Source organism: Scyliorhinus torazame, chromosome 4 (assembly GCF_047496885.1).
Source record: "Scyliorhinus torazame isolate Kashiwa2021f chromosome 4, sScyTor2.1, whole genome shotgun sequence".
Classification (NCBI taxonomy): Eukaryota; Metazoa; Chordata; class Chondrichthyes; order Carcharhiniformes; family Scyliorhinidae; genus Scyliorhinus; species Scyliorhinus torazame.
In genome coordinates, this window is record NC_092710.1 from 205,942,856 (window position 1) to 206,519,571 (window position 576,716).

The 576,716-nt window shown below is 48.9% G+C and overlaps 3 protein-coding genes and 1 long non-coding RNA gene across 9 annotated transcripts in view; 1 reads left to right on the forward strand and 3 right to left on the reverse strand.

The window, feature by feature from the left end:
- Nucleotides 1-53,154: 53,154 nt before the first annotated feature.
- LOC140410709 (CCN family member 2-like) lies at nt 53,155-55,818 on the forward strand. The gene is made up of 5 exons (XM_072499146.1): nt 53,155-53,355; nt 53,573-53,792; nt 54,217-54,468; nt 54,790-55,001; nt 55,116-55,818. The coding sequence occupies exons 1-5, from the start codon at nt 53,296-53,298 to the stop codon at nt 55,410-55,412; spliced, it is 1,041 nt and encodes a 346-aa protein (XP_072355247.1). The 5' UTR covers nt 53,155-53,295; the 3' UTR covers nt 55,413-55,818.
- A 17,824-nt stretch (nt 55,819-73,642) lies between these two features.
- Nucleotides 73,643-84,805, reverse strand: LOC140410711 (uncharacterized). 2 transcript variants are annotated; one of them, XR_011940713.1, is made up of 3 exons: nt 84,420-84,805; nt 76,839-77,507; nt 73,643-74,702 (listed from the first exon to the last, which is right to left on the reverse strand). It is a non-coding gene; the product is annotated as an uncharacterized lncRNA (long non-coding RNA). The 2 variants fall into 2 exon arrangements; XR_011940712.1 differs by having other exon boundaries at nt 84,358-84,805.
- Nucleotides 84,806-94,579: 9,774 nt separating this feature from the next.
- Nucleotides 94,580-375,176, reverse strand: LOC140410710 (ectonucleotide pyrophosphatase/phosphodiesterase family member 3-like). 5 transcript variants are annotated; one of them, XM_072499150.1, is made up of 26 exons: nt 374,646-374,780; nt 360,294-360,439; nt 344,262-344,340; nt 307,120-307,152; nt 302,948-303,073; nt 288,478-288,538; nt 278,343-278,440; nt 267,785-267,864; nt 247,745-247,864; nt 218,608-218,717; nt 216,329-216,394; nt 204,911-204,983; nt 197,832-197,940; nt 196,956-197,087; nt 189,471-189,502; nt 188,579-188,706; nt 180,773-180,839; nt 180,532-180,619; nt 167,846-168,024; nt 167,688-167,739; nt 160,852-161,006; nt 141,406-141,538; nt 135,186-135,260; nt 126,816-126,948; nt 99,793-99,949; nt 94,580-97,888 (listed from the first exon to the last, which is right to left on the reverse strand). In XM_072499150.1, exons 2-26 carry the CDS (start codon nt 360,324-360,326, stop codon nt 97,718-97,720), a joined length of 2,490 nt encoding a protein of 829 aa, XP_072355251.1. In that variant the 5' UTR covers nt 360,327-360,439; nt 374,646-374,780; the 3' UTR covers nt 94,580-97,717. The 5 variants fall into 5 exon arrangements, with proteins under 5 accessions (XP_072355251.1, XP_072355248.1, XP_072355252.1 ...); XM_072499147.1 differs by lacking the exon at nt 360,294-360,439 and having other exon boundaries at nt 374,646-374,909; XM_072499151.1 differs by lacking the exon at nt 307,120-307,152.
- Nucleotides 375,177-388,476: 13,300 nt separating this feature from the next.
- Nucleotides 388,477-576,716, reverse strand: part of LOC140410712 (ectonucleotide pyrophosphatase/phosphodiesterase family member 3-like) — a 249,137-nt gene continuing 60,897 nt past the window's right edge. The window contains exons 6-25 of the mRNA XM_072499153.1: nt 566,069-566,166; nt 547,541-547,620; nt 537,891-538,010; nt 526,502-526,611; nt 505,478-505,543; nt 503,663-503,735; nt 493,604-493,712; nt 492,301-492,432; nt 476,412-476,443; nt 473,324-473,454; nt 457,326-457,395; nt 456,362-456,449; nt 438,388-438,560; nt 438,234-438,285; nt 423,075-423,229; nt 415,067-415,202; nt 414,533-414,610; nt 411,702-411,834; nt 402,879-403,035; nt 388,477-390,837 (exon numbers count right to left, since the gene is read on the reverse strand). Of these exons, the coding sequence (XP_072355254.1) occupies nt 390,667-390,837; nt 402,879-403,035; nt 411,702-411,834; nt 414,533-414,610; nt 415,067-415,202; nt 423,075-423,229; nt 438,234-438,285; nt 438,388-438,560; nt 456,362-456,449; nt 457,326-457,395; nt 473,324-473,454; nt 476,412-476,443; nt 492,301-492,432; nt 493,604-493,712; nt 503,663-503,735; nt 505,478-505,543; nt 526,502-526,611; nt 537,891-538,010; nt 547,541-547,620; nt 566,069-566,166 (2,164 nt within the window). The 3' untranslated portion in view covers nt 388,477-390,666. The remainder of the gene's footprint in view (nt 390,838-402,878; nt 403,036-411,701; nt 411,835-414,532; nt 414,611-415,066; nt 415,203-423,074; nt 423,230-438,233; nt 438,286-438,387; nt 438,561-456,361; nt 456,450-457,325; nt 457,396-473,323; nt 473,455-476,411; nt 476,444-492,300; nt 492,433-493,603; nt 493,713-503,662; nt 503,736-505,477; nt 505,544-526,501; nt 526,612-537,890; nt 538,011-547,540; nt 547,621-566,068; nt 566,167-576,716) is intronic.

Sequence of the window (576,716 nt, forward strand, 5' to 3'; positions counted from 1 at the left end):
GATATGGGGGATATGGGGGAGGGGGGATATGGGGGAGGGGGGATATGGGGGAGGGGGGATACGGGGGAGGGGGGATATGGGGGAGGGGGGGATATGGGGAGGGGGGATATGGGGAGGGGGATATGGGGGAGGGGGGATATGGGGGAGGGGGATATGGGGGAGGGAGGTTTGGGGAAGGGGGGATATGGGGGAGGGGGAATGGGGAAGGGGGGGGATATGGGGGAGGGGGGATATGGGGGAGGGGGGATATGGGGGAGGGGGGATATGGGGGAGGGGGGATATGGGGGATATGGGGGAGGGGGGATATAGGGGAGGGGGATATGGGGGAGGGGGGATATGGGGAGGGGGGATATGGGGGAGGGGGATATGGGGAGGGGGGATATGGGGGAGGGGGATATGGGGAGGGGGGATATGGGGGAGGGGGGATATGGGGGATATGGGGGAGGGGGGATATGGGGGAGGGGGGATATGAGGGCTATGGGGGAGGGGGGATATGGGGGAGGGGGGGATATGGGGGAGGGGGGATATGGGGGAGGAGGGATATGGGGAGGGGGGATATGGGGGAGGCTCACCCTGCCTGCTCTGACGAGGTCGTTCACCTTCTTGTGGCACTGGGTGCCTGACCGTGGTGTCAGGGCCACAGCGGTGCCGGCCTCTGCCACTTCCCTCCACAGACGCCGGCTGTGGCGTGGGGCAACTCTGCGGCCGTGCCCGGGATACAGGGCGTCCCTCCTCTGCTCCACCGCGTCCAGGAGCGCCTCCACATCGCGTGACTCGAACCTCGGGGCTGAGCGACGGCCAGCCATCCAGTCGGGTGTTGCGGTCGGGTGTTCCGGTCGGGTGGGGGGGAGCAGCGCGGCCTTATGAGCCGTCACGCCGTGCAGCACGTATGACGCTGCACGGCGTGAACTACTGCGCAAGCGCGGATCCCATTACGTCGCTGCTAGCCCATTTCGGGCCGGAGACTATCGACCCATTTTTCCGACGTGACGCAAGTCGGATTTACGCCGTTTTTTGCGCCAATCGGCGGACTTTACGCCGATAACAGAGAATTTCGCCCAAAATATGAATTTTTCCAGCAAGACTCTTTTTGTTCTTTATTTGTCGAAGAGTCATAACAAAGTCATGGTTATTAATTATGCTGACTCATATTTATGAACTCAAATTACAATGTTTAACATTACTGCTCTGTTAATGATTTTCCTGATGTTCACAAAGTGGACATTTCATGGCAAGGAGTGGTTCTACTGTGAGCTCAGACGAAACTGGGGAATGTGGTGTTAGCCTGAGCCTAATTCCACGCATGCAATATAAATGTGGCATTGTGCCTGGCCAAAGTATTATCTTTCTTTAAGCAGCCTCAAAAAGTGCAAACTGGGAAACACTGTTCAGGTGTGGATTCTTCAGAATGTAAAAGGAATTCCTGCAATACTATAATTCATCTCAACTATCATTTTGTTTGATAAAAAAAATATCCACAAGCTAGGATTCAAATCCATCCCTCAGTTAATCATATTCCCACTGAAATTCAACGTTTGGTATACTTCACTAATTTTTTTAATAATCAAACATAAAGTAAAATATCCTTGCTTGTTAATGAGAGGCTGATTTAGCACAGTGGGCTAAACAGCTAGCTTGTAATGCAGAACAATGCCAGCAACGTGGGTTCAATTCCCTACCAGCCTCCCCGAACAGGTGTCGGAATGTGGCGACTAGGGGCTAATGTGTTGGGTGCTCCGGATCCGTGGAACACATACAGGTCACCAACAGTTAAAATAGTGCAACACTATTTTATTAAATCAGAAACAGTTGAACATACTTTCACTGTGGGTTAACACGATATTAGATTGAACTAAAGACCTATGCCTTGTCCTAACCAGTCTATGCACTCAGCACATGGTGAAGATCTGTGCTGCAGGCTGTGAGCTCTGTCCTACTAGGAGGCTGCAGCTAGAATGAGCGGGAACTCTAACGCCCCTGTCTTTATAGTGTGTGTGCTCTAACTGGTGATTGGCTGCGGTGTTGTGTGTGTTGATTGGTCCCGCTGTGTGTCCGTCAGTGTGTGTGTATCTGCACCATGATATACTGGTGTATATTATGACATCCCCCTTTTATAAAAGAATGTATGTGTGTGGCAATAAATAGTGTATGGTGAGAATGTTCCTAACCACGTGTGGGGTGCGAAGACATATTTACAGGACTACGTACATGAGAATTAAGCTATTTACGTGGGAAGGTGCCTGGTGCAGAGAAGCAGTATGCAACAAGAATAACGAGATGAACACTATATACAAACCAGGTAAACGATCAAACAAAGCAACGAAACAATTCAGAAAGTCTATAAGTCCGCAAAGTTCATAATTAAGCCTCTGAGGTGGGCGACAAATTCTGGTTGACTGCCTCAAGGGTGGGTCGAGAGCCGCCAGTTCAGGAGCGGGCTGGACTGCGTCAGAGTCAGGGGGATGCAGTGTGACAGGGACTTTGCATAGTCCGTGGGAGGGTCAGCAGGAGGGCGAGGCGACAGAGGAGGATCATACAGCGAGCGTGGAACGAGACGAAGGGCGCGTCGATTGCGGCGCCGAATGGAGCCATCCGGTAGACAAACCAGGCACGAGCGGGGGGCCACCTGCCGAAGGACAACAGCAGTCTCAGACCATCCACCATCCGCAAGATGGATGCGGATGTTGTCATCTGGAGCCAGAGCCGGGAGATCAGCTGCACGGGAGTCATGAGCCGCCTTGTGCTGTGCACGAGACAGCTGCATCCGGCGAAGGACCAGAACGGGGTCGAGGTCTGGGACATGAATGGACGGCACCGTCGTCCTCAGGGTGCGACTCATGAGCAACTGGGCTGGCGAAAGGCCAGTGGACAGTGGAGCGGAGCAATAGGCCAGCAAGGCGAGGTAGAAATCGGACCCAGCATCGGCAGCCTTGCAGGGGAGACGTTTGACTATATGTACTCCCTTCTCCACTTTGCCATTGGATTGGGGGTACAGGGGACTGGATGTCACATGGGCAAAATTGTACCGCCTGGCAAAGTTGGACCATTCCTGGCGGGCGAAGCAGGGGCCATTGTCCGACATAACCATGAGCCGAATGCCGTGTCGAGCAAAGGTTTCCTTCCAGGCCCGAATGACTGCAGACGAGGTGATGTCGTGCAACCATATCACCTCCGGGTAATTCGAAAAGTAGTCCATGATCAGGACATAGTCTCTACCCAGCGCGTGGAACAGGTTGATGCCCACCTTGGTCCATGGTGACGTGACCAATTCATAGGGCTGCAGGGTCTCACGTGGTTGGGCCGGCTGGAAGCGCTGACAAGTGGGGCAGTTGAGCACTGTGTTGGCTATGTCCTCATTGATGCCGGGCCAGTACACTGCCTCTCGGGCCCGTCGGCGGCACTTTTCCACGCCCAGGTTGCCATCTTGTAGTTGTTCCAGGACGAGCTGGCGCATGCTATGCGGGATGACAATGCGGTCCACATTTAGAAGAACCCCATCTATTACCGCCAGATCATCTCAGACATTATAGAACTGAGGGCATTGGCCCTTGAGCACCCGTCTGTTAGGTGGCGCATGACACGCTGTAGCAAAGGGTCAGCTGCCATCTCGTGGCGAATTTGGACGAGGCGTTCATCCGTAGCAGGTAGATTGGAGGCCACGAAGGCCACATGGGCGTCAACCTGGCAGACAAATCCCGCTGGGTCACACGGAGTATTGACTGCCCTGGACAGAGCGTCAGCAATGATGAGGTCTTTGCCCGGGGTGTATACCGGCTGGAAGTCGTATCTCCGGAGCTTGAGAAGAATACGCTGGAGGCGAGGCGTCATGTCGTTCAAGTCTTTCTATATTATATTGACCAGCGGGCGATGGTCGGTCTCGACGGTGAATTGAGGAAGTCCGTCGACATAATCGTGAAACTTAACCACACCGGTCAGAAGGCCCAAGCACTCTTCTTTTTTTTTTAAATATATTTTATTAAAGTTTTTCGATCAAACAAAAACAAAAATTTCCCATTTTACAACTTTGTAATAATATATACATTGATCGTTTTTGAAATAAATAATATGCTAACTAACGGCAACTGCCAACAACAAAATAAGAAACAACAGAAATAGTAACTAAAATAGTAACTTCGTAAAATCTAATATAAATAACTAATATATAAACACACACATAAAACCCCTGAGGACCCAAATGAGTCCTCCCCCCTGGGTTGCTGCTGCTACCTTTCCTATTTACCCTTATCGCTCTGCGAGATAGTCGAGGAACGGTTGCCACCGCCTGGTGAACCCTTGAGCCGAACCTCCTAGTGCATATTTTATCCGCTCCAATTTTATGAACCCTGCCATGTCGTTTATCCAGGCCTCCACGCCCGGGGGTTTAGCTTCTTTCCACATAAGTAGAATCCTTCGCCGGGCTACTAGGGACGCAAAGGCCAAAACATCGGCCTCTCTCGCCTCCTGCACTCCCGGCTCATCTGCAACCCCAAATATAGCCAACCCCCAGCCTGGTTCGACCCGGACCCCCACCACCTTTGAAATCACTTTTGCCACACCCACCCAGAACCCATGCAATACCGGACATGACCAGAACATGTGGGTGTGGTTCGCCGGGCTTCCCACGCATCTCCCGCACCTATCCTCCACTCCAAAAAATCTACTCAGCCTTGCTCCAGTCATATGTGCCCTGTGTAGAACCTTGAATTGTATCCGGCTGAGCCTGGCACACAAGGACGAAGAGTTTACCCTACTTAGGGCATCTGCCCACAGCCCCTCCTCAATCTCTTCCCCCAGCTCCTTCTCCCATTTTCCCTTCAGCTCCTTAGACACTCCTTTTCTATCTGCGCGTAGCGCTGCTCCGTGGGGGTCATGGCACGTGACGCATATGCAATGGGGGCCCATGATGAGGCCTCGTCACGTTGAAGGAGCACTGCCCCAATGCCGGATTGGTTGGCATCGGTCGAAATTTTGGTCTCTTTTGCTGGATCAAAGAAAGCTAAGACCGGGGCCACGGTGAGTTTGGTTTTGAGTTCTCTCCATTCGCGCTCGTGGGCAGAAAGCCATTAGAAGTCTGTCGTCTTCCGGACCAGGTTCCTGAGAGCTGTGGTATGAGAGGCGAAGTTAGGGATGAACTTCCCTAAAAAATTGACCATGCCCAGAAATCGGAGGGCCACCTTCTTGTCCTCTGGTGCTTTCATAGCTGTGATAGCAGCTACATTGTCCACATCCGGCCGCACACCCAACTGGGAGATATGGTCCCCGAGGAACTTGAGCTCCGTCTAACCAAAAGAGCATGTGGCGCTGTTGTGGCGGAGGCCATGCTCACGTATACGTTTGAATACGTGCTGGAGGTGACTGGCATGCTCCTGCGGGGTGGTGGACCAAATGATTATGTCGTCGACATAGACGCGAACACTTTCAATGCATTCCATCATTTGTTCCATAATCCTATGGAACACTTCTGACGCAGATATGGGGCGACATTCTCCGACCCCCCGCCGGGTCGGAGAATCACCAGGGGCTGGCGTGAATCCCGCCCCCGCCGGTTGCCGAAGTCTCCGGCACCGGATATTCGGCGGGGGCGGGAATCGGGCCGCGCCGGTTGGCGGGCCCCCCCCCGCTCGATTCTCCGGCCCGGATGGGCCGAAGTCCCGCCGATAAATTGCCTGTCCCGCCGGCGTAAATTAAATCACCTACCTTACCGGCGGGACAAGGCGGCGCGGGCTGGCTCCGGGGTCCTGGGGGGGGGGGCGCGGGCCGATCTAACCCCGGGGGGTGCCCCCACGGTGGCCTGGCCCGTGATCGGGGCCCACCGATCCGTGGGCGGGCCTGTGCCGTGGGGGCACTCTTTCCCTTCCGCCTCTGCCTCGGTCTCCACCATGGCGGAGGCGGAAGAGACTCCCTCCACTGCGCATGCGTGGGAAACTGTCAGCGGCCGCTGACGCTCCCGCGCATGCACCGCCTGGAGATATCATTTCCGCGCCAGCTGGCGGGGCAACAAACGCCATTTCCGCCAGCTGACGGGGCGGAAATTCCTCCGGCGCCGGCCTAGCCCCTCAATGTTGGGGCTCGGCCCCCAAAGATGCGGAGCATTCCGCACCTTTGGGGCGGCGCGATGCCCATCTGATTGGCGCCGTTTTGGGCGCCAGTCGGCGGACATCGCGCCGTTTCTGGAGAATTTTGCCCATGATCCCAAACGGCATCCTGTTGTAACAATATCTGCCAAAGTGGGTATTAAATGTGCAAAGTTTCCTGCTGGATTTGTTGAGCTGGATTTACCAGAATCCTTTTGAGGCGTCGAGTTTGGTGAAGAGCTTGGCGCGAGCCATCTCACATGTGAGCTCTTCACGCTTGGGAATTGGATAATGCTCCCTCATGATATTGTGATTTAGATTCTTGGGATCAATGCAAATTCTCAATTCGCCGGAAGACTTTTTTACACATACCATGGAACTGACCCAGTCGGTCGGTTCCGTGACTTTGGAAATCACTCCTTGGTTCTGGAGGTCCTGCAGCTGCTGCTTGAGGCGATCCTTAAGCGGTGCTGGGACCCTGCGAGGTGCGTGCACCACAGGCGTGGCATTCTGTTTTAATAAAATCTTGTAGGTGTATGGGAGTGTGCCCATGCCTTCGAAGACGTCGTGGTGCTGGTTGATAATGGCGAAGAGTTGCGCCCTGAAGTCGGTGTCCTGAAAGGCAGACGTGTCATCAGGAGAGAGAGAGTGAACTCTCTGAACTAGGTTCCACAGCTTGCATGCCTGCGCGCCAAGCAGGGAGGCTTTTGAGGAGCCCACAATTTCAAAGGGAGGGATGGCTTTGCGTGACCTGTGCGTCACTTCAAGTTGGCACGAGCCGCTGGCATCAATGGCATTGCCATTGTGATCTAATAGCTGGCAGGCTGATGGAAAGATGGCTGGTTTGGCACGAAGGCTTTGGAGGTCAGAGCGCACAATGAGATTGGCGGAGGCACCAGTGTCCAGGCGGAATCATATTTGGGACTGGTTGACCGTCAGGGTGGCACACCACTCATCTGGATCGATGCTGTATACCGATAGAGGCTGGATTCTTTGCTTCGGGGACACCCTGTTTTTTGTAACGATACCGACTCAAAAAGGCGCCTTCGGGTCCTCGGTGTCAATGTTGGGTGGTAGGTCCGCATCGGACTCGGTGACCGTGGGCTGAATGGCCCGGACATTCCTGCGAGGCTCGCTGAAGCGATGTGAGTTGACAGGCTGAGCTGCTCTGCATAAGGCAACATAGTGTCCAAGTTTGCCACTTCTCAGGCATTATCGGGATTTGGCAGGGCATTGCCGCTTTAAATGGGCGGAGCCACAGTTGCTGCATGTCGGAGCGTCAGTACGTTCGCAGCGCCACCGCGCAGGCGCGGTGTGGTCGTACGTGGTGCGCGCCTGCGCATTACGTTCGTCGACATCACCGTCCCCTCGTTTGGTGCGCACAAGCGCGGGAGTCCGCGAAAAGCGCACAAAATGGCCACCCTCATCCAGGCTGAGGCCCTGGAGTTGCTCGATTGCTTGGACCCGTTCCGCCTCGTGGGGACCTTGCCGCACCTTTTAAGCCGCTTGGATGTGGGAATACCGACTCATGCTGTTTTCGTGTAGCACGCAGGTCTCGATGGCGGTCGCTAGGGTGAGCTGCTTTACCTTGAGGAGCTTCTGGTGTAGGGGGTCCGACTCAACACCGAAAACGATCTGGTCACGTATTATGGAGTCGGAGGTGGGCCCGTAGCTGCAAGACTGCGCAAGGATGTGGAGGTGGGTGAGAAAGGACTGGAAAGGTTCATCCTTACCCTGCAAACGCTGTTGGAATACATAGCGCTCAAAACTTTCATTCACCTCTATGCTGCAGTGAGTGTCAAACTTGAGGAGGACCATCTTGAACTTTGTTTTATCTTCATCATCCGCAAAGGTGAGAGAATTGAAAATGTGGATGGCATGGTCCCTGGCCGTGGATAGGAAGAGAGCGATCTTCCTGGTGTCCGAGGCATGCTCCCGGTCTGTGGCTTCAAGGTAGAGTTGGAAGCATTGTTTGAATATCTTCCAGTTGGCCCCTAGGTTACCAGTGATGCGGAGCGTCGGGCAGACGCTGTCCATTTTACAGGATGACGGAATGCTGATGGAAGGCAGATCACTTGCAGGTAAGTCTAAGAAGTTCTAATATCCCTCAACTCCTGGTATCATGATGTGTTGGGTACTCTGGATCCGTGGAACACATACAGGTCACCAACAGTTAAAATAGTGCAACGCTATTTTATTAAATCAGAAACAGTTGAACATACTTTCACTGTGGGTTAACACGATGTTAGATTAAACTAAAGACCTATGCCTTGTCCTAACCAGTCTATGCACTCAGCACATGGTGAAGATCTGTGCTGCAGGCTGTGAGCTCTGTCCTACTAGGAGGCTGCAGCTAGAATGAGCGGGAACTCTGATGCCCCCTGTCTTTATAGTGCGTGTGCTCTAACTGGTGATTGGCTGCGGTGTTGTGTGTGTTGATTGGTCCCGCTGTGTGTCCATCAGTGTATCTTCACCATGAAATACTGTTGTATATGATGACAGGGGCTTTTCACAGTAACTTCATTGAAGCCTACTTGTGACAATAAGCGATTTTTATTTTGCACTTTGTCAGGTAATAACAATCTTCCACTTTTTATAAAGGTAGCTTAGAACTACAGAAGTCTGTAATGCTGTTGTTCTGCTCTCATTGAATACACATTCTACCAGTATTGTATCTCAATTGGTCAGAGTTATTATTATTGGGAACGGGTTAACACTCATCCTGTAATTACATCCTGCCCCTCTGGAACATTGACATCTAGAACATGTACTCCTTTTGGGAGACTGTGGGCTGGATTCTCCGATTTTCAGACTTATATCCGGAGGATCCGTGGAGTTTTATGTCAAAAAGAATCGGCAGAGCCCCAGCACCGATCCTTCGACCAGTGAGGGGCTAGCAGCCGCGCCACATAAAACACCTGGCCTCCATGAAAAATACAGCCGGAGAATTGCCGGGTCCGTGGCCGCGCATGTGCACAGCGACAACCTGCAGCGGTCGCGCCTTACAATATGGGAATAGGATTTTTTTTTTAAATTTAGAGTACCCAATTCATTTTTTTCCAATTAAGGGGCAATTTAACATGGCCAATCCACCTAGCCTGCACATCTTTGTGTTGTGGGGGCGAAACCCACGCAAACACGGGGAGAATGTGCAAACTCCACACGGACAGTGACCCAGAGCCGGGATCGAACCTGGGACCTCGGTGCCATTAGGCTGCAGGGCTAACCCACTTTGCCACCGTGCTGCCCAACATGGGAATAGGATTAACTGAGGGACGGATTTGAACCCTAACTTGTGGATAGTTTTTTATCAAATTAAATGATAGTAGAGGTGAATTATAGTATTGCAGGAATTCCTTTTACGTTCTGAAGAATCCACACCTGAACAGTATTTCCCAGCCTGCCAGACAGTACCCCACTGGACACCCCCTCGCCACCCCCAGCCACCCCCTACCAGTCCCTCCAGCCCTCGCTGAAGCCCCCTCGGCCAGCAACACGGCTCCCGCCTGACAATGGCGGCGCTGGACACAGCCCGCAGCTGCCACGCCGGGTTTCCGACCACTGAGACCATGAGTCAACCGCGCGATCGGGAACTCGGCCCATCGGGGGCGGAACATCGGGGCAGGGCATTCAGGTGATGTCCTGATGCCGTCCCAACGGCGTGCGACGCACTCCTCCATTTTGGGGCATACAAAAACAGGCACCGCCCCCGATTCCATCGTATGAAGGGATTCTCCGCCCGGTCGACGATTACGAAATCAGAGTCGGGGAACGAAGAATCCCGCCCTCTGTTCTCCCACCGGAGTTGACGCTAAATTGTGCGTGATTTACGCTCCTACCAGGAGTGCAAATCACGGAGCAATTCAATATCGTTTGCCTTGCAAATTTCTGCATTCCTGAAAGAATTCCGCTAGCGTGCCGCCAGTTTGAGCGGGCACCCAAATTGCAAAGTCCTGTGCCGGCTGAACCCTGCATCGCAAATCAGCACCCCCTCCCCCACACCGGACTTCGTAAAGCAGCACCCTCCCAGATTCTAAGCGTGCCCCCTCCCTACCGCCAAGTACAGGGGTGACCTACACCCACAGCACCCACACCACCCCCTCCCCCAGGACCTCCTAACTAGGGAGGCTCCCCCAGGGACCCCCACCAAAATAAAGAAACCCTGCCATAAAGACCCCCTAACTAGAGGGACCCTCCATAGGGACCCCCTATCAGATCTGAGGGGTTTAAACATAGGACAGCACAGTGGTTAGCTCAGTTGCTTCACAGCTCCAGGGTCCCAGATTCGATTCCGGCTTGGGTCACTGTCTGTGTGGAGTCTGCACGTTCTTCCTGTGTCTGCGTGAATTTCCTCCGAGTGGTACGGTTCCCTCCCACATCCAAAGATGTGCAGGTTATGTGGATTGGCCATGCTAAATTGCCCTTGGGTTAGCTGGGGTTACTGGTTTACAGGGCTAGGGTGGGGGTGTGGGCTTAAGTGGGGTGCTCTTTCCAAGAGCCGGTGCAGACTTGATGGGCTGAATGGCCTCCTTCTGTACTGTAAATTCTATGATCTATGACACAGCTATTCTCTTTCCAGGAATGGACAGTGGTGCTTCCGGGTGAGTGTTACAACTGTACTTTTTTTCACTGTCCCTCTCTGGACCGCTCTCTAGCTTCCAGACAGGAGTCGCTAGTTTGGTGCGGTCTTGGGGTCCTGGAGGGGGTGGGGGGGGCCCTCTAGCTAGGGTGGCCCGGGGGGAGTACCCAAGTTGGGGGGGTCCCTTGGGAGGTGGGTCAAGAGGGCAGGGGTGGGCAGGCCCTGCATTGTCGGGGTGGGAGGTTGGAAAGAGGGTGGTTCTCGGATGGACTTTGGGGGCAACTCCCTTAAGGAGTGACTCCCTTCGCGCACAGGGAGGACCACCATGCCAGGTTCATGTCTGATGAGACCTCTTGTCATCTCCACCCATGTGATTCACAGCCTAGAGGACCGGAAAATCACGTGGGCCAGAGTCTCTGGCGCCGGGCCCATTAAGTGGGTGCAAATGGGTCATTAGAACCCATGAGCATCCTACCTCTGACACGTGGGCACGAACCCCGATCCTGCCACCAGCGCCGATCCCGATTTTTCCCAGATGCCCAATCTCCGTTGCATCGGGGTCCCCGCTACCAACAGCGGGCAGCAGTGAATCCAGCCCAATATGTGTGCAAGCTTTCACGACAAGGATAGCATTTATGTTTGTATATCATCTGTACTTTTCGCATGGCGACCAGTTTGTTTTTAATCTTTTGCATATTCACTGACTCAGCAATATCCGGCTCACCGATGTTCAGTTTGGGTTTCGCCAGGACAACTCAATCTCAGACCTCATTCCAGTCTTAGTCCATGGGCAATGAGCTAAACTCCAGAGGGGAGGTGAAAGTGACTGCCCTTATCATCAAGAAGCTATTTTGAGCAAAATGTCTGGACACCGGGACATTGATTAAAAAAAACAGGACAGCTGGTCACCATATTTCCGAACAGGAATGCTTTGCAACAATGAATGGTTCAGGCAGAGACCAGTGCATCTTTTACGGTAAAATTGGACAAATATTTAGCACAGAGAGACACACAGGCTGGGGAAAGGTGGGTAGTGGTATTAATCATGTATTACTCCTAATAAAGAATTGGCATAGGGATGATTGTGGGACAATATGGTTTAAAAAGGCACAATGTCAGAGACATTAACTGCAATAAGTAATTGAGAAAACCAACTGAAGAGATAAATAAATGTTTTAAAAATATACTTCCATTTGATTCAACTTTGACCTAAAATGGATACATCATCGGGCAGCACGGTAGCATAGTGGTTATCACAGTTGTTTCACAGCTCCAGGGTCCCAGGTTCGCTTCCCAGCTTGGGTCACTGTGCGGAATCTTCACGTTCTCCCTGTGTCTGCGTGGGTTTCCTCCGGTTTCCTCCCACAGTCCAAAGATGTGCAGGTTAGGTGGATTGGCCATGCTAAATTGCCCTTAGTGTTCAAAAAATGTTGGGTGGGGTTACTGGGTTGCAGGGAGTGTGGGGGTGTGTGCTTGGGTAGGGTGCTCTTTCCAAGGGCTGGTGCAGACTCGATGGGCTGAATGGCCTCCTTCTGCACTGTAAATTCTATGAAATTATCCATGACACTGACAAACGTCTTGTCACTAAATTTTAGATTACTTTATTTTTTTAAAGTTCAATCCAGGGATAGTTTGTATGAGAGATGCAGTACTTTAATCTGATTGCTGAAACGTTTCATTTTGTATGTGTTAAGGAATGGCAACCGCCTTGCCTCCGCAGCACAGTAATGCCACTGTTAGCAGGACAATAAGGTCTGAAGCACATTTATTTCTACAAAGACTTGGCAGTGGAAATAATGTGCTGACAAGGTTAGTAAGTATTTCAATCGAGAAACTTTTAGTCACAAGGCATTTTATTTTGAATGCAACAAAGGGTAATTCACACCGTCAGATTACTTCAACGCCCTTGAAGAAAAATCACCAATTAAAATTTTGTAGCTGTAAAAGCGTATCTAGTTCATATGCAACAATTGTGGATTTAATCCTGTAATAGCAGACGTGCTCTGCCATTTGATTTGCTTTCTGTGCACATGAAGCGAGCCAATTAGAGACAGTAGCTTAGTGGCTAAATGCTACTGAACTCATCAACCAGAGGCGTGGACTAAGGTCCATGGCTGGAATTCAATTCACACCGTAGAAACTGGCAATATAAATTCCATTAAACTGGGATATTATCACAAAAAACCATCTGGTTTAATAATATCCTTCTGCTGTCCATCACTCCAGACAGACAACAATACTCTTATTTCTTAACTGAAATGGGCTGGCAAGCCATTCAGTTGTACAAAAAACGCTATAAGAATAAAACTGGCTAGACCATGACAAAGCATTGGGCATGACAAAGGCAAGCCAGGTCTTCTTCTCAAGCATCTGGGGCCTTGGGACAAAATTGGGAGAGCTGTACCATAGCAGGCAAACTCATGGAATCAGGGGTGAAATTCTCCGTAATCGGCGCGATGTCCGCCGACCGGCGCCAAAAATGGCGCAAATCAGTCCGGCATCGCGCCGCCCCAAAGGTGCGGAATCTTCCGCATCTTGAGCGGCCGAGCCCTAACCCCTTGAGGGGCTAGGCCCGCGCCGGACTGATTTCCGCCCCGCCAGCTGGCGGGAAAGGCCTTTGGTGCCCTGCCAGCTGGCGGGAAATGACATTGCCGGGCGGCGCATGCGCGGGAGCGTTAGCGGCCGCTCACGGCATCGCCGCGCATGCGCAGTGGAGGGGGTCTCTTCCGCCTCCGCCATGGTGGAGACCATGGCGAAGGCGGAAGCAAAAGAGTGCCCCCACGGCACAGGCCCGCCCGCGGATCGGTGGGCTCCGATCGTGGGACAGGCCACCGTGGGGGCACCCCCCGGGACCAGATCGCCCCAGGACCCCGGAGCCCGCCCGCGCCGCCTTGTCCCGCCGGTAAGAGAGGTGGTTTAATCCACGCCGGCGGGACAGGCATTCTAGCAGCGGGACTTCGGCCCTTACGGGCCGGAGAATCGCCGGGGGGGGGGGGGGCGCCAACCGGCGCGATTCCCGCCCCCGCCGAATCTCCGGTGCCGGAGAATTCGGCAGCCAGCGGAGGCGGGATTCACGCCAGCCCCCGGCGATTCTCCGACCCGGCGGGGGGTCGGAGAATCCCGCCCCAGATCTATCACCCAAAGTCCAAGAGAACTTCCAACACTATCCCTAGATATATCCTACTGCAGCAGCAAGACTAACCCAGAAGCAGCAGTGGCACAGGAGGGGAACACAATCAACAGGAAGTGATCCTGAGAGTCCACAACACTGACTCTGGACCCCATTAAGTCTCATGGCATCAGGTCAAACATGGAAGGAAACCTTCCGCTAACTACCACTACCGCCCTCCCTGCTGATGAATCAGTCCGCCTCCCATGTTGAATACCACTTGGAAGAAGCACTAAGGATAAAGCAGAAGTACAAAATGTACTCTGGGTGGGGGACATCAATCATCAAGAGTGGCGCGTTATCATCACTACTGATTAAGCTGGCTGAATCCTGAAGGACATTGTGAATATCACAATGTACAGTTTATATATTATATATAGGAAGTAAACCCACTAGAAATATAGTTATACGGTTGTTGTATTTAAATGAAAATTTGTTTGGCGTAAAATATTTGTTTAATATTAATATCTTCCTTGAAATAAATGTGATAATGGATATGCAAGGTTTTATTAAAAGCACGTCTCGCCACTCTGTAACCTTGGGCGTCATTCTCCGCCGGCGGGAGTCTCCGTTTTGCCGGCGCCCGGGGGTTTCCCGACGGCGTGGGGCTGCCCCACAATGGGAAACCCCATTGACCGGCCGGTGTTACGGAGACTCCCGCCGGCCGGTCGGCGCAGAAATGTGGCGGGGTGGGTAGGAGAATTTCGCCCCTGATATCAGATTGATGTTTGTAGAAAATCCAAGTCATTAATGCTTAAGAATTTATTTTTATTACATGCTAGAAAATATTCAACAGGGAGCCAGCTACAAAGAATATCTTCCTGATTCAATCAGAGCTGCAGACTTGCTCGAACAGTCACCACCAAGCCCTCATTTAATATGCATTTGGCTTTTGATAAAATGAATTTTATTGTGCAGTTATTGTTCAAGCATGTTCAGCCTATAACTTCATGGCAAATGGAATTCAACACTGAGAAGTGTGAGATAATAATCTCTATTGCCACAAGCAGGCTTACATTAACACTGCAATGAAGTTACTGTGAAAAGCCCCTAGTCGCCTGTTCGGGTACACTGAGGGAGAATTCAGAATGTCCAATTCACCTAACCTGGGGCGGGATTCTCTGCAATCGGCGTGATGTCCGCCGACCGGCGCCAAAAGCGGCGCGAATCAGTCCAGCATTGCGCCGCCCCAAAGGTGCGGAATTCTCTGCATCATGGGGGGCCGAGCCCTTACCTTGAGGGGCTAGGCCCGTGCCGGACTGATTTCCGCCCCGCCAACTGGCGGGAAAGGCCTTTGGTGCCCCGCCAGCTGGCGCGGAAATGACTTTGCCGTGCGGCGCCTGCGCGGGACCGTCAGCGGCCGCTCACGGCATCCCCGCGCATGCGCAGTGGAGGGGGTCTCTTCCGCCTCCGCCATAGTGGAGACCATGGCGAAGGCGGAAGGAAAAGAGTGCCCCCTCGGCACAGGCCCGCCTGCAGTTCGGTGGGCCCCTATCGCGGGCCAGGCCACCGTGGGGGCATCCCCCAAGGCCAGATCGCCCCTCGCCCCACTCAGGACCCCGGAGCCCGCCCACACCGCCTTATCCCGCCATTCGAAAGGTGGTTCAATCCACTCCGGCTGGCATGGGTTGACAGCGGCGGGACTTCGGCCCATCGCGGACCGGAGAATCGCCGGGGGATTTCTGCTGACCAGCGCAGCGCGATTCCCGTCCCTGCCGAAAATCCGGTGGCGAAGAATTCGGGACACGGCGGGGGGCGGGATTCACGTCGGCCCCCGGCGATTCTCCGACCCAGTGGGGGGTCGGAGAATCGCGCCCAAGCACTCTTTCGGGACTTTTGGGAGGAAACTGGAGCACTCTGAAGAAACCCACGCAGACACAGGGGGAACGTCCAGATCCCCCACAGACAATGGAACCTGGGACCCTGGCACTGTGAAGCAACAGTATTAACCATTGATGCATTTGGGGGTCAAACGAGGCAAAGGAATACACAATAAATGGGATGATTCTGAGAGATGTATAGTGAGGGGCCTGGCAGTGCATTTCTGGAGATGTCTGGGGCGAAATTCTCCGTTATCGGCGCAAAGTCCGCCGATCGGCGCAAACAAACGGCGCAAATCCGACTTGCGTCACGTCGGAAAATGGGTCGAAGGTCTCCGGCCCGGAATGGGCTAGCAGCGACGTGACGGGATCCGCGCTTGCGCACGTGGTTCACGCCGTGCAGCGTCATACACGCCGCACGGCGTGACGGCTCATAAGGCTGCGCTGCTCCCCCCCACCCGACCGGAACACCCGACCGGAACACCCGACTGGATGGCTGGCCGTCGCTCAGCCCCGAGGTTCCAGTCACGGGATGTGGAGGCGCTCCTGGACGCAGTGGAGCAGAGGAGGGAGGCCCTGTATCCCGGACACGGCCGCAGAGTTGCCACAGGCCACAGCTGGCGACTGTGGAGGGAAGTGGCTGAGGCCGTCACCGCTGTGGCCCTGACACCACGGACAGGCACCCAGTGCCACAAGAAGGTGAACGACCACGTCAGAGCAGCCAGGGTGAGCCTCCCCCCCTGCCCGATATCCATATCCCCGATATCCCCCCTCCCCATATCCCCCCTCCCCCATATCCCCCCTCCCCCATATCCCCCCTCCCCCATATCCCCCCTCCCCCATATCCCCCCTCCCCCATATCCCCCTCCCCCATATCCCCCCTCCCCATATCCCCCATCCCCCATATCCCCAAGTGAATCCAGCCCTAACTTTAACCTCTGCAATGCACGCGCAACCGATGGCGTGCATTCATATACCTGCCTAACACTGTTGCCTTTTACCCTTGCCACCACCCCCACCCACGCCCCCGCCACAGGAGAAGCGCGCAGACAATAGGGAGCATGTGAGGACTGGAGGAGACCCCGCTGATGAGAGGCCACTGACCGAACACGAGGAAGGGGCCCTGGAACTGGCTGGCGGACCTGAGGACCGGGAGGTTGCTGATGCAGAGGTCGGGGGCGTACTAGCAAGTGAGCCACCGACAGCCCGTCCCCATATCCCCCCTCCCCCATATCCCCCCTCCCCCATATCACCTGATCACTGCCTGCGTGTCTAACCATGCATGCTTCATTGTGTATCGCAGGACCAAACGTCCAGGCACCCATGCTCGCAGATGCAGACCGCCCGCAGGATGCCCCTCGGAGGCCTGGGAGACGGAGAGACCCGGACCCTCCGTCATGCGACGCCCGCAGGATGCCCCTCGCACACCACGGGCCACAGAGACACACGGACCCTCCGGCATGCGACGCCCGCAGGATGCCCCTCGCACACCACGGGAGACGGAGAGACCCGGACCCTCCGGCATGCGACGCCCGCAGGATGCCCCTCGCACACCACGGGAGACGGAGAGACCTGGAGCAACAGGGAGACGACACCCCCGTCACGTGCAGGAGCGACGAGGCAGGCGTGTGCCACCCAGCGACGAGGGGGGCTGCCACAGGCCCCCGTCACATCCGAGCCAGGACACCACTACCCAGGACACCACTACCCAGGACACCCCTACCCGGGACAGCACTACCCAGGACACCACTACCCGGGACAGCACTACCCAGGAAGACGAAATTCCGGACAGTGACTCAGAGTGGATGGGTGGAGACGAACCCCCACCCCAAAGTGCCATGGACTCAGAGTGGGACGAAGAGCACGACACAACGCCACTGCTGTCACCAACACCCTCCACCATCGCAGAAACACTCACCTCGGTTGGGCACTTTAGTGATGAGGCGTCTGGTACACTCACTGGTGCGCACAACACAGCCGTCCCGGTACAGCAGGTGGAGGTAGGAGCAGCAGAGGGGCCGGGCGGTCGGAGGGCAGCCCAGCCCAAGCGAACATCTGCCGCCCAGATGGATCCCGGGTTCCTGCAGTTTCCACACCCACACATAGATCCGATGCAACCACCGACCCGGAGACGAGCGAAGAGGGTGACGGCCGGCTTGCGGCGGCTGCAGTCCACCCGCTTCCAGGAGCTGGAAGTGGTGCCGGTCATGCGTGCCACCCAGGCCAACACCGCACCGGTGGCGTCCGCGGTGGAGGCAATGGGTGCGACGGTGTCAGACATGGGGAACGGTTTGCGAGGCCTGGGGCTTTCCGTGCAGGCGGCGTCTGTGGCCCAGGACATGGCTGCCCTCTCACAGGAGGCCATGAGCCAGTGCCAGCGCCAGATGGCAGAGGCGCTCAACGCCATAGCCCAGTCTCAGCAGGCCATGGCCCAGTCTCAGCAGGCCATGGCCCAGTCTCAGCAGGCCATAGCCCAGTCTCTGCAGGCCATGGCCCAGTCTCTGCAGGCCATCGCTGAGGGCATCGGCGCCAGTGGCCATGTGCGAGCCGGCGTCGCACTGTCACAGACAGAGTTTGCCAACCCCCTGGGCTCCATGTCTGCAAACCTGCAGACCCCTGTCGATACCAGCACGGGCCTCCAGGACTGGCAGCGCCAGATGTCGGGGGGGCGTCGGATGGCCAGTCCGTTCACATCCCCCACCCATGTAGAGGCCTGGGGGCCATCGGGCACCCCGAGGGAGGAGGAGGTGGTGTGGTCCGTCCCGGCTCCCCCTGTAGGGGAGGTCCCGGAACACCGCGACACCTCGGTCTCCCCCCCCCCTTCCGTCCCAGGTGCATCGGGTGGGCAACGGGCAGGACAGGCTGGCAGCTCGCCATCCCAGTCGCCCGGGCCGCAGCCTGGCCCATCTAGGCCAGGACGCCCCAGGAAACGGCCGCCAAAGGGATCCAGTGTCAGAGGGCAGGAATCACAGGAGTCCACCTCCAGTTCTGCTGTACCGTCTGGGGAACCACGTAGACGTAGTCAACGGGCCCGTAAGGCCAAACAATTAGACACTGAGTAGGTTGGCACGGGTGCAGGGCTCAGATGAGTTTTAGGGGCTAGGGCACGTGCATGAACTCGTTTGGTTATTAAAGTCAATGTTACACCTACAGAAGCTGCCTTTGTGCTCTGTCCAAAGCGTGCGGGGGTGCCATGTACGTTGAGCGCAAGTGTGTGTGTGAGGGGTGGTCTTACCTCAGCCCCAGGTGAGTCTGCCCCCTTCCCCCTGGGCCGCCATCAACATCCCCGGGCAGAGGACGGGACCGTGCGCTGCAGTGTCACAGCCGCATGCAGGGATGGTCCGGGTGGATGGTGGTACTGTGGCCATGGGTCAGACATAGTCCAACGATGTGGAGCCAGGAGCTCACCGCAGGGCGGGTTGTCATCAGCCTCCATGGCCTGCAATAGACACGCGTCCACCCGCAACTGTGTGAGCCCGGCCGTTGTGCCGAAGGTGGATCGGCAATGGGGGGGGTGGTGTGCATGTGGGTGGGGTGGGTGGGGTTGGGGAGGGGGGTGAGGGTGCTGGGTGGGTGGATGGGTGGGGGGTGTGGGTGGTCGGCTGTTGCCATGGTGTGCGGTCTGTGGCCATACTACCCGATTCCCACGCCCATCTAGTCAGTGAAGCGGGCGGTTATCAGTCTGTCCCGTGCCCGCTGGGCCAGCCGGTAACAGTGGACAGCCACTCGCCTGTGTCTAGCCCGTCTGCCCTGACCATTGCCCCCATCCCCCTCATCTGGGGAGGACTGCGCCTCTTCCTGCTGCGCCTCCACTCCGCCCTCCTCTGCCTGCGGCACATCACCCCTCTGTTGGGCTATGTTGTGCAGGACGCAGCACACCACAATGATGTGGCCGACCCTATCTGACCGATACTGGAGTGCGCCCCCAGAGAGGTCCAGGCACCTGAAACGCATCTTCAGCACGCCAAAGCACCTCTCGATCACTCCCCTTGTCGCTACATGGGCATCATTGTAGCGGTTCTGCGCCTCATTGCGTGGCCTCCGTACAGGCGTCATCAGCCACGATCGCAATGGGTAGCCCCTGTCGCCTAGCAACCAGCCACTCAGCCGGGGATGGCGTCCCTCGTACATGCCGGGGATGGATGACCGCGACAACACGTATGAGTCGTGTACACTGCCTGGGTAACGGGCGCAGACTTGCAGGATCATCATGCGGTGGTCGCAGACCACCTGTATGTTCATCGACTAGGTCCCCTTCCTATTGGTGAACACGGCCCTGTTAGCTGCAGGTGGCCGCACGGCGACGTGCATCCCATCGATCGCGCCCTGGACCATGGGGGGAACCCGGCCACGGCAGAGAAGCCCACAGCCCGGACATCTTGGCTGGCCCGGTCCACAGGGAAGCGGATGTAGCGGTGCGCCATGGCATATAGGGCATCTGTCACTGCCCGGATGCACCGATGTCTGCGATATGCCGGACAGGTCCCCACTCGGTGCCTGGAATGACCCCGTTGCATAAAAGTTCAGGGCAACCGTAACCTTGACGGACACGGGGAGAGGGTGTCCCCCGCCATGGCGACGCGGTGACAGGTGTGCCAGCAGGTGGCAGATGTGTGCCACGGTTTCCCGCCTCCTGCATTCCCGGTCCGTGAGGCCCTGGTATGACTGCCGGGGCCGGTACACACGGGGCGCCCTCGGGTGCCTCCGTTGCCGTGGGGCCGCGACGTCCTCCTCCCCCTCCTCGTCCTGTCGGTCAGGTGTCCCTCCAGCCTGGGCGGCTGCCGCCTGCCCCTCTGCGGCAGCCTGCGCCGCCTCTCTGGCACGCTCCTCCTCCTCCTCATCCAGGGCAACATGGACATTAGCGGCTGCCGCCACGGCGACCAACATCGCTGGATGATCGGAAAACATGACGGCCTGGTGGGGGGGAGGGGAACGACGACATGTCATCATTGCCCATATCCCCTCCTTCCCCCCAGCCAGGTGGCATGGACCTCATGGGTCCAACTGTTGGAGGCTGGCACCTGGCCAGGTGGACCAACTCACTTGCCCCCCCATCCCCGGCACGGCCCCCCCCCCCCCCAACCCCCTCCCCGGCACGGACCCCCCCCCCATCCCCCTTCCCGGCACGCCCCCCCCCCATCCCCCTCCTCGGCACGGACCACTTACCCCCATCCGCCTCCCCGGCACGGACCCCCCATCCCCCTCCCCGGCACGGACCCCCCATCCCCCTCCCCGGCACGGACCCACCCCCCATCCCCCTCCCCGGCACGGAACACCCCCCCCCATCCCCCTCCCCGGCACGGACCCCCCACCCCCCTCCCTGGCACGGACCCCCCATCCCCCTCCCCGGCACGGACCCCCTTCCTCATCCCCCTCCCCGGCACGGACCCCCTCCCTCATCCCCCTCCCCGGCACGGACCCCCCCATCCTCCTCCCCGGCATGGACCCCAACCTTCTCCCTGGCACAGACCCCAACCTCCTCCCCGGCACGGACCCCCCATCCCCCTCCCCCTCCCCGGCACGGACCACCCCCCTCATCCCCCTCCCCGGCACGGACCCCACCCCCATCCCCCTCCCCGGCATGGACACCCCATCCCCCTCCCCGGCACAGGCCCCCCCCCCAACCCCCTCCCCGGCACGGACCCCCCCCCTCATCCCTCTCCCCGGCATGGACCCCCCCATCCTCCTCCCCGGCACGGACCCCAACCTCCTCCCCGGCACGGTCCCCCCATCCCCCTCCCCGGCACGGCCCCCCCCCATCCCCCTCCCCGGCACGGACCCCCCATCCCCCTCCCCGGCACGGACCCCCCCCCCCATCCTCCTCCCCGACACGGACCCCAACCTCCCCCCCGGCACGGACCCCCCATCCGCCTCCCCGGCACGGACCCCCCCCTCATCCCCCTCCCCGGCACGGACCCCCCATCCCCCTCCCCGGCACGGACCCCAACCTCCTCCCCGGCACGACCCCCCATCCCCCTCCCCGGCACGGACCCCCCCCCCATCCTCCTCCCCGGCACGGACCCCCCTCCCGGCACTCCCCCGGAACCCAGCCCACTCTAACCACCCCCCCCCCCCGCCACGCACACACACACACACATCCCGAGACACACCTCTCCCCACACATTCAGACTGCGGCCACGCCATCGCCTGCCCAGCGGCCAACCCCCCAGGCCGTCACTCACCTCCACGCTGGTCGGCGTGAACCTGGAGCACAGGTTCACGCCGATGAAAAGGAGGTTTGATTTACGTCGACGTGAACGGTCATCACGTCGATGGGACTTCGGCCCATCCGGAAGGGAGAATATCGGCAGGCCCAAAATCGGCTGCCTTGCGCACACCCGTGCCATTCTCCGACGTCAGCGGCGCCATTAACGCCCCGCCGACTTTTCTCCCTTCGGAGACTTCGGCAACCGGCGGGGGCGGGATTCACGGCGGCCAACGGCCATTCTCCGACCCGCTGGGGGGTCGGAGAATGACGCCCCAGAAGTGAGCAGGTCAGGTCAATAAGGTGGTTAAGGAGCCAAGTCGAAAACTTTCCTTTATTAACCGAGGCATAGAATATAAGAGCAGGGAGGTTTATGTTGGAGCTATGTAGAACAATAAGTTAGGTCCCATTTGAATACTGTATGCACTGCAGGTCACCTCATTACAGAAAGGATGCAATTGCATTAGAGAGGGTACAGAGGAGATTTGCAAGGACGTTGCAGGAACTGGAAAATTGCAGCTATTAGGAAAGCTTGGGTAAGGCTGAGGTTGTTTTGCTCGCAACAGAGGAGGCTGAGGAGAGATTTGTTTGAGGTGTACAAATTTGTGAGAGGACTGGATAGAGTGCATGGGAAGAACTATTTGCCTCAGCAGAGAGGTCTAGTGGGCATGGAGTTAAAGTGATTGGTAGGAGGATTCAAGGGGAGATGAGAAAAACATTTTTATTCAGAGGATGGTGGGAGAACTGGAACTCCTACCTGAAAGGACATTAGAGGCAGAGCCCTCATCTCATTCAAAGACATCTGTGAAGTGTTGGATACTCTGACACACAGACGAACCAACACGGTTGTGAATGGTACAACGCAGTTTTATTTCATTGAACTATAAACATAGTAAACTATGGTATTCAGCACATGGTGAAGCTCTGAGTGGCTGGCAATGAGGTCTGTGCCCTGAGTCCTCTCCTGCTCGAGTGCCCAGGAAGTGTCGTGTTCCCTGCTTTGTACTGTGTATGCTCTTGCCCGTGATTGGCTGTCGTGTTGTGTGTGTTGATTGGTCCGTTGATCTGTCCATCATTATGTGTGTATGTATGTGCTGTGATGTTCACCTGAATATCATGACAATCTGGATATGCATCTGAAGTCCCATAACCTTCAGGGCGACAGACAAAGTGCTGGAAAATGTTATTAGGTTGGGTGGCTGATTTTTTAGCTGGTGCAGACACCATGGGCAGTGCCCTCCCTCTGTGCAGCAAATAAATGTTTCTATATTTTCTCACTATCTGAAAAGGAGCAATGTCCAGGGATAGGATGAGAGGACAGAGGGACTGGCAATCCATAAAATGTCCCTGTGGAGTGCCACCCTGGACTGGGTGGACCGAATGGCCTTCTGCGCTGTAACTATTCTATGCTTCTGTCCCCTTTTGTGCTGATCAGCAACATTACATGGCAGGAATGTCCAATTTCACTACACTGCTGGTTTTCCAAAAGTAATTTGTGGGAATTTTGGCATCATCCACACCAAATGTACCATCAGGAGCACCGGAGGCTGATGGGGTACACCATGTGTTGGGGGGAGGAACACCAGAGGTGCTAGAAGTTGAGCAGAGGACAGGGGCAGCGGAAGTGTAGCCAGGGACAGGCAGGAGTGGAATGTGATGGTTCACGTTGACACATTCTTTAAATGTGGGGTGGATTTCACCCAGGTAAGAAAATGTCAAACTGCCAGGTGCCTTGGGGCGATCCAATTTTGAATTTCCTGCTGTACCAATACTGTATGTGAGGGGTGGGGGTTTGCAAATCTAGTTGGACATATGCTTACACTTCCTGCCCTCCATATTTTGGGCTTTGCTGAACAGCTGAGTAAATTGGGCACAATTTCTCTGGAGTTTAGCAAAATGAAAAGCGATGGGGGCGGCATGGTGGCACAGTGCTTACCACGGCTGCTTCACAGTTCCAGGGGCCTGGGTTCGATTCTGGCTTTGGGTGGAGTTTTCACGTTCTCCACATGTCTGCGTGGGTTTCCTCCGGGTGCTCCCGTTTCTTCCCACAGTCCGAAGATGGGCAGGTTAGGTGGATTGGCCAAGCTAAATTGCCCTTAATGTCCAAAGCTTAGGTGGGGTTAGGGTGGAGGTGTGGGCCTAGGTGGGGTGCTCTATCGGAGGATGCAGACTAGTTGAGCCCAGTGGCCTTCTGCACGGTAGGATTCTATGATCTCATTGAAACATACAAGATTCTGAAGGGTGGATGCTGGGAGATTGTTTCCACTGGTCGGGGGAACTAAAACATGGGACAGTTTCCGGTTAAGGGGCTGATCATTTAGGATTCAAATGAGGAGAAATTATTTCACTCAAAAGATTGTGAATCTTTGGGATCCTCCATCCCAGAGGGTTGTGGACGCTACATCGTTGAAAACATTCAGGGTTGAGGTAGACAGATTTTTGATCTCTGAGGGCATCAAGTTGCATGAGAGTGAGTGGGCAAGTGGGGTTGAATCCTGAGGTCAGCCATGATCATACTGAAAGGTAAAGCAGGTTTGACAGGCTGTATGGCCTACTCCTCCTATTTCTTGTGTTCTGGTGAGTTGGGTGTTGAAAATCTTGCACTGCATAGTCAAATTGATAGGCCAAAGGGTTTTCAAAGGAAACTTGATACTATACAATTTCAGCTTGTCCTTAGTTCGACTATGGGTGGAAATTTCCGTCCCGCTGCAGTGAATGGGCGATTTAACTGGGCGACAAATTCTCTGTCCTCACTAGCAGCAGTAGGGAGGAGGACTCGCAACACAGAATCCCAGCCGATATTGGAACTCAATGGGTGGCCATTCGCTAACTCTCTGATGCTCAATTTTCAGGAAGGTCTGTAAATGATTGAAAAGCAGACCTACTGCTTTCCAGCAAAAGACTGCCTAAAAATGCACATATGCTTCTAACATTGGTTAGAGGTCCTAATTGCAATTTTTCAACAATGAATGGGAAGATCATACTACTCCCTTATAGTGAGCACTGAGTTTCATTCAGAGATCCTTAAAAGGAGACCGTTGATGAAAAGGACATTTTTTTTTATTGTGGGTGGGGCCATGAGGAGGAGGCATCTGCCTCCTGGCTCAGAAAAAACTCCAGCCCACTGATCGACTTTCACAAACTCTTCCTCCACCTCCATCAATCACCTCCCCCATCCACGTCCAAGCCTCGCTACCTTAAGTCTGGAACCCAGTGGTTTTCCCAGTCCATGAGTGGCAAACTGAAGTGGGATGATTGTTTGATGTCTTCAGTTCATCAGAGATATTTAAGGCCTAACCCTTTGAGGTAATGGAAACGTTGTTCCCTTGACTGGGCAGAAGGCCAAAGATCATCCCTATGCAGCTGTGTTTACACTGATACTGAAAAACTTTCTCAAACTCAAAATGAGACAGACTTGGTGAACATGTAATAGAACAGGAATACTGTCACTGCCATGGTGTAAAGAGGTTTTAGATGCATATCAATGTATAAGTAGCATTAAAATTGCATTATAGTGCAATGAAGCCTTGAGGCATGAAACCCATCCAAGAAACTGCCTCCCATCAGCACAAAGTATACACTCTAATCCAGATTTCATTTTCAGTTTTCATTCTCAAAGACAATGCCCCCCACCCCACATTGAGTGTAAACCAAATGTATTGATAACACAACAACAATCTATATTTATCTAACATCTGTCATGATATTCAGATAAACATATCATGGTGCAAACACACATACACACTGATGGACAGATCAACGAACCAATCAACACACACGCAACATCACAGCCAATCACCAGTGAGAGCACACGCACTATAAAACGGGGAACACCACAGTTCCCGCTCATTCCAGCAGGAGACAGCTCAGGGCACAGAGCTCACAGCGTGCCACTCAGACACCCACCATGTGCTGAGTGCCTCTCTAAGATAGTGTAAGGGCTGGGTCCACAGGTTAACGGGTAAATTACGAACCACAGTCATAGGTTTACAGATGTTGTTATCAAGAGTAATAAAACAGAGTTGTACCAGCTGTACCAGAGTTGGTTCATCTGTATAGCGGAGCACCCAACACGACATAGTACCAGGATTGGAACCCAGCAACTGTGAGACCTACCTACACATCTTCAGGGATCCGCCATCCTGCGCCATGGACACCATCAGCCCGCCGCAGCCGCTCCAAATAGCTGGAAACCTCGGCGTCAACTGGAAGCTGTTTAAACAGCGCTTCCAGTTCTTCCTAGAAGTCACAGAAAGGGAGAATGCATCGGACACCAGGAAAATCGCCCTCCTCCTCTCCACAGCAGGGCAACACGCCATTCACATCTACAACTCCCTGGTATTCGCGGAAGGCGAGGACAAGACGAAGTACAAGACGGTCCTTCTAAAACTTGAGCAACACTTCAGCGTCGAGGTGAACAAGAGCTTCGAGAGGTACCTCTTCCAGCAGCCCCTGCAGGGTAAGGATGAGCCTTTTCAATCTTTCCTGACACACCTCCGTATCCTCGCGCAGTCCTGTGGCTATGAGGCCACATCCGATTCCATGATTCGGGACCAGATAGTTTTTGGGGTCACCTCGGGCACCCTATGCCAGCAGCTCCACAAAATTAAGAGCCTCACCCTAGCCACCGCCATCGAAGCCTGCGTCCTCCATGAAAACGCGACCAGCCGGTACTCCCAATTCCAGGCGGCCGAATCGTGCTTGTACGCGCCAAAAGAGGCGTCGACGCAGAGGGACGTGACGCGCAGGCGCGCTCGACGCAGGACCGAACTGCGCATGCACGGTGGCGAAACGAACGCCATGACGTCACGACGTGCGGCAACTGTGGATCCGCACATTTAAAGCGGCAATGTCCAGCAAAGAATCGACAATGCCTCCGCTGTGGCAAGATGGGATACTACGCTGCCTGCTGTCGAGCAGCTCAACCTGCCAACGCTCCCCAATTCCGCCAGCCTCGCAGGGACATGCGGGCCATTCAGCCTCCATACACCAAGTCATACCCTGACGACGTACAGACCGGTGATACCGACGACTGGGAAGCCTTCTGCGTTGCGGTAATTGACAGGAATCGGATGTCCCCAAGGAGGACCCACCAGCCGATGCCAGTGAACAGCGTTAATCCGGGTGATGAATGGTGTGCCACCCTAATGGTCAACCGATCACCAATCACATTCCGTTTAGACACTGGTGCCTCCGCCAGTCTCATTGCATGGTCAGCCTTCTACGCCTTGAAGGCCAGACCACCGATTCGGCCATCCCGCTGTCAGATGGTCGATTACAACGGGAATGTTATCCCGGCCATGGGATCCTGCCAGCTCGAGGTTACACACAATGCATACACAGCCACACTGTCCTTTGAGATAGTTGGATCCTCGAAGGACACCCTGCAAGGCGCACAGGCGTGGAAGGTTCTCCACCTCGTTCAGCGGGTACACACTCTGTCTCCAGAAGGCACGTCCGACTTCCCTGATGCAGACTTTAGGGCACAGCTTCACTCGCTCCTCGCCCACAACCAGGAGGGTTTCGAGGGCATGGGCACACTGCCCTACACTTACAGATTACGGCTCAAACCGGAAGCCACTCCGGTCATTCACGCACCTCGTAGAGTCCCAGCACTACTCAAAGACCGCCTCAAGCAGCAGCTGCAGGATCCCCAGGACCAAGGAGTGCTTTCCCGGGTCACGGAGCCCACGCCATGGGTCAGCTCCATGGTGTGCGTAAAAAAGTCCTCTGGCGAACTCCGGATCTGCATCGACCCGAAAGACCTGAACAACAACATCATGAGGGAACACTAACCCATACCCAAATGGGAAGAGATCACGAGCAAAATGGCCCGGGCTCAAATTTTTACAAAGCTTGATGCCTCAAAGGGTTTTTGGCAGATTCAACTGGATCAGTCCAGCAGGAAGCTGTGCACCTTCAACACTCCCTTTGGCAGGTTCTGCTACAATAGGATGCCGTTTGACATCATCTCGGCATCCGAGGTGTTTCACAGAATCGTGGAATAGATTATGGAGGGCATCGAAGGGGTGCACGTCTATGTTGACGACGTCATCATCTGGTCCACCACACCACAGGAGCACATCAGTCGTCTCCAGCATGTCTTTGCTCGGATACGAGAACACGGCCTGCGCCTCAACCGAGCCAAGTGTTCTTTCGCCAAACTGAGCTAAAGTTTCTGGGGGACCACATATCCCGGTCAGGGGTGCGTCCGGATGCAGACAAAGTGACAGCTATTACAGCCATGCCGCAGCCGGCAGACAAGAAGGCAGTGCTACGCTTTCTCGGGATGGTCAACTTCCTGGGGAAGTTCATTCCCAACCTTGCCTCCCACACAACGGCTCTTCGCCACCTAGTGAAGAAGGCTACGGAGTTCCAGTGGCTGCCCACACACCAGAAGGAATGTGAGGAGCTCAAGATTAAGGTCACCACAGCGCCGGTCTTGGCGTTCTTCGACACTTTTCGAGATACGAAGATCTCGACTGATGCCAGCCAGTCCGGCATTGGGGCGGTACTCCTGCAACGGGACGACACTGCATCATGGGCCCCGGTCGCCTATGCCTTGCGGGCCATGACCCCCACAGAACAGCGCTGTGCGCAGATTGAGAAGGAGTGCCTGGGTTTGTTAACCGGCATAGATAAGTTCCACGACTACGTGTATGGTCTCCCTCAGTTCACCGTGGAAACCGACCATCGCCCCCTGGTCAGCATCATACAAAAGGACCTGAATGAGATGACCCCTCGCCTCCAGCGCATTCTGCTCAAGCTCCGGAGGTACGACTTCCAACTGGTCTACACCCCGGGTAAGGACCTCATCATCGCGGATGCCCTATCCAGAGCAGTGAGCACACCACCCGAATCGGGGGGGTTCGTATGTCAGGTGGCCTTCACATCGGCCAATCTGCCAGCTAATGATGCAAGTCTGGCCCGTATTCGCCGGGAGACTGCGGCTGACCCCCTTCTACAACGTGTGATGCGCCACATGACGGAAGGGTGGCTCAAAGGACAGTGCCCACAATTCTACAATGTCCGGGACGACTTGGCCGTCATTGACGTTGTCCTCATAAAGCTGGACCGGATTGTGATTCCACACAGCATGCACAGGTTGGTCCTCGAACAATTACACAAAGGTCATCTCGGGGTTGAAAAGTGCAGGCGGAGGGCCCGAGAGGCTGTGTACTGGCCGGGCATCAGCGATGACAACGCCAACATGGTGCTCAACTGCCCCACCTGCCAAAGGTTTCAGCTGGCGCAACCCCCTGAGACACTTCAGCCCCATGAGTTGGTGACGTCCCCCTGGGCGAAGGTACAAAGAACAAAGAACAAAGAAATGTACAGCACAGGAACAGGCCCTTCGGCCCTCCAAGCCCGTGCCGACCATACTGCCCGACTAAACTACAATCTTCTACACTTCCTGGGTCCGTATCCTTCTATTCCCATCCTATTCATATATTTGTCAAGATGCCTCTTAAATGTCCCTATCGTCCCTGCTTCCACTACCTCCTCCGGTAGTGAGTTCCAGGCACCCACTACCCTCTGCGTAAAAAACTTGCCTCGTACATCTACTCTAAACTTTGCCCCTCTCACCTTAAACCTATGCCCCCTAGTAATTGACCCCTCTACCCTGGGGAAAAGCCTCTGACTATCCACTCTGTCTATGCCCCTCATAATTTTGTATACCTCTATCAGGTCGCCCCTCAACCTCCTTCGTTCCAGTGAGAACAAACCGAGTTTATTCAATCGCTCCTCATAGCTTATGCCCTCCATACCAGGCAACATTCTGGTAAATCTCTTCTGCACCCTCTCTAAAGCCTCCACATCCTTCTGGTAGTGTGGCGACCAGAATTGAACACTATACTCCAAGTGTGGCCTAACTAAGGTTCTATACAGCTGCAACATGACTTGCCAATTCTTATACTCAATGCCCCGGCCAATGAAGGCAAGCATGCCGTATGCCTTCTTGACTACCTTCTCCACCTGTGTAGCCCCTTTCAGTGATCTGTGGACCTGTACTCCTAGATCTCTTTGACTTTCAATACTCTTGAGGGTTCTACCATTCACTGTATATTCCCTACCTGCATTAGCCCTTCCAAAATGCATTACCTCACATTTGTCCGGGTTAAACTCCATCTGCCATCTCTCCGCCCAAGTCTCCAGACAATCTAAATCCTGCTGTATCCTCAGACAGTCCTCATCGCTATCCGCAATTCCACCAACCTTTGTGTCGTCTGCAAACTTACTAATCAGACCAGTTACATTTTCCTCCAAATCATTTATATATACTACAAAGAGCAAAGGTCCCAGCACTGATCCCTGTGGAACACCACTGGTCACAGCCCTCCAATTAGAAAAGCATCCCTCCATTGCTACCCTCTGCCTTCTATGGCCTAGCCAGTTCTGTATCCACCTTGCCAGTTCACCCCTGATCCCGTGTGACTTCACCTTTTGTACTAGTCTACCATGAGGGACCTTGTCAAAGGCCTTACTGAAGTCCATATAGACAACATCTACTGCCCTACCTGCATCAATCATCTTAGTGACCTCCTCGAAAAACTCTATCAAGTTAGTGAGACACGACCTCCCCTTCACAAAACCGTGCTGCCTCTCACTAATACGTCCATTTGCTTCCAAATGGGAGTAGATCCTGTCTCGAAGAATTCTCTCCAGTAATTTCCCTACCACTGAAGTAAGGCTCACCGGCCTGTAGTTCCCAGGATTATCCCTGCCACCCTTCTTAAACAGAGGAACAACATTGGCTATTCTCCAGTCCTCCGGGACATCCCCTGAAGACAGCGAGGATCCAAAGATTTCTGTCAAGGCCTCAGCAATTTCCTCTCCAGCCTCCTTCAGTATTCTGGGGTAGATCCCATCCGGCCCTGGGGACTTATCTACCTTAATATTTTTTAAGACACCCAACACCTCGTCTTTTTGGATCACAATGTGACCCAGGCTATCTACACCCCCTTCTCCAGACTCAACATCTACCAATTCCTTCTCTTTGGTGAATACTGATGCAAAGTATTCATTTAGTACATCGCCCATTTCCTCTGGCTCCACACATAGATTCCCTTGCCTATCCTTCAGTGGGCCAACCCTTTCCCTGGCTACCCTCTTGCTTTTTATGTACGTGTAAAAAGCCTTGGGATTTTCCTTAACCCTATTTGCCAATGACTTTTCATGACCCCTTCTAGCCCTCCTGACTCCTTGCTTAAGTTCCTTCCTACTTTCCTTATATGCCACACAGGCTTCATCTGTTCCCAGCCTTTTAGCCCTGACAAATGCCTCCTTTTTCTTTTTGACGAGGCCTACAATATCACTCGTCATCCAAGGTTCCCGAAAGTTGCCGTATTTATCTTTCTTCCTCACAGGAACATGCCTGTCCTGTATTCCTTTCAACTGACACTTGAAAGCCTCCCACATGTCAGATGTTGATTTGCCCTCAAACATCCGCCCCCAATCTATGTTCTTCAGTTCCCGCCTAATATTGTTATAATTAGCCTTCCCCCAATTTAGCACATTCATCCTCGGACCACTCTTATCCTTGTCCACCAGTACTTTAAAACTTACTGAATTGTGGTCACTGTTACCGAAATGCTCCCCTACTGAAACATCTACCACCTGGCCGGGCTCATTCCCCAATACCAGGTCCAGTACCGCCCCTTCCCTAGTTGGACTGTTTACATATTGTTTTAAGAAGCCCTCCTGGATGCTCCTTACAAACTCTGCCCCATCTAAGCCCCTGGCACTAAGTGAGTCCCAGTCAATATTGGGGAAGTTGAAGTCTCCCATCACCACAACCCTGTTGTTTTTACTCTTTTCCAAAATCTGTCTACCTATCTGCTCCTCTATCTCCCGCTGGCTGTTGGGAGGCCTGTAGTATACCCCCAACATTGTGACTGCACCCTTCTTATTCCTGATCTCTACCCATATAGCCTCACTGCCCTCTGAGGTGTCCTCTCGCCGTATAGCTGTGATACTCTCCCGAACAAGTAGCGCAACTCCGCCTCCCCTTTTACATCCCCCTCTATCCCGTCTGAAACATCTAAATCCTGGAACGTTTAGCTGCCAATCCTGCCCTTCCCTCAACCAGGTCTCTGTAATGGCAACAACATCATAGTTCCAAGTAGTAATCCAAGCTCTAAGTTCATCTGCCTTACCCGTAATGCTCCTTGCATTAAAACATATGCACTTCAGGCCACCAGACCCGCTGTGTTTAGCAACTTCTCCCCGTCTGCTCTGCCTCAGAGCCACACTGTCCCTATTCCCTAGTTCTCCCTCAATGCTCTCACCTTCTGACCTATTCCTCTCGTGCCCACCCCCCTGCCATACTAGTTTAAACCCTCCCGTGTGACACTAGCAAACCTCGCGGCCAGGATATTTATGCCTCTCCGGTTTAGATGCAACCCGTCCATCTTATACAGGTCACACCTGCCCCGGAAGAGCTCCCAGTGGTCCAGATAACAGAAACCCTCCCTCCTACACCAGCTGTTTAGCCACGTGTTTGTCTGCTCTATCTTCCTGGTAGGTGTGGACCTTTTTCATGCGCTCGGCAGGGACTACGTCATCATAATTGATTATTTTTCAAATTATCCAGAGGTCGTACGCCTGCACGATTTGACGTCGTCAGCTGTCATCAGGGCATGCAAAGAGACCTTCGCTCGCCATGGAATTCCGCTTACCGTCATGTCGGACAATGGGCCCTGTTTTGCGAGCCAAGAATGGTCTTCTTTTGCTGCTTCGTAGGGCTTCACACACGTGACGTCCAGCCCTCTGCATCCCCAGTCAAATGGCAAGGCGGAAAAGGGCGTCCATCTCGTCAAGCGGCTCCTCTGCAAGGCCGCCGATGCCGGATCTGACTTCTGTTTAGCCCTGCTGGCCTATCGCTCGGCCCCACTGTCCACGGGCCTCTCACCAGCCCAGCTGTTGATGGGTCGCACCCTCAGGACCACTGTACCGTCCATTCAAGTTCCTTAACCCGGTCATGCTCCTGTACTGCAGAGGATGCGACAACAGCGTGCTCAGTAGAAGGTGGCACATGACACTCGGGCATCTGATCTTCCTGCCTTGGCGCCTGGAGACAACGTCCGCATCCACCTACCAGAGGGTGGCTGGTCGGCAACTGCCGAAGTTCTCCGCCGCGTGGCTCCCCGCTCGTTCCTGGTTCGCATGCCTGATGGCTCCATTCGCCGGCGTAATCGCCGGGCTCTTCGGCTGCTTCCGCACTCGCTACGTGATCATGCACCGGTGCCATGCCCTCCTGTTGTCCCTGATGTCGACTTTGTGGAGCTTCCTGCCACCATGCCTATTCCTCTATCGCCTGTGGCCAGGCCCATTCGTCAGCCGGTGGATCCTAACCCACCCTTGAGGCGGTCAACCCAAATTCGTCGCCCACCTACTAGGCTGGACTTATGAGCCTGTTTGCACATTGGACTCACTAAAGTGTTATGCAACAATGTTAATGTGTTTCTCTTTTTGTCGTTACAGGAGTTCATTTTCGATGTTTGATGATTGAACTTGTTTTGTTTATGGTACAACCTTGTTGCTATGTTGCACCTGACACCTTTCTATGTATATAGTTTATCCTCATGTACAGGTTGTAGATATTGCACACACATATTCAGCTGCACTCAGTACACACCAATATTTATTACCACATAGGCACATATTCTTGTAAAAAGGGGGATGTCATGATATTCAGATAAACATATCATGGTGCAAACACACATACACAGTGATGGACAGATCAACGGACCAATCAACACACACGCAACATCACAGCCAATCACCAGTGAGAGCACACGCACTATAAAACGGGGAACACCACAGTTCCCGCTCATTCCAGCAGGAGACAGCTCAGGGCACAGAGCTCACAGCGTGCCACTCAGACATACACCATATGCTGAGTGCCTCTCTAAGATAGTGTTAGGGCTGTGTCCACAGGTTAACGGGTAAATTACGAACCACAGTCATAAGTTTACAGATGTTGTTATCAAGAGTAATAAAACAGAGTTGTACCATCTACAACCGTGTTGGTTTGTCTGTATAGCGGAACACCCAACACGACAACATCCTTAATATAATTAAACCATCCTTTGCAGGAACATTTTATAACAAAGCCACATAAAGAGATAAATGGTCATATGACCAAAGCCTTCGTCAAGATTTTAAGGAATGTCTTAAATGTGGAAAGTGAGGTTGAGAGACAGAGGGTTTTAGGGAGTGAAAGGCAGAGCTTAGAGCCAAGGCAGCTGAAGGCATGGTCACCAATGGGGGAACAATTAAAGTGCGCCAAATATGGAGTGCAGTTTTGTTGGAGGGTTGTGGGGTTGGAGAAGATTAATGCGATAGCGGGGGGTGAGGCCAGGGTGAGAATTTTAAAATCAGGCTGTTGCTTGACTGTGAATCAATATTGATCAGTAAGCACGGGGTGATAGGGGAACCGACTTGCTCCAAGTTAAGGACTTGCTCCAAGTTAAGGACTTGCTCCAAGTTAAGGACTTGCTCCAAGGGCGGCATGGCTGCCTCACAGCTTCAGGGACACGGGTTCAATTCCGGCCTCGGGTGACTGTGTGGAGTTTGCACTTTCTCCCCGTGTCTGCGTGGGTTTCCTCCGGGTGCTCCGGTTTCCTCCCACAGTCCAAAGATGTGCAGGTAGGTGGATTGGACGTGATAAATTACCCCTTTGAGTCCAAAAGGTTAGGTGGGGTTATTGGGTTATGGGGATAGGGTGGGTGTGGGATTAAGTAGGATTCTCTTTCCAAGAGCTGGTGCAGACTTGATGGACCGAGTGGCCTCCTTCTGCACAGTGAATCTATGAATAAGACATGTGTAGTTGAGTTTTGGACTGAGCGTGTAATGTGGGAGGCCAGCCAGGAGTGCGTGAAATATAAAAGCTGAAACCATTGTCAAATGTGCTCGTTACGGGGAATGGTTCGTTTAGTGCAGATTTAGAGCAATGACTTTTTCTACCAATTCTCCCTCCCCATCACACTCTTCCTTGAGGTATAGCAACACTCAGTTCTGCTGAACTGATGCACTCCAATGTCATGAGTGAGAATCGTAACTCTAAAAGCTAGCAATCACTTGTCGACACAAGCAGTGTAAAGTGATCATGAATAACACTTTAACCTACTCTGAAGAAGTGAACCTGAATTGCCCAAGCATGTTCTGATTTTAAACAGATTGCCCTCTGCTGGCAGTACCCAAAATGAATTGCAGTACGAACTAATAAATGCTTCATATATTTGCAGGTAAATATCAAATTGCCTGATGCAGCCTCAGAATTGGTCTGTGGACAAAGCCCGGGACTTCATTTTATGTTAGTTAAAGACGCACGCTTCTGTGACCGAGGGGTGTCAATTACATATACTTGAATAAGTCTGAGAAAATATGAAATACAAGAAGGTCATTTCACCCAGCTAACGCATTCCATTATAAGGCTGAGTTATGGGTCAATGATGTGCTCGTGGACAAACATTCCTTTTATATTCAATCCAAATGTTTTTTCACTTGTGCCACTTGAGATGTGAGCAATGCTTTTACTGTTGCAATGATAACGCAATAATGGGCTTCTCTTTGAATACCTTATTTTCCTATTGCTCCCATTATATTTTTGGCAAAGGAATTCCAGAAGTTTGACTTGTTAACAATAGAGAAAGAAATACCCAACACAGGATGGTGCAAATGGCGTAGTGGTAGGTCATGTTGTTTCCCTGCTGTTGCTGAACATGCCTTTCTAGATGGTAAGAGGTCATGACCTACCATGACCTCTTGATGAAATGCTGCAGTAATTTCTGCAGATAATCCTACATGCTGCAGTCACAGTGCAATGGTTTATGGAGTGGATGCATACTGAGTTCTAGTGTCTAGAGTCACAGGTAGACTGTTCTGTCCTGGTTGGCGATGAACTTTGTGTGGTGGTATGTATTAGGGGTAGTACGGAACCTGTGATGCCGAGAGGCTATTGGTAGACAGACACTGGGTCCTGATTGGATCTGCCGCCTGCTGGCTCCACCCAGTAAGGCGGAGTATAGGAGCCCGGGTTCTCCCAGCAGCCGCATTCTGTAACTGAGCTGCTGGGGAACAAGTCTTGCTTAATAAAGCCTCGATTGACTTCATCACTTCTCGGCTCGAGTAATTGGTTGTGCCACAATTTGTTAAGCAGACTTAAAAAGACTATGGAGCTCCGGATCGCCCCGGAGTGTCTGCGAATCAGCCCCCATGCAGCAAACTCAGCGGCCGCATTTAAACACTGGCTAGCATGCTTCGAAGGATACCTCTGAACGGCCCCCTGCCGGATCACAAAAGACCAGAAAATGCAGGTCCTGCATTCCAGGGTGAGCCCGGAGATCTACACGCTCATCGAAGACGGGGAGGATTTCCCGACGGCGCTCACCATGCTGAAAGGGGTCTACATTCGGCCCGTAAACCAAGTCTACGCATGCCGCCAACTCGCGATGAGACGGCAAATCCCCAGAGAATCGCTGGACGAGTTCTACAGCGCGCTGCTGATATTGGGAAGGAACTGCAACTGCCCATCAGTGAGCGCAGACGAATATACGGAGCTCCTAATCAGGGATGCTTTTGTGGCAGGTATGACTTCTTCTCAAATTCGCCAGCGGCTGCTCGAGAGAGACTCATTAGGACTCACAGAGGCACGGGCCCTTGCAGCCTCCCTCGACGTGGCCTCACAAAATGCCCGCGCCTACGGCCCCGACCGCGCGGCAGCCCCTTGGGCTCCGTGGATCCCCGTTGCGACCGACTCCCCGGCACCCCCCACCCCTCCGCAAGTCTGTGCGGCCAGAGCACCAGACCACCCAGGTGGGCCCCGCTGCTATTTTTGCGGGCAGTTGAAACGCCCCTGGCAGCGCTGCCCGGCCCGCTTGGCCATCTGTAAAAGCTGCGGCAAAAAGGGGCACTACTCAGCAGTGTGTCAGTCCCGGGGGATCGCCGCAATCTCCGGGGGAGAACAGGGACAGCAGACTCAACCCCACCAACGATCCATGTGCGGCCAACGGGCGCCGCCATTTTGGGTCCCGGACGCCACGCGGGGTGGATGGGCGCCGCCATCTTGTGACCCCCCGGCCACGTGCGATCCATGGGCGCGGCCATTTTGTCCGCCCCCGACCGCGTGCGATCCATGGACGCCGCCATCTTGGCTGATAGCCAAGGACCCCAGCACAGACAGCTCCACGGGGTCTGAAGAAAACGCCCCGATGCAACAACCACGACTGGCTTCGGTGACCCTCCCCTGAACGCATGCGCCCCCTTATGGAATTTCCCCTCCCCCACTGCTCCAAAACCCTGAAACGCTGCCTGGGCTTCTTCTCGTATTACGCCCAGTGGGTTTCCCAATACACAGACAAGGCCCGCCCATTAATTCAGTCCACTACCTTCCCCCTGTCGACAGAGGCCCGCCAGGCCTTCAGCCGCATCAAAGCGGATTTCGCAAAGGCCACGATGCACGCAATCGACGAGTCCCTCCCCTTCCAAGTCGAGAGCGACGCATCCGATGTAGCTCTGGCGGCCACTCTCAACCAAGCGGGCAGACCCGTGGCCTTTTTCTCCTGTACCCTCCACGCCTCAGAAATCCGCCACTCCTCAGTGGAAAAGGAAGCCCAAGTCATAGTGGAAGCTGTGCGACATTGGAGGCATTACCTGGCCGGCAGGAGATTCACTCTCCTCACTGACCAACGGCCGGTAGCCTTTATGTTCGATAATGCACAGCGGGGCAAAATCAAGGACGACAAGATCTTGAGGTGGAGGATCGAGCTCTCCACCTATAACTATGAGATCTTGTATCGTCCCGGAAAGCTGAACGAGACGTCCGATGCCCTATCCTGCGGCACATGTGCCAACGCACAAGTAGACTGCCTCCAAGCCCTCCACGAGGACCTCTGCCACCCGGGGGTCACTCGATTCTACCACTTTGTGAAGACCCACAACCTCCCCTACTCTGTTGAGGAGGTCCGAACAGCCACCAGGAACTGCCAAATCTGCGCAGAGTGCAAGCCACACTTTTTCAGGCCAGATAGAGCGCACCTGATAAAGGCTTCCCGTCCCTTTGAACGCCTCAGTCTGGATTTCAAAGGCCCCCTCCCCTCCACCGACCGCAACGCGTACTTCCTAAACGTGGTGGACGAATACTCCCGTTTCCCCTTCGCCATCCCCTGCCCCGACATGACCGCGGCCACAGTCATTAAAGCCCTCGGCACCATCTTTACACTGCTTGGTTTCCCCACGTACATCCATAGCGACAGGGGGTCCTCCTTCATGAGCGACGAACTGCGTCAGTTCCTGCTCAGCAAGGGCATTGCCTCGAGCAGAACGACCAGTTACAACCCCCGGGGGAACGGTCAGGTAGAGAGGGAGAACGGTACGGTCTGGAAGACCGTCCTACTGGCCCTATGGTCCAGAGGTCTCCCAGTTTCCCGTTGGCAGGAAGTCCTCCCGGATGCCCTCCACTCCATCCGGTCGCTGCTGTGTACCACCACTAACCAAACGCCTCACGAGCGCCTCCTTGTCTTCCCTAGGAGGTCCTCCTCCGGAACGTCGCTACCGACCTGGCTGGCAGCCCCAGGACAAATCTTGCTCCAAAAGCATGTGCGGGCGCACAAATCGGACCCGTTGGTCGAGAGGGTTCACCTTCTCCACGCGAACCCGCAGTACGCCTACGTGGCGTACCCCGACGGCCGACAGGACACGGTCTCCCTGCAGGACCTGGTGCCCGCCGGAACTACACACCCCCCCCCAACACCAATCACCCCCTCCCTCCCGCCAGCGCACCCCACGGCCACTCCCTTCCCAGGTGGATCGGACCTCCTCCCGTGCCCGCCCAGGAGTAAGGAAACAGGAACAAACAGCGCAACACTCCCAGAGATGACAGTGCCCGAGCCAGCACCTGCACCACCACCGGGGCTGAGACGATCGACGAGGACGACCAGGGCACCCACTCGACTTGTGGAATCCGTGTGACAACACAAAAATCTGTAAATAATTCAGCCAAAATCTGTAAATAGTTAACTGTTGCGATCAATGCATAGCCACTGTATGAAGATAATTCCAGGACCAGCTTTGTAAACGCCTACCACCATGCGACCCACCACCCTGCCGGGTTCCTTTTTAACAAGGGGTGAATGTAGTGGTATGTATTAGGGGTAGTATGGTACCTGTGATGCCGAGAGGCTATTGGTAGACAGACTCTGGGTCCTGATTGGATCTGCCGCCTGCTGGCTCCACCCAGTAAGGCAGAGTATAAGAGCTCGGGTTCTCCCAGCAGCCGCATTCTGTAACTGAGCTGCTGGGGAACAAGTCTTGCTTAATAAAGCCTCGATTGACTTCATCACTTCTGGTCTCATGAGTAATTGGTTGTGCCACACTTTGTAAGTGTTGTTGCAGCTGCACTGATCCAGGCGCATGATGAGTATTTCATTACACTCCTAACCCAAGCCTTTTAGAAGATGGACAGATTTTGAAGGATAGGATTTAAGCAAATTTAACAGAGTACCGACACTCTGCCCTGCTCTAGATTGCGACAGGTATGTACATGACAAGCCCAATTAGGTGTCTGTCAATCAGAACCCCCTGTATAGAAATGGTTGGTTGGGGGGGGGGGGGGGGGCTTGTTGCTGTTTAAGGTTAGGATTGGTTGTTCCTTTTTGTGGTGCAGATGGTCATTACCCATCATGTGGTACAAATATTACCTGTTACTTTTCACCAAAAAGGTTGTTCAGAAACCTTTAATCTTTCCAATATTTGAAATACTGCCCCCATATCCTTAACTATAGAGCTATTGCAAATAATTTAATATCCTCACTTGACCAATAATGATGCCCATTTTGCATTGCTGTAAAGTAATTTTGACTTCTCGTCAATGTAAAATATGTATTATAACTGAAGCCAAACTGGATTAGCTGGGGCATACTGCTTGAAATTTGCACAGCCTAGAGTATAATTAAGTTTATAATCTAAATATATAAAAGATCAATATGGCAGTCAGCTTTTCAATAACATTTTGATGCTATTTTCACATCAGCTGCAAAACTGCACATCTGGAGTAGCTCTCTGCTTTCAATTTGGAAAGTACACCTCCTACTTTACCAGGTCGATAACAAACTTCTTGATGTCAAGGACAAGTCCATACGGGCTAGTGATGCACATAATGCATTTCTGGCTGTCATTTCTGCCTTCCAGTAGACAGACACCAAAACAGTAGTACATTTATTTTTAAGATTTGCAAGGGTGCATTCTTAATCCAAGGCAGGAAATTAAAACCTTACTTCAGGAGATTGGCACTGCCTCTGACAACAAGCACATCTGTACTCAAAAAGGGCATCAAATGGTGCCAATGTCAAACCAAGACTTGCAGCTTAAACCAGTTTTATCTTAGGTTCTATCCTACACTTTACAATGAGTGTGCACGAGATCAATTATTGTATTGGACCAGAAATTACAATCAATCCATCTGGAAATAAGTTACTATCTTTTCATTATTTCCAAATCGTGCCTCCTACAAATTAAGCAGATTTTGTTCAAGGGGCCATTATTGTAGTAACCCTAAAAGGGAAGAGATCCATAGTTTGTAACAAATTAATTATTATTTTTAAAAATATACTTACAATCCCTTTTATCTAAATATTTGAGCTTGAATTTTATTGGGCCTTTCATATCCACAGAATGTCCCAAATTGCTTCACAGCCAACTAAGTACTTTAGAAGTGTAGTCACAGGAGGCAAACAAGGCAGCCACTTTAAACTCAGCAAGGTCCTGCAAACAGGAAATTAGATAATTGGCCAGATAATTTGTTTTTCATGGCATTGGTTAAGTGCCCCATTACTGAGAGAACTCCTTTCCTTTTTTGAGTAATGCCGTGGGGCAATTTAGGGTATAAATTCATCTTGTGTTGAAATATTAATTGGTCAATAATGAATCGGCAGCTCATTCTGCACTTACACATGTTAAATTGGGTGGATTGCAAAAAAGATTGCCGATTCGCCATCGCCCATTTATGATACTACCCGGGATTAAGTTAGATCCCTTTACATCTATCTGAGCAGGCAGATGGGGACTCACAGAATATCACAGCACAAAGGGAGCAGGAGCAGACTTGAAGGGTCTAATGGCCGACTCTTGCTCCTATTTTCTATGTTCCCATAATACCAGGGCAAGCTTACATTCCCCAGCCCTGTCCCGTAACCCTTTTAATTTTTTTAAAATTGTTCAATGATGTAACTTGTGAACGCTCTCATTTTCTCAGTACAGGGCATTAACCTGCACGATGTGCGTAACTACTGGAAAGGGCCAAAAGACCTTGGGCTGGTTTCTCCAAAAATGGGGCTATGTCCCCACGTCAGCGTCAAAAAATTGGTGTTTCACTCTGGTCTTTCCTATAAAAGCCCAGAGTGACTCTCCTACGTGCAGGGGGCTGGCAGGGCCCCGGAGTGCTTCCCGCAGCTCTGGCTGCGGATGCGGGCCCTGCACTTCCGGTCGGGAGCCTGCGCATGCGCATGGCGGCGGCCTGTGGCGGCCGCACCTCGCGACATGGCGGACTCGCACCGCGGAACGGCACCAGAAATGTAGGCCCCGCCGCGATCGCGCATGCCCGCGGATCGGTGCCACCCAATCGCTTGCCTGGCCGTCCGTGAGGCCCCCCCCCGGTGAATGATCCCCCAGCCCCCACCAGGGTGGCCGTGGACTGAATCTGCAGCCGCCAGCCAAGGTTCCCGACGGCCGATACGTGGTTAGAACCACGCCATCGGGAACTCGGCCAGTTATCCTCGGTGAATCGCGACGCGGGCTTCTGTCAATGGCCCCCTACCCGCGCCGAGTAGACCGCGGGCACGCGATTCACAAGCAATTCTCGGAGAATCGCTTCAGCGGCGCTGGTCACGATTGCCGCGCGAACACACATTCTCCGCCAACGCGATTTCGGAGCCTTCTGTCTACCTCAGCAATCATCCAATTTGGTTTCTTACCAAAGCTCAATTCAGAAATTGCGGCCTTGGATTGGATTTGTTTATTGTCACGTGTACCGAGGTACAGTGAGATGTTTTGTTTTTAAAATATTTTTTTATTCTACATTTTCACATTTTCCTTCAAACATTTACACCCCACCCACAAACAGTAAACGGTAACAAATACAAAATCAATCCCCTTAACAATACCAACGATCCCATCCTCCCACCACCCCAAACAACGGCCCACCTGTCAATATATGCATCCAATAAACCAAACCCTCCCACGGTGGAAACAAAAAACAAAAGAGAAAAAGAAAAAGGAGTCCGGGACCGCCCATGGTCACCATTGACCTATATAGTCCACTCCCCCTCCCCCCTACACTCAACGGCATCCAGCCTCTGAAAGAGTACCGTACATGATACCCAAGAGTTGTACCCCTCCCCCCCAAGTCTCCAGCTCCTCCCGTCCACTGCCTCTTGTAAAACTCCTCCCAACCTCGGGTCCTTCCCCCCAACTTTCTACCCCGGCTAGACCACTCGGATCCTGTTCTACCAGGCTCCGATGGCTGCAGCCCCTCCCCCCACCTTACTCCCGTTCACTAGCCGGCTTAAACCGGCCAGCATGGAGGCCCCCGCCCAGGTCCCATTCCCCCTTGCCTGGCCCTAGGAAAGCCCAGACATCCCCTTTTAGCACACAAACCCTGCATATCCACCTACACCCCAAAGAGCCCCAAACAGGGGCTGTTTAGCACAGGGCTAAATCGCTGGCTTTGAAAGCAGACCAAGGCAGGCCAGCAGCACGGTTCATAGAACATAGAAAATACAGCACAGAACAGGCCCTTCGGCCCACGATGTTGTGCTGAACCTTTGTCCTAGATTAATCATAGATTATCATTGAATTTACATTGCAGAAGGAGGCCATTCGGCCCTTTGAGTCTGCACCGGCTCTTGGAAAGAGCACCCTACCCAAACTCAACACCTCCACCCAACACCAAGGGCAATTTTGGACATTAAGGGCAATTTATCATGGCCAATTCACCTAACCTGCACATCTTTGGACTGTGGAAGGAAACCGGAGCACCCGGAGGAAACCCACGCAGACACGGGGAAGACGTGCAGACTCCGCACAGACAGTGGCCCAAGCCGGAATCGAACCTGGGACCCTGGAGCTGTGAAGCAATTGTGCTATCCACAATGCTACCGTGCTGCCCTTAAGAACAAATAAACCTACACTATATCATTTTACCGTAATCCATGTACCTATCCAATAGCTGCTTGAAGGTCCCTAATGTTTCCGACTCAACTACTTCCACAGGCAGTGCATTCCATGCCCCCACTACTCTCTGGGTAAAGAACCTACCTCTGATATCCCTCCTATATCTTCCACCTTTCACCTTAAATTTATGTCCCCTTGTAATGGTTTGTTCCACCCGGGGAAAAAGTCTCTGACTGTCTACTCTATCTATTCCCCTGATCATCTTATAAACCTCTATCAAGTCGCCCCTCACTCTTCTCCGTTCTCATGAGAAAAGGCCTAGCACCCTCAACTTTTCCTCGTAAGACCTACTCTCCATTCCAGGCAACATCCTGGTAAATCTCCTTTGCACCTTTTCCAAAGCTTCCACATCCTTCCTAAAATGAGGCGACCAGAACTGTACACAGTACTCCAAATGTGGCCTTACCAAAGTTTTGTACAGCTGCATCATCACCTCATGGCTCTTAAATTCAATCCCTCTGTTAATGAACGCGAGCACACCACAGGCCTTCTTCACAGCTCTATCCACTTGAGTGGCAACTTTCAAAGATGTATGAACATAGACCCCAAGATCTCTCTGCTCCTCCACATTGCCAAGAACTCTACCGTTAACCCTGTATTCCGCATTCATATTTGTCCTTCCAAAATGGACAACCTCACACTTTTCAGGGTTAAACTCCATCTGCCACCTCTCAGCCCAGCTCTGCATCCTATCTATGTTTCTTTGCAGCCGACAACAGCCCTCCTTACTATCCACAACTCCACCAATCTTCGTATCGTCTGCAAATTTACTGACCCACCCTTCAACTCCCTCATCCAAGTCATTAATGAAAATCACAAACAGCAGAGGACCCAGAACTGATTCCTGCGGTACGCCACTGGTAACTGGGATCCAGGCTGAATATTTGCCATCCACCACCACTCTCTGACTTCTATCGGTTAGCCAGTTTGTTATCCAACTCGCCAAATTTCCCACTATCCCTTGCCTCCTTACTTTCTGCTTAAGCCTACCATGGGGAACCTTATCAAATGCCTTACTAAAATCCATGTACACTACATCCATTGCTTTACCTTCATCCACATGCTTGGTCACCTCCTCAAAGAATTCAATAAGACTTGTAAGGCAAGACCTACCCCTCACAAATCCGTGCTGACTATCCCTAATCAAGCAGTGTCTTTCCAGATGCTCAGAAATCCTATTCTTCAGTACCCTTTCCATTACTTTGCCTACCACCGAAGTAAGACTAACTGGCCTGTAATTCCCAGGGTTATACTTGTCCCTTTTCTGAACAGGGGAAACGACATTCGCCACTCTCCAATCCCCTGGTACCACCCATGTTGACAGTGAGGACGAAAAGATCATTGTCAACGACTCTGCAATTTCATCTCTTGCTTCCCATAGAATCCTTGGATATATCCCGTCAGGCCCGGGGGACTTGTCTATCCTCAAGTTTGTCAAAATGCCCAACACATCTTCCTTCCTAACAAGTATTTCCTCGAGCTTACCAATCTGTTTCACACTGTCCTCTCCAACAATATCGCCCCTCTCATTTGTAAATACAGAAGAAAAGTACTTGTTCAATACCTCTCCTATCTCTTCAGACTCAATACACAATCTCCCGCTACTGTCCTTGATCGGACCTACCCTCGCTCTAGTCATTCTCATATTTCTCACATATGTGTAAAAGGCCTTGGGGTTTTCCTTGATCCTACCCGCCAAAGATTGTTCATGCCCTCTCTTTGCTCTCCTAATCCCTTTCTTCAGTTCCCTCCTGGCTATCTTGTATCCCTCCAATGCCCTGTCTGAACCTTGTTTCCTCAGCCTTACATAAGTCTCCTTTTTCCTCTTAACAAGACATTCAACCTCTCTTGTCAACCATGGTTCCCTCACTCGACCATCTCTTCCCTGCCTGACAGGGACATACATATCAAGGACACGTAGTACCTGTTCCTTGAACAAGTTCCACATTTCACTTGTGTCCTTCCCTGACAGCCTATGTTCCCAACTTATGCACTTCAATTCTTGTCTGACATCGTATTTACCCTTCCCTCAATTGTAAACCTTGCCCTGTTGCACGCACCTATCCCTCTCCATTACTAAAGTGAAAGTCACAGAATTGTGGTCACTATCTCCAAAATGCTCCCCCACTAACAAATCTATCACTTGCCCTGGTTCATTACCAAGTACTAAATCCAATATTGCCCCTCCTCTGGTCGGACAATCTACATACTGTGTTAGAAAAGCTTCCTGGACACACTGCACAAACACCACCCCATCCAAACTATTTGATCTAAAGAGTTTCCACTCAATATTTGGGAAGTTAAAGTCGCCCATGACTACTACCCTGTGACTTCTGCACCTTTCCAAAATCTGTTTCCCAATCTGTTCCTCCACATCTCTGCTACTATTGGGGGGCCTATAGAAAACTCCTAACAAGGTGACTGCTCCTTTCCTATTTCTGACTTCAACCCATACTACCTCAGTAGGGTGATACTCCTCGAACTGCCTTTCTGCAGCTGCTATACTATCTCTAATTAATAATGCCACCCCCCCCACCTCTTTTACCACCCTCCCTAATCTTATTGAAACATCTATAACCAGGGACCTCCAACAACCATTTCTGCCCCTCTTCTATCCAAGTTTCCGTGATGGCCACCATATCGTAGTCCCAAGTACCGATCCATGCCTTCAGTTCACCCACCTTATTCCTGATGCTTCTTGCGTTGAAGTATACACACTTCAACCCATCTCTGTGCCTGCAAGTACTCCCCTTTGTCAGTGTTCCCTTCCCCACTGCCTCATTACACGCTTTGGCGTCCTGAATATCGGCTACCTTAGTTGCTGGACTACAAATCCGGTTCCCATTCCCCTGCCAAATTAGTTTAAACCCTCCCGAAGAGTACTAGAAAACCTCCCTCCCAGGATATTGGTGCCCCTCTGGTTCAGATGCAACCCGTCCTGCTTGTACAGGTCCCACCTTCCCCAGAATATGCTCCAATTATCCAAATACCTGAAGCCCTCCCTCCTACACCATTCCTGCAGCCACGTGTTCAACTGCACTCTCTCCCTATTCCTAGCCTCGCTATCACGTGGCACCGGCAACAAACCAGAGATGACAACTCTGTCTGTCCTGGCTTTTAACTTCCAGCCTAACTCCCTAAACTTGTTTATTACCTCCACACCCCTTTTCCTACCTATGTCGTTGGTACCAATGTGCACCACGACTTCTGGCTGCTCCCCCTCCCCCTTAAGGATCCTGAAGACACGATCCGAGACATCCCTGGCCCTGGCACCCGGGAGGCAACATACCTTCCGGGAGTCTCGCTCGCGACCACAGGATCTCCTATCTATTCCCCTAACCATTGAATCTCCTACAACTATTGCTTTTCTATTCTCCCCCCTTCCCTTCTGAGCCCCAGAGCCAGACTCAGTGCCAGAGACCTGGCCGCTAGGGCCTTCCCCCGGTAGGTCATCCCCCCCCAACAGCATCCAAAACGGTATACTTGTTTTGAAGGGGAACGGCCACGAGGGCCGTTCATTTTTTCATTTCATTTCGAGTGAAAGTCCCATCACTTCCCTTGTCCAAATACATACAACATTGGCTCCTTTAGCCCCTACATCCGCACGCAGTGAAACAAAAAAGAAGAAAATACAGTCATGCGGTTACATCGGCACATGGCCATTTCTCAATTTGTCAGTTCTGCCACAGTCCTTCTGCCTTTGCAAACTCCTCCGCTGCTTCCGCCGTTCCAAAATAAAAGTCCCTGAGCTTATAAGTCGCCCTCAGCTTCGCTGGATATACAATGCCGCACTGCACCTTGCTAATGTACAGTGCCCTCTTCACCCGGTTGAAGGCAGCCCGCCTCCTCCCCAGCTCCACCGTAAAGTCCTGGTATACACGTATACCAGCTCCAGCCCACTGCACCACCCGCTTCTGTTTGGCCCAGCTCAGGACCTTCTCCTTCACACTGTACCTACGGAAGCACAGAGTCAGTGCCCTTGGCGGCTCACTCGCCTTTGGTACAGGGCTCCACGACCGATGAGCCTGATCCAGTTCATATCGGGAGGGCACCTCCCCCTCCCCAAATATTTTTGCCAGCATCGCGGCAAAATACTCAGTCGGCTTCGGTCCTTCAACTCCTTCGGGCAGCCCCACAATCCTCAAATTCTGTCGCCTGGATCTGTTTTCCAGGACTTCCATTTTTCCTCGCAGATCCTTGTTAATGTCCATCACCTTCCGCATCTCCTTCACCATCGAGGCAAATTGATCCCCGTGCTACAATAACGTCTCCTCCACTTCCTTCAGCGTCTCCCCTTGCTCTCGCACCTCAGCCACTGCGCTCGCCACCGCCGTCATCACCGGGGAAATCGCCTCCTCCGCCAACGCTCTCAAAACCTCCGTCATCTCCTTCCCCACCGACTCCATGCATTTCGCAAACTGCTTTTCGAATTCCGCAGCCATCACCTTAGTTATTCCTTCAGCCGTAAGCACTGCGGCCTCCCCTGATGCTGCAGCCTCCATTTTCTTTACTGACCCCATGGTGACCTTTCCACTCCCCAAGGGACTTTCAGTCGCTTTTTTCACGGCCATTGTTTTGCTGGTCTTCGAGATTCTTCTCCTCTGTGCTGTCTTCCGACTTTTCCTGCCTTCGTTGGCCCTAGGACCGGGCGTTAACCCCCGACAATGCCGTTCCCGAACGGGAGCCCTCCAACGCGCGGCTGCCTCCCGCCGGCCGTCACCGGAAGTCTCACAGTGAAATGTATTGCTCTGCGTAAGATCATTTCATACATAAAAAGAAAATACCTATGGCAAACATAAAGTACACAATGTAAATACATAGACACAGGCATCGGGTGAAGCATACAGGAGTGTAGTACTACTCAGTAAAGATTTGTGAAGAGATCAAATCAGTCCATAAGAGGGTCGTTTAGGTGTCTTGTAACAGTGGGGAAGAAGCTGTTTTTGAATCTGTTAGTGCGTGTTCTCAGACTTTTGTATCTCCTGCCCGATGGAAGAAGTTGGAAGAGTGAATAAGCCGGTGAGAGGGGTCTTTGATTATGCTGCCTGCTTTCCCAAGGCAGCAGGAGGTGTAGATCAAGCCAATGGATGGGAGGCGGGTTCATGTGATGGACCAGGCGGTGTTCACGACTCTCTGTAGTTTCTTACTGTCCTGGGCCGAGCAGTTGCCATACCAGGCTGTGATGCAGCCTGTTAGGATGCTTTCTATGGTGCATCTGTAAAAGTTGGTAAGAGTTGATGTGGACATGCTGAATTTCCTGTGAAAGTATAGGTGCTGTTGTACTTTCTTGGTTGCAGTGCGACATGGTGGATCAGGTCTGATTAATGATCTGGAAGAAGGAACTGAAGGTACTGTAACTAAGTTTGCCGATGATACAATGTACGGGGGGGCTTTTGGGAGGGGGGGGAAGGGGTTTGATGTTAATAATGGATAGAGGCGAGTCAGGCTCATGGGACAGGGCCCGGTGGTATGATGATGGTGGATAAGAAGGGGGGGGGAGGGTGAGAGACCCCCAGTTAGGATAGTCACGTGGAACGTGAGGGGGTTAGGAGGTCCGGCCAAGAGGTCAAGGGTGCTTGCGCATCTTAAAAGTTTGAAAGCCGATGTGGCAATGCTGCAGGAGACTCACTTGAGGGTGAAGGACCGGGTGAGACTTAAAAAGGGCTGGGTTAGTCAGGTGTTTCACTCTGGATTTGACGGAAGGGCTCAAGGGGTAGTGGTAATGGTCAGCAAAAGAGTACGCTTCCAGATAGAGAAGGTGGTGGCAGATCAGGGGGGTAGATATGTGATTGTGACAGGGGCGCTGGAGGGGAGATTAGTGGCGCTGTTAAGTGTATACTGTCCCAATTGGGACGATGTGCAGATTCGCAAAGAAGGGCCATCCCCGACTTGGACACACACGAACTGATAGAACTTGGTGCAGGAGCCAAGGTTGGACAGGTCAGGCCGCGCTCGCTGGTCCCATCAGGGGGGACGAAGGCGTTGGCTGGGCTAATGGTGGAAATGGGAGGGGGGGGACCCTTGGAGGTTTCTGCACCCAAGGGAACGGGAGTACTCGTTTATCTCAGAACTCCATAAGTAATACTCGCGAATCGACTTTTTCGTGGATCTGATTAACAAGGTCTTAGAGGAATTTTATGAGAGGTTGTACAGGTCAGAACCACCTGGGGGAGACCGTGAGATGCAGGAATTTCTAGATGGGTTGGAGTACCCGAGGTTAGGGGAGGGGGACAGGGCTACATTAGAAGGAGCGATAGTGGAGCAGGAGATAAAGGATCGATTGTGAGGATGCAGTCGGGGAAGATGGCAGGGCCGAATGGGTTTCCGGTGGAATATTATAAAAAATTCAAGGATAAGCTGGCACCCCTGATGGTGGGGATGTTTGAAGAGGCGATAGGGAAGGGGCTATCAACTGCCACAAACTGGAAGGAGGTTTTTAGGGTAATTTCTAAAGTGGTGCACGTGAAACTGGACCCGGGCCCCCGGGAGGCCATATTTGGGGTGTCGGACCAGCCAGGGTTGGAAACGGGTGTGGAGGCAGATGTTGTAGCCTTCGCCTCGTTGATCGCCCGAAGGCGGATCCTGATAGGTTGGAGAGCAACCTCTCCACCCTGTGCCCTGGCGTGGCGGGGGGACCTGTTGGAATTCTTGACTCTTGAGAAGGTTAAGTTTGAACTGAGGGGAATGATGGAGGGGTTCTACAATTCATGGTCATTATTCATTATGCACTTTCAAGAACTGGATAACATCGAACATTAGTTGGGGCGGGTGGGTGGGAGGGTAGGGGGGAGGGGGGCTGTGTGTGTTAATGGTGACTACGGGTGATCGCTAATTCCTTTTTGTCATTTGTTTGTGTAAACATGCGGGCTAATGTTTTGGGTTTGGTGGGAGGATGGGATCGTTCTTATTGATACGGGGATTGACATATTTGTTATTGTTTATTGTTGGTGGGTGTAAATTTGGGAGAAAATGTGAAAAAGGAGAATAATTTTTTTTTAAAAAGTTTGCAGATAATACAAAGATCTGTAGAGGGACAGGTAGTATTGAGGAAGCAAGAGGGCTGTAGAAGGATTTGGACAAGTGGGAGAATGGGCAATGAAGTGGCAAATGAAATAGAATGTGGAAAAGTGTGAGGTTATGCACTTTGGATAGAGGAATTTAGGCATAGACTATTTCTAAATGGGGAAATGTTTAGGAAATCAGAAACACAAAGGGACTTGGGTGTCCATGTTCACGATTTTCTTAAGGTTAATGTGCAGGTTCAGTCGGCAGTTAAGAAGGCAAATGCAATGTTAGCATTCATGTCAAGAGGGCTAGAATACAAGACCAAGGATGTACTTCTGAGGTTGTATAAGGCTCTGGTCAGACCCCATTTAGACTATTGTGAGCAGTTTTGGGCCCTGTATCTAAGGAAGGATGTGCTGGCCTTAGAAAGGGTCCAGAGCAGGTTCACAAGAATGTTCCTTGGAATGAAGAGATTGTCATATGAGGTTTGAGGACCCTGGGTCTGTATTCGTTCGAGTTTAGAACAATGAGGGGGGATCTTATTGAAACTTGCAGGATACTGCAAGGCCTGGATAGAGTGGACGTGGAGAGGATGTTTCTACTTGTAGAAAAAACTAGAACCAGGGGACACCATCTCAGACTAAAGGGACGATTTTGAAAACAGAGATGAGGAGGAATTTCTTCAGCCAGAGGGTGGTGAATCTGTGGCACTCTTTGCCGCAGGAGGCTTTGGAGGCTAAATCACTGAGTGTCTTTAAAACAGAGATAGATAGGTCCTTGATTAATAAAGGGATCAGGGGTTATGGGGAGAAGGCAGGAGAATGGGGATGAGAAAATATCAGCCATGATTGAATGGCGGAGAGACTCGATGGGCTGAGTGGTCTAATTCTGCTCCTATGTCTTATGGTCTTATGGTTGGTGATGTGCACACCTAGGAATTTGAAGCTGTCAACTTCAACTGTCAACTTGTGGCTACATTGTATTAGCTTCTTGGGCTCAATGGGACAGTTTTGTTCATCCCTAGGATTATATCTGTCCTAATAACTTATTGAGTTCTGGGATCTCCAAGTATATAACTACAAAAGCTTCTCTTCCTTATGTACATGGCGCCATTGGTGCCATCATCTGGAGACATGAGGCCACGTTCCCCCTGTACATTGACAATAGATACACTACATCTTCACCACCTCTCTTATGCCCTCACTACATCTCACCACCTCTTGTCCCATCACTACCTCTTCACCACCTCTCTTACCCCTTCAATATCTATGTATTGTCACGCTACTTGCCCAACACTTGTTCTTGGATCTGTCTCAATTTGATTCCTTCTCTACCCTTGGCACTTGATTCAGGTCAAACCAATTGTAACATCCTATTTGATATGAGCTGTACTTCCAATCCAAATCTTCTCCATTGAAAAAAATGCCGACTTCCACCTTTGTAACATCATTAAGCCCTGATCGTGCCTCAGCCCATCACCAGCTGACACCTTCATCCAAGCCTTTGTCATTGGTAGGTTGGACATTTCCAATGCTCTCTTGGCATGTTTCCATGGACTTCAGTTCATCCATAATTCTGCTGCTTAGCCCATCTCTGGTCAAGTCTTGCTCTTTCCTTTGCATTGGAACATTGTCTACATTGATTCCTGATTCACAAATGCCTCACACGTAAAACTCTCATTTGGTTTAAATCCCTTCCAAGCTTCACCCATTCCTAACTCTGTAACCTCCTGCAAACCAATGAGCCTGCTTTTATTGGGCTGTGGTCTCTTGTTCAACCCCCATCCCTTCAGCCCACAACCATACCACCCCCCCCCCCCCCTCCCCCTCATTGGCACTATGGTTTCAGCAGTCTAAGCCCTGAGCTCTGAAACTTATTTCCTAAACCTTTCTGTCCGTCTTTCCTCTTTGGGACACCCCTTTAAACCCATACCTTTTTTTTCTGGTTGTGCCCACTCATTCAGATGATGCCTCTGTGAAGCGCCTTGGAGTGTTTTCCTAGTCATGAATCCAAGTTATTAGTCCACTGTATGTCTTACCTGAGGGCTTGAAGAGGCAAACGGGAACAGTGGTATCGAATAAAAGGGATGTACAGAAGCTAAATTCTGGAACAGGGTCTGCCTCTTGTGCTTGCCGAAATTATTATTTGAATGTGTTATATTTCAGGCTTTGCAGGTTCGCCCTGAAACTATTGCTATTAAGCTATTTGTTCCTACAGCACAGAGCTCGACCTGAAGATTGACATAGATGCGGGCGCTCCTTCCTCCTCCCAGACTGGCTGCTTGTCACATTCCCTCGCCGCGTTTTTGTGGTTGCAAGCCGCCACTGTTTTTCCTATTTCCGAATGCAGCTGCCAGAACTCAACTGCATCTCACAAGTCATGTCTAGGATCACGACCTATAGGGGGAAAGGTGCGCTTCCTGTGCACACATATATCGTCTAGCCATTTTCCTGCAATCCTGGCCGTCTGAAACTTGTCTAATATCTGATCGGGCAGTGGGAAATAAAAATAATCAGAAAGTACAACATTCCAACACGTCCGCCTGAACTCAATTGAGATCTTGGAAACTGAGTAGACATAACAACTTTCCTGGCACTCTTGTGCCAGTCCTGCCAATTCGAACATATTGTACTTATCTAACGTTGTATATATAATATATATATCTATGTGCGTGTAAAAGAAGTAATTTATCAATTCCATGTCCTAAAATAAAAACACTATTAAGTAATTTGAATTCAGGGCACCTACTCATATCGGCCTCTATATTTCTGTCTTACAAACAACACAGGAATATTTTCACGTTTCAACAGCGAGTGCTCCTGAGCATGGTTCAAAGCTCGCCTCACTCCACTCCCCCCCCCCCCCCCCCCCCAAGTGTTTGCACAGTCTCTTATTTTAAAATGTGCCTGTTTGCTGGGACGGTGGTATGTGCCGTGTCAAGAGGTCACATCCAATCCGGTGTGAGACAGGAACTGGCCGGCTTCCCAGGAATGCAGAGGCGAGGTTGCTGGCTAGAGGGCGGGCCGCCTCTGTGCGTCAGCCGCCTGGGCAGAGAATAAAAAGCCCAATGCTTCAGGCATTCAGCACACAATTACAGCTCCAGAGAGAGAGAGAGAGAACAGGAGCAACCCTCAACAAGTCGCCTCGATCCTACACAACTTGCAAGTGGATAAATAGCACTTGAGAAAGTCGAACTGAAAGGTTGAGGTAAAATGTTTGTCGCAGTGAAGAGGATGAAGTTTGCACCACTGCTGCTGGGTCTGGCTTATTTGGTAAGTCAGTGACTGGGTTTTGCAATAATGTTATGAGAAGTTATTGTGAACATGTTAAAACGTGCTTTATGATGGGGACCATCGACTTTAATTATAGAGCAGTCCACGGTGTTGAGACGTTTAAGATTCATTTCGTGTTTTTATTTGATTGGACCTGCCGAAGATGTGCTGCACCTTCCTCTGGGACTGGTGATGATGGCTGTGTTATGTTTTGCAGGTATGCGCTGCCGATGATTGCCGGGCTCCCTGTCACTGCCCTGAGCAGCCGCCCCTCTGCCCTCCTGGAGTGTCTCTGGTCACTGACGGCTGCGGCTGTTGCAGTGTCTGCGCCAAGCAGGCGGGAGAGGTGTGCACCCGCCGCCAGCCCTGCGACCCCCACAAAGGCCTGTTCTGTGACTTCGGATCGGCCGCATACAGCACCGTCGGAATCTGTGCAGGTGAGGACCGTCAGCCAGCTTCCTACACACAGCAGTCTGCAGACAGCCCCACACAAACTGTCACATCCGTTGTGGAGGTTTAGACAAGAGCAGAATACCCTGGATGCTGGGTACCTGAAATGAAAGGGGAAAATGCTGAAAACACTCAGCAAGTCAGGCAACCTCCTATTTGATACGCTGAGTGTTTATACACCATTTTCTGATTTTATTATAGATTAATACCATTTTATAGTGCAGAAATATAATTACCAAATTAATTTTATATATTGCCCCTTAAATTGGTGAATAGTTTAGCCTCTGCTATTAAAATTGTTTAGGATCACAGGTGTAGTGATATTGCTATTCTTATCACAGGTATTTACTGTCATTTGACATTAATCAGTTGAACCGGTTGGCTTACAGCAATTATGTTTGTCTCTTGCAGCTAAAGAAGGGGCTCCTTGCTTGTTTGATGGTGTTGTGTACAGGAATGGTGAGACCTTTCAAAGTGGATGCAAGTATAGGTGCACCTGTCTGGATGGCTCCATCGGCTGTGTCCCTGTCTGCAGCGTGTCGATCCGCTTGGCTAGCCCAGACTGTCCCATGCCCAAGAAGGTTAAAGTGCCTGGCAAGTGTTGTGAAGAATGGGCCTGTGAGCAACCCAGGCACCAGACCATGGTTGGGCCTGCACTTGCAGGTAAGTTGCTCATTCGGCATCTCACCATTCAACTTAAAAGAGACAACTTAAGGCAGCATGCTTTGCAACCACCAGATCAAAGAAAACTGATGATAGAAGAAAAAGTGAAATTGCTCATTAAAATTGAGCATAGTAATGTATTATGACTCTAGTCATTGTTAATTTCTTTTATTTTGCCAATCTTTAAAATGACATTTAACTTTAACTAGCTAGTAACAGGTTGAAAACAGAAGTTAAATATGTTTATTCTGTATTTAATGGAACACTGGTTCATGGCGGTCATGTTACCAAGCAGTTGATGTATTTATTTTCTTCATACAGCTTACAGAGAAGAAGCCACCTATGGTCCTGACCCCTCCATGTTCCGTGCCAACTGCCTTGTACAGACCACTGAATGGAGTGCCTGCTCCAAGACCTGTGGAATGGGCATCTCCAGCAGGGTGACTAATGACAACAGAGAGTGCAGACTGGAGAAACAGACCAGACTCTGCATGGTCAGGCCTTGTGAAATGGATATGACCGATACCATTAAGGTAAAAGAAAATGCCCTTCCCAGGCCAATTGATTTTTTAAAAATGCCATCAAGATTTATATTGAATTGAATTTTTTTTTAATGGAATTTTTGTCTCTTGTAATTCACCCAACAGAAAGGCAAAAGGTGCATCCGCACGCCAAAGGTTTACAGACCGACCAAGTTTGAATTCTCTGGCTGTACCAGTGTGAAGTCATACAGAGCCAAATTCTGTGGTGTGTGTACTGATGGCCGATGCTGCACCCCCCACAGAACCGCTACTCTCTCTGTCGAGTTCAAATGTCCCGATGGCCAACTTATGAAGAAGAAGATGATGTTCATCAAGACCTGTGCCTGCCATTATAACTGCCCCATGGACAATGATGTCTTTCAGTCCTTGTATTACAGGAAAATGATGGGTGACATGGCATAAACTATGTAATCGACTTGAGACTTCTTAACTGGAAAGATTTTCCATCTCTTATACAAAGGTCACTTCATAACTCAAAGGAAAATATTGGCATGTTGAGACATGATCAGTTATCAAATGGAAACATGTCAGAGCACTCAGCCTAGATTTTGAAACTGCATTGCTTGTACACTGTTAGCTGTAATATCATTGTAAATAATGTACATATGTGTACAGTTGTCTAAGTTAATTTTAATGTATGTGCCTTATGTTGTTTATTGCTTGAGTACTATAGTTATAGACTTGACAAAATGACTGTTCTTTAATTTTTTTTTTTGAACAGTTGTTATAACATTTGAGAAGTGTGACCAAAAGTTAAATGTTTGCACTTTCCCAGTTCAAAATAAAATATATTTTTGATACAAAATAATGCTTTTGTAATTAATGCATCTTATACAAATAAAACAACATTATTATAGAGACACTAGAGTTGGCAAAATACATAATTGTAAATTAAATAAAATGTTATATATAGATATATATATAAAGTGATGAATAATGCATTCCATATATAGTTTAATAACCAATGTGCCTTGAAATGTAATGATTATATATGTTCATCATTGAAAACTGATGACAACAGCAAGAATCAGTAGGATATTGAGCTAAGCATGAATGGCTCGGAGGGATATAAGTGAATAACCTGGGATTTGGAAGAAGGAATAACCAGAGTTGGAGGGGTCATTGATTATGCTTCCAGCTTTCCCCGGGCAGCAGGAGGTGTAATTAGAGTCAATGGATGAGAGGTGGGTTTGTGTGATGGACTGGGTTGTGTTCACGACTCTAGTTTCTGTAAAAATTGGTAAATGTCAATGTGGAAATGGACTCTTTCCAATTTTTACAGATGTGCCATAGAAAGCATCCTATCTGGCTGCATCACAGCCTGGTATGGCAACTGCTCGGCCCAAGACCGAAAATCCACGATGGTAAAGGGAAAACACAGAAACGTTTCAGTGGCTTTTCTTCCATTTACCCAATGATTCGTCCTGTAAACACCTAGTCAAAATTGAGAATAATGAGAATCGTAGTTAGCCAGATGCAAACCTACATGGGGAGACTCCAGTGGATTTCTTACCCATCACCTTCTAACCATTCAGCCACAATTCCATGCCTCGCATGGGTATTATAGGTACACTAATTGTTGAAGGTGGAAGGAAAGTTGACAAATTGGGGAAAAAGATATAACCTTGGGAACATTCCAGGAATCCTCACCTTGCTATAGTAGAGAGGCTTGCATGTTCCAAAGAACCAGAGATAAATGTCGTTCGGTGTTTATGCTCCTAGTCGGGCCTCCTATGGTGATACGGTTGAGGAGGAGATTCCAGACAAAGAATGATCCAAGAAGCCCTCAACGGCAAAGCAGGCAGAGGAGGGTAGCAATGGTTGCGAAGGCGGAAGAAGGCTGCAATGGGGAAGTGGCCCCTGTTGTCTTGGTTCACTATGCCACTGAATCAGGCTAGCAGCTGCCAAGACCATGTGGAACCCAGATGCGCAGCGGAGTGCTCACATTAAACAATGTCAGTGCAGGCCTCCGTCATAGCTGCCCCATAGCAATGTAACGCAGGGAGCAGTATTAATTGCTTTCAGGCTTCTGTCCCATCTCAGGAGAAAGTTCCATCGTAGCTGCTGGCTAGAAGCTTTATAGTCCTGGCAGAGAGATGGGAGCAATGACCACTGCAGGGACCTCAGGAAGTCCCACCACGTCAAGAAGCCCAGCTAAGTCCAGAATCAAGGGTCTCAACAAGGGTTATGAGGGATTGAGGGCATCAGGTTCAAGAGGCTGGGGGAGGGGCTAAAGGGGGGATGACCTTGGGAAGGGGGGTTACCTCCAATGGCCCCAGGGGACATGCAAAGGAGGAACCTTCCCCACTTACCCAAAACCAGTCTGTGCAGCTGAAGCTGTAAGGCTTCCCACTTGGTGGGGGCCTTCCCCCCCCCACCATGGATAAAATACCAGCGGGGGCAGGGTGAGGCCCTTAAGTGGCAATAGACCCAAGAGCAGGAGGGCTGCCTGATGCTATCCCAACTCCTGTAGAATTTCAAACAGGTTTGGGATGGGTGGGTAGGTAGTGACTATGCCACACTCCGGATTTTATGTGCCACTTGGCAGGGGTGCTTAACATCCAGCTCATAAAGTGGAAAAGATTAACTTTTATAAAACATTGGCTTGGCCTTCACTGGAATATTGTGCCTAATACTGGTACATAAAATTCATTGCCCCACTGAGAAACACCCCACTATTCAACGGTACTTTGCCGTTTTCTTTGGCCTCAGGGAGATTCTCCACGCCGAGGCCAGTCTTCGAGGGATTTCCTGCTGGCAAGCTAAAACTCACCAGCAAGAAAGAATCCTCGCAAATCGGAGCGCCATTTTGTCCAGCAGCCGTGCTCGCCACCTCCCCTTCCAGACACCCCATGCTCTTTTGACCTTCCTCACCTCCCCCAACCTTGGGAACACCGCCTTAACCCCCATTACCGCTCTCTACCTCTGAAGGCCCTCCTCTCCCTGGCTAGACCCTTGGTAGTGCCAACCTGGAACCTGGGCACCCTGGCACTGGCATCCTGGCACTTTGGCAGTGCCACCCAAGTGCTTGGGTGGCATGGCCATGGTGCCAGGTTTGCAGTGCCAAGGTGCCCAGGTATTAGACGGAGTGCCAGAGTGACACTATGCCATATACCCCACCACCTGAGGGTCTCCAATGGCCTGGGAGACCTCCCCAGTGCAGTTTGTGTGGTCCAGTGCTAAACCGCGCCCTGGCAAGGTCTCCCGGCGTGGCTGGTGAGTCCCAGGTGCCAGGTGAGTCTCAGGTGCCAGGTGAGTCCCAGATACTGGGTGAGTCCAGCGAACATATATGTAAATGAGCAGATGGAGGGATGGCCTATTTGAATATGCATATTGGATCATGCCCAGTGAAGGCGGGATCCAGATTGCAACGTTTCGCGAGACTCCATTAAATCTGGCGAGGCATTTTGAGTGTCGTAAGTCTGGCGCAAGGCCACGCGTGAGATTTAACAGCATCGTCCTGACACCAAGCTGGGCATGACAAGGCTGTTAAATCGAGCCCTACATTTGGAAAATGTTTATTCCCTCCTTTAAACAGAATATATTTTTGCTGCACTCTGTTGCACACCTTTTTAATTGTTTCCCATTTAGAAGCGGACAGCATAGATAAACATATGAGGAGTTTCCAAAAGGTGGAAACCATATTAGAAATACCTCGAATGTCAAACAGTCATGCCAAACCTAAAGCAACAAATAAAATGCCATATCCTAGGTTACAAGTGGCCGAGACAGTACATTTTGCTGGTTTTCTATCAAGAGCAAAGGCACATTCCATTGCATCAGTGGTTGGTCTGTATATCAGCACAGTAAACTGGCTAAGCTACCTCATTAGAATTATGGTGCGAAGTTGTAACGATATAGAAAACCAAAGGTCGAAATGTGTGTAACCTTTAAAGTATTGGATTTAGCAGTTTATCACTGAAACTAACAGAAATCAAAGAAACAAGAGGTAAGGTTCCAGTAAAGTCAGTACACAAGCATCACTGTGGTTTAGCAGTTTCAAAGGTTGGTTAGATTGCATTTCTGGAGGGAGAAGGGTTCTTTCATTGGTGGAAATTCGGGATATATTTGAAAACATATTTCTAACGATTTTTAAAAACCCAAAACTTTGATGGCTAATATATTAAAACCCACAAAATACCTTCAAACATTAAGCATATTTTAAACAGCTGAGTAACCTTCGTTAAATATGCAACAAACCTCATCAAGTCTTGGAAGAAGGTGGAAACTTTCTTCTCGTTGTTTGTAGCAAAATCCGAATGAATACTGAATTAATACATTAAACATGAGTTCATGGTCTAACAACAAATAGGAAACACAGGGGGCTTGATTCTCCGTTTCAAACGGCCACAGATTCACAGCGCTGCAGGGGGCTAGCAGGGAGTAGTCGTGAAGCTCCAGCTGCAGATGTGGCCCCCTGCACGTCCGGGTCAGTGGCCGAGCATACGCGCCGCGGCGGCCTCCAGCGGCTGCGCTGTGCTCCATGGCGGACTCAGACCGCAGAAATAGTACCCCCGATCAGCCGCTTGCGCGACCCGGACCACCCGCTCAACAATACCCCAGTTCCATATGAGGACCCTTGTCCTCCGATCGGTCCGCCCCCGACCATAGCGGCCGCAGACTGAGTCCGCAGCTGCCACGCGAGTATCCCGAACGGCAGAACCAGATTAGATCCACACCATCGGGACTTTGGCCAGTCGGAGGCGGAGAATAGTGGGACGGGCCCCTGGCAATGGCCACGGGCGGGGGGGGGATACGCAGTGCAGACACTCCCCGAGTCTGCCGCTTTTCGGAGGCCGGAGAATCGAGGGACCGGTTCCGGTCCCGATTCCATGCATGGAACTGGATACTCTGCCCCGGCGCCGGACGCAATTTCAGCGACGGGGTCTGAAGAATCCAGCCCAGGAAGATTTAATTCTTCAGTGGACAAATAGACCAATAATTTTCCACAATATAAATTCTGTTCTCTGTTACTTTTTGACATAATTTGCTTAGATATTTTACTTTAGATAAATACTGAAAGAAAAACAGACGTAAGCTGTTAATTTGATATTTCTATCAAAACATCACAGATATTTTTGTTGATATGTTGCAATAAGTAACTTGTCGTTGTCACCTTACGAGTTACCAAATAGTTATTGTAGAATACATTCGGCTGGGTCTTAAATTTTTTTGTTTAAATTATTCAATGGTGGGGTGTCGGTGAAAACAGGTAAAGTGAGGACCACCAGTGGCAGGCTAAGCTGTCCAGGGTGATTGGGCGTGGGGTAGGGTGTGGTGGGCAGGAAAGCATTGGGCTCCCTTCCCGCCAATTTCCCTGCCATCATGCCAGCCCTCCCACCTCCCAGCACATTCCAAAAGGTCCAGAAGATTCAACCCTTAATCTCTCTTTCCTTTTATCCAATTGCAGACTTTGTCATTTGTTCTTTCTCCCCTGTGGTCAGCTCCACTTGCTTGAAACCTGTTACTTCTCTTACTTTTCCCAATTCCTGTGAATCCTTTCCCAGTTTTGGACATGGGTCGAGTGCTGGAAAGTAGGATTAGGATACTTAGGTGATTGTTTTTTGACCGGTGCAGATGCGATGGACCAAAGGGCCTTTTCTATACTGTGGATCTCAATGACTCTATGAAACATTAACTCCTCTCTCCTGAGATGCTGCCAGACCTGCTGAGTATTTCCAACATTTTCTGTTTTTACTACAAAACAATGACTCCACTATGTATACAAATCTTGCAGACCAACATTCAGCAGAGCGGAGCCCATTTTCGTGGGCCAGCAGTGCAACATCAAACATTGGCCTGACTTCTGGAAAAGAGTTGTTTTACTGGAAGGAATGTTTTATGAAAATAATACTGACAACCCACAAGCTGGCAAGGTTACATGTTATTCATAGGTTAGGTCAGATACTGGTCCCTCAGGGTGAAATCCCCAGAATAGCCCTGGAATACCCACAGAAAAACTTGCAAAGCTCTTCGGATACATTACAGGGGAGAAGGAGATCTGCACAAAACCTCTCCGCCAGAACACACCATTGTGCAAATGTGGCTGAAATACAGCACATCAAAACACAACCCACACCCTGGCTGTATTGGTTATGGGTTTACAAAATCTCACAATTTATAGTGGATTAAAATAAAGTGACCAGTCTCTACTGTGATTTATATTTTTAAAACATTTTTAATTTGAACTCTCGGAAATTACAATATTTTGTACCACATCAAGTGATATTTCTATTACTTGTTTCGAACAAGATTTGCATGTCTTAAATCTCATCTTAAATTTTTTACTAACCAACACTGTCACCAAGTGAAGAAACCTGGAATTGCGGGGAAAGAAGACATGTTGGGCTGGATTTTGTGTTCCTGAGTCTAAGTGCTGACGTCAATGGAGGATCCGTGGAGTTCCACGTCATAAAAATCGGTGCCACACCTGCACCGATTCCGCTACCGGTGAGAGGCTAATACCGGCGCCGCATGGAACACCAGCAGAACACACGAAAAACAGTGTGGGAATCGTCGGGTCCATGATGGACACTCGCAGGGCTGACAAGCTGCAGTCACGCTTAAACAAAACACACCCCACACGCACACTGATCGGGGCTGATGGGACAGCTTGTGCTGGAGCGCCCATACAGCTGATGGGTTGGCTAGGGCCTGACAGCACCCAGGGGGTGCTCCGGATAGGGGGTCACTAATACAACCCAGGCATCAGGTCTAAAGTGGGCTGTCAGAGGCATGCGCAGAAACATCGTTGCCCTGCCGGCTGCGGTAATGGTGTTGCATACCCGTCCACCCCTACCCCACAGCCCACCTCCTGGCCACCCCCACTACTCCCCCCGGCCCTGGCAGAAGCCTCCCCTGGCCAGTGGCATGACTGTCGGAAAAGTATGGCGGTGCTGGACGCTGTCCGTATGACCTCTTTCTCAGCAGCCAGGACGGCATGTTCACGATTTGTGAGAGCACAAGTGGACTGTGCCGTCGGGAACTCGGACCATCAGAGGCAGAGCATCGTGGGTGGGCCCACTAATGAGATGCGAACAGGATTCAACTACGCACAGCATGTGTCGCAATGATGCCATTTTTGAGGAGGCGGCATCAAATCAGCGCCTGCCGCGATTCAGGGGTCGGGAGCTATTCTCCGCCCAATCACACGCCCCGATTTCAGCGTCGGCCAATAGAGAATCCCGCCCATTTTGTCTTAAACTAAATGGTACTCAGAATTTAAATTATGTACGTGTGGTAAAGTGACATTACACACTTATGAAGAACTCAAAATCAAGGAAATATGAGTTCAACTGATTCAGGATGTTGCCAGGATGAAGATTTATTATAACAACGTCTTCTTCACGTTTCTGCACTTGATTTTCCGTTTTGCGATATCAGAAATGCAAAATGCGATCAGACGGAAAATCGTGCAAAATACAAAAATCGAGGGTGGCACCTGGCTCCGATTCCGATGCTACGCCCCAGCCTCTCCCTGACGGCGAAATTGAGTTTGTGCCGTGTACCGGTGCGTCCATGTAAAACCTTCATTTGCATGGATTTTAATATTATTAGCGTGTTGGGCACAATATGTTCCATCCTTCCACGATACTCCATCAGCCCCTCTTAGGCGGAAGTCATGTGGGTGTGAATTGGTGCAAGTTTTTACAAATAGGTTCTGGGTACCATAGTTGCTGAGGTGGAGTGAAAAAGTAAGGAGACTTTTAAAAACTCTCCAAAATGGTCCGCTTGCTGGGACTTGGCTGCCTGGGCCGGAAGGATGGGCAAGGAGCAAATTGGTGACAGGTCCGTGGATTCAGGGTTCCCCCCCCCCCCCCAGTATCGGGATGGCTTGGCTCAGACTGCCATTGCTGCAGTATGTGTTTTAAACGCGCCCATTTGGGACAAGTTACAGGCTCCTGGCTGCTCACACTGCTGACAGTTCGCTGTGTCCTATAAATGTTCACAGACCCTCTGGTAATGTGGCCCACCCAGGCCACCCCTCTGGAAACACTCAGACCCCAGCTGACCCATCAATGGGAGGACGTGGCCAAGATCATTCATTGGCACACCAGGTGCTGCCACTCCTCAGAAGTGCAGCCCCACTGCAGGGGAAGCAGGGGAATAGTAGAGCTCACCCCAAACCAAGGACACATACATTGTGACCTTTGGTGCCCTTCCTGGCACACTGCCCCACAGGGCAGAGACATCACAAATGACAGTATCAGCTAGCCCACCCCTCACAACCACCAGCTGACTTCAAGCCCTGCCTGTCCACCGTGCCCCTGCTCCCATCCATCCGGCCCCAGGACAGGTTGTCACAATCTGTGTATTACACCCAGGCCCTGCATTACCTGCAGCTAGGCTCCCAACAGTCCCATATTTCTGTCGCTCACCCCATCTGTAGGACCTGCCCACACACAAGGCTCGAAACATGGTGGTGATAGGTGGCACAAGGTCACCTTCTCAGTTGCACAACCAGGTGCCACCCTGCTGGCGGGATATCACACAGCCAACCCAGTGAGGACACCCACAGTGGACCCCACTGGGGAAATAGGACAGGGGCCGCAGAGCTTATTGCCTACTGAGCTCCCACTGGTACCCCTGTTGACAGGGACGGGTGCTGAGGATAGAGCCGCCCCACATTACAGGCCCGGTGTCACTTGCCGATGGGGACAAGGGTGCAGTGCGGACAGCAACATAATGGGGGTCGCGGTTGAGGGGTGGGTTTGAAGGGGACATGTTGAGGGTGGCGCTTAAGTACAAGTCAGGGTCACTATGTAATCTGTTGGCATTGAATGGCAAGGGAATACTCATCTTGCTAACATCTTTTTACCCCCCTGCAAAGAATGAGCTATGCTTGCAATCTACCTGGCCGCAGCTGCTGTTACAGACGCACAGAGGCTGGAGACACAGGGCCTGCTTGGGGAGGACCCTGCACAAAAGGAGCCTGACCCAGAAGGGCAGGGGCCAGCTGGTGAGCCCAACAGGCCGCAAAGGTGAGAAGGAGGCGACGTATCAGGGCATGTCTATACCATCAGAAGCTGTCCTTCAAGGAGCTGCCAGATCTCTTGCACCACCGAAGACTTCGACTAACCAATGAGACTGTGTGCCACCTGTGCCAGATGGTGGCGCACCTGGCACTGCAGGGGCTTGTAGGAGGACACCCTATTCTGGTAGCCGTCAAGGTGAAGGTTGTCCTGAACCTCTATGCCTCGAGTCTTTCCAGGGGCCTAGCGGGGACCTGTCTGGGACCTGTCACAGATGAAGGATGCCCCATGCATTTGGCATTGGATGATATAACCATCAGTCTGGACCAGGCCTGCCGGGATGACAGGGCAGCAGGATTTGCTACCATCACTGCCCCAGGTCCAGCGGGTGATCGATGGCACGCATGATCCCCGACGAGCTCTGTCTTATCTGGGGGTGCCCTTCATCAATAGGAAAGGGTTCCACTCCCGCAATGTGCAGTTGATGTGGGACCACCAGCTGCATATCATGCACGTCTGCGCCTGATACCCAGACAGCGTGCATGATGCATACATCCTGCCACATGCTAAGGTTCCCGACGCCTTCGAGGCGCTCCCTTGGGTGAGGGATTGGCTCTTGAGCAATAAGGGTTAACCATTGAGGTCAGAGCTAATGATACCTGTCCGGAGGCCCCAGACCGACGCAGAGACCCATCATAACATCGGCCATGCTTCAAACAGGAGCGTCATTGAGCAGAGCATCGACATCCTTAAAAATGTCCTTCTATTGCCTGGATGGCTCCGGTGGGGCTGTCCACCATAGCCAGGAGGGTCTCGAGCACTATGCTGGCCTGCTGCATCCTGCACAATATCAGGCAGCAGGAAGAACATAATTCCTCATCTGATGAGGGGGATGTCCAGGAAGAACTGGGTGTGGAGCCCGGGCTGGCCGACATGTACTCCAGGGACATCACACATGGGACATCCGACTCACTGTGAGATAAGGTCTGGTGCTCCTCATTGTTTGACAACGTCTGACTCTTGCCTTTAGGATCACCTTCCACTGTCCGCCCAGGTGATCCCTGCTCGTGAGCTGGCCCATCCATCTCACGGGCCCATATATCCTTTGTGAGGTGGAGAGGGGTTCAGGAGATGGTGAGCGGTGATGGGTCACTCCCTGGGTAAACTGTCACACATGGTGACCTCACACTTCTTGCCCCGTTGTCTGTCACGTCTCCCCAAGGGTGACATCAGGTGGGACGTTCAAGTGTCATGGCGGCGCTGTGCCGCGCCATCCTCCAGTCCCCACACCCCACCCTCAAAACAAACACACACACCCTCAAAATTCCCCCACCTTCCCACAACCCAGCCAGCACACATTTTACACCCAACCCATCCCATCCCTAACTCCCTTCAGATAGAGGATAGAGGCAGGTCGGGATGTTGGTGTTTACTGCAGACTTGTATACATTGTTGTGCCCTGACTCCTAACTATCACCTATGTGCTACACCCGTGCCAACGTTAGTGGTGTCTAACTTTCTAATTTTCCGTGCTCCATTGCTCCTTTTAGATGCCCCAGACAGTAAATCAAAAGTGGAGGCGGCCTTGACCTCTGACCTGTGTCTGCCCTCTGGAGGGCCTGGTCCTGGATGGGCCTGACCGACCTTTGGGAGTCACAGGTAACGGTGTGTCAACCTGTTCTGCTCGCTGCCCATCAGATGCGCTAGTGTCAGTTTGGTGGGATGGGGGGGGGTGGGGAGGTGTGTGAGCCTCATGTGCAGCAATCATTGACCCGACTAATCCGGCACCGTTTTTCCTGGAATTGATTGTGCTCCATGTGGCGCCGGTGCTAGCCCATTGAAATAGGTGCAGGTGTTGCGCCTATTACTTTGTCGTAAAACTCCACACATCCTCTGCTGCCTCAACACTTCGTTTCAAAAACAATGAATCCAGCCCTAAGTGTTGATACCGACACAGAATTCATGTACTTTCACGACAGCAAAACTGACGTTGAACCTGGATCGATTCAGCAACTGTGGAGGGGCAGCACCTGCGCCATGTGGAACACAATCCATTCCAATGAAAAATGGTGCTGGATTCGCAGGGTCTGTGATTGAGACTCGGGACGCTGACAAGCTGCAGCCGCATATACACATTACAATCCCCACACACACTCATCCCAGACAACAAGATGGCACTGGTTGCGCTGGAGCGCGCCCATACAGCTGATGGGTTGGCTGGGGCTAGAGGGCACCTAAGGGGGATGGCTTGGGGGGCACCCATATGACCAGTGGCCTTAAGTTCTCAGTGGGCTGTCAGTAGCGTGCGCAGCTGCATGGCTGCCTTGCCGGCTGCGGCAATGGTGTTCCTTGCCCGACCTCATAGCCCACCTCTTGGCCACCCCCACAACTCCCCCCCGGCCCTGGCAGAAGCTCCCCGGCCAGCGGCACGAAGATGTTGGACATTTTCCGTACCCCCTCTCTCTCCCTCATTAGCCATAAAGACGGTTTCACGATTTTTAAAAGCACAAGTGAACTGCGCAGCCGGGTGCCTGGCCCATCGGAGGTGGAGCATTGTGGGGGGCCCAGAGAATACAGGGTCGGGTCCGCTAATGACATGCAAATTGTATTTACTGTATGTGCGTTCCTGACCGCATTGACACCACTGTTGAGGTGATGGAGAATTGTGATTTGGTGACAAATCGGCACCCACCGCGATTGTAGCGTCGGAATGTATTCTCCGCCCTTTCGCGATATCGGCGTCAGCCAATGGAGAATCCTAGCCCATGGGCCTGATCCCCCGATTCTGAGGCTACGTGCGGAGGATCCAAGGCGTTTTATGTCAAAAAAATTGGCGCCGGCCCCTAATCTATGCTGCGACCCGTGAGGGGGTTGCAATGCACCACGTAAAACTCACAGCCTCCACGAAATAAATGGCCGGAGAATTACCGGGTCCGTGGTCGGGCATGCGCACACGATGGCCTGCAGCCATCGTGCCGTACAACATGGTACCAGCTGCGCACGGACCCGACCTGGCAGATAGTGATCCCTGGACACCCCTTCGCCACCCCCTGGCCACCCCGCACCAGTGCCCCCAACCCTCGCGGAAGCCCCCCCCCCCAACCAGCAGCATGGCTCCCGCCTGACTGTAGCGGCGCTGGACACAGTCCACGACCGCCACGCCGGGTTCCCGCACGGCTGGGACCAAATGTCCCGCACCATCGTGAACTTGGCCCATTGGGGGCGGAGCATTGGGGAGGGCCTTCAGGTGAGGTCCTGAGGCTGGGCCAACGGCGTGCGCCAAGTTGATGCTGTTTCAGAGGGAGTGGAGAATGCAAAACCTGCGCCAAACAGGCGTCACCCCTGATTTTGTCATAGAAAAGGATTTACGAAATCGGAGTCGGGAAATGGAGAATCACGCCCAAAGCTCTTTACAAACATGGTAGCACAGTAGTTAGCACTGTTGCTTCACAGCTCCAGGGTCCCAGGTTCGAATCCCGGCTTGGGTCACTGTCTGTGTGGAGTCTGCACGTTTTATCCATGTCTGCGTGGGTTTCCTCCGGTTGCTCCGGTTTCCTCCCACAAATCACGAAAGACATGCTGTTAGGTAATCGGACATTCTGAATTCTCCCTCCGTGTACCCGAACAGGCGCCAGAATGTGGCGACTAGGGGATTTTCACAGTAACTTCATTGCAGTGTTAATGTAAGCATACTTGTGACAATAAAAATTATTATTATTGTTGTTTAGGCTCATATTGCTGTTAAATATGGATGTGAAAGTGCTGGCTAAATTGGTTGCAGAAAGAATGGAAGGATGTGTCCCGGGGGTGGTTGCGGAGGACCAGGCAGGTTTTGTAAAGGGCAGGCAACTCTCCAGTAATATATGGAGGCTGTTAAATGTGGTCATGACCCTGTCCAGAGCTCAGTTTTCAAAGATAGTGGTGTCCATGGACACCATTTGACCGGGTGGAGTGGGGAGACCTGTTTGAAGTCCTGGGAAGGTTTGGGTTTGGGCCAAAGTTTGAGGCATGGCTGCGAGTGTTATACAGTGAATGAAGGACCCTCAAGAGTATTGACAGTCAGAGAGATCTAGGTGTACAGGTCCACAGGTCACTGAAAGGGGCAACATAGGTGGAGAAGGTAGTCAGGAAGGCATACCAATGCTTGCCTTCATTGGCCGGGGCATTGAGTATAAGAATTGGCAAATCATGTTGCAGTTGTATAGAATCTTAGTTAGGCCATACTTGGAGTATAGAACATAGAACATAGAACATTACAGCGTAGTACAGGCCCTTCGGCCCTCGATGTTGCGCCGACCAGTGAAGCCACTCAAAAGCCCACCTACACTATTCCCTTATTGTCCATATGTCTATCCAATGACCATTTGAATGCCCTTAGTGTTGGCGAGTCCACTACTGTTGCAGGTAGGGCATTCCACGCCCTTACTATCTCTGAGTAAAGAACCTACCTCTGACATCTGTCCTATATCTATCTCCCCTCAATTTAAAGATATGTCCCCTCGTGCTAGACATCACCATCTGAGGAAAAAGGCTCTCACTGTCCACCCTATCCAATCCTCTGATCAGCTTGGATGCCTCAATTAAGTCACCTCTTAACCTTCTTCTCTCTAACGAAAACAGCCTCAAGCCCCTCAGCCTTCCCTCATAAGATCTTCCCTCCATACCAGGCAACATTAGGGGCTGGTTTAGCATACTGGGCTAAATCGCTGGCTTTTAAAGCAGACCAAGGCAGACCAGCAGCACGGTTCAATTCCCGTACCAGCCTCCCCGAACAGGCACCGGAATGTGGCGACCAGGGGCTTTTCACAGTAACTTCATTTTTGAAGCCTACTTGTGACAATAAGCGATTTTCATTTTTTTCATTTCTTTTCATTCTGGTAAATCTCCTCTGCACCCTTTCCAATGCTTCCACATCATTCCTATAATGCGGCGACCAGAATTGCACGCAATACTCCAAATGCGGCCACACCAGAGTTTTGTACAGCTGCAAATTGACCTCATGGCTCCGAAACTCAATCTCTCTACCAATAAAAGCTAACACACAGTTCGCCTTCTTAACAACCCTCTCAATCTGGGTGGCAACTTTCAGGGATCTATGTACATGGCCACCGAGATCTCTCTGCTCATCCACACTTCCAAGAATCTTACCATTAGCCCAGTACTCTGTCTTCCTGTTATTCCTTCCAAAATGAATCACCTCACACTTTTCTGCATTAAACTCCATTTGCCACCTCTCAGCCCAGCACTGCAGCTTATCTATGTCCCTCTGTAACTTGTAACATCCTCCCGCACTGGCCACAACTCCACCAACTTCAGTGTCACCTGCAAATTTACTCACCCATCCTTCTACGCCCTCCTCCAGGTCATTTATAAAAATGACAAACAGCAGTGGCACCAAAACAGATCCTTGTGGTACACCACTAGTAACTGGACTCCAGTCTGAACACTTCCCATCAACCACCACCCTTTGTCTTCTTCCAGCTAACCAATTTCTGATCCAAACTGCTAAATCACTCTGAATCCCATGCCTCCGTATTTTCTGCAGTAGCCTACCGTGGGGAACCTTATCAAACGCTTTACTGAAATCCATATACACCACATCAACTGGTTTACCCTCATCCACCTGTTTGGTCACCTTCTCAAAGAACTCAATAAGGTTTGTGAGGCATGACCTACTCTTCACAAAACCTTGTTGACTATCTCTAATCAAATTATTCCTTTCCAGATGATTATACATCCTATCTCTTATAAACCTTTCCAAGATTTTGCCCACAACAGAAGTAAGGCTCACTGGTCTATAGTTACCAGGGTTGTCTCTACTCCCCTTCTTGAACAAGGGGACAACATTTGCTATCCTCCAATCTTCTGGCACTATTCCTATAGTGTTCACTTCTGGTCGCCACACTACCAGAAGGATATGGAGGCTTTAGAGAGGGTGCAGAAGAGATTTACCAGGATGTTGGCTGGTATGGAGGGCATTGGCTATGAGGAGAGGTTGAATAAACTCAGTTTGTTCTCACTGGAACAACGGTGGTTGAGGGGCGACTTAATAGAGGTCAACAAAATTATGAGGGGCATAGACAGAGTGGATAGTCAGAGGCTTTTCCCCAGGGTAGAGGGGTCAATTACTAGGGGGCATAGATTTAAGGTGCAAGAGGCAAGTTTAGAGGAGCGGTACGAGGCAAGTTTTTTACACAGCGAGTCGTGGGTGCCTGGAACTCGCTGCCGGAGGAGGTGGTGGAAGCAGGGACGATAGTGATGTTTTAGGGGCATCGTGACAAATACATGAATAGGATGGGAATAGAGGGATACGGACCCCGGAAGTGCAGAAGATTTTAGTTTAGAAGGGCAGCATGGTCGGCACAGGCTTGGAAGACTGAAGGGCCTGTTCCTGTGCTGTACCTTTCTTTGTTATTTGTTCTTTGTTGTCACCGATGGCGAGTGTGCGGACCAATGACATGGGCTCACAAAACTGTAAACTGCACAGTTGAACAAGGCAGGGGTGCTCGCTGTCACCGCTGTTGTTTGTGCTAGCGATAGAGCCTCTGGCAATGGCTCTTAGGAGGTCGGCAGAGTGGCAAGGGATTACGAGGGGGCAAGGGGAGCACCAGGTGTCGCTATTAGCGGATGACTTACTGATGTATGTTTCACGCCCGCTGAAGAGCATGGAGAGGATCATGGGCCTGTTGGGGAAGTTGGGGCGTACCGAGTGAATGAGTTGGGTCGGCGAGCCAACCTAGCGGGGGTGGCAATTCAAGGTGGCAAGAGACAGGTTTAGATACCTGGGGATTCAGGTGGCGAGGGAATGGGCGATGCTACATAAATGGAATCTAATAAAGCTGGTGGTAGAGGTTAGGGAGGATCTGAAGAGGTGGGATATGCTGCACCTGACTCTGGCTGGGAGGGTCCAAGTGGTGAAGTTGAACATTTTGCCGACATTTCTGTTCATATTCCAGACACATCCGATCTTTGTACCGAAGACCTTCTTTCGCAAACTGGATACGATTATCTCAGACTTTATGTGGGCAGGGAGGGTGTCAAGGGTCAAGAGGACCCTGTTACAGAGACAGAGGCAGAAGGGAGGGTTGGCATTGTCGAACCTTCTACATTGGGCAGCACGGCAGCATTGTGGATAGCACAATTGTTTCACAATTGTGAAGATGTGGCACTGGTTAAGGTGAGGGATCTGTACCTGGAAGAGGAGTTTACCAGGATAGAGGAACTGAAGAAGAGGGTAGATCTCCCGAGAGGAAGTGAGTTTAGGTACCTGCAGGTAAGGGACTTTGCATGAAAGGTTTGTAAAGAGTTCCCCAGGCTGCCCAGGTACACCTTCCTGGAGCGACTGCTGCTTCCGATGTGGAAGGGGAGGACAGGATTGGAGACATATACAGGTAGCTTGGAGAACAGGGAGGTGAGTGGGTTGTGAAGATTAAGGAGAAGTGGGAGGGGGAGCTGGAAGGGGAGATAAACTGGGGAGTGTGGAGTGAGATGTTACGAAGGGCAAATGCAACCTCCTCATTTCATGCACAAGGATGAGCCTGAAGCAGTTCAAGGTAGTACGGAGCGTACATATGACCCGGGCAAGAATGAGGGGTTCTTTCAGGGGGTGGCAGACGAGTGTGAGAAGTGTGAGTGGGGACCAGCGAATCAAGCGCAAATGTTCTGGGGATGAGAAAAGTTGGAGAGATTCTGGGCGGGAGTGTCTGCGGCGCCACCAAGGATAGTGGGGGAGGAGGTTGAGCCGGCGATATTTGGGATAGCGGAGAAGCCGGGGCTGATGGAGGGGAGGAAGGTCGACGTTGTGGACTTTGCCTCTCTGATTACCCAGTTAAGAATTCTGTCGGAGTGGCGGTCGGCAACACCACCAGGGGACTTGCATGACTTTCTTCAGTGAAAAGATCAAGTCGGAATTAAGGGATTCAGCAGAGGGCTACGAGGCAAGGTGGGGGATGTTTGTGGATGTGTTTGAAGAGCTTTTTGTCGCGGGGGTGGGGGTGTGTGGCGGTGGTGGGAGTAGGGGTTGAAAAGGGGGAATCTTTTGACAAACTGTATAGATGTGTGTTGGGGAGTTTGTTCCCCAAATTGCTTATGTTTTGTCACCTTTTATACAAGTTTGGAACAAAATATCTTAAAAAAAAGAGACAGAAGCGTGCCTGCCGAAAATTAAGCAGGCAATTTAACCCATTAAGGGGCCAATTGAAAGCTGTCTTTACATGGCCCGTCTGCTTTTACAGTTGGCGGGTTGATTGACCAGGCAGCCGTTACGTATTAGCCACAACCTCGATCCCGGACAGGATGAGATGCCAGGGCGGGAATACCTTTTAAAACGGTGTCTGGGGAATGAGGTTTGCATTTGAATATGCTGCTCAGACACTGCTTGTTGTGTTTTTTCCCTGGGATTTAATTTAGATCTGCAGCTCCCTGAGACAGCTCCACAGCTGCTGACCACCTGAGGGAGCGCATTAGAAGGGCTAGGCTGCACTCTCCCATTTCTCAGTGCCTGCCCTCTTCCCACCATCCCCGGCAGCACTCAGCATGAAATCACATTCTGGGGCCAATCGCGGTCAAAATCGCATTTTGCTCCCGCTTTCTAGCCCACCAAGTGCACGCGCCCAACGAGCACAAAGTTCACACCTGTGTTTTCCAACATTCACCACCTTCTCGCCCCTTCTATGTATTGGTTACACCTCAATAAACTGATATAGCGCTAACATGTTCCATGCTCTTCTATCTATGGCTTGGTTGCCTCCTTCTCTAATTACAGGGCCTTCAATCATTTCTGCCCCAGGCTGTGAAACACTCACACTAAATCTTCCATCTTGCTATCCCCCTCCTATTTTCTAATCTCTTTGACAACACATTCCAAACCCATGACAACTCGCATCCAGAAGGACAAGGGCAGAGGAGCATAGGAACATCATGTGCAAAATCCCCTCAAGGTCAAACACAACCCTGACTTGAAAATATTTATAACTCCTTCATTGTCACTGGATCAAAAACATGGAACTCCCCAATAGCATTGTGGGTGACTTGACATTAGATAGACTGCAGAGGTTCATGAAGGCCCCCCACCATCACTTTCTCAATGACAATTATAAATGGGCAATAAATGCTGGCCTAGTCAGTGATATGCACATCTCACAAACAAATAGAAAAAGATTGTCTGAAATCTACTTCTTAGTTTTCACTTACATAATCTAATTCTACCTCCTCACTTCCTTGATTCTGTTTTCTCTTGGCCAATTTGTAACATTTTGGGAATTATAGGATGCTGAAGGCATTATTGATGTTGTGTTTGCAATAATTACTATGATCAAAATGTTCCACAAATGATTAATTTGAGAAAGTTAGTTGATCCCAGTTGCAGTGGGGTTACTGAAGCTGACCACCATAACACTGGGCTAGAGAAAGAGCATTGGCTGCTGTGAAGTAAATCTGTGGATGTGGGTTAGGATGTGGGATAGTTGTATTATATTACAGCTCCTCGTAGCATGTTATATTGCTGGGTTGAAGTGATATATGTTGTTACTGGTTGCTGATGATCCTGAAGAACACACAAGTCTTCAATGTAAAGCAAACGCATTTATTAAGTAATGATAAAACTAATAAATGAGTTCGACACTTTACTGAACTATATCTAGAAATCAAGTAATGACATATAACTATATAAACTGTATCTGAACTACACGTGGTATCTAGGCTGTGATCTAACAATACCATGCTACTGCTATCTAGCTGCTCCTGTGTGGAAAGAGACCAAGAGCCTTTGGGAGCTCAGTTATATAGTGTGATCTGGTGGTGCCCTCTAGTGGTAGTGCCACAGCTAAGTGTTGTGATTAACCCTTTAGTTACATGTCTGTCTACATATCATTACAAGGATTGTGAAATCCCGCCCTTCGCAGCCCACCAAGGTCACTGAAGAATGGCTATTATGCCAAGGATTTTGGTGGCTCTGGAATTATAGCTCAGCAAGGAGTTAGTATCTTCATGGGATAAGGAGAGAAGAAAGTGATGTACCATCAATGACGACAGACGAGAGTCGGAAGAGTAAACTGTGGCTTTAATCAGCTAAAAGATGCCTGCTGGCAGCCGGTCCCAGAATGAGGGCAGGGCTGAAGGATAGCTACCTTTATACTTGAGCCCGAGGGGCAGAGCCAGCAGGGACAAACCCAGACATGTAACAAACAGTAAGAACAGTAAGTACCATAAGTAAGAACAGTAAGTACAATATAATACAGTGGTCTACCACATTCACCCCCTGTTAAAAAAGCGTCCGGCAGGGGTGAAGTGGACGGGTTGAATTAGAGATCAAGTCTGTCGGGGGCTTTGACCTTCTGCTGTGATCGCCTCAGTCCCGGCTGTGGTGAGGACACTGGTGTCAGGTGAAGTGTTGAGGCCTGCGTGTCCAGGAACGTGTCATCTTCAGGATAAGTAGCAATGGAGGGAGACGGTGTTGAGTCGTGAGTAACAACAGAGGGAGACAGTGTAGAGTCGGGGGTAGTGGTGATGATCGCTGGGGAACCTGCGGTTGCCAAGTCCCGAAGGCAGACTGTGTCCTCCCACCTGTCATGTTGTGCCACGTAGGCATATTGGGGGTAGCATGGAGGTGAAGGACCCGTTCGACCATGGGGTCCGACTTGTGACTCCTCGCATGCTTCCGGAGGAGGACGGGCCCTGGAACCATCAGCCAGGACGGGAGCGAGATCCTGAGGTGGACTTCCTGGGGAAGACAAACATTCTCTCGTGAGGTGTCGCATTGGTGGTGGTACACAGGAGCTACTAGATGGAGTGGAGCGCCTCGGGAAGGACCTCCTGCCAGCGGGAGACAGGGAGACTCCTAGACCGTAGGACAGCCTTCCAGTCCGTCGCGTTCTCCCTCTCCACCTGTCCATTTCCCCGGGGGTTGCAGCTCGTAGTCCTGCTTGAGGCAATGCCCTTGCTAAGCAGGAACTGACGCAGCTCATCACTCATGAAGGAGGAACCCCGATCACTATGGATGTAAGTGGGAAACCGAACAAGGTGAAGAGGCTGTGCAGGGCTTTGATGATTGCGGCAGAGGTCATGTCAGGGCATAGGTTGGCGAAAGGGAAACGTAAGTACTCATCAATGATGTTGAGAAAGTACACAATACGGTCAGTGGAGGGGAGGGGCCCTTTGAAATCGATGCTGAGGCGCTCAAAGGGGCGGGAGGCCTTTACCATGTGTGCTCTGACCGGCCAAAAGAAGTGCGGTTTGTACTCCGCGCAGACCTGGCAGTCCTTAGTCATGGTCCTGACCTCCTCGATGGAGTAAGGCAGGTTGCGGGCCTTGATAAAATGAAAAAAACGTGTGACCCCCGGATGACAGAGATCATTGTGGAGGGCCCAAAGTTGGTCTACTTGTGCGCTGGCACATGTACCGCGAGATAGGGCATCTGGGGGCTCATTGAGCTTCCCAGGTCGATACAAGATATCATAATTATATGTGGACAGTTCGATCCTCCACCTTAGGATCTTGTCATTCTTGATCGTGCCCCGCTGTGTATTATTGAACATGAAGGCAACCGACCGTTGGTCAGTGAGGAGAGTGAATCGCCTGCCGGCCAACTCTGGAGGGTACGGGAGAAGAAAGCCACGGGCCTGCCCGCCTGGTTGAGGGTAGCGGCCAGAGCAAAGTCAGACGCATCGCTCTCCACTTGGAACGGGATGGACTCGTCCACAGCGTGCATCGCGGCTTTGGCAATATCTGCCTTGATGCGGTTGAAGGCCAGGAGGGCCTCAGCTGTCAGGGGGAAAATGGTGGATTTAATGAGTGGGCGAGCCTTGTCCGCATAATTGGGGGCCCACTGGGCATAATAGGAAAATAACCCCAGGCATCTCTTCAGGGCCTTGGAGCAGTGGAAGTTCCAGGATGGGGCGCATGCGGTCGGGATCGGGCCCTAGGACTCCGTTTTCCACAACGTAGCCAAGGATGGCTAGGTGGGTTGTGCGAAGACGCATTTCTCCTTATTGTATGTGAGGTTAAGGAGCTTGGCGGTGTGGAAGAAATGTTGGAGGTTAGCGTCATTGTCCTGCTGGTCATGGCTGCAGGTAGTGACATTATCCAGATACGAGAATGTGGTCCGCAGAAGTATTGGTCAACTATTCGGTCCACCATCCCTTGAAAGACCGAGACCCCATTGGTGACGCCGAAGGGGACCCTGAGGAAGTGGTAGAGGCGGCCATCTGCCTCGAAGGCAGTGTATTGGCGGTCCTCTGGGCGGATAGGAAGCTGGTGGTACGCGGACTATAAGTCAATAGTTGAGAAGACTCGGTGCTGCGCAATCCGATTGACCATGTCAGATATGCGGGGAAGAGGGTACGCATCGAACTGCGTGTACCGGTTGATCGTCTGACTGTAGTCGATGACCATCCGGTGCTTATCCCCAGTTTTGACGACCACCACTTGGGCTCTCCAGGGAGCTAATACTGGCCTCTAGGATTCCTTCCCGCAGGAGTCGCTGGACCTCCGACCTGATAAAGGCCTTGTCCCGAGCAATGTATCATCTGCTCCTAGTGGCGACAGGCTTACAGTCCGGGGTGAGGTTAGCAAAGAGTGGGGGTGGGGCGATCTTAAGGGTCGAGAGGCTACAGACGGTGAGAGGGGGCAGGGGTCCATCGAACTCCAAGGTAAGGCTTTTGAGGTGGCATTGGAAATCTAGACTTAGTAGTAGGGCAGCACAGAGTTGGGGGAGGATGTAGAGCTTGACATTTTTCTACTCGACGCCCCGTAATGTAAGGGTTCCGACATAGTACCCATGGACTTCCACAGAATGTGATTCGGAAGCCAGGGAGATTTTCTGGGTCGCGGGTAAAATTGGGAGGGAGCAGCGCCTTACCGTATCTGGGTGAATGAAACTCTCTGTGCTCCCGGAGTCGAAGAGGCAGGTCGTCTCGTGGCCGTTGATCCGGACGGCCATCATGGATTTAGTGAAGTGATGAGGTCGAGATTGGTCGAGGGTGATGGAGGCGAGCTTCGGAAGGTGGGTGGGTTGATCGAGGATAGCGGAGGCGAGCGTACGATCTGGTGAGCAGGGGTTCCGGGAGGTGGCGGGGTGATTCCAAGATGGCGGCCCCCATGGGTCGCACGTGGCGGGTGGTGTCGAAGATGGCAGCCCCCACAGGTCGCAAGTGGCGGGTGGCGTCGAAGATGGCGGCCAAGATGGCAGCCCCCACGGGTCGCACGTGGCGGATGACGTGGAAGATGGGGGCGGTCCCCGCGGGCTGCACGCAGCACTGCTGGGTTTAGAAACAGGTCGGGCCTGGCAGACTTTAGAGAAGTGGCCCTTCTTTCCGTACCCGTTGCAGATCGCGTTCCTCGCTGGGCAGCGTTGTCTGGGGTGCTTACCCTGGCCACAGAAGTAACATTTCGGGCCTCCAGAGTTGGCAGGTCGCTGCGCGGCACAGGCTTGCGGCAGCCCTGGGTCGGGTGATGGCGGCGCCCACGAAGTCCACGAGGGTGCCGCGTGGTCGGAGGTGTAAGCATCCATGTTATGAAAGGCCACTTCCTTTTTTTAAAAAAAAAATATTTTATTGAAAATTTTTGGCCAACCATCACAGTACATTGTGTATCCTTTACACAGTAATATCACAATATAAATAACAATGGCCAGTTTTATAAACAAGAAATAAATAATATATAAACAAAAACAAAAACAAAACTAAATGGCAACTGCCTTGTCCCAGATAAATATTCTCCAAAAATATGTTTTAACAGTCCAATATACAATTATCTACAACAACAACCTATACATATTATACTTATATACTTATATATTAACATCCCTGAGAATCCCTCTGGTTCCTCCCCCCCCCCCCCCCCCCCCCCCGGGTTGCTGCTGCTGTCTTCTTCTTTTCCATTCCTTCTATCTTTCTGTGAGGTATTCGACGAACGGTTGCCACCGCCTGGTGAACCCTTGAGCCGATCCCCTTAGGACGAACTTAATCCGTTCCAGCTTTATAAACCGTGCCATGTCATTTATCCAGGTCTCCACACCCGGGGGCTTGGCTTCCTTCCACATCAACAGTATCCTGCGCCGGGCTACTAGGGACGCAAAGGCCAAAACATCAGCCTCTCTCGCCTCCTGCACTCCCGGCTCTTCTGCAACCCCGAATATAGGCAACCCCCAGCTTGGTTCGACCTGGACCCCCACCACCTTCGAAAGCACCTTTGTCACCCCCACCCAAAACCCCTGTAGTGCCGGACATGACCAGAACATGTGGGTGTGATTCGCTGGGCTTCTCAAGCATCTCGCACACCTATCCTCTACTCCAAAAAATTTACTGAGCCGTGCTCCAGTCATATGCGCCCTGTGTAACACCTTAAATTGTATCAGGCTTAGCCTGGCACACGAGGACGATGAGTTTACCCTACTTAGGGCATCAGCCCACAGCCCCTCCTCAATCTCCTCCCCCAGCTCTTCTTCCCATTTCCCTTTCAGCTCATCTACCATAATCTCCCCCTCTTCCCTCATTTCCCTATATATGTCTGATACCTTACCGTCCCCCACCCATGTCTTTGAGATCACTCTGTCCTGCACCTCCTGCGTCGGGAGCTGCGGGAATTCCCTCACCTGTTGCCTCGCAAAAGCCCTCAGTTGCATATACCGGAATGCATTCCCTTGGGGCAACCCATATTTTTCGGCCAGCGCTCCCAGACTTGCAAACGTCCCATCTACAAACAGATCTCTCAATTGTGTTACTCCTGCTCTTTGCCATGTTCCAAATCCCCCATCCATTCTCCCCGGAGCAAACCTATGATTATTTGTTATCGGGGACCACACCGAGGCTCCCGTCTTTCCCCTATGCCGTCTCCATTGCCCCCAAATTTTCAGAGTAGCCACCACCACCAGGCTTGTGGTGTATTTCTTCGGTGAGAACGGCAACGGCGCCGTCACCATGGCTTGTAGGCAAGTCCCCCTACAGGACGCCTTCTCCAATCTCTTCCACGCCGCTCCCTCCTCTTCTCCCATCCACCAACATACCATTGAGATGTTGGCGGCCCAGTAGTACTCGCTCAGGCTCGGTAGCGCCAGCCCCCCCCTATCCCTACTACGCTGCAAAAATCCCTTCCTCACTCTCGGGGTCTTCCCGGCCCACACAAAACTCATGATACTCTTCTCAATCCTTTTGAAAAAAGCCTTCGTGATCACCACCGGGAGGCACTGAAACACAAAGAGGAATCTCGGGAGGACCACCATTTTAACCACTTGTACCCTCCCTGCCAGTGACAGGGATACCATGTCCCATCTCTTGAAGTCCTCCTCCATCTGTTCCACCAACCGCGTTAAGTTTAACCTATGCAATGTACCCCAATTCTTGGCTATCTGGATCCCCAAGTAGCGAAAGTCCCTTGTTACCTTCCTCAGCGGTAAGTCCTCTATTTCTCTGCTCTGCTCCCCTGGATGCACCACAAACAGCTCACTTTTCCCCATGTTCAGCTTATATCCTGAAAATTCTCCAAACTCCCCAAGTATCCGCATTATCTCTGGCATCCCCTCCGCCGGGTCCGCCACATACACCAATAAATCGTCCGCGTAAAGAGATACCCGATGTTCCTCTCCTCCCCTGAGTACTCCTCTCCACTTCCTGGAACCCCTCAATGCTATTGCCAGGGACTCAATCGCCAGTGCAAACAATAATGGGGACAGAGGACATCCCTGCCTCGTCCCTCTATGGAGCCGAAAATACGCAGACCCCCGTCCATTCGTGACCACGCTCGCCATCAGGGCCCTATACAGCAGCTGTACCCATCTAATATACTCATCTCCAAAGCCAAATCTCCTCAACACCTCCCACAAATAATCCCACTCCACTCTATCAAATGCTTTCTCGGCATCCATCGCCACCACTATCTCCGCTTCCCCCTCTGGTGGGGGCATCATCATTACCCCTAGCAGCCTCCGTATATTCGTATTCAGCTGTCTCCCCTTCACAAACCCAGTTTGGTCCCCATGGACTACCCCCGGGACACAATCCTCTATCCTCATTGCCATTACCTTGGCCAGAATCTTAGCGTCTACATTTAGGAGGGAAATAGGTCTATAGGACCCGCATTGCAGCAGGTCTTTTCCTTCTTTAGGAGAAGCGATATCGTTGCCTCCGACATAGTCGGGGGCAGCTGTCCCCTTTCCTTCGCCTCATTAAAGGTTCTCATCAGTATCGGGGCAAGCAAGTCCACATATTTCCTATAAAATTCGACTGGAAATCCATCCGGTCCCGGAGCCTTCCCCGCCTGCATACTCCTAATTCCTTTCACTACTTCCTCTATCTCGATCTGTGCTCCCAGTCCCACCCTCTCCTGCTCCTCCACCTTAGGAAATTCCCGCCGGTCCAGGAAGCACATCATTCTCTCCTTCCCATCCGGGGGCCGAGCTTCGTATAATCTTTTATAGAATGCCTTGAACACTCCATTCACTCTCTCCGCTCCCCGCTCTATCTCTCCTTCCTTATCCCTCACTCCCCCTATTTCCCTTGCTGCTCCCCTTTTCCTCAATTGATGGGCCAGCAACCTGCTCGCCTTCTCCCCATACTCATACTGTACACCCTGTGCCTTCCTCCACTGTGCTTCTGCAGTACCCGTTGTCAGCAAGTCAAATTCTACGTGTAACCTTTGCCTTTCCCTGTACAGTCCCTCCTCCGGTGCCTCCGCATATTGCCTGTCCACCCTCAGAAGTTTTTGCAGTAACCGCTCCCGTTCCCTACTCTCCTGCTTTCCTTTATGTGCCCTTATTGATATCAGCTCCCCTCTAACCACTGCCTTCAGCGCCTCCCAGACCACTCCCACCTGGACCTCCCCGTTATCATTGAGTCCCAAGTATTTTTCAATGCACCCCCTCACCCTTAGGCACACCCCTTCATCTGCCATTAGTCCCATGTCCATTCTCCAGGGTGGACGCTCTTCTGTTTCCTCCCCTATCTCCAAGTCTACCCAATGTGGAGCGTGATCCGAAATGGCTATAGCCGTATACTCCGTCCCCCTCACCTTCGGGATCAACGCCCTTCCCAAAACAAAAAAGTCTATTCGCGAATAAACTTTGTGGACATAGGAGAAAAACAAAAACTCCTTACTCCTAGGTCTGCTAAATCTCCACGGGTCTACTCCTCCCATCTGCTCCATAAAATCTTTAAGCACCTTGGTTGCAGCCGGCCTCCTTCCAGTCCTGGATCTCGACCTGTCCAGCCCTGGCTCCAGCACCGTATTAAAATCTCCCCCCATTACCAACTTTCCCACCTCTAGGTCCGGTATGCGTCCTAGCATGCGCCTCATAAAATTGGCATCATCCCAGTTCGGGGCATATACGTTTACCAAGACCACCGCCTCCCCCTGTAATTTGCCACTCACCATCACGTATCTGCCCCCGCTATCCGCCACTATGGTCTTTGCCTCAAACATAACCCGCTTCCCCACTAGTATAGCCACCACCCTGTTTTTCGCATCTAGCCCCGAATGAAACACCTGCCCCACCCATCCTTTGCGTAGTCTAACCTGGTCTATAAGTTTCAAGTGCGTCTCTTGTAACATAACCACGTGTGCCTTAAGTTTCTTAAGGTGTGCGAGTACTCGTGCCCTCTTTATCGGCCCGTTCAGCCCTCTCACATTCCACGTGATCAACCGGGTTGGGGGGCTTTTTACCCCCCCCCCCCTTGTCGATTAGCCATCCCCTTTTTCCAGCTCCTCACCCGGTTCCCACGCAGCTGTGTCCCCCCCAGGCGGCGCCCCCCCGCCCACCCCACCCCATTCCGGCTCCCCCCTCTCCCCAGCAGCAGCAACCCAGTAACTCCCCCCTCCCACCCCCTCCGCTAGATCCCCCACTAGCGTAGTTACACCCCCCATGTTGCTCCCAGAAGTCAGCAAACTCTGGCCGACCTCGGCTTCCCCCCGTGACCTTGGCTCGCACCATGCGACGCCCCCTCCTTCCTGCTTCCCTATTCCCGCCATGATTATCATATCGCGGGAACAAAGCCCGCGCTTCCCTTTTGGCCCCGCCCCCCATGGCCAACGCCCCATCTCCTCCACCTCCCTTCCTCCCTCCACCACCACCTGTGGAAGAGAGAAAAGTTACCGCATCGCAGGATTAATAACATAAAACTCATCTTTCCCCCCCTTTTTCCCCCCTCTTCGCCCCCCATACTCGCCCCACCACTTTGTTTCAAACGTTCTTTTTTAGTAACCTGCTTATTCCAGTTTTTCTTCCACAATAAAAGTCCACGCCTCATCCGCCATCTCAAAGTAGTGGTGCCTCCCTTGATATGTGACCCACAGTCTTGCCGGTTGCAGCATTCCAAATTTTATCTTCTTTTTGTGAAGCACCGCCTTGGCCCGATTAAAGCTCGCCCTCCTTCTCGCCACCTCCGCACTCCAGTCTTGATATACGCGGATCACCGCGTTCTCCCACCTACTGCTCCGAGTTTTCTTTGCCCATCTAAGGACCATCTCTTTGTCCTTAAAACGGAGGAATCTCACCACTATGGCTCTGGGAATTTCTCCTGCTCTCGGCCCTCGCGCCATCACTCGGTATGCTCCCTCCACCTCCAGCGGACCCACCGGGGCCTCCGCTCCCATTAACGAGTGCAGCATCGTGCTCACATATGCCCCGACGTCTGCTCCTTCTACACCTTCAGGAAGACCAAGAATCCTTAAATTGTTCCTCCTCGCGTTATTCTCCAGCACCTCCAATCTTTCCACACATCGTTTATGGTGTGCCTCGTGCATCTCCGTCTTCACCACCAGGCCCTGTATATCGTCCTCGTTCTCGGCAGCCTTTGCCTTCACGACCCGAAGCTCCCGCTCCTGGGTCTTTTGCTCATCCTTTAGCCCTTCGATCGCCTGTAATATCGGGGCCAACAGCTCCTTCTTCATCTCCTTTTTAAGCTCTTCCACGCAGCGTTTCAAAAACTCATGTTGTTCAGGGCCCCATATTAAACTGCCACCTTCCGTCGCCATCTTGGTTTTTGCTTGCCTTCCTTGCCGCTGCTCTAAAGGATCCACCGCAATCCGGCCACTTTCCTCTCCTTTTTCCATCCGTATCCAGGGGGGATTCCCTTCTGGTTTACCGCACTGTGCTTTTAGCCGTTAAAATTGCCGTTGGGGCTCTTATTAAGAGCCCAAAAGTCCGTTCCACCGGGAGCTGCCGAAACGTGCGACTTAGCTGGTCATCGCCGCACCCGGAAGTCTGAAAGGCCACTTCCAACGAGTCTGAGAGCTGTACTGTGTCTTGGAAGTCGAGTGTACCCGCTTCTAGTAGGCGCTGGCGGATGTAATTAGATTTTATGCCTGCGACATAGGCGTCCCGGATCAGCAATTCGGTGTGCTTGACAGCCGATACCGCCTTACAGCTGCTGTTCCGGCCGAGTACCCGCAAGGCGTGCAGAAATTCAACTTGCGATTCTCCGGAGCACTGTCGCCTCATGGCAAGGAGATGCCTAGCATACACCTCGTTGACTTCTTTAACATACTGCCCCTTCAACAGCGTTATCGCATCCTCGTACGAGGTAGCGTCCCTGATAAGAAGGAAAACTTGCGGGCTCACCCGGGAGTTGAGGACTCGCAGCTTGTGGGTCTCAGCAACGGCAGTGGCGGAGGAATCAATGGAAGGTTCGAAGCAGCTTAGCCAGTGTTCAAACGTGGCAGTGGCGTCAGCTGCTTGGGGTCCAGCTCCAGGCGGTCAGGCTTGAGCGATGGATCCATCTTAAAATTTTAGCTGATACAAGCTGGGGGCTAGCAATATTTGGAGTAGTGGATGAACCGGGAGTGCAGGAGGCGAAAGAGGCCGGCATTCTGGCCTTTGCGTCCCTAGTAGCCCGGCGAAGGATCTTGCTAATGTGGAAGGAGGCGAAGCCCCCCCCAGCCTGGAGCCCTGGATAAATGATCTGGCTGGGTTCATAAAGTTGGAGAGGATTGAGTTTGCCTTGAGAGGGTCTGCGCAGGGGTTCTACAGGCGGTGGCAACCGTTCCTAGACTATCTCGCGGAGCGTTAGAGGAAGGTCGGTCAGCAGCAGCAGCAACCTTGGGGGGGGGGGGGGGGCGGGGGGGTGGAGGGGTCGTCCTGGGAGGGGGGGAGGGGGCGGGGAAAGGGGGGACTGCCTGGGAGGGTGGATGAGCAAGAGATAACATGAAGGGTTGGGGAAACTGGCACGTACTGGTGAGGGCCAGTGTACAAAGCTGTGTAAATATATCATTTTGCCATGTATATATCTTGCTCTGCGCGATTTCTCGTTTTTTTTTTGTTATGGGGGGGGGGGGGGGGGGGGGCAGGGGGGGTTATTGATTGTAAGGGAGAAAAATTGTGTTAAAAAACTTTCATAAACATATATATTTCTTTAAATAAATTTTTTTAGCTGATTAAATTGATGTACCAGCAATGACGACAGACGAGAGTCGGAAGAGTAAACGGTGGCTTTAATCAGCTAAAAGATACCTGCTGACAGCTGGTCCCAGAATGACGGCAGGGCTGGAGGTTAGCCACGTTTATACTTGAGCCCGAGGGGCGGAGCCACAGGCGGAGCCAGCAGGGACAAACTCAGACATGTAACAAACAGTAAGAACAGTCAGTACAATAAGTAAGAACAGTAAGTACAATATAATACAGTGGTTACCACAAAAAGAAGTTAGAAAAGAGAAGTACACCAATAATGGATTTTAGGTCCTAAAACAGATTTCTACAGTGGAAAATATCGCAGAGATTCAAATACTTAATTAATTTAATTACCACTAGATGGAGCTTTACACACATCTTTCACTTGGCACTGGCAATTTTGCTGGTGAACGGGCCTACAGTTCAGCGATGCTCTCGGCATCAAGATAATGGCTGCCTTTGCAAATTACTTTCCAGACGATATTATCGGCTCCCTGGTGCAGGTTTTTTGTGCTCATGTTGATGAATTGCGAAATAGCCTTGAGAGAATCATGGAAATGGAGGAGAATCCTATTGTTTGATAAAGCAATTTCCCTGGTGAGAGTTCGCCTTTGATTTTTGGAAATCCTGTTGCATGGTATGACGTTTATCCTGACCGACTCGGGATGTAGGGGCCGGACAAGGATTGTTTGTGAGCCCGGCCTCTTGCGAGGAGTGGGGGGGGGGGGGTGGTTTGAGGGTTTGTTGTCATGCTTACGTAATTGCAATTTGAATGTTGTGCATTTCAGGTTCGACGGAGCACATTGTACCTCGTCTTTGAGGCCTGGGGTTTGTCAGAGACCCTGACCACGGGTCTTACTGTTGCCCTGTCTTCGATGCTCATCATGAGTGGTTGGAGGCAGCTGGACGTGTCAAGTCATCCACCCTCCCCACACCCCTCAGCTTGGGCCTAAATTCCTTACTGACTGAGCTTCAGGGCGATGGTATGGCGGAGGTGAAGGTGCTTAATTTGATGGAATTTTGGAGGGATTCTGAGGGTTGCTCAACAATCCTGTCATGGCTTTGGCCTTTACAAGTGCAACAGATGCTGTTATTACCCGGCAGTTCATCAATAATCTTAAATTTTATTCCTTTGCGATTATGCTGCTGATTTCATGTTATTGTCTTTTTTCCTGACAAGGGTGTATGATATATGAGCACAAAGGTGAGGGTCGCATGTAATCCTGGTTTGCCAAAAAACATTCTGAGTCGGTAATGTGACACATGGTTTGTACCTAGTCTTGCCCTTCTTTTCTTTTATGCACTGTACCCCTTGCACTTATGAGGAGAGAGTGAATTTTAGACACCCCTTATCTCGATTATAGGAAAGATAAATGGAGCCATAGCAGCTTGAGAATTCATGTTTATCTCCCATGAAAGTACGGACAGATCATGTATCCCAGAGAGGAATGAGTTCCTTCTGATTCTTCTTTGTGGTTGGCATCTCTGAAGTTGTTAGGGTGGAGGGAAATAAGTGGTGGCACGTGTCTAAGTGTGGTCAAGTAATCCTTGCTTGATTTGCTGGAGTAACAGTCTGTGTGCCTTGGATCTGCGTTATTGGAGCCCTTATTCGGTTTGAGGATAGGCTTGATGGGGAACTTAGTCACCATCCTCCTATTGTATGAATATTTGTTGGTCCTCTCTGTATAAATATGTAGAATCATTCTGCACTGTGCCTGAGGTTAAAGTTTTGTTGCTTCATGTGTTATATTAAGTTCCTTTTGGAACTGGTGTTCTCACAAATTCTCTCTGTACGTTTTTATTTGTTACTGTGGGGTGAAAGAATCCATGATTAGCTCTTGTAAGGGTGCAGACAGGTCTGATATCTGAGAGGAAGCATGTTATTGGTGTCTCTAGTGTTGCTAGAGTTGAGGGAGATGTGTTCTTACACATGCCCAAACTTGGTGGAAGAACCTGTCCTGCATTTTCGTGGTTATTGCGAGTAATCACCGCATGGGAAGGACTGCACCGTTTTAACATGTTTTCATGGCCTTATCCTGTTCTCCCTTGATCTCTGGGAATGTGCGTAGAGACATCAAGTTGAATTTAGTGATTGTACTGGGCCAACTGTTCTCCTGCCCTCCTCTTTATCTATATGTAGGTTGAGACATTTTTGCTATGCTGAACCATTCCTGTGGTTTTGTTGCGTTATTTGTTAAAATGGAAAACGTTCAACAGAAATATTTTTTTTATAAAGAGGTCTTTGCAATTGTCAGAAAAAGTAACTACCTCAGAGCTGTGTTAGGATTTTCAGTTAACCGTACTAAATTGTAGGTCAGCACGGTGGTGCAGTGGTTAGCGCTGCTGCCTCATGGCGCTGATCCCGGCCCCGGGTCACTGTCCGTGTGGAGTTTGCACATTCTCCCCGTGTTTACGTGGGTCTCACCCCCACAACACAAAGATGTGCAGGCTAGGTGGATTGGCCACGCTAAATTGCCCCTTAATTGGAAAGATTTTTTAAAAAACTTAATTAAGAAGTTGCTGGAATGCAAATGTTAATTAATGTGTGGAAGCAAAATGGAATTTACTTTTGTGATTCATTCAATGGTTCAATTGTCTGATTCGGAGTTAGAACAGTTAGATTGGTTGGCATAATGAACAACCTATGAATAGACCATAAGAACCAATAATGGGCAAATATGAGCTTGAAAGTAGTTTGACAGCCAAGGGTGGGATTGAGGGAGTTATGGAATGTTTTAAAAATTAAATTACGGGATGTGGCCGTCGCTGGTTAGGTCAGCATTTTTTGCCCATCACTAGTTGCCCTTCAGAAGGTGGTAGTGGGTTGCCTTCTTGAAACTGCAGTCCTTGAGGTGTAGGTACACCCACTGTACTGTCAGTGAGGGGTTACAGGATGTTGCCCCAGCAACAGTGAAGGAGCGGCGATATATTTCCAAGTCAGGTTGGTGAGTGACTTGGATGGGAACCTCCAGCTGGTGGGGTTCCCAGGTATCTGCTGCTCTTGTCCTTCTAGATGGTAGTGGTCATGGGTTTGGAAGGTGCTGTTTAAGAAACCTTGATGAGTTACTGCGGTGTATCTTGTAGATGATACACATGACTGCCACAGTTTGTCGGTGGTGGAGGGTTTGAATGTTTGTGGAAGGGGGAGCAATCAAGCAGTTGCTTTGCCCTGGATGGAATTGAGCTTCTTGAGTGTTGTTGGAGCTGCACTCATCCAGGCAAGTGGAGAGTATTCCATTACATTCCTGACTTGTGCCTTTTAGATGGTGGACAGGCTTTGGGAGTCAGGTGAGTTACTCACGTAAGGATTCCTAGCCTTTGACCTGCCCTGGTAGCAACAGCATTAATGAGGCTAGTCCAGTTCAGTTTCTGATCAATGGGAACCCCCAGGATGTCGATTGTGGGGGATTCAGCAATGGTAATGCCGTTGCTGAATCCTCTCTTGTAGGAGATGGTCATTGCCTGGCATTTGTATGGCACAAATGTAACTAGTCCGAAGGATGAGTCCATGTTGACTCTGGTCTATCACCTTTCGGTAGTTTGAGCAGTTATGAAGACATGAGGCAATGAGGAGAGAAGAAAGAAGAAAACTCTGTGCATGCCAGCTGTCCTGCCCGAATAGGGCCAGTATTTGTTATTTCATAGAATTTCATAGAATTTACAGTGCCGAAGGAGGCCATTCAGCCTGCACCAGCCCTTGGAAAGAGCACCCTACTTAAGCCGCATGCCTCCACCCTATCCCCCTTTATCCCCACCTAACATTTTTTGGACACTAAGGGCTATTTAGAATGGTTAATCCACCTAACCTGCACATTTTAGGATTTTAGGAGAAAACCGGAGCACCCGGAGGAAACCCACGCACACACGGGGAGAACATGCAGACTCCGCACAGACAGTGATTCAAGCCGTGAATCAAACCTGGGACCCTGGAGCTGTGAAGCAACTGTGCAACTTTGTCGCGGTTGCTGTGTAACTAATGTGTTTTGGACATCTTAACTCTCATTAAACTGAATATACTCACAGACTTAGTTGCAGTTGACCCAAATTGACTGATTAAACACAACAATACTGTATAATTAAAAAACACACCAAATTGATGAGTTTTAATCTCAAAAGTGTTCTGTGCTCTCAGCACAGAAATCTGAGACATCTGCCCCTGGTAAATTTCATTTTGACTCCACGTCAGCATCACATCATGTGGAACAACAAAAATACTTCATTTTCACATCCGGAGTTGATTCTGTCCTTAACCAAATGCTCACACACCAAACTATCAGCACAGTTTTCTTTTGTTGCTGCCAGAAAATGATATGGCTTCAGGAGTGGGCAGGTGTAATGATGCACTTTCACAGACCTCATTTGTGAAAACCAGCAACGACGGCTGGTTTATTTATTCTTCACATCGGAGCCTGTTCTAAGCAGAATTGAAACATAGCTGGAACTTAACCAACTCCCACACAGCCAATCCCCTTGTCCAGCATGATTCCAACTATAGGTTTTACCCTTCCAGACACACTTAAAACTATACCTATGTTTATCAATACATTCCAGAACATAAACATTCAATGCATTAAAAAGGAGTTCCTCATGTCACCTCGGGTTCCTTTACCTCTCACCTTAAACTTGTAACCTTTGGCAATTGACCCTTCGGCCTTTGAAAACAATTTTCAATTATTGATTTCCAAGTGTCAGCAAAACTGAATGGTTTGGAACAATTAAAGGAGATATTCACCATGAGGAAAAAGGAATTCTTGACACTTAATAGAAAGTTACAAAAGGTATCCGATCACCTTAACGTATGGGGGCAATTTTGAAAGTTAGTCATGTAGACATGATTAGTGTTCAGAGTTTTTGGATAAAAGCTTTCCAGACCAGTTCAGGGGCCCCGCCGGGGGTGAAAGAACCCGCCATGGATAAGCTGGCTCAGGGAAAGCTACTTGAATTTAAGAAGGCTGAGATTAGGCCAGTGAAATGAAAAGGGGTCGGGAAAATGGATTTCACAACAGGTGATAGGAGTGAGCCAGAGACTGAATTGGTCAACACCTCCTGTGTTAACTTAAACAGGGAACAGGGCCGTCCACCGGCAGCAAACTGATAGTGATGGAGTTGCCTCACACAGTCAAAAGAGCCACATGGCAGAGCAGTAGAAGCTAGCTCACTCCATGTGAGCCAGGGTGTCGCAGAGGACATGGGACCGAATAGGAACTGGTCCATTCCTACAGTGGCTACATTGGGAAAGTCATTATCACCCATGCTCGCCCTGGCTCAAAAGACAGGGCAGGTGTTGCAGTTAACCCCCAGACATCCAAAATGAGTGGGCAGTACTCAGTTGAGCAGCGTCGGGGAAAAATAAAGGCTGAGATGGGAGTAGCAAAGGTTACAGGAGATGCCTCACCTGGTTGATGAGCTATCGGGCAGCGCAGCAGGAGCTAAATGGCCTCTGAGGGCAAAAGAGTCCTAAACAGAATGGGGCAGGTTGGCAACCAACCCATCCTCAAGGTAACAGGGAAACAGTCACCTTGAAATTCTACTGGCCTTGGAACTACCACAAGGGAAGTTCATGTGCAGTTAGAACCAAATTGAATCCAACCGGTGAGTATCTGCCAGAAGATGGACAAATCTGTGGGTAGACAGGTGGGATCAACTGAGAAGTAGGGACAGGAGGCCCCCCAGTGGCAAGGCTGGCAGACCCCGGAATCTCAAATGACCAGACAGGAACCTTGATGCAAGAGCGATAGGAAGATGTGGCCACTTTGCACAGAAAATTGAAAGAAACTCACAGGGATCCACTGGGAGGTTTCCCACTAGCAGTGCATGATAAAGGTGTGGTCAAACCCCACCAATAAATCAAAAGTCCTACCAGCTAAGCTCCAACCAGCTGGCCCGGTTCAGGTAGGAAACCTAACAGGCTTGGTGGGATTCTCCCCTCCTGAGAATAAATGTTGACGCCGGGGCAGGATTCATGGACTTCCATGACAACAAAACTATGCCGCACCTGGACTGAATCAGCAACTGTTAAGGGACGAGCACTGGCACCACATGGAACATAATCGATTCCAATGAGAAACGGTGCGGGATTCACCAGATTCGCATTTGACACTTGGGAGGCTGACAAGCTGCAGCTGCAAAGACACATTTCACTCCCCACACACACCATCTCAGCCAACAAGATGAGGAGAGCATCATGGACGGCAACCCTCAACAAGCGACCCAAGACACCACGGAGCTCGAGTCCGGGGATGACACTGATTTCCCTTCACAGCTGTCCATACACCGTCCACCATCCCAGACACTCACCGCGGTTAGACACTTTAGTGAAGAGGCTTTGGGACACTCACTGGTGTGCACCACACACATGCTCTGGTACAGCAGGTGGCGGTAGAAAGTCCCGAGGGCGCAGACGTTCAGAGGGCGGTCGACCCCAGGGACGAGCTGCCATCCAGACGGGTTTCAGACATCTGGAACGGACAGTCCCATCGATCGTGGAGATGCAGTTGCAGTCAGGGACTACATGATGGGTTGTTGGTGATCATCCAGCACCTACAGGTGCAGTTGAAGGAGTCCATCCCCGTGCAGGAGCAGGAGGTGGTGCCAATCTCCAGGCCAACACCACAGGGGTAGCGTCCGTGGTGGAGGCATTTGACGCAAGGGTTTCAGCTATGGATCAGCATGTCCAAGGCCTGGGGCATTCTGTGCAGGCGCTAGCCGAAGCCCGGGATTGTCACATCACAGGCAGCCATGTGCCAGAGCCACCTGTAAATTGCAGTGGCGCGTCTGAGCCTGGCCCAGTCACAGCAGGTCACGGCTGAAAACGTCGGCAGCATTACCCAGGCGCTGGCCGGCGTGGCGCAGACACAGAGGAAGGTAGCCCAGTCCCACAGCGAGGTGGCACAGTCACTGGCTGATGTAACACAGGACCAGAAGGCGGTAGCACAGTCAATGAGTGATGTGTCGCAGTCTCAGGTGGCGATGGTCCACTCCCTGTGCTCCAAGGCCACGATCATGCAGACCCTAGTTGAGATCAGAGCGGGCTTCCAGGACTGGCAGCATCAGGTGACTGGCAGCAGCAGGTGGAGCCTGAGGGGATCACTCCGCTCGGACCCCCATCCCATGGAGTAGCCCGGGGGGCTATTGGGCAACCCAAGGGAGGAGGAGGAGTTGGGGCCTTGTCGGTGACTCCCGCAGGGGAGGTGCTGGAACACTGCAGTGCCTCGGGCCCCCCCCCCTGTCCCTGACTCATCTGGCAGGCAGCGGGCAGAACAGGGTGGCACCACGTCACCTGGGACACCCGAGCAGGGCCCGGTTGCTCAGAAAACGCCCGCCAACGGGGACTCAGGATGCAGGGCGGGAATCACAGCAGGCCGCCTCCACTCCTGATATACCTTCTAGGGATCCACCGAGTCATAGTGACAGGGCCCGTAAGGCCAGAAATGTAGATACCAGTTAAGTTAGCACAGGTGCAGGGCACAGTTTAGTTATAAGGGCTAGGGCACGTATCTAGAAATATTTGTGCACCTGAAACACCTGTTAACACTGTTACAACCTGCCTTGGTGCTCTGTCAGATGGGTGCGAGGTGTGGAATCTTCATAACTGTTAAGAATTGTTTAGATTGCCACTTGAAATGTCATTACATACAAGGTTACGGACCATGTGCTGAAAAATGGGATTCAAATAGTTGGATGCTTTATGGTTGATGCAAGCACGATGAGCCGAAGGGCCTCATTCTGTGCTGTAAAACTCAATGACTCTAGTTCAGCTCAGGGTCACATTAAGAGTTATAACTCCACATCATGTGGTGGAATACCAAATCTCCCTCTGTAACAAACCTCCCATCCTTCTAACCAACCTGCACTCTGAAGGTTAGGTCAGTAAAAATTCTACCAAATGTAAAGGTATGAAATCTTGCATTTGTATAACACCCACTGCGTGGGTTTCTTCTGGGTGCTCTGCGTGGGTTTCCACGCGGGTGTTCCAGTTTCCTCCCACAGTCCAAAGGCATGCAGGTTAGGTGGATTGGCCATGATAAATTGCCCTTAGTGTCCAAAAAGGTTAGGAGGGGTTATTGGGTTAAGGGGATAGGGTATAAGTGAGGGACTAATTGGGTCGGTGCAGACTCGATGGGCCGAATGGCCTCCTTCTCCACTGTAAGTTCTATGACCACTTGAATGTCTCAATGCACTTTACAGCTAATAATGACACAGCAGTGTAATGTTTTCTCAGTGCTGCATTCGTGTCAGCCTGGATTTTCTGTCTCAAAGCACAGGCGTGGAATTTGAAGCCTGAACTTTGTACTTCATAGACAGTTGTGCGAGCAACAACAGCATAGCTGACACAGTAGATGAAGAGAAGCAGGAGGCCAAGATAAACTATTTGGTGAGTTTGGAGGCAACAGCATGCATACTGAAAGCAAAGTCATTGTTAGAGATGCCCTGGCTACAATTATATTGGTTAAGTGGGAGGGGTTGATGTAATGTTGACCTTGACAAAGTTTGCAGCAAAGCTGAAGAAGACATTGAGGGATAGTGCAACAGTCAGATGTCATCTTTTGGGAATTTAATTACAGCCTTTTTCAGGCTGGTGGTCGGACTAAAAATTAACTTGCCAGATTCAGACATGGATTTGTAGAAAATTTTAAAAGAGATTTGGGTTGCAAAAGTGCCCAATCACTTTAAAAGAAAAAGGTTGTTGGTAGTTTGCAAGGATAGAAGATTAAGGATAATTTAATTTGAGAGGGATAATGATGCTGATTTTAAAATGGAGATATCACACATTTAATCATCCCCAGTGAAATACAAACTTTCTAAATGGTACTAAGTCTACTGGTGGTCATGGAAATGATCCAATCCATTCCTGCAATATCCTTTGTGCCTAGTTTCATTGATACCTTTAATTTATTTCAGTCCCTGCCAGTGTTCCTTCAAGTCTCAAGTATTGCTGACCTATTCTATTCAATCCTGCTCCCAATCTCATTGAGATACAGAGAAATGTTTGGGTGGAAATGAGAACAATGGTGCTATCTGAGGATTTAGGGGGCTGTTTAGCACACAGGGCTAAATCGCTGGCTTTGAAAGCAGACCACAGCAGGCCAGCAGCACGGTTCAATTCCCGTACCAGCCTCCCCGAACAGGCGCTGGAATGTGGCAACTAGGGGCTTTTCACAGTAACTTCATTTGAAGCCTACTTGTGACAATAAGCGATTTTCATTTGTGGGCAGCACGGTAGCATTGTGGATAGCACAATTGCTTCACAGCTCCAGGGTCCGAGGTTCGATTCCGGCTTGGCTCACTGTCTGTGCGGAGTCTGCACATCCTCCCCGTGTGTGCGTGGGTTTCCTCCGGGTGCTCCGGTTTCCTCCCACAGTCCAAAGATGTGCAGGTTAGGTGGATTGGCCATGATAAATTGCCCTTAGTGTCCAAAATTGCCCTTAGTGTTGGGTAGGGTTACTGGGTTATGGGGATAGGGTGGAGGTGCAGGTTAGGTGGATTGGATGCTATCCCTCTCTCAATAATGCCATGCTTCTCCTCAACTAGCACCTCCACCTACCTCCACACAGTTAGAAATATAGTTTATTTTGTGTTGTATGTCCAGAAAAGGTTACCTGCTGGACTTTGTACTTCATAGACAGTTGTACGAGCAACAACAGCATAGCTGACACAGTAGATGAAGAGAAGCAGGAGGCCAAGATAAACTATTTGGTGAGTTTGGAGGCAACAGCATGCATACTGAAAGCAAAGTCATTGTTAGAGATGCCCTGGCTACAATTATATTGGTTAAGTGGGAGTAACTGCTGGAGTACCATCCAAACTGCAAATTTCAATCTTCCACCGATTCTGATCAACTATTGCCATGTGTGACTGGGTTCATAAAATCCAGACTCGGACATCCTGGGAGGTCATCATCAAGAGCCATAAAGTCTTTCATGTGTATTGTGTAAAGTGCCGACCTAATGTCCCAATGAATGGCATGGACGTAGCACTGGAAGACAGGCTGGCAGCCTGTCATTTAAGAAACAACTGGGACAGTATTTTAGTTTCACCATCCATTTTACTGAGGATTTGGCAGTATGTCGATATGCCTGAATGTAACAGACCCTGGGCCTATGGTTGAATTAGCTGTTGAAAGCCCCACAAGCACTGTAATAAGTCTCCTTAATATGGTATTGTGCATTTTTCTTCTATAATAGATCCGTTTAAAGAATTTCCCATAAATAATAATCTCCATGTTATGTGGAAATGAAAAATACATTTATTACAAGTCTCCATTAAACACACATGGAAAATCAAAAATACCGTCTAAAGTTTTACATTTTATTTGTCATTTCTAAAAACATACAAGTGTGTCATTGCTATGTTGATGCATTAACGAATTATGAGCTTTTAAGTTATCTTTGTATGTCCCTGAGTTAGAACATGGCCAAAATAAAGTTGCTCTACAATGTAGCCCTTTCATTATATGTCTTTGCTGACCTAAAACATAGCCTTTAGGGGAAAAAAGCCACATGAACATGATCACAGCTATGAAGGTGCCCTCTTCATACAGTAATATTTTCACAGCTAATGAAATGTAAATATGCCAATGTGCCAATCCAATGGCAAACTACTTGAAATTTGAAAACAATTCTCACCCAGGTATTCTGCTTAAATTGTGCATTCCATATATAACTGAAGAGGCACCAGTCACATATGTGGATGCATGAAAGGATAATTACAGAAAACTCTCTTGCAGAAGTTCTCAAACTGCTTTTGTAGTACATTAGACAGAATTGATTAAGGTGAGCACAAAGTAAATTTTAAGGTTAGTAACTTCCAATCCCTTCGCTCCACTCAATTTCTTACCTCTTACGGAATGAGAAATTATTAAATTAACAGGTTACTTACTCCATTCAAGTGCATTTTGATTTCAATCCTTTGAAAAAGAAGGAATGGTAAGGCCAGTTGGAGAGTGAACTAAAATACAATGGGGTTCAGTTTCCACCCGTTAGCACAGGCAATATTTGTGCAATTGGGTTGAACGGCTCAACTTGTGCAAAACTTTAGGGAATTTTAAAAGTAAGTGAGTTGCACCTGAAATGACTGTTGTTCACATTTACCATGATCGTCTGCATTGCTTTCGGATTCGCTTTACTGGGCCAGGCCTGTTAACAAAACCAGCCAACCTCACGGTCAAAGCTGTGAGATTCAGCTGATTAGAGGAGACTCTTCCAATTGCAATAGTGCTGTTACATGCCTCTGCACTAGTAGACACATTTTAAAGACTTTTCAACATCAAGAAATAATTCACTAAGACACTGACCAGTGTACATCAATGAAACTAATAATAAGGTCAGTGTTGTTTTTAATATATCACATATCATTTTCAATGTAAATGTTACATTTAGTTGAATACAGGTAGAGGATTGGACACTCACTGAAATGCCTATTTTTAGCTGATGAACCCATTCTCAGCTGTACTAATAAAACCAAAGCAGGTTACTACTCTTAAACACTAAAGAATACTTTATATGAAAAAATAAACATTATTTTCTGTTATGTCACTCGATTAGGCAGGTTCATGGAAAATTTTGTTTGTGGTCATGCAAATGATTCTGATCAGGCATGAACTGTAACCTAACCAGTGGAAACTCTGTCCCAGTATTTTCACACCAACGCATGAATTTGTCGGTCTAGCCTATAATTTGAGCATTCCATTCTAATAATTTAAAAGGGTAATTACATAGTCAGTTCTTATCAAAGAGTATAAATCAGGCTGATGTTCGAAGGTTAAACTGCACTCAAATATGTGTGCCATCAAATACAGGGCAGAAGACATGGGCAGTAGAACTACAGGTAGCAATGGCAGTGCAATGGGACCACCAAGAGCAGAATAAAAGACACAAAGCATATCAGTTCTATTGTTTGAATTGTACGTAATCTAAAATAAAATACCACCAATGTATAAAATTAGATACTCAAATTATAGGCCACACTGTAAGATTGATTTTGTTATATTAGTTGAAATAATAATATAGTGCAAACAATACTACCGGGAATGATAAGCAAACAAAATAGCTGCAAAATAAGTTTTCCATTTTTAAAATTTTGAAACTGGCGAATAAAGGAAACATGGTGTCAGATTTTTCTCAGGGATGTTCGAAGTTCAGCAGAAACCCTATTCAACATTTGCAAACTGAATCTAATCTGAGGGAATTCCTGACCACGCTAGCTGAGCCTTCTAACTGGCTGCAGAAAAGATCATGGGAATTTATCTCTGGGAATTATCTCCTTCAATCTTGGGGCCAGTGAGTTTATCGATATTATATTTATATTCAAAGCAGGTCATCCTCCCTGCTCTTATGATCAACAGCAATGCTGCAAAATCCTTGAAATGAAATAAAACAATCAAGTCAAGTTATGCAATTATACATTTCAGTTTGACATCCACAACTTTACTAGCTGAATCAGCTCTTTTCAAATAGCAAGATAATGCACTTTCCTAGGATTGTTCCAACTGTGTGAAGTGATATTCAATACTGGTAACTCATGTCAGTTATGCCTAATTTGGAACAGATTTGGAAGTGATGGTGTTAGGGAAACTTAATTGGAAAATTTTGGAAAGAACCTGTTTGGCAAACCTAACTCAAAAAAGAATATTAAGAAACTTGCTAAAGGCAGACAGTAAGAGACAAATTAACAAAATCTTAATAAGTACAACAACTGAACCATCGAACACTACTTAACTTGTTACATGGAACGGTATTTAAAAATCAAAGCTAGAGAGTTAAATGCTGTAACCTTGAAAATGGCACTTTGTTACTAGTATTGGGTTAGGTATGACTTGTATTCTGCCAATTACATCTCTATGGTGATTATTGATAGTGCAAATTACGAAGTTGATGATTATACTATTACAGATATAGTTAAGTAAAGAAGTACATTCAATTTTATGTCAGGCCTTTGATGTCTAACAAGCATGGCAAGAATTGCTGGTTTATGCAAGATAAATTAATTCTATGATTCAATGAATCCTCAAGCCAAATGGTAATGGATAACCTAGACATACATGGTAAATCCCAATCCAGTTCTCCCAAATCATTTTCCAAATCAATTTTTGGTACGAAACTGTTGTGCTTAAAAAAAGTTTTAAAATAATGAGTTTAAAACCTTTCAGGTGAATATTTCCAATTAAAATGATGACATTTCACTGTGTTACACTTTCATTGCTTTTGCATGTCCGGATTCTGTTGGTTATCAGAATCTCTTTTGAAGCATGTCCAAAGTGCATTGCACACCAAATTCCATAATTACATTTACACGTAAATATAAATGCATCATGTGGAAACGTCACTGCATACTTCACAACAAGCAATTTAATTAAATAAAAATCATTTTGGATCTTCAACTGTTGGTAGAAAGGTCTTTAGCTGTATAATCTCAGTAACTGGCTGTTTTCTGTCCTGATAAAAATCAAGTCCTGTGATCAGCTCCACATCCCTCACGCGTGCTCTGTGAGCCCAAATCCGCTCTTCAACCCACAGAGATTCTTCTCTGTCATCCTGCCAAGAGCACAGGACACAATAATTTAAACATCGTTAAACATATCTAAATTAAAGCCTGTTAAGATTGTGCTATTCATGCAGATCATGCCACAGAAAAAGAAGTAAACCCTTATACATAAAAGATAGCAGGAGGCCTTTTGGCTCTTCGAGCCTGCTCCGCCATTAATCATGATCATGGCTGATCATCCAACTCAATAGCCTAATCCTGCTTTCCCCCCATAGCCTTTGATCCCATTCTCCCCAAGTGCTATATCTAGCCACCTCTTGAATATGTTCAATGTTTTAGTATCAACTACTTCCTGTGGTAATGAATTCCACAGGCTCACCACTCTGTGGGTGAAGAAATGTCTACTCATCTCTGTCTGAAATGGTTTACCCTGAATCCTCAGACTGTGACCCCTGGTTCTGGACACACCCACCATTGGGAACATCTTCCCTGCATCTACCCTATCTAGCCCTGTTAGAATTTTATAAGTCTCTATGAGATCCCGCCTCATTCTTCTGAACTCCAGCGAGAACAATCCTAACCTAGCCAATCACTCCTCATATGAAAATGAAAACTGAAAATGAAAATCGCTTATTGTCACAAGTAGGCTTCAAATGAAATTACTGTGAAAAGCCCCTAGTCGCCACATTCCGGCGCCTGTTTGGGGAGGCTGGTATGGGAATTGAACCGTGCTGCTGGCCTGCCTTGGTCTGCTTTAAAAGCCAGCTATTTAGCCCAGTGTGCTAAACCAACCCCATATGACAGTATCCCTGGAATCAGTCTGGTAAACTTTTGCTACACTCCCTCGAGAGCAAAACATCCTTCCACAGAAAAGGAGACCAAAACTGCACACAATATTCTAGGTATGTTCTCACCAAGGCCCTGTATAATTGCAGCAACACATCCCTGCTTCTGTACTCGAAACCTCTCGCAATGAAGGCCAACATACCATTTGCCTTCTTTACCCCCTGCTGCACCTGCATGCTTACCTTCAGCGACTGCTGCATAAGGACACACAGGTCTCGCTGCACACTCCCCTCTCCCAATTTACAGCCATTCAGGTAGTAATCTGCCTTCCTGTTTTTGCTTCCAAAGTGAATCACCTCACACTTATCCAAATTATACTGCATCTGCCATTGATTTGCCCACTCGCCCAACTTATCCAGATCATGCTGTAGGATCCTTGCATTCTCGTCATAGTTCAAATCAAAATTTGAAAAGGACCCATTAATTCTTACCCTTTGTTTCCTCTCTGCCAACCAGTTTTCTATCCACTTCAAACACTTCCCCCAATCCCATGCGCTTTAATTTTGCACATTAATCTTTCACGTGGGACTTTGTCAAACGCATGAAATGTAAAACTGGCTCTAAAGACCCATGCTAGGATGATGCTTTGTGCCAGTTATTTTTGGGTAGCAATTTAGTTTTGTGTAGTTCTCTTGAGTATTTTTAACATATTTAAAATTGATGAAATTTGTATCATTTTATTAAAAATTTACAGTGCAGAAGGAGGCCATTCAGCCCATCGAGTCTGCACCAGCCTTTGGAAAGAGCACCCCACTTAAGCCCACATCTCCACCCTATCTTCGTAACCCCACCTAACCTTTTGGACATTGAGGCCAATTTAGTATGGCCAATCGACCTAACCTGCACATCTGTGGACAGTGGGAGGAAACCGGAGCACCCGGAGGAAACCCATGCAGACACGGGGAGAAGGTGCAGACTCCGCACAGACAGTGACCCAAGACAGGAATTGAACATGGGATCCTGGAGCTGTGAAGCAACAGTTCTAACTGTGCCGCCCCACATAAATACTATTTAAAAACCTGCATTTACATTCATCATGTTGCTGATACCAGTCACCTAAATTCTATTAGTGATTATGAACTATTATCCGCGCTTCAGGTGTACTTACTGCACAGCTCTCACTGTTGTCAGGTCTATGAGGCAGAATGAAAGCCAATACATCTAGCGAGGTGTCACATTGTAGAGGGCTTTTCATTGTGTCCTTGCAGTTGGTAAGGACAATGTAGTAATGAGTTGGGATAGGAATTTGTGTATTCTTAACATTCCTTCAAAAACAAAGTAAATAAGCAATTTTACAAAAAAAGGTTGTTTCATTAATACAGAACCCAACATTTGTCCGTATGCTCATTCTACTCCAATCCCTTAAGATTCAAAAAGTCCAAGCCAGAATATTATTCCTATAATGGATAAACAGAAATTGTAAATATTCGAGCCATGACCTTCAATAAATTTAATATAATTTTCTTGCTTTTATGTTTTGGGAGAAAGTTTCTGTTCGGTTGCATTGGCTTTATTGTTGCATTTTGCCTGAAATGGGTGGAACCAGTGAAATAAATTCCAGAATTTCAAATGCAAGTTACATGTAGCCCAATCTTTCTGCAATCCTTTGCATCAGTTGGTACCAACGACATAGGTAAGAGTAGGGACGGGATTTAAAACAGGAATTTAGGGAGCTAGGGTGGAAGCTGAGAGCCAGGACAAACCATGTTGTCATCTCTGGTTTGTTGCCGGTGCCACGTGCTAGTGAGGTGAGGAACAGGAAGAGAGTGCAGATAAACACGTGGCTGCGGGGATGGTGTAGGAAGGAGGGTTTCAGTTACCGTGGATAATTGGAGCACATTCTGAGGAAGGTGGGACCTGAACAAACAGGATGGTTTGCATCTAAACCAGAGGGTCACCAATATCCTGGGAGGGAAATTTGCTACGGCTCTTCGGGGGGGCTTAAACTAATTTGTCAGGGGGCTGGGAAAACGAGCTGTAGTCCAGAAGCCAGTGTTGAAAGTAGTGAGGTACTGAGAAGAGTATCAAGGTCGCAGGAGTGTACCGGCAGACAGAAAGGTGGGTTGAAGTGTGTCTACTTCAATGCAAGGAGCATCCGGAATAAGGTAGGTTAACTTGGAGCATGGATTAGTACTTGGGACTACGATGTTGTGGCCATTACGGAGACATGGTTAGAACAGGGACAGGAATGGTTGTTGGAAGTTCCGGGGTATAGATGTTTCAGTAAGAGTAGGGAAGGTATAAAAGAAGTGGAGGAGTAGCATTGTTAAACAAGGATAGTTTAACGGCTGCAAAAAGGCAGTTCGAGGGGCATATGCCTACTGAGGTAATATGGGCTGAAGTTAGAAATAGGAAAGGAGCGGTCACGTTGTTAGGAGTTTGCTATCGGCCCCCAAATAGTAATAGAGACGTGGAGGAAGAAATTGCAAATCAGATTATGGATAGGTGTGGAGGTCTCAGGGTAGTTGTCATGGGTGACTTTAACTTTCCAAATATTGATTGGAACCCCTATAGGTCGAACAGTTCGGATGGGGCAGTTTTTGTACAGTGTCTGCAGGAGGGTTTCCTGACACAATATGTGGATAGGCCGACAAGAGGTGGGGCCACATTGTATTTGGTACTGGGTAATGAACTGGGCCAAGTGTTAGATTTGTTTGTGGGAGAGCACTTTGGAGCTAGTGACCACAATTCGGTGTCTTTCACTATTGCAATGGAGAGGGATAGGGCCATACGGCAGGGCAAGGTTTATGATTGGGGAAGGCGTAATTATGATGCGACTAGGCAAGAATTAGGGAGCATAAGATGGGAACAGAAACTGTCAGGGAAAGGCACAAATGAAAAATGGAGCTTGTTCAAGGAACAAATACTGCGTGTCCTTGATAGGTATGTCCCTGTCAGGCAGTGAGGAAATGGCCGTGTGAGGGAGCCATGGTTCACAAAAGAGGTTGAATGTCTTGTCAAGAGGAAAAAGGAAGCGTATGTAAGGATGAGAAAACAAGGTTCAGTTGGGTCACTTGAGGGTCACATGGTAGCAAGGAATGAGCTAAAAAAAAAGGGCTTAGGAGAGCTAGGAGGGGGCATGAGAAGTCCTTGGCTGGTCGGATCAAGGAAAACCCCAAGGCTTTTTACTCTTATGTGAGAAATAAAAGAATGACCAGGGTGAAATTAGGGCCGGTCAAGGACAGTAGTGGAAACTTGTGCATGGAGTCAGAAGAGATAGGAGAGGCGTTGAATGAATACTTTTCTTCAGTGTTCACCGAGGACAGGGGCTATGTTTTTGAAGATGAGATTGTGATACAGGCGGGTATGCTGGAGGTAGATGGTCTGAGGGAAGATGTATTAGCAATTTTGAAAAACCTGAGGGCCGACAAGTCCCCTGGGCCAGATGGGCTATATCCTAGGATTCTTTGGGAGGCAAGGGATGAGATTGCAGAGCCTTTGGCTTTGATCTTTGGGTCCTCACTGTCCATAGGGATAGTGCCAGAGGACTGGAGAGTGGCAAATGTTGTTTCTCTGTTCAAGAAAGGGAATAGGAATGACCCTAGTAATTATAGGCCGGTTAGTCTTACTTCGATGGTCGGTAAGTTAAATGAAAGGGTTCTGAGGAATAGGATTAATGACCATTTGGGATAGTCAACGCTGATTCGTGAAGGGTCTTGCCTCACAAATTTGATTGAATTCTTTGAGGAGGTAACTAAGTGTGTAGATGAAGGTAGAGCAGTTGATGTCGCATACATGGATTTCAGTAAGGAGCTTGATAAGGTTCCCCATGGTCGGCTCATGAAGAAAGTAAACAGGTGTGAGATAGAGGGAAACTTGGCCAATTGGATAAGTAACTGGCTATCACATAGATAGAGGGTGGTGGTGGATGGAAAATTTTCAGACTGGAGACCAGTTACCAGAGGTGTACCACAGGGATCAGTGCTATTTGTGACTTATATAACTGACTTGGAGGAGGGGGCTGAAGGGTGGGTCAGTAAATTTGCTGATGACACCAAGTTGGTGGAGTAGTGGATGAGGTGGAAGGCTGTTGTCGGCTGCAAAGAGACATTGATAGGATGCAGAGCGGGGCTGAAAAATGGCAGAGTTTAACCCTAATAAGTGCGAGGTAATTCATTTTGGTAGGACAAATTTGAATGCGGATTATAGGGTCAACGGCAGGGTTCTGAGGAATGTGGAGGAACAGAGAGCTCTTGGGGTTCATGTCCACAGATCTCTGAAGGTTGCCACTCAAGTGGGTAGAGCCGTGAAGAAGGTCTATAGTGTGTTAGCATTTATTAACAGGGGGCTTGAGTTTAAGAACCGTGGGGTTATGTTGCAACTGTACAGGACCCTGGTGAGACCACATTTGGAGTAGTATTGTGTGCAGTTCTGGTCACCTCATTATAGGAAGGATGTGGAAGCATTGGAAAGGGTGCAAAGGAGATTTACCAGGATGCTGCCTGGATTGGAGGGTAGATCTTATGAGGAAAGGTTGAGGGAGCTGGGGCTTTTCTCATTGGAGCGAAGGAGGACGAGAGGTGACTTAATAGAGGTTTATAAGGTGATGAGGGGGATAGATAGAGTGGACGTTCAGAGACTATTTCCTCGGGTGGATGTAGCTGTTACAAGACGGCATAACTATAAGGTTCGGGGTGGGAGATATAGGAGGGATGTCAGAGGTAGGTTCTTTACTCAGAGAGTGGTTAGAGTGTGGAATGGACTGCCTGCTGTGATAGTGGAGTCGGACACTTTAGGAACTTTCAAGCGGTAACTGGATAGACACATGGAGCACACCAGAATGACAGGGAGTGGGATAGCTTGATCTTGGTTTTGGACAAAGCTCGGCACAACATCGAGGGCCGAAGGGCCTGTTCTGTGGGGTATTGTTCTATGATTTTATTTCTTTAAAAGTATTGTCAGTCATTTCAAATCAGATTACTCGTACATGGGATGGAGTGAAAAGGATTGCAAAGCTTTTTTATTAACTGTATTTTGATCTGTACTGATCAAACTTCAAGTTACCACTCTCAAATATATTGAAGTAATATTTTTTAAAGCTAAACCTTTAAATGAAAAACATACCTTTTAAAATGATTTCTGATTTACGCTGATTCGTGGCAGCCTGTTTCTTTGGTGAAGTGCAAATAGCTTTGAGCAGAAATGGGAAAGGGGGAAAACCGACTATTTTGTGTAATTTGCCAAAACAGGTCTAACCCCAAAACCATGAATCCAATCTGCTTTATTTTAATGGACATTTCTATAAGAACATAAGAAACAGGGGCTGTAGTATGCCATTCAGCCCATCAAGATCATAGTTGATCTTCTACTTTAGTGTCACTTTCCCACAATATTTCTATATCCCTCAATTTTCTCGGCGTTTAAAAATCTATTGATCTCATTCAAATATACTCAACGACTGAGTCTGTAGGATAGAGAATTCCAAAGATTCATAACCCTCTGGACGGATGTTTCCATTCTGGACAATGTGGTACTGTGTGGGAAAGTCGGCATGATTCCTGCTGGGTGATAAGTCGGGTTAGTCCACACGATCTCCTGCTTTTCAGTTCAATAATAATGCATCAGCGAGGGTCGTGAGGTGGCGTGGGCAGGGATTCAAATGACCCGTTGCTACCTCATGGAGTTGAAGGTTCTGGTGCCATATTTTAACAGCACCCAAACAGACATTCACTTATTGCAGGCCAGGTGTTCGGTTAATAAGGATCTCAATAGTGCCTATCAAAAACAAACCCTTCGCTCCATGGTTCAGTAAGGGCCCCCTGGGCATTCTCCACCAGGCCACACGGAAAGACAGGGGGTCCTGTTTCCGAGGGATGGGAGTAGGTGGTCCTACTTGACCATTTCTACCTGCGAGAAGGTCGCCATGGAGATCGATGTCTGTGACCAACAAAGAAAATAGAACATCTACTCACTCCAAACTAATACTTTCTTCAGGGCATTAGACAGTCTATGGGTTAGAATCCACAGGGATGTTACACACTACCAGCAAATGGGACATTAGCTCGGAATGTCTGTCAGCAACTTTAAGCTCAACTCACGTGAGATCCCGCACAAATGATGATTTAATCCCTTATTGAGTGTTCTGCACACACATCAGGCATGCATGCTGTTGAACTGCTCTTTCATCCATAGTGCTCACAGTCAATCCCTCTGTCTTTATGCTGGACAAGATCACCCTCAACAAAAGGGCGAGACTGAAGGCCAGATGGGGCAGGGGGGAACTCCAGAGTTGAGAACATTCCTCACCCATAGGGAACAAGGAGCAGAACTGGCTGGAAAGGATAGAGATTGTTGCTGCGCGGGATGCAAGGCCGGCCTCTGCCAACAAGCCAGTGAGGACAATTGGAGAACTGCTGGAGACCAGGCTCCTGCTGTGTCCGATGATGTGCCTTTGGAGCCTCGAGAAAAATGTTGAAGATGCAAAGGCAGCAGGGGAACATCAGGTAAAATTGTCAGGAGGCGTCAGCAGACTGGAACAAAGGATGGAAGAGTCTGTCCATGTCTGACTGATGGTTGTCGTGGCTTCGGCATGCGAGTGAATCAAAGTTTCCATGGGAAGGGTCGAGGCTGCTTAGAGACTCAGGCTCAGTTGCTGCTGGATTTGAGCTGGGACCGGCACACCATTGCATTAGCTACTGATATATGCCACAGTGACGAGGAGAGAGGGGGGGACGCGGCAATCTGACCTTCTTCCAGGTGCCTCTTCTCCTCAAAGAAGGATCATATGGGCACCCAAAGGGAAGAGGGGTGCCAGTCAGACACTCCAGGGTGTCATGATATTCAAACACACACATCATGATAGACACACCAACAGACAAATCAGAACACACAACACCACAACCAATGACAGAAAGATATAAAAGCACAGACACGACCCCCGGTGGTCAGTATTAGCTGCAGAGGAGAACCAGGACACATCTATTGCCAAACACACTCAGGGAGACAGCACGTGCAGAGTATCCAGAACGAACTGTATTATAAGAGTTATAATAAAATAGAGTTGTACCACATACAACTGTGTTGGCTCATCTGTGCACCAGAGCACCCAACACCACATGGTACAGGAGTGGATCGATACCTGCCGGCATACCTCAGTGTACACAGACAACCAGCAGTGCCCAGGCATGATGTACGAGCTCCCGGTTCCGCAGGCGCTCCAGTGCCACGGCGACCTCCGCGAAAACTGGCGGCGATTCCGGCAAATGTTCGAATTGTTCCTGGTGGCAGCTGAACTCAAAGACCTGGATGATAAAAAAAAATTGAATTTCTCCTCACCATCGCCGGTGCAAGGGCAAGAGAAATATTCAGAAGGTTCAGGTTCTTCAGGAGGCAGCAAAGGTACGATTACCAGGCAGTCCTGGGCAAATTCTCCAAGTACTGTGAAGAAAACGCAATCCAATCGGCACATAAAGGTAAGAAAAGCTGCAGTACTCACCTCGTGGCTGGGATCCCGGAGCCCGAATTCCCAGAGGCCGAAATCCCGGGCCTGAGAGAAGGCTGGGTCGAGGTCGGCGGCCATCTTGCTAAAGGTATAACGCTAGCACAGTTGCGCGAGAAGTGCGCAGAACCGGAAGTTTCGTTTGCGCATGCGCGAGATGCTGCGCATGCGCAGTCAAGAAAACGGCCATCGGTAAAGGAACAGCGATCTGAGCATGCGCAGTCGCTTCCTACGTGCTACATACCGAGCGTCAGGATGTCAGAGGCCCCAGACTGCACCAATTTAAAAGGGAAATGTCCCAAATCCAATTTAAAAGGGAAACGTCCCAAATCAAAAAAACAAAAATCTGTTAAAGCTGTAAAACAACCTTCCCTCACCTGGAATGACAGCACAGTGCCGCAAATTGACCCAGGAGATGAATTTGACCTCCGAAGAACCCTCCGACAAGCAGTTACCTACGCACAAGCCGATGATTCCGACCTTGAATACTTCGATGACGATCTTTACAGTGTTTCCGGACCTCGCGAGCCCAATGATAGCTCCGTGGTCCTATATGACTATGACTCGGACGAACCTTTCGTGTTGCACATTGGCGGCCCCCACATTGAATCCGACGCAGATGCGGATTCATTTTTCGGATTTGAGGATCTTCAATCCAGCAGATATGACGTTCCAACTTATCAGTACCGGATGATGCTGCAGCCTGACATTAACAGACAGGGAGCGGTGCAAGCACACGGAGAGTGCCCTGCTGCCACACAGAGCGTGGTCCACGTCCCGCTCAACGTTCCCGACTCTATGAAAGAAGACATGCAAGACTCCAGAGTGCAGTCCTCGCATGAACCAGAAGTGACTCCAGTGTCACAAGCTTCCACAGCAAGCTCGTGGACAGACTCCACAATTGCAGAAATGCAAGACTCCAGAGCGCAGTCCTTGCACGAACAAGAAGTGACTCCAGTGTCACAAGCCTCCACAGAGAGCTCGTGGACAGCCTCCACGATAGAAGCAACGCAAGACTCCAGAGCGCAGTCCTTGCACGAACAAGAAGTGACTCCAGTGTCACAAGCCTCCACAGAGAGCTCGTGGACGGACTCCACGATGGAAGGAACGCAAGACTCCAGAGCGCAGTCCTTGCAGGAACAAGACCATGAGGGTCTAGCAACCTCTCCTGACCAACCAGCGGCAGACGATGCAAGTCTGCCATGCTCACGTGAACAGCAAGAAGGCTATAACAGCCTACCATGCTCCACTACACAGCAGCATGAACATGACGGTCTCTCATGCTACAATGAAGGGCACAGCGCTGAAGACTGTTCAAGCCCAACTGAAGACAAGCCAAAGGAATCGCCTCGTCCAAGCCCGAAGAAAAAAGGTTTATGCGCTGACCTTCAGGATCATTATAGCCGAACAGAGATTAATAATGCTGCACGGCCACAGAAGGATGCTGAGGATTTGCTAACGAAATTAATTGAATGTTTAACTTGCAAGGAGCAGACTGAGAATTGCCAGTGTTTTAGTACGGATCGAAAAAATGGACAAGACATTGATCCTCAGGTAATGGAAATAACACAACCTGAATCATATCTACAGCAGGGACAAATGTCTCCCTTCAACACAACACCGCAAAATCCCAACTTCGGAGACCAGCAGTTAGTCAGTAATGACTCTTCAAACCTTGAGGGGAACATTAATTGCATTGAACCTATACACGCTCCACTGATTATTGAGCAGAACATTGGAGCAAGAATCCTGAGGACACCGACATCGAGTAGCCAGATAACGAATTTAAAACCCACAGCAGTGTCAAGTGAACCAAGTGTGCTTTCCACTAATGGTGAAGATGCAGATAAGGTCGACCCGATTATCCATTGTACCACACTAACCCCAGTGATTAAGCAGTTATGTATGGGGAGTATAAGGTGGGCAATTGAGAACAGTAAAAGAGAGACTGTGACCATGCCAGTCCCAGCAAAATCAGACCCAGAGACCATGAAGGCATGTACATTAGACAAAGATACACATGAGGCACCTGAGAAGAAAAGTGAAACGGAATGTTCTTTGGAAAATAGTACAATGTCGATAGAAACATTGGATCCTATATTCGAGACCATACCTATGGGAGAATTTGGGGGTAATAAACAAGGTTCTGCAATGTCTGGGGGAAGATTTAAAATTCCAAAGAAGAAAAGCCCAAATGAAGGACAACGGCAAGACAATGACAGTCCACCGACATGGTGTGCACCACCAGATGAAAACTCTGACAATTTACCCAACCCTAGTGAACAGCAAGCTGCTAATGAGGATCTATCCACGGGATGTGAGACGAGTGACGACAGCATCCCACTTCCCATGCAAAAGGTGCAAGGTGACAGACCTCGCCTAGTGCGTACCGAGGCACTCGACGATCACGGTGGGACCACTGACGACTGCGGTGGCAGCGCACCGCTTCCACCCTCGATGGCTCGACCCTCTCCACTGGTTGGTGCATTCCTGCATGTTCCGACTCCAGAAGTGCAGCTTCAGGGAATCTCGGCTGCCTCCAGTGAACCTGTTGGGACTCCGGACGGGGGGCATCGACGGAAGGCAGACCGGACTCCAGATGGGGAGCAGCCAAGCGCCGACTCTGATTCGCGCACGCCAGACCTTGCTCCGGACGGGCGGTGTCGCGGCCTCGGTGATGGCACGCTCAGGGTGACGGCGGATGCCACGGCGACAGGGAATGGATCGCGTGGCAGTCCCACTGGGTCGGCAGTGGCAACCAGCACCGGCGGTCCAAGATGGACACACCAATTCGCGCCATCGCCAGACGTTGATGCGAGCAACAATTCTCTCTCCAAGGCGACATGCTTCGACGTTTCTCTGCGGAGTCGCCCTTCCGGCACAGCAGGTGGCCAGAACCAGCGTACACGGTCTCGGCCAACTTCCACATCTGGCACAGTCATCGCCTTGCATGATATTAGTGATGGTGCTACTTCGATGGCAACGACCCATCGGCTACAAGATGCCGTCCACCACAAACATAAAAAGAAAAAGACTCCACCTTGTTCCTGGCATGCAGGGCGGATGGATTGGTGTGTAGGCGCAATCAGCGAGCTTTGCGCCGCCTTCCACGCTCGCAACTGAACCGTACGCACACGCCGGATCCTCCACTGGTTCCCAAGGATGACTTCGTGGAGATGCCACGGATCATGCCCCTTCCATCGCCACCAGAACCAAATCTCCACAGCTGAACCGGCTTGAGGACCAGCCCATTCTTGAGGCGGTCACCCATTAGACTGGACTTATAACGCTGTTCATACGTTCAAAAAGTCAAACACTTCTGTATTATAATCTGTTGTTGTTTATTGTTCCAGATATCGTCTGACCAGACCAATGTTCAAGTTTTTTTTTCTCTCTCGCATCCAAGTTTTGTTATGGTACAACCTTGTTAGTGTGACGCACCCGACATCGCCCCATGTAAATAGTTACGTCATATACACACGCTGTACATAACACACACACACACTCTTCGATGCACTCACGACACAATTATATTTATAACCACGTAGGCACATATCTTTGTAAAAAGGGGGGATGTCATGATATTCAAACACACACATCATGATAGACACACCAACAGACAAATCAGAACACACAACACCACAACCAATGACAGAAAGATATAAAAGCACAGACACGACCCCCGGTGGTCAGTATTAGCTGCAGAGGAGAACCAGGACACATCTATTGCCAAACACACTCAGGGAGACAGCACGTGCAGAGTATCCAGAACGAACTGTATTATAAGAGTTATAATAAAATAGAGTTGTACCACATACAACTGTGTTGGCTCATCTGTGCACCAGAGCACCCAACACCACACAGGGGAATCCACCCAGGACACACCAAGGGTGGCCTGCTCTCCCAAATCCCCTCTGCCAATGACCCCATCAACTCCAGTTGGTCAGGTCGAGGAGGGTGCACCAGCCTCAGAGCATGAGGCACATAGCAGGTTGGGGCACTCCAGACCTTGGGCCACCAGAATATGTCCACCAAGGGCATCTCAGACAACAGGGCATAGTAGTCAACTCTGGCGGCAGAGGTCAGGGCTGCACCTGTCAGGCTTGCACCAAGACGTAATGGTAAAGTTACAAAGATTTATATATTTTGAATGCATAACCGTAGCATGGGTTCATTAGTTGTACATACTCTGCACTGTTTCAAATATATTTCACATTTATCCCTCTCCACCTCCCAGTAATTCAATGGCTAATTGATGTGATGCATGGTCCGACATTCATTCAACCCCTCCCACCCCTACCTCATGAACTCCCATCTAGATCCTCAGTTCCTTTAACTCACTCAGTGATTAGCCTTTATTTCTACATCTGCAACATGAGCAAAGACACTTCATATGTGACAACGATGGATGGATAATACCATTGACCCTTGGATCTCAGGCAGACATTATATGGCCTCAGAACAATTACCCCTCACAGTTAGTGATTACCTTAAAAACATAGAAAATCGACTTTTGGTGGCGGCCAACACACAGGGCAGCTCCTGCTTGAAGGCATAGAAAAGAGCTCTTTTTACCCAAAAACAGGTGTAACTTCAACAGAAAAGTGTAGCTAAAGGTCAGAGGAGATGATCCACCCCAGGTGTGGCATGTACGCTGGTTACCAAACCCGGCAGAAGTGAAAGACCTGGCCAAGGAGTTGGAAGAGACCTGTGGTACAGAAGTTATTGGAAAGGTGGTGGAGGGGGAAGGGTCAGTGGAAGTTGGAAGGCCCCAGATGGAACAGTTGATGGCCTTATCGGGGAACAGTTCCGTCAGCAAGGAAAGGAGATGCGGGAGGATGGATCGAACGCCATCGAAGGGGTTGTGACACACCTGAAGGGCTCGCTTCAAAGTGTTGAAAAATGTCTGGAGGCACAGGGGTCGCAGATCCGAGAGATGGAGAGGGTGATGTCAGAACACAGTGATAGAGTGGTGACACTGGAGTGGAGGTGAGGCTCTTAGGAGACCGTTGCAAGACGCTGAGAGCAAAGGTGGTGGAGCAAGAAAACAGGTCGTGAAGGCAGAATTTGCGAATAGTCAGCCTGCCTGAAGGGGTGGTGGCAGGGTTAGAGAAGAAGCGTGATCAGGGGCGAAGATGGAGGCCATCTTGGACGGGCCGGGGAAAGGGTGAAATCAATGGGCGTGAAGCTGAAAGGAGAGGATGGCGGATGGTAGAGGGGAATGGAGGCACAAGCCCCTGGTAAGGCTGATAACATGGAACGTGCGAGGGCTCAATGGACCGATGAAAAGATCTTGGGTCTTTACGCACCTCAAGAGTTTAGAGGCGGAGGTGGTCTTTCTGTAGGGGACGCACTTCCGCGTGAAGGACCATGTTAGTCTGAGAAAGAGATGGGTAGGTTAGGTATTCCATTCGGGGTTCGACTCAAAGTCGCGGGGGGTGGTCATCCTGATGAGCAAGAGGATGGAAGTGAGGGATCCGGGTATGATATGGTGAGCGGGGTATTGGAGAGGACACCAGTGATATTGGTGAATGTATATGCACTGAATTGGGATGACGTAGATTTTATGAGGGGATTGCTGGCAGCGATCTAGTACTCAGCCACACACCAGTTGATCATGGGAGGAGATTTTAATTGCGTCCTAGAGTCGAGGGTAGATAAATCGAGCCCCCAGGTCATTGGGTAAGATACCAATGACAAAGGAGCTGGCCGGGTTTATGGAAAAGATGGGTATGATGGACCCGTGGAACTTTAAGAACCCAATGGGGAGGGAGTATTCCTTTTTCGCACAGTTTTATAGGGTGTATTCAAGAATCAACTTTTTTGTGGTGAGGTGGAGGCGACAGAATACACGGGGATAGCAATTTCGGATCATGCGCCCCACTGGCTGGAGATTCAGCTTAGATTGGGATGGGAGCAGAGGCTGGGATTGAGGACTGATTTGGGATTGTTGGCAGATAGAATGTTTTGTGATAGAAGTGCGGGCTGTCATTAAGCATTATGTAGAGTTGAACCAGAAAGGGGAGCGGTGGTCCGAGGGGAGATTATCCCGTTCAAGGCACATGCAGTTAGGGAAAGGAGGGAGGAATATGAGCGGTTAATGACCGATAAAGTTGAGGTAGATAGGGAGAATTCAAGGGCGCCCACCACGGAGGGCTTGGCGAGGAGGAAAACGTTGCAGTGGCAATTTGATAGGTTGACGACGGGTAGGGCGGTGGCGCAGTTGCGTCGGGCAAGGGTGGTGCAGTACGAGTACAGGGAGAAGGCAAGTCGAATGTTGACGCACCAGCTATGGAGGCAGGCCGCATCCAGGGAAATTTAAAAAAATAAAAATTTAGAGTACCCGATTCAATTTTTTCCAATTAAGGGACAATTTAGCGTGGCCAATCCAATACCCTACACATCTTTCGGTTGTGGGGGCGAAACCCACGCAAACACGGTGAGAATGTGCAAACTCCACACGGACAGTGACCCAGAGCTGGGATCGAACCTGGGACCTCGGTACCGTGAGGCAGCAATGCTGACCACTGTGCTGCCCGTCCGGGGAAATATTGAGGATACGGATAGGTACGGGGGAGGTGGTGACAGATCTGGGGAGAATAAATGAGACATTTAGGGAAAACCATAAGGAACTTTACAGGCAACACCCGGGGAGTGGGGGGGGGGGGGGGAGCGGTGGGTAAATAGGGGGACATGGGGTGGTTTTTAGATGGACTGGAGTTTCCACAGTTGGAGGAAAAGAGGCAAGCACTAGAGGAGCCTTTGGGACTGAGGGAAGTATTGGACAGTATAAGGGATATGAAGTCGGGGAAGACCCCGGGCCCAAGGCTACCCAGTGGAAATTTGTCAGGGGTTTGCGACGGACTGGGGCACTGAATCTCTTGGGGGGCGTTTCATGAGGCATTGGAGAAGGGGGAGCTGACGGAGACAATGATGTAGGCAACGATCACACTGATACCAAAAAAGGGGAAAGACCCGTTCGAATGTGAAGCATCTCGGCCCAAATCGCTGTTAAAAACAGACGTGAAAGTACTGGCTAAGTTGATGGTGGGAAGGATGGAAGGTTGTGTCCAGACAGGTTTCGTAAAGGGCAGGCAGCTCTCTAGTAACCTAAGGAGAATGTTAAATGTGGTCATGACTCCATCGAGAGGTCGGATACCGGAGGTAATGATGTCCATGGATGCGGAGAAGGCGTTTGACCGGATGGAGTGATGGTATTTGCTTGCAGTCCTGGGAAGTTTCTGGTTTGGGCCGAAGTTTGTGAAATAAATGTGAGTGTTGTATGTGGCACCCGTGGCTAGCGTCTCGGCCAACGATATAGGTTCATGAAACTTTGAACTGCACAGGGGAACAAGGCAGTCGCCGTTATTGTTTGCGCTAGTGAAAGAGCCTCTGGCAATGGCTCTTAGGAAGTTGAAAGAGTGGCAAGGGATCACAAGGGGAAGTAGGGAACATCAGGTGTTGTTGTATGTGGATAACCTGCTATTGTATGTATCGGATCTCTGGAGAGCATGGGGAGGAACATGGGCCTGTTGGGAAGATCCAGGGTGTTCTCGGGATATAAATTAAACATAGGGAAAAGTAAAGTGTTCCCGGTGAACGAGCAACCTAGGGGGGGTTTGCCATTTGAGGTGGCAAGAGACAGATATAAATATTTGGGGATTCAGGTTGCGAGAGAGTGGGCGATGCTGCATAAGAGAAATTTAACAAAGCTGGTGGAGGAGGTTAGGGGGGATCTGAAGAGGTGGGACACCTTACATCTGACTTTGGTGGGGAGGGTCCAAGTGGTGAAGATGAACATTCAGCCGAGGTTCTTGTTCATATTCCAGCATCTTCCGATCTTTGTACCGAAGGCTTCTTTCTAAAGCTGGATAGGATTATCTTGGACTTTGTATGGGCAGGGAAGGTGACAAGGGTTAAGAGGACCCTGTAGCAGAGGGTTGGCGTTGCCGAACCTGCTGCATTATTACCGGGTGGCGAACATGGTGAAGGTGAGGCGGTGGTTGGAAGGAGAGGGAGCAGAATGGGTGAGGATGGAGGAAGAATCCTGTAGGGAGTCCTACCTTAGGGCAATAGTGACGGCAGCGTTGCCACTGGCACCAAGGAAATTCGCGGAGAACCCGGTGGTGCACTCCATAGTAAATATCTGGAACCAGCTGAGGAGGCATTTCAGTATAGAGGGGACGTCAGTGCTGACGCCACTGTGCGCAAACCACATTCGAGCTGGCGGGGACAGACAGCATGTATAAGAAGTGGAGAGAAGTGGGGCTGGTTAAGGTACGGGATCTATATTTAAGAGATTTGCCAGTATAGAGGAACTGATGGAGAGGGTAGGGCTCCTGAGAGGAAGTGAGTTTAGGTACTTGCAGATAAGGGACTTTGCGCAGAAGGTTTGGAAAGAGTTCCCCAGGTTATCGAGGTACACCCTGTTGGAGCGGCTGCTGCTTCCGGATGTGGAAGGGGAGGGCAGGATCGGGGACATGTACAGGTGGCTGGGGGAACAGGGAGGTGAGCGGGTGGCGAAGATTAAGGAGAAGTGGGAGGGGGAGCTGGGAGGGGAGGTAAACTGAGGAGTGTGGAGAGAGGCGCAAGGATGAGCCTGATACAGTTCAAGGTGGTACACAGGGTACATATGACCGGGCAAGAATGAGTAGGTTCTTCCAAGAGTGTGAGAAGTGGGAGCGGGGAACAGCGAATCAGGCACATATGTGCTAGGGCTGCGAGAAATTGGAGAGATTCTGGATGGCGTGTCCGTGGCGGTAACAAGGACAGTGGGGGAGGAGGTTGGGCCGGGCTCTTTGGTGACGATATTTGGCAAATCGGAGAAGCCAGAGCTGATGGAGGGGAGAAAGGTCGATGCTGTGGCCTTTGCCTCTCTGATTGCCCAGCGAAGAATTTTATTGGAGGAGGAGGGGTGTAATAACCTAATATCAGAGTCCCCCTCGCCTCACCTGAATATGATCTCCCCAGACGAGGGGCTGGAGCTACACTCTTAAGCAAGGGATCACTGGGACATAAATACCCAGGTCCAAGTGTGGGCTGGTGCAGGAGATCCTCCGGGAGAAGGAGTTATATTCTAGTGGGTAAAATAAATATCGCGTTTTCTAACAGTCAACGTTTCCATGTGGTCGCTTGCCTGGACCTTTGAAATTATACAGAAATTTACAATAACACAGCATACATAGAACATAGAAAATACAGCACAGAACAGGCCCTTCGGCCCACGATGTTGTGCCGAACCTTTGTCCTAGATTAATCATAGATTATCATTGAATTTACAGTGCAGAAGGAGGCCATTCGGCCCTTTGAGTCTGCACCGGCTCTTGGAAAGAGCACCCTACCCAAACTCAACACCTCCACCCAACACCAAGGACGATTTTGGACACTAAGGGCAATTTATCATGGCCAATCCACCTAACCTGCACATCTTTGGACTGTGGGAGGAAACCGGAGCTCCCGGAGGAAACCCACGCACACACGGGGAGGATGTGCAGACTCCGCACAGACAGTGACCCAAGCCGGAATCGAACCTGGGACCCTGGAGCTGTGAAGCAATTGTGCTATCCGCAATGCTACCGTGCTGCCCTTAAGAACAAATAAATCTACATTATATCATTTTACCGTAATCCATGTACCTATCCAATAGCTGCTTGAAGGTCCCTAATGTTTCTGACTCAACTACTTCCACAGGCAGTGCATTCCATGCCCCCACTACTCTCTGGGTAAAGAACCTACCTCTGATATCCCTCCTATATCTTCCACCTTTCACCTTAAATTTATGTCCCCTTGTAATGGTTTGTTCCACCCGGGGAAAAAGTCTCTGACTGTCTACTCTATCTATTCCCCTGATCATCTTATAAACCTCTATCAAGTCGCCCCTCATCCTTATCCGTTCTAATGAGAAAAGACCTAGCACCCTCAACCTTTCCTCGTAAGACCTACTCTCCATTCCAGGCAACATCCTGGTAAATCTCCTTTGCACCTTTTCCAAAGATTCCACATCCTTCCTAAAATGAGGCGACCAGAACTGTACACAGTACTCCAAATGTGGCCTTACCAAAGTTTTGTACAGCTGCATCATCACCTCACGGCTCTTAAATTCAATCCCTCTGTTAATGAACGCGAGCACACCATAGGCCTTCTTCACAGCTCTATCCACTTGAGTGGCAACTTTCAAAGATGTATGAACATAGACCCCAAGATCTCTCTGCTCCTCCACATTGCCAAGAACTCTACCGTTAACCCTGTATTCCGCATTCATATTTGTCCTTACAAAATGGACAACCTCACACTTTTCAGGGTTAAACTCCATCTGCCACTTCTCAGCCCAGCTCTGCATCCTATCTATGTCTCTTTGCAGCCGACAACAGCCCTCCTTACTATCCACAACTCCACCAATCTTTGTATCGTCTGCAAATTTACTGACCCACCCTTCAACTCCCTCATCCAAGTCATTAATGAAAATCACAAACAGCAGAGGACCCAGAACTGATCCCTGTGGTACGCCACTGGTAACTGGGATCCAGGCTGAATATTTGCCATCCACCACCACTCTCTGACTTCTATCGGTTAGCCAGTTCGTTATCCAACTGGCCAAATTTCCCACTATCCCATGCCTCCTTACTTTCTGCAGAAGCCTACCATGGGGAACCTTATCAAATGCCTTACTAAAATCCATGTACACTACATCCACTGCTTTACCTTCATCCACATGCTTGGTCACCTCCTCAAAGAATTCAATAAGACTTGTAAGGCAAGACCTACCCCTCACAAATCCGTGCTGACTATCCCTAATCAAGCAGTGTCTTTCCAGGTGCTCAGAAATCCTATCCTTCAGTACCCTTTCCATTACTTTGCCTACCACCGAAGTAAGACTAACTGGCCTGCAATTCCCAGGGTTATCCCTAGTCCCTTTTTGAACAGGGGCACGACATTCGCCACTCTCCAATCCCCGTTTACCACCCCTGTTGACAGTGAGGTCGAAAAGATCATTGCCAACGGCTCTGCATTTTCATCTCTTGCTTCCCATAGAATCCTTGGATATATCCCGTCAGGCCCGGGGGACTTGTCTATCCTCAAGTTAGTCAAAATGCCCAACACATCTTCCTTCCTAACAAGTATTTCCTCGAGCTTACCAATCTGTTTCACACTGTCCTCTCCAACAATATCACCCCTCTCATTTGTAAATACAGAAGAAAAGTACTCATTCAAGACCTCTCCTATCTCTTCAGACTCAATACACAATCTCCCGCTTGATCGGACCTACCCTCGCTCTAGTCATTCTCATATTTCTCACATATGTGTAAAAGGCCTTGGGGTTTTCCTTGATCCTACCCGCCAAAGATTGTTCATGCCCTCTCTTAGCTCTCCTAATCCCTTTCTTCAGTTCCCTCCTGGCTATCCTGTATCCCTCCAATGCCCTGTCTGAACCTTGTTTCCTCCGCCTTACATAAGTTCCTTTTTCCTCTTAACAAGACATTCAACCTCTCTTGTCAACCATGGTTCCGTCACTCGACCATCTCTTCCCTGACTGACAGGGACATACATATCAAGGACACGTAGTACCTGTTCCTTGAACAAGTTCCACATTTCACTTGTGTCCTTCCCTGACAGCCTATGTTCCCAACTTATGCACTTCAATTCTTGTCTGACAAATCGTATTTACCCTTCCCCCAATTGTAAACCTTGCCCTGTTGCACGCACCTATCCCTCTCCATTACTAAAGTGAAAGTCACAGAATTGTGGTCACTATCTCCAAAATGCTCCCCCACTAACAAATCTATCACTTGCCCTGGTTCATTACCAAGTACTAAATCCAATATTGCCCCTCCTCTGGTCGGACAATCTACATACTGTGTTAGAAAAGCTTCCTGGACACACTGCACAAACACCACCCCATCCAAACTATTTGACCTAAAGAGTTTCCACTCAATATTTGGGAAGTTAAAGTCACCCATGACTACTACCCTGTGACTTCTGCACCTTTCCAAAATCTGTTTCCCAATCTGTTCCTCCATATCTCTGCTACTATTGGGGGGCCTATAGGAAACTCCTACCAAGGTGACTGCTCCTTTCCTATTGCTGACTTCAACCCATACTACCTCATTAGGGTGATACTCCTCGAACTGCCTTTCTGCAGCTGTTATACTATCTCTAATTAACAATGCCACCCCCCCCTCTTTTACCACCCTCCCTAACCTTATTGAAACATCTATAACCAGGGAGACCTCCAACAACCATTTCTGCCCCTCTTCTATTCAAGTTTCCGTGATTGCCACCACATCGTAGTCCCAAGTACCGATCCATGCCTTAAGTTCACCCACCTTATTCCTGATGCTTCTTGCGTTGAAGTATACACACTTCAACCCATCTCCGTGCCTGCAGGTACTCTCCTTTGTCAGTGTTCCCTTCCCCACTGCCTCATTACACGCTTTGGCATCCTGAATATCGGCTACCTTAGTTGCTGGACTACAAATCCGGTTCCCATTCCCCTGCCAAATTAGTTTAAACCCTCCCGAAGAGTACTAGAAAACCTCCCTCCCAGGGTATTGGTGCCCCTCTGGTTCAGATGCAACCCGTCCTGCTTGTACAGGTCCCACCTTCCCCAGAATGCGCTCCAATTATCCAAATACCTGAAGCCCTCCCTCCTGCACCATTCCTGCAGCCACGTGTTCAGCTGCACTCTCTCCCTATTCCTAGCCTCGCTATCACGTGGCACCGGCAACAAACCAGAGATGACAACTCTGTCTGTCCTGGCTTTTAACTTCCAGCCTAACTCCCTAAACTTGTTTATTACCTCCACACCCCTTTTCCTACCTATGTCGTTGGTACCAATGTGCACCACTACTTCTGGCTGCTCCCCCTCCCCCTTAAGGATCCTGAAGACACGATCCGGGACATCCCTGGCCCTGGCACCCAGGAGGCAACATACCTTCCGGGAGTCTCGCTCGCGACCACAGAATCTCCTATCTATTCCCCTAACCATTGAATCTCCTACAACTATTGCTTTTCTATTCTCCCCCCTTCTCTTCTGAGCCCCAGAGCCAGACTCAGTGCCAGAGACCTGGCCGCTAGGGCCTTCCCCCGGTAGGTCATCCCCCCCAACAGCATCCAAAACGGTATACTTGTTTTGAAGGGGAACGGCCACGAGGGATCCCTGCACTGTCTGCCTGTTTGTTTTTTTCCCCCTGACTGTAACCCAGCTATTCTTGTCCTGTACCTTGGGTGTGGTTACCGCCCTGTAACTCTTCTTAATCACCCCCTCTGCCTCCCGGATGATCCGAAGTTCATCCAGCTTCAGCTCCAGTTCCCTAACACGGTCTTTGAGGAGCTGAAGTTGGGTGCACTTCCCGCAGGTATAGTCAGCGGGGACACCGGTGGTATCCCTCACCACCCACATCCTACAGGAGGAGCATGCAACTGGCCTAGCCTCCATCCCCTCTTACCTGACAGAATATAGCTGCCCTGTGGACTAACTAGATCTCCGCCCTCCGACTCTGCTCCCAGTCAGCTACACTTTCTGTAAACTCCTGGCTCTCTTCTCACTCTTTGCGGAAATGTCGGAAACAAAATGAAAGGAGCACCTTACTCCCTCCTCACCTAACTCCCTCAGTCACCAAACTCTTACTATAGCACTCAAATGCACCAAATTCAGCACTCAGTGCATCTATTTTCCTAATTGTTTGTTGTACCTTCATGTTTACCATCAGGGATTTATGTACAAGGACATTCTGGTCCTTCTGATTCCTGGCATTTCTCAGTCTTTCAATGCAAAAAATACTCTATTTTTCTAATCAAAGTTAATAACTTCACATTTCTCACATTTTACTCCTCCTGCCATATTCTTGTCAAATTGTTTAATTTGATTATATCTTTTTGCAAACTCTTTGCATTCTCCTTAATATTTACTTTCCCACTTAATTTTGTGCCATCATCGCTTCTCGGCCTTTTGGCTAAGATGAGCATGAGATCAGGTGTAATGCCTGGATCTGGTATGTCTCTCTTGTGGGGACCATGAATTGGATTCAATTTGAATTAGTTTTTGGAGCAGGCAAGGAGATCCAGGTTCGAATCCCACCACGGCAGATTGTGGAATTTAAACTGAATAAAATACCTGGAATTAAAAATCTAATGGTGACCATGAAACCATTGTCGATTGCCGTAAATACCCATCTGGTTCACGAATGTCCTTTAAGGAAGGAAATCTGCCATCCTTACCTGGTCTGGCAATGTGGTTGACTCTTAAATGCTGTCTGAAATGGCCGAGCAAGCCACTCAGTTGTATTCAACCGCTACGAAAACACAAAAAAGGAATGAAACCTGATGGACCAACCAACCCGCATCGAACCAGGCCCAGTCGACCCTGCAAAATTCTCCTTACTAACATCTGGGGGCTTTGCCAAAGTTGGGATAGTTTTCTCACAGGCTAGTTAAGCAAAAGCCTGACATAGTCATACTCACAGTATCATACCTTACAGAGAATGTCCCAGACAGCACTATCACCATTCCTGTCTCACCGGCAGGACAGACCCAGCAGAGGTGGCTGCACTGTGGTATACAGTCAGGAGGGAGTTGCCCTGGGAGACTTCAACATCGACTCTGGACTCCATGAAGTCTCATGGCTTCAGGTTAAACACAGCAATTTACAATAACTTATTATCTATTTTCCTAATTGAACTTCTGAAGATCTGCCTGCCCGATCCCGGGCCACCTGCACCCCCAGATACCTAAAGTGGATCGCTGCCTCATGGAATAGCAACCTCCTCCTACCCCAGCCGCCACCCCTGGAGAGGAAACCACAAAATACTCACTTTTCCCCAAATACGTCCCAAATCTTTGAAGCAAACTCAGTATGTCCCCCACCAAGGAGCCCCGCATATCATTTGTGCGCATGCTTGCCATTGGCTCTTTATAAGCAACTTCAGCCATTCCGCAAACTTAGGCGCAACCCCAAACTTCTGCAACACTGTAATCAAATAGCTCCACTCCAAAAGATCAAACACCTTCTCCGCATCTAATGCTACCACCATCCCCAACACACTTCCCTCTGCCGGAGAAAGCACCACATTCAGCAACCGCCTCACATTCGATGACAAGTCTCTGCCCTTAACAAACCCGTCTGATCTTCCCCAATCACCATTGGAAGGCACCCCTCTAACCTTAATGCCAGCACCTTTGCCAAGATCATGGGTCCACATTCAGCAGATATATGGGCCTGTATGATCCACATTCCTTATCCTTCTTGAGCAGCAACGAGATGGAGCTTGTCCCATCGTTTTAACAAAATCCCCTCAACCACTGCGTCCTCGAATATTTCCACCAGCTTATCCTTAAATTTCCTGTAAAATTCCACCAGGAACCCATCCGGTCACACCGTTTTCCCCGCCGGCAACTTCCCGATTTCCACTTTCATCTCCTCTACTCTCAATGGCTCCTTCAGTCCCGCCTTCTCCATTTCACCCAACCACAGGCACTCTAACCCCCCAAAAAACTCCCTCATCTCCCGCTCATCCTCTGCTGGCTCCGACTTATACAAGTCCCTATAAAACTCCTCAAACACCTTGTTGATCTGCTCCGTTGTTACCACCAACTCCCCCAACCTATCCCGAACCCAAACTATCTCCCTCGCCGCAGCTTGCCTATGAACCTGATCTGCCAACATACAACCTGCCTTCTCCCCATATTCTTTGACAGCTCCTCTCATCCTTCTCAGCTGACTCACCGCTTTCCCTGTGGACAGCAGGTCGAACCTCGAATGCAACTCCTTCCCCTTGACCAGGAGCTCCCGATCCGAGTCCCCTGCGTAACTCCCATTCACCTCCAAAATCTCTTCTATCGACGTTTGTTATTTCTCCCTCTCCTCCCTATCCACCTTAGCAGGTCACCTCCCTCCTCAGCACTGCCTTCAGAGCCTCCCAAACCACCAATGGCGAGACCTCCTCTGCATAGTTGAACCCCACATACTCCTCAATTACCTTCCCCATCGTATCACAGGAATTCCAGTCCGACAACACATCCATCCTCCACCCCGGCCTCTGGGCCAATACTTCTCCAGTACCATGTCCATTCAATGTGGACCGTGATCTGAAATTACAATTGCCAAATACTCTGCCCTCTTAACTCCAGCCAACCCACAACGCCTTCCTCACCACAAAAATGGTCACTCCTTGAAAACTTCTTGAGCACCGGGAAAACGGATACAACCGATACCTCGGATGTACAAATCTCCATGGGTCCATCCCCCAACTCCCTGATAAGCCCAGCCAATGCCTTCGCCACCTATCCCGACGGGGTCAGCGGGCGCGGCTGGGACCTGTCCACCCTCGGCTCCAGCACTGATTTCCAATCCCCCCCCCCAAAGTCAACTGATGGGTATCCAAATCCGGGATTGCAGCCAGAGTTTTTTCCATGAACCCCGCATCATCCCAATTGGAGGCATATACACTAACCAAAGCTACCAAACTCATGTCCAACGCAGCAATTACGATCATGTACTTGCCACCCGAACCGCCACCACCTTCTCCATCTGGAACCTCACCCACTTGCCCACCAAAACTGCCATCCGCCAGGCCCTACTACCAAACCCTAAATCAAACACCTGGCTCATGCAGCCCTTCCTAAGCCTCATCTGGTCCTTCACCCTCAGATGGGTCTCTTGAAGCATCACCACATCAGCTTTCAAACTCTTCAAGTGCGCACAAACTCTTGCTTTCTTCACCGGTCTCTCCTTCCTTCCCTATGTATGGTATGCGTTATCTGTATAGCATGCGAGAAACAATACTTTTCACTGTATACTAACAGTAAATCAAATCAAATCAAGCCGGTCCCCCTAACCCCCTCATGTTCCACATCACCATTCGGACCGGGAATCTCTCACCGCCCCTGCCCCTCTTCCGTCATCACCATTACTCCAGGCACCGCCCATCTGGTTGGATCCGCCTCATCCTTTTGTTACTGTCAACTCCCACCCCCCCTTCCAGAATCCCTCCATCCACTTCCTCTTGCAAACAACTCACCCAGTATCGATCCCCTCCCCCCACTATCCACACCTCCGAGGTCCATCGAAACCTGCCTGACCAGGCTCCAACAACCGCAGCCCCTCCCCCACCACACTCCCGTTCACTGGCCAATCTTCGTTTTCTAGCACGGTGTCCCCTGCCAGGGCCCCCTCCTCCTCCACACCCTCAGCCACCCATACCCAGAAACCCTTCAACACCCCCCTCCCCCCCACACTCCCACCAAAAGCTGAATCCAACCCCCCAGCCATACTGTCAGAATGGGGAGACCACATCCACTAAACAGAAAAATAAAAACACATCCATTAAAAGAAACAAAAACACATAAAACCCTCCCCCAATGAAAAAAATCAAAGCCAAAAGCTCAAAGAACAAAGTTCCCAGTCCACACTGTCCAAGTCCAGATCCCAACTCTCATCTCAGTCCCAGTCCTTCAGCTTTCATCAGCCGCCATCTCAGAATAAAAGTCCTTTGAGTTGAGAGTCACTCTCAGCTTCGCTGAGTAGACCACTCTGAATCTCACGCCTCTGCTGTACAATACCGCCTTCGCCCGTCCAAAGGCCGCCTGCCTTCTTGTCAGCTCCGCCGTCAGATCTTGGTATATACGTACACCAATGCCTTCCTACTTTACATCCCGCTTCTGCTTCGCCCATCTCAAAACCTTCTCCTTCACATGGTGTCTGTGGAAGCAGACTTTGACTGCCCTTGGTGGCTCATTTGTTCTGGGCTTTGGCCGGAGCGACCAATGTCCCCTGTCCAGCGCATAGCAGGACGGCTCTTCCCTGCCCCTGTTTGCAAAGTGCTCGGTTGGCTTCGAGCCCTCCATCCTCTTGGGCAAACCCACTACAAAATTTGTCTCCTTGACCTGTTCTCCACCTTGGCTCTCAGCCCTGCCACCCATCGAGGTGAAATGGTCGGTGTGTTGCGACAATGCCTCCTCCAACCCCTTCATCGTCTCCCATTGCTTCCGCACCTCGACTGACGTATTCTTTAATGCCATGTTTATCGGGGCAAGTGCCTCCTCCAGCCACTCTTTGAGCGAAGCCGTCATCTCCCTCCGATGCACCTCTAAATGCTTGCCGAACAGCCTTTCAAACTCCCCCGATACCATCTTGGTCAGAGTTTGAACTGTAATGGGAGCAGCCCCACGCAACGAACAAGCACCCGCCATCTTTCCTCCTGTTGCACTGTCAGCAGCACTCGCCGGCGGAATTTCGCTCATTCCCTTCCTCCCCTGAATCTTCTGAAACCGACATTCCACTGACTTCTTATGACTTCCCACAGCAGCCCATCCAAGTACCCCTGAGACCGGGCATAAAGACCCAAAAAACAAAGACTCTAGCAGGAGCCACCCAATGTGCAATCTCCACATACATGTCCCTCAGCTGTGATATTGACGTTAAATAGCAGTGCTCCAAGAACTCTGTGCATACTCCCATTCTTGAAAGTTTATAATGTGCACTCCTACATCTCTCCACTCCTACTCGTCTTACCACTTTGCATGTATATTTTTCCCCCAAACTTTATTACTTCATATGTCTTTGCAAAGGAATGCACTGGCCACAAACATACTCATTCCACTAACTTCTGTCTTCCTGTAAGTGGTTGCATTTTTCCTGACAGCTTGCTATTCCCCATAATCTTGTGTCATCGGCAAATTGTATCGCCATTACTCTTGTGGTAGGGAATATACAGTGAATGGTAGAACCCTCAAGAGTATTGAAAGTCAAAGAGATCTAGGAGTAGAGGTCCACAGGTCACTGAAAGGGGCAACACAGGTGGAGAAGCTAGTCAAGAAGGCATACGGCATGCTTGCCTTCATTGGCCGGGGCATTGAGTATAAGAATTGGCAAGTCATGTTGCAGCTGTATAGAACCTTAGTTAGGCCACACTTGGAGTATCGTGTTCAATTCTGGTCGCCACACTACCAGAAGGATGTGGAGGCTTTAGAGAGGGTGCAGAAGAGATTTACCAGAATGTTGCCTGGTATGGAGGGCATTAGCTATGAGGAGCGGTTGAATAAACTCGGTTTGTTCTCACTGGAACAAAGGAGGTTGAGGGTCGACCTGATAGAGGTCTACAAAATTATGAGGGGCATAGACAGAGTGGATAGTCAGAGGCTTTTCCCCGGGGTAGAGGGGTCAATTACTAGGGGGCATAGGTTTAAGGTGAGAGGGGCAAGGTTTAGAGTAGATGTACGAGGCAAGTTTTTTACGCAGAGGGTAGTGGGTGCCTGGAACTCGCTACCGGAGGAGGTGGTGGAAGCAGGGACAATAGTGACATTTAAGGGGCATCTTGACAAATACATGAATAGGATGGGAATAGAGGGATACGGACCCAGGAAGTGTAGAAGATTGTAGTTTAGTCGGGCAGCATGGTCGGCACGGGCTTGGAGGGCCAAAGGGCCTGTTCCTGTGCTGTACATTTCTTTGTTCTTTGTTCCTATGTCAAAATATTTATGTAAACACAAATGAATGGAGTCCCATCGTACATCCCTAGGAGTCACAGTACCCCAATCCTGCCATTTGCTTTTTGTGATCACTTTACATTCCACTTTCTATGTGACTATTCAGGAAGATTGAGAAAGCGGCAGAGGTTACATTGACTACATTCTGAGTATGGCATGTAGTTCTGAATGAAACAAGAATGATCTCAAATGGAAAAGAGTTAAGTTCTGAGAAAAACAATAAAGAAAATCAAACATTGAAACTTAAGATGAAGATTAAAGAGAATCTCATCAAAGCATACACAATAATACATGTTCTAGGGAAGACAAAGTAAAATTCTGGAATACAATACAACCATAAATTTAAATTGCTGAAAGGTAAATTTTAAAACATAAGAAGAATGTCTTTACTTAAACACTGATGAATATTTGAGATAATCTATAGAGTAGGTGTCAACATCTTAAGGGTTTTTTAAAAAACAGTTGGATGCCAGTTTGGATGATTAAAACACATTTCGCCAGTGCGCTAATGAGCCGAAAAGTTTCCATTTCTCACTTTTGATTTTTTTCCGCTCCTATTAATGGAATTAAGGAGATAGTGGCAGAATGGGTACTGAATTGGTTCAGTAACAGGAGGTGGTGGTTGATGGATTTTTTCAGACTGAGAATGACTTGCAGTGGTGCTCCTGAAGGATCAGTTTTGGGTTCATTACTCTTCAAGTTTTATAAATGGGTGATGATACAAAAACTTGCTAACATAGTAGACAGTGTTGAGGATAGTTGTAGATGTCAGGATAACACAGAGCGAGTGGTGAAATGGGAAGACTCATGGAAAATTGGAGAAGAATGTAGTGATGTACTATGGGATGTTTAATGTGGAAAGACAGTCTACTATAAATGACATGATTTTGAAAAGTGCAAATGAGCAGACAAACCTTAGTATCCATATACACAAGTGGCGTCATTAAAGGTTTGATAGGCCAAATGGCCTCCTTCTGTGCTGTCAGATCCTATGATTCATTAAACACTAAATCACTTGGATATTTAAAAAATATTCATGTTTCCATGTTTCAATAATTCATGTTTCAAGGGAAATAAAAACTTTGGAGGTTAGCAAAGACATCAAATTTATTAGTGTCTATTATGGATTAAATGATACATTTCAGCACTTATATAAGGTGCCGGAAATAAATTAATCATAGTACCACTGAAAAGTGATAGAAGTTACTTACTCTTGGATTATGTCAGAAGTATCAAACCATCCATCAAAATCAAAATCAAACACTGGTCCACTAATCACATTGATGCCATTTCTCTGTATAGCATACTTCACCAGCAAAACATTGTGAAAGTAATTCCATATGTCTGTCAAGTCACAAACAAATAAATTCATTATAATTCTGCAGTTTTGCTGTGCGACATGACAAATATCAAAGTACACAAAATAGCTGGAAACGTTTCTCACTTTTCTAGGAGCCAAAAAACCTTCTGTAATGTATTTACTCCCACTGTAACGATCAGGAGCAGCAACTTGCAGTTTGTACAATAACCAAGTTTCTACCTGTCACAAATGCTCAGGAATAAAAAGAATAGACAAAAAATGTGCAGATGCCTAATCCATTCATTACAGATGCACATTTCCTGCACAGAAAGTGAAATATCTAGAAATCACAGGTAGCAGAGATCCCAGGATTCAGCCTTGGTCAAGGCACAATCCCGATCCGATGCTCTGGTCCCAGCTGTGGCATCGAGGTTCCTGCTCCACTCCAGCGGGAAGATGCAAATGGGTCAAATTGCACCATTAACATACTATTAATGGGCTGGGTACCGGATTCACCAAGCCCGTGAGAATCTTCGGTTCTCTGAACATGCGGGAGAGAATTTGTGCGGATATGACCCAGCGTGGCCCTGGCACAATGGACCACGCGGTGGGCCAAGGGGGTAACTCTTTTAGGGAGTTGCCGCTCCCAAAGACTATCGGGGGAACACTCTCCCGCCTCCCCATAAAACCCCCTCACTGCCCACCACAACAGAGACCCCCACCTAAAACTCCCACATGAGACCCCCACCAGAAACCTCATTAGAGACCCCAACCAGAAAGCTGCATTACAGAGCTACCCCACCAGAAGCCCCTCCTAATAAGAGAGATCCCCACCAGAAAACCCCCCAGTAAGGCGCAACAGGAAACCCCCCACTAGAAAGCCCTCCCATAATGAGAGACACCCACCAGAAACCCCCCGTTACAGAGATCCCTGACTGGAGGCCACCCCCATTACAGAGACCCCTGCCTGGAAGCCCCCCCATTTGAGACCCCGTGCCTGGAGGTCCCCCATTAGAGACCCATGCCTGGAAGCTCCGCCCCCCCCCCCCCCCCCCCGCACCTTCCCATGACAGCGACCCCTGCCTGGAAGCCTCCCATTACTGAGACCCCTGCCTGGAAGCCACGCGAATTACAGAGAATCCTGTCTGAAACACTCCCTGCCCACATTACAGAGACTCCTGCCTAGGAGCCCCCAGCCCCCCCCCCGCCCCCATTACAGAGACAGTTCTTGGACCACATCAAAGGCAGTTAAGTGCTTTCTGCAAAGAAAAAGCTGAAGTGAGAGCACTTATCTGGCTTTTATATGGTCCAAGAGCAGTCAATCGTAGCTAGATGTTTATTAACAGTGCAGTAAGTTTCACAGCTGGCCACCGTGAAATCCAAGCAAGAATGAAGGAAAATGAGATTAAACTGGCTGGATGAGCAAGGTGTCAATCAGAGCCTTTCAATTTAATTTCACATTGATATGAATGAAAGCATTGCAAATCAAAGATCTGAGGGGGTTTAAACCCAGCGATTCCGGTCCAGGGATTCTCTGATTTTGAGACTAAGTGCTGACGCTGGCGTGGGAACAGTAGTGTTTTATGACAACAAAAACAGCTGCAGGTGCACCGACTCTAAATGGGCTAGCGCCATCGCCACATGGAACGCAACCGGTTCCAAGCGAAACGGCACCGGATTCATCGGGTCCATGATTGGTGCACATGAGGCTCACACGCCGCAGCTGCATTGAAACGGTCCTTCCCCCCACACATACCGTCCCAGTCAACAAGATGGCTGGAAGGCGAGCAGCCACGGTTCAAGGACACTGAGCTGGACACCCTCCTGGACGCCGTGGAGGAGAGAAGGATGACCCATTAACCCGGCCTGGGAGGAAGGCCACCAGGCGCCGCCATTCACCATGTCTGGGCACAGATGGCAGACGCGGTCAGCGCCGTGGACAACGTCGTCAGGACTGGCATCCAGTGCAGGGAGAAACTGCACAACCTCCTCAGGGCGGCCAAGGTGAGTAGGCTGCGCTGTGCCCCTGGCACCAACCACCCTCCCCCCATACATGTAACCCATACCCTCTCCCCCCCAACCCAGGGGGCAGCAGAACCCCCATTCTGCCCCATATGCCAGCACCCAGGCCAACATCTACCCAACCCCAGGGCTGCATACGTCGGAATGTCTAACAGTGTCGGTGTTTGTGTTTGCTCCCCACCCCCAGTAGAAAACCACCAGACCTGCAGCCCCTCCCCATGCCTGAGCAAAGGGCACTAGACGTGGTCGGCGGCCCAGAGGAAAGGGGTCGCCAATGTGGAGGATGGTGGCAGGCGAGCAAGTGAGACCCTGCTTAGTTGCGGATCCCCATGACACATGTGTGGACCCCCCCCCCCCACCCAACCCCCTCACCTCACACCCCTCTCAACCTCCGCAACCCACACATCCTTCACCCCCCCCAGTCCCGCTCTCTAACCATATATGTCATCTTATGTCTTACAGGACCTGCCCGAGATGGGACTGGTTCATCCGGAGACCCCCCTCCAGCCAGTGCCAGAGCCGGTGCCCCCAGAATAGCAGAGCACTGACGGGGAGAGCAGCCTGAACACCAGCCCTCTGCCCGAGACTGAGGAGGCCCCAGAGCTCGGGTCGGAGGAGGACATGGACTTTCCGTCACAGCTTCTCCAACACCCTCCACCATCCCAGAAACTATTACCTTGGTTGGGCACATAAGTGAAGAGACTCCTGGGACACTATCTGGTGCGAACCACACATCACATCCGATACAGCAGGTGGAGGTAGGAGCAGCCGAGGGGCCGGACGGTCGGAGGGCAGGCCAGCCCAGGAACCAGCTGCTGCCCAGATGGGTCCTGGGCTCCTGGAAAATTCAGTCCCAACCACAGTGCAGGTGCAGTCAGAGACCCAGGGACTACAGGAGGGGATGAGGGCCAGCTTCCAGCACCTGCAGGAGTAGATGGAGGAGTCCACCCGCGTGCAGGAGCAGGGGGTGGTTCCGGTCATGCATGCCACCCAGGCCGACACCGCACGTGTGCGTCCGCAGTGGAGGCATTGGGGGCGGCGGTGTCGGATATGGGTCAGTGTGTGCAAGGCCTGGGGCAGGGCATTCCGTGCAGCCGGGGGCCGAGGCTCAGGACTGAGCCGCCCTCTCACAGACAGCCATGTGCCAAATCCACCTGGATATCGCAGCGGCACTCCTCAGCATGGCCCAGTCACAGCAAGCCATGGCTGAGAGCACTGGCAGAAACACTGGGCGGGGTGGCTGAGTCCCAGAGGGACGTGGCCCAGTCACTCGCTGATGTGGCACAGACCCTCAGGGTGCTGGCACAATCCAAGACGGAGATGGTCCACTCCCTGTGCTCCATGGCCGCAAACGTGCAGACATTGGTCAATACCAGAGAGGGCCTTCAGGACTGGCAGTGCCAGGTGGTGGGGGTGCCTCAGGGAGTGGCTGCGCTCGCACCCCCGTCCCACGGAGTAGCCCGGGGGCCAATGGGCACCCTGAGTGAGGAGGAGGTGCTGGGGCCCATGCTGGTGACCCCCACAGGGGGGTACCGGAACAGCGCAGCATCGCGGACTCCCTCCTCCTGTCCCTGATGCATCTGGTGGGCAGCGGGAAGAACAGGGTGGCACCATGCCACCCGGGACCCCTGAGCACCAGGAGACTGGCGCCACGGGGGCTCTTGTCGCGGGGCAGGAGTCAGCAGGCCGCCCCCACTCCTGCTGTGCCATTTGGGGAACCACCTAGGCGTAGTGTGAAGGCCCGTAAAGCCAGAAAGTTAGACACCAGTTAAGTTGGCACGGGTGCAGGGCACAGTTTAGTTATAGGGGCTAGGGCACATTGTGTACATTTCTTCACAATAAACACCTGTTAACACCGTTGAAACCTGCCTCGGTGCTCTGTCTGATGGGTGTGGGGTGGGCCGGTCAGGGGGAGTGGGGTGTGGGGTACCAGTGCAGGCCCCGTGGATGGACCGTGCTCCCTGCACTCCCCCTCCCCCCGCCCCCCCCCCCCCCACCCCGACCGCCCCAGCACCCCACCCCAAGAACTCGGCAGGCCCATGTGATGGACCGGTCAGCTCGCATGCAGGGATCACCCAGGTGGAAGGTGCTACTATGGACATAGGTCAGGCATTGTCTAACAATGTGGAGCTCGGAGCTCATCGCAGAGCGAGTTGTCATCATCCTCTATCCCATGGATCAGACCCGCTGTCACTGCCAATCCAGTGACCCCAGCTCATCGCGCCACATGTATGTGTCGTGGACAGGGTGTGCATGCAGGTGGTTTGGTGGTGTGGGAGGTGAGATAGTGTCCGTGCCCCTGGCCAGCAACCCCCCTCTCCCCTAGTCGGTGTAACGTGAGGCGACGAGGGCGTCCCTTGCGCGTTGGTTCTGGCGATGGTGTTGTGCTCATCATCCTCCAGCTCTTTGCCCCTCTGCTGGGCCACCGAGATGCGGGCGACCCTCCTTGCCTCATAGTGGAGAACCCCTCCAGAGCGGTCTAGGCACCTGAACTGCATCTTCAGGACTCCGAAGCACCGCTCGACCACACCCCTGGACGCTGTATGGGTGTCGTTGTAGCGGGTATCCGCGTCAGTATGTGGCCTCCAGATAGGCGTCATCAGCCACAACCGCAACAGGTAACCCGTCGCCCAGCAGCCAGCCCCGCAGCCGGGGAGATGCCCCTCGAACATGTCGGGGATTACCAAGTGTGCCAGTATGAAGGAGTCGTGTTCGCTGCCCGGATATCGGGCGCAGACGTGTATGATGCGCATCTGTTGGTCGCACGCCAGCTGTATGTTCATGGAGTGGTAGTCCTTCCTATTTGTGTACAGTGGCCTGTTACCCGCAGGTAGCCTTTGGGTGACGTGCATCCCGTCGATCATTCCCTGGACACAGGGCATCCCGGCGACTGCAGCAAACACTGCTGCCCGGGCATCCTGGTGGATTCGAACCACATGGTACTGGATGTACTGGTCCGAATGGGCATATAGGGACTCCGTGACGGCATGGATGCACCTGTGCGCCGATGCCTGCGAAATCTCAGACAGATCCCCACTTGGCGACTGGAACAACCCCGTGGCCTAGAAGTTGAGCACGATCGTCACCTTGACAGTCACCGGGAGTGGGTGTCCTCCCCTATACCCCCGAGGTGCCAGGTGTGCCATCATCTGGCATAGGTGTCGCACTGTCCCTCTGCTCACCCGCAGTCTCCGTCTGCATGGCTGGTCCGGAAGGCCCTCAAATGACATGCAGTTGCGGTACACACGGGGCCACATGCGGTGCCCCCTTGGCATTTCCTCCTCCTCCTGGGCCTATTGGGTGGCTGGCCCTCCAGCCTGTGCGGCTCCCACCTGTCCCTCCGCAGCCCGCTCGTCTGCTGCAGCCTCCGCCTCCTCTCTGAGCAGCCTCCGCTCATGCTGCCACAGGGCATCTTGCAAAGCTGTGGCCATCGCCACGACAGCCAGCATCGGAGGTTGATGTCCAAAAGCCAATCTTTGCAGGGGTGAATGGCGCATTCTCCCATGCCCAATCAGGTTCCATGGACTACATAGTGGCCCGGTTGGCACTGCGGGCCCTACCAACGCATGTTCCCACTCCCTTACCCCTGCCCCGTCGGTGCCACCCATCCCTGCTCCCAGGGGCACCATTGGCTGGCACTGCCGTCACAAGGGGTTCTCGTGGGTGTGGCCCTGGGTGGTCCCCCGGTGGGTAGCTGCTGGTCGGGTGGGGTGTTCAGGTGTGGTGGTTGGGGGGGGGGGGGGGGGGGGGCAGTGGCAGGAGGGGGGTGCGGGGTGGGCGCACCCATTAGGCTGGTGTCACTGTGCAGAACCAGGGACCGAAGTGGTGGTCAGCAAGATGGCCATCATAATGGCGGTCGGTGCCCAGCCCTGTGGGAGGGGGGGGGGGCACCCCGGCTGCTTGGCCTGTCCCTTCCCCTCGCTCGACCCTGGCAAGGCCCCCCCCCCCCCCCACCCTCCCGCTGCAGTCAGCACGGCCGGTTTCCGGACCAGCAGCCCGCAGACACTCCACACCATTTCCTACCTCCTCTGTCTCGCTCAGCAGCCAGGACATCACGGGCGGAATTCTCCCCCCACCCCCACGCCGGGTGGGAGAATCTCCCGGGCGCCGCTCGAGGCCCGCCACGCCGTCCCGACGCCCGCATGCGATTCTCCCCCCCCCCCCACAAACCGGCCTGGATGGGCCGAGCGGCCTGCCCAACACGACAGGCCTATCAGAGACGGTGAATCATGGAGGCCCCGGAGCATCGGGCGTCAGGCCCGCTAATGATATGCCCCCTGCACTTTCAGCGCACGCAGCGAGCGCCACATTTACATAATTTCCGGGATGCCTGAGCCTCCCGATTTGACGTCAAACCGGTGTCTACCACAATTTTGGTGTCGGAGCTATTCTCCGCCCAATCACGTTTCACGATTTTGGCATCGGCAAACAGAGAATCCAGCCCCAGATGTCTAGCTTCAACATAACACACAATTCGTTATACAATTCCAGTCAGCTAGCAGGAGATCATTCTTCAGATACCGAGACAAATAGCTGCCGCATAAGTGGTCTTGAGTTTAATATGCAGTTCATTTGTGGTAGTTGATATGCTTCCAGACCATAAATTAAACTCCTCACTAAAAAAAACTGTAACCCACATTTGTATCTAACCACACTTCTCGGCTTGTGTGTAACTCATTTCTCTAAAGGCACAGTGAGTATGCCGCTTTGGTAGGATGTGTTAATAGCTTACATGTAGCTCCCAGGTAACCAGGAAGGTGAAAAATCTAAGAGGATAGATATGAACCGTCTTGAATGGAAACTATTACTACACACATGGGGCGGGATTCTCCACTCCCGCGCCGAAGTGGCCACGCCGTTGTGAACGCCGTCGAGGTTCACGATGGCGCAAAACGGCCCCTATCCCGACCGATTCATGGCCCGATAATGAGCTAGGTGCGGGGCCGCGTCATTTACACGCGCCAGGCCTTGTCGCCACGTAAAGGCGGCACCACATACATGACACAACCGGTGGCGCATAACTGGCGTCACCCGCGCATGCGTGGTTGCCGTCCTCTCCGAGTCCGCCCTGCATGAAGATGGCAGATGGATCTTGCGGGCAGCGGAAGAAAGGAGGTCCTCCTTCAGAGAGGACGGCCCGACGATCGGTGGGCACCGATCGCGGGCCACCCCACATTTGAGGTACCCCCTAGTGCAGGATCCCCCCCCGCGCAGGTCGCCCCCCAGCGTTCCCGCGCTGTTCCCGACGGCAGCGACCAGGTGTGGACGGCGCCGGGGGGAACCCGTCGTTTTGGGCTGGCCGCTCGGCCCATCCGGGCCTGAGAATAGCAGGGGTGCCGGAGAATCGCCATTTTGGGTGTCTCAGGCGATTCTCCGGCCTGCGGAACCCGACAGGGCCGTTCCCGCTGCTTGGGAGAATCGCGGGAGGGCGTCGGACCGGCGTCGCGGGAAATTTTGGCGGCCCAGGCGATTCTCCCAACCGGCGCGGGAGTGGAGAATCGCACCCATGATAATGGATGACTTCATTAAACTACAAATTCAATTGGAGTTACATAATGTAACAAATGGTAACCGCAAATCATTTATAGAACATTTCAAACAATGAGTTTTAAATATTAAATAGAATCCCAGATAAAGTTACACCAGCTGTTCGCTTTCTTATGGTTGTGCATTGTCACTTGATCTGGTCTTTCAAAGAGTTTGACATTTCAGAAAATGCAGCACTTAAGTATGTTTATTTAATACATCAAGCAAGGACATTTAATAATTTGTGATGAATTATTAAGGTTCAAGTGGCTTTGAATTGCTTTTAATCAAGTCTATGAATGAGTCATAATGAAAGCAAGGGAGTCAGTGCTGTATAAATGATCAGAATTGGACTGATCATCTCCTTGCTCCAATCTATGAACTCATAATTACCTCCTTTAATTGGAATTAAAGTTACTCCTGAGCGCAACCAGTGAGAATATTAAGTGACCATTCAGTAATTAGCACATTCAACTTAAAGTTAAATTGGGGCACAATGAAATAATCAAATGGTCACAAAATCCTAATTGCTATAGAAACATAAATTCCCTCGGTGGTAAGAATCATCGTGGGTGGGACAGGAAATTTGACGGACCTCTGAAAGGTCTGTTGACCTCGGGCTGGAATTTCCGGCCTCAGGACGAGTGGTACCGGAAAATCCCGCCGTGTGTGTAAATAAATATGCCATTGTGATGGTGTTTGCAGCAAGCAATAGGCAGTATTCTGTACTTACTTTGAAATGCTTTATACATAGGTACAAGGTTGCTGGTAAATACACCTTCGAATTGATATGGTCTTGACTGCAAGTCTGGATAAAAAGTGCGCAGAGTTAAAAAAATATATATATAGCATGCAACTTGTTGCAATTAGAAGCATACTTCCTGATTGCGTTTGCTTTATTCAGTGTCAAAATTGAATGCTGATACAGATTACATAATACAGACTAAGACTGATACAAAGGCAAAAACACTGGGTGCGATCTACCGACTGTTCACGCCAGCGGGGTATTCCAGTCCCACTCGCCGCACAGGTTTCCCGGCGGTGAGAGGTGCAGTCACCAGGAGATCCCATTGAAAATGGCGGGTCGAGAAATCCCTCTGGCGGGCTACCTGCACAACCGAGAAATACGTGGCGGGTTGGTCGGTAAATCCCGCCAAGATATTGCACACTACAATTTTATTGAAGTTACCCTCATTTCTGAAAACAGACAATTACAAAGAATTGCAATCTTCTTGTTGAATGTACAGTTCTGGTACAATTTGGCCACTAAACCATACGGACCAATTTAACTAGCAGGCGGGAAAATAGGCTTGCAGGACGCTGGCATTGGTACTGGGAAAATGGAAGCTGTACCATTGGGATGTTCTGCACCTGAACCGTGCTGGACCGGCATGCTTTCATAGAATTTACAGTGCAGAAGGAGGCCATTCGGCCCATCGAGTCTGCACTGGCTCTTGATAAGAGCACCCTACCCAAGATCCACACCTCCACCCTATCCCTATAACCCAGTAACCCCACCCAACACTAAGGGCAATTTTGGACACTAAGGGCAATTTATCATGGCCAATCCACCTAACCTGCACATCTTTGGACTTTGGAAGGAAACGGGAGCACCCGGAGGAAACCCACGCACACACGGGGAGGACGTGAAGACTCTGCACAGACAGTAACCCAAGCCGAAATCGAACCTGGGACCCTGGAGCTGTGAAGCAATTGTGCTATCCACCATGCTACCGTGCTGCCCATGCAACTGTACAACTAGGGAAATGGAGAGGGCTTCCAGACTCGAAACGTGAGCTCCCTTTTCACGCCACAGATGCTGTCAGACCTGCGGAGATTGTCTGGTATTTTCTGTTCTTGTGTGAGAGAAAAATAGTAACATGGGAAATTAAGATCACGAAAAAAAAATCTAAGAATACACCAACTGTTAAGACTGGGTGTTACAAAGATAACCAAAATGCAAAACTAAAGGCTCTGTATCAGAATGTGTGTGCGATTCAGCCACCAGGTTATGCCCGAGAGCCCCAAATCGGGCTCTGTGCCGGGCCGATCGCGAGTCATCCAACTCGCTCCAGCTGGCGTATTCTGGATCTCGCCCTACTTGCGTGATCCAGCTCAGCATATTTAAAGGAGCCATTAGCCATTAGACTCATTTAAATTCCCGGACGCTGCATGCACACAGCACCCAAGAGGCAATAGACATGCCTGTGACACCTCTACCAGACACTGTTTAGCACTGGTTTCCACAAACATGGATCAGGCATGCCAGCACCTCGGGGGTCTCGTAGGCCATTAGAGACCTCCAGGTGGTTGGGGGCAGAGACCCTGGCACTCCCTCTAGCACCAGGGCACCATGGCACTGCCAGCCTGGCAGTGCCACCCATGCACCCTGGCCGAGCCACCCTGGTGCTGCCAGGGTGCCACTGCCAGGGATTGGGCCCGCATGGGGAGGGGGGGTGTTGTCCATTAGGGGGGGGGCTAGCAGGGGTTCCAAAGGCCACCAGAAGGTCGGAGGAGGTGAACTGGGGAGCTGAACTCCGAGATCGGGCCGCAATTTTGAAAGGTGCCCCAATCACTAAGTGAGCTTGTGGGTCCCCCACACCACCCACTCATTGAGAAATGTCACCCCCCCAGCACATGGGCACTACTCCACCCCCCCCCCCCAAGTCTGGACATCCTGCTATGGGGTCCCTGGGGGCCCCCTCTTCAGGCCCCCCAATCCCCCTTACAGCACCCCTCCCTTCCAGGATGCCCAACCATCACCGTCCCAACCTCCCAGAGACCCCTACTTACCTGCCCTGCCCTTCAAAATCCATCTCCACCCTCCTTTCCTGGGTATGGCCCCCCTCGGGCCTGGACTCTTGGCAGTGCCACCCTGGCACCTGGGCAGCATTGTACTCCCACCCGGACACCTTGGCAGTGCCAGGGTGGTAGTGACAAGGTGGCCAAGTTCCAGGGGAAGGGCCAGGAAGCCACCCTGCAATGACCCTGGTCACCCAGGGGTCTCTGATGTCCCGGGAGACCCTCCGGGAGCCATTGTGCCTGGTCTACCTACTTGTGGAACAGCACTGATTGGTGCCTGGCTGCAGACTCCCTGGGGAGGCCAGGTAATCGAGGGAGTCCAGTAGATCCCGGGTATGTAGGCCTTAAGTAGGTTTAAGACCTACTTCAGCGAGCACTTTTGGCCCCACCACTTTTGGGCAGAGTTCTGATTCTGATGCCTCGCGAGACTTGGTTGTATCCCGCAAGACGCGGAGGCTGCCGGGATGCCCAGAGGAGGCTTCGGTGAATAATTGGGCGAATCTCAGCACTGTAGCCACCAAGAAACATCCCGCTAAACGCAACTGAAACCGGACTTAGTTTTAAGTCTGCTGGATTCCGCTCAAAAGTAAATGAACTGAAGTAACTAAATATGATCTGTTAACCATTACGGCGACGTTGCTGCAGGATGACAAGGATTGAGTCCTGAATATTGAGGGTTATATGATATTCAAGAAGAATAGGAATCTTGGTAAAGGTTAGGACTGTTAATCAAGGATGACATTGGTGCAATAGTTGGAGATGATCTTGGTTCAGACGATCAGGATGTAGAATCAGTTTGAGTGGAGGTGAGGAATAATTGGGAAATTAAGTTACTAGTGGGAAGTCACAGCAGTGGTTCGCAGCCAGTGTGCCGCCATGAAGATCCCCCCAGATGTGCTGCAAAAGAAGTTTCAAAATTCATGTATATAAACTAAAACTAACCTTTGTCTTCAGCTCTGTGGTTGACATTTCCCAGGCCTGATGAATGCTGGGCCTTCTCCGCATGTACCGGCTGGGAAAGAGCCGCACATACGTGGTTTTGATTTTATGTTGGTCAGGCCCATGACCAACGGGGCTTGTAGCTAAAGGCAAAGGTCTCATGCACCTGCACAAAAAGTGAAAACTCAAAAAGGGTGCAAAAGCCCGGAGGGAAGCGAGAGAGACAGGAAGAGATAAAAAGACAGGAGAGAGGACAGGGAGAAATTAAAAACAAAGTTCTCAGTAAAGGAAGAATGCAGAGAAAATAGAAGACGTACCTCAACATTTTTTTAATAGTATCGGAGGTGTGCCATGACATATAAAAGGGATCTACAGGCCCCCTATTAGTAACCATAATGTAGGACAAAGTATACAAGAAGAAACACTGGGCACTTGTGATAAAGGGATGGCATTAATCACAGCACTTTGAATCTACATGTAAACTGGAAAATTCAGATTTGCAATAGCAGCCTGGATGAGGAGTTTATAGAATTCATTCAAGATAGTTTCTCAGAGCAGCACTTTGTGGAACCAACCAGAGAGCAGGTTATATTAGACTTGGTGTTGTGTAGTACGACAGGATTAATCAATGACCTCAGAGTAAAGGCATCCCCTCAGAGCTGCAACCACAAACGAATTTTACTTCCAGTTTGAAAGGGAGAAGAGTGGGTCTAAGACGAGTATGTCAAGTATGTGGGATAAAAGCTGAGCTAGCTCAAGTGAACTGGAATACTAAGCTAAGGGGTAGATCAATAGAGAAGCAGTGACATGCATTTAAGGGGATATTTCAGAATACTCAGACTAAGTACATCCACACTATAAAGAAAGATTCTAAGGGGAGGACCCTATGTCTGTGGTTAACTAAAGAAGTTAAGGAAAGTATTAATCAGGAGAAAGAAATTGTAACGTTAAAAACAGATAGCAAGAGTTTCTACAGGTATTCTACAGGTAAAAAGGAAGAGAGTTGATAAAGTGAGTGTTGGTTCTCCAAAAAGTGAGCATGGGGAATTAATAGTAGATAATAAGGAAAGGGGAATGTAATGAACAAATATTTTGCTCTGCCTTTGCTATGGAAGATGCAAAAATCATTCCAGTAATAGCTGCAATTCAGGAGGTGGGTGAGAAAGAGGAACTTGATGAAATTCCAATCACTTGGGAAGCGGTATTGAGGAAACAGATAGAGCTGTGGGCTGACCAGTCTCCAGGTCCAGATAGACTTCATCGTAGGGTCTTAAAAGAGATAGGTGATGAGGTAGTAAATGCATTGGTGTTAACTTTCCAAAATTCACTAGATTCTAGAAAGGTTCCAATAGCCTGGAAAATGGCATATGTGACCTTTCTATTGAAGGTTATAGCTGGGCACTTAGAAACGGGGAAGAGTTAACATGGTTTACTCAATTAATTGGAGTTCTTTGAAGGAGTATAATGTGCTGTGGATAAGGGGGAGCCTGTCGGCATTTGAAAAGGTGCCACATCAAAGATTATTGCTCAAAGTAGGAACTCATTGCATAGCAAGTAACATACTTTCATGGATAGAAGATCGGGTGTCTGAGAGAAAACTGAGTGTGCGTAAATGAGTCTTTGGAAGGTTGTGACGAGTGGAGTGCAGCAGGGGTGTGTTCTGGGGGCTCAACCTTTTACAATTTATATCAATGACTTACGATGAGGAGTGAAGGCATGGTAACTCAACCTGCAGAAGATACAAAAATAGGCAGGCAAGTATGTTGTGAAGAGGACATAATAATAACATGAGAAGGTTGCAGACGAATAATGATAGGTTGTGTGAGTGGGCAAATAAATAGGCAGATGGGACTATAATGTGAGAAAATGTGAAGCTGTTCATTTTGGTAGGAAGAAATAAGCAGAATATTACTCAAATGGAGAACGACTGCAGAATTCTGAGGTGCAGAGGGATGTAGGTGTTCTAGCCCATGAGTCACACAAAGTTAGAATGCAAGTACAGCGAGTAATTAAGAAGACTAATGGAATGTTATCCTTTATTACAGTAGGAATTTAACATCAAAGTACGGATGTTATGCTTCAATTATACAGGGCATTGTTGAGACCACATTCTGAATACAATGTGCAGTTTGGTCTCGTTATTGAAGGAAGGGTGTAAATGCATTGGAGACAGTTCAAAGGAGGTTTACTAGATTGATACCTGGAGTGAACAGCTTGTCTTATGAGAAAAGGGTGGACAGACCGGACTTGTTTTCACTGGAGTTTCGAGGGGGTGAGGAGTAACTTGATTGAAGTTTATAAGATCCTAAAGGGTCTTGATCAGGTGAATGTTTCCCTCCATGGCTGAGTCCAGAACTGTGGGCACCTTTTTACATTTGGAGTCACCCTTTTAGGACGAAGATGGGAGAATTTATTTCTCTTCGAGGGTTGTGTGACTTTGGAACACTGTGCCTCAGAAAGCAGTGGAGGTGGGGTTATTGAATATTTTTAAGGCAGAGGTAGGTGGACTCTTATTAGGCAAGGAAATCAAAGATTATCAGAGTAGATGGGAATTCAGAATTCAAAACACAAATAGATCAGCCATGATCTTATTAAACGGCGGGGCAGGCTCGAGGGGTCGAATAGCCTACTTCTGCTCTTAATTCATATGTATGTAGGGCCAGTAAGTTTCTTTTTACAGGAAGCACAGAGGCAGCAACCAAAAGTCACGGCCATTCAGCCCATGCACATTAAATGGTGCAAATTTAGGGGATGTTTTGATGCAGATTTTTGAATACCTCCCTCACTTCAATTTCTGTTGCTTGCCACTGTCAGATTTCTTGAAACTGGGCACTTTTACCAAGGAAAATCCAGGCTGACATCACGGCGTTGCAGAACTGTCATTTGAAACCGCAATAAAATATTGTATTTCTGTTACAGTGCAGCAAAACCTTTTCAGGAACAGCTGCATTACAGCTGTTGAAGAGGGAAACCAATGGTGTCAAGTGTTAAATTCAGACAGTCAAAATTAGAACAGTAAATGTAAATAGCAGTAATCATCCACAAACTTCAGCTCGGAAATGGCAATGGTAGTTCTTCTTAATACCCACAGCCCATCTCGTTACAGAAGTGAAGGGTCATAGTTGCAATGACTCTCGAGGTAGATATTACTGAAAATCTGCGGTACTTAAAGTGTTACGTATAGATTGGACACAGGCCTGTGCAATACTTACTGGGTGGATAAAGGAATCCGTACGTTAAGTCCTGATCTTCTTTATTGTATGAACTTTGGTTTATGTTAAAAGGAATTCGAACATCAACAAGCACACAGTTTAAAATGTTTGGCAGAGGAGGAACTAGATTTTCCTGTCAGCAAAACAAAAGAAAAAAAATGTTATTCAATTAAATTTCTGCAATCAGGCTCTCCATCAGTCATAAGCTGGGTAGTATTCAATAGTTTGACATAACAATCACATCCCGGAGGGACAAACTAGTTTTGCCCTTGCTCTATGTTTTGCTGTAAGTGACAAAGTGCAAACCCATTTAATAAAAGTTACCACAAAACAATGCATTTAACATTTGATTTTAAAAATAAGCAGAAACACCCCATTTGGTGATGTGTACAAGGCTCACCCAGCAGCTTTATAATTTATAATTCTGGCTAAAGTCTGCTATGACCATGGGCGAGATTCTCTGATCCTGAGGCTAAGTGTTGATGCCGTCGTAAACACCATTGCGTTTCTTGACGGCGTCAAATATGGCCTCAGGAGCAGCAATTCTGACCCCTACAGGGGGCCAGCACAGCACTGGAGTGACCTACGCTGCTCCAGCTGCCGATCCCCGGCGTCAGATGGGTGCCGCAGGTCTGCGCATGCGCAGTGGGGCCGACACCAATGCGCGCTTGCGCAGTAGCTTCCTTCTCCGCGCCAGCCCCAGCGCAACATGGCTTAGGGCTACAGGGGCCAGCGCGGAACAAAAGGGGCCCCAGCTCGAGAGGCCGGCCTGCCGATCGGTAGGCCCCGATCGTGGGCCAGACCACAGCGGAGAGCCCCCCCCGGGGTCAGACCCCCCTCGCCCCTGTTGCTAACTTTTGCCTCAGTTTAATTGCTCTGTTTTATCACCTTTGCTCTTGAGTCGCCAGGTATCTTTCTGATACCGCCACGTGGTTCAAGTCCGAGTAATGATCAATAATCCAATACATCGATTAGTAAGATTTAAATCAAAGCACATTTATTATACACAGTAATCGCTACTCATGTACAAATTCTACGTCTAAGCTACTTCTACGACTAACAGGCAAATACTTAACTTGGAACTGGCCCACCAGGTCAGGGAAACAAATGGCCTTTCGTTCGGGTTCTGAGCCTGCGGGATTCGAAGTTGGTACGGATTGGTAGCTCGGAGCGCCTATCTCGTAGCGAGCATTGAAGTAAGACTTACTGGATATCAGCGGCGGCTGGACCGGTCACTGTCAAGGGTTGGTTCGCGTTGCTGAGTGACCCGGTCAAGAAGAACAATTTGAACTTGGGCTTGATTCTTATAGTCCCCAGGGGCTTCCCGCCTTTCGGGGCGGACCCTGTACTTGGTTCCAAGTGATTGGACTTTGTCCCAATCACTTGGTTCGATTTTCTCCAATGCTGGAGCGGTTCCCTGATCGATGGGCGGCCCTGAGGTGGTCGTTCACCTCCCTTTGTGTAGGCTTCTGCTGGCGCCAAAGAGTCTGGTTTGACTTCATAGGCGAAATTCTCCCCCAACGGCGGGATGCCCGCCGACTGGCGCCAAAGCCGGCGCAAATCAGACGGGCATCGCGCCGGCAAAAAGGTGCGGAAGTCTCCGCATCTTTGGCGGCCTAGCCCCTCAATGTTGGGGCTAGGCCGACGCCGGAGGGATTTCCGCCCCGCCAGCTGGCGGAAATGGCGTTTGTTGCCCCGCCAGCTGGCGCGGAAATGCGGCGCATGCGCGGGAGCGTCAGCGGCCGCTGTCAGTTTCCCCGCGCATGCGCGGGAGCGTCAGCGGCCGCCGAAAGTTTCCCGCGCATGCGCAGTGGGGAGAGTCTCTTCCGCCTCCGCCATGGTGGAGGCCGTAGCGGAGGCGGAAGGGAAAGAGTGCCCCCACGGCACAGGCCCGCCCGCGGATCGGTGGGCCCCGATCGCGGGCCAGGCCACCGTGGGGGCACCTCCCGGGGTCAGATCGCCCCGCCCCCCCCCCAGGACCCCAGAGCCCGCCCACGCCGCCTGGTCCCGCCGGTAAATACCAGGTTTGATTTACGTCGGCGGGACAGGCAATTCCTGGGCGGGACTTCGGCCCATCCGGGCCGGAGAATCCAGCGGGGGGTCCCGCCAACCGGTGCGGCTGGATTCCCGCCCCCGCCCAATCTCCGGGAGCGGAGACTTCGGCGGGGGCGGGGGCGGGATTCACGGCGGCCAACGGCCATTCTCCGACCCGGCGGGGGGTCGGAGAATGACGCCCCATGTGTCTAAATATTGCTCATTGTTCCCGGGGATTGCTCATTAATATGCAGGTGGCTGGTGTTTTGTTATGCTGATGGTTGCCGGTATCGATCTTGTCTGGCCTTTCCAGAAGTAAATACACACTCAACCTGCAGCTGCTCGTTTGTGTCCTGTTGGCTGACCTTCCCATCAGCCTTTGCCGTTCGCCTTTCTAAATCGGGAGTTAGCCATTTTAACTGGCTACATACCCTCCTTGTGATTCTAACGCGAAGCGTGAAGGATCACATAACTATGTTGCTTTCCATTCCCTGACCTGGGGGGGGACACTTCCTTCATGGCCACTGCACTGATCATAGCTATGCAAAAAAATTTTAATAACAATTCTAAGGGCGCTATGTCAAACAGGGACATGCATTACAAAACAATAAACTGGGAACCTCTAACTATTCTTAATACACTACACTCTCTTAAACATTTAATTATCCTAACTTCCTCACCCATACAAACAAAATCATAGTATTTTATATATCCGTCTTCCTGGTTTGGCAGTCAAGCTCAGGATCGTACAATTTACTCATGAACAGTTCTTTACACTTCTTTATTTACAATAAACGCAGGTGAATGCTCTTTATTATAGATTGCGGGGGTCGGGGGTCTGGTCGTATCCGAAAATAGGGGATCTGATCCTATATACCGGGGTTCAAGCGCGGTAGGCTCTCCTTTTCCATTTCCTTAGACGCATAGTCTGCACTAAGCAGCAGAGTATCGCTAATACCAGTAATGTTTCCATTACATAGGACAGAGAGTACCAGGTTATAAACCTGGCACACCAAGATGATGTGGTGTCGCTGGTGACTGGGCTCTGGGTACTGCGGGGAAGTGAAACATTAACGGCTGGGGGGCTTGAAGTCATGGGGTTCGCGTTCACGCGCAACCAAAAGTCCATAAATATGATGCTGATCCATATGAAGGAAGTCCTCATGGCTCTTCTCTTTCCTTGTCTTTCTTCTCTTCTCCGGTCGTGGAGCTTCTGGAGTTCTGTGGAAACAAGCATAGTGTCTGTAACTATCTTTGTTTAATATCTCGTACAATAGTGTGTCTGTCCTGTAGTGCCAATTATTCCCTTTATAATTGGTCACTATGTGTGACTCCCTCATTTTTTTTTCTCCAAAAATCAAATTTTAGGACAAGACACACTTCCCAATAATGAACCAGTGCGATCCGTCTCGCAGATTGTGCAATTTACCATCCAAATGTTTCAGGATGTAAATAGCATGGGGTTGGCAACCTAAAGGTTACCTAAACAAAACAAAACATTTTGAACTGAAAGTGCCAAAATGAGGTGCGTATGGGCCGCGACGGGTACAATTTAGATGGAGGACGGCTACCAATGCCGTGTCACTCCTACCCGAGTGTAGTTGACCAGAGGGGGATTCCCAGGCAGGGCGGGTCCCAAGCCGTTTCTCCACTGCCTGAGCAACCGACAAGAACAGGCAAAAAATGTAGTCATCGTGGTGGGGCTGCCGTAGTGGTTCTACCTTCGAACCAGAAGGGCAGTTACGAATGGGCGTCTGGTTCCTTAACCAGTCTCTGCAGACAAGTCCTCAGAGGTTTCTGCTGAACTAGTGTCTGGCAACGGTGAGTCTCTGTAAGCAAGTCCTCAGAGGTTTCAGCCGAATAGGCGTGGGGCAGTGAGAAAAAATTCTCCTGTCGGACACACAACATTTAACAAACTTACAAACAACATAAAACATTCTGCAGGTTCCATCAGAAAGGACAACACTTCTCCCAAGCGGTTCCGTTTAAAACATCATCTGGACACCTCAGTTCTCGGTTGCGAACAGGGTAGCAAAGGGGTTCTTTGGTTTGGGAGTCAGACCCAAGGTCGTCCTCTTCTCCCGAGTGCCACACTCTTGAGTGTATCAGGGCTGAAAGGGCTGCGTGGTGTGAGGTGGGGTCGCTCTCGTTGTTGCGGACGAGTCTGAACGAGTTATCTCGGTGCCAGTAATTGGTGTCTAGCTGTGTGGGGACAAAATCGGGGTCGTCAGTGTGGTTCGGTGGTCGGTGGAGGGGTTTGTTCAGGAAAGTGATCATGAAGGGATCACTTGGATCGTAGTTGGAATCGCTGGGTGTGGGTCCGGTTGCATAGGGATAGTAGGGAGGCGTGCTGTGGCTATCGTCCGAGTCACAGTCGCTGTCTCTGCTGCTGCAGTCTGTGGGCGTTCGGGGCGGAGTGTATATTTTGGTAGTGGAGTCGAGGTCGAGTCCGTGGCTGGGCTGGATGTGGTGGGGGTTGGTAGGGTTACGTTGGCTGTGGGCGGGGTGTGGTGTGCTGCGTCGAGCTTGACGTGGTGTGCGTGGTTCGATTGTGTTCCATATGCCTTCAGCTGGTTAATATGAAACCACGCAGTCTTACCGTTGGGGTACTTTATTTTATAAACGGAAGTGCTCACTTTCTCCGCAATGGAAGATGGACCCGAGTATTTTGGTGACAGGCATGTGCTGGGGTTATATACAGACAGCATAACTTGCTGTCCTATACTGTACTCAGTCGCATGCACTGTCTTGGCGAAACAAGCCTTGCTCTGTTTCTTTCTGGTGTCCAATTTTACTGCGGCTGCTAGCTGAGCCGTTTTAACATTTTCAACTAATTGCTCCACTGCTTTCTCGTGTGTGAGGGCCGTCACCTCGGGGCTGGTCAAGTCCAAACCTAACAAATATTCTGTGCCTTTCATGGGGCGTCCGGTAATGAGGGTGTGTGGGGTGTAACCTGTGGAAGTAGAAATTGTGTTACGCAAAAACATCAGCGCAAAGGGGAGGACTGAGTCCCAAGTGGTGTTGTTCTGCTGGACCATTTTTCTGAGGGTGGACTTTAGGGTCCGATTCATGCGCTCCACAATACCACTCGACTGTGGGTGGTATGCTATGTGGAATCTTTGGGTGATGCCAAATATCGTGAGGACGTTCTGCATGACATGTCCCGTAAAATGGGAGCCTTGGTCGGATTCAATGCTGCGGGGGAGTCCCCATCTTGTAAAGATGTGGTGGGTCAAAATCTTCGCTGTGGATTTTTCGTGTTTGTGCGGGCTGGGAATGCTTCCACCCATTTTGTAAATGTGTCAATTACCACAAGTACATATTTATAGCCATTCCTGCAAGGGGGCAATGGTCCTATAAAATCGATCTGGAGGTTAGTCCAGGGGCCATTAACGGGTCGGGTGTGGCTGAGTTGAGCCTTTTTGGCATATCTGTCCGGATTATTCTGGGCACAGATAAGACAATTTTCGATATAATGGTTTACATCATCCTTTAAATTTGGCCACCAACAAAGCTGCTTGAGATGGGCTGTGGGCTGTAGTGGGATCGATTCCCTGATGTCCATGACCGTCATGGAACAAGCAAATCAATTGATTCCTGTCCTGTTCAGGAACCACATAAAGGGTGTCTTTTAACACCACGCCGTCATGTGTGGTCAGTGCATTTCTAAATCTCTCATAGGGTGCTGGATAGATTCCTTTTACAATCTCCCTGAGATTGCTATCCTGCCTCTACTAGATCCTCGATCTTTGTCTGTGAGACCTGAACTGCAGTCACTGGTGCACTTTCGGGGGTGTCCAAAAGTATCCATGCCTGGAACCTGCTTTAGCCAGTGCGTCAGCTTTCACATTTCCAGGGGGGGAGGAACGATGGTGACTGCGGACTTTGATTATCCCATAAGTCCTGTTCTGGGCTCTCTGTAAAATATGACGGAGCAATGGGGCTGAGGGGAGGGGTTTTCCGTCCGCGGAAACAAATCCTCTTGCTTTCCACAGGGGCAGAAATTCCGTAAGGCTGTTGCAGACATAGAGGCTGTCCGAGTATATGTCTGCTGGGCTGGGGAAGGAATCTGGGTGCTCAACTATATATATGATGGCCGCAAGTTCTGCTGCCTGCGCGCCTAAGTGTCCGAGTAATTTTAATGATATTTCCTCAAGGGCGCGTCCCTGCGCATCCTCGACATAGATACCTCAACCTGTTATGCGCTTCCCATCCAAGACTGTGGAAGATCCATCCACATAGATCTTTGTGGGCTCACACGTGTCCGTGTGCTGAGGGCTCTGGGTTGAACTACCTATCTTTCTGGGGGGTGTTTTAGCGATAAAGGGGCCTGTGTTGTGGTGTGGAGTGATAATTTCGCATTCATGGGGGGGTTCCGGGGTACTGTAAGTTGTCGGATAAATAGGTGTGCGTCTTTGTTCGCTTAACGATGGTGTCCCGTCCCTGCAAGAGAAGGGTCCATCTCGCTGCTCTAATCTGGCTTACTGTACCGTCCTTGAGTCGTCCGTCCAGTAAAAGTTGGGTGGGGGTGTGTTCAGTGAGAATTGTAATGGGGTTCAGTCCGGTAATATACGAAAAATACTGGACTGCCCAAAATACACGTGGCAGGCATGTCCACGTGTACTGTGCTTTAAAGGTGAAGGCAAATTTGTACTGGCACGCCTTTGCCAATGGAATGGACCAGAATCCATTACTGACATCCAAAACCGTAAAGAATCGGGAATTGAGTCCCTGCTTGAGCATGGTCTTGGGACTTGTTGCTACTGTGGGGGCTGCTGCGGGGGCGACTTTGTTGAGTTACCGGTAATCGATAGTCAGTCGCCATGATCCATCGGGCTTTCTCACTGACCAAATCGGGGCATTATTAGTGGAGGCTACTGATCTAAGTACGCCCTGCTCTAATAAGCTTTCTATTACCTTGGAGATTTCTCCCTCTGCCTCTTGGGGAAATCCATACTGTTTTGGGGGTCTAGGGTCAGGTCCTGTTATTTGTACGGAGCCAGTCATCTGTCCACAGTCGTGCTTGTAGGTCGCGAATGCTGCCCTGTTCTTTTGCAGAACTGCCCTAACCTGCTTGTCCGTACTAAGCGTGGTCGGGTTGAACCAAAATTCGCCTACTGCGCTAATTTTGTTCATGTACTCTCCTATGTTGAGCGTTGCGGGGGCTCTTGCAGATTTTGCCATCTTCCAGACACACTGGTTGACTGGATCGAATGAAAGGTGGTGGGAATTCATGAAATCGATTCCCAGAATGTGTTCTGATGTGTGGGGCACGTCAGCTAAGACTATGGGGTGCTTGGTGGTGATGGTACCGATTTGAATGGGTACAGGGGCTGTGATGTGTCCCTGCTGTGAGTGGCCTGTAAAGCCGCTGAGGGTGATAGTGGCTGTAGTGGGCCACGTGTCTTTTTGAAACAGGGTGGAGGAATTTATCGTGGTGCGGGACCCTCCTGTGTCCCAGAGAAATTCGACGGGCTGTCCCCGAATTTTCACTGCAACTACTGGTCGTCCGGATCTATCCCAAAGGGTGTCGCAGTACCAACTGGGGGAGCCTGAACACCGTCAGTCCGTTCCAGTCAGGTCCGTCTGATCTGAACGGGCGCTAACGCTATGAATGGGCTCTGTCTTTTTCTTACTCAGAGTGCCCGTCTGCTGGGCTCTCTGTGGCTTTTTAGGGGCATTGCACTCCCTTGTGAAGTGTCCCAACTGTCTGCAGTTGTAACACTCCTGTGACTTGGGTGGGGGGCTGTTCTTTCCCTCATTTACCCCTGCGGGGTTCTGGTGTGTTTTTACTGCCTGTATATCTGCGCTGGCCTGCTTTTCCTCAATATTCTTAACTGTGGGTTTACTTTGAACAGATTGCTCCCAAGCGCGGGAAAATCTTTTCACTACCCACTTCTCGATATGGGCCTCCTCTGAGGGATCATAACTCGCGCAGGCTTTCTGTCCTGTTTCTGTGGCATGGGAGATAAGGGTGCGGGTCCATTTGGCCATGTTGTCTGGGGACAAATGGGCACGGTCAAAGTCTCCAAAGACTGCTGCAAAGTGGATCCACAGGCGTCCAGCAAACGCTGTGGGGTGCTCGGATTTCTTTTGCCTACATTTGTTGAGGCCATCTACGGGGTCACCCCGGTTATACCCGATCGCATCCAGGATCACGGTATGCATTTCTGCAAGGGTGCCTCCTCTTACATTCTGTGGGTCGGGAAGGGCTGCTGCTACTGAAGGGTCTAAACTTAAAACTGTGAGCTTTACATGCTCTCGCTCATCCAGGCCGTACATGGTCGCCTGATGCTTAACTGTGGCAAAGAAATGGTAGGGGTCTGAGGTGGGGAGGAACGGTGTGATCTTATCGCACGCGTCCCGTAATTGCGTTACTGTTAAGGGGGTGGAATATAGAAATTCCGCATCGTCCGATGTGGCTGTGGGGTGGGTGGTTACTGGGTTCATTGGAGCTTGAACTATCTGCTGTGTGGGTGGTTGGGGCGCTTTTCACTTTTGTGGCTTTCCCTGCGCACATGTTCCCTGAACATATCTCTGCGCTGTTTCGTTCAATTCTTCCCAATCAGGGCCGTCTTCCTGATCTAATCTTTCTCCAAATGTTTCCTGAAAACCTTTTTGAACAGAAAGCAGTGATTTCAGCTCTGCAATCTTCTTCCGGCACTTTGCGTGGTCTAGTGAGCTTTGTCTTTGTTCTGTGGTGGCAGCATGGAGTGCTCTTAATGCTGCCTTTAGATCGCGACACTGTATCTGTAACGCTTCTACGTGCTTTTCTGTTTCTTCTCGTACCAGGACTGCACGTTGCGTGTCCTGATAGGCCTTTTCGTATTGAGACTGGAAGCTGCTTAAGTGCGCCAGACAAGACTGGTGAGCCCTTTTGGCGTCATCCACCTCTCCCTCTTTTGCTGCCAACTTCCTTCTTAATTCCAAATTCTCCTTTTCTACCTCGCTTACATCGACCTTACTCATCCGATGTATGCCTTCAACTTCTTTCCGGAGCGTCCTAACGACCTCCTCTGTGCCTCGCAGTTGTGCCAAGCAGGACACGATTGCCATCGACTTGCGAGCTTTCCCTAAGCTCTTTTTGTGGATCTCGCTCAGGTTCTCCCACCAAGTATGTCCTATACACCCGGGACCTGGGGCGAAATTCTCCAGTATCGGCGCGATGTCCACCGACCGGCGCCAAAAACGACACAAATCAATCCGGCATCGCGCCGCCCCAAAGGTGCGGAATACTCCGCCCCTTGACCGGCCGAGTCCTAACCTTGAGGGGCTAGCCCTGCGCCGGACTGATATCCGCCCCGCCAGCTAGCAGAAGTGCCCCGCCAGCTGGCGCGGAAATTACATTGCCGGGCAGCGCATGCACGGGAGCGTTAGCGGCCGCTCACGGAATCCCCGCGCATGCGCAGTGGAGGGAGTCTCTTCTGCCTCCGCCATGGTGGAGACCGTGGCGAAGGCGGAAGGAAAAAAGTGCCCCCACGGCACAGGCCCGCCCGCGGATCGGTGGGCCCCGATTGCGGGCCAGGCCACCGTGGGGGCACCCCTCGGGGCCAGATCGCCCCACGCCCCCCCCAGGACCCTGGAGCCCGCCCGCGCTGCCTTGTCCCGCCGGTAAGAGAGGTGGTTTAATCCACGCCGGCGGGACAGGCATTCTAGCAGCAGGACTTCGCAGGGGGGGGGGGGCCAACCGGCGCGGCGCGATTTCCGCCCCCACCGAATCTCCGGTGCCGGAGAATGCGGCAACTGGCGGGGGCAGGATTCACGCCAGCACCGGCGATTCTCCCACCCGGCGGGGGTCGCAGAATCTCGCCCATTCCAAAGGGGCCATCCTTTCCCTTTGAGATATTTCCTGATCTCTTCCTCCCAAATGGGACATTGTCCCACTCTGCTGCTGGTCGCTGCGACCGCAAATTCCTCTGGGTTCATTAGGCGCTGCATTGCCTGCATTGCCATCTTTCCTATCCGAATGCTTCTTTTAAATTTGGAACAGGGGAGCTAAGGCGGTGCTGTAAATACGGGTACGGCTTTCGCTACTTTCCGATATACAAACTTCCGACAGTTTTGACGCAACAAAATTCTATCAGTTTTACCTTATCGCCCTGTTAGTTGCGCATGCTTTCACACACTTCCGAATTATGACTATTGATCAGAACTACTTGAACACTTGTGGTTTTCTGTTTCCCAATTGGATTCTAATTCAAATTCTGGGTTCTCCCGGAGTGGTTTTCCACTTCTAGATCGGGTCCCATCAGGATGTCGCCAAATAATGTTGCTAACTTTTGCCTCAGTTTAATTGCTCTGTTTTATCACCTTTGCTCTTGAGTCGCCAGGTATCTTTCTGATACCGCCACGTGGTTCAAGTCCGAGTAATGATCAATAATCCAATACACCGCTTAGTAAGATTTAAATCAAAGCACATTTATTATACACAGTAATCACTACTCATGTGCAAATTCTACGTCTAAGCTACTTCTACGACTAACAGGCAAATACTTAACTTGGAACTGGCCCACCAGGTCAGGGAAACGAATGGCCTTTCGTTCGGGTTCTGAGCCTGCGGGATTCGAAGTTGGTACAGATTGGTAGCTCGGAGCGCCTATCTCGTAGCGAGCGTTGAAGTAAGACTTACTGGATATCAGCGGTGGCTGGATCAGTCACTGTCAAGGGTTGGTTCGCGTTGCTGAGTGACCCGGTCAAGAAGAACGATTTGAACTTGGGCTTGATTCTTATAGTCCCCAGGGGCTTCCCGCCTTTCGGGGCGGACCCTGTACCTGATTCCAAGTGATTGGACTTTGTCCCAATCACTTGGTTCGATTTTCTCCAATGCTGGAGCGGTTCCCTGATCGATGGGCGGTCCTGTGGTGGTCGTTCACCTCCCTTTTTGTAGGTTTCTGCTGGCGCCAAAGAGTCTGGTTTGACTTTATCTGTCTAAATGTTGCTCATTGTTCCCGGGGATTGCTCATTAATATGCAGATGGCTGGTGTTTTGTTATGCTGATGGTTGCCGGTATCGATCTTGTCTGGCCTTTCCAGAGGTAAATACACACTCAACCTGCAGCTGCTCGTTTGTGTCCTGTTGGCTGACTTTCCCATCAGCCTTTGCCATTCGCCATTTTAAATTGGGAGTTAGCCTTTCTAAGTTGGGAGTTAGCCATTTTAACTGGCTACACCCCGCCCCCCCCCCCCCCCCCCCCCACGCCACGCCGCCCCCAGGTGCATCCACGCCGAGGTCCAGCCCGGTAAGAGCAGGTGTGGACAGCGCCGGCGGGACTCTGTTTTTTTAACGTGGCTGCTCTGCCCATCCCGGGCCGAGAATCGCCGGAGGGGGAGGGGCCCCATAGAGCAGTCCCCGGCCGGCGCCGCGCCGGCGCCAATTCTCCGCTCTCTGGAGAATCGACGGATCGGCGTTGGGGCAGCGTGGCGCGCTTCTCCGGCCCGGCCCCGGGGTGAGAGAATACCGCCCCATGTTTTTCATTTCTCAGCCACATTGGAGAATTGGGAAATATAGTTGACTGTTGGGTGATCTAAAAGGTGTGAGGCAGCCCTGCAGCTGTCCAAGGAGCACATTTCACTATTGTCCCATTCCAACACTTGCAAAAGTCTTAAAATACATTTTCCAACCCAAACCTGCCTCCATTTGTGGCTTTGACTGAGGCCCCATGGTCACCCATCTTGTTGATTCCCAAATTTCTTTCTCCGTCAGTCTGGCCTCAATAAAAGTCGAGATGGATTCGCACGTAAAAATAAGTTATTTTATTCAGATTGCAAGCTTGATTCATTTCATAGAAACATAAGAGACATCCAGTCTCCTACATCCCAGAAAGCAAATGAACAAAGAGACAAAGGGATCTCTGCAAATCAATTCAAATGGTATCAAGTTTCACATACTCGACGCCCATAGGTCAGCCTATATCCCTCCTGACCTGTTTGATCTATTCTGATTGGCTCACTTCCAATCCCTTTCTCTGGCCCCTATCAATGCAGCATCACTCTCATAGACACACCTCTTCCTGCTTTTTCCATGCGGTCTTAAATCCCTTTGTCTCTATCTGCCAGAATCAAAGTGGCTTATTTCTACATTACATTAACTAATATCTCTAAAGTAACTATTTTATATCACATTCGTCAATCTAGGACGAGTTGGAACTTAGCACACAATGATGAGGCTGCCGGATTTCTTGTCACTATTTTTAACTTTAACTGTAGTCAACTGGATTTCCCCGAGCATTGGGAGCTTCACCGAAGCGATGACTTCGCGGATTCAGGAGGTGACCTCTACCATCCACCTGCCATCTGACCGGGAGGCTGCTTGTGAAGCTTTCATGATTAGACTCTACCCTCAATAGCCTTCAGTACTTCTGAAACATTAATTCTGCTCTCTCTCCACAGACCTGCTGAGTGTTCCTGCATTTAGTGTTTTTATTAGCAACATTCTTGCAAGTCTGTTGCCCAGCATAACAGGAAGCAACCTGATTAAGTTTGTTATTTTCACTTTCCTGTGATGGTGTCATGGAACCATAAAACAGCACAGCACAAGAGGCCATTCAGTCCATCTGGTGCGTGCTGGTTCCTTGTAGAGCTGTGCAATTAGTTCCACTCCCCTGCTCTTTCCCTACCTTGTAAATTAAATTCTTTCAAGTATTTATCCAATTTGCTACTGAAAGTTCCTATTATACTTGCTTCCCTCACCATTTCAAGCTGTGCTTTCTGGATATTTTTTATTCATTTATAGGATGTGGGCGTCACTGGCTAGGCCAGCATTTTATTGCCCATCTGTAATTATCAACAACTCGCTGTGTAGAGAAATGTTTTTTCATGTTGCCTCTGGTTCTTTTTCCGATCACCCTAAATCGGCATCCGCTAGTTCTCAAACCATTGGCGACTAGAAACAGTTTATTCTTATTTCTGAATTTGATCTAGTGTGCAAGTGAAACTTAACTTGGCTCCAGCCCCTTAAAGCAGAATTTTTCACAATGAGGAAAAAACACTTTTGTATTATTTGTTGAGCTGTCAGCATTTTTTGGGACCAGGTCGATTAATTTAAAGTGGTTTGTCAACTGATCCAAGTTTCACAGGTTAGTATCCCTTTAGTGATTTTCACTGTTACCGTACCTTTAGGGTAAAAAGTGTTACATTACCGATGGTCTCCAGAGGGAGATACATAGCCATCAATAAAGCCGGGATTTTATGGCTCCACCGTGGTAGATGCGGACAAGGTTTATTGACTTCGGTGGAATCGGGATGACTCCCTTAGTTCCTGTTTATATGCATATTTTTGATGTCAGTATAAAACAGGTGTAAGCAACTGAGACTTCAGGGGCGGGATTCTTCGTCCTGCGACGCCGGAATTGGGAAACATGACTGGGTAGAGAATCGCACATAAGCCGCAAATCGAGGTTGGCGACGGAATGCCATGCTCCAGTGCCTCGAAAGCGGCTTCAATGTATTCTACTCCGCACGTACAGTAAACGCAGTTGAAGTATCATCACGGACATGACCCGGTATTCTCCAGGGCTTCCGCGATGCTTCGCCTCTTTCAGAAGGAATTACTGATTGCGAGGATCGCTTGTGGTTTTAAAAATCGGGAAACAGGCACCGTGGCTGCTGAGGGAAAGAGTGGTGATGTTCCCAGAGGCACGACCGTGGGCTGCCGGTACAACGCCTGGCCAGGCTGGCTGGGGGAGGGGGGGTCGCTTGCCAGTGCCGTGTGCAGGGAGAAGCGGGGGGGGGCGATCAACGGATGGGCCATAGGGTAGTGGTGACCCCCCTGGGACTGGGGTGTCCAGGCACAGACCACCCATTGCCATGGCCTGCAAGGCAGCCACCTTGCTGCGCACCCCACTGACCGGCCACCATGGCCCGTGGTTGTGCAGTGACACATGGGTGCCGCCACCCAACTACACCCGCACTCCACCCACCCGAACCCCCACCACTCCACCCTCTTCCACACCCGCACTCCAACTCCCTCCATCCCACCACCCCCGCACTCCACACCCCTCCATTCCATCAGCCCCGCACACCACCCACCATCCACCCCACCACCCCTGCACTCTACCCCCCATCCACCCGACCACCCTCTTACTCCACTCTCATCCAACCCATCACCCCTGCACTCCAACACCCCTCCATCCCATCAAATCTGCCACCCCCAACTGGGCGGCGCCTGCCAGGGGAGATCACGCGGCCCATCCAAGGGCAACGCCCACAGCAGCCCCGACAGGAGGGCGCCAGACGAGGGTCGCAGATTGTACGTCTGGCATGGGTATGGCCAGCCACTGGTACCCCTGCCTGTGGGGACAGGTGCTGGAGCCAGGGGCAACCACGATGCTGGGCACAGACGGGGCCAGGGGTGTGGTGCAGAGGGCAAAGTGCCAGGGGGTAGGGAGGGAGACGGAGGGGTGGAGGACCGGGCGATGTGCAGTGTTCAACCCCATGCCCTGGCCCGTGCCCACCTCCAAAGTCACCCATCTCCCTCCCCCTCAGTGCCCCCTCTGCAGCTAGCCCAGCCCAGTCCATCACTCACACCCTTTTGATCAGAACTCAGACTATATGGCACCCGAGATTTGGAGGAATTTGCTTTGATTAGTTGGCTGATGGCCGATGGATTGGTCAAGGGTAATGTCGGATATGACTGTCTCACTGGCTGATTTGCCTGGACTGCGCCTGGCAGCTCCCCGCTAACAAACAGGAGAAGCACTTAAACTGGCGGAGCAAACCCCAGGCGGCACCCAGCCATGCCACCGCCCAGACCAGCTCCACGATTCAGAGATGCCTGACTGACCAGACTGTTGGACGCAGTAGAGTCCGGATGAGATACCCTGGGAGGAGGTTCCACTCCAGGGCAGCCAGTACCACCTGGGAGGCAGTGGCAGCGGCCATCAGTACAGGGAGTGTCACAGGAAGCCTCGAGACCCTGATGAATCTCCAGCGAAAACCCGTACAGACTGAAAGCAAAGACATCCAGCTAGTGGGGCATCATTACCGGCCCTAATTGGCGTTAGATACCGGAAGCGGTCTCACGGGGTTTGCTGCCAGGAAGCACCCGGCAATTCCTGCTTACCACCACACTTAGAAACTTTTTCATTAGATCGCACCCACCACCTTCAAAGATGAGCAATATTAAGAATTCGCTCCAGAGTATAACATAAAGTTTTTTTGTTTTAAAAAAATAAATATAGAGTACCCAATTCATTTTTTCCAATTAAGGAGCAATTTAGTGAGGTCAATCTACCTACCCTGCGCATCTTTGGGTTGTGGGGGCAAAACCCACGCAAACACGAGGAGAATGTGCAAACCCCACACAGACAGTGACCCAGAGCCGGGATCGAACCTGGGACCTCGGCGCCATGAGGCAGCAGGGCTAACCCACTGTATCACCGTACTGCACTTGTATAACATAAACTTGAGACTTATTTGTAGGAATACGTCAACAATTCAAATACGCTAAATGTAATTCCAAAGGTAATAAACTTCTAGGTTTACTATAAATAGATTGCATCTACAGCAGCTGCTATCAGCATACTTCACTTGAATAAACATCTGACAAAGTGCCATTGGCCTGATGTCAACCAAAACATCAGACCAACATTTCATCATAGACAGTACAGTGAGGGATTCCGAGTTTCCTGCAGATTTAAGGATAAACATTGTAATGTTCTACCGCAGTCAGGAGCCCCACTCACTATGAGTGCATGTTATAGAGAATTAGATACAGAGCACATTTCAAACAATGGGGCTAGTTTAGCACAGTGGGCTAAATAGCTGGCTTGCAATGCAGAACAATGCCAGCAGTGCGGGTTCAATTCCCGTACCAGCCTCCCCGAACAGGCGCCGGAATGTGGTGACTAGGGGCTTTTCACAGTAACTTCATTGAAGCCTACTTGTGACAATAAGCGATTATTGTTATTATTAAACAATGACGAGAGACAGAGTATAGGAATGAGATAGAGAATCTGGTGAACTGTTGCGACGACAATAATCTCCCCCTCAATGTCAATAAAACGAAGGAGATTGTCATCGACTTCAGGAAGCATAGTGGAGAACATGCCCCTGTCTACATCAACGGGAACGAAGTAGAAAGGGTCGAGAGCTTCATGTTTTTAGGTGTCCAGATCAGCAACAACCTGCCCTGGTCCCCCCATGCTGACACTATAGTTAAGAAAGCCCACCAACGACTCTACTTCCTCAGGAGACTAAGGGAATTTGGCATGTCACCTACGACTCTCACCAACTTCTACAGATGCACCCTGGAAAGCATTCTTTCTGGTTGTATCACAGCCTGGTATGGATCCTGCTTTGCCCAATACCACAGGAAATTACAAAAGGTTGTGAATGTAGCCCAATCCATCACGCAAACCAGCCTCCCATCCATCGACTCTGTCTACAATTCCTGCTGCCTCGGAAAGGCAGCCAGCATAATTAAGGACCCCACGCACACTGGACATACTCTCTTCCACCTTCTTCCGTCAGGAAAAAGATACCAAAGTTTGAGGTCATGTACCAACCGACTCAAGAACAGCTTCTTCCCTACTGCCATCAGACTTTTGAATGGACCTACCTCGTATTAAGTTGATCGTTTCTCCACACCTTGCTATAACTGTAACATTATATTCTGCAGTCTCTCATTCCTTCCCTTAAGAATGCTTAATTCAAGGCACTCCTGATTTTACAGACAATTCATTTATGGGATGTGGACATGGCTGGCTAGGCTAGCATTGTATTGTCCATCTTTAATTGTCCTCGTGAAGGTGGCGGTGAGCTGCCTTCTTGAATCGCTGCTGTCCCTGTGGTGTAGGTACACATGCTGTGCTGTTAGGGATGGAGTTCCAGGCTTGTGGCCTAGTGTCAGCGAAAGAACAGTGATATATTTCCAAGTGAGGAAGGTGTGTGACTTGGAAGGGAACTTCCAGGTGGTGGTATTCCCGTGAGTCTGCTGCCCTTGTCCTTCTAGATGGCAGTGGTTGCAGATTTGGAAAGTGCTGCCTCAAGGGCCTTAGTGAATTCCTGCAGTGCATCTTGCAGATGGTACACATGGCTGCCACTGTGTGTCAGTGATGGAGAGAGTAAATATCTGTGGAATGCATGCCAATCAAGTGGGCTGTTTTGTCCTGGATGGTGTCGAGCTTCTTGAATGTTGTTGGAGCTGTACTCATCAAGGATTCTATCGCACTCCTGACGTGTGCCTTGTAGATGGTGGACAAGCTTTGGGGAGTCAGGAGGTGAGATACTCACCATTGGATTCCTAACCTTTGACCTGCTCTTGTAGCCAATATTTATATGGCTAGTCCAGTTCAGTTTCTGGTCAATGTTAATCCTCCAGGGTATTGATAGTGGGGGATTAAGCGATGGTAATTCCAATGCATGTCAAAGGAAATGTTAGTGGCCCAGATCTTCCGGTTTGCGGATCATCGAATATATGACCCAAAGTATGCGTTTGGACCCCACGGAAATCCTGTCCCGCTGACCTCCATGGGAATTCCCCCCAAAATTTAAACTTCCAATGTACAATTCCCCTGCTTCCCAGGACCCTCCAAAAATGTCTCCAACTCTGAGTTAGAATCAAAGTCTTTGATCAGTTCCGATTTACTTACCTAAACGGTGACCTATGACATTTTGAACCAAAAAGTTCTGGTCAAACTACTAGTTAACTACAGAAACAAAAACAGAAAATACTGGACAATCTCAGCAGGTCTGACAGCATCTGTGGAGAGCTTTGTCAGACATGCTGAGATTGTCCATTATTTTCTGATTTTGTTTCAGATTCCAGCATCCGCAGTAATTTGCTTTTATCTTTGTAGTTAACTACAGAACTGTTTCTCCATTCAATCACACTTACCCCCGAACCTCCAACCCAATCACTCCCCCCCCGACCCCCCTTAATTTCCCCCTGACCAGACCCGACTAACCCTCTGACCCAACTACCCACTTTCCTCGCTTACCCACCCTACCCATTCACTCTTTCATCCACTTATCCATTAACCAACATTCACACGGGACATTTAAAGTTACTTTACAGCAGCTGGTGGCATAAAATCTTGTCTTCCAGGACTGCAATGAAGCTCCTCATGGGACTGCAAGCTCCGCATTTCTGAAGAGGTTCGGCTCCAAAGATCGGCCAAGAATGTGGAGCAGATTCTTGCCACAGAAAGGTACAAGTGGAGCAGCAATCATGATAATTACCGCATTGTGGAAGATCCGGGCCATTATTTACACACAAGTGAATTGTGTATGAATTCATGGAAACTTGACTTTTGGAAAGATGGAAAAATGAAAATACCTGCAATTATAAAGCACCTTTTATAACCTGGATATCCTTAACACTTAACAATTCACCATGGCTTCTTTGACAGCACCTTCCAAACCCTTGACCATTGGCACCTAGAAAGACAAGGGCAGCAGACACATGGGAACACCACCTGCAATTCCCTTTCAAGCCACCCACCATCCTAACTTGGAACTATATTGCCATCCTTCACTATTGCAGGGATCAAAATCCTAGAACTCCCTCCCTAACAGCACTGTGGGTGTACCTACACTGCATGGATTGCAGCGGTTCAAGAAGGCAACTCACCACCACCTGCTTAAGGCCAATTAGCGGTGAGCAATGAAAATGCTGGCCTAGCCACTGATGCCCATGCCTTGTGGAAGAATAAAATAAACACTTTACAACTAACAGAGAAAATGGAACCACAAATTAACATTTAATCTGAAAGACTCTGACAGTGTAGCGCTTCCTCACTCTCGTGGCTAGAGAATGTTTCTAATCATGACCTTCTGTCTTAGAGGTGAGGTGTTACCACTAAGTCAAGGCCTTAATTTAAAATCATACACATTTTCTGCGATTGAGTCCCCATGCGAGAAGTAGAGCGTCACAAAATCTGCTGTCAAATCCACATCTTGATGAATCACAGTGCTAAAAATAAGCCTTTTAGGAGGGTTTGACTGAATTATTAAGGTAGGAACTTCTTTGGGTGGGTTTACCCAATTTCTTGCTGCAACTTCAGTGGAACATCAGTTGAATCCCTGAAGAAATTCATTACATATTTTTCTGAGGTGTTCAAGCAGATCTAAAGAATCACTGTGGGTACTTCATTCCTAACTGTCTATTATAGTACTGGAGGATAAGTCTTATAAAATAATAGAATTTAGTGGGAAAATGTCCAGATGGAGTGCATAATTCTTAAAAGAAGAAATGCAATTGCTGTCGAACAACAGCTATGACACTTAAAGATGACTGAATTGTTTCAATGTGAGGCAATGATATTTTGTGTTTATTTTCATAAAATATCACATGCAAATAAAAAAAATAGACAAGTGGTTTAATTGGAGAATGGTCAAAGACAAAGAGATAGTTAATCTCAAACAATTCTGATATATTTAAATAACGTAATAGTGATATGAATTGGAAACTTACAGTTTTGTTGACAGTATATGCACTCCACAATGGCATCAGAATGTCATGGCTGTAGCCACTAACATACCAATGTTGATGCAGGAGACACCACTTACTGTTCTCCTGCACAACTCTCGGTCGTCCATATGGCAAGTTAAGAGCATCGGCACTCTTGACTACAAAATATAACATACAAGGTCAGTAACATTTTAGTAAACTTTCTACCAGTTGCAATGCAGTCATAAATCCAGATATCACTGACCTATACAATAGTCATTTTTCAACAGCAGTCTTCCAAGACATGAAATGCCATCTGGGCAAATACAAATGTATCGATCTGGGCATAAAATGTTGGCAAATGGACTGTATACACTAGCTTATAATTGATATTCAAATTGTATACAATATGAAAGAACTACTTCCTTAAAGAATATCCTTGGGGGCTGAGGTGTTGGGTGCTCTGAGGTACAGACGAACCAACACGGTTGCGATTGGTACAATGCAGTTTTATTCCAACCAACTATTTATACATCTGACTTGGTACTCAGCACGTTGTGACTGTGTGAGTGTCTTGCGAATGAGGTCCTGGCCCTGTGCTGTCTCCAGATGGACTGCCCAGGAAGTGTTGTGTTTCTTGTCTTATACTGTGTCTGCTCTTGTCTGTGATTGGCTGTCATGTTATGTGTGCTAATTGGTCCGTTGGTCTGTCTATCATTATGTATGTGTTATGATGTATGTTTGAATATCATGACATCCCCCTTTTTTACAAGATTATGTGCCTACGTGGTTGTAAATATAAATGTGTCCTGAGTGCAGCTAAAGGTGTGTGTGCGTAATATTTACATCATGTACATGGGGCTTAACTATATACAAGGGGCGATGTCAGGTGTGACATGCTAACGAGGTTGGACCATAACAAAAGAAGAACAACGTTGAAGTTTGGAACGATCAAACGAGGCCTGGAACTATAAAACAGTGACATGTTACAAAATAGTAGTTGCTAAAGTTTGACGTGTGAACAGTCTCATAAGTCCGGTCTAGTAGGTGGGCGACGAATTCGGGTTGACCGTTAGGGTGGCACTCCATTCATCGCCCGGATTGATGGTGTTGACCCGGTTTGCATCAATGACCGCAACCCGGAAGGCGTCTTGGTCATCTGTGTCGTCGGTTTGGATGTCGTGATGTGGAGGCTGAATGGTCCGCACGTTCCTGCGAGGTTGTCGGAGATGTGGAAGATCAACAGGTTGAGCCGCTCGACAGTAGGCAGCGTAGTGGCCCATCTTGCCACAGCGTAGGCATTGTCGGGTTTTTGCAGGACATTGCCCTTTTAAATGTGCAGCTCCACAGTTGCCGCATGTCATGACATCATGGCGTTCGTTATGCCACTGCGCATGCGTAGTTCGGTCTTGCGTCGGGCGCTCCTGCGCAGCACGTCCCTCAGTGTTGCCGTAGGTTTTGGCGCGCACAAACGCGGGAGGCCTTAAAAAGCGCGCGAAACGGCCGCCCTCGTCCGGGCCGCGGGCCGGGAGAAACTCGATTGCCTGGATGCGTTCGGCCTCGTGGGCGGCCTGGCTTGCCGATTCGATCGCGTGGGACCCCCTCCGTGCCGATTCGGTCGCCTGAAATTGGGCATAGCGGCTGGTCGCATTCTCATGCAGGACACAGGCTTCAACTGCAGATGCTAAGGTCAGGCCTTTTATTTTTAGAAGCTGCTGGCGTAGGCCACTGGAGGCAACGCCAAAAACGATCTGGTCCCAGATCATGGACTCTGAGGTGGTGTCGTAACCGCAGGACTGCGCGAGTATGCGAAGGTGCGTCAGGAAGGACTGAAAGAGCTCATCCTTACCTTGCAGGCGCTGCTGAAAGACATACCTCTCAAAGCTTTCGTTGACCTCAACATTGAAGTGCTTGCCGAGCTTGAGGAGGACCGTGTCATACTTAGCTTTGTTCTCGCCTTCCGCGGACACCATGGTGTTGTATACATCGATGGCGTGCTGACCTGCGGTAGTGAGGAGCATGGCAATCTTTGTTTCGTCCGAGGCGCCCTGTTTTTCATGGGCTTGCATGAAGAGTTCGAATCGCTGCTTGAAGAGCTTCCAATTTGTGCCCAGGTTCCCAGCAACTTGCAACGGCTGCGGTTTGTTGCGGGTGTCCATGGCTCAGGATGGCAGATTTGCCGGTAGGTATCGATTCACTCCTGGTATCATGAGGTGTTGGGTGCTCTGAGGTACAGACGAACCAACACGGTTGTGATTGGTACAACGCAGTTTTATTCCAACCAACTATTTATACATCTGACTTGGTACTCAGCACGTTGTGACTGTGTGAGTGTCTTGCTATGAGGTCCTGGCCCTGTGCTGTCTCCAGATGGACTGCCCAGGAAGTGTCGTGTTTCTTGTCTGATACTGTGTCTGCTCTTGTCTGTGATTGGCTGACGTGTTATGTGTGCTAATTGGTCCGTTGGTCTGTCTATCATTATGTATGTGTTATGATGTATGTTTGAATATCATGACAGGGGCATTGAAAGAACTTTATCGAAAAACAGAACATGTTGTAAACTGCAACAGTCATTATTACTATTCACACTTAAGTCTCAAATTGCAGAACTGTCTCTCATATTGATATTCTAAACCTATCAAAATGTTCAAGTGAGACAATTTATCTTTAGGTGTAGTGATTTTCATTTTGTAAAAATAAAGATAAAGGAGGAGGTTTTCATGAAGTTGGGAGATGGGATATGGGGAGGGGGGGGGGGGGGGTTGGAATGTGACCTGACTGGCTCCATTGTGAGACCTCACTGTCACCCACCCGCATTTGTGTGGAATCGGGCCAGCTTTTTGAATGCTCATGGTTTGCGGCCCCTCTGGAGTGCTGTGAACCATACTCTGGATGAGGGAACCTTTTGAAAGGTAAGTTCATTCGGTTTTACCCATGCGCCCCTTTCCCACCCCCATGTCAACCTGTGTCCCTCTATCTACCCCCAATGATGCTTCATACCCTCCATGCCACCTATGACACTCCCATGGTCATACATTCAGTATACACTGTAACTATAATGTTATGTAAGCAAACTACAGCAGATGTTCGAGATCTGAAATGAAAACTAAAGATGCTGGAAAGACTCTGCAGATCTGGCAGCAAATGTGGAGGGAGAGTTAATGGGGCGATTTTCTGGCCCTGCTACCACAGGTTCAAATCACATTATGGCTGGAGACTCTTCCGAGAGAGCCATAACGCAACTTTCACCTGGGAATATTGAAGGGTGGCACGGTGGTTAGCTCTGCTGCCTCACGGCGTCAGGGACCTGGGTTCAATTCCGGCCTCGGTGACTGTGTGGAGTTTGCACTTTCTCCCGGTATCTGCATGGGTTTCCTCCGGGTGCTCCGGTTTCCTCCCACAGGCCAAAGATGTGCGGGTTAGGTGGATTGGCCATGATAAATTGCCCCTTAGTGTCCAAAAGATTAAATTAATTAAATAATAATAATTATTATTTCTCATTGGTGTTTGGGGATAAATAATTGTCTCGAATGTAAGACAGGCAAAAGGATCACATATCTATATTTGGCTCACTCAACTTCACACTATTAATTAATTATGCCCAAATGCAAATGAGGAAGAAATAGACTGCATAACATGAGTAATATTAATATTAATCAAAATCAATATTACACAGGTTCTCTTAAAAGATTTCAAACCATCTCATCTAACTAGGATTTTCAATTCCTTTTGGAAGCATTAAGGATGAAGCAGTCGGAACGTATCTGCTTTTTAATAAATGATCCAGGCAAATTACTTAGCCAAGAACTGATTTAAAGAAACAATGAAGCCCAGTGCACTCACTCTTGTAATTCCCCTTATTGCTTGTACAAACTTCCTCAAGTGGGACCAGAAACAGCAATAATTTCTCAACTCCTGTTATTGTATTCAGTCAAATTAAATTACATGAGCTCATGAAATACTGATGAGGGGCCTTGCTGTTGTAAGAGGTTTGATCTGGTGCTTGGTTTCTGCAACTCTCTTCATGAAACCACAAATTAGAAAGTGCATTTCTAATGATTTCCCCAATCATCAGGACATACGAGGTAGGTAACACTTTTATAAAGCTATAGGGCGGGATTCTCCGAGCCTCCGTGCCGAAATCACGCTCGGCGATCGGGTCCGACGCCGCTCCCACGATTCTCCCAGTGCAGCTAACCGAGTTCCCGCTAGCATGGTTCTCTCATGGTTCCACCCAGCGGGCACTCAGCATGGCGGCTGCGGACTCAGTTCGCGGCCGCCCTGGTGGGGGGATCGTTCACCTGGGGGTGCCTCCAGGACGGCCAGGCTATCGATCGGGGCCACCGATCCACGGGCGCGGGCGATCTGGGGGGGGGGGGGGGGGCGGCCTATCTTCTTGGTGCCGATCCGCGGTGTGGGTCGACCGTGTCGCACAGTGCGGCCGACGCAGTCCACCACCGTGCACATGCGCGGGCGCCGACCGGACATGCAGAGTCCCATATCGACAGGACTACTCCGGGGCCCTGATCGCCTCCTCCAGGTAGGAGAATCACTCTGGACTTTCTCCAGGCAAGTCCAGACTGATTCAAGCGGGTTTTTTCGCTGGCGTGGGGACATAGCCCCATTATTGGAGAATCCCGCCCATACTTTCCCACATTTAACAGCTGAATTTTCGGGAACTTCGGATTGGAATTTTTATTTATTCATGCAAGTCATGTGGGCATCCTTGGCTGGGCGAGCATTCATTGCCCATCCCTAATTGTCCTTGAATAGGTGGTGGTGCTGCTGCTTTTCGAATTACTGAAGTCAGTGTGGTGTAAATATACCCACTGTGCTATTTGGGGGGGGGGGGGGGGGGGGAAGTTCCAGGATTTTGTCCCAGCGACAGTGAAGGAACAGCGATATATTTCCAAGTCAGGGTGGTATATACTCACTTGAATGCTCACTTCAGTGAACCTGAGCAGTGTGAGGCATAGAGTCATCAAACACTCCCCCTCTTTGATTTACAATTGAGCTTTCCATGATATCTTAGCACCAGTTCCAGTGCTGGACTCTATCCTAGCCTTGTATCATGTAAACGCTGCCATCTCTCTCGGGAGATCATGGCTGTTGCCGGCCTTTGCCACTGACACCAGGCAGGCAGCTCCCATCTCCTAGAAGCGCTTGGCACCTCTAATTGGGTATTGGTCTTGCCTGCTGGCTAATTCATCTCTTTGCATTTGAAAAGCATGTCATGAGAGAGCGATAGAGCTCAGATGTGGGGTTGGGGTCCAGTTTCCTTCTGAATCTTCCTACATCAAAAATCCAGCCCATCACCATCAACATCCACCAACAGGGGCAATCTGAAATCTACCACACAACAACCACCACCACCACCACCACAACAGTATTTATTGATGGGTCAACTGGGGTCTGGAACACAGTTGCAATGCCTTCTGCTTTTAAAGGCGCTGTTCAATTATTCCCTCTAGAAAACAACGTAGTGACAGGCTTGTAAATTCCTCAAACTATTTGGAGGTCAATACTTCACTTGAAAATTTAAGGCTCTGGGATGAAAAATTTAGCTTTGTTTCTAGTTTTGAATATTCCAGTTGACTTCATGTGGGAATCAAGACCAACTGGTGTCCTCAGACAAAGTAGGGTGAAAGGATAGATAACATTTAAACCTTAGTGTGCAGAAGTCCCCATTTTAAAGTTATACATTCTGTCTTTACTGTTATATTTCATAATGAATTCTCTGCTCACATTTATAATGGAATCTGTCTATGTAAATCTAACATGCAGTTGTTGCACCCTCCTGCCAGTGGTAGCCCTGCAGTGCCTCCTCTAAGATATATTACAGCACACTACATATACAAAGGAAGTTTCTATTAAATAGGGGATATTATGGGCACCACGGTGGTGCAGTGAGTAGCACTGCTGCCTCATGGCGCCGAGGTCCCAGGTTCGATCCCGGCTCTGGGTCACTGACCGTGTGGAGTTTGCACATTCTCCCAGTGTTTGCGTGGGTTTCGCCCCCACAACCCAAAGATGTGCAGGCTAGGTGGATTGGCCATGCTAAAATTGCCACTTAATTGGAAAAATGAATTGGGTACTCTAAAAAAAATTTTAAATAGGGGATATTGATGCAAAATAATGCGAAAGCAAAATAAAAGTCCGCCTCACATTTCCAGCAACTTCAGGGAGCTAGTGTATCATCTCATTGGGTGACATCTTACTCCTGAACATCATAATGGTGGAAAAACAGGACTGTCACCCCCATGTTAGAAAAGGAGTAACTGAGGGTGGCTCTTGGGTTTGGGGATGAGTGGAGGAAGAGCACCTTAAGTAGCACAGGAAGATAATCTGTAGCTTGAGCTTGAAATCACTGAAAATAAATTATTGTTGTGGTTATTTTCTGGGTGGAAACATAACAGGTGGACAAGGCAGAGAAAATTTCATATTACAACTAAAACTGAAAAACCTGGGGCGAAATTCTCCTACCTGCCCCGCCACATTTCTGCCCCGACTGGCCGGCGGGAGTCTCCGTAACACCGGCCAGTCAATGGGGTTTCCCATTGTGGGGCAGCCCCACGCCGTCGGGAAACCCCCGGCGCCGGCAAAACGGAGACTCCCGCCAGCGGAGAATGACGCCCCTGTTTGCCCATAGAAGGCAGGCATTTACCTTGACTGGTGGGCAGTAACTTGACAGGCTGAATCACACATACCTTACGGCTGATTATTGAATGAAAATGATCTGGCCTTTACAAAGGACAAATAAGCTGATCTGGCCAATGCCACCCAGGCAGTGAAGATGAAAATCTATCCCAGCAACATTTGTTAACTATTATACAGTTAGATTTTGTGCGATAGTTTCTTACCTTCACTTAAGGAGAGATTTAATTCTTTGCATGCATCTGCTGGCAATGATTCCTGAAATGTCAAAATATTTTTGTTACAAACCAGCATAAGAAACTCTGAAACTAGTTAGACAACTGTAAAATAATTGCTATTGAATATTGAATATTGTCTTAATTACCAGAGAACTGCATAAACATTCCGTTTGAAGAACAATAGTTGGTCTAAATTTTGTTGAAGAGCAAGATGACGTTGCAGACACTTCCTTCAAATGGGTAGGAATATAGACAGATTTCTTTAAAAGGTGATTTAGACTTCCGTGAGTTCCATTGTTGGGTGTAGGGGTGATCTGCAACAAATCTAAAGCAAGAAATAATTAAAACTCAGATTTTTTAAAAGACCAAGGGCGCGATCTATTGGCCACATTGCACCTGAAATGTAGCGTGGCGTGGCTGCTAGATGCCGGGAGATCCCTCTTCCAGGATTACCTGGCTCGCTATGCCTCACGTGATCTAAAGAGACCTTGCGAGCCGTCGTGATGTGCATCCCGCCCATTGTGGGTGGGATCACTTTTTAGAAAATCTTCTTATTAGAGTGAGACAGCTAGTCTCACTCTAATATATATTCCCAGGATCTCCCAAACAGTGGGATCTAACTCCCCCTTGCCTTGGAGATCATAGAATCATGGAATTTACAGTGCAGAAGGAGGCTATTCGGCCCTTCGAGTCTGCACCAGACCTTGGAACGAGCACCCCACTTAAGCCCACAGCTCCACCCTATCCCTGTAACCCAGTAACCCCACCTAACGTTTTTGGACACTAAGGGCAATTTATCATGGCCAATCCACCTAACCTGCACATCTTTGAACTGTGGGAGGAAACTGGAGCACCCGGAGGAAACCCATGCAGACACGGGGAGAACGGGCAGACTCCGCACAGACAGTGACCCAAGCCGGGAATCGAAGCTGGGACCCTGGAGCTGTGAAGCAACTTTGTTAACCACTGTGCTACCGTGCTGCCCACATCTTGGGTGAGCGCCGTTCAGTGCTGGCTCCACAAATGGGGACCAGATGGAACGGCACTCATGGGGATTGGAAGCTCCCAGGTGCTTGCCCTCTGGGCAGGGTGCCTCCTGGGCATCTTGACACTGCCAGCCTGGCACCTTGACACTGCCACCTGGATGCTAGCCTGGCACCATGGAAGTGCCCCTGCCAGTGTCTCCTCGGCACCTTGGCAGTTCCAGGTTGACATCCAGGTGGCAGTGCCAGCAGTCGGGCTGGTCATGCCAGGGTGCCCAGATTGGAAAAATGCCAGCCTTGCACCCTGAAGGTGCCCTGCATTAAGGAGTTCCAGCGATCAGAACTCCTCAGTGCAGAAAACTGGACTAATTATGGCCTTGACGGGGCATTCCTCACTGAGATCCTGTATCTGCCCGAATGGGTGTTCACTAGCATGGTGTTTCTCAGCACTGTGAGAGCCTGGAATGTGGGACTCTGTTCCCATTCGGGTAGATCGTGCCCAAAGGGTGGAATTTTATGACCCTCTCCTGCTGGCAGGCTCTTCCAGCTCACCTCATTCTCTTGCCCTGTCTTGGCAACATTTCACCCAAAGAAACGAATTCTAATGGAGGATATATTACCAACATATTAATCTGTCATAATTCTCTTTCAGAATACCATGGCACCTGCTGTGCACTTCCAGCACTTGCCACTATTTCGGCTTTGCAGTTTAAGAAAAGCATCCCTTCCTGCAATTGTCTTGATTTTTCAATACTCCATAAAATACACAAATGGCTTCCAAATGCACATCAGTACATCAGAGAGACTTTAATAGCTGAATTTATTTGTGTATTACAAGATTGCATCAAATAAGGATAATAGAATAGGTAATAATGTCAGTTAAAGCAGGACATTTAAGAGCAGGGCTCATTGATTTGAAAAGTGATGCTCAAGAATACAAATTAGCAAACAGACAAACAGATAATATTTATGCAGAACTGAAGAGAAAATCAACAGTCTGATGGAAGACGACTTTAACCAGGTGTGGGTTTCTCAAACAGTTAAATTCCCAGCAGCTTCTTAATTTCACAATATTCTACACTGGAGAATGCTAATAGAAATGGCAATTTTTAATATTGATGGGAATATAGTGGTAGATGGAATTCCCTTTTTTTTGTGAAGCACACTCATCCCCTGGCCTTTCTCTTACTCAATGTTAGGATCCTGGACGAGACCAACAATTTGCAATTTATAAAAGTATGAGGAAAGGATGCTTCACCCCACAGGAGTGATACCACCGACCGATTGGTATTTTATCTGTTAAAACAAACTTTAATTTAAACACAAAATCAATCACATTAACAACAAAGTAACAGTTAACAGTTCAAACAGATCTATACAAAACAGGAAAAACGTTAACTTATTACCTATACTTGCCGCTATATATTCCAATTAAGCAAACCAAAATAGTTTCAAAGATCACCTATAAATAAAGTTAGCAATTGGGAGTTAGACTCCTGAGAGAGAACCTTCCAGAGCCAGCTGAAGAGCTGTCTTGTCAGGCGCTGCTGTTCAACTTAAAATTTGATAGCAGACTGAAATGTTACAACCAGACCTGGCTCTACCCCTTACATCATAAGGCATTCTTTGGTCTCCTCCCACTAAGAAGTCCCACGACGGTCCCAGGACCATCCCTCATAAATTAGCTACACCCCAGGGATCCTCCAACATCAAATGAATGTTCCATTAGCCATCTATCTGTAAACCAGTAAATGGCAAAAATCAATGATTATCTCACCTTTGCGAACTCTTAATCACAGCTTTAGCAGACATACTGCTTGTATGTATCTGAAATATAAAAATAACAATTCCCTACATCCGTCACACTTAAGATGGTCTTTACCTGGACCTTGTCAGCCCAAGCCTGGATTTAATCAAGCTTCTGTTGTTGGCTGGCTTAGGCTGATCATTACCATAGTTTAGCAGCATCCAGACCTCACTACCACAAAATCCTATTCATGACTGTCAACCACAGCAGCAGATGAGCCAAAACCACTCAGCTAGCTGTTCCTAATTATGCATTTCCCATATTGCATAGTTACATAATTATGGGTGGTGATGGTAGAGATAGATATTAAATCCATTGGAACTGGGCCAATCAACCAAACTGATCACCCCTTGAGGATGCTAAAGCTTGAGTGTAGTTACCACTGAATAAATCTTAAATGGTGATTATGCCACATCACTCCGAGCTTGAATACTGTATGTGGCTTGGAAGGGTTAGGAGGTTAGCCAATTGGCACAGAGCATCCATCCTCTTTCCTGCTCTTGTAGTCATATCTGGTAAAAGGTGACCCACAAGATCTTGATGATTGGGGACTTGGCAGAAGGCTACAGAAGATGGCTTGGTCAATTAACTCAGTTGGATGGACGGCTGGTTTGTGATGTGATGCGATGCCAACAACCTGGGATCAATTCCTGTATTGGCTGAGTTATCCATGAATCCCCCACCTTCTCAACCTTGTCCTTCATATGAAATGTGGTGATCCTCAGATGAAATCACCACCAGTCAGCTCTCGCAAAAAAGGGGAGAGTAGCCTATGGTCGTTGTGGACTATGGCAGCTTTCATATGTTTCTATATCACAGGAGATGCCTGACCGTTTCCATGATCAAGATGCTCATTATCTGACATTGCCAGGCCAATCCTGGATATTATCATGCTTTTAGACTAGGAATAATAGTTTTTAATTGGGGGAAGACCAATTTTGTGAAGTAGAGATGTGATTTGGAAACAATATTTGAAGGCAAAGCAAAGTGAGAGGCATTCAATGGGAGACAAAGAGGATTCAGAAAAATATGCTCCCATAAATAAAAAGGGTGGGATTCTCAAATCTATATCTGTCTGGATGTCAAAGAGCATGCAGATTAACCAAATGCTTAGATACTGAGAGCTCAATACTGCAGAAAGTCTATAGGAACATAGAAAGTGTAGGGGGTGACAGTAAAAAGGGAATCAGGAAAGCAAGGCAAGGACATGATAAAATTTCGGTAGGTACAATTAAATAAAACGAAAAGCTATCTTATAAACACATAAAGAGCATGAGGATAACTTGCCAAGAAGGTGTTTGATCGTGTGGAGTGGAGCTATTTGTTTGCTGTGTTGGAGAGGTTTGGGATTGGACCTAAATTTGTATCTTGGGGTAGCACAGTGGCTAGCACTACTGCCTCACCCGGGTTCAATCGCAGCCCCGGATCACTATGCGTGTGGAGCTTACACATTCTACCCGTCTGTGTGGGTCTTACCCCACAATCCAAAAATGTGCAGAATAGGTGGATTGGCCACGCTAAATTGCCCCTTAATTGGAAAACAAAATGAATTGGATACTTAAAATTAAAACAAGATGCTTGTGGCTTGGGTGAGACTGTTGTATAAGGACCCGATGGCGAGTGTGCACACAAACAAGATAAATTCCTTTGCACAGGGGAGCTAGGCAGGGATGCTGGGGTTGATACAACTAAAGATAGTGCTCGAGGATGAGCCGGTTATTTGAGGGGGGTGGACCTGGAGTTTAGTTTTAGTTTTGGGTTGGTTTTATTTTGTAAATGTTATGCCTTTTATATATTTAATTGTTAAAATGTTAAAATTTGAAAAAAAATATTTTTCAAATAAAAAGTATGACAGCCAAAGAGAGACCAAAAAGGTAACTTGGAGGGAGAAAACTTGGGAGTAGTTCTTAATCAATTCTTTTTCTCTGACTGCACAAAAGAGATGAACAATTCAGGCATTGAAGTTAAGAAGGGATTGGCACTACCTGGTTGGCATTGCCAGGGCACCAGGGGGCAGTGACATGTCCCTGACAACCTAGAGGCCACAATGGCATCCGAGCCACCCGCCGCCTCTGCCACTTCCTGTGCGGTCATCACGTCTGGTCTCTATTTATGGAGACCAACGTGATTCCCACCAGCTTCACGTTTCACCTGCGGGATGTGGTGAGGGGGGTGAATTCCAGGAGCTGGGTGAATCTGGCGTAAAACAAAAAATGCATATTTGAATTAAGATTTAGATATCAGGGGCGAAATTCTCCCGAAACGACGCGATGTCCGCCGACTGGTGCCCAAAATGGCGCCAATCAGACGGGCATCACGCCGCCCCAAAGGTGCGGAATGCTCCGCATCTTTGGGGGCCGAGCCCCAACATTGAGGGGCTAGGCCAGCGCCGGAGGGATTTCCGCCCCGCCAGCTGGCAGAAACGGCCTTTGTTGCCCCGCCAGCTGGTGCGGAAATGACATCTCCGGGCGGCGCATGCGCGGGAGCGTCAGCGGCCGCTGACAGTTTCCCACGCATGCGCAGTGGAGGGAGTCTCTTCCGCCTCCGCCATGGTGGAGACCGTGGCGGAGGCGGAAGGGAAAGAGTGCCCCCACGGCACAGGCCCGCCCGCGGATCGGTGGGCCCCGATCGCGGGCCAGGCCACCGTGGGGGCACCCCCCCGGGGCCAGATCGACCCGCGCCCCCCCCAGGACCCCGGAGCCCGCCCACTCCGCCTTGTCCCCCCGTTCAAAAGGTGGTTTAATCCATGCCGGCGGGACAGGCAATTTATCGGCGGGACTTCGGCCCATCCGGGCCGGAGAATCCAGCGGGAGGGGCCCGCCAACCGGCGTGGCCCGATTCCCGCCCCCGCCGAATATCCGGTGCCGGAGACTTCGGCAACCGGCGGGGGCGGGATTCACGCCAGCCCCCGGCGATTCTCCGACCCGGCAGGGGGTCGGAGAATGACGCCCCAGATTACATCACCGGCCCGGTAGGGGAGAATTTCAAAATGAATTCTCCCTGATGCAAGTCCCGTTATGGCTCTCTCATGTGGGTCTCCAGCCATGAAACAATTTATGCTGCGCAAGCGGGGCCAGAGAATCGCCCCCAATATTTTCACTGCAATTAGATATAAAATTATGAGCAGGGGGCAAGAATGACAACTTTCTTTCTTAATTTTCATCTTTAATCCATGGGGTATTTTTGTAGCAGGATAGACGAACGAGTATGCAACACTCGTACGAAATGGTATTTTAAAAAAAAAACGTTATTTGGTGTAAAGTTGTCACACCATTGATTGCAACTGTATAAATGATTAATCTGGAATATTTTCTCTCTACTATTGTAATGGAGAAATTAACCCTTATTTTAAGCATTAACGCATCTGTAAAAATAGTATAAAATGGAATCTTAAATACTTAAAAGCTCGTATCTCACACTAGGGGCGAAATTCTCCCCAAACGGCGCGATGTCCGCCGACTGGCGCCCAAAACGGCACCAATCAGATGGGCATCGCGCCACCCCAAAGGTGCGGAATGCTCCGCATCTTTGGGGGCCGAGCCCCAACATTGAGGGGCTAGGCCGACGCCGAAGGGATTTCCGCCCCGCCAGCTGGCGGAAACAGCCTTTGTTGCCCCGCCAGCTGGCGAGAGAATTACATATCGGGGCGGCGCATGCGCGGGAGCGCCAGCGGCCGCTGACAGTTTCCCGCGCATGCGCAGTGGAGGGAGTCTCTTCCGCCTCCGCCATGGTGGAGGGGTCGGAGAATGACGCCCCAGATTTCTGCTTCTCCATTAGCATTAAATTGGTGCTAACATTTAAAGCAAGCGCTATCAATGTAAGGTTTTACAAGTACCTAAGAATTAAAGGACTCTAAGAATTGCATCTTAGGGCACAGGAGAAGGGCATTACATTGGAATGAATCCTCTCTTGACTTCAGGCATAGGTTGTCGTGAAATGTGTGCATGCATCCATTCTGAGTTTAAGATAGGCATAGCCATCGCACATCAATTAACATTCAACATACTGATCAGGAACTATATTCGCCGATCCTTCTCTGTCGCTGGAGCAAAATTCTGGATCACCCTTCTGAACAGTACTGTGGGTGTACCTACACCACAAGGGACTGAATTTAATGGTCACATCAATGAGTCCACCCTGTGGATCGAGAGCCGGTGGCAACCGCCGTGGCAATTCCTGGGTGCCCCCATGTGATCAAAAGCCATTTTGGTACCTATCAGGTCAGTGTAAGGGTTCCTGGGTCCTGAATGATGGATGTCCTTCCTCTGTCAGCTAGGAATAAAAGGCTGGCAACATCACAAGAGCTGGGACTAGAGTCAGTATTAAGCTCTGATTGTATCTCTGCAATAAAAAACTGTAATGCAAGTCTAGACTTCTTCAGTCAGTACTGCAGCAGGCCAAATAGTCATGGAGCCCCAGAATTCAGGTTAGTGGGGCAGGCACATTGGGGCCAGTCAAGCAGGGGAGTTGGTCTGAAGGGCATGGAGGCTGTTTTCCTGCAGTATGGTCCTTGCTAGTAACATTAGGTCCCTGCATTGTGCACAGGAGCAAGAGGGACAAACACCCAGCTACCAGGTCACAGGAATGCTGGTCAGATTGCACCTGCCAGCTTTCACCATGGCAAGCCCCACCCAAAGCTGCTCCAATACCAGCGGCAGCAGGCTTTTCCTTTCACGCAAAGGTGGTTAGGGATAGGCAGCAACTTCTTATCAAACTCACAAGAACAAAGAAAAAAGTCCTTACTTTTAATAATCTTGTACAACAATACAATTAGACAATAATATGTTTGAATACGTTATCAGTCAGCATAATCTGCACAATTAAATGTCATTCTGTGGTGAAATGTCTTTTACTGCATCAGATAAGTGTATTCATTTTAGATCTGGCCAATAAAATACCAATTATTTGGACTCGATTGAATGGAATATCAATTATAGGTTCCTTTTAGACTCTGCTTTCCATGACCTTTTTACTGAAGTACAAAAATGTTGCCTCATTTCATGAAATTACCATCAATGTTTTCTCCTGAACATTTATTCTGTGTGCTGCAATAACGCCCATTTCAATGATCTGGTAATCATTGCTGTAATCATTGGCTGTAAAGCATCTGGTGATTCAAAAAATAGCTCAAAATCCCTTCATAACTGAGCAAATTATAGAATCGTAGAATCCCTACAGTGCTGAAGGAGGCCATTTGGCCAGTCTAGTCTGCACCGACCCTCTGAAAAAGCTCCTGACCCAAGCCCACTTCCCCGCCCTATCTCAATAACCCCTCAACCTAACCTACAAATCCCTTGTCGCTAAGGGGCAATTTACATGGCCAAAGAACAAAGAAAAATTACAGCACAGGAACAGGCCCTCCAAGCCTGCACCGATCCAGATCCACCATCTAAAGCTGTCGCCAATTTTCGAAGGATCTGTATCCCTCTGCTCCCTCCCCATTCATGTATCTGTCAAGATACATCTTAAATGACGTTATCGTGCCCACCTCTACCATCTTCACCGGCAATGCGTTCTAGGTACCCACCACCCTCTGCGTAAAGAACTTTCCATGTATAGCTCCCTGAAACTTTTCCCCTCTCACCTTGAACTCGTGACCCTTAGTAATTGAGTCCCCCACTCTGGGAAAAAGCTTCTTGCTGTCCACCCTGTCTATACCTCTCATGATTTTGTAGACCTCAATGAGGTCCCCCCTCAACCTCCAGCTTTCTAATGAAAATAATCCTAATCTACTCAGCCTCTCTTCATAGCTAGCGCCCTCCATACCAGGCAACATCCTGGTGAACCTCCTCTGCACCCTCTCCAAAGCATCCACATGCTTTTGGTAATGTGGCCACCAGAACTGTACGCAGTATTCCAAATGTGGCTGAACCAAAGTCCTATGCAACTGTAAAATGACCTGCCAACTCTTGTACTCAATACCCCTTCCGATGAAGGAAAGCATGCCGTATGCCTTCTTGACCACTCTATCGACCTGCGCAGCCACCTTCAGGATACAATGGACCCGAACACCCAGATCTCTCTGTACATCAATTTTCCCCAGGGCTTTTTCATTTACCGTATAGTTCGCTCTTGTATTGGATCTTCCAAAATGCATCACCTCACATTTGCCCAGATTGAACTCCATCTGCCATTTCTCCACCCAACTCTCCAGTCTATCTATATTCTGCTGTATTCTCCGACAGTCCCCTTCACGATCGGCTACTCCACCAATCTTAGTGTCATCTGCAAACTTGCTAATCAGACCACCTATACCTTCCTCCAGATCATTTATGTATATCACAAACAACAGTGGTGCCAGCATGGATCCCTGTGGAACACCACTGGTCACAGTTTTCCATTACTACTCTCTGTCTCCTGGTGCTCAGCCAGTTCTTTATCCATCTAGCTAGTACACCCTGGACCCCATGAGACTTCACTTTCTCCATCAGCCTACCATGGGGAACCTTATCAAACGTCTTACTGAAGTCCATGTATATGACATCTACAGCCCTTCCCTCATCAATCAACTTTGTCACTTTCTCAAATAATTCTATTCAGTTGGTAAGACATGACCTTCCCTGCACAAAACCATGTTGCCTATCACTGATAAGCCCATTTTCTTCCAAATGGGAATAGATCCTATCCTTCAGTATCTTTTCCAGCAGCTTCCCTACCACTGACGTCAGGCTCACCGGTCTATAATTACCTGGATTATCCCTGCTACCTTTCTTAAATAAGGGGACAACATTAGAAATTCTCCAGTCCTCCGGTACCTCACCCGTGTTCAAGGATGCTGCAAAGATATCTGTTATGGCCCCAGCCATTTCCTCTCTCACTTCTCTCAGTAACCTGGGATAGATCCCATCCGGACCTGGGAACTTGTCCACCTTAATGCCTTTTACAATACCCAACACATCCTCTCTCCTCATGCCGACTTGACCTAGAGTAATCAAACATCTATCCCGAACGTCAACATCCGTCATGTCCCTCTCCTCGGTGAATACCGATGCAAAGTAATCGTTAAGAATCTCACCCATTTTCTCTGACTCCACGTATTACTTTCCTCCTTTGTCCTTGAGTGGGCCAACCCTCTTGCTCCTTATACATGAATTAAAGGCTTTGGGATTTTCCTTAACCCGGTTTGCTAAAGATATTTCATGACCCCTTTTAGCCCTTTTGATTCCTCGTTTCAAATTTGTCCTACATTCCCGATATTCTTCCAAAGCTTTGTCTGTCTTCAGTCACCTAGACCTTATGTATGCTTCCTTTTTCCTCTTAGCCAGTCTCACAATTTCACCTGTCATCCATGGTTCCCTAATCTTGCCATTTCTATCCCTCATTTTCACAGGGACATGTCTGTCCTGCACTCTAAACAACCTCTGTTTAAAAGCCTCCCACATATCAAATGTGGATTTACCTTCAAACAGCTGCTCCCAATCCACATTCCCCAGCTCCTGCCGAATTTTGATATAGTTGGCCTTCCCCCAATCTTCCTTTAGGACCACTCTCGTCTTTGTCCATGAGTATTCTAAAACTTACGGAATTGTGATCACTATTCCCAAAGTAATCCCCTACTGAAACTTCAACCACCTGGCCGGATTAATTCCCCAACACCAGGTCCAGTATGGCCCCTTCCCGAGTTGGACTATTTACATACTGCTCTAGAAAACCCTCCTGGATGCTCCTTACAGACCTCTGACACAAAGTGTATCCCAGTCAATGTTGGGAAAATTAAAATCTCCTATCACCACCACCCTGTTGCTCCTACATCTTTCCATAATCTGTTTACATATTTGTACCTCTATCTCACGCTCGCAGGTCTGCAGTACAGCCCCAACATTGTTACCACACTCTTCCTATTTCTGAGCTCTGCCCATATCGCCTCACTGCTCGAGTCCTCCATAGTGCCCTCCTTCAGCACAGCTTTGATATCCTTCCTGACTAGTAATGCAACTCCTCCACCCCTTTTATCTCCCTCTCTATCCCGCCTGAAGCATCGATATCCTGGGATATTTAGTTGCCAATCATGCCCTTCCCTCAACCGAGTCTCAGTAATAGCAATAACATCATACTCCCAGGTACTAATCCAAACCCGAAGTTCATCTGCCTTACCAATCGGCGCAGGCTGGGAGGGCCGAAGGGCCTGTTCCTGTGCTGTAATTTTCTTTCTTCTTCTTTGTTCTTCCCTACTACACTTCTTGCATTAAAACAAATGCACCTCAGACCACCAGTCCCTTTGCGTTCATCATCTGCTCCCTGCCTACTCTTCCCCTTAGTCACACTGACTTCATTATCTAGTTCCTTACAGGCTTTAGTTACTACCTCCTTACTGTCCACTAGCCTCCTCATTTGGTTCCCATCCCCCTGCCACATTAGTTTAAACCCTCCCCAACAGCGCTAGCAAAAGCACCCCCAAGGACATTGGTTCCAGTCCGGCCCAGGTGTAGACCGTCCAATTTGTAGTAGTCCCACCTCCCCCAGAACAGGTCCCAATATACCAAAAATCTGAACCCCTCCCTCCTGCACCATTTCTCAAGCCACGCTTTCATCCTGCCTATTCTTTCATTTCTACTCTGACTACCACGTGGCACTGGTAGCAATCCTGAGATTACTACCTCTGAGGTCCGACTTTTTAACTTGGCTCCGAACTCCCTAAATTCTGCTTGTAGGACCTCATCCCGTTTTTTACCTACATCATTGGTGCCTGTATGCACCACGACAACTGGCTGTTCACCCTCTCCCTTCAGAATGTTCTGCAGCCGATCTGAGACATCCCTGACCCGTGCACCTGGGAGGCAACATACCATTCGGGAGTCTCGTTTTCGACCACAGAACCACCTATCTACTCCCCTCACAATTGAATCCCCTATGACTATAGCCCTTCCATTCTTTTTCCCGCCCTTCTGTACAGCAGAGCCAGCCACGGTGCCATGAACCTGGCTACTGCTGCCTTCCCCTGGTGAGCCATCTCCCCCAACAGTATCCAAAATGGTATACCTGTTTTGGAGGGAGATGACCGCAGGGGACACCTGCACTGCCTTCCTGCTTTGCCTCTGCCTTTTGGTCACCAATTCCCTTTCTCCCTCAGCAATCCTAATCTGCGGTGTGACCAATTCGCTAGACGTGCTATCCACGACCTCCTCAGCAGCGCGGATGCTCCAAAGTGAGTCCATCCGCAGCTACAGAGCCGTCATGCGGTCTAACAAGAGCTGCAGCTGGACGCACTTCCCGCACGTGAAGGAGTCAGGGACATCAGCCACGTTCGTGAGCTCCCACATTGAGCAAGAGGAACATAACACGGGTCTGAGATTCTTAAGTTTAACTTAGTCCAACTATAATATCAAATAACAGATAAATGAAAAAGGAAACAAAAAAAAAGAAATTGTTACCAATCACACGATAAAAAGAAATAGATTTAGAAAAACCTTACCTTATCAACACACCAGAGTCTTTTTTTTGGTTAGAGGAGGAGGGCAGGTGGGAGACACTACACGTGTAATGTCTCGGGTTCAGAAGCTGCCCAGTTCACTCACCTTCCCAGAGCGCAATTCGACTGCCCCCACTCTGCTCCTCCCTCTCACCGCTCCTGTAAGGTAAGTTTTAAAAAGGGAGACTTACCTTCCCGACAGCCCCCTGGTTACTGCTCTCGCTGCTACCTCTGAAAAATTGGCCAATCCACATAACCTACAGCACTGGGCTAAATCGCTGGCTTTGAAAGCAGACCAAGGTAGGCCAGCAGCACGGTTCAATTCCTCTACCAGCCTCCCCGAACAGGCGCCGGAATGTGGCGACTTGGGGCTTTTCACAGTAACTTCATTTGAAGCCTACTTGTGACAATAAGCGATTTTCATTTCATTTTCATTTTTTCATTTCATATTTGGACTGTGGGAGGAAAACGGAGCACCCGGAGAAAACCCACGGAGACACGGGGTGAATGTCCACACAGTCACCCAAGGTTGTAATTGAACCCAGGCCGATGGCACTGTGAGGCAACAGTGCTAACCACTGTGCCACCGTGCCGCCGCGTAAAATGCAATCATAAAAATCCTAATGTTCTTACCGCAGATTAGATTGTAGACTTCAATATTTGAAAAGGGTTGAACCTCAGTCTTGGTTTTAAATCCAGGTCCATGGCCGAGAAAGATAGTCTACCATTGAAAGAAAATGGAAATGCAATTACTTCTCATAGTAAAAAGCTATATTCCAAAAAAATACATCAATATTTAAATAGTTTTATCGGTTAGTGAGCATAATACAAGACACAGTCAGATTCAGATCCTCAGTTGGCACCTGCACCTCACCTGCATGTTCTTGTACTGATTGTCAGAACCATGAAATCCACCCTTGCAATTTTTCATTGTTGGTTTCCTGAGACAGGTGCACAAATGATTGACATGTTAGCTCTCAAAATGCCACCTGTGTCAAATCCTACATTCATTTTGTACAACAGTTAATAAAGCCAAAATGCTGAAAGCGATCAAAACAAATCCTGTGAAAGATATCGACATGGAGTAACCGTGCAGTGAATCGGGTAGTGTGCGAACGAAGTGAAACACTGCGCACCTTCATCACTTTTCCCATTGAAAGAAGAAATCAACTGTACGGGACAGACCGCTGTCACCAAATAGCAAGGGTCTGTAAACTGCAAAGATGCAAGGAGCTAATGGAGAATGGCTGACCAGATTGGGCCTGTGCGCATTGGACTTTCGAAGAATGACTGGAGATCTTATTGAAACATATAAGAATCAGAGGAAGCCTGACAATGTAGATGTTGAGAGGATGGTTCTCCTCATGGGGAATCTCAAACTAAAGGGAAAGTATGAAAATAGAGGTCTTAAATTTAAGATGGAAATAAGGATAAATTTCTTCTCTCAGGGGGTCATTAGTCTTTGGAATTTGCTTCCTCATTGAAAAGTGGCAACCGGGTCATTGAATATATTCAAGGCTGAGTAAGAGAAAGTTTTGTGATCTACAAGAGAGTCAAGGGTTATCAGGTAAGGGCACGAAAGTGGAGTTAAGGCCACAATCAAATTTGCCATCTTATCAAATGGCGGAGCAGAATTAATGTGCTGAATCATTTACTTCCCTATTTCTTCTTATCTTAATATGTTTTGATGCTTTTATATGCAGGATTCCACAGAGTCTGCATTATTGAAGAAGAAGCACTGGGTGGAGTAGAAAGCTATTGAATTCATGACATGCATGATTTTCTGACAATATTGGGATTAAGTTCATTTCATGTATTAGAACATAGAACATAGCACACAGTACAGCACACGATGTTGTGCCGGCCATTTATCCTAATCTAAGATCAACCTCACCTACACCCCTTCAATTTACTGCTATCCATGTGCCTGTCCAAGAGTCGCTTAAAAGTCCCAAATGTCTCTGACTCCACCACCTCCGCTGGCAGTGCATTCCACGCACCCACCACTCTCTGTGACCCTAGTGGTGCTGCTCACACATTCCCACCTTCAGCGTATGTTTCTTCACCTCCCAAAATCCAATTTGTGGTAATTTGACCATAAAAAGATAGTCAAATACATTGTGAAAGTTCAATCTTCTTTACATATAAAAATATTTAAATAACAGTACAGTATGGATACAGTACAGTACAGTAAACTAGCAGCAGTTATACACAACTATACACAAGCTCCTCGTGGAGATTACTGAATCATCACTGGCACATGTCACACTTGCTGATGGCGTATCCATTCATATAATCAAATAAGATGTTTACTATAACACTCTATGACACCTCGCCCCCTTAAATTTCAATCCCTCTTAAGGAAAGAAACATAATGACACTCATGTCTCAACTACATGTCAGTTTTTGCAGCTCCACTGTGATCTCAACAAAACATTAGTGACTCAGTAGATCCTGGTGAATTTTGGCTCAGTTGTGCTGGACTTGAGGATGCAGGAGTAGATTGGATGTTTGTGAATGAATGTCCTGCATCCTCTCCAGGGGTAGAATCCACTGGATGCGCCTGAACAACAGGAACCACTTGTGTTGAATTTCTGCAGCAGCATTTCTTTTTGTCATGTCATCCAGAAAACTAGCTGTCTGAGAAGCATGGTGCAGACAAATGTGATCTTTGTGTCTATGGATGACTCTGCTATTAGTTTGTTTCACAACTACTGATACTGGACCATTTTGGTTCAGAATAACTCCAGGCAACCATCGTTGCTACTGCCAAAAGCCCTTACATAGACACAATCACCTGGATTGAAATGCTCTCTTTAGCATGGTAGTCATATCTCTCTTTCTTTTCCTGTCTCCTTCCCACTCTTGTTTTGGCATCTGCATGTAGCAGATTCAGGTGAGACTTTGATTTCCTATCCATCAGCCAGTGATGGTCTTGTCGTTTGTGGTGTGGTACGATACTGGAACAAGAACCGTGAGCGCTTAGTGCCAAAGTTCCCAGTCATTCTCTTCAGTCCTTCATTCAGTTCTGTACAGCTTGCTCTGCTAAATCATTTGACGTTGGGTGAAAAGGAGCAGTACGCACATGGCGGATTCATAAACTGTTGGAACAATTCACTTGTAAACATTATCCCGTTATCAGAAATAAGAGAATCCGGTATGTCATGAGTTGCAAAAACTTGGCAGAGCTTTTCTATCGCAACGAGAGCTGTAATGTTGCTCAGGATGTGTACTTCTATTCACTTAGATGCAGGTCCATGATGACTAAAAACAAATGACCCATAAAAGTCCCTGCAAAGTTCACATGAAGTCTAGATCAGGGACAGTCAGGCCACTCCCAAGGACGTAATGGTGCTGGTGGTGCCCTCTGTTGGTTTATCCGACACGCAGAACAGGATTTTACCTTGTTCTCCAATTCCTGATCCATATTAGGCCACCAAGCAAACAAATTTGCTGAACATTTGATTTGTGAGTTACCCGATGAACCTCATGAGCTTCATTCACAACTTGTGAATGACTAGGGGCTGGAACGAGCATTCTAGAACCCCCAAAAAATTCAACTATCCTGCACACTCAGCTCACCTTTGTGTTTTATGAATGGTCATAGTTCATCATCCTCAAATCGGAAAACCATCCTTGCATAAGGAATCTTCTCACCTGGGACAGGACAGGATCCATGTCTGTCCACTGTTTAATCTGTTGGGCATTTACAGGAGACTTTGAAAGTCTCAAGCTAAAAAATTGTCTCTGGAGGAAATGCTGTCTTGGTTAGCATATGTGGTAAAGGAAGACAACGCAATGTGTTTGTGTTTGCGTTGTCCTTCCCTGCCCTGTACACTATGTTTTACTGGTAGGCCAACAATGTGAGAGCCCAGTGCTGTAATCTCGTCGAGGGCATGGGAGCAATACATCTGGACTCACTAAAAAGACTCATCAATGGCTTGTGAGCTGTACAGATGGTGAACGAATGCCCATAAAGGTACAGATGAAACCATTTCACTGTGAAAATGATGACTAGACCCTCCTTGTCTAGTTGCGAATGTCCCTTCTCCGCTGAGGTCAGTGGGCGTGATGCAAATACAATGCTTTTTGCTGACCCATCCTCTGTCAAATGAGAGAGTACTGCCCCGACTCCGTAAAGTGAGGCATGACATGACAGAATGAGCTCTCTGTCCTGATCAAAGTGAATCAGCAGATTAGCTGATTGTAGCAATGTCTTCATGTCCGTCGAAGCTTTCCCTTCGGTAGGCACCCACTTCCATTTGGTCTCTGTAAAGCAGCAGATACAGTGTTGAAATTTCCCATAGCAGTTCACTCAACTGAGAAAATGTATGAACTCGGACAAATTCTTGGGATTTGGAGCTTCCTTTATAGCTCAAACCTTTTCCTCCATGGGGACAAACGCTGCACAGTGATTCTATATCCCAAATATTCCATACTTTGTGCCTGGAAAATGCACTAATTATGCTTCAGACTCAGATCTGCCTCTGAAAATCTCGTCAACATTGATCCAGGTTTTTGATGTGCTTCTCCTCAGTTTTCCCTGTGGTCAGGATATCGTCCACATAAACTGTCACAGGCAATTCCCTGCAACAGATTGTCCATTGTCCTTTGAGAAACTGCCAGACTGGAAGACACCCCAAAAACTAGATGGTTGTCTTTGAACAAGCCCTTGTGGGTGTTGATTGTGACATACTGTTTTGAGTCCTCCTTGAAAAGATGTGCTGGTAGGTTTGACTCATGTCAAGTTTCAAAATGTCTTGCTTCCTGCACGGTTGATAACAGATCTTGTGCAATGGGTGAGCATCCAGCTTGGGAGCCTAATTAATGGTTTTTAATCCCCACATATGCACGCAGTTCCATCACTTTTAAGATCAGCACAATTGGAGCTGCCAATGTGGAAACTGAATGGGTTCAATGGTTCCAAATATTTGCAGCCACTCCCCCAACTGCTCCTCCACTTTCTGTCTCAGGGTGTAGGGTACTGTTCTGGGCTTGAAAGAGTGAGGAGTAGCCTGTGGATCTACGAATAACTTAACAGTAGAGCCTGCAATGTACCCGGTTCATCTCTGAAAACCTCACGATATTTCTGACTGGTGTCCTCGTGTCACTTTTGTATGTTTTAGATCATCCCTAGTTCAACTGAATTTTCCTGAGCTAGTCACGCCAGAGTAGACTAGACCCATGACCTTTTACTACTAGGAGCCATATTCTTGCTTCTTGGCCGTGATATGCAATGTTCATCTCTGCGCTCCAGGTAATGGTATAGTCTCGCCAGCGTACATCCAAAGGTCGATTCCTGCCTGAGTAAGGGCTGGCACCTACTTAGAGCCCCAAATCTTCTTGTAGGTCTGCTCACTGATGACAGATTCTGAGGCCCCTGTGTCTACATCCATCTTAATTTTCTGTCCATTGACCTCCACTATAATAGCGATAGGCTCTACATGTGCCTCACATGCATTAAACATGTTGTAGGAGGGCCCCTCTTCCTGTTCTATACTTTCCAGGTGATGCGTAGCAGACTGCAGCTACTTTGAATTTGAATAACCCTGCCCAGGCTTTGACTTGGTCAAAGTGCACTCCTGCGTTTTTTAGGCCCTTTTTATTGCAATTATGACGGCAGCGACCCTGAACTTGCAATGATTTGCTGTTTTCATTAATGCCACAGACAAATCTGTGCCGGAGCAGGTCCTCTAAATTTACAATGCTCAAAGAGTTGACGCAGTTCAGCCACTTAGGTCGCTACCGACTGTCCTGCCTTATGAAAATGACTATGAGACAAACAGTTGGTCAATCACTGAGGGCTCAGAATGGTGGTGATTCTGAACGAGTGCAACCAACTCTGCAAATTAAGAATTGACAAAGAGTCATCCAGACTCAAAATGTTAGCTCCCTTTTCTCTCCATAGAGACTGCTGAGATTGTCCAGTGTTTTCTGTTTTTGCTTCTGCAAATGAAATGCCCCCAGTTTCTGTGATGTTGCTAAATTCTTCATTAGCTTGAAGTCTTTGCCCCACACAACACATTCAGGAGAATTGAGTACTGTTTAGCCTCATCTGGAATTCCAGTTGCCAGGAAAAAGTGTGCTAACATTTCCACGTATTCAGTCCAGTCCTAGTGCCCCTGCACAAACTCACCGATAGTCCATAACATAGCTATGGCCGTCAACTCATTTTTTGTCGGTAAACTCACGAAACCCTGCTGGTTAGAACTTTCAACCGCCATTCATGTTGCAAACTAGCTACTCACTGTACAAGACTTCAAGTTGCCATGCTGCACCTCAAAGTTTTCTGGTCCTGTTTGATCCTTGTACCCAAAAAGGTGTGGCAACTTGACCACAAAAAGGTAGTCAAACACATTGTGAAAGTTCAATCGTCATTATTTATCAAACTATCAAAACAACAGTACAGCAACGATCCAGAAACTAGCAGCAGTTATGCACAACTGTACACAAGCTCCTCATGGCGAATACTGAAGCCGGCGCAAGCCCGCGCTACCAATCACATCACTCGCGCATGCTCATACTTGCTAAAGACATCCATGCATATAATCAGAAAGGAAGATGCTTACTATACACTCCCCAACACAACGAACATAGAACATACAGTGCAGAAAGAGGCCATTCATCCCATCGAATCTGCACCAACCCACTTAAGCCCTCACTTCCACCCTATCCCCGTAACCCAATAACCTATCCTAACCTTTTTGGTCACTAAGGGCAATTTATCATGGCCAATCCACCTAACCTGCACGTCTGTGGACTGTGGGAGGAAACCGGAGCACCCGGAGGAAACCCACGCAGACACAGGGAGAACATGCAGACGCCGCACAGACAGGGATCCAACGGGGAATTAAACCTGGGACCCTGGCGCTGTGAAGCCACAGTGCTATCCACTTGTGCTACCGTGCTGCCCCATGGTTCTATATTTTTCGGACACTGTCCTTGATAGGTTTATTTGGGCACTGAAAATAACTGGCATGTTTGTTTTTATTGATATCACATCACAGACTATATCATCGACAAGGTGGGATTGAACATTCACCACTGGCTTCAATTTTGTGACACCCACCATATAAGATAGAACCACTGTGAACCCCATAGTCTTGTGGCCAGCTGTCTTTACAAGGACATTTCTTTCACCAGTCTTGGTAATGTTCTAGTTCACTGACATGTCAAAGTTCATCAGTGTTTCATCCGTATTTTAAAGGCAGGCCAATCAATCCGCATTCATCTCTCTATGTTGGATGACAAAGCGGTGGAATTTAATAATTTTATTGTCCTATTCAGGTGGAAGACACTGTAAATCTTTTGTTTTCTAAGGGAATATTATGTTGTACCTTTTTCATGAATCTTGTGCACCATGAGGCACTGGAATTGAATTCTGAAATAGCATCTTTCTTTGCTTCTCTGAGAGCGTAGAGACATGTGGTTCTGCGGGTGATAATATGATGATTTTGCAGATGCCTGGTGGCACATTCTGCCACATTTCCTCCAATTTAAACTGAGATGCGCACTTGTTGTGCTTTTGTGAAGGCATCGTGATAGCTCACATGGCACACATTACTCTTGTTAATCGGCTGCGACATTGCTGCTAGAATTGGCAGAGGGAAAATTTAAAGGTTCCCATACATGCCTTTACTTAAATGAGCCAGTAAGTACCAGTAACTCATTAAAAATAAATCACAATGCTATCTGATCCCCGAAAAACCAAGGCCGTCTTTTACACAACATAATTGAAAAAGTACATTTATTTTAGGCGAAAGTCACGGAGTCGACTTTGACATGATATTGACTTTGGCACCAGTATTTATTGCCTCAAATTTACTGAAAATAGGAAGGAAAGCAGGAGATCTCTCCATTACAAGTTCTCTAAGAGATATTAGATTAACTGAGACTTGTTGGGAAATGTACCAAAACAATTAGTGATTGCAAAATGTAACCTCATCCAATGATTCCTATAAAAGTGAACCTGATGATCATGCAGAAGAAACCTCACCAAAGGGTTAGCAGCAGCCATCCTTGAAGCTTAAACCATTATGTTGTAATTGCTTTTGTGCCTATGAGAATTTTCCATCTGTAAAAAATTACAGTTGCCCATCTGTAAATAATTCAATGTTAACAGCTAAAACAAGCTCACAGATTAAAAGGAGAAAATGTTGGACACAGGCTGCTACTTAGGCAAGATTATGCCTCACAGCCCCAGGGACCCAGGGTTCAATTCCGGCATTGGGTGACTCTGTGTGGAGTTTGCGCTTTCTCCCCGTGTCTGATTGGGTTTCATCTGGCTGCCTTCCACAGTCCAAAAACTTGCAGCTCAGGCGGACTGGCCATGCTAATTGGCCTCTTAGTGTCCAAAGATGTGTAGGCTAGGTTAAAGGGTTATCGGCTAGTGCAAGCAGGGAAGTGGTCTTGGGTGGAGTGCTCTTTCAGAGGGTCGGTGCAGGCTTGATGGGCCAAATGGCCTCCGACTGTGTTGTAGTAGTTTTTTGATTCTATGATTTGTGGAGATGAAACAAATTGAAACTGTATGTAGAACCCTTTCTTCAATTCTCTGGAAGAGTCTACCATGTCCGCTTGCGGTCTCGCGATAGATACTCCCTGGTCTGCTGAGTATTTCCAGTATTTTCTATTTCTTTTCTTATTTCCAGCATCTGGAACATTTGTCTTTTGTTCAACTTACAGGTTAGCCTGCCATTGTGGGTCCATATACAAATGAACATCTTCAATTCTTCTACTGCTGGCATAGTGGAAACGTTTTGGCAAGAAATGTTTCAGATAGGGCTTGAAGTGTTGATCTGGTGATCTGCACTAATGTGGCAAAAAATGTACATATTAACTGGTTGCATTATATTTCAAAATTACTGCATTAGAACTGAACTTAGACTGAGAAGGCTTCACACAGCTAGAGATGCACAAGGCAAACAAAGTACATACTTATGCCTGTGATCCGTAGCTAGGTTTTACTGGAATAGGTTGTTAGCCTGAGGCCAGAGACTAAGGGCAGCTCAGTGGTTAGCACTGTTGCTTCACAGCTCCAGGGTCTCAGTTTCGATTCCCGGCTTGGGTCACTGTCTGTGTGGAATATGCACGTTCTCCCCGTGTCTGTGTGGGTTTCCTCCAACAAGTCCTGAAAGACGTGCTGTTAGGTAATTTGGATATTCTGAATTCTGCCTCCGTGTCCCCAAACAGGTGCCAGAATGTGGCGACAAGGGGCTTTTCACAGTAACTTCATTGCAGTGTTAATGTGTGCCTACTTGTGACAATAAATATTATTATTAAAGCTGAAGTGCACCACTCCACATTAAGCATGGCTGACCAGGGGATCTCTTATTTATGTATTGGAAGGATTTGCAGGTTGATAATGTGGCCATGGAAGTTAATTATGAATGCATCTTCCGTCGTCATCAAGTCCTGGAGTGGGACCCAAATCCAGAGATTCGTGCTTAGAAGCTGAGCCACAAGACCTTCTTTAGAACTTAATTAACACTTTTATTATATTGCAATTATAGCAGTGATCATTCAAGGCAAATATGAAATTCATCAAGCTTGAGAAATTTGTGAAAAGTACTTACAGTGAGATTTTTCACAAGACCTTCTGAATCAACTGTAAACAAAAAACAATAGAATCAGTCAGATAGGTATGGCTGGTTAAAAGAATACATTTCCCTCTAGTACCTCGCACCTACCCATTCAAAAGGACAAACTCAAGTCTGACTCCAGCCAAAATGTTACTGTCCATGAAGCCCTAGAAAAAACTAGGAGGCAACAAGGACCAATTTCTTCATTTTTCTTTCCCTGCACCATGACTCAGCTTCTATCATAATTTAAATATCCCGTATGAAGAGGCAGCACGGTGGCACAGTGGTTAGCACTACTGCCTCACGGCGCCGCGGTCCTGGGTTCGATCCCAGCCCCGATCACTGTCCGTGTGGAGTTTGCACATTGTCTGTGTGTCACACCCCAATAACCCAAAAAGTGCGCAGACTAGGGGGACTGACCACGCTGAATTGCCCCTTAATTGGAAAAAAAAGAATTGGGCACAATAAATTTTTAAAAAAGAAAACAAACTCTTATGATAATGCAGCTGAGTGGAAATTCACATTTTTATTATTCCCACATTTATTGCTGATAGATACCAGAATGAAATTTAATGTTCCCTCTGCCTCCGTCTGGAGTAGGTTGAGAGGTAGGGATGCTGTGTAATTGGGCAGGCAGACACGTCAGGAGAGCGGCAATAAAGTCCTGGAAAGCGAAGGCCAAGATCATCCTTGGGCAATCAAAGTCCTTAAGCAGTCAATTAATGGCTTCTTAAAGGCCTCACCCTGTCGCAGCAGGGGTGCAAGGATTGCCAGGCCAGACCACCGGTTATTTTCTGACAATCAAGTGTGAAACTGGTGAGGATGGAATAGCCTTCTGATTGGACACTGTCCCCAACAGAGGGACCTGCCAGAGGAAAGGCTTCCCAATGCAGGAAAAGCCTTCCATGTCTTTCAAACTGACTGACACTCCCCACCCCTCCATTCCCTGTCTGACTGGCCCTATCAGGCCGCCCCTCCAGTCTCCACTCCTTAATTACTTATGTTCCAGGGCCTCCAGCACTATTATACCTCCTGAGCCTTGTGCAGTCCCAGCAGTGGCCACTACTCCTAGTGCCACTGCTAGTACAGAAGAGTTGCCAGCCCGTTGATTGGTCAGCAGCTGTTGGAGGAAGGACTTCCTTCCTGGAGGCCCCAGGAACTCCAGCGGCAGGTAGGTAAGTGCCTGAATGGATTTAAATCCCTCTGAGGCTCCCAGCAGTGACCTCAGTGGGTTACCCCTTTGTTCTCCAGCCAGTAGATGGGCTCACCACCCTGACCATTTAATCCAGCCTCAGGAATGCACCAGTGTGCCAAACTCTGCATTCCACTCCTGCATCCACCCCTGCAATCCACCCGTCGCCTTTCTCAATTCTATAAAACCTCAGACTCCCCTCCATAATAATTGTAGATTAAAGGATGCCCATCTCATGCTTACAACTGCAGATAATCTACTTCAACTCTGTTGAATTACCTTGAATGTAGCCAAATGCAATCCTCCTAACCAGGTATCTACCTTTAACTCATATTTCATTTGGATGTGTATTCTCAGCTTTAAGGGATGAACATAAGGAGTGTGGGCATTGCTGGCTAAACCAGCATTTATTGCCCATCCCTAATTGCCCTTGAGAAGTTGGTGGAGAGCCACCTTCTTAAACCGCTGCAGTCCATGTGGGATAGGTACCTCCACCATACTGATAGGAAGGGAGTTCCTGAATTTTGGCCCAGTTGCAGTCAAAAATAGACGACGGAAATGAAGAACTACAGCTGCTGTCTTCACAGAACATTGGACAGGATTTTGGAATTTAATCCTCAAAGCACCAGGACAACTTGCAGAATATGTTTAATAAAGGTTTGGGGGGGGCTGTCACTTTTCTCTGATCTCTGAGGAACCCAGCCTGCTGGCGTGTTTAGACCCCGCACCTCTCCAAGCCAGGGCAAAACTTGTCCCCCTCCAAAAAATGGCCAAGTGGATGGATTGCGATCTGGATTACACCCACCGACCCAGTGGGAATCACACCATGCTCCCATTGGAGATGACACTTAGTCATTTTTTGGGATAATTCTGTCCAACAAGTATATTTCTCAGAATCCCTGTCCAGCCTGACTGACAGTCTTAGCCGCAATTGGGTGATCAGCACTACAATGCAGGCTGCAGGAGCAATTGGGAGCCTGCAGCAGCTAGTCAGAGAAATTGGGAATACTGTGGCTCCCCAAACTCTAGTCACTACCTGCAAGGATCAAGTCAGGAGTGCGATGGAATACTCTCCACTACCTGGGTGAGTGCAGCTGCAACAACATTCAAGAAGCTCAAGACAATCCAGAACAAAGCAGTCCACTTGACTGGCACCCCATCCATTACCTTAAACGTTCATTCCCTCCACCATCGACGCACAGTGGCAGCGGTGTGCACCACCAACAAGGTACGCTGCAGCAACTCACCATGGCTCCTTCAACAGCACTTTCCAAAACAACAACCTCCACCCGCAAGAAGGACAAAAGCAGCAGACATGGGAGAAACACCACCACCTGCACCTTCCCTCCAAATGACACGCCATACCAACTTGGATCCGTATTGCTGTTCCTTCATTGTTGCTGGGACAAAAACCTGGAACTTCTTTTCAAAAACACTTCAGGGCAGGATTCTCTAATAATGGGGCTCTGTCCCCACGCCGGCATCAACGGCCCCCGAAAGTGAGGAATTCTCACCTTGCTAGGGGGCTAGGTTGCTGCAGGAGTCGTCCCCACAGCTCCAGCCGGCGCGGAACAGCCCGCGCGAGTTCACGCATGCGTGGAACGACCGGCGCATTTCTGCGCAGGGGTTCCCTTCTCCGCGCCGGCCCCTGGGCAATGCGGCGGAGCCATACAGGGGCCCGGCGCAGAGGAAAGTAGGCCCCCACAGAACCAGCCTGCCCGACGATCGGTAGGCCCCGATCAAGGGCCTGGCCACCGTGGGGACCCCCCCCAGGCGGCGGATCCCTCCACCCCCCCCCCCCCCCTCCAGGACGGACCCCGCACACTCACCTTCCAGGTCCCGCCATGTGGGAGGTGAGTAATCCACGCCGGCGGAACTCAGCCAAACTCGTCGGCCACTCAGCCCATCGGGGCCCGGAGAATCTCCTGGGGGTGCCGCTGTCAACGGCCCCCGACCAGCGTGGCGGCGATCCCGCTGGCGCCTGAAAAACGCCGGCAGAGAACGAGGAAGCCGGCGTCGGGGCACGATTCTCACGCCCCCCCCCCCCCCCCCGGGAATTCTCTGACCCGGCGCCGGGTCGCAGCATCCCGGCCCGTGAGTATACCTGCACCAGATGGACTGCAACGGTTTAAGAATGCAGCTCAATATCTTGTTCTCAAAGGCAATTAGGGAAGGATAATAAATGCTGGCCTTACCAGTGATGCTCACACCCCACAAGAAGTTATTTTTAAAATCCTGCAGTTAAATTAAAAAATGCTGTTTTCATTTCAAAATGCGACCACCTTATCTCTGCCGTTATCTCATCCGTCTCATCATCTGGTACGTGCAGCGTGTGAATATTCCCATTCCACACAAAAGACCTTATTGCATGAACAATATCCACCAGCTTTGTCACCACTGATCTATTAGAATTTGAAACAAAAAAGGAATGCAAAATGGACGGACCCTGGGGCAGAGCACTGTGGGATGGTGGTGTTATGGTTACTGGTCACCTGGCAGGGGATAATTAGATTTATTTTTATTTGTTCATGGGACGTGGGCATCGCTGGCTGGGCCAGCATTTATTGTCTATCCCTAATCGCCCTTGAGTGGGCAGTTAAGAGTCAACCACATTGCTGTGGGTCTGGAGTCACGTGTAGGCCAGACCAGGTAAAGACAGCAGATTTCCTTCCCTAAAGGACATTAGTGTACCAGATGGGTTTTTAATAATAATAATCTTTATTATTGTCACAACTAGGCTTACATTAACACTGCAATGAAGTTACTGTGAAAAGCAATCAACAATGGTTTCATGGTCATCATTAGACTTCACGATTTTTATTGAATTCAAATTGCACCATCTGCAATGGAGGGATTTGAACCGGGTTCCACGAGCATTACTCTGGGTCTCTGGTTTACTAGTCCAGTGACAATACCATTATGCCACAGCCTCACCTATATAAGAACTGGAGTAGGCCATTCAGTCCCTCTAGTATGTTCTACCATACAATCAGATTATGGCTGATCTCTAGCTGAACTGCATATCTCCACTTTGGCTCCATATTCCTTGATACCCTAACTAATAACATTAAACTCAATCTTGGTAGGTTACCACTGTTGCTTCACAGTGCCAGGGTTCCCGGTTCAATCCCCAGCTTGGGACATCGTCTGTGCAAAGTTGCACGCTCTCCCTGTGTCTGCGTGAGTTTCCTCCGGGTGCTCTGGTTTCCTCCCACAAGTCCCAAAAGATGTGCTTGTTAGGTGAATTGGACATTCTGAATTCTCCTTCTGTGTACCTGAACAGGCGCCGGGGTGCGGTGACTGAGGGATTTTCACACTAACTTCATTGCAGTGTTAATGTAAGCCTACTTGTGACACAAATAAAGATTTTTTTAAAGTCTTGAAAGTCCCATCTGCTGACGCAGGCATCCACATCCTCCTGGGGAGAGATTTCATATTTCTGTTAACCAGTTTTCACGCAAATGGTTTCCGATTTTACTCCTAAATTGCTGAGCTCTAATTTTAAAAGATAAACCCTTGTTGTTGATTCCCCCACCAAAGGAAATGGTTTCTTTGGATGGGATTTTCCACACCCCCTGCAGCATGTTTTACGGTGGTGGAGGTGGCCTGCGATTGGAGGGTGGTGGGTGGCGGGATATTCTGATTCCGTCGCTGTCAATGGGGTGCCTGTTTTTCGCACCCTCTGCTGCCGCAAAGCCCTCCACACGGAGTTGCCAAATGATCCCAATGGCAGGACCGACTGTAAAATCCTGCCCGACGTATCTAACTTATCACATTATGACATTTCAAGCAGCTCATTCGGATCTCCACGCAATATTCTATACTTAAGTGAGCACAAGCCAAATTTATGCAACCTGTCCTCATTGAATATACAAGGTGTGACCTTGTGAATCTTAAAAATCTCCACACACTGACATAGGTAATAGTCTTTAACATCACCAGTGCCTCAGGATCATTCCAATCATGATGGTGATACCACATCAGTGGTAGTGTGGCCAGCCCGCAAAGGATAATGGAAATTGTGGTCAAGTTGGGACACAGTCAGTACACAGCCCCTGTGTACTGGGCAAAGGAAAACCATACCAAACTGAAACTCGCACCTGTTAAAGGTCAATCACCGATTTCCCCAGGGCAATAGACTCAAATTAAGGAATAGCAACAGTAGCAGACTCACCGGCGCCGTCTCCCCTTATTTGGAAAGACATCTGTACTTGGAACAATGGTAATTAGGACCCGCCCAGCCATCGAGGTACCCGCCCCTAATTGGCCAGGATCGATTAGGGTGATCGAGACCCCTATCGATCCATTGGACCCTGAGTTAGCACCGCCCAAAAGGGCGCGAAAGAGGAGAAGGATAAGAGGCCCTGCACACTAGGGATCGATCTCTTCTGGAACCGGCCTGTGCCCACACCAACTGCAGCATAACGACCAGCCAAGTTCTAGACCCGCGATCACTACCTGAGAGAGACGAGCCGCAGTCGAGACGAACCTGACGACTTCCAGCCGACACACGTGGGGATTCAGATAAAGGCCTTATCTACCTGCACAGAGCCGGTCATCCAGAAGCTAAGTAAAGGTCATCTTAGTTGGTCGATGAAGTTTAATGCGTAGCCGCGTGTATAATTGCACATGGAGATAAGTCTTGTGTTTAATAATAAACTGTGTTTTGAACTAACACACCGGCTGTGCGGTCATTTGGTCAATACAAGAAACATACTCGCAGCTTGTGGTTTGTTAATAGAAGTAGCAACAGTAGGGAAAGTATAAAGGTTTTCCAATTAAGGGGCAATCTAGCGTGGCCAATCCACATACTTGGCACATCTTTGGGTTGTGGGGGTGAGACCAACGCAGACAGGGAGAGAACGTGCAAACTCCGCACAGACAGAGGGCCGGGGCCGGGATCGAACCCGGGTCCTCGGCACCGTGAGATAGCAGTGCTAACCACTGTGTCACTGTACCACTTAGTGGTAGGGAACGTATTGGAGAAAGTTCTGAAGGAGAGAATTAATCTCTATTTGGAAAGACATGGATTGATTAACGATAGTCAGCATGGCTTTGTCAGAGGGTGGTCATGCCTAAACAAATTTGACAGAATTTATTGATAAAGTGACTGAGTGTGTAGATGAGGGTAGTGAAGTTGATATAGTTTATATGGATTTTAGCAAAGCCTTTGACAAGGTCCCACATGGGAGACTGATTGAGAAGGTCGAAGCACATGGAATTCAAGGAAACTTGTTGAGATGGATCCAAAACTTGTTTAGTAACCTGCTCCACCTAACCTGCCCATCTTTGGGTTATGGGCGTGAAACCCATGTAGACTCGGGGAGAATATGCAACCGCCACATGGACAGTGACCCAGGGCCGGGATTAGAACCCGGGTCCTCAGCGCCGCAGTCCCAGAGCTAACCACTGTGCTACATGCCGCCCTACTTTAACTATTCTCAGCATCTTCTTTATGTTCCAATTTTGCAGAGCCGGGCCGGAGAATCGGAGCAACTGCGCCACGACACCCCAATGCCGGAGCACGATTCTCCGAGGTGCGGAGAATCGGAGCCATTTGCGCCGGCGCGTTTGAAGCAGCACCGGCCACTGTAATCGGCGGGGCCGACGATTCTGCAGCCCGGATGAGCCGAGCAGCCGCGCGGATACGACAGAGTCCCGCCGGCGCCGTTCACCCCTGGTCTCTGCCGGCGGGAACTCTGCGCGATGGGTCGGGGGCGGCCTGTGGGGCGGGGAAAAGCGCTCCTTCACCGGGGGGTGCCTCCGATGGGGTCTGGCCCGTGATCGGGGCTCACCGATCGGCGAGCCGGCCTCTCCCCCCCCCCGGGCATACTTTGTTGCATGGCTGGCCCCTGAATCCCCACGCCATGTTGCGTCGGGGCCAGCGCACTGAAGAAGTCCCCCGCGCATGCGCGGGTTGGCGCGGCACCCATTTGGCGCCGGGAAGGGTGGCTGGAGCAGCGTAAACCGCTCCAGTGCCGTGCTGGACCCCTGTAAGGGACAGAATCGGTCGTCCCAGTGCCCGTTTCGCGCCGTTGTGAAACGCAACGGCGTTCACGACGCGCGAACACTTCGTCTCCATTTTGGAGAATCGCCCCCAATGCTGCTGCAATAGTTAATTTTTTTTGAAGAGATTGTGGGAAGGAAACAGCACCAAGTTCACACTTGCATTTTGCTTCCTCGCAAACCGTTAAACAGCCTACGTAGTTTCAGAATAGAAAAATGTAAACTTTCATTACTAACTGCTCTGTCAATAGCCAAAATACTTAAACATCTTGATTACCTACATGTGAAATAGTCCTCAGGGACATCTTTAGCTCTTATCCGACCGGCTGGTCCATAATGCATGTAGATGTCCTTGGCATTGTCTATATATTCGTTCAGATATGCAAACTTTTTACAGTCACTTTCTTCCATTCCTGCAAGATATAAAAAATTAAGATTCAGCAGATTTTCAGTGAATATAACAATTCCACTATAAATTGGCTAGCATTCTCTTTCTGGAAGCAGCTAAAATAGGATAAGAAAAGTTTTGAATTTTTCACTACCAGCTTCTCTATTTTCCTCCTATTGTTCCCCAGAGCTCTTTAGATCAGACCATATTACAAAGTAGTTACAACAGATATTAATGCTTTAGAAAGAGTACAGAGGCGATCAGTAAAACATGCCATGGGAAACTGCCAGTAATGCATTGCAGACGTTTCAGCAGGGAAAGACAGCAGACTTTGAGAACATGAAATATTGGACGGCTTTTGATCAAATAGGTAAACCATAATTATTTAATGTTTCTGTTTGTTCATAGGATGTGACTATTGTTGGCAAGGCCGGAATTTGTTGCCCGTCCCTAATTGCCTTTGTAAAGGTAGTGGTGAGCAGCGGCAGCTTATCTGGTGTAGGTACACCCACAGCGCTGCGAGGAAGATCTGGTTGGCAAGAAGAAAGAAAAAAAGTGAAAAGTGTAAAGGATAATAGCCAACCAGAGAGCTGCAGTAAAAAAAGCTTTGCTAACAAGTCTTCATTTAGACTGCTCATCTTTATCATAAATAAATATTCTTCACCTGGGATTCGAGGGAAACTATTAACATTTTCTGATGAAAATGCAGTCATTGTGAGAAGCAATGGGAAAGTCTGGAGGAATTGTGTGTGCAAGTCTGGTATCTTACCATGGTCAGATATCAGAATCAAGTTGACACATCGCTGCAGGTTTCTTTGCTTCAGTCCATCCATCAGCATTCCCACTATCTTGTCCACTCTCTCTAGTGCTTTTCCAATCTATATATTAAGAGAGAAAACAGTTGGAAATGAATGACACAGAGCAAGGCCAAAACAATTTTCATCATCTCATTCTACTAAAATCTTATTCATGTCATTGCTGCTGCAGTTCTAGGATGATCTTTATTTTAGTTCGGCAAACAGCAGTCAATTGCACCACAATAAGAAGGAATCATGAATGATTTAATGTTTCAAAGGTGCTTGCGTATGTTAAATATTTTATTGAAATTTGTAGCCATGCCTGGTATTGCAGAACTTAGACATGGCTCCTGATAGATATCTTAGGGCTCGGTTTTGCAGGGGGAGGTGGAATGGAAGGTAGGTTCATTTCCAGATCACAAAATCACCCCCAACGGGAACCTAGAAATGTTCCAAATTTTGGCCGTGACATGAGTTCTATTGGTGAAGGAACTATGATGTGGGAACAGAGGTGGGTTGCCTGTAGAACTGATGAATTGGCAGCTACTGCTATAGCTGCCACTTGAAAGTGAGCAAACAGTTGGTAAGTGGTGGAAAGGTTTAAAATAGTGAGAGAGACCTCCTAAGCTTTGAATTGTGTAATAACATGTAAGGAGGGGCAGTAATGTGAAATAATATGGAAGGGGGTTTAGCTCACTTGGCTAGACAGTTGAATTGTGATGCAGAACAAGGCCAGCAGCGTGGATTCAATTCCTGTGCTGGCTGAGATTATTCATGAAGCCCGCCTTCTCAACCTGGCCCCTTGCCTGAGGTGTGGTGATCCTCAGGTTAAATCACCACCAGTCAGCTCTCCCCTCGAAGGGGAAAGCAATGATCATTGGGGACTATGGTGACTTTACCTTTACTTATCAACTGCTTGCAACTATATACATAGATACAGTAAAGGTACATGCATGAGGCTCTCTTCATCTTTAGGTCTTAACACGTCTCTGATCAACACCATACTGACCCCAAGTCTACGTTGTGTGCCTTCTTACATCACCGTCTGGGGACTACTATATTCAGTCCCACATTAACTCTCTATACACTATGTGTAAGTGCATCTTAAAATAATTTGGATTAGTGTTGCAATGTTGACCTTATCTTTTGTTCTTGGTTTTGGATTTGTCTGAAGAATGTAATGGGCAAAGATTACCAGTGATTAAAAAGTAACGAGATGTTTTGAAGGGCCCCTCAAGGCGCGGCACAGTAATTAGCACTGCTGCCTCATCGCGCCAGGTATCGGGTTCATTTCCGGCCTTGGGTGACTGTATTTTCTCCCTTGTCTACATGGAAACAGGATGGCTATTTCCTCCCACAGTCCAATGATGTGCAGGTTAGGTGGATTGACCATGCTAAATTGCCCCTTAGTGTCCAAAGATATACAAGTTAGGTGGGGTTACGGAGATAGGGAATGCGAGTGGGCCTAGGTAAGTTTTGCTTTTGGAGGGTTGGTGCAGACTCGATGGGCCAGATGGCCTCCTTCTGCACTGTAGGAATTCTATAATTCTAATACATGGAACCGGAGTAAATGGCTTTTCCCAAGAAATCCAAATGAAGAATTCATACCTGAATATCTTCCTAATACATAATCATTTGGGTACGCTTAACTTACACTATCCAATGGGAAACATTAGCTGACTTAGGGAACCTACATACTAACCACCTGACACAACAGGAAGTCATCCCATGATGACCTATGCACATTTAAAGCAACCAAACCTACATGCGCAGGCAGGCATTGGTTAATGTCCTTGACCAACATCACACTGGCCCGAGGTCTAGGTCATGTGCCTTCTTGCATCTTTTGTGGGCAATATTGTCAGGATGTGTCAGTGGAGTGAATGAATCCAGCCTGAGTGGCCCCAGATTTTCAGATACTGGCCAGGAAACTTTGGTTCAGGCCATGAGGGATATCATCTTCCCAGAGGCAAGGAAGATGTTACCTGCCCTTAGCAAAAAGACAGGACTTTGAAATGCTAAGGTGCCAAGTTCAGGAAATATTTCAATGACTCATTACGATTTAGATACAAGAGTGCAACTTCCAGCAGTGGGCCAGGCCCTTGAGTATAGATGTGACTATACTCACAGCAGCTGGGGAGATACAAAACACATGCTGCTCCTCGCCTTTGGAGGGGTGTGCACCCAGGACACTCACTCATTCACCTTTTCGAGAAGCTCTGAACCATACTATTTCTGAGGACATGCCACAAATATGTTGCTTCTAAAGCTGTGGCTGAAGCTGACCTGGCGGTGGAAAGGGGAAATGTGTGCCACACCTCACCTAGGAGCATGCTGAGCTCTGCTTAGAAGCCCTCAACACTGCACAGCCTTCAGCTCTCCAAGCTCTCCGATAGGATTGTGATGTTGTTTCCCACAGGGAGCAGGTGTAACCCAAGTCTCCCTTCGCCAGAAGTATCCCTCAGACAGAGCAGGAGGAAGAGATATTCGAGGAAGCAGCATCATATCTGACTAACTCGCCATCCATCAGCGTTTATTTACACCTCAGTAGGTCTTTCCGCATGATGGCTACGAGTGAGGACCAGAGCACAAGAAAAAGTGACAGAGGTATTTGTGGACAGGCCTCTTCAGAGCAGAGAGAACAGTCACATTGATGCACTGCTGGGCATTAATGTGGGGTCTCATCAGCCACAATAAGAAGGCTTTAATTGGAACAGCAACAGTGAATGTGTTCCCACCTGTCAGCGTTCCCGGAGGTTGTGTGGGCCAATGGTATGTGAGTGGAATAATCAATGCAGCCACTGAGCTCCACCATATCTCAGGGCTTCAAGTTCATGACCCCCTCCAATGAGAGCGCAGCCAACCTCACTGAGAGCCATATGCAGCACCACCTGGAGTACATGTAGAAGCAGACCATTCACTTGCACAGAATTCATGGTGCTTTCAGAACTTGAGCAATGATGTCCATGAAGTGCCATGCAGTGTCATGCCCAGTACAGGAATGAAGATATTCCAAACATAAAAGATATTTTTTTCAAAATGTGGACAACCAAAAATTGTTTAAAATGGCAGTATGCAGCTCCAGACAGTCCTAAAACTCAATAAATAACTGATTACATTTGGGTAATCTCAGCCACTTGTGAAATTCACACATCATTTTATTAATGATGGACCATCAATAGAAAGACCATGGACAATAAAGCATCAAAACTCACTAGAGGTTAGATGAATATGAAATGGATCTCATTGACCTTTCATTATATTGTGATGTTTCCCAAACACAACGACCTTGGTTATCTGAAAATTTCAGGGTGTGAATGTTTACCAATCTAACATACGACCTAATTTGGAAAATAACTTTGGACTTGTCACGGGTCACATGGATAAGGGGCTGGTTTAGCACAGTGGCAGCAGCTCTGGTTCAATTCCCGTACCGGTCTCCCCGAACAGGTGCCGGAATGTGGCGACTAGGGGCTTTTCACAGTAACTTCATTGAAGCCTACTTGTGACAATGAGTGATTATTATTATTATTATATGGCAGCTTTCTACCTGCTTTTTAAAATGTAGCAGCAGGAGCTCTTCTGGGACAGATACCCTCAGAAACACCAACTAAACCTTGGAAACAGGAGCAAGAAAATTATGCAGGCAAGATAATCTACAACTGTACCCTGAAAGTGCGATTCAGATTCTCCCCTCCAACGTGTTCTAAATTCACGTTCACCTTGGAGCCGATAAGCAAGCAGTTCGACCTTGTAGCTTGCTGTAAATCCTATGTTTTTACAAGACCTCCACTCCCGTTAAAGTATCAAGTCATCTAAGAAACTACTGGCCTGCTATGAAAGAGACTGAAATAAATCCAGAGTGTAATCATATTTTCCATCAATCTGTATGAAATTTCTTTGTGTGCGATAGTGTCTGTGAGAAATTATGTGTAAACCTTCGGAGCAAGTGTGTGCTTGAATAAATAAACTGTTTTTCAATTCACAAAATTTTGCTGCTAGAATCATTTAAATGTAGACAACTCTAAATTTTGAACACTCTAAGCTCACACATTAAAACACTTTGGACACGATTTGATGGAAATATTTCTATGTGCCATTTTGGGCATGATTGGCGGGGTGATTCTCGACGGCTGCATTGGCAAGAACGTGGCCCATATTTCACGGCACCTAGTGCCGGAAATGAGCCCTCAGGAGCTTCTCACCATTACTGCTATCTCACTGTCCGATTCGCCAGACTTGCGCCTCAGTGTCTCGCTACTATTAAGGGGGTGCTCCTTTTAAACAGCAACAGCACTCACAACAGTCAACAGACAAGCATGGCAGCGAGGAGACCTGCTGCTCGATTTGGTGATGCCAACTAGGCCAGGCTTCTCGACGCCGTCAATGTAAAACAGGAAATCCCATTCCCCTAAGGGGATCGGAAGACCAGCAGCAGGGTCACCAATGCAGCCTGGAAGGCAGTGGCAGTGGCTGTCAGTGTAAGCAGAATGACAAGGAGGACAGCTGTACAATGTCAGAAGAAGATAAACGACCTCCATCAAGCTGTAAGGATACATTACTACCTCTCTCTCTCCTGGCATCAGTTCTGCTTGCCACCCCTCACATTTCCAACCATGCCCCCTCACTGGCTGATACATCACACTCCCCCACATTCGATCTTCGTGAGAAAAGGGCCCGGGAAATCACAGGGTTGTCCGAGGAGAGAGCAGTCACCCACAGTGAGGGTGAGGGTCCACTGCCCTTTCACCCAGATGACCTGTCTCAACAGAGTTGTTCATGTCAGGTAAAATGATTGTTCCCTCTCACGGACCACATGTCCATTGCGGCAGCTGCACGTTTTTAAAGTGGAGTACTAAACATCACCCATGTGATTTCTCGCTGGGGAGCCGGTTAATTCCTGGGAGGCCCTTGCATTCAACTTCAATCTCGCTAATGAGATGGAAATGAATGCAAATGAGCGTTAATGATATGCTCGTCATATTTGGGAGAGATCCGGAACTCACAATCCGGAGCAGGCCGGTTAGACTGCAAACCGGCGCCCAGCACGAATCTCGATTTTAAATGGCACCGCAATCTCGTCCTGTACTGACGAGCAAATGAAGGTGAGTGCGGCATTCCTCATCGGGGCCAGAAAAAGAGGCCCGTTTGATAGCGGGGTAGTTCTCAGCACCGTAAGCGCCGGAAACACCCCGCTAAACCCGCCCAAGGCGTGACTGTTTTTTTCCGTTAAATATATTTTATTTACTTCATAAGCCATGCTGGATGCACTTGTCTCATTGAGTCTTTCTTTCAGGACACTCAGCAAAGATATATTCCATCAATAAATATCTCCTTAAATGTCTGTGACTGCATCTCTACTATCTTACCCTTCAACCTAATTTCCCAGTTCACTTTAGCTAGCGCTGTCATCATACCCCTGTAATTGCCAGTATTTAAGTATAAAACCCTAGTCTTAGACTCCCTCTGCTCGCCCTCAAAGTAAATGCAAAATTCAATTGGGCCGAATGGTAGCACAGTGGTTAGCACAGTTGCTTCACAGCTCCAGGGTCCAGGTTCGATTCCCGGCTTGGGTCACTGTCTGTGCGGAGTCTGCACGTTCTCCCCGTGTCTGCGTGGGTTTCCTCCACAGTCCAAAGATGTGCAGGTTAGCTGGATAGGCCATGCTAAATTGCCCTTGGGTTAGGTGGGGTTATTGGGTTGCGGAGATAGAGTGGAGGTGTGGGCTTAGATGGCCTTTCCAAAATCCGGTGCAGACTCGATGGGCTGAATAGCCTCCTTCTGCGCTGTAAATTCTATGATTCTATGATTATGATCATGCTACTTTGAGGCACCTTAAATATGAGGTCATTAATTAATTCTGCCTTATTGCACATTACCAGGTCTACATTCTAGAACATGCTGCTCTAAATAATTGTCCTGAAAACACTCTAATAACTTATATCCCATGCTACCTTTGCCAATCTGTTCCATCCAATCCATGTATAGATTAAAATCACCCATGATTATTGAAGTACCTTTCTTACAAGCCCCCATTATTTCTTCCGCCATACTGTTCAGGGACCTATAAACTTCTTGCCTTCTGCGTGCATATATTTTTAGTATGCATTTTTTTATCTGTGTGTACAGTTGTGCGTGTATGCGAGCACATGTATATATGTGTGTGCATGGCATTTATACCTGTGTGTGTGCATGACTGTGTGTACATGTATGTGTTTTGAGCTGCAGATTAGCCAAGTACAATCCTGCCATTACCGCACATTTACACAAATGCACTTTCGATAGGCATCAATGGATAGCAATAATTGTCAAACTTGACTAGTTTTAAAATCCTTTTCCCTAGCCGAGGGACATTGTAGCACAGTGTTTTTCAAACTTTTTTTCCGGGGACCCATTTTTACCAACAGGCCAACCTTCGGGACCCAACCCAGCCGACCTTTGCGACCCACACCGGCCGACCTTCGCGACCCACGCCGGCTGACCTTAGCGACCCACGCCGGCCAACCTTTGCGGCCCACGTCGGCCGACCTGCGCGACCCACCATTTTCTCTTACCTTGTTTGTTACTGACAAAAATGGAGGAAATGGTTTTGGGTCCCTTTGGCCCCAATGGTCCCTTTGTCCCCCCCGAACTTGAAATAAAAAAACTGCGACCATATAAAAAGAAATGCAGCCGCACTGCGCAAGCGTGCCCGATCATCCGTGATCGGCTTATAAAAAAACGGCTGCTGTGGCTGTTGCACGCGGATTTGATTAATAGGGAGCGCCGCGACGGACGGCTCCGCGACCCACCCGACACCTGCCCGCGACCCACCCGCAGGTCGCGCCCCCAAGTTTGACAATGCCTGCTGTAGCATTCACTGCCAAAGTCAGGTCACTCAGCTTACATGATGGAATTGTGCATAATATTCCCATAGCTCATACATTAACTACTGTTAATATCCACGCTCTCATTTTGATGCACTAGAATTATCTGGATACAATATCATATTTTATGACATTATTAAATTAACCTAGAATCTCTTCAAAGGAAAGTACCAAAATGAACTTACTTCATTGCTATAAGGCCCGTGGCGATGCCCTGAATGATCTGGTTCGTCCAAGTACAAGGTGTAGAAATCAGGCCTAAAACAGCAATAAATCCATTTTGAAATAATATATAAGCACTAATTCTTTACACGTGAACAATACTGTAAAATGTTGGCGGCACAGTGGTTAGCACTACTGCCTCACAGTACTAGGGTTCAATTCCGGCCTTAGGTGGCTGTCTGTGTGGAGCTGACACATTTCCCCGTGTCTGCGTGGGCTTCCTCCGGGTGCTCCGGTTTCCTCCCACAGTCCAAAGGTATGCAGGTTTTGTGGATCGGCATGCTAAATTGCCCCTTAGTGTCCAAAACGTTAGTTGGGGCTACTGGGTTACAGGGATAGGGTGGGAATGTGGGCCAAGGTGGAGGGTGCTCTTTCGCAGGGTTGGTGCAGACTGAATGGACCGGATGGCCCCCTTCTGCACTGTAGGGATTCTATGGACACTGAAAAACATGTACGGTCTTCCGGTGGCGGCCATGGAGGAGTAGGTCGCACATTCAATAGCTCCTGCCTGTAATGGACTTTCGGACCTTTTGCCCCTGATTTTTCTTGGATTTTTGGGGATAAATCGGTGAACTGTGTTACAGTAAGGAGGATTCCCTCTCTGGTGTATGGAGAATTGGATCAGAAGTGGGCGTGTGAACCGACTCAGTCCCGGTAGCGAGAAGCACGCGGAGCTGGTACCGCGGGACAGCATGGCAAAGGGCAAGGGCCGAGGAGAGGCGGCTCAGTGGTCGATGGAGCAGCTGGTGACGTTTTTTGAGGATTGCTTCGCCAAGCTTAAAAAGGATATGCTGGACCTGATCAGGACTTCGATCGATCAAGTAGTCTTGAATCAGGAGACCCAGGGGAAAGCGATACGGGAGATCAAACAAAAGCTATCCGACCAGGAGGACAAGGTTGAGGTGCTGGACGACTGCCAGAAGAGGATTCAGGAAAAGCTGGAGGACCTGGAGAATAGGTCCAGGAGTCAGAACCTTAGAATCGTTGGCCTCGCTGAAGGCTGTGATGTTTCAGATGCGAGGGAATATGTGGCGGACATGCTGGAGAGGTTGATGGGGCTGAGGTGTTCCCTCGGCCCCTGGAGGTGGATAGAGCACATAGAGCCCTCGCGAGGAAGCCCAGGGTGAACAACCCGCCGAGGGGCATGGTGGTACGTTTTCACCGGTTTACAGACAAGGAACTTGTCCTGCGGTGGGCCAAGAAAGAACGGAGCAGCAAATGGGAGAACTGTGAGTTGCGTATTTATCAGGATCTGGGAGCGGAGCTGGCCAAGAGATGGGCTGAGTTCAACTGGGCAAAGGCGACCCTCTTTAAGAAGGGGATGAAGTTCGGGATGTTGTACCCAGCGCGGCTGTGGGTAACGCACGAGGAACGAGACTTTTATTTTGAGACGCCAGACGATGTTTGGGCATTCATTAAAGAAAAGAAGCTCGAGACGATTTAGAGGACATTTAAGTTGCGGATAGGTTTTGTAGCGGTGGCTCGTAACACTGTCTTGGGGTTTTTTTTCTAAAAAGAGATTTCATGTTGCTCTGGGGGCAACTGTGGGCGGCGGTGATGGTTGTAGGGTGCTTTGCCTTGCAGAGACTTGATGTGGGGGGGGAGGGGGTCTTCAAATTAGAGCTTTTCTTTGGGAGACTGGATCTTGCCTTAAGGGACTGTTTCTTCACTGGTGCCTGTTAATTGCATCTTTTTGTTTGTTTGTTGCCGCTGCTTTTTACTCACTGGGAAATGTGATGCTGTTATCAGATTTATTCATGTGGGGGAAGAGGTTCGAACAATAGGGAGACAGGGGTGGGTGTTATCGGGATTAGCATGGTACAGCTGACTCTCAGAAGCGCAGTGGGGGGTGAACAGGTGTTAAACTGGTGCTTGGCCTGGGGGGATGAGGTTTCTGGTGTTGTGGAGGGGGGGAAAGTGGGGGGTGGGGGAGACTGCTTTGCTGACAGGGGAGGAACTATTGTCGGGGAATAAAGGTGAGATCGGGAGCGGCTGCTGCTCATAGGGGTGCTCGGGGAAGCGGGGGGCGTGGGCCCGGGGTTGGCCTAAAAAGGGGGATGGCTAGTCGGCGGGGGGGGGGGGGGGCCCGTCTAGGCTGATTACGTGGAACATGAGAGGACTGAATGGGCTGGTCAAGAGGGCTTGCGTATTCGCGCATCTGAGGGAACTGAATGGGGCAGCACGGTAGCATGGTGGTTAGCACAATTGCTTCACAGCTCCAGGGTCCCAGGTTCGATTCCGGCTTGGGTCACTGTCTGTGCGGAGTTTGCACGTTCTCCCCGTGTGTGCGTGGGTTTCCTCCGGGTTCTTCGGTTTCCTCCCACAGTCCAAAGATGTGCGGGTTAGGTGGATTGGCCATGCTAAATTGCCCATAGTGTCCAAAATTGCCCGTAGGGTGGGGTTACTGGGTTATGGGGATTAGGTGGGGTTACTGGGTTATGGGGATAGGGTGGAGGTTTGGACCTTCGGTAGGGTGCTCTTTCCAAGAGCCGGTGCAGACTCGATGGGCCGAATGGCCTCCTTCTGCACTGTAAATTCTATGTCTATGTCTATGTCTATGAAGGCATCGTGGCTATGCTACAGGAGACACATCTTAAGGTCATAGATCAGACGAGATTGAGGGAGGGTTGAGTTAGCTAGGTGTTCCACTCAGGGCTGGACTCAAAGACCAGGGGTGTAGCAATTTTGATTAGTAAGCGAGTGGCATTCGAAGCGGGGAGAATCGTGTCAGATAAGGGGGTAGGTACATAATGGTGATTGGAAGGTTGGAGGGTGTACGAGTGGTGCTCATGAACATCCGAATTGGGACGACATGGCTGTTTAGCACAGGACTAAATCGCTGGCTTTGAAAGCAGACCAAGGCAGGCCAGCAGCACGGATCGATTCCCGTACCAGCCTCCCCGAACAGGCGCCGGAATGTGGCGACTAGGGGCTTTTCACAGTAACTTCATTTGAAGCCTACTTGTGACAATAAGCGATTTTCATTTCAATTTTTCATTTCCCATGGAGTTTATGAGTCGGGTGTTAGGTAAGATCCCGGACTTAGAGTCGCATTACTTGATCATGGGGGGAGGGGACTTTAACACGGTCACTGATCCGGAATTGGATCGGTCATTATTGAGGTCAGGGAGGAGGCCGGCTGTGGCAAAGGAATTGAAGGGCTTTATGGCACAAATGGGGGGGGTATAGACCCATGGAGGTTTACACAGCCGAGGGCGAAGGAGTTTTCTTTTTTTTTCTCACGTCCATAAGGTTGACTCTCGTATTGACTTTTTTGTTCTGAGCAGGGCGCTAATACCGAGGGTGGTGGGGACGGAATACTCGGCAATTGTAGTGTCCGATTATGCCCCACCTTGGGTGGACTTGCGGGTTGACGAGGAGCAAGGGCAACGTCCGTTATGGAGACTGGATGTGGGTTGTTAGCGGATGAAGCGGTCGACGGGCGGGTGAATAAGTCCATTCAGAACGATCTGGAAACTAATGACACGGAGAGGTATCTGCAGCGACGGTTTGGGAAGCTCTGAAGGCGCTTGTTAGAGGGGAGTTAATTTCGATCCGGTCCCATAGGGAAAAGGGGGAAAGGGCGGAGAGGGAGAGATTAGTGGAGGAGATACTCCGGGTGGACAGGAGATACGCGGAGGCCCTGGACACGGGGCTCCTGAGGGAGGGGCAGAAGTTACATGCGGAGTTTGAGTTGTTGACCACATGGAAAGCAGTGGAACAGTTGAGGAAGGTAAAAGGGGCGGTGTATGAGTACGGGGAAAAGGCGAGTAGGCTGTTGGCGCAGCAGTTTAGGAAGAGAGAGGCAGCCAGGGAGATTGGTAGAGTGAAGAATAGGGACGGGAACATGGTCTTGGACCCAGGGGGGGGGGGGGGGTGAACAAAGTTTTAAAAGAATTATACATGTAGACTATATGAGTCGGGACCCCCGGCTGGTGTGGAGGGGATGAGGCAATTTTTGGATCGGTTGGAGTTCCCGAGGGTGGAGGAGGACCTGGTGGAGGGGCTGGGGGCCCCAACTGAGATGGAGGAAGTTATTAAGGGGCTGGAGGTATGCAGTCGGGCAAAGCTCCGGGGCTGGATGGTTACCCGGTGGAATTTTATAAGAAGTTCTCAGAGATATTGAGCCCACTGCTGGTGAGGACATTTAACGAGGCTAGAGAGAAGGGAATCCTCCCCCCGACAATGTTGCAGGCCTCAATTTCACTTATTCTTAAACAGGAGAAGGACCCTGAGCAGTGTGGCTCATATAGGCCGATTTTGCTTTTTTAACAAAAATTATTTTTATTCAGATTTTTATCGAAACAAAATTTTTACGTAACCATTAACAACAGTTAACAAAACAAGGTGAACGTTAACATTATATAAAGATGGGAAAAAAAAGAATATGCAGTACATGAACATCCCCCCCCCCCCCCCCCCCCACAGATTGCTGCTGCTGACATTTTAATGCTCTCCTAGAAAGTCGGGAAAAGGCTGCCACCTCCGATAGAACCCAGTCATGGACCCTCTCAAGGCAAATTTTATTTTCTCCACACTCAGGGGTTTTGAGTCTCTCCACATTAAAAGGATCCGTCTCCGGGCTACCAGGGAGGCAAAGGCCAAAACCTCGGCCTCTTTCGCTTCTCCCGGATCATCTGACACACCAAAGATCGCTATCTCTGGACTCGGCACCACCCGCATGTTTAGGATCTTGGACATTGCCTTAGCGAATCCCTGCCATTATCCTTTGAGAGCCGGACATGCCCACAACATATGGATATGGTTCACTGAGCTTCCCGCACATCTATCCTCAACCCCAAAGAACTTGCCCATTCTCGCTGCCGTCATGTGTGCCCGGTGGACCACTTTAAACTGAATTAAGTTAAGCCTGGCACAAGATGAGGAGGACTTAACCCTACTTAGAGCATCTGTCCACAGGCCCGGATCCAGCTCCCCGCCTAGCTCCTCCTCCCACTTGCCCTTAAGTTTCACCACTGGGGCTTCCTCCGCCTCCTGTAGTTCTTGGTCAATGTCCGACATCTTCCCGTTCCCAACCCAGGTGCCAGAGACCACCCTATCCTGTATCCTACGCGGGGGTAGCATCGGAAATGTCACCACCTGTTTTTTTTAGGACGGCGCGTATCTGAAGGCATTTCCAGGTGGCAGATTAAATTTCTCCTCCAGCGTCTTCAAGCTGGGAAAAGTCACGTCTATGAACAGGTCCCCCATCCTTTTAATACCTGCCCTATGCCAGCTTTGAAACTCTCCGTCTATCTTGCCCGGGACAAATCTGTGATTGTTGCGTATCGGGGTCCAAACTGAGGCTTCTTCCACCCGCCCTGTGCCTTCTCCACTGACCCCAGATCTTTAATGCCGCCGCCACCATCGGACTAGAGGAGTAGCGCGCTGGCGAGAACGGCAGAGGTGTGGTTACGAGTGCCCCTAAGCTGGTGCCTTTGCGCCTTTGCGCCTCTAACCGCTCCCACGTCAACTCCTCCCCCAATACCCATTTCCTAATCATGGCTATATTAGCCGCCCAGTAGTAGCTGCAAAAATTCGGCAGCGCCAGCCACCGCCCCCCCCCCCCACTCCTCGACTGTGCTCGAGATACAGTGTCTTTATTCACGGGGTCTTATTGCCCATACAAATCCCGAAATTATCTTGTTCACCCCGCTTAAAGAAGGACTTAGGGATGAAGATGGGAAGACACTGGAAGACAAACAAAAATCTGGGTAGGACCGCCATCTTAACGGACTGCACCCTCGGCCGATTTCGCTTTTGAATGTGGATGCCAAGTTGTTGGCGAAGATATTGGCCACTAGGATAGAAGACTGTGTTCCGGGGGTGATAGGGGAAGGCCAGACGGGATTCGTTAAGGGCAGGCAGCTCAAGGCTAACGTGCGGAGGCTTCTAAATGTTATTATGATGCCCTCAGAGAGAGGAGAGGCGGAGGTGGTGGTAGCGATGGACGCGGAGAAGGCCTTTGATCGGGTGGAGTGGGAGTACCTGTGGGAGGCGCTGGGTTGATTTGGGTTTGGTGAGGGCTTTATTGGCTGGGTGCGGTTGCTCTACCAGGCGCCTGTAGCCAGCGTGTGTACGAACCGGCTGAGGTCGGGGCATTTCAAATTACATCGAGGGAGGAGGCAAGGGTGCCCCCTCTCCCCGTTATTGTTTGCACTAGCTATAGAGCCACTGGCCATAGCGCTAAGAGCTTCGAGGAACTGGCAGGGGCTGGTTCGGGGTGGGGGGGGGGGAGGGGGTGGGGGGGGGGTGGAGCATCGGGTCTCGCTCTATGCGGCCGATTTGCTCTTGTTCATTTCGAACCCGCTGGAGGGGATGGGAGAGGTCATGCGGATCTTGGGGGAATTTGGCAGTTTTTCGGGGTATAAATTGAACATGGGGAAGCGCAAAATGTTCGTGATCCAGGCTGGAGGGCAGGAGGAGAGACTGGGGGAGCTGCCGCTTAGGGTGGTAGGGAAGTGCTTTCGCTATCTGGGAATCCAGGTGGCTCGGAAATGGGAGGCACTGCATAAGCTTAATCTATCCCGGTTGGTGGAACAAATGGAAGGGGACTTCAAGAGATGGGACATGCTCCCGTTGTCATTGGCGGGGAGGGTACAGACCGTGAAAATGATGGTCCTCCCCAGATTTCGGTTTGTTTTTCTGTGCCTCCCCATCTTCATCCCTAAGGTCTTTTTCAAGTGGGTGAATAAGATCATCTCGGGCTTTGTATGGGCGAATAAAACCCCGCGGGTGAAGAGATTGTGGTTGGAGCGCAGTCGGGGGAGGGTGGGTTGGCGCTGCCGAACTTCTGCAACTACTACTGGGCGGCTAACATCGCCATGATTCGGAAGTAGGTAATGGGGGACGGGTCGGCATGGGAGCAGCACGAGGCGGCGTCTTGTAAAGGCACCAGTCTGGAAGCATTGGTAACGGCACCTCTGCCGTTCTCACCGGCCCGGTACTCCACGTGTCCGGTGGTAGTAGTGGCTCTGAGGATCTGGGGGCAATGGAGGAGGCATAAGAAGGTTGAGGGTGCGTCAGTCAGGACCCCGATTTGCAACAACCACAGTTTTATTCCGGGCAAGCTGGATGGCGGTTTCCAGAGCTGGCAGAGGGCAGGAATTAGAAGGATGGGGTATCTGTTTATAGACAGGAGCTTTCCCAGCTTGAAGGCGCTGGAGGGTAAATTTAAGCTGCCGCCAGGGAATGGGTTCAGATATTTCCAAGTGCGGGACTTCCTGAGAAAGCAGCTGCCGGCCTTTCCGCTGCCGCCGCCGCGGGGGATACAGGATAGGGTAGTGTCCGGTACCTGGGTGGGGAGGGAAAAGTATCGGATATCTACCAGGAGCTGTTAGAGGTGGAGGAAACCCCTGTGGAGATAGAGGCAGGTCTATGGGCGGATGCCTTAAGCAGGGTCAATTCCTCCTCTTCATGTGCCGGGCTGAGCTTAATACAATTCAAGGTGGTCCACCGGGCACATATGACGGCGGCGAAGATGAGCAAGTTTTTCTGGTAGAAGATAGATGTGTGAGGTGCGCGGGAAGCCCAGCAAACCATGTCCACATGTTCTGGGCATGCCCGAAGCTTTGTGGGTTTTGGCAGGGGTTTGCGAGGGCAATGTCCACGGTGCTAGGAACTCGGGTGGTGCCGAGTCCAGAGGTAGCGATCTTTGGAGTGTTGGAAGATCCAGGAGTTCAGGGAGTGCAAGAGGCCGATGTCCTGGCCTTTGCCTCCCCAGTAGCCGGAAGATGATCCTTTTAATGTGGAGGGACTCGAAGCCCCCGAGTGTCGAGACTTGGGTTAGTGACATGGCTGGGTTTCTCAGTCTCGAGAAGATAAAGTTTGCCTTAAGAGGGTCTATATTGGGGTTCTCCCGGAGGTGGCAGCCGTTCGTCGACTTTCTCGGGGAAAATCGAAATGTCAGCAGCAGAAGCAGTATTCCGGGGGGGGGGGGGGGGGGGGGGGGGGGGGTGGATAGGTGTCAGATGGTTGTGGTGTGTGAAGATTGGGTCGGGTGGGGAATTGTTTATTTTACCATATTAATGTTTTTGTAATTGTTATAAAAATTTGCAAATACTTTAATTTAAAAAAATGTTTAAATAAAAAGAAAAACATGTACAATTGCAATAATGGTCAATGAAGTGTGATGGTAGTTGTTTCCAGATCTCTGCATTGCTGACTTTGCAAAATTAAAAATCAACATAGTATGAATATTAACATACAATTAGGGCATCAGTTGTCCTTTTAACAATAAAAAGGTTGTATACAGCTAATCATTCTAATGTACAAGCCTTCAGAACTTGCATGCAATAATTTTATATATTTGTCTTTGATCTAGAGGTGTGGACAATAAATATCTTTAAAGGCAGTGTAGAGTGTAAATTGCAAAAGCAATAAAAAGGACAAATCATTGAAACATAGAATTTACAGTGCAGAAGGAGGCCATTCAGCCCATTGAGTCCTTGGAAATCCTAATCAGGTTCTGATCTTCATATATATTGGGGCAACAGTTAATTTACAATGCCCTGAAGAGCACAAGTGTATAAAGAGCCTCAACATGATTTCAGTATGCTGACGGCTGAGTAACCCAGTCAGCCACTTTGTATTTTAATGTGCACTCTGGAAATCTGCTGGTGGCAAGGTGTCATCTCAGAGCTGATGTGGTCACATGTGACATATTTAGCAGATTCCTCTCTGGGAAGTTGCCATTCAAGGTGTATGGGACTTACCTCCAGGAATGAGAGGAATGTAGATCAGAAATGTCACTGCATACACTTTGCAGTATGTTTCTTACTGCTAGGGTGCTCACACAGTCAGCTCCATGCTCTATTCTCTGCCCTTTAGTTTTGCAAATGTCTATGCTCAGCAAAGATGTATTTAGCAATGCTTGTCCAAAATTCTCCGTTTGGGAGACTAAGGGTGCGATCCACCCGAATTAAGACAGAGTCCCATGGCGCACAAAATGGGTGCCGGGAAACACCTGTCACAGTAACTTCATTACACTGTTAATGTAAGCCTACTTGAGACAATAATAAAGATTATTGTTATCTAACGTCCATCTGGGTAGATCGGAGACTGCACTTAGCCCCATTTTCTGCACTGAGGAGCTCTGCTTGTCTATCGAGCTCCCGATGCAACCCCCCCCCCCGAACCCTCCCCAATTCCCAACTCACTATAAGGGGGTCCATGGGCTTCCCCACACCCCCAACACCCACGCAAGGCACCCCCAGCCCGATAACTGGCGGTCAAAATTGCCAGCTTGGCAGTACCAGCCTGGCACCCTGGCAGTACCAGCCTGGCACCCTGGCAGTGCCACCTGGGCACCTTGGCAGTACCACCTGGGCACCTTGGCAGTGCCAGGCTGGCATCCAGGTGGCATTGCCAGGTGAGGCTTGATCACGCCCACCCAGATCTCACGAGGCGCACTGACTGTCAGGAAGCATGGGAGAGACCTTTCAGGGCATCTACCGGCCAGTAGATCACGCCCAATATTTTCTCTCCCTCTTCAGCAGCAAACTACGCATATAAACAAAAATATTATTTTCACTGCTACATTTTATTTAGCGAGTGAGCCATTTCCAACTGAATCCCCAAATCTCATTTTAAATATAAAACTGTAAACTGGTAAATGGTACTCTAGAGGCAAGAATGGGGAAGTTTATTTCTGTTCAAACATGTGTTAAGAGGAATGAGGGTAAATTTATAGATTAAAGCATAGAGCTAGGAACAGTCATTTAACCCGCCTTCACTCATCAATAAGATCAGATCATCTGCTTGAAATATTTTCCGTGCAGAATTTTAAAAGGAGAAGGGTTTAATTATAATTTGAGGCCATCTTTACGCTCAACACGCAAATACTTTTACCTGAATTTTACAGTCTCCCCTTCCCCCGACCATCATGTCCCACCTCAAAACCCGCCTGGTAGGGGGTATGAAGTGTAAAATTGCATGGATGGGATTCCCTCCTGGATCCCGCCTGCCCTAACCCAGAGGCAATTTTTCGGTGGAGCGGACAGCACCTCAGCAGGGAAGTCTGCCCTTGCACCGAAGACCGGTAATTGGCCACTTAAGGGCCTTTCCCGCCAGCCTCAATATTTAAGCTGGAGAGTGCCAGATGTCTCAATGTGCAAAACAAAAAAATGTGCCTGGATCGGTTGGAGAGCTGCCCGCAGATCTGATTGGCCAGCACGTCTCCAGGGCAGGGCTTCCTTCCAAGTGGGACAGAAGTCCCTCCTGCTGCCAATTAATACTCTTTGGATGCACTCCCCACTGACTCTCCCCTGCCATCTGAAAAATTCACGCCCTTGTCTTATGTGAAAGATAGGAAACTAGGAAGGTTCCATTTTTGCATGCCTGATCTGTGCTGAGTTAACTCATGTCAGCTTTCGATAGAGGTGCTTTCCCCATCAGTGTCCATGGGTCCCTGCATGTAAGCATGATCCAGGAGTGAGAACGATCCAGGAGTGAGAACAAGACCGGTTACAGCTGTGCCTTGATCCAGAAAATCTGCTATTACTCTCTGCAAACTCATAGATGGATGATGATTCTGGGGCGAGATTCTCCGACCCCCCGCCGGGTCGGAGAATCACCGGGGGCTGGCGTGAATCCCGCCCCCGCCGGTTGCCGAATTCTCCACCACCGGTTGGCGGGCCACCCCCCGCGATTCTCCGGCCCGGATGGGCCGAAGTCCCGCCGCTAAAATGCCTGTCCCGCCAGCGTAGATTAAACCACCTACCTTACCGGCGGGACAAGGCGGCGCGGGCGGGCTCCGGGGTTCTGGGGGGGCGATCTGGCCCCGGGGGGTGCACCCACGGTGGCCTGGCCCGCGATCGGGGCCCACCGATCCACGGGCGGGCGTGTGCCGTGGGGGCACTCTTTCCCTTCCGCCTTCGCCACGGTCTCCACCATGGCGGAGGCGGAAGAGACTCTCTCCACTGCGCATGCGTGGGAATGCCGTCAGCGGCTGCTGACGCTCCCGCGCATGCGCCGCCCGGAGATGTCATTTCCGCGCCAGCTGGCGGGGCACCAAAGGCCTTTTCCGCCAGCTGGCGGGGCGGAAATTCGTCCGGCGTCGGCCTAGCCCCTCAAGGTTGGGGCTCGGCCACCAAAGATGCGGAGCATTCCGCACCTTTGGGGCGGCGCAATGATTTGCGCCGTTTTGGGCGCCAGTCGGCTGACATCGCGCTGTTTCCGGAGCATTTCGCCCCAGATGTTTTCACTGAGATTTTTGAGGATCTTTTCCCAAAGTTACTGCAGATAATCCAGTAAGGCCTGGAGAAATCTATCCTCATAAATCTTTAGTGGGTTTTATTGGACTAAACAGCAATAACAATGGTGTAGTTAGTACATTCTGCTTAATCATTCTGTTCATGTAACTTATAAATATAAATGATTACCTGTCTTTCTTTGGCAAATCAAGCCACTTGAGAATAGTGAAAACTCTTTCTTCATAAAAAATGGAGCTTAAGGGAAAAAATACATGGATTTCAAAATTGCAATCATTCACAAGTTTTGATTTTAGTACTATATCAAAGACGACAATGTTCAGTTTTACAGTACTGCCACATAACTATGACCCACTCTGAAGGCCTGCTTTCTCACCTGAGGTCTGGTGATCCTCAGGTTAAACTACCTCAAAGGGGAAAGCAGCCTATGGTCATTTGGGACTATGGCGACATTACCTTACCTTAATTCATAAGATTCCCAAATAGACAAGAGGTCATTTTCATCTTCATCACCTGTGCGATAAATTAATTGAATTCAAAAAAACACCCAATTTTTCATTTCCATTGTGAGCTACCTTTCATTGATAATCACAAACCTACTGAGTCACAGAGCAGACAGAAACGTCTTTTAAAGACTCCATGCTCTGCTCTCTTGTTTCTCCAGTGGTCTTATGCTCTACTGCAAGAAAAAGCCATGTAGCTTGAGGGCAATTTTGTCCTAGTTACACTGCAATGTTTTGGGCATGAAAATTGATTTCATACCTTGAAACCTTAGCTATTACTTTAATTTCCAAACCTATTCTTTGTTTCATACTAAATCAGAGTGTTCCCCTATTTCTTGGATTTCCCCTGGCCTCCCAAATTCTTAACTGTTTACAGATAAATTAAAGATAATTCATGATTGACAATGTTTCTGCAATTCATTGGATATTAGCTGTAGAAATAGTGTAGTATAGATGTAGATGTAGTGTATGTAGTCTTTCTTAAGTCATCTGAAGTGTTTCACAGGAGACTTGTTACAAAATTAACTATAGTTCTGGAATAAAAAAAGTTGCACACAAATAAAAAGTTGGTAGATGTTGTTTGTTCAGTATGCCTCATGAAGAGATCCTGAATTTGTATGGTTAAATATTAACTATTTATTGATAACTCTAACTATGCACATAAATACAGGGAATAGTCCAAATTATGAGCTAACTTCATGCTTGCTTCTGCACAGATCTCTGTCCAGTCCACAACTGACCTTAGTCTCAAGTCATGTGTCTCTTTCCATCACACTGTAAACAACACTGTTTCCTAGTCCAACATTAATCTTTGCCTTGCCAAATACTCTTATATTACAGTGAGGCACGCAAGAAACAAAGGGCTAGAGTTATTGGGTGCTACTCAAATTGGATGAAGGACAGAAGTAATGTAACCCAAAGATCAATACAGGATATAAACACATGGAATTGACAGTGGAAAAAAAAAGATGTTCAGGTCAAACCAGCCCCAAACAGTAATTTTGCAATTGAGCATCATTTTCTCATTCATCCCATCTACTGGCAACTATGTAATCTCTTGAGCAAAACAAAAAAGCAGAGGTTTAGAGAAAATGGGACACAATGGGAATTTCCTTTCTGATCCCAAAGGTGATCAAAACAAAGTCCAGGAGGACACAGTATGAATGAGGGATATCTACTAAGTACTCATCTACCAGAGGACTATGAAGTCCCCAATGCATCCTACCTTTCGAGAACCTCATAGTCCACATTATCTCTCACTCTCCCAAGTTTCAGTTCAGAAATACCAACCAAGAAATTAGTGCAAGGAATTGGGTGAAACACCAGGCATTAGTAATTCAGAACAGCTAGTGTGCAAAATGAGAAGGAAAGCATTACTGATCAAATATTGAGGAGATATCAGGCTGAACAGCCAAGAGATCCTATATCCTAAGTTTCTTTTCAAAAATATTTTCAGGGCTTCAGAAATATGTGTAGACACTGTGGACAGAGTGGGCTGCAGATAACAGGTCAAATGGAGGATTCTACTATCACATGTTCTCTGATGGCTTTGCAGCATGTGGTAACTCCATAGACATCTGCAGCGGAAACACTGACAATAGATGACCCAAGAATGATCTGTGATTCTTCCAGAAGCTTGGGGCATCTGACTCGACACGGCATTTATTCTGATCTCCAAACATTTGTGGGCTGGGTTGCCATCAAGCATCTCCTGTGGTTAAAGTGTTCGCCATTGAGGCCAGTAGACGATTTGTAGATATTGTCCAGTACTAGTCACACAACAGGAATAGATACACAAGGCTGCTCTTTCTGGATGTTCTCCCACCAGTACCTTGCCATGTTTGAAATACTTCCCGGAGGTAATACGAATGATTCCCCAAACTTACCACAATAATATTCAAATTATTTTCAAAAATAAGAAAGTATGGCAGACATTGTTCTACGCACCCGTTATATGTTTTATAAAAGTTTGGGTATGTTCCATTTATCTTGACTTCAGATCCAGGCCAGAAAAAGGAACCTGTCTTCAGACCCTGATACATTGCTGTCAGCCACAACTATAGGAAGAACAAATAAAGTTATTAAATAATCAAACCTCTGACACTCTTCGATAGAATTCACTAAACATTTCCTGCATACTCTGGAATTAAAAAAACATTTATTTGTCATAGCTTGTGGAATACTATAACCAAATGTCGATTGCACTACAGTAGCAGGACACACAGTGGTGTGTCAGATCACAGCTGTTAACAGGAGGGATTACAAAACATAAAAGTGGCTAGGGAGAAAAACTCAACCTCAGCCCATGCCATCGGGACAAAATACATAACATCAAAAGCCAGTGTTTAATGGTTCCCATAGTAGTTCAGTCAACTTATACAGCAGGTACTTAGACAATGTACCCCAGGCAATAGAATGTATTTCACTTATTCTCAGCATCACTGGTTGTGAATGTAGTATATTATATCTGCCTCTCTGCTGCCTCCTCTGTTGGGGAAGGTTAAATATAAATAGTCGAAGAGCAACTGCTTACACGGAGTCCACATTGTGAGTCTTTTCACAGTGCAGTACCCAACAGAAAGATGGCGATAAGGATGGGATGGAATTCTTACTTAGATATCACCTGAGAAATTAAGAATGGAAGAACATTGTGACACACTTGTTCAAACTCATAAAGTTGACTTTGAAGAAATTTGAGCAGTTTGAATGGTTGTGCTGTGTGCACATTGTGTTCAAGTACAGCTCAGTAAATCAGCAAGGTATATCATTGAAGAAACAGTCATATCCTGGGAAAGCAAACAAACAGAAATTATCCAAGCTCACTCATGAATAATAGTCACAGGAAAAACACAGCACCATAGAACCGTATTCTTAATGCATATTTAAGCACTTAATGCATTAAGAAGTGAAATAACAAGGAGCAACATATTATAAGAACTATAGTCTTGAATTTCTCACCACACAGGAGCCGTCCACTCAGATCTGCTCTTGCTTCATTGAGAATTAAATGTCCTACAAGGAGCATGTGGTGGATAGTGGTTCCTCAAAGTGGAAGGAAGTATAAAGTGGTGCTCCCAATTAGTGCGAGGACCACTACTCTTAATGATATTCATTTTTTGATATATATTAATGACTGGGACTTGGATAAACAGAACATGATTTCAAAAGTTTGCAGATGATACAAACCGAAATGTAGCCAGCAAAGAGGAGGAGAATAACAGAGTTCAGGAGGAAAGACATTGATTGTTAACATGGGCAGGCATATGACAAATGGAATTGAAAATGTGAGTTGATAGATTTTCGCAGTAAGATTGAGGAGAGACAGTGGGCAGGAATCACCCTCCTGGAGACTAAGTGCTGCCGCTGGAATAAAATGGCCTTACAAATCGGAGTAGTTTTTAAAGCGCTCCACTCACCACAGACTCTCATTCCAGCCAATAAGATGGCTGCTAAAAGACTTGCTCCAAGGTTCCGAGAGTTGGAGATCGACCGAATGCTGGATGCCATTGAGGAGAGGATGGACACCCTCTCCCACAGGGTGGGGTGGAGACCCGTGCCCATCATTGTCAACAACGCCTGGGATGAGATGGCAGAGACTGACAGAAAATGAATGACCTCCTTAGAGCAGCTCGGGGGAGTAACCATCTCTGTACTCCGGCATCATTCCAGTCCCACACTCCTCACATCAGTCCCTAATCTCCTGAAGGCCAACAACACCCCATCTGTCTGCATCTCATTTACAACCCAACTTCCACAAAACCCCAACACATGTATTGTCCTCTTTGACCAGGAGCCTTGCACACACATGCTACCAGCTAATGATCCCCCAAAATACGCCTCTCAGCTTCTCACTGTCTCCTTTTTATGTCCCAAGGATAAAGCGGCCCATAATCGCCAGGAGCGCCAGAAGACAGGAGGGGGCATCACTGATGTTTTCATTCATTTACAGGACGTGGGCACCGCTGGTTAGGCCAGCATTTATTGCCCAAACCTAGTTGCTCTTCAGAAGGTGGTGATGAGCTGCCTTCTTTTTTAATTAAAAAAACAATTTTATTGAGGTATTTTTGGCATATAAAACAGCAACATTATAACGTAGTGTACAAAAAGCAAATAAGACATAATGCAAGCATCGGCTCCCCTCTCGCAAGAACCTGCCTAAGCAATCCCCTACTCTACGCTACCCTAACCACCCCCCTCCCCCGCTGACGATTAATTATCCGCGAAGAAGTCAACAAATGGCTGCCACCTCCGGGCGAACGCTGACAGCGATCCTCTCAAGGCGAACTTAATTTTCTCCAGCCCGAGAAAGCTCGCCATGTCCGAAAGCCATACTTCAGGGGCTTTGAGTCCCTCCATGCCAACAGTATTTGTCGCCGGGCTACCAGGGAAGCAAAGGCCAAGACGTCGGCCTCTTTCTCCTCCTAGACTCCCGGGTCCTCCGAAACCCCAAATATTGCGACCTCAGGACTCATTGCTACCCTAGTTTTCAATACCCGGGATATGATGTCCGCGAATCCCTGCCAGTACCTCCTTAGTTTAGGACACTCCCAGAACATGTGTACACGGTTCGCTGGTCCTCCGGCACATCACATATGTCCTCCAGCCCAAAGAACTTGCTCATCCGGGCCACCATCATGTGGGCCTGATGTACGACCTTGAACTGGATCAGACTGAGCCTGGCGCATGTTGCGGTCATGTTTACTCTACTCAAAGCGTCTGCCCATATGCCGTCCTCTATTTCCCCCCCCCCCCCCCCGAGCTCCTCTCACTTAAGCTTCAGTTCTTCGGTCTGTGCCTCCTCTGCTCCCGTTAGTTCTTCATAAATGTCGGAGACTCTCCCCTCTCCCACCTCTCCTCTGGAAACTACCCTGTCCTGGATCTCCCTTGGTGGGAAGCGTGGGAAGGATGGCACCAATCTGCGTACGAAGTCCCGCACCTGCAAGTACCTGAAATCATTCCGTCTCGCCAGCTCAAACTTCTCCTCCACCACCCTCATGCATGGGAAGCTCCCTTCCAGGAACAGATCGCCCATCCTCACAATCCCCGCCCTCCGCCATAATTGGAACCCACCGTCCATATTCCCCGGGGCAAATCGGTGGTTAGCGTAGATTGGGGACCAAACCGATGCTCTCACTTCCCCTATATTGCTCCTCCACTGGCCCCAGATCCGTGGAGCCGCCACCACTATAGGGCTGGTGGAGTATCGTGCCGGCGGGAGCGGCAGAGGCGCCGTAACCAAGGCTGCCAAACCGGTGCCCCTGCATGAAGCAGCCTCCATCCGCTCCCAGACTGACCCCGTGCCCACCATCCATTTCCTTACCATGGCTATGTTAGCTGCCCAGTAGTAGTTGCTTAAGTTCGGCAACGCCAGCCCCCCATCCCCTCGGTTCCTCTCGAGCATTGCCTTCCTCACCCATGGGGGCTTTCCCGCCCAAATAAATCCCAGGATAATTTTATCTAGCCTCTTAAAGAAGGACCGCGGAATGAAAGTGGGGAGACACTGAAATATGAACAAGAATCTCGGGAGAATCGACATCTTAACCGTCTGCACTCTCCCCACCAATGACAGCAGGAGCGCATCCCATTTCCGGAACTCGTCCCTCACTTGCTCCACCAACCGGGACAAGTTTAGCTTATGCAACTTACCCCAGTCTCGCGCTACTTTTATCCCTAAATATCTGAAGCTTTCCCCTACCAGCCTGAATGGCAGCCCCTCAGCCTACTCTCCTGACCTCTCGCCTGCACTACCCACATCTCGCTCTTTGCCATGTTCAATTTATATCCTGAGAACCAACCAAATTCCCTCAGGGCAATTGTCAACGGCTCTATAGCCAGCGCAGTGGGGAGAGGGGGCTATAACCAGTGGGGAGAGGGGGCATCCCTGTCTAGTCCCGCGGTGCAGTCTGAAGTAGTCAGATGTCATCCTGTTTGTCCTCACACTAGCCTCTGGAGCCTGATATAACAGCCTCACCCAGTCAATGAATCCCACCCCGAACACAAAACGTCCCAGCACCTCCCATAAATAGTCCCACTCAACCCGGTTAAAAGCCTTTTTGGCATCTATTGCTACCACTACCTCTGCCTCCCTGCTCTCCGGGGGCATCATAATCACACTGAGCAGATTGGCCACCAGTTGACTGCGCTTTACGAACCCGATTTGGTCCTCCGCAATCACGTCCGGTACACAGTCCTCAATTCTAGATGCCAAGATCTTGGCCAATAACATAGCGTCTGCGTTAATCAAAGTTAATCAGTATAAGCGAGATAGTGGCCTGTGACATCGTCAGGGGTAAGACCCCTCTGTCTCTTGTCTCATTGAACACCCTGACCAGCACCGGCCCCACTATCTCGGAGAACGTTTCATAAAACTCCACCGGGTATGCGTCTGGCCCTGGGGCTTTACCTGACTGCATGACCTTCAGGCCCCCCAGTACTTCTTCGGTACTGATCGGGGCCCTCAGCCCGTCCACCAACCCCCTACCTACTCTTGGGAAGGTCAGTCTGTCCAAAAAGCGCCTCACCCCCTCCGGTCCCATGGGGGGTTCCGAGGTGTACAGCTTGCTATAGAAGTCCCTAAATACCTTGTTCAGTCCTACTGGGTCCCCCACCAGGTTTCCCTCCCCGTCGACTACCTTTCCTATTTCCCTATTTCTCTCTTTCTTAGTTGTTGTGCAAGCATTCTGCTGGCCTTCGCCCCATGCTCGTATAATACGCCCATTGCCCTTCTAAGCTGCTCTACGGCCTTCCCTGTAGACAACACCCCAAACTCGGTCTGCAGCCTCTGTCGTTTCCTAAGTAACTCTGCCCTCGGAGACTCCGCATAGCTCCTGTCCGTCCGTAAAATTTCCTTAACCAGTCAGTCTGTTTCTGCCCTGTCTGTCCTGTCCCTATGGGCTCGGATTGAAATCAGCTCCCCTCTCACCACTGCCTTCAGAGCCTCCCAGAGCACCGCTGCTGAGACTTCTCCAGTATCATTTACCTGCAGGTAATTATGCATGCATTTCCTCAGCCTCTCACGCACCGTCTCATCCGCCAGCAGCCCAACTTCCAGCCTCCATTGTGGGCGCTGAAAGCTATCTTAGTGAATCTGCAGATCAAACCAGTGCGGAGCATGGTCCGAGATGGTAATTGCCGAATATTCTGCACCCGTCAACCCTGTCAGCAAGTCCCTGCTCATGATAAAGAAATCGATTTGGGAATACACCTTGTGGACGTGAGAATAGAACGAAAACTCCTTTGCCGACGGCCGACTAACTCTCTATGGGTCAGCTCCCCCCATTTGCTTCATGAACCCTCTCAGTTCCTTTGCCATCGCTGGCACCCTACCTGTTTTTGAACACGACCGATCCAGGCCAGGATCAAGAACTGTGTTAAAGTCCCCACCCATGCTCAGTTTAGGTGAGTCCAAGTCAGGGATTTTCCCCAGCAATCTCATAACAAAATCTACGTCATCCCAATTAGGGGCATATACGTTGACCAGGACTACTTTCACCCCCTCGAGCTTCCCCCTAACCATAACAAATCTGCCACCCCCGTCCGCAACTGTGCCCTCCACCTCAAATTGAACCCGCTTGTTGATCAAGATCGCAACCACCCTGGTCTTAATGTTGAGCCCCAAATGGAAGACCTGACTAATCCAGCCCTTCCTTAATCAGACCTGGTCAGCCACTTTCAGATGAGTCTCCTGTAACATGACTTTGTCCGCCTTCAAAACCCGTAAATTTGCGAACACACGCGCCCTCTTGACTGGCCCGTTTAGCCCTCTAACATTCCAGGTGATCAGCCTGGTCGGGGGGCACCTCACCCCCCCCCCCTTTGCCGATCAGCCATCTCCTTTCTTTGGCCAGCCCCCAGCCATGTGTCGCGCTTCCTCTGGCCCACTCCTGGCCGCCTCCACCCCTGACCTCCTCACTGTTACCATGCCCAATTTCCAACATCGTCAGCAGACCTACTCCCCCTCCCCCTCCAGCAACACCACCCTAAAACCTAACACCTGACATAAACTAGCTAAATGAACACCCCCCACCAGGCTTCCATTGACTAGCCCACCCAACTAGCCTGGTGGCTCCCAACTCTGGCGCCAGCGAGTCTCTCACCTATTGTTCCCTGGCTCCCCTCCCCCCGGCCCATCCACACCACTTCCCCAAATCAGCCCTGCTTGAACAAATACTCTAAAAAAAAGGACAGAGACAGCCCCAACAATAGTACAATTTAAGTCATATAAAACAAAACAGCAGGCACTGTCAATCATTCCTATCTGAACGCAGAAAGAGATCGCACAAATTCCCCGAAAAAACACTCCCTATATCCGGCCCATTCTAACTATTCTCTTTTTCAAACAAAACTCAAACAGAAAAGCAAAAAAGAGACATGAAGAGAAAAAAGACAAAAAACACATAAAAACCAAGATACAAAAGCATGAAAAAACATGCAGGCATCTCTCAGAAACAAGAGAGAAAGAAATAAAAGTTCCAACACGAGTCCAAGAGTCCTCAGCTCGGGACCAGCCCCTGCCTCTTTGCAAAGTCCATCGCCTCCTCGGGTTCCTCAAAATAATGGTGCTCGCCCTCGTGCATAACCCACAGTCGCGCCGGATAGAGCAGCCCAAATTTCACCTGCTTCTTCTATAAAATCTCTGTACCTTGCCTGTAGCCTGCCCTCCTTCTGGTCACCTCTGCTCAGGTCTTGGTAAATGCGCAGGGTGCTATTGTCCCAGTTGCAGCTCCGCGTGCTCTTGGCCCATTGAAGAACCCGCTCCTTATCTAGGAACCTGTGGAACCGGACCACCATCACTCGTGAGGGACCCCCTCGCCGCGGCTGCCTCACCTGCGCTCTATGTGCCCTGTCCACCTCCGGCAGGTGAGGGAACACCTCGTTCCCCAACAGCTTCTGGAACATTTCTGCCACATACGTGGCAGCATCCAGCCCCTCGGCCCCCTCTGGGAGGCCAATGATTCTTAAATTCTGCCGGTGAGACCTGTTCTCCAAGTCCTCCAGCTTTTCCAGGAGCATTTTTTGTTGGTCTCTCACCCTTCGAATCTCCATGTCCGCCACCGTTTGAAAGTCCACCTGCTCCTCCACTGTCTTCTCCAGCTCCTGGATCTTCTCCGCCTGGTCATCCAGCCTTTTCTCCATTCGGTCAAACGGTTTCTGGAGCTGTTCCAAATGATCACTTTTCAGTGCTAGGTAGTTGCATCACCTGCAACAGGTGCTCCATTGTCGGCTGAGCTGGCGGTGCCCGGGTCTGGACATCGGCCATATTGGTTTCACTCACAGCCTCCCCATTGCCCTTGCTTGTCCACTTCGTCAGCTGTTTGCGATCCTTCCTACTTCTTAGTTCCATACATCTCTGTATGGATTCAATGCCTGAGTGCTATTACTTTCTAATCCAGCGTTTAAAAGTGCAAAAACGTCAGGGGGAAAGGTCCAAAAGTCCGACCGGAGCTGGAGCCACCAAGTGTGTGACTTACTCCCTCATAGCAGCCACCGGAAGTTGATGAGCTGCCTTCTTGAACACTTTGTAGACTCTGAGGTACACCCACTGTGCTGTTAGGGAGGGAGGTCCAGGATTTTGACCCAGCGATATATTTCCAAGTCAGGATGGTGAGTGACTTGGGAGGAGAACCCCCAGGTGGTGGGGTTCCCTGGTATCTGCTGCTCTTGTCCTTCTAGATGGTAGTGAGTTTGGAAGATGCTGCCTGAGAAACCGTGGCGAGTTACTGCAGCCATGGTACACCCGGCTGCCACTGTTCGTCGGTGGTAGAGGAATTGAATGTTTGTGGAAGGGGTAGCAATCAAGCGGACTCCTCTGTCCTGGATGGTGTCGAGCCTCTTGACCTGCACTCATCCAGGCAAGTGGAGAGTATTCTATTACACTCCTGACTTCTGCTTTGTAGATGGTGGACAGGCTTTTTTTGGGGGGGGGTCAGTAGGTGAGTTACTCGCTGTAGGATTCCTAGCCTTTTACCTGCCCTGGTAGCTACAGCATTAATATGGCTAGTTCTGTTCAGTCTCTGATCAATGGTAACCTCCAGGATGTTGATTTTGGGGAATTCAGCTACGGTAATGCCACTGAATGTCAAGGAGCGATGGTTAGATCCTCTCTTGTAGGAGATGGTCATTGTCTGATACTTGAGTGGGAAAATGTTACTTGCCACTTGTTGGCCCAAGTCTGGATATTTTAAGGACTTGCTGCATTTGGACATGTACTGCTTCATTATCTGAGGAGTCTCGATTGGTGCTGAACATTGTGCAGTCATCAGCAAACATCCCCACTTCTGACCTTATGATGGAAGGGAGGTCATTGATGAAGCAGCTGAAGATGGTTGGGCCTAGGACGTTACCCTGAGGAACTTTTGCAGTGATATCCTGGCGATGAGATGATTGACCTAGGGGGTGGCACAGGGGTTAGCACTGCAGCCTTGCAGTGCCAGGGACCCCGGTTCGATTCCGACCTCAGGTGATTGTCTGTGCTCCCCCTCAATGGCAATGGCATCTGGGGCATACTCCTCAATATTTGCATCAATTCCCAGCCGTGTAACTCCCAGCTGAGGAGGGGTGGAGCATCGGGCTTCCAGCCCGCTAATGACATTTAAATGCACGCAAATCGCAATTTTGCAAGGTGCCGCCGGCGTAGAGAATGTAGCTCACTGCCGCTGGGAAAGGGGACCATCGAGGCAGCGGAGAATCCACCCCAATATAACTAAAAGGTACAATTTTAAAGAGGATGCAGGAACAGAGACTCCAAGATGTATTTCATAGAATCATAAAAGAATGAACCATAGAATCCCTACAGTGAAGAACAAGGCCATTTGGCCCATCGGGTCTGCACTGACCCTTTGAAAGACCACCCTTCCTCGGCCAAATCCCTGCTCTATTCCTGCAACCCCACCCCAAGGGGAAATTTAGCATGGCCAATCCACTTAACCTGCACATCTTTGGACTGTGGGAGGAAACCAGAACATCCAGAGGAAACCCATGCAGACAAGAGGCGAATGTGCAAACTCCACACAGTAACCCAAGTTTGGAATCAAACCCGGATCCCTGGCGATATTAGGCAGCAGGGCTAACCACTGTGCCGCCATGCCACCCTTTGTACACAAATCCTTGAAAATGGCACACTGGTAGGGCAGCTTGGTGGCACAGTGGTTAGCACTGCTGCCTCATGGCACCGAGGTCTCAGGTTCAATCCCGGCTCTGGGTCACTGTCCTTGTGGAGTTTGCACATTCTCCCTGTGTTTGTGTGGGTTTCGCTGAATAGAAAATTAAACTTTTAAGTTCACACCTGAAATGAACAGTTTACAATTACCCCTTAACATAACGATACAATTTCCCATTAAACAACAAGAAAATCAATACACAGCTCTTAATCCAGTTTAAAAATCAGTTGGGTGTATAGTAATACTTGCAGCACAGAACAGATTCTGGCTCTTGTTAGAACCCTTTTGGATCTGGCTGAATATCTTCAAATGGTTGCTTTAGCTGTGTAGTTTAAGCCTCTTCTTTGTCTCAAACAAGACTGCTTTGCAGTCTTTTGCATCATTCTTTTTTACCAAAACTATCCTACTGGGAAATAACACTGCATTTACTTATAGTCGAACAAACAAGGGTTGCCAGATCAGACTTCACTTCCAAATGCCTGTCTCCAACACTCCATAGTTTTCTCCAAAATTGCCTCTCTCCACAGCTTCTCAAAATGTCTCTTTGCATTCCATGGCTCCATCCAGTAATGACCTCATCTCCTCAAGCAAACAAAACAAACAAATTCTATCTGCAGGCTGCAATTAATTCCCCAGGGACTTCCCCAGTCAAAACACAGTCCATTAGCCCAGACTGAAAAACATATTCCTTCAACAATTTCACCTGCTAGTCCGTAGAAGCAAAACACAATCCTTTTTAAAACCATGATCACTGCAGCCACACACTATATTCCTCCGAGGCGAAAGAGAAAATGCTGGAAAATCTCAGCAGGTCTGGCAGCATCTGTGGGGAGAGAAAAGAGCTAATGTTTCGAGTCCGATGACTCTTTGTCAAAGCTCCAGCATTCCAGCATTTTCTCTTTCATTTCAGATTTCAGCATCCACAGTAATTTGCTTATATTGTTACGGGCATAGGGCGGAGGCGTGGGCTTAAGTGGCGTGCTCTTTCCAAGGGCTCAATTGGCCACATTCTGCATTGTAAATTCTATTCACCCAGAGGAAATCCATGCAGACATGGGGAGAACGTGCAAACTCCACGCTGACAGTCAAGAATTTAACCTGGGTACCTGAAGCTGTGAGACAGCAGTGTTAACTACCGTGTGACCTTGTCTATATCTTTTAGGGGTTGGTTTAGCACAGGGCTAAATCGCTGGCTTTTAAAGCAGACCAAGGCAGGCCAGCAGCACGGTTCAATTCCCGTAACAGCCTCCCCGAATAGGCGCTGGAATGTGACGACTAGGGGCTTTTCACAGTAACTTCATTTGAAGCCTACTTGTGACAATAAGCGATTTTCATTTCATTTTTTCATTTCCTGTAATCCAAGACACTCAACCTCACTGTTAACCACCCAGCTCATCTTTGTGTCATCCACAATCTTACTGCCCCTACCCCCCACATAATCAACTATGTCATTTATATAAATAAGAAACAATAGGGGACCCAACACAGATCCTGGCGGCACGCCACTGAACTCTGGCTTCCAGTCACTAAAGCAGCCGTCTGTCATCACCCTCTGCCACCTACAGCTAAGCCGTGGCCAGAAAGGAATTAAAAATTTAACATGATGACTATCCCAATTAATGTTGGGAAAGTTGAAATCACCTAATATAACTACCTTTCTATTATTTTAAACCATCTCTGAAAATTGCGCACATATTTGCTCCTCAATTTCCCGCTGACTATCTGGGGGTCTATAATAAACACCTAGCAATGTGGCTGTCCCTTTTTTATTGCTAAGCTCTATCCACAAAGCTTCCTGTCCATAGTTACCTGGGAGCAGCTACTTGTTGGAACATCTACATCAGAGCAGTGGTATTCATTCAAAAAGGAAATAGAGAGTACAGGGACAATATGTTTCCGTGGATAGAGAAGGGTGGGAGCAATAAGGCCAGGGAACCCTGGACGTCAAGGGATAGCCAGGGTTGGGATAAGGAAAGAAAGCAAGGCTTATGGCAGATACTGAGGGCTCAAAACAGCGGAAGCCCTAGAAGAATATAGAAAGTACAGGGGGATTACTTAAGTAATAAATTAGGAGACCGAAGAGGGGATGAAAAGCACTGGTGGGTAAAATAAAGGAAAATCCAAAAGTGTTATATAAGTATATTGAGGACAGGAGGTTGACCAGGGTAAGAGTTGGGCCCATGAGGGACCAATGTGGCAATTTGTGTTTAGAACCGGAAGATGTAGGTGAGATTTTAAATGAGTACTTTGCATCTGTGTTCACTGCGGAGAAGGATGATGTGGGTATGGAAATCAGGGAGGTGCCCTGTGATGTACTTGATCAACTTATCATTGAGAGGGAGGAGGTATTAACAGTTTTAACGGGTCTAAAAGTGGATAAATTCCCAGGGTCAGATGAGATGTATCTCAGGTTGCTAGTGAGGCAGGAGAGGAGACTGCAGCAACTCTGACAAAAACTTTCAAACCTTCTCTGGCAACAGGAGAGGTGCCAGAGGACGGGAGGTAGGTAAATGTGGTGCTATTATTCAAGAAGGGAAGTAGCGACAAATCAGGAAATTACTGGCCAAAGATTCTAACTTCAGTGGTAGGGAAACTACTAGAAAATATTCTAAGGGACAGAATTAATCTCCACTTGGAGAGGCAAGGATTAATCAAGGATAGTCAGCATAGTTTTGTCAAAGGGAGATCATGTTTTGAGGAGGTGACTAGGTGTGTAGTCGAGGGTAGTATTATTGATGTAGTCTACATGGACTTTAGTAAGGCTTTTTACAACGTCCCACATGGGAGGCCGATGAAGAAGGTAAGAGCCCATGGGATCCAGGGAAATTTGGCAAACTGGATCTAAAACTGATTTAGTAGTGTGAAGTAGAGGGTGATGGTTGAAGGTTGTTTTAGTGACTGGAAGCCTGTGTTCAGTGGTCTTCCGCAGGGAACGGTGCTGGATCCCTTGTTGTTTGTGGTTTACATTCATGTGAATGTAGGAGGTGATAAGTAAGTTAGCAGATGCCACAAAAATTGGTGATGTGGTAAGTAGTGAGGTGCAAGGCCTTAGCTTACAGGATGATGTAACGGGCTGGTTAGATGGGCAGAATACAGCAAATGGAATTTAACCAAGAAAAGTGTGAGGTAATGCATTTTGGGAAGACTAACAAGGTAAGGAAATATACAATGAACAGTTGGATCCTTGGAAGTACAGAGGATCAAGGGACGTGGTGTGCATGTTCACAGATCTCTGAAAACAGCAGGGCAGGTAGATAAAAGTGGTTAAGAAGGCCTATGGGATTCTTGCCTTTACTAGGTAGGACCTAGGACTTACCTAGGACTTGGCTCCACATTCTGCAACTGGATCCTCGACTTTCTGACCCACAGACTACAATCAGTAAGAATAAACAACAACACCTCCTCCACAATAGTCCTCAATACCGGGGCCTGCAAGGCTGCGTATTTTGCCCCCTACAATACTCCCTTTACACACACAACTGCGTGGAAAAATTTGGTTCCAACACCATCTACAAGTTTGCTGACAATATGACAATAGTGGGCCGGATCTCGAATAACAATGAGTCAGAATACAGGAGGGAGGTACAGAACTGAGTGAAGTGGTGCAGCGACAACAATCTATCCCTCAATGCCCGCAAAACTAAAGAGCTGGTCAATGACTTCAGGAAGCAAAGTACTGTACACACCCCTATCAACATCAACGGGGCTGAGGAGGAGATGGTTAGCAACTTCAAATTCCTAGGTGTATACATCTCCAAAAATCTGTCCTAGTCCACCCACATCGACGCTATCACCAAGAAAGCACAACAGCACCTATACTTTGTCATGTGAGAGTACCTTTAAGAAATGGGTGTTTATAAATGGGTGTGTATATAAATATGTGTAGTTAGAGTACCTTTAAGAAGTGGGTGTTTATTACTGCAGTGATGTCAGAGAGTGGGTGGAGCTGGGCTGTCTGTCAGCTTTTTACTTTCATTTTAGCTGTTTGCTGCAGGGTGTGTTTTAGTTTCGCTTTCAGTTCTGGATAGCTGCAGTCACAGCCAGAAGGGGTATTAGTCTCTCTCTCTGTAATCTAAAAACTGTAAATCGATCCTTTGGTGATTTAAAACAAATAACTGCTCTCAGTAGTGACTTTAACCTGATGTGCTTCTGTTAAAGGTTTTGTTTTTAAGTCTTATGGATGTTAAAAGGAAAGCTGAAAGGATTACTTAGTGTTGTAGTCTTTGGGGTTTGTATTTGAATTAATGGTTGCTAAGATGTTCACTGTATGTTTTAAAAAGGTTAACTTGAGTTCATAGAATAAACATTGTTTTGCTTTAAAAAGTACTTTTCCATTTCTGCTGTACCACACCTGTAGAGTGGGCGTGTGCTCTCCATACCACAATCTATTAAAAATTGTGGGTCAGGTGAACTCCATGATACACTTTGGGGTTCTCTAAACCCTGGCACTCATCACAAATTGGGGGCTCGATGGGGATAAAATTCTATCTATTGGATTGGTTTAGTGAACTTAAAGACAGTGAGGGGTGAGCATATTGTGGTTGCTTTTCAGGTGTGGTATTCTAGTTTAAGTAGGGAGTGTGTTGTGGACAATGGCTCTCTCAGAGGCTCAGGAGTTTTTGGGGGTGGAGACGGTCACACGCAGTACCTTAAGGACAGAGACTAAAAGCAGATTGTTAGATTTGGCAAAAAACATTGCAGTTAACATTACCTGACAAAATGTGAAAAGAAGAGGTAATTATGTCGGTGGCTAAGCATTTAAAGTTGCCTGAGATACAGTTTGACTCATTGGAAATGGCAAAAATTCAGTTACAAATTAAACAAATGGAACATGAGAAAGAATTAAAGCAGCTTGAATATGAAAGAGATGGAGAGGTAAAAGAAAGAGAAAGGGAGATACAGACCAGGGAAAAAGATAAAGAGAGAGAGTTTAAACTTCGGAAAATGGCCATGAAACATGACAGTCAGTTAAAATTGGCAGGCATAAAGGAAAACGTACAGTTGGATGATAGTGATAAGGATAGTGAGAAAGAGCATCATAGTCGAACGCTTGGTGGGGATCTATTTAAATATGTCCAAGCATTGCCAAGGTTTGATGAGAAGGAGGTAGAAGCCTTTTTCATTTCATTTGAGAAGGTAGTTAAACAAATGAAATGGCCACAGGACATGTGGGTATTACTGATTCAAACAAAGCTGATAGGTAGGGCTAGTGAAGTGTTTGCATCACTACAGAGGAGGTATCTGAGTCGTATGAGGAGGTGAAAAAATCCATCTTAGGTGCATAAGAACTGAAGCCTACAGACAAAGGTTTAGAAATTTAAGGAAAGAACCTGGTCAAACATACATGGAGTTTGAAAGGATCAAACAGAGTAACATTCATAGGTGGATAAGGGCTTTGAAAATAGACCAAACATATGAAGCTCTCAGAGAAATTATACTTTGGGAGGAGTTTAAAAGTTCAATTCCTGATGTAGTGAGAACTCATATGGAAGAGCAGAGGGTTAAAACTGTGAGATTAGCAGCAGAAATGGCAGATGATTATGAATTAGTTCATAAATCAAAGTTTGGTTTCCGACATCAGTTTCAGCCTGTGAAGGGTAGAAACTGGGGACATGAGACATACTCAAGTGGTAAAGGTAAAGGTGATCTGATGGGAGATAATAAGGAGAGTGTACCTCAGACTAAAAAATAAATCCAGGATGGTGGAAAAGAAATGAAAAGTTTCAAATGTTTTCACTATAATAAACCAGGCCATGTAAAGTCACAGTGTTGGTGGTTGAAGAAAAGCATTGGGTAGGCTGATGTGGTAAAACAGGCTAAGACAGTGGGGTTTGTTAAAGTGGTAAAGGAAAGCCCAAGTGAAGCGAAGGAGGTGCAAAAGATTGTACAGCCAGATGTACAATCGATTTCAGCGGGAGCGGAGCAGGTTAGTCAATTTCAGCGGGAGCAGTGCGCAAGTGATTTCTGGGAGGTAAGTCTCTCCTTTAAAAACACTTGTCTTTGCAGGAGCAGGCCAGTCGATTTCAGCGGGAGCGGAGCAGGTTAGTCAATTTCAGCGGGAGCAGTGCGCAAGTGATTTCTGGGAGGTAAGTCTCTCCTTTAAAAGCACTTGTCTTTGCAGGAGCAGGCCAGTCGATTTCAGCGGGAGCGGAGCAGGTTAGTCAATTTCAGTGGGAGCAGTGCGCAAGTGATTTCTGGGAGGTAAGTCTCTCCTTTAAAAACACTTGTCTTTGCAGGAGCAGGCCAGTCGATTTCAGCGGGAGCGGAGCAGGTTAGTACCATATTTTATTATTTTTTAAAAAAATTTAATTTAGTTGTTAGCCAGATCTTGGTAGAAAGTTAGAGGGATGGCAGGGAAGGGAGTGCAATGTTCCTCCTGCAGGATGTTTGAGGTGAGGGATGCCGTTAATGTCCCTGCTGATTTTACCTGCAGGAAGTGCTGCCATCTCCAGCTCCTCCAAGACCGAGTTAGGGAACTGGAGCTGGAGTTGGAAGAACTTCGGATCATTCGGGAGGCAGAGGGGTTCATAGATAGCAGCTTCAGGGAATTAGTTACACCAAAGATTGGAGATAGATGGGTAACTGTAAGAGGGACTGGGAAAAAGCCGTCAGTGCAGGGATCCCCGGCGGTCGTTCCCCTGAGAAACAAGCATACCGCTTTGGATACTTGTGGGGGGGGGACTTACCAGGGGTAAGCCATGGGGTACGGGCCTCTGGCACGGAGTCTATCCCTGTTGCTCAGAAGGGAAGGGGGGAGAGGAGCAGAGCATTAGTAATTGGGGACTCGATAGTCAGGGGCACAGATAGGAGATTTTGTGGGAGCGTGAGAGACTCACGCTTGGTATGTTGCCTCCCAGGTGCAAGGGTACGTGATGTCTCGGATCGTGTTTTCCGGGTCCTTAGGGGGGAGGGGGAGCAGCCCCAAGTCATGGTCCACATTGGCACTAACGACATAGGTAGGAAAGGGGACAAGGATGTCAGGCAAGCTTTCAGGGAGCTAGGATGGAAGCTCAGAACTAGAACAAACAGAGTTGTTATCTCTGGGTTGTTGCCCGTGCCACGTGATAGTGAGATGAGGAATAGGGAGAGAGAGCAATTAAACACGTGGCTACAGGGATGGTGCAGGCGGGAGGGATTCAGATTTCTGGATAACTGGGGCTCTTTCTGGGGAAGGTGGGACCTCTACAGACAGGATGGTCTACATCTGAACCTGAGGGGCACAAATATCCTGGGGGGGAGATTTGTTAGTGCTCTTTGGGGGGGTTTAAACTAATGCAGCAGGGGCATGGGAACCTGGATTGTAGTTTTAGGGTAAGGGAGAATGAGAGTATAGAGGTCAGGAGCACAGATTTGACGTCGCAGGAGGGGGCCAGTGTTCAGGTAGGTGGTTTGAAGTGTGTCTACTTCAATGCCAGGAGTATACGAAATAAGGTAGGGGAACTGGCAGCATGGGTTGGTACCTGGGACTTCGATGTTGTGGCCATTTCGGAGACATGGATAGAGCAGGGACAGGAATGGATGTTGCAGGTTCCGGTGTTTAGGTGTTTTAGTAAGCTCAGAGAAGGAGGCAAAAGAGGGGGAGGTGTGGCGCTGCTAGTCAAGAGCAGTATTACGGTGGCGGAGAGGATGCTAGATGGGGACTCATCTTCCGAGGTAGTATGGGCTGAGGTTAGAAACATGAAAGGAGAGGTCACACTGTTGGGAGTCTTCTATAGGCCTCCAAATAGTTCTAGGGATGTAGAGGAAAGGATGGCGAGGATGATCCTGGATAAGAGCGAAAGTAACAGGGTAGTTATTATGGGAGACTTTAACTTTCCAAATATTGACTGGAAAAGATATAGTTCGAGTACATTAGATGGGTCGTTTTTTGTACAGTGTGTGCAGGAGGGTTTCCTGACACAATATGTTGACAGGCCAACAAGAGGCGAGGCCACGTTGGATTTGGTTTTGGGTAATGAACCAGGCCAGGTGTTGGATTTGGAGGTAGGAGAGCACTTTGGGGACAGTGACCACAATTCGGTGACGTTTACGTTAATGATGGAAAGGGATAAGTATACACCGCAGGGCAAGAGTTATAGCTGGGGGAAGGGCAATTATGATGCCATTAGACGTGACTTGGGGGGGATAAGGTGGAGAAGTAGGCTGCAAGTGTTGGGCACACTGGATAAGTGGAGCTTGTTCAAGGATCAGCTACTGCGTGTTCTTGATAAGTATGTACCGGTCTGGCAGGGAGGAAGGCGTCGAGCGAGGGAACCGTGGTTTACCAAAGAAGTGGAATCTCTTGTTACGAGGAAGAAGGAGGCCTATGTGAAGATGAGGTGTGAAGTTTCAGTTGGGGCGATGGATAGTTACAAGGTAGCGAGGAAGGATCTAAAGAGAGAGCTAAGACGAGCAAGGAGGGGACATGAAAAGTATTTGGCAGGTAGGATCAAGGAAAACCCAAAAGCTTTCTATAGGTATGTCAGGAATAAGCGAATGACTAGGGAAAGAGTAGGACCAGTCAAGGACAGAGATGGGAAGTTGTGTGTGGAGTCTGAAGAGATAGGCGAGATACTGAATGAATATTTTTCGTCAGTATTCACTCAGGAAAAAGATAATGTTGGAGAATGCTGAGACCCAGGCTAATAGAATAGATGGCATTGAGGTACGTAGGGAAGAGGTGTTGGCAATTCTGGACAGGCTGAAAATAGATAAGTCCCCGGGTCCAGATGGGATTTATCCTAGGATTCTCTGGGAGGCCAGGGAAGAGATTGCTGGACCTTTGGCTTTGATTTTTATGTCATCATTGGCTACAGGAATAGTGCCAGAGGACTGGAGGATAGCAAATGTGGTCTCTTTGTTCAAAAAGGGGAGCAGAGACAACCCCGGCAACTATAGACCGGTGAGCCTCACGTCTGTCGTGGGTAAAGTCTTGGAGGGGATTATAAGAGACAAGATTTATAATCATCTAGATAGGAATAATATGATTAGGGATAGTCAGCATGGCTTTGTGAAGGGTAGGTCATGCCTCACAAATCTTATCAAGTTCTTTGAGAAGGTGACTGAACAGGTAGACGAGGGTAGAGCAGTTGATGTGGTGTATATGGATTTCAGCAAAGCGTTTGATAAGGTTCCCCATGGTAGGCTATTGCAGAAAATACGGAGGCTGGGGATTGTGATTTAGAGATGTGGATCAGAAATTGGCTAGCTGAAAAAAGACAGAGGGTGGTGGTTGATGGGAAATGTTCAGAATGGAGTTCAGTTACAAGTGGAGTACCACAAGGATCTGTTCTGGGGCCGTTGCTGTTTGTCATTTTTATCAATGACCTAGAGGAAGGCACAGAAGGGTGGGTGAGTAAATTTGCAGACGATACTAAAGTCGGTGGTGTTGTCGATAGTGTGGAAGGATGTAGCAGGTTACAGAGGGATATAGATAAGCTGCAGAGCTGGGCTGAGAGGTGGCAAATGGAGTTTAATGTAGAGAAGTGTGAGGTGATTCACTTTGGAAGGAATAACAGGAATGCGGAATATTTGGCTAATGGTAAAGCTCTTGGAAGTGTGGATGAGCAGAGGGATCTAGGTGTCCATGTACATAGATCCCTGAAAGTTGCCACCCAGGTTGATAGGGTTGTGAAGAAGGCCTATGGAGTGTTGGCCTTTATTGGTAGAGGGATTGAGTTCCGGAGTCAGGAGGTCATGTTGCAGCTGTACAGAACTCTGGTACGGCCGCATTTGGAGTATTGCGTACAGTTCTGGTCACCGCATTATAGGAAGGACGTGGAGGCTTTGGAGCGGGTGCAGAGGAGATTTACCAGGATGTTGCCTGGTATGGAGGGAAAATCTTATGAGGAAAGGCTGATGGACTTGAGGTTGTTTTCGTTGGAGAGAAGAAGGTTAAGAGGAGACTTAATAGAGGCATACAAAATGATCAGGGGGTTGGATAGGGTGGACAGTGAGAACCTTCTCCCGCGGATGGAAATGGCTGGCACGAGGGGACATAACTTTAAACTGAGGGGTAATAGATATAGGACAGAGGTCAGAGGTAGGTTCTTTACACAAAGAGTAGTGAGGCCGTGGAATGCCCTACCTGCTACAGTAGTGAACTCGCCAACATTGAGGGCATTTAAAAGTTTATTGGATAAACATATGGATGATAATGGCATAGTGTAGGTTAGATGGCTTTTGTTTCGGTGCAACATCGTGGGCCGAAGAGCCTGTACTGCGCTGTATCGTTCTATGTTCTATCAAGAGGTGATTGATAAGAAGGTGCCAGATCTCTTTAAAGAATTTACTTGTGTGGGTAAAGTTTACTCATGTGTATCAGGGGAGCAGGTAAAGAAGTCACAATTTTAAGAGGTACGGGAGCTAGTCAATCTTTAATGGTAAGAGATGAGGAGTTATGTAGTTTGGGAAGAATGTTGCCAGAAAAGGTGGTAATATGTGGAATTCAGGGTGAGAGAAGTAGTGTTCCATTATATAAGGCAAGGTTGTAAAGTCCAGTGAAGAGTGGTGAAGTGGTAGTAGGAGTAATAGAGAAACTATCTTGTCCAGGAATACAATTTATTTTGGGTAATGATATAGCTGGATCGCAGGTGGGAGTGATGCCTACTGTGGTTGATACGCCAGTGGAAAATCAGACAACTGAAGTGTTGAAGGACAAATATTCAGGGATTTTTCCGCAAAGTCACAGGTTAAGACAAGAGGAGAAATCAAAGAGTGAAGATGACGTTGAAGTGCAATTATCAGAAACAATTTTTGATCAGATGTTTGAAAAAGAACAAGAACAGGTGGCGGATGAGGCAGATATTTTTAGTTCAGAAAAATTGGCGGAGTTACAACAGAAAGGTGTAGAAATAAAACGGATGTATCAGAAAGCATACACAGAAGGGGAATCTGTATACCAAAGTGTTATTACCGTAAAAGTAATGTCTTGATGAGAAAATGGAGACCTTTACATATGCAGGCGGATGAAAAGTGGGCAGAAGTTCATCAAGTAGTATTGCCGGTAGGGTATAGAAAGGAGGTGTTGCGAGTTGCACATGAGGTGCCAGTGGGAGGTCATTTGGGAATAAGGAAAACTCAAGCTAAAATACAAAGACATTTTTATTGGCCTGGACTACATAAAGATGTAGTTACATTTTGTCAATCATGTCACACATGTCCATAAGACCATAAGACATAGGAGCGGAGGTAAGGCCATTCGGCCAATCGAGTCCACTCCACCATTCAATCATGGCTGATTTCAACGCCATTTACCCGCTCTCTCTCCATAGCCCTTAATTCCTCGAGAAATCAAGAATTTATCAACTTCTGTCTTAAAGACACTCAACGTCCCGGCCTCCACCGCCCTCTGTGGCAATGAATTCCACAGACCCACCACTCTCTGGCTGAAGAAATTTCTCCTCATCTCTGTTCTAAAGTGATTCCCTTTTATTCTAAGGCTGTGCCCCCGGGTCCTAGTCTCCCCTGCTAATGGAAACAACTTCCCTACGTCCACCCTATCTAAGCCATTCATTATCTTGTAAGTTTCTATTAGATCTCCCCTCAACCTCCTAAACTCCAATGTCAAGCGATAGGGAAACCTCAAGCAGTGATAAAACCAGCTCCCTTAATACCCATTCCTGCATTTGAGGAACTTTTTACAAGGGTCCTAACTGATTGCGTAGGACCGCTTCCTAAAACCAAAAGTGGGAATCAATATCTTTTGACTATAATGGATGTGTCTACTAGGTTTCCAGAGGCCATTCCAGTATGTACAGCTAACAAGATTGTGGAGGAGTTACTTAAATTCTTTACTAGATATGGACTACCCACAGAAATACAATCGGATCAAGGATCAAATTTTACCTCAAGGTTATTCAAAGAAGTTATGCATAGCTTAGGAATAAAACAATTTAAATCAACCACGTACCATCCAAAATCGCAGGCAGCATTACAAAGGTGGCATCAGATATTAAATGTTGAGGGCTTATTGTCAAGATTATCCAGAGGATTGGGATAAAGGAATTCCATTCGTACTGTTTGCAATTAGGGATGCACCTAATGAGTCAACCAAATTCAGTTGTTTTGAACTAATTTTTGGTCATGATGTAAGAGGACCACTTAAATTGATTAAGGAAAAATTGGTGGGTGAGAAATCGGAAATTACATTATTGGATTAAGTGTCAAATTTTAGGGAATGATTAAATAGAGCAGGTGAATTGGCTAGACAACATTTGAAAGTTGCACCAACTGTGATGGAACGGGTCGCGGACAAGAAATCCAAAGTTTGTAGTTTTGCCATTGGAGATAAAGGTTTAGTGTTGTTACCAGTGGTAGGTGATCCTTAAAAGCAAGGTTTTGTGGACCTTATCAGATTGAAAGGAAAATAAGTGAGGTGAATTATGTGGTAAAAACACCAGATAGAAGGAAAACTCACCAAGTGTGTCATGTGAATATGCTTAATAGGTACTTTGAAAGGGAAGGAGAGAAAATGGAGGAGGTTTTAATGATTCTCACTCAAAGTGACAAACCAAATCCAGATGACTGTGACTTTGACATACCGCAAATTAAATTGGAAAACGAGGATGTTCTTAAAAATTGGGATAAATTGTTGAGTTACCTTGCAGAAGAAAAAGGGACTGACCTGAAAGAATTATTGATATCACATGGGCAAGTTTGTAGAGATAAATTGGGAAGTACTAAAATGGCTATACATGATGTAGATGTGGGAAATGCTGTTCCAATCAAACAACATCCATATAAACTTAACCCTTTAAAATTGGCACAGGTTAACAGAGATTGAGAGTATGCTTAAAAATGGCATAACTGAAGTGGGTTGCAGCCAATGGAGCTCACCCTTAGTGATGGTACCTAAACCAGACTGTACCCAACGGTTGTGCGTGGACTATAGAAAGGTTAATGCAGTTACAAGAACAGACTCTTATCCTATCGCACGTTTGGAGGATTGCATTGAGAAAGTGGGACAATCAAGGTTAATGCAGTTACAAGAACACTCTTATCCTATCCCACGTTTGGAGGATTGCATTGAGAAAGTGGGACAATCAGCTTTTATTCCAAACTGGATTTACTTAAAGGTTACTGGCAGGTACCTTTATCTGAAAGGGCAAAGGAGATTTCAGCTTTTGTGACTCCAGATGGTATATACCAATTCAAAGTTATGCCATTTGGCATGAAAAACACCCCAGCCACATTTCAATGGTTAACTAATACAGTCGTTTCAGGATTACCCAATTGTGCGGTATATATCAACGATCTGGTAGTTTTCAGCCAGACATGGAAAGAACATTTAAAACATCTGATGGAGTTATTCGATCGACTTCAGGAGGCGGGTTTGGTGATAAACCTAGCCAAAAGGGAATTTGGAAAAGCCCAAGTCACTTTCCTTGGCCATACAATTGGATGGGGTCGAATAGTCCTACGGGATGTGAAAACAAAAGTTATTGGGGAGTTTCCGATACCCTCGACACAAGGGTAATAATGCGATTTCTTGGTATGAGTGGATTTACAGGAAATTTGTACCAAATTTTAGCAGTGTGGTCGCTCCATTGACGGACTTGCTCAAGAAGCGTAACAAATTCCAGTGGACAGCGGAGTGTCAACAGGCATTTGACGGCCTGAAGGCTGTGTTAACCACTGCTCCTGTGTTAGCCATCCCAAATTATACAAAACCATTCCAAGTGGCGGTTGATGCAAGGGATGTGGGTGTAGGTGCGGTGCTTCTACAAGACGACGATGAAGGTCTAGAGCAGCCTACTTTTCAAAGAAATTGAATTCTCACCAGAAAAAGTATTCCACGATTGAGAAGGAGACGTTGAGTTTGGTGCTAGCTTTGCAACATTTTCACATTTATGTGACCAGCAATCCGTCTGACACCATTATATATACTGATCATAATCCGTTGATGCTTTTGGAGCGATTCCAGAATACCAATGCAAGGCTGTTTCACTGGAATTTATTGTTACAGCCATTTCATTTAAAAATAGTACATGTGGCAGGATGGGAAAACATGATAGCCGATGCTTTGTCACGAATGTGATGAACAGAAGCAATTTCAATTGGAGGAAGAAGAACAAACAAAAAAATGGATTATATTGTTGTACCTGTTTGTGTGTGTTATTTTTTTTTTAATGAAAAAGTATATTTAATGTGTGCATCTCTTAAAGGATAGTGAAAAGATGAAAAATGAAACCATCTTGAAGTTGATGGTTTATTTATTTTTCTTGGGAAGAGGTGTCATGTGAGAGTACCTTTAAGAAATGGGTGTTTATAAATGGGTGTGTATATAAATATCTGTAGTGAGAGTACCTTTAAGAAATGGGTGTTTATTACTGCAGTGATGTTAGAGAGTGGGTGGACCTGGGCTGTCTCTCAGCTTTTTACTTTTGTTTTAGGCAGTTTGCTGCAGGGTGTGTTTTAGTTTCGTATTCAGAGCTGGATAGCTGCAGTCACAGCCAGAAGGGGTATTAGTCTCTCCCTCTGTAATCTAAAAACTGTAAATCGATCCTTTGGTGATTTAAAACTAATAACTGCTCTCAGTAGTGACTTTAACCTGATGTGCTTCTGTTAAAGGTTTTGTTTGTAAGTCTTATGGATGTTGAAAGGAAAGCTTAAAGGATTGCTTAGTGTTGTAGTCTTTGGGGGTTGGATTTGAATTAATGGTTGCTAAGGTGTTCAATGTATGTTTTAAAAAGGTTAACTTGAGTTCATAGAATAAACATTGTTTTGCTTTAAAAAAATACTTTTCCATTTCTGCTGTACCACACCTGTAGATTGGGCCGTGTGCTCCCCATACCACAATCTATTAAAAGTTGTGGGTCAGGTGAACTCCATGATACACTTTGAGGTTCTCTAAACCCTGGCCCATAACAACTTCCTCAGGAAACTAAGGAAATTTGGCATGTCCACATTAACTCTTACCAACTTTTATAGATGCCCCATAGAAAACATTCTATCTGGCTGCATCACAGCCTGGTATGGCAATTGCTCAGCCCAAGACTGCAAGAAACTTCAGAGAGTCGTGAACGCAGCCCAATCCATCTCACAAACCTGCCTCCCATCCATTGACTCCATCTACACCTCACACAGCCTGGGGAAAGCGGGCAGCATAATCAAAGAGCCCTCCCACCCGGCTTACTCACTCTTCCAACTTCTTCCATCGGGCAGGAGATACAAAAGTCTGAGAACACGCATAAACAGACTCAAAAACAGCTTCTTCCCCGCTGTTACCAGACTCCTAAACGACCCTCTTATGGACTGACCTCATTAACACTACACCCTGTATGCTTCACCCGATGCCGGCGGTTATGTACTTACATTGTGTACCTTGTGTTGCCCTATTATGTATTTTCTTTTCTTTTCATGTACTTAATGAAAATACTTGAGCTGAGCAGCTCGCAGAAAAATACTTTTCACTGTAGCTCGGTCCACGTGTCAATAAACAAAATTGAATTAACTGAGACATTGAATATAAGAGCAGGAAGGTTATGATGGAGATGTATAAAATGCTGGTTAGGCCCCAGCTGCAGTATCGTGTACAGTTCTGGTCCCCACACTATAGGAAGGAATGAGTGCACTGGAGAGTGTGCAGAGGTGATTTACCAGGATGTTGCCTGGGCTGGGGTGTTTCAGTAGGGAGACGGGATAGGCTGAGATTGTTTTCCCTGGAGCAGAGAAGGCTGTGGGGGACATGATTGAGGTGTATAAAATTGTGAGGGTCATTGATAGGGTGGATAGGAAGGTACATTTTCCCTTAGTGGAGGGGTCACTAACCAGGGGCATAGAGTTACGGTAATGGGCAGGAGGTTTAGAGGAGATGTGAGGAAAAACATTTTCACCCCGAGGAGGGTGGGAATCTGGAACTCACTGCCTGAAAGGGTGGTGGAGGCAGGAACTGTCACAACTTTTAAGAAGTATTTAGGTGAGCACATGAAATGTCATAGAATCCAAGTGCTGGAAAATGGGATTAGAATAGTTAGGTGGTCAATGGTTGTCGCGGACACGAGGGGCCAAAATTCCTCTTTTCGTGCTGTAAAACTCTGCTGCTTTTTGAGGTGTTTTCTGGAGAATTTTGCAGGGTGGACAGGGCTGAGTTTGCCTTTGTCAGTGCCTAGCTCAATGCTGAGTTGTCCGTCCAGTTTCATTCCTTCTAGAGCTCATAGCAGTTTGATCCAACTGTGTGGCTTTCTGGGCCATTTCAGAGAGCAGTTAAGAATCAATTACATTGCTGTGCAGCTGGAGTCACGTGCAGGCCAGACCAGGGGAGGATAGCAGATTTCCCTTTTTTTCTGTTTTTTTCAAAGGAGCAATTTAGCGTGGCCAATTCACCTACCCTGTCCACCTTTTGAGTCGTGGGGGTGAGACCCACACAGACATGGGCAGAATGTGCAAACTGCACACAGACAGTGACCCGGGGCCAGGATCGAACCCGGGTATTTGGCGGCGTGAGACAGCAGTGGTGAGTACTGCGCCACCATGCCACCCCAGGATAGTAGATTTCCTATCCCTAAAGGGAATTAATGAACCCGATAGGTTTATACGCCACTTGACTATGACCAAGACTTTTTTCATTTTTTTATTAATTGAATTCAAGTTCCATGGTTGGATTTGAATCAGTGTTCCAATAATGCCAGCTGGCCTCTGGATTGCTAGATCAATTACATTACCACTACACTGCCTCCCCATCAATTGAAATGTTTGGCTACTTCTCAGTTTTGTCAACTGATGGAATTTCCTCTTGTTACAAAAGCAAATACTTTTCCCAGAAGATAATTTTTCAATCTAAGTGAAAATGCTTTAATTATGGCAACAATAGAACTATTATGATGGTTAACAAAGAACTGACTTTCTCATTGTGGGTGCAGCTTTATTGCTACGCAAGAGAACTGGAGTGAATCCATTATGTGTGTCCCCACCAGTTAACCAGGCCATTGCACTGTGAGCTAGTACAACACAACACTTCGCAAAGCATTTTCAATCAGGAACCACGAGACAGCTACCCTGAATTTGAATGAGAAACAGTGGCCGGGATTCTCTAAAATCGCGGCTAAGTGTTGACGCTGGTGTAAACACCGGAGTGTATCACTCCGGCGTCAATGTGCCTCCTGGCCCAGTGATTCCATGGCCCACAGGAGGCCAGCACAGCACCGGCGCCGATATGCGGCCGGGCCCGTGCATGCACGTGACGGCCACTTCCGCACCGGGCCCGCACAACATGGCGGAGCCACACAGCAGGCCAGCGCGGAAGAAGTAGGCCCCCCCCCACCCCCCCCAACCCCCGGATCGCACGCGCCCACTGATCGTTGGCACCCGATCACGGGCCTGGCCATCGTGGAGGCCAACCCCGGAGTCTAATCCCCCCGCACCCCCACTCCCCTCCCTCCCCATCAGGATGGCCTCCACGGCAGCGTGTCCGAGTTTTCAATGCCCCCCAACCGGCGCCACGTCGGTGGCAGAAACCTATGAATTATCCCTGGCATCGGACCGGCGTCGTGGGCCGTCTCAGCGTCAACTCCGATTCTCTGAGCCAGCACGGGCTTGGAGAATCCTGGCCAGTGTCTTGTCTACACTAGAAGACCACGCTTTTCGGTTGCTTCTGCTCAGAATTAAACACACATTAGCTGATGCGTAGAAACCTAGACTATGTTTACATTCCCATTCATCTGGAACAGACGTTATGGAGGTAGGAACTAAAAGAATGTGGTATTTTTGCGATGAATAAATGACAAAATGCAACTCTGAACCCACAATCAGAAACTTCTAGATTGAATTTAGCAATTGACTGGAAAAATAATGAAATATTTTGTTGTGAGGCAGAGTAAAATTTCCACCAGTTAGATAGAGACCTTCATAATATTTGAAGGATTTGGGTGGCACAGCGGGACATGTGGTTAGCACTGCTGCCTCACAGCACCAGGGACCTGGGTTCAATTACGGCCTTGGATGACTGTGGAGTTTGCACGGCACCTACTCCCCATGTCTTCGTGGGTTTCCTCCGGGTGCTCCAGTTTCCTCCTACAGTCCACAAATGTGCAGGTTATGTGCATTGTCCATGCCAAATTATCCCTTAGTAATAATAATAATAATCTTTACTGTCACAAGTAGGTTTACATTAACACTGCAATGAAGTTACTGTGAAAAGCCCCAAGTAGCCACATTCAGGTACACTGAGGGAGAATTTAGAATGTCCTATTCATGTAAAAGCACGTCTTTCAGGACTTGTGGGAGGAAACTGGAGCAACCGGAGGAAACCCACGCAGACACGGGGAGAATGTGCAGACTCCGCACAGTGACCCAAGCCGGGAATCGAACCTGGGACCCTGGCGCTAGGAAGCAGCAATGCTAACCACTGTGCTACCGTGCTGCTCTTAGTGTCCAAAAGGTTAGGTGGGGTTACTGGGTTTCCGGGATTAGGGAAGGGGTGTGGACTAGGTAGGATGCTCTTTCCGAGAGTCGATGCAGAATCAAGGGGCCAAATGGCCTCCTTCTGCTCTGCAGGAATTCCATGATTGGATGATTTGGATTAAATTCAGTAATTGCCTTCACCCTGCAGAAACCTATGAATTATCCCTGACATTAGAGTCAGAGCCTACCTCCCCCCCTCCCTCAGCGGGAAGTGATAGGGAGGGGGGGGACACCGAGGGAGGAGGGAACACTGAGGAAGGGGGGGCGTTTGGAAGGGTAGATGGTAGCCTGCTGATCCTGAGGCCAACTGAGGCCATTAGGTAGCCACTTAATTCTACAATGACCAGTAATCGGCATGAGAGACAACTGCACATCAAAACCTATGCTTGCCTGTGGCCTACTAATCTTTATTACATCCTTATTATAATCTTTATTATTGTCACAAGTAGGCTTACATTAACACTGCAATGAAGTTACTGTGAAAATCCCCTTGTCGGGTTCATAGAGGGAGAATTCAGAATGTCCAATTCACCTAACAGCACGTGTTTACGGACTTGTGGGAGGAAATCGGAGCATCCGGAAGCAACCCACACAGACATGGGGAGAACATGCAGTCTCCGCACAGATAGTGACCAAACCCGGAATCGAACCTGGCACCCTGGTGCTGTGAAGCAACAGTGCTAGCCACTGTGCTCCCATGCCACCTTCTAGGTGTGAGTCCCTCATATACAGGCACTCTGCCCAATTGAGGGACCTAGCATCAGGGATCCCTACGAGAAGGCATCCCCCTGCCCTTACTGTCAAAACACCCCCACCCCGCCAAAAAACTCTCCCTGGTACCCGCAGCCAGCCCCAATGAGCTCTCTCTCCCTCTCTCTCTCTCAAGGAATTCATCAGAGATTCTTGGTGAAGGCAAAGTGCTATACCAGCAATGGCCACCATTCCCAGTGGCACTGCCATAACCGGCGAGCTACTGGTCCCTGACTGTTGGGAGCTCTCTGGGAAGAATATCTGCTCTGCTATTGTTAATATTCAACAGGAGGCACAATCCGGCCCATCTAAGTGTCTAATTCTTACAAAATTCCATTGAGCATTCTGAAAATATTCAACGCTGGGATTTAGCCAGTGGACATAAGCCACGCCTCAAACATTCAATTCAACAATAGGTGTGAACTGAATGTTCAATTCTTCTTTAGATCAGATTATATAGAATATACAGTCCAAATAGAATATAGCAGCATTCATGCTTCATTCAACTCTTCTCCCATCATTCCTCATCTAAATCTATCATTGTAACCCGTCATTCCCAACTCCTGCATATGCTGGACTAGTTTCTGGGTAAATGCATCTATGCTTTTAGCTTTAACCATTCCCTGTGGTAGCAAGTTCCCCACTCCCACCGTACTTGGGGATTTCCACTCCCCCACTCTCCTACCTAATTAAATGCCCCCATACCACCAAACATACTGTGAGGGACGAAGATTCCACCAGGCTATTATAAATCAGTGATCTAACACTCAAATGTTATTAATTCCAATACTCACAGGCTGTCCTTTGTACCAGCGGGGATTGAACTTTTCCTTAGTTCCAAGGCTGAAACTGGCATTCATGTCCACATCATACATGCGATTATCTATCACACCATGAGATTCCGGATACAGACCCTGAAATTGAAATGAATGACACAGGACTATTCTGCATTTGTATTCTTTCAAATCAAATTTAGAGTAAATCAAGAGAAATTGTTTGCAGTGACTGATGCATTGATGACCAGAGGATATAAATTTGAAATGTCTGGCAAATGAATCATAGGCAATGAGAAAACCTTTCTATTTAAATTACCCAATTCATTTATTTTTCCAATTATGGGGCAATCCTCCTCCCCTGCACATCTTGGGGTTGTGGGGGTGAGAACCATGCACACACAGGGAGAACCCTGACAATTCTTATCAACCAGGGGCAGCACAGTGACACAGTGCTTAGCACTGCTACCTCACAGCACCAAGGACCTGGGTTCGCTCCTGGCCCTGGATCACTGTCCGTGTGGAGTTTGCACATTCTCCCCATGTCTGCGTGGGTATCGTACCCACAACCCAAAGATGTGCAGGCCAGGTGGATTGGCCATGCTAAATTGCCCCTTAATTAGAAAACAAATCATTTTTTTAAATACCCATATGTGGACAGAAATCCTGCCTCTCAGGGCAAAACACAGCAGTTACCTGGAAGAAACTTACTGATGGTCAGCCGGAGGGACCACAAAGCCTCCAACACTCTATCTCCCCTGCCCACACCAGAGTGGCAGGGATCAGCAGGCCGCAGACCCATCCTCTGCAGGAGTTTCACTTCCACCTGAGTGGTCTGGCAGCTGTTATCTTTTTTTAACTGAGACCTCTTCAGAGGGCACGTCAAGATGGAAGCTCTCTCCCAGTTTCCCTTCTGCAGTGACACTGTACACTTCATCGGTGTCAGTGACATCCTTCCAAAACACAAGACCCTCTGATTGGGCCGACGGTCTCAGCAAAACTATCCGCTGTCCTTAATTGGGCACCATTCCCAAAGACAGCTAAAAGGATCCGATAGACTGGGTAAGGACCTGGAAATAGTCCCACCCCCTCCATTATTTCTAAAGTTAGGACTTCATCCAGCAGGCGCACAAAACACATCCATAACAGTTGGAGTCCTGTCTAAAACCCGAACACTAAGTTGAGGTACAATATTGATTTTTCTCTTATTTTAGTATTTAAAAATATTTTCAATTTTCAAACTGAGAAAACTCATGAAATATTGTATTTGAAATGTTTTCTTAAATATAAGATTAAAAACAAGCTTGCAGCGACACCTATATTATATGCTGGCAGCTCTTTCCATATTAATCAATAGCTGCATGTTAACACACAGGATAGGCATTTATTCGTGTAGGCATCAACTTTCTTTATGCAGCAGTGGGTGAAAAGTGAAATTGCTACCAATCATTTGAATTATATTCTCTTTCTATCTACTTCCCGGTTTCCTTTTATGCACATCCTGTTCCTTGGAGTGTCTCTTTCATTTTGTCCTGTAAATGCCAGTTATGGTGACATTTTCTGTTCATGAAAAGGGTAGAAGCAGCACTACATAGTATTACATCTATTCCATGGGGCAAAAGGCACCACGGGCTACTACCTATGCAGCATTCATCATTGAGATCATTGAGGAATGCCATGCAAGTCCAGCGTCAAAGAGATGTAAGTGCATTCCAAGCACTAAGTGCATTCCAATCACTCAAGTGATTTCACTGCACTTACCTCTCTTTGATGTGCAGCACGGTAGCATTGTGGATAGCACACTTGCTTCACAACTCCAGGGTCCCAGGTTCGATTCCGGCTTGGGTCACTGTCTGTGCGGAGTCTGCACATCCTCCGTGTGTGTGCTTGGGTTTCCTCCGGGTGCTCCGGTTTCCTCCCACAGTCCAAAGATGTGCAGGTTAGGTGGATTGGCCATGATAGATTGCCCTTAGTGTCCAAAATTGCCCTTAGTGTTGGGTGGGGTTACTGGGTTATGGGGATAGAGTGGCGGTGTTGACCTTGGGTAGGGTGCTCTTTCCAAGAGCCGGTGCAGACTCGATGGGCCGAATGACCTCCTTCTGCACTGTAAATTCTATGATAATCTATGATGTGGTCAATGTTTGCAAACATTAGGGTTTCACAACTTGGACCACTGAACTGTGATATGAATGATCAAAGATGCAGATGGTTTGTAGAAGCTGTCAATCACAGACCACTACTCGAAAGCTATGAATGGCTTGCAGATAATTGATCTGTGGGAACCAGACACCAGACGCAGGCACAGCTCCTCTCCTTTGCGAATGGACACGTGGAGCTGCAAGGTACTTATTACAGCTATTTTTTTCTTGGAAAATGTTTTATTAAGATATATATAACTTTTAACAACAATTTACAAGAGGAAAAAAAATCACAGAACAGATAACGCCCACCGAACCAACAACAAAACCCAGCCAACTTGGCCTACACACACAGCTCTCCGTCCCCCCTTTCCCACCAACTATTTCCCACCTCAACCCTCTTTCCCTTAACCCCCCCTCCTCTTATATCTGCTGACAGCTTAATTTTCCCCAAAGGAGTCAATAAACGGCTGCCACCTCCGGGCGAACCCTACCATCAATCCACTCAGGGCGAACTTCGTCTTCTCAAGCCTGAGAAATCCAGCCATGTCACTGACCCATATCCCCGATTTTGGGGGTTCCGAGTCACTCCATGCCAGTAAGCTCCGTCTCCAAGTCACCAGGGAGACAAAGGCCAACACATCAACCTCTCTCACCCCCTGGACTCCCGGGTCTTCTGACACACCAAAACTGCCACCTCTGGACTTGGAACCACTCCTATCTTCGATACCGTGGACATGACATTGGCAAATCCTTGCCAGGATCCCATAAGCATCGGAAATGCTCAAAACATGTGGACATGATTTGCGGGCCCTCCCGCACACTGCCCACACCTATCCCCCACCCCTTCAAAGAACCTGTTCATGTGCACCCTGTGGACAAACCTTTAATCGTACCAGGCTAATCCTGCACACGACAAGGCGCGTTAACCCTACTCAGGGCATCCTCCCACAATTCCAGCTCTAATTCCTTGCCCAACCCTTCCTCCCATTTTCGCTTTACCTCTCCCATCGGGGTTCCCTCCCATTCCATGAGTTCTTAATACATTTCTGAGACCTTCCCCTCCCCCACTCCCATTTACGACACTACCTTGTCCTGTATCCCCTGGGCCGGTATAAGCGGAAAGATCGAAAGTGCAAAGTCCCTCACCTGCAAGTAGTGGAACCCATTCCCCCTGGGCAGCTCAAACTCCTCCTCCAAGTCCTCCAAGCACGGAAAGCTGCTGTCAATAAACAGGTCCCCAAACCACTCGATCCCAGCTCACTGCCACCTCCGAAATCCCCCATCCAGCCCCCCCCCCCACCCCCGGTGCAAACCGGTGGTTCCAACAAATAGGTGTCCATACCGACGCCCCCTCCACTCCCATGTGCTTCCTCCACTGTCCCCACACCCCCAAGGCCGCCATTACCTTCAGGCCTGTGGAGTACCGAGCCGGCGAGAGCGGCAGAGGTGCCGTTACCAGTGCCTCTAAACGCGTGCCCCTACATGAGGCCACCTCCACCCACTCCCATATCGACCACTCCCCCACTATCCACTTCCTAACCATTACTATGTTTGCCGCCCGGTTGTAGTTTCTGAAGTTCGGCAGAGTATATAGATGGGTCAATATGAGCCATTTGCCTTTTTTTTTTAACCCTCCACCCCCCCCACCAGCCGCATTATGGACCGCGTTCACTCCACCGCAGGGGGTCGGAGCATTGCGTTCGGGGATCCCAAATCCCAATTTTCCCCGATTCTCCGTTCCATTATGGAACACATTCCTGGGACGGAAAATCCTGCCCAATGAATGGCTAATGGACCTTTTGCCCAGAGTGCCAGAAATTAAATTTGGCTGCTTGTTTTTCACATGTACTGTCACCAAGTCTGCTTTTCTGACACACTAAAAGTAATCTTTTTTTATAAAATATATTTTATTAAAGTTTTTCGATCAAAAAGAATTTTCCATTTTTACAACTTTGTAACAAAATGTACACTGACCGTTATTTAAACAATATATTAACTAACAACAAGTGCAGAAAAAGAAATAGTAACATTGAAAAAATAAATATAAACAACTAGCATGGAAAAGAACAAAAAAAACCAAGAACCCACATGTACCCTCCCCTCCCCCCTGGGTTGCTGCTGCTGTCTTTCCTGTTTTCCCTTATCGCTCTGCGAGATAGTCGAGGAACGGCTGCCACCACCTGGTGAACCCCTGAGCCGAACCTCTTAGTGAGTACTTTATTCGCTCCAATTTTATAAACCCTGCCATGTCGTTTATCCAGGCCTCCACGCCAGGGGGTTTCGCTTCTTTCCACATAAGTGGAATTCTTCGCCGGGCTACTAGGGACGCAAAGGCCAAAACATCGGCCTCTCTCGCCTCCTGCACTCCCGGCTCTTCTGCAACCCCAAATATAGCCAACCCCCAGCTTGGTTTGACCCGGACCCCCACCACCTTCGAGATCACTCTTGCCACACCCACCCAGAACCCATGCAATACCGGACATGACCAAAACATGTGGGTGTGGTTCGCCGGGCTTCCCGCACCTATCCTCCACTCCAAAAAATCTACTCAGCCTTGCTCCCGTCATATGCGCCCTATGTAGAACCTTGAATTGGATCAGGCTGAGCCTAGCACACGAGGACGAGGAATTTACCCTAATTAGGGCATCTGCCCACAGCCCCTCCTCAATCTCTTCCCCCAGCTCCTCCTCCCATTTACCCTTCAGCTCCTCTACCATCGTCTCCCCCTCGTCTCTCATTTCCCTGTATATATGGGACACTTTACCATCACCGACCCATGCCCCCGAAATCACTCTGTCCTGGATCCCCTGGGCCGGGAGCTGCGGAAATTCCCTCACCTGTTGCCTCGCAAATGCCCTCACTTGCATATATCGGAAGGCATTCCCAGGTGGCAACTCGTATTTTTCTATCAGTGCTCCCAGACTCGTGAACGTCCCATCCAAGAACAAGTCCTTCAATTTCATAATTCCTGCTCGTTGCCAAGATTGGAATCCCCCATCTATCCTTCCCGGGATGAACCTGTGGTTGTTCCTTATCGGGGACCACACCGAGGCACCCGTCACTCCCCTATGTCATCTCCACTGCCCCCAAATCTTCAAAGTCGCCACCACCACTGGGTTTGTGGTGTATTTTTTCGGGGAAAACAGTAACGGCGCCGTCGCCAGTGCTTTTAAACTTGTTCCCCTACAGGACGCCATCTCCAGCCTTTTCCACGCCGCTCCTTCTTCTTCCCTCATCCACTTACATATCATAGACACGTTGGCGGCCCAATAGGAATCACTCAGACTCGGCAGTGCCAGTCCCCCTCTGTCCCTCCTACGCTGCAGGAACCCCCTCTTTACCCTTGGGGTCTTTCCAGCCCACACAAAGTTCATAATACTCCTATCCACTTTCTTGAAGAAGGCCTTTGTAATCAGTATGGGGAGGCACTGAAACACGAAAAGAAACCTCGGGAGGACCACCATTTTGACCGCCTGTACCCTACCCGCCAATGACAGGGGCACCATGTCCCACCTTTTAAAGTCCTCCTCCATCTGCTCTACCTGTCATGTCAAGTTACGTTTATGCAAGGTTCCCCAGTTCCTAGCCACCTGGATCCCTAGATATCGAAAGTCCCTTGCTACTCTCCTCAGCGGCAGATCGTCTATTCCCCTGCCCTGTTCCCCGGGGTGCATCACAAATAGTTCACTCTTTCCCATGTTCAATTTGTATCCCGAGAACTCTCCAAACTCCCTGAGTGTCTGAATTATCTTAGGCATCCCCTCCACTGGGTCCACCACATATAGCAGCAGATCATCCGCATATAATGACACCCGATGTTCCTCTCCTCCTCTAAGCACCCCTCTCCACTTCTTAGAGCCCCTCAGCGCTATGGCCAATGGCTCGATTGCCAACGCGAACAGTAACGGGGACAGGGGACATCCTTGTCTTGTGCCCCTATGTAATCGGAAATAGTCGGATCGTTGCCTGTTTGTAACCATGCTTGCCACCGGGGCCCCGTACAAGAGCTGAACCCACCTGATGAACCCCTCTCCAAATCTCTTCAGTACCTCCCACAGGTAGTCCCACTCCACTCTATCGAATGCCTTCTCTGCATCCATCGCCGCCACTATCTCCGCCTCCCCCTCCGGTGGGGGCATCATCATTACCCCCAGCAACCTTCGTATGTTGGCATTCAATTGCCTCCCTTTAACAAACCCTGTTTGGTCACCATGTACCACCCCTGGGACACAGTCCTCTATCCTAGTCGCCATCACCTTGGCCAGTAACTTGGCGTCTACATTTAGGAGGGAGATGGGCCTGTATGACCCGCACTGCAGCGGGTCTTTGTCTCGTTTCAGGATCAACGATATCGTCGCCTCCGACATCGTCGGGGGTCGTGTCCCCCTTTCCTTAGCCTCATTGAAGGTTCTCGCCAGGAGTGGGGCCAGTAGGTCCACATATTTCCTGTAAAATTCCACAGGGAACCCATCTGGTCCCGGGGCCTTTCCTGCCTGCATGTTCCCGATTCCTTTTACCACCTCCTCCACCTCAATCTGCGCTCCCAGACCTGTCACCTCCTGCTCCTCAACCCTCGGGAACGCCAACTGGTCCAAGAAGTGCATCATTCCCTCTTTCCCCTCCGGGGGTTGGGACTTATACAGCCTCTCATAGAATGACTTAAACACCCCGTTCACCCTCTCCGCCCTCTGTTCCATCCTTCCCTCCCCCTCCCTAATTCCTCCGATCTCTCTCGCCGCCCCCCTCTTCCTAAATTGTTGGGCCAGCAGTCGGCTCGCCTTTTCCCCATACTCGTATTGTATTCCCTGTGCCTTCCTCCACTGCGTCTCCGCCTTACCCGTGGTCAGCAGGTCAAACTCCGTCTGTAGTCTCCGTCTTTCCCTGTATAACCCTTCATCCGGGGCCTCCGCATATTGCCTATCCACCCTCAGAATCTCCTCGATCAGTCTCTCCCTTTCTTTACCCTCTTCTTTCCCCTTGTGGGCTCTTATGGAAATCAGCTCCCCCGTAACCACCACTTTCAGCGCCTCCCATACTACTCCCACCTGGACCTCTCCATCATCATTGACCTCTAGGTACCTTTCAATACATACCCTCACCCTTCCACATACCCCCTCATCTGCCAACAGTCCCATGTCTAATCTCCAAAGTGGGCGCTGCTCCTTCTCCTCTCCTAGATCCAGATCCACCCAGTGTGGGGCGTGATCTGAAACGGCTATAGCCGAATATTCCATTCCTGCCACTTTCGGGATCAGCGCCCTTCCCAGGACAAAAAAGTCTATCCGGGAGTATACTTTATGGACGTGGGAGAAGAAGGAAAACTCCTTACTCCTCGGTCTAGCAAATCTCCAGGGATCTACTCCTCCCATCTGCTCCATAAACCCCTTAAGCACCTTGGCCGCTGCCGGCCTCCTCCCGGTCCTAGATCTGGACCGGTCCAGCCCTGGGTCCAGCACGTGTTGAAGTCCCCCCCCCCCAATACCAAATTTCCCATCTCTAGGTCCGGGATGCGCCCCAACATACGCTTCATAAAACCCGCGTCATCCCAGTTCGGGGCATATACGTTCACCAGCACCACCGCCTCACCTTGCAATCTGCCACTCACCATCACGTACCTGCCCCCACTGTCCGCCACTATGGTCTTAGCCTCAAACGATACCCGTTTCCCCACCAGTATTGCCACCCCTCTATTTTTCGCATCTAATCCCGAGTGGAAAACCTGTCCCACCCATCCTTTCCTTAATCTGACCTGATCCGCCACTTTCAGGTGCGTCTCTTGAAGCATAACCACATCCGCCTTCAGCCTCTTTAGGTGCGCAAATACCCTTGCCCTCTTAATCGGCCCGTTCAACCCTCTCACGTTCCACGTGATCAACCGGGTTGGGGGGCCCTTTACCCCCCCCCCCCCCCCACCATTGTCGACTAGCCATCCCCTTTTTTAAACCAGCTCCTCACCCGGGTCCCACGCACCCATTTGTCCCCCAGGTGGCGCCCTCCCGTCCTGACCATCCCATCAAATATCTGCTCCCCATTACCCTCAGCAGCAGCAACCCAGTTAATCCCCCCCCCCCCCCCCCCGCGCTAGATTCCCTTCTAGCTTGATTGCTCCCCCCATATTGCTTCCGGGAGTCAGCAAACTCTAGCTGACCTCGGCTTCCCCCGTTTACCCTTGGCCTCCCTGCGTGTGGGGCCCCCTTCCTTCCTGCGCCCACTTTTCCCGCCACAATTTCCGTAGCGCGGGAGAAAAGCCCGCGCTTCCATCTCGGCCCCGCCCCTAATGGCGCAGTTCCCTCTCCCCTTCTCTGTCCCCTTCCCCACCGGCGCCCACATTTCTTCGTGTGTCCCCTCTCTGGTTGTGGGGGAGAAAAAATTCTCCCGTCCAACATTTTTACAGCTAAGCCCTCCCCCTCTCCCCCCTTTACAATTCCTTGCCATCACCTCGCTACTTCTTTCCAAACATCCATTCCTCAAATCTAGTCCAACTTCTCTTCTTGAATAAATGTCCACGCCTCCTCCGCCATCTCGAAGTAGTGGTGTTTGCCCTGGTGTGTAACCCACAGTCTTGCCGGCTGCAACATTCCAAATTTCACTTTTTTCCTGTGGAGCACCGCCTTGGCCCTCCTTCTCGCCCCCTCCGCACTCCAATCTTGATACACGCGGATCACCGTGTTCTCCCACCTGCTACTCCGTGTCTTCTTAGCCCATCTCTCTGTCTTTGTAGCGGTGGAACCTCACCACTATTGCTCGCGGTATTTCCCCTGCCTTCGGTCTTCTCACGAGGACCCGGTATGCTCCCTCCACTTCCAGGGGGCCCGTCGGGGCCTCAGCTACCATTAAAGTATGGAGCATCGTACTCACATACGCCCCAACATCCGCTCCCTCTGACCCTTCGGGAAGACCCAAAATCCTTAAATTCATCCTCCTCGAGCTATTTTCCAGGGCTTCCAGCCTTTCTATGCACCTCTTATGTAGTGCCTCGTGCGTCTCCATCTTCACCACCAAGCCCTGTATCTCGTCTTCATTCTCGGCTGCCTTTGCCTTCACTCCACGGAGCTCCATTGCCTGGGTCTTTTGCGTCTCCTTCAATCCCTCAATCGCCAGCAACATCGGCGCCAGCACCTCCTTCTTGAGCTCCTCCACACATCGCCGGAGGAACTCCTGCTGTTCCGGGCCCCATACCATCTGGGCTCCCTCAGCCGCCATCTTGCTTCTCCCTTCTCTTCTCTGCCGCTGCTCCAGAGGATCCTCCGCAATCTGGCCACTACTATCGCTTTTTTCCATCCACACCCGGGGGGACTCCTTCCTTTGTCGCCTCACATTGAGATTGGCCGTGAAAAATTTCCGTTGGGGCTCCCGATAAGAGCCCAAAAGTCCGTTAAAACGGGAGGTGCCGAAACGTGCGACTCAGCTGGTCATCGCTGCAACCGGAAGTCCTAAAAATAATCTTTATTGTTGTCATAAGTCCAATTTACCTGACAGCACGTCTTTTGGGACTTGTGGGAGGAAACCGGAGCACCCGGAGGAAACCCACGCAGACACAGGGGAACGTGCAGACTCCGCACAGACAGTGACCCAAGTCGGGAATCGAACCTGGGACCCTCGTACTGTTAAGCAACAGTGCTAACCAGTGTGCTACCATGCCGCCCCTATCTACACTCTGATGCAGAAACAATTACACATAATTGTTTGGCGCATGTTGGTGTAAAGCTGCATTTTATTTAGATAAATGAAACCGCTGAATTAGCAACTGAAAAAAAACGGATTTTAAGCAATTTGGCAGCTAAGATGTAAACGTGGCATTTGACGGAACAAAACATTCATTATCATGGTGGATAGCAGACAAGTTCATCATTGACTGGAACAAACCCACTCCATGTGAGGCAAAGGCAAGTCTCCCAGATTCATACTGTCCTGGACTTTCATATTATCACTGAGAAAGCCGATGCTCTCCTACACCAATACTGTAAACTGAACTAAACTTCACTGAAAGAATAAAAACTCCCAATGAAACAAATCTTGCCTTATATATTTGTGACTGGTATATGCTCATTTTTGGCAGTATTTTAAATTTTGTCCCATTAACCCTTGGAGTAAGCAGTACAAGCCTCAGCACACTCCACTATAAATAAGCAGAATATATTGGAGAATTAATGTAAATCACAAAAGTTCAATTAAATATTTTACTGAAACTTCTATTTTGCCCAAACTATTTGCTGTCTTTTGAAAAAAAAAATGGCTTTGCAGATCTGACATGATATTGTTCATCGACTAAGGAGGTGATAATGGTACGTGTTTGGTAGGACCAATTCTTTGGAACAGATAGAGTGGAAAGATGAATGAAAAGACTTAATGGGAGAATAGGTACTAGGATTATTGTGTGCAGGTAGCAGGGTTGTCCAATCACATGATGCTAGACTGGTTTGCTAAAGAAAGAAAAATGAAATAAAAATAAAATCAAGCCTGAAAGTGGAAAACAGATACCTCCAGAAGTTAAGTATTAAGTACAGGTGGATGTGGAATAGGAGAAAAGTCGGCTCCTTAAAACAAAGTCTGACATGTGTGGGCACTGGGCATCTATAAAGTTATGTCATATTAATAGAATAACAGCTAAGATCCTTTCCATCTCATTCCTGGGAACACATAAGCCATTCAACTCAAAAACTCACCACGTTCAAAGGAACACAATGATAAATCTTCATCGCCAAAGTGATAACCAGTGTAGAAGACTGCTGGACAGACCACCGGCTCATCAGCTGCTCCATGGCCATCAAACTCCACCAGAAGCAGCAGAATATGAAGTAACAGCTTAGAAAAAAGATCACCGTTGAGCGGCTTCAAGAGCCAAGCTTGCTAGTGAACTCACAACAATGTCTTCTCCGGAATCTCCAAAGTATCCAATGTAATAGGGTGGAGGAAAATGGGAAAGAGCTGAGGACAGCCATCATCTCAAGCTGTGAAGAAACTGTCAGCAACGAGACCAGGAAACAACAAGACTGGTTCGACAAGAACAACCGCACCATCCAAGACCTCATTGTCAAAAAGAGGAAAGCTCTCCGCACCTGGCAAAATGGTGCAACCAGCAAGCCAAAGAGGGCGTACCAGGACGTAGGCGCAGACCTGACGAAGAGGAGGGCCGGGTTCAATCGGGTGAAGGCTGCCCTTTTTAAAAAGGGGCAGAAGTTCAGGATGATGTACCCGGCCCGCCTCTGGGTGACTTTTCACAGCCAAGAACACTATTTCGGGACACCAGAGGAGATGATGGAATTTTTGAGGGACAATGGACTGGAAGGAGAAGTAGGACACTGAACTTGGGAGGAAGGAAGTGTGAGGAGCTGTTTGCTTTTTCTGTCTTTTTGTTTGTTGGTTGTTGGAGAACTTTTCTCCTTGGAGATGTTTTGTTGCGTTTGGTGGCGGATGCTTGGGGAGCGCCGAGGGTGAGTGCAACTTTTTTCCTTGTTTCATTGTTGTTTGTTTTATGGAGGTATGCGAGCAGGGGAGAGGGGAATCTGTGAGGGGTAGGAGACCTAGCAGCCTTGGGCTGCCAGGCTAGTTGGGCAGGCTAGTTAATGGCAGTGCTTTGGGGGATGGCCAGGTGGTTAGTGTAATGGGGGGATGGGTTTCTTTGTTCAGGACAGGGGATGCAAGAATCACATCTGAAGATCGGGACCAGACAAGGTTAAGGAAAAGGTGGATAGGGGTTGGACATGAAGATGAGGGGGGTAGCAGTGACGGTAAATAAATGCTTGGCACTGGAGGTGGGGAACTTTGTGGCAGATTTGGAAGGGGGGATCATGATGGTGAGTAGGAAGTTGGAGAGGAGGCCGGTGGTTTTGGTTAATGTTTATGGCCCAAACTGGAACGATATGGAGTTAATGAGGTGGGTGCTGGGGAAGATCCCGCACCTGGACTCGTACCGGTTGACTATGGGGAAGGTATTTTAACATGGTTGTTGAACTAGTTTTGGACTGATCGAGCCCGAGGTCGGGGTGGGTATCAGCGGTGTCGAAGGAGCTGAAGGGGTTCATGGAGCATGTGGGGGAGAGGGTACACCCATGGAGGTTTGGGAAGGTTCGATTCCCAGCTTAGGTCACTGTCGGTGCAAAGTCTGCATGTTCTCCTCATGTCTGCGTGAGTTTCCTCCGGGTGTTCCGGTTACCTCCCATAAGCCCCGAAAGACGTGCTGTTAGGTAATTTGGACATTCTGAATTCTCCCTCCGTGTACCCGAACAGGCACCAGAATGTGGCGACTAGCGGCTTTTCACAGTAACTTCATTGCAGTGTTAATGTAAGCCTAATGTAATAAAGATTATTATTATCATTAAGTGAGGTGTTCCCGATTGAGGCCAGGGGGCAGGTTAGGAGGTTGGGAGGTTGGGGCGAGCCCTTCATGGTGTGTGTGTGTGTGGGGGGGGGGGGGGGAGAGCTTCATGTATTTGGGCATCCAGATGGCACGGGATGGGCACAGTTGCATAAACTGAATCTGGCTCAGCTGGTGGATCAGATAAGGGGGGATTTTAAGAGATGGAATGTGTTGCCACTATCGCTGGCGGGATGGGTGCAGCCAGTAAAAATTACGGAACTGCCAAGGCTCTTATTTGTCTTTCAGATCCCGATCTATATCCCAAAATCATTTTTTAAGAAAGTCAACACTTTTATTTTGGGGTTGGTGGGGGCAGGGAAAGCCCGGCGAGTTAGGAAGGTATTGTTGGAGCAGTGACGATTACGACCCTTGGGATTACAGGATAAGGTGCTATCGAGGGAGGGAGAGGGTGAGGGTAAGATGTCCGAGATTTATAAGGAACTAATGGATTGGGAGGGAGCCCCGATAGGGAAAGTTAAACGGAAATGGGAGGAGGAACTGGGGGCGGAAATGGATGCTGGGATGTGGGAAGAGGCCCTGAGGAGGGTGAATGCATCCTCGTCGTGTGCGAGGCTCAGCCTTATCCAGCTAAGGTACAGTAAGAAGTCTTACAACACCAGGTTAAAGTCCAACAGGTTTGTTTCGAATCACTAGCTTTCGGAGCACTGCTCCTTCCTCGGGTGAATGAAGAGGTGGGTTCCAGAAACATTTAAATAGACAAAGTCAAAGATGCAATACGATACTTTGAATGCAAGTCTTTGCAGGTAATTAAGTCGACAGGTCCAGATGGAGCAACTGGAGAGAGGGATAATCATAGGTTAAAGACTTGTGAATTGTCTCAAGCCACGACAGTTGGTAGGATTTCGCAAGCCCAGGCCAGATGGTGGGGGATGAATGTAATGGGACATGAATCCAAGGTCCCGGTTGACACATGGACCAGTTGAACCAGGAACATTTCTCGTCACAATGGACGTCTTGGCACTCTACATCAGCATCCCCCATGACGACGACATTGCTGCAACTGCCTCAGTACTCAACACCGACAACTGCCAATCTCCAGACGCAATTCTGCAACTCATCCGCTTCATACTGGATCACAACGTCTTTACCTTTGACAACAAGTTCTTCACCCAGACACACGGAACAGCCATGAGGACCAAATTCGCACCTCAATATGCCAACATCTTCAGCACAAGTTTAAACAAGACCTCCTCACTGCACAGGACCTTCGACCGACAAAGAACAAAGAACAAAGAAATGTACAGCACAGGAACAGGCCCTTCGGCCCTCCAAGCCCGTGCCGACCATACTGCCCGACTAAACTACAATCTTCTACACTTCCTGGGTCCGTATCCTTCTATTCCCATCCTATTCATATATTTGTCAAGATGCCCCTTAAATGTCCCTATCATCCCTGCTTCCACTACCTCCTCCGGTAGTGAGTTCCAGGCACCCACTACCCTCTGCGTAAAAAACTTGCCTCGTACATCTACTCTAAACCTTGCCCCTCTCACCTTAAACCTATGCCCCCTAGTAATTGACCCCTCTACCCTGGGGAAAAGCCTGGACGTTATACACCAGATACATCGATGACATCTTTTTCCATTGGACCCACGGTGAAGAATCACTGAAATGACTACACGATGACATCAATAAGTTCCATCCCACCATCAGACTCACCGTGGACTACTCTCCAAAATCGGTTGCATTCTTGGACACACACATCTCCATCAAGGACGGTCACCTCAGCATTTCTCTTTACCGCAAGCCCACGGATAACCTCACGATACTCCACTTCTCCAGCTTCCACCCTAAACACATTAAAGAAGCCATCCCCTATGGACAAGCCCTCCGTATACACAGGATCTGCTCAGACAAGGAGGAGCGTAACAGACATCTACAGACGCTGAAAGTTGCCCTCGTACGAATGGGATATGGCGCTCGACTCATCGATCGACAGTTCCACAGCAAAAAGCCGCACCGACCTCCTCAGAAGACAAACACGGGACACAACCGACAGAGTACCCTTCGTCTTCCAGTACTTCCCCGGAGCGGATAAACTACGACATCTTCTTCACAGCCTTCAACACGTCATTGATGACGATGAACATCTTGCCAAGGTCATTCCCCACACCCCCACTACTTGCCTTCAACCAACCGTGCAACCTCAAACAAACCATTGTTTGCAGCAAATTACCCAGTCTTCAGAACAGCGACCATGACACCACACAACCCTGCCATGGCAATCTCTGCAAGATGTGCCAGATCATCGACATGGGTACCACCATTATACGTGAGAACACTACACACCTGTTCCGTGGTACTTACTCGTACTACTCGGCCAACGTTGTCTACCTCACACGCTGCAAGGAAGGATGTCCCGAAGCATGGTACATTGGCGAGACTATGCAGACGCTGCAACAAGGGATGAACGGACATTGCGCGACAATCACCAGGCAAGAATGTTCCCTTCCAGTCAGGGAACACTTCAGCAGTCAAGGGCATTCAGCCTCTGATCTTCAGGTAAGGGTTCTCCGAGGCGGCCTTCAGGACGCGCAACAACGCAGAATCGCCGAGCAGAAACTTATAGCCAAGTTCCGCTCACATGAGTACGTCCTCAACCTGGACCTTGGATTCGTGTCGCAATACATTCATCCCCCACCATCTGGCCTGGGCTTGTGAAGTCCTACCAACTGTCGTGACTTGAGACAATTCACACCTCTTTAACCTGTGATTATCCCTCTCTTCAGTTGCTTCGTCTGGACCTGTAGACTTAATTACCTGCAGAGATTTGCATTCAAAGTTGCATTCTGGAACCCACCTCTTCATTCACCTGAGGAAGGAGCAGTGCTCCGAAAGCTAGTGATTCAAAACAAACCTGTTGGACTTTAGCCTGGTGTTGTAAGACTTCTTACTGTGGTCACCCCAGTCCAACGCTGGCATCTCCACATCACAGTTTAAGGAAGTTCATAGGGTGCACATGAAGGTGGCCAGGATGAGGGTTTTTTTGAGGGGGTGGAGGATAGGTGTGGGTGGTGCGGGGGAGGCGTACTATAGTCACATGTTCTGGCACAGATTCGCGGATGTAATGTCCGAGGCGTCGATGGTGAAGGTGGTCCCGAGTCCAGAAGTAGCGATATTCGGAGTGTCGGAAGACCCGGGAGTCCAGGGGGCGAGAGGCGCCGATGTCCTGGCCCTTGCCTCCCTGATAACCCGGAGACGGATTTTTCTTGGGTGGAGGGACTTGGAGCCACCAAAACCAGGGGTGTGGGTGAGTTCCTACGGTGGACGAAAATTAAGTTTGTCTTAAGAGGGTCAGTCGACTTCTTCAAGGAGGACTGAGGTGTCAGCGGGGGTGATAAAGGGATTAAAACGGGGAAGGTAGGATGGAAGGAGGGGAATGGCAGTGGGTTGGGTATTGGTTAGCTAGTTATTTATTACAGTGATCCTGTTTATTATTGCTCTTGTTTTTGTTTGTATTTCCTGTTTATACAAATACCGTAATAATTTTTTTTAAAAACTTATAAAGGGTGGAAAAGCCGCAGGAGTGGATGGGATCCCAACACAGATTTTCAAACTTGGAGGAGAAGAGATCACCCATCATCTCCATCAGCTGTTCCTGAAAATCTGGGACAGAGAGGAAATTCCTGCCAATATGAGAGATGTTGTCATTGCCACCATCTTCAAGAATGGAGACAAAGCGTACTATGGGAACTACCAAGGAATCTCCCTACACTCCATCACTGGGAAGATCATTGCCCGAATCCTTGCTAACTGGCTTCTCCCAGTCTCTGAAGGCATCTTTCCTAAAAGGTAATACGACTTCTGACCAAACTGTGGAACTCCAGCGGAGTGAACTTCATCTTCAGGGTGGACGGAAAAGCTTTCAACCTCAACCGGTTGAAATCCAAGAAAAAACAACACTGACATCGCTCATGGAATTTCAGTATGCGGATGAGATCGCCATCTCCACTCCTCAGAAGAGAATTTCTAAGCCGTGCTTGTCACCTTCACGGAAGCATACTGAAGGAGCGGTCTCAGCCTTAACCTCATTTACCAACCCGCCCCCAGGGCAAAATTCGGTCTCTCCCTTCACCAAGATCAATGGAGAAACCTTACCAAATGTGGAATATGTCTAATACATGGGGAGCCACCTCTCATCTAAGACTGACATTGATGCGGAGATCCAACATCATATCCAATCCACGAGCGACTCCTCCGGACGCGGAAGAACGAGAGTCGTTGACGACCATGATATCTGTGCTGACACCAAAGTCCTCGAGTATAAGGCAGTCTTCCTCCCAACTCTTCTGTACGACTCAGAAACTTGGACTATGTATAGACGCCACCTCAAGTCCTGAAGAGGTACCATCAATGCTATCTGTGATAGTTTCTCCTCATCAGCTGGGAGCACAGGCGTACTAACATTAGCATCCGTGAAGGAACCAAGAGTACCAGCATGGAAGCCCATGATCACCTGAACCCAACTAGGCTGGGCCGGACCTGTGTTTAGGATGTCAGAGTCCGGATTGCCAAAGCAACTCTTCTTTGTCCAGCTGAAGGAAGTTCCCAAACAAGAGTAGGACAAATGAAGTACATCAAAGACACTCTGAAGACTTACCTCAAGACCAAATGCAATGTGTCCAAGTTTGCTGACGACACTAAGATGAGTGGTAAAGCAAAAAATGCAGAGGATACTGGAAGTCTGCAGAGGGATTTGGATAGGTTAAGTGAATGGGCTAGAGTCTGGCAGATGGAATACAATGTTAACAAATGTGAGGTTATCCATTTTGGTAGGAATAATAGCAAAAGGGATTATTATTTAAATGATAAAATATTAAAACATGCCACTGTGCAGAGAGATCTGGGTGTGCTAGTGCATGAGTCGCAAAAAGTTGGTTTACAGGTGCAACAGGTGATTCAGAAGGCAAATGGAGTTTTGTCCTTCATTGCTAGAGGGATGGAGTTTAAGACTAGGGAGGTTATGCTGCAATTGTATAACGTGTTAGTGAGGCCACACCTGGAGTATTGTGTTCAGTTTTGGCCTCCTTACCGGAGAAAGGACGTACTGGCGCTGGAGGGTATGCAGAGGAGATTCGCTAGGTTAATCCCAGAGTTGAAGGGGTTGGATTATGAAGAGAGGTTGAGTAGACTGGGACTGTACCCGTTGGAATTTAGAAGGATGCGGCAAGATCTTACAGAAACATATAAAATTATGAAGGGAATAGATAGGATAGATGCGGGCACATTGTTTCCACTGGCGGGTGAAAGCAGAACGAGGGGGCATAGCCTCAAAATAAGGGGAAGTAGATTTAGGACTGAGTTTAGGAGGAACTTCTTCACCCAAAGGGTTGTGAATCTATGGAATTCCTTGCCAAGTGAAGCAGTTGAGGCTCCTTCATTAAATGTTTTTAAGATAAAGATAGATAGTTTTTTGAAGAATAAAGGGATTAAGGGTTATGGTGTTTGGGCCGGAAAGTGGAGCTGAGTCCACAAAAGATCAGCCATGATCTCATTGAATGGCGGAGCAGGCTCAAGGGGCCAGGTGGCCTACTCCTGCTCCTAGTTCTTATGTTCTTACTAAATGCAGCACAGACGTCAACACCGTGGAATCCCTTTCTCGCGAGACTTACTTAGAGAAACCTAATGATTGAAGAGTCACGATTCTTCAAGGACACCCAATGGCAAAAGGAGGCCGGAAAAGGAGACTGAGAAAGGAATACCAGTGATCTAGGGTACAAGGACGAATCCTACCTCTCGGAAACACCTGCCAAGTGTGCGGTTGAAGATGCAGCTCTAGGATCGGGCTCATCAGCCATGCAAGAATCCACAGAGTCCATGACCAGTAAGGCGGTGTTTCTTAACTGGGCAATCATAGCGAGTTCTTGCCAAAGAAGAAGATGGTGACTGTTTATTTTTTGGTTTGAAACTGCACATTAATATTTGTGGTACAGAGTAATCACCCAAGGGATCGAGGTGGCATTTTTCACCAACCTTCTCCCCAAACTACCAAATGGTCTGCCCCTCCTAAATCTCATCTGATTCTAAATCTATTCAGTGGACCTCAAGAAGATCGACAGAAAAAGGATGTTCTGTGCCAAAATAGATGTTTTCACATATTTCACCCATTGCGACAACGCAGGGAGTTTGTTTTAGACATGATGGAGTAGGCTAATTGAAACAGTGGCACAAGCAGCATTTACAGCAACTAAACTTTGGACAGAGAAATTAGACTAAACTCACACAGCACAATGGGATAAATATAAGTATGATAGGAGAGCTGTCAGTATGAATTTGTCTTGAATTTTAAAATACTAATTTTCGTGTATATATGTCCCTGAAACACGATAAATGTAATCACATTTTTGTTATAACCTGCACAGGCCTTATGCGGTAGGGATGATTCACTACCACGTGAATTTTGCAGAAAATTAGCTCCCTGACAAGGGGTGGGGGGCCCTAAACTATGTTCGTTTTGTATAAATAGCTATCCAGTAAGACACCCACTAGAGACCCAGTAGGGAACTACTGGAGCTGTCCATAAAAGTACGCTTTGTTTTCTCTACAACCTTGTTACGGCCTCTTTGTTGCCCTTTACAAAAATTTAAACTTCTATTAATTAGAAAGATGATGCCAATGATAACTGTTTAAATTAAGTGAAAAGTCATGGGCGCGATTCTCCGCTCCCGCACCGGTTGGGAGAATCGCCTGGCGCGGGGGTGACGCCGTGCCAACGCCCTCCTGCGATGCACCCAAGCGGCGAGAACGGCCCCGTCGAGTTCTGCGCGGCGCAGGCCGGAGAATCGCCCGGGACACCCAAAATGGCGATTCCCCACTACACCCGCTATTTTCCGGCCCGGATGGGCCGAGCAACCTACCCAAAACAACGGCTTCCCGCCAGCGCCATCCACACCTGGTCTCTGCCGGCAGGAACAGCGCGTGAATGCTGGGGGGGGGGGCGGCCTGTGGGGGGGGGGGGGGGGGGCGTTCTTTCACCGGGGTTGCACTCAAAAGGGGTCTGGCCCCCGATCGGTGCCCACCGATCGGCGGGCCGGCCTCTCTGAAGGAGGACCTCCTTTCCTCCGCGCCCCGCAAGATCCATCCGACATCTTCTTGCAGGGCGGCCTCGGGGAGGACGGGAACCACGCATGCGCGGGTTGGCGCCGGCTGGCACCGGCCAACCTGCGCATGCGCGGGTGACGGCAGTTAGGCGGCGGATGACGTGGCGGCGCTTTTATGCGGCGCCAATGCCCGGTGCGCGCTGACGATGCTGCTTTAGCGACATGCCCCCCCCCCCGAGTTTCTCGCGGCCCCGATCCTAGCCCATGAATCGGTCGAAATCGGGGCCGTTTCGCGCTGTCGTGAACCTCAACAGCGTTGACGACGGCGTGGGCACTTAGTCGCGGGAGCAGAGAATCTCGTCCCATGTGCTTGAGAAATTATAATGTATCAAAATATGTCAACTTCAAAATGAGCTTCATTAGCAAACATCTAACATCATGAAGCAATACATGTAACAGATCATACATCCAACTCCCGAAACGTCACAATCTTACTTACTGTGATAATTGTGTAGTGGTTAGGGAAGGTTTTGGTTGGATACACTGGTATCATGTATGGAGCATGCACACCACAGGTTCCTGCCAAGAATCATAATAAATACAATAAACATTTTTTATTTGGTCATTCATATTTCACTGCAGGTAAGTTTATTGGCCAACATAAAGATGCAGTTCGGAAAGACATTTTAAACTCCCATGCAAGATTTGGGCCCATGGAATAGATACTGATGTATATACAAACATATAAAACAGGAGCAGAAGCAGGCCATTCGGCCCCTCGGATCTGCTCTGCCATTCAACAACGATTCCCTTGAATCTATCTTTGATTCCCTTGAATCTATCTACCTCTACCTTAAAAATATCCACTTCCACCTCCTTCTGAGGAAGAGAGTTCCAAAGTCGCACAACCTTGTAAGGGTAATAATTTCTCCTCATCTCTGTCCTAAAAGGCCGACTCCTAATTTTAAAACCGTTCCCCATAAGAGGAAACATCCTTTCAACAGTCACCTTGTCAAGACCATTCAGGATCTTATATGCTTCATTCAAGTCACCCCTCACTCTTCTAAACTCCAGTGGGAACAAGCCTAACCTGGCAACATTTCCTCATAAGACAACCTGCTCATTCCAGGTATTAATCTAGTAAACCTCCTTTAACCCTCCTCTAACACAATGACATCCTCCCTTAAATAAAGAGACCACAACTGCGCACAGTATTCGACAGTGGTCTCACCAATACCTTGTATAACTGAAGCATAACATCCTTACTTTTATGTGCAATTCCTCTCGGAATAAAGGCTAGCATTCCATTAGCCTTCTTGATTACATTCTGTACCAGCCCACTGACGTTTTGTGACTCATACCTGCGAATACATAGATCCCTCTGTACCTCGGAATTCTGCAGTCATTCTCCATGAAGTACTAGTCTGCTTTTTTATTCTTCCTGTCAAAGTGAACAACTTCACATTTTCCCACATCATACTCAATGGACTGAATTCTCCGAGCCTCTGAGCCAAAATCGTGTTTGGCACGGGGGCAGAGAATGGCCGTTTACCCAGAAATCAGGACCGGCGCCGCGGAAACGCTCAGGAGTCACTCGCACGCGATCTATGCGAGGCCTGCCCCCCCCATGATTCTCTGCGCAAAACTGGCCGAGTTCTTGACGACGGGGTTCTAACCATATATCAGCCGTTGGGAACCTCGGGTGGCGACTGCCGCGATGCTGGTGGGGAGCCGGGGGAATTGATCACCAGGGGGGGGGGGGGGGCGGGCCTCATGGATGGCCAGGGCAGCGATCGGGCGACACAGATCCGCGGGCTCGGGCGATCTCGGGGGGGGGGCCTACATTTCTGCTGTCGCTCCGCGGTCCCAGTCCGTCGCAGGCCGCCGCCGTGTGCATGTGCGGACTCCCGACCAGAAGTGAGGGGCCCCGTATCCAGAGCCAGAGCTGCGAGAAGCACTCCGGGGCCCTGCTAGCCCCCTGCAGGTAGGGGAATCGCTCAGGACTTTCTCAGGGGACATAGCCTCATTTTTGGAGAATCCAGCCCCTTCTGTCAGATTTTATCCCACTCGCTCAATCTATCTATATCCATCTGCAACCTCCCTATGTCCTTTTCACAACATACTCTCCTATCTATCTTTGTGTCATTGGCAAATATAGCTACCATGCCTTCACGCCCCTCATCTAAGTCACTGGTGTAAATTGTAAAATGTTGAGGCCCCAGCACAGACCCCATGCAGGATTCCACATGTCATGTCCTGTCAATCAAATGAAGAACTATTTGTGCATACTCTCTGTTCTCTGCCAGCCAGCCAATCTTCTATCCAAGCTAATATGTTACCCCCGTACAGCATAAGCTTTATTTTCCACAATAACCATTGATGTGGCACCTTATCAAATATGAAAGTGGATCAGCAATTAGCCCCTTGCTGGATAGCACTGCGTTAGAATGTTCACAGGGATATCCTTCTGTCAGTGATGTAACACAAAGCTCGCATTGGGAGTGCTATCTGAATATTTTTTTGCAAACTGATGTGGAAGATGAAGGGCTGGATTCTTCTGCTCCACCTGCCGCAAGAACGTCACCGACAAGCTGCGTACAATGGAGAACTCCATCGAACTCGGGCGGGGTTCTCCAGTCGCCCGACGGAAGGGGCCGGAGAATCCTGCCCAAAATTACATTTAAGGGGCGAGATTCTCCGACCCCCCGCCGGGTCGGAGAATCGCCGGGGACTGGCGTGAATCCCGCCCCCGCCGGTTGCCGAATTCTCCGGCACCGGATATTCGGCGGGGGCGGGAATCGCGCCGTGCCGGTTGGCGGGCCCACCCCCACGATTCTCCGGCCCCGATGGGCCGAAGTCCCGCCGCTAAAATGGCTGTCCCGCCGGCGTAGATTAAACCACCTACCTTACCGGCGGGACAAGGCAGCGCAGGCGGGCTCCGGGGTCCTGGGGGGGGCGCGGGGCGATCTGGCCCCGGGGGGGGGGCCACCGATCCATGAGCGGGCCTGTGCCGTGGGGGCACTCTTTCCCTTCCGCCTTCGCCAGGTCTCCACCATGGCGGAGGCGGAAGAGACTCCCTCCACTGCGCATGCGCGGGAATGCCGTCAGCGGCCGCTAACGCTCCCGCGCTTGCGCCGCCCGGAGATGTAATTTCCGCGCCAGCTGGCGGGGCACCAAAGGCCTTTTCCGCCAGCTGGCGGGGCGGAAATTCTTCCGGCGCGGGCCTAGCCCCTTAAGGTTGGGGCTCAGCCCCCCAAGATGCGGAGCATTCCGCATCTTTGGGGCGGCGTGATGCCCGACTGATTTGCGTCATTTTGGGCGCCAGTCGGCGGACACCGCGCCGATATCGGAGAATTTTGCCCCAGATGTCCAAATGGATAATAATAATTAATAATCTTTATTATTGTCACATGTAGGTTTACATTAACACTGCAATGGAGTTACTGCGAAAATGCCTTCGTCGCCACACTCTGGTGCCTGTTCGGGTAAACTGAGGGAGAATTCAGAATGTCCAATTCACCTAACTGTACGTCTTTCAGGTCAATAAATTGAGAGCAGTAACAAAAATAATGATCAATGTGAACAAGTTCAAACTTATCCAGAGGGTGAAGCCATGTAGGGCATGAAGTAGATGTCATTCAATAAGCAGATGTAAAATTATGAGATTCTGCAGAGGACAGTGTAGATTATGCACTAACAACTCATTGTTACAGCAGCAATATCATCTTGGGTGTGTGTGGGTGGATAGAATACAAACCTTTGGAAGTGTTTAAAGTTAGGAAAGTAATTTGCAAGGTACGGCAATTTAGATTATTTACTTCTAATAAAAGGTAACTTATCTTAGTAATTTCTTTATTTGGTTTTAGTAACATAGTAGCAATACTTAAGCAGAGATCAACTATTGCTCCATCTAACCTGCCCATCCAATGTCTCACAAAATATTTCATGCTGAGCAGCAACTCTCTGGTTCAAAACGATGACTTGATGATGGTGGAATAGTTGAATGATGCAGGATGAAAGTAGAGTGACTACTTCCAGGAGAAGGGGCATTCATCAACATGATGATTTGAGAAAAGTCACACAAAAACTGCAGGTTCAGGCACTGGAATTCTTTGCCATTCCGGTAATCTTCCCATTGGGATTTGCAACTGCCGAGACACATGTAATGGATACCTACACCATTGGAGAGCCACCTTGTCCAACCACGTGCCCACTCCTCCTGCTTCACTTTGGGTAGACAGAAGACTTAGGAATTAGGAGTAGAAGTAGGCAGTTTAGCCCTTCGAGCCTACTCCGCCATTCAATCAGATCATGGCTGATCTCTTCCTGGTCTCAAAGACACCTCCCTACCTGTTTCCCATAGACCTTTAACCTGTTTTGTTAATTAAAAATATATCTATCTCCCTCTTGAAACCTTTTAATGATTTAGACTCCACTGCACTATGGGGCAGCGAGTTCCACAAATTCACCACCCTCTGCGAGAAGTAGTGCCTCCTTATCTCAGTTTTAAATCTACCGCCTCTCAACCTACATCTGTGACCTCTCGTTCTAGATTGCTCCACAAGGGGGAACATTTGGTCCACATTTACTTTATCAATCCCTTTTTGTATTTTATATAGCTCGATCAGATCCCCTCTCGTCCTTCTAAACTTCAGTGAGTATAAGGCCAAACTGTTTAATCTCTCCTCATATGTCAATCCCTTCATCCCCGGAATCAATCTGGTGAACGTCCTCTGAACTTCCTCCAATGCTATCACACCCTTCCTCAAATAAAGAGACCAAAACTGGACACAATTGCAAAAATACTTCTCTACTTTTATACTCCAGTCCTTTTGCAATAGACGCTAACATCCATTTGCCTTTCTTATTACATTTTGTTCCTACATAAGGACTTTCTGCAATTCATGAACAAAGACACCTAGATCCCTCTGCCCAAACCTTGTACCTATCCACATTAAACTCCATCTGCCAAATTTTGCCCCAATCTCCTAGCCTAGCTATAGCCATCTGTAAAATCTGTACCTCTTCTTCACTGCCTGCCTATTTTAGTATCATCTGCAAATTTTGCTGTTACACTCTGTCCCTGCTTGCAGATCATTTTTACAGATTGTAAACAGTTGAGGTCTGAGGACTGAACCCTGTGGCACCCCACTAGTTACAGTTTGCCAGCCAGAGAAGGATTCATTTAGCCCAACCCTCTGCTTTCTGTCAGTCAGCCAATCCTCAATCCAATCTAGTATTCTACCCGCAACACCTTGCACTCTCACCTTCTGAATCAATCTTTTATGCGTCACCTTGTCAAACATCTTCTGGAAATGTAGATATACCAAATCCACAGGTTGCGCATTATCCACCTTGCTGGTTGTGTCCTCAAAGAACTCAAGCAAGTTTGTCAAGCATGACTTACCCTCATAAAGCCATGCTGACAATGGTGGATTGAGCTTTGTCTTTCCAAATGTTCAATCATCACCTCCAGCAACTTCCCACCACAGAGGTCAAGCTAGCCGGTCTATCGTTTCCTACATTTTGCTTATCTTCCTTTTTGAAGACGGGAGCTACATTAGTGTGCTTCCAATCCACTGGGACCTTTCCAGAATCTAGGGAATTTTGAAATATCATAACCAATACATCCACTATCTCTGCTGACATCTCCTTTAATTATTTCACCAGTATCGTCCTCTAAAGGGCCAACATTTACTTTCGCTATTCTAAGACGATAAAGACTCCTTCCCTCGAAAAACAGGACTTTGGTGATCTCCACGAGGTAGCAATGAATTGTAAACTGAGAATGTCAACAATGTTGCCATTGCAAACTGGAAGGATTTGTCTAGTGACTACCTCCTTTCTGAAGTGTAGCCATCATAGACACTGTGATTCAGTTGCATGGAAATTTAAAAAATTAAAGTGTAAGCAGAAGGTTAATGATGAGGCTAATTGTTACCAGATAATGAAAGAAAGGGACAGAGTATGTGAATGTCATATTACACCAGGGAATCCCATACCATTCAGAATAAAATTAATGAGTCAACAGCGTATAATGAGATAACGGGGTATGATTTGCCGATGATTACTGAGACCAGGGGCGAAATTCTCCGGTATCGGCGCGATGTCCGCCCAAAACGGTACAAATCAGTCGGGCATCGCGCCGCCCCAAAGGTGCGGAATGCTCCGCATCTTGGGGGGCCAAGCCCCAACTTTAAGGGGATAGGCCCGCGCCGGACTAATTTCCGCCCCGCCAGCTGGCGGAAAAGGCCTTTGGTGCCCAACCAGCTGGTGCGGAAATGACATCTCCGGGCAGCGCATGTGCGGGAGCGTTAGCGGGCGCTCACGGCATCCCCGCACATGCGCTGTGGAGGGAGTCTCTTCCGCCTCCGCCATGGTGGAGACCGTGGCGAAGGCAGAAGGAAAAGATGCCCCCACGGCACAGGCCCGCCCACGGATCGGTGGGCCCCGATCGCGGGCCAGGCCACCGTGGGGGCACCCCCCGGGGCCAGATCGCCCCGCGCCCCCCCCCCCCCCCCCAGGACCCCGGAGCCCGCCCGCGCCGCCTTGTCCCACCGGTAAGGTAGGTGGTTTAATCTACACCGGCGAGACAGGCATTTTAGCAGCGGGACTTCGGCCCATCCGGGCCGGAGAATCGCGGGGGGGGCCCCCCAACCGGCGCGGCGCGATTCCCGCCCCCGCTGAATATCCGGTGCCGGAGAATTCGGCAACCGGCGGGGGCGGGATTCACGCCAGCCCCCGGCGATTCTCCGACCCGGCGGGGGGTCGGAGAATCTCGCCCCAGGTCTGGGAGTTGAATATCCAAGGGTACTCAGTATTTCGGAAGGATTATCAAAAAGGAAAAGGAGGTGGTGTAACTTTGTTAGTAAAAGAATGGATCAATGCTGTAGTAAGAAATTATGTTGGCACTGGAGATTAAGACGTAGAATCAGTCTGGGCAGAAATAAGAAATAGCAAATGAAAGAAGTCCCGAGTGAGAGTAGTCTGTAGGTCTCCTAATATTAGTTCCACAATAGGACACAGTATAATCAGGAAACATTGGGAGCTGTAAGAAAGGCATGACAATAATCATGGGTGATTTTAATATGTATATAGATTTGATTAATCAAATTGGCAAGGGTAGTCTTGAGGGAGAGCTCATTGTGTGGATTAGAGATTGTTTCTTGGAACAATATGTCATCTAACCAACCAGGGAGCAGACTGTTTTGGATTTAGTATTGTGTAATGAGATGGGATTAATTAATATCTGGTAGTAAAGGATCTTCTAGGGAAGAGTGATCATTGCACGTTTGAATTTCAAATTCAGTTTGAGGGCAATAAACCTGAATCTCACACTAACGAAGGAAGTTACATAGTCTGAGGATAGATTTGGCCCGAGTGGACTGGGCAGAAATATTAAAAGGTAGGACAGTTGATGATGAACAGTGTCAGATATTTAAGGAGATATTCAATTCCTCCCCAAAAAATATATTCCAGAGAGAAGAAATGATTGTAAGGAGGAGGGGGGAAATGCATTCATGGCTAAGCAAGGTGTTTAAAGATACAAAAGAAAAGACAAAAACCATTTCGCAACAGCTAGTGGCAGGCTGGAGGATTGGGAATATTTTAAAGACAAATAGAGGGTAACTAAAAAAATAATAAAAAAGAGCAAAGGTAAATTATGAAAGAAATCTAGGGAAAAATGTAAAAAACAGATAGCCAAAGATTCTAAAAGTATATACAAAGAAAGAGAGTAGCCAAAGTTAATGTGGGTCCCTTAGATGTCAAAATTGGGAAGTTGTTAATGGAGAACACAGAAATGGCAGAGATACTAAACCAATATTTTGCCTCAGTTTTTACAGTGGAAGACACGAGAACCATCCCAATAATAACAAGTAATGCAGAGGTTGTGGAAAAGGAGGAACTTAAAACAATGGCCATCACTAGGGCAAAAGTATTGAGCAATCTATTGGGATTAAAGGCAGACAAATCCCCAGGGCCTGATGGCCTACATCCTAAGGTCTTAAAGGAAGTGGTAGCAGAGATAGTGGAGGCATTGATTATAATATTCCAAAATTTCCTGGATTCTGGAAAAGTTCCAGTGGATTGGAAAAATGCTAATGTAATACCCCAGTTCAAAAAGGGAGGAAGGCAGAAATGAGCAAACTATAGATCAGTTAGTTTAATGTCTGTTATTGGGAAACTGTTGGGAGTCCATTATTAAGGAAGTAGTAATGGAATATTTGGAAAGTCAAAACGCAATCCATTAGAGTCAGCATGGTTTCATGAGGGGTAAATCGTATTTGACTAATTTGCTGGAGTTCTCCGAAGAGGTAACATGCAAAGTGGATAAAGGGGTTCCTGTAGTTGGATTGTATCTGGACTTCCAGAAGGCATTTGATTATATGCCGCACAAAAGGTTAATACACAAGGTAAGATCACACCAGGTTGGGATAATATATTAGCGTGGATAGAGGATTGGCTAACCAACAGAAAGCAGTGAGTGGAAATAAATGGTTCTTTTACTGGTTGGCAAGCTGTGACTCGTGGTGTGTCACAGGTTTCCGTCCTACGGTCCCAACTATTTACAATATATATTAATGACATGGATGCAGGGATTGAATGTGGGAATGGGTGAGACCACATCTAGATTAATGCGTACAGTTTTGGTCCCCTTACTTGAGGAAGGATATAAATGCATTAGAGACAGTTCAGAGAAGATTCACGAGATTGATTCCAGAGATGAAGGACTTGTCTTCTGAAGAAAGATTGAGCAGTTTAGGCCTATACTCGCTGAAATTTCAAAGAATGAGAGGAGATCTAATTGAGCTATATAAGATGCTACGGATTGAAAGGATAGATGCTGAGCAGATGTTTCACCTTGTTGAACATTCTAGAATGAGAGGGCATAGGTTTAGGCTAAAGGGCAGATTTAAAACAGAAATGAGGAGGGATTATTTCACTCAAGGGGATTATTTCACTCAAAAGGTTGTGAATCTGTGGCATTCTCTACCCCAGAGTGCAGTGGACACTGGAATACTAAACAAATTTAAGGAGGAGGTAGATAGGTTTTTAAATAGTATACACGATTCGATTCCAGTCTTGAGTCATTGTCTGTATGGAGCTAGTACGATCTTTCCGTGTCTGTGTGGGTTTCATCCTGGTGGTCTAGTTTCCTCCCACAGTCCAAAGAAGTGCAGGTTAGGTGGACTGACCATGCAAAATTGCCCCTTAGTGTCCATAGATGTGTAGATTACATGGGGTTGTGGTGATGGGGCAGGGAAGTGGGCTTGGGGAGACTGCTTTCGGAGAATCGGTGCAGACACAATGGGCCAAATGGCCTCCTGCACGGTAGGGATTCTATGAATCTATGAAGGGTTATGGGGAGTGGGCAGGAAGGTGGAGATGAGATCAGCCAAGATCGTATTGAGTGGCGGAGAGGCTTGAGGGCTTTCATTACCTACTCCTGCTCCTAGTTCTTATGTTCTATGTTCCAGGCTGACGTGGAGGAGGGAGAAATGCTCCACGAATGCCTAGGCCCATCGTGGTTTTGAACATCTTAATAAAATCACCGCTTAACCTCCTTCTCTGAGGAGAACAACACCAGCTTTGCCAATCTATCACCATAACGGAAATTTCTCATAACGGAAATTTCTCATCCCTAGAACCACACTCCTACATCTTTCCTATATCCTCCTAAATGCCTTTACATCCTCCTGCCCAGAGTTGAACACAAAATTCCAGTTAAGGCCAAACTATTACTCCATTGCTTTTATATTTTTTGCCTCTATTTATAAATTTGTTCTTGTGATATTCAATAAACATTGCAAGTTAAGAGGGGTGGCACGGAGGCACAGTGGTTATCTATAAAGCCTTACAGCTCCAGGGACCTGGCTTCAATTCCAAGCCTTGGGTGATTGCCTGTGTGGAGTTTGAAAATGAAAATCGCTTATTGTCACAAGTAGGCTTCAAATGAAGTTACTGTGAAAAGCCCCTAGTCGCCACATTCCGGTGCCTGTTCGGGGAGGCTGGTACGGGAATTGAACCGTGCTGCTGGCCTGCCTTGGTCTGCTTTCAAAGCCAGCGATTTAGCCCTGTGCTAAACCAGCCCCTGGGGGAGTTTGCATCTTCCCCCCCGTGTCTGCATGGTTTTCCTCCCACAGTCCAAAGATGTGAAAGTTAGGTGGATTGACCATGATAAAATATTGCCCCTTAGTGTCCAAAGATGTGCAAATAAGATGGGGTAATGGGGATGAGGCAGGGGAATGGGCCTAGGAAGGTGCGCTTCCAGAAGGTCAGTGCGGACCCGATGAACCAAATAGCCTCCTTCTACACTGTAGTAATTCTATGGTTCTATGGAAGTGCTGATGTTTATAAGCACTAAGGTGGGATTTTCTGCACAACCCTTGTTTCGCGAAGGTGGCCCTCCATTGGTTGGTGGCGGGATCTTTTGGTCTTGACGTTGTTAACCCTGCGGTGGGGGTGCGCCATCAGTGGGGCGTGAAGATCCCACTGACATGAACAGCCGATAATTAAAGGTATATGATTCCTAAGATACTATCTTCCAGTCTGATAGATTTAAAATATATATATATATATATACTTGGTGCAGTCACGATAATTCATTCCATTTGTTGCCCATTTTCTTGACCATTATTTGGCTTCAGTGCAAGCACTGATGGCCAAGTTGAGAGTTTGAGCCATGGGAACCTTTGGAACATTTTGTCAAGACATTGTTTTAAAGAAATCATATTTGTCCCTCTTCCAGTTGGCGCTGATACACAATAAACATCAGCTTAAAGATTAAAATTAAAATCATCACCATTGTAATTAATTTTTGAGACGTAACTTGTTGTTGGCTGCCAGAAAGGTCTATGGATTAATGCATGACCAATAGAAGAACAGTTACATGGAATGGCTACTGAGCGTTTGCACAATGCAGAGACTTGCAGCAAGAGTACAAATTGAAGCTAATTTGTGGGAAGCAAGGAGCAAGGTTAAGCAATAACTATCAGAATACATTTGCATAAACAAAAGAGAATATATTTGTTCTTCTCCATTTTGATCCTACTTACTCAGTTTGTCTATAACAGGCACAGAACTCTTCCACTTCTTCAAATAATCAAATCTGAATCCATCTAATGAAAACAAGATGACAGGAGGCCGAGAATACCTGGAAAAATCAGAATGTTGGAAAGAAATTTAGGTTTCAATTGTTACAACTTTCTCAGAGAAACAAGTACGAAACGAACACTGAAAATTTTCTCTGGTGTTTTTATTTATGTATATCTCATGCATGAATTTATCGCTCAATGCCATCACGCACATTGTCAGTTCATGTTAATATCGCTCTCCAATACCCAGCATTCGCGTTGCTGCTGTTTCATGTTAATGTCCCTGTAGTCCTGAGTGTTTCAGCAGAGCTCTCATATTGCACCTGCAAGAGTCTGGAAAGCAGGCAACCTTGCGAGAATATTATGAGCCTCAGACAGATAGAAGCAGCCCAGATTTGTATTTATGCTAGGTTCAGGTGCATTGCTCTGTAAGTGGTCTCTAGTAGTCCTTTTAAACACCGTGGGTTAATCACTCACCACCTTGTACAGTATAGACAAAGTGCACCGTGCCAATTTGTAAACTGTGCAAAAAGCAGCTATCTCCTGAGCCAACTTGGTTGTCTGAATTGTTGTGGAATATAGATCATAGAATCCCTACAGTGCAGAAGGAGATCATTCGACTGATTAAGTCTACATTGACCCTCTGAAAGAGCACCCTACCCAGGCCTATTCCCCCGCCCTGTCCCAGTAACCCCATAACCCTACCTAATCTCTTAGGCACTAATGGGCAATTTAGCATGGCCAGTCTACCTAACCTGCACATCTCTGGACTGTGGGAGGAAACCAGAGTGCCCAGAGGAAACCCACGCATACATGGGGAGAAAGTGCAAACTCCACACAAAACAATCACCAAGGCCGGAATTAAACCCGGGTCCCTGGCGCTGTGAGGCAGCAGTGCTAACCACTTTGCCACCGTGCCGCCCATGGGTGAACTTGTTTCACGGGAAAATTTGTTAATTTTACCCATGAACGTCACTCGTAAAAAGCCAAAAATGAGGCAGTGATTATGAAGTGCTTTATGTTAAGAAAAGAAAGCAAAAATAAATTACACTGTGAATTACAGTGAGGTTAGATATTATAAAGCACCCTGAAGCAGTTGAACATACAGTGGATATCACTACAGTTCACGACTTGCCAGAATCAACAGTGAGAACAGTTAAAAAAACAATGATAAAAATAGAGTAAGCTGAAAACCTCCTTGGCTCAGAGTAGATTAAGTAGGAATAATCAGAGTGGAATCGTGATGGACATGGAAGAACCATACGGACTGAACTTCAAACTCAGCAATGCATGCCTCTTAGTTTAATGCTTAATTCAAGAAAAGGGGAGGAGTTTGTACAATAATCTTACAAATGACTGTGGTGAAAGTTCAAACATAGAACCATTTAGTGCTAGTCATGGGTGGTTTGTAAGGTGGTTTATAAGGTTTGTAAGGACGGCATGATAGCACAGTGGTTTGCACTGTTACCTCACAACGCCAGGGTCCCAGGTGCGATTCCCGGCTTGGGTCACTCCCGGTGCGGAGTTTGCACGTTCTCCATGTGTCTGCAGGGTTTTCTCCGGATGCTCCAGTTCCCTCCCACAAGTTTCCTCCTGAAAGACGTGCTGTTAAGTAACCTGGACATTCTGAATTGTCCCTCTGTGTACTCGAACAGGAGCCGGAATGTGGTGACCAGGGGATTTTCACAGTAACTTCATTGCAGTGTTAATGTAAGCTACTTGTGACAATAAAGATTATTATATATTATTTAAAAAAGCATGCTCACGTGCATAACATTGTTGTAAGTGGGGACGTTGCCAGTGCCGATGATAATGTTTTAATAGAGGACTTAACTGCTTTAAGTGAAATCATTGAAGTGGGTGGATGGACTTCTCAGCAAGTGTTTATTGTGAATAAGACTGGTTTATTCTGGAAAGGGATGGCTCCAGGACATACATTTCAAGAGGGGAACAAAAAGAGTGTATGCCAGCAAAGTATCTTCTGACATTGCTGCTTGGTGAAAATGCAGCACGTGATTGTAAAGTGAAGCCAACACTTGTGCACCCTTACAAACAGCCACGGCAATGAAGGGCTATTCAAAGAATAGGCCACCAGTTGTGTGGAGGGCAAACAAGAAAGTACAGGCAAACTCGAGCAATTTTTGAGCATTGGGTTACATCATATTTTTGTCTAGACGTTAAGGATTATTATTCAGTAAATTCAGGCAGCACGGTGGCGCAGTGGGTAGCACGCTGCCTCACGCAGCTGAGGTCCCAGGTTCGATTCTGGGTCACTCTCCGTGTGGAGTTTGCATATTCTCCCCGTGTTTGCGTGGGTTTCGCCCCCACAACCCAAAGATGTGCAGGGTAGGTGGATTGGCCACGCTAAATTGCCCCTTAATTGGAAAATTAATTGGGTACTCTAAATTTTTTTTTTTAAATTATTCAGCAAATTATCCTGCCAAAGAAAAAAAATTGCTCCTCCTCAACAATGCTCCTGGCCATCCTACGGCTCTTGATGATCTCAGTGCCAACCTCCAAGTGATCTTCCTACCACTTAACATCTCTCCATTTTGCAGCCTGTGGATCAAGGGGCAAGCATCAAGCATATTGCCACAGAAGAACCTTTGGGCAAGCCACAAGGCAACAGGAGGTGATGATGCTCCTGTGCTAAGGCGTTCTTGGAAGAACTGTAACAGTGAAAACATCTGTGCGGCATGGAATGAGGTAACCTCATCTAAACGAATGATGCATGGACAAAGTTATGGCGAGAATGTGTTCGAATCAAAGGCAATGTGCAGCCTATCGAGAAAATGCAAGACAATAGTAGAAATGGTCAAGAAAATTGGATTGGATGAGTTAAACTTGTCTCGGATGCAGAGGTGTACCCACCGAGAACCTGAAAGAAACGGAATAACAGAGGGCTAGAGAGGAAGGCTGGTGAGCAAGAAGCAGAGCCAACCAAAACATTTAGCTCAAAATCACTTAGTGATGCCTTGAAAAGCCTTGAAGATGCAATGGCCTGATAGAGGGCATATTTGGGGAGGTGGTGGCCCTGTGGTATTGTCGCTGGACTAGTAATCCAGAGCCCCAGTGTAATGATCTGGGGACCCGGGTTCGAATCCCACCATGGCAGATGGTGAAATTTAAATTCAATAAATTAACCGGACTTAAAAGTCTAAGGATGACCATTGTCGTAAAGGCCCATCTGGTTCACTATGGCCTTTAGGGGAGGAAATCTGCCATACTTACCTGGTCTGGCCTATATGTGACTCCAAACTCACAGTAATGTATTTGACCGCTACAAAGCACATAAAAAGGAATGAAACCGGAAAGACCACCCAGCATCGAACCAGAAAGGAAAAAGGCAAAGCCCTCCTTACGAACATCTGGGGGTTTGTACCAAAGTTGGGAGAGCTGTCTCACAGACTAGTTTAGCAACAGCCTGACATAGGCATACTCACAGAATCATATCTTGTGGAGACAAAGTCCCGTCTTCACATTGAGGATATCCTCCATCGTGTTATGTGGCACTACTTCGGTGCTAAATGGGATAGACTTTGGTCAGATCTAGTAAGTCAAGACTGGGCATCCATGAGGCGCTGTGGGCAATCAGCAGACTTGTACCCAACCACAATCTGCCACCTCATGGCCTGGCATATCCCCCACTCTACCATTGCCACCAAGCCAGGGGATCAACCCTGGTTCAATGAAGAATGCAGGAGTGCATGCCAGGAGCAACACCAGGCATACCTCAAAATGAGGTGTCAACCTGGTGAAGCTACTACATAGAGATACTTGTTTGCCAAACAGCTCTTTTGTCACTGTCCGTGTGGAGTTTGCACATTGTTCGTGTGGAGTTTGCACATTCTCCCCGTGTTTGCGTAGGTTTCGCCCCCCACAACCCAAAGATGTAGTAAGTAATAGACAGAGCTAAGCAATTCCACAACAAACACATCAGATTTAAGCTCTGTAGTCCTGCCACATCCAGCCGTGAATGGTGGTGGACAATTGAACAACTCGCTGGAAAAGGAGGCTCCACAAATATCCCCATCCTCAATGATGGAGGAGCCAGCATGTTTCTGCAAAAGACAAGACTGAGGCATTCGTAACAATCTTCAGCCAGAAGTGCCGAGTGGATGATCCATCTCTGTCTCCTCCAGAGGTCCCCAGCATCACAGATGTCAGTCTTCAGCCAATACGATTCACTCCACGTGATGTCAAGAAATGACTGAAGTCTTTGGATATTGCAAAGACTATGGGCCCTGACAATATTCTGGCAATAGAAGACTTGTGCTCCAGAACTTTGCACCCCTAGCCAAGCTGTTCCAGTACAGCTATAATACTGGCATCTACCCAGCAATGTGGAAAATTGCCCAGGTGTGTCATATACACAAGAAACAGGACAAATCCAACCCAGCCAATTACCGTCCTATCAGTCTACTTTCCATCATCTGCAAACTGATGGAAGAAGTCATCAACAGTGCCATCAAGCAGCACTTACTCAGCAATAACCTGCTCACGGACGCTCAGTTTGGTTTCCGCCAGGGTCGCTTAGCACCTGACCACATTACAGCCTTGGTTCAAACTTGGGCAAAAGAGCTGAATGCCAGAGGCGAGGTGAGAGTGACTACCCTTGACATCAAAGCAACATTTGGCCGAGTATGGCATCAAGGAGCCCTAGCTAAACTGTAGTCAATGAGAATCAGGGGGGCAACTCTCTGCTGGTTGGAGTCTACCATCTAAAGGACAAGAGCAGCAAAGATTTGGGAACCCCACCACCTGGATGTTCCCCTCCACAAACATTCAATCCCTTCACTACCGACAAATTGTGGCAGCTGTATGTACCATCTACAAGATGGACTGCAGATTCCTAAGGCAGCACCTTCCAAACCCACGGCCACTACCATCTGGAAGGACAAGATCAGCAGATATCTCGGAGCCCCACTACCTGGAGGTTCCCCTCCAAGTTACTCACCACGCTGACTTCAAAATATATTGCTGTTCCTTCACTGTCCCTGGGTCTAAATCCAGAACTACCTCCCCCTAACAGCACTGTTGGTGTACCTACTCCGCAAGGACTGCAGCGGTTCAAGAAGGCAACTCACCACCATAGGGGTTGGTTTAGCACAGGGCTAAATTGTTGGCTTTTAAAGCAGACCCAGACAGGCCAGCAGCGCGGGTTCAATTCCCGTACCAGCCTCCCTGAACAGGCGTCGGAATGTGACGACTGGGGGCTTTTCACAGTAACTTCATTTGAAGCCTACTTGTGACAATAAGCGATTTTCATTTCATTTCATTTTCATTTCTGAAGGGCAACGAGGGATGGGCAATAAATGCTGGTCAACCAGCGATGCCCACATCCCGTGAATGAATTTTTTTTTAATTTCAAGAATGAACAGAAGCAGCAACAATGCAGTTAGCTAATGCAGAGAGCTCTATAGAGAAAAGAAAAAGTGAAGCTGTCACTCAGAATATTCTTTAAACGCCCTTCAAATGATGCTGCGAAGATTCCTACTAATACTCCTCAAAAAACTCTTCTAATAGCCCTCCCAAACAATCCTCCCAACATCCATTAGTGACGGGAGTCCTGGCTGATGCTTACTCTCATAACTGAGCAACATTGAGGTAAAATGAATCACTTCTCCCCGAAGTGAATGACTAGGGAAAGAGTAGGACCAGTCAAGGACAGGGATGGGAAGTTGTGTGTGGAGTCTGAAGAGATAGGCGAGATACTAAATGAATATTTTTTGTCAGTATTCACTCAGGAAAAAGATAATGTTGTGGAGGAGAATGCTGAGCTCCAGGTAAATAGATTAGATGGCATTGAGGTACGTAGGGAAGAGGTGTTGGCAATTCTGGACAGGCTGAAAATAGATAAGTCCCCGGGACCTGATGGGATTTATCCTAGGATTCTCTGGGAGGCCAGGGAAGAGATTGCTGGACCATTGGCTTTGATTTTTATGTCATCATTGGCTACAGGAATAGTGCCAGAGGACTGGAGGATAGCAAATGTGGTCCCTTTGTTCAAAAAGGGGAGCAGAGACAACCCCGGCAACTATAGACCGGTGAGCCTCACGTCTGTAGTGGGTAAAGTCTTGGAGGGGATTATAAGAGACAAGATTTATAATCATCTAGATAGGAATAACATGATCAGGGATAGTCAGCATGGCTTTGTGAAGGGTAGGTCATGCCTCACAAACCTTATCGAGTTGTTTGAGAAGGTGACTGAACAGGTAGACGAGGGTAGAGCAGTTGACGTGGTGTATATGGATTTCAGCAAAGCGTTTGATAAGGTTCCCCACGGTAGGCTATTGCAGAAAATACGGAGGCTGGGGATTGAGGGTGATTTAGAGATGTGGATCAGAAATTGGCTAGCTGAAAGAAGACAGAGGGTGGTGGTTGATGGGAAATGTTCAGAATGGAGTTCAGTCACAAGTGGAGTACCACAAGGATCTGTTCTGGGGCCGTTGCTGTTTGTCATTTTTATCAATGACCTAGAGGAAGGCGCAGTAAATTTGCAGACGATACTAAAGTCGGTGGTGTTGTCGATAGTGTGGAAGGAAGTAGCAGGTTACAGAGGGATATAGATAAGCTGCAGAGCTGGGCTGAGAGGTGGCAAATGGAGTTTAATGTAGAGGAGTGTGAGGTGATTCACTTTGGAAGGAATAACAGGAATGCGGAATATTTGGCTCATGGTAAAGTTCTTGGAAGTGTGGATGAGCAGAGGGATCTAGGTGTCCATGTACATAGATCCCTGAAAGTTGCCACCCAGGTTGATAGGGTGGTGAAGAAGGCCTATGGAGTGTTGGCCTTTATTGGTAGAGGGATTGAGTTCCGGAGTCAGGAGGTCATGTTGCAGCTGTACAGAACTCTGGTACGGCCACATTTGGAGTATTGCGTACAGTTCTGGTCACCGCATTATAGGAAGGACGTGGAGGCTTTGGAGCGGGTGTAGAGGAGATTTACCAGGATGTTGCCTGGTATGGAGGGAAAATCTTATGAGGAAAGGCTGATGGACTTGAGGTTGTTTTCGTTGGAGAGAAGAAGGTTAAGAGGAGACTTAATAGAGGCATACAAAATGATCAGGGGGTTGGATAGGGTGGACAGTGAGAGCCTTCTCCCGCGGATGGAAATGGCTGGCACGAGGGGACATAACTTTAAACTGAGGGGTAATAGATATAGGACAGAGGTCAGAGGTAGGTTCTTTACGCAAAGAGTAGTGAGGCCGTGGAATGCCCTACCTGCTACAGTAGTGAACTCGCCAACATTGAGGGCATTTAAAAGTTTATTGGATAAACATATGGATGATAATGGTATAGTGTAGGTTAGATGGCTTTTTGTTTCGGTGCAACATCGTGGGCCGAAGGGCCTGTACTGCGCTGTATTGTTCTATGTTCTATGTTCTAACTGTGATCTGATAGGTATGACCAGGGATCGAGCTATTTCATTTTCCCTTTTTTTTAAATTTGGAGTACCCAATTAATTTTTCCAATTAAGGGACAATTTAACATGGCCAATCCACCTACCCTGCACATCTTTGGGTTGTGGGGGCGAAACCCACGCAAACACGGGGAGAATGTGCAAAGTCCACACGAACAGTGACCCAGAGCTGGGATCGAACCTGGGACCTCAGCGCTTGAGGCTGCAGTGCTACCACTGCGCCACCGTGCTGCCCTTTCATTTTCCCTTTTAATTCTTTCTGGGTGATCCTCAGGCCGGATTCTCTGGGTGGTGGAGCCTCCCGTTCCACAAGAAAAGTCACCTTAAAACACATGTCTACTCCGGGAGGCTGCCCTCCAGCTATTAAATGCACTGGGAAGCAATATTTGACTCGAGGTAGGCTTTCTGCCCCCACCTGAGGAGAAAGTCCTACCTCTGAGTGCTGCCAGTCAATATCTTTGGCCATAAGACCAGAAGACTGAGGAGCAGAATTAGGCCACTCAGTCCATCGAGTCTGCTCCGCCATTCAATCATGGCTGATATTTTCTCATCCCCATTCTCCTGGCTTCTACCCATAACCCCTGATCCCTTTATTAATCAAGAACCTATCTAACTCTGTCTTAACGACACTCAATGAATTAGCCTCCACGGTCTTCTGAGGTACAGATTCACCACCCTCTCTGTCCTCCACATCTCTGTCTGAAATGGAATTGTACAGGCCCCTTTGCGGCTGCAAAGCTGCTTTAGTCTGAAATTGTGTCCTCTGGTTCTAGTTTTTCCTACAAGTGGAAACATCCTCTCCACGTCTACTCTGTCCAGGCCTCGCAGTATCCTGTAAGTTTCAATAAGATCCCCCCTCATCTTTCTAAACTCCAACAAGTACAGACCCAGCGTCCTCAATCGTTCCTCATACGACAAGCTTTTCATTCCATGGATCATTCTTGTGAACCTCCTCTGGACCCTTTCCAAGGCCAGCACATCCTTCCTTAGATGCGGGGCCTAATACGGCTCACAATACTGCTAACGGGGTCTGACCAAAGCCTTATCAGCCTCAGAAGTATATCTCTGGTCTTGTATTCTAGTCCTCTCGACAGGAATGCATTGCATTTCCCTTCGTAACTGCCGACTGAACCTGCACCTAAGCTCTCTAGTCGCAGCAGTGCCAGCAAGAACTGTGGCCACAACAGGAACTGCAACAGTCCCTAAAGAAGAACCAGGAGCCAGAGGACTAAAGTTGGGGGTGTCTCAACATGGCCAGGATCAGAGACAAAGGGGCGTGTGTGACATGAGGCAAGGGGTGTACAGGCCGGTAGGATATCTGGGTTGTGGGTCGGGGCAGTCCTTGTGGGAGGAACTTCCTTTCATAAAAGGGAGCCCATGAAGGAAACACTCTCCCTTTCCTTTCCTGCCCAAGGAACTTGCAGGATTACCTTTTTTGCCCATCGCTGACCTCATCCTGCCAGTGTAAATTTGCAGCCGGGCAGGAAATGATCCTTAAGTGTACATTAATTGGCTTCTTGAGAGCTTCAATTGGCACAAGGGCAAACATAATACCTGAGGTTTGTGCACTGCCCATTAAATTGCAGACTGGTAGGTGGCAGGAAAGGAACCCATGGAATTTTAAAGGCCCCTTCACGCCTGCAACCTTAAAATTCCGCCTACAATTCAACAGCCATAGGTCAAGATAAGAGAAGTGTCAGAATCATTCATCCTCCTCTCCCTCTGCATCGGGCAGTAATTAATCTCTCCACAGCATCTTCCTTAATGGCCCAGCCAAGATATTGTGCAAGATTCTCCATAGCCCCGTGCCGTATTCCCGTTTGACGTGGGGGCGGAGAATCGACTTTTACGCCCACATCGGGCCCGGCGCCGCTCCTGTGATTCTCGGAGAATCGCTCGCCCGCGAATCACGACACGCGGCTGATGGGCCATTGCCAGAGGCTCTCCCAGCGATACTCTGGTCCCGACCTGCCGAGTTCCTGCTGCCGTGGGCAGGTCGGGACTCATGCGCGGTGGCTGCGGACTCAGTCCACAGCCACCCTGGTGGGTGGGGGGGCGGGGATATCAAGCACCGGAGGGGGGGGCCTTATGGGCGGCTGGGGCAGCAATCAGGTGGGTCAGATGAAGCGACGCGGGGCTGATCGGTGGACCTTGTTTCTTGGTCCTGGTCCGTAGTCCGAGTCCACCATTGTGCTCGGTGAGGCCACCGGAGGCCGCCGCTGTGCGCATGTGCAGACTCGAAACCGGAGGTACGGGGGCCCACATCCGCAGCTAAAGCTGCAGGAATCACACCAGGTCCCTGCCAGCCCCCTGATGGTAAACAACCACCACAAGTGAGAGAAGACGGACGGTGGGATGTCTGAGCTGAGATTCCGAACTCCTGCCGCTTGCAGGGGAGGAGCGGGAGCAGGCTCTATATGTTTTTCAGGAAAGTCTGGAGTGAAACGCCAGCGTTTTTACGCCAGCGTGGGGACACAGCCCATTTTTGGAGAATCCAGTCCATTGAGTTCAGCACCTAAGCCTTGAGGCAGGCCATCAAAATATGCACGTACTGCAAGATAGAGATAGCCAAACTTATAAAATGTTGTTCATTAGATTGCTCCGAATCAGGCTTCATGAGCTCCCTATAAATTGACCTCCAATATTTAATCTGTCAGAAATGTACGAGTCCTACCCTTCTGGACACTGGGGTATGTCATCATCTTCACAGTCATCCTGCAGCCAGCTTTTTTCACCTATGAAAAAATATATAAAAGTAAACAATTTAGGAGATTCCATAAATGTATTTCTGAAAATAAGATCTTTCTCAGACAAACATATCTCTGCACTATTAAGCTCAACAATGATTTGCACCAAACAATTCCTGTTCATTATTGAAATAGAATCACTTAAGTTTAACCATTATGGTAAAAATTAAATTATATGTAATCACCGATACATGACAGGATGTTTCAGATAGCGATTAGAAAGAATACTTTAATTTAGAAAATATTTCAATCTTGCCATCAAATATCACAGTGTATCCATTGTCCTTTCACAGAACGGTTTTATCTGACTTGTCTCCTTCTCATCTAATCTACTGCCGTTTAACTTTCCACCTACTGCTGAAGCAGGAAGAAGATCGCAACACTGTTTTAAAACAAGGTAATAGCATCAGCATATTTACAACACACAATCATTTCTGTGCAGATATACAGAAATAATTATTCCATGGAATTACTTAAGATGGAATTCTGAAAACACTTTGGGGGCGATTCTCCGATATTGAGGCCAAGTGCTCGCGCCGTCGTGAACGCCGTTTCACGACGGCGCAAACAGGGCCCGGACACAACCTATTCTGGCCTCCACAGGGGGCCAGCACGGCGCTGGAGTGGTTCACTCCGCTCCAGCGTCCTTACGCAGCGCCAAATGGGCGCCGCGCCAACCCGCGCATGCACGGGGAACGCCTTATGCACACCGGCCCCTCACCAACATGGAGCCGGTGTTTTGGAGCCGCATATGGAAGGAGGTAGGCCCGGTGGGGGAGGCCGGCCCACCGATCGGTGGGCCCCGATCGCGGGCCAGACCCCATCGGAGGCCACCCCGGTGAAGGAGCCCCCCCCCCCCCCACACTGCTATGAAGTTACTGTGAAAAGCCCTTCGTCGCCATACTCCGGCGTCTGTTCAGGTACACAGAGGGAGAATTCAGAAAGTCCAATTCACTTCACAGCACGTCTTTTGGGACTTGTGGGAGGAAACCAGAGCACCCGAAGGAAACCCACACAGACACGGGGAGAACGTGCAGACTCCGCACAGACAGTGACCCAAGCTGGGAATCGAACATGGGACCCTGGAGCAGTGAAGCAACAGTGCTACCCACTGTGCTACCGTGCCGCCCGTGGCTTCAGTGATGTCATTGTGTGGGTGGAGCTGGGCTGTTGCTCGGTGAGTGGATCTGTGAGTTTTTACTTTCGCTTTGAGTTTGAACTGGTTGAAAGAGGTGTCTCTCTATCTACATTTTAAAAGCTGTTTCCAGACTGCTTGAAAACTTAAAAGAGATAATTGCTTTCTGGAAGGAATTGAAACCTGCTGTTTGAAAATAGGAACAGAGTATCAATAGCAAGTCTTATACCAGTGAGAATGCCGTGTGCTGGGCCACACCTTTGAAAAGGGGTTCCTGGTTTCACTTGGATTTTGTTATTGAATTGGCACTGAAAAATAAACAAAAACCACACCATCACAATCATCTTGATTGCCTGATTCGCCAACGACAATGGAAGACCCTCCCATCTTGTCAAGTCCGCTTTCACCCTCCCCACCAAACTAGTAAAATTATAGTTACGGAGCCCCCTCCCCCCCCAATCCCGTGCCATCTGCACCCCCAAGTATCTAAAGTGGGTCACTGCCCTACGGAACGGCAGCCCCCTCCCCATCCCCACCTTCACCCCCGGTCGGGACACCACAAAATATTTGTTTTTGTCCAAATTTAGCTGATACCCCGAAAAAGACCCAAACACTCGGAGCAGCTTCGTTATACCTCCCATCGACGCACTTGGTTCCGACATGTACAACAACAAATTGTCTGCGCACAAAGATACGCTAAGTTCTAACCCCCCCCCCCCAACCCCCTGCACTATCCCCAGTCACATCCCCAAACTCCTCAACGCGATGGCCAAACGCTCAATCGGAAGCGCAAACAACAAGGGGGGGCAGTCCCTCGGTGTAGAGCAAAATACCCTGAACCCGTACTATTCATGCGGGCACTTGTCCTCGGCTCCCTGTATTGTAATCGTACTGTTATGGGCCAGGGTTTAGAAAACTCCAAAGTATATTATGGAGTTCACCTGACCTACAACCGTTTATTGAATGTGGCTAGGATGGGCACAAGAGCCTGCCTTTCAGCTGTTATTCAACAGAGTTCTTAGTCGCTTTTAATCAAAAAACAAGCTTTATTCTATGAATTTAGTTAACATTTGTATAAACACACACAGTAAGAATTTTTATCAACTACAAACATAAGGACCCCACACAGCTATAGTAATCTCTGTATAACCCTTAATGAATTCCCCCTTAACTGTTCCAAACAAAGAACAAACAAAGAACAAAGAAATGTACAGCACAGGAACAGGCCCTTCGGCCCTCCAAGCCCGTGCCGACCATGCTGCCCGACTAAACTACAATCTTCTACACTTCCTGGGTCCGTACCCTTCTATTCCCATCCTATTCATATATTTGTCAAGATGCCCCTTAAATGTCCCTATCGTCCCTGCTTCCACTATCTCCTCCGGTAGCGAGTTCCAGGCATCCACTACCCTCTGCGTAAAAAACTTGCCTCGTACATCTACTCTAAACCTTGCCCCTCTCACCTTAAACCTATGCCCCCTAGTAATTGACCCCTCTACCCTGGGGAAAAGCCTCTGACTATCCACTCTGTCTATGCCCCTCATAATTTTGTATACCTCCATCAGGTCTCCCCTCAACCTCCTTCGTTCCAGTGAGAACAAACCGAGTTTATTCAATCGCTCCTCATAGCTAATGCCCTCCATACCAGGCAACATTCTGGTAAATCTCTTCTGCACCCTCTCTAAAGCCTCCACATCCTTCTGGTAGTGTGGCGACCAGAATTGAACACTATACTCCAAGTGTGGCCTAACTAAGGTTCTATACAGCTGCAACATGACTTGCCAATTCTTATACTCAATGCCCCGGCCAATGAAGGCAAGCATGCCGTATGCCTTCTTGACTACCTTCTCCACCTGTGTTGCCCCTTTCAATGACCTGTGGACCTGTACTCCTAGATCTCTCTGACTTTCAATACTCTTGAGGGTTCTACCATTCACTGTATATTCCCTACCTGCATTAGACCTTCCAAAATGCATTACCTCACATTTGTCTGGATTAAACTCCATCTGCCATCTCTCCGCCCAAGTCTCCAAACAATCTAAATCCTGCTGTATCCTCTGACAGTCCTCATCGCTATCTGCAATTCCACTAACCTTTGTGTCGTCTGCAAACTTACTAATCAGACCAGTTACATTTTCCTCCAAAGGCGTTTTTTAAGGAGGTGGAGGGGATAATTACCTTGTTTATTGGCCGGGGGGGGGGGGGGTAGCTAAGATTAGGAAGGTGCTGTTACGGAACTTCCGGGTGCGGCGATGACCAGCTGAGTCGCACGTTTCGGCAGCTCCCGGTGAAACGGACTTTTGGGCTCTTGATAGGAGCCCCAACGGCAATTTTGACGGCTAAAAACACTGTGCGGTAAACCAGAAGGGAATCCCCCCTGGATACGGATGGAAAAAGGAGGAGAAAGTGGCCGGATTGCAGTGGATCCTTTAGAACAGCGGCAAGGAAGGCAAGCAAAAACCAAGATGGCGTCGGAAGGTGGCAGTTTAACATGGGGCCCTGAACAACAAGAGTTCTTGAAATGCTGTGTGGAAGAGCTCAAAAAGGAAATGAAGAAAGAGCTGTTGGCCCCGATACTACAGGCGATCGAAGGGCTAAAGGAGGAACAAAAGACCCAGGAGAGGGAGCTTCGGGTCGTGAAGGCAAAGGCAGCCGAGAATGAGGACGACATACAGGGCCTGGTGGTGAAGACGGAGACGCATGAGGCACATCAGAAACAATGTGTGGAAAGGTTGGAGGCACTGGAGAACAACGCAAGGAGGAACAACCTGAGGATTCTTGGTCTTCCTGAAGGTGTGGAGGGAGCGGACGTCGGGGCATATGTGAGCACGATGCTGCACTCGTTAATGGGAGCGGAGGCCCCGGCGGGTCCGTTGGAGGTGGAGGGAGCATACCGAGTGATGGCGCGAGGGCCGAAAGCAGGAGAAATTCCCAGAGCCATAGTGGTGAGATTCCTCCGTTTTAAGGATAGAGAAATGGTCCTTAGATGGGCAAAGAAAACTCGGAGCAGTAAATGGGAGAACGCGGTGATCCGCGTTTATCAAGACTGGAGTGCGGAGGTGGCGAGAAGGAGGGCGAGCTTTAATCGGGCCAAGGCGGTGCTTCATAAAAAGATAAAATTTGGAATGCTGCAACCGGCAAGACTGTGGGTCACATATCGAGGGAGGCACCACTACTTTGAGACGGCGGATGAAGCGTGGACTTTTATTGTGGAAGAAAAACTGGAATGAGCGGGTTATTAAAAAGAACGTTTGAACAGAGTGGTGGGGCAAATGTGGGGGGCAAAGAGGGGGGTTAAAAAGGGGGGAAAGAGGAGTTTTATGTACTAATCCTGCGATGTGGTAACTTTTCTCTCTCCCACAGGTGGCGATGGGGGGAGGAGGGGAGGTGGAGGAGATGGGGCGTTGGCCATTGGGGGCGGGGCCAAGGGAGAAGCGCGGGCTTGGTTCCCGCGCTATGATAATCATGGCGGGAATAGAGAAGCAGGAAGGAGGGGGCGTCGCACGGTGCGAGCCGAGGTCGGCCAGAGTTTGCTGACTTCTGGGAGCAACATGGGGGGAGTAATTACGCTAGCGGGGGATCTAGCGGGGGGGGGGGGGGGTGGGAGGGGGGAATTACTGGGTTGCTGCTGCTGGGGAGAGGGGGAGCTGGTATGGGAGGGGATGGGCGGGGGGGCACCGCCTGGGGGAGATACAGCTGCGTGGGAACCGGGTGAGGAGCTGGAAAAAGGTGATGGCTAATCGACGGGGGGGGGGGGTAGGAAGCCCCCCAACCCGGCTGATCACGTGGAACGTGAGAGGGCTGAACGGGCCGATAAAGAAGGCACGGGTACTCGCACACCTTAAGAAACTTAAGGCAGATGTGGTTATGTTACAGGAAACGCACCTGAAACTGATAGACCAGGTTAGGCTACGCAAAGGATGGGTGGGGCAGGTGTTCCATTCGGGGCTAGATGCGAAAAACAGGGGGGTGGCTATATTAGTGGGGAAGCGGGTAATGTTCGAGGCAAAGACTATAGTGGCGGATAAGGGGGGCAGATACGTGATGGTGAGTGGCAAACTACAGAGGGGACGGTGGTTTTGGTAAACGTATATGCCCCGAACTGGGATGATGCCAATTTTATGAGGCAGATGCTAGGATGCATTCCGGACCTAGAGATGGGAAAGCTGATAATGGGGGGAGATTTTAATACGGTGTTGGAACCAGGGCTGGATAGGTCGAAGTCCAGGACTGGAAGGAGGCCGGCAGCAGCCAAGGTACTTAAAGATTTTATGGAGCAGATGGGAGGTGTAGACCCGTGGAGATTTAGCAGACCTAGGAGTAAGGAGTTCTCGTTTTTCTCCTATGTCCATAAAGTCTACTCGCGAATAGACTTTTTTGTGCTGGGAAGGGCGTTGATCCCGAAGGTGAGGGGAACGGAGTATACGGCTATAGCCATTTCGGATCACGCTCCACACTGGGTAGACTTGGAGATAGGGGAGGAAACAGGAGGGCGCCCACCCTGGAGAATGGACATGGGACTAATGGCAGATGAGGGGGTGTGTCTAAGGGTGAGGGGGTGCATTGAAAAGTACTTGGAACTCAATGATAATGGGGAGGTCCAGGTGGGAGTGGTCTGGGAGGCGTTGAAGGCGGTGGTTAGAGGGGAGCTGATATCAATAAGGGCACATAAAGGGAAGCAGGAGAGTAAGGAACGGGAGCGGTTGCTGCAAGAACTTTTGAGGGTGGACAGACAATATGCGGAAGCACCGGAGGAGGGACTGTACAGGGAAAGGCAAAGGCTACATGTAGAATTTGACTTGCTGACTACGGGCACTGCAGAGGCACAATGGAGGAAGGCACAGGGTGTACAGTACGAATATGGGGAGAAGGCGAGCAGGTTGTTGGCACACCAATTGAGGAAAAGGGGAGCAGCGAGGGAAATAGGGGGAGTGAGGGATGAGGAAGGAGAGATGGAGCGGGGAGCGGAGAGAGTGAATGGAGTGTTCAAGACATTTTATAAAAAATTATATGAAGCTCAACCCCCGGATGGGAGGGAGAGAATGATGGGCTTCTTGGATCGGCTGGAATTTCCCAAGGTGGAAGAGCAGGAAAGGGTGGGACTGGAAGCACAGATCGAGGTAGAAGAAGTGGTGAAAGGAATTAGGAGCATGCAGGCGGGAAAGGCCCCGGGACCGGATGGATTCCCAGTCGAATTCTATAGAAAATATGTGGACTTGCTCGCCCCGGTATTGACGAGGACCTTTAATGAGGCAAAGGAAAGGGGACAACTGCCCCCGACTATGTCTGAAGCAACGATATCGCTTCTCTTAAATAAGGAAAAGGACCCGCTACAATGCGGGTCCTATAGACCTATTTCCCTCCTAAATGTAGATGCCAAGATCCTGGCCAAGGTAATGGCAATGAGAATAGAGGAATGTGTCCCGGGGGTGGTCCACGAGGACCAAACTGGGTTTGTGAAGGGGAGACAGCTGAACACGAATATACGGAGGCTGTTAGGGGTAATGATGATGGCCCCACCAGAGGGGGAAACGGAGATAGTAGTGGCGATGGATGCCGAGAAAGCATTTGATAGAGTGGAGTGGGATTATTTGTGGCAGGTGTTGAGGAGATTTGGTTTTGGAGAGGGGTATGTTAGATGGGTGCAGCTGTTATATAGGGCCCCAATGGCGAGCGTGGTCACGAATGGACGGGGATCTGCATATTTTCGGCTCCATAGAGGGACAAGGCAGGGATGCCCTCTGTCCCCATTATTGTTTGCACTGGCGATTGAGCCCCTGGCGATAGCGTTGAGGGGTTCCAAGAAGTGGAGGGGAGTACTTAGAGGAGGAGAAGAACACCGGGTATCTTTGTATGCGGACGATTTGCTACTATACGTGGCAGACCCGGCGGAGGGGATGCCAGAAATAATGCGGATACTTGGGGTGTTTGGGGATTTTTCAGGGTATAAATTGAACATGGGGAAAAGTGAGTTGTTTGTGGTGCATCCAGGGGAGCAGAGTAGAGAAATAGTGGACCTACCGTTGAGGAAGGTAACAAGGGACTTTCGTTACCTGGGGATCCAGATAGCCAAGAATTGGGGCACATTGCATAGATTAAATTTAACGCGGTTGGTGGAACAAATGGAGGAGGATTTCAAGAGATGGGATATGGTATCCCTGTCACTGGCAGGGAGGGTGCAGGCGGTTAAGATGGTGGTCCTCCCAAGATTCCTCTTTGTGTTTCAGTGCCTCCCGGTGGTGATCACGAAGGCTTTTTTTAAAAGGATTGAAAAGAGCATCATGGGTTTTGTGTGGGCCGGGAAGACCCCGAGAGTGAGGAAGGGATTCTTACAGCGTAGCAGGGATGGGGGGGGCTGGCACTACCGAGCCTAAGTGAGTACTATTGGGCCGCTAATATTTCAATGGTGAGTAAGTGGATGGGAGAGGAGGAGGGTGCGGCGTGGAAGAGATTAGAGAGGGCGTCCTGTAGGGGGACTAGCCTACAGGCTATGGTGACAGCCCCATTGCCATTCTCACCGAGGAACTACACCACAAGCCCGGTGGTGGTGGCTACACTGAAGATTTGGGGACAGTGGAGACGGCATAGGGGAAAGACTGGAGCCTTGGGGGGGTCCCCGATAAGAAACAACCATAGGTTTGCCCCGGGGGGAATGGATGGGGGATATGGAATGTGGCAAAGAGCAGGAATAACGCAACTGAAAGATCTGTTTGTGGATGGGAAGTTCGCGAGTCTGGGAGCGCTGACCGAGAAATATGGGTTGCCCCAAGGGAATGCATTCAGGTATATGCAACTGAGGGCTTTTGCGAGGCAACAGGTGAGGGAATTCCCGCAGCTCCCGACACAAGAGGTGCAGGACAGAGTGATCTCAAAGACATGGGTGGGGGATGGTAAGGTGTCAGATATATATAGGGAAATGAGGGACGAAGGGGAGACTATGGTAGATGAACTAAAAGGGAAATGGGAAGAAGAGCTGGGGGAGGAGATCGAGGAGGGGCTGTGGGCAGATGCCCTGAGCAGGGTAAACTCGTCGTCCTCATGTGCCAGGCTAAGCCTGATTCAGTTTAAGGTATTACACAGGGCGCATATGACTGGAGCACGGCTCAGTAAATTTTTTCAGGTGGAGGCTAGGTGTGCGAGGTGCTCGAGAAGCCCAGCGAATCATACCCATATGTTTTGGTCATGCCCGACACTACAGGGGTTTTGGATGGGGGTGACAAAGGTGCTTTCAAAAGTAGTAGGGGTCCGGGTCGAACCACGCTGGGGGTTGGCTATATTTGGGGTTGCACAAGAGCCGGGAGTGCAGGAGGCGAGAGAGGCCGATGTTTTGGCCTTTGCGTCCCTAGTAGCCCGGCGCAGGATATTGCTAATGTGGAAAGAAGCCAAGCCCCCGGGGGTGGAGACCTGGATAAATGACATGGCGGGGTTTATAAAGCTAGAGCGGATTAGGTTCGTCCTAAGGGGGTCGGCTCAAGGGTTCACCAGGCGGTGGCAACCGTTCGTCGAATACCTCGCAGAAAGATAGATGGAATGGAAAATAGAAGGCAGCAGCAGCAGCCCAGGATCGGGGGGGGGGGGGGGGGGGGGGGGGTGGAGGAGGATCCAGAAGGACTCTCAGGGTTGTTAATATATACTGTATAATATGTATAGGTCGTTGCGACAGATAATTATATATTGGACTGTTAAATTATATTTTTGGAGAGTGTTACTTGTGATAAGGCAGTTGCCAATTAGGGTTAGTTTTCATTTTTGTTATTTATTATTGATTCATTCATTTTCTGTTTATAAAATAGGTCATTGTTATTTGTGTTGTTATAATATTGTGTAAAGGATGCACAATGTACTGTGTTGGTTGACCAAAAATTTTCAATAAAATATTTACTAAAAAAAAGGAAGGTGCTGTTACAGAGAGGACGGCAGTCGGGGGGGGGGGGGGGGGGGGGGGGGGGGGGGTTGGGTCTCCCCAACTTACTGCATTATTACTGGGAGGGGAATGCTGAAATGGTGAGGAGCTGGGTCAGAGGGGGGTACTCCCAGTGGGTTAGAATGGAGTCTGTGTAGGGATTGGGTTTGAGGGCATTGGCAACAGTGCTGCTCCCGATGGCCTCAGGAAAATATTCGGGGAGTCCAATGGTCGTGGCAACGTTGAAGATCTGGAGGCAGTTGTGACAGTACTTTAAGTTGTGGGCGGGGTCAAGGGAAATTCCGATTCGGGGGAACCATGGGTTTGAGCCAAGGAAGTGAGATGGGAGATTTCGGAGGTTAGAGGAGAGGGGAGTTAGGGTATCTGTTTCTGGGGGGCTGGTTTGTGAGGCTGGAGTAGCTGGGGGAGAAATATGGGTTGGGGCAGGGGTAGATGTTTAGATATATGCAGGTCCGAGACTTCGCCAGGAAGGAGGTACAGAGCTTTCCAGTGGCATCGGTCCCCACATTGTTGGAAGAGGTACCGACGACAGGGGGAATGGAGAAGGGTGAGGTGTTGGAGATTTATGGGGTGATTCTGGGGGAGGACAAGGTATTGTTGGAGAGCATTAAGGCGAAGTAGGAGGAAGAGTTTGGGGAGGGCATGGACGAGGAGTTGTGATGTGAGGTGCTCCGGAGAGTGAATGCCTCAACTTTATAGAGTGCACCTCATGAGAATGAGGATGAGTAGACACTTTGGATTGGAGGGGGGGTTGGAGGATGTTTGTGAACGGTGCGTAGTGGCCCTGCAAATCACGTTCATATGTTTTGGTCCTGTCCAAAACTGGAGGTGTTTTGGCAGGAAGTCTTCAGGGTCATCTAGAAGGTGATGCACCTGAGGCTCGAACCAGGTCCCTTAGAAACCATATTCGGGGTGTCGGACCAGCCGGGTTGAAGGCGGGTGCGGAGACAAATGACTTTGCATTCACCTCGCTGATTGCCCAAAGGCAAGTCTGATGGGGTGGAAGTCAGCTTCTCCACCCTGTGCCTCGGCGTGGCGGGGGACCTACTCGAGTTCTTAACGCTCGAGAAAGTGAAGTTTGCGTTGAGGGGAAGGATGGAAGGGTTCTACAACTCATAGGCTTTGTTTATCATGCTTTTTCAAGAATTGGTTGACATCGATCATCAGGCAGAGAGGGGAGTTGGGAAAGTAGTTTTTTGGTGATTATGTACGGTATGATGGTGGATTTCTGATTCTTTTTCTTTCGGGTTCTGTATTTAAAATTTTGGGTGCTGTTTGGGAGTGGGTGGGATAAAGGGAATGTTGGTCAGGGGATTGCCATTGTATTTGTTATTGTTGATTATTTGTTGGTGGGTGTATATTTGATAAACATGTGATAAAGGAGGGAAATAAAAATATATATATTTTAAAAAGTATGGTGCCCAAAACTGGGCACATCTGGAAATAGAACATAGAACATAGAACAATACAGCGCAGTACAGGCCCTTCGGCCCACGATGTTGCACCGAAACAAAAGCCATCTAACCTACACTATGCCATTATCATCCATATGTTTATCCAATAAACTTTTAAATGCCCTCAATGTTGGCGAGTTCACTACTGTAGCAGGTAGGGCATTCCACGGCCTCACTACTCTTTGCGTAAAGAACCTACCTCTGACCTCTGTCCTATATCTATTACCCCTCAGTTTAAAGTTATGTCCCCTCGTGCCAGCCATATCCATCCGCGGGAGAAGGCTCTCACTGTCCACCCTATCCAACCCCCTGATCATTTTGTATGCCTCTATTAAGTCTCCTCTTAACCTTCTCCTCTCCAACGAAAACAACCTCAAGTCCGTCAGCCTTTCCTCATAAGATTTTCCCTCCATACCAGGCAACATCCTGGTAAATCTCCTCTGCACCCGCTCCAAAGCCTCCACGTCCTTCCTATAATGCGGTGACCAGAACTGTACGCAATACTCCAAATGCGGCCGGACCAGAGTTCTGTACAGCTGCAACATGACCTCCCGACTCCGGAACTCAATCCCTCTACCAATAAAGGCCAACACTCCATAGGCCTTCTTCACAACCCTATCAACCTGGGTGGCAACTTTCAGGGATCTATGTACATGGACACCTAGATCCCTCTGCTCATCCACACTTCCAAGAACTTTACCATTAGCCAAATATTCCGCATTCCTGTTATTCCTTCCAAAGTGAATCACCTCACACTTCTCTACATTAAACTCCATTTGCCACCTCTCAGCCCAGCTCTGCAGCTTATCTATATCCCTCTGTAACCTGCTACATCCTTCCACACTATCGACAACACCACCGACTTTAGTATCGTCTGCAAATTTACTCACCCACCCTTCTGCGCCTTCCTCTAGGTCATTGATAAAAATGACAAACAGCAACGGCCCCAGAACAGATCCTTGTGGTACTCCACTTGTGACTGTACTCCATTCTGAACATTTCCCATCAACCACCACCCTCTGTCTTCTTTCAGCTAGCCAATTTCTGATCCACATCTCTAAATCACCCTCAATCCCAAGCCTCCGTATTTTTTGCAATAGCCTACCGTGGGGAACCTTATCAAACGCTTTGCTGAAATCCATATACACCACATCAACTGCTCTACCCTCGTCTACCTGTTCAGTCACCTTCTCAAAGAACTCAATAAGGTTTGTGAGGCATGACCTACCCTTCACAAAGCCATGCTGACTATCCCTGATCATATTATTCCTATCTAGATGATTATAAATCTTGTCCCTTATAATCCCCTCCAAGACTTTACCCACTACAGACGTGAGGCTCACCGGTCTATAGTTGCCGGGGTTGTCTCTGCTCCCCTTTTTGAACAAAGGGACCACATTTGCTGTCCTCCAGTCCTCTGGCACTATTCCTGTAGCCAATGATGACATAAAAATCAAAGCCAAAGGTCCAGCAATCTCTTCCCTGGCCTCCCATAGAATCCTAGGATAAATCCCATCAGGTCCCGGGGACTTATCTATTTTCAGCCTGTCCAGAATTGCCAACACCTCTTCCCTACGTACCTCAATGCCATCTATTCTATTAGCCTGGGGCTCAGCATTCTCCTCCACAACATTATGTTTTTCCTGAGTGAATACTGACGAAAAATATTCATTTAGTATCTCGCCTATCTCTTCAGACTCCACACACAATTTCCCATCCCTGTCCTTGACTGGTCCTACTCTTTCCCTAGTCATTCGCTTATTCCTGACATACCTATAGAAAGCTTTTGGGTTTTCCTTGATCCTTCCTGCCAAATACTTCTCATGTCCCCTCCTTGCTCGTCTTAGCTCTCTCTTTAGATCCTTCCTCGCTACCTTGTAACTATCCATCGCCCCAACCGAAACTTCACACCATCTTCACATAGGCCTTCTTCTTCCTCTTAACAAGAGATTCCACTTCCTTGGTAAACCACGGTTCCCTCGCTCGACGCCTTCCTCCCTGTCTGACCGGTACACACTTATCAAGAACACGCAGTAGCTGATCCTTGAACAAGCCCCACTTATCCAGTGTGCCCAACACTTGCAGCCTACTTCTCCACCTTATCCCCCCCAAGTCACGTCTAATGGCATCATAATTGCCCTTCCCCCAGCTATAACTCTTGCCCTGCGGTGTATACTTATCCCTTTCCATCATTAACGTAAACGTCACCGAATTGTGGTCACTGTCCCCAAAGTGCTCTCCTACCTCCAAATCCAACACCTGGCCTGGTTCATTACCCAAAACCAAATCCAACGTGGCCTCGCCTCTTGTTGGCCTGTCAACATATTGTTTCAGGAAACCCTCCTGCACACACTGTACAAAAAATGACCCATCTATTGTACTCGAACTATATCTTTTCCAGTCAATATTTGGAAAGTTAAAGTCTCCCATAATAACTACCCTGTTACTTTCGCTCATATCCAGAATCATCTTCGCCATCCTTTCCTCTACATCCCTAGAACTATTAGGAGGCCTATAACAAACTCCCAACAGGGTGACCTCTCCTTTCCTGTTTCTAACTTCAGCCAATACTACCTCGGAAGAAGAGTCCCCATCTAGCATCCTCTCCGCCACCGTAATACTGCTCTTGACTAGCAGCGCCACACCTCCCCCTCTTTTGCCTCCTTCTCTGAGCTTACTAAAACACCTAAACCCCGGAACCTGCAACATCCATTCCTGTCCCTGCTCTATCCATGTCTCCGAAATGGCCACAACATCGAAGTCCCAGGTACCAACCCACGCTGCCAGTTCCCCTACCTTGTTTCGTATACTCCTGGCATTGAAGTAGACACACTTCAAACCACCTACCTGAACGCTGGCCCCCTCCTGCGACGTCAAATCTGTGCTCCTGACCTCTATACTCTCATTCTCCCTTACCCTAAAACTACAATCCAGGTTCCCATGCCCCTGCTGCATTAGTTTAAACCCCCCCAAAGAGCACTAACAAATCTCCCCCCCAGGATATTTGTGCCCCTCAGGTTCAGATGTAGACCATCCTGTCTGTAGAGGTCCCACCTTCCCCAGAAAGAGCCCCAGTTATCCAAAAATCTGAAACCCTCCCGCCTGCACCATCCCTGTAGCCACGTGTTTAAATGCTCTCTCTCCCTATTCCTCATCTCACTATCACGTGGCACGGGCAACAACCCAGAGATAACAACTCTGTTTGTTCTAGTTCTGAGCTTCCATCCTAGCTCCCTGAAAGCCCGCCTGACATCCTTGTCCCCTTTCCTACCTATGTCGTTGGTGCCAATGTGGACCACGACTTGGGGCTGCTCCCCCTCCCCCCTAAGGACCCGGAAAATACGATCCGAGACATCACGTACCCTTGCACCTGGGAGGCAACATACCAAACGTGAGTCTCTCACGCTCCCACAAAATCTCCTATCTGTGCCCCTGACTATAGAGTCCCCAATTACTAATGCTCTGCTCCTCTCCCCCCTTCCCTTCTGAGCAACAGGGACAGACTCCGTGCCAGAGGCCCGTACCCCATGGCTTACCCCTGGTAAGTCGTCCCCCCCACAAGTATCCAAAGCGGTATACTTGTTTCTCAGGGGAACGACCGCAGGGGATCCCTGCACTGACTGTTTTTTCCCAGTCCCTCTTACAGTTACAACTTACAGTTATCAATTCAGGAGTGAGATATATTGGAACAAGGACTGATAGATAACTAGTAATTTCTTGAGGAAGGTACAGATCAAACAATTGGTTTAATATTTGAGAAGCTTGAACACAGAATATATGCATTTAACATTAACACGAGTTGAAATTGCAAGGGTGCGTTTAGTTCATTTCCTTTAATTTAGTTTACTTTCTTTCTAAAGTCATGATATATGCAAGGACATTACCTTTGCAGATACTGTTGTAATTAGTGCAGCAATCTTCATTCTGACTGCAATCATCAGAGCATGAGCAGCCATTTTCTGTCAAGCGCCTCTCACCACAACGCAATGTAGTACATGTCCAGGGATTATCTAAAACAAATCATAAATAAATTTAGAACATACAAACCTATTCCACAACTGAATCCAATTTTGCTCACCACAATTCATAGTAGAGCGTTCTCGTGATGCTGCAAGTTGTGACATAACGACAGCCTATATTTATACGGCACCTTTAACGTAATGAAACATCCCAAGATGCTTCACAGGAACATTATCGAACACAGGATGACACTGAGCCACATAAGGAGATATTAGGTCGGAGGACTAAAAGCTTGGTCAAAGAAGTATGTTTTAAGACATGACTTAAATGGGGAAAGTGAGACAGAAAGGCAGAGAGATATAGGGTGAGAATTCCTGAATTTGGGGTTGAGACAACTGAAGCACGGCCACCAACAGTGGAGCAATCCCAATTGGGAATGCACAAAAGGCTAGAATTAGAGAAACACAGTTATCAAAAAGGTTTGTGCAGTTTGAAGAGATTACAGGGAGTGGTGAAGCCTTTGAGGGATTTGAAAACAATGATGACATTTTATACCAGGTAAATGCATTTGAATCCAGTCAGGTTGATGAAGAAATTCTCCCTTAATGGCACAATGAATATTTGCTGAGCTACTCAAGGCCAGGCAGCATCATGGTCAGACAGGGAAGGGGATAGTAGATGCCACTGTAATTTCGCTCTCTCTCTCCAATTTAGGAGGAAATAAAATTTCACCCACTACATCCGGTGGATTTTTGTGCAAATTGAAGTGAGCAGTTTAACCAGTCAATAATTGCTGCCAAAATACAGTAAATATGTGTAGGCTTTGGCAGAGGAGATGAGGTCAACAAAAAGGGGGGAAAATAAGTTGGGAGTAGGTGGATAAACATTGCTCTGAACAGTAAGGCAACCACATCTGAAACACAACCCAAGTTCCATTGGATCCAAAATTCTTTATTATTAATAATAATAATAATAATCTTTATTGTCACACGCAGGCGTACATTAACACTGCAATGAAGCTACTGTGAAAAGCCCCTAGTTGCCACATTCCGGCGCCTGTTCGGGTACACAGAGGGAGAATTCAGAATGTCTAAATTACCTTACAGCATGCCTCTTTGGACTTGTGGGAGGAACCGGAGCACCCGGAGGAAACCCACGCAGACACAAGGAGAACGTGCAAACTCCGCAAGCCTGGGACCCAGGGGCTCTGAAGCAACAGTGCTAACCACTGTGCTATTGTGTCACTTTTCGGTGCTTTTACAGAGGCCACAGGGTGATGACTATGGGAAATCAAATCATTTGGATTGGTCGAGTTTGTTTTTCATTTACGGGATGTGGGTGTCGCTGGTTAGGCCAGTATTTATTGCCCATTCCTAGTTGCCCTTCAGAAGGGCGGCACAGTAGCACAGTGGTTAGCACTGTTGCTTCACAGTACAAGGGTCCCGGATTCAATTCCCACTTGGGTCACTGTCTGTGTGGAGTCTGCACGTTCTCCCCGTGTCTGCGTGGGTTTCCTCCGGGTGCTCTGGTTTCCTCCCACAAGTCCTGAAAGATGTGCTTGTTAGGTGAATTGGGCATTCTGAATTCTTCCTCTGTGTACCCAAACATGCGCCGGACTGTGGTGACTAGATTTTCACAGTAACTTCATTGGTGTTAGTGTAAGCCTACTTGTGACAATAATTTAAAAAATTAAAAGATTAAAAGGTGGTGGTGAGTTGCCTTCTAGAACCACTGCAGTCCTTGAGGTGTAGGTGCACCCACTATGCTGTCAAGGAGGGGTTACAGGATATTGCCCATCGATAATGAAGGAGCGACAATATATTTCCAACTCAGGCTGGTGAGTGGCTTGGAGGGGAATCTCCAGGTGGAGGGGGTCCCAGGTATCTGCTACTCTTGTCTTTCTAGGTGGTAGTGATCATTGGTTTGGAAGGTGCGGTCGAAGGAACCCTGGTGAGTTACTGCAGTGCATCTTGTAGATGGTACACAATGATACCACTGTTTGTCAGTGGTGGAGATTTGAATGTTTGTGGAAGGAGGAGCAGGCTGCTTTGTCCTGGATGGTGTTGAGCTTCTTGAGTGATATTGAACCTGCACTCATCCAAGTGGAGAGTGTTACATTACACTCCTGACTTGTGCCTTGTAAATGGTGGACAGGCTTTGGGTGATCAGGAGGTGAGTTACTCACCATAAGATTTCTAGCCTTTGACTTGCCCATAGTATTATTATGGATAGTCCCATTCACTTTCTGATCAATGGTAACCCGCAGGATGTTGATTGTGGGGGATTCAGCGATGCTAATGCCATTGAATATCAAGGTGCTGTGGTTGGATCCTCTCTTGTAGGAGATGGGCATTTCCTGGCACTTGTGTGGTGCGAATATATTTGCCGCTCGTCAGCCCGAGCCTAGATATTCTGCAGGTCTTGTTGCGTTTGAACGTGGACTGCTTCATTATCTGAGGAGTACTGAACATTATGCCGTCATCCACAAACATCCCCACTTCTGATCTTATACTGGAAGGGAGGTCATTGATGAAGTATCTAAATATGGTTGGGCCTAGTGGGGATTGTTGTCTTCTAATGTGGCAGCAGAGAGGTTTCATCTACATCTTTCAATCCCCATAACTGTCTTGGCCATCCCTCATAGACTTTGGATGAGGAAATGTCATCCACACGCAAAAACAAGCATGCAAAGAGTAACCTCCACGCCTGACTAAGACAGAAATACTGGGTGAATTCTCAGCCTCCCCAGCCGCGTGTTTCTCAGCGGCAGGCTGTCACTGTAATGACAGAATGGCTCAGAAACCCATTCACTAATGAAGTAAAAGATGCCAAGGACTGTTCCATACTAGTTGATTTAACACCAGATGTGACTCATGTGGACCAATTAACATTAATTTCAAGGTATGTGACCAGTGCTGGTGAAGCTCTAGGGTGATTTCTTTGTTTTGTCAACCTGCAACCTCACACTTTTGAGTGTCTGGAAACAACGGTTTTGGATATCATTGCAAATGTAGGCTTGGACCTCAAACATTGTCGTAGCCAGGGCTTCGGTAATGCCAAGTATATGCCAGGAAAATATTCTGGTCTACAAGCAAGACTGAACAGTGCTAGCCCCTGTGTATTATTCATTCCATGTTCCGCTCACTCCCGCAATTTAATCTGTAATGCAGCTGCTGAATCCTGTGAGGAACCTGTACATTTTTTTGACTTTTGTTCAAACGTGTATTCCTTTTTTTCAATTCCCACACATCGGGGTGGAATATGTTAAAATCACACTTGGAGCAGTCAAACGGTAAACATTTGACGGTCAAAACAATTTCTGACAGTCGGTGGTCAGCTCGTGCAGGTGCTGTTTTGGCTTTGAAAATCACCTTTGTTGATATAAACAAAACCTTATCAGACATAGCCACATCAAATTCAGAAAAAAACACGTGAAAGCTGAAGCAAAATCCTTAGCTGAGAAGTTTCAAAAGTATAATATTTGCTGTTTTTACTGTTTTGTGGAACTGTTTACTTCAAGGAACAAATGCCGCCAACAAATCGCTGCAAAATGTTAATCCAGCTTTACTGAATGCTGCACAGTTATTAGTCAGTTAAAAAGTTCTGTCATGGAAGTTCGAAATGTCCATAGCTCAGTGGAGATCAGAGGAATTAACATTAGCAAATAATATAAGTCCCTCTGATGATAAGTGTACAATACGCAAGAAGTTATTTTTTCGATTAAATTAGACAATGAAATCACTAAAACGGAAATAGAAGATCAATGTTGAGACTGTGAATGTTGTTTGGGACACGGTAATGGTGCAATTGCAGAGCAGAAGTCAATCTCTGTACAAAGCTGTTGATCTATATGTTGAATTTCAACAGTAGGTTTGGATGAGATGCTAAAGCCACTGCAGTAAGAAATTAAGTGAATTCTGTCAGGAGGACATAGACACAAATCTTTTTAATGAAGTGAAACAATTCATTCAGTTCATTTATAATGATGAGCTCTGTGCTTCGAGATCACCCACTAATTAGCACAGACTTGTACGTGATGGTTTGCAGACAACCTTAGCAAATGTAGAAAGCATTATGAAAATATTTTTAACAATACCTGTCACAAATGCTTCCAGTGAATATTCTTCTTCTGTATCAAAAGAAGATCAAAATTATTTGAGAAGTATGATGAGTCAGGAACATTTGACAAGTTCAGCAATACTGACGAGCAAAAGTGCATCTTTACATGATTTTACCTACAATTATGCAATTGATGATTTTGTATATAATAAGTATGGCAAAATGGACCATTGCGAGTCTGATATTGTGGCTGCAGCTGGTCACATGCTGATAGTTGTAACCACCATCGCTGTCAAGACTGGCCAACAGAAATTATCTTCAGGACAAAGAATGGAACCCTGCAGACAGAGCCACTGATATTGCACTTGGACTGGACATCCCACCCACATGAATTTACAGCCATAACGGCCGGGATTCTCCAATCCAGCGGCCATGTTCTGACGCCGGCGTGAAAGGTGGCGCGAGCCACTCCGGCGTCAACAGGCCTCACCTGGCAGCTATCCACCCCTTACCAGGGGCTAGTACGGCGCCGGAGTGGTCTCCGCAGTTCCGGTACCCGAAAGCCGGCGTGCCACGGCCGGCGCGAGTTCGCGCATACGTTCCATGGCCAGCGCGAGTTTGCACATGCGCGTGGTTCCCGTTTCTGCGCCGGTCCCCGGGCAATATGGCAGAGCCCTACAGGGGCCTGGCATGGAGGAACATAGGCCCCCACGGAACTAGCCCGCCCGCTGATCGTTAGGCACCGATCGTGGACCAGGCCACCGTGGAGGGCCCCCAGGGTCGGACCCCCCCCCCCCCCCCCTCACCCTCACCCCCAACTAGGACACCCCCCACAGACAGAACTCCGAGGTCCGGCCGGGTGGACCATACGTAACCCAGCGCGGGGTCGGAGAATCCCGGCCAACCTCTTTGATTTTGTGAGAGGAAGTAAGGAAGTTAATTTTTGACGCTGATGAGACTGTGAAATATACTGAATGGCCTGTGCTGCAGTGATGCAATCGGCTGATTTTTCCATCTCGTTGCTCATTAGCAAGCGCCATGTTTGCTCGCCTCAAGATACACACAGCAACATTGGCTGTCTATCCTGTCATTCTGACAATAGGTAGTCTTGGATTTCAATGCATCAATTATTCATATAGGCATGTTTTTACAAGTTGAAAAGAACTAAAACAATGATAAATTTGTGTATTGTTGTGGCTTGTGCCTCTGCATTCTGCGGGGCGAGGGAGGGCAGAGTCGGAAGGAGCGTAACATCATGAGGGGAAGAGTGTGACATCATTGTAGGGGAGGAGCATGATATTATTGGGGGGCCCCAGAAATGAAAGTCAGCGTGGGATGCCACAAAGTGTAAATCCACCACTGAGTCAGGTTCCACTGCCTCACTGTGGTGAGATTTGAACCCATGTCCCCGGAGCAAAGTGCAGACCTCTGGCTTACTAGTTGAATGACATTGCCACTATGCCACCATCTCCTCCTGTTTCAGTTGCTTGTTTTGCCTGAAACAAAGAGCAGAATTCTCCCAGCTGGGACTAAGTTTCGCAGAGGGGCAGGAACCAGGATTGTTTTCCACTGTGGAGGCTGGCAGAAACCATTCCATATCATCTAGTCCCAACCTCATTTTGCACTGAGTGCTGAATTTGGTGTTTTTTGAGTGCGATAGTGAGAGTTTGGTGACCGAGGGAGTGCTGAATTTGGTGCTTTTTGAGTGCGATAGTGAGAGTTTGGTGACCGAGGGAGTTAGGTGAGGAGGGAGTAAGGTGCTCCTTTCATTTTGTTTCCGACATTTCCGCAAAGAGTGCGAAGAGAGCCAGGAGTTTACAGGAAGTGTAGCTGACTGGGAGCAGAGTCGGAGGGCGGAGGTCTAGTTAGTCCACACAGCAGCTATATTCTGTAAGGTAAGAGGGGATGGAGGCTAGGCCAGTTACATGCTCCTCCTGTAGGATGTGGGTGGCGAGGGATACCACCGGTGTCCCCACTGACTATACCTGCGGGAAGTGCACCCAACTTCAGCTCCTCAAAGACCGTGTTAGGGAACTGGAGCTGAAGCTGGATGAACTTCGGATCATCCGGGAGGCAGAGGGGGTGATTGAGAAGAGTTACAGGGAGGTAACCACACCCAAGGTACAGGACAAGAATAGCTGGGTTAGTGTCAGGGGGAAAAAAACAAACAGGCAGAAAGTGCAGGGATCCCTCGTGGCCGTTCCCCTTCAAAACAAGTATACCGTTTTGGATGCTGTTGGGGGGGATGACCTACCGGGGGAAGGCCCTAGCAGTCAGGTCTCTGGCACGGAGTCTGGCTCTGGGGCTCAGAAGGGAAGGGGGGAGAATAGAAAAGCAATAGTTGTAGGAGATTCAATGGTTAGGGGAATAGATAGGAGATTATGTGGTCGCGAGCGAGACTCCCGGAAGGTATGTTGCCTCCCAGGTGCCAGGGCCAGGGATGTCTCGGATCGTGTCTTCAGGATCCTTAAGGGGGAGGGTGAGCAGCCAGAAGTCGTGGTGCACATTGGTACCAACGACATAGGTAGGAAAAGGGGTGTGGAGGTAATAAACAAGTTTAGGGAGTTAGGCTGGAAGTTAAAAGCCAGGACAGACAGAGTTGTCATCTCTGGTTTGTTGCCGGTGCCACGTGATAGCGAGGCTAGGAATAGGGAGAGAGTGCAGTTGAACACGTGGCTGCAGGAATGGTGTAGGAGGGAGGGCTTCAGGTATTTGGATAATTGGAGCGCATTCTGGGGAAGGTGGGACCTGTACAAGCAGGACGGGTTGCATCTGAACCAGAGGGGCACCAATATCCTGGGAGGGAGGTTTGCTAGTACTCTTCGGGAGGGTTTAAACTAATTTGGCAGGGGAATGGGAACCGGATTTGTAGTCCAGCAACTAAGGTAGCCGATATTCAGGACGCCAAAGGATGTAATGAGGCAGTGGGGAACGGAACACTGACAAAGGAGAGTATTTGCAGGCACGGAGATGGGTTGAAGTGTGTATACTTCAACGCAAGAAGCATCAGGAATAAGGTGGGTGAACTTAAGGCATGGATCGGTACTTGGGACTACGACGTGGTGGCCATCACGGAAACTTGGATAGAAGAGGGGCAGAAATGGTTGTTGGAGGTCCCTGGTTATAGATGTTTCAATAAGATTAGGGAGGGTGGTAAAAGAGGTGGGGGGTGGCATTATTAATTAGAGATAGTATAACAGCTGCAGAAAGGCAGTTCGAGGAGTATCACCCTATTGAGGTAGTATGGGTTGAAGTCAGAAATAGGAAAGGAGCAGTCACCTTGTTAGGAGTTTTCTATAGGCCCCCCAATAGTAACAGAGATGTGGAGGAACAGATTGGGAAACAGATTTTGGAAAGGTGCAGAAGTCATAGGGTAGTAGTCATGGGCGACTTTAACTTCCCAAATATTGAGTGGAAACTCTTTAGATCAAATAGTTTGGATGGGGTGGTGTTTGTGCAGTGTGTCCAAGAAGGTTTTCTAACACCGTATGTAGATTGTCCGACCAGAGGAGGGGCAATATTGGATTTAGTACTGGGTAATGAACCAGGGCAAGTGATAGATTTGTTAGTGGGGGAGCATTTTGGAGATAGTGACCACAATTCTGTGACTTTCACTTTAGTAATGGAGAGGGATAGGTACGTGCAACAGGGCAAGGTTTACAATTGGGGGAAGGGTAAATACGATGTTGTCAGACAAGAATTGAAGTGCATAAGTTGGGAACATAGGCTGTCGGGAAGGACACAAGTGAAATGTGGAACTTGTTCAAGGAACAGGTGCTACGTGTCCTTGATATGTATGTCCCTGTCAGGCAGGGAAGAGATGGTCGAGTGAGGGAACCATGGTTGACAAGAGAGGTTGAATGTCTTGTTAAGAGGAAAAAGGTGACTTATGTAAGGCTGAGGAAACAAGGTTCAGACAGGGCATTGGAGGGATACAAGATAGCCAGGAGGGAACTGAAGAAAGGGATTAGGAGAGCTAAGAGAGGGCATGAACAATCTTTGGCGGGTAGGATCAAGGAAAATCCCAAGGCCTTTTACACATATGTGAGAAATATGAGAATGACTAGAGCGAGGGTAGGTCCGATCAAGGACAGTAGCGGGAGATTGTGTATTGAGTCTGAAGAGATAGGAGAGGTCTTGAATGAGTACTTTTCTTCTGTATTTACAAATGAGAGGGGCGATATTGTTGGAGAGGACAGTGTGAAACAGATTGGTAAGCTCGAGGAAATACTTGTTAGGAAGGAAGATGTGTTGGGCATTTTGAAAAACTTGAGAATAGACAAGTCCCCCGGGCCTGACGGGATATATCCAAGGATTCTATGGGAAGAGATGAAATTGCAGAGCCGTTGGCAATGATCTTTTCGTCCTCACTGTCAACAGGGGTGGTACCAGGGGATTGGAGAGTGGCGAATGTCGTGCCCCTGTTCAAAAAAGGAACTCGGGATAACCCTGGGAATTACAGGCCAGTTAGTCTTACTTCGGTGGTAGGCAAAGTAATGGAAAGGGTACGGAAGGATAGGATTTCTGAGCATCTGGAAAGACACTGCTTGATTAGGGATAGTCAGCACGGATTTGTGAGGGGTAGGTCTTGCCTTACAAATCTTATTGAATTCTTTGAGGAGGTGACCAAGCATGTGGATGAAGGTAAAGCAGTGGATGTAGTGTACATGGATTTTAGTAAGGCATTTGATAATGTTCCCCATGGTAGGCTTATGCAGAAAGTAAGGAGGCATGGGATAGTGGGAAATTTGGCCAGTTGGATAACGAACTGGCTAACTGATAGAAGTCAGAGAGTGGTGGTGGATGGCAAATATTCAGCCTGGATCCCAGTTACCAGTGGCGTACCGCAGGGATCAGTTCTGGGTCCTCTGCTGTTTGTGATTTTCATTAATGACTTGGATGAGGGAGTTGAAGGGTGGGTCAGTAGATTTGCAGACGATAAGAAGATTGGTGGAGTTGTGGATAGTAAGGAGGGCTGTTGTCGGCTGCAAAGAGACATAGATAGGATGCAGAGCTGGGCTGAGAAGTGGCAGATGGAGTTTATCCCTGAAAAGTGTGAGGTTGTCCATTTTGAAAGGACAAATATGAATGCGGAATATAGGGTTAACGGTAGAGTTCTTGGCAATGTGGAGGAGCAGAGAGATCTTGGGGTCTATGTTCATACATCTTTGAAAGTTGCCACTCAAGTGGATAGAGCTGTGAAGAAGGCCTATGGTGTGCTCGCGTTCATTAACAGAGGGATTGAATTTAAGAGCCGTGAGGTGATGATGCAGCTGTACAAAACTTTGGTCAGGCCACATTTGGAGTACTGTGTACAGTTCTGGTCGCCTCATTTTAGGAAGGATGTGGAAGCTCTGGAAAAGGTGCAAAGAAGATTTACCAGGATGTTGCCTGGAATGGAGAGTAGGTCTTACGAGGAAAGGTTGAGGGTGCTAGGCCTTTTCTCATTAGAGCGGAGAAGGATGAGGGGCGACTTGATAGAGGTTTATAAGATGATCAGGGGAATAGATAGAGTAGACAGTCAGAGACTTTTTCCCCGGGTGGAACACACCATTACAAGGGGACATAAATTTAAGGTGAAAGGTGGAAGATATAGGAGGGATATCAGAGGTAGGTTCTTTACCCAGAGAGTAGTGGGGGCATGGAATGCACTGCCTGTGGAAGTAGTTGATTCGGAAACATTAGGGACCTTCAAGCAGCTATTGGATAGGTACATGGATTACGGTAAAATGATATAGTGTTGATTTATTTGTTCTTAAGGGCAGCACGGTTGCATTGTGGATAGCACAATTGCTTCACAGCTCCATGGCCCCAGGTTCGATTCCGGCTTGGGTCATTGTCTGTGCGGAGTCTGCACGTCCTCCCCGTGTCTGCGTGGGTTTCCTCCGGGTGCTCCGGTTTCCTCCCACAGTCCAAAGATGTGCGGGTTAGGTGAATTGGCCAATGATAAATTGCCCTTAATGTCCAAATTGCCCTTGGTGTTGGGTGAAGTTGTTGAGTTTGGATGTGGTGTTCTTTCCAAGAGCCAGTGCAGGCTCGGGGGGCCGAATGGCCTCCTCCTGCACTGTGAATTCAATGATAATCTATGATTAATCTAGGACAAAGGTTCGGCACAACATCGTGGGCCGAAGGGCCTGTTCTGTGCTGTATTTTCTATGTTCTATGTTCTCATTAATTATGCACCCTCTGGTTTTGCACCGTATTCCGTGGTGGGGCGGGCATGATGGCAGGAGTCTCACAATCATATCTGTGTGCCATATTTAAATGGTGCCCCAGCCACATGTTTCTCAGCAGCACGCTGTTTATTGGAGGTGGGATTCTCTCTTCTCGCCATTTGTCAATGGGATTGTCCATTGAAGCCATCCCACGTCATTGGGAAACCTGCTCACAATACTCCAAATGGGGTCTGACCAGAGCCTTATACAGCCTCAGAAGTACATCCCTGCTCTTGTATTCTAGCCCTCTCGAAATGAATGCTAACATTGCATTTGCCTTCCTAACTGCCGACTGAACCTGCACATTAACCTTAAGAGAATCTTGAACTAGGACTCCTCAGTCCCTTTGTGCTTCTGATTTCCTAAAACTTATCCCATTTAGAAAATAGTCTCTGCCTCTATTCTTCCTTCCAATGTGCATAACCTCACACCTTTCCACATTGTATTCCATCTGCCACTTCTTTGCCCCCTCTCCTAGCCTGTCCAAATCCTTCTGCAGGCCCCTTGCTTCCTCAATACATCCTGTCCCTCTGCATATATTTGTATCATCTGCAAACTTAGCAACAGTGCCTCAGTTCCTTCTTCCAGATCATTAATGTATATTGTGAAAAGTTGTGGTCCCAGCACAGACCCTGAGGCACACCACTAGTCACCGGCTGCTATCCTGAAAAAGACCCCATTTATCCCCATTCTTTGCCTTCTGCCAGTCAGCCAATCCTCTATCCATGCCAGGATCTTACCCTTAATGGGCTCTTAACTTATTTAGCAGCCTCCTATATGGCACCTTGTCAAAGGCCTTCTGGAAATCTAAATTAGATCACGTCCACAGGTTCTCCTGTGTCTAACTTCCTTGCTACCTCCTCAAAAAATTCTAACAGATTTGTCAGACCCTCCATGCCTCCAGTGAGTCCTGAAATATCATCACCAATGCCTCCACAATTTCCGCAGCTATCTCTTTTAGGGCCCTGGGGTGTAGTCCATCCGGTCCAGGTGATTTATGCACCTTCAGATCTTTCAGTTTCCCCAGAACCTTCTCCTTAGTGATGGTCAGACTGCATACAACGATGTGGAGCACCAAAGCTCATCGTGCAGCAGGTCGTCATCATCCTCCATCCCATTGACCAGACCGGTGATACTGCGAACGCAGTGCCCCCACCCGGTAGTGCAGCAGGTAGGAAGCACGGAGGAGGTGCAAGTGCCAGGAGGAGGAGGAGGAGGAGGGGGGGGGGTGCGCTGGGAGGGGGGGGTGCATAGTAGGGGGGTGACTGAATGGGTGAATGTGTGGGGGTGGTCGGGACGGGACGGTCGAGCCTCCGGTGGCCGGCTCCTCTAATCGGTGGCTGCCAGGCCCCATGCCCTATCCATTCTGGCCCTCCTCCGTATCCTCCTCGTTGGCCAAGACCTGCCGGTGCTTCCTCCTCTTCCACCACGCCGCCCCTCTGCTGCATATTGGCGGCACTGTGACACAATGGTTAGCACTGTTGCTTCACAGCATCCCAAGTTCGATTCCCGGCTTGGGTCACTGTCAGTGTGGAGTCTGCACATTCTCCCTGTGTCTGCGTTGTTTTCCTCCGGGTGCTCCAATTTCCTCCCACAAGTCCCGAAAGATGCGCTGTTAGGTAATTTGGACATTCTGAATTCTCCCTCTGTGTACCCAAACAGGCGCCAGAGTGTGGCGACTAGGGGCTTTCCACAGTAACTTCATTGCAGTGTTAATGTAAGCCTACTTGTGACAATAAAGATTATCATTATAATGTTGTGGAGGAAGCAGCAGGCTAACACAATGTTGGAGACCCTTCTAGCGCTACACTGGATGAGCAGTCCAGGCACCTGAACCACATCTTCAGGCTGCCAATTCACCGCTCCTTCACACCCCTGGTTGCTGTATGGGCGTCATTGTAGCGGTTCTCCACGTTAGCCTTTGGCCTCTAGATGGGCGTCATCATCCATGACCGCAGCAGATAACCCGTCGCCCAGGAGTCAATCCTTCACCCAGGGGAGCGTCTCGAATGTGTCGGTAACCGTCGCACATTCCAGGATAAAGGTGTCATGCACAACGTCTGGGTATCAGGCACAGACGTGCACGATGAGCAGCTGGTGGTCACACTCCAGCTGCACGTATGTCGAGTGGAACCCCATTCGGTTAGTGAAGGATACCCCCTCGTGCAGAGATACTCGTAGGCGGATATGCATCCCCTTGATCACCCACTGGACCTGGGGCATCCCAGTGATGGTGGCAAATCCTGCTGCCCAGGCAACGTGGTGGGCTCAGTCCATATTCAGGCTAATGTATTGTGCCAAGCGGGCATACAGGGTCTCTATCGTGACGCAGATGCACCTGTGCACCAAAGTCTGCGAGATTCCAGACAGGTCCCCACTTGGCGCCTGGATGGACCCCGTCGCGAAGAGGCTCATGGCAACCGTCACCATGACAGCCAGCGATAGCTGGTGTCATCCTCCAAACCTCATTGGTTCCAGGTATCCCATGATACGGCAGAGATGTCACACAGGTCCCTCTGCTCAGCCTGTCTCTTCAGCAACACTCTTGTCTGACAGGTTCTCAAATGACAGGCGGTGCTAGTACACACGAGGCTTGATAAAGTGCCGTCTTCCCACCTTCTCCTCGGCCTGTTGGATGATCGGCTCTCTGTCCTCATGGGCTGGCCCCTGCTCCTCTGGGGCAGGCTCCTGTTCTGCACGATCCTCCCCGAGCACCTCCAGCTCATACAGCCTCAGTGCATCCGCCAGGGCTGCGGCAGCTAGGCAGATGCCAACCATTCCTGATTGGATACCAAAACCCATTCTCTGCAGGGGGTAACAGGCAGACACATTAGCATGATGAGTACTCCTGTGCCCAAACAGGTCCAACGGGCTACAGGGTGGCATTGTCCTGCACTGCAACCCCTGCCCCCATATATCGCCCTCCCCCACCCCTCCCATCCCCACCCTGGTCAGTCCCCCAGACATGTCCCCCTTCCCGCCCTATCCCTGGCCCTGCCAGTCCTGCACCAGGGAGGAGGGCTTCTGACCCCCCCACCCATTCCTGCCAGCAGGGATACCAGCCGCTGGTGCTACCCATGCCAGCAGTATTCTCTGCGGTCCCTGTCCCGTGCCCTTCTGTGGGATCTACTGTGGGCGTCCCCCTTCGATGGGCCGCGTGGTTCCCTGCCAGCAGGGTGGCACCTGTTTGTGGGGGGTGGGGCAGGGTCTGTGGGCTCTTCGGGGAGAAGCCTGTGGTGTTCTGCGACTAGGGGCCACAGTGGGCAGTCAGTGGAGCGTGCTGCACGAGGGTTGCCTTGCAGGCCGTGGAAATGGCGGTCTGTGCCTGGACACCCTGGTCCGGGTGGGGCACCCTGTCCCGACGGCCCATCCCCTGGCCGTCCCCTGCTACTTTCTCCGACCCTGGTGGACAAACCCCCCCCCCACCCGACCAGCAGCAGGACTGGCAACCCATGGGTACACCTTTCGGAACATGTCTTACCTCCTCTCGTTCCCTCAGCAGCCATGCTGCCTGTTTCCAGATTTTCAATATCACAAGTATCATGGCAGTGCGTCGCCAGGCACCAGCCTCTATTTTCGGCTGGAGCCCAATCGCATTTCCCGATTCCGGGGTGACTGGACGGAGAATCCAGCCCTTAGACTCCAGAATGGAGGATCCAGCCCAATAAAACAGGAAAGTAAGTGGCTGGATTCTCCGCTCCCTGACGGCGAAATCGCGTTCGGCGACGGGGCAGAGAATCCCCGATGACGCTGAAATCGGGGGTGGCGCTGCTTTTGCGATGCTCCGCCCCTGAAAAGCAGCATACTCGCAGAGGACACCGCACGCCGTATCCACGGCCTCTGTACGTCAGCTGAGGCCCGGCCCCTGATGATCCGCCCTCAATCGGCAGAGTTTCCGATGCCATGGGTCGCGGGTGGTCTCACCCGTCAGGAACTCAGCGTGGTGGCTGCGGACTCAGTCCAGCACCGCCACAGTCGGGGGAGGGACGATCGCGGGCAGGGGTGAACATATTAGTGATCTGTAGTGATCAGCATATCTGTATGTACATAAGGGGTTAATGTATAGTCATAACAGCTAAGTGATCACTAGATGGCAGCACTAACAAGCGGTACAAAGACAGACTCAATCTGCGTTCCTGGCTCTTTGTGTGTATTGTGACTAGTGATCAGAGGTGTAGAGAGTTAGCTCAGAGTGCAGGTGTAGTTAATCCTAGTTTATTCTTATTCAATCTTGTTTATTTAATAGCTAGTAAAAGTATTGGAGAAAACAAACTCACAAGTTGATTGTTTAGTTACTCAATCAATTATTTGATTTCATTGGACGACTATGAGCGTTAATCAACATTGAGTTTAAGAGCATCTTGTTACGAAGCAAATGAGTGACATATATTACAGTCAGTAATATAACAGGGGGCACTGTTGTGGGGCGGTCCAGGTACGCGGGCCGACCAAAGGGGGGGGGGACTATTTTGTGGGCGGCTTCCACCATGAAGCACGCTGCGGCCACTACAGGCCGCCGCTGTGCACATGCACAGCCACGGTCCCGGCAATTCTCCAGGCCGTATCGGCAGCTAGTGTGGGGTGCTCTACGCTTCCTCCCCGTTAGCCCCCAGCAATACGGGGAAATCGGTGGTCGTTTTACGCCAGGTTTCCTTCCGTCGGCGTGGGGGCATAGTCTCCAAATCGGAGAATCCAGCCCAAGGATACTGGTCCAAAATGTCGTATCCGTATTATAGCCTCCGTGAAATGTATTCTCACTTACTTTCCCTTTGTTTGATCAAATAGCAACAGGATGAGAAACAGTTGTGGGCTAAACATATTTTTTATTTGCGGTAACACTCAAGTAAACATTTGTATCATCAACATTATGGGTTTTAACTTATTGCAAATCCACTGTAAAATGAACAGCTACCACAAGGCAAAAAAAACATTTCAAGCCAGATTGTTTTCGAAAAGTCAATTAAATCCTTAAAACAGGATATTTTTTTTCCACAGAATTTGCTTTCCAAAATTGGACGTGTGCTTATGTAAGAGTCCCATTTCTTATTTATCTTGAAACCACAAGACTTATTTTTATATAGAGCTGAAAGACTGCATTTTACTGAAGACTTTCTGTGGTATTCAAACGAGGATGTGGCTGAAGGTTTCAGAATATTTGCCGTTTTACCCAATTCAAGGTTTTCTATTATCATGGGACTAATTTTAGTTTTGTGTTTCAGCCCATGGTTTTCCTTGTGGTGTTCACTCGTGAAAGGACTGAGCACCAATAACAACTTGCATTTATATCACACCTTTATATCACCCAAGGTGCTTCAAAGGAACATAATAAGAAAACAAATTCACACTGGGCCAAAGGTCAGGGGTCAAAGAAAAACTAAAAAGAGGTGTGCTTTCAGGGGTATCTTTGAAGAAGAAAAGTGAGGCAGAGACGTTATGGGAGGGAATTGCTATTTCTGCTCCTAATTCATATTTTTGTATTCATGTTCATATAATTCCAGAGCTTAGTGTGTAGGGAATGGCTAATTCAACCAGCTTGACTTCCGGTGGGGGCTGTACGTTGTACAACAGGTGGCTCCCATCTGGAAACTCTTTCTTGGACCTTTTTGGTTCGATGAACGGGCACCAAACCCGGAAAACAACACACAAATCTGACCTCCATCAATAACACAACTGATCCACCAGGCAGGACGCAAAGGGATCAAAAATAGTCAGAACAAAACCACAGCATCGGAGCCGGTGGAACTGCAGGCAACACAAATCCAAAAATGGAGGACCCTGCAGAGCCGCCATCACAGTCATCGACGGAGAGTCCGATGGGATTCATCTCGACTGAACATCAAAACACAGGGAGGCAGTAAAGGAGGACTGAATGTCAGCAATGGAGACGGAAATCGAGACTGGCCTGTCCTCCATACATGGGTCAATGGACAGGGTGGAGTGACGGCTGGAGGCCCAAGGAGCAACGATCCAGGATGTGCAAAAGGCAGTCACCATACAGGACAATCAGATCGCCTCGGAGGCCGAAATAACGTTTCTGCCGGCGAGCCAAAAGTCTCTGAAGGCCAGAATAGATAACCAAGAAAACCGGTCTCTGCGCCAAATCTTTGGATCATTGGGCGACCAGAGGGCACAGAAGGCATCAAAGAATCACAGAATAGTACAATGCAGAAGAGCCCCTTTGGCCCATCAAATCTGCACCGACGCATCAAAGGCCCAGACCTGCCCACCTAATCCCACTTGCGAGCACTTGGCCCACAGCCTTGAATGTTATGGCGTGCCAAGTACTCATCCAGGTACTTTTTAAAGGATGTGAAGCAACCCGCCCCTAGCACCCTCCCAGATGGTGCATTCCAGACCACCATCACGCTCTAGGTAAAAATGCTTTTCCTCAAATTCACACCAAACCTCCCAGCCCTCACTTTGAACTTGTGTCCCCTCGTAACTGACCCTTCAACTAAGGGGAATAGCTGCTCCCTATCCACCCTGTCCATGGCCCTCATAAACTTGCACACCTCGATCAGTCGACCCTCAGTCTTCTCTACTCCAGCGAAAACAACCCAAGCCTACCCAACCTCTCTTCATAACTTAAATGTCCCATCCCAGGCAACATCCTGGTGAATTTTCTCTGCACCCCCTCCAGTGCAATCACATCCTTTCTATAATGTGGTGACCAGAAATGCGCACAGTACTCCAGCTGTGGCCTCATCAAAGTTCCATACAACTCCACCATGACCTCCCTGCTTTTGTAATCTATGACCCGATCGATTAAAAGCAAGTGTTCCATATGCCTTTATCACCACCCTATTAACCTGCTCTTCTGACTTCAGAGATCTATGGACAAACACGCTACGGTCCCTTTGTTCTTCAGAACTTTCTAGTGTCAGACCTTTCGGAATATACTTCCTTGACAAATTACTCCTTCCATAGTGTATCACCTCACACTTTTAAGGGTTGAATTCCATCTGCCATGGAAATGGAATTTTCTTCCCATGTGACCATCTCATCTATATCTTGCAGTAACCCAAAACATTCAACCTCGCTGTTAACCACCCGGCCAATCTTTGTGTCATCCGCAAACTTACTGATCCTACCACCCACTAGTCATCTTTGTCATTTATTTAAATGACAAATCGGGAGCCCAGCATAAATCCCTGTGGTACCCCACTGGTCACTGGCGTCTAGACACTAAATCAGCCGTCTATCATACCGCTAAGCCAATTATGAATCCATCTTATCAAATCGTCCTGTATCCCATGAGCATTTGCCTTCTTAACAAGTCTCCCATGTGGGACCTTGTCAAAAGCTTTGCTGAAATCCAATTAAACATCAACTGCACTACCCTCATCTACGCACTTGTTTACATGCCTAAAAAATTCAATCAAATTTGTTCGACAAAGTCATGCTGACTATTCCTGATCAAACCTTGCATGTTCAAGTGGAGATCGATTATCTCCTTCAGAATCTTCTACAGTAGTTTCCCAACCACTGACGTGAGACTCACTGGTCTATCGTTCCCTGGCTTGTCTCTAGAACCTTTCTTAAATAGTGGGAACACATTAGCTGTTCTCCAGTCCTCTGGCACCTCCTCCATGGCCAGAAAGGAATGGAAAATTTGGGTCAGAGCCCCAGCAATCTCCTTCCTCACTTCCCACTGCATCCTGGGACACAATTCATCCAGATTTGGAAATTTGTCCGTTTTTAAGCCCGCCAATACCTCCAATACCTTGTCACTCCCTATGACAATTTGCTCAAGAACCTCACAGTCTCCCGCCCCCGAGTTCCATAACTAGCTCCTCATTCTCTTGAGTGAAGACAGATGTGAAGTATTCTTTCGACTCCCTACCAATGTCTTCTGGCTCTACCCACAGATAGAAGAAGCTTTGTGTGTAGGGACGTCCTTGTGGGAACTGGTCACTGGCCTACTCCCATCCCACCCAGCCAAACACTCGACAAGCCCCGTCCGTGGTGGTCGCTTCACTGAAAGTCTGGAACCAGCTAAGGCACCATTTCAACCTGAGAGACATGTCCGTCTCACCTCCCATTTTTAATAATCACAGATTCATCCCAGCCAGAATGGACGCCCCATTCAAGATTTGGAGGAGGGAAGGTGGGGTGCTGAGGTTCAGGGTAATTTACGCAGTCGACAAATTGGCAAGTTTGGCGGAACTAACAGAGAAGCTCCATGTTCCAAAAGGGAGCAAGCTCCGATACCTCCAGATACAGAACTTCCTCTTCAAGGAGGCCCCATCATTCCCCCAGTTATAAACAGGCAAACTCTGCAAGACAGACTAATATCACAGGACAAGTTAGGGGAGGGAAAGTGTGCACATACACAGACTGCCAGATGAAGTAAGGGCCCCACTGGATAGAACAAGAGAGAGGTGGGGAAGAGGAACTAGGCATCGAGATAGGGGGAGGAAAGATCATATAAAGAGTAAACTCCACCACCTCATGTGCGAGACTGGGCCTGATGCAACTGAAGGTAGTGGGCTGAGCACGCCTGACCAGGGCACGCAGAAGCAGGTTCTTCCCGGGGCAGAAGGCAGATGTGAGCGATGTCAGAGGGGTCCAGCTAACCATGCCGACATGGTCTGGTCCTGCCCAAAACTGGTCGGATTGTGGACCACGTTCTTTGAAGCCATGTCGAGGTGGAACCATGCCACTGGTAGCGATATTCGGGTTATCGGAACGGCCCGAGCTTTTTAAGGGGAATGGGCTGACATCATGGCCTTCGCCTGCTTAATATCCCAGCGACGACTCCTACTTGGGTGGAGATCAGCAGTGCCCTAGGGCCTCGGACTGGTTGGCAAGCCTGGCTGAATTCCCGAGGCTCAAATAAATCAAATTCACCATTAGGGAGATGAGGAAATGGCTGGGGAACTGAACAGGGTTTTTTGGTTCGGTCTTCACAGTGGAAGACACAAATACATGCCAGTGACTGATGGATATTGCAAATGCACTAGTGATAATTTACCAAATTTCACTAGACTCTGGGGTGGTTCCGGCGGATTGGAAATTAGCAAAGGTAACACCACTGTTTAAAAAAGGAGGTAGGCAGAAAGCGGGTAATTATAGGCCAGTTAGCTTGACTTCGGTAGTAGGGAAGGTGCTGGAATCTATCATCAAGGAAGAAATAGCGAGCCATCTGGATGGAAATTGTCCCATTGGGCAGACGCAGCACGGGTTCATAAAGGGCAGGTCATGCCTAACTAATTTAGTGGAATTTTTTGAGGACATTACCAGTGCGGTAGATAACGGGGAGCCAATGGGTGTGGTATATCTGGATTTCCAGAAAGCTTTTGACAAGGTGCCACACAAAAGGTTGCTGCATAAGATAAAGATACGTGGAAATAAGGGTAAAGTAGTTGCATGGATAGAGGATTGGTTAATGAATAGAAAGCAAAGAGTGGAGATTAATGGGTGTTTCTCTGGTTGGCAATCAGTAGCTAGTGGTGTCCCTCAGGGATCAGTGTTGTGCCCACAATTGTTCAAAATTTAGAGATGATTTGGAGTTGGGGACCAAGTGCAATGGGTCCAAGTTTGCAGACGACACTAAGATGAGTGGTAAAGAAAAAAGTGCAGAGGATACTGGAAGTCTGCAGAGGGATTTGGATAGGTTAAATGAATGGGCTAGAGTCGAGCAGATGGAATACAATGTTAACAAATGTGAGGTTATCCATTTTGGTAGGAATAACAGCAAAAGGGATTATTATTTAAATGATAAAATATTAAAACATGCCGCTGTGCAGAGAGACCGGAGTGTGCTCGTGCATGAGTTGCAAAAAGTTGGTTTACAGGTGCAACAGGTGATTAAGAAGGCAAATGGAGTTTTGTCCTTCATTGCTAGAAGGATGGAGTTTAAGACTAGGGAGGTTATGCTGCAATTGTATAAGGTGTTAGTGAGGCCACACCTGGAGTATTATTTTCAGTTTTGGTCTCCTTACCTGAGAAAGGACGTACTGGCACTGGAGGGTGTGCAGGGGAGATTCACTAGGTTCATCGCAGAGTTGAGGGGGTTGGATTACGAGGAGAGGTTGAGTAGACTGGGACTGTACTCGTTGGAATTTAGAAGGATGCGGGGGGGACCTTATAGAAACATATAAAATTATGAAGGGAATAGATAGGAGAGATGCAGGCAGGTTGTTCCACTGGCGGGTGAAAGCAGAACTAGGGGGCATAGCCTCAAAATAAGGGGAAGTAGATTTAGGACTGAGCTTAGGAGGAACTTCTTCACTCAAAGGGTTGTGAACCTATGGAATTCCTTGCCCAGTGAAGCAGTTGAGGCTCCTTCATTCAATGTTTTTAAGATAAAGATAGATAGTATTTTGAAGAATAAAGGGATTAAGGGTTATGGTGTTCGGGCCTGAAAGTGGAGCTGAGTCCATAAAAGATCAGCCATGATCTCATTGAATGGCGGAGCAGGCTCGAGGGGCCAGATGGCCTACTCTTGCTCCTCGTTCTTATGTTCCTATGTAGGGGGCCAGATGAAGGGTTCCACTCCAGGTGGAAGCAGTTCACCGCCATCTTTAAGGACCTGTTCGTGACCAGCAACTAGGGAGGGGGGAAAGCTAGGAGAGGGGGGAGAAAGACCAAAGGGAGAAGGAGAAGCGCCGTTAACACTACTAAAACCTAAAAACAACAAATTGTTTGCACTACATCCGTTGTACTGACACCTACGGGCCATATGGTGATTATGTTGGTCTGCTGCTTTTTGAATTAAAAAAAATTCAACCAAGTCAAAAACTCCAACCAATAAGTTAATTTGTGGTAGGACAGTAAATAATTTCATGAGAGGCTATAAAAACACACACATAGACAAACACGCACAGCTTTAGCAGTGCTAGATTATAACATGGTCAGGATCCCCCAAAAAAAGACAACGAAAACCTAGTCCAAGTTCAAATTAACTTATTCTAAAGTAATACTCAACTGTTGCTTCCATAGGATGCACATTGTGAATGTTATGGTAGTACTTGGCACTGTGCCAACATGGTCCTCTCAGCAGATAAGTCATTCCGAATAGCAGGTGAAAGGCTTCAGTATTTTACTGCAACACCACAATGGAGTCTATTCAATCACAACTGCTGTGACATAACGTACCGAGTTTAGGACTATAGACTTCGAGTACAACAACCCTGTTTTAATGGCTAGAGACAATTTAAAGTGTCACAGCCGAAAGTATTTTTAAAAAACCACTCTTATCTTTTCTCTCCATTCCTTTTCCTTCCCCAGACAGAGGCAGGCAGTTGGGCTGTTGCCAGATTTCTCTCTTGGCTCCCCATTACCACAAACAAGGATGTGGCCTGTATGGAGGACCAACCCAAAGTAAATCTTCTTCCAGCTTCCCTTCCAGCATTCCAGAGAAGCTTGTGGTCGCTGTTCTGAACCAGCAACTCTAATCACAAGCCCACATTTTAGCATTTCAGCACAAATTCATCCAGTATTGTACAAGAAAAATATGGGTTGTAAAGAAATAGAAAATCATATTGTTTGTTCAACATGCAAATCCCAATGAAAGGTACTTATTCTTTGCAAAAAGGTTGCATTCGCTTTATTAGTGGATTCTGAATGAGCTATTAGTAATTTAAACATCCCTTAAAGAGGTTGCTGCATGCACAGACATGCAAGATCTGGCTATAAAAAATCTATCAAATTCAAACAATAATTACCACAAACATCGGGTGCGATCTACTAGCCACGCTGCACCTGAAATGCAGCGTGGCCCGGCGCAATGGGGATGGTAAATGGCAGGAGACCCCCCTCCCGTGATCTATCCAGCTCACTATTCCACGTGAAATCTAACGCGATCTAGTGAGACGTCACGATCTGAAGCCCATCTGTTATGGGCAGGGTCATTTTTTGGAAAATCTGCACATTAGAGCAAGACAGCTAGTCCCACTTGAATATGCAGTTGCCTGGGGTAACCAAGGCTTTGGTATTCATCCCTTTCACCATGGAGACCTCGGGCACGCGCTGTTCAGTACTAGTCCCCAACTCGGTGAAAGACGCTCTTTGGTCTGCCCGAAACTTGCTGATCTTCCAGTGCAAAGAGCTGTCCTCGACCGAGTGTTGCAGACTGGCACATTCCAAGGTCCAGGACTACGTGCTAAGGGACGCACTCAAACTTGGGGTAGCTGCCGCCAAGGCACAATGGGGAAAGACCACTGTCTAAGGTCTTACTCGGTCTGGGTCATTAACACTCCAATGTATAAAAGAAACATGACAATGTAAATGTTTAAGAAGGAATTGTAACGTAAAGAGCGATATGTGTGTAAGGTTATCAAAATTGAATGGAAAAAAGTTAATTAATCAAGTCTATTAATTAACCAAGGGAATGTGTAACTCTGATGGAAATGTACAGTCAAGACAATTCAAAATGTTCTGCAATGTTTATGATAGATTCTATGAATAAAGTATATTTTTTGGGAAAAAAAGTCCCCCAAAACGGGACCAGATGGAACAGCACTCTTGGGGTCTCCCAAGGGATCAGAGGTCCCCAGGTCTTTCCCTCTGAGCACGGTGGCACCCAGAAACTGTTAGTGCCACCCAGACACCCTGGCACTGCCACCTGGGTGCCAATCTGGCACTGTTCGGACGGGGGCCCAGGGGCCGCGTCGAGAGCTCGGGACACCATTTAAACATGATGTCCCGATCTCACTACACTGAGACGTTCCATCGAGCGGCGCTCCTCAGTGCAGAAAACAGGGGCTGAGTCTACCCTGGGTACGCGTTTCCTGCTGAGGCCCCTTATCTAACCAGGTGGGTGTTAAATAGCAGGGTGTTTTTCAGTTTCATGGAAAACACGCAGCTAAACATACGCACTATAAAACATAGTTCCCATTTGGTTAGATCGGGTCCATTTTCACAGTGACAAGCAGCATGGTTTAATTTCACAAAATATATTTGTACAAATACTCCCTTAATTTAATCAAGTAAAAGTTAAAATGTACAGTAGTGCAGTGGTTAGCACTGCTGCCTCATAGCACTGAGGGCCTGGGTTCAATCCCAACCCCTAGTCCCTGTCGAGTTTGCACATTTTCCCTGTGTTTGCGTGGGTCTCACCCCCACACCACAAAAGATGTGCAGGCTAGGTGGATTGGCCACGCAATTTAGCCCCTTGGAAAACAATTTAATGGCTACTCTAAATTTATTTTGATAAAGGTACCAACTCAAACCTTTGGGATGATTAGAAGGTCTGGAGAAATGAGCAACTCCCTGTGGTCACCACTTTTAATCTTCAGCTCAACTAATATGAAGTAGTGAAGATTTTACCTAGCTAATAATGCAGAGATGCAAGCTCAAAGTTTGTGAATTTGAATTCAATTTTTAAAAAGTTAAGTAAATCTGGAATTGAAAAGGTATCCCTTTTTACAAAGGAGGCCATGAAGCTATCATCTTATCGTAAAAATCAAATTTGTTCACTGATGCACACTGGGAAAGGAAACTTGCTATACCCACCCGGTCTGGGCTATATGGAGCACCCAGGCCAACAGCAAAGTAGTTGATTCTTAGTTGACTTCTGAAATGCCGCCGCAAGTCCCTTAGTCATAACCAACGACCATGAAAAATAATAATAAAAAAATAAACAGATCCCTTGGCTTCAAACTAGGCACTGGATTCTGATAATGACAAAGTTGGTCCCAAGCATGTCGACGTTGCAATGGATCGCTAATATCTGGAGACTGAAGACTTGTGCTGAAATTGCTGGAGGGGGGGGGATTTTTTGCTGGCAGGAACCTCACTTATCATAGATTATCATAGAATTTACAGTGCAGAAGGAGGCCATTCGGCCCATCGAGTCTGCACCGGCTCTTGGAAAGAGCACCCTACCCAAGGTCAACACCTCCACCCTATCCCCAGAACCCAGTAACCCCACCCAACACTAAGGGCAATTTTGGACACTAAGGGTAATTTACCATGGCCAATCCACCTAACCTGCACATCTTTGGACTGTGGGAGGAAACCGGAGCACCCGGAGGAAACCCACGCACACACGGGGAGGATGTGCAGACTCCGCACAGACAGTGGCCCAAGCTGGAATCGAACCTGGGACCCTGGAGCTGTGAAGCAATTGTGCTATCCACAATGCTACCATGCTGCCCTGGAAAATAAAATCATGGACACTTAAATCCACTTTAATAAATTTAAGTACACATAAAGGGTTCCCCCACCATATATTCCTCCTAAATAAAGAATTCTACCCTTGCTGACACGACGTGACATGAACGACATTTAGTACCGGTATTTTAAGATGTGAAACAATTCCGGGGAACCTGTCAGAGCTGCAAAGGTAAGTGTAGCCCCCAAGGGGAAGGACATGCCTGGGCAGTGCCAACCTGGCAGTGCCAGGGGCATGCCCTCTGGCAAGCTCCATTGGAAGGATGGGGTTCCCTTTGCCTGTGTGTGTGTGTGTGTGTGTGTGTGTGTGTGGGGGGGGGGGGGGGGGGGGGCGATGGCTGACCAGGTGCTTTTAAGGTTTTTGGGGACCTGCTTATCCATGGGGGCAAGAGACGGGGAAGTATAGTTTTCAGCACTGATTGGGGAACCCTTCAAAAAGGGCATCTTGATCTCTGTGGAACCACATTCTCCCAGTAACCCTGCCCTCCTTCAGCCAATGAATCAATGGTCTTTGGGTTGAACACCATTTGGGCGGAGCAAGTGGGCTGCTAAGTCCTTGATGGTGTCGAGCTTCGAGAAGTATTGGAGCTACAAACTTCAAGCAAGTGGAAAGCATTCCGTAACACTACTGACTTGTGCCTTGTAGATGGTGAACAGGTTTCACGGAGTTATTCTCTGCAGAACTCCCAGGGTCTGACTTGCTCTCGTAGCCACAGTATTTCAATGACTGGAAGTTCAGTTTCTGGCCAATGTTTATGGTTGGGGATTTAGCAATGGTAATATCTGGTACGTGTGTGCCATGATTGTTGCATTGCCTCTTTTCAGTTAAAAGCTTGGATATTGTGCAGATCCTGCTGCATTTCAAGATAGACTGCTTCAGTATCTGAGGAGTTGTGAATGGTGCTGAACATTGTGCAATTATCAGCAAACACCCCCCCCTTCTGATATTATGGTGGAAGGAAGGTCTTTGATGAAGCAGCTGAAGACTTTTGGGCCGAGGATTACCTTATGTATTGGAAATGAGATGATTGGCCTCCAACAATCAGAACCATCCTCCCTTGTGCTACGCGTGACTTCAACCAGTGGAAAGTATCCCCGAGCTCAATCCCATTGACGTTGCTGGGGCTCCTCGGCCCACACTCATTCAAATGCTGCCTTAATGTCAAGGGCAGTCACTCTCACCTCAATTCTGGAATTCAGATCTGTTATCCATATTTGGACTAAGGCTGTAATAAGATTAGATTCTTTCTGGAACCCAAGTTGAGCATCAGTGAGCAGATTATTGCTCTGCAACTGCCGCTTAAAACACTTTTCGTAACAACTTCCATCGCTTTGCTAATGATCGCGAGCTGACTGATGGGGTAGTAATTGGTCAGATTGGATTTGTCCTGCTTTTTGTAGATGGGACATACCTGAGCAACTGTCAGTTTTTGCAGCTGTGCTGGAACAGCCTGGCGAGGGATGGGGCTAATTCTGGAGCACATGTCGTCAGAGGTTTTGGTTGTGGGCTCAACTGTCTATTGTACACAGTTTCCACTGTTCGGCATGCAAATAGCCCTGTTTTATAAATTCACCAGGTTGTCACCTCACTTTTAGGTATGCCTAGTGCTGTACATGACATGCTCCTCTGCACTCATCATTAAACCGGAGTTGATCCCATGGCTTGATGGTAATCATAGAGTGAAGGAAAATGCTGAGCCAAGAAGTTACAGACGGTGGTTGAATACATTCTGCTGCTGCTGATGGCCCACTGTGCCTCATGCATGCCCAATTTTGTGTTGGTTGATTGGTTCGAAGTCAATCCCATTTAGCATAGTGAAAGTGTCATACAACATGATGAACTGTGTCCTCAGTGTGAAGGTGAGACCACTCTTTCCAACACTGTCATGTGACAGATAAATTGGTGGAGGCAAATTTCCCTCTTGTTGGTTCCTTCACCACCTGCTGCAGGCCCAGCCTGGCAATTATGGTATTCAGGAATCGCCAGCTTGGTCAGTCATGGTGCTACCCAACCAGCCTTGGCGATGGGCATTAAAGTCCTTCGCCGAGAATACTTTGTGTACCCTAGTGGGACAATTCAATGTGGGCAAAACCCAAAAGATATTCTGCAAGCTGTTAGGATCCTGTGCTGTGAAATGCAGGTCCATTGTCTGACCAACATCTCTAGAATTACTTTTGCAGCACTGGCTGTCAATTTGATTACTTCAGTGCTGGTATTTGGGAGATGTGATTCAATACATCTCCAGGTACAGGTACACTGGTCATTTCTTCAGGAACTCCCTGCTTCAAAGGAAGATCAGTGGGAATCCTGGAAATGTCAAAATTAAAGAGAAAACTGGGGCGCCTCAATTTAAATTTTACGTCATAGAGCCCTCCCCAGAACCAGATAAATTTGATATAGAATCATAGAATCCCTACAGTGCAGAAGGAGACCATTCGGCCCATCGAATCTGCACCCTACCTAGGCCCACACCCCCACCCTATCCCCGTAACCCAGTGACCCAACCTAACATTTTTGGACACTTGGGGCAATTTATCATGGCCAATCCACCTAACCTGCTCATCTTTGGATTGTGGGAGGAAACCGGAGCACCCGGAGGAAACTGCCGCAGACACGGGGAGAATGTGTAAACTCCTCATATACAGTTGCCAAGGCTGGAATTGAACCAGGATCCCTGGGCTATGAGGCAGCAGTGCTAACTCACCGTGCTGAGTGATGCTGCCTTAATTGTCAAGCACTTTTTAAACTGTTTCGCCCAACTTGCTCTATATGCCTGGAAATCACATTTTGGTTCTTTTGATTCTGTCAAAGTTGTTGACTGGTCACGCTTGATCCTGCTACTCTGCTGGTATATCTGTGCACTTGTCTAATCGAATGATACCATCCTTAACAATTTATAGCTTCTGGAAAACTGGAGATATTTGGCAGTAATCAGCTTGCAATATTGAGGTCTGTGTAAAGATGGCGGGCTTGATTCTCCATCCTGGGACCAGAAGTGCTTTTCCCGATGGCACAGAGAATTGGGCATTGGGGGAAAAATCGGGATAGGGGCAATGCTCCAATGCCCCCGTTGGCGGCAGGATTGAGATTCATGACCGTGCACCAGCGGGAGGATGTAACTGAATGCAAATGATGTTAATGTCCCTTCTGCATCCATTTAGCAGGCCTGGCACCCTATTCTCTGGCCCTCAGTGATTGGCGGTCCCCTGGGCAGTGAACCATGTGGGCGCTGATCACCTCTGATACTTACCAGCATGGTGGGCCAAGAGGGTAACCCCTTAGGGGAGTTGCCCCCAAAATCCATCCGAATGCCACCCTTCCACCCAGCCCAACAATGCACTACCCGCCCGCTCCTCCTTTATCAGACCCACCCCCTCCTGGGACCCCTTTAATAAGGAGACCCCCCTTTGCCCTAGGGACTCCCTTAATAGGGAGAACCCCCCCCCCCCCAGGTACCCCATGAATAAGGAGCCCCCCCCCACCCCGGGACCTCATGATTAGGGAGACCCCGCCTGGGACCCCATGTATAGGAAGATCCATTCCCCCAGGGACCTCTTAACTAAAGGAAACCCCCACAGAGACACTCTGACTAAAGGGACCCCCCACAGGGACTGTCTAATGGAATTAACCCCCCCACAGGGACCCTCTAACTAAAGGGACCCCCACAGAGATCCCCTAATTAAAGGGACATCCCGAGGGGCCCCCTGACAATAGGGACCCCACACAAGGGCCCCCTGACTAAAGGAACCCCCACAGGGACATCCTGACCAGAAGTGACTACTAGAGAGACCCACCCCTGCACAGACCCCCTCCCCAGAAAAGAGACCCTTCTCTGGAAGCTAGACGTCAGTGAAACAAATCACAGCTGTAACAATTACCTGGAGGCTCCTCGAGTCCATTTTTCAAAGGAGAACAGCTGTGACCTGTATTTCAACCTCTCAGATCCAATAGTTGCAAGCCATTAATTCTAGTAGTGGACTGTGATTGACAGCTTCCACAAACCAGCTGCAGCTTTGTTTCATTCATCCCTTCATGGATGAGTGACTCTAAGTAGTGAAAGCCCAATGTTCACAAACATGAACTACATCAAAGCGAGGTAAATGTACTCCAATCAGACTAGCGCATAATTGCAATACACTTACCGCTCTTTGATGTGGTTGATGTTTGTAAACATTGGGGTCCCCTATTATGGAGGTCCCAGGACCTAGTTAGGGGGGTCCTGGGAGCGGTGGATCGGGTCACCCCCGTACTTCGGAGAAGAGGGTGGTCACCGAAGCAAAGCAGTGCGGGAGGGGGTCGGTTTTCCTGTGGGGGTTGAGGGATGGCCAGCTGCGGAACTTCATTATCAGCCTGTCCATTCAAAAAGGCGGCCCTTGAACTGGATTCTAACTGGAATCCCTCGCATTCCTTGCCAGGCATAAATCTTCATGGCAAGGGATACGGAATTGCTTTCCGATTTGCACTCCCAGGGGCAAAGTAAACCAGTTGCAATTCTCCTCCGGCGGGAGAACTGCTGCCCAACACCGAAATTGTGTTCGGCGAACAGGTGGAGAATGGGCTCCGACGTCAAAATCAGCACCGGTGCTGGTTTGATGCCGGTCAGAAATGCTCCACTCCCTCCAAACTGGCATCATCGTGACACGCGTCGTGCCGTTGCAACGCCGTTGGTGCGTCATCGGCCGGCCCACCCGTGATGCTCTGCCCCCGATAGGCCGAGTTCCCGACGGCGCGGGACACGTGTGGTCTCAGCCGTGCGGGAACCCGGTGTGGCGGCTGCGGACTGTGTCCAGCACCGCAACACCCGGCCGGGATCCATGCTGCTGGCCGGGGGGGGGGGGCTTCTTTGAGGGCTGGGGGGATTGGTGGGGGTGGCCAAGGGGTGGGCTGTCGGTTCGGGATGGCAGGTTCGGTCCGCGCAGGGCCGGCGCCATGTTGTACGGCAGGATCGCTGCAGGTCGCCAGCCGTGTGCATGTGCGGCCAGGGACCCGGCCATTCTCCAGTCGTTTTAAGCACAGGCAGCGGGGGTTTCACTCGGCGCCGATGCTAGCCCCTCACCGGTCTCAGAATCGGTGAGGGTTTCACTCCAATTTTTTGGGCGTAAAAAACCACACATGCACCGCTGATGCCAGCACTTAGCCACTGAAACAGAGAATCCAGCCCACAGTCTGCCAAACGGAGAATTTCGCCCAGCATCTTCATATTAGCTTAAATGTTTTTTAAATAATTTTCCTTGGGTGTCAGAATGTTGACCGAGAATGTAATTAATTCTACAGCTCTTGCAGCAGCATTCAAAACTGAGCAGTGAGCATAATTACAAGATGCAAAATGATGTCAACAATCACGAGTAGATCTGTTACAACTGGACTCGAGAAAAGCTCAATTCTGTTGCTTAAAGAATATGAGAAAAGAATTTAAACCAAATTCACAGAACTGTTCAGGCTAAAGATCCTTAGAAAGAAAGCTTAAAATGCAAAAGAAAGATTGCTTTAAACCATTAATTTCTTTGCAGGTATGACACATGATCGCACAACTGATCTTAATATTTCTCCAAGGTGAGACTACAGTACCCTGATAAGGATCCACTGCTGCTGCGGATATACATACACATTATCTGGCATCTTATTTGGCTTAACCCTCCAAAAGAATTATAACACAGATTGACAAGCTCCTAACCTTTTTGTTCATTTAAAATGTCACACTAGTTGCTGTAAGGCAGGCCTGGCATTTGTGAGCAACTATTGTAGCCTTGAGAAAGTACCTGAAATCTATCTGAATTAGTTAGCTTTCACCAAATATACACTGAGAGCTTCAAGCCCATTTCGAGGTTGAGTACATCAACAGGGTGGCATTTGACCGTGACTCGAACGTCCTACCCTTTGCATTAATTCTTAAAATGGACCCTTGTTCCGCACTGTAACCAATCACTGTTTGTCGATGTACCATTTGTCAATATACTCTGTTGGTTATTCTTTTTGGTTACTATGTACGTACTGTGTACATTCCCTCGGCCATTAAAAATATTTTTCACTGTACTTCGGTACATGTGACATTAAATCAAATTAAATTAAAAACCAAAATCAAATTAAAATAAAGTCCACTTTTGTAAGGGCCACAGAGAATCCAGCACGAGTTTAAGGATACAAAGTAATAACATTTATTTACAATAACATATATATATATATATATATAACAGCAGCAGCAACTTCCCTTGCTGCACACTCCTTCCTGCTGGTTCCTAAACTGGCCAGCTTTATTTATACTTGGGGTTTACTAATGGTTTCTCCGCCCCCCCTCATTGGGGAAACTCATACTCTCACAGGATTGTGGGATTGTCATTAGTCCCCAGCCAATGGTAAGCAGGCAGGTTATAACATCCCTCCCCCCAAAGTCCAAGGAATCCACCGAAGACCCTGGCGAAGGAGGGGGTCGGACTCATTTTGCCGCAGGCCGGACACCATTTGCACGCGGCGCTGAATCAGGCTGCGTGTAACGAGACGGAGACGGGCGTTTCCGTGACGAACGGCTGAGGATGCCCCCTCTGAAGCGTCCTGTGTCTCCATCTCGGAGTCAGAGTCTGCTGCCTCCGCCATGTCAGCGTCTCTATCTCCATTCGGTTCTGTAACGACCTGCGCAGGCTTTGAGTGAGGCACCAGTGGAAGATTGTGAGGACTACCTTCCCTTGTCTCTGGTCTCTGCGGCTGTAGAAATGAGCTCCGGGGGCAGAGAATCTTTTGAGGGGATAGTCTTCTGGACCGAACGTGGTCTACATGTTTGCGCTGGAGACGACCCTGGGCTTGCACCTGGTATGATATAGGGCCCGTTTGGCAAAAGTTTACGCCAGGAACCCACTGGGCACCACCAGCAAAACGTGGATGACATCAGCATATGGTCCACGACCCCTGAAGAACATGTGTCCCGTCTCCAGAAGGTATTCCACCGTGTACATGCCAACGGCCAAAGTTAAACAGGTCCAAATGTTGTTTTGGCACATCTACGCTCAAGTTCCTAGGCGACCAGGTCTCACAGCATGGTGTGCGCCCAGACACAGACAAAATCAAGGCGATCGAGGCGATGAAGGTCCCCGAGGACAAAAGGGCGGTGCTGCGCTTTTTGGATATGGTCAATTTTCTGGGTAAACATGGCCACACACACCACGGCCCTACGCAACTGGTGAAAAAGTCAACTGCCTTTGAGTGGAAGGCAGCACACCAGACAGAATGGCTGGAGCTGAAAGCCAAGCTCACCACTGTACCAGTCCTGGCATTCTTCGACCCGGACCAGGAGACAAAGATAGCCACAGATGCGAGTCATGATGGCATCAGCAATTGCTTTAACAAGATGACACATCATCCTGGGCACCAGTAGCCTACGCATCAAAGGCGATGACGCCCACTGAAACCAGATATGCACAGATTGAGAAGGAGTGCTTGGGTCGTCTCACCGGCATCCTCAAATTTCATGATGATGTCCAAGGCCTGCCGACATTCACTGTCAAGACGGATAATAGGCCTCTGGTCCACATCATCCACAAGGACCTGAATGACATGACACCTCAATTGCAGAGAATCCTGCTTAAACTTAGGAGGCATGACTTCAACTTGGTGTACACACCTGGCAAGGAGCTCATCATCGCTGATATATTGTCCCCGCTCCATCACCTCGCCCAGTGAGCTGCTGGAGATCATCCAGCACATCGAATTGCAGGTGCAGCTGTGTGCTAGCACTCTCCCGGCGACAGATGAGAAGGTAGTTCTCATCCGTGATGAGACAGCCAAAGACCCCCCTCCTGCAGCGCGTCATCCACAACCTCACCAATGGCTGGCAGAAAGTGCAGTGCCCACAATTTAACAATGTGAAGGACGACCTGACGGTGATTGATGTTATCCTCCTCAAGCTGGACAGGATTGTCATTCCGCTCAGTCTCCAGAGCTTGGTGCTGCGCCAGATTCATGAGGGACATCTGGGCGTCAAGAAGTGCAGACGCAGAGCCCGGCAAGCTGTCCACTGGCCCTGAACTGTGCTACCTGTCAGCGGTTCCAGCCAGCGCGAAGCAAGGAGATGCTCCAACAGCATGACATAGTGACCTTTCCGTGGTCCAAGGTTGGCATCGACCTCTTTCATGCGAATGGTCGCGATTACGTATTGATCATCGACTATTTCTCGAATTACCCTGGAGGTGCTGAAGCTCCCGGACTTCACCTCTCGGACCGTCATCAAAGCCTGTAAGGAGACGTTCTCAAGGCATGGCATCCCAATCACCGTCATGAGCGACAATGGCCCGTGCTTCAGCAGTCGAGAATGGTCCACGTTTGCCAGGTCATACAATTTCCAGCATGTCATCTCCAGTCCGCACTATCCGCAGTCCAATGGAAAAGTCGAGAAAGGGGTGCACATTGTGAAACAGCTCATCTGCAAGGCTCTGCTTCCGACATACACCTTGCACTGCTCGCGTACAGGGCGACTCCATTGTCCACTGGCATGTCGCCGGCTCAACTCCTGATGAACAGAGACCTGTGGACGACGCTTCCAGCTATACACCTGCCCAACCTGGATCACCTCCCGGTGCTGCAGAAGATTCAGCAGCTCAGAGACCATCAAAAGCAGGGCAATGATGCCCATGCCACCGATCTGGCCGTTCTATCCCCGGCAGACACGGTCAGGATCATGATACCGGATGATGGATGGTCTGCCCCGGCTGTTGTTCGACAGGCCGCACCCCGCTCTTCTGTTGTACGTATGGCTGATGGCTCCATTGTGCAAAGGAATTGACAGGCACTGCGCAAAGTTGCCTGCCCGCAACCACTTTCTCCTCCATTTCCATATGTTGAATTGCCACCTCCTGATACCTCGCACCACGAGGCCACCAGTCAGGCTTCCATCCCGCCTATCAAGGTTCCGTCGTCCCCTCCGCCACCTCTCCGGCGGTCGACCAGGATCAGACGCAAGCCTCAGAGACTTAACTTGTGAACATTTGTTTTGTTTGCTCTGTTCTGTTGTCCTCTGTCAGTCACGTTAGACAGACTCATTCTCATGTAAATACATTCATATACACCAACAAAACATTAAAAAAAGGGGGAGATGTTATGATATGCAAACATGCAGCTAATGAACACATAGAATGACACGACCAATGACAGTCAGGACACTCAGGAGTGGTATCTCACTATAAAAGGGATGAGGCACTCACACCCCGCCTCTTTCCACAGACCAACATCTACAGAGTGAGACAGGTTGTTTCCTCAGCATCGCACCCCAGCACGTGGCTTAGAGCATGGCTGGTTCAGTCAGACTGAGTTACTACATTTAGATTAGCAGAGTTGAACTCATTGAGAACTGTGCTAACAGTTTAATAAAACACATTGAACTCACTTCAAAGTCTGGAGCATCTATTACTCAAAACTGCATCAAGTGGCAGCTTGTGTTATTCCAAATTACATAACACAACAACACTTTGTAGACTGCTGGCAAAACGTCAGAGCTTGCTGGGTGACCTCCTGTTTGCCATTGGTTGAATACTAGCAGCAATGAAAATACATAAGGGTCTCAATGACCTTCAGGCAGGAAGGGGCCCCCTGCAGGCTTTCCTGCCCCAGGCTTAATAGGAGGGAGACAGGAGGAGGGTGGGATGGCAGCAGGGTCTGCACCACATACCATCCTGCACAACCAAATAACCCCTCCCCACTTTGTGCTTGGCGGGATGGATGGCAGTGGAATTGGATTATGCCCAATGCTTTTGGTCTTTCCAATATTTAGATGAATGACATTTCTGATCATCTAGTACTGATGTCAGGCAAATTGTCTGGTGATTTTGAGACAATGTTGGGATTTCGAGGAGCTGGACGTTATCAGCATAGGTGTGGAAATTGACATGTTTTTGTATGGTGTCAAAGGGCAACTTATCAATGCAAATACTTACTGGGCACAATCCTTGCACTTATCAAATTTCTTTCCTGAGCATCAATATCCCAAACGTCATTCAACATGATACAAAATTTCCCATCAATGGCCAAATAACCTGTGTATTCATGGTGTTGTAGAGGGATACACATTTTCTAGGAAACAGAGGTCTCTCCTGCTCTTCCTTCAATAGTGCCGGGGGATGTTTAACACCACATAAGACCATAAGGCCATAAGACATAGGAGTGGAAGTAAGGCCATTCGGCCCATCGAGTCCACTCCACCATTCAATCATGGCTGATTTCCACTCCATTTACCCGCTCTCTCTCCATAGCCCTTAATTCCTTGAGAAATCAAGAATTTATCAACTTCTGTCTTAAAGACACTAAACGTCCCGGCCTCCACCGCCCTCTGTGGCAATGAATTCCACAGACCCACCACTCTCTGGCTGAAGACATTTCTCCTCATCTCTGTTCTAAAGTGACTCCCTTTTATTCTAAGGCTGTGCCCCCGGGTCCTAGTCTCCCCTGCTAATGGAAACAACTTCCCTACATCCACCCTATCTAAGCCATTCATTATCTTGTAAGTTTCTATTAGATCTCCCCTCAACCTCCTAAACTCCAATGAATATAATCCCAGGATCCTCAGACGTTCATCGTATGTTAGGCCTACCATTCCTGGGATCATCCGTGTGAATCTCCGCTGGACCCGCTCCAGTGCCAGTATGTCCTTCTTGAGGTGTGGGGCCCAAAATTGCTCACAGTATTCTAAATGGGGCCTAACTAATGCTTTATAAAGCTTCAGAAGTACATCCCTGCTTTTATATCCAAGCCTCTTGAGATGAATGACAACATTGCATTTGCTTTCTTAATTACGGACTCAACCTGCAAGTTTACCTTTAAGAATCCTGGACTAGGACTCCCAAGTCCCTTTGCACTTCAGCATTATGAATTTTGTCACCGTTTAGAAAATAGTCCACGCCTCTATTCTTTTTTCCAAAGTGCAAGACCTCGCACTTGCCCACGTTGAATTTCATCAGCCATTTCTTGGACCACTCTCCTAAACTGTCTAAATCTTTCTGCAGCCTCCCCACCTCCTCCATACTACCTGCCCCTCCACCTATCTTTGTATCATCGGCAAAATTAGCCAGAATGCCCCCAATCCCGTCATCTAGATCGTTAATATATAAAGAGAACAGCTGTGGCCCCAACACTGAACCCTGCGGGACACCACTCGTCACCGGTTGCCATTCCGAAAAAGAACCTTTTATCCCAACTCTCTGCCTTCTGCCTGACAGCCAATCGTCAATCCATGTTTATACCTTGCCTCGAATACCATGGGCCCTTATTTTACTCAGCAGTCTCCCGTGAGGCACCTTATCAAAGGCCTTCTGGAAGTCAAGATAGATAACATCCATTGGCTCTCCTTGGTCTAACCTATTTGTTATCTCTTCAAAGAACTCTAACAGGTTTGTCAGGCACCCTTACTAAATCCATGCTGACTTGTCCTAATCCGACCCTGCACTTCCAAGAATTTAGAAATCTCATCCTTAACAATGGATTCTAGAATCTTGCCAACAACCGAGGTTAGGCTAATTGGCCTATAATTTTCCATCTTTTTCCTTGTTCCCTTCTTGAACAGGGGGGTTACAACAGCGATTTTCCAATCCTCTGGGACTTTCCCTGACTCCAGTGACTTTTGAAAGATCATAACTAACGCCTCCACTATTTCTTCAGCTATCTCCTTTAGAACTCTAGGATGTAGCCCATCTGGGCCAGGGGATTTATCAATTTCTAGACCTCTTGTTTCTCTAGCACTTTCTCCTTTGTGATGGCTACCATATTCAACTCTGCCCCCTGACTCTCCGGAATTGTTGGGATATTACTCATGTCTTCTACTGTGAAGACTGACGCAAAGTACTTATTCAGTTCCTCAGCTATTTCCATGTCTCCCATCACAAAATTACCAGCGTCATTTTGGAGCAGCCCAATGTCAACTTTTGCCTCCCGTTTGTTTTTAATGTATTTAAAGAAACTTTTACTATCATTCCTAATGTTACTGGCTAGCCTACCTTCAAATTTGATCCTCTCTTTCCTTATTTCTCTCTTTGTTATCCTCTGTTTGTTTTTGTAGTCTTCCCAATCTTCTGACTTCCCACTATTCTTTGCCACATTATAGGCTTTCTCTTTTGCTATGATGCATTCCCTAACTTCCTTTGTCAGCCATGGCTGCCTAATCCCCCCTCTGATAACCTTTCTTTTCTTTGGGATGAACCTCTGTACTGTGTCCTCAATTACTCCCAGAAACTCCTGCCATTGCTGTTCTACTGTCTTTCCCACTAGGCTCTGCTCCCAGTTGATTTTCGTCAGTTCTTCCCTCATGCCCCTGTAGTTACCTTTATTTAACTATAACACCTTTACATCTGATTCTACCTTCTTTCTTTCAAATTGGAGATTGAATTCGACCATATTATGATCACTGCCTCCTAAGTGCTCCCTTACTTTAAGGTCTTTAATCAAGTCTGGCTCATTACATAACACAAAGTCCAGAATGGCCTGCTCCCTTGTGGGCTCCATCACAAGCTGTTCCAAAAAGCCCTCCTGTAAACATTCAATGAATTCCCTTTCCTTGGGTCCACTGGCAGCATTATTTACCCAGTCCACCTGCATATTGAAGTCCCCCATGATCACTGTGACCTTGCCTTTCTGACATGCACTTTCTATTTCGTGGTGCATTTTGTGCACCCGGTCCTGACCACTGTTAGGAGGTCTGTACATAACTCCCATTATGTTTTTTTTGCCTTTGTGGTTCCTCAACTCTACCCACACAGACTCCACATCATCTGACCCTATGTCGTTTAGTGCTATTGATTTAATTTCATTCCTAATTAACAAGGCAACCCCGCCCCCTCTGCCCACCTCTCTGTCTTTTCGATAGGTTGTGAATCCCTGGATGTTTAAATGCCAGTCCTGAACCCCCTGCAACCATGTCTCTGTGATGCCTACCACATCATACCTGCCAGTCACAATCTGGGCCACAAGCTCATCTACCTTGTTCCGTACACTGCGCGCATTTAAATATAGCACCTTTAATTCTCTATTGACCGTCCCTTTTTGTTTTCTTAGTGTGGTGGACCTTGGTTTACTGAGCCTTTCCATACACTGTGTCATATTTTGTGGGATGGGGACAATCGTAACCACTCTTGAGTTTTGTCTGTTCGGTTTTTTTTGTGTTCCTAAGCAGCTACGCTCCCCGCTGATTACTTCACCTCTTGGTTCCCTGACCTTCCCTTCCCCCCCAATCTTTAGTTTAAAGTCCTATTGACCACCCTATTTACTCTTTTCGCCAGAACACTGGTCCCAGCTCGGTTCAGGTGGAGACCATCCCAACGGCATAGGTCCCCCCTGTCCCAAAACTGATGCCAGTGTCCCATGAAAAGGAACCCCTCTTTCCCACACCACTCTTTCAGCCACGTGTTAACCTCCCTTATTCTTGCCTCCCTATGCCAATTTGCACGTGGCTCGGGCAATAATCCGGAGATTATGACCCTTGAGGACTTGTTTGTTCTCTCATCTAAAATATACCGCAGCACTCCGACTGAAATGTCAGTCTGGATTATACGTTCCAGTCTATGGAGGATGGCCTCAAGTCTACAATCCTGTGATTCTAAGGCAGGAACACAACCACTGACAAAGGCTAACTCAACTAGGATAAATGTTTGAATAATATTTGCTTTGTATTATTTACAAAACTGTCTGTAATTGTGCTTCTGCTTTCCTCTGTGTTTCATGCAGTAACCCAGGTGGCGCTAGAATCTCTCCTATTAATGAACTATAATGATAATTGGACCATTCTGATCTTCTCTGGTCCCTTGTACAATGCCATTAAATCACACATTATAATGAGGCTGTCGAATGTGCAGCCTAGAGGAGACATTGCAGAGAGGTGCTCGAGGCAGGCCTAACTTGCCTAACTGAGGCCCTGAAAGAAGGCCCAAATAAATGTAACTGCACCATGGAAGCCTTGTTCAGCTCTCAAACAACATGCATCAACAGAAATAAAAACAAAATGCTGGAAATACTGAGCAGGTCTGTGGAAAGAGAAACAGACTTAACATTTTGAGTCAAATATGACTCTCCTTCAAACGCCTTCTCTCAACTAAACATTAACTCTGCTTCTCTCACCACAGATGCTGCCAGGCCTGAGTACTTCCAGCACTTTGTTTCTATTTGAGATTACCAACATTTGCAGTATTTTGCTTTTATTTTACATACATAATGGGTTTGATTTCCTCAAGCAGAATCAGAATCCCTTTAACTGTCCGTCCTTAAAACAAAATTCAAGGACATATGGCCAGTACAACATTAAAGAATCAAAATTATGAAATAGTTTCAAAGTCTACATTGAAGCAGTTCACAAGCTTATATAAACCTTCCATTCACTTTGGACATCTTCTGATTAAGCAATCAAACTTTGAATTTGACTATTAGAGGTTTGAAAAGCTGCATTTCCAGCCAGTGATCTGACTTCTCAGTATCAAGTAACAACAGCAGTTCATCAGCCAAATTAAAATTGTATGTACCCAGACTTCAAAATTCTCTCTGCTGAATCATCAATCTGCCCTGACATAATGAAAAAGTGGGACATGGGCCTGGGTGGGGTGTAGACCCGATGGGCCAAATGTCCTCCTTCTGCACTACAGGAATGCCATGATTCTATGAACAGCAACTTTTTTTTTAATGGCAGTCAAAAATATTCTACGACTTGCATAAACAATTCACAAGAGCAATACAAAAGCTGAGAAGATACACCCAGCAGGGAGTGCTGAACAGCTAGACCTTTTTTTCTGGAAAAGAGAAGGCTGATGGGTAACATGATAGAGGTTTTATAATGAAAGGGTAAAGAATGTAAAGAAAAGTTTTACTTGTACAGGAATCCAAAACCAGACGTCATAAATATAAGAAAGGCATTAATAAATTTAAGAAACTTGTTTACCCAGAGAGTGCTTAGAGTAGCTCAATTTCACAAGTAGTCGTTGAGGTAAATAGCATAGATGCATTTAAAAGAAAGCAAAATAAGTAAATGACAAAGAAAGGAACAGAAGGGTATGGCAGTAGGGTTAGATAAAGTACATCAGGAAGAGGCTCATGTGGAGTATGAACACCAGTGTCGACCAGTTGGGCCACATGGGCCTGTTCCTGCTGAACACTCAGTGCAGCAGGGTAGCATAGTGGTTACACTGCTACCTCACAGCTCCAGGACACGAGTTCGCTACCCACCTTGGATGATAGTCTGTGTGGAGTATGCACTTTCCCCCTGTGTCTGCATGGGTTTCCTCCGGGTGCTCCGGTTTCCTCCCACTGTCCAAAGATGTGCAGTTTAGGTGGATTGGCCATGATAAATTGCCCCTTAGAGTGGGGTTCCAGGAATAGGGCAGGGTGATTTGGGCCTAGGTAGAGTGATCTTTCAAAGGGTCAGTGCAGACTCAATGGGCCAAATGGCCTCCTTCTGCAATGTGGCAATTCTATTCTATGTAATATTATAAATGACAGCTGACTGCAAATAATTTGCAGAGCTCTTTTAAGTCTTCCATCTTCTGATTTCCTGAAAGTAAAGAGTAGCTAAGTCCCACACTTCCAGGCTTCCGCCAATGCTGCTTTGTAATTTATCACCAGTTGGTGCACACAAGGAGCTGAGGCAACTTTCCTATTGATTTTCCTGCCCTTTCATTGCTGACCTGCTCCCATTTTGTCCCCACATCTACAATCAGAGGGAGTTGAGAAATTACAGAAAATGTAAACCACACTCCGTGGCTACTGCCCACGAAAACTGCCCACATCCCCAGACTTAATAATCGCAATTGTGAGTTTTTTGTTTGCAGGAGGCTCTTAAAGTGAAACTGTTCATGTGATTTAAGCACAAAGATACGCATGTTTTACAATCTTTTAAATGTGTATCTTTTCATTTTCCAAGAAACTGGCTACGGTACAGTAAGGTAACTGGTAAATGCTTACACGTTTCCACACGCTACCTAACTGGTTCAAAGAAGATTTTAGTTTGTGATTGCAAATGAATTTGAGCAGAACATAAAATACTTATTAAACAAAGTGGAATTTGCAGCTGGATCGCCAATTGTGCTCAAAGCAAAAACTATTGGACCCAGGAGTTTTACTGAATTACTTTTGGAGTGAGAAAAGCTCACATTAATTGGACAATGATCATGGGCGGGATTTTACACGCAACCGGCCCCTTAACACGAGTCGGAGGCAGCCCGCTGCCATTGGCTGGCAGCAGGATCTTCTGGTCCCACTGTTGTCAACGAGGTTTTCCGTTGAATGCTCCCCTCGCAGCCGGGATACTCGCGGAATGGGTGCGCCATCGGCAGGACCGGTAGAAATGAAATGAAAATGAAAATCGCTTATTGGCACAGGTAGGCTTCAATGAAGTTACTGTGAAAAGCCCCTAGTCGCCACATTCCGGCGCCTGTTCGGGGAGGCTGGCCTGGGTCCAAGATCCTGTCGGTATGAACGGGCAGAAACTTCCAGCCCACATTAAAGAGTGCACTTCCATACATGAAATGAACACCTTAATATTTAAGTCTATAAGGAAAATAAAAATTAATTTATTGAGGTAATTAAGTTACAAATACAGCGCAAATCACTGGCTGGAATTTTCCGGTTCCTCACACCTGTGGGATCCTCTGGTCCCGCCGATGGGGACCACCCCATGGCGGGTTCCCCAGCTGCGGAGGTTTGGGCCGGAAGATCCTGCCCCAGGCCAATGGCAGGCCGGCTCCAACGCCAGAAAGCAGGTTGTGGGGAGGCCAGGAAATCCCACCTTTCCATTCCAAAGGAAATCACAACTTTAAAAAATGAAATCAAAAATGATCAATAATGGAAAAATAAAATGTTTGCAACTTTTAAAGTTGAAAACATTGTAACACATACCTGCTACACGTTTACATGATCTTAGGCCAAGGCCAAGTCCAAGTCCAAGAAGTAAAATTAACAGTGATATAAGCAGCACCTATGCAGAAAGAATTAGAAGTCATAAGCTTGCACATTTCCATATGTAGTCATTAAACTTTTACAATACTTCAGTATAGAACCTTTTGTTCACTGTAAGGATCATGATTCAACTACAGGGATAAGCTTCACCATCTGAACTGCAATAGGATGCAAATGTGTCACTTTGTATAATGTGCGGGAAAATCCTGCCCAGCTAGTTTACTGCCAAATAATTGACGATGAATATTTACTTAACTTGGGTGTTTTGGAGGTAAGAGACCAGCAGAATTACGCATATATTTTTATACTTCAAGGAGGATACACAGATTTCACTACTTGAAATGGCTGCGAGATCAATTATCTACCTGGGCAGTGAAATCGGAATGAGCAGAGACAGTAAGGAGTCAAGAGCACCTTAAATACATTCCGGGGATCAGAGTGCAGCCTTACCTACCTGGGAGTGGATGTGAAGTGGTGCAGAGACAGTCTGGAGTCAGGAGCACCTTAAATACATTCTGAGGATCAGAGTGCAGCCTTACCTACCTACGAGTGGATGTGGAGCGGTGCAGAGACAGTCTGGAGTCAGGAATGTACTATTTCAGCTGCTGAAGAAACTGAGTGAAAAAACAACTGTGACAAGACAGGAAACTGGTAGGTTGATTGGCCAGTAGATGTAGAGACGATGGGTGGAATTCTCCATCCCGCCACACCCGCATTCACAGCTCCAGGGTCCCAGGTTCAATTCCCGGTTTGGGTCACTATCTGTGCAGAGTCTGCACATTCTCCCCGTGTCTGCATGGGTTTCCTCCGGGTTCTCCGGTTTCCTCCCACAGTCCAAAGATGTGCGGATTAGGTGCATTGGCCATGATAAATTGCCCTTAGTATCCAAAAAGGTTAAGTGAGATTACTGGGTTACGGGGAAAGGTTGGGGGCGTGGGGCTTAAGTAGGGTTCTCTTTCCCAGTGCAGATTCGATGGGCCGAGTGTCTTCCTTCTGCACTGTCAATTCTATGATTCCATACCCCCATGCCATCGGGAATTCCGTGGGCGTGAGTGCATTGCTGGCGAACCAGATGATCCCGCTGATGGAGAATCTAACCCGATGTGTTAATAGCTAGCTGAGGGCACAGGGTTAAGGTAGATCTTCTGAAACTTTAAAATACAATCAATAAAAAATAAAATAAATATATAACACAAAGGGGAGAAGGTGACACAGTGTGAGTGTCACTCAGCTTGTAATCCAGAAGACCAGGCAAATGTCCTGGGTTCAAATCCCACCGCAGCAGGCGGAATCTGAAAACTCATCTCAGTAATGATGACCATGAAACTATTGTCAATTGTTGTAAAAAAAGCTGGTTAGAGTCAGAGTCATAGAGGTTTACAGCATGAAAACAGACCCTTCGGCCCAACTTGTCCATGCTGCCCAGTTTTTGCCACTAAGCTAGACCCAATTGCCCGCATTTGGCCCATAACCCTCCAAATGTATCTTTCCCATATAACTGTCTATAGAGTTCAGTATAGGTTCACTAATATTCTTTAGGGAAGGAAATCTGCCATCCTTATCTGCTCTGGTCAACATGTGACTCCAGACCCACAGCAATGTGGATGACTCTGAATTAGCCGAGCAAGACACTCAGTTCGCCAGTAGTCAGGGATGGATAACAAATGCTGACCTTGCCAGAGACACCCACATCCCATAAATGTATAAAACATACCTGTGCAATCAAGAAACATACAACTTTTAGCTGTAAGTGATACAAGCATAGAATAAGCATAGAGATTTGTAGTAGGAGCTATTCTAAGTTAAATAAGAAAATAAATAAAGTAACATTGCAGTACACGTGTTATTTGTGGAGTGTTTGAGCTTTTGGACACCAACGTGGTCGAGGACAAACAAATCTGCAGCTAGAGTAATTCCGGATCAGGATTATTGATCTGGAAGAGGAATTGCAAACACTGCGCAACATACAGGAGGGAGAGAAATGCTTGAACGCTTTGTTCCAGAAGGCTGTCACAGAATAGGGTCATCTGTTTAGTAAGCTGTTCCAGCAGGGGGAGCAAAAAAGAATGTAGTGGTAGTAGGGGATAATAGAGTGAGGGGATTGACACTGTTCTCAACAGCAAAGAGCAAGAGTCCAGACAGTTGTGCATACTGCACGTGCCAGGGTTCAGGACATCTGCTCAGGACTGGCGAGGAACGTACAGTGGAAGGGGGAGGATCCAGCAGTACTGGTCCATTAAAGAACCAATGACATAGGCAGGACAGGGAAAGAGATTCTGCATAGTCAATGTAAGGAGCTAGGCAACAAATTAAGAAGCAAAACTTCAAAGGTAATAATCTCCGCATTATTACCGTTGCCACATAGAACATACAGTGCAGAAGGAGGCTATTCGGCCCATCGAGTATGCACCGACCCACTTAAGCCCTCACTTCCACCCTATCCCCGTAACCCAATAACCCCTCCTAACCTTTTTTTTTGGTCACTAAGGGCAATTTAGCATGGCCAATCCACCTAACCTGCACGTGTTTGGACTGTGGGAGGAAACCGGAGCACCCAGAGGAAACCCACGCAGACACGGGGAGAACATGCAGATTCCTCACAGACAGTGACCCAGCGGAGAATCGAACCTGGGAACCTGGTGCTGTGAAGCCACAGTACTATCCACTTGTGTTACCGTGCTGCCCTTACACATGACAAATAGGATTAGAGAAATGAATGCAGGCTCAAGGACTGGTGTGGTGTGGGAGAAGTGGGCTCTGGTGCGTGGGGCACAGGGACAAATACTAGCTTGGACACACTATTCTCTCTCTCAAACTGAATGTAAAATTCAATCATATTATGATCACTGCTTCCTAGCGGGTACCTTCACTATCAGGTCATTAATTAATCCTATCTGGTTGCTCAACACCAGGTCAAAGTGGTTGCTGAACCATTAGGGCTGTCTATTACTGAACCATGCTGGGACCGGTATTCTTGTGAGTTGCATAACTGGGGAAGTAGAAAGGGTTTTAAATTAAATAGTGCAGGCACGGGATGAAATGTGGGAAGATGTGATGATAATAATCTTTATTGTTACAAGTAGGCTTACACTGCAATGAAGTTACTGTGAAAAGCCCATCGTCGCCACATTCCAGCGCCTGTTTGGGTACTCAGAGGGAGAATTCAGAATGTCCAAATTACCTAACAGCATGTCTTTCAGGACTTGTGGGAGGAAACCGGAGCACCCGGAGGAAACCTATGCAGACACGGGGAGAACGTGCAGACTCCACACAGACAATGACCCAAACCGGGAATCGAACCTGAGATCCTGGTGCTGTGAAACAACAGTGCTACCCATTGTGCTACCATGCCTGGCATGATATATAAAACCACAGACAAGGTAAGAGAGGAAGGTATTAATATGGGAAATGATAAACAAATCGTGAAAGGAATGGACAGAGAACAAAAAATATAAATCTATGAGTAAATGAGTAGAATCATAGAATCACAGAATCCCTACAGTGCAGAAGCAGGCCATTCAGACCATCGAGTCCGCACTGTAGATAGGGCTGGAGGTGACAAAAATAATCAAAGGGCAAAACTTAGGGCTTTGTATCTGAATGCATGAAACATTTGAAACAAAACCGTTGCATTAATAATGCAAATAGGGTTAAATAAATCCAATTGAATAGCCATTAGAGAGATGGCTGCAGAATGATATAGGTAGGAAATGAATATTGAAGGTTATGTGACATTTAGAAAGGATAGGAAGAAATAGTGGAAGCTTGTGAGAAAGGTACAATGATTATCATGGGGGACTTAAATCTACATATAGACTGAGATAACAAGATGGGCAAAGGCAGCCTAGATGAGGAATTCATACAAAGTTTTCATAGATCAGACATTGTAGAGCCAAATGGGAACCAGCCTGTACTTGACCTGGTGTTGAGCAAACAGATAGGATTAGTTAATGACCTTATAGTGAAGGTACCCGCTAAGAAGCAGTGATCATAATATGATTGAATTTTACATTCAGTTTGAGAGAGAGAATAGTGCGTCCAAGCTAATATTTTTAACTTAAGTACGAGCAATTACGAGGGCATGAAAGCAGAACTAGCGGAGGCAAACTGACAATATAGGTTCAGGGATATGTAAATAGAGTTGCAGTGGCAGATATTTAACGGAATATTTCAGAAAACACGGAATAGATAGATACATTCCAACATAAAATAAAAAATACAGTGGGTAGACCCACCAACTGTGGTTAACCAAAAATGTTAATTGTTGTATCAAACTTAAAGAAAAGGCACATAGGTGGATGGCAGGTCAAAAGATTGGACAGAATATTTTTTTAAAGCACTAAAAGATTAATCAAAATTGAGAATGAGAGATAGCTAGCTAGAAATATGAAGGCAAATAGGAATGGTCTGTATAGATATATTTTTTCAAGTTAACAGAGTGAATGTTGCTCACTTAATTAATAATGGAATGGAAAATAGAGATGGAAGATTACTTGAACAGGTATTTTGCATCAGTCTTCACCAAGGAGGATACATACCAGAATTAGCTGTAATCAAGAATTGGAATGTATTGTATTATGTGCCTGCATTTCATTGTAATTAAAAAGGTGCTCAGCGGAGCAAGGGTTAACTTGGGACTAAAGAACAAAGAACAATACAGCACAGGAACAGGCCCTTTGGCCCTCCAAGCCTGTACCGGTAATGATACCACCCTTGGGCAAAACCCTCAGCACTTCCTTGTGCCATATCCCTTTATACCCATCCTATACATATATTTGTCGAGATGCCTTTTGAACACCGTTAATGTATCTGCTTCCACAACCTCCTCTGACAACATGTTCCAGGCACTCACCATCCTCTGTGTAAAAAAAACCTGCCTCGCACGCCTCCTCTAAACTTTGCCCCACAGATCTTAAACCTATGCCCCCTGGTGACTGACCCCTCCACCACGGGAAAGAGTGCCTGCCCCTCCACTCTATCCATGCCCCTCATAATTTTGTAGACCTCTATCAGGTTGCCCCTCAACCTCCATCGTTGTAATGAAAACAGTCCGAGTCTCTTCAGCCTCTCCGCATAGCTAACACCCTCCAGGCCAGGCAACATCCTGGTAAACCTCCTCTGCACCCTCTCCAAAGCCTCCACATCCTTCTGGTAGTGTGGCGACCAGAATTGTGCGCAATATTCTAAGTGTAGCTTACCAAGGTTCAATACAACTACAGCATGACTTGCCAGTTTTTATATTCAATGCCCCGTCCAATGAAGGCAACCATTCTGTATGCTTTCTTGACTACCTTATCCACTTGTGTTGCCACTTTCAAAGATCTGTGGAACTGCACGCCCAGATCTCTCTGACAATAGAGAATAGAATTGCCCGCAGTATGATGCATACAGTCATGTGGTAATAGACTCAGATAACTCCGGGAAGCACCCAGCAAGGAGTACCAGCACTAGGCATGCCAAACCCGGGATCTGTAAATAGTTGAAGATTAACAATAATGTAACATGGTGCTCAGTGGTGACACAATGATACAACATAGTTGGTTGGAGTGGCGGTTGCTTCTAAAAGTATCACATCAGCATATGCATTATGGCACATCATGGTGATCAGCATGAATGGTCGCATTTTAAATGAAAAACCTAGAGCAGAATCCCAAGGTATGAAAGACTGAAATCAGTTGAAGTCTAACTAGAGAAACATGCCTCTAAGAAGAAAAATAAAAGAAAATTTTGAAGAAGCTTTGCTGCACACATGGAAGTTGAGGAATCCACCACAGTGAGTGGAATTCCATTGCAAGACCCCCTCAGTGATGTCGAGTAAAACAAAACTGGCCAGATAACAAAAACAGGTGAGAAAAACCACGCAGAGTGCAAAAACTTGGTTGGATCAGAAAGACGTGCGAGCACAACTACAAAAATAGGGCAAGACCTTGAGTGACGCAGAGTAGGAGAACCCCGTCAGCTCGCAAGAGAGTGGGCTCATGTGCAGAAACTCATGTGCATTTACATTACAAAATAGGTGGCAGCCCCATTGGCTCAGCAGATGGCAGAAGTAGTGGCAAAGCTGCACTGAAGTTGAAAAAAGTTAAATAACGAAAGGTGGGCAGAGCAGAGGACAAACTGCGGGGTGAGGAAAGAAATCCTGTGCACAGGACGAAAGAAAGGAAAAAGCCTGAGAGAGCGAACCCTTTTCAGTTGGGTCGGTTTTTTTTGAACAGTGGAGAAAATTGCTGCCGAGTTAACAGCTCGCATCATCTCTTTCAAAAAGTGTGTGACCGCCAAAATTCCCAAACAATGGGGGCCTTCAATAAAAGAGATCTGCAGAGTCTAAGGAAGATGAATCACCTGGAAATTGGTACTGAAGCTCAGAGGACTGAGCTGCTGATTAATGATTTTAACAAAAAAACGAACGATTGGACTGCTAATGCGCCAAGTCTCCCAGAGTGCAAGACATTCAGCAAAGACAGATAACCTGCAGAGCACAGCAGAAGAAATTGCTACAGTAATTGTTTCCAAGTTTTTTTTTTAAAAAGAGCTATGATTGTGGGGATCATGTAAAAAATACATGGGAAAATCAGAGAGCAAAAAACAAACTGACGAGTAAAAAAACGTTACTCACAGAAGAGCTTAAAAGGGCAATGAGATTTAAGGTAGCAACAAGAAAATAATACGGCCATGGGCAACAAATTAGATGAGCCAGACGCAGTTTGGCTAAGGAAAGAACGAACTAAACCAGACAATAGTTTACAGGAGACTTAAATTATTAAATAGGAAGTCAGAAGAAGTACAAGTTGATCAGTTTTTATTCCTGTTTGGTTCATTTGCTGATGAAGTACTCCACCGCCAACATATAAAGGTAAAGGTAAAGTCGCCATAGTTCCAGATGACCATAGGTTGCTTTCCCCTTTGAGGGGGAGAGCCGGCTGGTGGTGATTTAACCTGAGGATCACCAAACTTCAGGCGACGGACAAGGTTGAGAATGTGGGGCCATCATGAATCAACTCAGCTGGTACAGGAATTGAACCTGAGCTTTAGCCTCGCTCTGCATCACAAACCAGCAGTTTAGCCCACTGAGCTAAACCGGCCAACATATAGATCAATACTCCCCAACATTTGGTGAGATACCGAAAGGATTTGGCAGCTATTTTAAACTCCAAATTGCGGACAGAACAAATCAGAAAGCAAGTAGATGTAGTGCATTTTGATTTTGAAAAGGCACTTAATAAGGTGCACACAAGATAAGAGCTATGGTATTAGAGTGACATATTAACTGAGATAGAGGACAGAGAGTGGGGTTAACGGGGATATTTTCAGGCTGGTAAGCAGTAATTAGCGACGTACCACAGGGATCAGGGCTGGGACCTCAACTATTTACAATCGACATTAATTACTTGGATGAAGGGACCGATTATTGTAGCCATATTTGTTGACAATACAGAGAGAAGTAAGAAAGCAAGTTGTCAGGAGGACAGAAATAGATGGGTTAAGTGAATGGGCAAAGGTTTGGCAGATGGAGTCTAATGTGGGAAAATATGTGATTCTCAACTTTGGCAGGAATAGAAAAATCAAAATATTATTTAAAGAAAGAGAGACTGCAAAATGTGTTTCTGCAGAAGTACATGAGAGCCCTTGAACATTGATGCACGATCAATGACCACTAAAGCGAGGTTGCAGTCCAACTGAAGGCTTTAATAAGCTAGATGTTTCCCCCAGCAGCTCAGGTACAGAATGAAGGCTGCTGGGGCGGCACGGGCTCTTATACCCCGCCTAGCAGGGCGCAGCTACCATACATCCTAACCAATAGAAAGCATACAGTTTCCACCAATGGTGCTCCAGCCTATCAGGTACCGTAATACCTCTAATACCGCATTCACCCACTGTTAAAAAAAAAGTCCGGCGGGGTGGTGGCCTGATACTACAAACATGGCAACGTGGTAGAATTAGTTATGGAGGTACCGTAATATCTCCATACAGCATTTTGTAACTATTTACAAACCTGATAGCTATTTACAATTGATGATTTAAATTTACAGTTTACAGTTTAAAATGAAGCAGTCAGTCGATCGGGGGCCCTGGTCGTCCTCTGTGATCGTCGGAGCCTCAGTGGTGACTCCGGTGGAGGCTCGGGCGTTTGTGACTCCGGGAGCGTGGCTTCGATCTCCATGGCAGCTTCGGCACCCCTAGACGGCGCTGGTGGGGAAAACGGTTGACTTGGGGAGGGAGCGCCTGCGGGGTGCGTCGGTGGGTGGGGGGCCTAGATGGGGCCGGCGGGAGGACCGATCCTCCTGTAAGGTGCACTGATGGGAGGGAGGGTGGGACTGGTGGTTGGGTTGTGCGTGGGGCTCCGGCAGGCGGCAGGACTCATAGGGAGACCGTATCTTGTCGGCCGTCAGGGTACGCCACATAGGCGTACTGGGGGTTAGCATGGAGCAGATGGACCCTCTCGACCAACGGGTCTGACTTGTGCGCCCACACGTGGTTTCGGAGCAGGATGGGTCCGGGTCCTGCCAGCCAGGTCGGAGCGAGGTCCCAGAGGAGGACTTCCTGGGGAAGACAAGGAGAAGTTCGTGAGGTGTCTGGTTGGTGGTAGTACACAGCAGTGACCGGATGGAGTGGAGGGCATCCGGGAGGACTTCCTGCCAGCGGGAGACCGGGAGGTTCCTGGCCCGTAGGGCCAGTAGGACGGTCTTCCAGACCGTTCCGTTCTCCCTCTCTACCTGTCCGTTACCCCGGGGGTTGTAACTGGTCCTGCTCGAGACGATGCCCTTGCTGAGGAGGAATTGACGCAGTTCGTCGCTCATAAAGGAGGACCCCCTATCACTGTGTATGTAAGCGGGGAACCCGAACAGTGCAAAGATGCTATGGAGGGCCTTGATGACAGTGGTTGCGGTCATGTCAGGGCAGGGGATGGCGAATGGGCACCGGGAGTACTCATCAATCACGTTCAGGAAGTACGTGTTGCGGTCAGTGGAGGGGAGGGGGCCTTTGAAGTCCATGCTGAGGCGTTCAAAGGGACGGGAAGCCTTTATCAGGTGCGCTTTCTCTGGCCGGTAGAAGTGCGGTTTGCACTCCGCACAGATTTGGCAGTCCCTGGTGGCTGTCCTGACCTCCTCGATGGAGTAGGGCAGGTTGCGGGTCTTCACAAAATGGAAAAAGCGAGTGACCCCCAGGTGGCAGAGGTCCTCGTGGAGGGCTCGGAGGCGGTCCACTTGTGCGGTGGCACATGTGCCGCGGGACAGGGCGTCAGGAGGTTTGTTTAGCTTCCCGGGACGATACAAGATCTCGTAGTTGTAGGTGGAGAGTTCGATCCTCCACCGCAAGATCTTGTCGTTTTTTATCTTGCCCTGCTGCGCATTATCGGACATGAAAGCCACCGACCGTTGGTCAGTGAGGACAGTGAATCTCCTGCCGGCCAGATAATGCCTCCAATGTCGCACAGCTTCTACTATGGCCTGAGCCTCCTTTTCGACTGAGGAGTGGCGGATTTCGGAAGCATGGAGGGTACGTGAGAAGGCCACTGGTCTGCCCGCTTCGTTGAGGGTGGCCGCCAGAGTTACGTCAGATGCATCGCTCTCGACCTGGAAGGGGAGGGACTCGTCGATGGCGTGCATCGTGGCCTTTGCAATGTCTGCTTTGATGCGGCTGAAGGCCTGGCGGGCCTCTATCGACAGGGGAAAAGCTGTAGATTGGATCAGGGGACGTGCCGTGTCTGCATAGTTGGGGACCCACAGGGCGTAGTAACTGAAAAGCCCTAGGCAGCGCTTCAGGGCCTTAGAGCAGTGAGGGAGGGGGAACTCCATAAGGGGGTGCATGCATTCAGTGTCGGGGCCTATAACTCCATTTCGCACTACGTAGCCGAGGATGGCCAGGCGGTCGTTGCTAAACACACATTTATCCTGGTTGTATGTAAGGTTAAGGATTTTTGCGGTCTGGAGGAATTTTCGGAGGTTGGTGTCGTGGTCCTGCTGGTCGTTGCCACAAATGGTGACATTGTCAAGATACGGGAATGTTGCCCTTAAACTGTACCGGTCAACCATTCGGTCCATCTCGCGCTGGAAGACCAGTTGGTGACACCGAAGGGAACCCTTAAGAAGTGATAGAGCCGCCCACCTGCCTCGAAGGCAGTGTATTTGCGGTCACTAGTGCGGTTGGGGAGCTGGTGGTAGGCGGACTTGAGATCCACTGTGGAGAAGACCTTATAATGCGCAATCCTGTTTACCAGGTCGGATATGCGGGGGAGAGAGTACGCGTCCAGCCGTGTAAACCTGTTGATGGTCTGACTGTAGTCAATGACCATCCTATGCTTCTCCCCGGTCTTTACCACCACTACTTGAACTCTCCGGGGGCTGTTCCTGGCTTCAATGACCCCTTCCCTCAGTAACCGTTGGACCTCTGACTTAATGAAGATCCGGTCCTGGGCACTGTACCGTTTGCTCCTGGTGGCGACAGGTTTGCAATCCTGGGTGAGGTTCTCAAACAGGGAAGGCAGGTCGACCTTAAGGGCCGCGAGGCCGCAGACAGTAAGGGGGGGTTATAGGGCCGCCGAATTTGAAGGTTAGACTTTGGAGGTTACACTGGAAGTCTAAACCCAGGAGTGTAGCCGCGCAGAGGTGGGGAAGGGCGTAGAGGCGGTTTGTGAGGTTTTCTACACAAAACTCCTTTATCTCCACGGAGTGTGAACCGGAGGTCAGGGAGATTTTTTGGTTAACGAGGTGGATGAGGAGAGAACAGCGCCTTACCGTGTCGGGGTGTATGAAGCTCTCCATGCTCCCAGAGTCGATTAGGCAGGACGTCTCATGCCCGTTGATGAATACGGTCGTTGTAGCAGTTGAGAGTGTTCGAGGCCGGGACTGATCCAGAGTCACCGAGGCTAATCGCAGCAGTTGAGAGTTCTCTTCGGGCAGTGCGTGGTCAGCCGAGCTGGGGTCCTGGGGGTTCATCCAAGATGGCGGTTCGCATTAGTCGCACATGGCTGGGGGTTCACAAAATGGCAGCGCCCATCCCTCTAACGTGGCGTCCGCGGAACAAGATGGTGGCGCCCAGGGTCCGCACGTGGCCCTGGAATAGGAAAATGGCGGCGACCACTGGCCGCACGGAGACCGTGGAGAAGTTTGTGGTTGCGGTCCGCATTCGCCGGCGGGGACCGCGGCAACCGCACGGGCCTGACATACCCCACGAAGTGGCCCTTTTTGCCACATCCCTTGCAGGTGGATGCGCAGGCCGGGCACGCTGGCGGGGGTGCTTGGCCTGCCCGCAAAAGTAGCAGCAGGGCCCCCTGGGGCTGCCAGGCCGCCTTACAGCGCAGGCTTGTGGGGGGATGGGGGAAGTCTCGGGGTCGGCCGCAGAGGGGTTCCATGCTGCCCAGGGGGCTGCCGCGCAGTCGCGAACGTTCCTGGAGGCCACGTCCAGGGAGCCTGCAAGGGCCCGTGCCTCCTTGAGACCCAGAGTGTCTTTTTCTAACAGTCGCTGGCGGATTTGTGAGGATAGCATACCTGCCACAAAAGCGTCCCGGACTAAGAGTTCAGTGTATTCGCTCGCCGAAACTTGCGGGCAGCTGCAGTTTCTACCCAACCCCAGGAGTGCACGGTAGAATTCTTCTAGCAATTCCCCAGGGGTTTGTTGCCTTGTTGCAAACAGGTGCCCGGCGTAGACCTGGTTTACCGGGCGAATATAATGTCCTTTTAGCAGCTCTATTCCTGCATTGAAGTCTTCCGCTTCCTCGACGAGGGTGTAAATCTCCAGGCTCACCTTTGAGTGCAGGACTTGCAGTTTCTGCTCTCCCGTGGGTGTGTTTTCAGCCGTCCCGAGATATCCTTTAAAGCACGCCAGCTAGTGCCTGAAGATTGCCGCTGAGTTCGCCGCATGGGGGCTGAGTTGCAGACACTCCGGCTTGATTTGGAGCTCCATCCTTTCTTCTTAAAAAACTAGATTATTCAATTGATGCACGATCAATGACCACTAAAGCGAGGTTGTAGTCCAACTGAAGGCTTTAATAAGCTAGATGTTTCCCCCAGCAGCTCAGGTACAGAATGAAGGCTGCTGGGGTGGGACGAACTCTTATAACCCGCCTAACAGGGCGGAGCTACCATACATCCGAACCAATAAAAAGCATACAGTTTCCACCAATGGTGCTCCAGCCTATCAGGTACCGTAATACCTCTAATACCACAAACATAAATCACAAAAGTCCGCATGCAGGAACACAAAGCAACTTGGAAGGCAAATTAAAATTTGACCTTTGGTGTTTGGGGAATGGATAATCAAAATAAGGAGGTCTTGCATTTACCCATTTTATAAACCTGGTTTACTTCATATCATTTTGACTTCCCCTCCCTATACCTCTTGGCCTCTCTGTCTTTCTTTCCACCTTAAGATGTTCCTTAAAACTTACTATTTTTAATCAAGATCTTGGTCATCTGCCCCAATCTCTGCTTTTGGAGCTTGGCGTCAGATTTAGCTTCCTAATGCTGTGAAATACCTTGAGGCATTTGATTATATTATATTAAGCACTTATTACCTATTCCTAACTACTGTTGAGAAAGTGTAAGTGAGCTGCTTTCTTGAACCACTGCAGTCCATGTGATGTAGGTACACGCACAGAGCTGTTATAATAATATTTGTTATTATTGTCACAAGTAGACTGACATTAACACTGTGATTCAGTTACTGTGAAAATCCCCTAGTCACCACACTCCTTGCCTGTTCGGGTACACTTGAGGGAGAATTCAGAATGACCAATTCACCTAACAAGCATGTCTTACGGAACTTGTGGGAGGAAACCGGAGCACCCGGAGGAAACCCACAAAGACACGGGGAGAACGTGCAGACTCCGCACAGGACAGTGATCCAGGCTGGGAATCGAACCTGGGTCCCTGGCGCTGTGAGGCAGCAGTACTAACCACTGTGCTATTCCATTCCAACGGGTTTATTTGAAATCACAAGCTTTTGGAGCGCTGCTTCTTCATCAGGTGAAGTGGAGGCAGGTTCACAATCACAGCATATATATAGGAATTGCAAGATAATTACCGATTAGGATGTGAAGAATGGTTGGTCTTTACAGGACAAACAGTATGAGTGGAACATAGAACATTACAGCACAGTACAGGCCCTTCGGCCCTCAATGTTGCGCCGTCTTGTGAAACCACTCTAAAGCCCATCAACACTATTCCCTTTTCGTCCATATGTCTATCCAATGACCATTTGAATGCCCTTAGTGTTGGCGAGTCCACTACTGTTGCAGGCAGGGCATTCCACACCCTTACTACTCTCTGAGTAAAGAACCTACCTTTGACATCTGTCTTATATCTATCTCCCCTCAATTTAAAGCTATGTCCCCTCGTGCTAGACATCACCATCTGAGGAAGAAGGCTCTCACTGTCCACCCTATCCAATCCTCTGATCATCTTGTATGCCTCAATTAAGTCACCTCTTAACCTTCTTCTCTCTAACGAAAACAGCCTCAAGTCCCTCAGCCTTTCCTCATAAGATTTTCCCTCCATACCAGGCAACATTCTGGTAAATCTCCTCTGCACCCTTTCCAATGCTTCCATATCCTTCCTATAATGCGGCGACCAGAATTGCACACAATACTCCAAATGCGGCCGCACCAGAGTTTTGTACAGCTGCAACATGACCTCATGGCTCCGAAACTCAATCCCTCTCCCAATAAAAGCTAACACACCGTACGCCTTCTTAACAACCCTCTCAACCTGGGTGGCAACTTTCAAGGATCTATGTACATGGACACCGAGATCTCTCTGCTCATCCACACTGCCAAGAATCTTACCATTAGCCCAGTACTCTATCTTCCTGTTATTCCTTCCAAAATTCCTTCTAACGACCTTGAGCAGTTTCCAAGTCCTGCCTGTCCTCCGCAGGTTGTCACAACTTGAATGTCACACCAGAACCCACATCACACTGCGGCTAAGTTCCCAGCAGATGCACATTTCCCTTGCTCACCTCCATCTGTAGAGCCTGCCCATACATATGCTTCTAAGCATGGAGGTGATTGGTGGTACACGGGGGCTCTCTTCACCGTACAACCAGGTGCCACCCTGCTAGCAGGATAATACAGGGCACACCCAGTGAGGACACCCACTGTAGAAAACGGACAGGAGCTGCAAAGCCTATTGCTGATACGGGTTGTGGCAGTCTCCCGTACCCCTGTTGACAGGCACGGTGAGGATAGAGGCTCCTACATCACAGGCCCAGTGCCGCTCACTGATGGGGACAGGTGTGCAGTACAGAAGGCAACATATTGAGGGGGCTATGTGAGGGATGGAGTTGGGTTGTGCAGCAGTACAACCCAGGCTAACTGTGGATGGTCAAGAGAATACTCATCTTCCTAACATTTCTTCTTTTTACCCCCCCTTGCAGAGAACGAACTTCGGAGTCCAGCCGGCTATGCTCGCTAATCTACCTGGCCGCTGCTGCCATTGTGGATGAACAAGGCTGGCTCAGGGAGCACCCTGCACAAGAGGACCCTGCCAAGAGCAGGGGCCAGCCAGGAAGGTTCAAGTGCCAGTGAGTGATAATCACTACAATCATTCTGAAAAAGAGTGCTCAGGGATGTCAGACATGTGTTTGGGCTGCAGGATTCAGCAGAAGATGAGACATGTGCACTGAATGTGTGCCAGCTACTTCATACTTTCAATCTATCAGCTGTATGACATCCTGCATTTTGATCACTTGCTGGGGATGGCTGCCACAGGCACATATGCTCCTAAACTGCTCATGCACCCTTTGAGATGACATTCAATTTCTGTCTGTCTGCAGGATGAAAACGTCCACAATAAGAGGGAGCGAGCGAAGATGGAGGTGGCAATCTGGACATTCTGGTCCTCGCCCCTTTTGAGGAGCAAGCCACCAAGCTACCTGGGAGGAGCAGGAGCATGCTGAAGATGAGATTGGACTCCTCCGGGGTGCCAGTGGGTATAAATTCAGTCTGCAGTTGTCAGATGCATCCACAGAATACTTAAGGAGCCGGCTTTTGCACTTACTAAATCTTTTGTTTCTCTGTCTCTGGTACCAGCAAGAATAGGGAAGGCCCCAAATGGACACCAGACACAACTCCATCTCCAACCCCACCTCTTGAGGAAGATGCCTCAGAGGATGCACTGTCAACATTCCTGCACCCTCCACCAACACAGATACACTAACTTCAGTGGGTGAACACTAATTCAGTGGGTTCACATTGTAGAGTAGGCTAGAAGTCACAATCTGGAGAGCATATCACTGACAATGGTTCACAGCTGGAGGGAAAACTAATAGCCGAGGTCACAGACACTTGAAAGACTGCCAGAGACCACGCCCTTACTTAGATTCAAGCAGTTGATGAGCCTCTGGACTTGGCTCTAAGAGACCTGATGAAGATGCAGAGACAGGCAGGGCAATATCAAGCAGAAATACCAGAGGCCATGTAAAGACTTGAGCGAAGGCTGGAGGAGTCATAGAATCATTGTAGAATTTACAATGCAGAAGGAGGCCATTTGGCCCATCAGGTTTGCACCAGCCCTTGGAAAGAGCACCCCACTTAAGCCCATGCCTCCACCCTAACCCCGTAACCCAGTAACCCCACCTAACCTTTTTGGACACTAAGGGGCAATTTAGCATGACCAATCCACCTAAATGTGGGCGAATACCAGTTTGGATCATGCCCAAACATCCGGCGGAAATCATCCCACCAAACCTGCTCAAAATGACAGTCATTTTGGGGGGAAATTACACCCTAATGTTTGTAAACATGGTCCTTTAGCCTGAATTTCTGAATGGGTCAATTGTCATTCTATTTTTTATTTCCACCAAGAGTTCTCCTATACTTTCCACGATCTTGCGGATTTCTGCACTTCTCCAGGAACCAAACCCAGGTGTGCCACAGCTCTCAGAAATTAATTTTATTCTCCTCAGCACTCCTGCTATTCTCCGTACTAGAAATTTCTTGGGGCTCTTCCACTAACATTTGGCCAGGCGACCCACCAATTCTCTTTCAATTCTCCTGATTGTTGACATTCCATCTCAAGCATGGCTTCACTGCCTTCTTGCTTAGTTGTCTACAGCTCCAGGCAGCTGTCTCGCTTTCCCATTTCCAAGCTGTTCCGGTTCCATATGCAAATTGCCTGACTCTGTGAAAAAACACAGATAAACCACAATCAAAAAATAAATCTCCCTGCAATCTATCACCATGACAAAGTAGCACACCTAGGATGTCCGAGATAGAGATGCAAACTAATCATGCACAATTTTCAAACCCATCCTTTACTTATCAGTTACTCTCCAACATTTCTTTGATCTGGGAAATTACATGAATAATTAATATATTTAATAGGGACAGCTGCAATCATACCGAACCGAACTTACTGACTCCATTCCTAAACTAAAAGAAGACCACCTGTGGTCTACTGTTTCACATTGATAACTCTTTTAATCTCTTTAAGTAAACATGGACTATCCTTTGACTGGTCATTATCTTATGGGTGTTCCTCAGTTTCTCAAACTCAGGGTATTTCCCCAACCCCATTTATCTTACATTTAAAACGTCAATTCCCAAACTAACACAATTACACTCCTAAAACATATGAATCGTGATATTAGAAATGTATGCAACATTTTGGATGTATCACCTCCTTCTCTGTCCTCCCCCACCATCTGGCCTGGGCTTGCAAAATCTTCCCAACTGTCCTGGCTTGAGACAATTCACACCTCTTTAACCTGGGGTTACCCCTCTCTGGATCTGTAAACACTTAATTAACTGCAAATGCTCGCATTCTAAGCATTGTCTTGCATCTTTGAATTTGTCTATATATATGTTTCTGGATCATACCTCTTCATTCACCTGAGGAAGGAGCAGTGCTCCGAAAGCTAGTGACATCGAAACAAACCTGTTGGACTTTAACCTGGTGTTGTAAGACTTCTTACTGTGCTCCCTGTGAGGATGTAGCAATACTCCCTGCCTAAACCAGGAACTCACCACACCTCCAAAAACACTCTCAGACACTTTACAACATTAGAGGTTCTTCAAAATCACATTGCTTGCAGATTGGGTGCCTGGCCCTTTAAATAACACTTGTGCTAGGTTCATCACACAGCTGAACACTTGATCTGTAGAGAGTGACATTCAAATTTATGATATGGACCTGCAGAATTCAAATATGGAAAATAAGCAGATCAGTTGGTTGAGCTGTATGACCTTATGATAAGGACAACAGCACAAGCACTTGTCAAAAAGGTGTGTGCTGCACGGACCAATCTGGAAGTGACTGAAAATGCTGCATACTCCCCAGGGAAACAATCAGCTTCCATTACACCACCTCCAGCAGTGCTACAACTCTGAATTTTTTGCTCTTTATCCCTGCAAGAGGAAAGGTATTTACATAGAATTTACAGTGCAGAAGGAGGCCATTCGGCCCTTCGAGTCTGCACCGGCTCTTGGAAAGAGCACCCTACCCAAGGTCAACACCGCCACCCTATCCCCATACCCAGTAACCCCACCCAACACTAAGGGCAATTTTGGACACTGAGGGCAATTTATCATGGCCAATCCACCTAACCTGCACATCTTTGGACTGTGGGAGGAAACCGGAGCACCCGGAGGAAACCCACGGACACTCGGGGAGGATGTGCAGACTCCGCACAGACAGTGACCCAAGCCGGAATCGAACCTGGGACCCTGGAGCTGTGAAGCAATTGTGCTATCCACAAGGCTACCGTGCTGCCCTCATGAGGACAGGGAAGAGGAAACACTGCAGAGAAAGACGTTTAGGGATACAACAGCAACTTGCATTTATGTAGCACCTTTAATATAGTAAAATATCCCAATGGCTTTACAGGAGCATTGTCAGGCAAAACGTGACATCATGAGACCATAAGACATAGGAGCAGCATTAGGCCACTTGGCCCATCGAGTCTGCTCCGCCATTCAATCATGGCTGATATTTTTCTCATCCCCATTCTCCTGCCTTCTCCACATAACCCCTGGTCCTCTTATTAATCAAGAACCTATCTCTCTCTGTCTTAAAGACACTCAGTGATTTGGCCTCCACAGCCTTCTCCACAGATTCACTATCCTCTGGCTGAACAAATTTGTCCTCATCTCAGTTTTAAAGGATTGTGCCTTCAGTCTGAAGCTATGGCCTCGGGTTCTAGTTTTTCCTACTAGTGGAAACATCCTCTCCACATCCACTCTATCCAGGCCTCTAAGTATTTTGTAAGTTCCAATAAGATCTCCCCTCATCCTTCTAAACTCCAATGAGTAGAAGGACTGCTCCTCCTATGGCAAGCTCTTCATTCTAGGGATCATTCTTGTGAGCCTCCTCTGGACCCTTTCCAAGGCCAGCATATCCTCCCTAAATAGGAGGCCCAAAACTGCTCACAATACTCCAAATGGGGTCTGACCAGAGACTTAAACAGCCTCAAATGTACATCCCTGCTCTTGTATTCTAGCCCTCTTGACATGAATGCTAACATTGCATTTGCCTTCCTAACTGCCGACTGAACATGCACATTAACCTTCAGAAAATCTTGAACTAGGCCTCCCAAGTCAAGCCACAGGATGAGGTATTTGGGCAATGACCAAAAGGTTGATCAAAGTGGGTAGGTTTTAAGGAGATTCTTAAAAGGAGACCAAGAACGATTTGGGATGGCAATTCCAGAGCTTCAGGAAACAGCCATGTTTTTAGGTGCATGACAATTTAGAGCAAAATCTGCAACTGTCACTTGCTGACTTACCTTCTATCCAATCAGGATTTGAAGGAAATTATGTCAGTTGGGTACTCTGAACACTCACGGCACAAATATATTTATGACTGTTCAAATTTGGCATCAATCTGCCCTGTTTTGTGCAGCAAATGTGGCATAAGAGTGGTGAGGTCAAAGGCCTCATTCACCAGGATTGAAATTTAACAACCCACTGTACCAAAATTAACTCAAAGTAAACTAGCAAATGCTCTTCTTTGTGTTAATTTTAGTTGTGGATTTCATTTTCACACAATGGGTGGGATTTTCCGCTCACCCCCATGGCATGTTTTGCAGTGGCGGAGGCGGCATGCCGCTGGCTGACAGTGGGTCCCAGCGCTATCAATGGGATTTCCTGAGTTCACACCCTCCACCGCCAGTGAACCCAGGGTGGGAGATCGTCATTAGCGGGGCCGGAAGCTCCCACCAGCAGGAATGGCTGGAACATCCTGCTCAGTGCGTATCTGCAAATAAAGCTGCAGCGTTTTATCTTGTAGAAACTATTCTCAGATTACAGAGGGGCGGCGGTTTATAGGAACACCTGACAACATTTTGGCAAATAACATTTTAGACAAATAAAAATTATGCAAATATATTCAAGGTACTTAAGATGCTAATTAAAATTCAATTTTAGTTCCTTCTTTCCGCAGTGTCAGCAGTTGATAGCATGGTTGCCTCTAAACAACAAGATTGTGATTCAAATTCTACTCCAAAGACTTAAGCACAAAATCTAGGCAGATACTCTCAATGCAGAATTGAGAGAATCAAATTGTGTATCCAACTCCCTTTTGAAAAAGTTACTACTGTCATGACAAAGGATCATAGACACGAATCATTTAACTTATAAGTAAGCTCCGAATCATGAACTTTTAAGTAAGCTTTGTGGTTTTTTTTAAAAGGACAAAAAATAAAAAAACGTCTGAGACTGCAAAGTAACAGCTTGCTGGAAAATTTCTTCTGGATTACACCTGACCAACTAGTCCAGAGAGAACAGAATGTCACACCGTTTCAGACAGAAACACGTCAAAGGAAGAGATGCAATGTAAAAACTGAACTATAGGGCGGGATTCTCTGGCTATGTTCGCCCAGAGACTGGAGAATCCCAGTTGAGGTCAATGGATTTTTCCATTGTCGGCGTCTCGCCCGTGGCATTCTTGCAGCGGGCGGAGTGGAAGAATCCAGACCATAATCTCCTGTGGAAATAATAGAGGCTGATTACCATCTCAGCAGAAATCATCTCCTGTGAGTTATATCCAAGACTGTGGACGTGGTCGGAGTTGAAAGAAAGCAATTCTGGAGAAAATAAACATTTGTGTTTTTCCCTTTCCAGTAATACACAAGAAAATAGATTTAAAACCAACTGTAACCCCAGTCTCTGTCTGCTAGTCTGGTGTTCTAGCTCTACTGTGCTAGTGTGCTGTGAAGGTCAGAGCTGAACAACATCCACGAGGCATCCCTATGCTTGTAGGTAAAAAACTCTCTCTCTCTCTCTCCCTTTGTGGGAAGCAAGTCACAAGTCAGCAAAGCCACAGTCGAAAAGGAAACACAACAACACTTTTCAGATAAACTGCAGAACCAAAAATCTCCAAACCAACATCTTAAAGTGCCACAGTCAGCGCCACCGGCATCGCCCAACTTACCCGCCCCAGCATCTCACCATCAAGCCAAAGACCAATTAATATATCTTTTTAACTTTACTTTTGGACTCACTTCTCATTTCTAACGTGTGTTGCACTTTTTTTCTGCGCGTCTTAGTCACCAATAAACTCACTCTTTAAATCAAGACAGCGGGCTTGAATTGGCTCCTTTTAAAACATAAATAAATACATTTGGACTGGGAAAATGTATCAATGACGGAAGGGATGATTTTAAATTAACTTTGTTGTGACCAAATAAAGTTGGATAAAGAAGGCTCATCCCTCCTCATTCGGGAGCAGAGCCATTTTGGGTATCTCGTCCAGAATCATAACAAATTGGGAGACATCGGGCAGAAACCGGTTGAAACACAATGAATCTGCAAATATATAAAACGGAAGAGAGAGGTCAAAGTAAACTTAGACCTCTTAGAAAATGAATCTGGGGACATAGTTATCTGGGGACAAGGAAATGGCAGAGGAGTTAAACATATTTTGCATCAGTCTTTACCGTAGAAGATACTTTGTACATCACATAAACTCCCAAAAAATATGAGGGAGGAATTAAATACCATCACCATCATTGGAGAAGTAGCATTAGACAAAGATCACTGGAGAAGTAGTATTAAGCTAAAGGCAGATAAGCCCCTGGCATTGATGGCTTGCATCGTAAGTTCCTAAAAGTAATGACAGAGATAGTGGACGCATTGGTTGTAATTTTCCAAAAATTCTTGAATTCCACAGAAGTACTGGAGGTTTGGAAAACTGCCAATGTGACACCCCTATTCAAAAAGGGAGGGAGGCAGAAAGTGGCTAACTATTGACCGATTAGCCGGACATAAATTTTTGGAAAAATATAATCATAATCTAATCAAGCAGAGTCGGTATGGCTTCATGAAAGGGAAATCGTGTCTGGTTCATTCATTAGGGTTTTTCGAGAAAGTCTCAACCTGAGTGGATAGAGGGGAACTGGTAGGGGTGTTGTATTTGGACTTCCAGAAGGCGTTTGACAAGGTGCTCACAAAAGATTACGTATAAGAAAAGAGACCATGGCATTGGAGGTAGGATGATTGCATAGGTAGAGAATTGGCTAATGGGTAGGAAACAGCAAGTAGGGATATGGGGTTCATTTTCAGGTTGGCGATCTGTAATCAGTGGGGTTCCACAGGGATCAGTGCTGGGACCACAACTATTTAAAATATATATGAATGACTTGGAGGAAGGAAGCAAATGTATTGTAGCCAAATTTGCAGACAACACAAAGAGTTTGAAAAGGGATATTGATAGGTTAAGTAGGCAAAAGGTTGGCAAACGGGGTATAATGTAGGGAAATATGAAGTTGTTCATGTTGGAAGGGAGGACAAGTATTATTTAAATAGAGACAAACTACAAAAAGCTGCAACACAAAGGGACTTGGGAGTACTTGTGCACGGAGCGCAGGTGCAACAGGTAATATGGAAGGCTAATGGAATGTTGGCCCTCATTGCAAGGGGGTTGAAGTATAAGAGTAGGGACATCTTGCTGTAACTGTACAAGATAGTGGTGAGACTACATCTGGAGTACTGTGAGCAGTTTTGGTCCCCTTATTTAAGGAAAATATTATTTCATTGAAGGCGGTTCAGAGTAGGTTCACTGGGATGATCACTGGTATGGAAAGGTGATCTCATTGAAACATATAGGATTCTTAAGGTTCTTGACATGATAAATGCTAAGAGGATGTTTCCCCTCATGGGAGAGTCTAGGACCAGAGGGCATAATCTCAGAATAAAGGTCTGTGAGTCTTTGGAACGCCTTACCACAGAGAGCTGTGGGGGCAGCCCTGGTGTATATTTAAGGCTGGCTTGGATAGGTTCTTGATTAGTAAGGGAATCAAGGGTTATAGGGAAAGAGCAGGAAAGTGGACATGAGAAATGTTGGATCAGCCATGATCCTACTGAACGGTGGCCCAGCTTTGAGGGGCTGAACGGCCTACTCCTGTTCCTATTCCCTCTGGTCTTATGGTCTCAACCAACGCCTTTCAAGCAGTACATTCCATCGTAACAACTTGTACGAAAAAATTCTCGTCAACTTTCCTTGCTTCTTTGCCAATTAACTCAAATCTATGTCCCTTGAATATTACCCTTCTGGCAATGGTTTCTCTTTATTTATTCTGATCAAAACAGTTAATCATTTTGAACACATCTATTAAATCTGTCCTTAACCTTCTCTGGCTCAAGTAAAACAGTCTCAGCTCCGTTATCCTCTGCAACCAAAAGTTCCTCCACAGTACAATGATTTTTTTAATAAAAGGTGAAAGAGTTCACAATGTCGCAAGTTAATTCAAGTCACAAGCATCTGATTGAATTTGCTGACATGGTTAGAATCAATAAGGTGTGCTTCTGATGCATGACAATGATTCCACAAAAATGTTATTGATTTAAGAACGAGGTAAAACCATTGGAAGAAAGATAGACTTGCATTTATATAGCATCCCTACAATCTCAGGACATCCCAAAACATTATAGCCAAAGATAGCCAACAACATAATCACTGTCCTAGGTGGGAAACCGCAGCCAATTTTCTCACAGCAAACACGCACAAATGGTTATGTAATAAACATCAAATAATCTGTTTTAATGATAATGATTTAGGGATAAATATTGGTCAGGCTTCTGGGGAGAACTCTACTACTCTTCTTCAAACTAGCACAATAGAATCGTTTAAACGTTTAAGATGCAGTGGTCTAAATGTGGTTGAACAAGTGCTCATTTTTATATAATATTGTTGACATGGTTTATACCTTTTAAGCCAGACCAGGCCTGTAACAGGTTAATTCTTCGAGTTACAGAGGCAGAGGCAATGGAGAAAGTGCAAAAAAGATTTACAAGGTGGACAATATATACACTGTTCTCAATTTTCAGGAACAGTGAGACTTGGGAGTGTATGTAAACAAATTTTTTGACGGTGGTGGGCTAAGTTGAGAAAGTTTTTTTTTAAAGTACTTTGGATCTTTGGCTTTATTAAGAGAAGCATGGAGTGAAAGTTCTTTGGCCTCAACTGGAGTAATGTGTTCAATTCTGGGCATCAGAATTTAGGAAAAATGTCAAGGCCTCAGAGAAAGTGCAAAAACGATTCACTAGAATGGTGCCAAGAATGAGAAATAACATACCGTAATGTGTGGAGTGTAGGTAAAATGAGATTATTCCCCTTAGAAAAGAGAAGGCTAAGGGGGATTTGACACAGCTTTTTAAAATTATGAGCAGTTTCGACAAGAGTACATAAGGAGAAATTATTTCCAGTGGCAGAAGGGTCAATTATCAGGAGGGCACAAAATGACTGTTTTTTTTTTTTAAGTAGGGGCAACGTGAGGGAAATGTGTTCACAGACGGCTGTCGTGATGTGGAACGCATGGATTGAACTGGTAGTAGAAAATAATTTGATAATAACATTCAAAATGGAATGAGTTAAATATTTGAAGAGAACGCATTTGCAGGGATATGGAGAAGGAGCAGGGAGGGTAAACGGCAGGATAGATCTTTCTTTGTATTATTCAATGATTTTAGAACAATCTGAGAAGATAAAGGGTTAATTCCTCTCGTAAAGGGAAGAATGAGGTCAGCTGGTAGAAGCTTTACAAAAGATGATGGGGTTGGGTGGGGTAGGAAAGTTAATTCCACTCAACAGCCGCAGCAGCCGGCTTTTAATAATGCCGGCTGCAAGCGGCCGTCAAAATGGCTGCAAACATGTAAAAAAAATGCGGGCGTACTGCGCATGCGTGCCAGATCATCGGTGCGCAAGTGCAAAATTATGTGCATGCGCGCCGGTGATCGGGCATGCATGCACAGTGCGGCCGCTTTTTTTTTTAACGGTCGCAGCTATTCTTTTTACAAGTTCGGGGGGGGGGGGGGGGGGTTTATTCATTTAATTTATTTTTTACAAGTTCGGGGTGGTTTTATTTGATAACATTTTACAGGAAAAAGTGCAAAACTTTGGACAGGTGGAGACTCCATACTTTCCGACACCGGAAGGCTTCACCTTCACCCAACAGGTTCCATTGGAGGAGCGTGTACGAGGGCCAAAGGGACCCAAAACCATTTCCTCCATTTTTGTCAGCAGCAAACGAGGTAAGAGAAAATGGTGGGTCATGCAGGTCAGCCGGCATAGGCCTCGAAGGTCGGCTGGCGTGGGTCGCGTAGGTTGGCTGGGTTGGGTCCCCAGAAAAAAAGTTGGAAAAACACTGCAATAAGTCATTCAGGAGAAACTTCCCCATCCAGATAGCAGGAAATTAGACACAGTGATATGTATCTAAAGGAGCTAGATAATCAAACTAGGGAGAAAGGAGGAGATGAAGACAAGGAGGAGGGGCTATTTTTGTTCAACAATTCGATGTAAACATTTTTGCTCATCCCATACTGGATTCCAGACAAACAGCCTGACAAATCAGAGACAGGGCAGAGAGGCAGTGGTGATGTGGAGCTTGGAGTAGTCAGTGTGCCTATGCAAATAACACTGTGGGGTCAACAGAGGGAACCCCAAATATTAACCATTCTTTATATAGTGCGCAACTCAGAACTTGCACCTAAAATCATGCCCAAAGCCGCACCCTTTTAGTCAACACAAGAACAGAAAATGCTGGAAAAACTCAGCATCTGTGGAGAGAGAAACCAGAGTTAACATTTTGAGTCCGTACAACTCTTCTTCAGAGCCTTTTAGTCAAAGTCAAAGTAGAGTTAAGCCCAAATATCTTACCAATCTCATCAGAATACATACATCCTTATTTCAAATGAGGATAAATCAGTGCAAGCAATGAACTCGCAAAAAAACACTGAATCCATTCCGAATATTTCTTTAACATTCAAAGTTTAAATTTCAACTTATTTAACCACCTTACATGTACATCAGTTAGAGCATGTTTAAGAGCCTGTAATCAGAAAATTGTTTTAAATGTGACAACTTAAAACATATAAATGTATTAATATAAAACAAAAATTACAGAGCAGGGACTAGTAAAAATAACTTTTACAAAAATGTTGAAAATGTTATAACGACTAGAAAGAGAACTTGGTTTTCCTACTGCGCCTGATAATCTGGTCGTAAGATTGAGATCGACAAAGAACACGCACATGGAGGATACCTGTCTCTGGACTGGGGACCATGGTCACTGTACATTCATTCAACCAGAGGATTTAACGTACGAATGTAAAGGATCCAGGAGAATTGGGTGTGTTGCAGTCACGAGCCTAATTCACTTTCACTCATAAATCAGCAATTATTTAAAGCGTAATCCATTTGCTACAATCCGTTTGTTTCTTGCTACAAACACGTTGAAAACATACAGACATGTATCGCCCAGACACACAGTACTAGAATTAAAATAATAACTACAAAGGAAAATTAATATCAACTAATTTGAAGTAATTGCATTGGTTACGAACCGAAGCACAAGTTTGTTGGGAACTACACTGTAGCTGTACACCTGCCAACTCCTGTCGGGAGTTGGATGCACTGGAGGGTTTGCTGTGAACTCAAAAACAATTCTCTCTCTCTCTATGCTATGTGACCTTCACCCCCAGTGACCCACTGTTTCTCTCTATGCCGAGTGACCTTCACCCCCACAGTGACCCACTGTTTCTCTCTATGCCGAGTGACCTTCACCCCCACAGTGACCCACTGTTTCTCTCTATGCCGAGTGACCTTCACCCCCACAGTGACCCACTGTTTCTCTCTATGCCGAGTGACCTTCATCCCCACAGTGGCCCACTGTTTCTCGCTCTTTCTCTCTCTGCTGGGTGACCCTCAGCCCCAGTGATCGACCAACTCTCTCTATGCTGAGTGACCTTCCCCCCCAATGATCCACTGTCTCTTTCAATGCTGAGTGGCGTTCACCCCCAGTGATCCACTGTCAGTCAAAATGCTGAGTGACCTTCATCCCCAGTGATCCACTGTGGCGATGTGGAGCTTGGAGGAGTCAGTGTGTCTGTGCAAATAACACTGTGGGGTCAACAGAGTGATCCACTGTTTCTCTCAATGTTGGGTAGCCCTCAGCCCCAGTGATCCACTGCCTCTTTATGCTGGGTGACACAGCCCCAGTGATCCACTGTTTCTATCCCTCTCTGCTGGGTGACCCCCCCCCCCCCAGTGATCCACTGTCATAGAACATAGAACACACAGCACAGAAGGAGGTCATTCGGCCCATCGAGTCTGCACCGACCCACTTAAGCCCTCACTTCCACCCTATCCCCGTAACCTAATAGCCACTCCTAACCTTTTTTGGCCACTAAGGGCAATTTATCATGGCCAATCCACCTAACCTGCACGTCTTTGGGCTGTGGGAGGAAACCGGAGCACCAGAGGAAACCTACGCAGACACGGGGAGAATGTGCAAACTTTGCACAGACAGTGACCCAGCAGGGAATCGAACCTGGGACCCTGGCGCTGTGAAGACACAGTGCTAATCACTTGTGCTACCGTGCTGTCTATCTATGTTGGGTGGCCTTCACCCCCAGAGATCCACCTATCTCTATGCTGGGTAACACAGCCCCAGTGATCCACTGTCTCTCTCTCTCTTTGCTGGGTGGCCCTCAGTCCCAGTGATCCACTGTCTACCTATGCTGGGTGACACCCAGCCCCAGTGATCCACTGTTTCTATCTCTCCCTGCTGGATGACCTTCACCCCCCCCCCCACCCCCAAGATCTATGCTGGATGACACTCAGCCCCAGTGATCCACTGTCACTCTCTCTCTATGCTGGGTGACCCTCAATCCCAGTGATCCACTGTCACTCTCTCTCTATGCTGGGTGACCCTCAATCCCAGTGATCCACTGTCACTCTCTCTCTATGCTGGGTGACCCTCAATCCCAGTGATGCACTGTCTCTCTTTGCTGGGTGACCCTCAGCCCCAGTGCTCCACTGTCTCTCTCTCTCTATGCTGGTGACACTAAGCCCCAGGGATCCACTGTCTCTCTCTCTCTCTCTCTATGCTGGGTGACCCTCAGCCCCAGTGATCCACTGTCTCTCTCTCTCTCTCTCTATGTTGGGTGATCCTCAGCCCCAGTGATCCACTGTCTCTCTCTCTCTATGCTTGGTGACCCTCAGCCCCAGTGATCCACTGTCAGTCTCTCTCTCTCTCTATGCTGGGTGACCGTCAGCCCCAGTGATCCACTGTCTCTCTCTCTCTCTCTCTCTATGCTTGGTGACCCTCAGCCCCAGTGATCCACTGTCTCTCTCTCTGCTGGGTGACCCTCAGCCCCAGTGACCCACTGTTTCTCTCTATGCCGAGTGACCTTCACCCCCACAGTGACCCACTGTTTTTCTCTATGCCGAGTGACCTTCACCCCCACAGTGACCCACTGTTTCTCTCTATGCCGAGTGACCTTCACCCCCACAGTGACCCACTGTTTCTCTCTATGCCGAGTTACCTTCACCCCCACAGTGGCCCACTGTTTCTCTCTATGCCGAGTGACCTTCACCCCCACAGTGACCCACTGTTGCTCTCTATGCCGAGTTACCTTCACCCCCACAGTGGCCCACTGTTTCTCGCTCTTTCTCTCTCTGCTGGGTGACCCTCAGCCCCAGTGATCGACCAACTCTCTCTATGCTGAGTGACCTTCCCCCCCAATGATCCACTGTCTCTTTCAATGCTGAGTGACGTTCACCCCCAGTGATCCACTGTCAGTCAAAATGCTGAGTGACCTTCATCCCCAGTGATCCACTGTGGCGATGTGGAGCTTGGAGGAGTCAGTGTGTCTGTGCAAATAACACTGTGGGGTCAACAGAGTGATCCACTGTTTCTCTCAATGCTGGGTAGCCCCCAGCCCCAGTGATCCACTGCCTCTTTATGCTGGGTGACACTCAGCCCCATTGATCCACTGTCTCGCTCCGCTGGGTGACCTTCACCCCTAGTGATCCACTGTCTATCTATGCTGGGTGACACAGCCCCAGTGATCCACTGTTTCTATCCCTCTCTGCTGGGTGACCCCCCCCCCCCCAGTGATCCACTGTCATAGAACATAGAACACACAGCACAGAAGGAGGTCATTCGGCCCATCGAGTCTGCACCGACCCACTTAAGCCCTCACTTCCACCCTATCCCCGTAACCTAATAGCCACTCCTAACCTTTTTTGGCCACTAAGGGCAATTTATCATGGCCAATCCACCTAACCTGCACGTCTTTGGGCTGTGGGAGGAAACCGGAGCACCAGAGGAAACCTACACAGACACGGGGAGAATGTGCAAACTCTGCACAGACAGTGACCCAGCAGGGAATCGAACCTGGGACCCTGGCGCTGTGAAGACACAGTGCTAATCACTTGTGCTACCGTGCTGTCTATCTATGTTGGGTGGCCTTCACCCCCAGAGATCCACCTATCTCTATGCTGGGTAACACAGCCCCAGTGATCCACTGTCTCTCTCTCTCTATGCTGGGTGGCCCTCAGTCCCAGTGATCCACTGTCTACCTATGCTGGGTGACACCCAGCCCCAGTGATCCACTGTTTCTATCTCTCCCTGCTGGATGACCTTCACCCCCCCCCCCCACCCCCGAGATCTATGCTGGATGACACTCAGCCCCAGTGATCCACTGTCACTCTCTCTCTATGCTGGGTGACCCTCAATCCCAGTGATCCACTGTCACTCTCTCTCTATGCTGGGTGACCCTCAATCCCAGTGATCCACTGTCACTCTCTCTCTATGCTGGGTGGCCCTCAGTCCCAGTGATCCACTGTCTACCTATGCTGGGTGACACCCAGCCCCAGTGATCCACTGTTTCTATCTCTCCCTGCTGGATGACCTTCACCCCCCCCCCCACCCCCGAGATCTATGCTGGATGACACTCAGCCCCAGTGATCCACTGTCACTCTCTCTCTATGCTGGGTGACCCTCAATCCCAGTGATCCACTGTCACTCTCTCTCTATGCTGGGTGACCCTCAATCCCAGTGATCCACTGTCACTCTCTCTCTATGCTGGGTGACCCTCAATCCCAGTGATGCACTGTCTCTCTTTGCTGGGTGACCCTCAGCCCCAGTGCTCCACTGTCTCTCTCTCTCTATGCTGGTGACACTAAGCCCCAGGGATCCACTGTCTCTCTCTCTCTCTCTCTATGCTGGGTGACCCTCAGCCCCAGTGATCCACTGTCTCTCTCTCTCTCTATGTTGGGTGACCCTCAGCCCCAGTGATCCACTGTCTCTCTCTCTCTATGCTTGGTGACCCTCAGCCCCAGTGATCCACTGTCTCTCTCTCTCTATGCTGGGTGACACCCAGCCCCAGTGATCCACTGTTTCTATCTCTCCCTGCTGGATGACCTTCACCCCCCCCCCCCCGAGATCTATGCTGGATGACACTCAGCCCCAGTGATCCACTGTCACTCTCTCTCTATGCTGGGTGACCCTCAATCCCAGTGATCCACTGTCACTCTCTCTCTATGCTGGGTGACCCTCAATCCCAGTGATCCACTGTCACTCTCTCTCTATGCTGGGTGACCCTCAATCCCAGTGATGCACTGTATCTCTTTGCTGGGTGACCCTCAGCCCCAGTGCTCCACTGTCTCTCTCTCTCTATGCTGGTGACACTAAGCCCCAGGGATCCACTGTCTCTCTCTCTCTCTCTATGCTGGGTGACCCTCAGCCCCAGTGATCCACTGTCTCTCTCTCTCTCTCTATGTTGGGTGACCCTCAGCCCCAGTGATCCACTGTCTCTCTCTCTCTCTGCTGGGTGACCCTCAGCCCCAGTGATCCACTGTCTCTCTCTCTCTCTCTATGCTGGGTGACCCTCAGCCCCAGTGATCCACTGTCTCTCTCTCTATGCTTGGTGACCCTCAGCCCCAGTGATCCACTGTCAGTCTCTCTCTCTCTATGCTGGGTGACCCTCAATCCCAGTGATGTTGTCTCTCTTTGCTGGGTGACCCTCAGCCCCAGTGATCCACTGTCTCTCTCTCCACGCTGGGTGACCCTTTAGCGCTCCTTGCGCCGCTCACTCGCTGCACTCACCGCAATGATCACTCGGTACTTGGAGCTGTGCTGGTGTGTTCGGATCTTCACTGGCGGCTCCGAGACTGGGGTTAGCATGGACGCCTGCTGCTCCTCGTTGGAGTAACGCGCTTCGTACCCCTGCCTACTTTTCTCCAGATCCATCGTGTTCGCCTTTACCGACTTTGTTAGCGCAGAACGCAACGACTGCACCCAATGTGAGAAGAATATAAGAGGCAGGAGGCCAGGGGAAAGGTGCCGTCAGCACGCCCCCCTCTGGGAATGAACCAATCCCTCAGTAGGGTTGCTGCGGGCGGGGACAGGCTGGGGACTGGCGGCCAGGCTGGGGCAGCACGCGGCTGTCTGAGAATGCTCCGGACTCCAAGGCAGATACAGCACACAGGCCAAAGATAAGCTGCTGCAACTGGTGCATAAACGTGTTTGCGACAGTTTACTTTTGTTGGCCAGTTTTGTTCACAAAAGGAGTTTAAACGCTTATGAAAAGCGACTTTAAACCCTGCAGCCAAGCTTAGCCTTCCTGTTTAACGGGCAAGTTGGGCTGCAATAACTGGAAATGTAGAGATCTAAAGTTATGTCGCGTTGATCGTTTTGTTTCCGAAAATCACCCAGTAAGAGTCATTTTAGTCGCTTGCAGTACATGTTCAGAAAAATCAATTAATAACTGCAATAGTATTTCCATAACAACACAAAATGCTGTAACCAGGCAGCAGGTCAGGCAGCACTCGTGGAGAGAACCAGAGCTCACGTTTCAGGTCGAGATGACCTTTCATAAGAACTAAAGAAAGATAGAAATGTACGATAGAAATTTTAAGCTAGTGGAAGGGGCAAAGGGCAGGAAGAACACCTTGGCAGGTGGAGGACACACCAGATTAAATGACAAAAGATTTCAAGATGCAACAGCCAATAAAAGTGGGAATCGAGAGTGAAGAAACCAAAGTTGTGTCTAAATGAGGCATGAATGTCTGTTTTTAAAAAAATCTGAACGCCGGATAAAGGGAAAGATCAACACAGCAAAGCAAAGGAGATTGAACGAGATGGAAGCAGAGATTACAAGTGTTGAACTCGATGTTGAGTCCAGGTGGCTGTAGAATGCCAAGTCGAAAGCTGCTCCCGAGATGCTGAACATGCGGGTGGCCAAAGTTAGTCAACAGGACATTCATTGTTTCCAGGATGTCAGTGCACGAGGCAACGTTGCTGGTTTTAACTTTCGCCATGAGACACTTTATTGTCTGGAACGTTATGTGGGAGGTTGATATTAAGTCCACAAAGTTAATTCTCAAAAAGATATTGTAGCACCGTCAATATGACGCGAGGCAGGTTGAGGTAATGTCAATTGAAGGCTTTATTAAGCAGAACTTTATCCCCAGCAGCGTGGTTACAGAATGCAACTGCTGAGGGAAATGGAGGGAAAAACTGGGTTCATATACCGGCATTTCTGGGTGGAGTCCAGTAGGTGGCAGATCCTATCAGGACCTGGCATCCCTCCACCAATAGCCTGTCAACACGTGGTGCACCGTATTACCCCTAATACATACCACCACAGATATCTTCCAGCAATGAAGTCAGTCCACAATTCCACTTATATTGCCTGTGTTTCTGTCGTTATATCAATTCTTTCAGAGTTCTTGAAGAAGAAGAGGTTCCATCTTCTAATTACAGTCACAAATGGGAATTTATCATAGGGGACAAATAAATGGCTGACTAACTAAATATATACTTTGCATCTGCCTTCACAAAGGAGAACACAAATAAGATACCAGAAATGTTGGCGAGCATGGGGTTTAGTGAGAGAGGAAGTGAAGGAGATCAGTATTAGTCGATAAATGGTGTTGGGGAAATTGATGGGATTGAAGGCTGATAAATTCCCAGGGCCTGATAATCTACTAAATTACTTGTGGTAGTCGCCACTGTTGTATTATATTGTATATACTGCACTGCATACGAGGGTATTACGGTAAGGCCCCTGTACTACAGTTACGGGGGTAGATCCCTGCCTGCTGGCTCCGCCCAGTAGGCGGAGTATAAATGTGTGTGCTCTCCGAACTGCAGCTATTTCGACAGCAACTGTAGGAGGCCACACATCTCTGTGTAATAAAGCCTTGATTACTCTCTATTCTCGTCTTGTCATAATTGATAGTGCATCATTACTTAAGGAAGTGACCGTGTGTATTGCTGATGATCTTCCAAAATTCTAAAGACTCTACAACAGTTCCTACAGATTGGAGGGTAGCTAATGCAAAAAGGGAGGTAGATAGAAAACAGGGAATTAAATACCAGTAAACCTGACGTTGGTTGTGGGGAAGATTCTAGAATCCATTGTCAAAGATTCTATAGCAGAGCACTTGGAAAACAGTGGGAGGATCGGATCGAGTCAGCATGGATTTATGAAAGGGAAGTAATGCATGACAAATCTGCTGGAATTCGTCGAGGATGTAACTGATAGAGTTGTCGAGGGGCAGCAAGTGAATGTTGAATTGGTAGGATTTGTTTATTGTCACGTGTACCGAGCTATAGTGAAAAGAATTGTTCTGCATACAGGGCAGGCAGATCATTCCATACGTTAAAATAAAACATAGGGCAAACATAAATACACAATGTAACTACATAGACACAGGTATTGGGTGAAGCATAGAGGAGAGTAGTACTGCTCAGTAGAGAAGATGTTTGAAGAGATCAGATCAGTTCAAAGGAGAGTCGTTTAGGAGTCTGGTAACAGTGGAAAATAAGCTGCTTTTGAATCTGTTAGTGCATGTTCTCAGACTTTTGTATCTCCTGCCCGATGGAAGAAGTTGCAAGAGTGAATATGCCAGATGGGAGAGGTCTCTGATTATGCTGCCCACTTTCCCAAGGCAGCGGGAGATGCAGACAGAGTCAATGGATGGGAGGCAGGTTTGCGTGATGGACTGGGCTGTGTTCATGCCTCTTACAGTCATCGGCAGAACAGTTGCCATACCAGGCTGTGATGCAGCCAGATAGGATGCTTTCTATGGTGCACCTGTAAAAGTTGGTAAGAGTCAGTGTGGACATGCTGAATTTCCTTAGTTTCCTGTGAAAGTAAAAGCGTTGTTGTGCTTTCCTGGTCATAGCGTCGACATGGGTGGACTAGGACAGATTGTTGATGATGTGCACACCTAGGAATTTGAAGCTGTCAATATTTGACAATTAACAAATCCAATCCAATCCAATCCAATCTCTCTACGGGGTCACCTCTGTTGTAGCCGATCACATCTAGGATCGCTGCGTGCATCTCTGCAAGGGTGCCTCCTCCTACATTCTGTGGGTTGGGAAGGGCTGCTACGACCGAAGGGTCTAAACTCAAAACTGAGCTTCACGTGCTCATGCTCGTCCAGGCCGTACATGGTCGCCTGCTGCTTCACTCTAGCAAAGAAGTGGTGAGGGTCTGAGGTGGGGAGGAACGGTGTGATTTTCTCGCACGAGTCCCGTAATTGGGTCACGGTTAAGGGGGTCGTACAGAGAAATTCTGTATCTCCGTCCGATTTGACTGTGCGGTGGGTGGTTACTGGGTACATTGGTGCCTGAACTATCTGCGATGTGGGGGGTTGGGGCGCTTTTCTCTTCTGGGGCTTTCCTTGCGCACATGTTCCCTGAACATATCTATGCGCGGTCTCATTTAATTCTTCCCAATCCAGGCCGTCTTCTGTATCCAAAGGTGCTCTGGAATCCATTCTGAACTGAAAGCAAAGACTGCAGTTCTGCAATCTGCTTCCTGCACATCGCATGATCTAGTGAGCTCTGTGTGGTAATACCAGGTATTGCTGTACCTAAGAGGTGGATGACCATTGGTTAGACCCAGGAGTCTACCACTGGCTGTTGTACATAGCTCCGCCCTGAGAGGCGGAGTATAAGAACCGGTGCCATCCCAGCAGCCTTCACTTTCTGTATCGAAGCTGCTGGGGAAGAATTCTAGCAGATTAAAGCCTTCAGTTATGGAATCACTTCGTCTTGAGTGTAATTGATTGCGCATCAATTTAATCTGCTACAATTTCAGTTGGAAGGATGGATCTCCACATCAAACCAGCTCAGCCCCCTTGCGGATAACTCTGCTGTTATTTTTAAACACTGGCTGGCGTGCTTTAAGGGCTACCTCGACACGGCCGTAGGCACCCCACGGAAGGACGAAAGATGCATCTCCTGCGCTCCCGGGTCAGCCCCGGGATCTACCCCCTTATCGAGGAGGTGGAGAACTATGCTGCCGCTATCGAACTGCTAGAAGGACATTACATTCGCCCGGTAAACCAGGTCTACGCTCATCACCTGCTTGTGACGAGGCGGCAAAGCCCCGAGGAAACGTTGGAAGATTTCTACCGGGCGCTACTGGTGCTGGGCCGAAACTGTGGCTGCCCGCAAGTTTCGGGGAGCGAGCACACGGAACTTTTGATTAGGGATGCTTTCGTGGCAGGTATGACCTCCCCTGATATCCGCCGAAGGCTCCTGGAAGGGACACTCTGGGACTTACAGAGGCACGGGCCCTGGCAGGGTCCATGGACGTTCCCTATAAAAACACGCGGTCCTTTGCACCCGATCACGTGGCGGCCCCCTGGGCTGCGTGGCACTCTGCAGCGGCAGCTCCTCAGAATTTCCCCCTAACCCCGCAAGCCTGCGCGGCGAGACGGCCCGCTAACGCCGCCGGACCCCGCTGTTTCTTCTGCGGGCAGGCGAATCATCCCCGCCCGTGCTGCCCAGCCCGCACCGCCACCTGCAAAGGGAGCGGCAAGAAGGGCCACTATGTGGGGGTCTGCCAGGCCCGCGCCGTGGCCCCGGTCTCCAGCGGCTATGGGCTGCCGCAGCAACCCTCCCTTCAGGCCCCGACCAGCGTTCACCACCCCCCCCTATCCTAACGCCACGTGTGACCCACGGGCATGGCCATCTTGCCCCCCGGACCCCACGCTGGACGGGTGGGCGCCGCCATTTTGTCCATCGCCGACGCCATCTTCATCCTCGGACACCATGTGCGACCCATGGGTGACGCCATCTTGGATGGGGCCCCAGGCCCCCAGCTCGGTCGACTACACGCTGCCCGATCAGAACTCGCAACTGCTTCATCTGGCCTCGGTAACACTGGACCAAAGTCGACCTCGGACACTCGCAACTGCTACAACGACGGTCCTCATCAACGGCCACGAGATGTCGTGCCTGATTGACTCTGGGAGCACGGAAAGCTTTGTTCACCCCAACACAGTAAGGCGCTGTTCACTTGTAACCCACCCTGTAAATCAAAGGATCTCCCTGGCCTCCGGGTCACACTCGGTGGAGATACAGGGGTTCTGCCTAGCGAACCTCACTGTCCAAGGTAGGAAATTCAACAATTCCTGCTGCACCTCTGCGCGGCTACCCTCCTTGGGCTGGATTTCCAATGCCATTTGCAAAGCCTGACTTTTAAATTCGGCGGCCCTATACCTCCCCTTACTGTCTGCGGCCTCGCGACCCTTAAGGTCGACCCGCCTTCCCTGTTTGCGAACCTCACCCCGGATTGCAAACCCGTCGCCACCAGGAGCAGACGGTACAGTGCCCAGGACCGGACCCTCATCAGGTCCGAGGTCCAAAGGCTGCTGGGGGAAGGGGTCATCGAAGCGAGCAACAGTCCTTGGAGAGCACAGGTAGTGGTGGAAAAGAGCAGGGAGAAGCATAGGATGGTCATTGACTACAGCCAGACCATCAACAGGTTTACGCAGCTGGATGCGTAACCTCTCCCCCGTATAGCCGACCTGGTGAACAGGATCGCACAATACAAGGTTTTCTCCACGGTGGACCTCAGGTCCGCCTACCACCAGCTACCCCTCCGCACGAGTGACCGCAAGTACACTGCCTTCAAAGCGGATGGGCGGCTCTATCAATTTTTAAGAGTTCCCTTTGGTGTCACTAATGGGGTCTTGGTCTTCCAGCAAGAGATGGACTGAATGGTTGACCGGTAGGGCTTACGCGCAACGTTCCCGTATCTGGATAACGTCACCATCTGTGGCCATGACCAGCAGGACCACAACACCAACCTCCGCAAATTCCTCCAGACCGCGAAAATCCTTAATCTGACTTACAATAAGGATAAATGCGTATTTAGCACCGACCGTCTAGCCATGTTACGTAGTGCGAAGTGGAGTCACAGGCCCCGAACCTGAGCGCATGCGCCCCCTCATGGAGTTCCCCCTCCCTCACTGCCCCAAGGCCCTGAAGCGCTGCCTAGGGTTCTTCAGCTATTATGCACAGTGGGTCCCCAATTACGCAGACAACGCCCGACCCCTGATCCAGTCCACAACCTTCCCCCTGTCGACCGAGGCCCGCCAGGCCTTCAGCCGCATCAAGGCAGACATTGCTAAGGCCACGATGCGCGCCATCGACGGGTCCCTCCCCTTCCAGGTCGAGAGCGATGCGTCAGACGTAGCTCTGGTGGCCACCCTAAATCAAGCGGGCAGGCTTGTGGTTTCTTCTCCCGTACCCTCCATGCTTCCGAAATTCGCCATTTCTCGGTCGAACAGGAGTGGGCCTGGGCGGCCATAGTAGAAGCTGTGCGACACTGGAGGCATTATCTGGCCGGCAGGAGATTCACTCGTCTCACGGTCCAACGGTCGGTTGCCTTCATGTTCGATAAGCACAGCGGGGCAAGATTAAGAACGACAAGATCTTGCAGTGGAGGATAGAACTCTCCACCTTCAATTACGAGATCCTGTACCGTCCGGGGAAGCTAAACGAGCCTCCTGAACCATGTGCTGAGTGCCTCACCATAGCTAGTGATAGGAAAGGGTCCACAGTTAAGCTGGTATTGCGCATACCCACGTTTACAGTATATTAACATAGTTGAACAGTTAATAAAATAGCGTTACACCACTTCCAGCATTGTTGGCTTGTTTGTAAACCACAACACCCAACACGACATGGTACAAGGAGTGGCCGCAATCTAGCACTTGTGAAAACTACCTGCAACTTCTCAGCATTCCGGCATCCTAGAGCCATGGAGAACATCAACCCGCTGCCGCCGCTCCGCATCGCTGGCAATCTTGGGGTAAATTGGAAGATATTTAAACAGCGCTTCCAGCTCTTCCTCGAGGCCATGGACAGGGAGAATGCATCGGACACCAGGAAGATAGCCCTTCTTCTCTCCGCGGCTGGGCAACATGCCATCCACATCTTTACCTCCCTGACATTCGCGGACGATGAGGACAAGACCAAGTACAAGACGGTGCTCATCAAATTCGACACACACTTCAGTATTGAAGTCAACAAAAGCTTCGAAAGGTACCTGTTTCAGCAGCGCTTGCAGGGTAAGGATGAGCCTTTCCAATCCTATTTAACACACCTCCGCATCCTCGCGCAATCCTGCGGCTACGGACCCACCTCCGACTCCATGATACGCGACCAGATTGTTTTTGGGGTCATGTCGGACACCCTGCGTAAGCAGCTCCTTAAAGTTAAACAACTAACCCTAGCGACTGCCATCAAGACCTGTGTCCTGCATGAGAATGCCACCAGCCGGTACTCCTACATACAGGCAGCTGAAACGGCACGGCAAGGGCTCCATGAGGCGGAACGGGTCCAAATGATCGAACACCTCCCGGGCCGCAGTCTGGAGGAGGGCGGCCATTTTGCGCGCTTTCCGAGGCCTCCCGCGCCTGTATGCGCCAAACGAGGGGACGGTGACGTGGAGGAACGCGATGCGCAGGCTCGCACCACGCAAGACCGTACCGCGCATGCGCGGTGGCGCAACGAACGCACTGACATCACGACGTGCGGCAACTGTGGCTCCGCCCACTTAAAGCAGCAATGCCCTGCAAAATCGCGACAGTGCCTGCGCTGTGGCAGGCTTGGCCACTATGCTGCCTGCTGTCGAGCAGCCCAGCCTGCCAACTCACAACGATTTAATCAGCCTCGCAGGAATGTTCGGGCAATCCAACCCACCTTCACCGAGTCCGATCCTGACTTCATGCAGACCAGTGACACCGAGGACAGGGAGCCTTTTCGAGTCTCCATCATAACCAAGAACAGGCTGTCCCCGAATCGAACGCACCAACCACTGTCGGTGCACAGCATTGATCCGGACGAAGAGTGGTGTGCCACCCTGACGGTCAACCCAAATTCGTCGCCCACCTCAGAGACTTGATTTATGAGCCTTACAATGTTGGACTCAATGCTTTGTTCTTTCATCCTGTTTCAGCATTTCACTAGTTTGTTTACAGCATTCGTTATTAGTTTTGTTGTTGGTGTAACACCTTGTTTTTTTTCTGCACCAGGCACCTTCCCGTGTATATAGACTAGCCTCATGTATATAGTTATGTAAATACTGCCCACACATGGTCAGATACACTCATTACACGTTATTTATTCTCACATAGGCACATGTTCTTTGTAAAAAAGGGGGATGTCATAATATACATCAGTACATTATGGTGCAATCACATACACACACTGATGGACATGCAGTAGGACCAACCAGCATACATAACACCGCAGCCAATCACCAGTGAGAGCACAAGCACTATAAAGACAGGGGACAGGAGAGTTCCCGCTCATTCTAGCAGCAACCAGCTCGGAGCACAGAGCTCACAGCCTGCATCACAGACATTCACCATGTGCTGAGTGCCTCACCATAGCTAGTGATAGGAAAGGGTCCACAGTTAAGCTGGTATTGCTTATACCCACGTTTACAGTATGTTAACATAGTTGAACAGTTAATAAAATAGCGTTACACCGCGTCCAGCATTGTTGGCTTGTTTGTAAACCACAACACCCAACACGACACTACCCAGTGGCAAACCCACATTCAAATATAACCACATTAACTTCAGAAACTGATTAATATGACTGGAAGCTGAATTTAAAAGAACATTCAGTTTCAACTATCAAGGTCATTCGGATTTCTGTGCTATCGTGAACTGGGGCATGTCGAGGCCGGTAGATCCCGGGAGAGGCTTCTCTCAGGATTCCTGATGGCTGTTACACCTCGTGAGAACTAACCAGACCCATTATGGGTGGTACCCAGTCTCACACAGCTAAGTGGGTTTAAGAACCCACTTAGCCTTGCACACGCTGAATCTAATGACCACCTGGAATCTATTGGCCTCGCCAAGGAGACCCCAGCTGGGTGCTGTGCAGTACTGGTCCCCACAAACGGGGACCAGGTGGAGGGAGGTGGGATCTCCCAGGCAATCGGAGGCCGACCAGACATCTGGCAGGGCACTGCCTGACTAGGGTGCCCTGCCCCTGTGATGTGGTGTGCGGTGGAGGGGGGGGGGGGTGGCAATGACCCACTCCCCCTATAGGTGAGTTGGCGGGGGGGTCCGGGGTTGAATTGTGGGGTTGAGAGTTTGGTTGGCATCCCGATCTCTTCCTGCACTGAGGAGATCCACTCGCCGGAGCTCCTCAGTGCAGGAAATTACCGAGTGCAGTCTCGAGGGCGTTCCCCTCCAGGACCCGGGGAAAAAAAAGCGGGCTCGTTCCCACCGACCTTGCTCAACCCACCCAAAACGGACTCTATTTTCTTCAGTTAGATCTTGCCCAAAATCTCTGCTTCCAGTCTGCCTGTGTCACTCTGATTCGTTTCTCTCTATTTACCCTCACTAATCACTCACAGTTTGTCATGGCTGCTGTTTTGCTTCACTTGATTGGATGGATGAACAACAGTTGGAGGAAGAAGAGCAACAGCAACCTTGTGAAGCAGGCAGATCAGCAGGTGGGCCTGCTAGAGGACAGTGTATTGGGCTGATGTGAACAAAGAACATTAGACTTTGTTTTATAAACAACGCTATTTATTACTAACACTACATTAATGAATAACTAAAACGTCTAAGATGAATACAGTTGGAAATAAATGTAATCACTAACTTACACTAAGATACAATTTAGCTGCTCCAATATGCGACTCCTTATATACACCTTCTGAAGGAACCCATGGTGCAACCGGGTCATGGGACTCCGTGCTCACCTCATCTGGTGGTCGGATGGTAGAACTGCAATAGTAAAACATATAATTTGTAATACACATGCAGATCATAGAATTTACAGTGATGATGAACTACTCATCTTATATATGATAGTCTACTTATATCACAGACAGCAAATAAGGAGGCTGCTCTGAGAAGGGCTCAAACAATGAGCCTGTTTCCAAGACCAGCAAGTGAGTTTTACGGCCATTTTGCTACCCACTCGGCCAGAGTTAAAATCAGGGTTTAAAGGTGAGTGAGATTACTGCTGAGTGCCCAATTAGAGCCAGTTTTGTACTATGGGCTCATACCCATGCACTGATTAAGACAACTTATTTTTATTTTTAGATGAAAGTCATACAGCCAGGACCTGAAACAACTTTCCTTCCATCCATCTGTGTTGTCTTTGAATTTGGTCCTTGATAAACACCAATGCCCAAATCGCTGCACAATTCAGTTTTTCAATGAAATCCTAAACTAGCAATAAAGGTGGGAGCTTGGTGTTACAAATATGATCAGCACCATTTATTGATGGTGTTCATTTTCCAGTCCCAATTTATTTTTTAAATGCATTCATGGAGGATAGCAAGCAGCATTCAAACAGCAGTAATAATATTAGAAATTCAAATGTCATAAAGCAAATGCTGACGCTGAAGTGATTTCTATCAAGCAGGATATAATTCACCAAACCCTGTTCCTTCTTTCATTCTACAAATATAGATGCCTCTGGCAAGGACATCATTTATTGTCTATCTCACACTTGAGAAGGTGATGATGAGCTGCCTTTTTGAACCACTGAAGATAGTCCTACAATGCTGGGAGTTTCAGGATCTCGATCCAGGGACAATGAAGGAACAAGTCAGGATAGTGTGCGACTTGCTGATGATAGTGTTCCCTTCTAAGCGATATTTGAGTTGGTGAATGGTGCATCAAGGAAGTGGACTGTTTTATTGTTTTAAAAAATATATTTTTATTCTCCTTTTTCACATTTTCACCCAAATTTGCACCCACCAACAACAAATAATAATCAGTAACAAATATAATGTCAACCCCTATATCAATAACAACGATCCCATCCTCCCAACAAACCCCAAACATTAGCCCATATGTTCACATAAACAAATGACAAAAAGGAATCAGGAATCACCCATAGTCACCATTAACACACACAGCCCCCTCCCCCCCAACCCTCCCACCCAACTAATCTTCGATGTTATCCAGTTCTTGAAAGTGCATAATGAATAATGCCCATGAATTGTAGAACCCCTCCATCCTTCCCCTCAGTTCAAACTTAACCTCAAGAGTCATTCCAACAGGTCCCCCTGCCAGGCCAGGGCATAGGGTGGAGAGGTTGCTCTCCATCCCATCAGGATCCACCTTCGGGCGATTAATGAGGCGAAGGCTACACCATCTGCCTCCGCACCCATTTCCAACCTTGACAGGTCCTACACCCCGAATATGGCCTTTCGAGGGCCCGGGTCCAGTTTCACGTGCACCACTTTAGAGATTACCCTATTTACCTCCTTCCAGTAATCCTCCAGCTTTGGACAGGGCCAAAACATATGAACGTGATTTGCGGGGCCCCCCGCTGCAATGTTCACACACATCTTCTACCCCTTCAAAGAATCGTCTCATCCTCGCCCTTGTAAGGTGTGCTCTATATACCACCTTCAGCTGTATCAGCCCCAACCTCACACACGAGGTGGAGGCGTTCACTCTCCGGAGCACCTCACACCAGAACCCCTCCTCCATACCCTCTCCCAACTCTTCCTCCCACTTTGTTTTGAACCCTTCCAGTGGTGCCTTCTCCTCTCCCAAAATAGCTCCGTAAACCGCCGAAACTATCCCCTTCTCCAGTCCCCCTGTTGTCAGCACCTCCTCCAGCAATGTGGAAGACGGCTCTACTGGGAAGCTCTGCATTTCCTTTCTGGCAAAGTCTTGAACCTGCACGTATCTAAACATTTCCCCTGCTCCAGCCCATACTGCGCTTCCAGCTCCTTCAATCCTGCAAACCGACCCCCAAGAAACAAATCTTTTAGTGTCTTAATCCCCTCCTCCTCCCATTTCCAAAAATTTCCCTGACTCAAATCTGTGGTTCCCCCAAATTGGTATTTCCCTTGACCCTGCCCCCAACCCAAAGTGTTGGCAAAACTGCCTCGCAAATTCTCAATTAAGCTATTATGACCGGACTTCCTGGGCCCAATTCTCTGAAATGGAGACAAAGTCCCGACGCCGGAGTGAAAACTGGAGTGTTTCAGTCCGGTGTCGGAGCCTGCTCCCAGCCCCCTATTCTCCCGCCCTCGGGGGGCTAGGAGCGGCGTTGCGTATTTTACGCGCGCTGGGCCGTGGCGCCGCGTAAAAAGCGGCGCCACGTCAATGGTGCAGCCGGTGTTGCGTAAATGACGTCACCCGTGCATGCGCGGTTGCCGTCCTCCCCGAGGCCACCCCGCAAGAAGATGGTGGATGGATCTTGCGGGGCGGCGGAGGAAAGGAGGCCCTCCTTTAGAGAGGCCGGCCCGCCGATTGGTGGGCACCGATTGCGAGCCAGACCCCATCGGAGGCCCCCCCCAGTACAGGAACCCACCTCCCCCCCCCCCCACCACAGGCCGCCCCCCAGCATTCCCGCACAGTTCCCGTCGGCAGCGACCAGGTGTGGACGGTGCCGGCGGGAACCTGTCGTGTTGGGGCGGCCGCTCGGCCCATTCGGGCTGGAGAATCGCCGCTCGCCTTTTGCAAATGGCGAGTGGCAATTCTCCGCGCGGCCAGGCGTGATTCTCGCAGCGCTGGTTTGGGGGGGGTGGGTTGGCAAAATCGCGTGTGGGTGCCGGGGCGGCCTGGCGGGACTCGCGTTGCGCCCCGGCAATTCTCCCACCCGGCGTGGGCGGGGGAGAATTCCACGCCCTAGCTATTTCCCCGGGGCCATCGGGAGTGGTGCTGTTGCTAGCGCCTTCAATCCCAACCCCCTGCACAAACTCTCCTCCATTCTGACCCACTGCCAATCCGCCCCTCTGACCCAGCTCCGCACCTTCTCCACATTCTCCGCCCAGTAATAATACATCAGGTTCGGAAGACCCAAAACCCCTGCCTGCCTTCCCCTCTGTAGCAGCACCTTTCTAACTCTGGCCACCTTCCCTCCCCATATGAACAAGGTATTCATTCCTTCAATCTCTTTGAAAAATGCCTTTGGCAGGAAAATTGGCAGGCATTGGAAAATAAACAGAAATCGCGGCAACACATTCATTTTAACCACCTGTACCCGTCACGACTGTTTTATTGTTTTGAGCTTCTTGAATTTTTCTAAAGTAGCCTCTGTCAGACAAGTGGAGGATATACCATTGTAGTCCTCACTTGTGCCAGGATTGTTCTCATGACTCTTACCTCACTGCGCGCACCAGGCCTTGAATATTAGCACAAAAGAACACTTTATTATAAATCTGATTTTGCTTCCTTTATTGTGAAATGTGGAGAGAATTGTGTGTTGTTCCATAGTAGACTTCTGTGATCAGTTCAGCACATTGGCAGTCTCCCAAGTCACAACAATGTTCATGTTGTGAGCTTTCCCTGTGTTCCTGTGTTTTTTTTAAATTTCGAGTACCCAATTATTTTTTTTTCCAATTTAAGGGCCAATCCACCTAACCTGCATATCTTTGGGTTGTGGGGGTGAAATCCACGCAGACATGGGGAGAACGTGCAAATTCCACATGGACAGTGACCCAGGGCCAGGATTCGAACCCAGGTCCTCAGTGCCACAGTCCCTGTGCTAACCACTGCACCACATGCCGCCCAGTGTTCCTGTGTTAATTCTATTTTGTTCGGAGTCACTTTGTGATTATGTATTGTCGGATCTCTTATTTTCCTTCCAAAAATAAGGTACTCTGTCCAGTTGATAGAGGTGTCCAAAACACACTTTATTACTAATAATTTACTTAATACACTTACATAAGAACTGAATCAAAACTTAGGTCAAAATAATACATAAACCTGTCAGAATACAGCAAAAAAATCATTAAAACATTAACATAAGAAAAAGGATACAGAAAATACTTCAAAAATAAAAGTAATTTTGACCGATGCTTTAAGAATTCTGGAAGGCGAGAATTTTTCTGAGAAATTAATCATATGTTCATATTCTTAAGAAAATGCTTATCTTTAGTTTAATCCCGTACTCATTTTTATTGGTTTTTGCTCTCAGCTGAGAACTCCTTATTCGTTCAGAAAGGTGTTGATCATTCCACAGGTGATTAGTTAATTAATCATTAATCACTTACTCGAGATAATTAATATTTCACTAACACAGTACAGTTTCCCATGTGCTCTCTCACGGTCTAAGCATTTGCGTCATGACTAATCTCTAGCCTTACTGTGTTAGTAGAATGTTGCAATTCTTCTGAATGTTCCTACATATTGTTCCTTACAGGTCCACTCATTTTTTTATAAGTTGATTATACTTTTGCAAACTCAATATTTCTAAGAATCATTTTATTTTCCAATATGTGTTTAGTTGATTTCTTAAAGGACCCCAAATAATTGGTAAATCCAACATGTATGTAGCAATGCCCCAAGATGCAGGGGTACAAGTAGCATTCCTTTTCAGATGTGTACATGTGCTGCCTTGTCGCAATATTGGACCGCAGCAGTCTGTGTAGTGAAAGTGCTTCCACAGTGCTGTTAGGTAAATTAAGTAGAAATTTGTCTTGGCGACACTGAGTGAAGAGCAATATATGTTCAACTCAGGATGTAATGACTTTAAAATGATGATTCAATGCTCTTGATGGCCTTGTCTTTTTTGGTGGCGGAGGTTATGGATTTGAGAGAGATTTCCAAAGAGGTTTGGTGAGTTGCTGCAGTACTTTCCTCTAGATGGTGTACACTAAGGCATTATACACAATGGAGGAGGTGGATATATACTTAAGGTGGTAGAAAAATGGACTGATAATCAAGTTCAATACCCTGATCCTGCCTTCCCCCCATATCCCTTGATCCCTTTTGCCCCAAGAGCTATATCTAATTCCTTCTTGAAATTACACAATGTTTTGGCCTCAACTACTTTCTGTGATAGCGAATTCCACAGATTCACCACTCTCTGGGTGAAGAAATGTTTCCTTGCCTCAGTCGTAAAAGGTTTACCCCTTATCCGCAAACCATAACCCCTAGTTCTGGAGCCATTAGCATGCTTGTTTCTCCTGCCTCCACATTAAACTAAGTTAAAATTCAGAAACTTATTTTTCCATTGGTGCCCTCCAGTAATTTCTTAATTCAGAAGATTTCAAAGCAATGTTTCAGGCTCTTGTCTAGGGTGCCTATATGTTGTCTGAACCATGTGGTGTCACATTTAGTTCAAATTTTGTTCAGCCTTATGGAACTGGTCCTATTTCAGTTATGCACCTGCATAATTGGTGTGACAGGATCCAATTTCACCCCACAATCCCGGAAACCAACAGCCAGAAATAACGGTTTTATGGTTTGGTAAACTCAAACAGCATTCTGCAGTGTAACGTTTGAAGTCAGAGGGTGGGGAATACTGGATCTCATTTAAAGGTGCCTCCCCAAAATGGTTTACCCATCTCAGCCATCTTTGGGAAACTCTGTTAGGAAGATCAGGAGACTAAGGCCAGGGTTTTCTGGACCCCCACCCCAACAGCGGGTTTTCTGCAACAAGCCGTTGGCTGTTGGTGGGATCCTCCTGTCCCACTAAAGTCACTGGGCTTTGCGTGGCTCACCCACCCACCCAACCACCGGGGAACCTGCCATAAGGGGTTCACTTCGGCATGACTGAAAGATCCCACCGGTGGGAGCGGCAGGAAAATTCTGCCCCAAATCTATGAATAGTCACCATGAAGTGAAAAACGCATCCTGAACAGCCGAATATTTAGTGACATTAGCAGCAACCTGTGATGGCATGACTCAGGGACAACACTCTACAAAAAAACAGATTATTATTTTTTGCAAAATTTGTTCTCATGCTGTGATTCTCAATCCATAGAGAGCAAGCGATCAATTTGTCATTAGAAAAATATAACATTGCTCAAGATCAGTTTCAAAGGCATACATTAAAGGGTCCAAAGGAGCAAAATGTTTCTTAAGATTAATAATTAAACACTAGGTACAAATTCAGGTAAAAATGTTTTCAGCTGTAAAATCTCAGTAGCTGACTGCTTTCTGTCCTGATAAAAGTTAAGTCCTGTGATCAGCTCCACGTCCCTCACTCGTGCTGTGTGAGCCCAGATCCGCTCTTCAACCCACTGGGATTCCTCTTTGCCATTCTGCCAATGAATAAGAGATTCATTATCTACTGAGTGATAAGTTTGTCTTTGTCCTATTTAAGATTATTAACATTCTTACCAAAAACCTTCCATGTTGTTAGATAACATTGAGAAACTTCTTTAAACAGTTCAAATGGTTCACATTGTTTTAATACATACTTGTCCTTAACGAGTGGAAGTGGTGTGTTATAGTTCACTCGCTGTTCAAGTTCGAGTCACTGTGACAAAGTGCAGTTTCATGTGATTGTTGTAGTCTGGAGCTATGGAGATCATAATGGTGGAGATGCCAACGTTGTTTCCATCAGTGTGGCTGACTAGCACCACCAGAAGTGGGTGGTCGCTTCTGATATTGCACTGGGGCCTACACAGAGGACTGGCAATGAAGCATCTGGCAACAGTGGGATGGAATAGGGTTCTAAGGGAGGGGCCTCTCTTGTCCTGATGTCAGTTCCATCAATCAGGCACAGAGTCATTTTCAATGAACACCTCCCAGAAAGCCGCAGGCAATGGGTGGTCTCCTCAGGTGGCGGATCCACTGTCTGCTGTACCAATGGTAGTGGGATCAGGTAATGGGTTTTGCCAGCCGCAAGCTCACAAACACACACTCACAACCCCAGCTCCCCCTCTCCCCAAATCTGTCTCCAAGAGGGGCATTAAATTTTATCCACTGTCTCTAAATTGTAAGACTTCATAGAATTTACATTGCAGAAGGAGGCCATTGGGTCCATCGAGTCTGCACCGGCCCTTGGAAAGAGCACTCCACTTAAGCCCACGCCTTCACCTTATTCCTGTAACCCCGTAACCCCACCCAACCATTTTGGACACTCAGGGCAATTTATCTTGTCCAGTTCATCTAACCTGCATATCTTTGGACTGTGGGAGGAAACCGGAGCACCCGGAGGAAACCCACTCAGACACGGGGAGAACGTGCAGACTCCGCACACACAGTGACCCAAGTCGGGAGTCAAACCTGGGACCCTGGAGCTGTGAAGCAACAGTGCTAACCACTTGTGCTACAGTACTTTTTGTCGTATATCCAGTACTGGATGACCAGAAATTTCCTCCAACTAAATATTGGGAAGATTGTCTTCAATTGCCAGCACAAACTCCATTTTATAGCCACAAACTCCCTGTCAACTGTCTGAGGCTTAACCAGATTCTTTGCAACCTTGGTGCTATATTTGACCTGAGGATGAGCTTCCAAATGTACATCTGTGCCAGCAGTAAGACCGCCTATTTCCACCTCTGTAATGTCATCCAACACTCCCCTGCTTAGCTCAACTGCTGCTGAAATCATCCATGACTTTGTTACCTCTTGATTTAACTATTTCAGCACACTCCTAGAAGGCCATCCACTTTCTGCCCTCCTGGATCATCCACAACTCTGCTGTCCGTGTCCTAACTCACATTATGCCTTGTTCACCCATCACCTCATGCTCTTTGCTCTGCATTACAATAAAGAAAGTGAATGGAATGTTGGCATTTATAGCTAAAGGAATAGCATATAAAGATAAGGAAGTGTTGTGCAATTCTGCAAGGCATTGGTGAGACTGCACCTGGAGTATTGTGCACACGTTTGGTCCCCTTATTTGGGGAAACATGCAGCTCTTGGTCTGTAGCCCTGTGGGTAACAGCACCTCAAGCACAAATCTGGTGTCCGTGATTAATAAGGGGATTTCTTGATTAATAATGGGATCAGGGGCTTTGGGGAGTGTGGTAATACCAGGTATTGCGGTACCTGAGAGGCCAACGCCATTGGTTGAGACCCTGGAGTCTACCATTGGCTGTGTGAAGTAGCTCCGCCCTGAAGGCAGGGTATAAGAGATGGTGCCGTCCCAGCAGCCTTCACATCTGTAACGAAGCTGCTGGGGATCAGTTCTAGTGCATTAAAGCCTCAGTTACTGAATACCTTTGTCTCGAGTATATTGATTGCACATCAATTTAATGCACTACAACTAAGCCGGAAGGATGGATCTCCGTACCAAGCCGGAGTGCCTCCAACTCAGCCCCCATGTGGAAAACTTGGCCGCTATATTTAAACACTGGCTGGCGTGTTTTAAGGGTTACCTGGAGAGGCCGAAGGAGAGCCCACTGAAGGCCAGAAAATGCATCTCCTGCGATCAAGGGTCAGCCCTGGGATCTATCCCCTTATCGAGGAGGCGGCGAACTACGATACCGCCATCCTACTACTGGAAGGACATTACATCCGCCCTGTTAACCAGGTCTACGCTCGCCATCTGCTCGCTATGAGGCGGCAAAGCCCCGGGGAATCACTGGAAGACTTTTACCGGGCGCTACTGGTGCTGGGCCAAAGCTGTGGCTGCCCACCAGTTTCGGGGAGCGAGCACACTGAACTTTTAATAAGAGATGCTTTCGTGGCAGGTATGAGCTCATCTGATATCCGCAGGAGGCTCCTGGAGAAGGACACACTTGGGCCCAGAGAGGCACGGGCCCTGGCTGGGTCCATGGACATCGCATACCAAAACGCGCAAGCCTACGCTCCCGACTGCGCGTCCGCCCCCTGGCCCGCATGGCACCCCACTGCGGCAGCACCCCAGGTCTTCCCCCTGACCCCGCTGGCCTGCGCTACCGGACGGCTCGCTAACGCCGTCGGAGCCCGCTGCTTTTTCTGCGGGTAGGCAGGTCATCCGCGCGCGCACTGCCCGGCCCGCACCGCCACCTGCAAAGGGTGCGGCAAGAAGGGCCAAGTCTGTCAGGCCCGCGCCGTCGCCGCGCTCTCCGGTGGCTCCAGACCGCCGCGGCAAAACCCCCCCCAGGCCCCGACCGACCAGCGCTCCTTCCCTAGGGCCATGTGCGACCCAAGGGCGCGGCCATTTTGCGCCCCGAACACCGCGCCGCCATTTTGTCCATCCCGCCGCCATCTTGGGGTTCCCCGGACAGCAGATGCGACCCGTGGGTGACGCCTTCTTGGATGGGGCCCCAGGCCCCCAGCTCGGCTGACTACACGCTGCCCGACCAGAGCTCGCAGCTGCTTCATCTGGCATCGGTGACGTTGGACCAAAGTCGCCCCCGGAAACTCGCGAAGTCTACAACAACGGTCCTCGTCAACGGCCACAAGACGCCCTGCTTGATTGACTCCGGGAGCACTGAAAGCTTTGTCCACCCTGACACGGTAAGGCGCTGTTCACTCGTGACCCACCCTGTAAGCCAAAGAATCTCCCTGGCCTCCGGGTCACATTCGGTGGAAATAAAGGGGTACTGCCTGGCGAACCTCACTGTCCAAGGTCGGAAATTCGATAATTTCCGCCTGTATGTCCTGCCGTAACTCTGCGCGGCTACCCTCCTGGGGCTGGATTTCCAGTGCCACCTGCAAAGCCTGACCTTTGAATTCGGCGGCCCTATACCCCCCTTACTTTCTGCGGCCTCGCGACCCTTAAGGTCAACCCGCCTTCCCTGTTTGCAAACCTCACCCCGGATTGCAAACCCGTCACCACCAGGAGCAGACGGTACAGTGCCCAGGACCGGACCTTCATCAAGTCAGAAGTCCAAAGGCTGCTGAAGGAAGGAGTCATCGAAGCTAGCAACAGCCCCTGGAGAGCTCAAGTCGTGGTGGTAAAGACCGGGGATAAACATAGGATGGTGATCGACTACAGTCAGACCATCAACAGGTTTACGCAGCTGGATGCGTACCCTCTCCCCCACATATCTGACCTGGTAAACAGGATCGCACAATACAAGGTCTTCTTCACAGTGGACCTCAAGTCCGCCTACCACCAGCTACCCCTCCGTAATAGTGACCGCAAGTACACTGCCTTCGAAGCAGATGGGCGGCTCTACCAATTCTTAAGGCATTCGGTGTCACTAATGGGGTCTCGGTCTTCCAGTGAGAGATGGACCGAATGGTTGAGCGGTACGGCTTACGCGCAACGTTTCCGTATCTGGATAACATCACCATCTGCGGCCATGATCAGCAGGACCACGACGCCAACCTCCGCAAATTCCTCCAGACTGCATAAAGCCTTAACCTCACGTACAATAAGGAGAAGTGCGTGTTCTGCACCGACCGCCTGGCCATCCTTGGCTACGTAGTGCAGAACGGAGTTACAGGCCCTGACCCCGAACGCATGCGCCCCCTTATGGAGTTCCCCCTCCATCACTGCCCCAAGGCCCTGAAATGCTGCCTCGGGTTCTTCAGCTATTACGCTCAGTGGGTCCTGAACTAGGCAGACAAAGCCCGACGCTTAATCCAGTCCACGACCTTCCCTCTGTCGACGGAGGCCCGCCAGGCTTTCAGCCGCATCAAAGCAGACATTGCAAGGGCCGCGATGCGCGCTATCGACGAGTCCCTCCCCTTCCAGGTCGAGAGCGATGCGTCCGACGTAGCTCTGGCGGCCACCCTCAACCAAGCAGGCAGGCCCATGGCTTTCTTTTCCCGTACCCTACATGCTTCCGAAATCCGCCACTCCTCGGTCGAAAAGGAGACCCAGGCCACAGTAGAGGCTGTGAGACATTGGAGGTATTACCTGGCCGGCAGGAGGTTCACTGCTCACAGACCAATGGTCGGTAGACTTCATGTTCGATAACGCTCAGCGGGGCAAGATTAAGAACGACAAGATCTTGTGGTGGAGGATAGAACTCTCCACCTACAACTACGAGATCTTGTACCGTCCGGGTAGCTCAATGAGCCTCCTGATGCTCTATCCCGCGGCACTTGTGCCACTGCACAAGTGGACCGTCTCCGCGCCCTCCACGAGGACCTCTGCCACCCGGGAGTCACTCGTTTCTTCCACTTGGTTAAGACCCGCAACGTGCCCTACTCCATCGAGGAGGTCAGGACAGTCACCAGGGACTGCCAAATCTGCGCGGAGTGCAAACCGCACTTCTACCGGCCAGAGAGGGTGCACCTGATAACAACTTCCTGTCGCTTTGAACGCCTCAGCATGGACTTCAAAGGTCCCCTCTCCTCCACTGACCACAACACGTATTTCCTGAACGTGGTTGGCGAGTACTCCCGGTTCCCCTTCGCCATCCCCTGCCCAGACATGACCACAACCACCGTCATCATGACCCTCCAGGGTATCTTTACACTGTTCGGGTTCCCCGCGTACATACACAGCGATAGGGGGTCCTCCTTTATGAGCGACGAACTGCGTCAATTCCTGCTTAGCAAAGGCATCGCCTCGAGCAGGATGACCAGTTACAACCCCCGAGGAAACAGGCAGGTAGAGAGGGAGAACGGAACGATCTGGAAGACTGTCCTACTGGCCCTCCGGTCTAGGAATCTCCCAGTCTCCCGCTGGCAAGAAGTCCTCCCGGTGGCCCTTCATGCCATCCGGTCACTGCTCTGTACAGCCACAAATCAGACACCTCATGAGCGTCTCCTTGTCTTCCCCAGGAAGTCCTCCTCCGGGACCTCGCTCCCAACCTGGCTAGCAACACCCGGACCCATCCTGCTTCAGAAGCACGTGCGAGTGCACAAGTCGGACCCGTTGGTCGAGAGGGTCCAACTGCTGCACGCTAACCTGCAGTACGCCTACGTGGTGTTCCCTGACAGCAGGCAAGTCACGGTCTCCCTTCGGGACCTAGCGCCCGCCAGAACCCCACGCGCTCCCGACCCATTACCCCCACCTCCACCACCCCCGCAGCAGTGGGACGGCTCAGTACTCCCGCCACTCCGGCCCTGGCCCGGCCACTCATCGGCGCCCCCTACAGGTCCCCCCCCCCAGGCCAACTGCCTGCCCCAACAGCGCCGCCCAATGGTGACGAAGCTGCCGAGGAGGCCAAAACGATGCTCCCGGAGTCGCAACCACCGAGACCTACACCAGAATCACCGCCGAAGCTCCGACGCTCCAGGAGGACGATCAGGCCACCAGAGCGACTTATTGCTTCATCCTGACTCTCACAATAAATGAACATTTTGATCGAATCCTCGATTGTACGGTGCCTCAATACCTGGTCCTACCATGTGAAGGGCTATTTTTTTTCACTGGCCACCCCCCCCCCCCCCACCCCCGCCAGACTCCTTCTTAACAGGGGGTGAATGTGGTAATACCAGGTATTGCGGTACCTGAGAGGCCGACGCCATTGGTTGAGACCCTGGAGTCTACCATTGGCTGTGTGAAGTAGCTCCGCCCTGAAGGCGGGGTATAAGAGATGGTGCCGGCCCAGCAGCCTTCACTTTCTGTTACGAAGCTGCTGGGGATCAGTTCTAGTGCATTAAAGCCTCAGGTGCTGAATACCTTTGTCTCGAGTATATTGATTGCACATCAGGGAGAAAGCAGGAAAAATGGAATGAGGAACATATCAGTCATGATCCAATGAGGGAGCAGATTCGATGGGCCAAATAGCCTAACTCTGCTCCTATACCTTATGGTCTTATGGTCTACATTGGTTCCTGGTTAACAAATGCCTCAAATTAAATTTCCTATCCTTTCATATCTCTGTCCCCATTCCCTCGGTAATCTCCTTCAGTCTAGACCCCTCAGAAATATCTGTGCTCAGAAATATCTGTGCTCATTCAATTCTGGCTGATTGAGCACACCTGATTTTAATTACTCCACTGTTGGCTATGTCTTCACTGACAGGATCTGAAGCTCTGGAATTACTTCCCGAAACCTCAATTTTTACCTCTCTTTCCTCTTTAAGACACTCCTTAAAACCTACTTTTCTAACCAAGCTTTTGGCCACCTTACGTAGCTTACTGTTAATTCTTGCTTTGATGACATTCCTGTGGAGCACTTTGCGATGTATTACTATGTCATAGATGGTATATAAATGTAACTTGTAAAATGGATAACTGAAAAAGATTTTGAGAGGGAAAGAACGAAAGATTTGTTTGCATTTTGAACAGGAAAGTGGAATTTCTCCATTCATTCTGCATATTTCCTGACAGCATTGGTGGAAATTCCAGATGCTCTTTTAAGACACTGAAATAATTTTCAGCATTGAATTAATGGTTAACCACTGTGATGAACACAAATTCAATAATAACTTTTAGAAGACAATTGGATGAACAAGTGTAAAGGAAACATCTGCAGGGCTGTGGGGCGTGTTCAGCAGAGTTGGACCAATTGGATAACTCTCTCAGGCACAGACACAAGGGTCCAAACATACTCGCTGGAATTCTCCGTTTGGAAGTCTAAATTCTCCCGCCGGAGATGAATCGTCTCCAATTTGCGCTCTCACTGAGAGCTCAAATCCAGAGGCGATTCACCATCCCTTGCCATGCAAATTTATGCATGGCAGGGAGTGCAAGGGATTCCCTTGTGAATCCTGATATCGGACTGCCATTTTGAGTTGTAGCCCAATAGTGTAGTGCAGAGGCTGGGCCTCCCACAACACAATTCCGCCCCACCCACCACAGGATATTCTAAGTCCCCCCCCCACCACCCCCCCCCCCCCCCCCACCACAGTCATAACCCGCATGGGACTTACAGGGTGGGAATGATTATCTTCCCTGTGGTTTTTGCTGAGTACGAGCTACTTGCTAAACCCACAAACCCCCCACCAGAGACCACCATTACAGAGACCCACACCAGAAATCCACCTCCCCTCCATTAGACCTTAAGAACATAAGATATGGGAGCAGAATTAGGCCACTCAGCCGATCGAGTCTGCTCCACCATTCAATCATGGCTGATATTTTTCTCATCCCCATTCTCCTGCCCTCTCCCCATAAGGCCATGAGCCCCTTATTGATCTCTGTCTTAAAGATATTCAGTGATTTGGCCTTCACAGCCTTCTGCAGCAAAATGTTCCACAGATTCACCATCCACTGGCTGAGGAAATTCCTCCTCATCTCTGTTTTAAAGGATTGTCCCTTTAGTCTAAGATTATTTGACAGTCTCCTATGTGGCACTTTGTCAAAGGCCTTCTGGAAATCTAAATAAATCACGTCCACTGGTTCTCCTTTGTCTAACTTCCTTGTTACCTCCTCAAAGAACTCTAACAGATTTGATGTGGAGATGCCAGCGTTGGACTGGGGTGAGCACAGTAAGAAGTCTTACAACACCAGGTTAAAGTCCAACAGGTTTGTTTCGAATCACTAGCTTTCGGAGCACATCTTCCTCAGGTGAACGAGGAAGGAGCTGTGCTCCGAAAGCTAGTGAATCAAAACAAACCTGTTGGACTTTCACCTGGTGTTGTAAGACGTCTAACAGATTTGCCAGACATGAGAGAGACACCTGCCATCAAAGACAATTAAGTCCTTTCTGCAGAGAAAAAGAGGAAGTCAGAGCACTTAACTGTCTTTGATGTGGTGGTCCAAGAGCTGTTAATAAACATTGTAGTTAGTTTCACGGCTGACCACTTGAAATCCACTCAAACCTGAAGGGAAATTAAATTAAACAATCCAGACAGCTCGGTTTGTGTGGAAGCTGTCAATCACAGCCTAGTAAAATCAATGTCACATAGTCATGAATGAAAACCTTGCAACCCAGCTGATGTAATTTTCTCTTTCCACAAATTGACAGGTGCTGCTTCCTTTGCCTGAGCCAGCAGCTGTATTGCCCAGGTGAGTTTTAAAGCATAATCCTTTTCACTGCCTGTCTGGACTGCTCCTTAACTTCCGGGCATGAGGCTCTGTAAAGGGGGGCTTCCAGGCATGGGTCTCTGTAACGGGGGGGGGGGGGCGCTTGCGGGTAGGGGGTCTCTGCAATGGGGGCCTTCCAGACAGGGGTCTCTGTAATGGAGTGCTTGCAGACATGGATCTTTCTTATGGGGAACTTCCAGGCAGTAGTCTTTCTTATGGGGGGGTCTTCCAGGGACTAATGTGGGGGGGGGTTCTGGTGAGGGTCTCTCTTATGAAGCAATTTCTGGTGGGGGGGTCTCGCTAATGGTGGTGTTTCTGTATTGGGGGATCTCTGGTGGGGGTCTGCCTTATGGGGGGGGGGGTTCTGATGAGGGTCCCTGTAATGGGGGGGTCTCTGGTGAGGGTCTCTCTTATGAGGGTGGCTCTGGTGGTGGTGGTGGGGGGGCTCTGGTGGAGATGGGGTGGGCAGGATTTGCATTGTGGAGAGGAGGGTGGCTATCCAATGGACTTTGGGGGCAACTTCCTTCAAGAGTTACCCCCTTGGCCCATCACAAGGTCCACCGTGCCAGGGCCACACTGGGAAAACCCTGCACCAATTCTCATCCATATGACTCGTGGCCCAGAAGACTGGCTATCCATGTGGCCTTGGAGAATCCGGTTAATTGGCGTGGAGTGTGAACTTCAGTGCCGTTGCCAGCGGGGGACTGAAATATCAGAACAGGCGCAGATTCCATTTTTTGGCCAACGCTAGATTCTTCACCGCATTGGAAACTCTGCCACCGGCAGCAGGCGGCGGAGGATCCAACTCACCGTATCATTCACGGAAATCTCTGATATCTCTGCAATCTCCTGAACGAATGCTGGTTTACTATTTGAATTTGAAAAATCAAAAAAATTTCCAATCAAAAAATTCTCTGGATTAAAAAATTAAAGAAACACTCTCTTCATAGAGGCACAGAGTCTATACAGTGCTGAGTCTGCACCGACCCTGTCGAAGGAGCACCCCATCCAGGCCACACCTCAGCCCTATCCCCATAACCCCACCTAACCTTTCTTTTTTGTTGGACACTAAGGGGCAATTTTAGCTTGGCTAATCCATCTAACTTGCACATCCTTAGACTGTTGGAGGAAACCCACGAAAACATGGGGAGAACGTACAAACTCCACACAGACAGACACCCAAGGTGGAATTGAATCAGGGTCCTTGATGCTGTGAGGGAGCAGTGCAAACCGCTGTGCCACTGTGCTACCCCGAAAAGGCGTCTGAGAAAACACTTTTGGAATAATGTAGATTGGACAAAGACGTGCTTGTTATGTGAATCGGACATTCTGAATTCTCCCTCTGCGTACCCGAACAGGCGCCAGAGTGTGGCGGCAAGGGGATTTCCACAGTAACTTCATTGCAGTGTTAATGTAAACCTACTTGTGACACTAATAACGATTATTATTGTTACTGAAGAGCAATATTTTCAGATAAGAATGCTGGTTGAGAATCTGGATCAGAATATGTTTCATATTCAGTTGTGTTTCCACCTCATTTAAACTACTGATCACAATCAGGAGAGGGGCTCTTTCCCTGCCTGCTGATACTGCTCCACCACAAACCTCCCCACTCTTGCAGCAGTTTTTGGAGAGGTTGGGGTGGGGGAGTACAATTTTTGGGATGTTCCAGGCGACCTCGGGGATCCTTAGAATAGTCTTCGACAGGCCCAAAACAAGATCAAGAATAATTTGGGGGAGGGGCTGTAGTCAGGGAACAAGCAAGTTGCACTGTCCACACTGTCTGTGTGGTGTTTGCACGTTCTCCCTGTGTCTGCGTGGGCTTCCTTCGGGCGCTCTAGTTTCCTCCCACAGTCCAAAGATGTGCAGGTTAGGTGGCATTACGGGGATAGGATGGGGGAGTGGGCCTAGGTAGGGTGCTCTTTCGGAAGGTCGGTGCAGACTCGATAGACCGAATGGCCTCCTTCTGCACTGTAGGAATTCTATGATTTTATAAAATTGGGATGGTTCAAGGTCCACATGCTTTGATAAGACTGATTTGTTTGTAAATATAGAATAGGGTAAAATCACTGCTGATTATTCTGCAAAAATCTACAGCAATAATATGTCCCAGATTGTTTAACAGCCCCAAGGCAAGGGGCATTGGTGTGTGGTGTCAAAATATACACCAGTATATCATGGTGCAGACACACATTGATGGACATGCAGTAGGACCAATCATCATACACAACACCGCAGCCAATCACCAGTGAGAGCACACACACTATAAAGACAGGGGGCATCAGAGTTCCCGCTCATTCGAGTAGCAGCTAGCTAGGAGCACAGAGCTCACAGCCTGCAACACAGACATTCACCATGTGCTGAGTGCATCAACTGGTTAAGACAAGGCACAGGTCTTTAGTTGAAGCTAATGTCGTATTTACCCACAGTTCAAGTATGTTTAAATAGTTAACCTTTTGATAAAATAGTGTTGCACTACTTCAAGTGTTGGTGACCTGTATGTGATCCAGAACACCCAACACATCATGTGGTATCTGGCATCTCTCGGCAGTTTCAAGTCCCGGGTGGGATCCAGCAGGGGTCTGGCAAACCGGGGAGTGTAGAGGGGTGGTTTGGGAAGCTCAATGGGGGTGTCCGGCAGGCTCCAGGGGAGGGTGTCATGTGGGCCCAAGGCAGGGAAGAGGTTCATCAGACCCAGGGGAGGGATTCCAACAAGCCGAAAGGGATGAAGTCCAGCAAGCCAAGGGAAGATGGCCCAGCATACATGCGGTAGATGTCCAGCAGGCCCAATTGAGGGGAGGGGGGGATCCTGTGGCCAGGGGAGGGTCTAGCAGGCCCAGGTGGTGTGTGTCCAGCAGCCCTGGGGTAGTCTGGGAAGTTGTGAGGTTCTGGAAAGTCAATTGGGGGGGCTGGAGCAAGAGGGTTTGCTGATTGAATGGGGGAGGGGCTTTGGGAAGAGGCTTTCTGAATGCGTGGGGTTGAGGATGCTTTGGGAGAGGAGCTCAGGGTGAGCAAGGAAGGGGATTGATATGAAAGGCTGTGGAGTGAGCAGAGGGAAAAGGGGGCGGGGGGGGCGGGTGTGGGTGCGGTGCAGAGAGGGCCAGAGATGTGCGTTTTTGTGTGTGGAACAATTTGGATATTTGAGGCAACAGCATGCACCATGAAGATGGTTTTGCAATGGCAGATGGTAAGTAAAGTATTTTGTATGTGGAATGTTGCAAAAGCATAGTTTTATTTTTGGACAACTCTTTCGGGCTTCCCCAACCATGACAAATTTGTGCATGATGTCCCCCCCCCCTTTTTTAAATTAATTCCATGAATGCTGGCCTAGCCAGCATCACCCACACCTGTCGGAGTGTCCCTTTTTTTCCCCACAGAGTTGATAACCCTGACTGCGTTCCACTCACTACAAGGAAAAGTTTTTCCTCATGTGGCAATACGTCCGACAATGAAAGTATTCCAGAGATAAATGAATACATGTAATGATAGATTTCATGCGTTAGAGACAAAGTCAATATTTGTGCACTTTCCAGGCTTCTGTTTTACTTACTGGGCAGCTCTCGCTGTTATCTTGCCTGTGTGGTATAATGAAGGACCTTGCATGCAGTGAGCCTTCACAATCCTGAGGAGTCTGCGTGCCATTATTACAGCTGGTAAGGACTATATAGTAGTGAGTTGGGATGGGAATCTTTGTGTCGTTGACGTACCTCGAGAAATAATATGCAAAGTTACTCAAGAAATGTCAACATTAATCATGAAGTACAAAAAAAATTCTAAGTTACGGAAGAACAGAATTGCAGCATTTCTCCAAAATATGCAATAATTCAATATTTTGTAACGATACTCTAAGTTTGGCCCAATTTATAGCATTTGTTAACAGTCCACCAGACCACCAATGAGCAAGACCCACCTAGGAAGACAAAATATTTTTCCTGACCCTGTACACTTCAGAGATAAGGTTAGATGCCACCAGCAAGCCACATTTATCAGGATGAATGGACTGTGGATTTTCAGGCTCATAGAATTTCCTCCTGATTTGAAATGATATTGTTTTTGATCACTGTGGCATAATCTAAGAAATCATTTTTGCTGCTGCCAGAGACTTGAATAACCTGCTTGGAAATATCGACTTACTTTATCTATAATTACTGGTTTAGACTTTTGTTCCAGGCCTTTTATGGAGAGAGCTTTATTTTAATGTGATTGATGGCCAATAACATTCCAAAACTGGATGAAAACAGAAATCATCCGTATGAAGACTGTACATGAAAGAGGGTTCCTTAAATTACTTCCAAAGGATATTTCAGCAATTTAAGATCCTCCCAAAAGCTATTTTACAATCTCTAGAAGCTTGCAAATCTCTTTCAAAAAATAAAAGGATGAGAATTCAATGAACTTTGAAGCAAGTTACCAGATCAAGCAAGAAGTGTGGATTTGCTGCTTGCATTCAGAAAGGTGCTGGATAAGGTCCTGGTTATGGTGGAAATCAGTGTGAAAAGGTAGATGTGATATTGGGTGACTTGTTTTATGGTCGCTTTGGTCTCCTCTGGTCCTTGTTATGATTACATTTGAGGGTCAGAGTGAAACCCCAGCTTTTCTCCTGAAAGTTGATCCTTTTTTGCTTTTCTGGAAATAGCTACTGGTGAATGGGGACATTGGTGAGTATGATGCTCCGGGCACTATGATTGTGTGAGACAATCTCAATGGACCAGCTAGTCTTTATTTTGGTCATCGTTGTGTGTGATTACAAGACTTAACTTCTTTACTAAGGCCAGAGAACATAAAAGAGATGTATGCCGGTGGGCACTAAGATGAAACCAAGCAGCCAATATTTTCATTTTGTCAATTTTTCCTTTTCTCTCTTTGTCATTTGTCTTTTGATTCTGTTTGGTAGGTTAATTAGAAAGGAGGACCGCAGGGTATGAATTGAATATCTGAACCATATTTTCTGACATTGAAGCCTTACGTATCGAACCTACTGTCAGCATGGTTTCTATTTTTAATTATCTACTAGAGCAGCTTTTGGTTCCCTACGAAACAAAGTTTTCTTTAAAAAAATAAATGTGCATCAAAAGTAGAATTAGGTCATTATTAATTGCTTAGACAACTGTGTAATGCCAGAGCACAGTAAAATTGTTGGTAAACACATGGAAATTCAATTTAAATTTTTTAATCAGAAAAAAAGTGACTTGTATTTATAAAATGCCTTTTGCAATGTCCAAAGCACTTAACAGCCAGTGAAGTACCTTTGAAGTCACTATTGTAGTTAAGGAAACAGAAACAAATTTGTGAGGTCCCACAAACAGCAATGTGACAATGATGTGATAATCTGTTTTTGGGATGTTGATTGCGTGATAGATGTTGGTCGAAACACAGAGGATAACTCCCCCTGTTTTTCATATCAACACTGTCACCCAGTCTTTTACCTCCACCTGAGAGAGCTGGTGGAGCTTCCGTTGAAGATTTTTTTCCAAAAGACAGCAATCCCTCAGTACTGACATTTTAGTTTTTTACTCAAATCTCTGGAACCCACAACGTCTGACTCGGATGAGGTGAGCCTTGGCTCATACTTTCCATGTTTCACTGTGGAAACCTTGTAGTCACTGAAGTGACTAATAGTTATTCTGGACTGAATTGCACTTAGTTACACAAAATAAAGATTGAAAAATACATCATAGCAGCTAACTTTAACTTATTCCTGCACTGTTAAATAAATGGGAGATAATGGGCGAAATTCTCCCCCAACGGCGGGATGCCCGCCGACTGGCGCCAAAGCCGGCGCCAATCAGACGGGCATCGCGCCGGCCCAAAGGTGCGGAAGTCTCCGCATCTTTGGCGGCCTAGCCCCAACATTGAGGGGCTAGGCCGACGCCAGAGGGATTTCCGCCCCGCCAGTTGGCGGAAATGGCGTTTGTTGCCCCGCCAGCTGGCGCGGAAATGCGGTGCACGCGCGGGAGCGTCAGTGGCCGCTGTCAGTTTCCCAGCGCATGCGCGGGAGCGTCAGCGGCCGCTGTCAGTTTCCCGCGCATGCGCAGTGGGGAGAGTCTCTTCTGCCTCCGCCATGGTGGAGGCCGTAGCGGAGGCGGAAGGGAAAGAGTGCCCCCACGGCACAGGCCCGCCCGCGAATCGGTGGGCCCCGATCGCGGGCCAGGCCACCGTGGGGGCACCCCCCAGGGTCAGATCGCCCCGCGCCCCCCCCCCCCCCCCCCCCAGGACCCCGGAGCCCGCCCACGCCGCCTGGTCCCGCCGGTAAATACCAGGTTTGATTTACGTCGGCGGGACAGGCAATTCCTGGGCGGGACTTCGGCCCATCCGGGCCGGAGAATCCAGCGGGGGGTCCCGCCAACCGGCGCGGCCGGATTCCCGCCCCCGCCGAAGTCTCCGCTCCCGGAGATTCACGGCGGCCAACGGCCATTCTCCGACCCGGCGGGGGGTCGGAGAATGACGCCCAATGTTATCTTTTATTCTTTTGAGATGCGGACATCGCTGCCTTACCCATCCATAATCGCAGAATTGTTACGGCGCTGAAAGAGGCCCTTTGGTCGATTGTGTCTTCACCATTTTGCCAATGAGCATTATGGCTGAGTGCCACTCCCTGCCTTTTTTCCGTAACCCTTCATATTGTTTCTACATTAATGATCTGGAAGAAGGTACTGAAGGCACTGCTGCTACGTTTGCAGATGATACAAAGATCTGTAGAGAGACAGGTAGTATTGAGGAAGCAAGGGGACTGCAGAAGGACTTGGACAAGCTAGGAGAGTGGGCAATGAAGTGGCAAATGAAATACAATGTGGAAAAGTGTGAGGTTATGCACTTTGGAAGGAGGAATTTAGGCATAGACTATTTTCTAAATGGGGAAATGCTTCGGAAAGCAGAAGCACAAAGCAACTTGGGAGTCCTTGTTCATGATTCTCTTAAGGTTAATGTGCAGGTTCAGTCAGCAGTTAAGAAGGCAAATGCAATGTTAGCATTCATGTCAAGAGGGCTAGAATACAAGACCAGGGATGTACTTCTGAGGCTGTATAAGGCTCTGGTCAGACCCCATTTGGAGTATTGTGAGCAGTTTTGGGCCTCGTATCTAAGGAGGATGTGCTGGCCTTGGAAAGGGTCCAGAGGAGGTTCACAAGAATGATCCTTGGAATGAAGAACTTGTCGTATGAGAAATGTTTGAGGACTCTGGGTCTTTACTCGTTGGAGTTTAGAAGGATGAGGGGGGATTTTATTGAAACGTACAAGATACTGCAAGACCTGGATAGAGTGGATGTGGAGGGGATGTTTCCACTTGTAGGAAAAACTAGAACCAGAGGACACCATCTCAGACTAAAGGGACGATCCTTTAAAACAGAGATGAGGAGAAATTTCTTCAGCCAGAGGGTGGTGAATCTGTGGAACTTTTTGCCGCAGAAGGCTGTGTAAGCCAATTCACTGAGTGTCTTTAAGACAGAGATAGATAGGTTCTTGATTAATAAGGGGATCAGGGGTTATGGGGAGAAGGCAGGAGGGGATGAGAAAATATCAGCCATGATTGAATGGGGGAGCAGACTCAATGGGCCAAGTGGCCTAATTCTGCTCCTATGTCTTATGGTCTTATTCAAATAATCATCCAATGGCCTGGTGAATGCCTCATTTGAACTTGCCTCCACCACACTTCCAGACAGTGCATTCCAGACCTGAACCACACATTGTGTGAAAAAGTTTTTTCCTCACAAGTACCCCTGAGAAGGTGGTGGTGAGCCACCTTCTTGAACAATTGCAGTGCGTGTGGTGTAGGCACCACCACAGTGCTGTTAAGAAGGGTGTTGCAGCCAGGGACATTGAAGAAAGAGATGGCGATATAGTTTCAAGTCAGATGGTTTGTGGATTGGAGGGAAACTAGCAGGTGGTGGTGTTCCCATGTATCTGCTGCCCTTATCTTTCTAAATGGGAGAGTTTGCAGGTTTGGCAGGTGCTGTTGAAGGAGCATTAGTGAGGTGCTGCAGTGTATCTTGTAAATGGTACACACTGCTGCCATTGTGCATCAACGGTTGAGGGACTGAATATTTAAGGTGACAGATGGGGTGCCAATCAAGTGGGCTGCTTTGTCCTGGACAACAAGCAATCAAGTGGCGCTTACTCAGCAAAATTTGCTCATGGATGCTCAATTTGGGTTTTGCCAGGATCAGTCTGCTCCTGACCTCATTACAGCCTTGGTTCAAAAATATACAAAAGAGCTAAATGCCAGAGGTGAGGTGAGAGTGACTGCCCTTGACATCAAGACAGCATTTGACCGAGTATGACATCAAGGAACCCTAGATAAACTGGAGTCAGTGGGAATCGGGGAAAACTCTCAGCTGGTACAAACAAAGATGGTGGTTGGAGGTCAATCATCTGAGCTCCAGGACATCACTGCAGGATGTGTCAGGATGGTCCTAGGCCCAACCATCTTCAGCTGCTTCATCAGTGACATCCCTTCCATCATAAGGTCAGAAGTGGGGATGTTTGCAGATGTTCAGTACCATTTGTGACTCCTCAGATAATGAAGTTGTCTATGTCCTAGTGCAGCAAGACCTGGACAATTTCCAGGCCTGGGCTGACAAGTGGCAAGTTACATTCATAACCAGATGGTCATTGCCAGGCAATGAGAGGATCCAACCACCGCCCCTTGACATTCTATGGCATTACCATCGCTGAATCCCCCACAATTAACATCAAAGAACAACAAAGAACAAAGAAATGTACAGCACAGGAACAGGCCCTTCGGCCCTCCAAGCCCGTGCCGACCATACTGCCCGACTAAACTACAATCTTCTACACTTCCTGGGTCCGTATCCTTCTATTCCCATCCTATTCATATATTTGTCAAGATGCCCCTTAAATGTCCCTATCGTCCCTGCTTCCACTACCTCCTCCGGTAGCGAGTTCCAGGCACCCACTACCCTCTGCGTAAAAAACTTGCCTCGTACATCTACTCTAAACCTTGCCCCTCTCACCTTAAACCTATGCCCCCTAGTAATTGACCCCTCTACCCTGGGGAAAAGCCTCTGACTATCCACTCTGTCTATGCCCCTCATAATTTTGTATACCTCTATCAGGTCGCCCCTCAACATCCTGGGGGGTTACCATTGATCAGAAACTGAACTGAACTAGCCACATTAATACCGTGGCTACCAGGGAAGGTCAAAGGCTAGGAATCCTATGGTGAATAACTCACCTCCTGACCCCCCCCCAAAGGTGTTGTCTAAGGAAACTTGGTAAGTTACTGCAGTGCATCTTGTAGGTGGTACATGCAGCTGCCACTGTTCATCGGTAGTGGAGGGTTTGAATGTTTGTGGAAGGAGGAGCAATTAAACAAGCTGCTTTCTCCTGGATGGTGTCGACCTTCTTGAGTGTTGTTGGAGCTGCACTCATCCAGGCAAGTGGAGAATATTCCATTACATCCTAACTTGTGCCTTGTAGATGGTTGACAAGCTTTGGGAGGAGTCAGGAGGTGTGTTACTCACCTCAGAATTCCCAACCTCTGGCCTGCTCTTGTACCCACTGTATTGAGATGGCTAATCCAGCTCAGATTCTGGTCAATGGTAAGCCCAGGATGTTGATAGTTTGGATTCAGCAATGATAATGCCATTGAATGTCAAATTGCGACGGTTAGATTCTCCCTTGTTGGAGATGTTCCTTTGCACCACACAAGCTCCAGGCAACGTTACTTGCCACTTATCAGCCCAAGTCTGAATATTGTCCTTGTCTTTCTGTCTATGGACGCAGACTGTTTCAGTATCTGAGGAGTCGCAAATGGTGCTGCACATTATACAATTATCAGCAAACATCTGCACTTCTGACCTCACGATGGAAGGAAGTTACTTGATGGAACAGTTGAAAATGGTTGTGCCTAGGACAATACACTGAGGAATTCCTGCAGCGATGACTTGCATTGAGATGATTGACTTCTAAAAAACACAATCAGCTTTCTTTCTGCTAGGTATGACTCCAACTAGGGGAGACTATTTGGCCTAACTGCCATTGCCTGAGGTTTGCTAGGGCTTATTAATTTCACACTCAGTCAAATGCTATCTTGACATTAAGGGCAGTCACTCCACCTTGAGTCCAGCTCTTTTGTCCATCTTTGGACCTAGACTGTAATGAGGTCAAAAGTTGAGCAACATGGGCAAAAACCCAAACTGAGCACCAGTGAGCAGGTTTTGAGGAGCAAATCCCATTCCATCACTTTGATGATGATCGAGAGTAGACTAGTGGAGTGGAAATTGGCCAGATTCAATTAATTCTGCTTTTTATGAACAGGTTATACCTGGACAACTTTCCACATGGCTGGATGGATGCCAGTGTTGTAGCTGTACTGGAACAGCTTGGCTGGGGGCATGCTAATCTTGGAGCATAGGCCTTCAATACTATTGCCAGATTGTTGCCAGTGTCCATAGCCCTTACAGCATTCAGTGCCTTCAGCCATTTCTTAATTTCACATGAAGTATGCTGAATTGGCTGGAGTCTAATATTGAGATGGTGGGGACCTCAGGAGGAGCCAAGATGGATCTTCCACTCAGCACTTTGGGCTGAATATGGTTCCAAATGCTTCAGCCTTTTTTTGTACTGATGTGCTGGTCTCCCCTCAGGAAAAGGTGCTGGGGAAGCTGAAATGTCTGAAGGTTGATAAATGACCTAGACCAGATGGACTACACCCTAGGGTTCCAAAGAGACAACTCAGGATATTGTGGAGGCAATGGTGGTGATCGTTCATGAATTGCTGGAGCCAGGGAGGGTCCCAGAAAACTGGAAAATGACTAATGTAACACCCCTGAATATGAAGGGAGGGAAGCAGAAAATGAGAAATTATAGGCTGATTAGCCTGACTTCAGTCATTGGTAAGATTTTAGAGTCCATTATTAAGGATGAGATTGCGGTGTACTTGGAAGTGCATGGTAAAATAGGACTGAGTCAGCACAGTTTCATCAAGGGAGGTCAGGCCTGACAAATCTGTTAGAATTCTTTGATGAGGTAACAAGGAAGTTAGGCAAAGGAGAACCAGTGGACATGTTCTATTTGGATTTCCAGAAGGCCTCTGACAAGGTGCTGTACAGGAGGCTGATAAATAAGATAAGAGCCCATGGTGTTAGGGGCAAGGTACTGGCATGGGTAGAGGATTGGCTGACTGGCAGAAAGCAGAGAGTGGGGATAAAGGGGTCTTTTTCAGGATGTCAGTTGGTGACTCGTGGTGTTCCGCAGGGGCCAGTGTTGGGTTGGGATCACAGCTATTTACAATATACATTAATGATCTGGAAGAAGGAACTTAGGGCATTGTTGCTAAGGTTGCAGATGATACAAAGATATGTAATGTTGAGGAAGCGGGGAAGCTGCAGAAGGATTTGGACAGGCTAGAAGAGTGGGCAGATAAGTGGGAGATTAAATAACTGTAGAAAAGTGTGAGGTTATGCACGTTGGTAGGAAGAATAGAGGCATAGAATATTTTCTAAATGGGGAAAGGCTTCGGGAAACTGAAGCACAAAAGGACTTAAGAGTCCTAGTTCAGGATTCTTTTAAGGTTAACATGCAGGTTCAGTTAGGAAGGCAAATACACAGCCTCAGAATGTTGGGACGATCCTTTAAAACTGAGATGAGGAGGAATTTCTTCAGCCAGGTGAATCTGTGGAACTCATTGTGGTAGAAGGTGTGGACGTCACGTCACTGAGTGTCTTAAGACAGAGATAGATAGGTTCTTGCTTAATAAGGGGCTATGAAGTTATGGGAGAAGGCAGGAGAATGGGGATGAGAAACATATCAGCCATGAACGAATGATGGAGCAGACTCAATGAGCCAAATGGTTTAATTCTGCTCCTGTACCTTATGACCTTACCATTGAGGATGGAGTTATTTGTGGAGTCTGTTCCCCCAGTTGGTTGTTTTATTGCCTGCCACCATTGATGACTGGATGCAGCAGGACTGCAGAGCTTCGTTCCGATCTGTTGGTTCTCGGACCTCTTATCTCTATTGCATGTTGCCTCCGCTGTTTGTCATGAAAATAGTATTGTGTTCTAACCTCTCCAGTTTGCCACTTCATTTTTAGCTATGCCTGGTGCTGTTCCTGGTGTGCCCTGCGTCACCCTGCATCGAACCAGGGTTGGTCCCCCGGCTTAATGGTAGTGGTAGAGTGGGGGTTATGGCAGGCTATGAAATTATATTTTGTGTTTGAATGCAATTCTCCATTGCAATGGTAATGCTGAGCAAGAATATGCAGTATCAGGACTCGCATTCAGCATGTTAAATCTCACTATAAATTGTCTTTCTCCATCATATTTTAATTTTGCTCTTTTCTTAGCCAATGACAGATGAAAGCAGAGTTTAGTTTTCCAGCAAACTATTACAAAATAAAAGGTATTTTGCTTACTTTTTAATTTGCTCCAGAGTATCATAATGTCCATCGTAATTGTAGTCGAACACTGGTCCACTCATTACATTGATGCCATTTGCCTTTGCGGCATCCCTCAGCAGCATAACGTTGTGCAAATAATGCCATATCTCTGTGAAGCAACCAGCCACATAATCCTTGGTCATTTTGAAATGTAGTGAACAACAGAAGCTGTTAAAAATTTTATTTCCATCAATGTCCTTTGCATTTTTATTGCATTCCACGACAAAAATGCTAATCGTTTTCTAAATCCTAATGCTCTTTCTTTTTATTATTTCATGGGATGCGGCATCGCAGGCCGTGCCAGCATTTATTACCCATCCCTAATTGCCCTTAAGGGGCAGTTAAGTGTCAACCACATTGCTGTGGGTCTGGAGTCACATGTAGGCCAGACCAGGTAATGACAGCAGAATTTCTTCCCTGAAGGACATTAGTGAACTTGATGGGCTTTTATGACAATCGATTCACAGTCATTATCAGACTTTTAGTTCCGGATGTTTTATTGAATTTAAATTCCACCATGGTGGGATTCAAACCCAGTTTTCCACTCTGGGTCTCCCGCCTCAGATTCACATGGTCGATACCGGCTTTCAGCGGGTCTACGCCCTTGGCTATGTCCTCCTGAGCCTCCCTCCTCTGCTGACTGAACTTTTCTTTCTGAAAGACCACCAACTGCTCTGTCGACCATTGGGCTGGTGGGGCCGACCCCTTGCTCTCCGCCATCTTTTCCTATGTCAGACGAAGAATTTCTTGCTCTTGCAGCTCCTTTCTTCTCGACCCACTCCTGATCCACAGATCCATCCACTGACCTCACCAGTGGAGTATAACTTTCCTCCACCATCTCTGCAGCCTTTTCCTGCAAAACACCCGCTCAGCAACTGGGAAAAGGACCGGAAAAAACACCTCGAGCGGGAGCTGCCAAATGTGAGGCCACTCACTCCTTGGCCGCCACCAGAAGTCGACTAGGGGCTTTTCACAGTAACTTCATTGCAGTGTTAATGTAAGCCTACTTGTGACACTAATAAAGATTTTTTTTTAAATCACCTCGAGTGTCAAAGGGTGAAGCAGGCGGAGGCCATGCGTAGATAGCAGAAGGAGAGCGCAGAATCCAGAGCGTCCCACTCACCCACCTCATCAAACACCACCTGCCAAACCTGTGGCAGAGTCTGCGGATCCAGGATCGGACTATTCAGCCACTGCAGAACCCACCTCCCGGGGTGGGAAACAGGTCACCCTTGAGGCTGAGGGACTGCCCGAGTAGAAGATTATAAACGCTTATTTTTTTCTGAGAAACCCATATTTAGCTGTGATATAAATGCACCAGGCAACCATTCTTAAATACAATAAGCAATATATTTTACGCAATGTAAAAACATATAAACAATTACATTTTATTACTCTGCTTGATTATGCTGCCGCATGGAAGGTATTATGTTTGTAATTATGTAAGCGATTGAGCGGAAACCTTACCGAGAGTTTCACCTCAGAAAAACTGAGCCATTTTCAGCCAGATTGCACCCAAATTGGTAACTTGATCATAACATGTGCATGCTTAATATATGTGTACTTATACATTTCATAGAATTTACAGTGCAGAAGGAGGCCATTCAGCCCATCGAGTCTGCACCAGCTCTTTGAAAGAGCACCCTACCCAAGCCCACACCTCCACCCTATCCCCGTAACCCCACCCAACACTAAGGGCAATTTTGAACACTAACGGCAATTTATCATGGTCAATCCCCCTCACCTGCACATCTTTGGACTGTGGGAGGAAACCGGAGCACCCGGAGAAAACCCACGCAGACACAGGGAGAACATGCAGACTCCGCACAGACAGTGACCCAAGCCGGGAATCAAACCTGGGACCCTGGAGCTGTGAAGCAATTGTGGTAACCACTATGCTACCATGCCCCATTAAAGTGTGAATACCTGGGGCGGGATTCTCCAGTCTCCGACACCGAAATCACGATTGGGAGGAGAATCCATGTTGTGCCGAAATCGCAGGTGATGCCGCTTTTGTGATGCTCTGCCCCCTCCAAAACGGTGTACTCTAGGAGTATGCCGCACGCCGTATGGACGGCCTCAGGACGTTACCTGAGGCCCTCACCCTATGCTCTGCCCCCGATGGGCCGAATTCCCGACGACGTGCGTCTCTCTTGCTATTTTTGTCGGGAACTCTGCATGGCGGCTGCGGACTGAGTCCAGCGCCGCCACAGTCGGGGGAGAGCTGATCCATGGGCAGCGGGGCTTTGGCAGGGGCTGGGGGCACTGATGGTGGGTGGTCTGGGTTGGCACGCCTGGCCGAAGGGGGACACTATTTTGGCAAGCCGGGTCCATGCGCGGCTGGCACCATGTTGCACGGGGCAGCCGCTGCAGACCGTCGCCATGCGCATGCGCGGCCACGGACCCAGCAATTCTCCGGCTGTATCGGCAGCTAGAGCTGGGTGCTCGACGCTGTGTGTCTGCCAGCCCCCCACTAGACGGGGGATCGGTGGCCATTTTGCACTGTTTTGTCGGTCATAAAAGACCACCGTTCCCACGCCGGCATCAGCACTTCATCTCAGAATCGGCGAATCCAGCCCATTGTGCTTAAATCAGTTGCTTATTTCAAACTATCCAATAATTCACTTTTAGCGTTAAATTTCCACTTTGTTCAATTGCCTACATTGCTTGATTAAAATTATTGCACAATTCAATTTTTATGAGTGCAGAAATCACAACAGCAGACTTTTTATACTTGAAGCATTTATTCATTTAATTCAGAGACAAATTATACAATAAATAATTACTTATGTATTAATCTCACTTACTTTTGAAATCCTGATACATAGGCACAATGTTGCTCGTAATTAATGCATCAAATTGGTCAGTTCCTGTTTTATTCAGATCTGGAAAAAGACCATTATTTACGATTAATAAGATAGAAACTTGTACCATGAATATGAATCCTTTCCAGAAAAAACAATGAAAGCATATGGCAAAAAAAATAGGTTTGTATTTCAAGTTTTGGACAATGCAACTGAAGGGTTCATCTCCGGCCAGCAAACATTGAGCAAACTGAAGTTTGGCATCAGTTCTGGCTGTTGATCACTATACTCAGTCTAAGTTTAGCACAATTATGGCTCAAGTAGGAGACTGGATTTCAATTCCCAATTCCAGCTGTCATTTTTAATTGGACTGCTCTGAGTGGGTGGGTTTTCCAGTGAGTTACAATTCGATAAAGTGATCAACAAATCGACCCACTTTGAATGTAATGTGGTGATATCAGTAACCAATCTGCTTTAACTGAGATTATTTTGCATTCCAATGCTCAGTTTCCTCTACCAAATTAAAGATGCACTTACTCGGAGGATAAAGAAAATCATAGTTGATGTTTAACTTTGTTTTATAGTTTGAACACATCTGGCTGATGTTTGCTGAAATTCGAGGATCAGCCCGCAGGCAGTCTGAAATATCTGGTGGTAGTGAAGCAAACTTTGCCTAATGGTGAAATACAAGAAAGAGTTGTTAAAACATTGATTTGAAGAGGCATTTTGCTGGACTGAGCTCAGCTCTTAGAACATCTAGGAATGAACAGGTCTTCAGAATGTCAGCACCAAGTAGACCGACAAGAATATTCCAGTGCAGTTTAATGACCTGAAACGCTCTGAAAAGAGGCTGGGGAGGCATCTGAGGTCAAAATTACTCATCCCAACTGACCCAAAATTCGGTCTCATAGAAGGTTTTAGCATAGCGCCTGTTGGCTTTCTTCACCATTTCTACTTCTTGAGCTCTTTGTCCGAAGGCAGGTTCTTGTTAATGATTCTCATCTAAGGCTACCCGCACCACAGCTAAGTACTGTGATTTTATTTAGTACGGGTGGCGCAATGAGGTAGACCCTGAATCTACCTCAGCCGCAGTTGAAATCAAACATTATGCTATTAGCATTAATCTGATGTACACACTAGCTATCTCGCCAACTGAGTTAATTGACCTCCATTAGATTATTGACCCTCACCAGGAATAGACCAAAACAATATCCTGGATACCCCGGGGCAGGGAGCAAGCAATGAAGGAAATGGGGAACAAGATCATAGCAATTATGGCCGGGGGGGGCGGGGGTGGGGGGGGGGGGGGGGGGGGGGCGGGGGGAGTCCTCCTGGTTCTGGATCCACGGCCAATTGTTTTTTTTAGAAAAGAAAATTATATCAAAAATCTGCCTTTGAGGGCTACTGCTCTTTATCTGAATTCAAGTATTTATAAAAAGGTAGATAAACAAGTGGCACAAATAAAAAGAAATGGTTGACTCTTATTGCCATTTGTAGACACATGGGCCTGCATGTTATTGTCATCCACTGGTGTATTTGAAGGCAGACTGGCACATGGAATGCAGTGGATGGTCTGCCTGTTGACCACCCTGACCTGTCTTCCTCTATTCATGGCCTCATCCGGTCCACACTGCTATTTTTCTCACAGCGGGGGGGGGGGGGGGGGGGGGGGGGGGGATCTAGGCTAAGTGGGTAGCCAGATCTGTTTGCACTTTCCTTTTTTACATGATACATCCATCTATTTCATTATCTGTCAATTTTGAATTTATTAAACTTTGACATGTCTACCTTTTTCTAGTTCAATGAAAGATCATTGACCAGAAACGTGTCTCTCGTTTCACAGATGTTACCATGTAGCCACCTAAATTGGCCAACTCCCGATTTAAAATGGCGAACGGCAAAGGCTGATGGGAAAGTCAGCCAACAAGACAGAAACCGGCAGGTGCAGATTTGCTGTGTATTAAAACTCTGCAAAAGGCCAGACAACATCGATACCAGCGACTATCACCATAACAATGTAGCAGCCATCTGCATACTGATGAGCAATCCCCGGGAACAATAAGTAACATTTGGGACACACAAAGCAAAGCCAGACTCCCCGGCGCCAGCAGGAGCCAACACAAAGGAGGTGAACGAGCACCTCAAGACCGCCCATCGATCAGGGAACCGCTCCAGTATGGAGAAATCGAACCAAGCGATTGGGACAAAGTCCAATCACTTGGGACCAGGTACAGGGTCCGCCCCGAAAGGTGGGAAGTCCCTGGGGACTATAAGAGTTAAGCCCCAAGTTCAAATCGCGCTCTCTTCACCTCTTCATCCTGCCCAGGTCAGCCAGCAACACGAACCAACATTGACCGTGACCGGTGCAGTCACCGCCGAATGAAGTAAGTCTTAATTCAACGCTCGCTACGAGATAGGCGCTCCTAGCTACCAATCCGTACCAACTTCGAATCCCGCAGACTCAGAACCCGAACGGAAGGCCATTTGTTTCCCTGACCTGGTGGGCCAGTCCGAAGTTAAGCATAGGCCTGTTAGTTGTAGAAGTAGCTTAGACGTAGAATTTGTGCATGAGTAGCGATTACTGTGTATAATAAATGTGCTTTGATTTGAATCTCACTAATCGGTGTATTGGGTTATTGATCATTACTCGGACTTGAACCTCGTGGCGGTATCATAAAGATACATGGCGACTCGAGAGCAAAGGTAATAAAACAGAGCAATTGAGCCAAGGAGAAAGTTAGCAACATTATTTGGCGACATCTGACAGGACCCAATCTAGAAGTGGCATAACCACTCCGGGAGAACCCAAGAATTTGAATTAAAGATCCAATTGGGAACAGAAAACCACAAGCGTTCAAGCAGTTCTGATCAATACTCATAATTCGGAAGTGTGTGTATGCATGCGTAACTAACAGGGAGAGAAGGTAAAACCGATAGATTTTTTTGTTGCGACAAAACTGTCGGGAGTTTGTATATCGGAAAGTAGCGACAGCCGTACCCGTATTTACAGCACCGCCTTAATACCCCTGTCCCAAATTTGAAGAGCAGCATTCGGATAGGAAAGATGGCAATGCAGGAAATGCAACGCCTTATGAACCCAGAGGAATTTGCGGTCGCAGCGACCAGCAGCAGTAGAGTGGGACAATGTCCCATTTGGGAGGAAGAAATCAGGAAATATCTCAAAGAGAAAGGATGGCCCCTTTGGAATGAATTCTGTGACAACGAGGAGTCAGGCCCTGGGAGTATAGGACATACTTGGTGGGAGACCCTGAGCGAGATCCACAAAAAGAGCTTAGGGAAAGCTCGCAAGCCGATGGCAATCGTGTTCTGCTTGGCACAGTTGTGAGGCACAGAGGAGGTCGTTAGGATGCTCCGGAAAGAAGTAGAAGGCATACATCGAATGAGTAAGGTCGATGTAAGCGAGGTAGAAAGAGAGAACTTAGAATTGAGAAGGAAGTTGGCAGCAAAAGACAGAGAGGTGGAGGATGCCAAAAGGGCACACCAGTCTTGTCTGGCGCACTTAAGCAGCTTCCAGTCCCAATATGAAAAGGCCTATCAGGACACACAACGTGCAGTCCTGGTACGTGAAGAAACAGAGAAGCAGGTAGAAGCATTGCAGAGACAGTGCAGTGACCTAAAGGCAGCGTTAAGAGCACTCCATGCTGCCACCACGGAACAAAGACAAAGCTCACTAGACCACGCAAAGTGCCGGAAGCAGATTGCAGAGCTGCAATTGCTGCTTTCAGTTCAAAAAGGATTCCAGGAAACCTTTGGAGCAAAATTAGATGAGGAAGACGGCCCTGATTGGGAAGAATTAAACGAGACAGCGCAGAGATATGTTCAGGGAACATGTGCGCAGGGAAAGCCACAAAAGAGAAAAGTGCCCCAACCCCCCACAGAGCAGATAGTTCAGGCTCCAATGAACCCAGTCACCACCCACCGCACAGCCATCTTGGATGATACGGAATTTCGAGACTCCACCCCCTTAACAGTGACCCAATTACAGGACGCTTGCGAGAAAATCACACCGTTCCTCCCCACCTCAGACCCCCACCATTTCTTTGCCAGAGTAAAGCAGCAGGCGACCATGTATGGCCTGGATGAGTGAGAGTATGTAAAGCTCACAGTTTTAAGTTTAGATTCTTCAGTAGCAGCAGCCCTTCCCGATCCACAGAATGTAGGAGGAGGCACCCTTGCAGAAATGCATACCGCGATCCTGGATGCGATCGGTTATAACCGGGGTGACCCCGTAGATGGCCTCAACTAATGCAGGCAAAAGAAAGCCGAGCACCCCACAGCGTTTGCTGGACGCCTGTGGATCCACTTTGCAGCAGTCTTTGGAGACTTAGACTGTGCCCATTTGTCCCCAGACAACATGGCCAAATGGACCCGCACCCTTATCTCCCATGCCACAGAAACAGGACAGAAAGCGTGCGCCAATTCTGACCCCTCAGAGGAGTCTCATAACGAAAAGTGGGTAGTAAAAAGATTGTCCCGCGCCTGGGAGCAGTCTGTACAAAGCAAACCCGCAGTTAGGAAACCCGAGGAACAGCAGGAAGAGCAGGCAAACGTGCATCCAGTTAAAACGCACCAGAACCCCGCATGGGTAAACGAAGGAAGGAACAGCCCCCCACAGAAACCACCGGAATGTTACAATTGCGGACAATTAGGACATTACGCACGAGAATGTCAAGCCCCCCTGAAACAGCAACGGAATCAGCCCACAAATGCCCCCCGAACCAGCAAAGACACCAACAGCCTCGACCCCCCACCCAGGGAACCATACACCAGAGAGCCTGCTCCACCTTATGTGCCCCAGGGGTCATGTTACAACTGTGGGTAGTCAGGACACTTCGCCCGAGATTGCAGGAGACCCCCACCAGCTAGACTAGCCCCAGATATGAAAGAGAACACCACCCACAGCAGCTACAAGGTCCCAGCTGCCTCATGCAAACTGTGAGCGCTTACCCACCACTTCTCATAGCAGCGTTACCTCAGCAAGGCCACTTCATTTTTGTTTCACTGCTCCTTCCTTTCTTCTTCGGTCACGCTGCACTCCCTCCATATGCTAGTTACACCCCAGCCCAAATGTGAAACGGTGTCCTTTCTGATGGAACCTGCAGCATGTTTTATGTTGTTTGTACTGTTTTGTTAAATGTTGTATGTCAGACCGGAAGAAAAATAATTTCCACTGCCCCACGCCCTTTCGGCCGAAACCTGGCCAGACCCTAGTTCAGAGGAACTAGTTTGTCTGCAGAGACTTGTTAAGGTCTCAGACGCCAGTTCAGCGGAACTCGTCTGTCGACAGATACCACACGCCCGATCGTAATTGCCCTTCTGGTTCGAAGGTAGAACCAATACGGCAGCCCCCCACGATGACTACATTTCTTGCCTGTTCTTGTCGGTTGCTCAGGCAGTGGAGAAATGGCTTGGGACCCGCCCTGCCTGGGAACCCGCCTCTGGTCAACTACGCTCGGGTAAGGGAGACATGGCATTGGTCGCCGTCCTACCCGGGGACTCCATCCAACTCTTACACGTCGCGGCCCATACGCACCTCATTTTGGAAATTTTAGTTCAAAAAGTTTTGTTTTGTTTCCGGTAACCCTTAGGTTGCCAACCACATGCTATTTACATCCTGAAACATTTGGATGGTAGATCGCACAGTCTGCGAGATGGCTCGCACTGGTTCATTATTTGTAAGTGTGTCTTGTCCTGAATTCGGTTTTTGGAAAAAAAAATGAGGGAGTCACACATAGTGACCAATTATAAAGGGAGTAATTGGCACTAAAGGACAGACAGACTATTGTACGAGATGTTAAACCAAGATAGTTACAGACACTATGCTTGATTTCACAGAACTCCAGAAGCTCCAGGACCGGAGAAGAGAAGGGAAGAGAAGAGAAGAGAAGTGAAAGAAGACGCATCATGAGGACATCCTCCGGATTGTGCATTGTGATAACGGACATTTGGTTGCACGTGAACGCGAACCCCATGACCTCAAGCCCCCTAGCCGTTAATGATTCACTTCCCCACAGTACCCAGAGCCCAGTCACCAGCGGCACCGCACCATCTTGGTGTGCCAGGTTTATAATCTGGTATTCCCTGTCCTATGTGATAGAAACCTTGTTGGTACTGCCGATACTCTGCTGCATCGTGCAGACTATGCGTCTGAGAAAATGGAGAAGGAGAGCCTACCGCGCTCGCACCCCGGTATATAGGATCAGATCCCCTATTTTCGGATACAACCAGACCCCGACCCCCGCGATCTATAATAAAGAGCATTCATTTGCGTTTATATTGTCAATAAATAAATGTTCAGATGACTGCCAAGCCAGGAAACATGTGTATAAACTGCTATGATTTTGTTTGTATGGTTGAAGAAGTTAGAGTGATGAAATGTTTAAGTGGATGTAGTGTATTAAGGATAGTTAGAGGTTCCCATTTTTTTTGTTTTGTAATGCATGTCCCTGTTTGACAGAGCGCTCCTTAGAATTGTCAGTTAAAATTTTTTTGCATAGTTATGGTCAGTGTAGAGGCCATGAAAGAAGTGCTCACCAGGTCAGGGAATGGAAAGCAACGTAGTTATGTGATCCTTCACGCTTCGCGTTGGGATCACAAGGAGGGAATGTAGCCACCTAAATTGGCCAACTTCCGATTTAAAATGGCGAACGGCAAAGGCTGATGGAAAGTCAGCCAACAAGACAGAAACCGGCAGGTGCAGGTTTACTGTGTATTAAAACTCTGCAAAAGGCCAGACAACATCGATAACAGCGACTATCACCATAACAATGTAGCAGCCATCTGCATACTGATGAGCAATCCCCGGGAACAATAAGTAACATTTGGGACACACAAAGCAAAGCCAGACTCCCCGGCGCCAGCAGGAGCCAACACAAAGGAGGTGAACGAGCATCTCAAGACCGCCCATCGATCACGGAACTGCTCCAGTATTGGAGAAATCGAACCAAGCAATTGGGACAAAGTCCAATCACTTGGGACCAGGTACAGGGTCCACCCCGAAAGGCGGGAAGCACCTGGGGACTATAAGAGTTAAGCCCCAAGTTCAAATCGCGCTCTCTTCACCTCTTCGTCCTGCCCGGGTCACCCAGCAACACGAACCAACATTGACCGTGACCGGTGCAGTGACTGCCGAACGAAGTAAGTCTTAATTCAACGCTCGCTACGAGATAGGTGCTCCTAGCTACCAATCCGTACCAACTTCGAATCCCGCACACTCAGAACCCGAACAAAAGGCCATTTGTTCCCCTGACCTGGTGGGCCAGTCCGAAGTTAAGCATAGGCCTGTTAGTTATAGAAGTAGCTTAGATGTAGAATTTGTGCATGAGTAGTGATTACTGTGTATAATAAATGTGCTTTGATTTGAATCTTACTAATCGGTGTATTGGGTTATTGATCATTACTCGGACTTGAACCTCGTGGCGGTATCATAAAGATACCTGGCGACTCGAGAGCAAAGGTAATAAAACAGAGCAATTGAGCCAAGGAGAAAGTTAGCATCAACCAGACCTGCTAAGTATTTCCAGCATTCACTGATCAATTTTTAAAAATTCTTAATATCTTTAAGTCACTTAAATTTAAATGACTAGCTTTCAGTACAAAGGAGAACCAATTTGAAGTTAATTTGCCTTGTGTAATATTACAATCCAAATGAATAATCTTTCCCCCTAAAATACTGGATAAACAAACCCATTAACCCATTCATATGCTAAGGAATAAAAAAATGGAACCAGCATGTATTTAGTTATGGGTTTAACCCCCACTCTAGATCTTGAACATTGGCTGTAGGTTGGCACATTAATGCAATTCTGAAGGAGTGCAATATTGTCAAAAGTGCCAAATTGATAGACATAGAAGCAGAATTCGGCCACTCAGCCCACCAAGTCTGCTCCACCATTCAATCATGGCTGATATTAACCTCATCCCCATTCTCCTGCCTTCTGCCATAACCCCTGATCCCCTTATTAATCAATATTATGAGATATCAAAGGAGGTCTCACCTGCCATTTTGCTGGACATGAAATCTCAGTGTTGTTAAAGAGAGGGGAATTTCCCCACCAACCTAACTAAAGATCATAGGATCACAGAATCCCTGCAGTAGAGAAAAAGGCCATTCAGCCCATCAGATCTGCACCAACCCTTGGAAAGAGCACCCTACCACGGCCCACCCTATCCCCTAACCCAATAACCCTACCTAATCTTTTGCACATTAAGGGGCAATTTAGCATGGCCAATCCACCTAACCTGTACATCTTTGGACTGTGGGAGCAGCCGGAGGAAACCCACGCAGACATGGGGATAAACTCCACACAGTCAGCCAAGGCCGGAATTGAACCCAGGTCCCTAGTGCTGTGAGACAGCAGTGCTAACCACTGCGCCAGCATGCTGACCAAAGAAAATGATCAAGTTATTCATCATTCTTGTTGCTCATGGAATATTTCATAAGATTGCTATCATATTTGCATATTTAACCACAGTGATTAAAGTTCAAAAGTTACTCATTAGATGTGCCATGTAACAAGCTTACCGATTTGGGAACAGTGTAAGCACTCCATTGGGGCATTAAAATGTCAGCACTATATCCATTCACATAAAATGTATGAAACAAGAGACAATATGTGTTGCCCTTCTGCAAAACTCTGGGCTTTCCGTAAGGCATATTAAGAGCTTCTGCTTCTTTAACTGAAAGTACACAAGGTTACAATCATTACTCTGTTCCAAATGTAATTAAGGCTATATTAGTCCATAAAAATAATTTTTTCAATCCCTGCTCATTGGTTTCGGAACTTACCTACTTCAGCAAAGTGTGGTACGATGCAATTGCGTCTGTCACTCTTCACGAAGTGAGGTTACATTTATAGATGTTGCATTATGAAGATTTCTGATATGAGCAATGTGCATTTCCTTAGAGAAATTGAATGTTATCCTGAACTGACCTTGCTCATTTACTCATGACTACCCATAAATTAACATTGGCAAAGATTGGATACAGGATTCACAACTATCTTTGTCTGACAGCGCATATAAGAGAATATCAACTGGAAGGAAAAGATGCCCTAAGGTGATCTGGAAGTTATAGTGTGCGAACTAAGCTAAAGCTATATTCTAGCCATGGAAGCATCACTTCAAATGAATGTTCATTTCTTTTAACTGCCAATGAATAGAAAGCCTAACGCAAGTTATTTCTTGCCAAATCTCGAGCACATTATTTAAGATTCATTGTTATTCAGATAGAAACACCATTCGTTTGAGCTGGTTTTGAAGAGGTCACTGGAACCTTTGGCTGAATTTTTATCCTCGTGATAGGTAGGGGAGGTTGGCCTGCCCACCTCAGGAGAAAGTGCCCACAAAGGTGTGATCTTCATTGCTGAGGGCTGGGTGCGGGCCAACTGTCTGGGCAAGAAGTGTGGAGGCAGACACAGCTGTTTACAAGGTCCAACCTGGTGCTTTGGGATTTTATTCCAGTGCAAAGAAAAACCTCCAGCCCCCACCCCTTCACTCTCCCAGAGTTGGTGACATTATTCTATAGATCATTTTAAGGTGTCATAAAATTTGGTGACAACTCCTATGGGACGTCAAGTGATACATGTCTCCGCATGCAATGCAAGTGATATGATGGGTTTTTACAGGAAAAAGGACTCACATCCTCCCCCTCCCCCAGCCCCTTTTTATTTCATTAACAACAGAAAAGTGAAAACCAGAACATTTGAATTATTTTTAGGAAATTGTCAGGACACTTGGATATTTAATGAAAAACTGGAGCTGTCCCGGTAAAGCCAGGGGGCAGGATTCTCCAATAATGGGGCTATGATGGGACTGGTTTAGCACTGTGGGCTAAACAGCTGGCTTGTAATGCAGAACAAGACCAGCGGCGCGGGTTCAATTCCTGTACCGGCCTCCCCAAACAGGCGCTGGAATGTGGCGACTAAGGGCTTTTCACAGTAACTTCATTGAAGCCGACTTATGACAATAAGCGATTATTATAATTATTATTATTATGTCCCTTTTACACTGGCGAATCACTCTGGACTTTCCTGAGTGGACGCCGTGCGACATGGCAGACTCAGCCCGCGGAGCGGCACCAGGAATGTAGGCCCCCCGAGATTGCGCGTGCCCGCGGGTCCGTGATGCCTGATCACCCCCCTGGCCATCCATGAGGCCCCCTCCTGGTGTTCAATCCCCTGCACCCCACCAGGGCGGCCGCGGCCTGAGTCCGCAGCCGTCACCAGCCGTTCCCGACGGCCGAATAGGTGGTTACAACCACGCCGTCAGGAACTCGGCCAGTTTTCCTCGGAGAATCGCGGAGGGGGGCGACTGTCAATGGCATGCGCGCGATTCGTGACCGATTCTCCGGGGAAATCGTGGTAACAGTATTGGACCAGACTAACTGTCCTTAACCGGTCTGGCCTACAAGTGAGTCCAGGCCTACAGCAATGTGGTTGACTTTTAAATGCCCTTTGAAATGACCTAGCACACCATTCAGTTCCAAGGTTCACTCAGTTCATTAGCAATGGGCAACAGATGCTGGCCTTGTTGGTGTGGCCATCACAAAGATGCAGTAGGGAAAGGTCACTGTCTAAGGCCTTTCAGCCAAAGTCCACCAAGGGGCTGGAAATGCTATGGAACAATTTGGGCTGTATGACCAACAGTCAATGTATATGGTAAACATTCCATGTATCACAACCTTATTGAGGCACTTCAGAGTGCAACACAATCTATGCAGAAAATTTGAATGCCTGGCAGTGTATTTGAAAATTTGCACTTTCTGTAAAGACTGTTTTGAAATGTTTTGTAATGTCCTTTTAGATACTTTATGAACAAAGTATATTTTTGCAAATAAACAAATTCTGTCCTTGGTTCTGTCCACCAACATCACATCAAAGAATAAAGGAAAAAAATTGTTTTAACTATAATACCACATATTAACTTCGAAGCTACATTATTAGACTTTATAGGTTGTAATTGTGCTTTGATTTTTACAGTCTTTTTGCACATATGCCTAGCCAGTGGCTTTTCAATCTGCTTTAATGGCTCTTGGTCTTATAAAATAAACACTGATGTGTTGGGTGTTCTGGATCACATACAGGTCACCAACACTTGAAATAATGCAACACTATTTTATTGAATCATTAACTGTTTAAACTTACTTAGACTGTGGGTTAATATGATACTAGCTTTAACTAAAGACCTTTGCCTTGTCCTAACCAGTCAATGCACTCAGCACATGGTGAATGTCTGTGTTGCAGGCTGTGAGCTCTGTCCTCCTAGCTAGCTGCAACTCGAATGAGCGGGAACTCTGATGCCCCCTGTCTTTATATTGCGTGTGCTCTCACTGGTGATTGGCTGCGGTGTTGTGTGTGTTGATTGGTCCCACTGTGTGTCCATCAGTGTGTGTCTGCACCATGATATACTGGTGTATATTATGACATTCCCCCTTTTATAAAAAATGTACCTGTGTGGCAATAAATAGTGTATGGTGAATGTTCCTGACTATGTGTGTGTAAAATATTTACAGGACTATGTACATAAAAACTAAGCTATCGACATGGGAAGGTGCCTGGTGCAGAAAAACAGCGTGTCGCAAGAATAAAGAGATGAACACTATATACAAACCACTTGAACGATTAAACGGAAGAACAGAACAAATCAGAAAGTCCATAAGTCCACAAAGTTCACAAATTAAGTCTCTGAGGTGGGAGACGCATTCTGGTTGACCGCCTCAAGGGTGGGTCGGGAGCCGCCGGCTGAGGAGCGGTCTGGACTGCGTCAGAGTGAGGAGGATGCAGAGGGGCAGGAATCTCTGCATAGTCCAGGTCAGGGTCAACAGGAGGGCGTGGCATTGGCGGAGGATCACGTAGCTAGCGCGGAACGAGACGAAGGGCACGTCGATTGCAGCGCAGAATGGAGCCATCCGGTAGACGAACCAGGAACGAGCGGGGAGCCACCTGCCGAAGAACCACAGCGGTTGCAGACCAGCCACCATCCGGAAGATCAGCTGCACGGGCGTCATGAGCCGCCTTGTGCTGTGCACGAGACAGCTGCATTCGTTGAAGGACCGGAACGTGGTCGAGGTCTGGGACGTGAATGGACGGCACCGTCGTCCTCAGGGTGCGACCCATGAGCAGCTGGGCTGGCGACAGGCCAGTGGACAGTGGGGCCAAGTGATAGGCCAGCAAGGCGAGGTAGAAATCGGACCCAGCATCGGCAGCCTTGCAGAGGAGCCGTTTGACTATATGTACTCCCTTCTCCGCTTTGCCGTTGGATTCGGGGTACAGGGGACTGGATGTCACATGCACAAAGTTGTACCTCCTGGCAAAGTTGGACCATTCCTGGCTTGCGAAGCAGGGGCCATTGTCCGACATCACAGTGAGTGGGATGCAGTATCGAGCAAAGGTGTCCTTACAGGCACGGATGACTGCAGACAATGTGATGTTGTGTAAATGTACCACCTCCGGGTAGTTTGAAAATTAGTCTACAATCAGGACATAGTCCCTACCCAGCGCGTGGAACAGGTCGATGCCGACCCTGGACCAAGGGGACGTGACCAACTCATGGGGCTGTAGGGTCTCACGTGGTTGGGCCGGCCGGAAGCGCTGACAAGTGGGGCAGTTGAGCACTGTGTTGGCGATGTCTTCATTGATGCCGGGCCAATACACTGCCTCTCGGGCCCGACGGCGGCACTTTTCCACGCCAAGATGGCCCTCGTGTAGCTGTTCCAAGACGAGCTGGCGCATGCTGGTGCGGGATGACAATGCGGTCCAGTTTCAGGAGAACACCATCGACTACCGCCAGATCATCTCTGATGTTGTAGAACTGCGGGCCACCCATCTGTTAGGTGGCGCTGTAGCAAAGGGTCAGCCGCTGTCTCGCGGCAAATTTGGACGAGGCGTTCATCCGTGGCAGGTAGGTTGGAGGCCACGAAGGCTCATTAGCGTCAACCTGGCAGACGAATCCCGATGGGTCACACGGAGTGTTGACTGCCCTGGAGAGAGCGTCGGCGATAATTAGGCCTTTGCCCGGGGTATATACCAGCTGGAAGTCGTATCGCCGGAGCTTGAGCAGAATACGCTGGAGGCGAGGCGTCATGTCGTTCAAGTCTTTCTGTATTATATTGACCAGCGGGCGATGGTCGGTCTCGAGGGTGAATTGGGGAAGGCCGTACATAATCATGAAACTTGACGACACCGATCAAATTATAACAATAATTATAACAATATTAGGCGGGAACTGAAGAACCTAGATTGGGGGCGGATGTTTGAGGGCAAATCAACATCTGACATGTGGGAGGCTTTCAAGTGTCAGCTGAAAGGAATTCAGGACCGGCATGTTCCTGCGAGGAAGAAGGATAAATACGGCAATTTTCGGGAACCTTGGATAACGAGAGATATTGTAGGCCTCGTCAAAAAGAAAAAGGAGGCATTTGTCAGGGCTAAAAGGCTGGGAACAGACGAAGCCTGTGTGGAATATAAAGAAAGTAGGAAGGAACTTAAGCAAGGAGTCAGGAGGGCTAGAAGGGGTCACGAAAAGTCATTGGAAATAGGGTTAAGGAAAATCCCAAAGCTTTTTACACGTACATAAAAAGCAAGAGGGTAGCCAGGGAAAGGGTTGGCCCACTAAAGGATAGGCAAGGGAATCTATGTGTGGAGCCAGAGGAAATGGGTGAGGTACTAAATGAATACTTTGCATCAGTATTCACCAAAGAGAAGGAATTGGTAGATGTGGAGTCTGGAGAAGGGTGTGTAGATAGCCTGGGTCATATTGAGATCCAAAAGGATGAGGTGTTGGGCATCTTAAAAAATATTAAGGTAGATAAGTCCCCAGAGCCTGATGGGATCTACCCCAGAATACTGAAGGAGGCTGGAGAGGAAATTGCTGAGGCCTTGACAGAAATCTTTGGATCCTCACTGTCTTCAGGTGATGTCCCGGAGGACTGGAGAATAGCCAATGTTGTTCCTCTGTTTAAGAAGGGTAGCAAGGATAATCCAGGGAACTGCAGGCCCGTGAGCCTTACTTCAGTGGTAGGGAAATTACTGGAGAGAATTCTTCGAGACAGGATCTACTCCCATTTGGAAGCAAATGGACTTATTAGTGAGAGGCAGCATGGTTTTGTGAAGGGGAGGTCGTGTCTCACTAACTTGATAGAGTTTTTTGAGGAAGTCACAAAGATGATTGATGCAGGTAGGGCAGTGGATGTTGTCTATATGGACTTCAGTAAGGCCTTTGACAAGGTCCCTCATGGTAGACTAGTACAAAAGGTGAAGTCACACGGGATCAGGGGTGAGCTGGCAAGGTGGATACAGAACTGGCTAGGTCATAGAAGGCAGAGAGTAGCAATGGAAGGATGCTTTTCTAATTGGAGGGCTGTGACCAGTGGTGTTCTGCAGGGATCAGTGCTGGGACCTTTGCTGTTTGTAGTATATATAAATGATTTGGAGGAAAATGTAACTGGTCTGATTAGTAAGTTTGCAGACGACACAAAGGTTAGTGGAATTGCAGATAGCGATGAGGACTGTCAGAGGATACAGCAGGATTTAGATTGTTTGGAGACTTGGGCAGAGAGATGGCAGATGGAGTTTAATCCAGACAAATGTGAGGTAATGCATTTTGGAAGGTCTAATGCAGGTAGGGAATATACAGTGAATGGTAGAACCCTCAAGAGTATTGAAAGTCAGAGAGATCTAGGAGTACAGGTCCACAGGTCACTGAAAAGGGCAACACAGGTGGAGAAGGTAGTCAAAAAGGCATACGGCTTGCTTGCCTTCATTGGCCGGGGCATTGAGTATAAGAATTGGCAAGTCATGTTGCAGCTGTATAGAACCTTAGTTAGGCCACACTTGGAGTATAGTGTTTAATTCTGGTCGCCACACTACCAGAAGGATGTGGAGGCTTTAGAGTGGGTGCAGAAGAGATTTACCAGAATGTTGCCTGGTATCGAGGGCATTATCTATGAGGAGCGGTTGAATAAACTCGGTTTGTTCTCACTGGAACGACGGAGGTTGAGGGGCGACCTGACAGAGGTCTACAAAAGTATGAGGGGCATAGACAGAGTGGATAGTCAGAGACTTTTCCCCAGGGTAGAGGGGTCAATTACTAGGGGGCATAGGTTTAAGGTGAGAGGGGCAAGGTTTAGAGTAGATGTACAAGGCAAGTTTTTTACACAGGGGGTAGTGGGTGCCTGGAACTCGCTACCGGAGGAGGTGGTGGAAGCAGGGACGATAGTGACATTTAAGGGGCATCTTGACAAATACATGAATAGGATGGGAATAGAGGGATAGGGAACCAGGACGTGTAGAAGATTGTAGTTTAGTCGGGCAGTATGGTCTGCACGGGCTTGGAGGGCCGAAGGGCCTGTTCCTGTGCTGTACATTTCTTTGTTCTTTGTTCTTAAAATGCCCAGGCACTCCTTTTCTATCTGCGCGTAGCGCTGCTCTGTGGGGGTCATGGCGCGTGACGCATATGCAATGGGGGCCCATGATGAGGCCTCATCGCGTTGCAGGAGCACTGCCCCAATGCCAGATTGGCTGGCATTGGTCGAAATTTTGGTCTCTTTCGCTGGATCAAAAATAGCTAAGACCGTGGCGGTGGTGAGTTTGGTTTTGAGATCTCTCCATTCGCGCTCGTGGGCAAGAAGCCATTGGAAGTCTGTCGTCTTCCTGACCAGGTTCCTGAGAGCTGTAGTATGAGAGGCGAGGTTAGGGATGAACTTCCCTAGGAAGTTGACCATGCCCAGAAATTGTCCTCTGGCGTTTTCATGGCTGTGATAGCAGCCACCTTGTTGCATCCGGCCGCACACCCAACTGGGAGATGTGGTCCCCCAAGGAACTTGTGTTCCGTCTGACCAAAGGAACATTTGGCTCTGTTGAGGCGTAGGCCCTGCTCCCGTATGCGTTTGAACACACGCTGGAGGCGACTGACATGCTCCTGCGGGGTGGTGGACCAAATGATTATGTCGTCGACATAAGCGCGAACACCTTCAATGCCTTCCATCATTTGTTCCATGATCCTGTGGAACACTTCTGAAGCCAAACGGCATTTGATAAAGTTCCCCATGGTCGGCTTATGCAGAAAGTAAGGAGGCATGGGATAGTGGGAAATTTGGCCAGTTGGATAACAAACTGGCTAACCGATAGAAGTCAGAAAGTGGTGGTGGATGGCAAATATTCAGCCTGGATCCCAGTTACCAGTGGCGTACCACAGGGATCAGTTCTGGGTCCTCTGCTGTTTGTGATTTTCATTAATGACTTGGATGAGGGAGTTGAAGGGTGGGTCAGTAAATTTGCAGACGATACAAAGATTGGTGGAGTTGTGGATAGTAAGGAGGGCTGTTGTCGGCTGCAAAGAGACATAGATAGGATGCAGAGCTGGGCTGAGAAGTGGCAGATGGAGTTTAACCCTGAAAAGTGTGAGGTTGTCCATTTTGGAAGGACAAATATGAATGCGGAATACAGGGTTAACGGTAGAGTTCTTGGCAATGTGGAGGAGCAGAGAGATCTTGGGGTCTATGTTCATACATCTTTGAAAGTTGCCACTCAAGTGGATAGAGCTGTGAAGAAGGCCTATGGTGTGCTCGCGTTCATTAACAGAGGGATTGAATTTAAGAGCCGTGAGGTGATGATGCAGCTGTACAAACTTTGGTAAGGCCACATTTGGAGTACTGTGTACAGTTCTGGTCGCCTCATTTTAGGAAGGATGTGGAAGCTCTGGAAAAGGTGCAAAGAAGATTTACCAGGATGTTGCCTGGAATGGAGAGTAGGTCTTACGAGGAAAGGTTGAGGGTGCTAGGCCTTTTCTCATTAGAGCGGAGAAGGATGAGGGGCGACTTGATAGAGGTTTATAAGATGATCAGGGGAATAGATAGAGTAGACAGTCAGAGACTTTTTCCCCGGGTGGAACACACCATTACAAGGGGACATAAATTTAAGGTGAAAGGTGGAAGATATAGGAGGGATATCAGAGGTAGGTTCTTTACCCAGAGAGTAGTGGGGGCATGGAATGCACTGCCTGTGGAAGTAGTTGAGTCGGAAACATTAGGGACCTTCAAGCAGCTATTGGATAGGTACATGGATTACGGTAAAATGATATAGTGTAGATTTATTTGTTCTTAAGGGCAGCACGGTAGCATTGTGCATAGCACAATTGCTTCACAGCTCCATGGTCCCAGGTTCGATTCGGGCTTGGGTCATTGTCTGTGCGGAGTCTGCACGTCCTCCCCGTGTCTGCGTGGGTTTCCTCCGGGTGCTCCGGTTTCCTCCCACAGTCCAAAGATGTGCGGGTTAGGTGAATTGGCCAATGATAAATTGCCCTTAATGTCCAAATTGCCCTTGGTGTTGGTGGAGGTGTTGAGTTTGGGTAGGGTGCTCTTTCCAAGAGCTGGTGCAGACTCAAAGGGCCGAATGGCCTCCTTCTGCACTGTAAATTCAATGATAATCTATGATTAATCTAGGACAAAGGTTCGGCACAACATCGTGGGCCGAAGGGCCTGTTCTGTGCTGTATTTTCTATGTTCTATGTTCTATGTTTTGTAACAATATCTGCCAAAGGATGTGTTAAAGGTACACAGTTTCCTGCTGGATTTGTCGAGCTGTATTTGCCAGAATCCTTTCGAGGCGTTAAGTTTGGTGAAGAGCTTGGCGCGAGCCATCTCGCATGTGATCTCTTCGCGCTTGGGAATTGGATAATGCTCCCTCATGATATTGCGATTCGGATCCTTGGGATCAATGCAAATTCTCAGCTCGCCGGAAGGCTTTTTTACGCACACCATGGAACTGACCCAATCGGTTGGTTCCGTATCTCTTGAGATCACTCCTTGGTCTTGGAGGTCCTGCAGCTGCTGCTTGAGGCGGTCCTTGAGGGGTGCTGGGACTCTGCGAGGTGCATGCACCACAGGTGTGGCGTTCTGTTTGAGTAGGATCTTGTACGTATATGGGTGCGTGCCCATGCCTTTGAAGACGTCGCGGTGCTGGTCGATGAGGGCGTCGAGTTGCGCCCTGAAGTCAGCGTCCTGGAAGGCAGGCGTATTATCAGGAGAGAGAGAGTGAACTCTTTGAACGAGGTTCAACAGCTTGCACGCCTGTGCGCCAAGAAGGGAGTCCTTCAAGGAGCCCACGATCTCGAAAGGAAGGATGGCTTTTCGTGACTTGTGCGTCACTTTAAGTTGGCACGAGCCAGTAGCAGGAATGATGTTGCCATTGTAGTCCAATAGCTGGCAGGCCGATGGAAGGATGGCTGGTTTGACACGAAGGCTTTGGAAAGCAGACCACGCCATGAGATTGGCGGAGGCACCAGTGTCCAGGTGGAATCGTATTTGGGACCGGTTGACCGTCAGGGTGGCACACCACTCATCGTCTGGATCGATGCTGTAGACGGACAGCGGCTGGTGTCTTTGCTTCGGGGACAGCCTGCTTTTCGTTACGACACCGACTTGAAAAGGCGCCTTCGGGTCCTCGGTGTCACTACTGTGTGGGAGGTCCGCATCGGACTCGGTGACCGTGGGTTGAATTGCCCTAACATTCCTGCGAGGCTGGTTGAAGCGATATGAGTTGGCAGGCTGAGCTGCTCGACAGCAGGCAGCATAGTTGCCAAGTCTTCCACATCGTAGACATTGTCGAGATTTTGCGGGGCATTGCTGCTTTAAATGGGCGGAGCCACAGTTGCCGCACGTCGTGACGTCAGCACGTTCGCTGCGTCACCGCGCATGCGCGGTGCGGTCGTGCGTGCCTACGCATTACGTTCCTCAACGTCTCCATCCCCTCGTTTGGTGTGTACAAGCGCGGGAGTCCGCGAAAAGCGCGCGAAATGGCCGCTCTCATCCTCATCCAGGCTGAGGCCCTGGAGGTGCTCAATCACTTGGACCCGTTCCGCCTCGTGGGGACCTTGCCGCGCCGTTTCAGCCGCTTGTATATGGGAATACCGACTCGTGACGTTTTCATGTAGGACTCAGGTCTCGATGGCGGTCGCTAGGGTGAGTTGCTTTACTTTGAGGAGCTGCTGACGTAGGGGGTCCGACTGAACACCGAAAATGATCTGGTCGCGTATCATGGAGTCGGAGGTGGGCCCGTAGCTGCAAGATTGCGCAAGGATGCGGAGGTGCGTAAGAAAGGATTGGAAAGGTTCATCCTTACCCTGCAAACGCTGCTGGAACACGTAGCATTCGAAACATTCATTCACCTCTACGCTGCAGTGAGTGTCAAACTTGAGGAGAACCGTCTTGAACTTCGTCTTGTCTTCATCATCTGCAAAGGTGACAGAGTTGAAAACGTGGATGGCATGGTCCCCGGCCGTGGAGAGGAGAAGGGCAATCTTTCTGGTATCCGAGGCACTCTGCCTGTCCGTGGCTTCGAGGAAGAGCTGGAAGTGCTGTTTGAAAATCTTCCAGTTGGCCCCGAGGTTGCCGGCGATGCGGAGCGGCGGCGCCGGGCTGATGTTGTCCATGTCACAGGATGACGGAATGCTGGCGGAAGGCAGATCACTTGCAGGTAGGTCTAAGAAGTGCTAGTATGCCACCACGCCTGGTATCATGATGTGTTGGATGTTCTGGATCACATACAGGTCACCAACACTTGAACTATTTTATTGAATCATTAACTGTTTAAACTTACTTAGACTGTGGGTTAATACGATACTAGCTTTAACTAAAGACCTTTGCATTGTTCTAACCAGTCGGTGCACTCAGCACATGGTGAATGTCTGTGTTGCAGGCTGTGAGCTCTGTCCTCCTAGCTAGCTGCAACTCGAATGAGCGGGAACTCTGATGCCCCCTGTCTTTATAGTGCGTGTGCTTTCACTGGTGATTGGCTGCGGTGGGACAGGCAATTTCTGGGCGGGACTTCGGCCCATCCGGGCCGGAGAATTGAACGGGGGGTCCCGCCAACCGGCGCGGCCCGATTCCCGCCCCCGCCCAATCTCCGGTACCAGAGACTTCGGCGGGGGCGGGGGCGGGATTCACGGCGGCCTACGGCCATTCTCCAACCCGGCGGGGGGTCGGAGAATGACGCCCCAGGCTTCTAAAAGACCAAGTGGTCCAAATCAGTTCAGAGCACAATAGGAACTGGAGGAATTGTAGTTCAGAAAGCAGCAGTTGGTCAGATGTGAAGTCTTAGAGACATTTAAGATTAAAAAGATGTTGGCACTTTGGATGGTTGGCTTCGGTTGCCCATTCTTTTGGGTGGAAATGTACCCCACCATATGCAAAACATGTCCTTAAGCCCATTTCTCCATGACAGTTTTGCATTCCAGTCTTTGATTCCAATTTATCTGGGCCGGATCTATTCTCATCATCTGAAATTGACCCTCCTCTAATTCAGTTTTTTCACTTTAGATTGCTCCATGTCCTTTTCCACAGCTAACCTAAATCTTATATTATTATTGTCGCGATGATATGGGTTGTTATTTGTTTCAAAATATAATTTCCTTTTTGAACTGTAGAGTCTTTTATTCCTCGTATTGCAATGGGCAATTCTTTCTCACTAGCCACAAATGATATTAGCATAATATGGCCATGTCAATGTAGAAAGGACCAGGTGACGCCAATCTGAACGTGAACTTCCTCCCAAATCTCCTGTGTCTAATGAAAATGTATTTAAGTTGAAAAGGCAGGTATTTGGGGCTACCATTCTCAAAACTGGATAGATCTTTTCCTGCACCTAACTATTCTTTTAAAAAAACTCAGCTTGGATGGTTAAAGGGAAGAGCATTTGATAACTCTCATCACTGGAGCTGGTTTGATACTAACCCAAACAAATATAATAAAAGCTGAAAATGCTGAAATACTCAGCAAGTTTTGAAGAAAGGTAATTGACCTGAAACCTCTCTCCACAGATGCTCCCAGACCTGCTGAGTATTTCCAACATTTTCTATTTTTAGATTTTCCTTTCCAGATCAGGCATAAAGTAGTACTAATACCAATCAAAAATACATTAATTTGTTTACCTTTTGGAAGATCAACCCTTTTTTAACAACTTGGCCCTCTGACATTTGGAAAGTATCCAAGAGTTTTTTCTGATTTATTTCTGAATATAAATAGCGCAATATGATAAAACAAATTACATGCAACTGTATATAACTGCTAAAGCGGTGATTCAAGAGTAATAGAAAAAAACACCTGTGGTCATCATAATTGAATAAGAAACTTGTTACAAGCAAAACAAGAATTGTACAAATATCTGTGATGAATGTAGATATTGTTGTACATTATATTTTACATTTGTGGCAGCAATGTTTTTAAAACCCTGGTTTAAAATACACACAGGCAGTGTGTTGACTAATTAAGCAGTGTAAAAGGTGAGGTAATCATTAATTCCAACCACTTACTTGGTTACAGATAAAGAGCTAAGGAATCATGTTTTGATTGCTGGTGATTCCCTGGAGATAATTTCTGAGGGATTGTATTTAGTCCCAGCTAAGCAGGTCATGGAACTTAGTGGTTTACAGATGATGTAATTAATGGGAGAAGCCCAGTTTGATGGTAGTTTTGCAGGCTTTTGCAGGATTTTAAGGTCAACAGCAATTTTGTGAAATGCTGTTAGGTTGAGCAGAAGTGTATGGATCTGCTCTTGAAAGGAACTCCCTCCAAAGGTTTCTAAGCAAGTAACCTGTTTTGTTAATTTATAAGTGGCATTTGAACTGTATTGGGTTGCTTAATTGAATGCGTGGCAGGTGTAGATAGTGCGTTCAAGCTTTTGCTTTTATTTAAGAACTGTTTAACTTTTAATTGTAAAGCTATTTATTTGATGTTAACATGGTTAATTCTGTGTTATAATTAAAGTTTGTTTTAACATAAAAATACCTATTAGTCAGAGTCATCACTCCTGGGGTGAAGTATCCTTTCCTCACAGTTTTATAAATATAAAATATGTTTGGAGTTCTTGTCCAGTATCTTAACAAAAGTTGGGGTCTGGTCCAGTATCCTGACATATCTCTATGAAAACACTACACCACAGTCAGTCTGTAATTTCACTAAGCAGCATTTCCAAATGAGAAAAACATAGATTTATAACAAATGAGGATATTCCTGCACATTAACAGCCAACAAAACTGTTGAAATAGCTGCATAATTTGATCTGGTGAGCATTGGTTTGTAAGGTGAGAACTCTCATCCTTCAGCTGTTGGATCCTGTGACTCTTGAAATATTAAATTAATGGTGGTTCAACCAATTAATCTTCTCTCTTCCATGTCCAGTGGTACATGTAGCAACTAATTTATTCCACTGTCTCAACATCCAGCAGATAGTGCTCTGGGTCACTTCCATTCTCAACATCCAGCAGATAGTGCTCTGGGTCACTTCCATATGAAGACTCCTTTTTACATGGAGATGTCATTAGCCTGACTTAATTACAACTCACTACTAAAGGCCTGGCTAGATGCAATGGGGATGACAATAATCCACTATCATCAAATGAAAGTATCCCACTCAATGTCAACCTAGTAATATATAGACAGAGCTTCCACTTCCAGGTGCAGGTAGTAGAGCATCCAGGACTTTGACCTTAAAGGTCTACTTTGTTACTACATATTTATTTAGATGACTCTCGGCTTCTCTATAGTAAACAAGGCTACAGATTGCAAATCAAAAAAATGGAAGAATAATAGAGAAGAAGGAAAACTACAGATGCGACTAATGGCACAATCATGTCCACCACGGGGAGGGCAAGGAGGCCCACCCAAGCCAAAACGGGGATCAAACGTCATTCTGATGTCTCAAATCTGATCCACACTAGTCATCCAACCAACTGAGTCAACTAGTACCCCAAGGACTTCAGGTTGCTGTGGCAATGCACACTTTTACATGCATTTGTAGCCTGGAGATAGGGTAGTGATGATAGAGGCTCCAATTTCTTTCCATCGCATAGCTGACCAGAAATCTCACCCATTCTTACTGCCTGCCACTGGCGTATGATGAAAGGATTTATTAGTTAATCATCAAGCTTTCGGCCACGTTATGAACATACCTTTCTTGGGCATCAAGTTTTGGAGTGAGATTTAAACCTAGAGTTTCTGGCTCAGAGGCAGGAACATTACCCACTGCACCACAAGACCTCCTTCAAAAGAAAACTGCAAGATGTCTTTTCACAACAATGCAAACAAGAGCTTCATCATTTAAAAGGCTTTAATATGATTACAACTACAAATCTTACAATCTCACAACTCGGATTAAGCCAATGTTGACTTCTCTAGTATTCATGCATTCCATTAAACCAAATTACCATTGTGTATATGTACACATATATGTGTGGAGCAGATAGGGCTACTGTCAATATTGCACATTCCTGAAAGCACCATAGAGTGCATTAATCTAACACCCTACTGTACACACAGTAGTGAAAACATTTATATCTACTGCAGGATTATTCCTTTTATGATAACATTTTTTTTGAAAATTTGCTATTCTTACAACACTGGTTTCACCCACGTTGAATTGTCTATCCTTTATATCAATGTTGGATATTCGGGACAGAGCTTCATTGTGGACAAAAGAATATTCTCAAGAATAACCAGTACTTCCAAGAGAAATCTTGTGGATTAATTACCTCGAGTTAGGAATTTATTCTGCAATAATCTGGCAGTAATTTTCCAATCAATAATTTTACACTGTTAGAATTTAATCACAGGGTACTTAGGTTGCATCACTCACATTTGCAGAATTGACTTTTGATATGACAAAAGTATGAAAGCAATATATTATCTTACCTTCTGGAAGAGTAAGGTTAATTCCTTTATTCATTTCTTCTATAGTTGGGGTCTGAAAGATATACACATTTTGTTGATATTAAAGTTTACTTGCCTCTTAAAGTAATCTTGTACAATCCAATGTGAAATATACAGCCAGTCCCGCTGTACGTACCGAGACATTACATGAGCATCCCAGGTTGTCATTTGGAGTCAATGTTGAGAGTGGGCAAGCAGATGGAGCAGATACCTCTGCAGGGAGTGAAGGCTGGTAAAAAGGATTTTTCAGCAGATGGTTTAGACTGCCATGGGATCCATTATTAGGTGCAGGCGTAATCCGTAACAAATCTAACAAGGGGAGAAAGGAGCAATCCTGTTACAAAAACACATTTGGGCTTGTTTGTTTTTGGAATCGCCTTTCTATCAGTACGTATTAAAATGGCAGGCTTAAAGAAAACGATATTTACTCTCGACTAATGAGACATTAGGTATGAGACAAATGATCAGCATGCATTAAATTACAAACCAATAAAGCAAGTTTTACTCAATGTAGGTCACTGCTTATTTTGTTCTGTTTTTCCAAAGTTACAGATTTACAGTCATGTAAATCATATTAGCATTAACAGTCAATTTACAATAGAATAATTTTGCCATTTTAAGGATATCCCTCTTACACCTACATCAACATACCCACTCACACCGTATAATACCAGCATCAGACCCTTGACATCACTGCTATTGCAAAAGGAAAATGCCATTGTAGTCAATGCATTCATAGACACTCTAGGCTGAATCCCTGGGCGGGATTCTCCACTCCCGCGCCGAAGTGGCCGCGCCATCGTGAACGCCGTCAAGGTTCACGACGGCGCGAAACGGCCCCGATCCCGACCGATTCAGGCCCCAACAATGGGCTAGGATCGGGGCCGCGTCATCTACACGCGCCAGGCCTTGTCGCCACGTAAAGGGGGCGCCGCATAGATGACGCGGCCGGCGCCGCATAACTGGCGTCACCCGCGCATGCGCCGGTTGGCCGGCGCCAACCCGTACATGCGTGGTTGCCGTCCTCTCTGAGTCCACCCCGCAAGAAGATGGCGGACGGATCTTGCAGGGCCGCGAAAGGAAGGAGGTCCTCCTTCAGAGAGGACGGCCTGACGATCGGTGGGCACCGATCGCGGTCCATGCCGCATTTGAGGTACCCCCCGGTGCAGGATCCTCCCCCCCCACCCCCCGCAGGCCCCCCCCAAGCGTTCCCGCGCTGTTCCCGACGGGAGTGACCAGGTGTGGACGGCGCCGGCGTGGCTTGGCCGCTCTGCCCATCCGGGCCTGAGAATAGCGGGGGTGCCGGAGAATCGCCATTTTGGATGTCTCCGGCGATTCTGCGGCCTGTGGCCCGCGGAACTCGACGGGGCCGTTCCCGCCGCTTGAGAGAATCACGGGAGGGCGTCGGACCGGCGTCCCGGGAAATTTTGGCGGCCCAGGCGATTCTCCCAACCGGCGCGGGAGTGGAGAATCTTGCCCCCTATCTCTGGGGCCAAAAGAGGTGGGTCACCCTGCATCGGGGGGCAGAGGGACTTGTGTCTGCATTTTGCCAACGGGAGCCAAATAAATGGAGGGCACCATAGTTGGCATGCTACTAAAGTTTAGTGGCCTGCCCACCCAAGAGCTGGCAGTCAAATCAGTGGGCTAATAGCTCAGGAGCCTCAACAGCACCACCAGTGGCCACATCTGAGGCTGCACCTTTAGGATAATGGCACATCAATGGCTGAGCATCTCCAAGGTCGGGTAAGTGGGATCTAGGTCTGCTGAGTTCAGTTAGGCAGGCACTGTGAAGAAGAAGGTCGCTGAGCACAAGGGCAGCCATTGCCACGGGGCGGGGGGATCACTCAGTGGACCAAAAAGTATCTGGAAAAGCGGTCCCTCTGCAGAGACTGCTGGGAGACCACCAGGATTTACCTGGCAGTCTCCCCACTCAGCAGCAACCAACCTAGTAGTTGGAAAAATACCACCAGAGGTGGGAAAAAATCCTTCATTGGCCATATAAGTGGCTCAATTAGGCTATGGACAAGCAGGCCTGCTACCACGTTTCCCACTGACAAAACTGCATGGGTGAATGATTAGAACACCACCCGTTGCCTTCCTGTGTCAATTTGACAGTCTTCCTGCTTCCCAGCTCATTCCCAAAAGTCTGGTAAAATTTAGTTGTACAATCTCACCAGCTCTGAGTGTCGGTGATGCAATTCAGTGAGTCACTTGGAAGTACAATATTCATTCACACAAGGAAATTAGATAACAGTCACACGTCCCCACAATAAGACAGACTTCTCCATTGTTTCATCAACCTGGAACAAACTGTTCAATATGTAAATTTTGTGGCAAGAAGCAAAGGGCAATCCTCTTTTAAACATAAATATTATTGGACCTGGAACTTGTTTACTTTGGGTTTAGCTCATTGGTTTTTTTTGTGCACAATTCAACTCTGTGGTATGGGACTAGAAATTACAAAATATGTTTTCATGATACTTTGGTTCAGAACATGTTGAGGAAAAATTGACTCAGATTTGGCCCTACTTTCGAAGTAGCAGGTCATAATAAAGTTTTCAAAATTAAGTTTGATGGCCCAGAAATCACTGGAACGGGGCACCTTGCCATGTTTTTTCTCACCCCCTCGGGTCATATTACCTTATGGAAATATAAATTGGCAATGGAACAGTGATGTTAGTGAGGGACTTGGACTTGAACGTAGAGACCAATGATCCATCTCCTGAAATTTAAGGATAGAGTACGAAGCAGTGACAAGGAAAAGGAATGAATTGGAACAAATTAGATTCGCAAAAAGAAATAAGGGAGATAAGGTTTGGATTAAAAGAGAGAGCAAAAGACAAATGAAATAAGCCTTTTTTCAATCACATATTTTAATTTTTAAAATCCCCAAGATCAATTTTACCATGTCTGCGGTGCGATTCATTCATACTGGGGAGCAAATCCAGCAATTTCCTGACACTCTTTAACCTCACCTTGTGAGGATAATGGCAGAGCAAGTACCATCCATCCTGTAATTTGTGGTTATTCACAACATTACCTCTTCCTCACCACAAATTGTTTTCTCTAATGCATTGATAATGGCACGTGCAGTGAGTTTGTGATTACATTGTAATCTCTGGGCTATACAGTCACTCAAATGCTACATTCGCTCCTGGCTAGATGTCAGCGATATTTTGCTTCAACCCTTTGGGCAGGATTTTTCATGTGGCAGAGTTTCTTGCCCCGCCGCGGTTAAATTCGGCAGTGAACATATCTCTGGCCCCACTCCCAGGTGTTGCCCCACAACCACTTAACACTCCGAGGAGCATTAATTGGCTGGAGGCGGGGCTTCTATGTCATCTGGGGTGGTAGTCCTGCCTCAGAGAGATGATATCAATCTGATTGACTGAGAGCTCTCTAATCCCAACACTACTAGCGGAAATGGTGAGAGCTGCTGGGACAGTGTCACAGAACAAAGAACTGCAAGACCAGGCTAGGGGTAAGTCCAGAGATCTCTGTTTGGGGGGGGGGGGGGGGTGTTGGGGGGTGATAAGTGGCCACTTAAGGGCCTTAATTGGGGAGCGGGTGACCAGGCATTCTCCCATAAAATCGCTGACAGGTAGACTATTGGGAAGGAGACCCCCCCCCCCACACACACACACCTAGAATTGTATAGGCTCCCAGCATGCAAACCCAGCAGCAGAGTCATAAGTCATAATTATTTGTCCCACAATTTCCGATATGCATTATTCATTAAGCATCCACCAGCATGTTCTATTATTAATGCTGAGTGAACCAAGGGTGTGGCTAACGTTGCCCTCTTTGTGTCTCCTCAAGAAAAGCTCTCCCACAATCGCCGGGAGAGGACCCAGACTTGCAGTGGGGTGCCAGACATCAGAATCCTCACCATCTTCGAGGAGCGGGCCCTGGAGGTGACTGGTGTGGCCGAGGACAGAGCGGACACCAACGCGGAGGCTGGCGGATGCTGCAGAGGTGAGGAGCCAGTGGCTCTACCCGGGGGACCTGTCAAATGTGAGTTGTTATTGCCTTACTGACTGACTGACTCATCCCTCCCACTGACCACATGTCCATTCTCCTGCAGGTCCTCCAGCTGACAGCGCCAGCCCATCCTAGGTGGCCCACTCTCCAGCCTCCCAGGAGACCACCTCGGAGGAGAGCTCCGAGGATGCCACCATAATAGTCACGTCACAGTTGTCATCCCCACTCCCCACCAGCGCAGATACACACGTCTTGGTGGAAAATGTTAGCGGTCAGGTTTCTGGGGCACAATCTGATGAGCACCACATTGCTGCTGATGTACATCAGGTGCAGGCAGGAACCCCCAGGCGAGACAGCAGTTGGAGGTCTGCTGGATCCCAGACCCAGCTTGGTCGCAGCCTGATGCTGAGCCTCTGGAACAGAGTTACCTGGAGCTGATGGAGATGTTAGGGTGCGGCTGGGACTACCAGAAGATGACATTCAGTGATACTCCAATTGATCCATAGCCACTTAGAGGAGTCAGATAGGCTACTGGCACAGGAGATGGCGTCAGCAATGCGGAGCACCAAGGCCAAAACTGCTAGGGTGACGACGGCAATGGAGAGCCTGGTGCACAACGTCGACACTATTAGTGAAGGTGTCCAAGGCATCGCGCAGTCGGTGACTGCCATGGCTGAGGGTCTCGATAGGATGTCCGCCTCGCTGGAGGATGTAACCCAGTACCAGGCTGACCTTGATGAGGTTCTGCGGGACATGTCCCGCTCTCAGATGGGAATGGCGAACACACTGCGGTGCTTCCCCATCGCAGGTAGGCATTGCTGAGGCACTGCAGAGCATGGCCCAGTCACCGAGGAGCATCACCGAGGGTGTCGACACGCTGATGCAGACCATGGGGAACCGCCAGGGTTGGCAGAGCTAAATGATGCAGGGGCAGTCAGGGCTCGAACCAGCTGCCCATCCAACACAAGGTGAACGCCAGGGCCCTATAGGCACTGATTAGGAGGAGGGGGCGCTGGGTGGCAACCCAGACCCGTCCCATGGAATTGTGACAGTGGCCATCAGCTACCCTGATTTCCACCCCTCTGATAAGGCCGTGTCTTGCAGTCAGCACATGGGACCGGGAGGCACGGCTGTGTATGTCCCGTCGACAAGAGAGTGGGGGCCCTTGGCTCCAGAGCCCCCAGAGGAAGCCTGCCAGGGGCATCGATGGCCATGGGACGAGATAAGCAGCTGGTGGCCTCCACCTCTGGTGTGCATCCTGGGGAGACACCTAGATGTAGCAGTAAAGCTTGGAAGGCCAAGCACATCGAGGATCACTGTGGGCACCGGGGAGGGAGGGATGGGGGGTAGGTAGGGGGTGAGAGTGGTTGGGGGGTGGGGGATAGCACCGTCGGGAGAGTGGGGAATTGTATTACACATAAAACACCCTTGTTCACAACCAGTATGATGACTCTGTCATTTTCCTCCGCAATGCAGGATGGCCTCCAAACCCTTGGCCTATCTCTCTCGGCATCCTCCTCTCCCGGGCACACTGTGTGCGGGTGATGAGTGTGAACGAGCACTCAGCAGACAGGCAGGGGTCAGACTATGACATAGATTGAAGAGCACTGGTACTTGGCCCTCTGCGGGTTATCATAACCCCCCGGCCATCGACAGTAACCCGCTGATGGCGCTGACACAGTCCCAGCACCCGGGAGTGATGTAGCACATACCCTGGAGGGTGGAAAATGGGAGTGGGGGGTGACGGACCAGGCCACGTCCTAAGTGAATCAAGTGAGTATGAGGGCCTCCCAGGTCCTCCGGGCTTGCCGACCCCTCGCCACTGCCATCTGTCCTACAACCTCCAGCTGGTCCCCTGGTTCCTCCCCGGCCTCGTCCTCCAGCCCTTGCTGGTCCGGCACCACCTCATCGGCCTCCTCCTCCTCAGAGCTGGGCACATGTTCCTCATCACCGATCGCCAGCTTGCCACCACGCTACTGTGCGAGGTTGTGGAGGACACAGAAGACCAACACAAAGCGGGCGACCCTCTGGGGGTGTACTGGAGTGCGGTGTACTGGAGTGCACCACCAGAGTGGTCGAGGCATCAGGACCGCATCTTGAGGAATCCAATGCATCGCTCAGTCACAGCCTGGGTGGCCACTTGGGCCTCATTGTATCGGGTCTCCGTTTCAGTCTCCGGCCTCTGTACTGCCGTCATTATCCAGGTCTTCAGCGGGTACCCTTTATCCCCCAAAAGCCAGTCGCATCCAGGGATGCTCCTCGAAGAGGCTGGGGATGACCAAGGATGTAGCTGTCATGGACACTGCGGGAAGTGTGCACATACGTGCATTATCTTCATCTGGTGGCCGCACACAAGCTGTATGTTGAGGGAGTGGAACCCCTTTCGGTTAACATAGGGCACTCCCAGATGGCCCGGTGAGTGCAGGGCGGATTGCGTGCCATTTATTATCACCAGACCTGGGGCATCCAAGCGATGGCGGAGAAACCAACAGCCTGGGCAGCTTGTTGGGCTTGGTCCATATCAAAGATGATGTAGTTTTCCGTCCGGGCATACAGGCATCCGTGACCTGCTGGATGTAGATTTGGATTGGATTGGTTTATTGTCACGTGTACCGAGGTACAGTGAAAAGTATTTTTCTGCGAGCAGCTCAACGGATCATTAAGTACATGAAAAGAAAAGAAAATACATAAAAGGGCAACACAGGGTACACAATGTAACGAGATAACACCGGCATCGGGTGAAGCATACAGGGGTGTATGCTTACCTGCAGACTGTGGCCTGTGAGATACCACATAGGTGCCCGCTCGAGCCCTGGAATGATCCTGAGGCATAAGAGTTCAGGGCTGCGGTGACCTTGACGGCCACCAGGTCCTCCTCCTCCACGTGATGCCAAGTCTGTGAGGTCATGGCATAGTGCCGCACCATCTCTTTGTTGAGACGGAGCCTCTTGCGGCACACGTTGTCTGTCATTTGTTCAACGCTTATACACCCTGGGCTGATGCGGGACTTCCCTTCTGGGTCCCTCCCTGGCCTGTTGGGCGGACGGATTCTCAGGGTGTGGGGCGGGGTCCGGCATGTGGGCCGCTGCCTCGAGCATCTGCAAATACTACTGCTGTCATCGTCTCCGGCATCTGGCCGCCTGGCCTAGCAGCAGCACTACGAGGACAAATTCTGCATTCAATATCCTTCCCATAGCGTTCAATACCTGTAAGGAATTGGGAGGCGGTGTTAGACTGGCAAACAGCAGCGGCCCCCATCCGGGACCCTCCAATCCCCCATTGATCCCCCCCCCCCCCCCCCACAACCGGGAACGCTCTGCCCATGCGCTCCTGACTGCAGCGGGCGACCCTCACCAGACCCCAGACCCTCTACCCCGGACACCAGCTCATACCATCACCTGGACCAGGTGCTGGTTCCCTCCCCATTGCACTCACTCACCCTCCGGCTGTGGACATGTTCCGAAGCTGTGTTCCATTCCTGGGGTGTTCGGGTGTTGGCTGCTGCATGTGTGGTGTTGCTGCCCGTACTGTTCAGGCACAGTGTCCAGGCATCGCAATCTGATTGGAATGCTAGGTAATGACTCCCACATGCTACATGGCCTGCCCACCCACGGGAATCCACTTACGTTGTGTGAAGTACTCACTTAACTACGATTGCCAATTCCCTATTAACAATAGCCTTCAGCCGCGCATCCAGAGGCCACAGCAGTCGGTGGGGAGTCATGGGTGGTCGGTGGGGCAAACGGGCAGGACAAGGGTTGCCCCCGGAATGGATACACACGATCTAGGGGTTGTCATGGTGGTGCCCTGAATGGTTGCCTGCCCGGTTGCCCCCCCAGCACCTAACCCATTCCCATGGATGGCCCACCCCTGCAAAGGGTCACCCCATCCCTCACCGAGCACTGGGGTGGCACGCCCAGCACATCCGGGCTCTTTGCCTGTGAGCAAAGATGGTTACTCACCTCCTTGGCTCCCTTCCGCCAGGTTCACGTTTTTCAAAAGGAGTACTAACCAGCGCCATCATGAACACTGAATGACGGGAGGCCGTAAGATAAGGAGTGGCTCCCGTTAATTGTATGGAAATAGGGCTGAAGTGATGATAATTGGTTTCTCGCCACACTACGTCGAGATCCCAATTTCGCCTATGGGAGCGGGCCGGTTGCATCGCAAACGGTTTGGCGCCTGGCGCGGTTCTCGTTTTTTGCCTCTCTCGCTATTCACCGGCCATAACAAGGCCGGAGAATCACGCCCTTGTGGTGGTATGTATTAGGGGTAATACGGTACACCATGAATGCCGAGGAGCTATTGGAGGACAGATGCTGGGTCCCGATTGGATCTGCCGCCTACTGGGCTCCACCCAGATAGGTGGGGTATAAGAACCCGGTTTGCTCCCAGCAGCTGCATTCTGTGACTGAGCTGCTGGGGAACGAGTCTGAACAAGTCTGCTCAATAAAGCCTCGATTGAAGTTCTCTTCGTCTCGCCTCGTGTGTGATCGATGGTGCTACAATTTATTGAGCAGACTTAAAATGGAATATGGAGCTCCGGATCACCCCGGAGTGCCTGCGAATCGGCCCCCAAGCAGCTAACGCAACGTCGGCGTTTAAGCACTGGCTGGCGTGCTTTGAGGGATACCTCCGAACAGCCCCCGGCAGACCAACAGAAGACCAGAAGATGCAGGTCCTGCATTCCAGGGTGAGTCCCGAAATCTACTCACTCATCGAGGACACGGAAGAATTCCCAGCGGTGATCAACTTGCTGAAGGAGATCTACATTAGGCCCGTCAACCAGGTCTATGAACGCTACCAGCTCACGACGAGACGACAAATCCCCGGGGAATCGCTAGACAAATTCTTCAATGCTCTAACGATCCTGGGAATAAACTGCAACTGCCCAGCGGTTACGGCAAACGAACATACGGACCTCCTGATCAGAGACGCTTACGTAGCAGGTTTGGCATCGTCGCAAATTCGCCAGAGACTTTTAGAGAAAGACTCTCTCGGACTCACAGAGGTACGGGCCCTTGCAGCCTCCCTCGACGTGGCCTCCCAAAACGCCCGCGCCTATGCCACCGACCGCGCTACAGCCCCTTGGGCTCCGTGGACCCCCGCCGCGACCGACCCCTCCGGCACCCCCCACCCCGCCACAAGCGTGCGCGGCCAGAATCCCAGACCACCCGGGGGGACCCTGCGGCTATTTTTGCGGGCAGCCGAAACACCCATGCCAGCGCTGCCCGGCCCGCTCGGCCACCTGCAAAAGCTGCGGTAAAAAGGGGCACTACGCAGCGGTGTGCCAGTCCCGTGGGGTCGCCGCTATCTCCAGGGAAGAAACGGGACCACGGACTCAACCCCCCCAGCGACCCACGGGTGGCCAACGGGCGCCGCTATTTTGGGCCCCGGACACCACGAGGCGGGGACGGGCGCCGCCATCGTCCTACCCACGGGCCGCGTGCGATCCATGGGAGCGGCCATTTTGTCCACCCCCGACCGCGTGCGATCCATGGACGCCGCCATCTTGGCTGACAGGCAAGGACCCCAGCGTGGACGGCTCCACACTGCCTGAAGACAACGATCTGATGCACCAACCACGTTTGGCATCGGTGACCCTCGACCAGTCGCGGCCCCGGACGCTCCAGTCGACAACGACAAAGGTGCTGGTGAACGGGCACGAGACGCCGTGTTTGATTGACTCGGGGAGCACGGAGAGTTTTATTCATCCAGACACGGTAAGACGCTGTTCCCTTGTAATTCGGCCAAGCACCCAAAACATTTTCCTGGCGGCGGGGTCCCACTCCGTTGCAATCAAAGGGTTCTGCATCGCAAACCTAACGGTGCAGGGGAGAGAGTTCAAAAATTACCGGCTGTATGTCCTTCCCCACCTCTGCGCCCCCACCCTCCGGGGGTTGGACTTCCAATGCAACTTCCAGAGCTGTACATTCAAATTTGGCGGCCCTATACCCCCACTGACTATCTGCGGCCTCGCGACACTCAAGGTCGAACCGCCCTCCTTGTTTGCGAACCTCACCCCGGATTGCAAACTCGTCGCCACTAGGAGCAGACGGTACAGCACCCAGGACCCGTTTATCAGGTCCGAAGTCCTGCGGCTGCTGAAGGAAGGCATAATCCAGGCCAGCAATAGTCCCTGGAGAGCCCAGGTGGTAGTAGTGAAGACAGGGGAGAAGCAGAGGATGGTCGGAGACTACAGTCAGACCATCAACAGGTACACGCAGCTAGATGCGTACCCTCTTCCCCGCATATCCGGCATGGTCAATCGGATTGCACAGTACAAGGTCTTCTCCACCGTGGACCATAAGTCCGCCTACCACCAGCTCCCCATTTGCCCCGGTGACCACACGTCCACTGCCTTCGAAGCAGACGGGCGGCTATACCACTTCTTATGGGTTCCATTCGGCGTCACGAACGGAGTCTCGGTCTTCCAACGGGAGATGGACCGAATGGTTGACCAGCACGGTTTACGGGCCACGTTCCCGTACCTCGACAACGTCACCATCTGCAGCCACGACCAGCAGGACCACGACGCCAACCTCCGCAAATTCCTCCAGACCGCTAACGCCCTCAACCTCACCTACAACGAGGAAAAATGCGTGTTTAGCACCGACCATCTAGCCATCCTTGGCTACGTAGTGCGTAATGGAGTGATAGGCCCCGACCCCGAACGCATGCGCCCCCTCATGGAGTTCCCTCTCCCCCACTGTGCCAAAGCCCTGAAACGCTACCTGGGCTTCTTTTCATATTACGCCCAGTAGGTTCCTTAATACGCAGACAAGGCCCACCCACTAATCCAGTCCACTACTTTTCCCCTGTTGACAGAGGCCCGCCAGGCCTTCAGCCGCATCAAAGCGGATATCGCAAAGGCCACGATGCGCGCCATCGACGAGTCCCTCCCCTTCCAAGTCGAGAGCGACGCATCCAACGTAGCTCTGGCGGCCACGCCAACCAAGCAGGCAGACCCATGGCCTTTTTCTCCTGGACCCTCCACGCTTCAGATATCCGCCACTCCTCAGTAGAAAAGGAGGCCCAAGCCATAGTGGAAGCTGTGCGACATTGGAGGCATTACCTGGCCGGTAGGAGATTCACTCTCCTCACTGATCAACGGTCGGTAGCCTTCATGTTCGATAATGCACAGCGGGGCAAGATAAAAAACGACAAGATCCTGCGTTGGAGGATCGAACTCTCCACCTACAATTATGAGATCTTGTATCGTCCCGGAAAGCTGAACGAGCCGTCCGATGCCCTATCTCGCGGCACATGTGCCAACGCACAAGTGGACCGTCTCCAAGCCCTCCACGAGGACTTCTGCCACCCGGGGGTCACTCGTTTCTACCACTTCATAAAGGCCCGCAACCTCCCGTACTCCGTCGAGGAGGTCCGTACAGTCACCAGGAACTGCCAAATCTGCGCAGAATGCAAACCGCATTTTTTCAGGCCAGATAGAGCGCACCTGATAAAGGCTTCCGGTCCCTTTGAACGCTTCAGTTTGGACTTCAAAGGCCCCCTCTCCTCCACCGATCGCAACACGTACTTTCTTAACGTCGTTTACGAATACTCCCGTGTCCCCTTCGCCATCCCCTGCCCCGACATGACCGCGGCCACGGTCATTAAAGCCCTATGCACCATCTTTACCCTGTTCAGTTTCCCCGCCTACATCCATAGCGATAGGGAGTCCTCCTTCATGAGTGACGAGCTGCGTCAATTCCTACTCAGTAAAGGCATAGCCTCGAGCAGGACGACCAGCTACAACCCCCGGGGGAACGGGCAGATAGAGAGGGAGAATGGAACTGTCTGGAAGACCGTCCTACTGGCCCTACGGTCTAGGAGTCTCCCAACTTCCCGCTGGCAGGAAGTACTCCCGGATGCCCTTCATTCTATCCGGTCCCTGCTGTGTACCACCACGAACCAAACGCCTCTCGAGCGCCTCCTTTTCTTCCCTAGGAAGTCCGCTTCTGGAACGTCACTTCCGACCTGGCTGGCAGCCCCGGGACCCATCCTGCTCCGGAAACATGTGCGGGCGCACAAATCAGACCCACTGGTGGAAAAGGTACATATACTCCACGCAAACCCGCAGTACGCCTACGTGGCGTTCCCAGACGGCCGACAGGACACGGTCTCTCTGAAGGACCTGGCGCCCGCCGGAGCTCCCCACACCCCCCCAACAACAATCACCACCCCCTCACTCCCGCCGGTGCACCCCACAGCCACCCCTTTCCCGGGGGGATCGGTTCTCCTCCCAGGCCCGTCCAGGATGAAGGAAACAGAGAGGGACAGCGCGATGCTCCCAAAGTCGACCGAACCCGAGCCAGCACCACCACAACCACCCGGGCTGAGACGATCGGAAAGGGCGACCAGAGCACCATCTCGACTCATCGAATCGACTTAAGATGTATATAATTCAGTAGCCCAGTAAAGCGGCATTGTTGTAAATAGTTAACGCTGCTAATCGGGTAAAATGTGAATAATTCAGTGGCGCAGTAAAAGCGGCATGATTGTATATAGTTCAATGGTTAAGGCACCGACCCGGTAAACCCCTACCACCAACCACCCACCACCCCGCCGGGTTCTTTTTTAACAAGGGGAGAATATGGTGGTATGTATTAGGGGTAATACGGTACACCATGAATGCCGAGGAGCTATTGGAGGACAGACGCTGGGTCCCGATTGGATCTGCCGCCTACTGGGCTCCACCCAGATAGGCGGGGTATAAGAACCCGGTTTGCTCCCAGCAGCTGCATTCTGTGACTGAGCTGCTGGGGAACAAGTCTGCTCAATAAAGCCTCGATTGAAGTTCTCTACGTCTCGCCTCGTGTGTAATCGATGGTGCTACAGCCCTTTGGTTTTTTTCTCTGTTGCTGTGCATACTAGCAGCTGAGCGAGCGGAGGAGTGGCAAAGGTAACTCCTCTAACTCAGTAAGAGGAATTGTTAGCTTGCCAGTGATAACCACATTCTGAGAATGCATTAAAGGAGCAAATCCTGGTGAACAAACTAAATGCTATGTAAGGGGGGCATGGGAGGGGATTCATGTGAGGGAGCTAAAACGTATCTCTACAATGATAAGAATATTTGGGGTCCTCCGATGCTCTTGGGAGGTCACTAGCGGTTCAGGGCTGGAAAGGTTTCGGAAACTATTTTGTAGGGTGTTGGATACAGTTTGGTAGATCAGGAAAAGTCTTTGAAGTCATACACAGATCCACTAGACTTTATTGACTCTTAGAACTACTTACAAATAGACAGCATAGTGTACAAGCCAGGAGTTGTTTCCTTGCTTGCTAATTCACACGGCTCTGTCTAGGTACGGGCCATGTGTCTCTTACATCATTGTATGGGCAGTCTCACATTAGCACTTGTGCAAGACCCTTCTACTACACATAATTATTCGTACCTTGCTTGGATTGAATGAAAATATTGATGGAAAGCAACATTTTTCTTTGGACCATTAAATAAATGCAGAGCCCATGATAGAGAAGATTATACGTTGTCTGAAAAAGAATTGGATTTGATAGATGAAAGGCTTGCACTTTTATTGCACCTTCAACAACCAAACCTCAGGAATTTCCAAAGTACAGCCAATGTACTTGAAGTAAAGTCGTTGATGTAATAATGTTGATCAAATAGAATTTAGTCATGATTCAGTTTATTGTCAGTTTTGGCGGCAACACTGGCCAATAGGAAATATTTGCTTTTTAAATTTGTAATTAGCCAGAAAGAAGTGTTTGTGGAACACTGGGTATAGCCTACCTGCATCTGAGCCAGAAGCCCAGGGTTCAAATACCACTCCAGGACTTGATAGCCAAAGGAGGTGCATACATAACATGGCCAACCAGGTTGACTATCAACCTGTAAATACTTAGAACATGGCAGGTGGTAACAGCAGGAGAGATTCTTGGTCAGTCATGTGATGGAAAGAATGTTGAAGCCTCTGCCATCACAATCTATAGGTCCAGGCTATAACATGCATGTAAAAGTGCAGATTGTCACAGTGACTCAGATTCCTTGTGTCTGGATAGCTGGTGTGGATCAGATAGGTACCAATGGATCACAATTCTAACTTTGGGGAACTTGCCTCCTTGCCCTACCCATGGTGGAGATCGCGGCACTGTGGGTCAGGCCAGCCTTCAGGCAGAGTACCCAGATAGACGAACTAACCAGTGTCCATGAAATACTATGGGCACAAATCTCCAGCCATGTTGCGCTCTCGCTTGAGCGTAATGCGGCTGGCGAATCTCGGAAATGTTCTCCAGCGAGCCTCCCGGGATTCTCCGACGCCCTGGGAGGCGTTGGAGTCAGAACCCCGCCCCAAAAGAGCATGACCAATTCACGCTCGCAGAAGTAGGTCGTAAACTTACTTGCGACCTACCTGCGCGGGATCCAGCAGCCTCCCTCAATTCTTCGGCCTCCCCAGCAAGGTTGCAGCTGGGTGTCAATCAGTGCTGGTCCACACAAGCATGGACCAGGCGGAACGGCAGCCAGGGGTCTCTCGGGCTCCCCTGGCGTTCCCCCTGGAACACAGGCACCTTGTCACTTTGCAGCTGGCACCTTGGTAAAGCCACCCTGGCACTGCCAAGGTGCCCAGATGGCACGTCCAAGCCAGCAGGAGCACTGCCTGAGTGCCAGGATGGCAGTGCAAGGGTGCCCAATTGCCAGAGTGGCACTGTCAAGGGTCAGGGGTGAGGGAGGCCATGCCCATGAATGAGGTGGAGATGCCGGCGTTGGACTGGGGTGAGCACAGTACGAAGTCTTACAACACCAGGTTAAAGTCCAACAGGTTTGTTTCGATGTCACTAGCTTTCGGAGCGCTGCTCCTTCCTCAGGTGAATGCAGAGGTCTGTTCCAGAAACACAGATATAGACAAATTCAAAGATGCCAAACAATGCTAGGAATGCAAGCATTAGCAGGTGATTAAATCTTTACAGATCCAGAGATGGGGTAACCCCAGGTTAAAGAGGTGTAAATTGTATCAAGCCAGGACAGTTGGTAGGATTTTGCAGGCCAGATGGTGGGGGATGAATGTAATGCGACATGAATACCAGGTCCCGGTTGAGGCCGCACTCATGTGTGCGGAACTTGGCTATAAGTTTCTGCTCGGCGATTCTGCGTTGTCGCGGGTCCTGAAGGCCGCCTTGGAGAACGCTTACCCGGAGATCAGAGGCTGAATGCCCTTGACTGCTGAAGTGTTCCCCGACTGGAAGGGAACATTCCTGCCTGGTGATTGTTGCGCGATGTCCATTCATTCGTTGTCGCAGCGTCTGCATGGTCTCGCCAATGTACCATGCTTCGGGACATCCTTTCCTGCAGCGTATGAGGTAGACAACGTTGGCCGAGTCGCACGAGTATGTACCACGTACCTGGTGGGTGGTGTTCTCACGTGTAATAGTGGTATCCATGTCAATGATCTGGCACGTCTTGCAGAGATTGCCATGACAGGGTTGTGTGGTGTCGTGGTCACTGTTCTGAAGACTGGGTAGTTTGCCCTTGACACTTCAGCAGTCAAGGGCATTCAGCCTCTGATCTCCGGGTAAGCGTTCTCCAAGGCGGCCTTCAGGACCCGCGACAACGCAGAATCGCCGAGCAGAAACTTATAGCCAAGTTCCGCACACATGAGTGCGGCCTCAACCGGGACCTGGGATTCATGTCACATTACATTCATCCCCCACCATCTGGCCTGCAAAATCCTGCCAACTGTCCTGGCTTGATACAATTTACACCTCTTTAACCTGGGGTTACCCCATCTCTGGATCTGTAAAGATTTAATCACCTGCTAATGCTTGCATTCCTAGCATTGTTTGGCATCTTTGAATTTGTCTATATCTGTGTTTCTGGAACAGACCTCTGCATTCACCTGAGGAAGGAGCAGCGCTCCGAAAGCTAGTGACATCGAAACAAACCTGTTGGACTTTAACCTGGTGTTGTAAGACTTCGTACCATGAATGAGGGTGGAGGGGGGATTTGAAGGGTGGGGAAGTGCAGATACATAGGGGCCTCCGAGTGGTTGGGTGGATGATGGGTGGGGGTCCTAGAAGGAAGGGGGTACTGTAATGGGGCTAGGGAGGGCCTGAAGAGGGGGGGACTCCCAGGGACACCATAGCAGGTTGTCCTCACTTGGAGGGTAGTGTCCATGTGTGTGTGTGGGGTGGGGGGGGGGGGGGGGCTGACATTGCCCATGGGTGGGGAGTGTGGGGGACCCGCAAGCTCACTTAGAGATTGGGGCACCCTTCAAAATGGGGGCCCGATCTCCAAGGTCAGCTCCCCAGTGCTAAAATAAATTCAAGTGTGGGCTAAACCGGTAGGAAACTCCCCAGGGCCCAAAAACGTGACTAAGTGTCATTGAATAGCTGTGGGGAACTTGCCATTGGAGCCGGCGGGAAACTCCCTGAAAAACCCACCACAAATTAACTTTGAATTCTTTTGGGAGAATTGGGCCCAATAGGTATCTTTCTCTATTAGAGAGAGACAATTGGTTAGATATAGCTTAAGGGGCACCTCTCTACAGGCGTGGAACACGGGAAGGGAATGTGCCACCATGAATTAGCACTGCCAGTACAAGGGTTGAACACCACCCGTTGGTATCATCTGCATAACAATCTAGCCTCAGTATAGATAATTATATTTCACCTTCTTGTTTGTCTTATGCAAGCAGAGTGGGCTAGTTTATTCCCTCATTCGAGGCGGGGATTGCTGGCAAGGCCAGCATTTATTACCCATCCCTAGTTTCCCTGAACTGAGTGGCTTGCTAAGCTATTTCAGAGGGCAGTTAGAAGTCAACATATTTCCCTGGGTCTGGAGGTATAAGTAGGCCAGACCAGGTAAGGATGGCAGTTTTCCGTCCCAAAAGGGCATTTATGAACCAGATGGGTTTTCACAACAATCGATGATGGTTGTCATGTTTACCATTGCTGAGACTAGCTTTATATTCCACCAGCAGCTGCACTGGGATTTGAACCCAGGTTCCCTGAGCATTAGTCTGGGCCTCTGGATTACTAGTCCAGTAACAACCATGACACCACCACCTCTCCTAGAGATGGTTGAGGAGGGGGAAATATGTGAGTGAGACTATTACAAAATTGAGTAGAGTACCCTGCAATTAAATCACACCAACTTGCAAGAGTTACCCAGACCATCACATTCAGCTTAGCCAGAAGCCAATTTGACATGTATTTTTTCACATCTGTAATGGGGAGTGTTGGTGTCACTACACAGAATAACTGCCTGCACATCTTTGGGTTTGTGGAAGTGAGACCCACGCAGACAAAGGGAGAATGTGCAAACTCCACACGGGCAGTGACCCGGGGCCGGGATCGAACCCAGGTCCTCAGCCCCATGAGGCAGCAGTGCTAACCACTTTGCCACCCCTAAGAATATTCAACCCAATATGATTTTGCCACCTATATCATTCCTCATTGCTAAGGTATGGTTACTTCAGGATACTTTGAGTAGTCACTAACTTCATCATCTGCACTGCAGGCATTCTGCATTAATTTCAGTGCAATAACATTAAAGACTTTGAATTTGATTTGATTTGCTTTATTGTCACATGTACCGAAGTACAGTGAAAAGTATTTTTCTGCGGCCAAGAGAACGTACACAGTACGTACATAGTAGAAAAAGAGAATAATCAACAGAGAACATTGACAAATGGTACATCGACAGTGATTGGTTACAGTGTGGAACAAGGGGCCAAACAAATCAAACAAATGAGCAAGAGCAGCATAGGGCATCATGAATAGTGTTCTTACAGGGAACAGATCAGCTGAGGGGGAGTCGTTGAGGAGTCTTGTAGCTGTGGGGAAGAATCTGTTCCTATGTCTGGATGTGCGAGTCTTCAGATTTCTGTACCTTCTGCCTGATGGAAGGGTCTGGAAGAAGGCAAAGTCTGGGTGGGAGGGGTCTCTGATAATGCTGTCTGCCTTCCTGAGGCAGCGAGAGGTGTATACAGAATCAATGTGGGGATTCATTATGGGAGCATCCGTAGCATATAAAAGCAGATTGAAGATATATTGCACTGTAAATTCTATGATATATTTTATTCGCAGGAACATCAGTGGTAATCAACTATAATTTGAAGCTGAAATTAATCCATTCACTTTCATAAACATAGTTATAATATGGCAACACTTACCACACATCAGGTTGTAGAGTTCAATATTGTCAAATGGATTAATCTCCGTCTTATATCTGAAGCCTGGCCCATTTCCGATGAAGATGGCCTGGAATTAACCAACAAGGAAAAACATTGTTAATACAAGGAGGAAAACAAAACTCAATTTTGTTTGATAAATAGGGAAAGCACGTATTAATAGGGAATTATTCCCCTCAGATCCTACAAAAGAAAATGTCCCATGTACGCAATGACGATGGAAAATTATAATGGGTTTGAATGACCATTAATTTCAAAATCCCAAATTTGCACCAAATCAGAAACAACTATCTTGTCAATTTTGGTACCAAAGAGTCAACACTCCTGTTGGTTCCTTATTGTTGAAAGTGCATGCTGCAAATTCAGGTGCACATTGTGCACAATTATCTCATGATGGTCAGATGCTTGTGGGTCTTGTAATCTAAACTTTATGATTATACATACACAGAGGTTGCAGTCCCACTGGAAAACCGATTAATAAAGTTACCTCCTCTCAGTGTCAACATCAGCCATTCAGGTCAAGTGAACTATTATGAGATGCAGAGTTTGGACCCTACCATTCTGCTTGAAGAATGTGCTGAGGCTCACTTCCAATGGCACCATTGTGCGTCCATCCACTGCCACATTAGCCATCCTTCTGATATGCCTAAGTGAGACTGTAAGGTAGTAACACATTTCTGTGGTACAGCAATTTCAATGATGGACAATCATGCCCTGAACTTCTGCACTGTTCCAATATGTTCATGGTGGCTGACATTTCATGCCAAGAATACAGAAATAGGAAATTACCCCAAGCATGCCAGCTGGATAGTGGAAGGTTATCTATAGCAAAATCATACCATGTATCATACAAAGAATGCATTCAAACTTCACCCAGGACAGAGGATATTATCCCTCAAAATGACAATTTTGAGCTGTACACTATTATACATATCTAATTACTTACTTGCATGCTTTTGTATTCATTATCATAGCCATGATTTCCACCACCACAGAAGTGGAATGTCTGTGGATCTCTGAAAATAATTTTGAAAACAGAAACATTATAAGAGAACAATAATATGAATAGTACAGAATTAGAAAAGATACAGGAATATTAAATTGCCTGAAAATAATAAAAGCCTCCGGAGTGGTCCAACAGAATGCCTGATCTGCACAGAGCCAACATATGCTGCCAGAAGCTCCCCCACGTGTCTGCTGTCCATTTCCTGGTGAGTAATGCCCCCCCCTCCCCCACCCCCTTCGTGGGTCCGTATGCACAGTTCTGTGATATGACACACAGCGCAGCATTTGAAACGGTATCATATGGTTTGGAAAAGCAGGAATTCCTAGTGTATGAGGTTCCATCCCAAATGCTTATGGGTCACTGGCCTTCTGCTGGGTGGGCAGAGACTCTGCCTCTTACAAGGTCAAGTCAGAAACCCCAGTTTAGGTTGGAACTTGGTGTAAATAGATCATACCATATTTCATAACCATCGGAGTTATGGTCGAATTCTACCAGAAAAGCTGAGGAACTTCAACTTCTAAGTACTTTGCATAGAAACTAATATTTTATCTCAGTGGCAATATAGCAGCCCAATATTTGTTTCAATCTTCTCATTAATGTCAGCCTTATGTGTTATTACTCAATTAACACTTTTCATTTCTTCCTATTTTTTAACTTGTTGAACTGAGGTCAAATGTCCTAGATTTTTAATGTTGATCACTCAAAATGCTGTCAATACTTGTTAAATGTTAGACAGAAATAGCAGAAATTTTAAAACAAGATGCCTTAAGGCAAAATGCAACATTTTACAAAGCGTTCTATTGTTGTTGAATAAAACACTAAAATAGCAGCAAAGTACTACTGGACTTGTTGGAGGCTGGAAATTTGAAATAAAAACAGCAAATGCTGGTCTGGCAGTATCCTTGGAGAGAAGAAAACAGTGTTATCATTTCAAGTTTGCCCGACTCTTTTTCAGAACACTTTGTGCCTTTGCCTGTGCTCGTGCTCCTGCACAATGCCACTTCTGGGGCTACATCATGGCTGCTGGAAGGCTTCTGACTGCAGGTGGCTTTGTAGGATGACTCTGACTATCTCTGGGCCCAGATATCCCAGCTTCCAATCTGCACCACCTCAGCATGATGTCATGGATTTGCCGAGTAACAGCCGTGACACGAATCATATATAGTAGAACAGCTTACCTAGACGATTGGGAGAACAATGAAGAATACACATGCTAATTTCCAGAGTCAAGGAATTTGACAGTCAACTGCACAGATTGCAGAATCAAAGGGGAGAAATTGTGTAATTGTCAGCACCCTCAGAAGCAGGGAGGACAGTTTACATCTAGCAGCCTGGAGGCCAGTTTTACATCGAACCGCCTCTAAGCCTTAGAGCCAATGTAGTGTAGAAACCTTCATAAAGGGAGTTTAAATATCTTGGCTGAACATGAACAAGAAATTCCCCAGACTTCAGTATCATCCCTGTATTGTGTTGTAACTAGAAGCTGGGTTTGGCTTTTGGGTCTACATGATTTGGATGTCGTTTGGATAAAGGGGAAGTTTTAAGGAGTTTCGGGATGATAGATATATTTTTGAACAAGGATATGTTATACATAAACTGTGTATGTATTTAGCAATTCATACTCTTGTCTTAGCGTAGTATAGACCTGTTCATGTGTGTTCCAGTGAATATCGAGGTCATGTGACCTCCCAAACCAAGGCCTTGGCAAACCTCGGAGGCCAGGTGATGCCAATACCTATCAGGGCAAAGCGTGTGCAATTCTAGTAGGCTAGAGGTCTTTAAAACCCACAGAACAGGACCAGTCGGGGAGAAGTTTTGGGGTCGCTGGCTGGTATTGTAATGTTCCTGCATACTTTTTCTAAATAGTTTATGCCTCGAAATAAACTGTCTGTTGCAGTTATTCACTGATGCTCGCCTGAAGTTCCTGTTACTACATTGGCGACGAGGTAGTGGGACCTGATTGTGGGACTAGCAAGGTAGGAAGGAGCACCATCATGCCGCTTTTTGGTAAGCTTAGCCTTTTAATACGGATTAGAAGGATTGCGTGCAATATATATGCATTACTTTTTCAGAACAAATGGCAAAGAAGGAGACAAAAGGCAAATAATTATTTTGCTCGTGGCCTGTGGCACTCAGACCTACAGTGTAATAAGAAGCTTGACCTAGATGGAGGACCCTAATTCCAAATCATTTAATGATCTTATGGAATTATTTACGGGTTACTATCACCCGAAACCCTCTATCATCCTTCAGCAGTATAAATTCAATTCAACAGGGGGTGCCCCAGGAGAATCCATTGCAATTTTTATGGCCAGCTTGATGAAGTTGGTGGAATATTGTGATTTTGGTAACTCCCTGAATGACATGTTACACGACAGGTTGGTGTGTGGGGTGAATTATGAAGCTATTCAGAAGAAGCTGCTCGTGGAATCAGAGCTGGACTTAAAAAGGACGAGGGAAATAGTTTTATCCATGGAGGGGGTCGGGAAAGGCACCCAGGAATTGGAAAGCGGTCCTGCGGGAGAGACCCACCATTGGAGCAAGGGATCACAATTAGAACCAGGAACGAAGCTTATGTCACAGATAAGGGAAGGTTCACCTATGGAGCTGCTACCCGTACCAGCCTCCCCAAACAGGCGCCGGAATGTGGTGACTAGGGGCTTTACACAGTAACGTAATTTGAAGCCTACTTGTGACAATAAGCGATTTTCATTTTTCATACCTCAATCGGCCGGCAAGTTTCAACGAGTGTTTTCATTGCAGGGGAAGCCATGCCCCAAACTGGTGCAGGTCCCGAGACGCCGAGTGTTTCTAATGCCATAAAAGAGATCACATGTGGAACAGATGCAAAGGGAATCAGAGCCTGTCCAGCCCAGTAAGGGGAAAAAAAACTGGCACCTGTTTAACGTATAGGGGAATACCAGTCAACTGAGCAGAACATGTTGACACTGGACCACATTGACGTAGATAGAGTGGCTCCAATAACCATAGTACTACTTCTCAACGGACACCTTTTAAAGATGGAAGTAGACACCTGGGCTTCGGTGACTGTTATAGGTGAACACGTTTATCATTACATACAAGATGGGGTCCAGCTGTTGAGTTTGAAGAACCCTGCGGCCCAGTTAGCCACCACTTATACAGGAGAGGTACTAAAAATCAATGGACCATGGTGATCTCAGTAGCTGATGGACGGCAGTCGGCCCAGCTCCCGCTTGTAGTCGTAAGTGGGCGGGGTCCAAGTTTAATGAGGCGTGAGTGGCTCCAACAATTAAAATTTAACTGGGTGAGGGACGGCATGATTGTGCAGTGGTTAGCACTGCTGCCTCATGGTGCGAGGACCCAGGTTCGTTTCCAGCCCCGGATCACTGTCTGTGTGGAGATTGCACATTCTCCCCATGTCTGCGTGAGTCTCACCCCCACAACCTAAAGATGTGGAAGGTAGGTGAATTGGCCATGCTAAAGTGCCCCTTAATTTTTAAAAAATTGAACTGGGTGGAAGTATTCAAACAGGGCGAGGGGGAGCTGTATGAAGTTATCTGAATATATTCTAAGGTCTACAGGGATGAACTGAGAAGATAAAGGGATTCCAAGCCAAATTATATGCAGATCCTGAGGCCACATCAAGATTTTATAGGGCGAGACCGGTCTCTTATTTCATGTTAGAAAAAGTGGAAGCAGAGCTTCAGCGCCGTAAAGACCTAGCCATCATTAGACTGGTACGGTTCACAGAGTGGGTCACACCCATTGAACCCGTCCTCAAGCCAGACAAAATGGTCCAATTTTGTGGGGATTATAAACTAACAGTCAATCGAGTGGCCAAATTAGACCGATACCACATACCTAAGATTCAGGACCTATACGCTAAACTAGCTGGGGGGTTGACACCAAGCTGGACATGAGCCATGCTTGCTTGCAACTGGAGTTAGATGAGGCATCCCCAGAGTACGTTACTGTTATAACCTGCCTACTTACCATTGGCTGGGGACTAATGACTATCCCACAATCCTGTGGGAGTATGAGCTTCCCCAATGAGGGGGGCGGAGAAACCACTAGTAAACTCCTAGTATAAATAAAGCTGGCCAGTTCAGGAACCAGCAGGAAGGAGTATGTAGCAAGGGAAGTTACTGCTACTGTTATGTATATATGTTACAGTAAATAACTGTTATTACTTTGTATCCTTAAAACGCGTGCTGGATTCTTCGTGGCCCTCACAAAACTGGCGACGAAGGTTAAAGTGAATAGCTGTCTACACTGCTGAAGCCACCTCCCTGGATTTTTGTTGGATACAGGTTGGAAGTTGTTTTCTATTAAACCATGCCTCTGTACGGACGTTTGGATGTTTTTGATGCTGCGCTGGAAAGCTGGAACCAGTACACACAACGGATGCGTTACTATTTCCGGGCAAACAATATCACCGAAAACGAGCGCCAGGTGGTCATATTGCTCACCGCCTGCGGCCCGCATACGTTTGGGGTGATTAGGAGCCTAACGTACCCAGCTGCGCCGGACACCAAAACGTTTGATGAACTTGTGAATATAGTGGGGCAACATTTTAACCCAACCCCGTCCACGATAGTCCAGCGTTACCGGTTTAATACCGCTGAGAGGACCCCTGGAGGATCCCTTGCCAATTTTCTATCCAGGCTACGCAGGATTGCGGAGTACTGTGACTATGGTGAGACCTTGTCAGAAATGTTACGCAACCGTTTGGTTTGCGGTATTAACAATGTGGCCACCCAGAGAAAGTTGTTAGCGGAGCCAACATTGACTTTTCAACAGGCCATTCAAATAGTATTGTCCCGAGAGAGCGCAGAGCGAGGAGTACAGGAGCTACAGGGAATAGAAGTGCATGCCTTGGGGCGCAACCCCTTCCGTCCGAAAACGTCCCCCCGCACTCCTGCGGTACCTTGGGCGAGACGACGTCCGGACCGACGCCAGTGGTCGTCGGACATTCCTCCCCGAAGGGAGCCTTCTCCAGAGCCAATGGGTGAGGAGCCATGTCCATGTCAGACTTGTAGGCGCCAAGCCCATCGCGGACGGCGGTCCTGGGGGCGCCAGAGGCGCCGTCGTTCCGACCGAAACTGGGACCAGCCCAGGGGCCGTAACTGGGACCAGCCCAGAGGCCGTACCTTCCATGTGGATGAACCTGCGGCGACTACTCCTGAGGACGTGGAGACGGAGGACGACTGCCTGCAGCTGCATTGTGTGGCAGCTCCCCGTGTGGCCCCCATTAAGGTGACAGTACGGGTCAATGGCCATCCGCTTGAGATGGAGTTGGATACTGGCGCAGCGGTCTCCGTGATCGCCCAGAGGACATTTGACCGCATCAAGCAGGGTATACAGACCCTTACATTAACCGACTCACAGGCCAGGTTGGCCACCTACACGGGGGAACCACTGGACATTGCAGGAGCTACAATGACCCCTGTTGTCTATGGACGCCAAGAGGGGCGTTTCCCACTTATCATGGTGCGCGGCCATGGGCCCAGCCTGTTGGGTCGGGACTGGTTGCGCCATTTGCGGTTGCAATGGCAGCACATCCTCCAAACAGTTTCTGAAGGATTGACTGAGGTGCTAGGACGATACCCAGATGTATCCCAGCCTGGTTTGGGGAAAATAAAAGGGGCCGTAGCCCGTATCCAAGTTGAACCAGGAGCCACGCCGCGCTATTTCTGGGCGCGCCCAGTGCCTTACGCCTTGCTCGAGAAGGTAGAAGGGGAGCTCACTCGTTTGGAGAGTTTGGGTATTATCAGGCCCGTCCGCTTTGCTGACTGGGCAGCACCAATTGTACCTGTAATGAAGCCAGACCCCACAGTTCGCTTGTGTGGCGACTATAAACTTACAGTTAATATGGTTTCCCGACTCGACCGATATCCAATGCCTCGCATAGAGGATCTCTACGCGAAACTTGCAGGTGGACTCTCATTCACAAAATTAGATATGAGTCACGCCTACCTGCAGTTGGAGCTGGACCCTGCCTCCCGACCATATGTAACGATTAATACACACCGGGGCCTGTATGAATATACACGGTTGCCCTTTGGAGTATCCTCTTGAGAGGTTTACCACGTGTGGCTGTCTACCTCGATGACGTTTTGATTACAGGGACGTCGGAGCAGGAACATTTGGAAAATCTGGAGGCTGTCCTTCGACGCCTTTCGGAGGCTGGAGTCCGTTTAAGTCGCACAAAGTGCGTATTCCAGGCAAAGGAAGTAGTCTACCTAGGTTATCGGGTGGACCGCGAAGGTCTGCACCCCGTCGCAGAGAAGGTACGTGCAATTCAACATGCCCCCACCCCGACTGACACTTCGCATCTTCGTTCTTTTCTCGGTCTTGTAAACTATTACGGGAAGTTCCTCCCCAATCTGGCAACTACGCTGGCCCCTTTGCACCTTCTGCTAAAGAAAAATCACACCTGGGTTTGGGGTCAGCCGCAAGAAACCGCTTTCCGGCGGGTAAAGCAACAATTGTCGTCGTCTGGGTTACTAACCCACTATGATCCTGGAAAGCCTTTGCTCGTCACATGTGATGCATCCCCGTATGGTATTGGGGCCGTCCTGTCCCACAAGATGGAGAACGGGGCCGAACGACCGATAGCTTTCGCCTCCCGCACATTGACTGCAGCGGAGAAAAAGTACGCGCAGATCGAGAAGGAGGGCCTGGCAGTGGTTTTTGCGGTGAAACGCTTCCACCAGTACGTGTACGGCCGCCATTTCACTATCGTGACTGATCATAAGCCCCTGCTGGGACTTTTCAGAGAGGATAAGCCAATACCGCCATTGCTTCTGCACGGATCCAGCGCTGGGCTTTGTTGCTTGCTGCAAACGAGTATTCTCTGGAGCACAAACCAGGTACGCAGATAGCAAATGCTGACGCACTGAGCCGATTGCCTTTATCGACCGGCCCCATGTCGACCCCCACGACCGGTGAGGTGGTTGCAACCCAAAATTTTATGGACACCTTGCCTGTCACGGCATCACAGATCCGTGAGTGGACCCAGACGGAGCCAGTCCTGTCAAAGGTTCGGCACATAGTCCTGTATGGTGGGCAGCATAGACAGCTCTCAGGCGAGTTGCGGGCATTTTCCTCCAAGCTGTCAGAATTCAGCGTGGAAGACGGCATCCTCTTGTGGGGGACGCGTGTGATTGTCCCGGAAAAGGTCAGGAGCTGATACTAACAGACTTGCACAATGGGCATCCAGGCGTGACCAAAATGAAAATGTTGGCCCGGAGTTATGTCTGGTGGGCAGGCCTCGACACCGACATTGAGAAGGTGGCCCAAAACTGCTCCATTTGCCAGGAGCATCAGAAGCTTCCGCCGGCCACGCCCCTACATCACTGGGAATGGCCAGGGCGGCTTGGGCACGCTTGCATGCAGATTTCGCAGGCCCTTTTCAAGGATCCATGTTCCTTCTACTAATTGACGCCCAGTCCAAATGGCTAGAGGTGCATAAGATGCAGGGGACAACGTCCTGCGCAACAATTGAAAAGATGCGTTTATCGTTTAATACGCATGGCCTCCCCGAGGTGCTGGTCACGGATAACGGCACTCCATTCACGAGTGAGGAGTTTGCGAGGTTCACGAAGATGAACGGCATCCGCCATATCCGCACTGCCCCTTACCACCCGGCTTCAAATTTGCAGTGCAGACATTCAAAAGAGGCCTAAAGAAACAGTCTTCTGGATCAATGGACACGAGACTGGCTCGCTTTTTGTTTACGTACAGGACCACCCCTCATGCAGTGACTGGGGTAGCTCCCGCAGAACTCCTAATGGGCCGGAGACTTCGCACCCGCCTTAGTATGGTTTTCCCGGACATTGGCGCAAAGGTACGCCGCACACAAGAACGGCAGGGACAGGGATTTTCTCGGCATCAGCCGATTCGGCAGTTTGCGCCCGGTGACCCAGTGTTCGTTCGGAATTTTGCTGGTGGTGCCCAATGGGTTCCTGGCGTAATCTTTCGCCAAACGGGCCCTATATCTTACCAGGTGCAAGCCCAGGGTCATCTCCAGCGAAAACATGTAGACCACGTTCGGGCCAGAAGACCATCCCCTCAAAAGATTCCCCGCCCCCGGATCTCATTTCAACAGCCGCAGAGACCAGAGACAAGGGAAGGTAGTCCTCACAATCTTCCACTGGTGCCTCACTCGAAGCCTGCGCAGGTCGTTACAGAACCGAATGGAGATAGAGACGCTGACATGACGGAGGCAGCAGACTCTGACTCCGAGATGGAGACACAGGATGCATCAGAGGGGGAATCCTCGGGTCCACGGGCCATGGATGTACAACCGTTACTCCGTTCATCACGGAAGCGCCGGTCTCCGTCTCGTTACACGCCGCCTGATCCAGCGCCGCGTGCAAATGGTGTCCGGCCTGCGGCCAAACGAGTCCGACGCACTCCTTCGCCAGGGTCTTCGGTGGATTCCTTGGACTTTGGGGGGGAGGGATGTTATAACCTGCCTACTTACCATTGGCTGGGGACTAATGACTATCCCACAATCCTGTGGGAGTATGAGCTTCCCCAATGAGGGGGGGCGGAGAAACCACTAGTAAACTCCTAGTATAAATAAAGCTGGCCAGTTCAGGAACCAGCAGGAAGGAGTATGTAGCAAGGGAAGTTACTGCTACTGTTATGTATATATGTTATAGTAAATAAATAGAACATAGAACGATACAGTGCAGTACAGGCCCTTCGGCCCACGATGTTGCACCGACATGGGAAGTCAAAAAACAAAAGCCATCTAACCTACACTATTCCATTATCATCCATATGCTTATCTAAGAAACTTTTAAATGCCCTCAATGTTGGCGAGTTCACTACTGTTGCAGGTAGGGCATTCCACGGCCTCACCACTCTTTGCATAAAGAACCTACCTCTGACCTCTGTCCTATATCTATTACCCTTCAGTTTAAGGCTATGGCCCCTCATGCTAGCCATTTCCATCCGCGGGAGAAGGCTCTCACTGTCCACCCGATCTAACCCCCTGATCATTGTGTATGCCTCTATTAAGTCTCCTCTTAACCTTCTTCTCTCTAACGAAAACAACCTCAAGTCCATCAGCCTTTCCTCATAAGATTTTCCCTCCATACCAGGCAACATCTTGGTAAATCTCCTCTGCACCCATTCCAAAGCTTCCACGTCCTTCCTATAATGAGGTGACCAGAACTGTACGCAATACTCCAAATGCGGCCGTACCAGAGTTTTGTACAGCTCCAACATGACCTCATGACTCCGGAACTCAATCCCTCTACCAATAAAGGCCAACACTCCATAGGCCTTCTTCACAACCCTATCAACCTGGGTGGCAACTTTCAAGGATCTATGTACATGGACACCGAGATCCCTCTGCTCATCCACACTTTCAAGAATTTTACCATTAGCCAAATATTCCGCATTCCTGTTATTCCTTCCAAAGTGAATCACCTCACACTTCTCTACATTAAACTCCATTTGCCACCTCTCAGCCCAGCTCTGCAGCTTATCTATGTCCCTCGGTAACCTGCAACATCTTCTTTCAGCTAGCCAATTTCTGATCCACATCTCTAAATCACCCTCAATCCCCAGCCTCCGTATTTTCTGCAATAGCCTACAATAGCCTACCGTGGGGAACCTTATCAAACGCTTTACTGTTATTACTTTGTATCCTTAAAACTCGTGCTGGATTCTTCGTGGCCCTTACAAAAGTTACCATCAACATGAAGAAAGGCTTGTATGAATACACTCGGTTACCATTTGAGGTATCATCAGCATGTGCAATCTTCCAATGGTAAAGTTTTTCATGTGGACCAGATAAAATAGGAAAAGATATTCAAATTCTACTAGGTACAGGTGCAAGTCAATCCGTAGTGTTGGAAGATAAAGATATTTGTTGTCCAGTATTGAGTTAGAGTAGATGAGAACAAGCCTGAGGTCTTGTTAGTACTAAAGCAGGAGGAAGACGAAGGGTCAAATTCTGACAGTGACTTCCCTATAATTCACTTGGACAATGAGGGAGTATTGGAAAATTTAAACCAGTTGTTAAGTTAATTCTCAGATAAGAACTGGAGTAAACTGACAGATTTACTGCAGTCTTATAAATGTATTTGCAGGAATAAGCTATGTAGATTGAGTTGGCGATGTATGATATAGATGTGGAAGCCGCCGTTCCAATCAAACAACATCCAGATAGGTTAAGTCCAGCTAAGTTATCGCGGGCACCGAAGGAAATTGAGTACATGCTCAAGGATGACATATATATATATATAAAATATAATCTTTATTAGTGTCACAAGTAGGCTTACATTAACACCGCAATGAAGTTACTGTGAAAATCTCCCAGTCGCTACATTCCGGCACTTGTTCGGGTACACAGAGGGAGAATTCAGAATGTCCAATTCACCGAACAGCACGTCTTTCGGGACTTGTGGGAGGAAACCGGAGCACCTAGAGGAAACCCACGCAGACAAGGGTTGAGTACTATCCTCAAAGATATTCTTAGTGCTGTGTAAGAGGAGAACTAATGTATAAGGTTTAATTACAATGATTTATTAGGAGAGTGTTATAACCTGTACGAGACCTTTGGGGTTGGAGCAATCAGTCTCCCCGTGAATCTTGCCGAATGCAAGCTCCCCTGTTAAGGGCGGGGAGCCAGAGGACATTCATGATTGAGATCTGTATAAAGTCGACCACGTCTGGGACCAATAGGCCAGACCCTGCTGGGACCTAATGTATATTGTAAATATAATTGCATTGCAATAAACCAAGTTTTCTTTTGATCATCTCGGTTCAGACTCGTTTGTGGCCTACTAAACTGGCAACGAGGATAAAACCGGATTACCGTTGACACTGCCACTTCCCTTTCACCGCTGGACTATGGTTGGAATTGCTTTTTTTTTTACAAATATGCCTTTGATTGGGAAATTGGATGTGTTCGACACAAGCCTAGAGGATTGGACACAGTACACAGAACTCGTTACTTTATCCGGGCGAATAATATCACAGCTGTTGATTGACAGATAGTAATATTGCTGACTGTCTGTGGAGCTAATACTTATGGAGTGATTAAAAAAAACCTTACATATTGTTTATCTCCGGACACTAAAATCTTCAAACAATTAGTGACCCTAGTGGTGCAAGACTTCAACCCTAACCATCCGTTATAGTATAGAGGTACTGTTTAAATGCGGCAGAAGACCCCTAGCAAGTCTGTAACCAAGTTTTTGATGAGACTATGAAAACTAGCTGAATTTGTGAGTACAGAACTGCCCTTTCTGAAATGCTGTATGTCCATTTGGTCTGCAGCATGAATAACATGACTACTCAAAGGAAGTTCCCAGCTGAACCATCCCATGACCTTCAGCAAATTTCACTTACCCGCGGAAGCGCTGTGAGAGGAGTTAAAGAGATCCAGGGGATGGAGGTAAACACCCTAAGATGTGCCCCTTCAGGCGATCTCCCCCCCCCCCCCCCCCCCCCCCCCCCCACCGCCACCACCACCAAGACAGAAAACCCACCCTGGACCGAGTACCAAAGGGGCCAGGTCCGTTTGTCAAGGACCGAAGCGACCCATGGGATATTTCCCCAGAGTCTATAGAGGGAGAACCAGGTGTTGTGGGGCATGTGGATGCAGGAGCCAGAGGGAGGTGCCAACCGACGGCTCACATCTTCCTCCTGAGCCAGCCAGAGGAGGAGGAGTTTATGCAGTTGAATGTATTGAAGCACCTGAGTGGCCCCTATCAAGTTAACCGTGCACGTTAATGGGCATCCATTAGACATGGAACACAACATGGGAGCTGCGGTTTCAGTTATTTCAAAGTAGACCTTCGATTGATAAAGATAGGAGTACAACAGTTAGATCTGCGAGTCTCGCCGAATTCGAGATCCCCCGTTAAGTGAGTGGGGAGCCCGAGGACATTCATGATTGAGATCTGTATAAAATCGGCCAGGTCAGACCCGACTGGGATCTGATGTGTATTGTAAATATAATTGCATTGCAATAAACCGTTTTCTTTTGATCATTTTCGTTCAGACTCAATTGTGGCCTACTAAATTACAGTAAGAAGTCTTACAACACCAGGTTAAAGTCCAACAGGTTTGTTTCGATATCACTAGCTTTCGGAGCGCTGCTCCTTCCTCAGGACCTGACACCTGAGGAAGGAGCAGCGCTCCGAATGCTAGTGACATCGAAACAAACCTGTTGGACTTTAACCTGGTGTTGTAAGACTTCTTACTGTGCTCACCCCAGTCCAACGCCGGCATCTCCACGTCATACTAAATTATAGTCTATTAAGGGGTCTTAGGGTTTTTTAAACTGCATTATATGGCATATTAGAACAGTGGAGGAAAATTCCACAGTCAGGATAAAGATACCAGCCAACAACATGCTGATGTGACAAAAGACACAACATGCTAACTGAATGCTTGTTTAGCAATAAAAGATACCTGCAAGACCCTCAATAACATGTTTTCAGAATAACTGGATTTGAGTGACCTTAACAAACTTGTTTTCCAAAGCCACCTGCGACACCCTCAATATCATGTTTTTCAGTGTAACTTGGTTTTCTAAGACCTAAAGATGCAGACACAACTAACAGTGCCAAAAAACAAGAGAAGAGATTAGGGAAAGAGCCATAGATAGATATGTGGAGAAAATACTCACTCTGCCTGGGTGAACACCTGTAACTTGGTTAATTTAAAGTTTGAACCAGACAATGTTCAGATGTAAATAATGCCTTTGCCTACAGGACCTACAATGTACAGCTCAATTGGCTGGAAAGCAGGTTTGTGATGCAGAGCGAGGCCAACAGCATTGGTTCAATATATTGGCTGAGGTTATTCATGAAGTTCCTGCCCTCTCAACCTTGTCCCTTGCCTGAGGTCTGGTGAACCTCAGGTTAAATCACCACTAGTCAGCTCTTCCTGTTAAAGGGAAAGCAGCTATGGTCATCTGGGACTATGGAGACTTTACTTTTTACTTTGAAAATTTTTCTCAGTTAGGTAGAGTCAGCTCCGGAAACCCTTCTCTGAGGTTATGCTCTCCCAACGCGTTGGCTAATAAACAATCGTTCTGTCTACTGCAATATTTCTTCCAATAGTCTAGCAAAACAACAGTTGCTGAAATGATGGTGCTTCCTAATCAGAAGTCTGGTGAAGCTGTCACCCTTCCCAACAAGGCTGTACTTGGTGTCTGAAAGTAGAAATGCAGAAGGGAAAATTGGGATTGAGGAAAGGGCTTTGGGTGGCAGACAGCAGGATGAGGGTGAAGTGGGATTTGGGAAGGTGTGTAAGGTCGGAACATCCTGCAATGGCTCCCGTCACAGCGGGCCCCATGCTGGGGAGAACCTTTTCTCCAGAAGGCTCAAGTGGTGCAGCCTTGCCTGTTTCCCATCAATTCTGCTCTGCTCCCTCCTGTTATCAATCACTTTGTCATACCAAGAGAAGGAAGAATGTCAGTGGTTATATTGCAATGCGTTTGTGACTAGTTGGATGTATATGCAAGCAGAGAGAGGTGGATATGAAGCTGGCATCATTGGTCGTTGAGTGAGGATGATGTGAAGTATCTAAAAGTTAGGGCTGAGTCCGGATTACTAAAATTGTTGCTGAGTGAGTGATAGCGCTGTGGTGCATTGAACAATGTGGCAGTTTGGTGGTATGATGTATGGGACATATGAGGTCATTGGATTTTGGGTGTTAGTTCGTGTTTTGGAGGCCAGGCAAGAGACACATAGGTAGTTTACAATCTTGTAGGGTGGGGGGGGTGTCAGATGGGCACAGGGGTAAGCCCTAGTGAGCTGGCTTCCTCCATTCCACCTTCCCCAGGTGCATGTATTATTGCAGCACAGGCAGAATGAGGCCCATAAATGACCATTAATAGCTCAGGGGTGAACGAGTAGGCTGAGGGTTAGCACCTGTTATATTTTACCTGGGCCCCCCACCGCAAATATACAGGTAGGGGTGGATGGAATGGTAAAATTCCCACTAATGTGTCTTTCCTCCTTTTTAAGTCCTAGCTTATGTCTCCACTTCCGAATCAGAAAACCTAGGAGGCCTTGTTGCTCCATTTTCTCTGCTTTTGCTTCTCTTTAAGTCTTCCACAGTCAATCCACAGCAGTTCGATAGAACAATAATGCTGCTTTGCTTTCAGAAGGGCAGAATGTCTTTCAGAGACATTCAGACCAGGTGAAACATGTGCTGGCCACATATACTGCTGGGCAACCCTGCTGAGTGTGCAGCTAATCAGCAGCTCATTTTATGTTGGGTTGCACATTAAAATCAGTTAGGTAAGGTAGCACAACATTTGCCTGCTGTCTGATTGCACATCACAACACGTGCACCAAAATATTGTGTGGTTGGAGTTTGCCCTCAGTAGGAATTAAAGCTTGAGATGCTGGAGTAGATTTTTTTACCCTTGTGTGAAGTGAGTAGGAGGAGTTTCTTTCTTGTGAGGGTTTGATGTGCTGGTTGGTGGGAATTCACGTTATCAAAGTCTTAAGGTTTTGAGGCATTCTATGATCACTGTTTCTAGTGGTAAAGTAATAAAGTGCTTTGGTGGATTTATAAACAAGGTAACAGAATCACAGAGAGAAATTAAGTGCATCTTTTTCATTCCATTTTATATAAAGTCTACATTGTGTGTCATTTAATGCATTAGAAATCAATGTTCGCAGTCATGGAATGTAGGGATCAAAAGCTAGAATTAGTCTAAGTGTTTGGAGGGAACTATTGTTTCCTGTCATCAGGCTGGAATGGTTAAGCTTGTTACCCAAGTTCAGTAGTGAAATGTAAACTTAATGGCAAAGAATCTGTGGTAATTGTCTATTTAAGGGCAACACAGCAGACTAAGGAGCATCTGGTCTGGGTGACCAATCAGGACTCATTAGCGCAGGGCTAAATAGCTCGCTTTTAAAGCAGGCCAGCAGCATGGTTTAATTCCCGTACCAGCATCCCCGAACAGGCGCCGGAATATGGCGACTAGGGGCTTTTCACAGTAACTTCATTTGAAGCCTACTTGTGACAATAAGCGATTTTCATTTCATTTCATTTCATCAGAGTGTGGAATCACCCCATGGTGAGGGAGGCTCCTAGGCAGAGATATTTTGGGAGCTGGGTACAGCCATGAGGTTGCTGTACAATTTTTATTGATAAATACTTTTGTGTTCACTAATGAAGTCTATGAAGATGCATCACAGTATCATATACATGGAATCGTGTTGTATCATTTGATAGACTTATAGAATAGAATTTACAGTGCAGAAGGAGGCCATTCGGCCCATCGAGTCTACACCGGCCCTTGGAAAGAGAACCCCACTCAAGCCCATGCCTCCACCCAAATCCCGTAAACCAATAACCCCACTTAACCTTTTTGAACAGTCAGGGCAATTTATCATGGCCAATCCACCTAACCCGCACATCTTTGGACTGTGGGAGGAAACCGGAGCACCCGGAGGAAACCCACGCGGATACGGGGAGAACATGCAGACTCCGCACAGACAATGATCCAAGCGGGAATTGAACCTGGGACCCTGGAGCTGTGAAGCAACTGTGATAACCACTGTGCTACCATGCTGCTTGATTGAGCACTAATGCTGGATTAGGTAACATGAGCTTGTTGAAGACAAAGGACTGTTTCTGTGGTTATTCCAACCAGTGTTTGTGTTTAAATGGTGAAATAAATTAGAACAAAAGGTCAGTCCAACAGGTGGAGGGCAGTGTTACTGAGGTATTCTATTACAGCACTGGAATGTAAAGATGGATTGCATTAAGACATAATCCATATGAGTGAACTGAGGATATAGGAGGGATAATTGTATAATTCTTTGTTTGTATGTTATATAAATGAACAGTGGAGATCAGATAAAGGTGGAGATGTGCAGACAGTTCAGAGTAATATGTAAAAGCAACAAAAAGAGTTTATTAGAAGTCAAAAAAACTTTTTTTTTTTAAGTTGAATCACCTACCGTGCAGCCAGCCACTGTTTGTCCAAGTACAGATGGACCTCTTTGTCTATTCTAATGTTGTTGGCAAAGTGGAAACGCTTTGGCAAATTGTAGGACATATAAGGTATGAAATGTTGATTACGAAACCTACACTAAAATGGAAATAAATGCAAAATATAAGAAAGGTGGCAAATATAAATTTACCTTTCAAAAATTTAATTCTAATAACAAAATCTGTTTTCTATGTAGATATGAAATAAAAATGGTCTCACAGAGAACTTGCTACTTGTTGAATTACTCTGTTACATGTAGTTCGGAGTTATAATTATGTAACAAGTTGCTTATATTGTGTTATTACATATCTGGAATTTTCATCACTCACTATCACTCTGTATTCCAAATGAAGACAACTAATAAATTGCCATGATGTTTTTCCTGTTACAATATCAAATGTGAACAATTTTTCTTTTCAATGCTACAAATGGACCAGATTTTCTCCAAATCATGATGGTTGGGACCTGATTCCAGGATAATGGCACTCCCGACCCTTGCCGGCTTCATTGCAGGGGTGGGCAGTTCAAATCTCCCCAGAATATTGGAGGAGTTGAGCTCCTTTTGTCAGAAAGAGTGATTCATCACCTCTCAGAAAAATTGTGGGAACCCTAATCCTGAGTCATTAACCAAAAAAATCAGCCATTTAACATTCTATTGAACTACATTGTCTGCCTTACTTTTTCATAAAGCTGTCAATCACAGTGACTCAGTATCAATCTCAGAAACTTTTATCTACTTCAGACCTCTAAATCTTGTATAAATAAGCCCACAGGCAGTTAAAAACTTTTTTTTATAAAATCAGGTTGTTATGAGGTGATAAAGATATAAATCAAGGGTGGCATGGTGGCACAGTGGTTAGCACTGCTGCCTCATCGCACCGAGGACCCGGATTTGATCCTGGCCCCGGGTCACTGTGTGGAATTTGCACATTTTCCAAGTCTGCGTGAATCTCACCCCCACAACCCAAAGATGTGTAGGGTAGATGGATTAGCCACACTAAATTGCCCCTTAATTGGAAACATTTTTAAAAAATTAAATTTAAAAAAAGATATAAATCAATAAAGCTTTCTCTTCCCTCTTCAATTGCATAAACATCTGAGATCTAGCCATTGTTGGAATTCAGCCGGACATTCATAATGAGGCCATCTGGCAATTGTATCAACAAAATCAGGTCGAACAGATAGCCTCATTATGAATGCCAAGCTTGAGCTTCATAAATGATTAATCCACTCAGATCTCAGCATGAAATATTTATAGTTGCAGAGGGAAGGAAATGCTGATTGGTCAACATCTCTATTACCTTGTAATAACATACTTTTTAAAAGGATTTTCATTGCTTGCGTGCTTACTTTCACAATATTATGAGGTATAAAGATTTCTGACATTGATATTCTAAATGGCTACAGTTGACTGTGACACTTTTAAGAGGTTGTAAGCTGAGTATTTTATTTTTAAACAATCTTTTCAAAGCTTCTGCTTATTGCGTTACTTTCAGGATCATTTCAAAAACCTGCCAGATTTGCCAATGGCTCATTAGTTCTGTGCATGGTGGATACTGGGTGAGTGGATATAGAGGATGTAGGGGGCATGGAAGGGGCATGGGAGATTTAGGGGAATGAAGCGTGCATGGGAGCTATGAAGGAGCATAGATGGGCATTGGCATATGGGGGCATGGAAGGGGATTGGAATGAGGGGCATGTGAGGTGGGTGTGAGGATGAGGTGGTGAGATTTGAGGGTTTAAGGCCCTGACATCATTTCAATTGGGTGGATGTCCCAGTAAATGAGGCAGGCATTGTAGCCTGCCAGCCTTTCCATACTGCAGCCTCCATTGCTGCCTTGGGCCTGTCTCTAAAAGCGGAAGACCTGATTCCATTGCTTGCTCACCTGCCCCAGAATGAAAATATGTAGGGCGGGGGGCCTATTTAATGAAGAGAGGTTTGAGGTATCAGCTTTTCTGACTCCTGAAACCTGTCTCCTTCAAACCAATTCCAAAGTAGCCCAGGAACCCCTGTACTTGATGCCATAAAATTTACAACACAAACAAAGGCTATTTGTCTCATCAAGCTTATGTTGGTGCTACCTCCTTTATTGGAGGATTTTATTCTTAATCTCACTGCCACAAAGGTCCTCTATATCCTTTTAAATTTTGCCTTCGCAAGTGTGTGCCTTATTGTCTTTGAAGTGATTTTATCAGCTCTACTGTCAGAATCATTTGTTACAAAGCACTTAACGTTCTAACAAAGCTGCATGAAAAAGGGCTGGGGATGCTTGGAGATGGTCCTTGGAAGGGTGGGGGAAGGGTTGGGGGGAAACGAGGCAGAAAGTGGCAAGTGGGAAGATGGAAACTACAATTGATGCTTGCTGATCAGAGAGGAGCAGAGTGACAATCAGCAGGATGGGGGTTGTGGATAAAGGCTGCTTTTTCAGGCCACCAATTGTGTGAAGGGAAAGAATGGGCTTGGGGAAGGGGGAGCAGTGTTCGTGGTGAGGGTTAGGTATAAAGGTTTATTTTGATGGCCCAGGCAGAACAATCTCCCTCCTCTCAGTCCACAAGCAGTGTTGTAAAAAGCACTTACCTTCTGGAGCCAACAACCCCACCTTTACTTTACTACCGAGTTTCCCAAGCCTTGGGAAATCGGTCCTGCAGTGGTAACATTTAAATTAGGCTCCCAATCGCACTGCCAGATTAAATCGCCAGACTTAAATATGTTAATGAAGTGATGAACAGCACAGTTACAGAGCACATTATCCAAAATCATAAAAACAGCAAAGGCTGTGTTGCATTTGAACAAATTTTAATCCATAACCAAACCCTGCCCATTGTGAAGAAGTCAATATTGAGGCCATTGTTTTGCAGTTTAGCTTCTCAAAAGCTTTCATCACTTTTAATCCTTTCGACCTTCTCAATTCCAGTGAAAAAATCCATAATTCTGGAATATCAAAGGAACATTTACAGAGAAGGATACTGCAGTTAACTTGTAGCATTAAAGTGGAATACACAGTTGGAAGCCACCAATTCTGTCAAGCAAATTGAAATCATTTTCTATTACTTACAGAAAGGTTTTTAACAACTCCTTCTGAATCAACTGAAAAAGAAACAAAGAACTATAGTTAGTCTATAAAATTCTGGTAATGAATTCAGATGTACTGTATATTCCTTTGTACCGCTCCTTTTCCTTCCACCTCTTGGACTGGATTTAATGCCTTCTGTCATAGCAGAAACATGGCAGCTCGGACCCACTTAGTCATAGGCAAGGCCCTGAGCCAGTCTCTGGCATTGGGAGAACCTTCCCCGATTAAATGGGAGAGCAAAAGGGGCTGACGTGGGATTCCCAGCTGCCGCCGGCAGGACGTCAGTAAGGCTTGTTAATGAGCCTGTTGACAATCGTTATGCCTGCAGCTATCACAATTTAGTGGTGCCTCATGGATTTAACAAGAACTGCACAGCTTGCCCATGCCCTCGGAAGGCCAACCTGTGAGTGGCTCCTGGGGAAGTGGTTCTCGATATCAGGAACCCTGTGTCTGATTGGAAGACCCAGCATCAGGAGAGAGTGTGTGGGGTGTGTGTGGGGGGGGTTGCTGAACACCGCTCTCCTGGCCTTGACTCCAGCACCCCTGTAGAATTTACAGTGCAGAAGGAGGCCATTCAGCCCATCGAGTCTGCACAGGACCTTAGAAAGAGCACCGTACATAAGCCCATGCCTCCACCCTATCGCCAGAAACCAGTAACGCCACCTAATCTTTTGGACAAAGGCGAAATTTATCATGGCCAATCTACCTAACCTGCACATCTTTGGACTGTGAGAGGAAACCGGAGCACCCGGAGGAAACCCACACAGACACGGGGAGAAAGTGCAAACTCCACACAGACAATCACCCGAGGCTGGAATTGGACCTGGAACCCTGGAGCTGTGAGGCAGCAGTGCTAACCACTGTGCCACCGAGCCACCCATTCCCAACCTTCTCCAAGGCCTGAACTCCACAGTCCATATCACATCCTCACTCATCTTTGGCCTTAGGACCCACAATGATCCTGAACCTCTGCTGCTAGTAACCATCTCTCCCACTGAAACCGGCGGTGACAAGTAGTTGCCAGTCCCTGGTTGGCTGGCAGCTTTTGACGGGTAGGACTTCAGCTGACCTCAATCGTGATAGCCACTTAAATGACCAAAGGGCATTTTATTCCATCATGCTTCTGCCACCGAATTGATGGGAAGGTCCCTGCTGGTTCTCCAACTAAGACCCTTGTAGACCCTACAAAATCCAGCCCCTTGTGAAGGTGAAAACACATCCCAAGTCCAATGCTATCAGTGCTTTCTGCTCTCCATTACCACATTCAAGTCACTATACTGCATGAATGAGCCTGGACTATAAATAGCAGTACACAATTCTCCTTTGCAAAGCTTTTGTTCATCTGATCTCATTCTCAATGTGATTGAAAAGTAATCAAGAACCCTGATGAATTCTACCTTTTCATAGCCCAGGAGCGATAAGGATGTTTGCAGTCTCTTTAACATTGCTCCATCCAAGATCAGTTCACTTATCACAGAACTAGAGGTTTGATTCCCTGGTTTGATTCGCTCACCTGGGGCGAAATTCTCCGGAAACGGCGCGATGTCCACCGACTGGCGCCCAAAACGGCGCCAATCAGACGGGCATCGCGCCGCCCCAAAGGTGCGGAATGCTCCGCATCTTTGGGGACGGAGCCCCAACATTGAGGGGCTAGACCGACGCCGGAGGAATTTCCGCCCCGCCAGCTGGCGGAAACGGCCTTTGTTGCCCTGCCAGCTGGCGCGGAAATGACATCTCCGGGCGGCGCATGCGCGGGAGCGTCAGCGGCCGCTGACAGTTTCCCACGCATGCGCAGTGGAGGGAGACTCTTCCACCTCCGCCATGGTGGAGACCGTGGTGGAGGCGGAAGGGAAAGAGTGCCCCCACGGCACAGGCCCGCCCGCGGATCGGTGGGCCCCGATCACGGGCCAGGCCACCGTGGGGGCACCCCCCGGGGTCAGATTGCCCCGCGCCCCCCCCAGGACCCCGGAGCCCGCCCACGCCGCCTTGTCCCGCCGATAAGGTAGGTGATTTAATTTACACCGGCGGGACAGGCAATTTATCGGCAGGGCTTCGGCCCATCCAGGCCGGAGAATCGAGCGGGGGGGCCCGCCAACCGGCGCGGCGCGATTCCCGCCCCCGCCGAATATCCGGTGCCGGAGACTTCGGCAACCAGCGGGGGCGGGATTCACGCCAGCCCCCGGCGATTCTCCGACCCGGCGGGGGGGTCAGAGAATGTCGCCCCAGATATTACGGCCAGGATTCTCCCTTCTGGGGAATAAGTCCCCACACCGGCGGGAGAACCGGCGTCAACCACTCCGGCGTCAACAGCCCCCGAAAATGTGGCAGAGGGGGCGGCACCAAAGAGATAGTGCGAGATCGCACATGCGCCAAAGGGCCAGCGTGATCTCGTGCATGCACGGAATGGGCGGCGTGATTCCACGCATGCTCAGACCGGCCGGCATATTTTGGCTCATCTCCTCTCCGCACCAGCCATGGCGGAGCCCTACAGGGGCCGGCGTGGAAGAAAGAAGTGCCCCCATGGAACAAACCCGCCTGCAGATTGGTGGGCCCCAATGGCGGGCCAGGACACCGTGAGGGCCCCCCGGGGTCGGATCCCCCCGCGACCCCCGAGGACCGCTCACGCATACTCACTTGCCAGGTCCGGTGTGAGTGTTGAGTAATTCACGCCAGCGGGACTGGCCAAAAATGGACCACCGCTCGGCCCATCGGGGACCGGAGAATCGCCGGGGGGGGCCGCTGCCAACGGCCCACAACCAGCGTGGCGGAAACCCCGCCCCCGCCCGAAAAACGGCGCCGGAGAATACGGCAGACGCCATCGGGGCAGCGGGGCGGGATTCGCGTCTCTCCCAGGGGATTCTCCGACCCGCCCCCCGGGGATTCTCCGACCCGGCGGGGGGTCAGAGAATCCCGTCCTACATGTCCAAGGAGAGACTTTGGAGGAGCTCACTTAAGCTGTCAATCGTCGAAATGACGAATAGTAATTATTTTATTTATTACAATTATTTTGGCTACTGGCAGCAGGTGTTAGCAGCGGCACGTATTGCCATGGAAAGGTGATGATCAATGACAAATTCTTTCCCAATTCCAGCTCTTTCAATGTCAGTTTCATTGTTGTGGAAAGACCCCAATTACAGACTAGGAGCTGGATTCTCCGATTTTGAGGCTATGTCCAGAGGAATTGTCTGGTTTTATGACAAATACATCGTCGAGATCCCAATACCGATCCTCTGACCGGTGAGGGGCTAGCAGCCGCATCATGCAAAATGCACGACCGTCCCAATATAAACATCTGAAGAATTGCCGGGTTCGTGGCTATGCATGCGCACAGCGACGACCTGCAGCAGTCGTGCCGTACAACAGGGCATCGGCCGTACGCAGACCCGACCTGCCAGATAGTGCCCCCACTGGACAGCCCCTGGACACCCCAGGGGGCATTCCCACCAGTCCCTCCAGCTCTCACCGAAGCCCGACCGGCCAGCAGCACGGCTCCTCCCTACCCCCCTGACAGTGGCGGCACTGGACAGTCTGCAGCCGCCCACGCCGGGTTCACGAAAACTGAGAGCACACGTGTCCCACGCCGTCGTGAACTTGACCCATGGGGGGTGGAGCATCGGGGGAGGGCCTTCAGGTAACGTCCTGAAGCCGTCCCAACGGCGTGTGGCGTATTCCTCGATGATATCGTTTTGGAGGGGGCGGAGCATCCAAAAACAGGCGCTGCTCCCGATTCGGTCGTAATCAGGGATTCTCCGCCCGATCGCCGATTATGATATTGGCGTCGGGCAGTGGAGAATCCCGCCCTCTATATTTTTACAAGAGGGAACCATCAAAATCATCCTCAAGGACTGTCCTTGCACCTATCATAATGAGCATGTAAGAGGAATATTTACGAGATCTAGGAAAAAGGAACCCATCCCTTCAGTTGACAGGTGGTGCCTGGCATAGTGATGTAGGAAGAAATGAATGGAATGGAGAACTCTCAAAAATATCACAGAGAAGATAATGTGGAAAAAGAAGGGACTAAGAGACTTCTAGTGGTGGTTATGAGGTGAGCAGTCACACACAGTGTTGGCTCCCACCTGGAGATTTTCTTTCTTTGACCCTTTCTGCCCGGTTAACGGGTGATGTTTGGGAAGAATTGGTGCAGTATGATAGAATAAGATCCCTTCTTGTGAGTGATGGTGGGTACCATCACTCAGAAGTTGTGCAAGGGATCTTCATTGTATTCAGAAGGTCCCCGAGCTTCAGAAGGAGAGAAAATAGCAGAGGTCTCTGTGGCGTCATTGCACCCTCAGTGAACCAAGAAGTTGGACGACTTCTTAACAAGTAAATTTAAGAAGCAGCGACAAGTGGTTGCTGAGGACTTGGTGAAGGCGATTGAGGAGGCTGTGGCACCTATTTGGGTATCTTTGAACAGGATGGATCAGTGGTAGAGATACAGAGGGCAACAATCAAGAAGGTGGACCATAGAGATTGGAATGTCTCTGTGGTAAACCATGTTATTGTATTATATGCATTGTGCTGCATTGTGCATGCCTGGGCTTGTCCAGGCTGGCTCCGCCTGTGGCCCGTCCCCTCGGGCTTCTGTATAAAAGTGGCAAGGAGGCAGGAGGCTTGCTGTTTAGTGTATTAAAGCCTCAGTTACGTTCATCACTCGTCGTCTATTATTGATGGTGTATCAGTCTCTCTCGAGGCAGAGATGGGGTTGCTGGCAGAGGAGCAGAGGGCGTTAAAGGCTAAGGTCAATGATCTGGGGAACCGCTCCAGATGGCAGAATGTAAGAATTGTTTGGCTGCCGGGCCTGGAAGGTACAAACATGACAGATTACATCTCTAAGATGTTTGGAAAGTTGATGGGGGAGGGTATCTTGCTGACACGTCCTGAGTTGGACCGGAGCATCGATCGTCGATACAGAAGCCCAGATCGGTGGGGGGAGGGAGGGGAGCCATCACGGGCTGTCATAGTCAGTTTTCATAGCGACCTGGGTCCTGAGATGGGCGAAGGACCACCAAAATTGTAGATGGGAGAACCATGTCATCAGAATATACCAAGACGTTGGGGCAGAGCTGGCAAGAAAGCGTGCAGCATTTAATAAAGCTAAGGCTACATTCTATAAGAGCAATGTGCGATTTGGAATCATGTACCCGACTTGTCGTCAGGTTACAGAGATTATCATTTCAATGTGCCGGAGGGAGCAAATTACTTTGTTAAGAGACAAGGATTGCGGGAAAACTAAAGTGTTTGAGAACTATGGTCTTTGCTGTTTGTTCATTATTAAGTTCTTCTGTATCTGTATTTTTGTGTGGGGTGATTGTAAAGTGGGGGAGGGCGCAGTATAGTTATGGGGCTTGTTGGAGGGGCTGTTTATTGTATTGCTGGGGCTGTTTGAGGGAGGGGATTTGGCTGTATTCTCTTTTTCCTTTTCTTCCTATAATGCTTGGTATTAAAGTTGGGTATGGGTAAGGGGGGCTGATTGTTGATTAAATGTTTGAAAGTCTAGCAGCGGGAGTCTCCGTTTGAGAAACTAAGTGTTGACGCTGGGACTGAATCAGTGGACTTTTTGGCATATTTTGATGACATGGCCCTCCCATCTACAATCTTGCTGGTCGTGGAGCAATTCAGGATCCGTTAATAGGCTAGCACCGGGGCCACATGGAACACAATCGATTCCAATAAAAACGGGGGCAACATACAGCCGGTTTCACTTGCACAACCATGGAATCCCACGGATTGTGGGTTGTACCAACCTATTTCTCTGCAAAATGCGACGGCTATGTTGTTGGCTAAGGGGAGGTTCAGCTACTTTCACTATTTCTGTCCAGTTTTTACTGATTTCTTGTCAAAGGTGCGGGACAAGACCAAGAAGAACAGAAATCAGGAGCCACAATCTCTAAAATATTCTTACTAGAACACAAACTGTAATTAATAAATGAGACAAAATGTTCATTAACAGTTAATTTAAAATATAGGTAACAAATTTGACTAATTTGTATTGATCATTCCCTGTTTGAAATTAGAATTTTAAATGTTCTATTCATCATAATCTGGAGGAATTGGCATCACCGTTTACATTGTACATCTGATGCGACCATCAATTCGCACGAGACAGAGAATAGAAGTGAACAGTGGCTTTAATCAACTAGAACAGTGCCTGCCTGCGACTGCTTTGCAATGAGAGCAGCTGCTCTTTATACCTCCCCTCAAGGGGGCGGGGCCAGGGCACCAACATGATACAACCAGTGTAGTACAGTACAATAGTCCATAGAGGGAGCCCACATGGGCAACAGCGTGGTACAATGTAGTACAGTGGTGAATGGTTACTATAATATGTTTACCACATTCACCCCCTGTTAAAAAATTGAAGTCCAGCGGGGGTGAAGGGCTCACAGGTTCAGTATGTCCGGCGCCCTGAGCCCTGATCATGCACTGAGATCGTCGGAGCTCTGGTTTCGCAGCGGGCACGGGTGTCAAACTTGTCGGTGCGGGCATGGGTGGTGAACTCGTCGATGAGGGCACAGGTGTGGACTCCGGGAGCGTGTCTTCAGGAGCTTCATTATTGTAGGTTGGCGAAGGGGGGAGGGGGATGTGGAGGCCCTGTAGGGGCGGGGGCGCTGTTTGGTGTAGGTTGGGGGGGGTAGGTTGGGGTGATGGTAGGGATCCTGCGGGTTCCAGGTCCTGGAGGGAGACCGTATCCTGTCGGCCATCGGGGAGCTCTACGTATGCGTACTGGGGGTTGGTGTGAAGGAACTAGACCCTCTCGACCAGGGGGTCAGACTTATGGCTCCTTATGTGTTTGTGGAGTAGGATGGGCTCCGGTGTCGTCAGCCAGGACGGAAGCGTGACCCCGGAAGTGGATTTCCTAGGGAAAACAAACAGGCGGTCATAAGGTGTCTCGTTTGTGGCTGTGCAAAGGAGTGACCTAATGGAGTGGAGTGCGTCGGGGAGGACCACCTGCCAGTGGGAAACTGGGAGATTCCTAGACAGTAGGGCCAGGAGGATGGACTTCCATACCATCACGTTCTCCCTCTCCACCTGCCCGTTTCCCCTGGGGTTATAGCTGGTCGTCCTGCTCGAGGCGATACCCTTACTGAGCAGGTACTGACGCAGTTCGTCACTCATGAACGACGAGCCCCGGTCACTGTGGACATAACTGGGGAAACCAAACAGGGTGAAGATACTATGCAGGGCTTTAATGACAGTGGGGGTGGTCATATCAGGGCAGGGGATGGCAAACGGGAAGCGGGAGAACTCATCTATGATGTTATGGAAGTACGTGTTGCGGTTATTAGAGGGGAGGGGCCCTTTGAAATCGATACCGAGGCGTCCAAAAGGCCGGGATGCCTTTACCAGGTGGGCCTTATCCGGTCGATTTACACTCTGCACAGATTTGGCAGTCTCTGGTTATAGCTCTGACCTCTTCGGTGGAGTAGGGCAGGTTGCGGGCCTTGATGGAATGGGCGGGCCGGGTGAGCCCCGAGTGGCAGAGGTCATCGCGGATAGCCCTTAGTCGGTCATCTTGCATGCTGGCGCATGTGCCACGGGACAGGGCATCTGGGGGCTGGTTGAGCTTCCCAGGACGATATACTATATCGTAGTTATAGGCGGAGAGTTCGATCCTCCACCTCAAGATCTTATCGTTCTTGATTTTGCCCCGCTGCGTGTTGTCGAACAGGAAAGCTACCGATCGTTGGTTGGCGTCGTGGTCCTGCTGATGGTGACATTGTCCAAGTACGGAAACGTGGCCCGCAGCCCGTACTGGTCCACCATTTGGTCCATCGCTCGTTGGAACACCGAAACCCCGTTCGCGACGCCAAAGGGGACCCGGAGGAAATGGAAAAGGCGGCCGTCTGCCTCAAAAGCCGTGTAGAGGCGGTCCTCCGGGCGGATTGGGAGCTGGTGGTATGCAGACTTCAGATCCACCGTGGAGAACACGCGGTAGTGCGCAATCTGATTTACCATGTCTGCAATCTGGGGAAGGGGGTACGCATCAAGTTGCGTAAACCGGTTAATGGTCTGGCTGTAATCAACCACCATCCGGAACTTTTCCCCGGTCTTGACGACCACCACCTGAGCTCTCCAGGGGCTGTTGCTGGCCTCTATGACCCCCTCCCACAGGAGACACTGGACCTCGGACCTAATGAACGTCCTGTCCTGCATGCTATACCGCCTGCTTCTGGTGGCTACTGGCTTGCAATCGGCGGTGAGGTTTGCGAAGAGAGGGGGGGGGGTCGATTTTTAGGGTCACGACGCTGCCTATGGTGAGCGGGGTCAGGGGCCCCCCAAACTTAAGAGTTAGGCTCCTGAGGTTGCATTGGAAGTCGAGTCCCAAAAGGAGAGGGCGCAGAGGTCAGGGAGCACATATAGTTGAAAATTAGCATATTCCGCGCCCTGTATCGCTAGGGTTGCAGTAGTGCAGCCTTGGATTTGCACCGAGTGCGACCCAGAGGCGAGGAATATGGGGCGTCATTCTCCGCCGGCGGGAGTCTCCGTTTTGCCGGCGCCTGGGGGTTTCCCGACGGCGTGGGGCTGCCCCACAATGGGAAACCCCATTGACCGGCCGGTGTTACGGAGACTCCCGCCGGCCGGTCGGGGCAGAAATGTGGCGGGGCGGGTAGGAGAAATTCGCCCATGGTTTGTTGCATCGGGAATATTGGGAGCGAGCAGCGTCTTACCATGTCCGGGTGAATGGAGCTCTCTGTGCTCCCGGTGTCGAAAAGGCAAGGTGTCTCGGATCCGTTAACCCAGACGGCCATCATGGAGCTCCGGAGGTGCTTAGGTCGCGACTGGTCCAGGGTGGCCGGCGGCATGATTGGAGGTGCGGGGGCGGCCCCGCGATGGCTGTCCATGTAGGTCGTACGCGTCGAGTGGCGTAGCAGATGGCGGCCCCCATGGATCGCACGTGGCCGGCCGCGTGGGGAGGATGGCCAAGATGGTGGCCCCCATGAGTCGCACATGTTATGCGGAGGCGGAGGCGGCAGACACGCTGCCACCTTGCGGGGTCTGCGGGCCTGTGAGTCTGTGGATCGGGTCTGTGAGTTCGAGTTCTTAGACCTGGCCGGGCAAACCTTGGCGAAGTGTCCTTTTCACCCGCAGCTGCTGCAGTTCGCGTTGCGGGCCGGGCAGTGCAGTCGGGGGTGTTGGGACTGGCCGCAAAAGTAGCAGGGTAGCCCCCCATGATGGGCGGGCAGCCGCGCGGCACAGGCCTGGGGTAGTTTCGGGTCGGGGGCCCATGAGGGGGTTGCGTGATCGGCCGGGAACGCAGTAAGGCTCTGAAAAGCGGCCTCCAGAGAGATAGCCAGTTTTCCCGTGTCGTCCAGGTCCTGGGCCCCTTTTTCAAGCAGGCGCTGTCTCACATAGTTCGATCGGACCCCCGCCACGTAAACGTCTCGGACGGCGAGCTCCATGTGCTGAGTGGCCGTAACGGCCTGGTAGTTACAGTTGCGCACGAGGGTTTTGAGGTCGGGTAGGTAATCATCTAGCGACTCCCCCCACGGGGCGCTGGCGGTGAGTGGTGAAGATGTGTCGCGCGTAGACCTCGGTCACAGGCCGCACATAGAGGCGTTCGAGTAGTGCGAGGGCCTTTGTATAGGAAGCAGCTTCGTCAAGCTGGACAGAAATGCGATGGCTCACCCGTGCGTGGAGGAGGCTCAGCTTCTGTTCGTCAGTGACAGATGGTGTAGACGACGCGGCGAGATAGGCCTTGAAGCATCGAAGCCAATGTGAAAATATTTCTTGCGCCTCCGCGGCCTGTGGATCAAGTTCCAGTCTGTCAGGTTTGAGGGCTGATTCTATCATAGTATTTTAAGCTGATGAAATTGATGGTACCATCAATTCACTCGAAGACACGTGGAGAAGTAAACCGTGGTTTTAATCAGCTTAGACCTGAGCCTGCCTGTGACCGGTACAACACTGAAGGCGGCCCAGCAGGTCAGCAGCTCTTATACTTCCTGTAAAGGGGGTGGAGCCATGGGCGGAGCCCATACATGCCCCAACATATCCCCTGTGGGTGAAGCCACACAATGGCCCATAGGTAGAGCCCACAGGGTTAATCACATAACACAGTGCACTGGTGAATTATCAGTAATTATACATTCACCACACAGCTCTTCACAAGAACGAAGTGTGTTTTGGTGTGCTGTACCCAGCGAAACTCTGGGTCACATACCAAGAAAGAGAATACTTCTTCACAACCCCCGCCGCAGCAAACAGGTTTGTCGAGGAACACGGGCTGGAAAACCAGCAGCTAGGGTAGAAATAAGGGGCCCCTGGCAGGGGGCAACAACATGCCGATGGGGGAGGGGTGAGGCAACGCCAGGCCCCCCTGCCCCCACCCCCACCACGGCGAGCGCACTCTGAATAAAAAGCAAACCACTGCCCGAGGGACAACTTCAGGTGGGAGACCAGGCCCCAGCACGAGGGAACGAGAGAAGCGGAGAAGGGAGAGCAAGCGAGGGGAGCGCAGGGTAGGACAGGGGAAGAGTGGGCAGAAAACCGTAGAGGCCGGGCAGGGGGGAAGCGAGACAGTAACTCCCGAGAGGGGGGCCACCGTACTAGTAGGAAAGCTAGCGCTGGGGGCATGGAACAAAGCAGGGCCGCAGCGCGCCCCCAACAGGGGGGAATGCGCCAGGCAGAGAGCGGGGGGACCACTCAACAGAGGCGGGAGAGCAAACGGGGATAGGAACAGGGGAAAGAGGGACAAAAGTGGGGTATACGGGAGAGGGGGAAAGGGAGAGACCGGGAGGGGGGCGGGGGGGGAGGACACAGGGAGGGAGAGACCGGCGGGGGGTGGGGGGGGGGGGCAGGGAAGGAGGGACAAACAAGGCTAGAAAAGGAATAGCAATAGGGCTACAAAGTGCCACAACCAAGGGCTCGAAACAAGGAATCGCTGTAAGCACCCACCCAGTACGGTCTCTGGGCGAAGGGAGACCCCAGAGTGCAGGGGGCTAGCCGCGTGGCGGACACACAGTAGGCGGCCATGTCAGGTGCCCCCTAGACAAAGATGAACCCTGGAGCGCAGGGACCCTACCGCATGGAGAGAGCAGTGACAGTGGCCATCCTGGACGGCCCCCTAACAAAGGGAAACCCCGGGGGGCAGGGGCGCGTCCACCAGGTAAGTGTGGCTAATCCCACAGGAGCGGGGGGACAGACGCCCCCCACCAGGATAGTCAACTGGAACATAAGGGGACTCAATGACCCAGTGAAGAGATCCAGAGTCCTCACCCACCTAAGAAATATGAGGGCCGACATAGTCTTCCTCCAAGAGACACACCTGAGAGAGCAGGACCGACCGTGGGTAAGAAAGGGCTGGGTGGGACAAACCTACCATTCCTGCTATGGGACAAGGGCCAGGGGGGTGGCGATATTGATCGGCAAGAGGACGATGTTTAGGGCGACAAAGACGGTTACGGACCCAGGGGGATGGTACGTCATGGTCAGCGGGGCCCTGGATGGGGCACCGGTAGTACTAGTTAACGTGTACGCACCCAATTGGGACGACACAAGCTTCATCAAGAAGACCAGGGCAGAAATCCCTGACATAGCGACGCACCGACTAATCATGGGGGGGGGACTTCAGCTGTGTACAGGACCCAAAGACAGACAGATCAAACCCCAAAACGGGGAAAACCTCAAGCATGGCAAGGGAACTCAGTCACTTTATGGAGCAGATGGGAGCGGTGGACCCCTGGAGGTTCACCTACCCGGGGGAGAAGGAATTCTCCTTCTTCTCCCCAGTACACGACGTATACACCAGAATTGACTTCTTTGTGGTGGGGAAAACGGTGCTTCCGGGGATAGACAAAATGGAATACACCGCAATTGTGATATCAGACCACGCTCCACACTACATGGACGTGAGGCTGGAGACGGGCAGGGCCCAACGCCCCACATGGAGGTTGGACGTTGCCCTACTAGCAGACAAGGCCTTCAACGGAAAGATATCGCGGGCCATAGCAGAGTACACGGAGAACAACCAAAACGGGGAGGTCTCACCCTCCACGTTCTGGGAAGCGCTAAAGGCCGTACTAAGAGGGGAAACCATCGCTTTCAAAGCGTGAAGAGATAGGGAGGAAAGGGCGGCTAGGCAGCAGCAGGTTGAGTCCATACTGGAGGTAGACCATAAATACTCCGAGGCCCCGACCGTAGAGCTCCTGGTGGAGAGGAAAGAGCTACAAAGGAACTTTGACCTGCTCTCCACCAGGAAAGCAATGCACCAACTCCGCCAGGCACGTGGGACCCTATACGAACACGGAGACAAAGCCAGCCGCCTATTGGCACACCAGCTGAGAAAGCAGGCAGCCACCAGAGAAATTGCACAAATCAGGGATACCAGAGGCACGCTAGAAACAGAAACAGAAAAGATCAACAAAACCTTCAAGGCCTTCTACCAAGGGCTGTACACCTCAGAGACCCCAATGGGGGAGTCCGGGATGAAACGGTTCCTTGATGGACTGGACATACCAGTCATGGGGGAGGGCAAAAAACGGAGCCTGGAAGCACCACTAGCACTGGGAGAGATCATGGACAGCATTAGCTCCATGCAGGTGGGGAAGGCGCCGGGACCAGACGGGTTCCCGGCGGACTTCTACAAAAGATTTGCGACAGCACTGGCCCAGCACCTGCGGGAGATGTTCACAGACTCACGAGCGAGGGGCACACTGCCGCCCACGCTAGCACAGGCCTCAATCTCGCTTATACCTAAGAAAGACAAAGACCCAACGGAATGTGGGTCATACAGACCCATCTCACTGCTGAACGCAGATACCAAAATACTGACCAAAATCCTAGCCAAAAGGCTAGAAGACTGCGTACCAGAGGTGGTCGCAGAGGACCAGACGGGCTTTGTCAAAGGTAGACAGCCTACCTCGAACATCAGGCACCTGCTGAACGTGATAATGACCCCATCCGGGGAGAGAACACCAGAGGTGATCGTCTCCCTAGATGCAGAAAAGGCCTTCGACAGAGTTGAGCGGAAATACCTCATAGGGTCTGGATCGGTTCGGGCTTGGAACAGGGCTCACCTCCTGGGTAAAACTCCTATACAACGCTCCCATGGCAAGCGTATGGACAAACAACACCAACTCTCAGTACTTCCAGCTGCACAGGGGCACCAGACAAGGATGCCCACTGTCCCGCTGCTCTTCGCTCTAGCGATCGAACCACTAGCAATCGCGCTCAGAGCGGCAAAAAGCTGGAGGGGGATCTGAAGGGGAGGCAGAGAGCACAGAGTCTCACTCTATGCAGATGACCTGCTCCTCTACATTTCAGACTCACAAAGCAGCATGGACGGAATCATCGCGCTCTTGAAAGAGTTTGGCGCCTTCTCGGGCTACAAACTCAACATGAGCAAAAGTGAGATCTTCCCAGTACACCCACAAGTATGGGGGACAGCACTAACGGGACTGCCGTTTATACAAGCCCAACACAAATTCCGCTACCTGGGGATCCAAATAGCCCACGACTGGAAAGGGATTCACAAATGGAAGCTCACCAGTCTGACAGAGGAAGTAAAAAAGGACCTGGAACACACTCCCACGCGGGGAGAGTCCAGACGATCAAAATGAATGTACTGCCCAGGTACCTCTTCCTACTTAGATCCATTCCGATCTACATACCCAAGGCCTTTTTCAAAGCACTGGACAAACTAATTGTGGTGAACGTATTGCTGCTACAATTCACCACTGTATTGTATTGTATTATGTCGATGCGCTTGTGGGCTCCGCCTGTGGCTCCGCCCCCTGGGGGTGGTACATAGATCTGCAGCCTGTAGCTGGCACTCAGTACAGAGCAGTCGCAGGCAGGCACGGATCTAGCTTATTAAAACCACTGTTCACTTCTACTAATCATCTCGTGTGAATTGGTGGCCGCATCACTAATTGTGGCATCCGTATGGGGGAGGAAGAATGCTAGGATCCCAAATAACAAAATCCAGGGGGTTCTAGCCCTCCCAAACCTACAATTCTACGACTGGGCGGCGACGGCCGAGCGAATAACGGGATGGATCAAGGAGCCAGAAGCCGAGTGGGTGCCGCGGAAGAGGCCTCCTGCAGGGGGGCCTCACTCCGGGCCCTCGCCACGGCAGCACTCCCATCCCCACCCAAAAAACACTCCAGCAGCCCAGTGGTGATAGCCACCCTCCAATCCTGGAACCAACTACGGCAGCAATTTGGCCTGATCAAAATGTCGGGTAAAGCTCCCATTTGCAACAGCCATAGGTTCACACCAGCGCTGACTGACGCCACCTTCAAAAGGTGGGGGCAGGACGGAAGGACACTGACAGTCAGGAACCTATACACAGACGGCAGGGTCACAACACTGGACGAACTGACAGAGAAATTCCAAATAGCCAACAGGAACGAGCTAAGGTATCTACAACTCAAAAATTTCCTCCAAAAGGAGACAAGGGCGTATCCACAACCGCCACGACAGACACTACTGGAAGAGTTCCTGGACGCAAGCATACTAGACAAAGGAAACTGCAGCGACCTGTATGACCGACTGGTAGAGAGGACCAACACCGTACTGGACACAACAAGAATGAAGTGGGAGGAGGACCTGGGGTTTGAAATAGGGTGGGGACTCTGGAGCGAAGCACTGCACAGGGTCAACACCACCTCCACGTGCGCAAGGCTCAGCCTGACGCAGCTAAAAGTGGTACATAGAGCCCACTTGACAAGAACCCGTATGAGTAGGTTCTTCCCGGAGGTGGAGGATAGATGGGAACGGTGCCAAGAAGGTGCGGCCAACCACGCCCACATGTTCTGGTCTTGCCCCAGACTTGTGGAGTACTGGACAGCCTGCTACGAGGCAATGTCCAAGGTGGTGGGGGTGAGGGTGGAGCCATGCCCGAAAGTGGCGGTCTTCAGGGTTTCAGACCAGCCAGATCTATTCCTGGGGAGGAGGGCGGATGTCCTTGCCTTTGCCTCCCTGATCGCCCGCCGTAGAATCCTGTTCGGCTGGCGGTCACCCAAAGCTGCAGACTGGCTGTCCGACCTCTCGGAATCCCTCCAAATGGAGAAAATCAAATTCGCCATCCGAGGGTCAGACGACGGCTTCCACAGAACGTGGGAGCCATTCACCCAATTGTTCCGAGACCTGTTTGTGGCCAACGAACAAGCAGCAGAATAGCCAGGTAGCCAAGAAACAGGGGAGAGTAGCCAAAGCATGAGAGGGAGAGATAGACCGGGAGAGGGGGGTGGGGGACAGCTAAACCTCTGAGGAAAGAAAGGCGAACCACAGGAGGGGGGAGAGGGGGGGGGGGGGGGAAGGGACAGGGAACAAGAGAGGAGAACCAGGGAGGTGGGGGGGGGGGGGGGGGGGGGGAGGCAGGGAAATGACAGCCGGAAGGAGAGCACGGGATACGATAACAAACTTGGCATCTCCAGGAACAGAGAACAAGGAGAATACAGGTGAAAGACGGTAGGAACGGCTGAAGCGGAGGTGAGCGCGAGATGACAACGGCAGCGAGATCCGTCCGGGAGAAGCAAGTGACAACATCAACACCAAACCCATTCGAGTATCGCCCTCTGTAATTGTTTCTCCGGCACCCAAATATATATTTACCTCCCCAGTCTCCAACCCCTCCTCCCCCCCCCCCCACAGTCGCCTACTTATGTGTTGTAAATAATTTTGCCAGCTGTACAGAGTTGCTGCTGTTGAGATAGACCGGGAGACCGGCACAATACCCTACCAGTTATTCTATTTTATTTTTTATTTTATTTATTATTATTCCTTTTTTTTAATATATGTTTGGGTGTGCCTTTCTCTTCTATATATGTATATATATATATATTTCTTATTCTGTGTACATAACGGTAAATTATACTTTGTTCAAAAACCCAATCAAAACAATTATTTAAAAAAAGGTACTTGCATGTCAAATAGTCCTTTGGAACATTTTTAGCTCGAATGCGAGCAGCTGGGCCATTATACATGTATAAATTCTCCACTGTTTCAAAATATTTAGTCATAAATTCAATTTGATCACAGTAAGTTTTATCCATTCCTGGAAGACAAAGAAATCCAGGAAAACAACAATAAGGCAATGTCATATTGCTAAAGTTTTGAAACTGCGTGAGCCACTTCAAATACTGCGTTTTCCAAGAATGACATTTGCATTTAGCGTAGTAAATAAAATAACAAATCTTCTTTGATTTTTACATTCTCATTGAGACCATTCTTGTTAATATTGGCAAAGCCTTTGTATAATTAACATTGAAGCAACTACAACTCTATGCACATATCATGCTTAATCACTAATAGTTACATTAATGAGATAACATTTATAACTACACATCCAGCACAGAGCTTGGTCCAGAAGCAGCTCAGATCATGTGATAAGTAGATGCTGCAAGATTTTCCATCCATATAACACAAGAACCCTGTGTAGCCCACGGCATTCCAAACATGAAATCCACTACATAAGTCTGATAGGGTTTCTCTGACAGACCCAGCTTTAAGGTTGGTGGATTTATTGCAACAAAATAAGCAGACGTTCAAAAGACCATCAGGATTAGACAGGTAAATCTGGGGTTCTCAGAGAATAGCTGGAGACATTAGTGAATGTTCACAATCATAATATGTAGTCATGCCTGAGGTTATTCATGAGGTCTCTGCCTTTTCAACCTTGCCCCTCATCCTAGATGTAGTGATCCTCAGGTTAAATCACCATCACTCAGCTCTCCTCCTCAAAGGGGAAAGCATGGTCATCTGGGACCATGGCGACTTTACTTTAATATAGTCAGAATATCAACTGAGCACCTAAGATTCTATTTCATTTTCTGAAATGTTTTATTCTTTTATCAGTTATTTATTTCAATGGGTTTAATTGTATTTATTTTGTAGTGCTGTCCTTTTTGGTAAAATAAAAATGACTGGATTGGCTCATATATTTGCAGTAGCGATGTGCCTTTCAGAATAGTAAATGTTCCTGCATGATAAGAATTTCGGGGCACCCACCTTGAAGATTTACCCACTTGGTCCACCGCGAGGTCCACCACAGCAGTGTCACGCTGACAAATGCCTGTCCCAATTCATGCCCACATGAATCCCAGCCCAATTTATGGCATCAGCACTATATTAATTTATTTTCAAACTTGTGTTTCTTTGTTCCAATACAACCTTATGTTCTGAGTGTATCTTTTGCATTGATGGCAAGTAATATTGAAAAGACATACCATGATCAGCTACAATGATGAGGTTAACACAATTGTGTAAGTTTTTTTGTTTGAGTCCATTCATCAACATTCCTACAACCTGATCAATTGCCTGTAATGCTTCAACCACCTGCAAAATAATGAGAGATATTTCATTAACTTTCAATCAAGACACGCACACTTAATTATTCAAACACCAGGTTTTGCTTTAACTTCAATTCATCAATTTGTAGAAGACCTTCCTATTTCAGACTTTTAAGACCCAGTTATCCAGAAACAAGTGGCAGTGTATTTGGAAATTCACTTGCAGTATTCTTGGGCTGAACATGTGTTGACTTCAATCCACGTCTAAAGCTTTGCTCACCGGCATTCTACAATTGTATAATTCTACTGCAGTGAAGAAGGAATATCCTTAGAAAGTCAAGACAGTATAGAAAATTTTGCTTTCAGATTCAAATTTTTAAAATATCACTGCCCTAAAAATGAGAGTTTGCTGTTTTCAGAAGTTCTCGCTGCTGATACAAAACTGGAAATCGACACTTCAGTTTGGGACGTGTGATAACCCTGTGGCGTGAAACATCTGACAGCACTAATGCTAAATGTGCCCTATAGTGGGAGTGCTACACATTTTGAGGATCCCCCGTAACTGTTTAGAAGTCAGTAAAGCACATTGGACGCTAAGAAGGCATTTGACCGGGTAGAATGGGGGTACTTGATGGCAGTTCTGGAACGGTTTGGGATTGGACCAAGATTTGTGAACTGGGTAAAGCTACTATATAAGGAGCCGAGGGCGAGTGTCTGCACAAACAACATCAGCTCGAGATACTTTTCTCTCCACCGTGGGACTAGGCAGGGATGTCCTATGTCCCCCCTGCTGTTTGCACTCGCGATTGAGCCGTTGGCCTTCGCATTAAGAAGTTCGGGGGTATGGAAAGGAATAATGCGTGAGGGGGATAGAGCATAGGGTGTCCTGCAAATATATGAGCCAATCCGACGACTTGCTGTTATACGTGTCGGAACCGAGTGTGTCGATAGGGGGAATATTGGAGCTGCTTCGAGTGTTTGGGTCTTTCTCGGGGTACAAACTAAATCTAGACAAGAGTGAGTATTTTGTGGTGTCTCGGCCGGGGGTGGGAGCAGGGATGGGGGGGCTGGCATTCCATAGGGCAGGGACTCACTTTAGGTACCTAGGGGTGCAGGTAGCCCGGGAGTGGAGGGGGGGGGGTGCTCCACAGGTACAACATTTCTAGTTTGGTGGGGAGAGTGAAAGCTGAACTGGCAAGGTGGGATGGACTCCCTCTGACACTGGCGGGTCGGGTCCAGGCGGTTAAAATTAACGTGTTGCTGCGATTTCTGTTTATTTTTCAATGCCTGCCGATTTTCCTGCCAAAGGCTTTTTTCAGAGAGATTGAGGGAAGGATTACTTCGTTCATATCGGGAGGGAAGGTGGCCAGAGTTACAAAGGTGCTGCTACAGAGGGGAAGGCAGGCAGGGGGTTTGGGACTTCCAAACCTGATGTATTACTACTGGGCGGCGAATGTGGAGAAGGTGCGGAGCTGGGTCAGAGGGGTGGATTCCCAGTGGGTCAGAATGGAGGTGAGTTTGTGCAGGGGGTCGGGATTGAAAGCACGAGCAACAGCGCCGCTCCCGATGGCCCCGGGGAAATACTGAGGGAGTCCGGTAATAATAGCTTCATTGAGAATTTGGAGGCAGTTTCGCCAACAGTTCGGGTTGGGGGCAGGGTCAAGGGAAATGCCGATTCGGGGGAACCACGGATTTGAGCCAGGGAAGTGGGATGGAAATTTTCGGAAATGGGAGGAGAAGGGGATTAAGATACTAAAAGATCTGTTTCTTAGGGGTCGGTTTGCAGGATTGAAGGAGCTGGAAGCGAAGTATGTGCTGGAGCAGGGGGAAATGTTTAGATACATGCAGGTTCGAGATTTTGCCAGAAAGTAGATACAGAGCTCCCTGGTGGAGCCGGCCTCCACATTGCTGGAGGAGGTGCTGACGACAGGGGGACAGGAGAAAGGGGTAGCGTCGGCGGTTTACGGAGCTATTTTGGAAGAAGAGAAGGCACCACTGGAAGGGATCAAAGCAAAGTGGGAGGAAGAGTTGGGAGAGGATATGGAGGAGGGGTTCTGGTGTGATATGGAGGAGGGGTTCTGGTGTGAGGTGCTCCGGAGAGTGAGTGCCTCCACCTTGTGCGCGAGGTTGGGGCTGATACAGCTGAGAGGGTATACAAATTCTTTGCAGGAGTAGAAGATGTGTGTGAAGGTTGCGGGGGGGGGGGGGGGGGCGCTAATCACGTTCATATGTTTTGGTCCTGTCCGAAGCTGGAGGATTACTGGAAGGAGGTTTTTAGGGTAATTTCTAAAGTGGTGTACGTCAAACTGGACCCGGGCCCCCGGGAGGCCATATTCGGGGTGTCGGACCAGCCAGGGTTGGAAACGGGTGCGGAGGCAGATGTTGTCGCCTTTGCCTCGTTGATCACCCGAAGGCGTATCCTGATAAGTTGGAGGGCAGCCTCTCCACCCTGTGCCCTGGCGTGGCGGGGGGACCTGTTGGAATTCTTGACTCTTGAGAAGATTACATTTGAACTGAGGGGAAGGATGGAGGGGTTCTACAATTCATGGGCATTATTCATTCTGCACTTTCAAGAACTGGATAACATCGAACATTAGTTGGGGGGGGGTGGGTGGGAGGGTTGGGGGGAGGGGGGCTGTGTGTGTTAATGGTGACTATGGGTGATCCCTGATTCCTTTTTGTCATTTGTTTATGTTAACATGCGGGCTAATGTTTGGGGGTTGGTGGGAGGATGGGATTGTTGTTGTTGATATGGGGAATTACATATTTGTTACTGATTATTGTTTATTGTTGGTGGGTGTAAATTTGGGAGAAAATGTGAAAAAGGAGAATAAAAAATATTTTTTTAAAAAGAAGTCAGTAAAGCAATATCACTGCAAGATGGGCAGACACAGGCTAAGATTTATATAAAGTACAGAGTTACAAATTATAAAGAAACTAAACTATAAAAGGAAAAAGTTAAAATTGATATTTGATAAATATATCTGAATTCCAAGGTCATCAAAATAAGATCGTCTGGATTCTCTCTTCCTCAGACTAGGTGTTGACGCCGGGACAGGATTTGTGGAGTTCCACAACAGCAAAACTGGTGCCGCACTTGGACCGATTCAATGACCGTTAAGGAGCTAGCACCAGCCCCACGTGGAACACAATCAATTCAATGAGAAACGGTGCCGGATTCACCGGATTCACAATTGACACTCAGGAGGCTGACAAGCTGCAGTCGCCCATACACACTTTACTCCGCACTCACACCAACCCAGCCAACACGATGACAGCGAGGAAAGCAGCACCCCGTTTCACCGACGCTGAGCTTGTGACCCTCCTGGATGCTGTAGGGGAGAGGAGGGTAACCCTGTACCCCGGCCTAGGAAGGAGGCTGCCTGCCACTGTCCTTCGCTATGCCTGGTGGCAGAGGCAGTCAGCGCTTGTGGTCTAATCATGCGTGTTTTCGGTATTGAAGGAGCTGCTAGTGATGGGACTGGCCCTTCTGGTGTCTCCCGCCCACAGCCACAGCCAGAACCCCGGGTGCAGAGCAGCAGCAACGACACCAACAAAGTATTGGCCCAGCCATGCATGCCATCCTGGCTAACAACACATGGGTGGCATCCGCGTTGGAGGCATTTGAGGCGAGGGTTCCTGCTTTGCATCAGCATGTCCAAGACCTGGGGCATTCTGTGCAGGCGGTGGCTGAGACTCAGAACAGGGCAGCCCTTTCACAGGCAGCCACGTGCCAGAGCCACCTCGACATTGCAGCGGCACTCCTCAGCATGGCCCAGTCACAGCGCGCCATTGCTGAGAGCGACAACGGCATTGCCCAGGCGCTGGCCCACGTGGCACAGATATAGAGGATTGTGGTCCAGTCCCAGTGGGAGGTGGTGCAGTCACTGGCTGATGTGGTGCAGTCCCAGATGGAGATGGTTCTCCTCCTCCAGCACATCAAAGAGTGCATGCAGACTCTGGCCTAGACGAGAGTGGGCCTCCAGGACTTGCAGCCCCAGAGGAAACAATCAGGCTGAGCCTCAAAGGATAGCTGCACTTGCACCCCCATCCCATGGAGTAACCGGGCCACTGGGCACCCCAAGGTAGGAGGAGGTGATGGGGCCCGTGCCGGTGACTCCCGCAGGGGAGGTGCCGGAACCCTACCCCCCCCCCCCAACCTCCTGTCCATGGCACATCTGGTGGTCAGCAGGCAGAATAGGGTGGCATCACGCCACCTGGAACACCCATGCAGCAGCCGGGCCCATACAGGCCTGGTCGCCCCAGAAGATACCCGCTAATGGGTACCCAGATTGCAAGGCGGGAATCACAGCAGGCCCCCTCCAGTCCTGATGTACCATCTGGGGATCCACCTAGACTTGGCATTAGGGCCAATAAGGCCAGAAGATTAGGTCTGGGCTGGTCAGGCAGGTGAGAGGGGTGGGGTGGGGGCATGGGCGGACTTTGGGGTTGGGAATGGGCTTGGCTCAGGGACCGCAGTTCAGCCAGCGCTCATCGCTCCGGTGTCCCCCCCCCCTCCCCCCCCCAACCCCCTCCCCCCGCCCTCCACACCTCCGCCACCCCAGGAACTGATGGGAATGTGTGATGAAATGGCCAGCTCGCATGCAGGACGGTGGGAAGTGCTACCATAGGCAGGGGTCAGACATTGTCAAATGATGTGGAGTACCAGAGTTCATAACAGAGCGTGTTGTCATCATCCTCCATCCCATGGACCAGACTTGCTGTTCGTGCCAACCCAGGGCCCACACCCTGTAGTGCGGCATGTTGCTATCTTGGAGGGGGTGGCAGGCGGGGGGTGGATAGTAGGCGGGGGAGGGATGGGGTGTCTGTGCCCCTGGCCAGCCTCGCCCTCTAGTTGGTGAACCTGAAGGCAGTCAGAGCATCCCGTGCGCGTTGGCCCTGGCACACACGTCGTGTGGTCTCCCGTGCCTGCCCGGACCACATGTCCTACCCACCTCTCCCCCCCCCCCCACCCCCCCCCCCCCCCCCCCCTACATCCTCCTCGTCGGAGTGGGCCTGGTGTTCATTCTCCTCCTCCAGCACTTCGCCCCTCTGCTGCTCGATGTTGTGGAGGACACAGCAGGCCTCCACCATGCGGGTGCATTTCAAAGCGTCCTAATGGAAGGCCCCTCCAGATTGATCCAGGCACCTAAACTGCATCTTCAGGAGACCGAAACACCGCTCATGGCCCTGGTCGCTGAATGGGCTTCCTTGTAACGGGCTCTGCATCGGTCTGTAGCCTTTGGATAGGTGTCATGACCGCAGCAGATAGCCCATGTCGTCCAGGAGCTAATCCCCCAGCTGGGGGTGCGCCTCAAAGAGACTAAGAATCGTTGAGTGTGCCAGGATGAAGGTGTCGTGTACACTGCCTGGGTATCAAGCGCAGACGTGCATAATACACATCTGATGGTCACACACCAGCTGCAGGTTCAACAAGTGGAACCCCTTCTGGTTGGTGTAGAGTGGTCTGTTTAACTGCAGGGCCTCGTATGGCGGCATCCATCCCATGGCGATGGCGACGAACCCTGCTGCCCGGGCATCCCAGTAGGCTCAGTCCACATTGAAATGGATGTATTGAGCCACCTGGGCATCTAGGGCCTCCAGGATAGCGTGGATGCACCTGTGCACTGAGCTCGGAGAGATCCTGGACGTCCACACTCGGTGCCTGGAAGGACCCCATGGCCTAAACGTTCAGGGCAATCGTCACCTTGACAGCCACCGGGAGCGGGTGTCCTCCCCCATACACCCATGGTGCCAGGTGCACCATAATCTGGCAGGTATGCACAGTCTCCCTGCTCAGCCGGAGTTTATAATGGCATGCCCGGTCCATCAGGTCATCGAATGGCAAGCGCTGCCGGCACACGCGAGGCCCCATGAAGCGCCTCCTTTGAACCACCTCCTGCTCCTTGGTCTGTTGGGAAGCCGGCTCTACATCCTCAGCGACTGCCTCCTGCTCCTTTGGGGCAGGCTCCGCAGATGTACACTCCATTGCTGCAGCTTCCTCCTCCTCGAGCAGCACCAGCTCATACAGCTACAGGGCATCCCCTAGGGCTCCGGTGATTAGGAGGAAGGCCACTATTGCAGGTTGAATTCCAATCTCCATTGTCTGCAGGGTCCTATGGGCTACACGTTGGCACTGTGGACTGTGACGCCTGAATGTTCCCGCCCACTCCACATCCCTGGCCCTGTCAGTGCCTGGCCCTGGCGCCTGTCCCTGCTGCCAGGGGTACCATTCGCTGGAGCTGTCCTTGACTGACAGCAGTACATTCCGCAGCCCGTGTCCAGCACCCCCCTGAGGGGTTACTGTAGGAGCTGCCCTTGGGTGGGCTGTGTGATGGCCCGCCAGTGGGTACCGGACAGATAGCGGAGGGGGGGGGGGTATAGCAGAGAGTGGATTTTGAGTGTGTGGTAGTCTGTGTAGAGGTATTACGGTACCTAGTAATGCTGGAACACCATTGGTAGATATTGTATGCTTCCCATTGGTCAAGCTGTATGGTAGCTCCGCCCTGCTAGGCGGGGTATAAGAGCCCGTGCCGCCCCAGCAGACTTTCTGTACCTGAGCTGCTGGGGGAAACATCTAGCTTATTAAAGCCTTCAGTTGGACTACAACCTCGCTTTAGTAGTCATTGATTGTGCATCAGTGTGGAGGGTGGGGGTTAGGCTGTGGGGTGGTGGCACCCAAACAACCGGTGTCACTCTACAGAACCAGGGGCCAAGGTCGGTGGTCAGTGGGGTACACAGCTAGATGGCTGCCTGTCCGTGCCTAGGCACCGCTCCAGTACCATGGGGTCACGCCGGCCCCACAGCCCTTCCCCCCCCTATCACCCCCCATTGGAACCTCGTCGTCGGGGATTTTCCACGGTGGAGGTGGAGAATCGCAGGGGCGCCAGAGAATATAGGGTCGGGCCCGCTAATGATATGTCAAGGGTATTTATTGTATGTGTGGAGAGAAACACATTGACGCCATGCTTTGGCGTGAAACCGGCGGCCACCGCGATTTTGGCGTCAAAACCGATTCTCCGCCCAATCGCGTTTCCTGATTGCAGAGAGAGCAGCATGTGTAAATTCCTGGAAAGCAAAGACCCCGGGCCTCATGGCCCAGTACTTCAAAGGTCTTCAGGGGGCTAGCACGGCATCAGAGTGCTGTGCTCTGCTCCGGTGCCGGAAGGCGGCCTTGCATGGCCAGCGAGGGTCCGTGCACGTGCTTGGTTGCAACATGTCGGCGCCGCGGAGCAACATGTTGGACACCTACAGCGGGCCCGCGTGGAAGGAGGTAGGCCCCGACCAGATCGCGGGCACCTGCCGATTGGAAGCCCCCGACCGTGGGCCTGGACTCCATGGAGGCCCCTCATCGGAGTCAGATCCTCCCGCCCCCCCCCACCAGGACGTCCACCATGGCCGCGGGTCTGAGCTCCCGTCGGGTGGTACCAGGTTGGAACTATGCCGCGAAACTCGGCAGGAGTTTGGCCGGTCGCCAGCGGAGAATCGCCACTGGAGCCTATTTCAGCGGCCCCCAACCGGCGCTGCGGCAACCGCGCGTGACTGGCAGGTCTGCGGAGAATCACGGAAGCGCGTCGCGCGGATTTCCAGCATGAACGGCTCTTCTCTGCCCCCACGCCGGGCGCGATTCCGCCGCGGAGGGTCGAAGAATCCTGCCCCACATCTCTAGGGTTTATATCCCCTCAAATCTTTGATCTGCAAGGCTTTCATTCACATCAATGAGAAATTGCTTGTACTGGAGATCTTTGTTCAAAGATGTGCAGGATAGGTTGATTGGCTAATGCTAAATTGCTCCTTAGTGACACTTAAGTTAGGTCAGGTTACAGAGATAGGGCAGAGGTGCGGGCCAAGGTAGAGTGCTCTTTTAGATGGTCAGTGCAGACTCTATGAGCTGAATGGCCCTCTTTTGCTCTGTAGGGATTCTATGACTTTATGACTAGGCTATGATTGACAGTTTCCACCCAGCCAGCTGTCTGGATTGTTTCATTTCATTTCCTTCACGCTTGAATGGATCTTAATTATCCTGCTGTGGTGGTTAGCACTGAGGCCCAGGGTTCAATCCCGGCCCTGGGTCACTGGCTGTGTGGAGTATGCACATTCACCCCATGTCTGTGTGGGTTTCATCCCACAACCCAAAGATGTGCAGGTTAGGTGGATTGGCCACGCCGAATTGCCCCTTAATTAGAAAAAGAAAAGAAAAGAATTGGGTACTCTAAATTTACAAAAAGAGTACATTGCTGGGAAATTAACCACAATGTTTAGAAACATCTAGGGCGAGATCCAACAGCCACGCTGCACCCAAAAAGCAGCCCGCTGTGGCACAGCATGGCGTTGAAAGCCAGGAGACCCCTCTCCCGGGATCTACCCGCCCCATCGTGTCTCGTGAGATCCAATGCAATCTCGCGAGACGTTGCAATGTAAATCCCACCTGCAATGGGCGGGATCACCTCTTGGCAAATCTCCATATTGGAGCAAGGCTGTAAGCCTCACTCTAATGTGTAGATTCCCGTGGTACCTGAGGCTTTGGGGCTCTCCTCAGAGACCTCGGGCGAACGCTGTTCAGCACAGGTCCCCACAAACAGGGGCCAGATGAAATGGCTCTCGTGGGGATCTCCCAGAGGATCGGAGGCCCCCAACTATGGCATAGTACCTTTCAGCAGGGTGGTGCCCTGGCACTGCCAAGGTGACAAGCTGGCATTTTCTTGTGCGAGCGTGATTGGGCCAGGGCTGCCTGGCATGGGTGTTAGGGGGGATGCGTTCGTGCTGGAGGGGAGGTCGGGATGTTTTCGGGGGACTTGGAGATCGCGTCGTCATTTAAATGGCGTCCCGATCTCTCGCTGCAACGGGGAATTCCAGCGAGCCATGCTCCCTACTGTGCGGAACGGGACGATGTATGGCGTTGGCTGCACATTCCCTGTTCAGACCCCTTATTCAATGTCAGTCATGTGTTTCTCGGCACTTCGAACTCCAGGAAACACATGGCTAAAGGCGCTCACTCGGGGACTTTGTTCCATTTTGGGAGAATCGTGCCCCTAGTTATGATTGACAGTACTTGACCATATCCAAAGCAGTTAAGTTCCCTCAATTCTTTTTTTTCCTCTGCAGAAAGCATGGAATTCCTTGCAATCCCCTCCATGCATTGCAAGGGATAGTGAATCGTCTCTGGGCGATACTCTAGCACGAGCGCAAATCAGAGGCAGTTGATCTGCAGCGGGAGAACATAGGGCAGAATTATCTGTTCGGCAACGCCCAAATCGGTGGCGGCGCCGCTTTGGCGATGCAGCGCCCCCTCCAAAGCGGCGTACCCTGCGACTACACCGCGCACCATTTTGACGGCCTCACCACACCCCGATGCTCAGTCCACGACCGGCCAAGTTCCCAACGGCATCAGTCGCGTGTGGTATCATCTGTCGGGACCTTGGCATGGAGGCTGTGCCCTCAGTCCAGCGCCACCACAGTCGGGGGAGGGCCGATCCGCGGGCAGGGGGGACTTTGTCAGGGGCTGGGACATTGTTGTTGGGGGGGGGGGGGGTCACTATTTCGCAGGATGCGTCTGCGAGCAGCTGGCGCCATGTTGCACGGCCGCTGCATGGGCGGCCAAGGATCCTCCGTGCAATTCTCCGGGCCATATCAGCAGCTGGAGCGGGGTGTTCTATGCTGCTTTGCTGCTAGCCCCCAGCCAAACGGAGGATCAGTGACCGTTTTACACCGTTTTGTTTTGTTGTAAAATGCCACCGTCCCGCGCCTGCATGGGGACAGAGCCTCAAAATCGGGAATCCAGCCCATAGTCTCCAAATGGAGAATCCAGACCATGATTTTAAAATATCAAATATCAAAAACATAATTAAATAACATTATGGGTAAATTTTAATGAAGGATAATAATTTTGGAAAATGGAATACTTTAAAAGAATAATGTTGTGTACAATTATAAATTATAAATGGCTGGTCATTACTATTTCAAAGACTTTATTAAAGATATAAACCCTTCACTTACTCCACCACTAACAGGTCCAAATGAGTGTCCAGCACTATCCGGTTCTTCAAAATACAAGGTGTAAAAGTTTGGCCTGATTTGACAAAATCAAACATTTAGTACAGCAACGGAATGATATTCAGAAAACTTGAATTTAAATGGTCGTTTTGGTAAAACTGGTTGATCTCTACTGGTATTGACCACAGGAACAAAAATTGTGTTTCTTTCTTCCCACGACTATTCTGTGGATTGTCTCCTCTCTAATTCTTTCTGTCCTCTATCTCTGTTTGTGTGGGACTCTCTTGTTCTCTGTACAACACTTTCCTCTCATTGTCATCTGCCCCTTTCTTCTACATGTCTCCCATTTTTCCTAGATTTCTCTCACACATTTATTTCTTTCCACAGTCCTTTCTGTATGCCTCTCATATATTTCCTCACTTTGTCTCTATGTTTCTCCCATTCACTCTTTATCTATTTCTTTCTTCCTGTTTGTCAGTCCTATTCTACTTTTCCTTTCATCTCCTCCATGATGCTAAGCAAAATGTGGGGCAGAAATGAACTGGTTCCTTGATGATGCAGATGTAAATAGCGGGTTAGGATCTGAGGACTCTGGGTCTATACTCATTGGAGTTTAGAAGGATGAGGGGGGATCTTATTGAAACTTACAGGATACTGCGAGGCCTGGACAGAGTGGATGTGGAGAGCATGGTTCCACTTGTAGGAAAAACTAGAACCAGAGGACACCATCTCAGACTAAAGGGATGATCCTTTAAAACAGAGATGAGGAGGAATTTCTTCAGCCAGAGGGTAGTGAATCTTTGGAACTTTTTGCCGCAGAAGGCTGTGGAGGCCAAATCACTGAGTGTCTTTAAGACAGAGATAGATAGGTTCGTGATTAATAAGGTGATCAGGGGTTATAGAACATAGAACATTACAGCGCAGTACAGGCCCTTCGGCCCTCGATGTTGCGCCGACCTGTGAAACCACTCTAAAGCCCATCTACACTATTCCCTTATCGTCCATATGTCTATGCAATGACCATTTGAATGCCCTTAGTGTTGGCGAGTCCACTACTGTTGCAGACAGAGCATTCCACACCCTTACTACTCTCTGAGTAAAGAACCTACCTCTGACATCTGTCCTATATCTATCTCCTCTCAATTTAAAGCTATGTCCCCTCATGCTAGACATCACTGTCCACCCTATCCAATCCTCTGATCATCTTGTTTGCCTCAATTAAGTCACCTCTTAACCTTCTTCTCTCTAACGAAAACAGCCTCAAGTCCCTCAGCCTTTCCTTATGGGATGAGAAAAATATCAGCCATGATTGAATGGCAGAGCAGACCCGAAGGGCCGAGTGGCCTAATTCTGCTCCTATGTCTTATGGTCTTATGGAGTTGGATCCTGGAAAGGTATGCAAAGCCTGGAACCTTAGACCAAGAAAGATTGGGAAAGCTAGTGTCTGAGGTTGGAAGATAAGAGGGGAGTTGGAATGTAGCACGGCTGGGGGGGAAAGTTGTCACGGTCGAAAAGACAAGGGTTAGGAAACACTGCAAAAACCATGAGGTGGGATACAAAGGTCAACAGCAAGGCACTGAAGCAGAGGAATACTTTTGGAGGACAAGCAATGAACCTTATTGACTGGAGAATATGGATGTAGATGCCAAGCAATAGAGCACAGAAAATGGTTCAAAGAGTGTGAAGTACACATGTCTGTTCAATGAAACGGTTCATAATTGGCAGGCATGAGATGGACAGACACATTTTTTAAAAATATGCATACAGACTGATTGCTAATGAGTAATTATAAGACTAACGATAACCAAACATGATTACCTCTCTGAATCAGGCAAGCTTAGCCACTGCAGGATAGTGAATACTCTTTCTTCAAATGTGATCGACCTGAAATACATAAACAGTTGCAAGAAAAAGTGAGAGGCAGCAAAGAGACTAAAGATGAATATTTGGTTATATTGTCAATGTTTTGATGCATTGAGCACTATTGTCAGCTAACTCCTTTCAAGCTTTCATAAAGGCTGTATGAAAAATGCGACAAACTTCTTTAAATTTGCAGCCCTGATATGGCAATGTAATTCAATTCAAAACACATTATTGCATCATGAACCTATTTCACTCTTCACATGTCCTGTCATTTTATCAACTCATTTACAGTCATTATGTTTATTTTGATCAAAAGTCTGATATTAGTTCATTTTTAAATGAAATTCCATGGCCCACAATTCTAATCAATGCACAGTGGCACAGTGGTTAGCACTGCTGCCTCACAGCGCCAGAGACCCGGGTTCAATTCCCACCTAGGGTCACTGTCTGTGTAGAGTTTGCACATTCTCCCTGTGTCTGTGTGGGTTTCCTCTGGGTGATCGGGTTTCCTCCCACAGTCCAATGATGTGCAGGTTAGGGAGATTGGCCATGATAAATTGCCCCCTCGCGTCACAATGATGTGCAGGTTACGTGGGGTTACAGGGATAGGACAGGAGTCCTAGGTAGGTTGCTTTTTTGGAGGGTCAGTGCAGACTCGATGGGCCGAATGCACTGCAGGGATTCAGGTTACTTAGAGTAACTTTGTTAAAGTAACAGACAAAATAATTTCACACAAATATGTCCGTTTCTGACATATCAGAGCACAATTTTGACTGCAATGTCATTTTGAGGTTTATTAGTGAATTGAATTTACTGGAGTTTGTTTACCAGAACAACTAGAAATCTTCCAACTATCTAAAAAAAATCACTTTTCAAACGTGCTCTATATATATATATCAATTCAAACAGGCGAAGTAGTGTAGCGACTGGGAGATTTTCACAGTAACTTCATTGCGGTGTTAATGTAAGCCGACTTGTGACAATAATAAGATTAATATTGTTATTATTTCTATGTACATATCGTGAGTATGTGAAAGTAGGGGCTTCCGGTAGTGGCCTTGGAGTGAAGGGTCGCACATTTGGTGGCTCCTGCTCAAGGTGGAATTTTCTGGTCCTTCCTCACCCAATTTGAGGAATGTTTGGCTGGCGAATGATGCATAAGCACTGAAGGATTGCAATACTCCTCTTGTGGGGCCGGTTTATGGCTTGCCAGATGAGGAGTGTAACAAACAAGCGGCATCAGCATGACTGCAAGAAGAGTCGAAGTGCGGCACAGAAAAGGATGGCGGAAGGCGCTGGGGCATTGTTGCCCACCCAGGGTCTACTGAGCAGCTCGTGAACCTTTTGAACAACAAGTTCCAACAGCAGAGGAAGGAGGCCTCATGGAACCTGGTTGAGGTGGTAGAGCTGCTTAGGGCATTGTGGTGAATGTATTTTGATGCACGATCAATTAAACTCAAAGACGAGGTTGTAACATAACTGAAGGCTTTAATCAACTAGAACTGTTCCCCAGCAGCTTCGGTACAGAAAGTGAGGGCTGCTGGGACGGCACCGGTTCTTATACACCGCCCGTCAAGGCGGAGCTACGTACCAACAGCCAATGGTAAACTCCTAGGTTTAACCAATGGTCTTCAGCCTCTTGTGAACTGTAATACCTGATAATACCACATTCACCCCAGCGGGGGTGGTGGCCAGTGGTTACAATTGCATCTACATGGTATGATCAGATATGGAGGTACCATGATACCTCTTTACAGAGTTGTTGAGAATATTTTACAAGCATGGAAGATATATACATTCAGTGTACGTTTACGGTTATAGTTACAGTGAAACAATCAGTCAGTCGGGTGGCCAGGTCGTCCTCCTCGATCGTCTGGGCTATGGTGGTGATTCTGGTGGGGTTCCGGCCGTCTGCGACTCCAGGAGCGTGGCGTCGGTCCCCATGGCAGCTTCGTCACCCTTAGACGGCACTGGTGGGGCCAACGGTTGGGCCGAGAGGGGGGCGCCTGTAGGGGGCGTCGATGGGTGGGATGGCCTAGGTAGGAGTGGTGGGAGAACTGACCCTCCAGTGAGGTGCTGGGGGGAGCGGGGGGGGGGGGGGGGTAATGGTTCATGTTGGGTTCCGGCAGGCGCCAGGTCCCAGGGGGAGATTGTATCCTGCCGGCCGTCAGGGAACGCCACGTAGGCGTACTGGGGGTTAGCGTGTAGCAGGTGGACCCTCTCGACCAACGGGTCCGACTTGTGCGCCCGCACGTGCTTCCGAAGCAGGATGGGTCCGGGTGTCGCTAGCCAGGTTGGGAGCAAGGTCCCGGAGGAGGACTTCCTGGGGAAGACAAGGAGACGTTCATGAGGTGTCTGATTGGTAGTTGTACAGAGCAGCGACCGGATGGCGTGGAGGGCCTCCGGGAGGACTTCCTGCCAGCGGGAGACGGGGAGATTCCTGGACCGAAGGGCCAGTAGAACGGTCTTCCAGACTGTCCCGTTCTCCCTCTCTACCTGCCCATTTCCTCGGGGGTTGTAACTCGTCGTCCTGCTTGAGGCGATGCCCTTGCTGAGCAGGAATTGACGGAGTTCGTCGCTCATAAAGGAGGACCCCCTATCACTGTGTATGTACACGGGGAACCCGAACAGTGTAAAGATACCCTGGAGAGCCTTGATGACGGTGTTTGAGGACATGTCGGGGCAGGGGATGGCGAATGGGAGCCGGGAGTACTCGTCAATCATGTTCAAGAAATACGTGTTGCGGTCGGTGGAGGGGAGGGGGCCTTTGAAGTCCATGCTGAGGCGTTCAAAGGGACGGGAAGTCTTTATCAGGTGTGCCCTCTCTGGCCGGTAGAAGTGCGGTTTGCGCTCCGTGCAGATTTGGCAGACCCTGGTGACTGTCCTGACCTCCTCGATGGAGTAGGGCAGGTTGCAGGTCTTAATGAAGTGGAAAAAACGAGTGACCCCCGGGTGGCAGAGGTCCTCGTGGAGGGCTCGGAGGCGGTCCATTTGTGCGGTGGCACACGTGCCGCGGGACAGGGCATCGGAAGGCTCGCTTAGCTTTCCAGGACGGTACAAGATCTCGTAGTTGTAGGTGGAGAGTTCTATCCTCCACCGTAAGATCTTGTCGTTCTTTATCTTGCCCCGCTGTGCATTATCAAACAGGGATGCCACCTACCGTTGGTCAGCGAGGAGAGTGAATCTCCTGCCAGACAGGTAATGCCGCCAATGTCGCACAGCTTCTACTATGGCTTGGGCCTCTTTTTCGACCGAGGAATAGCGAATTTCTGAAGATTGGAGGGTACGGGAGACGAAGGCCACGGGTCTGCCCGCTTGGTTGAGGGTGGCGGCCAGAGCTACGTTGGACGCATCGCTCTCGACCTGGAAGGGGAGGGACTCGTCGATGGTGCGCATCGTGGCCTTTGCTATGTCTGCTTTGATGTGGCAGAAGGCCTGGCGGGCCTCCGTCGACAGGGGGAAGGTTGTGGACTGGATTAGGGGACGGGCTTTGTCTGCGTAGTTGGGGACCCACTGTGCATAATAGCTGAAGAACCCGAGGCAGCGCTTCAGGGCCTTGGGGCAGTGAGGTAGGGGGAACTCCATAAGGGGGCGCCTGCGTTCAGGGTCGGGGCCTATAACTCCATTTCGCACTAAGTAGCCGAGGATGGCTAGGCGGTCAGTGCTAAATACGCATTTATCCTTATTATACGTTAAGTTAAGGATTTTCGCGGTCTGGAGAAATTTCCGGAGGTTGGTGTTGTGGTCCTGCTGGTCATGGCTGCAGATGGTGACGTTATCCAGTTACGGGAACGTTGCGCGTAAGCCGTATCGGTCAACCATTCGGTCCATCTCGCGTTGGAAGACCGAAACCCCATTAGTGACACCAAAGGGAACGCTTAAAAATTGGTAGAGCTGCCCATCTGCTTCGAAGGCAGTGTACTTGCGGTCACTAATGCGGAGGGGTAGCTGATGGTAAGCGGACTTGAGATCCACCGTGGAGAAGACCTTGTATTGCGCGATCCTGTTCACCAGGTCAGATATGCGGGGGAGAGGGTACGCGTCCAGCTGCGTAAACCTGTTGATGGTCTGACTGTCATCAATGACCATCCTATGTTTCTCCCCGGTCTTTACCACCACTACTTGAGCTCTCCAGGGACTGTCGCTCGCTTCGATGACCCCTTCCCTCAGTAGCCTTTGGACCTCTGACCTGATGAAGGTCCGGTCCTGGGCACTGTACCGTCTGCTCCTGGTGGCGACGGGTTTGCAATCCAGGGTGAGGTTCGCAATCAGGGAAGGCGGGTCGGCCTTAAGGGTCGCGAGGCCGCAGACAGTAAGTGGGGGTATAGGGCCGCCGAATTTAAAGGTCAGGATTTGCAAGTTACATTGGAAGTCCAACCCCAGGAGTGTAGCCGCGCAGAGGTGCGGCAGGACATATAGGCGGAAATTGTTGAATTTCCTGCCTTGGACAGTGAGGTCTGCTAGGCAGAACCCCTTTATCTCCACTGAGCGTGACCCGGAGGCCAGGGAGATTCTTTGGTTTACAGGGTGGGTAACAAGTGAACAGCGCCTTACCGTGTCGGGGTGTATAAAGCTCTCCGTGCTCCCAGAGTCGATCAGGCAAGACGTCTCGTGGCCGTTGATGAATACTGTTGTCGTTGCAGTCGCGAGTGTCCGAGGCCGATGTTGGTCCAGCGTCACCGAGGCCAGATGGAGCAGTTGCGGGTTGTGATCGGGCAGCTTGTAGTCGGCCGTGCTGGGGACCTGGTGCCCCATCCAAGATGGCGTCTCCCATGGATCGCACATGGTGGTCGGGGATGGACAAAATGGCGGCGGGGATGGACAAAATGGCGGCGCCCATCCGTCCAGTGTGGTGTTCGAGGGGCAAGATGGCCGTGCCCGTGGGTCGGACGTGGCCCTTAGATAGGGGAGTGGCGGTGAGTGCTGGCCGCCAGTAGCCCGAGGGGAAGCTTGCCGCGGCGGTCCGGAGTTGCTGGAGACCGCAGCCACAGCTCGTGCTTGGCAGCCCCCCACAAAATGGACCTTCTTGCCGCACCCTTTGCAGGTGGAGGTGCGGGTCGGGCAGCGCGTGCGGGGATGCTTCGCCTGCCCGCAGAAGAAACAGCGGGGCTCGACAGAGTTAGCAGGCCGTCTTACAGTGCAGGCCTGCGGGGACACGGGGTAGGTCAGTGGGGCTGCCGCTGCGGGATGCCACGCAGCCCAGGGGGCCGCCACGCGGTCGGGCGCATAGGACTGCACGTTTCTGGAGGCAACATCCATTGACCCTGCCAGGGCCCGTGCCTCTCTCAGTCCCAGGGTGTCCTTTTCTAAGAGTCTTTGGCAGATCTCTGAGGAGCTCATACCTGCTACGAAGGCATCCCGGATTAGACGTTCCGTGTGCTCGCTGCCCGAAACGTGCGGACAGCCACAGTTTCTGCCCAGCACTAGTAGCGCACGGTAGAAGTCCTCCAGCGATTCCCCGGGGCTTTGCCGTCTAGGTGCGAGCAGGTGACGTGCGTAGATCTGGTTTACAGGGCAGATATAATGTCCTTTTAACAGTTCGATCGCAGCATCGTAGTCCTCCGCCTCCTCGATGTGGGTGAAGATTCCAGGGCTTACTCTCGAGTGCAGAAGATGCAGTTTCTGTTCTCCTGAGGGGGTGCCTTCGGCCGTCTCGAGGTAGCCTTTAAAACACGCCAGCCAGTGCTTAAATATCGCCGCCGAGTTCTCCGCGTGGAGGCTGAGTTGTAGACACTCCGGCTTGATTCGGAGATCCATTCTTTCAGCTTAAGACTAGTCGATTAAATTGATGCACAATCAATTAAACTCAAAGACGAGGTTGTAACATAACTGAAGGCTTTAATCAACTAGAACTGTTCCCCAGCAGCTTTGGTACAGAAAGTGAGGGCTGCTGGGACGGCGCTGGTTCTTATACCCCGCCCGTCAAGGCGGAGCTACGTACCAACAGCCAATGGTAAACTCCTAGGTTTAACCAATGGTCTTCAGCCTCTTGTGTACTGTAATACCTGATAATACCACATATTTCACCTAATGCATGAGCTGTCTGTACTGTCTGTATAATGATGTGACCCATGACCTGGAAATGATGATACGGGCTACTTCCAGGTACTATACTGGATCCCCGGTGGGCTCTGCCTCTGGCTCCGCCCTCACCGGGGCCATATATAGTCCAGCTACCTGTGGGTGGCACTCATTTGTACAGCCGACTCTGGCAGGCGAGTTCATGGATATTAAAGCCTAATGTTCACTCGTTCTCACGGTCTCACAGTGAATTGATGGTATAACAGGCATATATCGAGAGAGTGGAGTAGAAGCTGGGGGCGTAGGCCCCGGCATTCCAGAAGGTGAAGGAGTCGATGGGGGAGCATGGGGACCGGCTGGCCTCACTGGAGAGTATGCTGGAGAAGTGATGGAGGGGGGGGGGGGTCTGTGACCATCCACACAGGGTGCTGAAGAGGAGGCTGAAGGCTGGGGAGCCACTGAGGGCAATGGTGGTGAGGCTGCATCATTTTCTCAACAACGAGAAAATCATGAGATGGGCGAGGCAGACGAAGAAGTGCACCTGGGAGGGAGCGAGCTGAGAATACACCAGGGCCTGGGTGTGGAGTTGGTCAAGCGGCGGGCTGGCTACAACTGGATCAAGGTTGCCACGTACAAGCAGCGGGTGAGGTTTAGGGTCCTGTATCCTGCTCATCTGTCGGTCACGCATCAGAATCAGGAGTTTTATTTTGATACACTACAGGAGGTGAGGGGGTTTATGAGAGACCATGGAGTGAGAGGAATGTGGGGACATTGAATTGTGGAGATGTTCGATATGGAGAATGTGGGCTCACAGAATGGTAGGACTGGAGAATTTAATGAGATTGGGATCGGAGAGGGTGAGTGTGCTTTCTTTTATGTTCGAGTCTGGGGTGTGGAGGATGAAGAGCAGATTAGGGGAATGGGGTAGATGGAGGCCCTGGGCAGGTTCTACCATGCTAGTTAGCTAGTTAATGGGAGTGAAGTAGGGGGTCGATAGGAGGAGGGAGCAGGGGAGAGGGGGATGGGTTGCTTTTTTATTTAGGTATGGGGGAGGGGTGGGGAGGGGCAGGGAGGAATGCTGACTTGGGAAATGCTCGTTTGCCACAGTTGGTCAAGGAGGGGTTGGAGAGGGCCTGGAGGGGTGCAGGGCATAGACCGGGGAGAGCTGGGTAAAGAAAGGATCTGGCTGACCGGCAAAGGAAGAATGTGCAGGGGCTGAACAGGCTGTTTAACAGTCACATATATTCGCACACTTAAAGATTTTGAAGGAGGACATTGTGTTTCTTCAGGAGATGCACCTGAAGCTGGGGAATCAGACGAGGCTGAGGAAGGGGTGGGTGGGACAGGTGTTTCACTTGGGGTTGGATATGAAGGCGAGGGGGACAGCAGTGCTGGTCAACAAGAGGGTGGCCTTTGAGGTCGGCAGAATTGTATCCAACCCTGGGGGCAGGTATGTGATTGTTAGCGGGAATTTGGAAAGGAAGCCTGAATGTTTATGCCACAATCTGGGATGACGTGGATTTTGTGAGGTGGGTTTTCGGGAAGATTCAGGTCTTGGACACACATCGGCTGATTATGGGGTGAGTTTTCAATATGGTTCTGGAACCTCGGTTGGACCGGCCGTGCCCTCGGTCCCTGAAGGTTTCGGCGAGGGAGTTAATGGGGTTCATGGAATGTATGAGAGGTGCTGTCCCGTGGCAGTTTAGGAGGCCGAGGGCAAAGGAGTTTTCAAACTTTTCCCGTGTGCACCACCGGGTGTACTCCTGGATAGATGATTTTGTTCTGAATAAGATACTGTTGGAGGGGTGGATGGTTCGGAGTATTCAGCGATCATGGCTTCTGACCACGCGCCGCACTGGATGGCTCTGCCGGTGATGCAGGGGGAGGCTCAGCTCCCGCAGTGGAGACTGCATGTGGGATTGCTGGCAGACAAGGGGGTATGTGAGAGGGTGAGGGTGCCATTAGAAATTATGTGGAACTGAATAATACTGGGGAGATCACGGCCTCCACGCTGTGGGAGGCATTGAAGGCTGTAGTAAGGGAGGAATGTATTTCCATTCCGATTCATGGGGGAGAGAGGAGAATGGGAGGTGAGGCTGTTAGTTGACGACATCCTGAGGGTGCGCTGGAGGGATCGATTGCCACCGGAGGGTGCATTGCTAAAGGAGAAACAGAAGCTCCATATGGAGTTTGGGCTAGTATCTGCAGGAAAGGTGGAAGGGCAACTGCGGAGGGCCAGAGGGGTGGTTTATGAGTGCAGAAAAAGCAAGCAGGATGTTCATGCACCAGTTGAAGAAGCAGGTGGCGGCGAGAGAAATTGGAAGGGTGAGGGATGAGAGAAAACTGGTGTTGGAGCCAGAGGGGGTGATCGGGATCTTTGAGGCCTATCAGAGGCTGTATGGAGGATATGAGGCGGTTCTTGGACGGGCTGGAGTTCCCAAGAGTGGAGGAGGAGAAGGTGCAGGGATTGGGGGCCCCAGTTGGGATGTGGGAGGTGATGCACTATGTGGGTTCGATGCAGGCAGTGAAGGCATTCGGTCCAGATGGGTTTCCAGCCGAGTTTTATAAGACGTTTGGGTCGGAGCTGAGCTTCTGCTGGTTGGGCTGGCAAGGGGGACTTCTCCCCAAGTTGTCACAGGCATCCATATCACTGGTGTTAAAGAAGGACAAAGACTGGGAGCAGTGTGGGTCGTACCGTCCAATTTCACTATTAAATGTGGATGCGGATAAGGGAGAGACTTTTGCTGAGGGACAGAGAGGAGGTCGGGGGCGGAGGCTGCCTGGGGGCGGGCCGGTGGAAGCGTGGGGCTGGCGACTGGCCCAAAAGAGGGATGGCTGATTGGCGAAGGGGGGGGGGGGGGTGATGAGCCCCCCAACTAGACTGATCACCTGGAATGTAAGAGGGCTCAATGAGCCGGCCAAGAGGGCACGTATTTTTGTGCACTTGAGAGGACTGAAGGCGGACGTGGTAATGCTGCAGGAGATGCACCTTAGAGAAGCTGACCAGATTAGATTAAGGAAAGGTTGGGTCAGACAGGTTTTTCACTCGGGACTGGACCCGAAGACTAGAGGGGTAGCGATCCTGGTCAACAAGCGAGTGGTGTTTGAGGTGGGAAGAATAGTTTCGGATGTGGGAGGTCGGTACATTATGGTCAGTGGGAAATTGGGGGGGGGGGGGGGGTGCAGGTGGTACAGAGGATGTTGGGGAAGATACCGGACCTGGATTCGTATAAGCTGGTCATGGGAGGGAACTTCAACACAGTTATTGACCCTGGGCTAGACCGGTCAAGCTCAAAAATGGGCAGGGTGCCAGCAATGGCTAAGGAACTAAAAAGGTTCACGGAGCAGATGGGAGGGGTGGACCCATGGAGATTTGGGCAGCCAGGAGTGAAGGAGTTCTCCTTCTACTCACACGTGCATAAAGTGTATTCCTGGATTGATTTCTTTATTCTGAGCAGGGCTCTACTGACGGGGGTGGTGGACACGGGGTACTCGGCGATCACAATCTCAGACCATGCCCCGCATTGGGTTGACCTGCAGGTTAGTAAAGACCGTAACCAGTGCCCGCAATGGAGGTTAGATGTGGGACTTTTGGCTGACGATGGGGTGTGCGGGCGGCTGAGGAAATGTATTCATTTATTTATTTATTCATTTTAAATTTAGAGTACCCAATTAATTTTTTCCAATTAAGGGGCAATTTAGCATGTTCAATCCACCTACCCTGCACATCTTTGGGTTGTGGGGGCGAAACACACGCAAACACAGAGAGAATGTGCAAACTCCACACAGACAGTGACCCAGAGCTGGGATCGAACCTGGGACCTCGGCGCCGTGAGACCGCAGTGCTACCACTGCGCCACCGTGCTGCCCTGAGGAAATGTATTCAGAACTACCTGGAGGTCAATGACTAGGGGGAAATTTTGGCAGCAGTGGTCTGGGAGGCATTGAAGGTGGCGATTAGAGGGGAGCTGATCTTTCGATACGGGCTCACAGGGCGAAGGTAGACAGGGCAGAGATGGACCGACTGGTAAAGGAGATACCCCAGGTCGATAGGAGGTATGCAGAGACCCAGAGGCAGGACTTTTAAGGGAACGGCGGAGGCTACAGGTGGAGTTTGGCTTGTAAACCACAGGAAGGGCGGGAGAGCAGCTGAGAAAGGCGAGGGGGCGATTTATGAGCATGGAGAGAAGGCCAGCAGAATGCTTGCACAGCAGCTTAGAAAGAGAGAAGCAGCCAGGGAGTTAGGGAAAGTAAAGGATGGAGACGGGAACCTGGTGGGAGACTCAGCAGGGCTGAATAAGGTGTTTAAGGAGTTTTATAGTAGGCTGTACGGGTCGGAACCCCCACCTGGGCCGGAGGGGATGAGACACTTCCTAGGGGGGCTGAATTTCCGGAAGGTGGACGGGGAGCTGGTAGAAGGGCTGGGGGCCCCGATCGGGATTGAAGAGATAACGGAGGGGCTGAAGGCCATGCAGTCGGGTAAAGCCCCGGGGCTGGATGGGTACCCAGTGGTGTTCGATAAAAAGTTTTCTCGGATATTGGGGCCGCTGTTGAGGACATTCAATGAAGCTAGGGAGAGAGGGGTGTTTCCCCCGACGATGTCACAGGCCACAATCTCGCTTATCCTGAAGCGGGGCAAGGATCCAGAGCTGTGTGGATCCTACAGGCCAATATCCCTATTGAATGTTGGCATGTGAGAGTATCTTTAAGAAATGGATGTTTAAGCAATGTACCTTTAAGAAAACAGTGATGTCAGAGAGTGGGTGGAGCTGAGCTCAGTTCAGCGATTTTGAAGTTTCAGTTTGGAAAAGTGCCTGGTTGGTTTTGCTGAGAGCAGTTTAAATGTGCCTGGCTGTTTTGCTGTGAGCTGCTTAAAAGGAGAAAGCCAGTTTGAGACAGCAGCTTGAGAAGTTCTGGTTTGCTGTGAGTTGCTTGAAGGGAGAAAGCCAGTTTCAAAAAGCAGCTTGGGTGTGTCTGTGTGTTTCCAGAGAGCTGCGGGAAGAAAGCAAAGTGCTGGAGCTGAAGTCAACCAAGCTGATATATCTCTGCCATTTAACAGGAAATATCTGTATTCTGTGACCTGGTGTGTTACTGTTTTGAAGGTTTGAAGCCTTTTGGATGTTTGAAGGAACATTTTGAGGGATTATTTAGTGGTGTATTATTTTCAAGGTTATCTTTGAAGTAAGGGATCCAATGTTTATTTAAGAGGTTAAGTTGAGTTCATGGAATAAACATTTGGTTTGTGGTAAAAACCACATGTCCACAATTGTAATATCACACCTGGAGAACAAGCCGCGTGCTTCAAAAGCAACAATCCAGTAAAGGGAGAGGTTGGTTGCACTCCATGATACATTTGGGGGTTCTGAAAACACCTCGCCCATAACAATGTGGACGCCAAACTGCTGGCCAATATTTTGTCCTCTAGGATTGAAGACTGTGTTACGGACGTGATTGGGGAGGACCAGTCGGGGTTCGTTAAGGAAAGGCAGTTGGTGGCCAATGTAAGAAGTCTGCTAAATGCGATCATGATACCCCCAGAAGGTAGGGAGGTGGAGGTAGTGGTTGCAATGGACGCAGAGAAGGCTTTTGATTGAGTAGAATGGGAATATCTGTGGGAGGTACTGGGATGATTCGGATTTGGGCAGGGCTTTATTGACTGGTATCAGGCTCCTGTGGCGAGCGTACGGATGAACAGGATAACATCGGACTATTTTAGGCTACATCGAGGGACGAGACAGAGATGCCCCCTCTCACCACTGTTGTTCGCGTTAGCTATAGAGCCGTTGGCAATTGCACTAAGAGCCCCTAGGCGCTGGAAGGGGCTGGTCCGGGGGGGAGTGGAACACTGAGTCTCGCTTTACGCAGACGACCTGCTCCTGAATGTATCGGATCCAGTAGAGGGGATGGAAAAAATCATGAGAATTCTGGGGGAATTTGGCCGGTTTTCGGGGTACAAACTAAATATGGGAGGGTCAGGGGGCAGAGTTGAATATGGTAGCCATCACAAAGGAGAAAGTGTTAGAGAAACTAAGAGGTCTAAAAATTGATAAATCTCTGGGCCCAGATGGGCTACATCCTAGAGTTCTAAAGGAGATAGCTGAAGAAATAGTGGAGGCGTTAGTTATGATCTTTCAAAAGTCACTGGAGTCAGGGAAAGTCCCAGAGAATTGGAAAATCGCTTTTGTAACCCCCCTGTTCAAGAGGGGAACAAGGAAAAATATGGAAAATTATAGGCCAATTAGCCTAACCTCGGTTGTTGGCAAGATTCTAGAATCCATTGTTAAGGATGAGATTTCTAAATTCTTGGAAGTGCAGGGTCAGATTAGGACAAGTCAGCATGGATTTAGTAAGGGGAGGTTGTGCCTGACAAACCTGTTAGAGTTCTTTGAAGAGATAACAAATAGGTTAGACCAAGGAGATCTAATGGATGTTATCTATCTTGACTTCCAAAAGGCCTTTGATAAGGTGCCTCACGGGAGACTGCTGAGTAAAATAAGGGCCCATGGATTGACAATTGGCTGTCAGGCAGAAGGCAGAGAGTTGGGATAAAAGGTTCTTTTTCGGAATGGCAACCGGTGACGAGTGGTGTACGGCAGGGTTCAGTGTTGGGGCCACAGCTGTTCTCTTTATATATTAACGATCGAGGTGACGGGACTGGGGGAATTCTGGCTAAGTTTGCTGATGATACAAAGATAGGTGGAGGGGCAGGTAGTATGGAGGAGGTGAGGAGGCTTCAGAAAGATTTAGACAGTTTAGGAGAGTGGCCCAAGAAATGGCTGATGAAATTCAACGTGGCCAAGTGCGAGGTCTTGCACTTTGGAAAAAAGAATAGAGGCATGGACTATTTTCTAAACGGTGATAAAATCCATAATGCTGAAGTGCAAAGGGACTTGGGAGTCCTAGTCCAGGATTCTCTAAAGGTAAACTTGCAGGTTGAGTCCGTAATTAAGAAAGCAAATGCAATGTTGTCATTTATCTCAAGAGGCTTGGAATATAAAAGCAGGGATGTACTTCTGAAGCTTTATAAAGCATTAGTTAGGCCCCATTTAGAATATCGTGAGCAATTTTGGGCCCCACACCTCAGGAAGGACATACTGGCACTGGAGCGGGTCCAGCGGAGATTCACACGGATGATCCCAGGAATGGTAGACCTAACACAGCCTTAGAATAAAAGGGAGTCACTTTAGAACAGAGATGAGGAGAAATTTCTTCAGCCAGAGAGTGGTGGGTCTGTGGAATTCATTGCCACAGAGGGCGGTGGAGGCCGTGAAGTTGAGCGTCTTTAAGACAGAAGTTGATAAATTCTTGATTTCTCGAGGAATTAAGGGCTATGGAGAGAGAGCGGGTAAATGGAGTTGAAATCAGCCATGATTGAATGGTGGAGTGGACTCGATGGGCCGAATGGCCTTACTTCCGCTCCTATGTCTTATGGTCTTATGGGGAAAAGCAAGATTTTTGCGATCCAGGCAAGGGGACAGGAGAGGCGAATGGGGGAGCTGCCATTTAGAGTGGTATGGGGAAGCTTTAGATATCTAGGCATTCAAGTGGCGTGGGAATGGGAACGGTTGCACAAACTTAATCTAGCCCGACTAGTAGAACAAATCAAGGATGATTTTCGGAGGTGGGACGCGCTCCCGTTGTCATTAGCTGGGAGGCTGCAGACAGTGAAGATGACGGTCCTTTTGAGATTCCTGTTCGTGTTCCAGTGTCTCCCCATCTTTATTCCGCGGTCCTTTTTTAAACAGGTAAACAAAGTTATCACTGGCTTTGTATGGGCGGACAAGACCCTGCGAGTAAAAAAGGGGATGCTTGAGCGGAGCCGGGTAGAGGGCGGGCTGGCGCTGCCAAACTTCAGTCACGATTATTGGGCGGTGAATATAGCCATATAGTTAGGAAGTGGGTGGTGGGGGGAGGATTGGCATGGGAACGTATGGAGGTGGCCTCATGTAAGGGCACCAGCTTGGGGGTGTTGATAATGGTGCCTCTGCCGTTCCCACCGGCACGGTACTCCACCAGCCCCATGGTGGTGGCGGCCCTGAAAGTCTGGGGGCAATGGAGGAAGCATGTGGGAACGGAGAGAGCATCGGTCTGGTCTCCAATTTGTAATAATCACCGGTTTGCCCCGGGAAGGATGGACGGAGGTTTCGGAGATGGCAGAGAGCAGGGATTGAGAGGATGGGGTACATGTTCATAGAGGGGAGCGTTCCTAGCTTGAGGGAGCTGGAGGAGAAATTTGGATTGGCGAGGGAAAATGAATTCAGGTACCTGCAAGTGCGGGACTTCCTACGTAGGCAGTGTGGTGATATACATCACTGTACGTACACAAAGGGTTAATGTACATACACTACACCTAGCTAGACACTAGAAGGAACACCAGAGACATGACACACAGGCAGTCAACCAATCGGTCAGTAAGATAGGACACGACCAATGGGCAGTCCCAATACACACAGAGGTGACACTACCTCAGGAGGGCATTACATCAACCCATATAAAAGGTCACATCACACATGCTCAGTCTCTTTCCAGTGGAGACTCTCAGTGAGTACAGACACAGGGTTGATTGAACATCACTCCCACCACGTGGATTGTAGCAGACTGGTTAGTCAGTCTGAGTAGCTATAGCAGGATTAACAGTAGCGTTGAATCCAAGTAGGAGAATTGTTAATAGTTTAATAAACGTGTTAAAGCTATCTCCAAGTCTGAACCTTCCTTTGTCAGAGTGCACATCAAGGAAGCAGCTTATGCTACGACAAGAGCATAACAAAACATGGTTCCAGAAGTGGACTGTTATATCCATATGGTTTCAACTCAGCGAACAGTGACAACCAGCAACAACAGCCAGGCAAGATAATGTTCGGGATTCTGATTCCACAGCAGCTCCAGTACCAAGGCAATCTCAGCGAAAACTGGCGTTGGTTCAGGCAGAGATTCGAGATCTACCTGGTAGCGTCGGACTTAGATGGCGTGGCGGATGCAGAGAAAATAAAGCTTCTACTTACCATCGCGGGTCCAGAAGCAGCTGAAATCTTCCAGACCTTCAAATACTCAAAGGGGTAAAACAAGAGCGATTTCCAGGCAGTCCTGGACAAATTCCAAGAATTCTGCGGGGAACATACAAGAACAAAAGGTAAAAGAGGCGCCAGGTAGGCTTGCAGCAACGAACGGCAGTTTTGAATTGCAGCCATCTTGGAAAAGGTGCTGCACATGCGCAGTTGCGCAAAGAGCGCATAGAACGGGAAGGTCAGTTTGCGCATGCGCGAGAAGCCGCGCATACACAATTGAGAACAAGGTCCCAAGTAAAGGAACAGCGATCTGCGCATGCGCAATCGCTTCCTAAGCACTATGTCACAAGCGTCATGATGTCAGAGGCCCCGGACCACGCCCACTCAAAGGGGAAATGTCCCAAAACACGGAATTTTTTTTTTACCGCCTCCAAACCAGATTCTTTCACCTGGAACGACAGCACAATGCCTGAAATTCGACCGGTAGCTGAAAGTAACCTCCGCAGAACCCTGCAACAAGCAGTTAGCACCGCCCAAAGAGATGATACAGTCCTTGAAGACTATGATTCAGACCTTGAATTCTTCTTTGGACATCGCGAGCCCAATGCCAGCTCCGACACAAAACGTGATGATATGGTCTTGGAAGACAATGACTCAGACAAAGCTTTCACGTTGGGAGGCTACCCCAGTACCAAATCCAAACCGCAACTAGACGTGTTGCACATTGACGACCCCGACGACGGGTTCTTCGGATTTGAGGATCTTCAGCCCAGCAGATATGACATCCCGACTCGTGAGTGCAGGATTATGCTGCGGCCTGACGCCTCAAGACAGAGAGCGGTACAAGCCAACAGAGAGCGGCCTGCTGCCACACAGAGAGTGGTCCATGCACTGCAAAGGGTCCCCGACTCCACACACAGAGTTGTCACGCAGCACAAAGGGTCCCAGCCTCCACACAGAAAGCGATGAAAGACTCCACAGCGAGACAACTGCACGTCTCCATACAAGAAGTGACTCGAGTGACACAAGCCTCCACAGCGAGCTCATGGACAGACTCCACGATAGAAGCAACACCAGACTCCAGAGCGCAGATCTTGCATGAACAAGAAGTGATGACAGTTTCCACAGAGAGACCAATGCACGATTCCACACAAGGAACGCTGCAAGACTCCACAGAGGGAGTGACACAAGCCTCCACAGCGAGCTCGTGGACAGCCTCCATGATAGAAGCAATGCAAGACTCCAAAGCGCAGTCCATGCATGAACAAGACCATGAGGGTCTAGCAACCTCCTCTGAGCAACCAGCAGCAGACAATGCAAGTCTGCCACGCTCAAGTGAACAACAGAAAGACTATGACAGTCTGCCACGCTCAAGTGTACAGCAAGCAGATTCTGACAGTCTACCACGCTCAAGTGTACAGCAAGCAGACTATGACAGTCCACCCAGATTATTTGAGCCACCAGAAGAAGATTCTGACAGTCTACCCAGCTCAAGTGAACGACAAGACACTGAGGCTCTACCCACTGTATGTGCGACAAGTGACAACGGCATCCCACTTCCCATACACGATGTGCAACGTGACAGACCTCATCTAGAATGTACAGAGGCACTCGACAATCACAGTGAGACTACTGGTGACTCCAGTGACACCACGTTACTTCAAACCTCATTCGCTCGAGCCTCTCTTCAAGAAATTGCATTCTTGAATGTTTTGACTCCGGACGTGGAGCATCAATAAACCTCAGCTGATTCAGGTTAACCAGAAATGACTCTGGACGGGGAGCATCAACAAGCCAAAACTGACTCAGGTGAAAGAGACCAGACTCCAGACGGGGAGCATCCACAAGCCAAAGCTGATTCAAGTAAGCCGGACATGACTCCTGACGGGGAGCACCACAAACTTAGTGACGGCACGCTCAAGGAGACAGCAGATGCCACAAAGCACGCTAACACGAGTAACTGTGTGACGGACTCGTATTATCCAGAGTATGGTCCTTGAGCGCAGCAAACATGGCAACAAAACCAACCACCACAACAACAACATCAAAGACAATAGCAAGAAGCGTACCAAAGACAACAACGTCAACAACAAGCACGACAAAAACAACACCAATGGAACTACGACTGGTACGACATGGTACAACTCTGCAAATGAGGGACACTGTTACTGCTCAGCTCAGTACAATGACATACCATGGCAGGGCGATGCATCTTACCAATTCACGTTTGCTGCACTACCAACAGGCAACCTGGCTTTCAGGACAGATGCTATCAAGAATTACCACCACAAGCATCGAAAGAAAAAAAAATGAGTCCAAATCCGACAACGAAGTGATTTGACCACTTCTTGGTTCCTTCAGCAAGGGACACTGATGCCGTTTACAAAGCAATGCCACCATCAACATCACCAACACACCAACCAAACAAGAAAGTCACTCGACCATAATAAGTAATGAACTTTGGACTCATGCATATGATTTGGACTTATTGTTTAATGATCACTGTTATCATAACTTGTACAGAGTATCACTCATCTACGTAGTTTGTTCAATTTTCTTTAACACTGTACAGAAAATATGTAACACGAAAAAAGGGCGGATGTGGTGGTATACATCACTGTAAGTACACAAAGGGTTAATGTACATACACTACACCTAGCTAGACACTAGAAGGAACACCAGAAACATGACTCACAGGCAGTTAATCAATAGGTCAGTAAGATAGGACACAACCAATAAGCAGTCACGATACAGAGGTGACACTACCACAGGCATTACACCAACCAATATAAAAAGACAATCACACATGCTCAGTCTCTTTCCAGTGGAGACTCTCAGTGAGTACAGACACAGGGTTGATTGAACATCACTCCCACCACGTGGATTGTAGCAGACTGGTTAGTCAGTCTGAGTAGCTATAGCAGGATTAACAGTAGCGTTGAATCCAAGTAGGAGAATTGTTAATAGTTCAATAAACGTGTTAAAGCTATCTCCAAGTCTGAACCTTCCTTTGTCAGAGTGCACATCAAGGAAGCAGCTTATGCTACGTCAAGAGCATAACAAAACAGGCAGGTCTCAACCTTCCCGTTTCTACCACCAAGGGGGATACAGGACAGGGTAGATTCCAGAGTGTGGGTGGGAGAAGGGAAGGTCTCTGACATCTATAAGGAACTCATGGGGGTCAGAGGACACGCAGACTGAGGAGCTGAAGCGCAAATGGGAAGAGGAGTTAGGAGGAGAGATAGAGGATGGTCTCTGGGCAGATGAGTTGAGTAGAGTCAACGCGTCCGCAACATGCGACAGGCTCAGCCTGATACAGTTTAACGTGACAGTGGCCCAGATGAGCAGGTTCTTTGGGGTAGAAGATAGATGCGCAAGGTGTGCGGGAGGGCCAACGAACCATGTCCACATGTTTTGGACATGCCCAAAGCTCAGGGGATTCTGGCAGGGCTTTGCAGATGTCATGTCCACGGTGTTAAAAACAAGGGTGGCACCGAGTCCGGAAGTGGCTATTTTTGGGGTGTCAGAAGATCCAGGAGGAGAAAGAGGCAGACGTTCTGGCCTTTGCTTCTCTGGTAGTCCGGAGACGGATATTTTTAGCTTGGAGGGACTCAAAGCCCCCAAAGTCAGGGACCTGGCTATCGGATATGGCTAGCTTTCTCCGTCTGGAGAAAATTAAGTTCGCCTTGAGAGGGTCACTGTTAGGGTTCACCCGGAGGTGGCAACCGTTCGTCGACTTCTTTGCAGAAAATTAATCGGCAGCAGAAGGGGCGGGGGGTTAGTTTAGCTTAGAGTAGGGGGTTAGTAAAGGTGTGACCTGTAAGGGAGAAAGCAGGCTTTTTGCACTATGTTTATATTTTCATGTACATTGTTTATTTTGTCATTGTAAAACCCAAAACACCTCAATTAAATTGTTTACTAAAAATAAATGTGGATGCAAAGTTGACAAAGGTGTTGGTGTCACGGAGAGAGGGTTGTGTGCCGGATGTGATAGGAGAGGATGGGGTTCGTGAAGTCGTGACAGCTGTTGGCGAATGTATGCAGCCTGCTCAACAATCTTATGCTGCAGGAATTGGAAGTGGTGGTGGCAATGGATGCAGAGTAGGAATTTGACCGGGTTGAGTGGGCATATTTCATAGATCATCATAGATTATCATAGAATTGACAGGAGGAGGCCATTCGGCCCATCGAATCTGCACCACCCCTTGGAAAGAGCACCCCACCCAAGCCCACATGTCCACCCTATCCCCATAGCCCAGTAGCCCAACCTAACCTTTTTGGACACTAAGGGCAATTTAGCATGGCCAATCCACCTAACCTGCACGTCTTTGGACTGTGGGAGGAAACCAGAGCACTCAGAGGAAACCCACGCAGACAAGAGGAGAACATGCAGACTCCGCACAGACAGTGACCCAAGCCGGGAATCGAACCTGGGACCCTGAAGCAGTGAAGCAACTGTGCTAACCACTGTGCTGCCATGCTGCACACGGGAACCTAGGTGGCACTGCCAAGTGGCACCAGCGGTGTAATGGGGGGGGGGGCACCACCCTGCCCAAAAGGCATGCAGCTTGGGGCTTCCAATCCCCTTGGAGACCCCCACGAGAGCCGTGTCAACTGGTCCCCATTTGTGGGGACCAGTACCAAACAACACTCGTCCGAGGTCTCCGAGGCGAAGAGATTGAATCCGAAAGCTTCAGGTACCTTGGGAATCTGCACATTAGAGTAAGGCTTACTACCTTGCTGTAATATGGAGATTTGCTAAAACGCGAGCAATGTCTCGCAAGATTGCGTTGAATCTTTCACCGGCCAAGCTGCGCTGCGGCGAGCTGCTTTACGGGCGGAGCATAGCAGAAAGAGGCCATTTGGCTCTTTGCAGCTAACAAAATAGCTGCACGACATAATCGTACATTCCAGACATTGGTCTGTAATTTACAGCATCTAATTTGTATGCCCAAGTATTTCTGAAATATGAGGAAGGTTTCTGCCTCTACCAGCCTTTCAAACAGTGAGTTCCAGACCCCCACAATTTTCTGGGTGAAAAAATGTCCTCGCCCATTCTCTTCTGGTCCTTCTGCCAACAACATTCCGTGCTATCTTAAACTCAACAAACCTCACAATGGATTTGCCCGAAATTTGAGCAAAATGTATTCAAGAAAATCAGAAAGTCTAATAATAACAATTTCATTAAATTCTGTCAAAATGTCCTAAATTCTATCATTACATTTTTAAAGAGGATTTAATAAGGTAAAGAGGATTTAATAAGGTAAAGAGGATTTAATAAGTGTAGAAAATTTAGTCGCAGAGCCAACACGCAGGTTAGTATTCATTTTTCCCAATAAATTTAGAGTACCAAATTCATTTTTTCAAATTAAGGGGCAATTTAGTGTGGCCAATCCACCTACCCTGCACATCTTTGCGTTGTGGGGGCGAAGCCCACGCAGACATGGGGAGAATGTGCAAACTCCACACGACAGTGACCCAGGGCCAGGGTCGAATCTGGAATCTCGGCGCTGTGAGGCAGCAGTGCTAATCACTGTGCCACCATGCTGCCCACACAGGTTAGTTTTCATATTTATTTCCACAAAAGTTTAATGTTTATTTGAGATTTGACAAAATTCCTAGCCATGGGAAATGTAGGCATGGCCCTTTGATCGAACTACCCACCCACCCCGCAATGCAGCTATCAAGGATGGGAATGCTGCGTGTTGGTAGGCTTCCTGCACCGGCAAACAAATTGCTGGAAACTGGAATGAGGTGGGAATCCTGAAACTGGGTCCCACCTGCTATGTTTAAAGAGCTCTGGATCAGACAAATCAGCGAATACCTGGGCTTAAAACTCTATCCATTGCCATTGCCTGTTATCATTACACAACCATCTTCATTTCACAATTTTCCAAGCAAATTGCTTCAGGATTGTCCATGTTATTTGCATATGCTGTAATATTGTACTTACTTATTGAATTTCACATATTTGTTTGGGTATGTTCCATTGATTTTCACTTCAGATCCAGGCCAGAAGAAGGTACCTGCTTTCAGACCCTGATACATAGCTGTCAGCCACAACTATTCAAAGAACAGAAGTATATTTAAAACATGTTTATATAATCAGTAATTTGTTGTGTTTTGCTGCTTCGGATAACACAGGCTGCTACTTGATGCATTCTTAACTAAAGGATGCTCCAGACTCTGAAATGAGTTCAACGTGTTTATTGAACTATTAACACAGTTCTCAAATTAGTTCGACTCTCTGCTAATCTAACTGTAGTAACTCAGTCTAACTGTACCAGCTTGCTCTAAGCCACGTGCTGGGATGTGATGCTGCTGATCAACCCTGTCTAACTCTCTAGGTGTCTGTCTGTGGAAAGAGGCAGGGTGTGAATGCCTCATCCCTTTTATAGTGTTTATGTCATGCCCCCTTGTGATGATGCCACCTCTGAGTATCCTGACTGCCCATTGGTTGTGTCCTATTCTGAGTGTTCATAGGTTGCATGTTTGCATATCATGACATCTCCCCTTTTGTTGTTTTTTTTTTAGATGTATATACATGTGAATGTGTCTGTCTACTGTGACTGACTGGGGAATACAGAACAGAACCAACAAAACAAATGCTCATAAGTCCAGTCTCTGAGGCTTGCGTCTGGTCCTCGTCGACCGCCAGAGAGGTGGTGGAGGGGATGACATTGTCTTGACAGGCGAGTGGGAGGCACTGGTGGCCTCGTGGTTCGAGGTGTCTGGAGGTGGCAATTCGACATGTGGAAATGGAGGGGAAAGTGGTTGTGGGCAAGCAACTTTTCGCAGTGCCCTTCGATTCCTTCGCACAATGGAGCCATCAGCCATAAGTATGACATAGGATCTGGGCGCGGCCTGTCGAACAACGACAGCCGGAGCAGACCACCCACCATCCGGTATCTTGATCCTGACCGGGGATAGCACATCCAGATCAGTGGCATGTGTCTCATAGCCCTACTTCTGGCTGTCGCGAAGCTGCTGCATCTTCTACAGCACCGGGAGGTGATCAAGGTTTTGGCAGGTGTATGGCTAGAAGCGACGTCTGCAGGTCCCTGTTCATCAGCAGTTGAGCTGGCGACATGCCAGTGGACAAGGGAGTTACCCGGTACGCAAGTAGTGCAAGGTGTATGTTGGAAGCGGAGTCCGAGGCCTTCCGGATGAGCTGCTTAACGATGTGCACCTCTTTTTCAGCTTTGCCATTGGACTGCAGATAGTGCGGACTGGAGGTGACATGCCTGAAATTGTAGCTCTTGGCAAACGTGGACCATTCTTGACTGTGGAAGCACAGGCCATTGTCGGTCATGACGGTTTTCGGGATGCCATGCTGTGAGACTGTCTCTTTACACGCTTTGATGATGGTCCGTGAGGTGAGGTCTGGCAGCTTCAGCACCTCAGGATAGTTCAAAAAGTAATCGATGATTAAGATATAGACACGACCATTCGCGTGGAATAGGTCAATGCCAACCTTGGACCACGGAGATGTCTCTCGGTCATGTGGTTGGACCATCTCCTTGCTCTGCTCTGGTTGGAATCTCTGACAGGTTTCGCAGTTCAGGACCATGTCTGTGATGTCCTGGTTGATGCCGGGCCAGTAGACAGCTTGCCGGGCCCTGTGTCTGTACTTTTCTATGCCCAGGTGTCCCTCATGAATCTGCCGCAGCACCATGCTCTGGAGACGTAGCGGGATGACTATCCTTTCCAGCTTCAGCAGGATGCCGTCGATTAGTGTCAGGTCGTCCTGTAGAATTGAGGGCATTGCCCTTTCTGCCAGCCACTGCTGAGGTTATGGATGACTCGCTACAACAGGGGGTCTTTGGCCGTCTCTTCTCGGATGAGAACGATCTTCTCATCTGTTGCCGGGAGAGTGCTTGCACACAGTTGTACCTGCAATTCAATGTGCTGGATGATCTCCAGTGGTTCACTGGGTGAATTGACGGAGCGGGACAATGCATCGGCGATGATGAGCTCCTTGCCAGGTGTGTACACCAAATTGAAATCATACCTCCGGAGCTTGTGCAGAGTTCTCTGCAAACAAGGCGTCATGTCGTTCAGGTCCTTTTGGATGATGTGGACCAAAGGCTTATGATCCGCCTCAACAGTAAATGTTGGCAAGCCGTAGACATAATCATGAAATTTGAGGATGCCGGTGAGAAGACCTAAACACTCCTTCTCAATCTGGTCTCAGTGGGTGTCATTGCCCGTGACGCGTGTGCTACTGGTACCCAGGATGACGTGTCGTCTCTTTGAAGCAAAACTGCCCCAATGCCATCCTGACTCGCATCTGTGGATATCTTGGTCTCTCGGTCTGGGTCAAAGAATGCAAGGACAGGTGCAGTGGTGAGCTTGGCTTTCAGCTCCATCCACTCTGTTCGGTGCTCCACGTTCCACTCAAAGGCGGTTGATTTTTTCACCAGGTTGCGTAGGTCCGTGGTGTGTGTAACCAAATTCGGGATGAACTTGCCAAGGAAATTGACCATTCCCAGAAAGCACAGTACTGCCTTCTTGTCCTCGGGGACTTTCATTGCCTCGATAGCTTTAATTTTGTCTGTGTCCAGGCGCACACTGTGTCGCGAAATCTGATTGCCCAGGAACTTCAGCGTGGATGTCCCAAAACAGCACTTGGACCTGTTTAGCTTGAGGCCATGTTCATGTATGCGTCGGAATACTTTCTTGAGTCGCGACACATGTTCCTCTGGGATTGTGGACCCGATTATGATATCGTCAACGTAGACACGAACCCCTTCTATTCCCTCCATCATCTGTTCCATGATGCGATGGAAAATCTCTGATGCCGAGATGGTGCCAAATGGCATTCGGTTGTAGCAGAATCTGCCAAAAGGCATGTTGAAGGTACAGAGCCTTCTCCTGGATTCTTCAAGTTGGATTTGCCAAAATCCTTGGGATGCGTCCAATTTTGTGAAGAAGCACACGTGTGCCATCTCATTCGTGATTTCTTCCCTCTTCGGGATGGGGTAATGTTCCCGCATAATGTTTTTGTTTAGATCCTTGGGGTCAATGCAGATGCGTAGTTCCCTGAAGGCTTCTTTACGCACACCATCGAGCTAACCCAGTCGGTTGTTTCAGTGACCTTGGAGATGATGCCTTTTTGTTGTAGACTCATGAGCTCTGCCTTCAGGCGCTCTCTCAGTGGAACAGTGACACGTCGTGGTGCGTTAGGCCACAGTGGAATCTTGTACTCGTATGGCAGCGTGCCCATCCCGCTAAATACATCTGGGTACTGGGTTAGGATGCCGTTGATGCTGGCCTGAAGATCTGAATGGGACAGCATCGTGGTGTAGACCCTTTGAATGAGGTTCAGTTGCTTGCAGGTGTGTGCACCTAGCAGGGACGCCCTGTCTGGTTTAACAATCTCGAAGCATAAGCTTGCTTGTGTGTGTCGCTTGGACACCTGCAGATGGCAGGACCCCAGTGCCTTGATTGCGGTTCCATTGTAGTCCAGGAGTTTGCAGGCAGCTGGAAGGATTGGGGGGGGCTTCTTGATTCTCTTGAAGTCCACCTGCGAAATCAGGTTGGCGGAGGCACCTGTGTCCAGTTTGAACTGGATGGGGCAGTGGTTGACCTTCATCACTGCATGCCATTCGTCCTCGGAATCCACGGCCAGGATTGATTGGACTCGCGATGTGTCCGGTGTGGCATATTCGCACTTTGTAATAATGCCCACTCGGTAAGTGTTGTCCAGGTATTCATCATCTGGATCCATCGCACTGCCTGGATCAGAGTCATGCATTCGGTGTTGCACACTTCTGATGCGCCACTGTCAGATTAAGGCCGCTGGCTCCTGACTGGTGTTGCAGATCTGCACAGGGCTGCATAGTGGTTTGGTTTCCCACAGTTTAAACAGCGTTTGCCTCTTGCAGGGCAGTTTTTTAAAAAATGGGCGGTGCCGCAGTTCGCAAATGTCATGACGTCAGCGTCATGACGCTCAGTGCGTTGTTTCGCATGCGCGGTGCGGTTCTCGGACGTCTGCACCTGCGCAGTGCGTTTTTCGGCCGCTTTGTGTTCCCGATCGCATTGCGCATGCGTTGGGCCCTGGGAAGAGCGCGCAAAATGGCCACTTTCGTCAATGTGGAGGCGCTGCATCCGGGAGATGGCCCCAACACTCTCCACCTCGTGGGAGGCTTGTTTTTCACTTTCTGCTGTTTTGTACTGTGAATAGCGACTTCTAGAGAGCTCATGCACAGTACATGTTTCAATCGCGACTGGCAGGGTCATGTGCTTGATCCTCAACAATTGCTCTCGCAATGGACCAGAGTGGACCCCAAAAACAATTTGGTCTCTGATCATGGAGTCAGTGATACCACTGAAGTTGCAGGATTGTGCTAGCAGTCTAAGGTTAGTTTGATAGGAGTTGAAGGATTTGTCTTTACCTTGCATCCTCTGCTTGAAGATGTAGCGCTCGAAGATTTTGTTGGTGTCCACCTCGTAGTGGCTGTCAAATTTGTCCAGGATGGTTTGGTACTTCGTCTTGTCCTGCCCTTCGGAAGAGTGAAAGGAGTTGAAGATCTCTATCGCATGGTCACCCTCAGTGGTGAGTAGAAGAGCTATCATCCGAGCATCGGTCACGCCATTGAGGTCGGATGCTTCCACGTATAGTTGAAATTTCTGCTTGAATGTTCGCCAGTTGGCACTAAGGTGGTCCTGAGCTGATGAGGAGGCTGAATCTTGTCCATTGTGCCTGTATTCAGTAGCTGGTTGTCATGGATCTTGCTGAGTTGAACTAAATAGATTGAACAGTCACTCTTGGTATCATGTTGTGTTATGCTGCTTCGGATAACACAGGCTGCTACTTGATGCAGTCTTAACTAAAGGATGCTCCAGACTCTGAAATGAGTTCAACCTGTTTATTGAACTATTAACACAGTTCTCAAATTAGTTTGACTCTCTGCTAATCTAACTGTAGTAACTCAGTCTAACTGTACCAGCTTGCTCTAAGCCACGTGCTGGAGTGTGATGCTGCTGATCAACCCTGTCTAACTCTCTAGATGTCTGTCTGTGGAAAGAGGCAGGGTGTGAGTGCCTCATCCTTTTTATAGTGTTTATGTCATGCCCCCTTGTGGTGATGCCACCTCTGAGTGTCCTAACTGCCCATTGGTTGTGTCCTATTCTGAGTGTTCATTGGTTGCATGTTTGCATATCATGACATAATTCACATGAATTGGGACAGGAAAACTCAGTGGTGCAGTTCATGGAATTTTGCCCGCTCTCCCCTGCATTTTCTGCTGTCTTTGTCTGACAATGTCAGCTTCAACCACTCCTCAAGTTAGACACTGCATACTAAAAACAAAGAAAAGCTCTTCTTAATCTGTCCCAACAATGGTTTGATTATTGTCTATTGATATAAGCCAACTCTAAATGATTAAGAACGGATACTCAACTTGCCGAATGGCATTGTGTTGACAACTTTAATATTTTCTGGACATGGTCTTTGGTATTATTATTTAAAGATTCAGTAGGGTCGGTGGAGGAACTGCACTAGTGGTAGAAGCAAGAAATTGTACATAAGTGAAATTTATAGGATGGGACAATTAATAGGGTGGCAAAAATGTTGAAAAGCTTTAGAAAGGTTGAAAAGTCATCTGAACCCATGCCCAGTCTTTGTCAAGGGTGGGGGGGTAAGGCAAAAATGAAGGAACAGAAAGCCCAACCGCAAACAAGTGACGGAGCAGTCCTGTATATGACTCCCGCCCCCCCCCCCCCCTCAGCGTTTGATGGCAGCTGTGTTGGAAGACATAAGCTGGTTGTGCACTAGGACAATCTATTTAAAAATGTATACATTTTATTGAGGACACTGGAACAATCTAAGCATCGACTCCAGAAGTCCCCATTGCAACGTGCTTGGTTGGAGTTGCAGACAGGTTTGAGGTTGCAGCTCACTGGTAATATCACAGACCACCCCCGCCCCTCTGGTCTACGTTAGCAGCATCGATACAACAATTCTGTTTAGTTCTTTGCTGACCCACACTCTGAAAACAGAGACATAGATTATAATCTGTGGCCAATTGACTGCCATCCAGAAGTTGATTCTGTTGAGCTTGATAATTTCAAGAATTTTGTGTTTATCAAAGTAAGGGAAGTTCAAATGGCAAATTGGCACCATTTGAGCACCCTGCAGTAAATCTAAACTAAATGTGAACCTTTCTGCCAGGCACACTACTGCTGAAAACTTACCTCTCAGTATATGAGGAGGTTACAATTTGTCTTCTTTGACCTGCTGTTTTTCATAACAAGTATTTGGCAACAACATGTAAAAAAAAATTGAAGTTTGTGGATTGTCACATGAAGTGCAAGAACGGTAGCACAGTGGTTAGCACTGTTGCTTCACAGCTCCAGGGCCCGGGTTCGAATCCCGGCTTGTGCGGAGTCTGCACGTTCACCCCGTGTCTGCGTGGGTTTCCTCCGGGTGCTCCGGTTTCCTCCCACAAGTCCTGAAAGGCGTGCTGTTAGGTAATTTGGACATTCTGAATTCTCGCTCTGTGACCCGAACAGGCGCCGGAATGTGGCAACACGGGCTTTTCACAGTAACTTCATTGCAGCGGTAATATAAGCCTACTTGCGCCAATAAAGAGTATTATTATTTTAAAAAGTGAAATGTAAGCTAAATTGTGATGCCTGCAAAATGCAGAGCTGAGGACAGATGTACCCTGTTATAAGTGAATTAGTGGGAAATGAAGTCATGCGAGGCAGGAAGATGTTAATTAAAGTTAGCATGCATTAATTTACTGATAATTGTTTTATTTGTCGATCGATTATTGTCAGGAAAGGCCATTCTGGTTGAGAATGAAATAATCTGATCAAATGTTGGAGGCGCAGTGACGCAAGTATTTTAAAAATGCGGTAGTTTGAGTAATTCTAAAATATAAACTGCCTATTTGAACAGACCTCTGTCAAAAGCAGAATGGTGGGTCTCAGGGAAGTGCTTTTGATCAAAGAGGAACTGAAACTTGTGAGCCATATCAGCAAATGTTTTTTTTGTGAAAGATCGATGAACTAAATTTAATAAATTAAATCAAATATGGGATACCTCTCCAAGGTGATATTTTGTGGTATAAAAGAGAGAGGATATTAACAAAACGATAAGCTTGTCTGAGTGGATGTTCCTGTGCTGTACTTTTCTTTGTTCATTCAAATACATGAAAGGATGGGAATAGAGGGATACGGACTCTGGAAGTGTAGAAGATTTTAGTTTAGACAGGCAGCATGGTCGGCACAGGCTTGGAGGGCCGAATGGCTTGTTCCTGTGCTGTACATTTCTTTGTTCTTTGTTCTTTCAGATGTAAGGTTTGGCAGGCGCCTAACATCTATTTAGCTAAAGAAGCTGAACAAGAAATAGACAAGGCAGCGTTCCTCTGTTCAGTTACCTAACAAGGTGATCTGTTTGTATTTGTAAATTACTGCCTCCTAGACACTGTAATGTGTTGATTTCCACTGCATGTGAATAAAAGGTTTGCTGTAACCAAATTCATATCAAGTTCGAATCCCTTAGAATCTTACAAACACCCCAGATTAGAGGCGCGACTTAATGGCCTCGTCACTACTGACTTGGTGATGCGATGAGGCCGTTTAATCTCGCGAGAGGCCTCTTGCAAGATTTGCAGTGCTCAAAATGTCTCTGAAGATTTCACGGAATCTTGTGAAATATCGTGATGAACACTTTTAAGTGAGCCACTAGGCTCATTTAAATATGTCTGCGCCGTATTCTCCCGCGACCCGGGAACTAATGACCGCACCTAGGAGATCTCGCCAGGACGCCATTTACCACTGGTTTCCACAAACGTGGACCAGGCGTAATGGCACCTGAGGAGGTCTCCCAGGCCATTAGAGAACCCTGGGCGGTCCGGCGCTGGGCAGAGTGGCACCCACTGAAACCCAGGAACCTTGGCATTACCAGCCTGGTACCTTGGCCATTCCACCCTGGCACTTCCAGGGTGGCTGGTTGGCACTGCCAGGCTGACAGGTGCACTACCAGGGTTCCAGGGCGACAGTGCCAAGGTGCCCAAGTTGCCCGTGCCAGGGATCAGGCCTGGGAGTGCTTTGCACTGAAGAGTTGGGGTGATGGGGAGCTCAAGAGGATGGCCTTCACAGCAACCAGTATTTAGGGGGGTGGGGGTTGACATGTGATAGTGAGTGGGGTGTTGGCGGGTTTTAGTGAACATATATGCCCTGAATTGGGACAGTGCAGACTTTATCAAGAAGGTGTTGGTGGCCATTCCAGAGCTAGATCCCCACCAATTGATCATGGGGGAAGGTTTCAATTGTAGATTGGAGCCAAGGCTGGATAGGTCGAGTCCCAAATTTTTTGCAGCTTCGGGGATGGCAAAGGAGTTGGTTGTGTTCATGGAGCAGATGGGAAGGGTGGATCTGTGGAGGTTTAGATACCCGAGGGAGAGGGAATTTTCCTTCTTCCCGTATGTGTTTACTTCCAAATAGATTTCTTTGAAGGTGGGGAAATCATTACTCCCGGGGGTGTTGGGGGCTGGGGGATTGTAATATCTGACCACTCCCCACATTGTGTGGATATTCGACTGGAGACTGGTGAGCCGAGCGCTCCCCGTGGAGGATGGACACAACGCTCCTCGCAGCAAAGGGGTTTGTGAGAAGATGGCTTCGGCCATCGGGAACTATGTGTTTTTTAATAAGAATGGAGAGGTCTCACCTCTATGTTCTGGGAGGCGTTGAAGACGGTGGTCAAGGGGGGAGATAATTTTGTATGAGGCCCACAGGTTTAAGATTGGAAGGGAGGAAAGGCAGAGTTTAGTTGACTCCATTCTGAAGGTGGACCGGCAATACTCCACAGCCCCGACAGCAGAGTTGTTAGTAGAGAGGAAGAGGCTACCGATGGAGTTCGAGCTTGAATCGACGGGGAAGGTGTTGAGTCAGCATTGCCGTTCACAAGGGGAGTCCTATGTGTGCGGTGATGTTATAGTCTGCCCAAATCCTATTGGCTGGGTCAATTGGTTATCCCATGACTCTTGGGGAAGATGAGCTCCCTCAATGAGGTTTGGGGGGGGAGCGGGGCAATCACCAGCAGTTGCAGCTGTATAAATAGAGCTGGCCAGTGTGGTACCGGCAAGAGAAGGATGTAGTGGTGAACTCCTGCTGCTGTGTACATATTGTTATAAATAAACTTACTTTCTGTTTGACTCTACAAACTCATGCTGGATTCTTCATGGCCCTCACAGGTGAGGAGGCCAGCCGTTTACTGGCTCACCATTTGAGGTGGCAGGCCCCCGCGCAGGAGATAGCCCAGGTTAAGGACAAGGGAAGAGGGCTGGTTACTGCTCTAGATAAGATTAATGGGGCTTTCTACGGTGCTGTATAAATCTGCCTCCGGAGGATTACGTGGGGATGGAGCAGTTCTTGGATGGGTTGGAATTCCAGGTAGTGGAGGAGGAGAAGAGGCACGGGTTGGTGACATCGCTAGGGTTGAAGGAGAGTATGAACTGAATTGATTCCATGCAGTTGGGGAAGACAGTGGGCCGGATGGTTTCCCGGTGGAATTTTAGAAACAGTTTACAGTCTAGTTGGCACAAAAGTATTTTCGAGATGTTTAATGGCTCTCTGTCTCTGGAGGTGCTGTCGACCATATTGGTGCAGGCGTTGCTCTCTTTGATCCCAAAGAAGGATAAGGATTCTGGGGAGTGTTGGTCTTACTGTTATTTCACTGTTGAATGCCAACGCAAAGGTGTTAGCTAAGGTGCTGGCGATACATCTGGAGGGGTGTTTGCCGGGGGTGAACATTGAGGACCAGACAGGGTTTGTCAAGGACCAACAGTTGTCAGCCAATACCAGGAGACATCTCAAAGGCATGTGGTCCTGTCCCACTCCTTGGGGAATGTTCTGGAGGTAATCATCTCCATGGACGCGGAGAAGGCATTTGATCGGGTGGAGTGGAGGTTTCTCTTCAAAACTTTGAGGCGATTTGAGTTTGGGCGAAAGTTTATCTCCTGGGGGAGACTGCTGAACAGTGCCCTACGGCTGGTGTACGTACCAACACGGTGAGCTCTGGGTACTTTTGGTTGTACAGGGGCAGATAGCAGGGATGCCCGTTGTCCCTGTTATTGTTTGCTCTGGCGATTGAGCCAATGGTCATCATGCTTAGATCATCAGGTGGGTGGAGGGATATAGAGAGGAGCACAGGGTGTCCCTTTATATAGGCGACCTGGTGCTATATGTTTCAGATCCTCTTTCTAGTGTGGGGAGGATAATACAGCTGCTAAAGAAGTTTGGGTCCTTCTCAGGGTACAAACTGAATGTGAGTAAGAGCAAAATCTTCCCACTGAATCCCTGGGGAGGGAAGCGGATTTGGCGAGGCTGCCGTTTAGGCTGACCAAGACAAGGTTTAGGTATTTAGGGATTTGGGTGGCTCATGACTGGGCCTTGCTGCATAAACCGAACCTGGTCAGTCTGATGGAGGGGGTGAAGGGAGACTTGAAGAGGTGGAATGCCCTTCCGTTGTCCCTGGCAGGGAGAATGCAGAGGGTCAAAATGAACATTTTACTGATTTGTGTTCTAGTGTCTCCCAATCTTCCTCCTGAAATCTTTTTTCGTTAGGGTTGATACGTTAATCTCAGCCTTTGGGTGGGTAAAACTCCCAGGATTCAAAGTGCTTTCCTGCAGAGGGAGCGGCAATCTGGTGGGCTGGCGCGACCGAATCTGATGTTCTATTACTGGGCGTTGAACATCGAGAAAATTTGAGGGTGAATTAAGGAGCCGATGCCGAGGTGGGGGAGAAGGAGGAGGCTTCCTGTGTAGGTTTGTGTCTAAGGGAGTTAGTTATGGCCCCTTTTCCGTTCTCTCTGGCTAGGTTCTCTATGAGCCCGGTAGTGGTGCATCTCTAAGAATTTCGAACAAATTTAGGCGGCATTTTAAATTAGGAGCAATGTCTTTGCTGTCGCCAATCTGTGAGAACCATGGATTTAGAGTTATTCTTATTCTATAAAAAAATAACAAATTGTTTAAATTTTATTGTTTTGTAGTTTGAAAATGTTTGGGGGGGGGAAATATATTTTAAAAATAATTTCTATCTTTGTGCGTTTCTATTTCACTGCACGGTCCCTAAGATTGCCATGTGACCGCACATGCATGCATTTTAAAAGCTGGTAGTGCAGTCTTTTTGTCCTCTGGGTGGCACATTCACAATTTCTGCATGACCATGTACCCACACAGCTTAGAAGGATATTGATTCAGACAGAATCATCTTCATACCATTCCTCCAACTTATATTTTCAGATATCCAGAACTGATGTGATTATCGCTAAGTTCTGATTATACAAAAGAGAAATAGAAATAGAAATATTATTTACTGTACTCACTGGTTGTCCTCCCCACCAAATTGGATTGTTTTTTTCATCACCGTGCAGGGAGAAAGACATGTTCAAATTAACATCATACATGTTGTTGCCAACTATGCCATGTGTTTCTGAGTATAGTCCCTGTATAAATAAAAGTACAGTATTAACCTGCCAGGTTACAGCATAACTGAATAGATCACTTAGGTAACATCAGCACGATAAATCAGCTAGGGCTGAGAATTTACTTCATTGTTGAAGTTAGCCAAATCCAAGACTAAAATTACAAGTGGGTTCAAACACAATTTGAGCTGAGTGGAGCCAATGTTTTTGGGAGATGCCCAACTCAGGGGAACTTGTGAACATCCTTGAGCAGTGATAAAGATATCAGGCATGATTCAACCACCGCATTGTGCCCAACGCCGATCCGGATGCGCTGGGTGAGTAGCGGGAAAGGGTAGAATCGTGCCGGTCACGACCATTTTGCAATTCACCCAGCCCACTCCGGATGGCAAGTTCCAGTTCAAGCTTAAAAATGGCGAGAATATTATTAACCCTCATTTGCATTCATTGCAATCTCATTAACAAGATTGAAGTCGAATGCGGTGGCCTCCCGGGAATTAACCGACTCACCAGCGGGAAGTCACGTGGGCGTTGCTCAGTACTCCTTTTGAAAAACAGGAAACTGGCACGACGGCTACTGAGGGAAGTGAGGAGGTGTCTAGCCATTTCCATTCTCCAGCATGCAGCTCAAGTACACCAGAGCTGCTGGCCCAGTGCTGGGGGGGATTGGGCTTGGTCGGGGGGGGGGCTGGAATATTCCAGGTCAGGGGTCACCCTGGGCTGCCGAGGCGTGAGGGGTTTTGCATCTGTGAGGCCTTCAAGCATCTTTAAATATTGTGGAGACTCATAACAGGTGCAACTACAGCTCCAGCCTGTCTGTCCTGTAAAACCTCCCAGGACAGAGTCCTGCTGCAGCTTCTCTCCTGAAAGACAATTTCACCCCGTTTATCTGTGAGCAGCTTCTAGCTTCACAGCTGAAAGCTATTTCAAATAAGGATTGATCTTGTTAGCTGTGAGAGCACTTCACAACTGCAGGTTGTGTTTTCTGCTTGCTCCTGCTGGTGGCTGCAGATGCCTGGAGGCTGCTGTTGCTGTTTATCTTCCTTTTCTGTAGCTGGAAAGAAGGATAATGTTTTCTAAGATACCTGCGTCCTGGAACACTGGGCTCAGCGGAACACATAAATCCATAAGACAATCTGGTTTGCTGCAAGAAGACGCTGTGGGACCTGGTGCACGATATTGATTCAAACTCCATTTAAGGAATGCAGATTGCTGATGCTTTTGTGGCTGGTGTGGTGAGTGCTGCGTGTAACTGGCACGTCACCGCAGGGTAATAACGGTAGAAGTCCAGGATGTTCAACTGCACCTTGAGTGCCAGTGGAATATGTGAATGCCTGGATTTGGTTCCGGTGACATTGGGCCATGTGGGAAGGCTGGCACAGATGCGGTTCCAGGACCGAGATTGGCACTGATACATGGAACAAGTAACACATTGATGGACAGATAATGTCTGCGACAAAGCTCTGGACATGATAACACATACCGTGGGCGCAATTCTCCACTCCCACGCCGGTTGGGAAAATCGCCTGGGCCGCCAAAATTTCCGAGGACGCCGGTCCGACGCCCTCCCGTGGTTCTCCCAAGCGGCGGGAACGGCCCGCTCAAGTTTTGCGGGCCGCAGGTCGGAGAATCGCCGGAGACACCCAAAATGGCGATTCTCTGGCACCCCCACGATTCTGAGGCCCGGATTGGCCGAGCGGCCAGGCCAAAACGGCGGGTTCACCCCGGCGCCGTCCACACCTGGTCGCTGCAGTCGTGAGCGGTGCGTGAACGCTGGGGGGGGGGGCGTCCTGCGGGGGGGCGAGGGGGGATCCTGCACCGGGCTTCACCTTGAATGTGGGGTGGCCCACGATTGGTGCCCACCGATCGTCGGGGCGTCCTCTCTGAAGGAGGACCTCATTCCTTCCATGGCCCCGCAAGATCCGTCCCCCATCTTCTTGCGAGGCGGATTTGGACATGACGGCAACCACGCATGCGCGGGTTGGCGCCGGCCAACCCGCGCATGCGCGGTTGACGTCCGTTATGCGGCGCCGGCCGCGTCATCTATTCGGCGCCGCTTTTACGCGGGCGACAAGGCCTGGCGCGGGGAGATGACGCGGCCCCGATACTGGCCCATTGTCAGGGCCTGAATCGGTCGGGACCGGGGCCGTTCCGCTCCGCCGTGAACCTCGACGGCGTTCACGACGGTCGGCCACTTTGGCGTGGGGGTGGAGAATCCCGCCTCGTGTGTTTGGATTAAGTGTGAAAATGAGCTGTTATAGCTTTGTATTAGTACTAATATGTAACTGTGACATTTCCTTGTTGTTTAATGGTTAGTGTAATATATGAATGTTACGTCATTGATTTTCACATCTTTAATACTGGTGACCGTTTAATAAACAAAATATTCTCAACTCTCAAGTGCCACCTCGAGGGCACACGTCTCTCATAGGACGATTAGTTCCTTGCATGTCCAGCAACCTTTGATGCCTGAACAATGTGTTTAAACTCTGGGAGCATCACACCATAGAGGCAGCTGCCAACAATCAAACACTAAAGAGCAGGGCTTCAGCACTGAGGATCTTCTAGCGACCAAACAGTAAATGTGTGGATGAGCAGAGGGCAGATGAACACATCCTCCCTAATGTTTCCGCAGAGGCCTGGCACCTGGGGTCTACGGGCTCCTGATGTGACAGGGGGCAGAGAGTGCAGAGCAGGGTTTGCCAGCACAACTGGCTCACTGGATGGCACTTTGAGAGAAGGCGGGGCACGTAAGGGTGGGGAAGGCTTTGGGAATGTGAGGGTCCTGGGGTGGAATCCCAAACTGATTGTCGGTCTCTCTCCTTCTCCAAGTCCTTACAGATATAACGATTTTTGCTGATGTGGATCCTGCAGAGGCTGCCCTTGCATTGCTTGTGGTAGCGGAGGTGGGCTGACAACGGAAATGGCAGCAAGTCCAACACAGGCTGGAGGCGGCATGCTATTTTCTGAGGGCCACCGCACACCCTGAAGGCCCTGCCACCCAACATGCTGACGAGGGAGCCAGAAGGGTAGGCCAGTGATGGCCCAAGTTGTAACAGGTGTTGTTAGTCATTCAATGAACTGATGGACACCATGTGCCACAGAAGACTGCGTCTCAGCAGAGAGACAGTGCGGCACCTGTGCCACCTCCTCGCAGACCTGGCACCCCATGAAGGAGGAGGACACCCACTCCCGGTGGCCGTGAGGGTCACTGCAGCTCTGAACCTTTGGACGTTTGGATGTTTTTGATGCTGCGCTGGAAAGCTGGAACCAGTACGTACAACGGATGCGTTACTATTGCCGCAGCATGGTTCAATTCCCGTACCAGCCACCCCGAACTGGCGCCGGAATGTGGCGACTAGGGGCTTTTCACAGTAACTTCATTGAAGCCTACTTGTGACAATAAGCGATTTTCATTTTCATTTTTCAGTTCACCGAAAACGAGCGCCGGGGGGTCTTTTTTCTCACCGCCTGCGGCCCGCATACGTTTGGGGTGATTAGGAGCCTTACGTACCCAGCTGCGCCGGACACCAAGGCGTTTGATGAACTTGTGAACTTAGTGGGGCAACATTTTAACCCAAACCTGTCAACGATAGTCCAGCGTTACCGGTTTAATACAGCTGAGAGGACCCCAGGAGAACCCCTGGCAGAGTTGCTATCCAGGCTACGCAGGATTGCGGAGTACTGTGACTATGGTGAGACCTTGTCAGAAATGTTACGCGACCGTTTGGTTTGCGGTATTAACAAAGCGGCCACCCAGAGAAAGTTGTTAGCTGAGCCAACATTGACTTTTCAACAGGCCATTCAAATAGTTTTGTCCCGAGAGAGCGCAGAACAGGGAGTGCAGGAGCTACAGGGAATGGAGGTGCACGCCTTGGGGCGCAACCCCTTCCATCCAAAAGCGTCTCCCCGCACCCTGCGGTACCTTGGGCGAGGCGACGTCCGGATCGACGCCAGTGGCCATCGGACATTCCTCCCCGAAGGGAGCCTTCTCCAGAACCAATGGATGAGGAGCCATGTCCGTGTTGGACTTGTGGGCGCTGACCCCGTCACGGACGCTGGTCCTGGGGGTGCCAGAGGTGCCGACGTTCCGTCAGAAACTGGGGCCAGCCCAGGAGCTGTACCTATCATTTGGATGAACCTACGGCGACTACTCCCGAGGATGTGGAGACGGAGGACGAGCGCCTGCAGCTGCATTGTGTGGCAGCTCTCTGTGTGGCCCCCATTAAGTTGACAATACGGGTCAATGGTCACCCGTTTGAGATGGAGTTGGACACTGGCGCTGCGGTCTCCGTGATCACCCAGAGGACATTCAACCGCATCAAGCAGGGGATACAGACCCTTACAATAACCGACACACAGGACAGGTTGGCCACCTACACCGGGGAACCATTGGACATTGCAGGAACTACGATGACCCCTGTTGTTTATGGACGCCAGGAGGGGCGTTTCCCACTTATCGTGGTGCGCGGCCATGGGCCCAGCCTGTTGGGTCAGGACTGGTTGCGCCTGCAGTGGCAGCACATCCTCCAAACAGGTTCTGGAGGATTGACTGAGGTGCGAGGATGGTACCCAGATGTATGCCAGCCCGATTTGGGGAAGATAAAGGGGGTCGTAGCCCGTATCCAAGTCAAACCAGGAGCCATGCTGCGCTATTTCCGGGTGCGCCCGGTGCCTTACGCCTTGCTCGAGAAGATAGAAGGGGAGCTCACTCGTTTGGAGACCTTGGGTGTTATCAGGCCCGTCCGTTTCGCTGATTGGGCAGCACCAATTGTACCTGTAATGAATCCAGATGCCACAGTTTGTTTGTGCAGCGACTATAAACGTACAGTAAATACGGCTTCCCGGCTCAACCGATATCCAATGCCTTGCATAGAGGATCTCTACGCAAAGCTTGCAGGCGGAATCTCGTTCACAAAATTAGATATGTGTCACGCCTACCTACAGTTGGAGCTGGACCCTGCCTCCCAGCCATATGTAACTATCAATACACACCGGGGCCTGTATGAATATACACGGTTGCCCTTTGGCGTATCCTCTTCCTGCGCTATTTTTCAACGCGTCATGGAGGGCATCTTGAGAGGTTTACCACATGTCGCTGTGTACTTAGACGACGTTTTGATTACAGGGACATCGGAGCAGGAAAATTTGGAGGCTGTCCTTAGACGCTTTTCAGAGGCTGGAGTCTGTTTACGTCGCACAAAGTGCATCTTTCAGGTGAAGGAAGTAGTCTACCTGGGTTATTGGGTGGACCGCGAAGGTTTGCACCCCGACACAGAGAAAGTGCGCACAATTGTGGGCAGCACGGTAGCATAGTGGATAGCCCAATTGCTTCACAGCTCCAGGGTCCCAGGTTCGATTCCCGGTTTGGGTCACTGTCTGTGCGGAGTCTGCACATCCTCCCCGTGTGTGCGGGGGTTTCCTCCGGGTGCTCCGGTTTCCTCCCACAGTCCAAAGATGTGCGGGTTAGGTGGACTGCCATGCTAAATTGCCCTTAGTGTCCAAAATTGCCCTTAGTGGGGTTAGGGTGGAGATGTTGACCTTGGGTAGGGTGCTCTTTCCAAGAGCCGGTGCAGACTCGATGGGTCGAATGGCCTCGTTCTGCAATGTAAATTCTATGATCTATGAATTCAACAGGCCCCCGCACCCGACTGACACTTTGCATCTTCGTTCTTTTGTCGGCTTCGTAAACTATTACGGGAAGTTCCTCCCCAATCTGGCAACTACGCTGGCCCCGTTGCACCTTCTGCTAAAGAAGATTCACACCTGGGTTTGGGGTCAGCCGCAAGAAACTGCTTTCCGGCGGGTAAAGCAAAAATTGTCGTTGTCTGGGTTACTAACCTACTATGATCCTGGAAAGCCTTTGCTCGTCACATGTGATGCATCCCCGTATGGTTTTGGGCCCGTCGTGTCCCACAAGATGGAGAACGGGGCCGAGCAGCCGATAGCTTTCGCCTCCCGCACATTGACTGCAGCGGAAAAAAAGTACGCACAGATTGCGAAGGAGGGCCTGGCAGTAGTCTTTGTGCTGAAACGCTTCCACCGCTATGTGTATGGCTGCCAATTGACTATCGTGACTGATCATAAGCCTCTGCTGGGACTTTTCCGAGAGGATAAGCCAATACCGCCCATTGCTTCCGCAGGATCCAGCGCTGGGCTTTGTTGCTCACTGCATACGAGTATTCTCTGGAGCACAAACCAGGAACGCAGATAGCGAATGCCGACGCACTGAGACGATTGCCTTTATCGACCGGCCCCATGTCGACCCCCACGCCTGGTGAGGTGGTTGCAACCCTAAATTTTATGGACTCCTTGCCTGTCACAGCATCACAGATCCGTGAGTGGACCCAGACGGAGCCAGTCCTGTCAAAGGTTCGGCACATAGTCCTGTATGGTGGGCAGCATAGACAGCTCCCAGGCGAGTTGTGGGCATTTTCCTCCAAGCTGTCAGAACATAGCATGGAAGGCGGTATCCTCTTGTGGGGGATGCGTGTGATTGTCCCGGAAAAAGGATAGGAGCTGATACTAAGGAATTTGCACAATGGGCATCCGGGTGTGACCAAAATGAAAAGGTTGGCCCGGAGTTATGTCTGGTGGCCAGGCCTTGACACTGACATTGAGAAGGTGGCCCAAAACTGCTCCATTTGCCAGGAGCATCAGAAGATTCCGCCGGCCGCATCCCTACATCACTGGGAATGGCCAGGGCGGCCTTGGGCGCGCTTGCATGCGGATTTTGCTGGCCCTTTTCAAGGATCCATGTTCCTTCTAGTAATCGATGCCCAGCCTAAATGGTTCGAGGTGCATAAGATGGTAGGCACAACGTCCTGCGCAACAATCGAGAAGATGCGTTTGTGTTTCATGTACGCACGGCCTCCCCAAGGTGCTGGTCACGGACAACGGCACTCCGTTCACAAGTGAGGAGTTTGCAAGGTTCATGAAGATGAACGGCATACGCCATATCCGCACCGCTCCATAAAGCCCGGCTTCCAATGGATTGGCGGAGCGCGCAGTGCAGACATTCAAGCAAAGCCTAAAGAAGGAGTCTTCCGGATCTATGGACACGAGACTGGCTCGTTTTTTGTTTTCATATAGGACCACTCCACATTCGGTGACTGGGGATGCTCCCGCAGAACTCCTAATGGGCCGGAGACTTCGCACCCGCCTTAGCATGGTTTTCCCGGACGTTGGCGCAAAAGTACTGATATGACCATCAATTCACACGAGACGATTAGTAGAAGTGAACAGTGGTTTTAATCAGCTAGATCTGTGCCTGCCTGCGTCTGCTCTGTACAGAGTGCCTGCTACAGGCTGCAGATTTATACACCACCACCGAGGGGGCGGAGCCACAGGCGTAGCCCACAAGGGCATCAACATAATACAATACATTGGTGAATTGTAGTAGCAATACGTTCACCACAAGTACGGCGCACTCAAGAATGGCAGGGGCATCGTTTTTCTCCGCATCGGCCGATTCGGCAGTTTGCGCCCGGTGATCCAGTGTTCGTTCGAAATTTTGCTGGTGGTGCCCAGTGGGTCCCTGGTGTTATCTTTCGCCGAACGGGCCCTATCTCTTACCAGGTGCAAGCCTAGGGCCGTCTCCAGCACAAGCATGTAGACCACGTTCGGTCCAGAAGACCATCTCTTCCCCGCCCCCGGAGCTAATTTCTACAGCCACAGAGACCAGACACAGTGGAGAGTATTTCTCACAATCTTCCTCTGGTGCCGCACTCAAAGCCTGCGCAGGTCGTTGCAGAACCGCGTGGAGATAGAGACACCGAGATGTCGGAGGCAGCGGACTCCGACTCCGAGATGGAGACACAGGACGCCTGAGAGGGGGAGTCCTCAGGCCCACGGGCCATGGATGTACAACCGTTACGCCGTTCATCAAGGAAGCGCCATTCTCCGTCTCGTTACACGCCGCCCGATCCAACACCTCATGCAAATGGTGTCCGGCCTGCGGCAAAACGAGTCCGACGCCCTCCTTTGGCAGGGTCTTCGGTGGACTTTGGGGGGTGGGCGGGATGTTAGAACCTGCCTGCTTACCACTGGCTGGGGACTAATGGCAATCCCACAATGCTTAGGGAGTATGAGCTTCCCCAATGAGGGGGCGGAGAAATCATTAGCAGATTCCCTGAATAAATAAAGCTGCCCAATCTGGAACCAGCTAGAGAGTGAGCAGCTAGGAAGTTGCTGCTGTTGTGTATGTGTCTATAAATATATATATATATATATATATATATATGATATTGTAAATAAATCTTATTTCTTTCTATCCTTCAACTCGTGCTGGATTCTTCGTGGCCCTCACAAAATTCACCAAATAAAATCCTGCTGTGGAAGGAGCAACATCAAAGTGCAAATCATAAAACTGGTTATTAAGAGTGAAAATATTTGCCGAATCTTTTCAAATCTGAGGAGTTTTCTGTTAAATGCTGAGGAAAACAAGCAGCCATTTTGTCCACTGCAAAGAGTATTTTTAGGAAAGTGCCATGATGGAAATCGATCTGTATTTGGATGCAAAGCAGGTTAATTTCTAGCATTACTTCAAACAACAAACTTTCTCATTGATGTAGATCAATCTCTAAAAAGTATATTTTTAGATACTTTTAAAAAAGTAAGTCAGCAATTTCCTGCTGCGTTTCCGCTCTTGTGATGGTAAATCTTCCGGAGTCATTGGGGGAATGGGTAAAAACAATAAAGCTTGGAAATGAGGGATTAGAGTGAAACGTGTCAGAGCTGACCTTGAATACTTCAAAAATGGAACTCTGGTATTGCTGGTGCCCAGATTGCTGATTTTTAACTGAGTTTTGACAATTTTGAACATCTGGGAAGACTGCCCAGTCATCCACCGTGTTCTTGCACAATGCAATGTCTGTTTGAAATTTTTACCATTCAAGCCAATCTGAACCAGCTGAGAACTCGAATTGAACATTTTAGGGAAAACTCCAAAGTATATAAGCTGGAAAGAGATAAATCCAAGGAAAATGTTTGACTAAAGAGGAACATATTTTTAAAAATGAGAACAGCTTTTTTTCTCCTTATTGTTCATTGATTTCAGACTTTGATGACAACAGACAGTAGAGTCCACAGGCTAACTGGTATGATAACCAGGGCAATTTAACTGCCTTTATGATCTTGCTTGTCCTTTCATTTCTAGTACAGCACAATCTACAGAACATAGCGGCATGGTAGTACAGTGGTTAGCACCTTTGTTTCACAGCTCTAGGGTCCCAGGTCCGATTCCGGCTTGGGTCACTGTCTGTGTGGAGTCTGCACATTCTCCCCGTGTCTGCGTGGGTTTCCTCCGGGTGCTCTGGTTTCCTCCCACAGTCCAGAAATGTGCAGGTTAGGTGGATTGGCCATGTTAAATTGCCCTTACTGTCCAAAAAGATTAGGTGGGGTTACTGAGTTACAGGGATACGGTGGAGGCCTGGACTTAAGTCTTTCCAAGGGCAGGTGCAGACTCGATGGGCCCAATGGCCTCCTTCTGCACTGTAAATTCTATGACTCTAATTCTATGAAAGTCACTGGAGCTTAAAAACATAACTTACCGTGACAATGGTGTAGTGATTAGGAAATGTGTTCGTCGGGTACATGGCTCTCATGTACTTGGAATGTGTTCCACAGGTCTCTGGAATAATCACAACATGTTTAATTCTATTTCTAAAAGGTCAAATAAAATTTCATTTCACTTCGGCTGTCGTCTCACAATGTAATCTCAGTTTATTTTGCTTTACATGGTAAAAAATCAATTGGTTGAGTTAGAAAGTGCAGCAACATGATAAATAAAGGTACTGAAATCATGGTTAACCACAAATGCAGCCTAAATCGGCAGGCTGGGACTAATCTGACACCAAAGCAAAGCAAAGTGAGACTCCTTGAGATGAAAAATTATTTTGTACTGACACTAAACTAAGTGAGAATGTGCAAAATGGATATGATGTAGAAACACTGCAGTTTGCAAAATGATTTAATCAGTCAACCTCAACCAGCTGTGAAATGCAAATGAAAACGTTGGAATTCCTCTAAACATTATGGCAAAATCTTAGGACTTACTGCTCAGCTTTGCTGCTATCAGCTTAATACTCAGTACTAATTATAGATTAATTCTGGACAATGCAAGTAAAAAATAAAGTTATTTCCACATTTTGGGGAAAAATGTGTTTTGCAGGTGAGTGAAGTATTATATCTAGGCTACTGCGGAAGTCAAAGTCATTAATAATAGTAATTGCTTATTGTCACAAGTAGGCTTCAATGAAGTTCCTGTAAAAAGCCCCCAATCGCCACATTACGGCGCCTGTTCGGGGAGGCCGGTACGGGAATTGAACCCGCGCTGCTGGCCTTGTTCTGCATTACAAGCCAGCTGTTTAGCCCACTGTGCTAAACCAGCCCCTAGAGAAGCTCCAATCTCAAGAAATGCCACAGAATTGAATGGCACGATCCAATGGCCACACTGCGCCCAAAAAACAGCTCACTGTGGCACAGCGTAGCCGAAAGAAGCCGGGAAACAACGTTCCCGGGATCTACCCACTCGCAACGCCCCACGAGATCTAACGTGATCTTGCGAGACACTGCGATGTAAATCCCACCCATTGTGGGCGGGATCACATTTTAGCAAATCTGCATGTTAGAACGAGACAGCTAGTTTCACTTTAATATGCAGATTCCCGAGGTACCCGAGACATTGGGATCTATCCCAATTGCTTTTGGAGACCTCGGGCAAGCGCTATTCAGCACTCGTCCCCACAAATAGGGATCATGGCACTCGTGGGGTCACCCAGGGGATCAGAGGCCTCCAGGTGCATGTCATGGCACTACTATGGTGCCTGGAAACACTTCAGCTGGCAGGGGCACTGCCAGGGTGCCAAGTTGGCACTGTCAAGGTGCCAAGCTGGCATTTTTTGTGCGGTGTTTATTGGGTTAGGGGTGCCCTGCTTAGGTGTTGGGGAGTGCAGGGGAGCTGGGAACCTTCCCATAATGCATTGGGGCTTGGGGTTTCAGGGGTCACATTGGGGGCCTCAGAGATCAGAATGCCATCCTGATCTCTTGCGATATTGAGGAGTTCCGGCGAGCGGAGTTCCTTGGTATAGAAAAAGGGGCGATATGCGGCCTTGGCCACGCGTTTCCCACTGAGGCCCTTTATATTTTTTTAAGAATGCAGAGGACCTAATTAATTTTTTCCAATTAAGGAGCAATTTAGTGTTGCCAATCCACCTACCCTGCACATCTTTGGGTTGTGGGGATGAGACCCACGCAGACATGGGGAGAATGTGCAAACTCCGCACGGACAGTGACCCGGGGTTGGGATCGAACCCAGGTCCTCAGCGCGGTGAGGCAGCAGTGCTAACCACTGCACCACCATGCTGCTCAAAGAGGCCCTTTATTTAACGTGAGTGGCGTTGTATAGACATGTGTTTCTTGGTGCTGCGAGCGCTGGGAAACTTGCAGCTAAACGCGCTCACCATGGGACTTTGTTCCCATTTAGTTTAATCGTGCCTGAAATCTTTCCTGAGACTAGTCAATTATTGTGGGATGTTTATCCTGAACTTGGTTTCCTTGCTGTCACCATTACATCTGCTATTAAAAAAAGAATGGAAATGGTGTTGGGAGGTACCAGAAGAGGCATTTGAAAGAATCAAATATTATAATTCAATGCATTGGCTCATTACGATCCCAAGAAGGAGACATGCGATGTCTCTCCTTATGGAGTCAGGGCGGTATGTCTCACATGTCTCGCATTGTTGAAAGGATGGAAAAGGAAGACCTATTGCAATGCATCCAGGACTCTTTTGGGTGCAGAGTGGAGATACTCGCAAATTGAGCAGACTTGGCGGTCATATTTGATGTCATAAATGTTATCAGTGGTGGGGGTATAGCTCAGTGGTAGAGCATTTGACTGCAGATAAATGTCATCAGTACATCTATGGCAGGTATTTTGTGATAGTGACAGACCATACGTCTTCATCAGGCCTTTTTAAAGATGATAGGATAATCGCTCCTATTGCCTCCGACTGGATACAGCATTGGGCCTTGTTATTGCTAGCCAATGAATATTCCTTCGAGAGTCACCTTGGATCACGAATAGTCAATGCTGATGCCTTGAGTCGTCTCCCGCTGCCCACAAGCCTGGTTCCTTTTCCTGCATTGAAGCGGTCATGATAGCCTTGAATTTCTTAGAAATCCTACCGGTATTGGCAAAGAGAATTGAGGCTTGGAGACAACAGGTCCCAAAACTGAAACACAGGATCCTGAGGGGGGGGAACCCGAGGACAACTCTCTGATGACATGAAGCCATATCGTGCTAAATGATAAGAACATACTGTTGAGGATGGTATAATCCTGTGGGGATTCTGGTACTTGTTCCCTGCCCAGTGAAGCGCCAAATTTGAATGGAGTTACATAACGGCCACACTGGGAGTTCTATAATGCAGGTGCTCACCAGGAGCTACATTTGATGGCCCAGGCTCAACACGGAGAGCCAGAAACTCCCCCCTTTGGCCTTCCTACACCCATGTGGCCAGGTCGGCCATGGGTGTGGATGCATGTAGAATTCACCGGGTCTTTTTTGGGTTCTATGTTCCAGAGCTTGGTGGATGCATATTCCAAGTGGATGGAGGTACACAATTGAGAAACTTCAACAGAGCTTGAGTAGATATGGCATGTTGGAAGTCTTAGTCTCTGACACAGCCTTCACTAGTGGGGAGTTCCAGGCTTTCATGATATTAAATGGCATCAAGCACATTAAGACAGCACCATATCATGGTACAATGGTTTTGTATAATGAGCAGTGCAGACCTTCAAAATGGTATGAAGAAGCAGCCAGTCGCATGTATAAAAACTAGGTTGACACAATTCTTATTTGGTTACAGTACCACTCCCCATACCATGACAGGAATCACCCCAGTGGAAATATTGATGGACCGATGGCTTTGCACCGGTTAAGCTTGTTATTTCCGAATTTGGTGAGGTGTCCCAACAGGAAAATCAAAAAAGAAATCACAATGCCATAAGTTCCAAGAGAGTGTTTAAGACCAGTGGCACAGTCTACATATAGAATTTTAGAGATAGCTTCAGTTGGATCCCAGGAGTCATATTAGAAAAAGTGTGGCCTGTCAAAGATTAAAGTTCTGAGGAAGTACGTGAACCACCTCAGAAGTAGGGGCCCTTCCCCCATTGTGACCTCATCTGGGTCGTCTCTGGTGCATGGTTCCGCCCAGAGGGGACCCTATATCTGCCCATAGAGGATCTATAGCTGTCCATAGAGGAGCTTATGCCCTCCCATAGAGAACCCTCTCTTCCAATTGTAAGGACTCAGGTTCAGATATGGAAGCCGAGGAATTGGGGGTTCCACGGTAGCCAATCCCGAAGAAGAAGCAAAGTCAGTGACCTTCAGGTGCTCCCTGCGAAGTGAAGATCACCGATCTGCTTCACACCAGCCGATCTGTCTCCGTCTGCCACAGACCCGAGGCCGAGTGTAAAGAGGTGGAGGAGACCTCCTCGCCATAGAAGCATCGAGGGTGAAATGGTCTTGGGGGTGGAGATGTTATGACGACCACAAAGGCCACAGGGGATCGTTGATAGAGTTCCTCTATTGAGTGGGCAGAGGCTCGCCCAAAAGGAACTATTCAACAGGAGTTTAAAACCTGCAGCCCGGACCGGGACTGGCATTTAATAATAATAATAATAATAATACTCTTTATTGTCACAAGTAGGCTTACATTAACACTGCAATGAAGCTACTGTGGAAAGCCCGTAGTCGCCACATTCCGGCACCTGTTCGGGTACACTGAGGGAGAATTCAGAATGTCCAAATTACCTAATAGCATGTCTTGCAGGACTTATAGGAGGAACCCGGAGGAAATCCACACAGACACAGGGAGAACGTGTAGATTCCATACAGACAGTGAGCCAAGCAGGAATCGAACCTGGGACTCTGGCACTGTGAAGCAACAGTGCTACATGCCGCCCATTTTCCGGTGGTCCCTGGGATGGGACGCGGACATTGTATGCTGCGACTATTTTTGTTGTCCAAATAAACTAGAGTTTTTATGACACCTGGCTTTGGCGGTGTTATTACATTATTAATTGCTTTCAATTATATAACTATGCTTTTACTTCTTAATGAATTTTATTTGTGATGGAGTACTGTGAGAAGAGTTTCATATTGCTGAGGCTTATATTGAACATTTAAAAATAAAGACACACCCACACACAGGCATGTCAGAGCCCTGAGGTGGTGGTTTACCACAAACACTTTGGGTGGAATTTTCCAAAGAAATGGTAAAGTTTTTTTTAATTCATCCATGGGACGTGGGTGTCGCAGGCTGTGCCAGCATTTATTGCCCATCCCTAATTGTTAACAGTTAAGAGTCAACTACATCCTTCTGGGTCTGGAGTCACATATAGGCCAGACCAGGTAAGAATGGCAGATTTCCTCCTCTAAAGGACATTAGTGAACTAGATGGGTTTTTACGACAATCGGCAATGGTTTCATGATCATCACTAGACTTTTAATTCCAGATTTGTTTTTTTATTGAATTCAAATTTCACCATCTGCAGTGGCAGGATTTGAACCTGGGACCCCAAAGTACTCTGAGTCATGGATTATTCGTCCAGTGACAATTCAGTTACAATACCACTAGGCCATTGCCTCCGCTTTGATTGCTGCAGCCATAGATTGCTGCTGACACAGAAACATAACACTTGGGACAAGGCAGCCGATGATATACCACTGCGGTGACTGCATTAACTCAGCCGGTGGAGTACACTCCCCAAAATGACATTCAGCAGTTAAAATTAGGGATCCTGGGCTGCATTTATCCCAACCCTACTATGGAGGCAGACACTTGACGCTTGGCTGCCTGATATCGAGATGTCTCCTTTTATACACAACCAGGGCAGCCCTGGTCCTACCGAAGTCCAACATGATCAGGGAACACAAATCCCTCAAAGGAGCCATTGCTAATGAGAACACGGTAAACTATGCCAGAACTGGGCTTTCTTTAAGCAACAGTTTGAAGTTTTTATTTCTGCCTCTACGCTTGTAAATGCATCAGACGAACGTAAAATAGCACTCCTACTAAATTTGGCTGGACCGCAAGCATTGGAGCTCGTTGATTCATTTGACGTCAGTGCAGAAGAGGATGAAAATAAATATAGCATGGTGCTACAGAGATTACAAATCTTCAAAAAAATTCAATGAACGCTACATATTTAAAAAACGGCTGCAGTTCAGAGGAGAGTCTGTAGATTCATTCATCACAGCTCGAAAGCTGCGAGCGCAGTCTGATAATGTTTCCACAGCCTCCGAGTCTATGATGTGAGATAAAGTTGTGTTCGGAATAAACAATGAACGGTTGCGCAAGAAAAAGTAAGACCGGTTTTGTCGATTGAAGGCGCTATTAATATGTACAAGGCCAGCGAACAGGCATTGAGTGAATATGCCAAATTCATGGCTAAGGAAAAGAGCGAGAAATCAGGAAACGTGGCGGACGATATTAATGCTGGGTCGCAGAAGAGAAAACTGCATACAACGGCCGGTGGCCATTTTGAAAGTGTCGTCATGAGCGCGATGACATATACATGCTGTGGACACGCCCACAGTCAAAACACTTGTCCAGCGAAAGGGAAACAATGGTCCAATTGTGGCAGACTGAACCACTTTGCAGCACAGTATCGTTTCTCAGCAACTGTTCCACTAACCAAATTTAAATGGTATTATAGTGATTGCAGACAGATCCAAAGTGTATAGAGTGCAGAGAAAAAAATCCAACATTGTAGCGGATAGAGAGGATTGCTAGCCATATTCACTTTCGGATGCTTCACTTTCATAATAGAAGCTATCACTAGGATTGATTTACTGGATTGGAAGGAAAGACCAGTAAAAGCACTCTCAAAGACAATTAAGGAGTGGACTCTCATTAGAAATAAATAGAGAATTGATCCCATTTAAGATTGATACAGGAGGGCATACAAATATTATCATGTACTGATATTTAAAGCAAACAATTGTAAAGCCTCTGATAAAGCAGTCCGCCTGTAGGCTCACAAATTACAATGGTAACACGATAGTCAAAAAGGGGTCTTGCTGTCTCGTTGTGAAGAATAGGAAAACTGAGATAGACATCGCCTTCGAGGTGATAGAGGGTGAGAAATCGTCATTGACTGGTGTTGATGATTGTGAAAGATTGCAGCTAGTTGAAAGGATTCACTCAACCAGTACTTCAGATGACCAAGATGAAGAGTCCAGAGAAGTCGGGTTATTGTGAACGACCTCTCCAAAGCTCCACTGATGCTGACACATCAGAAAACAGGGCAACCACTGATGCTGAAACATCAGAACCCGAGTTAGTCCGAAGAGTGGAACCTCAAGCTCGTTTAATTTCCGAGATACTAGCAGTATCTGACCGCAAACTACAGACCATAAAAGCCGAAACTGAAAAGGACTTGACGCTCCAGACGGTGAAACAATATCTAAGGGAAGGATGGCCTGCTGGATGCAAATCACCCTTTCAAGATATAAGAGATGATCTTGCTACAATAGATGGTGTCCTGCTCAAGGGAGACAGGATAGTGATACCTGCCAGTTTATGTTTTGGGATTCTGCAGCAGATTCACGAGGGTCATCAAGGCATCAAAAAGTATCGTAGGCGAGCCAGACAATCGGTGTATTGGCCGGGAATAAACAGAGATCTCGACCAGTATGTTCAAGCATGTGCAATTTGTCAGATGCATCAGCTTGCAAAGGCCAAAGTAACCATGCAACAGATGGAAATCGTGACTAGTCCATGGAACAAAGTGGGCATGGGGTTTATTCTATTTCCAGGATCATGACTACTTGATAGTCATAGACTTTTACTCCAACTTCCAGAGGTGATGATGCTGAAAGATTTGACTGCCAGATCAGTGATAAAGGCAACAAAATCGATTTTTGCACGCTATGGGATACCTCTTAACGTTGTCTCTGACAATGGTCTGTGTTTCTCGAGTTGGGAGTGGACACAGTTTGCAGAGCAATATAATTTCAACCATGTAACGTCTCGCCTATGTTATCCTCAGTCGAATGGGAAAGCAGAGAAAGGAGTAGGGATAATTAAGAAATTATTCCACAAAGAAAGTGAAGATGGTCAAGACGTGTCGTTAGCGTTGTTAGCATACCGAGCAATGTCGTTATCAACGGGTCTCTCACCTGCTCAAATGTTAATGGGGAGAAGACTAAGAACCATTTTACCAGGGATCATCTGTCAAGAAACTGATAATAAAAAGATACGTGAAAGAGTCACAACAACAAAACAGAATCAACCTCTGCTGAACTTCATGAAGGTGACTCTGCCTCTGCCTCTGGAGCTGATAGAGTCACAAGAAGAGGGGGTTTGGATTGGCTGGTTGCTCCCAGAGCCACCTGGGTAGGTGGCCCCGGGGTGTCCAACTGCTGGTCCTCCATCCTAAGGGCCTCTGGCTGACTCCTTGAGGAATAGGGCAGCTAGAATGAGATGAAGGAACCCCGCAGCCCTCTCACATTGACATTGCTATAGCAATGGCGTGCAACTCCTGCACAAGTGCAGGACCGATGGTTCCCATGGCCAACTTGCCAGTGTTGACCTTAGTGTGGTGGCTTGCCAGTGCTATTACCTCAGACTGAAAGTGGGTGGACTCCTCTAACACCCGTTGCAATCTGAGAAGTGCAGCTGACATCTCTTCCCAGCAGCTGTACTACTAACTGTATTAGGCTTGAATCTGCTCATCATCAGAATGATGGCTTCCAGCAGTCCTCCAAGTGCTGGCTACCTCTGATGTCCCTGCCTCCGTTTGCTGTGGTCCAGATGGTGTGCTCACCAGATTGTGATCCCGAGGTTACTCTAGAATTAGGTCCCACTGAGGTGTCGGCCTCTGGAGGGTGTAGGTGACCGCTGGCACCTGGGCGTTTCTTCCTCCGAGACGCCTGCCAGTCCATGACCTGAGGACCTTCTTCCGCTTTTGCACTCGCGCTCAAGGGCATCCATCCAAAATGAGCTCTGGATGAGCAGCTTGGCCACCCCACCACCAATTACTGTGCGCTCAGTGGCATTATGTCCGCGCTTCTATAAATACGAAGGTTCAATCATTACTCCATCCTCCACCGTACACCATACCATGCTGTCACCATCCCACTCTCACCTTTACCCATGAGAACCATGTTGAAGCTCACTCGTCCTTGCACACCTAATTTTGATCTGGATCCAGGTCTTCCGGTCTCATATCCCAGGCCTTACCACACACACAGGTGTATGTGGCTTCTGATACTCTGATTCCTACACCCCTGAGTTATGCAGTCACCCTTCCAGACTTCTCCACAGTGAACCTTGCCAACTTACCATGCTGACTGCAAAAGATATATGCTAGGACCCCAGCTGTTCACAATGTATATTCATGATTTAGATGAGGGAACGAAATGTAATATCCTCAAATTTGCAGATGACACAAAGCGGGATGGGAGGTTGAGCTGTGAGGAGGATGCAGAGATGCTTCAGTGTGATTTGGACAAGTTGAGTGAGTGGGCATATACATGGCAGATGCAGTATAAAGTGGATAAAAATGAGATTATCCACTTTTGAAGCAAAAGCTGGAAGGCAGATTATTATCTGAATGGCTATAGATTGAGAGAGGTGAATGTACAATGTCCTCGTACACGAATCACTGAAGTTAAGCATGGTGCAGCAGGCAGTAAAGAAGGCAAATGGTTTGCTGGCCTTCATTGTGAGAGGATTCAAGTACAGGAGCAGGGATGTCTTGCCACAATTATACAGGGCCTTGGTGAGGCCACACCTGGAATATTGTGTGCAGATTTAGTCTCTTCATCTGATGTTCTTGCTGTAGAGGGAATGCAAAGGTTTACCAGACTTATTCCTGGGATGGCAGAAATAACATATGAGGAGAGATTGAGTGAGTTAGGATTATGCTCGCAGAATGAGGGGGGATCTGATAGAAACCTATAAAATTCTTACGGGACTAGACAGGGTAGATGCAGGAAGGATTTTCCAAATGGTGGGGGTGTCCAGAACTATGGGTCACAGTGTAAGGATACGGGTTAAACCATTTCAGACTGAGATGAGGAAAATTTCTTCACCCAGAGAGTTGTGAGCCTGTGGCATTCTCCACCACAGGAAGTAGTTGAGGCCGAAACATTCTATTTTATGTTTTCAAAACTCTTTGGGCTAAAATGATCAAAGGATATGGGGGGAAAGCGGGAACAGGTTACTGTGTTGGATGATCAGTCATAACCATAATGAATGGCAGAGCAGGCTTGAATGGGCCAAATGAGCTCCTCCTGCTGCTATTTTTTATGTTTCGATAATTAAACCATTTTTGGCACTGTATCCAAGTGCGATGCATCACATTGTGCCCGCTGACCTGGGCTGCCACCTCTGTCCCGGGCCCTCTTTGTTTGGTGGGGTGGCCTCCTCTTGCCATCCCATGACGTCAGGATGCCCTGCCTGGCACTAACTGCCTCCACGAAAGTGCACATCTAAGAAGCAGGGGGCAGACCCGAATTGCCCTCCCATCTGGCATGTCGACCGGGTGCTGCCGCCATCATTCCTCTTATTAATCACCTCTTTGTGCCTCCTTTGTAACTCTGGCTGTCTCCTGCGTGCTGACACAGCTGTGTTTAAACCTCCTGCCAGGTCCCCATTGGACATGACGCCAGCCACACTCCCATCCCTGCTGGCAACCCTTCTCCTTTGGCTAGCCTGAATTGGCCAGCCAGTGTAAAATTGCATCTTTTGGACTTCTGCGGACAGATGTGGTCAACACAACCACTCCTGGTCCCACCAAGCATGCGTGACTAATGAGCACAAAATTTAGGACTTGGAGTTTATAGAAGGGTAGATGATTGCAAATGATGTGCACTTTGGGGACACCTACTGGTAGGAACTTGAATTGTTGCAAAGTAATCATCTCAAAACTCTATTCATTGCAAATGTGAGGATCTGTGCACAACAGAATACTAGCACATGAATTGCTTTAGCGTTGTGGAGCCCACACATATTCTGCAATGGCACACTGTACCGTCACCTGACATGGCGCACATGGCATGCCTCTTGAGAAGTGACCCTTGTGGATGGCGTGCTGGAAGCCTACGAAGGAACACTGTCCTGATGTCACACAGCCTGAGCAGAATATGTGGCCATGAAGGCCAAGGCAGTGTATTCGCTTGTGACTCTGTAGGCAATGATGGCTGGCCTGTAAGATGGGCCCTGTATTGGCACTACTTCAAAAGCCAGGCACTCAGATCGTGTCATAATATGCACCCATGCACATCATGAGGTAAAAGCAGGCAGTGACAGACACCCAGGTGAGCCAATCAATATACAGAACAGAACATGACCAATCACAAGACAGGACACCAGAGGGCGGCTTCCACCTATAAAACACACGAGGCATCAGCACTCTGCCTCTTTCCACTGGTGACAACTGTAGTGGCAGACACGGTGTACAAATCATTCAATACCTTCTACATGTGGATCAGAGCTAGCCTGGTCTAGTTAACTTTAGTTTACTTAGGGTAGTAGAGAGTCAACCCACAGGCAGCTGTGTGTTTCGTTACTGGAGTTCAATAAATCTCATATTGAACCAACACCCACGTTTGGATTGATCAGTTAATTGCATCATGTGCAATCCGTGTTACCCCAGGGTGAACAACACGACATGATACCAGAAGTGGCTACTGCTTCTAAGTAATTTACCTTCTAAAATTCACTGACGACCAGCAACTGCCTTCCAGCGGCATGGAAAAGATCCAGGCACCTCCGCGGCTCCGGATCTCCGGGAACCTTGGTGCCAACTGGCGGGTCTTCAAGCAGAGATTCAGTCTATACCTTGAGGCCTCGGGCCTCGAAAGTGCCTCCGATGCCCGAAAGATCGCACTGCTGCTGTCTACTGCGAGGGACCAGGCCATCCAAATCTTCAATTCGTTCACCTTTGCCGACGGTGAGGACAAGTTCCAGACCGTCCTAGCCAAATTCGACAGTCACTGCGAGGTCGAGCCTAACGAAAGCTTTGAACATTATGTATTCCAGCAGCACCTTCAGGGTAAGGACGAGCCTTTCCAGTCTTTTCTTACTCATCTTCGCATTCTAGCGCAATCCTGCACTACGGAGACACCGCTGAGTCCCTCATCAGGGATCAGATTGTGTTTGGCATCCATTCTAACACACTGCGGGAGCAGCTCCTAAAAATAAAAAATATGACCCTGCCAGTGGCCATCGAGACATGCAAAGTTTACGAACAGGCAAAAAGTCGCTATTCTCGCCAGAAGTCGGCAGAGCAGGACCAATTTGCATCCCACGAGGCTGAAAGTGTACAGGCCATCGCCCAAATGCGGGGCCTGAGCATCGATGACGGCGGCCATTTTGCACGCTTTTCCAGGGGTCCCACGCATGCGCACCACGGTCGGGAAAACAAAGCGGCTGAAGACTACACTGCGCATGCGCAGGACGCGCCGAGCGTCACAACGTCGACGTGATGACGTGCCCCAACTGCAGCACCGCCCATTTAAAGCGGCAATGCCCCGCGAGAGGCAGGCGATGTCTCAACTGCAAGAAGCTTGGCCATTATGCTGCTCTGTGCAGATCTGCACCTCCGACAGGGGGCCAGCGGTACCAGGTCCAACGCAGACGCGATCGAAGTGTGCAGCAAGGGCTGCTGGATTTGGAACCGGATCCCATCACCGATCCAGAGGACGACTGCCTGGAGTCCACATATCGAGTGGGCATCATCACCATGCATGACAAGGCCTCCTCGCATTCAGCAACGCACACACCCATCCTCAATGTGGATTATGCGGACGAGTGGCGTGCCACAGTACAGGTCAATGATTGTAGCATCCGGTTCAAGCTGGACACCGGTGCTTCGGCCAACCTAATATCCCAAGCAGATCTTGCTCCTATCCAAAGGCAGCCAACCATTCTTCCGCTGGCCTGCCAGTTGCTCGACTACAATGGAAATTGACTACAACTACAATAGCCATCACGGTGCTAGGGTCCTGTCATCTGCAGGTATCCAACTTTGTGGCTGAGATCGTCCAGCCCGGCAAGGCTTCTCTGCTTGGTGCCCATGCATGCAAGCTGCTCCATCTCGTTCAGCGTGTACATGCCATGTCCTCTGCCAACAGCACTCTTCAAGCCGACATTGAGGAGCTCCTATTGCAATACCCAGATGTGTTAAGTGGGATGGGTACGCTGCCCTACCGCTATAAAATTCTGCTCAGGCCTGATGCCAGGCCTGTCATCCATGCACCGCGCCGGGTGCCGGCGCCCCTCAAAGACCGTCTAAAGGCGCAGCTGCAGGAGCTCCAGAATCAAGGAATAATATCCAAGGTGACGGAACCAACTGACTGGGTCAGCTCAATGGTCTGTGTCAAGAAGCCCACTGGAGAACTGCGCATTTGCATCGATCCCAAAGATCTGAACCGCAACATTATGAGGGAAACTCTGCACGTTTAATACACCCTTCCGGAGATATTGCTATAACCGAATGCCATTTGGCATCGTTTCGGCTTCCGAAACCTTTCATCGAATAATGGAGCAAATGCTCGAGGGCATTGACGGTGTGCGGGTCTATGTTAACGACGTCATCATCTGGTCCACGACCCCGGAGGAACATATTTCTCGTCTGCAGCAGGTCTTCAAGCGCATACATGCCAATGGCCTGAAATTAAATAAAACCAAATGCTCCTTTGGCAGGTCTTCAATTAGGTTTCTGGGCGATCAGATCTCCCAACAGGGCGTGCAGCCGGATTCGGACAAAGTCCAGGCAATCAACACGATGAAGACTCCCGAGGACAAGAAGGCGGTCCTCCGCTTCCTGGGGATGGTAATGTTTCTGGGGAAGTTCATTCCCAACCTCGCGTCACACACCATGGCCCTCAGACACATTGTACCACTTTCCAGTGGCTGCCCGCACATCAAGCAGAGTGGCTTGAGTTGAAAGCGAAGCTAACCACCACTTCTGTTCTAGCCTACTTTGACCCAACAAAGGAGACCAAGATCTCCACAGACACCAGCCAGGTTGGTGCTCCTGCAGAAGGACGACACCTCGTCCTGGGCTCCAGTGGCCTACGCGATTGGGGCCATGACCCCCACTGAGCAGCGCTATGCTCAAATAGAGAAAGAATGCCTGGGCCTGCTCACTGGCATCGTGAAATTCCACCATTATGTCTATGGTCTCCCGACCTTTACCGTAGAGACGGATCACAGACCCCTAGTGCACATTATACGCAAGGACTTAAATGACATGACACTCAGGCTCCAGCGCATTCCCCTTCGACTCTGCAGGTATGATTTTGAACTGGTTTACACACCTGGGAAAGAGTTAATCATCGCGGATGCCCTATCACGTGCCATCACCTCGCCATGTGAGCAGGTAGACTTCATACACGACATCAAGGCGCAGGTGAAACTGTGTGCCAGCACCCTCCCGACACCCGACGAACGACTCAGCATCATTCGAGAAGAGACTGCCAAGGACCCTCTGCCGCAGCGGGTCATACATCACCTCACAAATGGCTGGCAGAAAGGGCAATGCCGCCAATACTCTAATGTGAAGGATGACCTAACTGTTGTCGAGGGGATCCTTCTGAAATTGGATCGCATCGTCATTCCGCGCAGCCTCCAGAGCTTGATGCTCACGCAGATACACGAGGGACACCTCGGCATTGAGAAGTGTAGCCCGGCAGGCTGTCTATTGGCCCAGCATCAATGAGGACATATCCAATATGGTCCTCAATTGCGCAACCTGCCAGCGTTTCCAGCCGGCTCAGCCCAAAGAAACGTTCCACCAGCATGAGATCGTCACCTCTCCATGGTCTAAAGTTGGGGTCGACCTTTTTCACGCCAACTGGCGTGACTACGTCCTGATAATTGATTACTTCTCCAGTTACTCCGAGGTAGTGAAACTGTCGTTCCTAACATCCAGGACCATCATAAAGGCCTGCAAAGAGGCATTCGCCAGGCATGGAATCCCGCTCACGGTCATGAGCGACAACGGCCCCTGTTTCTATAGTCAAGAATGGTCCATATTCGCAAAGCAATACCCCTTCCAGCACATCACCTCGAGCCCGCATTACCCACAATCTAATGTAAGGCTGCTTCGGACTTCAATCTCGCTCTTCTGGCGCACATGGCAACCCCTCTGTCCAATGGTCTGTCTCCGGCACAGTGCCTAATGAATCGTAAGCTGCGGATGCCTGTGTCGGCCATTCATGTGCCTGACCTGGATCACCTTCCAGTGCTGCAAAAGATGCAGCAGATCAGAACCCGGCAAAAGATAACATATGATGCTCACGCTACGGATCTGCCGGTGCTCTCTCCGAAGTACGCTGTTCGCATCCAGTTGCCTGGTGGAGGCTGGTCAGCTCCAGCTGTTGTTGTTCGACAGGCTGCTCCCAGGTCGTTTGTGGTTCGCATGGCTGATGGATCTATTGTCCGGCGCATCAGAAGGGCACTACGCAAACTTGCCTGCCCACCACCGGATCTCACTTTCCCAGATGTCATTCTGCCCGATCCAGACATTCTGCCTCGCTTCACGAGGCCATCAATCTGGCTGCATGCCAACCGGTCAAGACAACATCGTCTCCACCTCCACCTCTCCGGCGGTCCATGAGAATCCGTCGACAGCCTCAACGACGGGACTTATAAATAGTTCCTTGTATATATGCTGTTATGTTTCTGCACGCTAGACACCTTACATGTACATATCCATCCACTCACCGATTTTGTACATAGTTACTCTTGTAAATATGTCGTGTCTGCTCTAAGCAGCCAACACATTTTTTTTTAAAGGGGGATGTCATAATATGCACCATGCACATCATGAGGTAAAAGCAGGCAGTGACAGACACCCAGGTGAGCCAATCAATGTACAGAACAGAACACAACCAATCACCAGACAGAACACCAGAGGGGGACTTGCACCTATAAAACACATGAGGCATCAGCGCTCTGCCTCTTTCCGCTGGTGATAGCTATAGTAACAGTCAGGGTGTACAAATCATTCAACACCTTCTACATGTGGATCAGAGCTAGCCTGGTTAACTTTAGTTTACTTAGGGTAGAAGAGAGTCAACCCACAGGCAGCTGTGTGTTTCGTTACTGGAGTTCAATAAATCTCATATTGAACCAACGCCCACGTTTGGTGTATATTTGATCAGTTAATTGCATCGTGTGCAATCCGTGTTACCCCAGGGTGAACAACACAACAGATTGCATATAAGGCAATATTTAGGAACTTCTATTGCAACAAAATGCATGAAAATACTCTGGAGTGTTTTTGAAGGTGTTCTGGTGAGTTCTGGGTTTTGGTAAGGGGTACTGCTGCTCATGGGGAAGGCACAACATTTGGTGACCTGTCCATAGAAAGACTCCAACAAGTTTGGGGGCAGCACAACAGGGAGGTGGAGCAGAAGCTGCAGAGATGGTATACTGTATGCAATGTCCTCTGCCAATTTGAAGCTGGACACTTTCTTGCTCCGAATCAGTGACAGGAAACTGTCTGAAAGCCAATATACCCATTAACTCGGTGTGTAGGCTCATCAACCTTCTCCCAAATGAGTCTCATCAGCAGTGGTTTATCCCTGGCCTGGCTGTAGCCTACTCATAGAAACATAGAAAATAGGCGCAGGAGGAGGCCATTCGGCCCTTTGAACCTGCTCCGCCATTCATTATGATCGTGGCTGATCATCCAACTGAACAGCCTAATCCCGACTTCCCCCATATCCTTCGATCCCCTTCGCCCCAACTGTTATATCTAACAATGCTTTGTTAGTAACGAACTATGCCCAGACGATTCACCATGTGCTGATTTCAATCCTATACTTGCCTCTGAAGTAAATGAATTCTCTGAGCTGCTGGCTGTAAGTGTCAAGTCAAGAGACAGTCCTTCTTTATCGGTGCTGCTTGCTTTCCTTCTCCTGGCACTCCTGTGCCTGGGCAGGTTCTTGGGTGTCTGAAAACCAGGAACTCTGAAGAGGAAAGTGGGTACGGGGGAAGAAAGTTGAGGTGGGAAGCAGGAGGCCCATTGTCACACCATCTGCAGTTTGCTCATCTTTGCAGATAACAGGATAAGGATGAGCTGTTATTTGAGAAGGGCATAAGGAAGAAAAATGCCTTCATTCTCAATGCTCTTACTGATGTTGAAATGAAATGAAAATCGCTTATTGTCACAAGTAGGCTTCAAATGAAGTTACTGTGAAAAGCCCCTAGTCGCCACATTCCAGCGCCTGTTCGGGGAGTCTGGTACGGGAATTGAACCGTGCTGCTGGCCTGCCTTGGTCTGCTTTAAAAGCCAGCAATTTCACCCTGTGCTAAACCAGCCCCTGTGCTAAACCAGGCCCTGTTGGATGTCACAGTCCCATCACAGCTGGCACCATGGCGCTGGGAACCATACCATCTATAAGGTACTGGAGATGTGGGTGGCCTTGTCCTTTGCCTGCTCCTTCCCTGCTGTTCACCTTCTACTGCAAGAGAGGGGGCAGTATGTCAGTGGTCATGCGACACTGTGTTTATGTGCCTGTCCTGACTAATAATTGGAGGTATGTGTAGGCAGCGAGAGGTGGGTGCGAGGCTAGCAGCATTAGAAGGTGTTCAAGGGTGAGGTGGAGTCTCTGAATGTTAGACATGAATTCTGAGAACCAGTGAGCGCTGCTGGGGTGTTGGGGTGTGTTGCATTGAGCAGAATGAAAAGCTGGTGTCGTGTGGGGAGTAGGAGATTTTCTACGAAGGTGCGTTCATAGCCATTGACCACCCAAGTAAGATCAATATTAGACTTTTGTAGCACAGCTGTTGGGTCCTTGGTTTCAGACTCCAAAAGTTGACTCTCCAAGTCATTTGCTCCCATTCACTAAGAGTAGTCTTTCAGGACCTCCTGTCCCACCCCCGCCCCAGTCCAATGAATCCATAGTGTCTCCTGCTGCCTACCTCAAACACTGTTTTCTCTAGCACCGCGCTGACACTCTGGAACCTTCCTTGTGCACTGGTGATCAATCTTCCATCTTTTAATTTAGAACAGAATGGAATTCCTACAGGGCGGAAGGAGGCCATCTGGCCCATCGACTCGGCACCGATCCTCTGAAAGAGAACCTGTAAGGTCATCTAACTTGCAAATTTTCGGAAACTAAAGGGCAATTTATCATGGCCAATCCACCTAACCTGCATATATCTGGACTGTGGGAGGAAACCGGAGCACCCGGAGGAAACCCACGCAGACACAGGGAGAAAGTGCAAACGCCACAGAGACTGTCACCCAAGGCCAGATTTGAAACTGGGTCCCTGGCGCTGTGAGGCAGCAGTGCTAACCACTGTGCTCCCTGCCACCCCGGGCGGCAAGCTTATTCATTGCAACTTTCCTTCAAAAGCGACCTTCTGTCTTTAGAGTGCTTCTTGTTTCATATAGTTGAAGTACAAGATTCCCTGTCTCCCTACTGACTGCAGAGGCAGCCATCAGTAAGGAAACCCACTCAGCCTCACAATCAGAGTACAGAAGTAGGAGCACCAAATTTATGTGCTCCCCTTCTCCAACAGAATGGGCATGGGCAGGTCGTGAATCACCGAATGAACACTTAGTCTGGTTTGAATCTCAATTCCATAATGTTTTTTAAAAAGTATCATTTATATCTTAAAATCAGGGAAGTGGTCAGAATTTCAACCTGCATTTTTAAAATGAGCATTTCATCATGATTATTTTAAAAAAAACATATCTCAAGGATGTTCTCAGGATTTTGAAAAATAACATTTGAGTGCATTTTCCGTATAATTATGACACAGATTTGGAAAAGTTAAATTATGGAAAAAAACAATTGGATTGAAACTGTGCTGTATGTTATCGGTAACAAAACATTTGTCCAGATTTCTTTTTATATAAAGACGTTAATCCATTTATTATTGCTTTTGCTAAAATAGCCAGCAGGAGAGGTTCTTATGAATTTGTTAGTACTTTGGTTATCAACCCAAAAGTATAGTTTACTCTGACAGTGTATGATTTTGAGGATAAGTATATATTCCAGCCGGTTGGAGGCTTTCAGTTTGTTTCTGTTTCTAGTTACTTACTGAGTTTCTCAATAGCTGGCAACAAGCTGTACCATGTCGTTAAATACTCGGCTCTGAAACCATCTAATGAAACCAATATCAGAGGTGGGCGAGAAAACCTGAAGATCAAAGACCACATGTTATATTATCTCTATTTAATTTACAACAGTGTAATAAAGAATACATCACACCTTTTTCTCACACTAAATTCAACAGCAAACCTAAAATGCTGATCATACTGTTCAAGGTCAACTAGTAAAAAGAGTGCATAACAAAAAACTGCATATAGGCTTGCTGTGTCTGCAAAGCTACAGAAAAAAGCCCCAAAAATGTATTAACATTTCTTGCATATTTCCAGCCTTAAATTACTGATAGTGCTGTAAAATTAGTTCAGCCAGCCTGCCCTTTGCATTTCCAGGGTTGCTTGTTTCAGGCAGAGCTTCATTTTTCACAAGGTATGGGGTGGAATTTAATGCCCACACCGTGGTGAATTTGGTGGCATGGGCATTCAATTCGGTGAGAGGGTGGTGGGTGGGGCCGCTGCCGCCTCCTCACTTCAGCCTCAATTAAATCCATGGTGGGAAGGCCGGAGGACAGTCTTCCTGCACTGCTGACCATTGAGGCACACAAGCGGGCAATCAATGCCCACTTAAGGTCCTCATCCCATGTCTGCTGGTATTCACCCAGGGATGGACGGGGACTCTCATCTGGCATTCTACCAAGGTGGGGTAGGGTAGGTGGGCGGGAGAGGGTGGTCACTCGTTCAAAGGGGGGGGAGGTGGAGACTGGGGAGGTAAATATACATTTGGGTGCCGGAGAAACAATTACAGCGGGCAATACTTGAATGGGTTTGGTATTGATGTTGTCACTTGCTTCTCCCAGACGGATCTCGCTGCCATTGTCATCTCGCGCTCAACTCCGCTTCAGCCATTCCTCCTGTCTTTTGCCTGTATTCTCCTTGCTCTCTGTTCCTGGAGATGCCAAGTTTGTTATCGTATCCCGTGCCCTCCTTCCGGCTATCATTTCCCTGCCTCCCCCCACCGCCTGGTTCTCCTCTCTTGTTCCCTGTCTCTTCCCTCCCCCACCCCCCCATGCTTCTGCCCCCTCCCCCCCCCTCCTGTGGTTCACGTTTCTTTCCTCTTAGGTTTAGCTGCTTCCCCCACCCCCCTCTCCCGGTCTATCTCTCCCTCTCATGCTTTGACTACTTTCCCCTGATTCTTGGGCCATTACCTTCCTGACTGCATGCCTGCAACAACAGCTGCCAGCCTCTAATTGGCCAGCAGCTCTCCACAAGAGGGATTTCTGCCCCCGTGTCCCTTATCCTGGGGTAGGTTCATAGGTGCCCATTTAAATGCCTGAATGCAATTCACATGGCAGGCTTTTCTGAAAAGAAGTAATGTGGGCAGATGAGACCCCCCCCCCCCCTGCCAATTGCCTCCATTAAATATTATCCGTAGTCTCCAACAACACAAATTATGACTTCAGAGAAAGAAATTCCCAGCTTAGCAACTTCCTTGGCCCCAACCAGAATATTGTCTGATAGGAATGTAAGATCAAACAAAATAGGGGAAGGAGTAGAATACAGGGACCTTCAAACCTGCTCCACCATTCAATACGAACATGGCTGGACCTCTCGATTAGCACCATGTTTCTGCTTATTGCCATGTGTGCCTAACAATCTACCAAATGCAGTCTTGTTATACATTTGTCAATACAATTTCCTTTTCATAAATCTCAGTCAATTATGCCTAATCAAATTCGGATTTCTTAAGTAACCTGTTACCATATCCTTAATGTTTAAATATTAATTTACAGGATGTGGCCGTCGCTGGCTAGGATAGCATTTATTGCCCATCCATTGTTGCCCTTGAGAATCTGGCAGTCAACTGCCTGCTTGAACCCCTGAGCTGTAGGTACACCCATAGGCTTAAATAATAGATTCTAGCATTTTACCTGGTACTGATGTCAGGCTAACTGGTCTAGAGTTCTTTATTTTCTATCTCCCTCCTTTTTTGAACAGTACCTTGAAATCCAAAGAACCCATTCTAGGATCAAGAGTGTCATAATCCGGGAGACCCGAACAGGCAGGCTAACATAGTTTATTTACAATACAAAAACAAAGGCACTCCCAAGGTGTATAGCAATAGAGTCTCAGCCCGGGACTCCCAGCACTCAGTCAAGTTAGGGTTAGCATTTAAGGGGCTCAGCTAACGAGTCCCATATGGGTCACTGCCTGTTACCAGGGAAACTTGTATTCCACGAGCCCCATGGGGAGATTTATCAGTGATCTTCCATGGACCGCTGCTGGGCACTCTTCCTCGACGGTGACCTCCGGCTGGGGTTCTGTCACTTCTACTTCCATTTCGGAGCCCTAGTCCTTGTCATCTTGCTGTCTGACTCTCGGGCCCTGCCTATAGGCCTTTATGAAGAATGTTGAGGTTGCCATTACCCCAGGAGTTGTTTCCTCAGTGGGGGTTTCCCTGCTTCTGAGGTGGTCTACATGGTTTATTAAGGTCTCTCTTATTCTTTACCTTATATGATATGGGCCCATTTTCTCTATTACGACCACTGGGATCCAAGGGGAGCCGAATTTGAAGTTGTGAAAGTGAACAGTGTCTCTCGGCCTAAAGACCCCATCAGGTCTCCTCCGCCTGTCGTGGTTTTTCTTCTGGGCCACTTGCTTCAACTCTACCTTCCCATTTAAGTTGGCAATAGTAAGCTGAGTCTGGTCTGGAGACGCCGACCCATTGATAGTTCTGCTGGTGCAACTCCTGGTGTGGTATGTGGCATGGTCCTATAATTAAGGGGGAACAATGCTAGTTTTGTCTCGAACAGGCCTGTTGTTTGCTCTACATGCCATTTTTCAATTTTGGGATCGCCTGTTCAGCTAGCTCATTTGAGGATGGGTGATATGGTGCTGTACGGATGTGCTTCATTCCATTAGTCTTTATAAATGCCTGGAATTCCCTGCTGGTGAACAGTGTCTCATTGTTCATTACAAGGACCTCCAATGTTCCGTGGGTGCCGAATGACTGTCGGAGTCTCTCTATGGTGGCACTGGAAGTAGTGGAGGACATATGATGCATGCCCATCCATTTGGAATGCGTGCCAATTAAGATTAGAAACATAGATCCCATGAACTGTCCAGCGAAATCTGCATGCACCCATACCCAGGGTCTCCCTGGCCATTCCCATGGGTACCTTCTGTCAGTCTTCACCTTCTATGCCGTTTGTCTGAAAGAAGTATCGCATTCTTTCGGCATACCCTCTACGCCCATCATATGATTCTATTTTACCAAATTGCAGCATTTTCGGAATCTCATTGTCTTTTTCCTACCGGAATCGTTTGATGATGGAAAGGCTGACCAGAATTTTTTTCTTGCTCCTCATCGCCAGTGTGAAAATCCAGGAGACACGAGCAGGAATGCGAACGGAGTTAATTTACAACACAAAAGAAAAGCCAGTCCCGTGGTGTACAGCAGTAGAGTCCTCACCCGGGATTATCAGCATTCCCGGTTCAGGGCGGGCATTAAAAGGACTCAGTTAATGAGTCCCAACTGGGCGGGCCTCTGTCTGTTACCAGGGAAACCAATACGCCATGAGGCCGACGGGAAGATATATTAGTCCTCGTGGGGATTACCACAAAGGGGATTTTGGAAGATTAAAACCAATGCATCTTGTATCTCTTCAGCCACCTCTTTTAAAACCCTATGATGTAAGCCATCAGTTCAGTGGGTGTATTGGTTTTAGTCCAATTAATTGCTCCAGTACCTTTTCTTTACTAAAATTAATTATTCATAATCAGTCCAACATTAGCCCATAACATCCTGGTTCCCCATTGTCACATTTAGGGGGTACTCCAATGATGTGCTGGGGAATTCCTCCAGGAGTGTCTCATGTAAGGTTTACCCAGCAATTGTCCACAATTGCTAACTTACTCTGGATAATTGTGCTGCATTGGGAACCATGCGACAGAAGTGATTTAAATCACTAATTCCAGATGGTTCTGCCAGCTATTCTGAAAGAGTTGGAAGGAAAAAAACATCCCACTCCACCTTACAGTCTGACTCCAGGTCCAACCCCAGCATCTTCCTACAGGTCCGATCCAAACCCATCCCGGCCTCCTCCACCACTCCCCCCGCCATTCTCACTCCATCCTCACAGATCTCCGTCCCACCATTCTGACATGACTCACCCCTCCCCAGTGTCTCTTTCCCCCCACCCATAATAATAATAATCTTTATTGTCACAAGTAGGCTTACATTAACACTGCAATGAAGTTACTGTGAAAAGCCCCTAGTCGCCACATTCCAGCGCCTGTTCAGGTACACTGAGGGAGAATTCAGAATGTCCAATTCGCCGAACAGCACGTCTTTCGGGGCTTGTGGGAGGAAACCGGAGGAAACCCACGCGGACACAGGGAGAACGTACAGACTCTGCACAGACATTGACCCAAGCCGGGAATCGAACCTGGAACCCTGAAGCTGTGAAACAACAGTGCTAACCGCTGTGCTACTGTGCTGCCCACGATAACCCCGTTCCAACTCTAAGCATTTATCGCCATTTTTGCTATTAATTCATGTGGCGGATCTTCTGCGAGCTGGTGGTGATTGTGGGAGAACACAGAGCAGGGGAATTGGTTGGCCTCATGTGAGCCCCATCTTACTGGGAGCAATGTCTTTGACAAGCTGAGGGGCAGAGCCAGATGCCATGAGGCATGGGAGAAAGTAGGCAGAATTAGATCATAGATCATAGAATTTACAGTACAGAAGGAGGCCATTCAGCCCATCGAGTCTGCACTGGCTCTTGGAAAGAGCACCCTACCCAAGGTCAACACCTCCACCCTATCCCCATAACCCAGCAACCCCACCCAACACTAAGGGCAATTTTGGACACTAAGGGCAATGTATCATGGCCAATCCACCTAACCTGCACATCTTTGGACTGTGGGAGGAAACCGGAGCACCCGGAGAAAACCCACGCACACACGGGGAGGATGTGCAGACTCCGCACAGACAGTGACCCAAGCCGGAATCGAACCTGGGACCCTGGAGCTGTGAAGCAATTGTGCTATCCACAATGCTACCGTGCTGCCCTTTAATCCAGGACTTGAGAGTAGCAGGAGCTTTGGGCAGCTTGAAGTCCCAATGGGTGGTTCAGGAGCCAAGAAGTGAATTGGAAACCTAGTCGAACCGATTTGTACTGGACTGGTGATCCAGAGACCCAGGGTAATACTCTGGGGACCTGCATTCGAATCCCGCCATGACAGATGGTACAAATTCAATCCAATCAATATCTGGAATTACAAGTCTAATAATGACCATGAAACCATTGTGATTGTCGTAAAAAACCCAGCTAGTGACTTCCGGTGGCATTCGTGAGCGGAGTGGTCGCAGCAAAAAGGCTCCCTCAGGTCCACGAAGTCGGGGCTTTTTCAGGGGGCCTCCGGATAAAAAAAAATTAAAGTCCCGCAAAATCAGGAGCAGGGGAACTGAGCCCTCGGGAGAGGAGTGATCCGGCGGCAACCCCCACCCCCCCCCCCCCTCCCCCCACGCACGGCAGCAGAGCGCAGGGCACGACAAGTGGTGGCCAGGACCGAAGCGGCGGCCAAGACCAAAGCGGGGGCCGAACCTGCAGGGAGGAAGGAACGACCGACGACCCCCCCCCATCCAGCAGGAGAGCGCAGGGTGCGACGAGCGGCGGCCCGGATCCAGCAGCGGGGACCGACCGACCCAAAACAAGTTCACCTGAGAAGAATTTTATAAAAGAGGAAAAATAAAGTGGTTAAGGAGAGAAGGGAGGGGAGAAGAAAAAGGGAAGTGGGAGAAAAAATAAAATATATAAATAAATAAATAAAGGGGGGTGGGGGGAAGTACCAGAAGGGAGCCAAAGCAGAGGGAGAAGGGGCACCAAAGGCAGACGGGGCAGTGGGCGAGCCAGTTCAGACGAGCCAATCAGCGCACAAAGCAGCAGAACGGAAGTATCGCCTCATCAAAAAGAGCTGGGCAGACAGGTGCGGTCTCCCCCGGGGCCAGTAGGGAGCTGGAACTGGAAGGCAGCCTTTGCCGATGCGCTGAGGGAACTTCAGCAGCTAAACAAGGCAGAGGCTAGGGCAGACATAGAGGCCACACTGCAGGCAGCAATGGCCAAGGCCCTGACGGAGGTGCAGCAGGCCCTGGGCAGAACAGAGGAGACATTGGACGCCCAAGGTGAGAAACTGGAAGCCCAAGAGTCGACCATCAAGTAGCTGGAGAAAGCAGCGACTGACGTGAGCGACCGGATCACGGCCCTGGAGAGGGAGGTGGCGAGACTGGGCACAACACAGGGGAGCCTGAAGGGCAGAGTGGACGACCAGGAAAACCGCTCGAGGAGGCAAAATATCAGGATAGCGGGCCTACCAGAGGGGATCGAGGGTAGAAGCCCCACAACATACGTGGCCGAGATGCTGGGCAACTTAGTGGGGAAGAAAACCTTTCCCAGCCCACCAGAAATGGACAGAGCACACCGGTCACTGCGCCCGAAGCCCAAAGCAGGGGAACACCCAAGAGCAGTTATAGCTAAACTGCACCGGGACCAAGATAGGGAAACAATCCTGAACTGGGCCAGGAAAAACAGAACCTGCAAATGGGAAGGACGCGCCATTAGAATTTACGAGGACATTGGGGCAGACCTAAAGGAGACGGGCCAAGTTTAACAGAGCAAAAGCAGCTCTTCACAAGAGCAATGTGCGTTTTGGAAGCTGTACCCAGCGAAATTCTGGGTCACATACCAAGAAAGAGAATACTTCTTTACAGCCCCAGCCGAAGCAAACAAGTTTGTCGAGGAACACGGGCTGGAAAACCACCAGCGAAGGTAGAAATAAGGGGCCCCTGGCAAGGGGCAACAACATGCCGACGGGGGGGAGGGGAGGGGGAGGCAACGCCAGGCCCCCTCGCCCCCGTCATGACAAGCGCACCCTGAACAAAGAACAAACCACTGCCCGAGCGACCGCTTCAGGTGGGAGGCCAGGCCGCAGCACGAGGGAACAAGAGTAGCGGAGAAAGGAGAGCAAGCGAGAGGAGTGCAGGGTAGGACAGGGGAAGAGTGGGCAGAAAACCGTAGAGGCCGGGCAGGGGAGAAGCGAGACAGTAACTCCCGAGAGGGGGGCCACCGTACTAGCGGGGAAGCTAGCGCTGGGGGCATGGAACAAAGCAAGGCCGCAGCGCGCCCCCAACAGGGGGGAAGGCGCCAGGCTGGGGGTGGGGGGGACCACTCAACAGAGACGGGAGAGCAAACTGGGACAGGAACAGGGGAAAGAGGGACAAAGGAGGGGTACAAGGGAGAGGGGGGAAAGGGGAGAGACCGGGAGGGGGGCGGGGGGGAGGACACAGGGAGGGAGAGACCAGGGAGGGGCGACACAGGGAAGGAGGGACAAACAGGGATGGAAAAGGAATTGGGCTACAAAGTGCCACAACCAAGGGCTCGAAACAAGGAATCGCTGCAAGCACCCACCCAGTACGCTCTCTAGGCGAAGGGAGACCCCAGAATGCAGGGGACTACCCGCATGGCAGACGCACAGTGGGCGGCCGTGTCGGGTGCCCCCGGGACAATGAAAAACCCTGGAGCACATGGACCCTACCGCATGGAGAGAGCGGTGACAGTGGCCATCCTGGACGGCCCCCTAACAAAGGGAAACCCCAGGGAGCAGGAGCGCGTCCACCAGGTAAGTGTGGCTAATCCCACAGGAGCGAGGGGGCAGAGACCCCCCACCAGGATAGTCACCTGGAACATAAGGGGACTCAACGGCCCAGTGAAGAGATCCAGAGTCCTCAACCACCTAAGAAATATGAGGGCCGACATAGTCTTCCTCCAAGAGATACACCTGAGAGAGCAGGACCGACTGCGGGTAAGGAAGGGCTGGGCGGGACAAACCTACCATTCCTGCTATGGGACGAGGTCCAGGGGGGTGGCAATACTGATCAACAAGAGGACGATGTTTAGGGCGACAAAGACGGTTACGGACCCAGGGGAACGGTACGTCATGGTCAGCAGTTCCCTGGATGGGGCACCGGTAGTACTAGTGAACGTGTACGCACCCAACTGGGACGACACGAGCTTCATCAAGAAGACCATGGCAGAAATCCCTGACATAGCGATGCATCGACTAATCATGGAGGGGGACTTCAACTGTGTACAGGACCCAAAGACAGACAGATCAAACCCCAAAACGGGGAAAACCTCAAGCATGGCAAGGGAACTCGGTCACTTTATGGAGCAGATGGGAGCGGTGGACCCCTGGAGGTTCGCCCAACCGGGGGAGAAGGAATTCTCCTTCTTCTCCCCTGTACACAACGTGTACACCAGAACTGACTTCTTTGTGGTGGGGAAAACGGTGCTTCTGGGGATAGACAAAGTGGAATAATCCACAATTGTGATATCAGACCACGCTCCACACTACATGGACGTGAGGCTGGAGACGGGCAGGGCCCAACGCCCCACATGGAGGTTGGACTACTAGCGGACAAGGCTTCAACGAAAGGTTATCATGGGCCATAGCAGAGTACACAGAGAACAACCAGAAGGGGGAGGTCTCACCCTCCACTTTCTGGGAAGCACTAAAGGCCGTACTAAGAGGGGAAATCATCGCTTTCAAAGCGCAAAGAGATAGAGAGGAAAGGGTGGCTAAGCAGCAGCTGGTCGACTCCATACTGGAGGTAGACCGTATATATTCCGAGGCCCCGACCGTAGAGCCCCTGGCGGAGAGGAAAGAGCTACAAAGGAACTTTGACCTGCTCTCCACCAGGAAAGCAGTGCACCAACTCCACCAGGCATGTGGGACCCTATACGAACACGGAGACAAAGCCAGCCGCCTGTTGGCACACCAGCTGAGAAAGCAGGCAGCCACCAGAGAAATTGCACAAATCAGGGATACCAGAGGCACGCTAGAAACAGAACCAGAAAAGATCAACAAAACCTTCAAGGCCTTCTACCAAGGGCTGTACACCTCAGAGACCCCAATGGGGGAGTCCGGGATGAAACGGTTCCTTGATGGACTGGACATACCAGTCGTGGGGGAGGGCAGAAAACGGGGCCTGGAAGCACCACTAGCACTGGGAGAGATCATGGACAGCATTAGCTCCATGCAGGCGGGGAAGGTGCTGGGACCCGACGGGTTCCCGGCGGACTTCTAAAAAAAATTTGCGACAGCACTGGCCCCGCACCTGCGGGAGATGTTCACAGACTCGCTAGCGAGGGGCACACTGCCACCCACGCTAGCACAGGCCTCAATCTCGCTGATACCTAAGAAAGACAAAGATCCAACGGAATGTGGATCATACAGACCCATCTCACAGCTGAACGCAGATACCAAAATACTGGCCAAAATCTTAGCCAAAAGGTTAGAAGACTGTGTACCTGAGGTGGTCGCAGAGGACCAGACGGGCTTTGTCAAAGGTAGACAGCCTACCTCGAACATCAGGCGCCTGATGAACGTGATAATGACCCCCTCCACGGAGAGAACACCAGAGGTGATCGTCTCCCTAGACGCAGAAAAGGCCTTCGACAGAGTCAAATGGAAATACCTCATAGAGCTGCTGGAGCGGTTCGGGCTTGGAACAGGGTTCACCTCCTGGGTAAAGCTCCGATACAACGCTCCAATGTCGAGCGTACAGACCAATAATACCAACTCCCGATACTTCCAGCTGCACAGGGGCACCAGACAAGGATGCCCACTGTCCCCGCTGCTGTTCGCTTTCGCGATCGAACCGCTAGCAATCGCGCTCAGAGCAGCAAAAAGCTGGAGTGGGATCTGAAGGGGAGGCAGAGAGCACAGAGTTTCACTCTATGCAGATGACCTGCTCCTCTACATTTCGGACCCACAGGGCAGCATGGACGGAATCATCGCGCTCCTGAAAGAGTTTGGTGCCTTCTCGGGCTACAAAGGCGAGGTCTTCCCGGTACACCCACAAGTAGGTGGGGCAGCCCTAACGGGACTGCCGTTTATACAAGCCCAACACAAATTCCGCTACCTGGGGATCCAAATAGCCCATGACTGGAAAGGGATCCACAAATGGAAGCTCACCAGTCTGACAGAGGAAGTAAAAAAGGACCTGGAACACACTCCCACTCTCCCTCGCGGGGAGAGTCCAGGCGATCAAAATGAACGTGCTGCCCAGGTACCTCTTCCTATTCAGATCCATCGCGAACTACATCCCCAAGGCCTTTTTCAAAGCACTGGACAAACTAATCATGGCGTTCGTAGGGGCGGGGGGGGGCCTCCCAAACCTACAACTTTACCACTGGGCGACGACGGCCGAGTGAATAAGGGGATGGATCAAGGAGACAGAAGCCGAATGGGTACGCGCGGAAGAGGCCTCCTGCAGGGGGACCTCCCTCCGGGCCCTCGCCACGGTGGCGCTCCCATCCCCACCCAAAAAACACTCCAGTAGCCCGGTGGTAATAGCTACCCTCCTGGAACCAACTGCGGCAGCAATTTGGCCTGACCAGAATGTCGGGTAAAGCTCCCATCTGCAACAACTATAGGTTCACGCCAGCGCTGACTGATGCCACCTTCAAAAGGTGGGGACAGGGCGTAGGGACACTGACAGTCAGGGACCTATACACGGACAGCAGGATCGCAACACTGGACGAACTGACGGAGAAATTCCAGCTAGCCAGGGGGAACGAGCTA

What these genes read in the sequence shown, in the direction of transcription:
- LOC140410709 (XM_072499146.1), top strand. Translation starts at nt 53,296, where the DNA reads ATGTTTGTCGCAGTGAAGAGGATGAAGTTTGCACCACTGCTGCTGGGT. An exon ending in CACCGTCGGAATCTGTGCAG is followed by an intron (nt 53,793 to 54,216) that starts GTGAGGACCGTC and finishes TGTCTCTTGCAG; the next exon opens with CTAAAGAAGGGGCTCCTTGC. An exon ending in ATATGACCGATACCATTAAG is followed by an intron (nt 55,002 to 55,115) that starts GTAAAAGAAAAT and finishes TTCACCCAACAG; the next exon opens with AAAGGCAAAAGGTGCATCCG.
- LOC140410710 (XM_072499147.1), bottom strand. Translation starts at nt 374,789, where the DNA reads ATGGATCTGGAGAAAAGTAGGCAGGGGTACGAAGCGCGTTACTCCAAC. An exon ending in ATCATGTAAACGTGTAGCAG is followed by an intron (nt 307,153 to 344,261) that starts GTATGTGTTACA and finishes CTTTTGATACAG; the next exon opens with AAGAAGAATATTCACTGGAA. An exon ending in CATATACTGTCAACAAAACT is followed by an intron (nt 141,539 to 160,851) that starts GTAAGTTTCCAA and finishes TTTTGCTGACAG; the next exon opens with GAAAATCTAGTTCCTCCTCT.